This window comes from Opisthocomus hoazin, chromosome 20, assembly GCF_030867145.1.
Source record: "Opisthocomus hoazin isolate bOpiHoa1 chromosome 20, bOpiHoa1.hap1, whole genome shotgun sequence".
Classification (NCBI taxonomy): Eukaryota; Metazoa; Chordata; class Aves; order Opisthocomiformes; family Opisthocomidae; genus Opisthocomus; species Opisthocomus hoazin.
The window spans coordinates 16,390,113-16,909,312 of record NC_134433.1 but is presented as its reverse complement, the minus strand read 5'-3'; the positions used below and the strand labels follow the sequence as shown (position 1 = coordinate 16,909,312).

The window sequence follows — 519,200 nt, the reverse complement described above, 5'->3', positions numbered from 1 at the left end:
CTTTTCTTGGGCTGTGATGTGCATAGTCAGGCTTCGGCGGGCAAGACCCCTCCTGCTCCCCCCAGGGCACCCTCGAGGGGTGGCCCCCCACTCCCCAGCTGCCACCGTGGTCTCTAACGCTCCCCTGAGCTGGGGAAGAGGCCTGGCAAAGCCGCGCCTGGCAGGTCCCCAGGGAGATGTCGCCCGGCCGTAGCCCCGCGGAGCTCTGCAGCGCCTGGGGCCGAAGGCAAAGCCCGAACGGGAAATTTTGCCAACGCTGACATGTCCGGAGCTGCTGCCTCGGGAGGGCAGAGCCGGGCAGAGCCCCCGCCAGCTCCCGCCGGCCCTCCCCGACTGTCACCCCCCGCCGAAGGCTGCACAGAGCCGGGCAGGGTGCGGGGTGCCCTGGCTGCGAAGCTGCGAAGCGGGGTGTGCCCGAGCTGCGCTCCCGGGGCGGGCAGCGGTGCCGGGGCAGCATGGGGTCTTCGGTGCAGGGCAGCACCGGTGCAGGGGCGGCATGGGGTGCGTTGGTGCAGGGGCAGCACCGGTGCAGGGGCAGCATGGGGTGCGTTGGTGCAGGGGCAGCACGGGGTGCATCGAGGCACAGGCATCATGGGGTGCATCGGTGCCGGGGCAGCGTGGGGTGCATCGGTAGCACCCAGCTGGGGTGTGAGCACCCGGGTGCAGCCGCAGAAGGCAGGAAAGCCCTGAGTCTGGCTCTCGGTGAGGCTGCGGGATGCTTCCCACCGGTTCCCCCTTGCAGAGTGATTCCAGGCAAGCTCTGGGCTGAGGAAGGGGTGCGAGGGGCCCCGCTGTTGCCCACCCCCGGGCAGCGAGGGGCCGTTGGTGCTGCGCTGCGCGGGCGGCACCCGGGAGCGAGGTTCCCGCTGGTGTCACGCAGGTGAGGCACTGTCTGGCCTGCAAAAATTGCTGTTTCTCTCAGGTTCGGAGAGGTTCTGCCGAGGACTTGTCTCTGCTCCTCTAACATGGAAGCGGGCAGTAACGCGTCTCCGCGCGGCGTGGCTGCTCCCGCAGCTGTGGTGTGCGCAGCCGCCTCCTCCTCCTCCTCGGACAATCCTGGTGGGCAGAGCACGGTGCGTTTGTATTGTGAGGTCCGTGATAAGGTCATGGGGTCCGTGACTGACCGGAGCACGGAGAAGGGGAGGGAGAGGAGTGATCCTTCTTCTTGTAAATACCTTCCTAGCAATCATCATTTTTAGTGCCTAGTATGTAAATGAAGCAGCCCTGTCTGAGCTGCAGGATCCTTTCCTCTGCACCACTAATTAGCAGCTTGCTGAAGGAGTTGATCTCATTTCCAGTACCCCCGTTGGTCCCCCCTCCTCCCGGTGCCCGCGGGCGGCTGGGCAGGCCCTGAGCCCCGCAGCCCTTGGGGTGCAGGCAGAGCTGCCCGCGGCCGGGGCCGTTTCTCAGAGGGGTGGAGAGGGAGCCCCCCAGTTCCCCCCTTCACCCCAGTGCAATGGGCTTGGAAATGAGTCGCCGGGGCGAGCCCTGCGCGTTTCCCTGGGCGCCCTTGCCTTGGAGTGGGAAGGGTCAGCTCCTGCGTGCTGTACCTGCTTCGGTCACTGCTGCTTTTCTTGAGGGGGGGGGAAGCTCTAGAGATACTATATATACACTTATATATATATACACACACATACATGCACTTGTTTTGAAGGGAAAGCACTGTATGATTGTAATAGAGATGATGTTCAGATAAATTATTTTAATCTTTGTATTTATATAAAAGGATTGAATAGATCAAAATGATCGGAAGAAAAAGAACAGAAGGACAGCGTTGCTGGTTTTTAATGCAGACGCCGCTGTCAGCCGCAGTGGGAGCCCGGGCAGTGCCTGCCCTCCCCTCGCCGGGCTCTCACAGACCCCTGCTCCCGGGCTGCTGGTCCGCCCTGGGCCTGCGAGCCGTGACGGGGACCGGTGGGCGCGTTCAGTCGGCGCTGCCGGACTCCGCGGGACCCAAAGGGCGCACGCAGCTCCGGGCTGCGCCGTGTCCCTGACACCCGCGGACGAGGAGCGTGACCGCTGACACCTACGCGCTGTGTGTGGACCAAGCGATGCCTAACGCCGACTCGTGAAGCTTCATAATTAGACTGGAAATGGATGCATAGCAATAACGCTCGGTTGTTAAATGATGTCTTATGTGTATAAACGCCACGTGCTGAGAGCTTTCTGCGTACAAACAGCCGGGCACCTCTCCTCTGCACCCCCCTTCCTTCTGCAGCTCTGCAGAGGCTCATGGATTTGCTCTGTTGGGTTTGCTAACCTCTCCTTTCCTTTATTATTATTTTTCCTAATGCTCTCTGAGAAAGCGATGTCTCGAATCGTGCAGCCTTGCAGCGGGGGTGGGGAGGAGATGCACCCGCTTCCCTCGCTGTGGCTGCACCCGTGCTGGAGCCAGCGGCACCGGGCGGCAGAGCCAGTCCTGGGGACTCGGTGCCCGCTCCCCCGGGCGTATTTTAACCCCGGGCAGACCGATCGGGACGTTCTCCCTCTTGACCCTGTTAATTAAAAAGCCATATTTTTCTGAAAGCGTTTGCTGGGGCTGATCTGAGTGCTCCCGGCTGCATCCGTCCCATCCCCGCTGCCAGCGTGCCATTGCGAGGGCCTGAGGAGCGCAGCCGCTGCCGACCCCCCTCGGCCCACGACCCTCCGGGCCGCGGCGCGGCACTGCGCAGAGACCCGTCCGCAGCGGGCCCGACCCGGCTGCGTGGGGACGCTTCGCCTGGGGCAGAGCCCGAGGCTTTCTGCGAACGGCCTCGCTGCCGGCGAGGCTGGGCGCGGGGCTCGGGTGGGCGCGGGGCTTGGGTGGGCGCGGGGCTCGGCGGTGGGCACGACGCGGGGGCGGCTGCGGCGGCGGGGCTGAGGGGTGGTCTCTCCTCCATGCCCAGGAAGGCTGGCAGCGGCGCAGCAAGACGTGTCCCACCTGAAGCGGCTGGAGAGCTGGAGCCAGCAGTGCTCAGGGGCTGCTCCGCTCTGCACGGCGCGGCTCCGTGCACGAGCTCCCCAGATGAGCTCCCGGGGGGCAGCCCCCCAGCGCTGCCCGGCTCGCTCTCCTGCCGGGAAGGCCACCAGCACCCCGATGGACTTTCCTTTTCGGGAGGAACACTCCGGGGTCCTGCTGTGCAGCCTTGTGCGCTGGCTCCAGCTGCCCCAGTGAACCCGCGGCGTCGTGCCCGTCTCCGGGAACACCGGCCCTGGCTTCCCGGCAGCCCTGACGAGCCGGCCCCGCTGCCGTCACGCTGCAGCCGCCTCGCTGCGCGTCTGGTCTTGTCACCCTCTTGCACTGCCGGCGCCCGGCTGCCAAGTCCCGTGGGGAAGGCGACCGGAGGGGAGAGGAAACTCCCTTGCATCCGCAGGCTGCCTCGCGCTGTGGGTGAGATCGGCAACGCCAGCGTGCCGGGGCCGCGTGAGCGAGAGAAACCTGGGACCGACGAGCACAGCGGCCGCGGGGGATCCGGCCGGACGCCACGGCCCGTGACAGCGCGGAGACGAGAGTGCCGCGTCTCCTCGCCGGTTAAAGCTGCCCTTTGGTCCCCAGGGCCGGGTTTCTGCCCGTCCCCCCTCTGCCAGCGCTGCCGGGGGCTGGCCCTGCAGTGACACCGCCGTCCCAGCTCCCCGCGGCAGCACCCGACGGGCCGGCGGGACACGGAGCGTGGCATCGGTGCTGTCACCATCGCCGATCCCTGCATCTCACCCTCCCTCCGCTCGGGTGGGAACAGGGTGGTGAGGGAGCGCCCAGCACAAGCCCGAGGGGCCCCGGGTGCTGCACGGGGGCTGGTGATGCCTCCTGCTTCTTTCCGACAGATTGCCCTGAGCTGGCGGCTTCCAGCAGAGATCCCCTCTCCCGTCACGGCAGTTATCGCAGGAATGGGACCGTCAGGCCCTGGGAATCCCGCAGATAAATCCTTGTGTGTCAGAACCAGACCCTTTCTGCCCCAGGGGACGCGGGCAGGGAGCTGAGCCGCAGCCCCTCGGCCCCGCAGGGACGAGCACCCTCCGTGCCTGCTGGGCTGTTCCAAGGTCATGCTGAAGGTCGCTGCCGTCCCAGGCCCTGCCGAGGCCTCCCCGGTGGGGACATCACCTCTGCCTGGCCGCAGCGGTGCTCGGGACCCGGGGAGGGCTCCGGCAGCGGGAACGGGAGGGAAGCACCCCCGGGCACAGCCCCCCCGGCCCCGCAGCAGCCGCGGCTTGAGGAGTCTGCAAGGCTCGGCTGAGGGACACCAGCGCCCGCGCCTCGTGCCGGGGCGAGCCGCTGCGGTGGGGCGGGGGCCACGGGCTCGACACGGCTCGGCAGGTGGCTGGGCTCCGCGTCGCTCGCCGGGACCGTGCTCGCGTCCACCTGGCTCCTGCACCGCGTGCTCTCCAGAACGCGCCAACGCACCACGTGCCGCGCCGAGCCCCACGCCACGGCCCACCGGGAGACGGCTTCTCCCCGTGAAGAGACTGAGACCCGCAGCGGACTGAGCCCCCGGCCCCGCACCCGCGGGTGTCTGAGACCCCCTCCCCGCCCGGCCCCCGATCCCCCCTGCCCCCCCACCCTGGGGACCCCGGCTCAGGGCCGGTGCCCGAGGCTTCTGTCCGTGCGTGCTGGGCCCCCCTGCCACGGGGACCCCCACGGCCCCACCGCGCCGGGAACCCCCACGGCCACGGGGACCCCCACGGCCACGGGGACCCCCACGGCCTCCCTGCCCCGGGGATCCCCAGGGCCCCGACGCGCTGGGGACCTCCACGGCCTCCCTGCCCCGGGGACCCCCAGGGCCCCGCCGCGCCGGGGAGCGGGAGCCGACGGGGCCGTGCGGGGCGGGACGGGGCGCGCAGCCCCGCGGGTCCCCCCGGGGCAGGCCGGGCGCTGCACCCCCCCTGCCGCGACCTTGCGGCCCTCGGGAAGGTCGCGGGCAGCCGGGCGGGAGCGAGCGGCGGCGGCAGCGCGTGACCTTCACCGGGGCCTGCGCCCCCCGCCTGCCCCCCGCCTCCCCCCCACCCCCCCGCAGCGCGGTCCCGGACGCGGCGGCCTCCCCCCCCCCCCCGCTCAGCGAGCCGGCGGCGCGGCGCGGCCCCTTTAAGGCGCTGCCGCCGCGCGCGGAGGTTGGGCCCGGGCGGCGCGCCGTAGCGGCGCGCGGGGTCGCGGCACCACGTGGGGCCGGCGCGGCGCTGTCCTTCGCGGCGGGCGGGCGGGCGGGCGCGGCCCATGGTCATTCGAGCGGACGCGATGGCCCCGGCCGCCGTGCCGGCCGCGCAGGGCGCCGAGCAGCGGGAGCCGGGCCCCCGCGGCAGGAGGCCGCCGGACGCCCAGCAGCGCCCCGGTAAGGGGGGGACGGGGGCCTGCGGCGGGGGCGCGGGCCGGGCTGCCGGCCGCGGGGGTGCCGGCCGCGGGGGTGCCGGCCGCGGGGGTGCCGGCTGCGGGGGTGCCACCCCGCCGCCCCGTGCCCGGGGGAGCGGGAGTCGGGGCCGCGGCGGGGCCCCCCGAGGCGCTGCCGCCGCCTCGGGCTGCGCGTCCCGCCCGGGGAGACCCCGCCTGCCCCGCCGCGCTGCCGGTACTCCCGGGCCCGGGGCCTCCGCGGCGTGCGGGGATCCGCGCCGCGGCCCGGGGAGGCCCCGCGCAGCCCGCCCCGGGGCCCGGGAGGCGGCGGCTCGCAGCGGGGCCGGGACGCGCGGTGCGCGCTGCTGCGCCGGGTCCCGGTGAGGCCGAGCGGCGGGGAGCGGCCGCCCCGTGCGGCCCCCCCGGCCCGCGGAGCAGCGAGCCCCGGGCCCGCTGAAGGTCACCTTCACACCGGGCCGCGCCGCGCCGCCGCGGGGGGGGGGGGGAGCGGCGCTCCGGGGCCCCGCGGCCTCCCCGGGCCCGGCGGGCGGCGGGGCGGAGCGGGGGGGCGGCGGGTGCGGGGGGTGCACGGGGCCCCCCGCCAGCCTCGGCGCTCGCGTGGGGCGCAGCCGGGCTCCGGCCGGCGGGAGGGGCTGGGCCGCCCGGGCGCTGGGAAGCCGGGAGCGGGCTGCACCGGGAAGGGCGGGGGCTGGGCCAGGCCTCGGCTGGACGGTTCCCGCTGGAGCCGCTCGTGTGCCGGCTCTCGCTTTAAACGGGAGCCCGAGGGGCTGGGGGCCAGGCGCAGCCCCGACCTTTGGCCCCCGACCCCTGGCCCCCGACCCCAGCGCCGGGGCGGTGGGCGCAGACCCTGCGGGGCGACCCCCGGCGCTGGGTTTTGCGGCGTGTGGTGCGTTGTACCTTCAAGACGTTACGGTGCTGAGCGCTCGTCTCGGGCTCAGCCTGTTTCTCTCGTCTTTAACAGAGAAGAAACAAGGGTGAGCGCGGCGTGGCTTGCGGCTGGCCTTCGTCCCGAGGCGCTCGTGTCCGCCGAGCGGGTGACCCGCCACTTCCTCCCTCCCCTGCCTTTCGGGTGGCGAGGCGAATTTCTGAAGTTCGCCACCTAAAGCAAAGTTCATGGGTGTTTGGTGCCGGAGCGGGCTGGACGCGGTTCAAGAGTGGGGAGCGCGGTGCTGAAAGCCTCCCCCTCCCCCTGCGCACCCGTTCTTAAAGCAGCCGTCAGGCCCGCGGTGCCAGCGGCTGGGTTAAAGAGTTACCTGTGCTGCGTAATCCCGGCCTCTCAGGGCGCAAGATGATTGCCGAGCGAGGCAGGGGGGTGGAAAAATCCTCCCTGTGCTTCAGCACTGGGTGCTTGCCCAGGCCCCTCGTGGGTCCGGGGAGGAGGGGGTGGAAGGCTCTGGTCTGGTCTGGTCGCCCGGGGCTGAGGCGGTGCCCCTGGCTGCATGGCTCCCGGGCAGGGCTGCCGTGCTGCGGGCAGCCTGGCCGCGTTGGCATCGGCCTCGCTTGCTACCAAGGAAGGTCGGCCTCCGCGCCGGGGCTGCCGGTGTGGCTGGCGGAGCACCCATCCTGGGCACCCTGCGTTCTCCGGAGGCAGCTGCTGGTACCCCTGGGTGGTGGGCAGCTCGGGCGGGCTTCTCGCCGAGGAAGTGCACCCCGCTGCTGTGCCGGCCACCCGGACTTGGGGGTCATTTCCTCTGCCTCTGAAAGGCTGCTGCTCTGTCCCTCCAAGCCAGACAAATCTGCTGGGGCCGCTCCGTCCTTCTGAGCGCAGAAACGCACAGAAACCGTGCCCAGCTGGGGTTCCTGCAATGATTTCTGATAAAGGGCGGTTACGGGGGAAGTCACCTTCCGTACCCGCCAGCACAAGATCAGGAGACAGCCACTGTGTGCAGTGTTCCTTGGATTATTTCTGTTTCTGCAGTTGTCGCTGCCTTAGATCGAGTTTCTCACGTGCAAGTTCAGCACTGCTTCTAGCTGCCATGAGATGTTTTTCAACCTTGCCTTGCCCAAAGATTTGCTTTCTCTAGCTGGGTCCCTCCATCCCTGTACTTCCAGGCCACCCGTGCCTTCAGCCGCGTCTGCTGTTGAAAAAGCAGAGAGTGCAGGTGTTACTGGAAAACCGCTGTGGAGGCAGTGGAGCTGCGCGCCCGTAACGAGGTCGGGAGACCGATGCCTGATCTCGGGATCTGCTGTCGCTCTCTGTCGCCCGGCCTTGGAGGTTCGCTGGGTTTGGGAAGGGCTGGGTTGCTGGCAGTTGTAACAGGCTTCGGGGGGAGAGTCGGAGGAGTATTGTGCAAGAGAAATCTGATCGCCGCTACAAGGTTAAGAAGAGGAAGGGAGTGTGATAACACCGCATCTGCGCGGCGCGGTGGGGGCTGGGAGCGGGGGGGGATCGTGTCCGGAGCGGTTCTGCCGGTGGGATCGCAGTCGAGCTCCCCTGGCAGCTCGCTGCTCTGCCTGAGCAGCCGCGCTCGCGGGTTTCCCAGCTGTGAAGCGTAAATAGGTAGGTGAGGAACATGCACCGAGATAAGTCCGCCTGCAGCCACAGAGCTGCCTTCGTCGTCTGTAAATGGCTGAACCCCTCTCCTGGTGCAGCTTTCCAGTGCTTGCTTCACTTTCTTGCATCGTGCTCTACTGGTTGTACCAGAAAGTTGTTATTTCTAGAAGCTTTAAAGGTCTGAAGTTCATGCGTTTTTTTGTTTGCCTTTGAGAAGTAAAACCAGTCCGCAGGGCAGCGCTCGGACAGAACGCGGAAGATGCAGACAGGAGTGTGGCTGCTGCCGTGGTGGCAGTGGCTGTCACTTTTTGGTCAGTGTTTTGCCAGCAGCAGCGTGGCTGGCTAAGGGTTGGCGTCTGGCTCTCGCCTCCCGCCGGTGCGCGGCCGAGGCAGCGGAGCTCGCACGCTCACCAGTTGAGCTGTCTGCTGCGCTCTCCCTCCTTAAGGTTGGTGAGGCTGGGGTGAACGGTTATCTGCCATTTTCTTGACAGTTCAGCATCGAGGCACTTACGTGGGTGATGAACCTTCCCTCTTTGGGTGGGGAGATCGATCTACGCTTGCAGAAGTAAGAAATAACTGCTGTGGTGCTCGCCAGCCGCTTGACCGGTCCAGAGGGAAAAATCCCACGAAGCCGGCCATGGAAGTAAGGCTCCCTACAGCCAAGTGACATGAGAGCAGTGGCACATTTTTTTTTTCAAAAAGCATTTCCTTAGTTTGCCTTTCTCTTTCCCTTTAAAGAGAAAAGCTCTGCTGCGACCCTTTGATGAAGCTGCAGGCTCAGAGGAGTCTCATGTCGTTACTGTCCAACAGCCCAAAGCTGCGGGATTGTGACTCTTGCCCTGCTTGCCTGGAGCGCCTGCGGGTCGGCTCGGCTGGCCACCAGCCCTGCTTCCCGGGGTCTCTGCTGGCTAATCTTCCACCGTCGCGCTTGGACGGGGCTGGAGATGGTGATGTGGGCACTGCCCGTGCGCAAGCCGCGCTGCGCAGCGTGCCCTGCGCGCAGGCACCGGGGCTGCGGCGCTCTGCTGTCGTCGGCGCTGAAGCCAGCGAAGCCTCCACCAGCCTGGCAGCGCGGGATGCAGGTTCGGCTGGGCTGAGGGTGGGCTCTGGTGCCCGCTCGGTGGGACGGGGTGCTCCGTGTCCCTGGCAGAGGGGTTTCTGCGGCACCGGAGGGTTCACCAGCAGCACGCTGCTGCGGAGCGCCGGGAGCAGCCACCCCGGCCGTGTGCCTGCGTGCGGGCAGCGGGCCGATCGCACGGCCGTGCCGCAGGACGGCGGCAGCAGCTGCTGAGGACATCGCAGCCATCGGATCTCCTCTGCAAACCCTACCCAGAGCTCCCTGCCGACACCTCTGCGGGTCTGGGGGCTCTCGGGCACTTTACGATCTGTGCAGGGCTCTCGGGACCAGCAAAGTTGGTCTTCCCAGGCTTGTGCTGCGCGGCGTTTTCTCCAGAGCTGCCGTGGTTGTGGTGACGGGCGTTGGTGGTAGCGCGGGGGGAAGCTGGAGTCTCCCTGCGAGGCCGTGGAGCTGGCGCTGCTGCCTCGCAGCGTGGCTGCCTCTGTCTGCCAGGCTGGTGTTCTGCTGGGCCCGCGGCACGCAGAGGCTGCCGGGTGGTTCGCTCTGGGGCTCTCGCTGTCTCAGGAGCTTTCTGGAGCTGAGGTGTGCGCCAGAATAAAGTAAAGGTGCTTGGAGAATTACCGGCTGGTTCTCGGTATGTGTCTGAAATGCAGTTCCTTCATCTGTCTCTCTTGAAATTTGAGAAACATGCTCTTACTAGCATAGTTGAGGTTTTTGTTGGTGCTGATCTTTGCACTTTGCCTTAGGTCCTACTCTTTGCTCCCGATTTCTGTGGTGTTTGAATTGCACGTTGTTGTAGCAGGGGCACCCAGCCAACTAGTTTCAGGACTAGGTTTCTAAAGTTTTGGCCAGATAGAAAGTTTACAAACGGGTTTAAATGTAATTCCCAGGTGTGGAGAGCCCAGCGTGGGTAACTCAGGGTGCCAGATGCAAAGCACGAGGCATTTGGGTGCCTGAGCCAGCGGCTGTGGGACCCCGTGAGCGCCCCGGGGCACGGCTGCAATGCAAATGTCTCCCTATCAATAGGAACACGGAAAAGCCACAGACTTCTAAGCAGGCTGGAATGTGGCTTGAGTTGTTTAGGTCTATCCAGCCAGGTTTTACTGCGGGTGCACAAGAGCTGGGAATGAAGAATCTCCCCACTTGCCGGCCATGGATTGTTGGTGCCGCGGGACAGACGTCCAGCGAGGCTGGGCCCTTGCCGAGAGCCGCACGCTGCAGCCCCGCCGCGCTCTCCGGGCGGGTCAGTCCCCGGCGTCGTAAAGCCGCTGAAAAATAAATGCAGTGCTTATAGCTCTCCCCGCAGATGGGTTATAACCACTTTGTGTTTGAGGACGGCAGCAGAGCAGCCCTGACCCTTCGCTGTGGGCGCTTGTTAAGTGGAGTGCTTGCTGCACCTGAAGTGCTGCGGGTTCCTGGGCGGCTGGGGTTCCCGCTGCCTCCCACCTCCCCGCCGGGACGTCCTGCGGAAACGCTTCCACGAGGGCCATCTCTGGAGCGAGCGCCTGCTCAGTCAATTTATTTACATTAATTAAACTGTTTATTTTGCTTAATTTATTATTTGGCTAAAATTTAATTTGTGTTTTTTATACTGACACCAGCCTTCCCGTGTTAAAGCTAGCACGTGCCACACTGCTCTGCGCTCGCTGTGGCTTGACTTGGAGGAAGGCTGCTCGGTTCCGTGAGCCCTCCTGCCCGCGAACTTCTCCAGGAGGAGACTTCACCTCCTTCCAGAGGTCTCTTGGTAAGGAGGAAGAGTTGAAGGGGTCAGTACATCTAAACTCCTTCAAAAATATCAGCAAAACGTGAGTTACTGGTGCTGATGTGATCTGAAGGCTGGCGCTGGCTCCTGAGCCGAGCGGTGCCGTGTCTCGGGGCTCTCGGGCCGGTGGCCCTGCGCCGGAGGAGCAGCCGTGGGGCTGCCGCGGGCTCCGTGCGTACTGAGGCAGGAGCTCGGGCGGTTTGCGGTGGGAGAGACGGCTCTTCTGATTCCTTCTGCCCTTTAGAATGCAGCAGAAGCTAGCCAGGGTTCTCTGCGCAGAGCTTTGCTCTGTTTTCCAGCCAGCGTCTGCCTGTCTCCTGGCAGGGGGCTTGCTGGCGCGGGGGCTCCGGGGCTGCTCCTGGCCTTCCAGGGCCCGCTCTGGAGAAGGGATTGTCCTTCCTCTGCGTGCGTCGTGTTGGCCTTGAGCAGGTGGTGACGTGAGCTCTGTGGTCTTGGCTTGCTTCTAGTCTTGAGATTGTTGTGCTAGGGATGTGGCACCTATTTTGCTTCTGCTCAGCCCAGAGCTGGGCCCGTTGCTGTGTGCGAAGCCGTGCCGAGCGCTGGGGCTGCCTGAGGAAGCCTCTGCCGAGGCTGGGGCTGCGCGGCGTGGGGGTGCTCAGCTGTGCTGACCGGGCACGAAGGCTGGCCCAGGCGGGTCGCTTCAGGCTGCATCGCGTGTTGGAAAGATCTGGCTCTTCGCATGTGTCCCGGGACACCAGGACCACTGCAGAGACCCGAGTACCGCTGAGCGGCGTGTGTGTCGGCGTGGGACGTCTGCCGGCGTGCAGGGGCCGCGGTGCCTGGCTGGGGCCGCCGGGGAAGGTGAGGGGCCATGGCACGGCCTCGCTGGAGGCACGCTGCGGCCTCCCCGGGGCTCGCAGAGATCTCCAGCTCTGCAATCCCTGCTTCGCTTGCCGGGATTTCTTAAATTAGCACGGAGAGAGGAGTGGTGCTGGGGGGCTGCGTGTGTGCTGGTGTGGTTTGTGTTTGGTGTGGCGGAGCAGGGCGAGAGGGCAGAGGATTCGTCTGGAAGCTGCTTACTGGTTCACTGCCCGCTGTTTTGTGCTCGCCTGCTCAGTATGGATGGCTGTGCCTGGGCCCGGGCGTGCCATAGTAACTGCCCTCGCCTTGTAATTCAGTGCAGCCCCCTTGCTTAGCGGCTCGGCAGCGCTGAAGCACTCTAGAACTCGTCCCATGCTGCACCGGTGCAGCGCTCGAGATCGGGCTATTTATAACTGGCTCTGGGCCGGGGCGAGCGGGCCGGCATCCCGCTGCCAGCGTGCCTGAAGAGCCCGCGAGACGCGCCTGGTTTCGTCCTGGAGAGGAGAGGAGAGGGGAGCTGCGGCTGCGGGGAGCTGCTTTGGGCCTTGCAGATAGGCTGGTGGTGGGAGCGCGGTGGCTGGGGAGGGGGGCGAAGGCGCGCGGTGGATGAAGGCTGCTGGGCAGCGCTGTGGGAGAACTGCTGCGAGCCCAGCGTCCCATTCTGGCGAGCACCCGGGGGTGAGCTCAGGGTGCAGGGTCAGCTGCCGGTCCTGGCCTCCTGGCACCCTGGGGCTGAGTAGGAATTTTCTCTGGAGAAGGCGGCCGACTGCATGAGAAGGCGAGCGGGTCCTGGCTGCGGAGGGCGAGGGCAGCTGCGTGGGAGCCTGCCTGGTGGGGACTGCAATATATGTGAGCAAACCAAGCTAACTTTTCTCTCCGGTACTGTGTGAGCCAGGCTGCCTGTGGGCATGGGGAACAGCCTTTTTGCAAACTGCTGCAGGCACGTCACCGACCTCATCTTCCAGACGCGCAGCTGCAACTCGCCCGATGAGAGGTCACCCCTCTTACCGAAGACTCCCCTGAGCTGCGCCGTCTGCCTGGGGGTGCCAGGAGCTGCCCCGTGTGCTGGGCCCTATCCAGACATCATCCCCAGCGAGGCAGTGACTGGAAGCCTGCAGCCGTGCACTGAACACATCCAAGACCTGTCCGAGGCCAAGGATGAAGCGGGGGCGATGGCGGTCAGTGATCAGAGCTGTCTGAGGCCGCTCCGGCAGGCAGAGGCGTCCCATGCGGTGGCTGTCCTTCCAGCCGACCTTGGGGAAGGGCCGGCGGGGCTGCTCGATCATGCTCAGTTGCTCGAGGCCTGCCAAAGCTGCGTGAAACTTGAGGACGGCGGCGTAGCCCACAGATCGTGCCGCCGGGAGGAGCACGTGGCAGCAGCTGACGGGGGGGACGTGGCCCCTGGAGCACGTCCCGCCGGCCGGGGCCGCAGCGAGGGACGAGCAGCCTTGCGTTCAGACCCAGCCTTGGCGAGTCCGGACAGCGTGCCGGAGCGCAGCGGTGCTGCTCCCTCCCCAGCGAGCCCTGGGACGCCTTCCTCCGCCGTGCCAGCACGCGTGGGGAGCAGCCCGCCGGCCCGAGGGACGGCCGTGCCGCCTTCCGCGCCCGGCCAGGACTCGGCTGAGGCTCGGGACGCGAGTGCTGGTTCTGCAGTGACGGACCCTGCTGCCTGCCCCGGCGGCAGGCCAGGCTGTGATCCTGGCTCTCGGGTGCAGGCACTGCCCTCAAAGCAGCACCAGCAGAAGAAGAGGAGGAAGAAAAAGAAGCTCGCGCTTGGAGGTGCTCAGCGGCATGGCACTGTGCCGTGCTTCGTGTAGCCGAAATGCCGTGTGCCTGTAACGGGGTGGGTGGCTGCGTGGGCCCGTGGGACGGGGCAGGGCGGGGGAGAGGGGCGGCGAGGTGACCTGCGAGCTTCCCGGCAGAGGTGGCGAGATATCCCACCCGGGCGGCGTGCCGCAGAGGGACCTGTCTGCACCTTGTCCACCTTAGCGAAACACAAGGAGGGTTTGCTTGTTTTAATTCGTAAGGCAAATCCTTCCCTTGCTTGCGACTGCGAGCGTGGCCCCGGAGCAGGGAGCGGTCATGCCAGGGCCGGCCTGCGGCAGTGCCGCCGGGAGCGCGGGGCGGCCAGGGGCTGCAGCAGCGTTTGCTCGCAGCCGTGGGCTCCCCTCGCCCGCGGGCGGGTGGGACGGGCCGCGCGACCTGCGGGATGGAGCAGCGCGGCGGAGCGCAGGACGGGGTGCGCCTTGTCCTCTCCTGCGTCGCCCCGTGCGTCTTCCCAGCGCTGTGGGGATGGCGGGCCCCGGCCGGTCGCTGCGGCGTGGGAGGGCAGCAGCCGCCCGGCCACAGCTTCCCTTCCTCCTCTCCCTCTTCTCCACAGCACGGCTGGAGCCTGCGCCCGTCGCTCAGTGTGGCACCAGATGGAGACTGAGTGCCTTTTGTCCTCACCGGGACCTCTAGGGCATGAGAAACTCAGATCATTATTTTCTGATTTTGCCTTTATCGCTGTATTTTGTTGGTGTCCAGTCGCTGTGCAGGGACTGGGTTTTGGTCTCCAATGCTGTCTGTGGTGCACCCGGTGACCCGAGGGGATGTGGGGTGAGAGGGACCCGGGCTGGGCGCTTGGGTCCTGGTTAGCACCTCGCTTGCTTCCCACGTGCCCGGCGGCGGGTGCTGGGGCTGCGGGCACGGCTGGTTCGGAGACTGTGCAGAACGTGTCTGACGCTGCTCAGAGCTCGAAGTACCTGCGAGGAGGGAAAGGCAGAGTCTGGGCCCTCACAGGGACACTGGAGCTGATAATAAGAAATGCTCTTCTGAACCCAGTGATGAAAAAGGTGGGGTTTTAGTTCTTGGTTTTGTGCCTCTGATAATCTCCACTGTTACTAAATGTAGGGAAGGAAACTCCTTGTCTGCAGAGCAGCCCCTGCAGACTGGGCTAACTCACAGCGCCACAACGTTGCCGTCTTTTTGACCTGATAATCGAAGAAAAGGATTCGCGACGGACTTTGGCGTAGAAGATTTGTGTGAACGTTTATTAGCTGTGAACCGACACGCGCCGTGATCCGTGCCGTCTGTCACTGTCTGCAGGCAGCAGTGTTGGGGTTCAGGTGTGCTCCCTGTCTCAGGGCCGGGTTGGCCAGGTGCCCGCCGTGAATGGGAAGCGTGGTTAGGACGGGGCCTGTCACCCCGGCGTGTGTGCTGGCTGTGCCGGGGCGGAGGGGAAGCCCAGTCCCCACGCCGGTTCCCTCTGCCAGGCGCGGGCCGCAGCCGGGCGAGCGTGGCGTGGGTCGACTCCTGCGGTGCGCGTGCTGCCGCCGCGTCGGAGTCGTGCCTTGCCTGTTCTCCGGGCGCTCCAGTCCGGGCTGTGCTCAGGGCTGGCTCGCGCTGTGCTCCGGGGCAGCGGGGAGCACGGCGTGCTGGAGCTCGGCTGCCAGCCGGCACGGGCTGCAGCTCAGTGGCCGCGCCTGCGGGCACCGACCGAGGGCCGAGAGGAGGACGGTCCTGGCTGGGATGCTGGCACGTCCCTTGGGATGACGGGTCAGGCTGGAGGTCACGGCCTTCGGTTGAGACCGCAAACGGCGTCTGGAGGCCGAGGCTGCCGGGAGGGATCTCCTGCTCCGTCCCCAGCCACGCGAGCCGGGCGCGGAGCGGGATGGCTTCCCCGTGACTCAGCTGCCCGGCGCGAAGCTGTCCGGCGTGCATCGCACAGCACGTTCTGCGGGCGGGAGCTGGCAGCTGAGCGCAGGGGCTGGGCGCTTGGGGCTGGAGCTGAGCGCGAGCAACGGGAGAGAGGTCTCTGCAGGTGCCTTTCAGTGTCCCTGTTGCTCTTCCTGCCACTCTGAGCATGCCGAAATCAGCTCCCCCTGCCCCCCCCCCGCTCTCCCGGCTGGCGCTGGCACAGCCGCTCGGCGGCGGGCAGTGGGAGCCGGTGACCCACGCCAAGGCAAGCAGGCGAAGCTCTGCATCTCGCGGGCAGAGGACACCAGAGCCAGCACCCAGCACGTCCTCCAGGCACGCTCGCCCGCGCTGCCATCGGCTGGGATTGAGACAAAACAGACTGTTTTTGTCAAAGCCTGCCCATCCAGGGAAAACCCCCCTGGAAAGCCTTCGCTGGCCCTAAATCGGAGCGTTAACCCGCTGCACAGCCGGTCTTTCGCAGTCCAGACTTGACTTTTCTTTCTAAACGTAAGACAGTGCTGGCTGGAGCTGGATGTTCTGGCATAAGGAGACGTGAAGGTGTCTCCTCTCCACATCTCCTCTGTCGCAAAGTGCAGAGCTGTACCAGCCCCATCCTCACTCAGATAGGGACAGAGGGGTGGAAAGTGCAAGTATCTGGTATTTCTGCGGACAAGAAAGTCTTCCAATTTCTGAAACAGTCGGTAGTTTGGGGATCTGGTACCACTGAGTAGCGAAAAGCAGAAGCGTGGTCCTGGTTGGTGACGTTTCCTTGCTGCGTGCGGGCTGTCCCTGCTTCGCAGCCGAGGGTGTTTGCTGGGCTCCGCAGCAGCGTGTGCCCGCGGTGCTCGGCTCTCCTGTGAAGCCTGTCTCTGCCGGTGTGGTTAGTCCCTGCGCGCTGCTCTCCTCCTCCCTGCTTCCAGCGCCAAGCTGGGCAGTTAGCTCTGCTCAGTAAGGAGGCTCCTTCTCTGCTGGGTCTTGCTTGGAAAAAAGACGGGAAACCAAATCCCATTTCCTCATCGAGATGACCCTGCCTGTTTTGGGAGTGTCCTGCCAACTGTTGTGGCACAGAAGGAGCTTCGGTGCTCACCTCGCTACCGCCGATGAGTCGGTCGGTTGGAAAGCATCCTCGGTCAAGCCTTCCGCATGACGACCAGGCACTGGGCAGCCTGCGTGAGCATCAGGACAGGCGACACGGGGAGGGAGAGCAGAGGGCAGGAGCTGGCCTGGCCACGGGCTGCTCCTTCCACGCCTCAGCTGCCGGCAGCAGTCAGCGGTTTGGGAGCAGCACCTTGGACCCAGCACCTGGGACGCTGTCAGGAGAGGTCCCTGCTCACGGGCAGGTGGAGGCTGGGGGTCTCGGGGCAGGGGGCAGCACCGCTGTGGCCGTACCTGGATTTTGCCGCTGCCGCAGCGGTCGCAGGGGGGCTGTTGGGTCTTCGGTCAGTGCTGCAGAGCCCCGTCTTGCCTCCCCTTGCCGGCCGCTACAGCCGGAGCGAAAGGTGGGGGGTGCTGCCCTGCCTGGGTGGGCAGACCGGGGAGCCTGGCAGGCCGTCCTGCCCACGGGGCTGGTGGCCCCGGGCCGTCCTGCCCACGGGGCTGGTGGCCCCGGGCCGTCCTGCCCACGGGGCTGGTGGCCCCAGGTGCAGCATTTCTGCGGTAGCTTTCCTGCTGTCCCTCCTGTCCCCGCGTGTTCGGGCAGCCCAGGAGCGTGGCTGTGCTGGCTGCAGGGGTGACGAGGGGCTCTCCCCAGCCCTCTGGGCGCGGCACGGTTGGTCCAAAGCGGTGCCTCCTGGGGAACTCTTGTGTGAAGCTTCTCTTCCTCCTTTCCAGCAGGGCTGCAGCTTGCTAGAGCCAGAGCCAGGCCTCTCCTCTGGCTTGCCCATGGTTTCATCTGTCAAAGAAATGAACAGCTCGTGTTGGGGACACGCACGAAGTGACAGGGAACATGAGCAGCAGCTGCCGAGATGCTGCGGGCGGCAGAGGCTGCTAAGGTGGCTCTGTCACCTGCTGCCTTTTGGAACCGGCCCGCTTGTGCTTCGTGCTCTCCTGCGCCACGTCCTGATTCGGCCCCGACAGCCATCCCTGAGGCAGGTTTGCCGCTGGCCGTCGCAGTCTGGCGCAGGAGGGTGACCAGCGCTGGGGACACTGGAGCCAGGCTGGGCGCTGCAGCCTGGCCTTGGCGTTCGCGGGCGTAGGGCGTTCCTGCGCGTGGAGAAGGCTGGGGCTGCTCTGGGCTGCCGGAGCCGCTGGGGCTGGTAGGCGAGCAGCAGCCGGGACAGCTTCAGGTCTCCAAGCCACAGCTGCAGGTCAGGAGTGACGGAGGCTGAGCTGCCATCCGCCCTGGAGCCCGGCGTGGCTGGGACTGAGGGATGCCTCGCTGCGCGGTGAGGAGGAGGAGGGAGACCAGCCAGGTGGAGCTGGCTGGAGGACGGCAGCTTGGCGCTCAGCAGCCTTGGGCCTTGGCTGTGAGCTGACCCCGTGCAGCCTTTCGGAAAGGCTGTTCCCAGAGCCCGAGAAAGCCCCCAGTCTGTGCCGCCTGGGAGCACCGAGCTGGAGCCGCGGGGGGGTCCGGCGGCCGGGTGTGCGGCTGTGCAGGGCCCGGCCTGCGAACACGCGCTGCAGGACCCCGCAACCGCTCCCTGCCAGCGTTCCCGGCTGGGCGGGTGGGTCAGAGCGGTGCCCCGCTCCCAGGCCGGGGACAGGGGGGTCTCAGCAGCTGTTGTCTGCGGCTCTTCCCATGCCTCCAGCTTACCCTGGCAGCACCCCAGTCCGCACCGCAGTGTATCCTCTTCAGCGTGGTCCCCAGCCCGGTTTGGTGGGTGTAGACTGCTCGAGGAGACCTGCAGCTTCCTAGATCTTATCAGCTCTCTGACACTATCTGCCTTACTGGAAAAGAAAACACACCGTTGGGGGAGCGGTGAAGTAGGCGCAGAGAGCTCCCCGTCCCTGTGATGCATCTGTCTAAATGAGCACTTCAAATGTCGTCATCTTCTTCTTGAATAAAACTGCTGAGGCGAAGCCTCGCCCTGGCACCGTGGCTCTCTGCGAAGCGTTCTGGAGATGCAGAGGGTGCCCAGATGAGGCAGGGGCGTGGGAGCTGTTTGTGTGACTGTGGAGTAACCTGGGTGCCGTGACGCGCGGCTCGGCAATGCCGCCGCCGCCTCCTCCCTCGCTTCGCTCCTGGCTGCAGCGGCGGGCCAGGAGGCACGGCAGGAGCTGCGTAACGTGTTGGTGCAGAGGTTACAGCTGCCTCCAGGCCGCAAAGCACCACACACCCATTTCTTTTAATTAAGAGGCTTCTTAAGACTAAGCTGAATGCGTTGTACACTGACCCATCCTTCCTGCTTTCCTTCCCTCCCCTCTGCGCACATGGCTGGGGGAAGATGCGAGTGAGAGCGTGTTAATTACGCTGGGAGGCGAAGGGAGGGGAGGGCTCGGCGCACCTGGGTCTAGTAAACACCAAGTGCAGAACAAAACGCTTGCTGCCTTTTAACCCCTGGCTTGCTTGGCTTGGCCGGAGGACGGTGGTGTCCGAACCAGTCGCTCCAGCCGCGCGGAGAGGATTGTCCGTTTGCTCATACTTTGTCTAAATCCCTCTCTTCTTGCCCAGAGCACCCGTCTGGCGTGGGACTGATGAATGGCAGCGGCCCACACGAGAGCCTGAAGGGCGAGAAGGATGCCAGGCAGAACGGCCACGAGGAGGCTGACCCGGGAGAAGATGGGAATGACCAGGAGGTCATCGTCATACAGGACACGGGATTTACCGTCAAGATCTGTGCGCCAGGGATAGAGCCCTTTTCCCTGCAGGTAGCTCCCGTGGCTGGCTGGGGAGGGCAGCGGAGGAGGAGGAAGAGGAGGAGGAGGAGGAAGGAAGCGTTTGAGCCAGGGTGCACACAGTGCTGTCCCTTCAGCCAGCCAGGCAGGGACGGTGACAGGGGACTGTGCCCAGGAAGGCCCCTGTTAGCCCCCACGGCCTGGACAGTCCCTTCGGGCCGCTCCCAGCTCCCCGACTCATCCGTCCTCGGACGGGGTTAAGCAGGGAAGGAGACAGCAGAGCATGGAGGGTGCAGGAGAGAAGCTGCCTGAGAGTGGCTTCTAGCAAGAGAGGAAGAACGAGGAGACGTGAGCCACAGGCTGTCTGGCACAGGCCTGCCTGGGCTTTGCGAGGAAGGGGAGGGTGTTTTACTCCCATCCCAGCTGTGGAGCAAGGAGGGGTGGGGGTTGGCTGAGGTGTAGCTGCTCCTTATCCATCCCAGAGGGGCTCGGGCGTGGAGCTGAGCGTGGCGGAAAAGGCCTGCCCGCTTCTGGGCTGGTCTGAAGGAGGGATGTGAAAACATGATTTCTGGGCGTAACTCTCAGGAAGGGAAAATCCCTTGCTTGCCCAGCGATTTTGGCGTGACGATCCTTTGGGCTAACCTGGGTTTGGCACAGCAACAGGCGCTAGCACAGCTCAGGGAACTCGAGCACCAGCCTGGAGATCGAGGGAATGATGCAGTCTCCACTCCCCCCCTGCACGGAGAGCTCTGCGTGTCATGTGGACGGTGACATGTGCTGCCAGGTCAGGACAGGCTTTGACATGCCTAGCCGATACTCAGCTTGAGACTTCACTGAAAACCATTTGGATGAAGTGTCTCTCATTTCAGGGGGAGGCACCTGGAGTCTGAACCCAGGGGGAAGCCTTGTCTCCCAAAGACCAGCAGAGAGTGCAGTGAAATTACGTCCCCCGTGGAACGAGCTGTATCGCAGCCTGGCTTTTTCCTCCTTTAAATCCCTTTGGCTGTTCGTTTTAATAGGCTAATAATAGCAGGCCCCGTTGTTTACAGCAGCTTACGTAAACTGCCCTGCGTCCTGCTAGCTCGAGAGCCGCGCCGGTGGTGCTGGAGCGGAGCAGGGGTAGGAGAGCGGCCCTGGTGCACAGGCCGGGGCGGTTTCCTGCGTCACGGGCGCTGCGTGCTTGCAGGCGGCGTGCCCCGGAGCTGCGGCACTGGCACGGACACGCCGCACCGCGCTGCGGGCACCGCGGCACATCGGGTGGAGGAAATGGTCTGTTTTCCATGTGCCTCGCCACAAACGTACAGTGTGAATGGATAAGGGAAGAGGCCCCGGTATCCCCCAGCACCTTCTGTTCCTTCACTCTCTGCCACCTCTGTCCCGTGCTGAGTGCTCGGCACGGCGCCAGGCTGTGACACCTCGGGCTGCCAAGCCCTGTGGGACGGAGCCGGGGTGGTCCCAGCAGTGACAGAAGTGGTCTTCCTGGGAGGCAGAGCTGGAGTCTGCCTTCTGCAGCCTGGAGAGGTGCAAGAGGTGCTCGGTTCTGCAGCAGAGGGACAAAGTATGGCAAGATGACATGTGAGATTGAGAATAACTGTCTGGGTTCTTCTCTTCTTAAGGTCTCTCCTCAAGAGATGGTGCAAGAGATCCACCAAGTTTTGATGGACCGTGAGGATACCTGCCATCGGACTTGCTTCTCTCTGCAGCTGGATGGCAATGTCCTCGATAACTTTGCTGAGCTGAAAACTATCGAGGGACTGCAGGAGGGCTCGCTGCTGAAAGTGGTGGAAGGCAAGTTCCTTCAGGCTCCGGGAGGGAATGAGTGAGGGTTTTCACAGGGAGTGGTTCTGGCCACCTTTTTGGAAGGAGTAAGCAACTGTGTAATTCCAGTTTCTTTCCTCCCTCTTTGCTCATCAGAGCCATACACAGTGCGAGAAGCCAGGATACACGTGCGTCACATCCGGGACCTTCTGAAGAGTCTGGACCCGTCAGATGCTTTCAATGGTGTGGACTGTAATTCACTGTCCTTCCTGAGCGTCTTCACGGAAGGAGACCTGGGAGGTACGGGGCAAAAGGGCTTCTCTGGTGCGGTCAGTGTTTTCGTTCCCCTGACTCCTTGCTTCGTTAAAACCCAGCATAATGATCAGCAGTCCCACGTCATTCAGGAGTGCAGAGGAACACTCGGAGCACTTTCTCCGTTCCTCCTTGAAGAATTATCGGAGGAGGGAATGCTGTGTTTTTCAGCACTGACTTTCTGTTTCTGTCCGTTCTAGACAGTGGAAAACGGAAGAAGAAAGGTACTGAAATGGAACAAATTGACTGCACCCCTCCTGAACATATCCTGCCAGGTAGCAAAGAGAGACCCTTGTGTGCCCTTCAGCCCCAGAACAGAGACTGGAAGGTAGAGTTCTCCTGCATCGCTGAAACAGCTATCGGCTCATTCCTTGCAGCAAACCGGTGTTCAGGGACTGAAAGCTGCGCTGAAGTGGACTTTGGGATTTGCTCTGCTTGATGCTTAATGAGTGCTGGAATAGCACTGCTCAGCCAAAAGAATAAAGTCCAGGAGCTGGCGTGCAAAACGCTGGACACTGTCCTGGACACCTGCAGAGTGTAAAACGGCCAGTCTGGGTGGGAGGGGTGGCAGGGAAGGGAGGACTGCATTTCTCTGCAGAGTCCTGGGGACGGCATCACTACCAATTGCCCTTAGCTTTCCCACACCCTCCCACTTGTATTCCGGTTTAGAAGCTGCCATTTGAAAACCAGTACAGCAAGAAATCCATGCCTTGTGCAGCCCAAAGGCCCAGGGTGTCTGTTTTTTCCTGTGTCTTGCGGTGTGAAAGGCAGCAAACTGAGGCAAATTAGTGGACTGCAAGCAGCTCGAGGAGGGCTGTGCTCTCGAGACCAGTTTGTCTGTAAGCTCTGTTGCTGGAACCAAGTGCGGGCGGCAGGTAAAAGGAACCTGGCATGTACATTGGATAGCTTAGTAACTCAAGGGAATTAATTTCTGCTGACAGGAGTTGCTTCTGTTGTATTCTTCTGTAGCCTTTGCAGTGCCTAAAGGTATTGACAATGAGTGGCTGGAACCCTCCACCTGGCAACCGGAAAATGCACGGAGACCTCATGTATTTATATGTCATCACGGTGGAGGATCGGCATGTCAGCATCACGGCGTCCACGCGAGGATTTTACTTGAACCAGTGAGTAACAAAGATTCCCTGTGTCCTGCCCTGCAGCTGGAGAAGAACCCACAAACAAACAATTGCTGGGGGGTTTTTGGGAGGGTTTTGGGTTTTCTGTTTTGTTTTGTTTTTTTTAAGTAGCCTGTTAATTTGCTGCTCACATGGATTTGTAGGAGTTGCTGTACTGGATTGGGCTGTTCAGTTATGCCTGGTACCATTTCTCCACAGTGGATAAATGCCTGATGCTTTAGGGAGAGTTTAAACGTCCCATAACGTCATCAGCTAATTAGAGCATTTTGAGTTGGGAGGGAATTCCTTCCTGACCGTTGCATCTTATTTTGCCTTAAAGCAAAAGCACAGCCTGTCAGGACTTCCAAAGCTGGGCACAGATTTGACTAGATTTTAAGATTTTTTTTTTTTTAATTTTTTCAGTAGTGACTATGAGAGGCTGTTAGAGTGGCTGTGTAGAGGGAGGTGCAGGGTCCCTCCAGCCCAGCAGTGCAACAGAGACCTGTTGAGTTGAAGGTGGACAGGAGAGAACTTCAGAGCACCAAGCCCTGCTGTACGGTGCCTGGGCAACCATAACCTTGTATTTCAACCATGCAGTTATAATTCACAGAAGGAGAATGAAGCTGCCTCAAGAGAAGGTGTGCTTAAAATATAGAAGGTAAAATTCAAGAAGGTCTAAGTTAAACGTGCTGTGCAGTCCCTCAGGGCCCAGGTCCAGGGTTAGTGGCTGTATCTCATGTGAAGAGACTGGAGAGGCTCCTTGCAGCCCATCTGCCACGTGCTCTCTGTTTTGCAGGCAAGGGCACGTTGTGCAGGCCTTTCACACAGGGCACATGTGGAAAGCTCTCACTCCTGTGTCTCTCTTTCTTTTCTCTTGCAGGTCTACTGCATACAACTTCAATCCCAAACCTGCAAACCCCAGTTTTCTCAGTCATTCCTTGGTGGAACTACTTAACCAGATCAGCCCTACCTTCAAAAAAAACTTTTCGGCTCTGCAAAAGAAACGGTAGCAGCACTTTCTCCTCTCTCGTTGCCTTGGGCGGTCTGTTGCTAAGTTGCTTGGTGAGGCTCGGTTGTGTGTCTGTTCTGTGGGAGCTGGGTGCTGCTGCTGTGGCAAGGATTGCAATGCCCGCTTTCCGTGAGCTCACGTAGTGGTGGGGTGGTTGGGGCACGTGGGTCTGCGCAGCAGGGACCACCAAACACCTGGCTAAGTGTGGGGGCAGCACCCTGACGTGTCTGGCTTTCCCTCGCTCGAAACATGGAGCTGTCAGAGCTGATGTGCCTTGTCTGCTGCTGTTCAGCACGACAGTGAGAGAGGCGGGTGGAAGCCCAGAGTCCCGATCCTTATCCGCTGGAGGGTTTCTCTTGGCTGTAGCTCCCAGATGACTCTTGCTTCCAGCATGTAGATTTACGGATTTCGGTTCTGCCTAAATCAAAGTGTGAGGCAACAGCAGCCTTCCGTGGCCATGGGAGCACCAGGTATGGGCCTTACCTGGAATTCAGCGTGCCCTGTCCCTGCAGAGAAACTGAACGCGTAGGGCAGTGGGAGAGAAAGCCCCGAGACGGACTGCAGTGTTCGTACAAGGGCAGCTGCTGGGGTGTGACCAGCCCCTGGGATGTGGGTCTCCTCACTGTGGTTGCGTGTTGGCTGCGTGCCTCGTGGGAGGCGTGATGGCTTCCTGGCTGCCCAGGCAGCAGAGTTAATGTGAAGCACGGCCACGTGCTGCAGCAGCACTGGGCTGGTAACCTGACTGGTAGGTGCTTCTCCCCTGCATCCAAAAAAGAGACCAAAGCATAAAATATCAGGGAAAGTAACACATGGGGGCTTTGAGTAGGCTTACAGTGGAGAGAGAATGATTAATTTAATGTGTCCATGCATGTTCATTTTTCTCTAATTTCCTCTAGCTCCTATAATAATAATAAAAACCCCAATGATGTATTGTTTTATTCTCCTCTCCTTGCTGCAGGGACCATTTATTCTGCTCCAGGACAGTGGGTCCTGTGCAAAAGCCTGTCATTCTTTAGAGTCCACTTAATGAACTGCCTTGGCTCAGCAGGGTGCAGATGGGCAGGCACGTTGTGTGGCTTTCAGGAGCTCTGCTTTGCTCTCATTAAGAAGATGAAAGTGATGCCAGACAGGGGCTGGACATTAGCAGTGGCCTCCAGCCACCACCGTGACTATCTGGCCATTTAACAATGATTATACTGTATTGCTTCTTGGGCCAGAAGTAAATACAGATGCGACTGCAGCACCTGCTGAGAGCAGACGGGTTACACGAGGCGCTGGGTGAAGCTGGCTCCTTCACTCCGTTAGTGGGTGCCTGCCGTCGGCCGGTGGTGTCGCGCAGCCCGGGTGGACGCGTGTGAGAGCCGAGGGCCGGGAGCGGGCGTCCTCTGCCTCCGAGTGCAGAGGGTGGTGGGGATCTCTGGTGACACAACTGAGGATAAAACTGGGGAGAGCCCAGGTACTGCTGCAGAGTGCTCTTGAGAGGTGCTGGCCGTGCCAGGCAGTCATCAGGGTTTGTAGTACTTGTTAAATGAAAGTCCACAGTCTGCTCGTGAGGCCTGGTCTTGTTGTGTTCTTCGTCAGAAACTGGTGTCTCAGCAGAGGGAGAATTCTCTTAGAATAGAAAGAAATCTTCCTTTGGAAAATGATTGTTTTCACTCCCAAACCAGGGTTCAGAGACACCCCTTTGAAAGGATAGCCACTCCTTTCCAAGTGTACAGCTGGACGGCGCCGCAGGCGGAACACGCCATGGACTGTGTCCGGGCAGAAGACGCTTACACTTCTAGACTGGGCTACGAAGAGCACATACCTGGGCAGGTATTGGTCTTGCTTTGCCTGAGAACGCTGGCAAGAGTTTTGCTGCCAGCTGCGCTGGGAACTGGTTAACTTTTAAATAGTATTAACCAGTAGACCTCTGGTATTTGTGGAAGGGTTGTGCTGGTCAAGGCAGAACTTGCAGGAGTCCTTGTTCTTGACAGCGCCCTTGACTGTGGGGGCTGTGCTGCTCAGGCTGCAGCTCCCTGAGCATGTAAAGGTCTGAGAGGAGCAGCTTCTGCTGGGGTGTCCATAAGTCTCATGTTCCTGCTCTGATGAGCACCACTGCACAGGACGCAGAGCGCTGCTCCGTGCCCGTCAGGCCTGGAGCGGCTCTTGCGTCTCTGGGCACTGTTGCACGTGCTGCGGTCGCCGCTCCGCAGCGTCGAATCGTGCAGGGCTGTGGCGGCTGCCCGTGGGCGGCTGCCTGCCTGCCGTGTGACCGCATCGCAGCGTGCTGGCCAGCGAAACCGGCACCGTGCTCCAGAGCTAGCAAGCTGCTCTGCCAGTTAAACTGCACTGCATAAACTGGGGCAATGCAAGATCTGTCCCAAACTGCTGTTGAATCAAGCTCACTCGGGAGGAGTGTTCATTGCTGCTGCGAACTCGCTTCCTCTGAACTCCACAGCAGCCCGAATCCTGGCCCCTTCCCCTCCCTCTCTCACAAAATGCCTCATGAAGAAATGCTGGCTTGCCAGCCCCTTCCTACACAATGCATTGCTTCCCACAAGGTTTTGACTCTTTCAGACCAGAGACTGGAACGAGGAGCTGCAGACCACGCGAGAGCTGCCACGCAAGAACCTGCCCGAGAGGCTGCTGAGAGAACGAGCCATTTTCAAGGTAGGTTTGGGATGTGCAGGCAGCTCCTCACGCAGCCCCTTCTCTGCTGCCTGTATCGCATCGGGCGCTTCACCTGGGCTACCCTGAGAAACTGCGAGAGGAGGGTCCCCGTTTGCAAGCTGAGGGGTCTTGTTCTCTCTCACGTGTCTGCCTTCTGCTCCCCGCCCCACGGCTCCTTGACGCCGTGCCTCCCTGCTGACCCCGAGGCAGCCTCCTCTTGGTGCCCTGCTGTTCTGTCTGACCCGGCCCTCCTTCGAGTGGGTGGCAGGAACAGGGGGAGAGGGGACACGCTGACACCTAAGCCCTCTTCTGCGAAGAGCTGATGAGTCTGAGCCGTGCTGATCCCTAATGCTCTGGCTCCTGGAGCTTGTAGCCAGGTCACTAGCCAGGCTCACAAAAGTAAAAGCCAGCTGACCTGCCTGCGTGCCGGAAGGCCATCAGGAGGAGAGGAGTGAAGGAGAGATCTGCAGGGAGCTTTGAGAGCGAGGTGCTGGGAGGGTGGGAGCCCTTCCTTACCCAGCTTTCTCTCCCCCTCCCTCCAGGTTCACAGCGACTTCACTGCAGCAGCAACGAGAGGTGCTATGGCTGTCATTGATGGCAACGTCATGGCCATCAACCCCAGTGAAGAGACCAAGATGCAGATGTTCATCTGGAACAACATTTTCTTCAGCCTGGGCTTCGACGTCCGTGACCACTACAAAGACTTTGGTGGAGATGTTGCTGCTTATGTAGCTCCTACCAATGATCTCAACGGTGTGCGGACCTATAATGCTGTGGATGTAGAAGGGCTGTACACGCTGGGGACAGTAGTGGTGGATTACAGAGGTTACAGGGTGACAGCTCAGTCTATTATCCCTGGCATCTTGGAACGGGAGCAGGAACAGAGCGTCATCTATGGGTCAATAGACTTTGGCAAGACAGTTGTCTCGCACCCCAAGTACCTGGAGCTGCTGGAGAAGACCAGCAGGCCGCTTAAGATCCAGAAGCACAAAGTCCTCAATGACAAGAACGAGGAGGTGGAGCTGTGCTCCTCGGTGGAGTGCAAAGGCATTATTGGCAACGACGGGCGCCACTACATCCTGGACCTGCTCCGCACTTTCCCTCCAGATCTAAACTTCCTGCCTGTTGAAGGGGAGGAGATGCCAGAGGAGTGTAAGAAAATGGGGTTCCCCAAGCAGCACAGACACAAGCTCTGCTGTCTGCGGCAAGAGCTTGTCGATGCCTTTGTAGAGCACAGGTGAGCTGAGCTGCCCCTTCCTCCCCCTGCAACCAGTAACAGTCCAGGTCAGGACCACGCTGCGTTGTCCCAGGGGCATCACAGCAGAGCTCCCACAAGCAGGCAGCTGCTTTCCCCATTGCTTGGCTGTGCAGGTGCAATTATAGAAACTTGATTAACAAGAGGTGAAGGCAGTAGGGATTCTGACAGGGTTACAGGGAGCCAGGGAAGGAGGTGGTTTGCGCTTTAGTCTCCAGGTCTGTTTTGGTTGGTTCCTGTCTGAACATTTAGAAGTTCTGCTTTCCATGCAGATATCCTGTGCACCTGGTGGCTAGGGAATGGGAAGGATTTATCCTTCTTTTTAAGGCTCTCTGGGTGTCTTGAATGCTACTTTTTTTTCTTCCTAAAGGCTGAAAAAAAATTACGGATGGGAACTGCTGTAGGCACTTCTGTGGTGGACTGCGCTGGTGTTCGGGTTCGCTCAGTGCAGGCGGGGAAGTGGGGGCTCTGGGAGCAGCACAAGTCGAAGCCGTGCGGTGTGGCTGCGTGGTGCTGGTGATGCTCCCGCTGCCGATGCGGAGGGCTGCAGGGGCTCTGCTGTTGCAGACGGTCAGAGCCTGCGCTTCACTTCCCGGGAAGACGAGCCCTCCAGTTGCTGGCGGAGGAGCCCTGCCCGCTGAGCAACCAGTTCTGCAGCCCGCACCCGTCCCAGTTCTGCCGCGTGCCTGCAGGCAGGCTTTGCTGCTCCCTGGGAGAGCTTCCAGACCAGCAGCCTGCAGGACCGTGGCCGTAGGGTGCTGCTGCTCCGCCGTGGCTAGCAGAGGCTGGGCCTGGCTCTGCTGATGTCTCTTGGCCAAACGGCTGCTGGCGCGGGTTTGACTAGTCCTGTGCCTGGCAGTGAGAGCCTTCCCGAGCTGCCTGCTGCCTGTGGAAAGCAATTTGTAACCGCTGCACGGAGATTAGTTTCCCATTGTGATAGGAAATGAAAACCCACTTTTTTTTTGCTTCTTCCAATAAACTAATGTGCACTGCTTTGACTTTGGAAAGCTCATGCGAAGAGAGTATACATCCTGCCTTTCCCCAGGGAAACTGTGTGGTCTATAGTGCCAACTGTGAGGTTTTTCCTCGCAGAGCAGTGGTGATCCTCTTGGATTCTCCTGCTGTGCTGAATTCCTCTTTTTTCCTTTACTGTAGGTATCTCTTGTTCATGAAGCTGGCAGCTCTGCAGCTGATGCAGCAGAAAGCCAACAAGCCAGAGAGCTCAGGTGCGCTGGAAAATGGTGCCTCTGCGGAGAACGGCACTGCAGACAGCGAGAAGTCTGAGTCAGAGGATGGTAAAATAGACGATAACGTGACTGGACTTGATCAGGTGAAAGAGCTTGCTGAGACCATCGCATCTGACGATGGAACAGGTATTTCGTCCTCGGCGCCGGGAGCAGCCCGGGCCTCCTGCCCTGCCTGGGGGGCTGTGTCGCTGCAGGAGCTGTGCCAGGCTGGGGGGTCGGGGCGATTATTTGTTGTTAAACAGGAGAAGCACCAGCTGCTTCTGTCGGCGTTGTGGTAGCTCTGTGCACAGAGCTGTTCGCGCAGTAACGAGTTAACCACCCTGGGGGCTGGCTGGGTAGGAGGGCGAGTGTCTCCGGGGGCAGCAAGGCCATCGGCTCTGCGGCAGGAGCCAGAGCCTGGCCGGCAAGCTGGCCGGTGGGGTGCGGGGCCGGGGGCTGAGTGCGGGTGGAGGGGAGCGGGCTGTGGCTGCGGGCGAGTCCGGGGGTTTTCAGGGGCATCTTGTGTGCTCTTGTTCAGACTTCACGTTTTGCAGCCATCCTCCTTTCCAAAGATCGTACAGTTGATTGCTTTTGTAATAATTTCTGCAGAATGTGCCGTCATTGGTGCTTTTAGTAACAAGGCTTCTATCTTAATTTAATAGCTAGGCTTGTCATTTTCTGAAACCCACGTTCATTTGTATTCTGTTTTTCTTCCTGCTCCAGTGGATCCCAAAAGCAGAGAAGTGATTCGAAATGCTTGCAAGGCTGTAGGCTCCATCAGTGACACGTCATTTGACATTCGGTTTAACCCAGATATTTTCTCACCAGGTATGTGTACAAAGAGCTGGTTTTAGTCCTCCTTCAGAGGATCGCTGCGTCCAGCCAGCCACAGACAAAAAATGGTGTTCTGTAGCCAAGAATATTGCTGGCTTTTGGCTGGCTGGGCGTGGTGCAGGGTTCTCTGTGAAGCACAAGGATACAGAAGAGAGAAAGAAGTGTAATTGATTGCAATGCTCGAAGCCCCAAACGCAGGCAGTGAGCTGTCTCCCACCGCTACGCTCGGGGGAGGTCTGCAGACTGCTGCCAAGAATCTTCTTGCGATTCTCCAGCCTCCCAGCTGCTAGACCGCATGAAAAGAAGCAGAGGGAGGGAAGAAATTAAATTTGATCCTAATGTAGTAGTTTACACAAAACACAACAGTTGTAGTTGAACGACTGATGTTGGGCCCTCGGTGGAGGGCAGGGTTTGTTTTAGTAACGTTATGGTAAGCAGGTCACAGTGCGCTTTCCAACACGTGCATCAGCCACAGGCATCATGTGTAGCTTTCCATGGCTGGAATCAGTAATTTTTTTATTTGGAAGTACAGAAGAAGCTCCCAGAGTGGTTTTGGGGGTGAACACCGAGGCTGCACGCATGCAGATTGCAGGGCAGTGGCCATGCAGTTGAATGTAGCTTGGAGTAGACGTGTCGGAAGCAGCATGTGTTTTGAAACACCCAAGCACCTTCTGAGGCTGGTCAGGATTAGTGCTTTGGCACTGACTTTGCAGCTAGAACTTAAAACTTATTTCAATTTTGGTGCGCAAAAGCAGGAGGCTCTGAGTTTCTAGCACTTGCAGTATTTGCTGGTCCATCTGCTGAAACGCTCCCACTCCAGTCGAGCCGGGTGGCTCTTCGGCACTGGCAGTGCACGCTGCGCTTACGGAGCAGGTGAAGAGCAGAATCTGGGCTTTTGAAAACGCCTGAAGAATGAACGAGTGGGCAAGAGCGGCACAGCTACTGACCACGCAGAGCAGCTAGTGCTCTTTCCACTGAAACGTGCTGTGGAGTGGATGAGATTTTGAAGAAGCATCTTTGATCCCAGGGAGACAGAACCACTTCAACGTTTTACCTGCTCTTACTATACGCTTTCTGTATGTGACGTGTTTCCTCTTTGAATTGACGTGGCTTATGTTTTTCTCTTGCTCTCCTAGGTGTTCGTTTTCCTGAGTCTAGCAAAGAGGAGGTGCAGGATCAGAAGCAGTTGCTGAAGGACGCTGCTGCGTTCTTACTGTCATGTCAGATCCCAGGTTTGGTAAGGCACTGCGGACCAGCAGCAGCGTCCTCTCTGAACGCGTGCCTCGAGCCTGGCCGCTCTGAGCGAGCTCTGACCCAGCGGGACGCCGGCTTTGCCTCCCCAGCAAACGCTGCGTTCTCCCACCGGCAGCCGAGTTCTGGCACCGGTGCTGGAGTACGGGGAGCAGTGCGAGTGTCTCGGGTGCAAGCCCAAGAGGGGTTTTCCAGTTCCCGTCTTACATCACGGCACAATTTTCCCACCTCACTCCAGTGAACAATTTTTGGCACTAGTAATTAACAGCTATTGCTAAGAGTTTGGGATAATAAAGACCACGTAAGTCGTCCTCCCTAGCCTTGGGCATCCTGCACAACTTACTGTATTGTCTGACCCTGATTGTGACTCAATTGGTGACTAATAATTTGGAGTGAACTGGGAAATTGTTCTTACTAATATCTATTGTAAAAACTTCCTCTGTAAGTCTTCAGCATTTTGGATGCTTACCCGTGCACCTGGCTAGATAAGAAATACCAGCTTTTCCCTTTTCAAGATGCTCTCTAAATTGGCTGCTAATGCATGTGTTACAGCTGGCACTGTAACTAGGAGGGCAGAAATGATGGTCCCCACTCGAGGCGGTTCAGGAGTTGTTGGTCTTATGTGGGAGGGGATTTTCCTTGCTGGAAAGTTTCTTCTGAACTCTAAACCTACTAGTTCTGGAGTAAGCATAACTTTTAAGACCAGCTGTTCAGCCTTTAAATAAAAAAGGAGGGGGAGTGAATCAGAAAAGGGCTTGGTGACTGTTGTTTTACCAGATAGTTGATACACAAGTATATAAACCCAAACTGCTGCACAAGCCTGTGTGAGGGCAAGCTACAGGCCGGCTGCTGCAAGCAGGCAGCCCTCCATCCCCTGCGTATCAGAGAGGAACTGGTGTTGCTCCACGACGTGAATTAAGTGACTCTTTATCAGCACTGCAACACAACTTAAAATGCAAGTGCGATTTCCCCTTGTCAGCTACGCGTGCGCAGCTCCGTGTGGTCTCTTAATTGGAAATGTTTTCAGTTGGTGACTGTGAGGCCCTTGAAGCAGGGCTAGCCTGCTAGTTGCACGAGCAGTAGTTAAATAAGCCACGCCAAGGGGAAAGCAGTTCCTGTTGCCTGAGCCACGGCGGTCCTCGGAGTCCCTGCTCTGCTGCCGTGTGGCCTCGGGCAAGCTGCTGGAAGCCGTACGTCACGTTACGCTGCGCGCCGCTGCTGCTCTCCTTGGGCCATGTGAGAGGCTGCGCGCTCGGCACTGGGTTACAGTCCTCTGCGCCGCTCCGCGGGGCCTTTCCTCTGCTCGCTTTGCGCGGGGAGGTGGGCGCAGCCTGCGCTCTGTACCCTGGCAGCTGATCTCTCCGCGCTGCGTGCTGGGAGCACATAGTGCTGCTCGTTCTTCAGAGACGTGAAGGGAGAACGGTGCAAGGGGGAGGGAGCTGGCACAGACTGCGCTGGGTTGGCTGCCGCCCGTGTCCCCTGCCCGGGCAGCGTGCTGGTCTCTGGTGTTCCAGCACTCTCCCCACCGAAGGAGCCCTGGGGGGGTCACTCTGCCTCTGGGGCAGCCCCGCGCCCCGGTGACAGAGGTGTGTGTGGCCGGGGAGCAGCGCTCCTGCCCCGTGCCCCCCCAGCGCGGGCTGGGTTGCCGTCCCTTAGCGCAATGCGCTCCTGCCTGGGGGCTCCCGGCTGCGGCCAAGCAGGGCGTCCTCGGTGCCGACCCCAGGCAGAGCGCAGGAGGCACCAGCCGAGCTCCGGAGGAGGCTCTCCAGCCGGGATTTATCCACTTTGCCAGCGGCCGAGCCTACGGCCGGATCAGCGACTGCCCGGCAGCCCTGGCTCCGGCTGATCCGTGCTCCTTGCTGTGCTTGTAACTTGAATGTCATCTCTGGAAATCGCCTTTTCCATCAGGCAACACCTTTTTTCCTCCTCAGTCAGATACATTGGGTTTTTTTCTTTTTTTAAATTGAAATGCTTTCCTGCGTGTTTGCTCTGTGTAACTGAAGCTTGCATGTACTCTGCAGGTCAAAGACTGCCTGGATCACACGGTGCTGCCGATGGATGGGGCGACCTTGGCCGAGGCCATGCACCAGAGGGGCATCAACATGCGTTATCTAGGCAAAGTCATCAACTTCATCGCCAAGACCCCTGGCCGTGCTCAGCTGGATCACATTTTTGTAAGCATCCGGCTTAACTTCAAACTGACAATTAAAACTGCCTCTGGGGTAATTTGCCCTGTATAGGTTCCAACATGGCCAATTGTTTTCTCTGTGTAAAAATAAACAGCTCCATAAATAGAGGAGAAGGGAAAAAGCCCTGTAAGCAGTGGGTGGGGAGTTTTGCTCCCAAATCCTTAACGGTGTCCATGATGTTAGAGGGTTTGAGTGTCCTTCGGGACAGAGAAGCGCTTCAGGGATTCCCAAGCATAGCGGCAGGTAATACACAGTTGGATTTTAAGCCATGCACTTTTTTTAAGCCTCTAAGGTCGGTCAGGGCGTTGGATCGCATTGGAAAGCGTGAGCGCGGCTGCCTGTGAGCGTGCGCAGGGCCGGTGCTGCACCCTGGCAGCTGAGCCGTGCGGCACGGGGTGGCTTGCGGTCACCGGGCACGCGCGTGTCCCCGGGGTGCTGTCGGACGCAGCGCAGCTCTGAGCTGCAGGGTGAGGGCTGGAGAACGCGTCTTCTGCAGGTCTTGTTAAAAGCCCGCTCTAAAGCAGAGCGTATTTGTCATTGTTACTGCTCGCTGACTGCTAATCTCTGTTCTTCATTGCTTCGGGTAGAAAATAGGAATCGGTGAATTGATCACTCGATCGGCTAAACACATCTTCAAGACGTACCTCCAGGTATGACCTGCAGTCTAACCTCTTGCCTTGTGTGTCCTCCCTAATGACTTTTTTCCACAAATAGAGCTGTTTGAGTCTCCCCTCTCGTTAGGCAGTTTATGGGGGTTGCCTAGCAACGGGAAGTACAATCTCATTAGTGCTAAAATAGGTACGGGCCTGCGTGTAAGGGAAAACAAGTCCCCACTTGAAGATAGCTTTCCCAGAGAGTAATCATTCATTCTTCCCCAGATTCTCACTCATTATGTTGAAGGCTTTTGAAAGGGAAATCACAGCTTGTTTTCCTTGTAATACTTTTTCCTCTTAAACAGTGTTGCCTTTGCCTTTCTAAGAAGCTTTTTTAATTGCACAAGCACTAGTGCATCCTTATACCATTCCGTACGTAGCATAGCAATACACCTGGCTTTACTCCAGTGTCAAAATCTTCTTTACACTCTTAGTTTCTCTGCCCCAGGTAGCAGCCCAAATGGAACTGTGTATCTGTGTGTGTGTGTAGGTATACGCTTATCTCTTATATCTACATAATTCTCTCTGTGCTAGTTCCACTTGCAAATATTGCCTTCCTCTCCCTCTCCCAGAAGATTTTCCTGTTTCTGGTAGGACTGGCTTTGTGTGAGGCTGGGGGTCGGAGTAGTGCCGGTGAGATGGCAGGTGTCTTCCACGACTGATTTCGGTGTCTCGCTGTAGGGCGTGGAGCTGTCGGGTTTGTCAGCAGCCATCAGCCACTTCCTCAATTGCTTTCTAAGCTCCTTTCCAAATCCCATTGCCCATCTTCCAGCTGATGAGCTGGTCTCCAAGAAAAAGAATAAGAAAAGGAAAAACAGGAACCTTGGAAATGCTGATAACACTGCATGGGCCAGCATGACCCCTCAGGAGCTTTGGAAGAATATTTGTTCAGAAGCAAAGAACTACTTCGATTTTAGTCTCGAATGGTAAGCAGAGCAAATTACCCTCGCTTGTGCCTGGACTCTCACCAAACGCCTGTAGCTCTTACTGTTCTCTAATAGCACCTGCCCTTCTGACGTATTTTCTGTTTGAATATAAATTTGTACTCTTGAGGGAGTTTTACAGGCTTATAATAGAAATAAATGGGGCAAAGAGCAGCAGGGGGAAGTGTAGCCGACATCTGACGCGAGATGAAGCCTCTGAGGTGAGGGCAGGTGGGAACAGCAGAGGAGGAAGGGAAGCCTCTCCTTAGTGGTGCCGGGGGGAGCAGGAGGCAAGGAGCTGAGGGAGCGTAGTCAGAAGATCCTGGTCTGTGTAGGTGATGGTTTAGGCTGAAGGGAGCTTATGGTCCAAAACCGAGGACAGCTTCTCCTGTATCTGAAACAGAGGTGGTGAGGTGTGCAGATAGCAGCTCAGTAAGGTTTAACAGGCCGTTAGCAAGCGCTGTAACGCGCGTGGCTGGTTTCAGTTAGCAGCCAGCGGTGCAGGGACCTGTGCTTCAGACAGACCATGCCTGAGGGATGTCCTCCAGCAGACGCTTCCCTGAGACTGAAGCCCGTGTGTGCTTCTTGCAGTGAGAACGCTGACCAAGCAGCTGAAGTGTATAATCTGCAGAAAATCACCCTGCTCCGTGAAATCTCCCTCAAAACTGGAGTCCAGGTAAGATCCTCGTCTTCCCTCCCTTCCCCATCATGTTCTATACTGAGAAATGTGAAGAGTAAGCGCGAACTGCTTGGCAGGGGACAGCCTGTCAGACAGATGAGAGCCCCTGAAGGTCTCTGTGGTATTAGTGTTGGGATACTGGTTCCAGCCCTGGAAGGAGACTGCCAATCCAGTTCCCTGTTAGGGTGAACTTGCTGTGCGTCTCCCGTGGAGGACAGCCAGCCCGAGTGCAGTTCCTGTCGCTTCCTCTGTCTGACAGGCCAGACTCGCATCCGGGCTTCCTGCGCTCCTGCACTCCCTGTCCAAGAGATGCAGCTCTTAGGCCGAGCAGAGCAGGGCCTGGGGCTGTCCTTGCTTGCAGAACGGGGGGTTTCCTTCCCCACCGCGCTGCCTCCTCGCTCCTCTGCGGGGTGCGGGAGCTTGGCAGGATGGGGTTCTCGCATCAGGGGCTCCAGTACTGGCACAGCCATGCCTCGGCTGCGGCGTGATTTTGCCACGCGCACGTGGTGTGCACACCTACCTGCGACCTTTGCAAACCTGTCCCCAGGTAGGGACACGGGGGATGTCCTGACTGTGAACCCCCATGCAGATTCCAGGGCTCATTTTCCCATCTCTTCTTGCCAAGTACCTGTGAAAGCGGTGACCGTGACCTCCGGTCTTTTCGGTCCCTCTAGATACTGCTGAAGGAGTACAACTTTGACAACAGGCACAAGCCCACCTTCACGGAAGAGGATATTCTCAACATCTTCCCTGTAGTGAAGCACGTAAACCCCAAAGCCTCAGATGCTTTCCACTTCTTCCAGAGCGGGCAAGCAAAGGTTCAGCAAGGTACAGACCCAGCATGCCTCTGCCTTTTGAGGTGACTGCTGATAACGGGAAGAGCAGGGTATGTGTGCCATGGCCTGCTGCCCTCTACCAGAATACCCCCCCACCCCGTGCTGGTAGAGAATCGTGGTCTCCGAGACCATCTGAAGCCCACACCTGCTGTGCAGCTACCAGCGATGAGCAAGGACGGATGCAGGGCAGCAATTTCCATCCCCGAGATTTTACTGCTTGCGCAAGGCGGTGACCTGTGGCTACGCAGCCCACTGCTGTTCTCATGTTAGGGGTTATTCGACGTACATACATACGTGAATACAACTTTTTTCAGGTTTCTTGAAGGAGGGCTGCGAGCTCATCAATGAAGCCTTAAACTTGTTCAACAATGTGTATGGTGCTATGCATGTGGAAATCTGTGCCTGCCTGAGGCTGCTAGCTCGTCTCAACTATATCATGGGAGATTATTCAGAGGTGAGCAGGGTCTCGGGTAGGGTCGATCGTTCCTCCCCGTGCTTGCTTGCTCAGGTGCACAGCATCTGTGTGACTTGCTTTTGGGTCTTCTGTTCTGCTTAGGCCTTAAGTAATCAGCAGAAAGCGGTGCTAATGAGCGAGAGGGTCCTGGGTATTGAACATCCCAACACGATTCAAGAATACGTGAGTACAGGGTGCTGGAGTCTGTGAGCCTTAATTCGTGTCTGCATCTAGAAGACAGTTGCAGTTCTCCTTCCTTTGGCAGTGTTCTTCCCAGAATCCTCTACTTCCATCAGAAATTTGCTGTCTTAAGATTTTGTGAACTGAATACCTAAGTGTCTGCTTTGTAAGTGTCCCGCATGGTCAGTATCTGTCCTACTTAGTTTAGAATTTTGGGGTTTTGTCTGCTGAATGTTTATTTATATTCATTAATTCTGCTGGCTTTTGCCCTGGGCTTATGTCAAAAATGAAGAAAGAGCAAGAATCCCCCCAAAAGTACAATCAGAATATCATATGCACGCAGGTCAGTTCTGAAATATTCCTTGGGGTACATGAAAGAAACTGAAAGGAAACACTTGAACAACTTCCTCAGCGCTGCATCTTACCTGGTCCCTCGGTGGAGCTGTAAATCAGCAGCAGCCCTGGACCTGTCGGAGGGGGTGAAATCCTCTTCAGCCGTAAAGGAAGACCTTTTATTTCTGTGCAGCCGAGGAAGGGAGAGATCAGCTTGCTGTACAGAGTGGTAAGCAAAAAACATTAATGCTGCATTACCTCTTCTGTTGCAGATGCACCTTGCTTTGTACTGCTTTGCAAACAGCCAACTCTCCACAGCGCTGAACTTGCTGTACCGTGCACGCTACCTCATGCTGTTGGTATTTGGGGAGGATCACCCAGAAATGGCGCTCTTAGACGTAAGTAATCTTTCAGAGGCTTCAAGTTTCCAATCTCTAAGAAACCTCTTGGCCTTTACAACACCCATAGTGCTGGCTGTTTAACATAAACATTTCGGCACTGCTTTTTCCTCCCTGGGTTACTACCAGTTGGTGCTACTAGCAGAAGGGAGAAAGGTTACGTATCTCTCTCTTGTCTGGCTTGGTTGGACTGAGCCCCTAAGGGGCGGAGTGGTCTCCTGTCGCGTTACGTGCCGTAGAGATACCCGCTGGGGACGCGTGGCTGCTGCAGCCTTTTCAACAGTGAAGTACCTGCGTGGTCTTGGTATTAACAAAGCAACAAACACGTAGTTTGAGTTTGCCTTTCTGAGTGCCTGCTGGACTTCTTTGTGCAGAACAACATCGGCTTGGTGCTCCACGGGGTTATGGAGTATGACCTGTCCCTCCGGTTCCTGGAGAACGCGCTGGCCATCAGCTCCAAGTATCACGGCTCCAAGTCTCTGAAAGTTGCACTAAGGTGAGGCAGGGTGGAGTGCTGGGCTGGGTCCCCGTGCTGGTAAAGAGCGAGTACATTCACCGCGTGCTCATCTGGGAGGGGTCTGGCCCAGCTGTGTCCAGCTGTATCCCGTGGGATCAGAGGCTCGGTCTTGTCCCAGCTCCTGGGGGCTGCGGGGCTGCGTGCAGTCAGGGTCATGGTGCAGCATCCGAGCTTCTTGTCTCAAGAGACAGAGACCCCTTGTTCTTAATCGCGGGATCTGCGGTAACGCTGGTTGCCCCAAAAATCTGTCGGGATGACCCTGGTCCTTGTGGACTCTGAGCAGAAAAACATACGTGGGAAGGGAAGGTTGGCGAGCAAGGCTAATGTAATTATACTGGGATGATAGTAAACACTTGTGTTTAATTGTTTCAGCCCTCGGGGAGCTATCTTTGAGAAGCATATAATTTGCCTTTGTCCTTCACCATAAAGCCTTGTATTCAAATAAAATAGTGAGCAGCTTCCTGGTGTTTCCAAGGGAGCTGTGAGCAGTTGGCACCCTTAGGATCCACTCTGGCTACTCCCTGCTCTTCAGTGCTGCCTGCCTTGTCCTTGACTGCAAAACTGGCTCGCTACCAAGCAAGCAGTGGCCCACTCCTAATTACTACGACCACATTGCAACCCATCTGTTCTTCGTCAGGGTGAAAATAAATCTTACTAAGCACCCGCAAGAGTCTGATTTGTTTTCCAGCAGTTGATGGATATGCATTCTGCGGAAAGCATCTTGCCTTGCCTTAGCAGCACGGGGGTGCTTGGTGAGATTCATCACCTCCCGCAGAGGAATACTGCCCAAACCAGCAACCTTTTTCATTCCAGAAACACGAAGGAAGCAAAAGCGCAAGCCAAGTCAGCTCTCCCGACTGGAGAGAGCCCAGGTGACTTGGGTCCCAGCTCTGCCACTGTTCTGCTGGTGTTTCTGTGCTGGAAGATTTTTTTCTTTCTTTTTTTTACTTTTGGCTGTGAATAATCAAGTAATTCACACCTTTGCTTTCTAAGAAAGAAAAAGATCTTATTTGACGGGTAGGGCTTATGGCTGCTTCCTCCTTCCCCAGTTAATGAATCCAGCCCCGGGACGTTCCTGTGGGTGTGCTGCCTCCCTCCAGGTCACCACTGTGGCCTCCAGCCTTCCTGGCTGCAGGAGGAGAAAAATCCCCCTTCGGTCTTCACTCCTGCAGGTCACTTCTTGGCACTTCAGCAGCAGCCCAGCCCAAACCAGTGGAGTGTGTCCATCCCCAGACGGGGTGGGGAGGAGTCACGACCAGGGTGCTGCACGCAGGGTCCGGTGTGGGCCTCCTCTGGCACTGGTGTGCAGAGCTGTAGCCTAAGCACTGCTCCGCTGAAGTCATGCTCGCTGCAGTGCAGAAGTGGTTCCTCTTCATGAAAATACCTCTGAACCCTTTTCCTTCCCTCAGCCACCACTTGGTAGCCCGAGTGTACGAGAGCAAAGCAGAATTCCGGTCGGCTCTGCAGCACGAGAAGGAAGGTTACACCATCTACAAAAACCAGGTAACGAGCACGCACGCTGCTGCCTTGTCGTGTCACGTTCCTGCTGGAAACAAGCAGTGCTGCAGCCTGGAGCTCGCGGAGGCTTTGCTTACCAACAGCTCTGAGCAGCCGCCAGGGAATGCTGCTCTGAACGACCGCTTTTGTGCCAGAGGTCTGTGAACAGCTTTCCTGCAAGCCTGCTCCTGCTGTACCCCTGTCGCTGGACAGAAACTTCTCTTGGTGGCATGGCCCCGCGTTCCGGCTGGGCACCGAAAGCGCTGGGCTGTTCGTTCCACTCTTGGCACCCGCCGTGTGTTGAAGGCCAGATCCAGCCTGGCTGGGTGGTTGGGCTGCAATGTGGGCGCTGCCCTCCCCGGCTCGCAGCCCTCGCTGATGCACAGGGAAACTTCTGCGTCGGCCGGGGCTGCCCGAACACGCCGAGCTGTGCCCGGTGACTCAGCGCCATCTCCCCGGCTGGCAGCACGGCCTGCGGGGGGGAGCCGCGCGCCCTGCAGGCGTGCTCCTACTTGATGGAAACGCGTAGTGTTGATCGTAAGGATCCTAGAGGAATTTTCTTGTTTGTTTTTTGAATGCCAAGGCAGGTGAAATCCAGTTCTGATGAGTTTCTGTAGGGCTGTTGAGCCAGCAGAGACGAGGAGTGCGCCCTGCTGTGGGTCCTGGCCTGACTCGTCATGTTGTACGCTGGTTTTTTCCCTTTTCCAATTAGCTTGGAGAACACCACGAAAAGACCAAAGAGAGCTCCGAGTACTTGAAATACCTGACTCAGCAAGCAGTCGCTCTTCAACGCACAATGAATGAGATTTACAAGAATGGCTCCAACGCGAACATCGTGCCGCTCAAGGTGAGCTGCTGCCGCGAGCACGATCGAGAGCGCGCGCCGTGAAGGCGGGGACTTGTGTGTGGCTGCTGCGGAAGGACAGGCGAGTTACGGCTGCGGCTGTGCCGGCTGCAGGCCCCTGGGCAGGGGGTCCCTGTGGAGGCAGCGGCTCAGGCGTCGCACAGCGTACCCAGTGCGGACTCGGCGCCTGTCCCCTCCGCTCCCGCACAGAGCGATTCCGGGCGCTGGCCCTTGCTCCCACGCTCGGGCTGCGTCGCAGGGCACCGGGCGCTGGGCAGCTCGCGGCGTGGGGGCCTGGGACGCCTGCGCAGGAGCCTGCCGCTGCGCTGGCGCACTGCGGGTTGCCCAGTCCAAAAGCACTGCGGTTCCTCATCCTAAGAACTGCCGTCGTCTCTCCTCGGGTGCTTTGTTCTCCTTCCGGGGGTTCTGTGGTGCGGGGAGGCTGGGCAGCGAGCGGGGCGCGGGGCCTTGCCCTGCACGGAGCGGGAGCGGGCGCAGCCGCTGGCACCGTGCTGCGCGGGTGCGGGTGGCAGCAGCCGGCTGCGGCGCAGCGGGGGGGACGTGGACGCGTGCGGTGGGCACTCTCCCTGCCAGCTGCACACGAGGGGCTGCCAGCGGGCTGGGAAAGGGGCTTCCACCGCCGAGACGCGGCCCTCCCTGCGGAGGGTGCCGAGCAGGGCAGCGCTCGGGAGCGGCCGGGGCCACTTCTCACTAGAAAGAGCGGGGTTCAGACCGGAGGGGCTCGTGGCGGAGTAATCTGAGCGTCAGGACGCTGAATCGAGTGAACGGCCAAGTGCAGGAAATAGTGTGCAGCCAAGAGGCTCAGACCCGTAAAGTGGGGATAAAGATTTCAGCCTTATTGCAACACGCGGAGGAGGGGAAAGAAACCCCAGCACACTTTGAGCTGGTACCTACGCTGCCGTTAGCGGAAGCCCCTCAGAGGTCGGGGGGAGGTTGCCCACAGTGCCTGGGGACCTCCAGACGCTGCCCTCCACCTTACGGGTGTAAACAGGTAGAAAACACAAACGATGCCACCTCCCAGCTCCGAGGGTGTCACGCGCGAGCTCGCTTTTCTCGGCTGTTCATAAATGGTGTCTGGGCGTGCTTAGGAGCTCTGTGTCGTTCTGACTGGGTTTTGACTTTAAAACCTTCTCTTTCTCCTGTGCTGTAGTTCACAGCTCCCAGCATGGCCAGTGTCCTGGAGCAGCTCAACATTATCAATGGAATTCTCTTCATTCCACTAAGGTAGCGTGATGCCTCGGTGTCGTACCGTGCCTCGAGAAATCGGGTAGTCTTTCTGTGTAATCTTGTGTTCCGGAGACAGCGTAAACCCAAAGCCTCCCCTTCCACTGGGAGTCACTGGCCCAAAGTGGGGAGTTTCCAGGGATCTTGGGTCCCTCCTCTTCAGGCAGCGCCAGGTAAATAATGGCACAAATTCTCTGGTCTGCGTAAGATGGGCTTTTGAAGGTGCTGGGTCCCCGGCAGGCGCTCCGGCCACGGGCGAAGGGGTGCTCTGTGGGATCCCCAGGCAGCCCTCGGTGACCCTGGGAAAGCTCCTGCTTGGAGGAACGCTGCGTGAGGAGTCAGGGTCTCTTTCCAAGCGAACCGTGAGCGGGAAGCAGCCATCTGCTCTCGCACCCAAACCCACAGGCTGCCTGTGGAGCTGCTGGGAAGCGGGCGAGCCTCCTGCAGAGCTGCGGCACCCGTGGGCAGGGCGGCTGCTGTGTGCCCTGCTCGTGGGTCTCCCCGCGTCCCCAGCCCCGCAGCGGGGGGGTTCGCTCCCCATTTGCAGAGGGGGAGGTGGCTGAGGCGCAGTCGCTGGTCTCTGCCCAGAAGTGACGTGGGCAGTGCTGGGCTGTGAGGAACAGCGTCGGCTCTCCCGCAGGCGAGGCCGCTGAGTGGGGTGGCTGCTTTAAGCGCGTTTTGGGGGTATTCCTTCCCCAGCTCCACAGGATCTGGGTACGAAGAACCTCAGCTGAGATCATAATACGAGCCCTGATTGTCATCATCATCATCTTTTAAGATTTGCTCTAAACAGCAGTACTCTGAAATTGTTTTGGGTTTTTTTTCATTTATTAGACTTTCAGTTAAAAATTTGATTGGGGCGGGGGTGAATAAAAGGTGACCTGAGCTGAGACTCTGTTCTTCTAAGGCTGTAAATAATCACTGCTGGGAAAAATTCACCTGGAACAGCTGGGGGCTGCCTGGACATCGACAAGATGACCCTCGCTGCCTCCGTGCCGCGTGGCCGCTGCTGGGCCGCAGCCCGGTGCCCCTTGGTTCGAAAGCAGGCGGCAGACGAAGCCCCCAGCCCTGCTCGGGTATCGCTGAGACGCGGGGGCTGGGCTCTGGCAGGAGGAGGGCAAGTGCAAGGAGCGTTTCCCAGGCCCCTGAACCCCCTTTTCCCAGAGCGACTCTAACATTCGCTCCCCTTCCTGGTTTCCCCTTCAGCCAAAAAGACTTGGAGAACCTAAAGGCAGAGGTGCAGCGACGCCAGCAGCTCCAGGAAAGCATGAAGAGCGGTGAACCGCTGGAGCCGGAGGACAAAGCTGCCGAGGAGAAAGAGGCTGAGCCAAGCATGCCTTCTGCTGAGATCCCCCTAACACAGAGCTCTGCTTAACGTGTACCTCGCTTAAAAAAAAAAAAAAAAAACCCAAACAAAAAAACCCCAACAAGTTTAAACCACCCTTTTCTGAATCTGACCCAGGGTCTCGGACTCCCCTGGAGCAGCTCCTCCTTTTTTGACAATGTTATTGCACTGGTACAATTAATACACAATGCAAAGAACTAATCTGAGAAATGTAATCTGTCTGCCCGAGCTTGTGTCTGCCACGGGACGGGGAAGGTGGCCGGGATGCAGCAGCGCGCGAGAGACCCAGCCTAGGTGAGCGCAGCCGGCGGCCGTCGTGCCCGCGTGTGTCCGTGTCGTGTGTGTGCGCCCAGCATCCGTTCTTTCTACTTTGTACATATGAATTCCAAATGAACTGTCTGGAGGTATGTAACATTTCTCAGGTCATTTTTGTGTTGACTAAGGACACGGCTTTGCTAAACCCGTACAAAACCAGCCCCCTGCACTGCTCAGCGTTCCTGCAAAACGCGGATTCCAAGCCAAAAGATTGATTTCCCTTCCCCCTGCCCCGTCACTGTCCCAGCCTGGGCGAAGGAAAGCTGCGCAGCCATAGCTGGACCGCGCAGCTGACCGAAGCCGGCACCGTGTGGCCGTAGGCGGGGGACATGTACAGCATTTTCTACATCAGGATATAGCCATTGGATTCCTTTAACCATTTTTGCTACTTTTGGTTGGCAGTTTGGCAGTTCAGCGGGGTTTTGTAACATTCACATTCTAATTTTCAAGGTAAAGATATAGATAGATAGAGATATAAGTATAAATATATATGATACTCACAGTTCCGCCTCTGCTCTGCTTGCAGCTGAGTAACTTGGGATACTGCAGCCAAAGAGGGAGGGCTTGATGTTTAAAAAAAGCGCACAAACTTCCATTGCAATGGAAACCCCAGTGCCTAGGAGAGAGCGAGAGGTAGCGGCGTCAGAGGGGCCTGGGCGCAAGCAGGGAAGCGCGGCCTCACGGACGGCGGGGGGGAGGCAGGACGGGGGCCTTGGTCTCATTCCCCGCAGCCGAGGGGCTTCACCCTGGTGGGAAGCTGACCCAGCCTGGAGGCAGAAGTTTCCCACAACCCAGAACGACTCGGCTGCTGGGAGGGGGTTTAAATAAAAACGAAGAATTCCCACAGCACTGAAACCTATGGCTAACTCTGTCTTAACGAACTTGTTTTGCACACCGGTTTTGAGATTGTAGCCAGGGGAGCTTCCATTGCTGGCAATGGGCGTTACTGCACTGGCAGAGGCCACCGAGCCCCTCGCTGTCACCCACGGCCCGGGGCTGCTCGCGGCACGGGGGACGTGGGGTGAGCCGACGGCCGAACGTCCTCTGCGGAACAGCCGCGCGCTGCCCACGCCTCCAGCCTCGCGCCGTGTCTGTCACGGATGGTGCCCCGTGCTAATTCGCGTTGCTGCTTCTACTGACCTTGTGGAGAACCAAGTGCTGTCACTGTGCTCTGCGCCCTCGGGCCCTGTGCCACCTCCCGGGGAGCCGTAACTCGGGTGGGGGAAGGGGGGGGGGGGGAGCAGCCTCCCAGCTGCGAGAGGTGACAAAGCAGGAGGAGCCTTTATTGCAAAAGAACTTGCTCCTAGTAGAAAAATTCTGAATTTCCTGGAAAGCAATCAATAAATGACTACAGTGCATCTTTCCTACACGATTTCTCTTTTATTAGTGTCTTTTGGTCCATTAAAAGCTTTGTAAACTACTTTAGGTACTTCATACTTTGGTTTCTTTACAGTTTGATGTGAGGCACCGGATGCATTAAGCCGGCCACCACCCCTGAAGCCACCTCTTGTGGCTGGTGGGAGGGAGCAGGGGGCTTCAAAACCCTCCTGCTGCCACGGTGCAGGGCTCTGCCCGCAAGCGTTTCTTCTCCCGGGTTCTGCTGGCGCTGGCGGTGCGGGCCGGGGTGCTGCGCCGTGCTGCGGCAGGACCCAGCGCGCTCGGCCCGTGGTGGAAGGCGCAGCGGTCACTGGAAGGGGGTCAGTGAGCTGCGGAGCTCCCAGACGGGGCCCACCTCCTCCCGGGGGGGAAGCGACGCGGGCTGGGCTCCGACGGGGCTCGGCACCCCGGTGTCACCGTCGTGGAGAGGCACCGGCCCTCCGCTGCGCCCGCAGCTGGCAGGTAACTGCGCCGCTGCCCCGCAAAAACAACTGCAGCGAAAAGGAGATGGTTTGGAGAAGGACACACAGCAGCTGCAGCCCCGAGGGCGGCAGATAGAAATCCACTGGGTTTGTCCTCCGCGCAGACAGGGCTTTCCCAGCACTGAATGCTGTCACCCAGCTCGCGCCCCACGGACGCGACAGCCGCCCTCCAAGAAACTGTCACCAGTCAGACCTTCGCGGGGTCGCGTGGCCGTGCTGGTCAGAGCGCCCGCTCGGCTGCGTGCGTGCTCTTCCCAGCGCTGACCAGGATTCCTGCGGTGTCACCGCTTTTTGTATTCAACCCCAGCTGCTGAAGAATGATTTAATGCCCCTCCGTGCTGTATCGCAGCTGGATGCGACTGGTGGAAACGAGTCCTGTGCGCTTACACCGCTGCCTGCGGGCAGGCACTTGCTGCGTGATCGACAAGGTGAAGGGGAGAAACGACACTCCTCAACTCGGCGGCCTGCTCTCAGCACCTCCCGCTTCGCTGGCCCCTGGCCGTAAGCCCACCGCGTGCAGGCGCCTTTCCCTGCCGCACGGGCTCGGCCCCAAGCCCACCTCTCGTCAGCAGCCGGGTTCCCACAGGGAATTCAGCCTCCCCGTAGCGCGCCGCAGGCCTGCGCCCGCTGCCAGGCAGGACGCGCGCGCGGAGCATGGCTGGCACCAGCTGGGTCGCGGTCTCTTCCCCCACAGCACCCTCAAGGTCACCTCCTCGCTGCTGCCCTTGGGATCCCTGGCCCGGGCGGAAGCGGCACCCAGGCACCGCAGGCCAGGCCCCAGGAACAAACCCCCCACTGCACCCCAGCTGGTCGCCCACCCCCTTCCCTGCCCTGTGCTCGCCCCGCTCCGGGCTCCCCCCGCTCCCACACAGCCGCAGCGAGGGACGGCCCCCCACGGGCCCCCCACCGCCCGGACATGGGGGGAAGCCCCTTCATGAAGCTCCCCCCGAGCCCCCCACCCCTGCCCCTGCAGCCCCCGGCTGCGGCCGCGCGTCACCGCCTGGTGGAAAAAGCAGGTTGGGGTGAAACACCGATAGCTCTTCTCAAAGCGGTTTTAATTCTTGCCACCCAAGGAAACAAAGCCACAGCTAGTTTTATATGCATTTAATAGTTTACCAATTGGTACAATAAGATTTTTTTAATATGCAGAAAACATGAATAAATTTTGTTTTACACAGTCTGAGAGCAACAAATCTTACTGTAAAACACAGAGCAGTATTATATACATTCCTTTACCGATTTCCTTTTTTTAAAATTGTGTCAATAGCTTCAGTTAACTCCTACAGCCTGGGAACTGTTTTCTCCAACTGCAACCGCTAACATTGCTCTTACGAAAAAATTCAATGTTTGCCTTCACGTCAAAGTCAGGATCAACTTCTACAGCTGGCAGATTTTGCTAACTTCTCTTCTGCGTGACCTTGGGGAAGCCCGAGGGAGAGGCAGGACAAGAAAGCAGCCACTGACACGACACAGTGGGAAGATAAAACGGGCAGTTCACGGCGCTGCGACCTGCCCCCCCAGCGCCCTTCGCGCCCCTGGACGCACGCGCTGCGCTAGGAGACTTGCACCGGCCTTCGGGACGGCGGGACAGCACGTCACGCACGCTAAGTGCGCTTCTCCTTCACTCAACTCAGTATTTTTCCTTAATACTCAAATCATTAAAAGGATTATCAAGCCACCACTGTCTACAAAAACAAAGCATAACCTTTTAAATAGTTTTCGTGTGCATCAAAAGCTCTTTAGAGCTGTGTTCTCCGGCAGCTCCCACGCGAACAGGAGGAGGAAGGGGGGTGCTGGCAGCAGGCTGGGCTTGGCGAGTCTGCAGCCACCGCTCTCCCGACCGCACAGCGGCTCCGCAGCCCTGGGACACCCGGCTGGCAGCCAGGGCTGGGCTCCTCTCCGTCTGCCCCGGCCACGCCACTGCTCACACCACACACAGAAGCAGGACGGGCTTTTTTAACCTTCTAAAGTGCAAGATGCTATCAAATGCCAACTTCCAGATCACGTCGGAGCCACAGCCACCGCTGCACTTTCCCAATGCACCTCAGGCCTCCCGGGCACGTCGCCTCGGTGCGGCGGCACCGACCGCCTGCCCGCTCTGTGCCAAGGCCCCTGTCGCCCACCCGCTCTCTCGGCCGCTGGTTTGAAGCGATGCCAGTTTCAGGGGGGGAAGCGCCGAGGCAGCGGGGCAGCTCTCGGACCCTCCGGTACGCGCGCCCTCCGCCCGGCCGACAGCACCGCGGGCAGGGGCGCGAGGCAGCGGCCCGGCAGCCATCCCGCACCACCCCGGCGCCTTCGCCTAAACAGGGCTTTACCTTCCGCTCCGTTCCGGACCGTCCCTGAGATTATTCACTGCTCACTGCACGGGAGGGCGGCCAACTGCGCTGCACTTCAGCCAAGCGACCAAACGCTGCGTACGCGACCTCAGCGAGTTGTTGGTCCTTGTCAACACCTGTGTGCTCACGGGAAAACACGTCGTAGACAACTTCCACTCAACAGGTACCTTTAATTTCTCATTCATGGTCATGAATAATGTACATGAGCGTGGCTCACTCCGTACTTGAATTAAGTTTATCGGTCCTACCAGGAATTAAACAAATGTTATTACTTTACAGTCGCGCCGAGGGAGTTTAAGATGCACTACTCATGTATCTGGAATTCTCAAACGGGACAAAAAGCAGCAAACTCTTCCAGTCCAAGCAGCTAACAAACAAAAAAATACTTTATTGGTGCATGCTTAACTGCAGAAACACAGACTGAAAATGACATAAACCACGGGATGTCAGAGGCTCGCCTGACCCTGGCGCTGGCTCCCGCCCGCCAGCAGCCCCTGCCCTCAGCCCTCCCAAGGGGCACGCCAGGATCGGGCCCCGACCCCCGCCCCGGCCCCTCCACCCCCAGCAGCGGAGCCGGCCGCGGGACCGAGCGCTGCGCCGTGCCCCAGGCGCACCCTCAGCCGACCCCGGGTGGTCACCGACTCGGATTTTAAAAGGGACAGTTTTAAAAGCCAGGTATTAAACAAAATGAATAAAATAAAGCACAAATTCCTCTGTTAAAACATCAGACTGGTACTTCATTACACTGTAAATTTTAAAGTGGATTTTTAAAAAGACCTGGTTAGTTTGATAAGTATTGCAATTCTTAGTTATCTACAATGGAATTTGTCACAAAAATGCTGATTAAAATATTATTTTATAATATTTTCATTCACTTCAGATCAAAATATGTAACTTTAGGGATATGCAAATTCAAAATTGTATACATCAAACACCATAAATACTCATGACCAAGCTGGGCCAGTTTTGCTGATGCAATTTGGTTTTAAGCATTTACTGGACAGCATCATTCCCACGGATGGACTTCGTTTTGGTGATGGTGTTTTGTGTTTCTTTTAGAAGCCTGCATCAATCTGTGACTATGATCTGACTCTCAAGGTATTTAGTGCTTTCTTTACAGCATTGACATCCTGGATCCCGAGGTGTCTCTCAACACGCAACCCGCAGTGCGTCGTTGTTCAAGCCACATGTCCTGTCAAGGTACGTATAACCTCATTTTCAAAAGGGTCTCCAAGGAGGCACTGAAGAAACGAAGAAACCTTTGTCTGCCCCAACCTCCCGCACGTGACTAAGAGGGAAGCGGACTCTGATACTGTTGTGTAACGGGAATTGCACATCTCTAACAAACATTGAAAGCAAACAGCAAGTTGTACCATGGCAGTCATCTGGGAGACCAAGCTCTAGTGGAAATGAGACCACTAAATTCTAGTGGGATGGACAACTCCTCCTGGAAGTTTGTCTAGCATTAAAAAAAAAAAAAAAAAAAAAAAAAAAAAAAAAAACCAAACCAAAAAAACCCATTTAAACTTAGTTTAACAGCACAGCTTAACCATTGAATGACCAAATAAAAAATAAATACATTTATCACATCAGCTGCTACTAAGATTTGTTGTCTTACTTCAGGTTTACAGTTAGTTATATAAATATACCAACCCTTGCGTGATAGGAGGCCAAAACAAGTGTATTCTGTTGATTTGGCAAATGTTTCATGACAAATATTCCAGAGTTTAATTAATTTCCATTAATTACATATAAGGTTCAGAAGATTCTGAATTGCAGCCTTATTATCTAGTATTCGTAGAGAAGATTTATTAAGCACACTTAAGTGATGTTACATAGATACACATTTCTGAAAGAGCCCTACAAAACTTTTCCCAAATGAGGTCACCAATTCAGGCACCAACAGACAGCAGAAAGAAAAACAGGTATAATTATCCGACATAGAACGACACTGTCAACTATTCAGTTAAGTGCCCTATTCCAATTATCCAGCTTCTGCCTTCTCAGGTCTGATGTGACCAATGCCAGCCCATGTTCTTAAACCTATGGTACTTCTAGACAACGTATGTAAATTTACAGTATACAATTTGGATTCACCATGCATGAATACTTTGTGTGTAACATTTAATAAGCTCAATCTACATCCAGAATAATTTACATGAAAGGACAATATTTATTTAAACAGAGCTCAATGGGTAACCATGGTATCTGAGTGCATCCAGAGGAAAAAGGGGTCAAATGTGAATTCAATCAACGGCACTCCCACACTTTTACTGTTTGATCTACACTTCCAGTAACCACATACGGTGCCGTCTTGTGGAAATCTGCGAGGAAAGAAAAGCTTACGTTAAGAACGAACCCAGAACTTTCCTATTTTCCACTCTCACTGAATGTCATTGCTTTTTCAAAAACACGATACCAGCTCAAAGACTGAATTTCAAAGCTCGTCATGTCTGTAGTTCTGAAGGCAAATTCTCTCACGCTCTACTTCTGTAAAGCGTGAAAATCCACCTTCAGTTCAGTTGTAAAGCAGTTTTCACAGAAAAGAAATCCAGATGAAAGTTGTAACAGAGAGGAGTCCAAAACATCTCAAACTGATAGAACCCTTTGCTACCACCAGAAGACAGAACTTCATGTAGTTATGCAAGAGGTAGTCACAAGAATCAGAAGTCAAGAAACTTGACGTTTTGCTGTAGGGAATACAGGCTGTGAGCTAGTATTTAAAAAAAAAAAAAAAATTTAAGTGGACTGTTTCTCAGGAGATCCCAAAATATTTCATATATACAAATCAGCTTTGGACTGGGTCAGACAACTGTACTGGGAAGTTCAACCACGAGGAATCAAAAAACCTTGCTGTGCAGAAAGGGTTCAGCAAAGCAATCTGCAAACTGAAGCAGCCAATCCGTGCTCACAGTTTAGTGTTCTTCATCTAACAACTTTTCTTTGCCCCTTTCTGATCATCTCTCTTCAACAATTAAGAGTGAGGTCACCAACTCTGCCTTTTTAGTAGACCTGCACATTTGATCAGGAAACTCTAGTACCCAGTCCCAGGCCCACCGCTAAGCCAACTCGCCCAGCTTTGCTGGAGCAGCTACACAGTGCCCAAGGAGCACAGAGAAAGCAACAACAGGGAAGATTCCAGAGCAAAGCCAGCTTTGCTGAGTAGGGAGGGGCTGGTTGGTTTGGGTTTTGCCAGGGCAGGGGGTAATGAACATCTACCAGGATCTGGTAATATCAAACAGGAAAGCCCAGGAATTCAAAGTTTCATTTTTTTCTGACTGTTTTGCTTTGCCTCTCCCCCCCTCCCTTTTTTTGTTTTGCTGGGCATTTGCAATACAGCACTCCCCAAACGCCTACACGCTCAGCGGTGAAAGGTTCCAGCACACCCTGGCAGCTCAGTCTTTATCCAACACTGGCAACAGAAGTGGAAAAATCCAGCATGCTCGAAATTCCTATCTGTCCTTAATATATTAAAATACACATAGCACAAAACTTCTCTGGAATCCAAAACGCAAGTGTCTAGCTTGGCGCTCAACTTCAGCAGGTGGAGATGCAGAAAAATCTGATCTCTGGCTCTGTACTTTGTAGCAAGCACTGCACAACAATACATACCCAAAGAGGTAACAAAGTGTTCGTGCGCATTGAGGGTTTTCATGCATCGTTTGTTCTTGAAGTCCCAGACACGTAGAGTCTTGTCATCAGCACAGCTCAAAATAAACTTTCCCCCAGAATGGAACAGAACGCCACGTACCCAGTTATCATGGCCCACCTTGTGCATAAGGAGAAATCAGTGAGCAGGTGCATGTTTCAAGGCTAAGCGTTCTACAGTTCATGCTACGGCAAACTGAGCAGCTCCTTGCCCTGTTCCTGCAAGGATAGCATTTAGCTTTCTAAAACCTACTAGAACTCAAAGTTTATCTTCAGTTTCTATTATTACATCTGTATCAGCGCCACCAACAATGCAAGTTCCTGTCCTTGAAGGCAAACAAACAGATGTCCTCATGTGATCTGCACTGATTCTGCTCCCCACCCCCAGCACCCTGTCCAGCCTGAATACAGGCTGGAAAACAGCAGGCCCCAGCCCACAGGAAGACCAACACATCGAAAGACCGCGACCTTTTACAGAACACAAAATTCAGACAGTTATCCGCATTTCTGTAGACAAACGAAGCTACCCATCACAAGAACTACACCACAGTACTCCTGCATTCATACTACGTATTCTGAGATCCTCAGTATTTCTTAGCAACCACAGAAGCCATTAAAACTGTATTTCCAGTGTTTCTCTTATTTCAGTAACTCTGGCTTCTCTTGAGAACATAAAACACAGAAGACAATTCATTCCATTAGAACTGGTCTGACATATGCAGCTATGACCCCCAGAAAAACAAATGAACTTACGAGTGTCATAAGGCACATGCCAGTGCTGATGTCCCACATCTTAATGGTCTTGTCTCTGGATCCAGATAGCAGAAAAGGCCCAGGCTTGCCACTCTTCTTAGTCTATAGAAAATTATGCTTTAAGTTATGGCATACATGGGGCGGAGGGGGGGTGGGGGAAGAGGGAGGAAGCAGATCCCTTCTGAGCACTATTTCTTAGAAGCTTTAGACTGTACGACAGCTTACAGCTAATAAAGACACCACGCCAAAGCCAAGAGTCACAGGCATTTTGTTACTAATACTGAGAGAAATACATAAAAAATAAAAGGAATTAAACTGTTAAAAGAAATGGTTGTACATCCTGCTGATGTACCAAGCCAAATAATACCCTGAATCCACACCTGCCTACCAGAAGACATCCTCTTTTAATAGCAGACGCAGTTCGAGTAGTCACACACCTCAGGACGGAAGAGGAGGAAGTTCAGACATACCTTTGAGTTCTCATTCTTCACAAAGTCATGAAGCGAGTTCAAGCATTTTTAAAAGTTCCTACTGTGAACTCATTTCTATTTGTAGTCACCCAAAGTATGAAAGACTGGTTTAGTTCTCAGCACTTGAAATGTTTCAGCTGTGGAGCTAACATGAACCCGCTGCTTGCTCAAGGCAAGCACTGTAGTGGGTGACCCAGCTGCGGAGCCCGGCAGAGGGCAGGGGACACCACCTCAGGCAGTCACCGCTGCAAAAGGAACTGAACACTCGAATTCAGCTTTAATTACTCTTGATTGAAAGACTGTAAGGATCTTATAAGGACACAGGTAAAATTTGACTGAAATAACGTGTAAAATCCATCACTAGGCAAGTCCCTGTCTGCAGTGTATCTTGTTTTCCCCTTGGGTATTTGTGTCCTTTTTGAGGAAGGGGGCAAGGCAGAGATGCTTGGGGTTTAACTAGAAATTGGAGTTAATTTCTAGCTCATTTCTTCTACACGTTGGCATCCTTAGAAGGAAATTTTTGCTGACCTTCAGTAAGCCATCTTGAAGATGTATCTGATCACACAAATGGGGATTTATTTTTGTTAAAAGAATGCTTTCTCCTATCATTAACTTTGCACACTAGGACACGGCAGTCAAAGCTTAATTCCAGCACAACACACCCAAAGCAGCTTTATTTCTGCATTCCTGACTCAACTTCCCCCCACAACTTTCAGTTGCTGAGCATCCTTATAATCTTCACATTATGCCAGATAAGCTACCTTCCACGTTTCTTAGCTGAAATATGTGAAAGTGGTCCCACTCTCAGCCTTCTCAGAAACAGAGGAACTCTCCAAGTCCTCTTTCCTGAGCGCAAAGGCAGGGTCCGACTGTTAAAAACCACAAAAGCATGGATCCTATGAAGCCAAGATGGGGGAATAACAGCAGACCAAGTATGTTCAGCAAAAAATACTCCTACATCTGCTATATCTGCCCAGCACTTTGAGAACAAAGCTTAGTTGTTCCAAACACTATCCAGTATGTTCTATATAGAGCGTAGTCAAAAATCTCACTATGTGCTTATTTAATAGCATTGGAAATGTTACCTCTGAGCCTGTAGCTTCTGATATGGTGGAGTACGAGCTCTCGGGGGCCCAGGAAATGCATTCTACCACGTGCTCATGTTCTCGGAGCTCAGCTTTGCATTCCTTTGTCGCTACCACCCAAACACGAACTGTTTGGTCATTAGAACAACTGGCAATTAAGGTGCCATCCTGGTTAGGCCGCACCATGCGCACCCATTCTCTGTGACCCGTGAAAGTCTTCACACAGTAGCTATTCAAAAGAGAAACACAGCATGACTCAATTAACATCGCAATAAAACCACTACACATGCTTTTGAGATTTAAGGACGCTTGACCTACTCTTAGAAGAGAAAATATTTTAGCATGCATGTGTCCATCCTGGATGGTGATGTGCAAGGCCATAAAACAGCTCACGGAAAGGAATTTGACATGAAAAAGAAGTGACAGCCAAGAACTTGCAAATCCTTGTTAAAGGTAGAAAGCAGGAAGCTCAGGGAAAAAATGAAGTTGACACAACAGCTTCCATTAAACAGGTGTTTAAAGAACAAGTACAGTTTTACAGGTCAGATAGCCTTCATCTACAACTTGTAGCAAATGGATGGATTCAAGAGGCAACTGATGAACGAAACAAGCAAGAAGACAAATCAAAATCAGGAGATACGCTGATCTGTGTCAAGAAAGGTAACAGACTTCTCCCTCCTCTCATGTTCCCTTTACATTTGCGGTTAACCACTGACTTTATGTTCCTACCTCGTCCTGAGTTGTGGTGTGCTACTCCCATAGCTCCCAGAAAGATAAAGCCAGTTAGTTTTAACTGGTTGGTGCCAAAACCTAAAACCCTCTGCTTAATGATCTAAGGCAGAATCCTTAAGTGAATTGCACAACATTATACCTGTATTCAAATAATGTTTGCTGACATTCAAGATTTATGTGGCCCATTTCTTACAAACAGTGGTTCACGCTTGTTTTGTTTGGTCAGAATTGCACTTACCCTGTCTGGACTTCCCACACTTTGATAGTTTTATCCCTGGAGGCAGAAACTATATGATCTCCATTGGGCATGATGGCTACTGAAGAAACATTATGATCATGACCTAAAAACAAAATAAAAGCATTATTAAGTGGCACTGTAATAGTTTTTACAGAGCACAAAGGATTTGCTATTCATTTATCTTGGCAAAGTATCTACAGCAGTAGTGCATGTGTTATGGAATAATCTTTACGTGTAAACTTTAGATTTTATGAAATAATAATTTATATTTTTAGAAACCACACAGGCTGGACATTGAGCATCCTTTAAAACTGTTTCCAACATTTCCTTAAGATGTTTTAAAATCAGACACTCACCACTGCAGGCAACACTGGCACACAGTTAGAAAAGCTAGTAGTTTAGAAGAGAGCTGCAACAGGGACTGTCTTTAAAATTCTCAGTTAGGTCTGATTACAGTATGCTGATGCACTACGCAGGTGTTCAAAAGGAAAACAGGTCTTGAGTGAGAGAGGCATGCCAAACATCACTGCAGAGGCTTAATGCTAGAAGACTGAATGATTCCAGACTTCTGATATTAGGTTTTATTAAAACACTGTACTGCACTGATTCAAGATCCAAGTAAGCAGCCACTCTATCTATAAGACAGCAACTTCTACTTCTGTTGAGAGATCCGAGAGGAAGACTATCAATGCTGAGTCAGGAAAAGCATCCGGATTGTCTCCTTAATGCAAACTCCTTATGACCTCGTGTACGTAGTTTCAGCTCTTGACCTGACTCATCCCACAAGCAATGGGACATAACATACAAAGGGAGATAACACACTCTGTAAAGACTATTCATTTCCAGTTTTACAAAACATTACAACTTAAACTTCCCAAAGTGGCAAACATTAGAATTAACTGTTTTGAAAATTCAGTATTATCCAGAACAAACTGTTGGGTAAGGCTTTTTTGACAACTCCAGTGTGCATGCTTGACCATAACAGTTTGTACATAATTCATGCACTTGTCTTACTTTAAGCCCCGCAATTGTCCTTGCTTAAAATTTTTTGGATTAGAAGTGAATCTTCTGAGATCAGTAGTTTAGAGTATATGTAATTTCTCAACAGATTAGAGACATTGAACAGCCTTTTTTTTTTTTTTTTTTTTTTTACCTGGAGATCTGATGTTCTTTTTTCAAAGACGTTATAGCCAGGAAGTTCACTAATAAGTTGCTTTTTTCCCTTCATTAGCAGCTACATTGTGTCTTGCAAGCCATGCACCTACCATGTACACCTTCACAATTTTCACTTCCATTTTTTCCACTGAGAACTCAAGAGTCCCTGCTGAACTCCTACTAAAAAGCAATCCCACCAGTGATCAAGTATCTGAAGTGTCAGAGAATACTAGTTTCAGCCCAGTCATGGTACAACTCCTCACTAAAAAGACTATTTATGTCCTTCTACTTGAAATTGAGTTGATTTGGCAACACACATGAAGCTAGTTCACCCAAGCACGTGTTACAACATCTAGTTCATAAAAATACACCTAATGCACATGTGTTCATACAGAAATCTTTAAAGGCCAAAAAACCACCCCTTCTGTATTTTCCTGCTATCAGCCAGCCGCAAGGTCTGTTCTTCCTCTACAACAGTTTCTGTGGTGTTTAAAGAACTGTAGGCACAAAGGTCAACAGCTTTCTGTTTTCGTTGGTATGTATTTGTGTATTTATTGTCATAAATCTCAAACAGTCTCTATTCCTACTCACCAATTCTACAAGATGACATTACAAACAAGACAAGCAGCAGCATAAAAATGTTTTTATATTAAGACTATAAAATAAATAGTTGCTGTCAATATTAGAATCTTATAGTTGTGGTGGTTTCCCATTTTTTCCTACAGCTTTTGAGCCTAATGCAAAGGGCACGTTCATCCGAAATCGACATGAAAGCAGACTCCACAGTACATGCAGAACATCTTTTGCACTAAGTGCTTCCTTCCTGAAGCAGCACATCAGGGAAACAGAGGGGTGAAGGAGGTAATTTTTGACTGATTTGAAGGCACAGTTTTATTGTCTAGTAAGCATTTAATTTTTAGCGCTAAACCCCTCTAACTGCCATTTCATTTCAGTATCATCACGGGATGCTTCCCACAGCATCATGCATAGCAGATCTGAGATGCTATCTCATTCCATAGACACTAAACATCCACCTTATTTACAGAGCACTCAAAGCATCAAAATATCCCCCTCCTTCTTTTGGACAATACTCTGGTTTATAACCGCTTTCCACATCAGCAGTTTTCCTAGAATTAAAAAAAAAAAAAATCTCTTTACTTTACAGACTGCTAAATCAATTCCCTTTATGCCTTACCATGCATAGTTCTGATGCACTCAAAGCCCTGGAAATCCCATAGCTTAATGGTCATATCAGCAGAACAGGAGGCCAATAGCTTGCCAGTGTGGTCAAAGGAAATATCTTGCACAGAGTCTGTATGCCCTTTAAGGGTTCGTTCAAAGTCTCCCGTCTCATAATCCCACACCTGACAAGTGAACAGAAAATCCGTTAACAGCAACCTATTACTCTTTGTATTCTCCAGCCTTGCATTTGCACTCTGTAGGACAGTCTGGCACCTTATTCAATAATTAATTGAGGAAGAGACAAAGAAAGACAGCCCTAAGAAGCCTAAGAGCACAGAAAAATAAGCATTATTTTTATATGATGTTGTTACTTATAAATTAACTGAAGTAATGCATCTTGAAAACTGTTTTTCAGCTAACTTAAAACACTATAAACACAGCAGGAAAATAAGTTCCATTGCACCTAAAGTCTTAGAACCCAATACCCTTAAAAATAAAGATGATCAATTTAGAAAACATTGGACAGAGCAAATCCACTTCGTACAGATTGTTCTTCTCCATTCTTTCTACGCTAGTTCTCTAACTGCGGCAACACAGCCTATTTTCAGTCGGTGGGGAAAGCACCACCTTTAAGAATCCCACCCTTCCCCCTTTTCCCAAGCTTTACTGTGGCTCCGGAATTAACTTGGTGCTTCAGAACCAAATAGCAAAGATTCTGCATACTTAAGAGCGGTATTGAGAATGATTAGGAATGATAATCCAAATCACTTTAAAGAGTCTGATATGCACACATTAATAGATTACAGAATTTATCAAAGATTCAGTAAGTGTTTGCAGTTAATGACTGCAAGATAGCATGAAGGCCCCATTCTCGCCTGCTAATTAAGTCAGTCGTCTGTCATCTAACAACAAACAAAAGCCTCTGAAACTAAACAAGATCCTACACATTTTATTGTCTCTCTCAAGCACAAAATTAGACATTTCATTTTAAATCACATGCGAAAAAACCCCCCACAAGAAACCACCCAACAACAAAAATAATCCACCATCCCAACAGACTGCCATCATTGGGACTGCAGCAGTCAGAGTAAGCTACACAGCTCGACTTCAAGAATGAGGAAATTCATCCAGTGTATCCGTAAGAGGGAGCAAAACCAAAGCTAATTAGGCTCCTCTACAACAGCTAACAGAGCTGTCACTGCTTCAGCTGGCCCTGTCTGCTTGAAGAAAACCACACAAGTCCTCTATGTTCAAGTCTGCTGCAGAAACAAGAACAGGTTAAAGCTTTTTATGAACTAGATCTGGCTAACATTTTTTATCTTCTCCAACACGTAGCCACTATTAGAACAACTCGCACTAAGCACAGTACTTAACATGCCACTCAACATTTTTCAGAACAGCAATTTTCCAAATAGTTTTCAAACCAGCATAGAAGAGAACAATGAGAAGTATCCTTTCTTGGGATAATTCCCTTAAAACGTGACATTCAAACAACAACAAAATGCACAATCATGTCTTTATTGGATGTTAAAATGAGAAACTACTTGCCTACCACAACAGATCTCTTCATGCCACTGTACACTGCAATAAAGGCCTACGAAGACCATTTCAAGTCATTGAAAGTCACTGGGACTTCATGAGACCCATGTCCCATTTGGAAGAAATGTGAAGAACTAATTTTCAGTTCAGAACACAGCTGCATAACCACTTTAACTCAGCTTTAAAAATAATCACTTCAGGTGACCTGAGGCAACTTCCTCCTCACCACACCACTACTCTATACACTGTGCCACCACTCCTCTACCGAGCAGCCAAAACGCACTCTTCCCCAAACGATCCTTTATCTAGTTCTCCAGTCTCTAAGTCCCCATTACCTTAATTGTTTTTTCCTCAAGTCAAAGGATAATAAAATATTCTTGAAGATATTAATTGGACCAGCATAAAACTAAAATTTGTAGATTACACAGGACATCACAGGTGAAAGAACTGTCCTTACTGAAGCTAAAGCAGAACGTGAAACAATCCGTCTTCCACCAGTACAGCACACGTCTAGCTTGAAGTACTGGTGTCACATAACACACAGTCTCTAACTTGCTTAGTTCAATTTTCTGTAGCAAACACGTACCTTTATTGTGGCATCCTCTGAAGCAGAGACCATAACACTGAAAACTGGATGGAAAATGACTCGAGTGACAGGACTCCGATGTCCACTCAATGCATACTTCTCTGGAGGACGAGGAATCCACTCTTTAGGGTCTCGTTTCTGACCAAGAGGTCCACCTGATGTAAATTCTTCCTTAGCTTCATTCAGCTTCGATTCTAATTCCATTACCTAAGTTTATGAATTTTAAAGAGACAATTCATTTCTAGTTTTATACCAAGATCTAATTCACCTTCACTCATTAACAATCCAAATACCAACTGGCTCCCAAACCCACAGTAAAGCAAAGATTGCATGGATCCAAACTGATTACCATCGTGCAATACTGTTGGTATTTCTAAAAATTAAACCTTAATTAATCATTTATCAATTAATAATTCAATCATTTACTCTTCTCCAACTTCCCAAATATTTTGACAGAAAAAAAAAAAAAAAAAAGAGTTCTACAAAATCATGTTCGCTCAAATACTGTACGAAAATGTTTGAGCTACTACTTTAACAAACTATTGAAGAAGGTTGTATCAACAAAAAGGAATTTTTTGTATCCCTGAGACGGCATGCATGTTAGCCAACAGCAGAGAAACTGGAGGTGCAATAAAACCCTAGATGTACTAACCCTCACAACAGATAGGTCTTTATTGTTAGCACACTGGCTTTTTGCGTTTTTTTTTTTTTGCTTTGAATACACTCTAGATCCATTGAAGCATTACTAAAAAGAGTTTTGTACTGTCCACTCGCAGCAGAATCACTTGCTCTAACGCACTGGAGTTAATGGTTTCTTCCCTCTAACATAATGGCCAAAGACAACTGGCAGCAGAGGTTTTTACCTGCTAAACCAGTCAAGCCTTCCGGAGACAGCTATTCAATCTTTCCACTCACAAACTGCCTTAAGGCATCTCTTTCCCGCCCAGCTTCAGAAACTGCACATGCAATCCATAAACTGAGGTCAAGAAATTTTTATAAAGAAACTGAGAGGATGTCTCCGCTAGCGCCGAGATAGACAAAATATTTTCTACAACATGGATTTAGCTATTTTCCCTAATCATGTGCTCAAAATTCATCTTTGAGGCATCATTTTCTAAACCCTGCATGTGTCTGGCAAGGAAAATGTGTGATGAATGTTCGCTTTCAGACATAGCTTTTTATACAAGTAAATCCATCAGCACTCTACTTACCTTCTTTTGTAATCTTATAACAGATGTCCATTTTTTTTCCAGAAGTCCCGCATACTTCTTATCTAACTCTTCATTCTGAGGAGAAGCATTTAAATAAATTAATAAATTCTAGCTCTAAAGCCTGTAGAGTGTTTCTTCAGAGGCAATGTAAACAGCTCATTTTAATAAAACTCTTGACCACAAAGAGAGGAATTCAAGAAAAAGACTATAATCAGTTTTACTAGTTAAACAGAACAACCACACTTCAAATCTCAATAGCTACATTTTACATACACAGAAAAGAGGAAACCATTTTCAAATATAATTTTTAATTAAAAATACTGCAACAGTACAGATTAATGATGCTAGATTCTGCAAATAAAATTCAAAACCTAGGACTAAACTGTTATCTATGCTGTTTTCTATCTTCACTACTTCAAAGCTTTTGAAATGCTTTACATATTTCAGAACGCTGTGCCGTATTTCGTTACAGGATTCCCCCCATCCCTCCACCCAACTAAAACTCTTAGAAAGAACAATGCTGACTGCAGGACCAAGCCATACAGAACTGGCAATTTGTCTCCCAAAGACAGCCTGCTCTTCCACACCCATCAACTAGAGGATGAGCAGCTGAACAACTCCTACCTTCAGAGCTCAGACTGTGCTAGCGCTGTTACTCGTTCGCAGAACGCACGTTTTCTCTCATGGAAGCACACGCTGCTTGGAAGTGGCAGCCAGCTGTCAGAGCAGGATTCCATACACTCCACCTCACTTGAAACTCAGTTAGCCCAAGCTAACTAAGATTATTTGTTTTTTTAAAAAACTTGATTATTGTTAAACTCAAATTACCACCATAATACAGCATTATTTTGTGCTACCTTCTCAAAGACAAGCTTTAAGTACACTCTCCCTGCATCTTTACTTCAGTAACTGAAGCAGAAAGCAGACTATTACACTCGCCCTACTGAACACCACCTCAGCTCCTGGAGAAATTACCACTGATTCTGCCACTCTAACAAAATTTTAATGAAGAACATTTTTCTTCCACTAAATATTTTGCCTTTGGGCTCCAAGGAATAGCTGAGGAGCAACAATGAACAGTTGACGTTATTGTAAAAGCCAGAGGATTACTCTTTTTTTTTTTTCCTCCCACCTATTAACACAAGAAAGAGGAAGAAAAGCAACACAGGAAACCAAACAACATCAGAGGCACAGAAGAGTAATTAAATGCTGCACGCTTTCTTTCCATGTACAAATGACAATCTCATACTAGAATAATTCTAAATTAGATGGAAAATAACAACGGCATGGGGAAAATAACAATGCCATGGCTTACTCCACGCAAGCTCCGAGGACTGGCTACCTTGGTCAGAGACCAGATGTTAACCTACTGCTTCAGCGGCATTTCTAAAAGCTGGGGTTATCTGCAGGAAAAGTCAATACATGAAATGAAATCCCTCTTTGTAGAGCTACACTTGAAGCCCTCCAATTTACTGAAATAATTTCTGCCTTTAACTTTTTTTTTTTTTTTCGTTTTAGTATAGCCCCATCCCATTCAGATTTTCTTGCAAGAAAGTCATGTGGAACTTCTAGCAACTGTATTTTCTATTTCCCTCGGGACCACCTAGCCTATTTAGATTGACTATTTAACCTTTGGGAAGAGAAGACTTAATTAGGTTGATACATGAGGCAGATAATGGAATGGTATTGGGATTTTCAATTATAAGTCTGGTATTCCAGTTTATTATTGGAATAATAATTTATTTCAATATTCTACTTATTTATTAGATACTGGAAGCAGATTGGAGAAGTTAAGCTAAACTTTAACCAAGCATTTTGGAAAAAGAACAGTGCAAGACTTGTAACAGAGAAAATGCAAAAATTTATCAAAAGTCAGCACACAGAAGTTTACTACTCAATCCAGGTGTCTTCAGAGAAACTCAAACTCAGATGTAATGCACACCTCCTATACCAATAGGTGACAAGTTTAAAAATTATACCAAGAATCATCTGTTATAAGGGCAAATCAACAGAATTAAGCTGCAAGAAATGACTGGTCTAAGTCACCAGCATCTGCACAGTCTAACAAAACAGAGTTGCTTACCAGAGCTGATCAACTTACATTAACTATTCAGGCTCGCCCACCTACCGTACGGTTAACCAACTGGTACACAACAGTTTCAGGCAATGATTTAACTACTGACCCAATTCCAATCACAAAAGAGACTTCTGCCATTTGCTCTGTGTGATAAAGGAGAGGACAAAAGCAATCCTGCTTTGTCTTCCTGTTTCTTAAACATTGCCACGTGAAGTTGGCCTCCAAAGCCGCACAGTCTTACACCATTTCAAGTCTGGTTACAGAACAGCCTTCAGTTTTCTAATTCTGTATTGCAGAAAGTTAATGCTTTTATGCATAATTCCGTTATAAGAATAAGCACAGTTAAGGAAACGAATTACAGGGAGGGGAGAAGGGATGGATACAACAGCAGGAAACAGAAATTAAATGTGTTAAAATTAGACACATTATTTTGAATATTAAGCACAGAATAGTTAAAGTTGGAAAGGACCCCTTGAGATCAGCAAGTCCAAACTCCTTGCTCAGAGCAAGGCCAGCTGGAGCAGACTGCCCAGCACCATGTACAACGAGGTTCCGAACAGCTCTAGGGACAGGGACTCCACAATCTCTCTGGGCAACCTATTCCGGTGTTTAAACTCTCTCACAGTAAAAAAAAAAGTTTTATATTCTGTTCAGATGCAGCTTCCTGTGTTTCAGTTTCTGCGCACTGGCTGCTGCCCTGTCACTAGCCACAGTGAGGAGAAGCTAGCTTGGTCATCCTCACACCCTCCCATCAGACACCTATAAACAGCAGCAAGATCCCCCTACACCTCCTCTTCTCCAGGCTGAACAGTGCCCGCTCGCTCAGTCTCTCCCCATACGAGAGATGCTCTACTCCTGTATGGGGCTGCTGAAGTGAGTCAGGTGAAGGGCCAGGTCTTTTTTAATACCACCCTCTATCACCTTTCTTACACATCTGCACTGCCTTCCGTCAGCTTTGTTTTCTAGCACCTCTCATCCTGAGGTACCTAGGCCCTCTCAGGACTTGGATCCTTAAAAGGCCATTACAGAGAAAACTCAGCATTGTACAGATGAGTGGTAGCTACATAAAAATCAAAAATATGCCCAAGTCATTAGCTGAAGATAAAGGTAAGAGGTTTTGCTCAGAAATTGTCAAGTCTTCCAATAATTATTTTTAAATTTTATGGCAAGGCAGTAAGCTGTATGAGTTTATCACCTCCAGTTCTGAAACCGCATGAGCTAACAGGTAGATAACAGATATACATGTTCAGAAGGCATGCAAATGCCTTAAAGTTATAAACTCTTTACTTCAAATATAGATGAAGAATCTTCCTTGAACTCACCACATCTAACTCCGCTTCCTTTTTAAAAACCGAATATGCCTCTTCATAGCCATTAGAACGCAGGTAATCTGCTATTGCTCGATTTCTAAAAAAAAAAACAAAAACCAAACAACCAGAACAGTATCTTCAGACACAATTCTGAATAAAAGAGTAAAAGCAATGGTTCACACTTTTCTATTTTCACAAAAGCATGATCAACATCTAAGTCTTCAATGCAGTACAACACCTAGGATTATTAGGTTTGTTATCAGCCCAAGCAAATTTTATAAATAGATTTGGCAAACAGATTTTGCTTCAAGACGTCAATAGCACGATACACTGTTTATTTCGGGTTTGGTGAAGGGGTTTGGGCTTGGTTTTTGTAAGTTACCAAACATTGGAGTAGCATGGATATACTTATCAATCTGTATCAAACATAAAACCCATAGCAGACACAAAAGTGACAACCATATCTACATATTAAATTTGTGGCTCTATTTTTGAAGGAAAACTTTTTTGGGTAGAACAGTTTAGGGTACAAAATTTTACTTCAGTTGAACTTAAATAAAGCATTCAGTTTAAGAGAACAAGTCTTAGCTTTGTTATTCAGAATGATACAATAACCTTTAGTTAGATTACAGGAAGGGATACTGTCTGTGATAAAAACATACAGTGCTTCAAATTTTACATTTTTCTTCAAAATATTCCACATTATGACACACAATAATTACCAAATTTATCTGTCTTGACCCTCTCTCTCAAGATAGCATGCATTTGTTCCGGACCTACTCAAAGTTTCCGTGTTATTCTAAGACTTCAACAAGCAGCCAGCACCTTTTGTTTAAGGGAACAAGACTAAGGAAACCCTGCATTTTCAAAATGTACTTCAAATGGATAAATACTTTCAAATTATACAACAAAGTTTGCTTAAGAGAAGTAAGCTCAATGTTCTAAACAGACTTTCAGTCTTACCTTCAGTTACTTTACCAGCCTCCAGAAGGAAGCCTAGTTTTGTTTTCTTATTACCACATACTATTTTGGAAAGGGATATGCATGTGTATACGTACATATACGGGGAAGGCGGGGAGAACACATACACATACTACAATATTTAAGTAAACTGATATACAGATACTTTTAAAAAACGAAAATCAGAAGGTCATCTACATGAGGCATTCATGAGAAGATTAATACCCTTTAATGTATTTAATTAATTGTAAGAAGCAATAATGACTTCTTGTTCTGAAAAGAATTTGCTTTTCACATGACAATTCTTCCTGTGGCTTTCATCACATTCTTTCCTACCTTTTACAAATATTCAATCTCTCCTTAGATATTCAACTCTAAATATAACTCTGCATTCAAGCAGAAATTTCAAATTTTCCCCATAAACAACATATGCTAAGACAAAGTACTCCCTCCTCGTCAGACCTCTAAAGTAAATCCTAAGTCTCTGCTCATTTCCTATTTCCATTCATAGTAGTTGATTACTTCCATCTCCCCATTAATGCATGTAATTTCTGAAGTTTTTGCCAGAAAAAAACTTCAGGGAATTCCTAAAAAAACAACAAAAAAAAATCGTAATCCTGAATGTGTTTAACCACTAGAGCTTCTCCAAATCTCATGAACAAACAGCTGTAAAAAATCAAAATCTGAAGATAGCTTCCACTCTAAGAAGCAGAACAACTGTGTTTAAGTATATGAAACAAAAAAGTAACACACATACTATATTTACTACGAAGTGGGTTGAATCATTACTGCAAAAGTGAAGAAGCTGTATAAAAAAAAAAAAAATAGAGAGCTTACCATGGACAAGAGACATACCAAATGCTAAGTAACACTTGGTCCATACTTTTAAAAGGAATAAAAAAACCAAAACCAAACCACAAACTCTATGTAAGTTTACAGAACCGAGTATCACGTGAGACACTGCCATCCTGACTGCTACCCACCACTCGCTCCACCATTATTTATTACAGCAGAGAACGCAAACTGTGGAACGGAACTTGACAGCCTACTTCTAGCCTTAACATCTGGAAAGTGTTCCATATCTCAAACTGAATTAAGGTGGAGTTGTTTTAGTGGGATTTTTTTGTGGGGTGGGTTTTTTATTATTTTGTTTTGGGTTTTTTTTGCTTTTTTGTCTTCTTTAAATATACCATCTATTTTAAATACTATTTAAGGAGTTGAAGATTGTAATCACCATGTAGCACATTCCGATCAGATCCTTATCTACATTCAGGAATAAAATTGAAAAAAATTGACAGATTTATCTCAGGATTTAGCAATCTTGTTTTGTCTCAGATTTGTCTCTATTTTTATGTCATGATAAAAGTAGAATCCATGAATCAGTTTGGAGCATATATTGCAATGTGCTTGCTGCTTACTGTAACCCTTTCATAACTTCGTGACTGAAGTCAAAACAAAATAGAAGATAATAAATGATTGCAAATTTAAGAATCCATTTTTTATACCATAACTTTGAAATAGTATTTTCACCATTTCCCAATTCTATTATCAAATACCAGCAATTGTATCAGAAATAAGAGTACAGAGATCTAAACCATAATCCATAGTACCTGACTGGCACCCGAGCTGAGCCACTCTCTAAAATCTATTTGGAAACAAAAGCTAATATTTGAGGTTTAATGAAAACGCGACACAAACTTAAAAATAACCATTCCTTACAGTTCATCTCGTTGCCTTTGTGACAGCACCATTGTGGCTGCGATGTCAGGTTAATGGGATTCAGCAGTGGCTGCCTCCTCAAGAGCTAAAGTCTTAGGAACCCTGGATCCACAATTCGGTCTGCCACCGAGTGGCTTAAACCAAAAATATTTTTCCAGACGTGAAATCCAACAGGAAATCCGGAGGCATTCAACACAGAAGATTCAATCCATCTAGAAGGTAGAGAAAGAGACACTGTTAATTTCTTTTAAATAAGCATTCGGTCACTCTGGACTGCCGTGAAGATTTCCGTACTCAGACTGCAACACCGCTCTGGACAGAACAAGCTGACTAGTCTGGATTATGCCCTTGTAGCACATCTCCAACCTTGACTGAGTAGCCTGGAGAGACTGGTACTCTCTCTTTATTCTCTCTCTTCCCACCATCACTCCTTCAAGAAACAGGGAGCTAAAGAAGCCATATTCAGTCACAGCCCAGTTCTGGTTTGTAGGCAACTCCATCTTACTTTCTTGTGATGAAAAGAACTGCGGCCCACTGTAAACAGCCCACATTTTGCACTCACTGCTCCTATTAAAAAGCTACCCCCCAAAATCCTCTGTCCTTATGCTAGATTTTTTGTCTTTACTATAGATTTATCTCTCCAAACCAAACCCAGCAAGGTTCACACAGCTAATTTTCAACACACACTGGAGACACAGCTAACGCTCTCCCGTATCTTTCAAGCTTCGGGGGAGAGTTTAAGGAAAGAAGAGAACATTCCAGAAAGGGACTATGGAAGATGCTATGGCACGCTCCAGGCCTTAACCAACGCATCAAGGCACACTCAGTATGTCACCATAGCTCATTCACAGCATTACATTAGGCAGTTCTCTAGGATTTACCCAAACAGCATCCTTAAAGACTATGGCTATAACTCAGCACGTGAACTTTACAGGTAGATTATTACACAACTATATTAGATGAATTTTTCTATTCTAGTAACACCATGTTTTAAAAGACAATACTTGCCTTCTGTTCAGTCATGTGTTAACATGGTTTACATAAAGTTTATCTTTTATCTTGCCCTTACTTGAGATACAGCAAACTTTTAAACAGATCTTCAGTCTTATCAGAGTAGCACAACTACCAGGGCACAGAGCTGCCACCAGCCTGTTACTTCAGCTGGGTTCAGGCAGCAACTCGATCACTACAGAGCCAACAATGCACGCTAATTCGGAATACAGCTGAAATTTGATGTATTAAAGATAGTGTTCAACTCAGTCAGAACTGTGCCATTCTCAAATTACTTATTTCCCCCCGACACACACTATTTAATACCTTCTTCTGCAGTAACATGACCTTCAGTATTCTTGACGTACAATCTACTTCAACCAGACAGTTTTAATCTTTGTCAAGGCGGCATCGCCAAAACCATTTTAGCAGCACTGCCTTTTGATTTCTCCACAGCAGGTATTCTTTTGTAAGCAACATGATTATGAAAAATGCTGAAGTTAGCATTTCTTGCACACCTGACAAAAGTCTGTATATAATATATGATTTACTCAAGTTCTTAAGTGAGTCTGACCAACTGGCTTTTAGCAATGAGATAAACTGAACACAACAATACCCAAAGACTGAGGAAATAGTAGTTGGGTTTGAAACTTCCTACCAGCTACTTCAGGAAATGTGTTCCCACTGCCTCTCCCCTATTATTTCTCCAGTAGACATACAGGTACACAAGGTTCACTGTCAAAGTTGGGTAAGAATTATGGTAAGGTTTTAAACAAGAGCCTTTCTTATATGAAAAAAACTGAAGAAAATACTAGGCTTGCATCATTAATGTCTACTTATCCATCACAGGGGATCAGGAGCTTGTTTCTAAACCTACCTAGGCTCTGCTGTCTGCTTCAAAATAAGCTTAAGCTGCAAGTTGTTTGTATTTCACTCTGCTGGTGGATTTTCCACATCAAATACTGTACACCATAATCACAGAATGGTTTGGGCTGGGACGGACCCTGCCATGGGCAGGGACACCTTCCACGAGACCAGGTCGCTCAAAGCCCCATCCAACCTGGCCTTGAACTTTGCCAGGGAGGGGGACTACTCTGGGCAACCTGGGCCAGTGGCTCACCTTCTTACAGCCAATCTAAATCTCCCCCCTCTCAGTCCAAAGCCATCACCCCTTGTCTCATCACTTCATGCTCTTGTCCCAGCCCCTCTCCAGCTCTCTCGCAGCCCCTCCAGGCACTGGCAGCTGCTCTAAGGTCTCCCCGATGCCTTCTCCTCTCCCCGCTGAGCAGCCCCAGCTCTCCCAGCCTCTCCTCCCAGCAGAGGGGTTCCAGCCCTCGCATCATTGCTGGGGCCTCCTCTGGCCCCGCTCCCGCAGCTCCAGCTCCGTCCTGTGCTGAGGGCTCCAGAGCCGGACGCAGGGCTCCCGGGGGGTCTCAGCAGAGCGGGGCAGAGGGGCAGCATCCCCTCCCTCGCCCTGTGCCCACACTGCTGGGGTTGCAGCCCAGGGGATGGCTGGCCTTCTGGGCTGCCAGCGCTCACTGCTGGGTCATGTTGAGCTTTTCATCAACCAACACCCCGAGGTCTTTCTCCTCAGGGCTGCTCTCAACCCATTCTCTTCCCAGCACGTATTTGTGCTTGGGATTGCCCTGACCCATGTGCAGGCCCTTGCACTTGGCCTTGCTGAACTTCACGAGGCTTATATTTTTACATAATACTTGTATTTACTTATCTGTAATACTGCACTGAAGCCGTTTAGGACAGGAGCACTCTAAACAGGCAAGACATAATTTAATTAGTTTGACCTCTTCCCTAATAGCTATTTCAGAAATAATTCAGTTAAAAACTGATAGCACAGACTACATCCTTTCAGGGAACAGAGGCAAACGCTTCACTTACTCTTGTCCCATACCTTGCTTTCAGACAGGTAGAGACACAACTGGTTTTCAACAGATGCATCTTGTTCACTACACAGTACGAGTACCGCATACAAATTAATGGAAATTTAGTTAATATAAAAAAATAATCCATTGAAATTATCAGAAGAAGTGCCCTCTAGAGGGCAATCCTGCTATAAATTTAGGGACTGAAAAACAGAGACTTATAATGGCTGAGTCTCCGCACTGAACACAAGAACACAGCAACGCTTTCAGTAGTGATAAACATTGTAGAGAGGAACAAAATAAGGCACTCCTTTATACACAGAAGCACTGTTTGAAGCGCTGAACAGCAGAACACACAGATATAAACTTCCAAAAATCTGCTTTTAGTACTACCATAGGAAAAATCACAGTATTAAAACCAGAAGGTGGCTTTTGTGTTATGAGCTACCACAAAGCAGTGAATGCTTTGTAAATCCAGCATCAGTGCAATAACTCCAGTAAAAATCATACTGTATAATTTTGTCAATGTTGTCATTGTGTCTACGCAATGCAACTGCAGCACTTGCCTAAAAATAACAGCAACGGCATTCACAAGGAGACCCTTGACACGTCATCTAGTTAGAAAGGCATTTTTTTCCCCCTCAAATGTAAAGCAGCCCCAAACTTCTCCTGTATCCCCAATACTTAGCAACACCTGGCCTGCTCCACTGCTCTAACTCTGAATTGTTATTCAGAAACAGATCTTCATACTAGATAAATTCCAACAGCTACAGGGCAAAGCAGCTATTTCTGCTATTAGCAAATTACAGCTGATCCACAACAAGTCACCAACCAACTGACCTACATCATCTCACTTCTCTGAAAAGTGTCTGTTCCAATCATGCTTCTCAGTATTCATGCCTTTTTATCTACAAAGGCACCCGAATATAAAGCAAAGAATTTTTAGGGCAGCTTCCTTCACATATATCCCTTAACAAAAGACAAAATAAAATGGAAAGAATGAAAACAAACAAACAGAAAGAAACCTGAAAACCCACAAAGAAAACATCTAACCAAAAATGTCCAAAACCAAAAAGCCAAAAGGGTCCAACTTTAATGCCACAACTGTGCCACTCTTGGAAACAACAGAGAATGGATGAACATTGCCCAGGTGCATTGCCTTTTCTCTAGCTAGAGGAGGTTTTGTGACACACCAAACTCAGTGGAGCAGGACTAACCAGTCCTCCTCCTCCTCCTCCTCCACTGCCTATCAAGGTTTATTGTCACCACTGCGTTACGCACACACCAGCCAACAACCTCAATAGTGAGAGGAAGCAAGTGTTCAAAAAGAACCCTTGGGGAAAAAACCCCACAAAAAACCAACACCTGTTCATTGTATCTTGCCTGAAATCGGTCATTTTTATTATCAGCAGCTTGCTGTGAACAAGGTGGTGTCAAGACAGAGCCAGATCTTTTTTGAAAGAAGAGATGTCATTGTATGAAAATTTTAATTTGTTCTGTGTAAAGTACAGAAAAAAAGACTGATGGTAAACACAGCCACCTATGGAGTAACAGCTACTAATTAAACATAAAACAGGATGTGCCTTTTATGAACAGTCCCAGTCACACTGCAGAAAGTTTTAGTTTCTAATTTAAGACCTGTTTGATTCCGTATCACTAGTCTGCATGTATAAAAGCACTGAGTGGCAAACCTCTGCCTATGTACAGTCTCGCAATGAAAGTGGGCTACAAGTGTTTTCAGCAAGATCAGCTGTCTGCATACATTTCAAAACTGGGAGCCAGACCTGGCTGAACGGATAACACTGCAACAGGTATGAGACATCAAATGTTTGCCTCTTACTCCTCCTGGCAGTACAGTATCTGCTCGGTTGTCTACAGTGTGCAGGTACCTGGTGGGAGAAGAAACATAGACATTACCCACTGCACTTCAGGTAGGCGACTTCTTTGTGAAACAACACAAACCATTCAAAAACCATACGTAACCTCCTCCTCAGCTCCATCAACAGTAGCATATCCTCAACAGACAACTCCATCTCATCTCAGCTTCTAACTTTTCCACTTAGCTAAAGATCAGCCTTTATACTTCAGACTGATAGAAATGTCTGAGCAATAAGGATCAAAGATCTAATTAAACCTTAAGTGCTACAGGACTGGAGTGGCATACTAAACCGTAAGCTTTTAAAAAGAAACAAATAAAAAGACAGCCAAGAATCATCACAGGCCAGAATTTTTTCCCGAAAAAAGCTTCTAAAATATACAGAACTATCAATAAAGAGCAACAAATTGCACAGAAAAATCTGAAAAGCAGAATAATCCTTCCTTGGAAGGGAAGGTGGAAACAGCATGGTATAGGTTATTCCGACTTTCTCATTTAAAAAAAAAAAAAAAAAAAAAGTAGTGTCTGTCTTTGTCTCTTCACATCTAAGAATCGCCTCCCATCTTCCTAAACCGGGATTCAGAGATTCCTCAGCGTGACCACATACAGCCTTTTGCTGGAGCCAGCCGCACTCACCACAGGACTCACCCACGCTGCGCTGAGGACACATTTACTCCTTTGAGGCTCAGAGATTCTGCCTGACGTGCATTTAAAGCTGGTCCCACCCTGGTGGTGACTAAATACATACCTTTTGCAACTGGTTAGTGTCAAGGCACCCAGCGGAGCCTAGCTCCACACTCCACCTGGACATCCCAGATCTGACACTGTATAGGAACCACGCTCTTCCGAGGGTGACTAAGACATCCTAACAACTCAAAAGACAGTTTCTTCTTCCCGAATTTAAACAGTAGGTCCTTACGCTGCTGTGTATCAGTGTGGTTCAAGTGTTTCCCAGATTACTGGAAAACTTTGCGATAACTTAACAAGAGAGACCTGCTAACCGTTCGTAAGATGCACAAACACAAAAATGAAACCGGTTCAGCTGTATTTGCCTGCTCTGAGACAGCTCTACAGCAGGTATTCAAAGCACAACAGCTAAACAGATACAGCCAAAGCAATGAGGTAGGAAAGGAAACAAATCACTTCTAGGCAAGAGATAGTCAGAACTCCCCTCAGTTCATGACACATCACACCAATAATCAAGAAGCCTTGGCTTGGAGGTATTTTTATGATGATGTTCATACTTGCTTCAGGAGACTTTAAAATATTATTTTCCATAAGTATTCTCCAAATATAATTATGAAATATTATGGAAACAAATTAAACCTTCAGCATTTTAGTCTCAACCTGCAAAAAATACCTGTTCATTTACCTCAACTAGCATCAAGCAAGAGCAAAGTTACTGGAATTAAAATTCCTAAAACTGCCCATTCTGTACACATTAAAAAAAAAAAAAGTCAGATTTGGTCTGTGAATTCCTGCAGAGTTCATTATACTTTTGCTTATCAGAGTGCACTGGATGCTAAACAGTACTAAAATTTGGTCTGAATACATATGTCTGGTAAAGATCCTGTGCCCTGAATTTGACATTTAGCTTTTATCTATTTCAAGCTGATCATCTACTTTGCACACCTACAATGAGACTACACAGAAGTTTTAAAACACAATTGAAGAAAGAAGTTTTAAAAATCAAAACCAGCCAGTTTTCTTAGTTTTAACTACTAAAATAGTGTTTCTGGAATTAATCTTTGATTTATTGATTAATGCTGTTAATTACTGCATACATAACCATAGATATCATAGCTCATCCAAACATTTTAAAACAGGATGGAAGTTGTTCTTTCCTGTTTCACCCACTTCTGTTTTACTACTGTTATGACTTTGTTTAGCAATTGTAATAACTCAATGCTACAGCTTTAATCAGAAGGTTTTATCTATATGTGGCAGGGTACCATTCAACTCTTTTAAAGTAACACATATATTGTACCGTGACAAAATTGAAGCCATAAATATGGAGGTCAAAAAGACCATTAGCTACTAGTTATTAACTCATGATATAAATTATACCTTCAGTAAGATGCTACATTGGTCCCTGCAAGGTATTAGTTCAGTCAGGGATTTAGCATCCCAGGAAGAATGAGGGGTTTTGTCCTTTTAACGGCCTTATGGGACTCAGACCACGGGAAGGAACTGCACTCGGTGCTTACCAGCTGCCAGCACACAACCACCAAGCTTATTAACTTCTCCACTAATGTTGCTATTAACATGGCGTTTCACATTAAGTTCTTGTGAAGCCCTTCCAAATTCAAGCGTTTTTGCAAATATATCCTGAGATACCAAACCGTGACATGGCAACCAACCTTATCTTCCTCAGTTCAAGGTCCTCCACTGTCTTGCCTTTACTCCTATCAAGTGTGTCAAAATTGCTTCTCATGGATCAACACCGTAAGCAACTCACTGAAATGGCTCAGCTGACTAATCAAACCCATTTCCACCCTTCAGAAAAAGCTGTAGTAAAAATCAGTCCCAACTGAGACATGATCCATCTAAATTCCAGTTAGCAAGTTAAACGATTACGTATTTTATGAGCAACAACATATAAACCAGTATACAAATCAGAAATAACATGTGTCAAACTCATCTTTCATTCTGGATGTAGGTGTGCTTTGCTAGACTCAGTTGAGCATGCCTCTGTGGCATGAGCAAGACCCAGCCCAGCACGCGTGCAGGATCAGAGCTCTCCTTCCACGACGAGTGCCCGTGCTGCACAGCAACACCACCTCCCTTGCTGACTGGCAGTGCTCTGCTGCCATGGCAGTAGGGCTTAAGAAAAACTACACAAACATCAAGTAGTGACATATAGACAGAGAGCAGAAAGCTATTCCAAGTTCATCAGGAGCCTGTATTCCTTGCAGACATTTGTTGCTTCTAACCAGATTTTTTAAGTCACCCCAATAAAGCTGCAAAGAGTAAAGAAACACGTATTACACTCTAAGGCCTTTACAAGTTTCAGAACTCCAATTTTACAGACTTCTGTCACAGCCCAACTTACTCTGATTACTTAAGCCAGGGCTCCCATCATCAAGAAAATCCCCATCAGCACCACGATGAAAGCCGGTCTCGTCCACTGGAACCCCAGGCTCAAAATCTTTATCCTTCTGGTAATTTAAGTCCTCAAGCCTACAGAAACGTTTGCTTACTAGCTACTACAAAGAAAACAGTCAAGCAACCTTCATATGTCCTTAAGCACTTTTTCTATCTCCCGTAATTCCCACAGGCACATTTGTCCTTCCTGCATTTTATACTCTCTCTCTTAACTTTTGAGTTTTTATGAGTTAAACCAAGAAAATCAGTTCCAACGCCATTCCTTGGTTCACAACACCAGCAGCAGCAGCAAACAGTTAAATAGCTCAGCACCACCCCAAGCTCACCCTGCTGCTGTCTAGCAACCTAACAACCATTGCTGGACAGTCTGTTATTGCAGATCTTTGAATACATGTCCATAGCTCCTCCAGGAACTTAAAAACAGATTAATTAAATTTCTGCAGTTTTAATGACCGTTGCTTAGGCTCCATAAACAGTCTTCCCCACAAAAACACAAGCTACATACACTAAACACGCAACTGTAGCTCATTATTTCCAAAATTAGAAGAGATAGATGGTTTAAATTACAGAGCAAATGTATTACCAGATACACAACAGACCAACACCTTTCAACTCTGAAAGCCCGAGAGCTGTGCACTGCTGTGCTTTAAAAAAAGTAAATTTTTGCCTTTTTTTTAACAGAATCCCAATCCCCTAAGAAACTCAACTACAAGACCATTTGTTTTCTGAGTATTAGTATGACAAAATCATTAATATTCTACAGAATGTTTCTTTGAAGGAGACAAAATTCGAGATCACGTTATGAAATTAATCACAGAACATTAGATTGATCACATTTAGCTTCAAAATTAAATCTTAATTTGCAATCATTTAGAACTCCAACAACCTGTGTGAAACTCAAAATAGCACTGAGTGTCCAGCAACATGCTACCAACTTTCAAACGGTTTCTCTAACACATTCGAGTGTTCTTAAAAGACGTTTTACCTGGAAGAAAACTCCTTATGTTTCCTTCCAAGTTCATTAATGTATCTGAAATTCTAGCTTGGTTAGCTTCCTCTCTTGAGGTAATTTTTCAACCCCAGTGAAAGGCAAGTCACTTAAAGTTGTAGCAGAGACCAGAGCCACCAACAGACCAACTGAGCTGACTTCATCAGAATCCCCCAGTTCCTTAAAGTTGCAGACAATCTATTTATGCATTAATAAAGCAGAAACTCTTATTGCATTGTCACTTGCTACATGGCTGACACACTAGATCCTTGCAAACGTTTCCACAGCGTATCTTCTTTCGTAACATACTAGCAAGAGGACTTAAAGTGGTTACTTGTGAGCATTTGCAGGCAATTAGAGCTATAGTCCTTCATGGGAGAACTTGATTAAATGAATTGTTCTCTTACACCTCTAGATTATACTGCTAAATTCTAGCAAGTATATAAGAACACTTCCTTTTAATCTAGACTAATTTTTAACGGTCTGATTTTGTTTTAAACCCAGTAAGCAAAAATCTGCTTCAAACTCAAGCCACAGAACAGGACAACTCTTCCCACGAATGCACTGTACGGATTCCACAGAAGCTACTGTTTAAATGTAAATCTAATTAAAAGTGAAGAGATATCCATATTTCATAAGGTGTCTTAGAAATCTGTCTCCATATGTTGATAGGAAAGAAAAACAGTAACAGGTAAAATAAAACATCCAGTTCCTTTCCATCTCCCCTCCCCAGTACAGTAGAAAAGCACATATACGGTACAATCACAAGAGAACAGCCACGCAGCTCTTCTTACAGTGTGCCAAATACACCTTCTTCTAGAAAATGTCAGAATTTACCACCTGCTAATCCGGCAGGGATAAAACGAAGAATACAAGCAAGCTACTCGTAAATGAGCTGGGCTAATCTTCTTTCCACTTTTCAGCCTACATCAGTAAAGTTACCTGAAGGATTACGAAAAAGTGAGCTCCCAACAACTATCTTATTTTGGAAAATCAAAAAGCAAATCTGATCTGAATTACAACACTCAGCCTTATTTTTAATTCGCAAGTTTAGTAAGCCTGTTACTCTGCCATTAACTGAAGTCCGTAGGTCTTCAACACAAATTTTTTTTGCCAAGTGTATCAATATACTATTACACCTAATACTGTATCTTGTGCAAGGTTTGTTCACATTTTGCAATGTTACCAAAAATATTTTCCATTTCATTTCAGTTAAAGGTTTATCACAGCAATTGTATTTTTAACAAAAAAAACAAAACAAAACACAAGTCCTATGCATGTTTTCTTACCCACTTTACCTACTTTTACAGGTTAATTGAATTGACTTTGCTAAAAACCTGATACTGTAGTTTACTTCTGAAAATAATTCAACAATAAATACACGGGAAACTAGAAAGTAATCTACAGCAGATCAGATACAGTGTCTGTGTTCCCAAGACTTGGAATGCAGGTTGTAATGACATCTAAAATATAAAGCTAAGAAATGTCATCAAGATGCTATAAAACAGGAGCAAGTTAACTACTCTATGCTGCACGTTCACTAAGTAAATGCATTTCTGCCCTAATTAGAGATGTGCATTTTGAAATAAACTCCTCTAATGCCCATGTGCTTTTCCATATTGTTTCAAGTTATAATCACCACTTAAAAGATCACTGGCAGTCACTACGTACCTTTAGGACTGTAAAACAACAGAAGACATTTTTGCCTTGTTACCCTCCCAGGCACTGACACTAGGTGACTTTTCAATACATCTGGACCAAATTTGGTAGGAAAATATTTTCTGGTGAAAAAAAGTCTTTAATTCAGTCTTGACATTTATTCTCCCTCTGTCACTTTGGTTTTGCAGTTCCGATAGCAGCCTGATACAGCTAACTCTCAGGAGAAACATCTCAAGCACATAGTCACTACCTATCATTTCAGTGCCTTTAGGCTTCTTCCAGGTCAGCGCTAAAGTTCATAGGGTCCATGCAAACTTTGGTAGAAAACAAGCGAAAACATCCTTCTTCTAGCCTGCCTGTTCAGTTCTGTGTAAAAATACAGGTGAATTTAGCTACCAATAAATGGACAACCCGGAAAAAAGCAGGCTGCAGTAGAAAAGAAACCTTGAAAATGCATGAAGAAGTTTTGGACCCAGAACACACTGTGCTGTTGTTTAGTATGTTGTGATAGTGATATGATAATAAGGAATTATTTCACAAAATTAGTTTTAAATTCATATTAACCCCCACTGGGTTTTCACTGAACCTCACTGGAAACCTGAATGACTTTAGTCAGACACCGGGGAGGCGCGTAGAAGAACGGGACCAAGGGAGAAGGCAGGAGGACGGTTAGTGTTTTGCATTCTTGCTAGCTCAGACAATACATACACGTTTTACGGCAGCAATTCTAGAACACTGTATTTAAGCTACTTTCTCTTAGCCACCGAGAGAAGAGTGCAGGTACTCAGAAAAGTTTCTTACGGTTGGTCAGCAGTCATGCACTGGATCTGAATTCTGTTCTTTTCCTTTCTGTTCCCCATCCTTTTCTGGCTTGAAGAATTAAGTAGTAGACTTAAAACTGTAAAGGAGGTCACAGGACTATATAAAAATTTAAATATTTCAATTATTATACTGCCTGTTATATTGGAAATGTGATGTTACCAAAAATGATTATGAATTGATAACATTTATGTACAAATAACATTTGGAAGGAACCGTGAAGGAAGATGTATGTTAAAGCTTTAGAAACAGGAGGTCAAAACCACAAAGAAATCCAAATCCAAACAAAAATTCAGACAGAACTTCCACTCTTTAAATCATGAGAACACTGTTAGGCCCTTAGCCATCTTTGAAGCATGTTGACCAAAAATGGCTTCACTTGACAAGTAAAGAGGGGAAAGATGTGAACATCGTAACTGTCATACATACATCTTACCCTACTACAGGGAACAGAGTTTAATCTTTCATGACACCAGTACCAAAAGTAACGAAAACAGGGTTCTTGCAGAAGGTGTGTCATCATCCCTAAGAAATCCCTGTCTTCCCCTTCTCAACTTTACCAGCATCCCCTCTCAGAATCCCTATGTCTCCCATCTATTCACACACGCAGTAATTCTCCAGCTGAAGAGAGCAACTGCTCTCCCTGGAGGGAATTCCCTCATGTAAGCCAGAGAGCAGAAGACAAACACAGAATTACTTTTTACTGCTGAAACGGAAAACACCTTCCCATGGCAAAGCAACATCAGAGGGCACAAAACAGGGCCAAGAAAGATCGGACACCAGGCAGCAGACCACGATAGTCACAACCATCTCCGTTCTCATTTTGGTGATGTACAAATTCATGATTGTGACATGCCTGGTATTGGCAATTATCTATCATTAGTACTCATCCCAGCCTTATTAGCGTCACAAAAACATGAAAAAGACCAATTCCAAGTTTGTTGGAATAGTGTTGGCTATTCACAAGATGTTGTTACAAAAATGGCATGTATGATGTTAGAACTTTAACCCCACCCTCACTGTCCGCTGTGGATCAATGTTAGGGTCAGAGCTCCTCTGTAAAGCTTCCTCCCATCTAGTTTGTGCTTCCTGCCTACAAATCCAGCTGAATGAGAATGAAAAACTTCTACTGATTTAATAGACACCATCTGTTCAAAAATACATGTACACACTCACATTAATGACATCATCCTCTTAATAGATTGTAAAGGCACTAGCATTTCAATAAACCAAATTGTTCAATCTTTTTTTCCACCCAAAAGAACTGGTCAATCAAGCACAAGACAAACTGCCAGCACTGTTTCCTTATAGAAGAAACAGTCCTTCCTGCACAGGTAAACAGGCCAGATGTTTGTAACTCGTTTTCCTCTAGCCTTAAAGAAGGATAAACTTAACACCTTTGCTTTAGCATTAAGCTATCTCCACACAGAAACACAAGGCCGAGGAAATCTGCAGGAGGCGCATGGAGGGGCTTGTCTAATTAAGCCAAAAGAACTTCAGATCTGTGGAGCACAACAGGAACAATTACCATTGATACAAGAGGGAAGGTACAAATAGCACAGTGGCCTTCAGGATTGAGGTTATCTCAGATGTAAACTAGTCCGGCATCACGTCATACAGCCTGTTACCTTTAGCCCTGCCCCAAAGGAGGTATGCCAGCTGACTCACCAACAAGCACTGAAGAACAAGAGGTGCTTCAGAAAAGCTATCTACAAACTCACTCAACAGGGACCTATTTAACAACAGACCTGAGGAAATTACAGGACATTTGCTGCAGCACCACCTATAAACCACAATCACGATGGATTGTCCCGTAACTGGAAATACCTTTCCAAGACTGCAGCAACTAGCTACTGGTTAAAAATCTAAGGTACTTCTTCTGGAATCAATGGAATTACAAACACAAAGATGTATTTATTACATTTATTTAAACACAATCCTTACCCAAAAGTCCATAAGCAGCTAAGTCAAACTGCTGGGTGCTCCCACAAGCAGCACCAATACGGAAGAAATGGCTAAAGTACTTCTAAATGTATTAACTAACACGTACTTTGAATTCATAATGTTGGGGTTTTTAATATAGTTATGCATGCATCGGTGCACTTGATACTGCTTAGTATGACAATACTGTGCACACATGACGTGCTTTGAAGAGGACTGTATGTTTGTAGTACTGATGAAATGGATCACAGCATACACTCATTTTGTAAGTAATCGTTTTCTTTGAAATTTCCTTAACAGCACATGCCAGTATGAAGTGATACGCTAGGTGACTTCCATCACAGCGAACTAAAAACAAGATAGCCTAAGTCACACCTATCCAATCCCCTAAACAGAGAGCATGGGACTAAAAAAAAAACCAAAAGAGAAAAGAATGAGCTTTTAAACATGCTGAATGAGACAAGCATTGCCTCATTCAAGTCCTGCATCAATGAGTATTAAGAAGAAAAGGCCCTCCCTTAAACCACTAAGTTAGGTATACACATTGGTTGGGGCTAACCTGCAGTACCTAGCAAGTTCAGCAGGTTAAACCCAGAACTAAATTATTCATCAGATAAAAATCATGGTTCTTTCAAATGTTTCTAATATGCAATTCTCATCAGTAGGTCTCAAAACACGGTAGGAATGAGGAAAAGCACTGTTCTGAAGTAACTGTAATACAAGAAAAACAGACATTTAACTCAGCCTAAGCTAAGGGCACCACAATGAAGCTGAGAACACAGCTACAGCTCAATACACCACTGCATTTTCAGTAATGGCAGAAGATGATCATGTGTGCACTCCTGCTAAATTGGACAGCATTTACAGTAAGAATTCTGAAGAAATAACTCCATGTACTTGAAAACTAGTTTTAAACAGGGCAGGATTATGTCTTAGTGTAAATGTCTATTTTTAAAAACTTAAATTGAGGTGTAACCTACTCTGTCAGGCAGATCAAAAGACAAAGCAACATCACCCATTAATAAACACCTATGCTCACAACACCCAAAAGCCACATTAGGAGCCCAATTCCCCTTGTGTCAGGTAATAAAGTAGCTCCTGAGAAAGCCACTCAACTCTGGCAAGGCTTAATCAACTGAATACATTTTTCAGTCGACAGGTTGTCCTACCAGTGATATTTAAGCTCTTACAAAAAGGAGAAAAAGGAGACCAGTTGTAACTTCATTAACAGATCTGCATGTATAGACAGTACACAGCTTACTACTTCTCCATAACAAACCTCACAGAAGAAACCCAGAACCATTTTGATTAACTCACATGGCTCTGCTACTTGGGAAATATCTCCAACTGTCATCACAAATTATATGCTATAGGCTGGAAACTCCCCCACACCCTATATGAAATCTGAAATTATTATTTATTATTAACAATTACTGATTTTTATTGTACTCTTGATTTCCTAAATTTAGGCCTAAGCAGTTCTTATTTTCAGGCTGACAAGTATTTCAGCGTTCACCTTACAGACTTTTCAGCAGCCCTCCCACAGTCTTTGCCTTTAGTTCAGAAAATGGGCCTGAAGTTCACAGAAGTAGGGGAAAGCTGCCCAAAACAAAATTATTCAAAAGCTGCTCCCCTTTGTACTACAGTAGTTCCAACCACTCTAGCTGATGAACACCAGCAGCAGCTAGAGAGGGTTGCAAGTAAGGTTTGTAACAAACATACACAGTGTATTTCCAGCTACAGAGAGGCAGGGGTCTTCCAGCTATCCTTTGCCCAGAATATTTTACAAGATGGGAGCTGGTTATAGAGCTCTTGAAGAAAGACAAGGTTGGAGTGTTGGGTACAACAGTCAACAGACGCCAGTTCAATGGCTGTGCCACCGATAGCAAGTTGGACAGACAAAAAAAGTTGGGAGCGGACCAAGGTTACAAACTGAGCACTGCAGGCTGGGTGGAGCATAGGAAACAGTACAGGCAGAGGAGTCAGCAATACACCCAAGACAGACCTTGCACACAGTCATTAAGGGAAGTATTAATGCCTTTTTCTCTTGTAGAACAGAAATTAACAAGTTACTCCTGTACGGAAAGTAACTGCCATTTTTCAAGGACAAAAATCAACCAAAGTTACAAGGAGGCAAGTGTTTTATTGGATCTTCCTTGCTCTTAGCCTGGATTCATTTTCAGACACAGGCATTTAGCGAACACATCCACTGAATCCGGTAACATCAACTCTAAGTGAATGAACTACATCTTACAAAAAAGCTACTAACCTTTAATTTAATTTAATTCTGGACAAATTAAAACCAAACAGAGTCTCATCAGTGGCCATCTACCATCAAAAACTGGACTCCAGAAACGAGACAGACCCAAGAAAAAGCAAAACCCCATCTGCTTCAGAACCATCCACGGTCAGTGTCGTACTTGCTGTGATCAACACTGAACTCAGGTGGAAATGCCATAAGCCACATCTGGAATAGGAGAGCACTTCTGTAAGCAGCCCCTCCTAGGTGCTTCATCTGATCCCTACTGTAATCCCCAAATCCTTTGTTCTAACGCCTTTGCTACGCAACTTTAAGTGTAAGCATCAGTATCCCCCCCCATGATGCAGCAGTACCTGAGTGGGACAGTAACGCTCTTACACAGCCATATTGTTCAGAAGGGCTTCCGAAATCTTGAGATGTTATTTTATATGAACTTGGCACATGAAGAAGGACAACGCAGTTAAGTCTGGAGTTACTGTCCTGCGAGCACCACAGAAAGCATGGGTTGTCTTTTCATGCGTCCACCCATAACCCACTGTAACCAAGAAGTTCTATGACCAAATAATAGCACTAAGCAACAATACAGGGGGTTCTCTGTATTTCAGAGAATCCTGTGTGTAAAATACCCACACAAAAACTATAATTCTTATCTAAAGTGTAAATAAAATAAATTCAACAAGTGACTAAGTCATTAAATTGAAATAGTTATCAGACAAAAAAAATCTGGCTTTCCAACAGTGACTGGTCACTTCTCACTGTCAGACAAATCAAGATCCACCCTGCAGAAAAATAAAATAAGCCTCAAAACAGAATGCGAGATTTGTTTCATTTCAGAAGGTTCCTGCACCGTTAGATTCTTCCCTAGAGAAGAGACTTCATTGTTACGGCAATTAGTATTCCTCCACCCCAGCAAAACGCAAGCAAAGGGGGGGGGAGCTATGAAAGGGTAATCTAGCCATTTCGCAGCTTTGCCTCCTTACTCCACCCAGTCTCTTCTCTGCTCAATGGCTGCACACAGCATCCACAAACATGGTAATATCAAAGGAAACACACAAAAATGAGATTCCTGAGAACAAACTAGAAATTTGCAACAAATCTTTCTGTTCAAAAATATTTTCTTTGTTTAGTTCCCTACCACAATTTTCCTATTTAACAAAATGACTCTAAGGACTAATAACATTTTGATAGCAGACCCTCCCTCTCCCGAAAACCAACTGAATGCTGCACAATCATTTACAAAATGATCATCACCTAATGTAGGTTCTTTAACCCCCCATCTCCTAATCCTATACAAACACCACTGTTGTAGAAATATACACTTAAAAGAATCCCCACATAAATACATAATTCAGCCAGGTCAATATGCCCAAACATTTATTTGCAGTAAAATAGCGTTTATTAAAGATTTTTAATATAGCTTAGATTAACCTTCCACCATCCCCCGGTTAGGTAATTCATTCTCAATTGACTTGACCTGCAACAACCAAGCCCTCTGCTGCAGCACTATCAGGAAGGAAATTTTACCAGTGATACTACGGCAAAGAAAGGGAAGGTGTCACATTATTATTGGTATTAAAGGTCAAGCTTAATTGCATCCACCCTAAACAACAACCAAAAAATCTCCCACCCACAGAACCGTGAGCCCTGAACTTTTTAAGGGAGGCACCACTCCCACCCCCCGACTTCCACCAAAAGCCCTGCCTGCGTCTAACCTCCTGCCGAAACAAAAACTCAGGAGCAGCAATAAATGGAGCGTTTGAGCAAACTCGATTGCTCTCAAAAGGTTTTCAAGGCAAGTCTGCGCGCCTGCAGACACCCAGGCAGCGATATGACCCCAGGAAGCAGACGAGACCTCCCTCCCCGTTTTTACCGCAGCCGGCTCCGAGGTCCGAGCCGCCTCCTCCCACCGCTTTCCCCGCAGACCGCTGCAGGGGAGCGGGGCGGACGTGGGACGAGCCCTCGGAACGCCACCGGCCCCTTCCCCTGCGTCACAACCCCGCTCCGCTCTCCGTGCTGCGGCCCACCCGGCGACCGGGGCCGCCCCCCGCGCCCTGCCCCGGGCCCCTCCGGGCGGACCCCGCGCAGGGATGCTCCCGTCCCCGCCGCACCGCGCACGGACACCGCGCTCCGCGCCCAGCACTGCCTGTTTTCATCATCGTTGTTATTATCCGCGCCCGGCCCGCCGCCTCCTCCCCGGCATCTTGCTAAGTCACCGGCAGAGACGAAGCGGCCTGAGGCGGGGGAGGGCCCGGCGGCCGGGGCCGGAGACCCCGCGGGGGCTCCTCTCCCCCCGCCCCGCTCCCCGGCCTGGCCCTCTCCTCCCCCGCGCCCTCTTTTCCTGCTAAGTCACCGGCGGCGAGCTCGGCGCTGAAGCCCAGGCAGGGCCGGCCGAGGGGGAGCGAGCCGCGCCCGGCGGCCCCCAGCCCAGCCCGCCGGGGCGCGGGGACCGTCCCTCGCCTTGCCTTGCCCCCCTCCCCCTGCCCCGCCGCCCTGCCTCCCCCGCCGCCCCCCCGGCTCCCTCCTCACCAACGGGCGCGGCCGCCATTTTGAGAGCGAGCTGGAGAGAAGGAGGGAGGGGGCAGGAGAGGGAGCGAAGGGCGGGGAGCAGGCGAGGCGAGGAGGGGGGAGAGAAGAGGAGCCGAGCCCAGCCGAGCGGCCCGCCGGGCCCCGCCGCCAACCGGGACAGCGTCCCGCGGGGGGCGACGGCGGCCCGGGGAGCGGAGGGAGGGGGGCAGGCAGGGAGGGAGGGGGGGGCGCGGCCCCGGCCTTACCCGAGCCGCCGCTCCGCTCTGCTCCGTGAGGCCGGCGCCGCCCGCCTCTCCCATTCACCGGTGCGGCGGGGGGGGGGGGGGGGGCGGGGCGCGGAGGAGGGGGCCGCGGGTCCCGGAGGCTCTCGCCGCTCGCGGTCTGTCAGTGGCGCCCCGGCCGCCGGGAGGGAGGGAGGGAGCGGCGCGGCCCGCCGCGCCACTGCGCATGTGCGGGGCGGGGGCGGGGCCGGCCGCCGGCCGCCATCTTGGGAGGCTGAGGCGCAGAGCGCGTGTCCCGGCGTGCCCCGCGCCGCCCGCCTCCCGGCCTGCCCCGCGCGCGCCCCGGTCTGCCGGTGCGGCCTGCTGCCGGGCCTGCCGCTGGGCCTGCCGGTGCGGCCTGCTGCTGCGGCCTGCTGCTGGCGGCGGGCGCGTCACATGGCCCCGGCCCCCCTCTGCCGCCAGGCCTTGTAGCTGCTTTGTAAGTGACTCTTCCCAGGCGCCCGCGCTCCTCCCGCTGCGGCTGCTGTGGCAGCGTGCCGTCCTGTCACACACACGCCCTCCCGCCCCATCGCTGCCACTGCCGGCCTTTTCTGCATCGGCGTTTTAATTAGTGGTAAAGCTGCGTTAGTGGTGTCTGTGAACGGCAAGGAAAAAAGCTGCAAATATCAGTGAAGAGACTAGTACTGCTGCAGGGGCTAGGAAGAGAAAGACGAGGCAGAGTAAATACAGATCACTTCCATGTGTCTGTACAGCGTAGCTTGGAGAACGCTCCTCAGGCTGCCCACGCCGGCAGTGCTCGCACGACGTGCAGTGCACAGTGAGCTGCGTCGGTGCTGTGCGCAGCGATGGAGAGAGCGGTGGGACGGGGCCCTGCGGTGTGGTGCGGCGCAGCTTTCCGCTCTGGATACCTGTGAAGGAGCTGATGCTGGCCTTGTTCCAACGAAACTGGAGCAACTGCCAAGAAAAGTCTTGAAGCGGAGTTCACTGCTCCTTTCTGTGGGCTGTTGCATTTGGTCTCTCCGCACAGATACGCTCCTATGGTTGGTTCTGGCTTATGTGGAATCTGCTCCTGAGACAGCACTAGTTTTAGTAAGTAACCACGTCCTGCAGACCTAGAGTTACCAGATCTGAAAGAAGTGTGCATATTGTTTGTGACTGTTACCTCTGTGTGACTGGAGATGCAGGAGCTTGGCGTGTCCCCATGCATCTTGCTAGCGCAATGCAGAGTATTGGTATGAAAACATCATGCTTTACACTTGGAACGTTAGCATAGTCTTATACAAACACCACTTTGTAAAATCTCAGAATATTGTTGGTTTAATGTATTGGTGTTCCTAATAGTAAACTGAGGCATGGACCACCAATAATGTAATCCACATGCTCACGAGAAGTGACAGACGAAAGATTGTTCAGAGTCCTGGGAAAATGGGCTGCCGCCTCCCTCTATTGCCACTTGACAAACATAGTCAAGCAACTGTGTACATCAGAAGCCAAATTCTCCCCTCAGTTCTTGATTTTGCAGTCCTTCTGGTCTTCAGTGGTTTGTCTGCATACCGGTGACAGCCGCCCTTACCCAGGTGGTTTGCAAAATATTCTGTTTGGTAAATGACCGAGATGAGCAGGCAGTGGTCTCAACCAGTGTAACTGCTTAATCACAGTAAATCCAGATGCGAAACAGGAGAGTCCTGCTGTTACAGGAAACGGTTACATGTGTCACTATCAAAGACTGGTGATGAAAGTCACCTCTAATGTTGGCAGGTGCAACAGCATAATACAATGTTCAACGTAACATTTGTTCAACGTAAAGTTCTCTGAAATGCTGATTCGGGGAAATCAGTAATTCCACATGTAAAGTATCTGTATAGCAAAAACTGTAGGAAGCTTCAAGGGATGCTGTAAATTTCATAAACAAAAGCTATACAGTTTTATCTGTTTCTATTGCAAGCAGCAAAGGAGATTACTAATATCTGAAATTTGTATAATGAATCCCTGTTTGTGTACTGAGTGCACTTGACTGCTTTCTGTCAGCTTCACTGCTGTGCTATGGCTTAGCGCATGAAGTCACTTTCTCTTTTGTTTATGTTGTTATTTGTTATAGCAGTAGGCAAGAGAGGGCTGTTTAAACCAAATACACGATGCACAACTGCAGATGCATCCAGGACGAATTTTGAGTATGAGCCTGTATTTAACGTATTTTTTTCGTTTGACTAGATTACAAGTTTTAGATCCATTTAAACACTGAAAATTTCTGATAGTTTACACCCAGAGACGGTGATATCACAGATATTCCCGAATCCGCTGATGACATTCAAAGTGGACTAAAGGCATAAAGTAACTCAGTTTCAATATACTGATGAATATAATTAATGATGAGATAAGCAGTTCGATGAGTCAGTAGGCCAGATTTCCAGTGAGGAGACAATGCACTGTGGACCTGATCTTTTGTTAATGAAAAACAATCAGAAGGGAGCAGCATGTGTCAGTGTCCCGTACCAAGACTTCAAGGAAGTGTTCGGATATTTTCCGAAAAAGAGGATTGGATCTGTCCATACCAGGTGTTTTTCCACTCAGTGTTTCCGAATTTCTGTGCTGACCACTGGCAATGGCGCTGTCCGTCTGTGGCAGAGAGAACATTCCTCGTTCCCACCTGAGGCCCGTGTCAGTGGTATTTCATGGACGTGTCAACGTGAGAAACACAGTGGATCAACACTGCAAATCTACGTGATCCTTTGTGCCACTCAGGTATACGTAATAAATAATGTGTCCAACAGAATATTGTTACTCCCCATGTTCTAAATCCTAGGGGCTGTTAGCCACTGGTCAATTTTAGCCTCTTAAAATGTTCTCTGCCAATTAACATACTTCTAATTTTTAAACGCGGTAAGTAAATTTTCTTATCTCGCAAGAGGCGCACAGACATTGGCTCGTTTGTTTTTTAATGTGTTGATTATAAACGGACAGGCCTGGAAGTCACTTAGAACCTTCCACTCCTGCTGCAAGTAAAGGATATGAGCCCTTTTCACATTTGGGTTAATTACCCATAAACATCTTCTCAGTTATGTTGCTGTGCATGTAGCTTACATCCTGATCTCAAGCCTTTGAGCCCAATGGTTCAGCCATTTTTCCTCTGTCCATACAGTCTGCCTGTCTAGTCCATATCTCACCAGTTTGGCTGTAACGATACTGAGACCATGTCAAAAGTCTTGCTGAAGTCAGAGCAGACAACATCCACAGCTCTTGCCTTGGCCCTAGAGCCGCTCACTGTCGGGCGGGTCAGGTGCCTTAAGCAGAGTCAGCGCTGGCTGCTCCTGGTCATCTGCCTGTTCCTTGTGCCTGAGCGTGGCCTGCCAGAGGGTCTGCTCCAAACCTTTCCCGGGAGCCAGGATCAGGCCAGCCGGTCTGGAGTTCCTGAGAAGTGCCATTGTGTTAACTGCAACCGGTGAGCAGGGTATCTGCAGAAACAGGGACTGAAATTTAGGACAAGGCTTTAAAATGGTATACCAAAACTACCTTTGCTTTATTTCAGTTTGTTTGCAAAGCAGGCAAAACTGCTTTGACATTCTCAAAATTCTAATATATCAAGTATTTTGCGGTGCATACTCAAGTGATAATTAGCACCTACCCAAGAAATTAAATCCATTTCACAAAGATTAATGAATTTTCCCAACACTTTTATGACACAGGTATTTTATTCTCCTGTTACAGCTGGCCTTCCTTGTAATATCATTAAGTGATACTGGGGTGGAGAAAAAATCCCAGCTCCCAGCACAGCTGAACCAGGAGGAGTCTCAGAGCCCATTTTTCTTGATAGTTTCCTTGATTGCCACAGTGTACCTTGATAAAAGAAAACACATAGCCTCTGGCTCAGCGGGGATGTGCAGATCCAAATTGCATAGCTCCTTCCTGTTCCAACTTCAAAATTTTCTTCAGGATATTCCTGAAGTAACTGTTTACAACTTGCACAGCCACGCTTCAGAGTGTGCCAGGCTGCTTCCATGTATTTTTCACCATATGGGGCGGCGCACACAGCTGCATCTACTACACCAGAGATTACGTGTTGCAAAATGTTACATCCAACCTTGCTCAAAGGTTTCTGCTAAACACTGAAAACCTCGTTCATTGATCATTTCTATGTTGCCTGGGAATGAAAGTTGTCATTAATATTCTACGTGTGTACATATTTGTGTAGCAAAACATCCGTAGCGACTGTACCACGCTAATCAACTAATAGACATGTTGCAAGTCCATCTCGGTGGCTGACCTACAAAAGATGCGAGCTGTTACAGCTGCAGAGCTTTGGAAGATAAAAAGCTGTACGAAAATGCCTGCACAGATTTGAACTGAAAGATCGACGCAGTTTCAGGTTGGGAATAAATTCTGGTGACACAAATATTGTTGTAACTAGGTGCCTAAGCACAGAGCAAAGGAAAATTAACTTCTAGCTCTGTCTTGCCATCCAATTTAATGAGTCAATGGGCATGTCTACCTGTGTCATTAACCCTGTCATTGGAATAAATCACAAGAAGTGAGAATTTTCCCATCTTTTTGTCCAGTAGTAAATAGTGACTTCTGTGTGGCTCAAGCAAGACTTGCCTCTAAAACTGCAAAATTGTCCATTTTATGGTCTTTATAGATGGAAGTGTATGCAAAAGTTTCTGCCATTGCATATTTTTGAATTTTAACATCACTGGGGGGTTAACTGAAAAATACTGAAAAAAATATTATTCTTGCAAACAAAACAGAGAGAAAAAACCTATGTGTGGGAAAATGTTATGTTCCCAATGCAGAGCATAGCACAAAAGCATTCAGATTCTTTTTTAATGTATATTCGGATTTTAGAAATCCTATTTCCAGTACTCGTCTTTCCTACATATTACCAACATAAGGAAGAGGGCAATCTGTAACTGTATCCCTCTCTACCTGACCTTCTTAATAGCATTAAAAAGAAGAGAAGATAAACAAATCCGGTCTCCGGTGCATTTCAGTATTGAGAACCTTGGCCTTGTGCAAAATCTCCACCCTTCACAGTAGATTTTTTTACTGAAGTGAACCCCTTTCAAATTTATTATGAAGAAAGTGAAAATGAAAGTTTCAGCAGGTTTTCCATTTTTGCTACTAGAAGTTGACATGCCTACATTTATTCCTTTTTGCTTCTCACCTTAGCTGGTCATCATGCCTAGGTTATAAACAGTTCACGCTGCTAACAGTGACCGTTTTACCTTTGTATGCCTTGATTCAACAGTCTGTATTTCTAGGTTATGATTTTCACGTGGTTCCTTCTTTAAACTCACGTTAGTCCAGCAACTACTCTTCCTAGAGCCAAAGGATGAAAGTCCAGGTACAAGTAGCATTTCATCAGCTTTTCAGTTTTGGTTTTACTGGCTGTACCCTGACCAAGGACCTTCTACAAACTTTAATGTTCACCTTTGAAGCACAGCTCTGTCTGACAGCGGTGAGCCTGGCTCACTTGTTAAGTCACAGTTTATTGGCTGGCTGTTCTGCGGTTTAGTGAGGGTGTAATGAGTGTCTGCCATGCTTCACATGCAGCCTCCTCTGTCCCCATACAGTGAGATGATAAAAGTATCCTTTTCTGTGGTGCTGTGAAAATAAGTGTTGCGTGTAATGACCTTGGCAAAGTTTTTAACATGAGATTATCAATTGCAGGTATTTATTGCCATACATGAAGATGTTTTCTGTTCCCAAATCTAAAAAAATTTCTAAGAGAATTATACTTATTCAAAGGATGAATACACTTATTTTTTAAAATTTGATTTAATATTTTTAGCAAATTATTCCTTATATCTTCAAAATGTTCTTGTGAGTTAAAGTAAATGTCAGTAACATGTACATTTCAATTAAAAGTACAGTAAAGCAATGCAGGGATAATAAAAGATCTGCCTTTCAATCTAATTGGGCATGCACTTGTGCATGCAAAAGATGCACACAGTTTTCATGCTAATTTAGAGGTGTACTACAGCTGAACATGCAGATTAGGTCATCATAGACTCCTGTAGCTAACTAGAATAATTTGTGTGCATGAGTACCTGATTTGCATAGAAAGCTGCTTCAAATGCACATGCAGATATTTTAGGACAGATAAATCATTCATCAATCTTACAGATATGTTTCTAAGCCTATTGCAACTGCAATTAAGCAACGTTTGACGTACTCTAACTGCAAGCCTTTGTTGTACCTCAGCATCACTTATTCATTCACACCTACAACCTTTGGAAATCACGCTTCAGAACGAAATAAAAGAAACAAAGCATGCAGATTGCTAGTGATGTAAGGTTGCTTCACAAATTAGAGTATCAAAGTAAAAAAAGCAACTATAACCTAAGAGCTGGTCAGTATAAGGGTTGGGAAAAAGACCCCAAAGCATATTAGCGTGAGGTAGCAGTATTAAAGGAGAGGAGCACAAACTAACATCAATGTATTCTTAATCCATAGTTATCCCAGATTTGGATTAAACCACCTTCTGGAGCTTTTTTAAAGGCCCTTTTTATATTGAAGTGTTTACCTTTGGTCACAGCATTTCTCCTTCTAATGGGTTTATATTTTAAAAAAGTCTGAGATAAACTTTTCTGCCAAGTATATCAATGGAGTTGCTGCTGGGTCAAAAGCATAGTTAAAAACAAAGCAAATGTGTTGGTTTTTTAATTCTTTAAATTCCATTGCTAATTATAGTAATGTGGACTCGTGTGTGTTGTTACTGCTGACACTATCCACCCCCCTTCTAAATTCCTTTCACTATATTCCTTCTCACTTGAAATAATAAAGCACTGCTAGCAATGCTAAATGACATTATTTGCATTTGATATAATACAGCAAAGGGTAGTTTCATTGCACTCAACCTACTATTAAAAGATGTTTTCATGTTATTTTTCATGCTTTTATAATTTAATTGCTTTTATATAACACATAGAAATCAGGAATTTGATTCTAAGCAAAGAACTAAATCCCCTAAATCGTTTTCAGCCATACATATTAGTTTCTTATTGCAAAATCACCAGAAGCTCTTTAAAGTTCTGCTTTTACAGCAGAAATCTGTGCTCAAGATACTGTAAAGCAATAGGGAAATATGGCCTCTGCCCCAAGGATGCTGCAGCATTCGAAATACAGCTTTGACGATACAAGTATCTTTGTTTAGTTGATCCATGAAAATCAGAGAATAGAATGATGTTGTTCATAATGTTATTTCCATTATAGATGTGGGAAATGGAAGGAGAATGCAGAAACTGTGACCTGTAGCTGTTCTAAAGGAAGCTGCTCTGCAGTTACTGGCGGTGCAAGCGTTGCATGTCTGGTTGACATAGCCTCTTGCTGTTCTGGTCAGGTGCACAGTGAGCTGTGCTGGCTTGAAGACCGAGTTGCTGCCTCCCCAGAGGGGTGACGGGCTCTGCGGCTGAAGTTATTAACAAGTTAACAGAGGAGGTTTAGAGCACGCAGGCGAAGGTATGCAGGGAGCCTGGTCAGGAGCTACTTGAAAGACGATTTGTATCTTACGTGTCTTCTAAACAAAAATATCATCCTGAGCAGAAATGCTTACCTCTTACAGGCAAAATTAGGGCTCTTTTCCTAAAGTACAATCTATTTAACTAATAAACCTGTTCCAGACTTTAATAAACTGACAATCTATTTCCACATTAAAATCAGTAGCATTTTACAAAAAATAGAGCTATTCAGAATTGTAAATGCCATACTGATGCTCCATTTTTTAAGTTTTAGAATATGTATTATTACCAGAGAATTCAAATTCTGTTTTAGATTACAAAATTCGTCACTATCGTTTCTCAGCAACATTATGAATGTTATTGGTCTTAGGAGTTGAAACAGACGTGTGCCGAGGCTGCTGTCAGCTTTTAAAAAGATGGTCCAGGCTTCTTTCTAGTAGGAAGACTTTGCAGCTTCCCTACGACGCGGAGGTAGGTGGCTCATAATGCCTTGTGATTCACATACGTAAGAATGTACCGTGAACAACCCATGCACAGATACTCACACGCCCTCATCAAATTATATGTTTAACACATTCTTGAAAGGAAACTTTCTGAATACAATTATACTGTTAGTTGTGCTGTGATTCAGTGTTACGCTAGCTAGTAATGAAATACTTCAGTGGCTGTTCTTCATAGCCTATCTCATAAGGAAACAGTAACCTTAGCGTGCCTTTTTACCATTGTTTTTTCCTCTGGAGAACAGCTGTAACTAATATAATGTTGTCTAAAATGGGTTGTGAAGAAGGACCAGTTAGAGACATCGCCTGTCATAGTCGGTATTTTCTAGTAAATGTACTGAAAATTGTAAATGGAAGAAAAAATCTGAGATTGAAAACTTTTGTCAGGCAGCAAATACACAGGAAGAAGGCAGAGAGGGGTAGAGTGCTTGCTGTTACTCTGGGATGCTACACTGCTACCCCTGTGGAAGATCAGCGTTGAAAATGGTAAATGACAGAAGCAGTAAAATGATTCATTCTGTAGTACATGAATATCTATATTTCTGTAGTTAATCCCTGCTAGCTGAAACTATAATTCTGAGTAGTGAGGAAAATGGTAGAAAGAAGGAACATCTGTTCATTCTTGGAAAAGTTACAAATTCTTAACACTGGTATACTGTGACGTTGTCCTGTGCTTTGTTCTCTCAATAACTCCTCTTCTTTTGGGCAAATCATTGAACGCCTTTTGAATACTTCTTAAAACATTTAAAATGCTGGCATTATTAATTCATTTTTATGACATCTATTTATATTTATGCTTCAATAAATGGCACCACAATAATAATATTGACAAGTATGACAAGAGATGACATGACAATATGACAAGAAATCTCTTTCAAAACCAGTGGTAAGGTTCTAGGTGACTGTGATAGAATTAATCATCTGACTGGTCTTTAATGTTTATAGCAGAAAGTTAATGTCCATTCACGCTGTACTGGCTGAAGTGCTTTCTCAGACCTTTGGTATACTTCTATTACTTGTTCTAAGCATAATTTAGTGCCCTCAGTGGCCTTATTATGTTTATATATATAATTGGATAAGTTTCAGGCTGTGACTTTTTTTTGCCAGGTTAGAAAGTGCACTTAAATAAAAATACTTTGGAAAGAATGAATTGTCCTTGACACTCTACTGTATTTTCTGTATTCGTTCCAAATTGGAAAGTCTAAGCAAATTTCATTAAATTGGTGTGTATTACCTAAAAAATTGATAAAGACTAAGTTCTATGGTTTTAAGGGCTCTCTATGAAATAAGGGAGTAGAACTTTACCTGAAGGTGAAGAATTAGCCTCCAAGCCTGACATAACGTTTTGCAGGCAAAACTCCCATTGGTTTCAGTTAGAGCTGCACTAAAGCAAGGTCACAGTTAGGCAACAGAATGTTTTATTGAATAGTTTCATAATTCAGTAAATTATTCTATGACTGAAATAGACATGGGACAGAGCGGTCTCAGCAGAAGACAGGACATGTTTTTCAGAGTGTTTACCCTTTGTTTTACATCAGTACTCTTTCTGGCTTATCCAGTAATGACATACATCTTTAACTGGGAACAAGATATGAGACTGGAGTTACAAAAACTGCAGTTGAGGTTCAGTTTGTTACCGTTTTAATCCATAGCGACATCCTTGGCTAGAAATTATGTTAACAAATAATGACAATTCTTATTTGGAATTGAGAAGAATTTCTAACAGAGTCTGATTTACTAATTCTTAAAAAAAATGGGAATGAACTCCTCTTTGGTTCATTTACAGAACCCCAGTAGATTGCCATTTGGCCCGGAGAGTTTTCTCTGTCCCCGTTTCCAGGCTTCATTGTGTTATCTGTATTCAATTCTTTATCTTGTGTGGCAGCTTTTTCATTATTAAGCAGGCTCCGTGAAGGCTATACTAGATTAGAACATTTTTGTCATTGTATGGTACAAGACAATACCAAGTAGCTTGTAAGATTTCTGACAAACTGATAAAGCAGAAGATTTATTGATACAAACTATAACACATCTGATCTGTAGTAGTCTTCTGAAATGTTGTATTTACAGAGCTACTCTGGAATTATTCAAAACCAACCAACCAGTCTGGCTCTTTTGAGGATTTGTTTGGAAGGATGTAGAACAGCTAGAGATCCTGACAGGCAGCAAGAGACAGAAGTGCAGAAGTAAGAAGTTTGGGTTTGCAAAAGTTGTTTCTTTCCATAGCAATATTTCCTAGGACTCTTATTTCTTAGGACTTAGAATTCATCAGGCTGATGGTACATAATGCAGCTGAAATAAATATCTTTTGCTTTGTTTGAAGTTGGCAATGTAACTATAATTAAAAAAAAAAAAAAAAAAAAACCAACAAATGAGGGGGGAGGAGCAACTGATGGACATAGTATGCCAGAATAATGAAGTTAGGTAAGTCTGTTAAAAAGGAATTATGGTAGGACAGTAATAACTGCTCTGGGAGTCTGGACTTTAAAATTTTCAGCTGTAATAGATCAACAGTCAGTTGTGCAAAATTCACCTTTCTGTAGGCACCTATACATCTGTAGGAGCAAGCATTTATACAGCTGAGAAGTATCAGAGCTTTATTCTAAAGCAAATATATATGCAACAGCCATTTGTCACAGGGACTGTTGCAGGAACAGAAAGAAATTAAGCAGGCCAGGAACTGTTAGGAGTTACTTCAGTGAGCTGAAAAGAAATAGTAAGTTATGAGGGGAAAAAAACCTGAATCGTTTGGGAAAAGTGGTTTGGTTTTTGGAGGGCCTGATCATCTTGTACAGACTTCTGCTTTCTCCATCTCCTATCTTGTCTGTCTGCTGATGCTCAGGATACTTTCACCTTTTATTTTAATGTGAGCAGAACTGGGCTCCATGTGCTAGCAGAGCTTTCAGAAGAAGTCTTTGAGTGTAGAGAAATACCTGTAGGCAATTCCAGCAACACAGCTTTTATTTTAATTTTCCTGACAGAAAAAGACCAAGCACTGCAAACTGCAATGATTACATTTTAATATTTAAAAAAAAAAAGGCAGGTAGGTTTTAAGTGTCTAAGAACAAATGCTCATGGGGAAATAAAACAAAAACCTTTCCACCTTCAAGCTAAGGCAGCAGTCTTCAGAGTGTATACCTTGCCAGATTCTGTATGTTGGCTGTTAGGTACTTTGTACAAACCACCTTTTTTAGTTCAGGGTGTTTTTCCCACAAGAGAATCTTTCCATGCTCCGAGTTAATTACGTTTCTCTCCTCTTGAGTTTCTTTACTACCTAGAAATTTAAGCTAATGTAGTCTATTTTAGGTTTTTAAAAGTGCTCAGTGCTATGATATCTATATACTAATCTAAAAAGATTATAAAAATCTCAATACAGGGAAGTAAGAGGACAGCTAGGGATCATCCTAGTTCTCACAGAACATAATATCTTTTGGCTGGCTTAAACAGTTGTCCTGAAGCACTACTGCATTATGCTATGCAGAATGTGTGCATTTTAATGAGGGGAGTTAATCCCTGTATTCTAGGAAAAGACCTTGATAACATTATCTGTCATTACTTAAAATACTGTATGTATTAGAGTGCACAGAGCTATTCTTGGACTGCCAGACTAGTTAAAGAAAAAGAACCTTTTACAGGGAACTGAAATTTAGTGGCTTACAGGCTACTAATGGTTCAGTGCAGTGGGTATCAGAACCCAGAACTGCCCGCGGTGTTCGCTGCGGGCACTGAAGAGCAATGGGGACACTGGTGAGGTACTAAGGAACAACGCAGTGGCTTTTGCAAGTTACAGAGACTCGGCAGCACTCAGCTCCAACGTGGGTCAGTGTTGGCAGTGACAGCTAAGTAACAGAGAGGGACACGGGCTTTACTAAGATAATGCCAAATGATGAGGTTTTCTAATAAATCCATTGCCCCACAGTTTCCATCATCCTGTCCACAGCTGGAAGTCTTGAAAGCCTGTTAGCAAAGAGCAACAAGTATTCCACTGACACCTAGGATGGGCAGAACAAAACACCAGCAGTGCTAAATGTCACGCTCAGAAATGACAATCGTACTTGTTCAGCAGCCCTTTACCACTTGAAGATCAAAAAATAATGTGGTTACTTGCTGATGGGATGCATCACCAGTCAGAAAAATGGAAAGCACTCTCAGATCAGAAAGAGCTGAGCCAGCTGAATGCGTTGGAAGGAGCTCTGTGCCAACGAGCTGTTACCTAATAACTTGATAGTTCAAGCTCCGATACAGAGTCAGAGAGCACGAGAGAGCCTCTTGTAGCCTGACATTTAGACACCTGAAACTGAAAGTCAGCTAAAATCACTGGATTTTTTCTTTTTTAAACATTAGTAGTCCAGCATTTGTGTGAGTTGTGAGGGGAGCGAAGTGAAGTTACACATGGCTGTAAAGCCAGAATGGAGAAATGGAGTCAAAGAGGCAAGCAGGAGCCTCTCTAATGTGAGCTGTGAGGAGCGAGGGCTCCGCAGTCCAGTAGCAACGAGACACTGTTACCAGGAGCAGGTACCAGTGCCACATGGAGGATGATGGAAATGCAGACGAGTCAGTGGGGACACGAAGAGCCAAATGTACCGCAACACCTTCTTGTCCCCACTTTCCGAGAGAGCACTGGGGTGGGCTGAGAGGCATCTGGCGTGGTGGCTGCAAGGGGGAGAGATGCTGCTCTGCGGGAGGAGGCTTCTGAAGGACAGGGAGATTCTTTCAGTGCTGGTGACGCTTGTGGTTTGGTGGGTGGGTTCCTGACTCACCTATAAATTCTTATGAAGATTGGCAGTAATTTTATTGGTAAAGGCTCACCAGGTAAAAGAGAGTAACCTCTGCTCAGAGGTGGTCAAAGATGGTGCTCATGCTGACCAGGGCTCCTTAGAAAGCAGTAAGAGTTTCCTGAAACCTTCTCCAGCATGGATGCAGGAAAATCACTTGTCCAGCTGAAAAAAGGTTTAAAATAATGTGAAGACAGCAACTTGATTAGTTTAACATTCATTCCTGTCTTAATGAATATCTAAAATACTTTATTCTACCTTTAGACTGTAGAGAGATACTCTTCCTATAATTACAGGGCTATTATGAAAATTGGAAATTAAAAAAAGGCTACAAAAGATAAGCAGGTTAATTCCAGGAAAGTTCAGAGACATGCAAGCACATAGCTGTTGTACTTCTAAAAAGTTACCAGCACTTTGTCTAAATGCCTGCTTCTGACAGACAGCTGCCACGAACTGAATCTTGGAAGTGAATTAAAACATGGACATTTTGTCTCAGCTGTTGTGTTCTCAGGGCACTAACACTCTGAAACCACATGTAGGAGGGGAACAAAACGGAGACAGTGACAGATCACTAGAGCATTTGCCTGACCACCTTCTTTCCTTTCCTTTCTTTCCTGATATTTCTACCTTGGACCACAAAGTGTAAACTTCTTATAACGTATTAATGCAAATACACGTGTCTGTTAATATATTATTAGACATAGACACTGTGTGTGTAAATAATACAGTATAGATATGTACCTTCGTGCTTCTGATATTGCTAAAAGCTTGAGCTGAACTTACCATGCAGATTCAGAAAATTGAACAGAATTATTTCCTATAAAGAGACATCTTCAGGATTAACCACACCTGCAATATAGTATCACTCTGCCATTTCTCAGTGCCTATTTTCAACTCATAACATCTTTTTGCTGCTAAACAAATCCTATGAACACTTCCTTGGTGCTGCAGTTGTTAGAGGTGAGCTATTCACCGTGTGGTTTCACGGCTCTTGCGGCTGAAAGAAGTGATCCCCCCTTCTGCAGTTCCCAGCCTCCACGCTGTTCCCTTCCCTTGTGTGATGAATGGGTGGGAGAGCAGTCTAAGATAAGTGTAACCAAGAGTGAAAAATGACCCAAGTTTTTACCTGGATCAGCTTCCTGATGCGTTTCATCATGTGGCTGCATGAAAACTTTGGCTGGGACAAATAAAAGCGCTGTATCAGCGTAGAAATGTGCGGATAGAGAAGATGCGGCTGCTTCTTTCAGCACCAGTGCCAAGCTATATTGGTTTAAACTGTGATGTTAGAACTGCAGTACACTCCAGTATTGGCAGCATATATACAATGAAAAGAGAAAAAAAGTTCCACAATCTCCACTTAGGTAAAGCAAAATGTTTCTGCTAATTTCAGTTAAGCTATGGCTGTTAAAGAATTCAGAAGATCCGCCCCCGGGACACCTTACTTCTTCTTAGCCCAGACTTCTCTTTCAGCTTACGGAAAGTCCCCCTTAAAGTCAGCTGGAGCAGGCCCTTTAAGGTGCAAACCAATCCTTGGTTTAAATTCGCAAACTCACACCAGGAGGGAATATAGCCCTATTCCAATCAGTGATCTAATTTTTGTGCAATGATTGCAATTAACAAAGTACGTTATTTTCAGATCATTTGTAGTGGATGTAAGAGCTTGACATTAGCTACTTAGTGTGTCCCAAGACCAGCTTAAAAACATTGCGAACCTCATCCTAGTACATTTGAAATTGAGTAGAAAATTTCAGTACTTGCAATACTTTTTTCTTTAAGGTCTTGAAGTAATAAAATTACTTTTCATAGCGTAACTTAGGATGTTTCACTGTGTGATGCAGAGAGTACTCTAGAATTCTTTACTGATGTATTTTTGTGTACTTCATTCTTCATTTCCCATTGCTTTGCTCCTTGTGGAGTAATTTACATATATGCAAAATGAATGCAAAAATATAAAATCAAAATTGTGGCCTTTCTCACTGAGGTTTTGCAAGTGCTAATAATAAAACAGGGTGCAAGGCAAGTGGAGAATCCAGCCTTCAGGCATGAATCTGATTTTGTATTATTCTTGTCTAGTTCTTTGTTTTGATGTTATTCTTAATTTTTATCAGTATTTTTACTAAATATGCAACAAACTACACCATTCAAAAATTGCTGTGAAACTCATCAGCTAATATAAATTTTAATCTGGAGTGCTGAGAATGGTGTTGAGAAGCAAGGCAGGATGGAGTGGGGGTAGGGAACTTGCAATAATTTAAAGACATTGGAGGAGAAGGTGAGAAGCTCCTTTTATTCTCATTTAGCAATTAAGGCAGGGGTCTGTCTTTATCCATCGCAGCAGACAGAAGGAAGTAAAGAGAGGAGGGGTCACGAGTTGGGTGTTTCTTTGTGAGCATCCGAGTTGTGATGAGAAGGAGGAATAGAGCAAAAGAGAGAAGTTACTGTCAGTATCCAGAATAAAAAAATGTCTTAGCAGGCTGGCAGTCAGCTTGGCAGAGATTCTGTAGCCCTCGTATTAGCCAGGTGGCCAGCTCCCCACTTAGCCTGCCAAGAGTTGATCATCAGCTCAGGGCCAGACAGAGTGCCAGGTGGCCAGATCCATCACTCGGCATCCAATTAACAGGGACACGGGGTCGGAGCCAAGGGGAAAGGCAGCGACAGGACAGGCAGCAGGAGCATCGCTCTGCCACCCGTCCACTCCCTGTGTCAGCTCCAGCTGCCTTCAGCTTTTCTAGAAAGCTTCGTTTTTTTGAGTCTTTGCTTTGAGTTCTTTTGTTTGGTTGGTTGGGTTTGGGGTTTTTTGTCAGCAGTGAGGCTGTCTAAATCTTTTGGATGTCTTCAGTGTTATTCTTTTACAGCACTTCCTCAGCGCCTAAGAGCAGAACTGTGCCACGCTGTAAGTGGTGGGTCTGTCCATACTAGAAACTACCCAAGTCCTTCAACTTCTGAACTGTGTTGGAGTATATGCCCAATTCAGGAGATGTTAGCCCATGTCTGGTACTGGGTATCATGGCACAGGTGGCTCTCACCTGATTAGATCTGAATTACTTGGCAAGAAATGATCCTGCGCTCAGTCCTCACCAAGAATTTTAGATATAAAGGCAGTTTTCAAACGCTGTTTTTTGTACTGGTTCACCTTTTAATAAAGGCAATTGTCCTTTAAAGGCTTTTTTGCATCATTGGATTTTGTAAGATGCTTTTTATTACGTACACTTTACTTAGGGAGTCTATTTTCCCCACTCTTTAAGTCTGTCACGGATTTTCCATAGGTTTAAGAGGAGGTGTGAAATTCAGTGTTTGTTGTGATTATATGGGTATAATCGTGGCCCAGTGAATCTGATAGTCCAAATGATTCTGTGTTTGTTGGGATAGTGTTGTCCACATCAGTGACCGTCTGGAGGTCCCTGCGTGAAGTCTGCATGGCCTTTTCTTGAGCCTTACTGGTCTGCCATAGGAGTGAAGCCAAAAATTAAAAATGTTTGAAGTCTTTTCCTCTCCCTAGAAATCAGGTCAAGACATGTGAGTAGAGAAAAATTGTCAGTTTTATACACAAGTTGTGAATAAATAGAGGTCTTCAATTTGTAGTATCTTGCATAAGTACTAAGGTATTGAAAAAAATCAGGGAAAGGAGAGCATTTAAATATGCCGCTCTCTTTAGGCCTCTCTCATAGTCTGCAAATAGCATTCCACCTTTAGGCTGGCAGTTACGGCAAGATAAACACTTCTGAATGAAGCAAGCCACTGGCCAAAAGTGAGATAACAGTTTACAGGAACAGAGCTATATATAGCCTGAAGGATACAGCAGCTCGAGCTAGAGCCTCCCGTGACTGAGGGTCAGCTCAGGGAAGGTGCTCCCGGGCAGGGGCTTGTCCAGCGTCTCAGAGCTGCCGCTGCAGGTAACACAAGTGAGAACTCCGACGGAGAAGGAGTGTCAGTTGTGGTTCTACCTAGGCAGCTACAAATAACATTTAAAACTCAGTTCCACAGGCCGGGTATCAGATCTGTCAGATGTGACTGCTTCGTTATGTCTTTGTACAAGGATATGCGTGTAAGAACGATATGCTATATCGAAAGAGATTGTTTAAAAAGAGATGGTGGTTATCTCACCTGACAGGTGAAATGCAGTGCTCATTTCAAGTTAACAAATACTTCATTTGGTTAAATCATGTAATAATTCTCTGTATGAGGTTTCTCAGTGATGAGACAGGAATAGTTTTGAGCCATAACTCCTTAAAACCAATGAAATATCCTGGCGGTTTTGGATGAAGGGGTTAGTAACTGATGTATTGTACCCCTGAGCTGCTCAGAGTAGTCCTGTGACCTGGCGTTAGCCTCTCTCACCGGTTTCCATAGATGCAAAATGGAGCTAACAATGCTTAATTATCCACTTTATCTACTAAATAGGGTTAAGGATAGGGACCTTCTGACCATTTATTTACTCTTTGTAATGAGCTCTGAAAAGAAGTGACTAAGAACCGGTGTCATTGGAGTAAATCGCATAGCTGGTGGATAACCTTTGTGCGGGCAGGGTGCGCAGCTGGGTGCGCCCAGGGGGGCTGCAGGGCGACTGCGGTGTGGATGTGGTGCGGCTGCGGTGTGGCTGTGGTGTGGATGTGGTGTGGATGTGGTGTGGATGTGGTGTGGATGCGGTGTGGAAGTGGTGTGGATGTGGTGTGGATGTGGTGTAGATGTGGTGTGGATGCGGTGTGGATGCGGTGTGGATGTGGTGTGGATGTGGTGTGGATGTGGGGTGGATGTGGTGCGGCTGCGGTGTGGATGTGGTGTAGATGTGGTGTGGATGCGCTGCGGGTGCGGTGCGGCTGTGGTGTGGCTGCGGTTTGGCTGTGGTGTGGATGTGTGTGCATGCGGGGCGGCTGCGGTGTGGATGCGTGTGGATGCGGTGTGGATGCGGTGCGGCTGCGGTGTGGATGTGTGTGGATGCGGTTTGGCTGCAGTTTGGCTGTGGTGTGGATGCGGTTTGGCTGTGGTGTGACTGCGGTGTGAATGCAGTTTGGCTGCGGTGTGGATGCAGTGCGGCTGCGGTGTGGATGTGGGGTGGATGCGTTTTGGCTGCGGTGTGGATGCGGTTTGGCTGCGGTGTGACTGCGGTGTGGATGCGGTTTGGCTGTGGTGTGACTGCGGTGTGGATGCGGTTTGGCTGTGGTGTGGATGCATTTTGGCTGTGGTGTGGATGCGTGTGGATGCGGTTTGGCTGTGGTGTGGATGCGATGTGGCTGCGGTGTGGATGCGTGTGGATGCGGTTTGGCTGTGGTGTGACTGTGGTGTGGATGCGGTGCGGCTGCAGTGTGGATGCGGTTTGGCTGCGGTGTGACTGCGGTGTGGATGCGGTTTGGCTGTGGTGTGACTGCGGTGTGGATGCGGTTTGGCTGCGGTTTGGCTGCGGTGTGGATGCGGTTTGGCTGCGGTGTGCATGCGGGGCGGATGCGGTGCAGCTGCGGCCTGTTGCTGCTGGCTCTGCCGTCCCAGCCCCGCACGGCCGTGACGGCGCGCAGGCCCGGGCTGTCTCCGGTGGATTCCAGCGCTTCCTCGCCTCTTACGAAAGGGAGCAGTCTGGCGATGGCGAAGCGTGATGCCAAGCTCCTTGCATCATCCGCTCTCCTCCCCCTCTCTCCACCACAGCTGTGATAGTAACAATTACGCTGGGAGGAGTGTGTCTATCTGTGGCATTTCCACCCGTTTGCTCCCTCTCAGACAATCACGTGGAGGTGGGGTTTCTGCCTTGCTTACGTGTCTGTATTTTCAAATCAGCCTCTCCTTGCGTAGCTGCTCTGCAGTCAGCGGAGCAGCCGGCGCTCTCCGGGCCGCACCGCGTGCAGCACGGCCTCTGCAGCAGGCGCTGACAGCTTGTGGCTTGCACACTGCGTGCAGCTTTCCACAGACGCTGCCTGCAGAGAGCCAACCCCCAGACACCCTGCTCGCCTCCAGAGCACCCCACTGTTCACCCCCCCCCGACTGACCGTCCCCTTGGCCGGGCGGGAAGGAGGGAGACGTTCCTTTGCTGCAGGGGATCTGGGAGACAGAAACGGCTTTATTCCATCAGGTTTGTGGTTCGGGGAGGCAGGGCACAGACTCCCAGTAGAGCGCGTGATAACTTCCAAAGTGACGCTGCTTGCCTCCGTCACCACGCACGCTGAGCCCCACGCGACGCACCAGTTCTGCCTTGTGCTTGCATGTGTCTGCGCAGCGACTCCAGCCATCCCGAGGACAGCCATAGTCGTGGGCCAGTACACAAGGAACAAGCAGAGCAATGACAGTCCCTGAAACTGGTTTATTTGGGAAAATAACTTAAAGTAACAGATTTTTGCTTGCTGGCTGGGTCCAGGAATGCTTCGCTATCTTTGTCTTGTCTTCAAATTTTTGTGAAACAGAAAGGAATGAGGACTTTGTGCCTTTTTCTTCTGTTTTCAGGTAACTGCTTTTAGAACACCTCCATCATTTGGGACCAGAAGAAAGGTGGTTTTGTGTCAGCTTCCTAAGGGCGGTTAATTAGTGCAGTAGTATGCATGGATGAAGGTAGTGCCCCGTCAGAGAAAAAAGGCAGAGAAAGCAATGGTCAGCTTTACAGATTTCAAAACATAAAGTCCCAGCTAGTTCCTTCCCCAGAGAATTTTTTTCCCATTTTAATTAATTCTTCAGTCTCTATTGATGTTTTTTACCGGCATCATCAGGCAGTATTTACATTTGTTTATTTTGATATTAGAATGTTGATGAACAACATGTGAAAGAACCAAACCAAAATGAGTTCAAAGATATTATCACTTTGTCATTAACGTAACTTGAGGCTTGTTTATCAACAATCTCACATTCTCAGATGCCAGTTGAAAATCTGCTGAAGGAACACACAATTGGAATGGACTGTCTGTAATTGAGTCCAGTCAGCTGCCATCACAGGGATCATATAATCCTGCTCCTAAACGGCTGTGACACTGTAGAATTTTGTGAGGTGTTTTTCCCACGAGAGGCTGAGAGTCTTCTCCAGGCTGGAAGAACCTCTCCTGAACCTCTCTTCTGGTGGTTTGAAATGCAGGCTGCAGGCAGGCGGCTATCTCCCAGACAGGTGATAGGGAGTATTTTGCAGGATGATTTAAGGGTAAAACTGTTGGCTTTGATGGCAGCTGGCTTTCACTGGCAGCACCACTAAATTCATGCTAATTTCGGTGTACGTTTGAGATGTTAAGCCCTATATATTTCTAAGAGTGTAGCCAATGATTTCAGATTTCCTTGCCCCAGTCCCTCCGTTGCCCCCCTTGACAGGCCCATGTCCATTATCTGCCGGGATGGACGTGCCACTGCACAGGATCTGATCCCTGATGCGGCGAGCGCAGCTACGCGTGCCTGGCAGCGTGCTCGTCAGGGGACTGATGGAATACAGAAAGCCCCTGCCCATCACCATAAACAATGTTGCCCCAAGGAAATGAAAAATTGCCTGCCTGTTTTACACCCGTGTGCTTTACAGATTAGAATATGGCTTTAGGTATTTAGGTGTTTTAAGCCTGATTGTAAGATTTTTTTTACCCCCCGTAATAATGAAGTGGAACTAAATGATCTGTTTTCCAGTGTGCCACAAGGCTGATTAAACAGGCAGCTGGAAAAGGGGGTTTAGCATCAACATTCAGCTTTGGGTATTCTTTTGTTTGTCTGTTATTTTCTAACAGTGGGTTGGAGATTACAAAGCCTGAAACAAATATAAATAGTTTCCTCAATAAAAAAGAAAAAAGTTGTAAGAGGACTTAATTTAAACCTTGCCCTGGGGAGCTGGCAGCTCAAAGTCAACACTGTGGACTTGTGTAGTAGAGCTGTAGAGTAATTCCTCAGCAAAAGAAAATGAAACTCATCTAGTTGGTTTTGCTTCACAGTGTTCTTCTAGCCTAGCTATTTGTTGTGCTATTGCTAACATACTGCGAATCAGGAAACTATTATTTATAACAGTAGTGTTTACCTAGCTCTTCTCCACTTCAGAATATTTTCTTAGCATCAGATGATTTCTGCGACACTCCTGAAATGGCCATGATCCTCATAATTTTAATAGTGCTTATCATCTGGGAAGTATTAGTAAATGCTTCCTCCCAGCACACCTGGGAGTAAGCATCCTTCCTTCCGCTCTGTGTGTAAGATACGGAGGTACACAGCGATTCAGACACACAGATGCACAGGCTTGTGGTGAGGACCTGCAGCCCGAAGCCTGACCTTGTGACCGGTCCTTGGCTGGACTCCCACGTCCTCCACGATTCCCACTGGTGTCACTCAGATCTGCGCTCGGTTGCACGATTGGAGTCCGTTGTAGAGTCATGCTCCAGGAAGTGAAGCAGCGAGTATGGTGCAGAGAGGAAAAAAGACGAAGGTGTGTGGGAGTATGGCTGCTAAGAGGGTGAGCAGGGAATGAGGGAGATAAATAGGCAAAGGAGTGCGGCTCAGAACTGCGGAAGGGTAAGAAGTAAACTTCCGTGGAGCAAGGAAGGAGGAAATCCCTACAGGTGATTCGGAGTTACAAGGAGGAGATTGACTTTGGCAAAACTATGACAAGTTTGGGTGGAAAAAACCCTATTGTAGTTGTGGTATTTGGGGTGGGCCACGGTAATGGACTCGTCGCTGGGAGGGCAATTAGAATGCAGGCTGTAAGAACCAGGGAGTCCCCTCCTGCAGGTGAGGAGTTGGGAAGCAGCAGCCATCACTGTCGAAGCACTGAAAATTGGAATAGGAGTATGAAGTTACTTCAGGTCCTATAATTTGAACAATTGAACAATTATGTGATTTAGATATTTAAACTCTTTGGCTGTTTCACATGACAGTAGAAGTCCTGATCCACTTGGGGGGTCCTGGATTTACTTATAACATTAGTTAATAAATGTAAGAACATGGATATCATTGTTTATTATCTGTAAGACTTACATGAGAAGGAATCTTAGATGTTTGTGTTGACAGTTGGGTAGAACAAGGCAGGAAGGGCCCGGTAAGGCGCTAGAGCAAGTCGGGAGTGGAACACCAGCCTGCTGCTTCCCGGCTCCCACAGCGTGACCTCCAGACGAGCTCTTTCCATTCGTCCTAGCACTCAGTTTTTCTGAAGAAATCTGGTGAAGGATCAGGCGAAGCATAATGGAAAAGCTGTTGCATGCTGCAGGCAACAAACCCCAAAGCGTTCTGCATTTATTTTTGTTGCATTTGGAGACATGGACTGGGTAATCTAATATGTCTTTTATGTCTTATCTTGTATTGTTTCTAGCAAGATTGTTTAGTGAGCATGCCACCTTTAGGCATTACTGATGAAAAACATTTGAAAATGGAACCTTAACAGGCTGCTTCTTAAGAAATACTAAAGCACAGATAATGCTTACAGCAAATCTAGGGCTGCAGTGCCAGCTGTGATTTACTGCCTGCTGAGTTACGCTTACTGAGGATGTAGTCCACTAAAGGCATGCTGTGCTTAAATTTTCTTAATTTAAGACTTTACATATGAACATATGGTAGAAATGCAATGAAGCAGTTTGGAAATGTTGGTGGAAAATAACACACCATTACTTATCCCTGTTTTCTTATTTACAGATCTGTGCAGCAATAAATTACAACTAAAGGTGTTTGTTTACATCCCTATTGCATCTTATATCTGTTAATTAACAGGTACAAAATATCCCTGTCTCTGCCTAGTGCATTAAGAATTGTAGAGGATTTTTTTGAATCACTAATTAATATAGATGTTTTATCTGTTGAGAACAGGGCTGAAAGTGGACTTAGCAAAACGTGCCCTGTGGTCGGTGTTTTTACAGTTGTCCTTTAGTGAATACCATCCAAAATGGTTTCACCACCTGCTATACTGTGTCATCTCTGCTAAGCAGAAGATAAAATATATATATAAATATATAATTATACATTAATTTAAATATATATACACTTAAATCTAGTTTTAAAGCACTTTAGGGAAGATGGGGATAGCTCTGACCCAATTTTTCACTGAAGTGATTAGTAGTTCTGTATGCCTCAAACTGAAATACATTAAAAGGTGCCGTCTTGTTGAAGTTTTATCTCTGGTGATCAAATTTCTCTGAGAAGTCTGTAGTTAACCTTTCAAAAATAGATTCACTAACAGCCACCAAGTAATTTCTGAATATTCGGGTCAGTCGTTCTTCTCCTTTCTAGTTCTCGGCTTTTGAGGCAGAACCTGGTGCAGGTAGTTACTGATTTGAACTCATTTCCACTGAAGTAAGTGCGAATTTTGCCACAACCTTCAATGGCCAGGACTTTTTGTAAAGGCTTTCTCTAAAATGATTTTTAAAATCTGTTTTTCTCTGGTCTGGGGGGAATGTTTGCAGAATGGGGCGTTTCCCGTGGTGTCAGCGTTCCAATCTGAAACTCGGCCCTGCTTTGCTAACACACCCGCTGATACTCAGCCTTGCACATCTTCGCCATGCCCAGGGATGCCCGGCGTGACTCGGGTCGGCGAGGAGAGGCTGGGTGGAGCATGCTCCAGTTCCTAACAGGGCATGCGGAGGGCTGACTAAGGGAGTTTGGTTCTAGGAACTGTTTGTGTGCTGTAATTTCTTTTTTCGTGACTGGTTCATGTGTACCTTTTGCTGCGGGCTTTGCATTTTTCACTTTCTTTAAGAGGTGGAGGGGAACAAATACAGATATTGGATTGTCACGTTGGAGGTTACAGTAACTTTCCTTTTCAATGTGAGAGAAATATTTCTTTTGGTTTTGTAAGCTATTATTAAAAAAACTTCAGCGTGTCTGGAGCGGCACCGCTGCAGGTCCCTGCAGGCCCGCTGCTGTTGTGCGCAGCACCGACCCCGGTGGCAGCTGCAGCTGGGGAGCTGGTGCTCGGAACGCCGCAAAGCCGCCCGTTGGACTGCGGGGTGTTCACGTCCCCACTCCCCATGTTGCTGTGCAGCCTGCAGAAGGACAGCGTGGAGAGGCAATGTTGGTGGCACTTGTGCCGATTCTCTTTCAAGCTTAAACGTAGTAAAATGTCAGGACTGCTTCCACTGCAGTTTGGTGTTTTGGCGCTGATGGATACCTTGCTGCCTTCCAAGTGCAGTTGTTTTGAGTAGTCAGGAGTTCTTTTGACTGAAATATCTGTCAGTGTAAGCCCAAGGTGTTCTAGGTCTTCTGGCGTAACTTCTTCCCTTTCCTTTTCTGCTATGTCAACTATATCTGGACTTGGGGATTTGCTGAGCTTTAGCAACCCCATTATCATCAAAGGAATGCAGTTTGCCTGGAGACAAGCTCTTAATGGCATTTACAGTGATTATACCTGTGTTAAAATTGCAATATTGGTTCAGAGAAATCTAATTATTTTAAATAATTATTTCAAAATAATTGTAAAACAAATCAGCCATCCTTTTTAATAAAATTGCTTCAAATATCTTTTCTTCAAATACTTTTCCTCTCCTCTTTGATGTATTGGTGTTACGAGGCCTCCTCTTGTTCTGTCTCAGTGACTGTCAAGGGCAGCCAAACTCCACTCGCTTCGGTGTCACGACTGTCCTGTGCACATCTGGCTGAGCAGGGATGTGATCGATCTGCTCTGGCTGCTGCGGGAGATCTGTTTGATGCTCGGTCTTTCCCGGAGCATGAGGAGCGTCGAACTGCAACCCGGGGCCCTTCCCCGCAGGGCGAGTGGAAGGCCAGCAAGCCGGCTGTCGCGGGGCTGTGCGGAGCCCGGGAGATCACCGCAGCGAGGTCCCAAAGGTGACCGTGCAGCGGCAGGTCTCCAGCCCCGGCTTGGGGCCCTTTTATCAGCGTTGCTCTTAAAGGATGTTGTTCTTTGAGACAAAGAGCTTATAACAAAATGGTTTAAGATAATGTCAGCTGGATAATTAAATGGTTTTGTGTTTTAGGTTGAAGAAGTGTTGAAAAATCATGCTGTTAATTTTACAGTGGGAAATAAATGCACAGAAGTACCTACCATCAGGAGAACGGACCCGATCCCCATTTCATTTATTCTGGTTGTGTATCATAGACTTAAAAGCAGTTACCCCCACTTAAAATGTTGTTGTTGTTATGAGGGATGGAGAGAATCAGGTCTGGTGTTTTTGATTTCAATGTTGTTTTCTAGTGTATCTTAATTTCCAAAGCAAACCCTGATTTATATGTTAACAGTACTGTGTTTGGATTTGTTTTGTATGTGACTTTATCACCAGCTGTTTCGTCGCCATTAGTGGGGCGTTCAAAAGAGGGTTTCTCTCACCCCTGAGCGTCATTACTGAGTGTTTCTGTATTTTCTTACAGCAGATTTTCACCCTAGGCAAAGTGAATTACAGTCAGGTTTTGCTCCAAGATAGCTGCCCTGTCCCTGTCCCTGTAGGGGAAGGAGGTAGCGGCTGGCATTTCAGGTTTCCGTTTTGTACTGCCTGCGACTGGCTGTCCTTGCAGTATAGCTGGGACCTTGACAGAACGGAGTATTACAGAAATACCTTTCACATCATCTAACTGGTAGAGTTTTAATTTTTGTTATTGTTATTATCTTCTGGATTTTCCATTTTCATTTTATGCTCGTTGACTCAGATTCTGCATTACCTTGCACCTTGTTCACTGATTTTGAATCTGGCTGATTGTGCTAACACTCTACAACTACTTTGTCAGTGCAACTTTTCTCACCCTTTGGAGAAACAGATCTTCTGGCCTTCAACCCCACAAAGAAGAACATTAGTTTAGTTTATCTTAGTTTTCTCTACTTTGATACCTGATACCTGAATATTTTAGGGGATAAAGAATAAAAGTTTCCCTTTCTCCTCTCCTAATTCAGCAGTGTATCTTGACGGCTGCTGATCTGGGACATTTTGTGTAGCTGAGACTCTGGACACATTTTGATCAGATGGAATCAGGTTTGGAACTGAAGATCTCTGTCCACTGTCTGCGCTGACAGCCCACCAGCTCTGAGACGTCTTCATGTGGACTGTCGGTGGGAGGGAGACAGCGAGCTGCGTGGAAAAGGTGTGGGAAAGGTTCTCCTCATCCCGGGGAGAACCGCAGGATAGCTGGGGCTAACTCAGGCATGCTTTGCAGGGTGCCAGAGCTGCCCGCTGGTCCTGCGTGGAAATTAGCCCGTGGCACAGGACGTGAATTTACTGTCAGGAGAGGGGTGAAACTGAGAACATGTGAGTTAGTACCAGGTTCACAAATGAATCACCAAAAAAGAAGAAAAAAGTATTAAATCAGGCACTTCTTATGCCATATACTTGATGGAAATGTGAGGCTTGAGCAAATGTTTTCAGCATCTGAAAATATTGTTGCTATTTAGTGTGCTCAGATTCATTCTGTCTTTAAAAATTTTCTAGTGCCAAACAAATACTGTTTGGGTTTATGTGCTCAGACTACCAGTGACATCCAGTGGCTGATCGACCCAGCCACAGGAACACTAACACTGCAGACAGAGTGTCCAGAGGTGAGGGGCTTGTGTTGGTTGAGATCAGGTGGAGTTTATAGTAAATACGTGTAATGCGTCCCCTTCAAGGCTTTTGTGATGGCCAAAACCTTGCCGCCTTTGCACTCGTTCTTCTGGGAAGATGGCAGTGAAATCGCACAGTGTCTAGAGGAGGAATTGCGGTGTGTTCTTCTGTGGTGGTGGGCAGCTTTGGACACAAGATGACGCCTGGTTTAAAAGTCTGATTTTATCTCTCTAAATGAGTCTTACTAAGGACGTAAGCACTTTGGACATAAGCAAAGCTGATGGCTATTCTGAGAGCTGCCTAGGAACCAGGGAATAACCAGGGCTGCGACAGCAGTGCTGATTTAAAATGTGGAAGATTGTTTTATGTACTTATGAGTCCTCCAAAACCTTGAAAAAGAAACTACATTAAGAAAACGTGACTAGTAGAACCAGTGGTGCAGTGTCATAAGCAGGATCAGGGTTTCTCCGTGCCCCTGGCGCACGTGGTCAGACTGTGTGCGTAGCAGAAGGCTTTAGTTATTACTGAGACGTTACTCGTTACCGGCCTTGGGCCCCAAGGCAGCAGCGGGAGCTGCCCTTGCGAGGGGGCACGGCTGCAGCCCTGGGCGCGCCGCGGGTGAGGAATCAGCTGCTGCTCTGTGATGGCTGCAGCGCCCTTCCTGACGGTGAAATGCAGTGGGGGCTCGAAGGTTGGCATTTCCTAAGCCAGCCGTCCTTTTCATCTCACTGCTTAGTTTCTTAAGAGTAGATTTGTATTTTGCTTCCCAGAGCAGTCTGCAGGTTAAAGGAAATGTAGTGACATACAATTCGCAGAGCTTTAGGACATTAATTCCGATGTTCTAGGAACCAAACGAGCTATTGTAGAGAAACCTCACACAAAAACGGTAACACCTCCCAGAAGAGCTCTTCTGATATTAAGCATACAAATGGCTTGATAGAATAAATGGTTACTTCCAGCATGAACAGAACTAATTTTAGACAGGAGTGGCTCATGTGCCTGTCAGTACTTCAAAATGAATTATTAAAGATTAAAAATAGATTTATTATGTTTTCAGCTGCATTGGGCCTCAGATCTGCAGGAAATATAATATCTACTTGCTGAAGACAGCCATGTAAGACTGTCCTAATGTCTTCTGAAAATGATTTCACGGTGTCTGTTGAGCACAACTAATTGCATTGTCACAGGTGTAAATGTTTCCAGTCCTGGTTGCAATTACAAGAAGCAACTGGTAAATTTGTTTTGACTTTACTGTCTTCTGGTTCACTTACAAGTGCCACGTGATTGAAGTCCCATTTTGTGGTATACTTCATTTTCTTCTTAAAGACTGCCCGTGAATGGCACACATGATGAGAAATCTGCTTTGTAAGGTTGACCTGGGCGTAGGCATTGTCTTTTCTTGTTTGTAAAGTACATAGCAGAGCTGCAGAGGCATTGCCACTCCTCTCCCTTCCTGTCTCTCCTGGACTCTGGAAGCCCCGATCCCCTCGCTGGTACGCAGCAGAATTCCACCAGCAGCACTGGTGTCGCATGGTGGAAACCCATCTAATGAGGCGGCACTGGAGGCACTTGAAGCGTGAGCTGGTGTTTGATCGTCTTACCTAGCTGCAGCGGGCGCTGGAAAGGTGACTTGGCTTTGCTCACCGTGAGCATCTAAATAGCACAGGCTTTCACCTGTCTTCTCGAACTGGACTTTCTTACAGCAGGATGCGTGAGATGGTACGCATTCCAGAAGCATGTCTTGATGAATGTTATAAAAGGTGTTTTCTATCTTAATTTGGTGTGATACCACTAAAGCCAATAGTTTTTTTTCCCTCATAGCTTTGTTTAGTTTAATTTATTTAGTTTATTTACTGTATGATTGAATTTTTGATGACAATATCCGTTTGGCCAAAATTTTTTTCTTCTAAAATAACTCTGTATCACTTGCCATTGTGTTGTGGCTTAATTTCTACAAATATTACTGGGAATATATAATAGTACCAGTAATACAAAAATATTGCCACAATACTATTGGAAGCCTTAACACTTGTTAATCACAAGCCTTAATGCTTGTTAATAATATATCCTTTATAAGGCTGAAGCATGCCTCTGGCTGCTCCACCATGAGAACCCTCAAGGTTTAGCAAAAAATCTTCTGCAAAATACCTGACGAGAAGATATCTCCATCCCACTGCTCAAAGGGCCAAACGATGTCACTCCTTTTATAGCCACATAATTTATTCAAAGAGCACCAAAGAGTTAACAGATCTTGTAGTTAAGTGCTTAATTAGCAACTAAAGAGTAAAGTCAGAAAAATTCAGTTCATTATTTGTTATGGATACAGAGTACATTTCACTTTACTATATAGAGTGACACATTTATATTAAGACTTAACACTTTCAAGGTTCACAGGTCAAGATTAATCAGTTGTGACCTTGGAACACAGCTTTTCTCTTCACGAAGTAAAAGCTGAATAAGGGAATCTGAAACAAGGGTCCATACATTTATATATAGCTCGATCTGATTGAATGGTTAAAACGTGATTGAACAGCAGCAAGAACAGTTCTTTTCAGAGGAAGAATTAAAGGCCTTTGGAAAAAAAGAGGAGAAATACAAGCAATTTTTCAGTGCAAGTGGCATTATGAATGAAATCTCTAGCATGACTGAGGTTGTTGGCTATAGTGTGCCTTTCCTTCTATAATTCTTCCTCCAGAGCAGTTCTTCCTGCTTAAAATGTTCAGCAGAGAAAGGTACAAATATCCACATTTTAAAATGCCAGGTGCTTTGGTAACAAAGGTTTTTGCTGCCAAACAGAATACATTTGTTTCTACATGACATCTTTTTTTACAGAAACCTTGATTTTTTTATCTACTCTCTATGGTTTGTAGTAGCAAAACAGACTACTAGTTGGTAATAGGTTGTTGCAGTCACCCTAGCAACGTTAATCAAGAAGCAAAGATGCCTAAAAAGTAAGGACCAGTTTCTCTGTATCTGAACTGGGTTTGGGCTTTGCTGGAGAGCAAGGCTCCTGTCTCAGCGTCTGGCCCTGCGTTTACAGATCTCTGTAGAGCTTAAAGCTGAAAAAGAACAGCTTTGATTTATATCCTGACAGTGACTTTTCAGTGATATTTTAATGTAAATAAACTCTCCTCTTTCAGGCTCCCTCCTTGTTTTTGTACCCACCAGAGCATCTTGGACCTCTACCCTACTGCATCGATACCGTTTCCCTGTGCCAGGGGAATCCCTCCCTTAGTGCGTCTGCCTGGTTTGAGGTTAGTTCGTGCTGCTTGCCAGGCCTGGCACAGCAGACGTTCTTGACCTGATAGTGTTGATGATTTTTATTTGTGGCTCTGGAAACAAAAAGCCGTTATAGTTCCATGCATAATACTGGCGTGTTCTGCTGGTGGTCAGGCTGCAGTGATGCTATTCAAATTGTTGTACTCAGCCGGCTTTACAATCATTTAAAATTGTCCACTCTACAGTTCAGCGAATCTTCACCTGTTTCCACAGATGTAGAAGCAATTCCAAAAAAACAGTATTTTTGCTTAGCTATGTAGTTTTCTCTGCCCTGCTCTATGCTACACATTATCCATTAATGTTTACACATGCCTGCATAGAAAATGCATGACTGTTGCCATAAAGAGTAATTATTTCGAGCCACAACCTTTCTTCCTATTACCTTCTGGTTTTATGAGCTTCTCTGCCAAGACTAATCAATATGTAAACCTCAGCATGTTTGTAGCTAGTTTCTTCTTTTTGTATTGAAAGTTGTATTTCATAGCTTCCAGGTTTCGTAATTTCCTCGCCGCTTTCATGATATCCACCTTTTTCTTAACTCCCGCAGGCAAGAGTTTTGTTATTTTAAACATTCTTTCTGGTTTTGCAGTTGTTGATAAAATCTTGCAAATATGGCCCTACAGGCTTGAAGATTTCTAGGGACATTGCAAGGTGCAAAAGCTTAACCATTTAAACTGAGGTATTGTTTTAAAGCTTAACTCAAGAGAGTCTTCATCCTGATCCATGGTTTTGGAATTGCAGGACCGCATCTAATCTGCTGTTCATTCTCTCTGTCATTTCATGCTGAGTACCAGCCCGGGGAAGGGCATTAGGAGACACCCTGCCGTGGCGGTTGGTAGCCCTGGAGCAGCCCAGCTGTGGTACCGTCGCCGCCAGCAGCACGCAATCTGCTTCGGCGGTGCGGATCGCAGACCTGCCTTGGCGCACGGTGACGTCTGGCAGCGCGGGCATTGCCAAGGGACAGGCACGAGGAGGGAAGCTGGAAACACAATCGCATCAATTTCCACTTCCATTTCTTGTGCCTAGCACCACACTTTGCAGCTTGGCATGAAATTTTTACATTGAGGAGTATTGTTTGAACCCAAACTAGGATTTCTGCTGTCTTTGTGTAAATCCACTGAATCATTTATATTTGTATGAAGGTTTGTAATCTTGTTTTTTAAAAAGGAGCACTGACCTTTGTCCTGTGTCGTTTGCCAGACTCCCTCTAAGCTATGCCATCAGGTATTATGGAGATAATGAGGTGGAACAATTTATTAATCTGTCATCCCTGAGCAAATGAGTTACATTTGTTTTGAAGCCTTAATGTGGTGGTCATAGGTTAACCATCTTGTAAAATCCCTTAGGCTTTTCTTTTCAGGTATGAATAACCTAGGATCTTACTGACTTACCATATATCGAGGAAAATAATGGGCGAAATCTATAATTAGTGTCAAAGCTTTGTGGATTTTCATAGGGTCAAGAATTCACTGATGGCTTCAATGCTGCAATTCATTGCACCTGCAGAGTTCTCCACTGCCTTTAGAAGAACTCTGTCCAGCACTGTGATTTGCAGGCTCCTGATCTAAATTGACAAATACGTTCACCTGGTTTTGACCATACAGCAGTCAGTGTTTTCAGACATCACAGCCATACTTCATACAATTACTGAACTGTGGATATTTTTAAACTATACTTTTATAACCGTATGTATCCTTAACCGCAAAACTTGTTATAATTCACATAAAAATAACTATGGCATTGACTTGCAGCTATTTATTGTTACTCAACAATTTGGAAATTATCTCAGATAGAATAGAGTTTGATTCTAACAATTTTGATTGCTGCCATGTGCAGAATGCTTCTGGTCACCTGACATACCTCATAAGAGCTTATAGGTCGTGCTGTTGGTGGGACTAAGGATGAATTTCTTCAGGAACAGCTATTTCTCAATAAGCGTTCTTAGTTGAAGCACAGGAGCTGTTTGTACATGAGGTCAGTGAAAACTGCTACTCCACAACTAGAATACAAGGGCAAGAAATCAGCAAATTTAATTTTGAATCAATTAAATCTTCAGGTAAGCCTGCTTGGCAGTTCCGTATGTATTTCTTCTGCACAGAAATACAAATTTACCATTTGAAAAATACAAGTATTTTCAAAGGAGTCAAAATAGCATTGCACTTTATTTCTGAACTTCACATGATCTTTGTTGTTGTTTGTCACACGCACACACTTGTTTCTATTAAACTTTTTCAACTAGTATGTGCATAAAGAAAATTTCGTCGTGAAAACACCTGCTACAAGTGTTTCCTGTAGCTCTCAAAGCAGTTGCAATTTGAACAGCGTGTTATAATCCTGGATTAGCTTCCCTCCCAGCAGATGCCTGCTAAACGGCTGTATCCAGTCTAGACCTTGTGTCCCACGTGTTCTTGGCGTGTGGAGTCTGCCCAGAAACATTGGCTGCCTGGCTCCGGGCCTCTCGTCACGCACTCCAGATGCAAACCCAGTGTCTGATACCACTTTTGGCAGCGGGAGCTGCACAGTCTGGTTGCTTGGGCACTATCGTTAGTCCTTGCTTTCTGAATCTTTCATAACAGCTATTGAATACGCTCATATTCTTTCACAACTGTGCACCCTCTACCTCACTGTTTTATTTGAAACACTAACAGTGGAGAACATCAGCACATTTATGTGCCAACAGCCCTGATAGCAGACACGATAAACAACAAACATATAAAAACCTGGAGAAACTTAATGCAGATCCTTATTTGCATCCAAAAATCAACAAAGATTTTGTCAGTGTCTTCTGACCTTCTACTTGATCTAGTTTTCTTTTCATCTAGAACTGCCCCTTTCCCTTTGCCTTTCCCTGAGTCTTCTTCCCACAGGACCACTTGGGTAACTTTTAACTCCTTTAATAGCTAAGCTGCTGCGAGGACAGCAGCCTAGCTAGGAGAATGAATTCCACGGGGAGTTATGCTGCCTAACGTCTGCAGATTTTCTCATTTGAAGAGGTGATTATCCTGTAATAGCCTCTGACCACTCTACGTTTGCCATCCATTGACAGTGCGACAGGAATCACAGTTAAATGATATGGCATCATTTTACAATCATCTTGGCCGCTCTTTTAAAATCCAAATGCCCCTCACAATTAGAAGCTGACAGATACAGCCATATGCTGATTTGTCACATAGTGTGATAGAAGTCCTTCTTTAGGGTTTGCATTTTGGAAAATAAATCTATGCATCCCCTCCTCTGATTTGACTCTGCACAGAGCAGCCGCAGCGAGTCGGGAATGTCCTTACAGTCTCACTTACTGTTCCACTGGTTCTGCTGTCTGTCTTCTGATGTGCTGTGGCAGTTTTGGTGGTCTGCTCTTTTCTTTTTTCCGAGAAGATGAAGAACCAAAAAGTCACTCTCTTGCATTGTACTTGGATCCGTCTCTCATCCCAAAGCAAACAAAATGTTCAGCAGTTCACCTGGATTCTCCTCCCGGTCCGAGCCGAGCAGGGTGCAGAGCCAGCAGCCCTCAGCACTCAGCCTTCACCGAGAGCGCTCTGTGGGGCCGCGTTTCTCACACAAGCTGTCGCCTGTCTTGCCCACTTGCATGCAGTTGTCCATCTCGGCAGGACTTGCTTTTGGATGCTCTGAACCTGAGGTGGAGCCAGGGCAGCTGCTCCTTTGCCAAGTTCCAGCCACAGCCTGTTCCACAGCCGATGTTGCCGTGACGTAAGACTGGAGCTTTACCTGCCCGATTGCCCGCAGCGGTGAGTGCTCTCGCAGTGCAAGCTACTGTTCCTCATTTTGGCAGTCTTCTGGAGTTACTGTGAACCCACAGAACTGTCTGCAGTGCCCACTGAGATATGATCTCATGATGCCTGTAGAGCAAAAACATCCTTCCCATTTCAAATTCAAATGAACTATTATCTACCTAGTCCCTCCCTATTGTAATCCACATAGTCTCTCTTCAGCCCTCCTCAGCTAAACCAAACATCTTGGAATTTGAGATTCTTTCTCATTTTCCCTAGGCTGAATCTTGTGGTGTTTTCCCAGATTTAGCATGGGTTGTTCCCCGAGTTCTGGAGTCTGACAAAGCTGCAGTTCCACTGCTAGTTCCTCCTCGGTCAGCTGAGCAAAGGTAAACTTTCATAGACATTAGTCAACTTTATCATTGTATCTTATTCCATAGAAACCAATATTTGGAAACTCAAGCTGTAATTCAATTAATCACATTATTTTCCTCTCTTCATGTAGTTTAGAATCGTGTTAGAAGTGCCTGATATAATAGAAACTGGATGCCGTGCTGGATCAGACCACCCAGTTCAGTATCATGCAGCTATTAAATGTCTTCAATTTTTTGGTTTGTTTCTTATAATGGGAGTACATCTATTAAAATGCAAGACCTGAAACTTCACTGGGAGCAAAAAAAATTGCGGCAGAAAAGCTGCCAGGGATAGAGTTCAGTCCTTCAGGAATGTTTTCTGTTCCTGCCTTACTCATTGTAGAGTTTCCAGCTTCCAAAGCAAAGTGTGCGACCTGCAGGCAAGAATCTGTGTTCACAAGAAATCTAGCTTAACCCTAGTCCAGTTCCTGCAGTGCATGGAAGAACACATGTACAAAACGCAGCGTGTTCCTAACGGACAGTGTGTATGCACAGTCAGGAAGTCAGCGTATCTGGCACCTGGAAGTTCTGTTTGTATCCCAGGCATGAAGAAGAGACAGCCGTGAATCGGAATCGAGGGCAGAGCTGAGTGCGTTGCTATAATTAAATGATGAGTAAGGTGGGATGATTTATCAGGCCAAGGTTTTACCTGGGATTAAAACAAAAATTGTAATGAACTTCCAGGTTAAAACTGTAGGTACAAAGTGCCTGCTGCCCTAGTCCATTGCAGGCAGGTTGGTTAAATCCTGTATGGAAGGGCTTGCATGTCAGACCACTTGCGTTTGAAATATCCGGTTCAAATAAATGCAGCTTAAATGACGAGAACTCCCCATCATGTTTAGGGCAGAGAGAAAGTCTAAGTTACGATATTGCTGACACCACTGTTGTACTGTGATTAAAATACGGCTTTTGATTAGTAAACAGATGGATTTTGATCTGCATCACGAGCCTGAATGAATTTGTTGCCAGTTCTTGAAGCGATTTGTGTTCTTGGAATCAAACTACCAAACAGTGACAGATGTGAGTACATTGAGCTGTCAGGAGCTTAATGAAGTAAAACCTGGATCACTAACCAGTTTTAGAGAAGGGTTAAGGGGATCCCTTTCTGAAAGCTAATTATTTAGGACAGCACACCTGTCATCAGGCAGCACAAGGTACCAAAAATTAACCATTTTCTCGCATGAATTCTCGCTCTGCCACATGTGGTTGAAATGATAGACAGAGTTGTAGCTCAAAATTAATTGAGCTTTCAAATCTGGAGAAAGTGGGAGAAAAAAATTGATCCAAGGTTATTAAAAGCAGTTGAAATCACTAGCACAGCATACCTTCCGTTATTATGAAACATTTCATTTTAATTCTTAATATTATAAAGACATTTTGGTACCCAGAACACCGACAGTTAAATCCAGCACATTAAATGCAACCACACGGGGACAGCTGCTTTCAGCAATGTGCAGAAGAGCCCAGTGTCACAGGTACAGCGACGGGCAGGGCAGGGAACCCCGGGGTTTCTGGGCCTGCTCGGGTCTCTGAGCGCGGGCTGGTTGCTCCGTGGGGAGTCGGGAAGAGAACGCTGGCCCTGTCTGCCTGGTCCCGCAGGCTGCGGGCTCTGAGCTGGCACGAGCTGCCGTAGTGCTGGGGTAGTGCCCAGCGTGACCGGGCCTTTGTTCAGCTCAAGGCTTCCTGGGCTGAGGCGGTGACGCCCTGGCAGCGAGCAGAGATCAGCTGTATGTGTACGCCTGTGCTACATGAGGCTGAACGAAGTGCGACCTTCATCAGTAATTCCATTTCACCTTCGGCAGTGCGTTGATGACCCAGGCCATATTGCTCAGTGAAGGCAGGAGTTGCTCCGTTCCCTGACCTAAGGATCTAAATGTAAAGTCACAGTTAAAGTTTCAAAGACGCTGTCTGTTGCTTCTTGTCCCAAGTGAAAGGCAGTTTAAAAGCTCACCTGCACAAGAGCCAGAGCCCTGAATCTCGCAGCGCACCGGCTGCCCGGCGCAGCCTCCTCGCCCTGCGCGCCGTGCAGGAGCCGCCTCAGCCAGCGTGACCAGGGGTAAATCACCTTCGAGCAAGGGGCACTCGTATCTGCAGTGCCTGTTTGATCCTTCCAGCAAGAACAATTTAGGTTAATCACCAATCTTCATTAATATTATTGCTGTTGTAAAAATAGCCATTGTGAGAAATCAGCATCTGCTGGATGAACATCACCCTTTCCGAGTCCCTTCCAGGGAGCGGTGCTTCCCGCAGTCATGCACGGAAGAACACGATCTTTCCCAGTTCTGATTTTCTGAGGCTGTAGGGGGGGTGCTGGGCATGAAGCTATCTGGAAAGATACGTAACTATGAAATAATGCTTCTGTGTAAATCAAAATTCTGCTGACAGAAAGTGCAAGTTAAAATTTGTGTCTAAAATAATCTTGTCTCCATGGTGAGTATTTCCTTGAAATCCATCCAGTCCACATTTCCGCAGCGTCTGCGTTGCTCCCGTGGAGGCTGGTGGCCATGCCAGCGTCTGCCTGGGGACGGGAGGACTCTTCATGGTGATGAGGGCCTCGTGATTCCGTACAGGTTTCTGTATGCGAGTAGTTTTACTCATGCGACTCATACTATGAAAATCAATCAACCTACTGCTGGCAAATGTAGAGGCTTTAAAACACAGGCACGTAAAAGAGGCAGAGTGGCTGCCTGGCAGCAGAAGCATGGAAAGGAGAGGACCATGGTTGTTAGCCTCTCTTTCTGCGGTACACAAAGCATGCACATTTCTGACCCCAGGGCTCCTTCACAGAAAGGCAGGTTTAGAAGTCTTAGGAGATTGCTGCATTTTTACAGGAGATTTGGGTGAGTGTATAACTGCCTCCATAGGAGCTCTTTATCGTTTATCATCCTACTGATGTCTGGTTTTCCTCTCCACAGGAATCCTGCCCCAAAATGATTGTAAATTACCAGGCAGAAATCTTTGATCACTCACCAATTATCTCTCTTCCTTTCAACATGTAAAGCTCTCTGTATGAGGTAGCTCCAGTAACTTCAGTACAGACAGTAACATTTAAGACCAGCGTATTGGGAAGCTGGTTACCTCTCACTTATTTTTGAACAGATATTTTCCTTCGTGGTTCTTGTTCTATACTATTCCTTTCAATGTAAACACAACCGTAGTGTGTATGCTTGAGTAGCGTTACTTACCTTCTACATCTACTGTTACAAAGACTGAAATCGTCTAGCCAAACTTAGATCTTTGGACTTCAGAGGTTATTCTGGTGAGAAGTGACACCTTGTCGTAAGCAGAGGGCTTGAGATAGAGAGGACTCCCACTTCTTACCTTAAACATTTTTTTTCTTGGAAGATGGTGGGAAGCAATAAAATAATCAAGATCTGCTTCAGCTTAGCAAGTAAGCATGGACTCAGCTTTAGCACGGCCACTGACCCCAAGACCACAGTCCTGTGCCTGGAATGAAGGCACCTTGCTCTCAAGGGGATCATATTCCCCCTCCATGTTTTAGGACTGTGAAGGGAAAGATTTGCTTTCCTTTTGAATAAAGGATTTTTCAGTCGTGACGCTGCATGATTTTTGTATGTTTAGAGATTTAATTTCCACATGGCAAACTCCATTTTTAAGGTTGAGAGGCAGTACGGTGTCAGCCAAGTTTCCTGTAAGGGAGTGAGGTCAGGTGCGAGTTGCCCCTTGAGATGAACTGGGATAGCAGATCACTGCTGGTCACAGGATTAGGTTTGCTGTGTGCAAAATGTTGACCCTCTTGGGTCACAAGGCTTCAGCGGATTCCCACTGATAGATTGTTTTTATTTGTAGTCCAGTTAAAGCATAACATCCCACTGGATGTATAGCAAGCCATTTGTCCTTTATGCAACCTGCAAAACAGGAGCAAGAAAAGAAGTAAAGCAGCTTTCCCCGTGTGTACATTTAAAAGTAAAACCCAACAATAACATACATTCAGGGAACAAAAGACCCAAAAAGATAGTTCTGCAGTGATCATTTCTACTCAGCTGTAAAACACGTTTGCAAAGACACAGCTGTGTTTTTTCTAGGCCCATGTGAGGACACCACATCTTCTCATCCTGGCCCTGCAGCTTTCCGAGCCACTGGCTCGACCCATCGGGTTTTGTCGTTACTAGTTCTAGTGTTACCTCCCAGGGTGCCTCGACGGAAAACACGTGTGGGTGAGGGAGGAGCAGCAGCCAGGCGTGCACCTGTGTCTGTACACGTCGTGTACCCCTTCCCTCGGAGCGTCGCCGAGGGCATGACGTACATTAACGACCCGCTGAGGGCTCACCCTGGTGTCACAGATGAGAAACCTACAGTACGGAGGAGAGGAGCTGATTTAAACCAAAGGCTGCTGGAATAACCCAGCACCAACATTTCCTTTCAAACCCATTGCTCCGACTCTGCCTCCAGCCCTCCCTGCCAGGCTCGCGGTGCGAAGGCCACGAGCGGATGGGGTCGGGGGGTTTGTGCTGCCGGTGCGGGGGCACTGCCGGGCCCCTGCCCACGCCGCCCACCCCATCGCCTGCCGCAGGCAGCCAGGCTCCTCGTCCGCAGGCACCCAGCAACAGCCCTGGTGCTGGCTCAGCGACACGCATGTCCCTGTCCCTGCGTGTGCCCGTGTGCGGCTGTGCACACGCGTGTGTGCACGCGCGACGCTGCAGCTTCTCCTGGCGGCAGGGGCAAGGGCGTTCCTCAGCAAAATAAATGCAGGTTGCTCGTACGGCGCTGGGATGCAGGCGGGCTGAGGAGCGCAGCAAGAACAAGAGCCAGCTAAGCAGAAATATTGGCCTACATTTATTCCTCCTCCTGGTGGAAGGCATGCGAGTTTCTATGGCAACTTGTGTTTGTTCGTCAGGCCTACTGACTCACTGCTGGGGGAGCCGCGCAGAGAAAAAAGGTTGTTTTCTTTCCCTGCCAAGTCAAGTGGCTCCTCTTCTGCAGCCCGCTGCTCTCCTCCGAGTCCCTCCCGTCGGTGTTTGAGGCTGGCATAGCTTTGCAGAGTCAGCTTAGGGCCACCAGGAAGGACAGTCAAACGTTGCAACATCCTCATCCCCTTGAAAAATCACGGGAAATCAGTGGAGTGTGTCAGCTTTACAAGAGGATGTCGCCTAGCCAGCACGCCGGGTGCGCCAGAGCCGGGCTGCGCCGGAGGAGGCACGCTGGCCTTCCGCGCTCGCTGCTGTGCCGGCGCGGTGGGCTGGGATGGAGCACGCATCCCGGGCACGGGACGAAACAGGAGAGGGGCTGGGAAGAGCCCTGCCGAGAGCGGCCGTCCCGCCCCATCGCTGTATGGGGAGCTGGAGGTGGCGAGGGCATGGCTCGGCGAAGAGGTGGACACGTGCTCAGAGCCCGGAGCCGTGCAGAGCACCTGCGTTCCTCAGTACCTTTGCAGTGATAACCCTTTTTTTTTTTTTATATCTACTGGTCCATTTTGTCTTTTACTGACATATTGGATGGTCAGCCTGGCTTTAGCTGCTATACCCCAGATGGCTTCGCCCACACAGGCCGGCGTCCGTTGCTAAAATGTGTGGTATATGGCTTTGTGGTGGCATCTTGAGCTTCCTGGACCAAACTTCCGTGGGAATGGACCAGCCTGCCTTCCGCGGTCTCACCTGGCCACCCCAGTTTTTCTAATTGGGAAACTTCCATAGGTATACAAGCTTGATTTTTCAGCAGAGCCCAGGGATGCTGAGTAACCATTTTTCCTCGAAATAGAAGGGGAGCTTTGCATCCACTTCTCTCAGGCTCTGCCGAAAATTCCGGCTATTATACCCCAGAGAACGCTGCGAACACTCGCACGGCCAGCGATTCTCCCGAAGCTTTTTCTTTTGCCTAATCACAAACATATGGTGCACCTTAGGGAGATTATCTTCACATTGTTAGCTTTAAAACGTGGCATTCTTCTAGCTTTACAAGGTCACAGCAGCTAGCAGGTTAAATGATAGCGCAGAAACAAAATGTTAACGCAGCATGACCTTGGTCAATCAGTTAATCTTTCTCTGCCCTATTTACTCCAGCAAAATAAAAATCCATCCCCACACACTGCAAAGTGCTGGGAGATCCTGGGGTAAAAGGTACATCGTGAGCCAGAGTATTAATTATTTAAGCCCTGATCGGATGCTGTACTGGAGGGAATACAGATGAATTTACTGTTATTGTCTGTCTGCGTACGTATCGCTACGCCTCGCATCGACTGCAGTGGTGTAGCTGTCAGGGAGCCGTACGGGTCGGAGCTCGCAGACACGCCGTATTGCTGCTCCCTTCTGTGATTCATCCCTCCGTGGTTCAGAAACGGCAGAGAGCTGTGTGAGGGCTCGAGCACCAACAGTACTACTGCTTCAGGGAGTAAGAGCGTTTTGAGAGACTTACGTCAGCATTTTATGTAGCGCTCCTTATTAATTACGCTGCGAGGGGGAGGAGGGCGAGGATGCAGCCTGCGCTGACAGCCCAGCATGTGTCCTGCAGCGTGGTGCGTGTGCGTAACGTAGGGAGGCAAAGGCTCGGTCCCTGTGCCGTGCTGCAATGGCAGCTCTTCAAGTTTTGTGGGAAAGCCTCGTCTCAAACTGCTCATAAATTGGTTTTCTGGTTGTTAGATTAAGCTGGATTACACAGCGTAAAGCATTGATTTTTAGATTTTAGAATGCTGAATAATTTATGTGCACATTGCCTCCTAAACGAGATTGTGGCAGCCTGATTGCTCTGGCCCTTCTCAGAGCGGATCCAGACAGCGGCTGGTTTGAGGTGCAGGCCAACTTTGCACTGTCTGACTTCTGTGTCTGCTTTAAAACAGGAGGAGTCTTCTCCAACATTATGGTACGTTGCTGAGGCTTGATTTTACAGCGTCCAATGGTGTCATCCTACTGCAAGCACAAAGCACGATTTTTAGAGCTGCTGTTCCTTAAAAATCTGCTTTTGCTACCATTCAGTTTTAATATGGCCATCTATTATAATGTAGAAATGCTGAATACAAGCAGGAGTACATATAGACAGGAAGGGAGAATTGTATTTTTATGAACCATGCAGATGTTGATCATAAATCTGTGTTGATCATAAATCTGAAGTCAAATCCTTCTTTGGGATTTGACTTTCGTCGAATTGTGCCATTCAAAAACCTCTATTGTCACACACGTATATTGTAGAATACATCTAGAAATAAAACACCGTGTTGACACATAGCTTATTTAACTGGGTGTTTGCACTGTCATGGTGCAGAGACTTTGTCTCTGAAAACCTTAGTACACTCCTGTGTGGGCTGAAGTCAGGTACAGACGTTGATGATAGGTATGTAATTTCTCTAATAACTTTATTTTGTTGTTAATATTCTGCACCTTTACTGACTGTAGCAAACTGAGCAGAACGTCTTGATTATCCTCTTGTGCTGGGTCAGCTTTGGTTAAATCATCAAAAGCAAGAAACATCTATTAAGTGTTCTTTTGCTGAGTCCTCAATTTAAATGAACTTGCAGGGAGCAGCAAATATTTTTCCTCCCATTTTCTCTAGGCCAGTTTCTGCGTCCCTCAGAGGTCACAGCCTCCCTGGAGAGGAGCCCGGTGTCTGAGAAACGCTGCTCTGAGCGAGTCCAAACGCCGCTATTCAGCAACACTGTCGTAACCTCACCTCAACACACCCATCCATCCGTCAGAGGACCGGCCCTGGTGTGAACACCCCTCACTACTGCAGTCGCAAGCCGGTCTGTGCACCGGCGGTGCGTTGTCCTCGCCCGCCGGGCTGCTGACGCCGCGGCTGAGCCTGACGTTTATAGCGGGGTTGTGGACAGTGTGTTCGGGGCTGGAGGCTGCCGACGGCGCTTTGCGTCCTGCCCCGATCGCGCCTGCTTGCCCGTGGCGGTGTGGGCACGGGGACGGAGACCACTGCCCGGGGCCGCGGCTCTGCAGGGAAGGCCCTGAAGCGGGGCTCGGCCGCTTTCTTTGCTGTGGGGGCGAAACGCGGGGCGTCCTCCCCGACGGCAGCGCCCGCTCGGCCAGGCAAGGCCCGGGTCACTGCACATCCCTCTCCATGCCTGGGCGGGTGGGGTTCACTCACCCAGACCCTCGCACCCGCATTTCCTACTTGGCCGTTCCACCAGCGTGTTCTGTTTTGGTCGGTTGGTTTGTATTAGAGTTGTAGACTTGAAAAGTTTTTCGTGGCTTTGCATTAGCGACAAGACAAAGGCACCCGGGGAGGAGTCACCCCCCGCACCAGCACGGGCTGGGCCGACCTGCTGGCGAGCGGCTCTGTGCAGAGGGACGACAGGCTGACCACGAGCCAGCGGCGTGTCCTGGCTGCCGAGAAGGCTGGTGGTCTCCTGGGGTGCATCAAGGAGTGTGGGCAGCAGGTCAGGGGAGGTTCTCCTCCCCCTCTGCTCTGCCCTAGTGAGGCCCCATCTGCAGTGCTGTGTCCAGTGCTGGGCTCCCCAGTTCAAGAAAGATGAGGAGCTACTGGAGAGAGTCCAGCGGAGGGCTGTGAAGATGAGGAGGGGACTGGAGCATCTCTGCTATGAGGAGAGGCTGAGGGAGCTGGGCTTGTTCAGCCTGGAGAAGAGAAGGCTGAGAGGGGACCTTCGAAATATCTGCAGGGTGGGGGTCAGGAGGACGGGGCCAGACTCTTTCCAGTGGTGCCCAGCGACAGGACAAGGGGCAACGGGCACAAACTGGAGCAGAGGAAGCTCCAGCTGAACACGAGGAAGAACTTCTTCCCTCTGAGGGTGCCGGAGCCCTGGCCCAGGCTGCCCAGGGAGGCTGTGGAGTCTCCTTCTCTGGAGATATTCCAGCCCCGCCTGGACGCGGTGCTGTGCCCCCTGCTCTGGGTGACTCTGCTTGGGCAGGGGGTTGGGTGGGGGATGCCGAGGGTCCTGCCAGCCCTGCCACGGCGGGGTTCTGGGATTCGGCTCTCAGGTGCCGTGTGGGAGCTCCGCCGTCGCACAGCGACTGTTCCCCGCATCCCCGCAGCACGGCGAGTGCGGCGTCGCGACCGAGAGCCCGCTCGGCTGGGCCGCCCGCAGGGTCTGCAGCGGCGAACCAGCCCCAGCGCACGGCAGCGCGGACGCTGCGCCGGCCCTGAGGCGGCCGGGAGCAGAGCGCCTCTGCTGTACTGCTGCCACGCGCCCTTCCTCCGCAGCCAACCGCTCCCCGCGAGCCGGGCTGCCCCGTGCGGGGCGCTGCGGCCGCCGACCCGGGGCTGGGGGCGGGCCGGGCCGTGCTCTGCGGGGGGCTCCCGCCGTCCCCCCCGCCCCGGTCCGCAGTCCCGGCGGTGCGCGGGGGGCGGGGCCGGCGTACCGGGACCCGGCCGCCTGGGCGCCGCCTGCTGGCGGCCGCTGAGCACTGCCCGCGCCGCGGCGGGGACCGGCCGGCAGGGAGGGGCCTGCGCACGGCGCTGCGGGGGAGACCCCGCCCCATCCGGGGAGACCCCGCCCCTCTCAGGGAGACCCCGCCCCATCCGGGGAGACCCCGCCCCGCCCGGGGAGACCCCGCCCCGCCCGGGGATCCCGCCCAGGCTTCCCCCGGGGAAGCCGGAGGTGGCGGCGGGCAGCGGCAGCCGTGGGAGCGCTGGCGGCTGCTGCTCGCGGTGCTCCGGACGGCGGCCGGGAGCGTTCCGGCAGCTGCCCCAGCGCACAGTGCCCTGGGTCGCGCCGAAGTTACCGGCGCAGGGTGGAGGGTACTGGGGAAGCCCGGGAGCAGTCTGGAGGGCGTCCGAGACCTGTGAACCCGGTGTCGGCACCTCCCGGCGCTGCGCCAGGGTGGCTGCCGGGCGCTGCTGCAGCGAGGAACGGGCGAGCGTTCAGCCGTGCCCGCGGATCTGTGCGGGACCCACTCACCGCACAGGTCCCGCCTAACCACCCTTCACGGGTCAGTGTTCACAGTAAGAATTCATTCATCGTTAAATCCAGAAATAAAAGGGTTACAGAGAAAGCCAGAATGGTTCAGACAGGAAAGAGCACTGATTATTGTGACCCTTGTGGGTTTTTCTGCATTCCATACTTGAATTTCAAAATGAAAATATTGAGATAAACTCCTGCCTTCATAGGAGTACAGTTGGTGTCATTTCTTATTCAGTGTGAAGCCTGAAAAAGGAGAATAAACACCCATCTGATCGTTCACGCTCGCAGTTCGGGCCCTGAGCAGCAAAGCGTTTCAGCAGTGATAAAGCTTCCGGCAGCGCAGTGTTCCCGCCGACTCCCGAAGGACTGCGCCGAGGCCCGGGCTGAGCGGTCGTTTGTCCCGAGGAAGGGGGGAGCGGAGGTGCCGTGTGCTGGGGCCGGGTCGCGGTGCCCGCGCTGGTGGTGCGAGGTGGCGGGGCAGGGTGCAGGCCCGCACGGCCGCCGCTCGCCGGGGGCTTCCCTGGCCGGGGGGGCTGTGGGTGCTCTGGGAGGTCGCTGTGCCCCGCACCACCCCGTGATCCGCCCTGGCGCACGGCTCCGAGAGGGGGGCACAACATCTGTTACCCCAGGCACTCCTCCAGGTTTTATCTGAACGTTTATAAATAGTGTGAATAATGCAAATTTTTCAAGTTCAGCAAGTAATTTATCTGAGGTTCTGAGAGACATTCGATGCGCTTACGTTACCCAAGGCGCTCTAAACCCAACTGTATTTCAAGATAAATACAAATAACTTTGGCTGGGATGTAGCTGTTTGCCTTTGTAGCAAAAAGCTCCTGTTTGGGTGTGATTTCTTCTACCAACCGGCACAACTAGGAAGCAATAGTCCATCAAGGTCCTTCCTGATGAGAAAAAAATAGGAAAACCAGTAGCAGACGCGTGCACACCGGACCCTGCTGCGCTGGGACCGTCCCTGCCGGCAGCGGAGCAGCCAGGGTCGGGGTGCGGGTGTCGGGCAAGGGGGGGCCGGGCTGCTCCCCAGCTGCAGCGCGCCGGCCGTGGGCTTCGCCGGGGTGGTGGCACGGGGTTTGACGGCAGCGCAAACGCCCAGGAGCGGCTCCTCGCCGGCCTAGAACCAGCCCAGCCCCAGGCACCTCCCGCCAGGACACGAGTGTGAGCGGTCGCTGAACTGGGGGGAAAGTCGGAGTGCGGACAGTGCCAGCAAACCAAACTTACTGAGCGCCCCGCCGCGCACAAATTCTGCGGGTGGCTCTGTGCGGGGGGAGGCCGCGTGCTGCGCAGGCGGAAAGGAAATCAGCAGAGCAACAGGAAGGAGAGTGTCGAGTCTTCAGCAGTGTTGCAGTTATTCTTCCAAACCTGCACAGCTGAAGTGATTTTTAAGCATCCATCAGATCCCTGCTACGGAATGCGATGTTTAGGATTTCAGGTGATCCTTGTGGCATTTTGTATTCAGGTGGCCTTTTAAGATCACGTCATCCTCAAAATGACAATTTTTCATCTCCTTCAAAATCTTGCCTTTCTAGGGGGGAAAGGGTGGATATGAGGAAAGATAACGAGACCTGTAACCACTGCTTGTTTTCCCTGCGCTATCAGTATATGAAAATCATGACCATAATTGTATCTAAATAAATCTAAACCCATTCAAGCTTTATATAATACCATCGATAACCCTGAAATTAAAGAAATGCATTTTACTGAGCACAGTAAGACTTTGCATTTGTTGTGCTTTTCAAAATGCTTAAATGTTTTTTCACAACCCAGCATCATGTTTAAGATATTATCCAAACTCACCGCTCGTTATGGGAGCAATTTCATTCACGCTCAGCTCCATTGATTTTAAACTTACTGCAGCCAGAATATAGTGGAGATTAATATCTGTACCATCTGAATATCATCTGATATTATCTAAAGGATGGACTAAACAGGAAATAATAAACAGCTAAGAAGTTAAAATGCCCTCAGCATTCCCTCAAAACAGGTAAAAAGAGACGCCTCTGAACCGATGTGTGCTTGTAAAGGAAACACAAGCTTTACATTCTCATACGTCACATCTAATCTTTGGAGAAGACCACAGAATCACAGAGTGGTTTGGGTTGGAAGGGACCTTAAAGACCACCTCACTTCACCCCCCCGCCATGGGCAGGGCCCCCTTCCCCCAGCCCAGGGTGCTCCCAGCCCCGTCCAGGCCTTGAGCGCTGCCAGGGAGGGGGCAGCCACAGCTCCTCTGGGCAGCCTGGGCCAGGGTCTCACCGCCCTCAGAGTAGAGAATTTCTTTCTTATATCTGATCTAAAACTCCTCTCAGTCCAAAGCCATCCCCCCTTGTCCCGTCACCCCCTGCCCTTGTCCCAGCCCCTCTCCAGCTCTCTCGCAGCCCCTCCAGGCACTGGCAGCTGCTCTAAGCTCTCCCCAGAGCCTGTCCTTCCCCGGCTGAGGACGAAGCAAACATGAGTCCAAGGCTTTGACCGAACGGTCCAGGACCGCAGAGGGGGACCGAAGCCCTCCCGTCCCGTGGGGAAGGTCTGGCCGTTGGTGGCTCCGGGGTGCCCTGAACAGCTCCGCAGGAAGGGTGTCCCAGCCTGCCAGGGTCCCTGCCCGAGGGCTGTCCTCGGAGCTGCCCAGGCGAGGGAGCAGAGCCCAGAGGCCGGGCGGCCGGAGGGAAGGGCGGCTCTGCCTGCAGACCGAGCCACTCTGCTCCTCGGTGCCCTCAGCCCCAAAGCCGCTTTGTGCTCGGCTGGGTTGCACAGGCAGCCCAGCGTCTGCTCTTCACAAGCGTGGGGCGTAACGGGGAAGAAATTGGACCTCTTTGTGCTTTTAGCACATACGCAAAGTTTTAAATACTCTCCCTACGTGTTCATGAAGTCTGTCCAAATAATTTAAGTGTTCGGGTTTGTTGCTGTCCCTAGTAACAGGTCAAATGATTCAGCGAAAACCGTTCTTGGTGTAATGCTCCAGAGGCAGATGAATACACAGCTGATGGGTTTGGGATGCGTTCCCAAGCTGCTGCATCGGTTGGGTCCAAAAACTCGCAATAAATGAGTTTAATCAGGAAACATCGCTCCGATATGAATGCTTAATGGCACTGATTTATAGCTTCAGCTGCCAAAGTCAGGAGCTAGCTTAGCAGTCCCGAGTCCACAGAGTCAAGGTTTCAAGAACAAACAGCTCTCCTTGGAGATTAAAGTGTTGCAAAAGATGTTACCAGACAGGCAGAAGGGAAGTTTTGCCTCCAACTGCAGCAGTTAACCCAGCCCCGAACTGAGCTATCCAAACGGATCCGAAAATGTTCCTTTGAAAAGCTGCGTTCTGACAAGTCTGCTCCTTCAGAGCGCTGCCGGCTGTACGGCCAGCAAGTTCCTCTAATGGCTCATTTTTGTTGTCTTGGTTTTTTCTCTCACCTGCCAGAAGCCAAGGGTTTGTCGCGCTGCGGGTCCCTGAGCTGTGCTGTGAAGCCGCACGCAGGCCCCGCGGCTCTCTGCGAGGGCACGAGGTCTGTGGTTGAGGTGTCGTTTGTAGCAGGGTTGCTCGCAGAACGGCAGTTCCTCCTCAGCACTGAGGCCACCCAGCAGAGCACCGTCCACCCGGCGGTCTGCAGGGTGACGCGTGGTGGGAAAGGCGAGGGAGAGGCGGCTGGAGAAAGGGTCTGTGGTCTCCTGCGCCCACACGCATCGACCTGGTCTACAGAACCGCAGCCCGCATCATCGCCTTCGGCTGCGCCAACAGCTCGTCCCCGCTGCGGAGTTCATCCCTTGCTCCCCTCAGCCCGCCAGGCGCAGTCACCTTCTCGGTGTCGCTCTCTTCTTGCCGTGGTTCAGCCTGGCTGGAGGCCAGGTGCCCACCCAGCCGCTCCGCCGCTGCCCTCGCAGCGGGACAGGAGAGAGGACACAGGGCAGAAAACAGGGTGCGTCTTGGCTGGCACTGGCTCTGTGGGACGCGGGGGAAGCTTCTGGCAGCCTCTCACCGAAGCCACCCCTGTAGCCCCCCGCTACCAAAACCATGCCACGCAAACGCGATACACCGGCCGTCTGAATGCGCTGCTCCCGCAGCGCCGCATTGACCGCTCCCCGTCTGACACTCGCAAAAATCACACGGGTTGTGGCTGCGGTGCCCGGAGCTCTGCGGGTGCTCAGCGCGGTCTGCCAGGAGCCGTTCGCTCCCAGGCGCCTCTGCTCTCCACAGACAAACCCCGGCTTTGGGTGTAGCGCCTACAGACACGCACCACGCACACGGAACGTCCCGCAGCACGCCCGGGTCACGCAGGAAGGACTCAGGGAACGTCAGATGAAGTTTGCCATGGCGCAGCTTTCACGGAGCGCCTTTAGGATATGCGCGCTGCGTGACGGGCCCGTATCAGCGACCGCCCGGCTCGTGAGCGGGGCTGCTGCCGAGCTCCGCCACGGCCGGGCCGCCCGCGCTGCGCGCCAGGGCTGGGCGAGGGGCGCGACGGGCCACGGCTCTGTGCTTTGCTGCAGAGGTGGTGAGGAGTGGCTCGGGGCCGTCTGCGGGAAGACGACGGTGGTTGAAAAGCAGCTGAAAAGTTCCTCGAAAAACGAAGCGCGTCCCTCCGCTGGCTGCACCCGCCGGACGGCTCCGGCGAGGTCCTCGCGCCGGGTCCCGACGACGGCGGTTCGCTGCCCTGCGTGCCGTGGGGTGCGCCGACAGCCCGGGGACCGGCTGGCAGCACGGCCCAGGAGGGGACGACGGCGGGGGTCTGCAGTGAGCGGGGCCGCGGGGCACGTGGGGCAACCAGGGCAGCGCTGGGAGCCGGCCGCGGGCTCCCCGAACCGGGACGGCCGGGAACGCTGGGCTGGGGGTTCGGCCCCTTCACTCCTCAGCGCGGGTTCTGCTCTGCAAATCCCTTCGCTCTTCACCCCCACTCCCCCGGGGGCAGCGCGGCGCCCGGCCCCCTGCCCCCTCCCGCAGCGCCTCTCCCGGCCCCGCAGGACGGGCTGCCTGGGCGGCCGCTCCGCGCGGGGCTTCCACCCTGGGCGATTAATTAAAACTTTAATTTATTTTGGTCAGCCACTGCCAAGCGGGCCTGACCGCGGCGCGCGCCCACGCGGGACCCCCCGCCCCCCCCCGCCCCGGGCCGCGCTGCGGGGCAGGGACGCGCGCGGGCCCGCGGAGCCGCTCGGGGGGGGGCAGAGCGCGGGAGGGCCTCACCCCGCGCGCTCGAGCCCGTCTCCGCGCGCCCGGCGGCAGGCGCGGGGGGGCCACCCGCGGAGCAGCCCCCACGCCGGGCCCACGGCCCCGCGGGAACGCACGCGCAGCCGCGGATGCCGGTGAGGCGCGGGGCCCCGCGGCGCGGCCCGGGAGCGGGCGGGGGGGGGCGGGCGGGGCTGCGGTGAGCGCGCGCCACCGGGCCCGGGAGCGGCGCGCGGCGGCGGGCGGGGCGGGGCGCGGCGCGGCCCCTTTAAGGCGCGCGGCGGCGGCGCGGGGCGCCCATGTGGAGGGGCTCCATGCCTTGTTGTCCTCCGCGCCCATTGGCCCGCGCCGCGCTGACATATTGTAATGGGCCGCGAGCGCACTGCGGGGGGAGGGTCGCCCGCAAAACCCGGCGGCCGGATCGCCGCGCCGCCGGCCCGGACCCGCCCACCCCGCCCCCGCCGCCCGCCCCGGGGCCAGCCGCCCCGCGCCGCCGCCCCGCGAGGCCGGCGGGGCCGCCGGGCCGCCCCCCCCCCGCGGCGCCGGGCAGGGCCGCCCGCCGCCCCCCGCCCCGTCCCGCCCCGTCCCGTCCGGGCGGCGCCCATGACTCCGCGCCGGGTCTTGCCGCCGCCCGCCGCGTAGTAGCGGGGCCGCGCCAGCGCCCGCCTGTTGTGTTTCTGTTGCCGCCCGCCATCTTGTCGCCAGCGCTGCTGCCGTCGGGGCGAGCCGCGGGGCGGCGCGGCGCCTGCGGCCGGGCCCGCGCGACCGGGGAGGCGGCGGCGGCGGCGGCCGGGGCCCCGCCATGAGCATCGAGACGCTGCTGGAGGCGGCGCGGTTCCTGGAGTGGCAGGCGCAGCAGCAGCAGAGCGCACGTGGTGAGGGGCCGGCCGCGCGGGGCCGCCGCCTGACAGCGCGCGGGGCCGGGGGGGGGCGGGGGGCGCGGGCGCGGCGCTGCCGGTGCGGGGCGCGGCGGGGGGGGGGGGGGGAGCGGGCCGCTGCCGCGGCGCGGGGAGCTGACAGGGCCGGGGGGGGCGGGCAGGGGAGGGGGGGCGCGGCGCGGGTTCCCCACGGGGGGGGCGGCCGCCGGGACGCTCCGGTCCCCGGGGGAGGGGGGAGGAGGGGGGGCGCGTGGGCCGCCCCCGCCCCGCCCGCGGGCGCGCTGCGTGTCCCCGTGCCGCGGGCGGGGCGGGGCCGCGCCGCGTGACGCGCCAGGCGCCGCCCGCCACCACGTGCGCGCCGCCCCGCCCCGCTCGCCCCGCGGGGAGCCCCGGTGCGGCCCCGCGCGGCCCCGCCCGCCCCGGCCCCGCGCCCCGGGCCCTGCTGCGGGCTCGCTCGGCGCGGCGGCGCGTGCGGGGGGCGGGGGCGGCGCGTGCCGCGGTGCGGTGCTGAGTCACGGGGCGGGGGGCTGCGGGGGGGCGGGGCCGGCGCCCGCAGGCGGGGAGCGGGAGGGGGCGGTCGCTGTGTCTGTTGCTGCGGGAGGGGCCCTGGCACCCGCGGCCCCGCGCCGGGACACCGGGCTGCCAGCGGGCGGGTGTCCGCGGGGGCAGCGCCGAGGGCCCGCACCGGGCTGGGCACCCCACGGCGGGGGTGGTTTCCGGGGGGGGGCGCGGGCAGGGCAGTGCCCCCCGAAAACGGGACCGGGAGGGGCTTCCTGGTCGCAGGGAGCGGCCGGCGAGGGCGTGCGGGGATGCTGCCACGCAGCCCGGCCGGCCCCGGGCAGGCCCCGCCTCGGCGAGCGGCCCCGGGAGCTGCGCGCTGGGCCCTGGGAGCTGCGTGCTGGGCCCCGGGAGCGAGCTCCGCGCTGGGCCCCGGGAGCTCCGCGCTCGGCAGCGGCGATGGAGGCGTCAGGGCCGAGCCGGCGGCCGGAGCTGTGGTGTCGGGGCGTGCGTGGCGGCAGCGGGACGGCCGCGAGCGCCAGGAGGATGCGTGGCGTGGCGGGAGGAGCCCGTCGCGTGGACTTTGGGCGGCAGGAAGGTGCCCCGGGAGAGCACGAGCAGAGAGGGAGCTGGGAAGGCTGCCGGGGCGCGGGCAGCGCAGCCGGCCGGGTTGGCTTCCTTCCCTCGCCGCCCGCGGCCTCTCCTGCCCCGTCCAGCGCGCGTTCAGGGCAGCCTCGCGGCCTGCCTTGCACCCACGGTCCCGCCGCGGAGCTCCGGGGGTCCGGTCTGCCCTGGGAGTCAATCCAGGGTGGGAACAGCGTTAGAAAACCTGCAATAACACTGCGGTGAGGCTGCTGGGCGCAGGCTGGCGGAGCGCTGCGGGGTGCAGCGGGGCGGGAGTCTCCGCGGGCTGCGGCCGCTCCGTTGGGTCTGCGCGGCCGGGCTCCGCGCCGTCCCGCCGGCCAGGCGGGAGAACGCCTGCAGCGCTCCGGCTGTCGCTTTCTCAAACTTGGGAACGAAGGAGGACAAAGTCTTCCGTTCGGCCGTACGTTCCTCACCCTGCCTGTACGGGGAGGAAAACTGGCAGAAGGAAAATCCGAGCAGGGTGAGGAGAGAGGAGAGCGGGGCGGCTTCGGGAGCGGAGAGGTTTCGGTGCGGCTGCTCCCCTTGGCAGCGGTGCCCGGCGCCGCGGAGCGTCCTGCACGCGAAGGCGCGGTGTGCGAGGCACAGCCGCTCGCTCCGCCTGCCCAGGGAGCAGAATCCCAGCATGGCGGGGTGGGCAGGGCCCTCTGTGGGTCACCCAGCCCAACCCCCTGCCCAAGCAGGGTCACCCAGAGCAGGCTGCACAGCACCATGTCCAGGCGGGGCTGGAATATCTCCAGAGAAGGAGACTCCACAGCCTCCCTGGGCAGCCTGGGCCAGGGCTCCATCACCCTCAGAGGGAAGAAGTTCTTCCTCAAGAAATTCTTCCTCAAGCACCATGGCTGCTTCCCTGCGGGGCGGGACGGGACGGAGGTGGTGGGGCCCTGTCCCTGGCTGAGGGAGAGCTTTCTGGAGAGGGGAGGTGCGGAGGGGCTCCCTGAGAGCAGGCTCCATCTTCACGTTCTCCTTGGCCGCGCCAGGAGGTCGGACCAGCAGCTTTTGTCGTTGCTTCGTACTTCGCTACTGGGGGGCAGCTTGAATAATGCCAGGCTTTGGGGGGTAGCGCAGGGTGCAGCTGCTGGCAGAGCTCCCTGGACTGACCGGAGACGAAATCGCGTCCTGCAGGGAGCAGAGCGGTGTCTGCAGAGCTGTGAGATCAGCCCCTGCCCCAGCATCCCCCCTCTCCTTCCAGACCCCGGGAGAAGGCGGGTGACGCAGGCGGGGTGCTGCTGACCCCGCACCCCGCGCTGCCTCGTGCCGCGCGCGCCGCGTCTCGCGGCTCTGCAGGTGCAGCAGCGCTTGGCGTTGGAGTCCGGTCCTGCTGTGTCCGTCGGGCGCTGGCTCCCAGGAGCGCACCCGCGGCGGCCGGGCACTCTCAGACCTGACACGAGCGCCGCAGACCCTCCCGTCCCGCTGCCCCGGCCGTGCCCGGTGCCTTTGCTCAGGTCTGACTCGTTTTCCGGCCCACACACACACGTGGCTTTCCCTGCTCCTTCACCCTCTTCGCTCGTGGAGCCCCTGACCGTGTAGGCTTCGCGAATTTATAGCCAGAGCAAGTCTTGTTCTGTGCCGCCAGGGCCGCTTGTTGCGGTGGGGAGCTGCCAGCGGCACTGCTGGGGTGAAGCCCTGCCACCCACCACGGCACAGCCTGGGTGGCTCTGCCCGTGGAGCCCTGCCCGGCGCTGCCCCTGCCTGCGTCCCCAGGTGGCCGGCACTGCCTACGGGAGGGCTCCCGCAGCCTTCACAAGGTGTTTACCCAAAATCCCGTTGAATATTCCATATTACATGTATTAATATTTCAGAGAAGATCGTTTCTAACTGCTGAAAGAAGCAGAGTCTAGATCCATCAGCTTGAGACGTCCCCGTGAGAGGAAGAGCGCGGCAGCGTGCGGCAGCGTGGCGCGGTTGGGAGTGGGACCTCGGGGCGGAAGGGGCTTCGGTGCTGCGGGGCCCGTGGTCGTGCCGGTCGTTACCAGAGCTGAGCTCGGACTTTGCTAAACACGTGCTGGGGTCTGAAGGGCACGGCACGGGAGGTTGGTTGGTGTCTCCCCAGTGAACCTGGGGCGGCGGGAATGCAGGTAACAGATCAAGTTAGAGGGAAATGTGTGCTAATTAATTACACCGCTGCCCGGGCACGTCTGCGGATTTTTACATCTGTAGAATCCTCACTCTTGATGAGACTTCCACAGCGTAATCATTGCTGCGATTTGTTGTGGTGGTTCGGGGAGGCTCCTTTGCTTGTGAGCTCTTTGCCCGTCCCGTTTGATCCTGCCGGGGTTTGCCGCACGCTCTGCGCGGGGCTGGCGTCACTCGGGGATCGTTGCTGGCAAACGCGTGTGACGGGCTCGTGTGGATGCGGAGAGCGACGGAACGAAAGTGAAACCTCGGTGGTTTGGCTCGGCGGCCGCCCTCCTGTGTGCACGCTCAGCGGAGCCGCTCTCCTTCGTGACGACAGACGCTGTGCAAATTGTGGTGCTGGTAATGACGTTATTTGGATCTCATTCATCTGTGGAGGGAAAAACCAACAGATTTGGGGGAGGCGGGGTGGGTAGCTGGTGTTCAGTGTTGCTTCTTGTCGTGTTGGCGCCATGGGAATGCAGACCGTAACGGACACGCTCCGGACGTACGCCGTGCTGGCCACACGCTGCAGCGTTTCTCCTTGGTTTGGGAGTCAGGGTGCTGGAGCGCTCTCGTCTCACAGAATCACAGAATCCCGGCATGGTGGGGTCTGGCAGGGCCCTCTGTGGGTCCCCCAGCCCAACCCCCTGCCCAAGCAGGGTCACCCAGAGCAGGCTGCACAGCACCGCGTCCAGGCGGGTCTGGAATATCTCCAGAGAAGGAGACTCCACAGCCTCCCTGGGCAGCCTGGGCCAGCGCTTTCACGCGTGCGAGTGTCGCTGCTGCTGACCCTGTTGCTGTGAAGTAGTGCCCAGAAGCGCGTGTGTTTGCACACTCACAAGCCCGCAGATGGAGGTCCTGTTTCTGTCTGGTGTTTGCAAACTCCAGAGACTTCTGACTTGAATTTGGGGGTGGCTGATTTCTCTGAATTTAGGTTAACACAAGAATGTTTCATGATCTAAGAAAACAAATTTATTTATAACTGCAAGTGATACTGGCTTGCTTGGGGTTTTTCCCATAGACACTCGTCCACGACCCGCGCAGCTTGCGCTCTCCGCGTTGCCTGGCGCTGCTCAGCGATGTTCGTAGCCTGTCGGTTTTTCGAACGTTGCTGGCAGGGGTGGTGACCGAACAGTAAGCCTGGTTCTGGCCTTGTCCCATCTCCTCTAGCTGCTGCTTTGGCACGTGTCTGAATGGCGTGGGATGGCCAGCGAGGTGTGTGCTGGCCAGGAGGCTCTCCTTCGGCGTGGTGCGCCCGGCTGCGGCCGAGGGCTGGGGAAGAGGGCCAGCTCGCGCCCGGCACCCGTGCTGGGCAGCAGCGTGGCGCGGTGCTCGCTGTGGTCCTGCTCAGGTCTCATCAGCAGGACGCTGGGCCGCGTCTGCAGAAACCCCGGGGGCTCTCAGCCCTGAGCTGCTGTGTCTGGGTGGCCTGGGCTGCGGGCAGGGCCTGAGCACCTCTGTGTGCACAGGGCCGTGTCCTCAGTCGCCGCGGGCAGCACGTCCGCCTGGGTGTCTTCCAGGAGAAGCTGAAGCGCCTTGTGACCTCTTTGAGGGTTGGACTAGATGACCCCCAGAGGTCCCTTCCAACCCCTACTATTCTGTGATTCTGTGATTCTGTGACCCGTGGTGCGGTGTTCATCTGGTTTTGAAGGCTTCCAGGTGCACGAGAGCCACGCTGCAGCACGGGTGACGCGAGTGCCACGGCGGCGGGTGGGAATGGCCCCGCCGGACGCCCGCACAGGCCTGGCTTTCTGGAGTCGAAACCGCAGAATAAGCTGACGGCAGGCTGGGTTCTGGAAAGCGACTGCCTCACGTAATCCTGACCCACCTCCTTCCTCCCAGACTAGCGCTGCTCTCACCTTTTCCTTTCACTTTGTCCCTTTTTCTCCCTTGCTGGGGGGTGCGAACGGGGCGCGGGCGGCAGAGGAGCCCGGCGCAGCCCGGTGCCGGCCGCACAGCTCGCCGCTCGGGCTGCGCTGGAGCAGCGTCTCGTCGTCCGCGGAGCCGCGCGGCGGCGTGGGTCAGCGGCAGGGCGGGAGGGTGGGGATCCGCTCCGCCTGCCCCCGCCGATGCCTTTTTCTGTACGGTGGGGCACGTCCGCTGAATTTGTGTATCAAATGCTGAACTGCCCGAAACCTGACAAAGCTGTAGGAACATAAAAACTTCTTTTTTCTTTTTAATTGACAAGAGCTCTGATCCTCAGTGGAATCTGGGGGCAGTGGGTCCCACGGTGTAATCATACACAAAATGTGATGGGTTTGTCTGTTTTTAGCTTGTTGCTTCTCAGGTGTTTGGGGTGGGTAGTGCCGGGGAGCGCGCGGGCTGCCCGCCCCACGCGCTGGTCTGCGAGCCCCGGTGCAGCGCGGAGCCACGCCTGCAGCTGCAGCCCCAGGGAGGAGGTGAAGCGGCACAGAAGTTGCCCCTCATTTCCCATTTTCACCTCCTTCTGTCTTCTCTGCTCACACAGGGTGTGCTCAGAAAGGGGACGGTAGTGCAAATAGAAAATGTGGCAGACAAGGTTTGCCAAGAAAAGCAACGCTCCGTGCCGCTGGCGGGTAAGCTGTGCGTTCCGCCAAGGGGCATCACGGCGTTGCGCAGTCCCTGGCTGGGTTTTGCAGCGCTCGTGAAAGGTCGCCGGCGGAAGAGCTGAGGTGCGGGGGCTTGCAGTGCCCTCCCTGGAGCTGGGCCCTGCCAAGGCGAGAAGCGCGGCCGGGCTTTCGGGGCCTTCGCAGGCTCCCGTCCGGCTGGGTGCGCAGCCTGGAGCGTGGAAAGCCCCGGACTCCCGGCAGCGTCCCAGCGTCTCCTGGCCGGGCAGCTCGCCGCGGTGCGTGGTGGAGGCTGCGATGGGGATGTGTAGGGAGTGTTTCGTGCTGGAATCGGGGCTGCCTCGCTGCGGGTGGCACGGTTCGCTCTGCTCCCTGGCTAAAGAGCCCTTGGGCTTTCCCTGGCCGTAGTTTGGCCTCTGATCTGTTTGGCAGCGGCCTCTGATCTGTTTGGCAGCAGCATCTGATGAAGCTGTTTCACAGAATCACAGAATCACAGAATAGTAGGGGTTGGCAGGGCCCTCTGTGGGTCCCCCAGTCCAACCCCCCTGCCCAAGCAGGGTCACCCAGAGCAGGCTGCACAGGACCTTGTCCAGGCGGGGCTGGAATATCTCCAGAGAAGGAGACTCCACAGCCTCCCTGGGCAGCCTGGGCCAGGGCTCCGTCACCCTCAGAGGGAAGAAGTTCTTCCTCATGTTCAGACGGAACTTCCTGTGCCTCAGTTTGTGCCCGTTGCCCCTTGTCCTGTCACTGGGCACCACTGAAAAGAGCTTGGCCCCATCCTCCTGACACCCACCCTGCAGATATTTGTAGGCATTTATAAGGTCCCCTCGCAGCCTTCTCTTCTTCAGGCTGAACAAGGCCAGTTCCCTCAACCTCTCCTCGTAGTGGAGATGCTCCAGTCCCCTCACCATCCTTGTAGCCCTCTTGTTTCCTCTGTTTGTGTGCGGGGGTTGTGTGTGGGAGCGTGGTGTGTGTCTGGGGGTGGCAGCCCCGCGGAAGGGGGTGGATGTGCCACGCGTTAGCACGTGTCTTACGTCTGGTGCGTAGCACGCACGGTGCCGTACCGATGCGCTGCGGGGGGTGGGATGCAGAGTGTCCCTGGGCAGCGTGGCTGTGCTCCTCTATGCAGGGAGGCAAGGGACAGGGCGAGGCTGTCCGGAGTGACCTCGGCGAGGTGGGTTGGTGCTCGGGAGCTGGTTCTGCCCAGGAGCAGAGCAGAAAGGGTGGGATGGGAAGGGGATCAAACTCCTTGTCCCTCTGTAGCGTGCTCTCCTGCCTTTCCCAAATCGCTGGGTACGAACAGGACCGTCTGAATGAGGCGGCCACTGTGTGGAGTTTTGGTCACTTTCTTGACCCTGTGTCCTTCGTATACCCACACAGAAGTCCATCCTTGCTCGTGAAGTCTCCAGACCAATCTCTGAGTGTTTGTGCAGCTCAAAAGACACCAGGTTTTCCCACCGCAGCACAAAATATTCCCTGGTTCCGTCAACCCCTCGCATCAGTGCGGTTGCATCACCACAAGAGAAGGCTGGAGAGGGCTCGGCAGCACCTCAGTGGATCAGTTGGTGAGCTGGGTGCTGTCAGGTGGCTGGGCAGAGCAGGTATCTCCCTGTGGAAAACCTCCTGCTGCCAGCTGGCAGCTTGAGGCATTCAGACAAGTCTGTCACTCTGGTTTTGATGAGCTTTGTTCTCTCTGATAAGGACTGCAGCGGCCAAGCGGTGGGATCTCACTGGAGACGACGTGCTGTAGTTGTAGCTGTGGTGTCGACTGAGCTCTTGCCCGTTTGCAGTAAGCCGAGCGAACAGAGACCATACCAAGTGTTTTTGGTGGGGAGCCCACATTTAGTGTGTGCCTGGACCATCGGCAGGTGATGCTGCAGGTTCAGGGTCTGCGCTGTGAAGGTGGGCAGAATGGCCGTGATGCTGTCATGTGCTGGAGGAGGATGGGGTCTGCTCCCAGACCCTGCTCTTGCTCTCGGGGTACCGGCACGCTGACACTGAGTTAGACCTTGACTGTGGGAAGAGCCTTGCTCTATGACCGAGGGCAATGGCTGTGAATTCAGCGATGGCGGGGATGACTGCGCTGGTGCAGGCAGTTCGGGTGATGGAGGAAAGCTTCCCCGACTCCTGCGCACGAGTATTGTGCTTTGATGGGCAGATGCCCTCGGATTCTTACCCCCTTTTCGTTTTCAGGTATGGAGATAGGATGCTGCAGGGTAATCTGCACATCTCCATTCCTTCCCTTGAGAAGAGAGCTGGCTAGTGTGAGCAGCCTGTGGAAACAGCCCCTGGCACAGCCCTGGGATGAAGGTGCAGTGGTGGCTGCTGTTCTCCTCAGGGGACGGAGGAACGTTACCTGAGCTGGTGTCGAGCAAATACGCTTACCTAACAGGCTGGTAATGAACCGGCAGATCCGGTTCTGCATGACTCAGTGTGTGACATGAAGTCCTTTAACCTGTCCTTGCTTCAGTTCGGTCGAATACAAGCAGCGTGTTGTCTGACGGAGAGGAGTTTGCAGACCGCTTGCACGCTGAGGGTCCCAGACCTGCTCGCGAGCGGTGGGTGAGGTGGGGTCTCGGAGTCTCTGCTGTGGGCACATCAAACGTTTTTGTTGTGTGTTAAGAGTACGTGGTTTGTTTATAATACGGTTTATGAAGTCAGCTCATATTTACTGCTCTTTCCCGACCACTACGTTTAAAGCACGTCGTCGCTGGCTGTGTTTCCGCAGACTTCAGCGTCCCACGCCGTCCCCCGGCGAGGAGGGGAGACGGCCGTGTCCTCGGGTGCGTGGGGTCCTGCCGGTCCTCGGTGCCGCTTTCTGCTCTGAGCTGCCGCACGGACGCTGTTCAGCTCGCAAGCAGCTGCTTATCAGAACACATGGCTTTGTCTCCCCGTTTCTTAAAAACGCCGGTGCCCGATGGAAGAGCGCGGAGACAGCGTCGTGCAGCAGCAGCTCTGCTGGTTGCCTGCCCGGCCGGGGCTCCCCAGGCGATGGAGCAGTCGGCGGTGGATCGCGTGCCGTTGGTGCCCGCTGCGCCTGGCAGAGCCAGCGCCGTTCTGCGCCGTGTCCGGAACCCCGCGGAAAGGCACAGCGAGGGTTTCGCGTCAGCCCAGCCCGCCGAGCTCCGTGTGCCGTGCTGCGGCGGGGGCAGCTGCAGCGTGCTCTGCGCCTGGGCGGCTTGCGGGCACCGGCGGGGCTGTGTGCATCTGAGGCTCTCCACCACGCGCTTATTTTTTTAGCAGTCTTAATCTGTTTTCTTTTCCTTTGTAGTACTGCTAAGTCCTGGCCCTTTATTTCTTTCTTCTCTCCACTAAGAGTTAGTTGTAACTAAAACGTGGCTAAAATGACTATCTGAGCCGATCCAGGGTTTCGGTTAAGCACTGGAATAGCAAACTGAAGCACAATGTAAACTATCCGTAGAGATTTGAGAAGCTGTTGCTTTGAGAAGCGTCTGCCAGGTATTAGTTATGGTCAGTTCTTCTTTGGGGCTTGGGAGATGAACGACAAGATTTCTTGAGGGTCTTTCAGACCTTCCTTTCTGCATTCCAGGAGCGGCGGTGGTTTTGTTGAAGAGAAATACTTGCTCGTAAGCCATCTGTCTCCATAAAATAGGAATAAGGCATGTCTGCTCCCTAGATTTAATCAGACATCTTGTCATTTCTCTAATTTATTTCAGGTTTGGATACTGAGGTCGCTTTGTAAGAGTCACAGAGAAGTCCGTCGCGCTGAAACCACTCGTGGTCTGTATTGGTTGGTGCTAAGGAGGGGCAGATTATGTGAAGGCTGATTTTCCTTTGCTTTTGCAGTTATGACATAAATGTGTCGTCATCCTCTGGCTGAGAAAATGGAGATTCAGGTGTTTTTGTTGTTAATAGTGAATGGTGACGCCATCTGCAGAGAAGGCGGAAGAGCGCGTGGTGTGCCGGTGCGGTGAGGACAGCGCAGCAGAGGAGTGTCGGGGGGAGCCAGGGTCTGTAAACCCGGAGACCGCAGTCCTCGGGGGGCTGGCGGAGCTCTGGCTCCGCTGGAGTGAGTCACAAGCTTCTGATTGCTGATGGTGAAGCATTTCCGTGGCCTTTGAACAGCGGGCTTTTAAAACGTGGTTTAGGCTTTCTTTAAGAATACAGTGTTAGTGGCCCGGTCTGTGTCGCTGGGAAGGCAAAGGGGACGTCTTGGTAGCGGGCTGGAACCCGAACGCAGCGCCTGGATGAGCGGCAGCAGGCGAGCGGTCTGGGTGGGGAGTCGGTCTGGGTGCGGAGTCGTCGGGTGCCTTGCGGGTGGCTCTTTCCCGTGGCCACGGCCCGGGGCCCGCAGGGTGTCGGGGACGGGTGCTGCGCTGGGGGCTGCCACCGCGCCGGTGGAGAAGCAGCGGTGTAAACGGATGGACACTAGACAGTGGCTTTGGCAAAGACGGGAGAGAGAAGTTGGGCTTGTGTTGTGCTGTTGTCACCCGAGATTCTCAGGGGCTCAGAGGAAGGGGTCTCAGTTTTAGAGCGGTCCCAGGGCTGCAGCTCGTTTCTGAGCGCCCAGAGCACCAGCGCTGCGTGCTGGCGTGGCCTCTGGTGTCGGCAGCTGTGGCTGTGACTCAGCCTGGCTCGGGCTCAGCGTTGCTGGTCTCCAGTGCTGCTGACTCAGTTCTGCTCTGCCCTGTCCCGGTTCTCCCATCCGGAGCCTGGGACCTGCAGAAACAGAAAGCAGCCCCAAGGCTCCAGCCCGCCCTTCCTCTCAGCGTGGCGATCCCCCGCCCCGAGCGCTGCCGGGCCAGCCTCGGAAATGGGGAATAGCTGGGGGCCCTTTCGGTGTCGTGACTCCCGTGGAGCCAGCGCGGGTGAAACCCCGGGCACGCTGCTCCGGGTCTGTAATGGTTCGTGATGTGCAGTGTGAGCTCCCAGAGTGATTCAGAGACACTTCAGACCGCTCACAACATTACAGCACAGAACTGCCGACACCTCGCTGTTCGTGGGGTGCAGCGACGTTCGGTGTCTGCTGAGGAGGGACCTTCAGGTGTGTGCGGAGGTGAGACGCTGGATCTTGCGAAGGCCCACGCCGTGGATGAGTTCTGGGCACTGACAGCGTCCCTGGCAGGAAGCAGGAGCGCTGCGAAGGGCGTTGGCGTTCCGCGGAGGCGAGCTCCCACCGTACGGCTTGGGCGGTGGTGCCGTGCCCCGGTCGCTGCCGGCGCGCGAGGCACGCGCGGCTCTGCCTGCGCGGCAGCTGCCTTGGCTGGCACCGCTCGCCGTTACGCATGGGCGGCATTTCCCAGGCAGGCGGAAGGGAGGAGATAAATTTAAACCCGTCAGATCGTCAGGTCACAGAGTTACGAGTGCCTGGCACCGCGTAGCCCTGCGCCGTCAGGGCCCTGAACAGCACCGGTCTGCGGGTCACAGAATCACAGGATAGTAGGGGTTGGAAGGGACCTCTGTGGGTCATCTAGTCCAACCCCCTGCCCAAGCAGGGTCACCCAGAGCAGGCTGCACAGGACCTTGTCCAGGCGGGGCTGGAATATCTCCAGAGAAGGAGACTCCACAGCCTCCCTGGGCAGCCTGGGCCAGGGCTCCGTCACCCTCAGAGGGAAGAAGTTCTTCCTCATGTTCAGACGGAACTTCCTGTGCCTCAGTTTGTGCCCGTTGCCCCTTGTCCTGTCACTGGGCACCACTGAAAAGAGCTTGGCCCCATCCTCCTGACACCCACCCTTCAGATATTTGTAGGCATTTATAAGGTCCCCTTGCAGCCTTCTCTTCTTCAGGCTGAACAAGCCCAGTTCCCTCAACCTCTCCTCGTAAGGGAGATGCTCCAGTCCCCTCACCATCCTTGTAGCCCCAGGGTCGGCGAGGCAGGCCCCATTTGTGTGTCCTGTGACGAGATCTGCTGTCGCGTCCTGCTGCTGCCGTGTCGGCGTGGTGGCCCGGCCCAGCGGCTGAGCTCCTCCGCTCCCGCTGCATCAGCCTGCGGGCAGGCAGGGGACCCTCGTCCCCCCGTGCCTCGGCGAGGGTCCGACCCCGGGGGCTCACAGCGCTGCGTCGCGGCCTCGGCTGGTTCAGCCTCAGCCCCTCGGGTGGGAGCGCCGGGGACGAGCAGTCGCCGTCCGGGGTTTCCGTCTGTGCCTGACACGGAGGGAGGGTCTGGCGGCCCCTCGGCCCTCCCGCGGTCGGGCGGCCGCGTGGTGCCTGGGGACAGGCAGGTTTTGGCTAAGAAAAGCCATTGAAATAAACCCTGTAGCTGAAGGGAGCTGGAGATCTGCGACAGTGAAGGCCGCGTCGGCAGCGCGTCAGCAGCCGAGGGCCGCGCCTGCTGCGCGGAGACGTTGGTGTACGTGTTTCTGACCAGCAGCGCGCGCTTGCAGCATCGCTTCTGTGTTCTCCCGCTTCCCCGATGAATGAAAATCACTCGTGGTGGGAACTTCACTGCTGACTCCCGCGGTGCGTTGGAAAGCGTTGCCGCAGGTCCCCTGGACCCTCTGCGCGGGCAGGCTCTGCTGGCCTCGTCACACCCCGCGCTGCCAGCGCGGCCGCTGACCCCTGCGCTCTGCCCGGCGCGGGGACGTCGTCCGGTGCGTGCGACGCAGGGGCTGCGCCGTCGGCCCCGGGACCCTCGCCTGGAGACCGGCTACCCCTGCGGCCCCGCGCTGTCGGCGTGGCCGAACGCGCCCGCAGCGCACACCGTGACTCAGCAGGTCACCGGGGCTGAACTTCTGCCGCGTCCCGTGCCAGGGCCGTCGCGTTGGCTCTGGCTGCAAGCCAGGCAGCAAAGTGGAGCAAAAGAATTGCAGACAAAGGGCTTTTATTTATTAATGTGGTTCAGTTGAAGCAGCCTGCAGCCATCGGTAGCTGAGATTTGTGGTGTTTACGTGAGGGGAATCCTGCTGGGCTTTTGCCGCCCTGCCCTGCTTTGCTGCTTCCTGGAAGGAAATGTTGATGGTTGTGTTGTCTCGGAGTATCTCAGGGCAGAGAAACGCTGCGATCGGACTCGGAGCGGCTGTTTGAACAACCTCACGCTCTGGACTCGGTCAGATCTTGAGCTCGCTTACCCTCCTGCTTGGCGCTGCCAGGAGCTGAATTAAAATTTTGGATGTGAGTCTTGGGCAACCGTGGGAAAAGTGCTCTTTGGATGTGAGCTGCTTCCAGGTGACTGGATCTCACGTGGTGCCTTCCCGCGTGCTGCGGGCCCGAGCCTGGGGCTGCAGTGCTGGAGCGCGGTCCGGGTGTTGCTGCTCCTCGTGTGGGTGCTGGGCAGCGTGCAGCCTGCCAGCTGGGAAGGTGTCGTACAAGCGAGCGTCGCTCGGGGTGCGGGGCCTGATCCTGCACCCACAGCGGGTCCCTCCGAGGAGCGGGCGCGGGCTCCCGGCCGGGTCCTGGCGCAGCTCTCTGAGGTCTGTGAGTGTCGCTGAGCTCGGTAACGCTGCCCGCGGCAGCGAGGCCCGCCTTGGGGTCTGGGGGAGCGGGGGTGGCTGGCGCAGGCCGTTCCCTCCGCGCGGTGCTGCGGTGGGGAGGACGAGGTCGGGCGGGCGGTCTCCTGCTTCACGCCCGCTGCTGCGGTGGTGGTGTCACCGGCGACGCCGGGGTTGCTGCAGACAGCGGAGGAGCCGGGGCCGTCAGCGGGGCAGGACCAGGGTGGTGCTGCGGTGGTCCGTGCCGGGGCGAAGCGGCGAGGAGCGGGCGGCTGGGCCGCAGGATGGGGCTCCAGGGGCCAGGTCAGGGACGCGCCATTAATGGCTGTCGCTGTTTCTCTTTCAGAGGAGAATGAGAAGCACGAGAAGCTCCGCCTGGAGAGGGAGCAGGAGCAGAAGAAGGCCGGCAAGGCCAGCGCGCCGCGGGCCAACAGTGCCATTCCCCCCGAGGAGCCCCGGAGCGAACTGCTGGTGCCCATCTCCCCCCCGGCCCCGGCCCCCACGCTGCCCCTGCCCCTGGCAGCCCCCATCTCTGTCATCCCCATCCCCGTTGTCACCAGCCCCCCGCAGCAAGCCGCCCAGACCACCCTGTCTCTGCCGCTGGTGCAGTGCCACCAGCCCCTCGTAAGCACTCCCAGTGTCACTAAGGAAGCGTCCTCGGTCGCGCCGGTCATCCAGAGGCCGCCGGGCCCGCTGCTGCCGGACGGGAAGGCGGCCACCCCGCCGTCGGGCAGCCCCAAGCAGCTCCAGCACTACGCGGCGCCGGTCCTGGCCATCTCCCAGCACCATGTGGTCCAGCAGCCCATCCAGCCCCAGCCTCACCAGCCGCTGCCGCACCCGGGAGCGCAGCCGCAGCTCGGCGCTCTGAAGCTGGCTCCGGCAGAGGACACGAAACCAAACGAGCAGAAGAAGAGGCCTGGAGGGTGAGTGCACCTCGTGTGTGGAGGCTGCTGAGCGGGACCAGGCAGAAACGATACCGAAAGCTGCGTCAACCTGCAGCAGCTGCTGCTTTTGCAGAGTTGCCAGATCGGAAACACCAAGAGCCGTGGATGTTTGGTGGATGTCTGTCTGGGGTTTTGATAGCAGAGTTTCTTAGCTTGGTGTTTTTCATTTTGCTCCCTGACTACACACTGTAGGATTCTGTACAAGGATTTTTTTCCAAGCCGGGACTGTGTTAGGAAGCAAGTCCCAGTGCTGCCCGGCTGATCTTGGGTGGCATCTGGTATTACCTCTGGCGAAAGATCTCTGCTTATACTGGTCAGGGAATCGAGCAGCAGGTTGCTTGCAGGAACTTTGTTGAAATCTGGGATGTGATCGGGGAGGTTCTGTTTCCCGGGTCAGAGATCACCTTGGCTGCTGTTCCCTGTTCTTCGGGCTGTAAGTGCTGAGGGCCTCCTGCTTGCTCAGAGCTCCCGCAGCGGGAAGGGACTGGAGGCCGTTCAGTCTGTCCGCACCCCCGGACGGGCCTTGTGGCTCTGATGTTGCTCCAGGTTAGTGTTTGTCTGACTTGTTCTTGAGGACTTTGGCTGGTGCAGACTCTGTCTTCTCCTTAGGCGGTTGTTTCCAGACCACGGGTATCCTAATGCGTAGTCTGGCGTTATTTCTTGTGGACCTGGGAGAACAAATCGTTCCCTTCTTTGCAGCAAGCTGCTACCTGTTTCCCCTGGCCCCTCAGTCTTCCTTCCTGCAGGATAAATGACCTGGATCTGTTCGGTCTTTCCTGCCAGGCCATGCTGTCCTGCCCTCTGACCGTTCTCCCCGCCGCCTGCAGCTGGCAGATCCCTCTTTGCGGCGGTGTTCGGAACGGCGTGCTGCTCCCGCGGAGCCTGGGCGGAAAGTCGCTCTCTGCTTTGCCAGTTCAGTGCCCCAAAGGAAATGCACCCCAGGTTTCAGGGAGGGTGGGGATCCGCTCGGGAGGTCAGAGGAGACGCTGCTGGACAGAATGCCAGCGTGGCGGCCGCAGCCTTGTCCCACTCCAGGCCGGCGCAGGCTGCTGCGCAGAGACGGACCCGGCGGAGCTGGGGCCCTGCCAGTCACCCCGTCCACCCGGCCTGAGCGAGTGCCGGCAGAAGAGACAGACAGAACGCGGTCCTTGCCGGGCGAGCGACCTGCTCGGGGAGACGTCTCAGCCAGGCCAAAATCTGGCCTTGCCGTTTGCTCACTCCTGGACGGAGCTCGGTGTTTTGAATGTGTCGGCAGGGCAGGAGGTGGCAGCTGGCTTCCTTTCCCCCAGGTCCTCGGGTCCTTACGGCGTTGGCTCCGAGCTGTCATGCCGAACTGCCGTGACCCAGCTGTGAGCGGAGCAGCAGCCGGGGCTGTGGGTTGGCACTGCCCTTCCCTGGCGACGGCCTCCGTGCAAGGAGTGGTAGCTTCAGTATCATTGTGGGAGCAGGAAGAGATGTACGATGGAGTGGACAAAGTAAGGGTTCCTCGTGTCCTTTGGCATGTGGAGATCCCAAAACGCACAGAAGGAAACAGCGAAAGTAGTGTAGAGAAGAATTTGTGAAGATAATGGCCTTTGTAAAATGCCAGTGTAATTCCTTTAAGACAGGTTGTGATCGTTAGAGCTTGTCTGCAAAACGCTCCGCTGCAGAAACCAGGAGTGTATTTGTGCTTTGATCAAGCGAACGTGTCACTGACGCTGCTGCGTGGGTTCGGAGGGGTGTGGAGGGGCTTTCTGGTGGCCCGTGGGTACCAGCGGCGGCTGCGGGGAGCTGTGCCCGCCCAGCATGCTGCCCTGGGGCCGTCACACCGAGCCTTGCTCCCGGGGCGCTGGGAGGGCTGTCGCCCGTCGCAGGCTGCGGCATCGCCGTGCCTCGGGGCCGGGAGCGGAGCGTTTCACCGTGCAGGATTGCTGGGGCTCTTGGCAGAGGCAGACAGGGAAAATACCTGTCTGACGCTGAGCGAGCTGCAGGGGTGTCCTGAAATGCGCTGGGGTGGGTTGTCCCAAGGTGCACGCTCCGTGTCTCCCCGGAATTACCCCTCTAGACACAAGCACAGAAAAGATGTCTTTTTCAGCCTGTGAGTGTTTCATGGGAAAAGGCTGTCAATTATTTGTTTTTAAATACCTGAATATTTATTGAATATTAGCGTACCTCCTGAAATACTCCCCTCAGTGTCCGTGTATTTTCAGCCAAAGGTAAATAATTACTTTGCAGAGTGTGTGGGAGATACCTGAAATCTCCACGTGTCTACTAATGTACTTTATCACCACTGTAGCTGACAAACTAAGATAACGTGAATTTGTTTGCCTCTTCCTGAAAGTATTCCTCTGATTCGGAGGGTGGGGACAGACCAAAACCCCAAAACCCAGAAGCTCGCGCTGGTTCCTCCGTTAGCAGTGGCTGGAGGATTCCTGGATTACTTCACTCCATATTTATGCTCAGCTGTGTTATTTCAGGCACAGTGAAAAACTAAAGCGGTTTGAAGTATGTCTGCCAAGTCCCATACATTTTAATTTGAAACTGCATAGAGCTTACCCCGCTGGAGTGCAGGCGCGGATCAGAAATGGGGCAGAATCTGGGCGATCTGGTACCGTATAAATACGTGCAGTTCGTCCTTCGTGTCTTTCCCTGTGTTGACAGCGGCCGTGTCTGTGTGTACACACACACGTGGTACTGTTTGTATCATGTGTGCAGTGCGTGCGTAATGCTTATCCCATCTAATACGCATGTGAAGTATGGATTTGATCCTGGCACAGTATAGGTGGAAACATATACAGCACTGATACCAAACCAGCGATGCCGGCACACCGTGCTTGTTGGTGCTTACCTGCGTAGCCTGGAGACACGGACGCTGCTGGGGCGCAGGTGGAATGGCGGTAGTTTGCAACCTGACACTGAGTTTATCTTTGTTCTGTTTGGGTTACAGGGTTGGGACCAGGGAAGTACATAATAAATTGGAGAAGAACAGGTGCGTAGAAAGCCAGGGGTTTGATTTTTTAATTGTAATTCCCCTTCTTTTTTTTTTTCTTTTTTTTTTTTTTTTTGGCTTATGGTCTGTCAATATTTATTTGGCTTGGCTTTTTTTGTTTGTTTGTTTGTTTTTTAACAAATAACCTGAACAAAATTCTTAGTGACCTTTTGATGAATCTTGCAATATTGCTTTGGTTTCTTACAGCTCAGTTCTGCATCTCTTGCTTCCCAGTGTATTTTACTTAACTGCACAATTGCGTTACAATAACCCTGAAAAGCCCTGATCCCGCAAAGTAAATCCCCACGTGCATAACGGTGTAACTTCTCTTTTGATTTGAAGTAAGAAACCAGCCAGGGTCAGGGGCCAGTCTACAGCGTGAATGCAGAATAAAGACCAGTTCCTGATCCAAAACTCTCACCAGTCTCACCAGCTAAATCGGAAATACGGTGAAAGTGGAAGCAACAGCACGGGGAGATGAGGGATTTCACTGAAGATGGCACGGTGGTTTCCGAACGAAGCTGGGTCTGGAATCCAGGCACCCAACCCCGTAGTCTTTCTGCTGGCCCGGGCTGGCTCAGCTGTAAGCGTGCAGGTAGTCTGGTCTCTGCTATGCACATGTGCGAGTGCTTTGCTGGATGAAGGCCCAAATTAAGCTCTAGCCCTCTGCTAAATTGATTTCTGGTGTGTGCTCCCACCAGCTGACCAACCACCTGTGCTTTCTTTAGACGTGCGCATTTGAAAGAATGCTTTGAGACGTTAAAACGCAACATCCCCAACGTGGACGACAAGAAGACCTCAAACCTCAGCATCCTAAGGAGTGCCTTGCGATACATCCAGGTACGTGCGGCGCTCGCGTTGCTGCCGGCTGAAACCAGAGAACGGTGCTAACTTTGCCTAAACCGAGTTACTTATCTTTTTCCTGTAGTGCAAAGGAAAAAGGGGAGAGAAAAACTCCCATTCCTCCTTTTCCTCCTGTGTGAGCATGGTCAGGTATAAGCATTAGATTCCTAGAGGATTTGGGTCTTCTAGGAATGCTTGCTTCATGCAGTCCTTACTCTGGAAGGTCCTAGCTAACCAGCAGCGGTGACGCAGTGGGCAGATAGTTCAGATAACTCAGAGGAGCCTGAAGAGGGACCTGCCGGCTGTAGAAACAGGCTGCTCCCTTTTGGTCCACGGTGAATTTTAATCCCTCTGTTTTGGGGAGGTTTTCTGTCTGCATAACCAAAACAGACAGACTGCCGTGAGGGCTCTGAGTGTCTCAGAGCTGTGGTGAGGTGGAGATGGAAGTACAGGTCGTCTGCTCGGAGGCAGGGAAAGACTGGCATTTGGGCTTGCAGCGTGAAGCTGTGGGCGGATGGGGTACCACGCTGAGCCGGGGAGGTAAAGGTAACGTTCACTTGTGGTGTTTGTAGGTTGGGTGAAGGGAGGATTAGTGTCTGCTTGTTTACCTCACGTTTCACACCGCTTTGTCAACTTTGTGCGTTGATTTGTTCTTAACCAGCATGTTTTCTGTCTTTAAAATTAGTAGAAGTGGTTAATGGTAGCACAGAAGAAATTGAGAGATGTCCTCTGTGACTGTGAAATCAATAGCATGTAATGCAATTAAAATTCATCTGGAAAATGGAAGAGTTGCTAAATTTGTAGTGCACGTAAAGAGAGCCTTTAGACCTCATCTGTTTGGGCTGGAATAAAGGGTGCTGAGGACGGTTCACAGTGGGCTTTTCCACAGTAAAGCGTCATCTTTTTTCCTTGCTTTCTTCCCATTTTCCTCGGGCCCTCTCAAATACCGTTTCATTCCTATGTTCAGAAGTGCTGGGTGCTGGCTGCTTGCATCCACTTTACTTTGGAGAGTCAGTAATTAGACCAGCTCAGCCTTTCTCGTTAGTCTCCACCGGTGACCTCCCTTGCAGAGCCTTTGGTTGGGGCAAATTCTGATGGCACTCGGCCACCGGAGGATGGCAAAGAAAAGGGAAAAAAAAAATCTATGTTGCTTGAGAAGGTCGGTTTTGGAGATGTGGTTGTGTGGCAGCGTGGTGGGCGTAGAAAAGACCCGAGCCTTTCGCTGGATTTCAGGCCGGCTGCTGTCGGCAGAAGCGAGCTTCCGCTGGCAGCGCGGGAGATGGAGTGATCCCGTCACCCGCTCTCGCGCTCGGGAGCCGAGTCCGGAGTCAGGGTGCCGCGAACGGAGCCGTTTCTGTGCTGTGAATATTGATGCAGGTGCAGACCGATCCGTGAGCAGCGTTCTCAGTCTGCGCCTGTGGAAGATGGCTGGAAATCCTCTCTGAGGATGACGGTGGGAATGGCCGATTCTTCGTCTCCCTCTTCTCTGGATCCGTTGTGAAGTGCTTGGAGGCTTAGGCGCGGTGCGGTTTGGTGCTACCTGCAAGCGAGTGTCCCAAGATCTCCATAAATCGCGGAGAATTAAACTCCTGTCACGTCATCTTAGGAAGTGTAAACTGCTTTTAGGGTGGTCCGGAAGGTATTCGCAGATGCAGAGCTGCGTTTTGTTTCCTTGAAGCTTCTGCCACTGAAGACGTCTTTCAGTGCCGCCTCTGAGGTGCGTTTCCCCACGAGGACCCGTTCTGGGAATCGCGGTGGCCGGGGTCTGCTCCGTCAACCTGACTGCCCCGCCGTGCCCGCGCCGCTCTGTGTGCCCACGGCCCGGGGGGTCTCGGCCTGGTGTGGTTGCAGAGCGTTTAACCGCTCAGTGAAGGGAAAATGCAGAAGCTCTGCGGGTTGACGTCGCAGTGTTCGCGTCCTGGTGCCGGGCTCCGTCGCACCGTCGGTGGCTGTACCTGCGCGGCCCCGGCTTGCCGGCGGTGCTGCCGCCGTGCTCCGCGGGCGTGCGGCTGGCGGGAGGAACCGCGGCCGTGCCGGCGGCTCGGGAGCTCCCTGCCGGCCCGCGTCCCCTCCGGGCTGGCTGCGGGGAGCAGCCCCCCACCTCTCCCACCGGTCTCCCTGCGGAGAAGGGGAACTCTCCTGGCGCAGTGTTGTCTCCCCAGCTTCCCCCTCGCAGGAAGGGGCTGGGTGTGGGTGGGACGCGGTTACGCTACAAGTTTGAGCACTCTGTTTATTTGCCTGAGAAAACGCATTTTTAGAAATCTGGTGGGAATTATCAGAGTGCAAAATTAAAAATTATTTTTTTTTTTTAAATTCGGTTTGAGTGTAGCTTCACTCTGCCTCAACAGAAGTAAGGTGCGTCAGGGTGGGAGGGGATGAGCCGCCTGCGGGTGCTCTCGCCGCTGCCCTGGGGCTGCGGACCCCTCTTCGCAGCTCGGGCAGGGCGAGGCGAATCCCGGCCTGGGCGCAGCGTGGGTCGTGATTACAAGAAAGAATAAACGAAGCGTTGCCTTCTTGGCAGCGAATCTCCCCCCAGACTCGGTGCGTTTCCCTCGACAGGCGTGGTGCTTACCTCCCTCCTTGCAAAGAGAACAGGGGAATTGTACAGAGATTTTAAAATCGACTCCTCTTCTCAGTGTAGCAAAGTACTTGTTCACCAAAGGAGGGAAAACCACAAAAAACCAAACCCAGAGGAGTCTTGCAGAGGAGCAGTGCCGCGTGCTGGCCCTGAAGCTCTGCTTAGCTGACGGTCTGTGCCCGCGAGGAGCGTGACGCCGCGCTAATCCACTAATTGTTGCAGCCTCTCTTCCTGCAAAGTTCTTTTTCCTCATTCCAGCTGGAACTTCTTAGAAACAGGCTGTTTGTTGCCTTGGCTGGATTTAAATATTTGTATCTGCATCAAATCAGATAAGTCAGAAAGTTAAATTCCAAACTTCCCATGGAGCTGTCATTTTAATTTATGCTTAGAGTTGGGCTTGTGCTCTGCAACAGTAAATTAGAATCTCTGCAATTAAACACACTGTTGCACAAAGGAAATTAGGCTGAATGCAGCTGGAAGTTAATAATCCTTTTAAATGGTGATTCGGTTCTGGGCGGTGTAGGCTGTTGTGCTGTGCTGGGCTGAGGGAGCTGTCCCTGCGGGTCACGGCAGCGGGGTGGGCTCCGGTCCCGCGCGGCAGAGCCTGTGACGAAGCGCGTTACGTGGCCACCTCGTCCGTCGTTCTTCTCTTCCCTCCCTGCAAAACACGAGTGAAAGCGCTGGAAGCCTCTGGAAAGTTTCCAAGATGCACGAAGTGACGTGGAAAAACAAGCAGTGGGAAGAAAACGCAGTTTGCTCTGGGAGAGCCGAGCCCCGTCCCCTCGGCTGCGGCAGGCAGCACCCACTGCCGAAGCGGCATCCCCGGCAGACAGCAGGCAGGACAAGCCCGTCGTCTCGCCAGAGAGCCACGCCAGGAGTGGGAACCAGTGCTGGTGAGAGGGAGCTGCACCGCGCTGCGCCGGTGCCGGTGAGAGGGAGCTGCACCGCGCTGGTGCCGGTGCCGGTGAGAGGGAGCTGCACCGCGCTGGTGCCGGTGTTGGTGCTGGCGAGAGGGAGCTGCACCGCGCTGGTGCCGGTGCCGGTGAGAGGGAGCTGCACCGCGTGGTGCCGGTACCGGCGAGATGGAGCTGCACCGCGCTGGTGCCGGTGCTGGTGCTGGCGAGAGGGAGCTGCACTGCGCTGGTGCCGGTGCTGGTGCTGGCGAGAGGGAGCTGCACCGCGCTGCGCCGGTGCTGGTGCCGGCGAGAGGGAGCTGCACCGCGCTGGTGCCGGTGCTGGTGCTGGCGAGAGGGAGCTGCACCGCACGGTGCCGGTGCTGGCGAAGGCGCTGCTGGCGTGGCGAGGAGCGGAGCTCTGTGCAGGAGACGCCGGGCAGCTCGTAGGCAGGACGTGGGTGCAGCTGGGTGTTGCGATTTGCTTCTCTTCGAAGGCTGCCTTGCCCCGGGGACACGTTGTGATCGTCCTGGGTGGAAGGTAACGGGTGCCACTCCGCAGGGCTGTTTTCTCTGCTGTGTCCTCAAGCTGTGCCTGTCACCGCGGTACCTGAAGCCCTTCCCGTTTCGGGGTTATTTTCTCTTCACGTTTAGGGTAAGGTGACGAGCAGGCGGTGGGCTCGCCGGGTGACATCGGGACAGCCGAAATGCGGCAGCGCGGGAGCAGCACAGCCGCAGCCGGGCAGGGTGCAGATCGCGCTGCCAGTCCTGCTTGTTTGCTGGTTTCCCCACTATAACCACAGTCAAATGCTGACTGAATATCAGTGTGGTTACAAAACATTGGGCAAAGCTGAGCTGCCCAGGGCCTGCAAGAGACTTCTGTGAAGTCTGCGAAGCAGGGCACCGCTGTGATCCAAACTGTGTGCTGCTTAGATGCTCGCCGAAGTGCTGGGGGCTGTTCTGTGGTGATAGATGTTGGGCCTTGGTCCTACAGAGGAGTCTTTGCTCTGAGAAATCTGTTTGCTTACAAATTCATAGAAAGTCATTTACCAGTCCTCCTTGATGCTTGTAGTCTTGGAGATGGAGAACGGCGGTGATGAGCTTACGCCAGATGGGTGGTGTTACAGATCCTTCCCGGCCTCGGGAGGGGGCAGGAGGGGCAGAGTTTCCTTCTGCCCCTGGAGCTGGGGTTGACGTTGTACCCCACGTCCCGCTGACCCGGCGGGGGCTGGAGCAAGGCTTGGCTCTCGGGCCACGCCTGTAGTCTTCCCAGGAATCGCCTGTCGCAAACCAAGCTTTGGATTTTTCTGCACTTCTCTAAGTGTCTGCGCTTAGAGCAGTGTATAAACGAGTGGCAAAGCCAGTTAAAAGTCACGAGACTGCGCGTGTGAACGGGCTGCAGGGCGCTTGCTGTCCCTTGGACTGGACACCAGCCGCCAGAGAAGTATTTTGCCGAAGTAAAGTCGTCTCCATCTTCATGCTGGAAATCTTCCCCTTCCAGGGCTGGGGCAGGCGCTGGGCTGCAGCTCCCTCCCGGCTCCTCGCAGTGAGCGGAACCAGCACCTCGCAGTTTCGGTGGTCTGGTGCCTCTCTCAGGAGCTAAAAAAAAATGCTAGTGCTAAAAAACCATGGAGGTGTGCTGGACTCCAGGGAAGTGACATCTCTTTAGATTCCCACTTCAGTTCCTGCATTGTTCATTTTGAGGGCAGCGTGCCTAATTTCCTCAGCTGATTCCAAACGCCGGCTTCCTCGTCACGTGGCCGGGCTGTGGCCTCAGCCGACCTGCTGGCTAGGTCACCGCTGCCCGCTCGATGTTGTTTGCCTTTGTCATATGTAGCTGCTTTAGACTGAAGTTGGAGCAAGGACAGAAGTTCATAGGTCTCAGGTCGTTGTCGGATGGAAAGAAAACCAGTAGTTCAGCAGACTCAGCCCGTGGGTGTGCGTGTGAGGTGGGCGGTGGGGGAGAAGCGATTACCCAGGCGGAGAACGGACCCTGTCCCTGCATAAACGAAGACCGTGATCCTGCGCAGGGGACGCGTCGCCATCGGTCGTTGCACTGCGAGGCAGGAGGCTGGCTCCGTGGCTCTGCACGAGCGCGTCGGGCGTTTTGCCTTCCCGTGTGCCTGCTTCCTCCTGTCGCCGCGGTGCGCGGCGTGAGCCCTGCTGCCGCCTCTGCGGCCCCCGCGGGGTGTTCCCGGCGGCCGCCCGACTGAGCCGGGAGCGCAGGACGCTGGGCAAGAGAAACAATAAATTACAGAGCCGACTCCTGACTTCCTGCCAGGAGGAGAAATCCCTTGTGACCGGACTTACCTGTGCTCGTCAGGAGCGCTAATTGTTTGTGTGAGATGTTCAAATAGCCTATCCTCACCTGGCCGCCTCTTGGCTGTTCAGACTGCCTGAAGGAACACGCTGTGCACCCAAAAGTCGTGCAGTTTCTTATCTGTGCCAGCAATAAACAACAGAATCGACTCCCTCAGGGGCAGAATGTGTGCAAAGTACTGTCCAGGGGTGCCTAAGCAGTGCATGTGAAAAATCCTGTGTGCAGTCCGTTCTGAGCTGGTCTCGCGGGCACGTGAACAGGTCAGATACTGTTTTCACATTTGTTCCATTTTCCCGTTAATAACCAGAGCATCTCTTCTTCTTTGGGTGTGTTTTTATTTACTGGTTGCTTTATCAGTGCCTGAACACAATAATTCCTCCCTGTCTAGTGTAGAGGATCAGACCAAGACTGGTGGATTTCTGAGGCCCCGCGGCAATGCTGAAGTTAGGGTTTGGGTGTTGGGTGGTAGAGGAGGACACTGCACACGTGCCGGTTCCCGATGCCGGGAGGTGCTGTGCCGCAGACAGAAACCCCGCGTGTCTGATGTTTGCATTCGATCCTGTATAAAGAACAGAGCTCGTTTACATTCCGGGACTGCGGTGGCTGGATTATTGATCAAAATGCACAAGCCAGGCTGTGCTGAGGCCGGTGAAGTTCCCCACCTGGCAAAGTGTAGCTGTGACTTTTTTAGCCTATGCCAGCTGCCAGGTGAAGATACTGGTCCTCTGTAAATCTCGCCTAGTAAGAACCGGGTCCGTGAGTCCTCGCAGTGCCTCCTCCTGTGAACGGCACTCGCCTGCCGAGCAGTGCTGCTTCGTGGTGTTTGCCTGACCTGAGCAATTGATTCCATCTTGTCTAATTAGCCTGTATTTCCTTGCTAATAATAAAGGGTACCAGCAGCAATAGGCTGTGGTCATGGAACGTGGTGTCATCTGTAGATTTCAGAAAGAGAAGAGAAAGAAGACCTTTAAAAAATGAGGTTTAGCAAAGCAAGTTGGAACCTGCTTAAAAATGCGAAATGGGCAAGAATTAGGACGCGGGGCTGATCTTCCGCTGGAGTCGGTGGGAGCTGTTCGTGCACAGCAAGTGCAGGGTCTGGTTCCTGCCCTTGATGGAGTCACTGAGGGGTTGACGTCAGCTTCAGAGGCACGACATCGGGGCACATCGACGCGGGAGATGGGGTGCTCGGCCTGAGAGGCGGAGGGGTGCTCCGAGAGCTGCCAGGCCCTTGGCGCTCGGCGTGCCAGCCCGAGCCAGGCAGACAGACCGCCCGCTCCAGGCAAGTCTCGATAGCTCCCAGCACGCAGCCTGGGCTGCGCCGAGCACGCAGCAGCGCTGACGTCATTTCCCCGTTGGGTAGTTTGCGTGGTCATTGAGCAGAAGAAATGTGGGATTCCCTTCCTGAATCGGAGAGTTTGGTACTCAAGCTGGCACATCCGCCAGAACTGGTGTGGGCCGATGGTCGACATCGGGTCCTCTGCCGACATCGGGTCCTCTGCTGTCCCTCCCCAGCCGCAGCACCATCTCCCTGAGGGCAGGCTCCGTCCGGAGAGCCGGCAGCGGGGTTTCGTTTGCGGGAGTGGCCGCGGAATGGGGAGTGCAAGAGAGTGTTTAGAAGTGCCCCATGTCTGAGCGTTGCTGGGGGAGTGGAAGCTGTCTCTTAACCTTTGCCAAGAGGGATGCTGATTTTTTTTTTTAACAGTGTCTCACTTGTGACTCATACACAAGGGTTTGGAAAGGGTAAACAGAATTATGAGTCTTGCATGTACTTATTTAATTGTTAGAGAATCTACATCTATCATACGGCTGTCACTTCGGTAGCAGTTAAGGAAGCACTGGAGGTTGTACCAGCCAAAGCAGCCCGAGCGCGGCGTCGCGGCGACGCTGTGCTGCGGGCTGCTCGGGGCCGTGGCTCGGGCTGGCTGTAGCCGCTGTCAGAGGGCAGCCCGGGAGGCGAGAGCGCGTGGCGTGACGGAGCGGTGGGCAGCGCGGCGGGGCTGCACGGGCTTTCTGGTGTGTGGTGTGGCAGAAGTCACCTTCCTTCCAAACACAGTAAAGCCCACAAACAATCAGAAACCCCCCTGACATCACGACTGCTGGGTTTGAGTTGGATTTTTGCTCTTCCCTGGGAGCCTGGCAGTGCCCCGTGGCCACGCCAGCAGGGTGGTTTGGGTCCCTGTTCTCGTTAGCGGTAGCAAGGTGTGTGTCGATAGTCCAAAATTACACTGGAGCAGTTACTGACCGACTAAAATAGCGAACAAATGATGGCAAGAAGGCGACAGTGGCTGTGTGTGCCGCAGCCCAGCGGCGTTCAGCCCGTCTTGCGCAGAGCTGTGCGGCCCAGAGGTGGCAAAATGGTCAGCGAGGGGGGCTTTGGAGCTGTCTCGTACAGCATCAGGAGGTTGGCGTCAGCTTCGTGTCCTCTTGCCGTGTCGGTGCTACTCTGATGTGATAGAAATACTAAGAAAATGTGCTTTGGAGGATGTGGCTAGAGGAGTCCGATTTTTAGAAGGCTCCCTGTCACAGTTGTTACTGATCAAAAGTTGATAGTGACCCTGATCCTGCCTTGGGCTTGCCCTGCCAGTTCTTGGGGCTGTGTCCGAACCCCGCGCTGTGTGCCGCTGTGCCTCGCTTTTTGTCCCTTTCCCTTCACTGTTGCTGTGGGACAGCCCCGTGCCGGCATGGGCAGCTGGGGACCGGGTGAAGCAGTGACGCTGCTCCTGCGCAGGGTGTTCACAAGCACAGAAAATAAACACACCAGAAAAAATGTGGGATTTTTTTCCTAATTTATTTTTCTTCTAGGTGTCTTACTCATCTTTTATGTCATTATGAGTCAAAATACTAGATCAAGTTTAGGTTGAGAATGTCCCTTTCACAGTGGAACTCGCACTGGTTATTGAAGTCCCTCGTGGTGACGCACTGTTCCTTCGGGGACAGCCAGGACAGCTCCCCTAGGAGAAAACACAGCCCGTGGTCTGCCAGCGAGCGCGTCGGCTGGGGACTGGTGGTGCTGCCCTGCCCAGATACAACTTCATCGGAACAACGAGGCTGCTCGGGGCAGCTTGAGACAGCACGTGAGGAGATTTATGTCTTGGAAAATTGTGACTCCAGTGGAAAGAGGAAGGTAGATGGCAGGTGACCTGTTGCCCTGTGCAGAGTAGGGGTGAGCCGGGTGCCGTCTGCCGGGCAGGTACCTGACTGTTCACTGTGTTGGTATTTTGGGAAAACAGGAACTGGCTCCCTGAGAGCAGTTGTGCATTTTCCTGCAGCGTTAGAAAGGACCACTTTTATTTTGCTCTTCTTCCCCAAAAGCCTGAGGTCTTTGAGTGGAAAGCATCGCTAAAAGAAGATGGATTTCATGCTGCAGACGTTCTGCGGTGATGTTAACGTCGCGCAGGCTGGGTGGGTTTGCAGAGAGCAGGGGGCGATTCTTGCTGCGTTCTGCCCTTCTGGAGTGGCGTGTGTCGAGATCCAGAGCCCACCGGCCCCAGCAGCTGGCACCTCCCCGTTGCTTCACGGAGAATTTCGTGGGGGTTGACCTGCTCCGGGCAGTCTCTCAGCGCCATGGGGCGTGCGGTGCCGTGCAGAGGGGCTGCAGCCTTGGGACCACCTTCCCGGCATCGGTGGGGAGTCCGAGTGCTGGTGGTGTGTGGGCACGGTGGGCACCGCGGGTGCTGTCCCAGCTGGCGCTCGCGGCCCTGACCCCCTCAGCGCGGAGGCAGAGATCTTCGCTTGGGTGCTTGGCTTTGATTCGCAGCCTCGCGCCAGTGCTGGAGTCGCTTGGTGTTTAACTGGGTTTTGCATCCTCCCGCTGCCGCCGTGGCCATAGCCATGAGGAGCGTGGGTCGAGAGGAACCCTCTGGTGACCCAGATCTGCTCTGTGGGCCGTGGGTGGAGGCGTTGGGATGTCAGCAGCTGGCACTGACCTCCTTACGAGGGTGGGGATGCAGGGCAGAGGGGTGGTGTGGGACGATGGCATCCTTCTCTGAGTCAGCAGGACCTCAGCCGCGCGGTGACGTGCAGTGGGGTGGTGGTCTTCCTCTGCAGGGAGGGTGGTTCTGTTGGGCGCGTGGTCCTTGGGACCTCCATCGCCTGCCCAGGCTGTGTTCTGGAGGTGTGCTCCTCTCCCAGGACAGGCCCTCGCCCAGCTGCTCCCCGGGGCAGCCGCCCCAGCCCGGGCAGCGTTCCTGTTCGGATGCGCGGCTCGCTGGTGCGTCTCGCCCGTTGGCTGAGCCAAACTTGCAGGAATTCGAACAAAGGGAGCACCGAACCCAGAACCCATCCAAAACTCTGCTTTGCCTCCCACAGCGGCTGCTGTGAGATGCCTCCAAGAAAAACACCGGAATGCTGCAGCGAGTAGATGCAGCGATAACGTGTCTCCACATTAATCCCCCGCTCGTGCCTGGCGGTAAGAGCTCTGGCTGTGGCTCTGCAGCGTAGCTGCTTGTTGCCCTCCAGAACTGCTGTCTGCACATCGTCACGGGGGCTCGGGAGAGGCTCGCAGGAGTCCCCTGTCCAGCAGCTGTGTCGTTAGTAATCATCATTGCTCCTTGAAATTCAGCACACTTTATTTTTCCTTGCAGAAAATTGTTACAGTTACACCAGAGACGTATTTCCCACACCAAACAAATGAAAATCATTTGTTAGGGACAGTTTTCCGAATAACAAAGCCACAGTATTCTGGGGTCTTTTGGGCGTCCAGAATCCATTAGTGTCATTAAAAATGTCTTGCTTATTTCGTGAATGACAGACTATTTAAAAAAAGAAAAATAGGAAAACCGAAACACAGGACCAAACTTAACACCTAGTCATTGCAAATAATGCTTCAGTTTTTTTAACATTGGATTTCTCTTAACCTGGAGAGTCATGTCAAGGAATAAACCAGGTCATGCTAAGCCAGCATGGTTTTGGTGATGGCCCTGGGCATGGCTGTGCCTTCCCCTGGTTTGTGTTTGTACTGTGTTTTCCAGTCATTTGCTGCTTTGTTTGTTTGTTTGGGGTTTTTTTTTTCTTCTGAATTTATTCTTTGTCTTCCTGGTTTGGATTCTTCCTGCCCTCTGCCCTCGTAGCTGTTTGTACCTTGTCCTGAGCGCAGTGCTTCAGGAGGCTGGGTCCTCTTGGTCTGCAGGGCCCGTGTGAATGGCTCTGTTTCAGCTCTATTTTTGTTCCAGCGATTATGGCCCAAAGTAATTTCTAATCAGGACTCGTAAGTGCTAACAGTGTGCAAATGATAAACATAAATAACAATGCATGTTCTCATTTTCCCATGATTTCTCTCCTCCAGGCAGATCTGTTCTGTGAGGTGTTTCTGTCTAGACATCCAGCTCTTCCCTCGCGACTGGACTGAGCGGCGGTGGCTGCGCCAGCCGCGGCGGGGACAAGCCCCTGCCCAGCGCGCTGCTCCTGTACTGGCAGAGCAGCTGGTGCAGCCTCTGCAGCCAGCGACGGGCTCGTTTCCTGGAGTCACCGCGCTGGCTGCGTGCGTGTGAGGGTGACGTCACCTCCCGGAGCCCAGCCGCGCGCCTTGGCTGCCTGCCTTGTCCCGGGGTCAGAGCCGCGGAACGGCCGGGTCACGAGGCCGCTGGCGAGCGACCTGCGGGGTCTGCGCGGGCTGCGGGCAGAGCTGCGCCCGGGGCGTCACGCCGCGCTGCGGAACACCGCGTCTCCTCCGAGGGGTCTGCTGGGCAGCAGCCCTGCCTGGGGTCGGGTGGCCTGCGGCAGGGTGCTGCAGGTCAGAGCTGCGGTGAGCGTGGGACGGTCTCTGTCTCACCTTCCACGTTTGGTTTTGGTGCTCGCGTCAAGTGTTGGCTTGGAGAGCTCAGGAGCCTGCAATCAGTGCACGGAGAGCGGCAGCCTCAAGTCCCTGTTCTGCTCCCCCCGTCGCTCAGCACACGAGCTGTCGCTTCCCCAAACCCACGGAGCGCGGGTCCCCGCAGGACCCCTCCCCGCGTTCCCCGGTGCCGAGCACGGTGCGTTAACACCTCGGCGCTCCGGGTCGAGCCCGTGGGGGAAGGCGAGGCCGTGCTCCCGTACGGAGCGAAGGCTCTGCGGGAGGCCTGTGTGGAGGCTGCCGCAGAACCGGCCGGCTGGGCGCAGCTGCACGCGGGCGATGGCAGCCGGTGGCGTGCGCGGGGCTGCCTCTGCCCTGGCCGAGCGGCGCGGCCGCAGCGTCCGTCGCCGCGGTGCTGCTGCTGTGCTGTGACCTGTCTGTTCCATCAGTGGAACCAGGCTCGCGCATCCGGCGCCGCTGCGGGATTTCATCTCCAAGAGCCAGCCGAATGAAGCAGTTCCCATGGAAACCGTGGCTTTGGTTCCCGTGGCAACCAGCTGGGGTTTCACGCCGGCAGAAGGAGAGGTACCGCTGTTACCTGTGCTGAGGGCCTGATCCTGCCCGGTGCTGCTCTCTGCAGACTGAGGGGCCCCTCGGCAGGGGCTCGGGTCCGGGGGTCCCGGGTGCAGGAGCGGGTCCTTTGCAGGCAGGCGCCGGTGCGTGCCGTCACCTTTGCCGGCGCAGGCAGCCGCCCCCGGAGCTCGCTGCGGAGGCTGGGGACACCGGCCTGACGCCGTGGGGGGAACCCGCCTGGGTTCCCGGCTGCGTGGGCTCTGCTGCGTCACAGCGCATTGGACTGAGCTGGGGCCAGCGATTTCTCGAGACGCTGGGGCTTTGAACAAACTGCTCGTCACCGCTGAAGACCTTCGTAGAAGATTCAGCACCGTTCAGAGTGGGAATGCCCACACTGGTGCAGCTAATGCAGAGCCCCAGAGTCCCGCAGGGGGGTCCGGCGGCTCTGCCAGCAGTCTCGGGGCTCGGGCTGCCGGGGGGCTGCGGTCCCTCGCATCCCGCTGCCTGCGCCTGGTGCTGCCGGCAGCATCTGTGGGGACGGGCTGGCGACTGCTCGTGCTGCAGATCCGTTGCACCGTGCCAGTCCCTGCAAGGAATAGATCCTTTTCTTAGGATACAGCTTTTTTTCCATGATAAATAGGAATCAAAACTCTGCAGGGCGGTGGAAAGCCTGGCGGGCTGGGTCGGGTTGTGCTGAATCGCCGGAGGTCTGCAGCTGGGGCTGCTGCTCGGGGAGCTCCCTGGCCCGGCAGCTCCTGCTTTGCTGCAGCGGCTGCAGTCGCACTGGCAAAGAGTTAAAGAATCTGGCTCAAAATGGCAAATCGCTTTCATGATTGCTCATTGATGAGGAATTTTTAATCAGTGAACGCCATGCAGTAGAACACAACAGCTGAAATACGCTTTTGGAAAAGCATATAATTGAAAGTGTGTTTTTAAATTGCTAGTGTGATGTTTATAAGGGGAGCTTTTTAATAAGACCTTTTAAATCTCACTGGTGCCGACTACGGGGCTGGCATTTTTCGTGAGGCAAGCGCAGAGAAAGCGTTGGGGGCATTATTTTCAATCTTGACATAAGAATAAGCAATTTAATTACAGCCAGCTATAAAATGGAAAATTCTTTACAGTGACAAATGACTGTTGCTGCGTAGCGACAACAGTAGTTTGTTTCTGGTTTGTTTATCAAATAATGGCGAGGGGGCTGCACATGGGGGCCAAGCAGCAGCTCCCAAACAGCGGGAGGAGCGGGCACAAAGGAGCCAGACGTGGGGACTCGTACTGCGTCGGGTGTCGGCGGTCGCTGCGGTTGTGCTGGTCGTGCTTTGGTAATCCGCGTGCGTAAAGGCTGCCGTGAGCTGACAGCGACGTGTAGAGGAGGAAAGCAGATCCTCACGGGGAGGGAAAGCACACCCACGTGTGGATTTCAGTTTGGTCGCTGCTGTTTGAATAACAGATGAGGGGACTCTGCGCGCAGCCCTCGTTTCGTGGCCGCCGTTCCCACCGGCGCGGGGTGGCCGCTGCGCTGGGCAGAGCCGCGTCCCAGCTCCTCTGCGGGCATGGCAGAGCCAAGGACCTGCTCTCAGCTTCGAAGTCAGGCGTGTTCTCTGGGGGAGGGGACCACTCTTGTGCTTCACAGGACGTTGTGCGTATCTTCCAGGGGCACGGGTCCCTGCAGCAGATGGTGACTGCGCACTTGATTTGGCCTCAGCTCCCTGTTTCACGTGTGGCTAGGAGTTAAGCTGTGAGAACGGTGAATGTTTGGAGTGACGTGGTCAACTCGTTTTCAACATCAAAAAGCCATGGATGGATTCAGATGAAAATGAAGAAATCCATGGTTTCTCCCTGGGCTAGATCAGCTTCCCCCACAGCAGGGTCAGGGTTTACTGGCTCTTCCGAGTGATGCTCTTGTGGAATGTTGTGAAGTGCTTGGAAGTAAAAAATAAATCAGTTTTAAAGTTGTGATTCTCACAATAGCTTCCTTACACTGCGGAGCAGAAGTTGCTTGGGCAACCAAGGCTTCCAATTTCTTAACATTAAGAAAAGAAATCCTACCGTTATCACTGCACAAACACGAGGAGAAGGGTCTGTGCTGGAGTTAGCTGCTCGGAAAGGAGCCGTCCCGGGGCGGTGTGCGTCGCGGCGCTTGCGGAGGTCGTGCTGCCTGCTTTGGCACACATGGGTGGTGCTCAGGGCAAGGCTCCCCGGGTGCTGTGTGCCCAACAGGAACCCAAAGCTGCGGGTGGCTGTGCTCTGCCTGCTCCCGCTGCCGATGGCTCCTCGCTGCTCTGAGGGGCAGGTGGGAGTGCAGATAACCTCAGTGACTTCTCCACCACGACACGAAGAAGCGGGATCGGTCTGCGTGAACCAGGTGAAGCAAAGCCGTCTGCACCAGGCAGCTGCCGGCGGGATCCCGTCTGTGTGCTGCTGCTCTGCGTAGGCAGCGGTGTGCGTTTGGGGGAAGGACTGTGGTTGCTTCTGATTTTAAAACTGCTGTGACTTCTCTTTTTGTGTCCTGTGGGATCCGTTGTGATACTGCTGCTGTTGTAAGAAATTCCTAGAGAAAATGCACTGGAGAGCAGCGCATGTCTCGAAAGCTGCTTTCTGTTTGGGAGCAGGTAGGCAAGCAGAGTCAGCATGGTGAAGGTTTGGCTGTCGCTGTGGACTTTGTTCTGGCAGGTGGGAAACGGCCCCTGAGGTGCACGGGATGGTTTGCAGACCGTAACCTGCCGACGGGCAGATGCGGGGCGGTGGGCTGTCCCCGGGGCTGCCGGTGGTGCTGGTCGGGCAGGGCGCAGGAGATGTGCCCCCGTCCTCTGCACACCGGCCACCGGCGGGAAGAAGTACAAAGGTGAAGGGGTCCCTGCTGCCTGTCCCCTCTCGGCAGGGTCCTGCGGGAGATGGGTGCGCGCTGCTGCACGGGGGCCGGCGGCGTGGGGTCGGGTCCGTTCCTGCTCCAGGCTCGCCTTCGAGCGCGGGGCAGAGCCGGGCGGGGGGCTGCACCCTGTGAGGATGATGCCCACACAGAGCAGCTGCTGGAGAGGGAGGAAGGCTCCAGCTGATCACACAGAGCTCGTTGTTAGGCTGGGTAGCAGCTCAGCCGGGAGATCCGTCTTCACCAAGCGAGCCACAGTGCCTTGCATCCCAGAATAGTTTCTGAAAGATCACAGGTGCCAGCAGAGACTGCAGCCCATCTCTCCTCCAGCCACCCCACAGCACGCCTCAGAGAGCACCCAGCCTGCGAGCACGCCGGTTGCGGGAGCCCCGGGAGGAGCGTGCTGGCACCCCGTCGAGCCCGCTCGCAGCGCGGGGCGAGGCAGAGCCCGTGGGCCGGCCTCGGAGCAGCTCCGCATCCCGAAGCCAGTGCTGGAGGAGTGGAGCACCCGGAGAGCGACAGGGCGAGCTCCCTGGCTCCGCTCGCTGGGAGCTCGTCCTGGTGCTTGCTAAGGGCTTGCCTGCCTTTTCAGTAATTAAAAGTTTAATTAATTACCAGCCACCCTGCCCGTACCTCGTGGTCACGCTTTCCCTTGGTGCTGGGAGTCTTCTCTCGCGGCAGGGAAGGAAGCCAAATCTGCTCGACTGTGCTTGTGCTGTGCGCGACATGGGTGCCGAGGCTGCGTGGATTCCTTGCTGGCTCTTCCTGGAAAGCCGTGGTGCTGTCTGCCAGCCCTGCGTTACCGTGCCCTGGGAGTAACTGCGTGGAGAACGTGCTTGGGGAGAAAGGCTGCGGAGAGGGGCTGGGCTCACGTTTGTACGCAGCAGTTTGAGTCTCGGGCTTTCTCCTGCTTGCTTCTTTCCAGATTAGATGGGGAGGGGGAAGACATTCGACGAGTTCACACATACCTGAACCGGAGCACGGCAGCCAGCACCTTGCTCGTTGCCTTGGCCTTCCCCTCCGCCCCTCCGTGTCCCACCGCTCCCTTTGGCTGCCAGGGAGGCAGAGCACACGTGCAGCACCGCTGTGCTCGCTGGGTCAGGCAGAAAGCGTTGGCCGCCCGCAGTAGGGTAAGAGAGCTTGCAGCCAGCGCGTGGATTTTGGCTTCGCCGTGCGTGCGGCTCCGGAGTGGAAGTCGGCGCTGGCTGGGCCGGGGGCAAGGCGTAAGCCTTGGGGAGAGGAATTGTCTCCATTTACGCGTCTGGAATGATGGTGCCCTGCTAATACGCGTTGTTTGGCCATTCTAAAAATACTTCCTTTTTCTGTTGTTATCAGGACAAAGGTACCCATTTTTGCTTTGCTTTGTTTTCATTTTACTTTTCTACAAGAAGGCTGCAGGAGGTACCCTAATCAGTGTGTTGGCTTGGGCTGCATTCAGGCCTGGCTGAACAGGCTTTGGAGTTATTCCTGGCTAACTTTTGAGATAAAAGACCGGCAGAACCGCCGAAACGCATGAGGTCAGGTGCTGATTGTGGTTGTCCTGGAGAACTTGAGAGAGAAATAAAGACCACGTATTCAGAAGATCAGGAGTCCGGTCCTCTGTCACTCTGTAAGGTTTGCTTTTAAATTCCATGCTTGCCAGCAGTGAGTGAAAAAGAGCGTCCGTGCAGGCTCTGTGTCGCTGGTATTTTCAGAAGAGCGTGTGTGATCGAGATTCCCCGTGGCGAAACTGCACTTCAGAAAATGGACAGGCTACACGTGGCTTTGGAGATTTCACTGCTGTTGTCTCTTTTATGCTTGGAGTCAGTGCTGACCTGGGCTGGGGGACAGGTTCTCTATCTTGTTACACTGTGCTACACTGCTGGCTTCGAATCTCATGAAATGGTACCTTTTGTGGAGACCAGCTATTGTTTTTCTGCTGCGCTTCTCAGTAATTGATCCCTATCAGATCTATGTGGTTTCTATTTCCCATTGATAGTACTGGGTAGTGTTTGGCATTTCTGTGTCCTGTGCTGACTGACGCAGCATCTCTTCCCTTCCCTGCCAAGGAACATTTCGGATTTCCAGCGCTGAGTGGGTATTGGCACAAGAGGAGAGCGTAGGCCGTTCCCTCGCAGGTGACTCCAGGATTTCCCCCGTGTTGCAGGGTGTTGTCGGCTCTGTGCCATCTCTTCTAGGTCAGGAGCTGTCGGTGTGGTGTGCGGTGTTCAGAAGCTAATTAGTACTTGTGCTTTTCCTTCTGACCGTGTAAAAGTTCCCCCTCTCTCCATGGTTTATGCGCCAGTTACGGAAGCGCACTGTGATTTTGTGTAGACCTACTTGGCCCTGTGTGCCTGGAGCCTGTCTTTTCCCCAGCTACGGTCCGTTGGTTTGGTAAAAGATGCCATCTCTTCCTACACACCTTGTCTCTTCTGCACAAGATTTCTGTCTTGGTGCAAGGATGTGGGGTTTCCTCCACCTCTCTCAAGCTGCGGGCCAGCAGCCCACTGCTGTGCAGCAGCACTGCTCCCTGTGTCGACGCGTCCGCTCCCTGGGGATGCGTGGGAATAGGTGCAGGTAGAACCTTCTCCATGGCCCCGCTCTCCGAGTGGCTAGCTGTCGGTGGGCTCGTGTCCTCCTGCCTGGGATCAGGAGGAACTGCGGCCATGTCTCTCCCTTTGCACCTTCTCTCCGGTCTGGAAGAAGCCCCGGTCCGCTTCAGATGTTCCATAAGGCAGGTGAAGTGAGGCTGGTGTTGGGAACCGAGTGACGCCTGTCGCTCTAAACTGATGTTGAAGTGCAACAAGGAGCTCCCTTGGACTGAAACAGAAGAGAGGAGTGAACAGAGAGTCCGGGTTCACGTTGCTGCACCTCCGACAGATACCCCTGTGGGCCCTGGGACAGTCTGCGTCATCGTCCACAGGCGCTCTGCACCCCCGAGTCGTTTGTCGCTGCCCCTCAGAGGCTCACGCCTGCCTGCGTTGGCACGCGCGTGCCGTCGGCGTCTGCGGTCAGCTGAGGAAGTCAGCAGGGCGGAGGTGCGGTGCTGGGAGGGGCACGTTATAGGTGTGAGTCATAGTCATTGCTTCTTAGTTTCTCAGTGTTGGCAGCGAGGTTAGAGTGAAGGAGGAAGAAGGCAGGAAGAAGGTTTCATTTGCTGCCTGCAGAGTAGCAGGAGTACTTTTTTTCAGAGAGAAAGCCGCACAGCTTTTCCGGAGGAGCTCTAGGCTTTAAACTCACCCCTGGAGTTGCAGGGACTCACGCCTGACGTGGGTAAGCATTTCAGTTTTGGAGGCTCATCCGTTCTCCTTCAGAAGGCAGAAAGCGGTTGGCCAAAGTAACCCCGGAGGTTTTCATGGCCAGCGCTCATCCTTTCCTTTCGTCCTGAAATTGAAAGGCAGAACTATATCTGAACACCTTGGGCACCGGCATGACTGGTAATAAACAACCCCGCGCTATGAACTTGTGAGTGACCAGGTTAGTGTAGATGATACTTGTCTTTGTTCTCCTTACATTTCGTTTTTTTCCCTCTCTCTTCAGACTTTAAAGAGGAAGGAAAAAGAATACGAACATGAGATGGAGCGGCTGGCAAGAGAGAAGATTGCTACCCAGCAGCGACTGGCGGAACTGAAGAACGAGCTGAGCCAGTGGATGGACATCTTGGAGATCGACAGAATTATTCGACAGACAGTTCAGCCGGAGGACGACCAGGCATCTACCTCGACAGCATCAGGTACCCATGAGTTTTCTCTTCTTGTAGCTGTCACTGCATGTCACTGACACAGTTGTGTAGTGGTGGTGGGGATCTGCATTTAGCACCAGGAAGGTTTCTTTGCGTTCAGAATAAAGTAAAAAGTTTTGAAGTGTTTTGTAATCATTGCTGTTGGCCTACTAATTCGCTGCTGCTTGTGTAAAGTGAACTGAAAGTCGTGCATCACCGTTGGGTAGATACAAAGTGCAGGTCTGCGCATTCGGTCTGCTGATACCTCACATGGAGCTTTCAGAACTTGGTTTTCCTCTTGCATCACTACGCGTCCCTGCTCGTTCGAGCCGAGTGGTGTACGAGCATCCCGACGGATTTGTGCATGGATGTGGGAAGGTGCTCAGCCGCGTAGAGAAGAAGGAATCGGTCCACCAAGGGTCACCAGAGCATTTGAACAACTTAGTGAGCCTTCACGTTGTGTGGAAAGGATTCACAGTGAAGATGAAATAATACTAACGAATACCTGGCGTGTTGTTCCCAGTCAGAAGGCTTTGTGAGACAGAGTGCATGCTTTTCTCCGTCCCAGCGATCGGCAGCAGGAAGAGTAGGCAGCCCGTGGACGCACAGTGCTTTGCTATCCAGAGGTGGGGAGGCTGGAGCTGCCCGTAGCTATTTGCAGCAGTTCCTTCAAACCGCGACAGCATTTCCCCTTGGCACTCCAGGCAGACGATACAGCGGGTTCCAGGCAGGGAAAACCTGAGTTTTCTGGTTCATTCAGGCTTGTATCGGGCTCGTCACCTTCGAACGTGCACACGGGCTCCAGGTGTAGGCTGATGGAGGTTGAGAGCAGGAACGCTGTGTCAGTAGGAGCGTCAGCCGCTCGCCTCTCCAGCTGGCTTCTGCTGAAAATGGTCACCTCAAGCTGCTGCTAACCACAGAGCTCGCAAAAGGGAAGCGTCTTCCCTGGTTTTCCTGCTGCTTCTGTATCTTCTGAGATTTTTAATCTCTGCTGCATGGCTGGCTTTAGAGCAGGCAGTGCAGGGTGCCCTGCTCTTCTTCCTGATCTCCACAGGGTCACCATGTCCCTGCATTGCTTCGTTAGTTCGTGGACTGGACAAGAGTCCCTTTTCCAGAGCCAGACGAGGAGCCTGCTGGCATGTTTCTCCATGGGTGGTACCCATCGGTGGAGCAAGGCACAGGGAAGGACACCCCTTCCTCTCCTGGGAGGAGCCGTCTCCAGCCCAGACGGAGCGCAGCCCGGGTGCTCTCTGGACAGCTCTGCTCGCCTTGCATCCCTTGCCCGCCGAGCGAGACCTCCGGGCCTTTTGCGAGCACCCCTCGCTAGCTGGGGCGTCGAGCTACTCTGACCTGCCTGGCTCCGGGTCCTTGGCCTGCAGGCAGGGAGGAGAGGGGTGATCCACCCCACTGGGGCTCAGTGGAGCCTGCCGTGCCGTGCCGTGCCACGCTGTGCCGTGCCGTGCCACGCTGTGCCGTGCTGCCCACCTGTAGCTCAGTGACTCCTCCTGCTGTTGTCTCTTCGGCCTGTGCTGTCTTCTAGGGAGCCAGGTTAGCCCAGTTCGTGCTCTGCTTTCTTGTTTTATGGGAGTTTCTTCCTTTCTTTTTATCCAGAGGGTGAAGACAACATGGATGAAGACATGGAAGATGACAGGCCAGTGAACTCATTACCAAAACTAACCCAGCGCCAGCACCCGGAGCTCCTGAAAGCCGTCCCTTCGAACGCTGCTTCCCACCACCCGGCAGTTCTGCCTCAGCACCTGAGCATCCAGCAGAAACAGCCCCCAGCCCACGCACAGCCTCCCATCCAGACACAAGCGCTGGTCCAGCCGCCGGCGATCGTCCCCGCACAGACTCACATCGTGGCGGCTTCGACCGTGCAATCGACTGTTATTGCCCACACCGCCACGACCCACGCTTCGGTCATTCAGACTGTCAACCACGTGATTCAGGGTCCACAGACCAAGCACATTGCTCACATTGCACCTTCCACGTCCAGCCCTGTGCAACTCACCACTGCTGCTCAGCCCATCGGCCACATCACTGTGCACCCAGCCACCATCAACCACATGGCCCACCTCGGCCAGCAGCTGCCCATCTACCCCCAGCCCGTGGCCGTCAGCCAGCCCGTGGTGAGCCACATCGCTCACACGATCTCGCACCAGCAAGTGAACGGAACCACAAACCTTGGCCAGCCAGCGGTGATGGCCAAGCCTGCTGTAGGAACCCAAGTTGTCCATCACCCGCAGCTGGTTGGGCAGACGGTCCTAAATCCGGTGACTATGGTGACCATGCCGTCGTTCCCAGTGAGCACACTGAAGCTGGCCTAGCGGGGATCGTCCGACGGCGAGGTCTCTGTTGGGAGCCTTTCCTAAACTCCATACATTCCAACCACGTCCGACTCCGCGGGAGGGGAGTGCAGAAGGAGCCGCGCGGCGGGGCGCCGGGCTGGGCTGTCCTCAGCCGCCCAGTAACCAGCCTGCCGCTGGCGGCGAGAGACGGGGCCGCTCTGCACTTGAATTTTGCTAATCTGAGAAAACTTCAAAGACAGTTGTTCATGGTGATTTTTTTTCCTTTTATGTGTAATCGGTGAAATATGGATATGATGTTCTTAAGACTTTAATTTTCCCCTTTTATGTGTTGCTTCTTTGTAGAATGAAAATTGCTGATCTCTTTATTGAGACACTGCGTAGAATGGGAAAAAAAATCATAGAAGTCTATATTTATATATATGTGTGTATGTGTGTGTATATATATGTATATACATATATATATAAATATAACATTTGAAGAAGGCCTTTTGTAAGGTTGATTATTTTGCAGGATTATTAGACAAAATTCATTTTTGGAGGAAGAAGACAGAGTGTCCTCTCTAAACAAAGAAACTTTAAGATAGATGGTTTGGTGGACCAGGGTACATATACAGTGACAAAAAAAAAAAAAAGGTAAACCACGTTAAAGGTATTTCCGGTCAATATCTGACATTTCAAAGAACCATCTAAAATCACTGTGACTTGTTATGGCATTTTAAGGAAATTCTCTGTCCTGTCTAATAAAAGGAAAAAGAATACACAACCAGACTTCATTTGTTGCAGTTTTATAAATGACTTGATTTTTATAGCCATGTCAAAAAATTAATGTTTTTTATTGTTTGAATGGTTGACAACGTTTTGTTTGGATGGGTGTCTGGGGGGGACTGGTTTTCTTTTGGCTTGGTTTTGCTGGTGCAGTCCTTGGTTTTGCAGCTCTCTGTGCGTGGCACCCCCCCCTCGGCGTTCCTCCTGCCAGTCGCAAGCCCCCAGGGGCCTGGGGTTCGGTTTTGTGTCGTGGAGGCAGGTCCTTGCGGCTGGCCCCTTGCAGTGTTCCTCTGGCCTGGCAGAGCGGAACCTGGGACGAGGAGACCAGCAGAAGCGCCGTGGATTTCGCGTGGGTCGATTTTCTGCGTTGGGTTATTCCTGAGCTGACCGCGGCTTAGCGTGGCAGTCGGTGGAGTGGCAAGGGGATAAACGCGGTGCGGCGTCTGCCGAAGAGCCGGCGGTGTGGCGTCCGGGGGGCACAGGGGTTGCAAAGAACCCGGTCTTGTGCAGGGTGAGGCGTGCTCCAGGAGATCCGTGCATGTAGCTTGTGTCTTGCAGCCGCCAGTGAGCCGTGCGCCGGAGAGCAGCCCCTCGCCCCAAGGGCCCCTCCGGCTCCGCGCTGCGGCGGGTGGCTCGGACCTCGCTGAGCTCGGCGCCCGGCGTCGCGCCGGGAGGGGTGCTGGCTCCGTGGGTGCCTGCGCGGGGGGCTGCTGGGGATGTGCTCGTTGCTGACTGAACATTGTGGTCCGCGCACCGTTTTGCGTGTAGCACTGCTGTTAATGATCGCTTTTCCATCTTCCCCTGCCTCTAAGGACAAAACCCCGCAGGCCTTGGCGCTGGGGAGGTCGCTGCGCAGCCGGCGGAGGTTTTGCGTGGGGCAGGGCGGAGGACGGTGTCTGTGGGTGCCTGGCCGGGGACGCCGAGGAGGAGCCACCCGGTCGGAGGACGAGGTGCGGTGGGGCTGAGCCGTCTGCCCTCGCTGGGCGCCGCGTTCTGGGTCGAGATCTCCCACAGGAGAGCGTGGTCCGTGGTCTGCCCACGCTGCCCGCTCCCTCCGGCAGGACTTCGGCCTGGTCGTGGGCTGCCAGAAGCGGTGGCAGGGGTCTGATCCAGGAAACCTGCCCGTCCCATACTGTCTGTGCTGTGGCTGAAGCTGTGCTGGAGGCAGGAGTAGCTGCTGCCAGCAGAGAGTTTGTGCCTTCTGAGCAGACGTGGCTGAGAATTGCGCGAAGTCTGTAACGTGTGAAGCCCTGGGTTGCTCGGTAGTTAACGCGCTTTTTTTTTTTTCCCTTGTGTCCTTGAGTGCAGGAAGCCCTTGCCCATGTTGCTAGCGCAGCAGAGTGGAGAATTCCTCAAGGATTCCTCATCCTTAAACCACAGTTAGAGGTTGGTTGTGCTCGCTCCCGGCGCCCGACTGGCTCTGGGGGGTGCAGAGTCCCCCGGGCTCGCTCGTCTCCTGCACGCGCTCGCCCAGGGACCGTGCGGTTTGTGCGCCGGCATTTCGGAGATTGGCGTTCGGTATCAGGACAGTTGCTCCTCGTTAGAAACTTTTGAAAACTGAGTATTTGCAACAGGGTCACCTCCCTTCTTGGGAGGAACCGCATGGCTTCGCCTTCTGCAGTGGCGTTCGGAGGGGGGGGAAGCATCTTTCTGCCTTGCTTTGCTGTTCCAACTCACAGAGTAACAAGGTCGAGGCAAGAAGCCTCCTTGGCAGTCCAGAGTGGCTGAGCTTACTGAAGGGGGAGAAGCCCGGCTTGGGCAGCGGGGCTCAGCACCCCAGCGATGGCCGAGAGCCCCCCTGTCCCCCGTGTGCTGCGCGGCGGGCGCTGCGGGGCCAGCCCGCGCGCCCTGGCCCTGCGTCTCCCGCGGGCGGTTCGGCGTGCCGGCGGGCTGTCCACGCTGCCGGCTCTGCGCCCGCCCGGACCCCGCTGACAGGGACCCCGGCAGGCGGCTGCTCCGCTTTCCACAGAAAGAAGCGCGGGGGATGGAGATGCTCCGTGCGACGCAGGCGAATGAGCTCGCGCCTGCACGGCGTGGACAGGCGGTGCTGCCGGCCTCCGCAGCCTGTCCTCCCGCACGGTCCGCAGGTAGCGGTCTCGCTGCCCTGCGCAGCTGCGGGTCCAGCTTGTCCCCCCACCTTGGGGTTCTGCGGTGCCATGGTGTCGGAACCCCTTCGCTGGTGTCCAGCTCGGCCTGAGGAGCGGCCGGTCCCGCTCGGTCAGCCCCTGGCCTGGGCCAGACACCCCGGCTCTCATCCGCCTGCTCCGCGGCGACCAGCAGTGTTTCCTTGGGGGTTTTCTGTGTTTTTTTTAAAGTCAGCAAACTTCTTGCTGTTCCGTGGGGAAAAGGGCAAACCGCAGCCCTCCTTTCCCCACGTCCGTCATCCCTGCTCAGAAACTTCGGATTTACGCTGATGCTCTTAGGAATCACGTTCAGTACTGTATAACAAGGGGCACTTCAGAAATGTCTCTCCTCCTTTGATATATGTGTTTTCCCTATGGAGAAAGCTATATATAAATATATATATATGTACACTTTGGGATTCAGAAGATCTAATTTGTCCCCCCCCCAAAAAAAAAAATCAATAAATATGAAGTTTACAAGAAACCTCTATTGTTGTTGAATAATATTAGTTACTGGTAACCATACCACAGGAAAGATGGCAAAGGGGCTGTCCGCGTGGTAGTTTTGAGAAGACTCTTCTGCCCGGTCAGGCGCGACGCGGAGCCGGCGGGGCGGTGGCGATGCTCCCACCGCGGGCGGGCTCTGGCTCCGCTGTTCCGGAGCTCGCAGCCCGCCTGCTCCCCACGGCTCACGTCGCGCTGCCTGCAGCGCGGACTCGCTCAAGCGCTTCGTCTGGGCTTCAGACTCGGGCCAGCACAGCCGTGGCTGTCTGAAGCGGGCACCAGCAGACCCGGTGTGAGCAAAACCCCTCGGGCAGCTGCGGGCAGACGCTCCTGTGCTGTCAGGGCGTGCGCGGGCCGGGAGCCGGGCTGTGCCGTGCAGGGTTTGCTGCTCTGAGCCGAGGCAGAGCCGCATCGGCTGCCGAGGAGGAGCGGGCAGGGGCCTGGGCACCTCCACCACTCTGCTCTGGGCCACTTGCCTCCCTTGCCCGCCCCGTAAGCGCGCTCAGAGGAGTAAACCCAAAGTGCTGGTTTAAAATTGTCCTGAAAGGCGTTCTTGCAGCTGACACTTCGGATACGGGAATGCGTTCCTGACCTCGCCAGCGAACATCAGCCGGAGCCCCGCGGTGTGGCTTCGGGAGGGACCCGACCCCATCTCCCCGGGCCGGGTCCGAGGGGCGGTGGGTCCGGCCGGCGTCCGTCTGCGTGCGGGTGTTGGTGCGCGCGGTGGGGCCGGGGGACGCCCAGCGACCCGCTCCGCGCCCTGGAGAGCGGGGCTGGCGCCCGGCTGCTGCCGCGCGGGCTGGGTTCTGCGCGCGTCGCTGCGTGTGCTGGGGCTGCGTCCTGCGCGTCGCGGCGGGAGGGCTCGGCTGTCGCGGCCGGGCCGTTTGGGTCCCCTGAGCGGGGAGCTCGGCGGGGCGATGTCCCCTCGGCGCTTTCAAAGTCACGCGCAGCTCATCCGGGTGGGAAACGCGTCACCAGCTGCTGGGCGCCGAGCGTGCTGCCGTGCAGGTCCAAAGACCGGCCAGGCTGGGGATGGACCGCTTGTCTCTTTTTCTTTGTTTTAATTAAAAGTGGCCTTCTGTAACAAAAGAATAAAAGAAACAAAAAAAAAAAGTGACTTGCCTTGGAGTGGTTTAGGTGGAGGTGAGAGTCCTGCTGCTCGTGTCGGTGTCGTTGTGGGTGTCCGTGCGCACGGTGCTCTGTGCGCCTGCAGCCCTGCAGCGCAGGACGTCACCGTGTGTCCCCTGTGTCTCTTTTGGGCTGGTTTGCATCCCCAGGGAGTTTTTTGCATTTAAAAGAAAAAAAGGTGTGATAATTGCTGCGGGCTGGGCGGGGGCTCGGGGCGTCGCGGGCGTCCCCACGCACCGGGAGCAGGCGGGAGCCGATGCCGTTTGCCCGGCGTGACGACGCCGTCGCCCCTGCTGGCCCCTTCGCGCTCTGTGGCGGGCAGGGACTGTCCCGGTGAGGCGAGCGCCTTGGCCAGGCCCCGAGCCGCACGCCGGCCCAGCCCGCTGGGCGCTGGGTTGAGCTCAGCGAGCCGTGCGGCTGCGCTGGGCTGGGCCCGGCTGCCCCAGGGCTCCGGGTGGGCAGCGGCCGCGCGCGGGGGCTCCTCTGAGACCCTGCCTCTGGCTTATCGTGGGTGAGCGGTTGTTTGTTTCAGTCTTTATTTTAATTCTAAAAGACTGTGGAATGAGGAAAGGAAAACTCTCATGCTTGTGGCCTGATTTCCATCCCTTGTTATCATTTTGAACAGATTAAAATCCATTATAACACTGTTTTTAGATTATTTTCCTCCTTGGTCAAACATCAGTTGCTGGGAACGGCTGCGCAGTGTTGAGGAGAGGCTGTGGGTGGGCGCAGGCGCAGCACCTTTCTCTGTGACGCAGAGCTTAGAAGTAAGAACCCCACACCTGGACTGTCCGAATGCCGGCACGAGCGCGGCGTCGGACGGGCGCAGCCGCGGCGCCCGCTGCGTTCGGCTGCTCCACGCCGAGTCCGGAGCTGCGTGACGCTGTGCGGCCGACGCGCGGCCCCGCTCTGCCGACGCCACCGCCCCGCGCCGGGCACGCTGCGGGGCTGCGCTGGGCGCTGCGGCCGCGGGCTCCCACCCTGTCTTTGCGCTGTGAGAGGGAGCTGGAGAGCGAGGGAGCTCTGGTGGGGGGACGCGGAGCCCTCCACGGCGGGGGGCTCGCCTGCTCTGCGCTGGCTGCCGGGGCAGCACCCGACGCGCCTCACGTCACCAGGCTGGGCTGGGAGCACAGGGCCGAGCGCTGCCAGGCGAGAGACCCCGCTACGGCCGTCTCTCAGAGCTGCCTTCACAATCTGACCCGAAAGCGCGTTTCTTCACAGAGCGAGCAGCGGCGGTCGCAGCCACCCCACGACCGATTCTGCGTCCGCTCGAGCCCCAGCCTGGGCGTCGCTGGGGAGCAGCGGTGGTGGGAGCGGGACCTCCCGCCCCGGCTGCCGGCCCCGTGCCCCTCGCTGCGGACGCTGCCTTCGCCCTCGCTGTGTGGCCGCGTTAGGGCCGTGCCGGGGACGGTGCTGAGCAGTCTTTGTTTACAGCCAGGACGTGCCACTGTGTTACCCGTTTACTGAAATACTGGAAAACCTAGACCGTAAAGATTTTTATGTGTTCGGATACATCCGCTATGTGAAAAAACCAACTAATTTTGTACATACTGTATTTTTACTATTCAGCTGTACTATACTGGCTCTTCATGCTCCAGAGTTTGGTATCCAACATGAATAATATCCATGTAATAAGCACTTGCCTGAAATAAATATAAAACTGAAATAAACGTGCACTGAAATCTGAAGCAGGGTCCCGCAGTTTCACCTTGTTTGTGGTTTTCCCGCTGTAAGAGCAGTGCTTGCTCTGCGTGCGCAGCCGTAGCCGCCCCCCAGCACGCGGGACACGGCCGGAGCGCTCCCAGACCGCGCCCGGCGCCTCGCCCGGGTCTGCATCCGGACCCGGCGCTGCCGTGCTCGGGGAAGGCGAGCCGTCTTTCCAGCCTCCAGAATCTGCGAAAACTTGGAAGAGCAACCATGACTCGGACATCCATCAGCAAAGCAGCGTTGGCGCTGTGGGCACCTCTCGAGAAGACGAGGGTGAAACGGCTGTGGAGCGATGCCGCGGCGCGGTGAGAGCCCTGCGAGGTGCGGTCCCAGCGGCGGGCGCGGGGCTGGGTGCCGGTGAGCCGGCCGGGCGCTTTCTGGGGGGCACAGCTCACGGCCCCCCCGGCCCCACAGGGCTGTGTCTGGGCCCTCCATATCGAGACCTGCGCCTGCAGCGCTGCGCCGGGGTGGGAGCCGGGCGGAGACCAGGGCACCGGCGAGCCGTGGCCCTTGGGGTGACGGTTGGACCCGATGATCTTGGAGGTCTTTTCCAACCTGAATGGTTCTGTGATTCCTCCCTGGCGCAGGGCTTGGGGTCCTTCGGGCAGAGCCCCCGAGCTGGTTATTGTCACAGGGTGTGGGGGGGGTGCTCAGGGACAGCTGTTCTAACATCTTAACAACATTAACACAGTTAAGTAGCAGCTTAATGCATTTATTCGCTGAGCAGTTGGAACACCAACTCCAGCAGCCGTGGTGCTGCTGCCCTTGCTGCGGGAGGTTCGGGACAGGGCATTGCGGTGCCCGACCCAGCGCCCAGCACGACTCGGGGGGCTGCGCCGTGCCCCCGGACCCCTGGACAGTGCCGGGCGCCGCACCGGGTCAGTCCCCCACCTTCGGCAGCCAGCCCTGCGTCGGAGGGGTGCTCGGGCGGGGGGATCGCAGGGCCCACGCCTGCGCAGTACGGCACTGGGAATCGGCCAGGCTAAACCTCCTTCACCCAACTGCGTCTGAATGCTCTCTCCCGCAGGTGAGGACGCTGGGGTCCCAAGGCTTCCCCGTTTCTGTGCCACCGGGACGTGGACGTGGAGCCCGGCAAGCAGTGTGTGGGTGAGCCAAGCCGTGGCAGCAGCGGGACGGGGGCTCGGGGGAGGTGAGGGCTTCAGAGCTGCCACGGCTGCACTTGGGGAGGGTCCGAGGAGGGGTCCTGCTCTGCTCAGCGTCCAGGCTAACGCTGAGGCACCACAGCGATTGGCAGCGCTGCTGCTTCAGTTTTTAACAATTTTATTGTCGGCTTCCTTGTGCAGACCCCGCCGTCCCGGTCCCCCCAGAGCTCTCATCATCGTGCCCAGTTGGAAGGTCCTGTGGCAAAGCCAGCCAGTCTGTACCCCCAGCCGCAGCCCTGGCGGCTCCCTGCCCACCCCAGGGGCCACCATGCAAACACGGTGGGCGCAGCGGCCACAGCAGCACTGGCAGATTATTGATGCCAGCATGTCCCTGGCTACACTTCCTAACGGGCTCATCCTCTTGTCCAAGGGCAAATGCATGACCAACGGCTGCAGCCGTCACGGCCAGGCTGAGGGACGGCTGCCCCTACCCCGGACAGAGGGGCATTTGCTGGGGGTCCATACAGCAGGGCGGGGAAATGCCCCATCACCCCCCAGGACCTGCAGCCGGGCACCGCGCTCCAGCCTGGCACCCAGGCAGACGGCTGCGGGCCGGGCGGCCGGCGCGGGAAAGGCAGCGTCCCCGCTGCAGGGCAGCAGCTGCCGGGGGGTTTTGAGAGGTTCGAAGGGGGAGCTGGACCTCTCGTGGCAGCCCACCAGCTCGGCTGGACGCCACGCTGGCCACGGCACCACCGGGCCGACAACCGCAGGGTGAAACGCTTTTTATTTCCGCACTTGCCTTGGGCCTGGTCCTGCTCCTGCGCCTTCCCCAGGGCGGAGCTGGCGCGGGCTCGCTGCTCGTCAGCACGCGCTGCGGGCAACTTCAGCCCACCCTGACATCACCTAAGGGACACGAGCAGCCCCTCTGCGTGCTTTAAAAATACTGCTTAGCACCACAGCCCACGCACGCTCGTCACAGAGATGCTAATTAAGCATTCCCGGACAGCCCTGTCCTTGGGACTACCTGTTCTGCCTCTGAAATTACCCTGGGGGGCAGAAATCGCTTCCAGAACACCACAGAATGCCTTGCCGATAAGTATTTATTCATATGTTACATTTAAACATAAATAATTGAGCAATAAAGAGAATAGTCTGCTCCCAACAAAAATAAATAAGTCAATACACAATATTCATAAAATACAATTCGACGGAATGTTATAACAAATACAACGAAGTCTGCAGAGGTTTGGTCTTTGAACAGAGTCGTATAGAACATTCCCGACATTCCAAAGAAAAATAGTGCTGCTTTGTTGTGTACATCACTTCCTTGGGCTCTGCGAGTTGGAGGGTTTCCTCGCTCTCGTCAATTTTTAAAAAATACCATTTCGCTTCTCCAGTGAGCAGACAGACACAGAACGGCAGCGCTCCGGAGGCCGCCCAGCAGCCGCGCGCTGGCCCGCGGAACAGCTGGACGGGCCGGGCTCCTCGGCTCCCGCTCCCCAGCCGAGCCCCAGGCTGCTCCTCGCGCCTGGCGGCCATGCTGAAGGGGTCCCCCCCCCCGGCGTCCCCGCAGCACCCTGCCCGGCACCCAGCGGGCCGATCGCTCTCCTGCTGCTTCGCGAGCGAGGAGCTGTGGGCCCGGGGACAGCAGGCAGCAGAGCGAGAGAGCCCACGGCTCGGCCGCAACAGGACCAGAGCTGCTGGAGCAATCTGTTTGGCATTTGAATCTTCAGGGTAATTTCATTCCCTACACCCCCTTCTGCTAAAACCGGATTTTAAAAGCTCACGTGAGCTGATCTAATTCATGTAAACTTCTCCAAGCAACCGGAGCGAGCTGAAGATGTCCCTGCCCAGGGCAGGGCTGGACTGGACGGCCTTGAGAGGTCCCTTTCAACCCAAACCATTCCCCGAAAAGCCCACGGAGCTGTTTTCTCTACAAGGTTCAGTGGAAATGCAGCTGTGTAGCCCTGTTTGCTCTGAAGGATTAGAAAAAAACCCAAAAAAGCAGAAACACAGAAATTCAGATGCAAAGTCCTCTTTTTTGGCAAAGGGTGGAATACTTTGGAATACTTGAAGTGCTTGAATGAAGTCCCTAGGTTTCCTAGGAGCACGGGTCACGAGGATCCACGAAACCCGCAGCTAACCCCGTCAGCAAAACCCTGCTCCCCCCGCCCTCTCCCTCGCTGCCGGAGCTGCGCTTTGACGCAGAGACAACGCCGGCAGCGAACAGGTGAGCGTTCTGCACAGCGCGGTGACGCGCTGGGACAGCAGCGGCCGTGCCTGCAGCTCCGTGGGGCAGATGCCTGGCTAACCGTGGGGCACATGCCCGGCTAACCATGGGGCAGACGCCCGGCTAACCATGGGGCAGGCGCCCGGCTAACCGTGGGGCAGCTCTGCTCCCGGGGCAGGCCGGGGCGAGGCAGGCACCAAGCAGGGAACGCAGCAGCACGAACTTCCAGGGGCGCGGGGACAGCGCTGCAGCGACGGCGATCGGATCCCCTGCAACAACCCCAACTGCTTCATCCGGCCAGCGCCGACGCCTGCTCGAGCAGGCGAGCGCGGGGCTGGCGTCCGCAGGATCCCAGGGAGAGTCCTCCCGGAGAGCTCCGAGGGCAGGGAGGAGGCGGCTGCAGCGTGCGACGCGTGGTCTGGAGGAGGCGAGGCTCTGCTCCGTCTGCTCCGCGGCGGAGGAGCGGAACTTCACGGCGCTCTGCACGGACGCAGAGAGCGCAGGAGCTGCCAGCGTGAGCAGGGAACCTGGTCCTGGGCGCTGAACTTGCTCACCTGAGCTGCATCAGGCAGATTTGTCATCGGGGCATGTCTGCAGCATAAAATGCAGGCAGGTCGCTGGCAGCTGTGGGCTATGAGGACTCCACAGCACGAGCTGGGCAGCAAAGGCCAGCTGATGTTTCTAGCTAACGCTGCCGGATCTTCGCTGCCCACGTTAACCACGTTACTTAGCTCGAGGCCGTTCTCCCAGCTGGCGACCGTATTTCCTTTAACTGCTGCTAGATACCAATCCAAAAGGTTTAGCAACAGGAGCTGGCAGGCGTTCCCTTGCACGTTCAAGGCACAGACAGCGAGTCCGCGACCACGCTCCTCCAAGGACCCGGGGCAATGCTCGCAGCACGTCAGCGAGTACCGGACCCGGCCGCACCTCCACAGAAGGTTCTGGCAGAGCACACAGCGCGCATCCGGGCTCTAAAGGTGCAGTAAGTCCAAATATAAATGTTCTAGTATGTCCAGTCCCCCCTTCATAGTATCCCAAATACATGGAGAGACGGTCTTCTAGAGAGGGAGATACGAGAATGCAAAAAGATTTTGTCTAGAAATAGAAAGGGAGTGTAACAAGGACTATCAAACACAAACCTTAGCTGGGGAAGGAAAAGCTCTGTTTGTAAAAGTCTGTTACAAATCTCTCCGGTATTTATTACATTACATGGAAGATGCAATTAAAACACCATTTTGAAGTTACAGTGCAAGAAATGCTCCATCCGACAGCTCTGCACAGGCCCACAGCGACAGTCTGCTCGTTATCACTTATTCTCAATTAGTGTCTGCACTTTGTAGACAAGGTCTCTTGCTATCCGCAGAATTTCCTCGGCATCATGATGCTCTGCCATTTCTAAAAGACACAGACAAACATTCTTAACTGTCAGCGGCAGGAACTTCTCTGCCCTAGCACTGATATTAATGAAGTATTAGCATTAATTAATTAGCGTAGCATTAGCAGCAAGCCAACAGCACTGCAGGGGGTGGGTTTGTGGAATTCAGACAGCGTAAGCGGGCGACTCCCTTAGCGCTGTAGGTCCTGGCATCAAGATCCAATCCTTCTGCTGTCCGTTCCCGCTGCAGAAGTCCCCGTGCCCTGCGGCCGCAGCGCCGGGAGGGGGGTCTGCACCCCCGCGTGCCGCGGACAGCCCCCCCGGGCTCTCAGCATCGCGACGCCGCACTCGGCCCCCTCCGAAGGTGCCTCTCCAGGCAGGGGCTGCTGCTGGAGCGCCTGGGACCCGAGCGGTGGACACGATGAAGGGCTTCACGCACGCGGAGCGACGTGCCCACACAGCTCTGCGTACGGACATCTGCACCCAGAGCTTGAAGTAAGATCAGAAAGCAGCTCCCGACCGACCCGAATCCTCAGTTCCACCATAAACGTTTCATTCAGCTTAGGCTAGTGCTGGGTTTTTTTTGTTTGGGTTTTTTGGGATGTTTTTTTTCGGTTTTGGTGGGGTTTTTTGAGGGAATCATTAATGTACAACTTTGGAATAAGAGCAGCTGCGGCAAAAACGAAACCAAAGTTGTGGCTTCTGCAACAGATGGCTGAACGCCATAGCACTGATAATTTAGTAAATTACAGTGATTACACAAAATCGTTTCCAAACCTCTTAAAATGTCATAACAGGGAGCACTTGTTTAGGGTAACTCGCATTCAGCAGCCAGGAAGAGACCTCGCTTGCTTTGGCAGAACACTTTTCGCTCTGGCAGGAGACGCTGGCTCGCACCTGCAGACCACTGCGGGAAGCACTCAGCCACGGCAGCGGTGTGGGGCGTTTGGCACGAGCAGTTCTGACACGTTTGAGCCTTGGCAGGGTCAAGCCCTGTACACAGAAACAACTCTGGCAATCTTAAAAACTCAGAGAGACTTTCGAAAAAAATTAAGCAACATTTTAGCACCTCCCCTTAAAGCAAGGGCAGAGTCACTGCGGCAAATCTTTTTAAAAGAAATTCTGAAGGTTGCTTTGTGGTAAAAATTACCACTGACACTGGAAAAGCTACCGCCTTCTGTGGCCCACGCAGCTCTGCACACACTGTTGTTGCGGGTGCCAAGGCAGCACGTGAAAATCTGGGCTCTCCATCTACGTGAAGGGGTAAGAGACTCAGAGACCCAAATGGCCAGGGGCTGTCAGGCCAGCGAGAACACTGCACAGCCGCAGACAGTTAGTGGGAGTACGGGAGAAGGAACAAACTCTCGTTACTTGCTTTTTATCAAAATAGCTCTCTTAAAAAAAAGTCTCTTACCATTAAAAAACTTGATGATATCAGTGAAGTCCATGTTGTTATCACGGATAATCTCTCGATAAACTTCCACAAGTGCTAAGGCAATGAAAAGGACAAAATGTTCTGAAGAGATGTGCTTTGCTGCCCAAATAACTTCCCACACTGTAAATACATCCTCGTACAACAATTCTGAATGGGAATAAACATTACAAGAGCATCTGATTATTCAAACTGACCATTTCCCCCTCGCTAACTAACGTCCTACAGGCCTTACGCAGACATGAATAGTACTCGATGACTCCTCCTCTCACCCGCTCCTCCACCCAACTCCTGTCACTTACTTGTGCCAGTATGGGAAGACAATTGGGTTTAAATGAAAATTAAGAAAGAATGTAGGTGTGGTAGCTCCTATAAGGAGCTACTCACTTGCCTGATAGCAAAATGGGTCTCTCTTCAGCAACACTGTACCCCCTGATTACCAGCAACTGCTTCTGTCGGGGTGGGTGGGTGTGCTTTGCAGGGACCCCGAGGTCCTGGGGTGCTCCCACAGTACCTGAGTCAGCAAAGCACAGCAGATCCTGAGCTACTGCTGAGCTGCTCCTTGTTGTCAAAGGGATTAGAAAGGAGGTATCCAAGCTTACAAAGGAGTGGGATCCAAGTGGGATCGCCACCTTCAGCAAACGGGCATTTGCACTGAGCAGAGACTTGGCTCCAGCCCCACTAGCAGGGATTCACAACGCTCCTTTCTAAGCTTTGACTTCCTCCCAGCGCCAGTTCATCTCTCAGAGTTCGTTAGCTTTCCTAGCTACAAGCTCTCTTGCGAGCCTAGCTGCTACTCACCATCCGCACATTTAGACCAAAACACAGAGCTGTTCACAGTTTTGCACAACTCTAAACTACAGGCGTAGAACATTATTACCTCTTTTAAAGTCAAGCAGGAACCAGCGATAGCAGAAGTAAAAGTGAGTGTAGTCTCCATTCTGGTGCATCAATTCAAAAAGCTCTGAGTCTAGAATCTAAAATGCAAAACATCAGCTGTCAGGATCTCGCCTGAAGGGAGCCAAGATCAGAGGTGTTGGAGGCTGGTCAAGACTTCCCTGCTGCTCTTCACCTGATCCTGGGGTTACTCGGCAGCAGCTGCTTAGCACAGAACTGTCTCTTCACTGTGTTTGCAAAATGCCTGTGACGGGGGTGCCCCGACGCAGACCGATGGGCTGAGGAGTCACTGCTGTGCAGCGAGGGGTGACGACTGTCACCCTGCCCTGGGATCGTAAAGGCCCAAGCAGCAAGTTACAGATCCTACTGATTTTCAACAAGGGGCAGATTTTCACCTTCCCACCCAGCTCTACTCTCAGACTGTTCTGAACACATGTTCGTGTGCTGCCTGCATTTGCCGTGCTGGCCACCTTCTCTGCTGACTGACCTCTATTTTTATTACTCTTTAATATGCCACCTATCAAACCAGACAACGGCTTATCCTGATGTTCTCACCCTTCTTTATGCCAATCTTGCTCAGGTGCCTGGTGCTTCCATGTTTAGGCCTTAAATCCATCCAAAAAAACCCTGTTCAGCAAGCATCCTGTGTGAATACAAATGTAACTCTGGTCTATTTAAATCGGTAAGAAATTAAGTTTGTGCCAGAAATACCAGTGTTTTCTCTTCCAACAGCAGTGAAGACTGGATCTTACTATTTCTCACTGACTTCAGCTGGAGCGGGACCGAGCCACACATGGGAGTCATCACACTGTGTAGCTGGGGTACAGAGGGCAGAAGTCTGGGGCTTTGTTTTGTTTGTCAAGTTAAGACCAACTGACCTGCTCTAATACCTGCTCTTCCTTGTGACAGCACAACTCTCCCCTGAGAAGCAGGAGATCAGTTTGGGGCTGCGTAAAACAGCGCCTGTCCTCCCCAGCTCTGAAGTACCAGCTGGCTAGGCACCCGGTCCCTGGAGCTCCTGCCCTGCACCGTGGCATCAAGCCAGTTCTCAGCCTCTGCCACAGCCTCGTCTTCTTCCAAGGAAGACTCAACACAACTCACCTGGATCAGGGACCGCATGTTGGCGAAGTGTGTGTCCATAGCACCGCCGTTGGGGAAGTTCTGGCTCATCCTCTTCATCAGGTGGCTGAAGCAGCTGTAAGCCAGCTGATCTGCAGACACAATGCAGAAGGCTCAGTGCTGCCCACTGCGGGACTTCCTGCAGCCGAAATAACATACTGCGGGGCAGAACTTTGCTGTTCCCTAAGCCCATCACCAGAATTTACATGAAACAGAAGACAGTACCTGACTCTGGACCGTTTTTACTAGCTATGTTTCAAAAGAACCTAGCTTGCAGTTGAGCTTTCAGCTTCAGCAACTGCAGGAACACAGCTCCTTTGAAAATTCAGTAAAATTTAATCTGGAAGTCAGCAAGCGAACAGGGGGGGTCCGCAAGATACTAAAGTTACCCATTTCAACAACAGCTGCATGTAGAGAAAACACAAATCAAGAGCTGCAGGTTTGGTTTTCCTGGTGAGCTGACTCTAGTTAATGCATACAACTTCTGAAACGGCATTTCTCATGACAGACCTCCCTAAAGATACCAACATGTTCCAAAGAAAACCCTTCCTACCATTGTCAAGTATAACCATCAAAGGAGCCAGGAGGTCACACATGCCTTGAACATAACCAACTTCTAGGTGCTCCCAAACATAACTGCAGAAAGAAGAAAACACAGGAGATAACAGGATTAAAAATCCTCTTCCTGCATGGTGGCCTCAGAAGTTTGTCTCGCACCGAAGATACGACTCCTTTTGGAAGATTTAAGTGTCTTGTTCTAGAGTGCTGTAAAACATAAACCTACAAGTCCAGAGATCTACAACAACAATTCAAATTTTTCAACTCACTGGTACAAAATAATGAGCATTTCTTCTTTTTTTCAGGAAAATTCCTAAAGACTTTACAAACAATCCACGATGAGGACAGAGCAGCATGTGAGACCACAACATCTCTTGTAATATGACTCTTGCTGTAGGCTCTTAATGTGTTGTGAAAGGGTAAAAGAAGCTAAAAATTGTACTGAATTCTAATTTGATTATGCGAGATCAAATCTTAAGCAGCTGCTGAATGTGTGCGTCTCAGAACTTTTTGACACTTCACATTCCAGAGTATTTCACAGCCCTGTATTGTTTTCTGCTTGGATAGAGAGGACCTTACCTCACACACGTGGCTTGCATATCAATAATTTATGAAAAAACAGCTAACAAAAGCATAAGAGTCTATGGAAAAAAGCCCAGTTTTTTAAAGGTACCTGGGTTTTTTTGGCTTTTGAGGTGGAATCTTGGTATCTTTTCCAAGTGTTAAAGTTTATGACACTTTCTGCTTCAATTATGTTTAGTTGAATAGCATTCATGGCAATTTGCATTCCTTGAAGTGAAAACTAGATTTCTATTGATTCCAGCTGGTCCCAGTGGTCAAGGATGCTGGCTTGATTTGAAGATGCAGTCTTTTTGTCTACTGGGTAGATGTCCCTCAACACAGTATCTGGGCACCTCACAATTACTGTCCTCTTTATAGCACACCATTAGCGCATGGATATATTCTCCTCCTCAGCAGGAAACCAAAGCTAGTAATACATTTAGAGAATAGTTCAAGGTGACTGATAGGGTCTGTCTCTTGAGGTAGAAAGAAAATTTTCTCACGCCTCCAGTCCGAACTCAGATTGCCCATCGTACCCATGCTCTACCTACCATCCTACCTGTTCCTCCTTTTTTAAGTTCATTAGTGTCAATTTTTATACCCACTATTATTTTCATATTATTATAGTTTATGAATTATGACAGATATGTGAAACGCAGTTTAGTTTACAAGCTGTATTACCTGCACATGACATTTCGGAGCTTCTCCAGGTTATCAGCAGTAAAATACCAGTAATTCCGATCACATCTCTGGACATCTTTATCAATTCTGTGCAAATTTAAGGCAACAGTGTCCAATAACTCTATCTAGAAGAGAAAAGTTTTCATTAGATCTTCCTGAGATCTCCCAGGACTTTGTGCAGATTTGCTCTGAGAATCAACAAACCAGAAATAGTACTATTGTACTCTGGGCATACGAGAGCACTGAAATACTCAATTACTGTCAGAAATTCCAGGTAAAATGCATACACTCTCACTGGTAAATGTTCCAAGCCTGTCCTGTTTCCACATGGCTATTTCCAGTTGAACAGCTTCAGCAGAGAGGGGCATAAACTCAACTATTAATCTGTTGACAGCAATGCTAATACAGATGGTGGAGTCTTGAATCTAGATTTAGGTTGTGGTTCAGTTTGACTAAATGTGGGTTCTAGCCTGAATTAAACAACCCTGAAATCTTACAAGTGGTGTGTCGTCCACACCCCAGAAATTTTTAGCTGCTAGAACTGTACCACATCCTTCTCCTTGCCCTCCCACTCAAAGAGAGACCCAAGTCTTTTCGCTGTCTTACTACCAATCTTGCTCAAAATCCAGATGAAAAGATTTGGATGCAAAAATCAAGTATCATCCCACCACCTGCAGTTCTAGTTTGGGATCGTCTGTCATTAAATTCTATCTGAAAAAGTGCAAGTCTTTGCTAGAAAAGCAGTGCTGTGCAGAGAGACGAAGATCCATATGTTTGACCTACTGTGTAGGATGCAGCGCAGACAGAAGCAACATCCATTAAATAATCCACCTGGGAACACAGCTGCTCTTCTGATACAGAATCCTGAGACTGCAGTACCACCGACTTGGCTTTCTGCACACGTGGTGTGTCTGGATCAGTCCTTTCCAAGTCAACGCTAGTTTCTTCTTCAGCCCCGTCTTCAAAGGAGACACTCTGCCCATCATCGATACTGGACAGGATGCCTGAGGCCACAGAGTAGTTCCTCGAGGACGGCAGCCCGGAGTCCGGGGAGTCGAACTCCACAGGCTGTTGCTCTACAGCAGCTACTGCTGCTGGCGTGTCGGCAGACACCACGGTGAAAGAGGGGTCGTCCTGACCTTTTGAGTCCCGCTCTGCCGAGTCCGCTTCATCTACAGATATAAAGACCTGAGGGTGGGCAAGGGAGAGAAGATTCAGATAAAGCAGGGGAGAATAGAGAAGAAGAAACATTAATGTAGCAAAGAAACCTCCAACCAGGAAAGAGAAATGACTACATTACTTCAGAGACCAAGATCACTGATCAATAGAGCTTCCTTGCATGCAAATAGTTGAGAATTCCTCACTCAATCTTTATATTGAAACTGTAAGTCTAAAAATAATAGCAATTTACGATCTCATATCCGTCTCCTATGATGATGTCTCCCCCTTTCACAATCTCCAGTTCAAAATACCTTGGAAAGCAGTGAAGCTTCTCTACCTGCAACATCAACACTAAAACCATCTGGTCATTGTAATGGATCTTTGAAGACGACCAACATACCTCAGGCCTCTGACAATACAGTTCAGCTACTGCTGTCTGACGTCAAGACTGGCCTTCAAATTCTTTTCACCATGCAACCCATTTTACCTCTTCACTTGCTATAAAACTCCTTGTTGAACTATTTCAGGTTCTCCTCTCTCTTGCCTGACTGAATCAGTTAGCTGTTTGAAGTCTGGGTAAGTAACGGACGCCCAGAGACACTTTTGGCACACACATACCTGCTCTCCAGTCCAACAATGTGAAAACAAACCCGTTTCTTGGTTATTCAAGTTACAAAGGGGTTAACTCAGTCTGCCTTTCTACTGCGTAGCATCTTACCTTAGACTGACAAAGGTCCCCTCTCCCAAAATAACACCACACTCAACCTGTCAATCAGGGACATAACAGAATCAAAAATATGCTTTAATAGTAGTGATCATTTGCTCTATGCTGGATCTGAGTAAGGGACCTACACAGAAGAGATCTAGAAAGCTATTCCTCTACTGAGAGAAGGATCTTCTCTAGTCGGAGAACCTTGAAGTCCCTCAAGCAGGCCCCGCTTAAGAACAGCTACAGACTACCCAAAACACAGACCTGCTCTTAGCTCTATTATGGAGCCACCACAGCTTCAAATTCTGTACAGGATTCAGGTAGCTCCAGACTGATGGAGCTGTGCTGGCCCCAGTCTCTGCTGCCCTGGGCTGTGCCTCTGCAAGCGCTAAGCCTCCCACGCTGCCTGCCCTGTACGGGTCAACAGGAGGGGAGGACCTACATCGTTGCTGATGGTGGAGTCCCTGTGAATCAGTCGCTGGACGTGGCTGTCAATGCTGCTGCCCGACGAAAACTTTGCCAGCGTGGCAGAATGCGATTCTTTCTCTCGCTGCTTTACAATGACCTCGCAGGCCTTCCACTCGGCCATGACCTTCTGATACCGGAGAGCAATGTCTTCATCCACCTGCAGACAGACAGACCGACCCTGAAATTGTGGTCCTCCTTGAACGACAGCATTAAAAATGAGTGGACGCCAGCACGGGGAGGTCTAAAGTAAATGCAGTGTCTTCAACCGCAAGCCTGGAGGATCCTGAAGCCCTCCTGCCAGAGCGCACAGCACTGCGACTGGAAAGCCCAATGACTGGCGCAGTAAGGGGTTGCGTATTTACTGCGGGGAATAAACTATCACTGTAGATGCCAGAAAGGATTCATAAAAGCATGCGTATACGCCATCAACAGTGCTTCAGCATTGTTCAGGAAAGAACAAAAGACATCACTGGCTTTCACGTGAAACCTCACACAGCAGTCAGATGCAATCTGATGGAGCAACTGCTGCCTGTAACTGGATTATTCCTAATTTCATTACACTTCCTTCCCAACTCCTTCTCTATTCCAACTCCAATGTAGCCTTTGCAGTGAATTCCAGGTCACAGATTTATCAACACCAGCCTGTACAGAGTTAGATGCTGGAAGAGACTCCTGAACAGCAGCAATCCCAGCTCACTCAGCCCAGTCTTGTGGCTGCGCATGGCCAGATCCAGCCAATCTGGTTCCGATAGCCATAAACCAGGTTTTTGCCACTGCTGGCTTCCTCTGTTGACAGACAGACACAGAACCCCCCCCTTGAGCTGTTAAGGGACATGTAGTAATTCTACTACTCCGTCCCTTGTCAAGAACTGAAGAGAAACCGCAGTTGTGAGCTGGCTTCAGGCTGTGGGCGCTGCTGGCTGGAGTTCACGCTAAGAGCTGCAGGCTGTTTGTCACTTGAGGTAGCTGTTGAGTCATAAATCATAAAACACAACAGTTAGTGGAAGGCTGGAGGTCAGCCATGTTTGGGAGTGCCCCAGATACTGATGGATGACTGCAAAAATATCATCAGAAGGCAAAGATGATAAATCATCCACGATGCCTTCAGTTATGGACACAGTAAGTTTCCTATGTGTGCTAATGTTATGGCTGCTTTAATTCATTCACGTAATAGACTCCTACATTCAATGGTAAGCTTTAGACTCCAACAGCACATTGAAGAGTCGGTTATTACTGTGAGTTACTGCTGGTGTTGAGTAGCTCATTAGAATTTCGGATAAGGTTTGGAGCACCCCTGTGTCAGTATGGTACAAACTCAGGGGAAAAAAAGTTTTCCTACGGGAGCTTGTATTCTGCAGATCAGCTCTTTTATACCTTGCAACATATCTTTATGAATTTACTGTAATTTACTGACTTACTGTAATTCAATACTGTAATTGAGTACAAATGGACTCAAGTATTTCTCTCCTCTTGCCCAATCTCTTATGTTCTAGCTGTATATACACATGTGCCCTTTGACGCTGGGGCTAGAAACCAGGAGTTGTGGCTCCAGATCTCCCACTCTGAAAACTGCCTGGGTCCTTTTTTCAGTTCCAGACATACCTTCTATTTCTACACATGGATCATAAATCTGATGGTACATATACCTCTGGAGAACGGAGGCAGCAAAATGCCATCTATGCAAGAAATCGCCAATATCCTGTATTTCTTCAAAATTCGAGTTTAAAAAAAAATAAAAACAGAATAATGAATGGAGCCCCAACTGCAAATGGAATAAATTCACAGTGCATCAGGAAGTGCTGCAGTTCAGCCAGCGCACTGCTGCTGAAGCTCTGCACCAACTCCATTCAAGTGTTTGGACGGGCCCTCCCTTTTTCACCAAGGCGAGAAGAGTTAAGGAACCAGTCCGCGGGGTGCTCTAGAAGGACTTCTTTTCTCAACTTCTGGTGTAGCAAAAAAGGGGTGATTGAACAAGTGCCCTTGTAGAACAGACGTACTTTCCCGCAGGACTACGGCAGCGTATCAGCCCGGCTGGGCATCTGGATTCGCCTCTCTTGCGAGGCAGTTTGCCTGGCCGTCGGGAGATAAGGCAACCAGCAGGACCCGGTGCCCTCGGCCCTTTCCGAGGCACTCCTTGTCTTCCCATGCTGATGTCATGGGAGGGCAGGAGCTTGCCGCAGCAGTGCTCAGTGGAACATTCTTGATGTACACGCTGTAGCCACGTTAGAGATTACGGAAAATTCTAAATACAAACACCTACAAAGATGACTGGATTCAGAGTGAAGAATCTGGATCGTGACCCAGTTAAGGGGTGTACTTCTCCATCCGTGTTCAGAACTGGTTTATAAAGATTAGCGTGAGGAAAAACAAGTCAAATTGCTGTAGCAACTTCAGTGAGAAGAATGCTGCTTGTAAAGGGCCCACTGCTGGCAGGACAGCTAATTCTTCCATTGCAAGGCTCTAGGTCAGGCTGCCCTTCTGATCTGCAGGTGCTTGCAGGGATATAAACTGGCCCTTGGGATATAAAATCATTGGGAATTAGCAAATTACAAGTGTTTTTATACATAAACCACTCCTTATCCATTGAATCCAGAACAAGATCAGCTACTGCACGAGTGCTACCTCCCTGGCAATAACACAAACAGAAAAGCAGATTAATGTGTTAATTATATTCCAGGGCAAACCTCATTACTGTTCTAGACAGTTCAGCAAACATTTGGGTGATTCTTCACATCAGTTAAAAGTGGTGTTTTACCAACATACCGAAGCAGACCTTGCCCACGGCCCTGCGAAGGAGAACATCCCTCTGCTCAACAGCCAAGGCGTAAGCTACGAGCCCCAGGGCGGCAGGAGACCCTTCCAATGGTGGCACTACCCGATCTGCTCCTCACAGCAGGCCTACGCTTACGCTCTTGCTCTGCACATGATCAGCTCTAGAGCTGCATTATGCTATGAACCTGAGCTTATTGCGCATCACCTGAGGGTAACACATCAGCTTTGGCGCAGTCCTGCAATAAAACCGCCACCCGGCATCCAGAACAGCAGCGACGCTGGGTCAGATGAAGGCTGCTGTAAATGGGCAGGTGCTGATGGAAAGCATACAGGAGTAAGGGACTGGAGTGTTGCAATATTTTTCTCAGCACACTGGCTTAGGACCACATCCAGTTTCTGTTCACTAAGTGTAGCTGAGGGAAGGCATGGCTGCCTCCATTTTGCCCGGCTCCATCTGCTTGTTACCAGCCTGGTTTACTATCAAGGCACTTGCCCGCAATTACAACAAATGAAGGCGCTCAGCAAGTAAAAAGTTGGTATTGCTACAAAGAGATGAGCAAAGGGAGATAATATAACTAAGAGATGGGCAAACTGTGGTTTCATTAATGGAAACTATATACTTAGTGCCAAGTTTCAGACTGTGAAATAAGGTTGTGACATAACCTAGGCAGTTATTCACTGATCAATGTTAGCAGCAGCACGGGAGCTATTAAGAGGAATGACGTCTCATTTGAATTGCACCTTCTGTTTTACAGAAGCACATCTTATTTAAGTCTAGCAAAAGCATAATGAACATACAAATCAAACCTTCCTCTCGGTATTTTTAGCCTCTAGACAGTAACTCCTCATGCACTTCGGAAGGTACCTCTGGGCTGTTCACAGCTCCAGTGCAAGTCCACACGTGCAGATGCAGTAGCATGTAGATAAGTAGTTATTTCAAAGAGCATTGTGAAGTATAACTGAGCCAACGCACCATATAAAAGACTCAAATTACTATCCAAATGTCAGTGTCTCCCCATTTTATAAGCGACAAATTTGTGAAAACAGGATTTGCTCAGAGCAAGTGCATGTCACGTGCAGTGGCTGAATGCAAGTTTCCTGACTTCAATAAAAAAACTCCCCTTTAGTGATTTTCAGACATGATAACATGATCTCATAATCCCTCCACTAATATGTGTCCCTCTTGTTTTCAGTGTCATTTTTCCCTTAAGAATATTAAATAGTAATAAAGACTAACACTGGCTATTCAGACAACAAAACCTATTCTGCAAATGTAATTCAAATCCCCGGAAAGTCATGCTTACCTGGTCCATTTCCTTTTTGGCCATGCCGAATTTATAGTGACCCAACAAGAATGGCCATACTTCCTTCCGAATCTCATGTTGTACCCCACCATAGTAAACTCTTCTCAGTAATTCCAGTTCCTTGTAATTCTACAGCAGCCAGGAGGAAGAGGTGTTGAAGGTAATGCATCTATATTTCCCTCAAGCATGCTCATATACATGCAGTACCAAGTATAAAGACAGTGAAATATATGCACGGCATTAAACAAATTTTGCAACTTGATGCATGCCTTTAGGGTCCTAGCTCAAGTTCAGTCTAAGCTGTCATGCCTCCCATCAAAATAATCTAACTTTTAATAGACTAGAGGAGTCATGAAATCAGTTGCTTTGAAGTTAACGGATATCTTCGCCATCATCAGAAATGCCAAGGATAAAAGAGATTGTAAGAATCGTCTCACTAGAAGGAGAAGTCATCCTGTGAAGACTAGAAAGGACCTTTAATACTTCCTGGGGTCAGTTCTAAGGGATACGGTGCTCAACGCAGCAGTGTATGGGAGCTAGTTTAACGATCATGCAGGTATTCTGTTACTTACCTTCTTGTCCTTCTGGTACTTGCTCCAGACCTCTTTAGTCAGGCCTCCTGCAGCACTGGCTGGTTTGTCGGGCGGGACAATAGTGTGGTTCACGAGGGCGGACAGATGCGTCCGCACTGTCGACAAGTGGCGGCAGTAGGCAAGCCCTGCGGTTGGGGCAGGAGGTGGACTTTTATGAATGAGCAATCTAGCTAATATTAGCAGCCCCTTTTTGAAGATGAAGCTGTGGCATTTCAAAGCTGCCACCAATATTCCTATGGGAACTAAACTTGCATTGTACTGTGTAAGAATGAAGAACTGCAATAGAGCCAAAGATTAAATAAATCTTACAGAGACTACTAAAATCCAGGTAGAGCATTACACTGCAGTGTAAAATTACGTCCTGTCGTCAGTAAGCATCAGGTCTCCCACTGCTACATGCAAACCCCACAAATAACAGAATGATGAAGCTATGGCCCTTTAGTCACATCCAGCCCACTGTCCTGAGGTGATCTGACTCACAACAATAAACTTGGGTTCAGACTGCTTTCCAAAACAAACATCACGTGGTTGTTAGGTAAGTATACGGATACCACAGGGGCAGATATAAGAAGCTTCACTTACATCCATAAAAGGCTCTGGAAACTATTTGCCTCTTCATGCTTTCACACAGCATCTTTAATGGAGTTCTGTGGAGACACGTTAACGGGAACATGACAGGTCACGGGGACAGAGATCATCATGGATTTTACACTGATCCCTACAACCTACATGTAGCAATTCTTTCTCTGCACCAAGATGTATTTAGCTAAAGGACAACACTAATGACAAATTTCACTTCTTGTAGCATTTTTCCCACCAGCATTTTGGCCCCAAACAGATTCACCTGGCGCATTTAGCTACAACTGCTGCAGGTGCATTGTAAAGGTCCTTGTCAAATTAGATGAACTGCTGCTCTTCATTGTAATGGTTAATAACTTGATAAAGAAAATGCTTCCAGTGCTGAATTATATTAAACTAGACAAAAGAACTAGTTGCAGTTTTTCTATCAAAATGTGACTTCAGAGTAGTTCAATAGGTTAGTTTTAATAAAGTAAATTTCTTCCTGCATAACTCCATCTTTTTGTGTTAGAAACTACTTGAAAATTGTCACTCTCTGTCTCTCTGGTGCTGCAGCCAATAAAACCTCCCCGCTTTTAGCTGTGGCATGCGCAGTCTCCCAGGTAAGCTCTCTGCACAGCCTGCTTACCTATCGTGGATGCAGTTGCAGCAGCTGGGTATATCGTAGGGAGAGCTGCCCGTGGAGCAGGAGATGCAGGAGAAGCCTTGGCCGCAGTGCTCCAGCTGCCACGAGAGCAGGTTTGCCCCAAAGCCTTGCATCTCTATCATTTCGCTGGTGTCTAGGGAAAAAACCCAAACAAAACAGCAGGCCATCAGCCTTTTTTCTTCTTTCCCCCCTCTTCCTTCTGTGCATCCCGAGGGCTTCATGCTTTACTTCTCAGCAGGCTCTGAACCTTGATTCCAAAAAGGGGAGAGCACCATCCTAGTGACCCCAGAAATAGTGCTCTCGGCACATCTCACCCAGCCGCATGCTGTGCACGGTCACTTCCCATGAGGTCCAGTCCCTTCACCATCTCCCCCTTTCTGCCCATGCACATCCCAGTTCATGTTTCAGGAGAACAGAGGAAAGGGTGCTGCACTAGCAACTAAAACTGGTTCTTGTCTAATGCTATGGTACTGTTATTTATGGCCAGAAGAGATCACCTAACCTGACCTTCCACTTAATTCAGGTCCCAGAATTTCATTTCGCAGTTCCTGGAATCAGCCATGAAACTGCTAGTCCAGCTAGAGTGAAAGTTTGAGCATAAAAGAAATTAAGAAAAATTGAACCAATTACTTTGGAAGATGCTTCTTTCCCCTCTCAGAACCAGATCCTAAAATATTCAGTGCAGAAGGACAGTTCAAGTCCTACTAATTTCAACACTACGTTTACAAAAGTAGGATACTCTGCAGGAAAATGTGATCACAGTACAGTGCAGCTTCTTGAGTTATCCCTGCTCCACCAAATCTATTTGCCTTTTTAACCAGCTTCAGGAAGGCAGCCCCCAAAAAATCACCAGCTGCCTTCAGAAAGCTTGGCTTTGGGCCTTGAACTTTCCCAGCTGGCATTTGAGCTTATGGGTTCTTCGTTTTAGAATAAATAACTGGCCTTTCAGCTCACCTGTGATTAAAATGAAGGCAAATGCCATAATACTGTATGTCACTAAATTAACATTTGTAAGAAAAATCCAGTCCCCTGGGCCGTGCTTTTAAAACGTACATTTGTTGGGTGGTGGTAGGGGCAATTCCAAACCATCTCATGCATTTTCAATCAAGGCGGCATAAAGCATTTTAGTAGTGCCTGTTAGAAAGTGGGCATAGGTGAGGAAGGAGTGCAGTAAAAACACTGGTTAACAGAAAAAGCACAGGCTCATGCGGAAGCAGTCATGTGTATTTCATTTCACAAAACAAAGTGTGATGCAAAAATGCTCTTCACCTTAATTCTTCAGGAAGGAGCTGAATGACCCAGTATTTATTGCAGCTTCTTATTGGGTTCAAATAAAAACCATAGGACAAACATTTTGAGATCATTATTTTTTGCCTCCCCTCTACAGACAAGAAAAGTGGGTTTTTCAGTTTTAATTTTTTGGGTTTTTTTAGAGAAACAAGGAAAGAACCCCACAGAACCTAAAGATTCAGATGAAAGGTACCTGAATTAGTGAAGAATTAGAGTGAACAGCATCTTTTATTTAACTGTAGTGGTGTTATCTGTAACTTCAGCTACATGCAGAAGTCGAGCATGTTGCAAAATGTAAAAGCAAATGGCTGGCAAACCTGCTACAACAGTGTTGTCATTATTTAACAGGGATGCTGCTGGGGAGACAACAGCCAATCCAGTCTAGTTCAGCAAGAATCACTACTCCAACAGCAGACGTATTCCTACCTATACCATTACTTACAAGACTAAATAAGCAAAAGCAGATATCTGACGGCTGTTCTAGTGGGGTAACTTAAAATTTCCATCACCTGACTGAAGACTACACCGTGTTTCTTACGCTTCAGATCACAGCGTTAGCCTCTTAACATGTGTACTGTGCCACTGTTAGACCGTCTTCCTTCCCCTTATCGCCCACACCCAGCCATGATCAGTTAAGACACAGAGAAACTTCCTTAAACAGTATCTCGTTCAAGGGAAACACTGTATTTTGGTGTTTCTGTCTATCCATGCCTTCCAAGAACTCTTTATTTACTTGGGCTGGGCTTTACCAGTTTCTAGAGGCTACTACCTTGGGATAAGCGTGTGGGCAGTCTGCAAGAACTGAGGAGGATCTCCCTGAACATACGTTCACATCCTGTCTAAACAGAACTTAGGCACTATACAGACATGCAGGGCAATTATTGTCTCCTACAGCCAGTCCCACCCGGGCTAACATCCATTTGGGACTGAACTCGTTGCTCCACTGCTTAAAGGTATGAGTGTCTTATCTGGAGTCAAGATACACTGTGTTTTTCTTAGGAAATAGAAATACCAGAAAAAGCAGGTTCATGATAACCCAACGAATGAAAAATATAGACAAGAGCCAAACTTGCAAGCAGTTGCTCTCCTTCCTCCTTCCTCTACGGATGTCAAACTTTTGACAGCTGCTTTACAGCCTGGTAACAGAGAAGATTCTGTTCTTCCTGATACACTCTGGTCATTAGGAAGAGGCGGAAGCCGTGGCTTTGATTATAAAATGAGCATGCCAGATTTGGCACATGCACTCAAGAGGTATCAAGGGCAGAAGTCTGGCGGTACTGGAAGCTGTGCGGTCACTGGTAAGCCTGGAGGGGGAAGAGATTTCACAAGGACGAGTGGAGAGGCCTTGACAACACCTGCCTGTCTTCTGCACAACTGCAAGCCTTGGAATCCACGCTGTGCGGGAGGGGTTTGGCCTGGGGAAGCGATTATTTTGTACACTGTTCACACCCCCTCCCTGACAGTGTTCAAGGCCAGGCTGGATGGGGCTTTGAGCACCCTGGGCTGGTGGAAGGTGTCCCTGCCCATGGCAGGGGACTTGGAACAAGATGGTCTTTAAGGTCCCTTCCAACCTAAATGATTCTGTGATTCCTCCTTTGTGATTCCTCCTTTGAGGAAGCAATGACTTCTCAGTCTCCAGAACTACACTACTAGATCCTGAATGCTTGTAAAACATACACTGCTGCAGAATACCAACTTAATACATACGTTATGAATTGTTTTAGGAAAATAATTAGATGACAGATTTTTGGAGGGTGGAGGGTCTTGCAGCTGATCATCTGAAACCCATCTAGCCTATGAATGCAAGACGTGGAATGAAAGCACCTGACCACAGAAAGGTACTGCATCTCTGTACAGTCTTCCCGGCACGCTTCTGCTACCTTCCAGAGGTATCCAAAGTGCAGGAGCATGCATATGTGCACCATCCCTGGGCTCAGACTGTAACTCAGTACACTTCTGCCCTAGTCTGTCTAGACAGGCACGCTCCATTCCTGACGCTGCCCAGCACCTCACTGCTATTGCTGCAATGGTTCACCTCGGGGCCCTCCTACACACGGCTGCCCTGCCCGGTCTGTTACGCTGTACACTAACTCAAGGAGGGAGAATACAAAGACCTGTTCTACTCCCTCCTTCTCTTGTGAGAACATGCTCTAGTGTCCAGCTTTTATGAAGAAGCCTCTGGAAGGAGAGGTTGGTCTGTTCAGCAGCACACACGCTCCAAGGAGAGGGAAGATGCGGTTGTTGCCACTTCCCATAGGTTCTGAGCGTATTCCCAGCCTCTCTGCACAGTTGGCTCCAGACCTCATAGTGCGAGTGAAATGCTTCTCCCCGTAATAATGCCAACACTGTTGTATCAGTGGGACGAGCTGCAACAGAGCTCTGGGATAGGGGGAGGAGGATAAAAACCTTTCATCCTATTAGGAGCTGTGAGGTTCCGAGAGCAGATCATTGATAGCATTGCGTGTAGCTTATCTTCCTCCTCCTCATCATCGTCAACAGAGGCAGAGCGGCTGGCAGCTAAGTGGTGGTAGTTAATAGTTACTGCTCAAAGAAAATAGTGAAAGAGGAGCATAAGAAGAGAGAACTCGATTCTGCGGGAAAGCTCAAAAGGACATGTTCAGCAAAAACAAAGGATTTGAATCCTGCCCTCTTCTCGAAGGCACAAGCTCCTGTAAATGGGTGTGAAAAACGAGCTGCTTAGGAAAAAGCATGCTCCACCAAACACAGGCCAGCTTTTGACTGTGCACAGGCTGTGTTCCCAGAGCACACACGTCACATCACGGCAATGGAGAAAGCTCCCAACGCCAGCCTGCAGTAGGCGAGTATGCTTTTTAGCAGAACTCCACGGGAACTCCAGGTTTCAACTAGCTTCTGCCCTTCACCATGCCCCTGCCAGCGCTGTGGCCTCTCTTCCACTCTGAAACCTGTGCCAGATGTGGCTGGACAGCAAACAGGCCGCTCCCCAGCTCCGTCCGGCACTGCGAACACCCGCGGAACAGCCTCCTCCTGCTCAGGACGCCCGAGGCAGGAGCCAGCTCGCTCTGCCTCGCACCCAGCAGGCAGCTCTGTGCTGAATGTGCCCACGGAATCTGCAGTCCCCTTGACTCAGGCAAAGGCAGAACATGCTTTTGCTGGTGTGTGCATGAACTTACCTGTGCAAATCCGGAAGCCCTAATAAAGCATGGCCACCACTGTGGTTCAGTCCCCTGGGGTAAGGAGGGTTCAGCTGAGATTTCTGCTTTATCAGCTGTAGTAAGTCCCAAATCAAATCCCCTGTAAGCTTTAGGGTCTGACCTTCCTGGGAAACTCTTGCTTCTTTGCCAATGGGAATAAAACTGAGCATGTTGTTTGGGAACTAGCTCAAATGCCTTCTTGCATGTACGGAACTTGTATTCACTGATGACATGAGGTGGTTTGGTGCTCAGGAATTCATTTCGTTTCCTTGGAAGAGGCTTTATTAATGTTGTTAAGTTCTTGCTTCCAAGCCAGAAAAACTTAGCCCAGGGAGTTCTTGGGGTACTTTAAGAGCTGAGGTTATGTTTTTTTTCTAATAACAACATTATGAGCAAGCAATGTGGCCAATAAAAATATCCTCACTTCGGGAGGAAAATTGCTCTTGGCTAGTCAAGCGATCTTTTTGCTTTTAGTCTCAGTTTGCAAGCCCAGGGGAGTATTTTGAAAACTTCCTCTGTAAAACACAGAGTAAATATAAATAAGATTCCCTACCTCAACTACATTTCCACTAAGACAACAAGTTTCATTGCATTAAGGAAACCTACAGTAAGCTGTACCTGTTGATCGCAATTATCACACAATGAAATTTTGTGACAGTTTCCACCCCCGTCCCCAAGAACCTGGCTTATCAGTTACCTTCAGTTACTTCCCAGGATATTACTTCAATGTTTTCTTAGCTGGTTTTGCGGGTTTTATTTGTTTGTTTGTTTTTTTAAACAAAGCAGAACAAAGGCACTCACTGTTTTCATGCTTGTGTCCTGGATAGATAATTCTGAACACATAGTCTGTAGAAGTGTCTTCAGCTGGCATTTCCTCTAGGTCCACTGATTTGTTGCTGTTCCGTTTTCGAAGCTTTGGAAATACTTTACCCTAGACAAAATAATGATTCCACACATTCAGCTACGAATGACTAAGCGCACAACCAATTAAGTACTTTAGACATCTGGCATCTTAAATCTTAAAACTAAACTTTCAATGTTGGGAGGGGGTGAGGGAGAAAACAGTATAATCATACACAGCAGGTGGTGTAGGGGACCTTAACTTTTCTGCGTACTTAAACCACAGACAGTGTTTTCTTGTAATCCACGGGAGTTGGGCACTGGCTTCTTTAATAACCCAAGCCTCTGACAGCAAGTATGTCCCAGTCCATTTGAATCCCAGACCCTATCATTTGGGTTCATATTTTGATACAAGAGCAGATTCTAGTTTATTGCTCAATGGGGCAAAGAAGGTATGAACCATTTTTACAGACTACCTGTGTAAGAATCAAATTGAACTAAATGACGTTACTTTGCCTCCCACTTTGATTTCCAGCTGCTTTATAGCAATGTCCAGACCCTGTGGAGCAGGATGCTGCTGCACAAAGACACTAAGATCAGCCCCACCACAAACAGCTCATCAGAAAAGGCAGTACCTTGCCCTGTTGGGACCAAAGTGGCGGCTCCAGCTGACCACGAGGCAGAAGACCATTTTCCAGACAGGAAAGAAATGCGAGGAGGTGACCTCCTTGGGGGAAGTGCAGCGGAGGTCTCTGAGTTCCATCCTGACTCACCAAGACTAATGTCCATCTGCTTTCTGCTGCAAAGGAGGACAAGGGAAGTCCACAGTGTTACACTAGAACCTCTACTTGTTGCTCTTACCTTCCAAGTAAATTTTCTCTATGATCATCTCTAAATAGATAAATAAACCTCTAAGTCACAGTGCAACCTAGGGATGATCTCAGTCCTTTAGTCCTACAGAAGCTCAAGATATGAGCAAACTGTGACGAGCCTCATGCAGTGTCCTGGGTTTGGCTAAGCCACGACATGCAGAAACATTTAAAGTGATTCTGAACGCTAATATAACAAATAACAAAGGAATAACTAAACTAAGTCTCTGGTGTATGACGTAGCTCGACAAAGGACAGGCAATTTAGAATGAAAAACAACCTAATGGATACAACCAGAGGCTGTCAGCTTTATTCTTGTGAGAATTAGCAAATCACATTCCCTGTTGTCAGTATTTCTCATCTATCTTCACTGTCACTAGAAATGTAGCACAAATATGAAAAACCACCCTGGGCTCTGGATACTCTTTTAAGCATAATAATCTGCATCTTGTACAATTTCCATAAGACTGTAAGTGAATTAGGTCCTTAATTTCCTTTTCCAAAACTGAATGAATGAGGCATCTGGAGCCACCCGGGTAAAGGGGGATCTCTAAGCGCAGGATGTGTTCCACAACCTGGCTGTGCAAGTGCCAGTCTGGTAGGTGGGGGCTGTGGCAGGACCGCCAAGGGTCTGTCATCTTGTGCAAACAACAGAAACCGTGTTGTGTATCTGCCTGGCACCTGTTACTGAAAAGCTTTCTCAGTGAAGAACAGCAAAGGCCATCACGTTTCACGTCTGTCATTTAATTCCCCTTTTCCTAAGGAACGGCCTCAAAGCGGAGTGGTGATGCATCTGACCAGCCAGTGAAACGCTGGACAGGCGCAATGTGTCCTGGGAACGCTGATCCAAGGGGGGCACACGGACCTGAACTAACGCTGCAACTGTCATCCTCTACCAGGCAGGATTCTCGTTAACATTCGTCCCCATGTGTCCATAACTAGTTAGAAGTCTTAATGACACTGAGGGAGGAAAAGCTATCATTCAAGTGGCTCTCCTGCTTACGTATTTTAAATCAATACACACAAACTGTCTTCTAAAGCAGGCTCTTAGTTCAAAAGGTCCTTTAGTCCAACTGTGACTCAAATCTGACTCCAGACACAATTCCTAACTGTTCCTTGTCATTGCTCTGGGATTTTAACTTAAGACTTGTGGTAAGGAAAGCAGTGGGAGAGACGTGTTGTTGCAGATTCCTCTCCCTGTATTGAGCAGAATGGGCTAGTGAGAACTCAATGGTCGGAGGGCAACAGGGTGGCTCTGGTTACACTCACTCCCTTTCTACAGGCTGATGATCCCACTGCAGACGTGGCTGACAGACCTGCTTTTTCTCCCCCTTCTCCTTTTTTTATAATGAAGGATCATGCTTAATAGAGCCAAAGCTTCTATGTTTAATACCTGCTGCTGACCGTTTCCCAGAAGTGCTGTTCTGCACAGATGACTCAGGAAAAACAAAGCACACAGCAAAAACTGAGAACATAGAAAGCAACTGACAACTGGAGCGGTGTTCGGCAGAGGAGTTCTTACCAGGCCTTTCACTGAAGGCATCTGAAGAAGAACAATGGGCTGCCTCCTTTTGCAATAAACCCCTAAGGGGCACCATATAAAATGGAGGCAGCATTAACATTCACCTGGCAGAAAGGGGCCTTGGGAGCACCCCCGCGCGAAGAAGGTTTATGCTTACGTTGCTGATGGCAGTGAATGCAGACGATCTGGCTGAGTGGCACTATTAACGCGTAGTCCCAGTAAACACTAATAGGGAAGGAAAAAGTGCAGGCAACATTTTTTTTTCCATATTCAGGAGTGCTTGCGGATCCAAACACCCAATAAAAAGACTCTGCTAAGTTAATAACTGCTTACTAAATTTGGTCAATTAAGATAAATTAATAGTCAAGTAAAAGGCAAAGGAACTAGTTCTCCACAGCGGATACATCTGGCACCAGCCTTTCCATAACCTCCCTTTCCTTCTTCACCTCCCCTTTCCCCCCAGCGCCCCATACGAGGTTACAACAACGCTTTGGCTAAGATTACAATGCCTAGGGCACAGCCTTCATGATGGCCTTGGGGCTGGGTTTCAGGACAGCCAGGTTCGGTTCTGTCTCGCATTTGTGGGCAGCAGCACATAAATCCATTGGGGCTCACGCTTGCAGATGAAACACTGGAAACAGCTCTGAGAGAGGTTGTGAGAACAGCCTTGACAGAGTTTAGCAATAAAAGCAAGGGTAGAGGGCTTCATTAATGTTCTATGAAAAAATACACAACGTTTTAGAAAAAGAATGATGTGGATTAAGCATTTGAGAGCACTGTTCCGGGGCTGAAGGAACCATTCCCTGAGGAGACATACCTGCCTGGTTCAAGACTTTACCTGTCTTTCCAGTGAAGGAGAATGCCAAATTAGATTAATGACTGATCTAACAAAAGATAATGACATACCAGGTCTCTTTTGAGACTGAAATTAGCCATGCTTGCCAAGTGATCTGTGACCCTCTGAAGGTACTAGAATTGTAATGACAGAAGGTGGCGTTGAGCCTTTGCTCCCGAACTCGTGGCAAAGTGGGCTTTTGTTTTCCTTTTGAAAAGGCCTTATATCCAAGTGCATTAGAGGACTTTTGGAAAGTTGCTTCATCTGTGGCAAAACAGGAACCGAACCCAAGCTGCCTGACACCTCAACTTACGCCCTATTCAGAAGCCTGTCAGTTAAATCAGCCGTGTTACACTTAGGTCATATTGCCAAGTATACAAGAAATAAACACTGCGAATGCTTCTGATCTTTTCCTGAACGCAATGATTACCTTTTCTCCAGCTCTGAATCTCCAAGGGTTCCATTCATCAGCTGATTTGGAGTCCATTTTAATGTCAAACTATCTGCTGACTGATGGAGGGAGAGATACCCAGGAATTGCCTCCAAGTCGTCTTTCTGTCCACAGAAGCAACAGACAGACAATCCAAGTGACTCCAGTGCACAGCTATAATTGTCCTGTTCCAGTCTTCCTATGCCCCACAAGTTCCAGAGCAGTGCATTATCTAGCAACTGCTGAGAGAAACATTCATACCAAAAGTACTGGTATTTGATATTGCTATTAGAAAGAAGGGAAAAAACACAGTACAGTCACTGGGTTTATGAAATACAATCCAGTCTGTCTGTTGCTACCTATATGCCCACTTCACAGTTCCCACTGGTCAGGCAGTGAAAGCACTCGCTTACCCTACCTCAGCATAACAGAGTCAAGTGGGAAGGCAGCACTGTCCCGAGGACAGGACATGAAGCAAGCACTTGACCAGCCTAGCTTATATTCTTACCAACACTGCTGACCCCTCAAGTCACAGCCAGGCAGCAGCTGCGTGTACTGGCCCAAAACTCCACGTACTCACCGGCTGGACCAAGACATTGTTTTTCCCATACAAGAGGTGTGTTCGGGAATTCTGGTGCAAAGACTCCACGTACTCTCTTGCCGAAGCAGCAAAGCGATCGTCTGACGTGCTCCCGCTTGAATGCCGTTTCCGGATCTAGTGCACACACAAACACAGTCAAGGCAGATCAGGTAGGACGGGACTGACTGTACCAGCAGGCCAGTAAAACAGGAACAGTTCGTATAGACCCATCTCTGTAGAGTGGAACTTCTTCTGGAGCCAGGAGACCTTGCAGAGAAATGACCTGGGCTCAGACTTTAGTCCTGGATCTCAAACTTTTCTACATACAGACAAAGAGGACACTTGGGCCCAAATGGACTTCTAATCTGTGATAAACGCTCCATTACAGAAGAGAAAATAGAGGTTGTTCTAGATTCAGATCTCTCCCTTCTGGGGTTGTTTTTATCACCAACTTGTGCCTTAACTCAGAAATAGCTACACAGTAAATACCTACTCCCAGGGCTGGGCGCTTCGAAGGAGAGTCTTGGCGGCCGTGCACTCCATGGATCCGGTGTCGCTGAACCAGCTCATCGGCTGAAGGGTCTGTCCAGTAGTGATCAGCTGTTTTTAGCTTGGTGTACTCCAGAGCACACGGTCCAACTGAGGAAACAGCCCAAGAGAGAAACCTTCTGAGTCTGTTCGGAAACATACCTAGTCTTATCCTGCTGGCCAAGTACTGAAAGTGAGATTTTCTTCTCAAGCCAAGTGGTATTAATGATCACCTAACGATCCTGCAGGATCAGCCCATAACATAGACAATATACATAATAACGTATTGGGTCCTACTACCTAGGGCTGTATAAAAATATTCCTGCAGGACACAATACCCTGACATAGCAGCATTACTAGTTACAATGTGCCAGCAAGCATTCAGTAAAAAGCCATTCCCATTCTGTTCTCTGATCCAACCAATAATTAATAATAAAAACAAATGACTGGTCTCGTAAGCAACAAAACATCTTCTATGTTGCTCTATTATAAATAGTAAAACTACAGGCTAGAGAGAAACATCACCTTTTGTAACACTACCACAATACAAAATGTTTTAAGAAACAACTGATTTTCTTTAGAATAAGAAGTAATTTGGCAAGAACTTACCTAGGAGAGAAGCCAGGATTGGGCCACAAACAGGATCTGCCAGTAAAGCTTCTTTTTCATAATATTTACTAGGAATAAAAGATCAGAGTCCAGTTAAAAACAGTGGCTGTTATTTTTAAAAGCTCGTATGCCTCCCATTAACATGAGTCCATTGACTTTCAATCTAACACGCTCCTGCTAATCAGAAAGCACGCCAAAGGAAGAGGAAGAGGTAAGGGCAGAGAAGCTAGACACGCTGCCACTAACCCGACAATTCCTTCAGCGTCTGCTGGGGCCCCCCAGCAGTGCAGTGGAAGTCAACTGCGTGTGCAGGGGGAAGCATGACCACTGAAGTCATGTTCCAGGTCAGACTTCTACTCAGTAAAAACTGGGGCCAAACGTTCATTTCAAGAGCAAATTCAGACAATTAAATTACCTATGTAAAAGGGAAGAGTTTAGAGTTCTAAGAATTTTACCGAGGCTGAAAATGGGATCTAGGCTGTAAATCTGGAATACTGTGAACATACTGAAGCAGAGCACATTTTCAAAGCTTGGTTTTAGCTACAGCTGTAACACAGACATTCCAGCAACACAATTTTGCTATGATTATCAAATGCACTCTCCCACACAATGGGTCAATAAGAAAACTGTGTATCTACACAGCCAGAGATCGGACCAAAGGGATCCAGACCCCGTATATTTCCTGCATTTGACAGACAGAGGAAAAGCAGTTGCAGGGATTACCTAGAAATCATCAATGCATCCATCTCCTCTAAAAGCTGTAATGGAGCTTGACTGGCTCACCTGATAATCTTGTAAAGAAGAAATGCTGTGTTGGGTTTACAGGTAAAGAAGGCTTTTACAACATGGTGTGTCCTGAACTATTTTCAAAGATAATTAAAATATATCGTAAGAAAACTATGGGGAAATTTATTTGGCCTATTTTAGACATCTGCTTTAGAATTAGATCATTTCCTAAACTATATCAACAACACTGACTATACCTCCATGGAGCATAAAAGGAGCCTAGAACAACCAGCTCAGTAAAGCTACACTGTAGACTTTTATATATATATAATATATACATATAACAATCTATAGTTAACAAGATGACCACCACCCCTACTTTGGATCCATACTGTGCCCCTGATCAGCTGTGTAATCTCAAGCAAGTCACTTCCTCTTAGCATGCTCATTCTGCCTCATCTATTTTTGAGCTGAGCTCTTCAGAGGCAGGAGCTTGCCCTTTCCTAAATGTGTTTACCCAGTATATTTGATTTGGGGCTTTGGGCACTAACACAATATGGAGACAAACAATAACTCTCTGCAAGCAATTTTGTCAGTTTTCCACAGAGACCAAGAGATCCACACATTCTGAAACATCTCTTCCATCTGTGAGGAATGATCTTGAAACACTGTCAAGAACAATGAACTCCTACAAATAGTAGCTCTTGCAGTGACCCCAAAGTCTTTTCATCACAGCAGGCAAAACTGATTTATAAAATCACATAGCCAAAAAATCAAAACACCCAAATTGCTTGAACTGTCACTGTCCTCTGCTGTCTCTTCCACTAGGTGGGGCTCAAACTCTAAACCACCCTCTCCGCCTCAAGAGCAGAAGAGCTGAAGGACTTGGACATGGAGCATTTGAGCAGTAACATCACAAAAATGCATAAGAACAAGCCTTATGCAGAGGTTCGTTTTATTCACTAAGTCTGGTCCTCAGAATCACACACCTGCAGGTAAGGACCTGATCCTAACTCGTTTGAATGGATGGAGAAGGCAGTAAGATGAACATCTACAACACGACAATTGAGACCTAACTCTCCTGTTATGCTTCCAGGTGAATTAATGTGGGAAAAAAGTAATTAAAAAAACCTTGTATCCGTGTATCAGCAGACACATTGATACAGTGGACTAAAATTATTTCATTAACTATGTCTCTGGGACACAGCCAACCCTCCCATTGTCTCTTCTACACACGGTTCTTAAAACAAACTGGCATTAGATACTCCAGAGCAACAGTTTTCTCTGAACAGCACCAAGACCTTTCTTCCACTCACTTTCTTTTTAGTGGTAAGATGGATCATAAAAATAAAGCTGATGACAAGGAAAACAGTAATGCAAACTTGGAAAATACTGTGAAAGTAAGTTCCTCTGCCCTAGCTCTCTTCCTTGTTCAGATCCAAGGGCTCTGGACAGCCAAGAATACGCCCCTCCAGTGCAGAATCACAAGAGCACCGCTGAAAACAAATTGCAATGGCAGTTGGTACAGACATACTTTTCTGGGAATACATCAAGCTTCAGGGTTCCTACATTTCTCTTCTTATGGGAAATTGTCCCCAGTGTGGCCCTTCATTCTTCTCAGTTACAGGAGGGTAGGAAGGCACAAAGGGCAGAGTTAAGAACGACCTCTTGGGAAAGCAAAGCTAATGCTCGACAGTAGGAAGTGATGACAGAATATGTCATAGAACAGAGAAGACTTGTCTTTTCCTCTTAGAAAGTCCCTGTGGATTACATCCGTAAAGCGTTGATGCTTTTCTCTGGTTTTGCAGGGGAAGCTTCACTTTGCATAAAACTTGAATTTTCTAAAAAGGAAACATGATTAAAAGACCCTTTTCTTCACAGCCATGAGGGTTTATGTCATAACTCTTCCTGTTGTAAACTCATTTCCTCTTCTTTTATATACAAAGGGCATTTTCTTCCCTGACATCCTACAATTCCAAAGGATTATTTTTAACTAATCTATGTAAATTAAGCACTCCTGACCTATTAGAAGACATTTCTATTCCCCTAAGTCACTGTGGTCTAGGCCCCATTAGAACCTGGGCACCTAATATCTACTGAAGCCTAAGTTGCCTAAGTGAGTGGAAAGGATCAGGGCTTCACAGGCTTCTGAATGCCTTGCTCTTTATGGTAGCACTGTTCAATACTGGCAACTTTAGAAAATATCAAAAGAAGCCCTTAATAAACTGCAAGTTAGTTGTTTAGCCGATTTCAGCGTTAATGGTTCAAAACAAAGTACAATGTCTTCTAAATGTTTGTGTATCTGGTTTTCTTCCTACCAGAAGTTTGCACTGCAGAAATTTGAAAAAGACTTCTGATTAAATCCCTTGTTGCAGATACCTACACACAGCAGCCCAACAGATCCCTCTGCTTCCGATTCTTTCCTTACCTGCAGTTATCAACAATATACTGCACAATCTTGTCGAGCACTTTCTCAATCAATGCTGTCCGAACCCAGATGTGTTTGATGGCCTGCAGTGTCAGGACAGGGGCTTTGCTCGTGGTTGATCCCTGCCTCTTGAGGGGTTCCTGCCCACTTGGCTGATTTTTCCTGCAAAAGGAGATAAAGTAAAAGCAGTCAGAATTCAGACTCTTCTCACAGAAAGCTCTCCAGTGTAAGACTGCAGGGAGAGATGCTGGAATACACAGTATGTATCTGACAAATGCGTATCTGTATACTACCTGTCTACATCACCACATTAGCACTCGCTACCACTGGGGTTGCGGCGGTTTAGGCAGTCCATCATCAGGGATTTTCTGAAAATCGTGGCTCTAACTAATGATTTAGGATATCTCGGTTCTGAGTTACAAATAGGAGACATCTGTAAGGACTACCTAATTCACAGGCAGATGTTAAACAAGATCTAAAAAAGCCCCCAACCAGGTCTGTATCAGGTATCTCGGGCTAGACAGTCAGCTACCAAAAATATCTTTACTTCTGGAGCTTTAGCAAAAGCCTAACAGCCTTTTTTTTGGAGCTTCTCCAAAACTCCCACATACTAGGCTGAAAAGAATAGGCTGTAAATCCATTGCAGACTACACACCCCAAAAGAATGAACAAGAAAAAACCCAAAACGCAAAGTGCAGCAGAAAAGAAGCGGCACCTGATCAATACAAGTTTCCTTCTTACCAGAGCTTCACGTTTAGTTGGGAAAGCCACAGTGAGGATGGTAAAAAGAAGATTCTTGTCTCCCAGATTTCTGTGGGAAAAGCTAGCCACAACCCCAAGACAACATACAGCGGTTTCAGCATGAGATATTCCCACTGAGACCAGAAGCATGGAGCAGGATTTGAGATAACGCAGGCAGAGCTTTTCCAGGGACCTCCTGCCATACCATCATCAGGCAATCCTTGGGCACAGGCCCATCTTTTCATTCTCTCTGTGAAGCGCCATATATAGCTATAGCACAGTCTGTGCTAGTCTCTTGGCAGTGAGATCCTATCTCCTACCACCTACAGAATGACAACAAGACAACTAAGAGCTAAGCAACATCAAACTGAGAAACCAGAACTACAGCAAATGAGCATCAAAGCCAGCTGGGAGCTTGCTTACAGCCAAGACCCCTTGCTTGTTCCTACAGCAAAGCCAGCACAGCACCTCAGAAACAGGGAGCTTAATGCTGCCTTTTAGTGGCAGGATGGCAAGCTGGCTATTTGAAGCAGAATCGCTTTCCAAGTGCAGGGGCTGCTCAACACGGCGGCCTCTGAACCTTGCGGAAAGCTGTCATTCCTTTCCGTGGAGTCATCTGCTGCCCAGAAGATCTACCTGACCCCAGCCCGGTGAGGGACAGTGGCATCTCGTGCCCAGGCGTGCCGTGGGAAGGTGTTCTGACATGAAGGGATGGTACTTTTCTTTGTAGACCCCAATTTGCTGTGCTTCCTGCCAAGCCACTGCACAGTTTCATGTGGTTGGAGCTGCAATTCGCATCATGCCAAGGAGCAGCTCTGTGCCTTCTCAGCACAACACACGTGCTCTTATCCATGCCGGGTGTCCTGCCACAGCAAGCATCCACACAGTAATGATGTCCAAAACACATTTTCATACTGACAATACTCCCTTCGCTTCTTTGGTAGCACTGACGCTAATTATCACTTGTCACTGTTGAGATAATTAATGGCCTGAACTGATTTGGAATCGGAGACTGATTTTGAAGCTGAATGTGCTGCCTACAGCTTTGCAGTTTCTAAAAGGTGACCCACAACAACGGGTTTGTTCTCTGCATTCCTCTTTCCTGCTGCCTAGCAAAGTAGCTGAAACGTGAATGTGTGTTCCTTCCTCCCTCCCCGCTAGCTTTGGCTGCGGCATTAGCTGTGTAAGGCAAGATGACAACACTGCTCCATACTGAATGCCTAACATGCAGCAACAAGTCACAATGCACAATTTTATAAGGCGGCACCAGCCACAGAGAGTCTCCCGTGACAGCACCGGTGGGGCACTGCCCCACGTCCGCTCCTCCTAAAGAACATAATGCAACTAAGCCACGAGTCCGCAGCGTAGAAAGCCGTGCCAGCCCTGCCACAGCACGCGATGACATCCTGTGACGGGTCCCTACTCCTGCACCAGGCAAGACAATGCAGCTGCAGAAGAACGGTAGAGCTGAGCTCTGGGAGATGTTCCTGCTTCTGCAGGTTTGCCTTGGCTCTCCATACACGGCACGGGGCTGGCAGTGGAAGAGTAACTCTCTTAATCTCTTTCCCAGAAAATGTGCCCCTTAAAGTGGCAGAAAAGGTGGTTCAATTTTGTCCTAATGGAATGAGAAACTGTGTTCAACAATCTGCAGCAGAAAATCCATGTGCTCAAACGATCGTGTTCTTTGACAGCACTCGGGTCCCCTTTCAGTGAGGTGTTCAACTACAAAGGCTCAATACTTTACCAGGGTGCTGTTTTGAGTGAGATCTGTAATTCCCCTCCGCGTTTACAGACCCGAGTCCTCCATTAGGCCACGAAAGAGCCTCGACAAGGCAACATACACACCATGACAATCCCAAGTCAACAAATACACGACACCACTACCATCAGGAGAATTCAAATGTGTTTAATTGCATCCCAAAAAAAGGCTTTCTTAAGCCACAGCCTCAGCAGCAATTAGACTGCTACAGCACTTCTGTCTCATTTTATACATTCTATGAAACAAGTCCACCCCCTGCAGCATGTCCTAATAAATTCTCTTTGCTATGTGTATTTTCTACAGCACTTAAAATCTGTGGTTGTTAATAGCTGAAAAATGCACAAAATTTCCCCAAAAGAAACGACTGAATTTAAGTTCATTTGCTCCTTTCTGTTAGAGGACATAGCCAAAGGTCTATGGTGGCTAGAGCAGCGTTCGTGTGGGCTCTCACCTGAGGAGGAAGGCTGGGGAATTTTCAGTAGAGAGCACCCTTCTTCCCAACATTTAAAAAACTAAAATTAATAAAATCCCAGTCTATATCAGTAGGCATGCAATTAAAAGAAAAAAAAAAGATATGTACTTGTTAAAAGCTACACAACAAAGTTTGATAATTAAAAGTCTAATAAAGATAAATGCCAGAAAAATGTACAGAAATGTAAGTAGAAGTGCTAATTTAAACAACTGTTAGTAATGGAAGACTTCAATGCAACACACTGAAGTCAAGCTCTCTTGACAAAGCCCTTCATGCAGCAAGTTGATCAAGAGGCAAAAAGCTCCTGCAATGTACAAAGACCTCTCTCAAGGCTTAGCAGTGCCGCTGCCCTACTGTCTACCAACAGAACAAAAAAATCTCCCCTCCTGAGTTTACAGTACCAGACACTCATCCCCAGGCTCAGGCACTGTGATTCAGTCAGCAGAACCACATGGAAAACGTTTATCGCACTGCTCACCACCAGCAAAAAGTTTAGGACTTTCAGTAATCTCAAGTCCTTGATTCCAGCAAGCATTGAGTTGGGCTCAAGTCCAGCATATACTTAACTGCTTTCCTATAATCAGTCTTTCGCTGCTGATTGCCTCTTCTTGAGTTCATCCTTCCTCCTATCATTCTTTGTATCCATTATCTGAACTCCTTCCACCATAATACACAAAAATCTTCTGTTACTGGTTCAGCAAGGAGCATGCCAAAACAGCTTTTTCAGTAAGCCTGTTCTTCAGTGCCTCTTCCCACCCACAGCCCACACTTGTCCACCAGACCCTGGCTGCGAGCACTCTCTAAACCCACCAGTTATTCACTTTTGTTGCTTTGCGTGGGCTGGACGTGCTGATCTGCTATGCTGAGAAGCAAAACAAAACACCAAAGACCCAATTCCCATCCTCTTCCCCCTTGTTAGCTGTCGGCTTGATCAACTTTTGCCTTATAGTTACAGACACTAGAGACACAAAGCTTTAACAAACGTGGCCAAGAAAGCCCCCCTTGCCTTTACCAAGCAGCCTCTGTATCTTCTCCACGCCACACACACCCCATATGGACTTTGGTGATAGAGACCTCGGCCTCACCTGCTTTCCACCTGCTGCTGCAGCTCCTGGACTTTCTTGCATACGTCTCCAGCTACGGCGTACGTCTTGCCAACCTTGGTGAACAGCGCAGCCACCTTGTCAGTCCGCAGGAAGCCGGCAGCCCTGCGCTTCAGCATGTGCAGGAGACATGCTTCCACCACACCTGCGAGAGAAGAAAGGAGATCCAGTTAGGGGTACTGCTGCCCTCCAGTCTGCTCCGCGGTGAACGCCGTCTGCTAACACCCACTGCTCGGGTGTGCAGGCAAGAGAACAGAGCCGGGGGAGAGACAGACAGACTGACCAGATCTCAGAGTCAGAGGATGCAAGCACGTGTGTGATCTGCAACAATGAGCTCCTTGTGAGTTACAGATAATGTCAGTACATAAACGAACAAAGGGACTGAAATATCTCCCACTATTTTCACAGCATTTTACGCACGTCACAGTGTGAAAGAAGTCCTGATTCTACCGAAAATGACGCTGAAGTCAAAACTTCTTCTCAACTCCCTGTGGCACAGCCCGGTCCCCTAACTCAAGATACAACGAGCTAGAAATCTGCTTTTACTGATGATCTGCTTTGAGCAGAGGCTTCCATCTATCTTTGTGACTTTCTGCATCCATTTCTCCCACTTGTATTTATCCATCTGGTCTGGTGTTTGGAATGAGGACTAATTGGAGGTCATGCTTTCGTGTTATTTGCTACTCATGCTTAAATCATGTTGTAGTAATTTTAGCACTGGCCTCTGAAGAACGATACTGGCAAACACACACCTCATTTAAGTTACAGAGTTCAGGTTCAAACCTGAACCAATCTCCGAACGTGAGAAGTTGCTATATTTAATCAGCTACTGGCACACAGTCGATTGCTGCGCATCATTTAACCTAGTGACCACAGAGCTTTCACTGCCACAGGATCTTCATTTGCAGAAGCAGGGTAGAACAAATCATCCTTTTATCTGTGATTATTAAAATATTAACTCGTCATGTCTCAAATGGAAGTGACAATGAAGAACAAGACAATGAAGTCATAAAACCTGGCAAGACAGGCTCACCTTCCAACAGAACCCATCATCTAGCTTTGGACAGAGAGATTAAAAGGCCTATGAACTGAGACGAAAATTTAACGCTACTACAGCCTGAGGGGAAACCGAGGTGCAGCCAGGCCTGCAGCTACCACAGATCCATCTGCAGGTTCATCTTGCAGACCTTACTGCGACACGCTCTGATGGTCACCAGCAAAAGGCCGCATCGCGCTATTTTAGCCTTGCAAGACTGTACATCAGAAATCTAACCAGCTCTCATCTAAACTGCTGCAGGAAAAAGAAATGAGATAAATACAAATAAAAAACAAAATAAAACCAAGCCTTTCCTGTATACCAGCTTTTAAATCAGGACTGCAGATGACTCATCCAGTCAACACTGTCCATCAAAAGGTACAAAGGAGAACAGACCAACTCGTTCATGGGGAGAGGAAAAAACCCAACGCTGTCTGCAAGGTGTGCACTCACCGAAACCCCCGCGGGCATGCCAGCCCTTACGGAAGGGTCTGTGTTCAGCATCGGGGCGATGCTCTCCTGTGTTTAATGACAGCAGGCAGTCCTGCGGTAAACTGCAGTTAGAACTGCCACACTGAATTTTCATTACGATTAACAAATGGTATTCCATCTGCTCTGACACACGTTGCATCTCTCCCAAGATTCGGCAGCTAATTTTGAAAGAAGGAAGCATTTTGATGCACTTTAAGCCCGATATTGTCAGGTGCTGAGCATTTCCTGAAGACTCCCCCCTGTTATTGCACTTAATCGCCTCCAAACCCTGTCATACCTGAAAGCCTGTGTCTGAAAAAGACCTATCCTCACTGCTCAGTCCCTGAAGACCAATCTAGGTCCCAGGCAAGACTGAACCGCACGTACAAATACCTCCTGCATTCAGCCAGCCTAGAAGCGAAGGCAGTCAGGAGATCACAGGCTGCGTCCGTAAAAATGTCCCCTGCATCTCCAGCACTGCAACCTATTTCTTTGCTTTAAAAGACTCAAGAACAACCTGCTGAATGAATGCAAAAAATTCAGAGAAGCGTTTATGAGGTATTAATAAGTTCATGTTTTGTGTCTTATCACTCTGGAAAAAACAAAAGTCTAATTTGCTTCCTGCTATCACATCCTTACTACACAAATTAACCTAACGCCCATTCAGAAAGCACAACCATTTGCTCTTAAGAGTGCAGAAAACAGCACTAGAAAAACAAATTGGAAATGAGCTGTGGGATAACCATGCCACTATTCTGCTTTCAACTGTGAAGGCAGATAGGTTTTTAAGCAAAGTAACATTGGATAAAATCTGACAGAAGATAAAATTTCCACAGAAAGCCCTAATTTCCCTATGAGGCACGCAGTGGAATTAAATACTGATGGCTTGGGGATTTGGGATTGTTCATTTGTAATGATTTTTAGTGAGACACAACTAACATAAGTCAGTGAAGCCAAGTCTTCTAATTGTAAACCCTGAATTCATTTTCTGTAATTCATTTCTTCTCCTTCCTAGTCCTAAGTTTATTTAGACCTCAAATTCTTCAGAATAAATTTGACATATTCCCTTATTGCACAACCCATATGAGAAGCACAACTGAAACTCCAATTTCCTTTTAAAATGAAACAAGAGACATGTACTATTTTAATAGGCTCTCCTCAGGCTGCCTACTCTGAAACATGTCACGCAAATGCTGTTGGCAAGCATGCCAAAAGCACAGGATCGTGATGCACTGTGCTGTGACCAGCTTCTTCCACCGCTCAGACAACAGGGACAATTCAAACAAACACAGGAAAACCCTACACACACAGCACCACCCTCCAATAAATGAGTAACACGGGAGGTTGGCAAGCCGTGTGGAAAGCAGGACAGCTGGTATTAACGAATAGCACGTCTCGTACTTACTGATAATGAAGAACTTGGGTTTTTTCCTTTGTTTTGGTCCTGCGTTTTCTTTTTTTCCTTTTTTTTTTTTAAATAAATAAGAACATCTGAGCATTCACAGCATTCGGTTGATGTCTTCAGCATAAATGCTCATACTGTGCAAATCCACATCCCCTTCTGTTTGCAGGGCAAATGGACAAAGCTGCTGTTGTGTTGGAGAGTGGACAAAAGAAATACCGGCCCATCCATGTTATTTCCATGTCGTGGTAACCCAGATAAAACCTCACTGTGTGGTACAACAACGTATTCATACACTTTTACATCCATGGCCTCTCTGAAAAAAACCAACACGATTCACCATTCTTTGTGATCCCTCATGTAATTGCTTATTGCCTTCCACTTTCACTCTAAACAGCACAGAGAAACTGCTGTTCAGATGGAGAGAGTACCCTAAATTTTAAAAAACTGGTTATTACTTTCTGTATTAGACTAAGGTTCCATTGTATCAAGTGCCGTATAAACGCAGACTGAGAGACAGTGAAACACATATAGGTAAGACTGGTAAAAAGTAGAAGAAAACATGTCTAAGTTTATCTCACTTTTTGCAGTGAGAGAAGACCATTCTTGAACATGTAAAAGACTTCTCAGGAACAGAGAAAGATTATTCAGCCTTTACCCCTTGTGAGATGGACAGTAAGCCACTGTGTTTCTCCTCTCCACCATCTTGCCAAGAAGAGAACACCACTAACCCCTCCGTGGCTAGGGCTTTGTTGCAGCTGGCCCTGGGCTAGGCTGGAATAACTGTCCTAGCACTGCTTACTGCTGTTTGCAAAGAGGGTCCTGCCTGGGCTGAACCCAGAGGAGTCCTAGCCTGGGAGAAGCAGAATCCAAAGATTCACTGAGATGTTGTACGACAACAACGGAACTGAGGCCATCGGCGCTGCTTTTGCAGACTCCCGTTAGGCATCTCCTAGGACATGAGCTTGATTGCATCAAACAAGGCTGCCGAGCAGCGAGTCTGGCACCGCTTCCCACGCTGGTATGCTCCCCAGCCAGAACTGCACCTTCAAAACACAACCACCCCCTTGCCTTTTCACCCATTTTACGCACAAAAGCCTAAGCGTGGCACTGTTCCTGAAAGGAGGTCCGGGATACGTGGGCACATCCCTGCTCGACCTCCCTCAGCAATCAGCCTGTACCAGGAGAGACCCGCTACAACCAAAGCACGTCTGGCGGTGGCAAAGGCAATGCCTGCGGTCCTGCCCACGCGGGAGCCCAGCGCTGATGACATCTCAGCAAGCCAGGCTGTTCCCACTCACAGGAGGAGGGAGCATCTGGGCATCTACCGCAGCAGCAGCGGGGGCGAGCGCTGTTTGGTTGCCCATGGGGTTTTGCAAGGCCAAGTGGAGCAGCATGGGAAGAACAAAGAGTGATGACAGCACGGGGATGATGTTCTCATCACAGTCATGGATCCTGTCTAGCAACCATCACAACAACTCTCAACCCAGCTACTGTTTTGCTCTGTCTTTCAATTAGAAATAAAGAAAATGAAAAAAGAAAAGCAGCTTTCCAGAGGCCTGAAGCAATGCAGCAATAATTGGTTCCAAATCTTAAATGAAGCAACCTGCCTTTAAAAATAACTGCAAAGAAGTGCATTGCTGTTGCTTAGGAAACAGGCTCTCTTACCACCTTAACTGTTGGTTTTTTTTTTCTTTCTTTAAAACAATAAAATATTAATGAAACAAATTTAGTGAAAAGCACAGCAAGCACAGCTTCCATTATTAATAAATGCTGCAGCTGCCATGGAGGGCAATTTCCACAGTGACTGTCCCCCAAGCCCCAGTATTTAATTATTCCATTGTGACATTTCCATCACAAGGACTGGCATAACGTCAGCCCCCAGCTGACTGTAACACACGTGTAGTGGTTATTTGCAAGGGGAGAGACACTGGAATCGGCTGCTGGATTGCCTCAAAGCGTATGTGCCATGGGAGGAGAGATTACTGCACGTGTCCAGTTCTGTGTGTAAGGCACCCCGAGATCTGCGTTCAGGTTTTAGTCCCAGCCTGTGTGGCCTTCAAGTGACTTCATCCTCCTCTACTGCACCCACAGACAGAGGCTGACAGCGCTGTCTGCCTTCAGGCGTCCCATCCAGGCTCCTTTGTACACGGGAATTATTCCAGAACAGCTGACTGACTTTACATCCACATCCGACCTGAATTAGCCTTCAAACACGCAGTGGCTTCTACCCCGTTGAAGTACGAACATTCGAGGCGGGCAGCACGTCCAGCAGCACAGCTGCCCTCCTGCTCAGCGCCGGGGACCGTGCAGATGTCCCCGGGGCAGCATGCAGCAGCCAGGCACCCTCCCACAGCCCGCAGCGGCAGGGGTCTGCTGCCCGGGAGCGTCGAGGAGGGCTCGCTGCCGCTCGACGGCAGACCCTGGTCTCACCGTACCTCGCCAGCATCACCCACAAGCACATCCTCCCGCACGCGCACAGCCAACCTCAGTTAGAAGGGAAATCTGAACACCTCCTGAACAAACCTGCAGAAGAACAGCCTCAAGCTGCAGAATCTTTTAAAAGACACGAGAGGACCTTGACAGCGATGCTCAAACGGCTTTGCAGAGAGGAAGCACAAGGTATTCGAGGACGTCTCCTTAGCTCCACTCACATTTTCTCTGTTTGCTTCTCTTCTGTTTTAACCAACCACAAAAATTAGATTTCTACTTTCTACGCACTGAATTGAAGCAGTAAAAGCACACTTTTCACAGTGAAGTAAAATAGCATTTACTAACTCTTCTTCCTGAAAACCTCCACGTCCCCCCAGGAAAGTCTCTCCTTTTCTGTGCAGGAAAGTCTCCACAGACCCGCTGCTCTGCAGTCGGGCTGCTATACACTTCTTGCATTCTGGTCATCTGCAAGGGAATTAGCCCTGTTCCTTGGCCAGCTCTTGGATTTAGATCAATTCTCCATGGCAGGCTCTCGGCATTCATCTTGTTGGCTTGTGGGAATAGGTGAAAACAAACTGAATTCACTCCTTTATCCTGAATATAATATACCTCCCGCCTGCTGTTTTGCTGGATGGTGTCAGAAACGGCAAGAGATTTTAAGTGAACACACAAACGGGTACGGTGTGCACAAACACCCTCCTTCCCCACTTCCACAGTGCACCAGCAGCACACGTTTTCAATCAGTTGAAATCAATACAGATTACGCATTGCGGCCACGCTCAGAGACACGTGCATAAAACCTAACCAGCATCCAATGAAGACAACATCAAGCATACAAGGTAGAGCTTGGGGATAGGAAAACATAAGCTTGATGGAGAACTATTCTGAGGGAAGCGAGCTGGAGGGTCAGGTAAACCAAGTTTCTGCAAACCCACTTTTCTTTATTTTTAAGAAACCAAAACCAGGTAATCCCCCGGGAGCTGCAAACTGCAGAACGCAGAGCTCAGCCCGCTGCTTAAAAAGACAGCACGCAAAACATTTTAGGGGTTCTAGTTAGAAGAGCCTTTGGGACAGGAAAATGAAGTTATTTACCAGTTCTGAAGGCAATGAACCATTTTTCCCCTTTTTGGAATCTGACACTTAAGAGAGATGAAGATTTAGCTGTTTCTGGAGGAACTGATAACATCAGAAAGACATCAACAGGTAGTTTTGTGTACCAACAGGTACTTCGTACACACACACACACACTTTTATTTATACGTCTGCATGCGCACGGACAGATAACTACTGTAAGCTTTCTGAGCATAGCACAATGTGATCCCGAGAGCCTGCTACTGTTGCTATACTTACAACAATAAATACATACAAAAACTGACTACAGAAAAATGCAGATACTCATTACACACAGACTGGAAGAACAGCACTACACTTGGAATAAATCAACACAGCCCAGGTAATTCCCTTGTATTGTTCAGCTGACAGCAGCGACCTAAGAATTCATTAACTCCAGCTGGTTTTGAGGAACATCTCCTGCAGTATCCACCGCTGAATTTAATTAAGTGCAGATATATTATTGACTTACAGCCCAAATAATCATGGTGCCCAACAAGCTTTGAAAAATGTCACGTTTTTATGACTTCAACAAGGCTACTTCTTGCAGGGTCAGGCAAACAACTTCCGTTTACTCTTTTATTACCTTTATGAAAATCTTGACATGGCTTAATGGAGTGTGAAATAAGAGAGCTCCAGGGATGGGGCTGGAAGGGTGGTAAGCAGAGAAAAAAAGAAGGCCTGTGGAAGGATTATTTATGGGGTTTATTCAGCAGATGAAATTTTCCTTAGACAGGAAGAAACACCGCTGCTAAATACCTTGTTTTCATGGAAACTGTGCACAGGGAATAAAACTCATGAGGCTGAAGAAAATAAGACTAAGTGAAAAGAGGAGGATGATAAAGAAGCAATCAGATGCTCGTGATCTCCAGCTGCTGTTGCTTCACCTAGCTAATCACAGATCTGCCCAGTTTGAAACCAATTTCATTCCCCAGACATAGCATGCTCTGTGGCTGAGATACGCATACTGAGGAGACGAGACACCCAGCTGTGCCTGCACACTAGCTAAGCAGCAAGCGACTGCAGAGGAGACACCCAAATTTGCTCCTCTGTCCAAAGGGTACTGCTTTGTGCATTTTATGGAAGAGGGAAAAAGTGAATATCAAGCACGTGCTTAAGTCTCAACCCCCATTCAGCATCCTGTCTTCAAATGTCAAGGATCGTAGACTTCTCCAGTTACTGGGGAATGAACATCCAGGGCTGCGGGGTTTCATGGTTAAGTTCACCGGGACTCAAGCTACATGCATTTTGCTCTGCCACACAGATAGAACACAGACACTGTATTTTCAATAAATCCCTGGGGGACAAAAAAAAAAAAAAAAAAGATATCTAAATGGACAATCCTCAGTTCAAAAGATAGCTCAGGTTCGGAAACATCAGAGCTGGAAGTTGGTGACTGCCTCTCCAAAATCTTGACCATCAAGCTTCAAGGATCTCAACACCCTTCAGAAAATGGAAGCACTTCCATTAAACACTATTAAGGGTAAATAAAAACTAATGAGGTTTCTCTAAATAATTGAGTATGATCCAATTTGATAGCCCAGGACTAAAGTAAATTGTTTAGCAGAGAGCTCTAAAAAGCACAAGAGATTTTATTTCACTTCTCAAACTAAAAACACATGCAGTTCAAAAACTGTTTGATTTCACATCAGAGCTAATATTCACTCTTTTTTTCCCTCCCCCTCCCTTCATAACGTGCCGCTCATTGCTTTAAAGCGGTCATCTCTGGAGCACAATCAAAAATCTTTTAAATTCACGTGAAAAAATATCTGCCTCCCCTCAATTATGATCATCTCTGGTACTCACTTTGGGCTAATGCGTTTATGAAGTGAGACAGAATCTCTGTAAACTATTTTATAAGCATTATTTATCACTGAAAACATTCCATTTATTTTCCAAATAGGAGTAGTAACACAGGGAGGCTCATATTTTGTCCGACACCTGCATTTCCATAGCAGATTAAGTACATTTTTTTTTTAAATATCCATGCCAAGGGTAGAAAGCCAAAAGGACTAAAATAATAAAATGTCTGGTTGAGCAATGGTTATGTACATCTATTTCTACATAAGTTACATCTCTGTGGGTTAAGGAAAAAAGAAAGACAGGAAACTGAATTCTTAATTTTCTGTCAAGCCTAGGAGCACTGTGCTATTTCGAAGCCTCAAGGGATTCACCTACAGACCCCCAAGCATAAGGCATCTCTTCCTAATGGGGGTGATTTTCAGAGGAGCTGGTAGGCTGCAACTCCCGCTGAAACCAACGGGAACAGCTGGTTATGTGGACGCTCAGGATACTCCAAAAATGAGGTCCAGACTAGCTCCAAACCAAACTCCTGTTATTGAAGGTCTGTTAACACTTTGTTGCCAAACTTTAAATAAGAGGCAGAGAAAGGGCTTCTACTGGGAACTTAATTCTCACCTTGAAAAGAAACAAAGAAGAGTTTCCCACATTGCTGCCTCCTGCGATTTTACTGCAAGTCTGCAGATATTTTATATTTTTCTGAAAGCTTTACCATCCTAAAGCATGCCACTGGGTAAGACATGCATTTAACAAATACATTTCTATTCCTCAGTTGATTTTATTTTCCTGTCATGAACTTTAATCTAGTCTTGTAATTTAGGGCCATGAGGGAAAAGATTTCTGACTCATGACTTTTCATGGCTTGGGGCTGGCAATCGTGACGTTTGGTGACTCTGATAATGGCTTGGATTTCAGGTCCTGAACGAGAGAAAACAGAATACAAGCTCCAGCATCATGCAGTCATTGGTTCCTAATTAGATCTTCTCTTTCAAACACAATTAACTTTGTGCAAAATGGGATAACAAGTCATCACAAGATCAATGAAGAAAACAATCCCACAACTAACCACATGTTTGTGGTTAACCCTTGTGTATGTTAGCAGCTTGGATTCCTAACCAGCACTACCAGGCACTCCCGCAATCCCGACATGCTATCTGTCCCTGAAATACCCCACATTCCTGGTCTCGAGGAGCCACCAGCCATATTCATGTTCAGAGGTTTCCTGCCTCGCCACTGCTGGCTTTGACAGAGACACACCCAGGATTTCAGCGGAAGCTATTCGATTGTATTCCTGCAAACATTTCCAGACCCTGAAACTTCAGCACTTAACTAAGCTCAGACTAGCACATGGTGGTGTGCTCCAGAAAATCCAGCCACACTACTGCTTTCCTATTGTCCACCACCTCCAAAACCAGTGGAGTCTCATCTGCTTTAGGAAGCTGTGACGACACCTAACGAAGCTCAGAAGTAGCTGTTCAATTGTCCGACAGAAAGTCTAATCTTACCAAGTGTTTTGCAGATTCACAGCAATCATCTCACATACCGAACTGGCTCTAAAACATGAACAGAACCAAAGAACCATTCTGTTTCTCACAATTTGCCAGTCCTTTCACTGTGAACAGGTATTGACTGGTACAGGGCTATTCCAATTAACACTTGCCGCTGCTTATTTTCCAAGAAGGAAGCATCTTACGCTGATGACTATCCAGGCCTAGGTGCCCTGGGATTATATGCGATATAGGACCTCCACGGTAGGTCTCCTCTCAAGTGCAGAATTAAAGCCTGAAGCACAGCCGCTTCAAAAGCACTCGTGTGCAACAGCTTTCCTCCACTCTGCTTCGGAGAACAAGAAATGCTTGTGCAGTCCTGATGTATGCAGACACTTTTGGAGTTTGAAAGCAAAAGTACACAACTTGAGATACCCTGACAAGACGTACAGGGCATAAACAGTTCAAAGATACTTGTTGCACCAGGTCAGCAACTCCTCTGAATGAGATTTAAAAACTCCACACTCTTAAAACATCTCTGAAATAAAAGTGACAGGACTTCTAGTCTCACATCCCCAAACCCACCACACAGGCCAACATCGCTGGCATCAAGTCCACAGAGTATGCGAGCACCCTGATGGGGAACTCTGGCAGACTATGTGTAATTTGCCCACAGGTTAAGAAAGAGAAAACAGTGTGTTCAGACTGCTCTACCTGAAAAGGAACACAAATTCCAGCGAGGAGTACTTCACAGGAGCAGCTATTTTCATCCTCAGTCTGGAGTCCAGCTCAGACGTAACACAACCTGTCCCGAGTCAAGAACATATTCTAGCCTCGTTGCACCGAAGGAAATGCGGGGAAGCTGAAGGAACTACTTCACATCTTAGAGGAACATACAAGAGAAACCATACTGAGAACAAGCAGTATGATAACGTTTACCAGTCACCTGGCACATCACGCCGACAGACCGGGAAGCCGTCCACAAAGGGATGTGCCCTGCAGCGTTGGCCAGGAACACACAGAGCACTGCACGGCCGCCGCGGTGACCTCCTCGCCCACCCACCCACCTCTGCTACCATGTCCAGCAACCACCAAAGGTCTCACCAGCGGGTGCTCCCAGCGGGGACTGGACTGGTACCTGGGCAAGCCAGCACTTGGGCCACGCTCAGGCAACGTCTGCTCTCTCTGGGACAGGAGACGTCAGCTGAAAGGGCTGAGGCCATCTCCCCAGTGCGTGATTCACACAGAGCACTGCTTCAAGGACCGCTTATTAACGTGACTTCATTATACCATCAGCTCCCCCGGCGCAGCGATCACACCCTTCTTTGGTTTCAGGGCTGCAGGCATGACTGAGCGTAGTCACAGATAATGTATAAACACCTTCATTTAATATTCAGATCCAGCTCTGCAGTCAAACCATATTAGCTTTCCCAGTGCCTTACTGGACAGATCATGGCGTGGATTTTGATTTTTTTTCTTTAGAGCTGTGATATTCAAACACAGCATTACCCAGAAATAAAAGGTAATTTTCATCAGTTAATAAGGGAAGAAAAGCAATATGCATACTGGAAACGGAACAACAAAACCCGAGGTTAATACAGCTCAGCCAACGGGACAGGCTCGTCTCCGAGGCTGAGCAAGCCAAGCTCTCTGGGCTCCTCTCACGAGAGCCTCTCTGTTCCTCACCTCTGCACGTCCCATCTGGGATGGACCACAGCACGGAATTACAAGTTCTGCGGTGAGTATTCTCAACAAATCTACCAAGGTGGAAGAGTAACATTCAGAAACAGCAAATTTGATGCTTGGGTTTAAAAGGGGAAAAACATTTCTGGTCTGTAAGTCTGGTCTAGGAAAAAACACAGCTTTTGAACAGATTTGGAAGGCAAAGATAATTAAATGACCCTGAGGTAAGGAAAAATAAATACTTCCAAATGCCTCTGAAATGAAGGACTGTAACCACGACTGGGGGTAAATCAAATTACATTAATAAGTGGAAGTGGGAAGAAACAGCACATGACAAATGTTTAAACTATACCAGAAAAGATACCCAAAGTGTCAAGAAAATAAAAACAAGATCGGAGTTTTGTTGTTCTCGTTGGTAGCAGAGCTTCAATGTCTAACAGAATTTGAGTTCACTTTCTTTGCTCGCTGGTTTCCAAGTGGTTAGGTCACCCTCGCGTCGACATCTCGGTATCAACGGGAACGCACGATGCAATGCGGAGCGGAGCGCGGATCTACAGGCCTTCCCTTCCTCGGCAGCAAAAAACGCAGCAGTACGATAAAACCAGAGAAAGCCGCTGGAAACACCAAATCGGAGCCTACGGGCTACTCCCAGCTGACCTGAGCTCAAGTTCAGGCGCTGGACAAGAGCAGGCGCCCGGCGAGCTCAGAAACACGCGGTGCCATCGCGGGGCTCCAGACCAACCAGCCTCTGGCTGCGGCGTGCCGAACAGCGCTTCCTTTGTGCGACTCCTCCTCCATCACCACCCGGGCAAGAGAGAAGGAATCTGGCTGCGGCAACGAAAAATATTTGTATCTCTGTTACACAGAATGCCCATCACACTCCAGGGAGGAACAGCCCCGAGAACACCCCAGGGAGGGCCGGCAGCACGATTCCCAGGGACGGTGACGGAACCCCCAGCTCCCTCCTCTCCATTCACAGCCCGAGGAACAAGCGCCGCGCAAACCTGCAGTCCTCCAGGAAGGTTTAAAGGAGGCCTCCAGCACATCACATACCATTCTACAGCTGAAAATCAGAACTGGCCTTTTCATTTCAGCCACAAAGGGATTCTGTACATTTTAATTAATGGGTTTAATTACTGGCAGCAGGTTTACTATTCAGCTTTTCCTGCAGTTCATCCCTTCCCCAAGTCAAATAAAAATCTCCTTGAAAAGCCAAATCCTGCATGTTTGACAGTGCCCAAGTTACCATTTTTACTAATGTTTACTGCTAACCTTCCCCTAAAATGCAGTAACTACATTCACTTTGACAAGCAGGCATGCTGGATTTACATCTAAACAGCATACATTTTGATTCTGGCACACTCCAGCTCCCAATAATCCACCTGAAGTCTATGGCAACTATTTTACAGCATGAGATTTGAGGATTATTTCATGTAATGGACTCAAAGTATTTATTCATAGAGAACAAACTACTGAGACTCATTTCAAACAATATAAAAATACCTTTAAATTATAAACCAGGCCAAGCAGTCAACTCCTATGAATAATCACTTAATTACGAATCAATTCAAAGTTCACATTTCCTTTAAAACAAACACGCAGTGAATGTCGAACATTTTGCACAATTCTAGTTTTTATTTGTCAGCATCCTTGCTACACTTAGGTAATAAACACACCCATCGGAACAATATGCTGTTAACTTGACTGAGGGAGATATTGTCTGGACAAACTTTGTTTTCAGAGCACTTATTGATTTACCTTTAAAAACAAGACATTAAAAATGTACTCTACATTCAATTGCTGTTACTACAGGAGCAATGTCCTTCTGGCAACATGACCCATTCCTCAAGCATCAAGCATGCACGGCCAGGAGAAGGCTCCTCACACACTCCCTCTTCTCTTTCCTCCTCCCGTGAAGAACGCATACAAGCGGAGCACACAGTTTGAGCCATCGGGGCACTTATTACAGCTCTGCTCACGCAGTAAACAAGCAGAACATGAAGTGCATTGGCAAACATCCCGGCGACCCACGCTGTTGCAATGAACAGAGTCCGGCCACCCCTTCCACGTGGATGCAGTAACTTGGATGGATGGCAGAGAAGGACAGTCGGTCTGCAGGAGCCTTTCCCAAAGTTTCTCCTCCTCGATGCTGCTGGAGGCATGCGGACCTTGTGACCCGGGGAGCAGCCGCTGCCTGTGCCCTGCTGAAGGCACCAGCTCTGCCAAGCGCTCTCGGCTGCCCCAGCTCCTCAGGGCTGCCTTGCTGAGCACACAGGACAACCGAGCTCAGCACACGCATGTTAAACGCATCCACTGGAAATGAGACAGCTCTTTGGAAAACATCTAAATGCTGGTTTCAAACAGGAGACTGAAGTGTCTGAAAGCCTTTTTTTTTTTTTTTTTTTTTGACAAGATGAAGAGTGTTATTAAGCACAGTTTGAACTGGCTTTGTCCATCTGGAGTAAAGATATCCCAGTCTGGCACATGTCTAGCTTCTGTGAAACGCTCTGTACAATTATTTATGTTTTTTAGATGAAAGGGGGAAAAGAGAAGAAATATTAAAGAGTGAGTTAATGAAAGATCTTGACTGGACACATAAAAGAGACCGCTTGGAGACAATCAGTCCTGTGAGATCCATGACGTGAGCTACATGCCCTTGAAGACACAAAGAACACCATTTGGGTAACCTTGCCTTGGACCCATTCACGAATAAGGCATGTTCCATTATGTTTGCTGTATGAAGCCAATGTAGACATGCTCTTAATTCTTTGCTTATAGTAGCATCTTACTGTCAGATCTAAAGATGGGCAGCCACGCAGAAAAAGGCTTAGCAAAGCGGCAGGCAGTTTTCAAACACAGCGGGTGTAATGCACTGAACTGGAAAACTCTGCTTACTGGTAAATACACCTTCGGTAACTGCAGAGACAGACAGAAGAAAAGCTTCCTTTTTCTTCCCCCTTTCCCTCAGAAGTGTAAAAGTTGGGAAGGGCTCGTATTCCTGGCGAGAACACAGCCGTGAAAACTCTGGGGAAGCTGGTGAGAGGAGGGATGCAGGCAGAGAGCAACAGCGTTCTCCCCGGTCCGCAGAGATGGCCCTCGGCTAACGAGCAAGGCACCGTCCCTACGTCATGCGATGGCAGCTACTGTTACTAAGGAAACGGCACCAGATAACCCAGGCTGAAAACATCCACATCCCGTTTCTAGCAGAAAGGCCTGTCCACTGAAGATGCTACGAATGCCCACAGAACTTGCGTCATTTCATTATACTCGGACTGACAACACAATACCGGTGAAAGTCACTCGGCAGGAACACGTAGCCCTAAGAAATCGGGATTTTTTTGTCCCAACATGGCACACGAGCCACACTGCACACAGTCTACACTGAACCACGGAACGAGATCTTTTAGAAATCAGACAGGATGAAAGAGTAACTGGAATGTAACTAGGTTATAAACTGGGTTGAGAACAAATGCAAAAACATCCGCATTCATTGCTTCCCCACAAAGATGAAAATGTGAGCACTGTTTTGCTTCTCTTAAACCTCACAGGCAAAGCCTGCAGATTGTAAGCAGTCACTGTGGTTACAACGAGTCTCTCCCAGTGGATGAGCAGAACTGGCCTGCCGAGAAGCATCATTCCTCCAGGGACAGCCCGGGCGGCACGGAGCGGCCCTGGCTGCGGAGGGCAGAGTTTCCTTCAGAGGCTGGCAAGGGCGAGCTCACTGCTTAACACTGCGTCCGGTGCGTTCGACAGATAGTGCTGAGACCGGGTCTCCTATCCTAACACACACATGTTCCGTGGTCTCCTCAGGGAGACCTTGGGGCAGGAAAGGGGCCCTCCTACCTGCTGGATGCCAACGTATCTCCAGAGAGTCAAACCCCATACAAGCTCTGCCAGACCTGCAAATGAACCCTACACAACATGAGCTGCATCCCAGGGGTTGAACTGAGGACCAGAGACACATTTCAAGGGCCAGTCAGCCTGCGAGGAAACCCACTCAGGCTCAACGCCCTGCAGTAATCTTACAAGAAAATCTTCCTTCTGCTTAACAGGAGATATTCCTAAGCTCTGTTCAGAGATGCTGTGGTCCAGCACAGGGCTGAACAGTGAACATCGTGACCACCATCTCAGCCCTGGAGTTTCGTGCACCGTAACAAAGGGGCATCAAAGAAGGGTAGGGGGAAAGTGGCACGCATTATTTAATTGGCACCTTCAGCCATTTAGGACCTAGAAGAGCTCGGAAATTTTCAGTTACTGATGCAGACAGGCCCTGAAAATCAACTACCACATCTTTAATTAAAAAGACTCTTGCTAAACTCAGCCCTGTAGGAGAGTAAAATGATTCAGAAGAATTCTATATTTGTAACAAAGATTCACTGAAAATGACTCATGTACTGAGCCAATCTAATTTTAAATAGAAAGGAAAAACCTCTTGAAGAAGCACATGAAACCGTAGTGGGGGAGGGAAGAGAGCTGCACGCAGGAGAGGCCCAGCCAGGAGCCGTTAGCCAAATCTACTGGAAACGGTTTCTCCATTCAATTAGCTGAAGTGACAGCAGAACATTCAGCTTCACCTACTTTGGTTTAGAGTGAATGAAGTCCTACATTCAAAGCAGCTGCAGGCTGGAGTACTTCCTTGGGACAGGCAGGATTGCCAGGCACTAACAATGCAGCTCACGGAGAGTCATTAGTTCTTCAGAGCCTGCAGAACTCGGAACACAAAACCAACTGCAATCACAGCAGCAGGAAGGGAGAAATATGGAGAAGATTTTAGAGTATTGCTAATTCTGGCCGAACAGATTCTTACAGAAATAGCTGCCGCCCCACCACCCCTTACATCAGTGCCGCAGCACATCTTACAGAACACCGTTTCAAAGGCAGGGAACAGACACACCGCACCAGGAGGTCTCCAGATCAATCAGGCAGCCCACAGCAAGGGCACAGCCTCAGGGGCCCCTCACCTGCTCTGACCTCGGGACTATTTTCCTCAGGTACTTTTTCTCCTATAGTACAAATACATAGCAGATAAAAGGGGAATATTTAACATCACCACCACCTAAATGGAGGAAACGGCTACAGTCTGTATCAATAGCACTAAAACATTAGCCAGAGAACACAGCCAAATCTTGCACTCCTGCACTGAATATGCAGCGATGAATAAACTCTCCAAAGCTGTAAGGGAAAGATAACTTGGAAACAGCAAGTGGGCCAGTGTAAGATTAGCTGTGCATACATAATAACCACACACGGCAGAGCAAGGTGGAATTTCAATGTTGCAACAGGAAAAGGTTACTTTTATCTGAATTTTGCTTTGAGTAACAGTTCACTTTTCTCCAAAGCCAAATCTAACCTCCACTCTTCTTAACCTCTCCACTGTCATCAACACATAACTGGGTATGTTTGGCTGCAAATGCTCCACTCTGTGAAATCCAGAGGTGTTTCGATGATGGCTGTTCTCCAATCATTCTCAGCATCGCTCCCAGTCAAGGTTTCAATTCGAAGCACAAAGAGAAAGCAGCCAAGAATTCACAGGCCAACATACATATTTACAATCATACATAGCTTTAATTCTCAGCAGTATCTTGCTGTGATGTTTCTCCACACACCGAAGTCTGATGAATAGTGTTAAATTTTTATTGGCCCTAGTAAATTATGGGCTAGATTTCAGAACTGTTGAACCAGCAGCCAACAGCTCCTTCCCAGGCACCGAATGAGGCGGCTAAGTCTCCAAAGGAGTACTTGGTGTGAGCCTTCAGGAGCTGAGCTCTACTGACAACCCAGCACTGAACCATCCTTTAACCACACACCCACATCAGGTCTGCTTCACTCCATCATCACAACACACAAACGTCAGTCTAAGTCTGCAGGGGCCAGGCAAACCACCACCAAATTTTAGAATTCTTCCCCATGAGGGTGGTGAGGCCCTGGCTCAGGGTGCCCAGAGAAGTTGGGGCTGCCCCCTCCCTGGCAGTGTTCAAGGCCAGGTTGGATGGAGCTCTGAGCAACCTGGTCCAGTGGAAGCTGTCCCCCTCATGGCACGGGGTTTGGAACCAGATGATCTTTAAGGTCCCTTCCAACCCTTACCATTCTATGATTCTACTCTATAGTTTATTCCGGCTTTGCTTGATTCAGAGAGTTCTGAAACAACAGCTGCCCTTGGTGTACATGATGTTATCTCCAAAGAGATTTTATTTTCTTGCTAATTCTTGGTAATGCAACTTCCAAAATACAGTCATGAGGAAAAGTCACCAACATAATGGCTCGCTGATTACATCAAAAAATATACAAGAATGTCCACAGTGCCAAAGCCTAGACTTCAGCCTCTCAGATGCACCATTTATGTAATACAGCATATGGTGGAGAGCAGAGGAGTGTGGTAAAGGTCTGAAACATGCCAATTAGCCAGCGATGCGATGCTGGCTAGAAAAGTCACTGGGATTTCCATCCTTTCTCTTTTTAAAAAAAGCAACAGCTCTTTCAATGACTTGTTTGGCTGGTTGTCACCTACACTCAAAATGAGACACTTTATTCTTCAAATACATTGAGACAATTTACAGAACAAAGCACTTTCAGCTGGAAGGGAGCTGCCAGATTGTAACCCATAACTGCAAAAACTTCATTTTTTGGCAGGTATTCCCTGGCTTGTACCCTGTCTCCAAATACATACTATTTAACCTACCCGTGCTTCCGAGTAAATCGCCTTGTTGTTTTGGCTTAGTACTTATTTTGGATAATGCCATTTTAATTCTTATTTGTAATGTACACACAGATGTAGCCACTGTAAAGAAGGGATTACAAGGCCCTGAACTCCATAATTTCTAATATTTAACTCCCTGCATTTACAAGCAGAGAAAACACATTTCTATAGGAAAAGTAAGATTGTGTAGTGTTAGCTCTTTTGTTTGTCATTTACCACATAAGGCGATGATGTGACTGCTGTCTTCATGTACAAATTTCCGGGTAACAGCTTCTTCCATGATCTGCTTTACCTAAAATAAAGAAATAAAAAGAGGTGATTGTAAGATCCCAACACAAACCGGCACCGCATTTGGGAGTTCCAGTTTCAACCTTTGCTTGTCCATTCCCCATCACCAAAAGACTTTATAACTCATGCAAGTTACTCTTTGTATGGAAGGAAGGAAAAAAGCATTTAAGAAGGGAAAGGAAGGACAAACCTGAGCAGCTTTTCATGGGATGAGGTAAAATGAGGACAGGTCTATTTGGGGCATACCCCATAAAAGGCCAAATTATTTGAGAGTGCCCTTTGGAGAACTTCTTCAGCAGAAGTTCCCAAGAGCTGCACAGAACTTTTTATAGGATTCACCCTCAGCTTTCCTGCGTATAGTTACTTCTCATGAAACAAGATTACGTCCTGCCATGTGCTCTGCTCACTTATGGCATTCTGCTCTTTTTCAAGAACAAAGAACCCCTGAGCTACACAGATGTACATCCCAAGAGAGGCTTACAGCAACTGTTCTCCTCTCTGGGGACTTCATATGCCACAGTAATTAGAAATGAAGCTCTCAAAGCTCTGCTGCACCAGACACTATACAAAAATAATAGAGAAGATGGTGCCTTTGGTTTTCGCTTCTAGACACAAATTGACAATTAAAGCAAGTAAAATTACATTTATTACCCTTCTTACTGGTTTAAAACAAAGTTCCTCTCCAGGTTCAAGGCTGATGTGTCAAAGCTCCAGAGGGAATTCATTGCAGATTACTGACTTTCAACAATTTAGGAGGAAAACAGACAAACTTTACAATTAGGCTCTTGAAAAGTGGCTGCAGTTACCCTCCACTCATCTGCTACCTTATTCCTCCCCCAATGGCTTCCTCAGCCTGATACCAGATGAAACCTACTTGCCTCAACCAAGTCATTTATCAGACACTCTTTCCTTCCTGGCCACGGAGCACTTGCTTTTCCAGATACAACTCCACAACCATTTTTGGCTTCTCTCATTTATGAGCTACAGTTACAGGGCTAGGACACTCTGCCTAAATAAATGCCATCACTTTCAATACATGCAAGTAAGTGCTGCTGGGGCAGAAGATCTTACTAGATACTTGCTTCTTCAAACTTTTGGGTTTTTTTAACTTGAAAACAATTTTTCCCGCTGTCCTGGCACCCAACAAAGAGTGAATTATCTGGCAGGTGACCACTGCGTGGCTCCTCTGTACCAACAAGCTCAGCAGCATGGCCTGCACACAAACAGGAACTCCAAACCAGGCAAGCTGTTTCTTTCCACTGGTATTTCTGACATGGCTATAACAACTTTGGACCTTACAGTAAAGCAGTGGGAGGTGGAGGAGTAAGAGGATACCAAGAAAGAAGCAAAGGTGCAAGAAGGTCTCGTGACAGGAACTCACACAGGAAGAATCTGGATTATCCTCTTTATCCAGCAATCCTCACATTTTTATTCACATCACTGTTGATTTACAAGCTTGATATCTGTTTGTCTTGGCAGGAACCCAACAAACCTTGTTCCAAACCTCACCTAAAGGTTTGAAATCATCTAGATGACAGCACTTCGGCAGAGCATGGCTCAGCAAAGGCAAGGGGACAGGACAGCTGTGCAGCTCGGTCTGTTTAAATTCCAGCTCGGACCTGGCCTGCATTTCCACACGTGGGAGGCAGCGTGTTCCGGCAAACACAGCTTGCAGGGGAAGCACAGGGACCGTGCCATCCCCTGCCTCCACGCCAACTCATCTCTGTGCCTCAGCCGACCCATCTGTGAAAGAAGGACAGCGACCCAACCTTAGCAAGCTGTTCGGATTTCACTGGATGAAAACCGTATTTAATCTGCGAAATGAGAGGCCTGGTTTACTAGAGGGAAGAAGCACCCGAGTGCCACTAGCATTGAGGTGGACAGAAGAGGAAGCGCGAGAGAGCTGCACCGGGGTGAGCCACGCACGCACGACTCCGGTTCACGACGCGAATTCAGGCAGCACTCAGGGCTGCAGGCCGTAATTTCAGTCTCAGCTCCCCGGAGAACAGTAACTGGAATTCAGCTCCTGACGACAGGGAGGAAGAAGAGTCATTTAGCAGGAGCGAGAGCTCTGGAGCTCAGAGGCCAATTCCGCGCTGCCGCACGCTTCCCAGGCACACGCCAATCATTAGTCTTTATTAGCTCAGAACATTATTTAGATCCCAGTCTGCAGCCCAGGAACAAAAAATTTAAAGCGTATAAAAAATGAGAAAGAAAAAGGTTTCAGGTGCAACAACCAACCAACCCCACTTTTACAGCCATCTGCTCAGCCCATCGGCAGGGTTTGAATCCAGGGCCCCCAGAGCGAAGCAGGACAGACCGGGCAGGCAACCGGTGCCCGCTCCCAGCTGCTGACGAACGCAGAGCAACCTCCGCGTATTCTCTGGAGAGACAGTGAACGTTACTAGAAAACATTTTCAGGGCACAGACAGTAGATGTGAAGATTCAAAAGCTGGAATGCAGTGTTCTTCAATCGCACGTCACTCCTCACTGCCACGTAACTGAGGGATGCTCCAGGCAAGAAGCTGAATCAAACGTTTCTGATCAAATGGAATACCAGCCTTTTTCTCTCTTCCCTCCCCTCCTTGCAATTTTGTGCAGCTCTCTTTGTAGGGAATTATGCTGTTGTGTGTCTCTGTTCTGAGGAGGCACTTGCCAGCGAAGCTTTCTGCACATAAGCCTACACAGACACCCACTTGCAGATATTAGTGGACCTGACCAAACTGCAAATTAATCTCACTAAAAGAAAGACCAACAGCCTGCTCCCCCACATTTACCCATCCACCTGCACAGGTAAAGAAATCTATAAAGCCTACTGAAGCCCTGTCTGCTGCGAGGGACGGAGGGCTGGCTGCCTCCCCCGAGGGACGCCCCGGCTGCGGTGCAACACGGGCTCCCTCCATTGCCTTGGAAACATCACCCCGTTCCCCACGCCTCCTCCGTAAGATCGATACATGACCTCCTCCTCCTCACCAGGCTGTTCACTTGTACCTGCCAGGTGGCACAAGCATGCAGAAATGCAGCAAGCGCATCGACTGCTGCGCGCTTCAGCCTCCCCATCAGCAACACCGAACACCGAGAGCTCTGACCGGCCTCGGAGGACATCCTGCTCTCCCTGGAAAGGGTAACGGGCTCCACGCACACCATGCTTATCAACCACTGCAGAGCAAGGATGGGGAACGCTCTGCCTACCCGAGTAAAGGTCCTGACATCCGAGGACTGAAGAATATCCTGGTGGTAGCATTATCCATGTAAAGCAAAGCAAGCTCCTCCAATAAAAGTTGATACGCATTTGCACAATATTATACTAGATCGCTGCTCTGACTTTCTTCTACATCCAACAACGGCCAAAACTTTCAGAAGCAGTCAAACACCAAACACAGGTCATAATATATGGATTATTTAAAAGTTTCACCACAGAAGAACACAAAAGAAATGCCTTTATGTTTATTTTTTTAATTTTTGTTATAAAGAAGCTTCAAAAATGGAAATAAACTCCCATTTTGCAGCAACCTGCTGGTATAAGAGACCAAGAAAATGAAGACAGACACAACATGCCCTGACTACATACTGCTTTATTCACAAGCATAGGACTGGAGAAGACACAGCGGTGTTGCCTTTTCCACCCCTCTGCCGAGTTCCTGGCCCGCTCCAATGAGCGCAGACAAGCTAGGACTTGCCTTACTGCAATTTCGCTAAACTGTCGCAACAACAGATTTCTGACCAGGGCCAACCCAGCACATCTCAACAAATCTGCAACCTGCAGGGTTAGCAACGACCCACCAAACCAGCACCGCTCTGTCAGAGTACAGGTCGCAGTGCTTTCCCCAACCGTGCATCATGACGCGATGCTGGAGAAGCACAGCAGGGACAACACAGCGTCAGAGGCAAGGAACAGCGCTCACTGAATACTGGAATAACCAGCAGCACAGTTAAAACCCACAGCACTTTTCCTTCCAAGGAGCAAACCTTGCGTCCAGCATCCGTACCTTCTTTAGCTTGTGTAGTTACTGTTCGTAAATGATGGGTCCGATTGCTGCACTGACTCTTTGTTACTCCTGATGAAGAACTGGGCAGTGCAAATACAAGCTGTTAAATAAAGTACTGTATTCCTGCTCAGAAGTGATTGCATTTTACCTGAAAGATGAGCAACTGCGTTTCTGAAGTGCTCTGAAATTTTTCATGGTGAAACGCTAAGGTTATTGTCCTCCTGTTTGTTTCACAGCCAGAAAGAGTGCTGTGTTTAAATCCAGAAATGGCAAAACCCTGCCATTTCAGCAGGTAGGAGGAAACGGCCAGAGAAAAGCCCGTTTTGTGAGTCTGCTTGTCACAACAGATTTTCCTGCAGAGAGAGATAAATGTTTGAAACGTGAACTCATAAGCAGCCTCAGCATGAATCCCGGTAGAGTTAAATTATCAAAACACATTACATGTCCTCCTCTTATTGGAGCCAACAAAATACATTCTTTACCAGTGGGAATTCAAAGTCCATCTGAGGAAAAAGCAAACGCTAAATTTTCCCAAAGGAAAAATGCAGAAGTTTTTGCTGAGAGGGAGAGACAAAATAAAACAAAAAACCACCTCGCATCAAGTGACTTTGGAGACAACCATTTTATATTTTGCAAAGACAACTGAATTTTAACAAGCTTGGTGTAAACAACTTATAGAAAGAATACGCTCACTCTGAACTCCACTAGATATTGAGGTTACGTGAAAATAATTCAATGGGAGGAAGAGCCTGGGTTTAAAGGACGGGGAAGGGAACGATGGATGGGAATGGATGTGGACTGGTCACTTTTTCAAAACAAGACCACCAACACATAGCATGCACGCAGGTGTAAGTGGCTGTGTGAAAAGTCACAGAGCATAAAAAATGAGGTTGAAAATTCTATCGGAAGAAGTTAATTACCGTCATTAAGGGCAGCATAATCTGGTGGTTGGTATAGGAGTGGTTTGCATTCAATTCCTGGCTCCACTGAGATTTTATTTTTCTTTCAAACAGTCTCAGTGTCTCTGCCTGCCCCCTGATCCCCTTTGCCTCAATGTCAGCAGAGCAGACCGGGTCCCCTACTACGCGTCTGCGCAGTGCGCAGGCAAGACGTGTTACCTTAACGGGCATACAATCACCAAAAAGCTCTCACGACTATTTTAGGATGGAAAGCTCTGGGCAACCCCCTAGAAGCCACGCCAATATAAATCATCTTAAAGAGCATTTGTGAGGATTTGGAGAAGAAAAAGACAAACCGAAGACAAAAAAATGTAGATGACACGGAAGGTACGAATAACACTTTCAAGCACTATTCAAGTAATTCAAAAGCTGGAGTCCAATTAAAAACATTTCAGAGACTTTTAACAACAAATTGGCCTCAGTTTTTTTAATTATATACCACTTGTTCTCTTTGGCTCGAGCTGGCTTGGATCATGAAAATCCATTTCACTTTCAATCTTGTACATTAGCACAAGATTGCAACGTTCAGAGTTGGAAAACATTTCTCAGATTTATTTATAATTTTAACATTAACCCAGGAGAACAAGTGCACACACTTCTAAATCAAACCTGATACTATCTTGGTTCAAAGGTCCTAGTTTAAGCCAAAATGAAGCAGCAGGCTCATGGCTGCATTAAGCCGCAGCATTCAGCATCTGAGCCAGCAACAGGGAACGCCTGCCCGGTGCCTGCAGCCAGGTGCTGCGGGGTCATTCCAGGACACGGCCCTGCAGCTTTACGTACAGATTGTCCCTCACGTGTCTGTCAGTGTTCTGCCACTTCCAGTCACCCTACACTGATGGAAACGGCTGGTATTGCCTGGTTTTAACACTAACAAATATTAGGATGCCAGATTCAAGCTCAGGAACCTTGGCCTTAACAACAACTTCTCAGGTGAGCTTTAACGAATCTTGCTCCCCTACCAGCGCTGATTTCCCAGCTGTGAACTGGGGGAGGGGAAGGAGGAGGACAGTTAGCCTTTCACAAACACCTTTTACTGCTGCGATGGAGGAGCATTGCATCCTCACTGAGCTCCTGGGTGGGAACAGGCAGCTACGCACAGCCGTTACGCAGTCAACGCCGCAAAAATGCAACGCACGCTGCTGGGGCGCGGTGGGCACTCGCTGCGCTGCCATTTCCACCCGAGGCGTTCGGGAAGGTGCCCGTGGACCGAGGCGTGCTCACGCCGCTGGGTACCTCCTCCGGAGCCAGGGACCCAGGAAGGTGTCCCCGGAGCGGGTCTCGGCACCCACCCTGCTCTGCAGCACGCAGCCGCCCGCCCAAGGGACAGCGCAGCAGGAGCTCCATCCTGACCGGGCAGCAGCATCGCTCGCCCTAAGGACGGAACGCCGCCGGTCCCAACGCAACTGCGATCCAACGCCACCGGCCCCGTCGAGCACGGGTTGTCCACCCACCAATGGATCTCAGAGTACCCCCGCATATCAACGTCTCGCAGCTGCTTTGAGAACGGCAACACGGACCAACCCGGCCTTCCTCCCACCTCCTCCGTACGCTTGGCTAAGCACAGAACAACGCCACAGACACCTCTGCCAGGGCCCTGGCATTTGGGAGCCAGGTCAGCGCATCCCAGGCCATCGTCAGACGAGCCTTCTTGTCACTGGTTTTCCTCCGTTCTCCTCGAAAACTCACAGCTAAGGAAAAGTTAGTAAAGAACTAGCAATAAGGGAAACACAACCCCAGGAAAACCACCAGCTCGCCCCAAACCCCTGTCTCAGGTATGCGCAGCCGTCCCCGCGGAGGGGCCGGGGACAGCAAGCCTGCAGAGCAGCACCCAGGGGCTCGCTGGGGAGCGGCACCCAGGGGCTGGCACCCAGGGGCTCGCTGGGGAGCGGCACCCAGGGGCTGGCACCCAGGGGCTCGCTGGGGAGCGGCACCCAGGGGCTGGCACCCAGGGGCTCGCTGGGGAGCGGCACCCAGGGGCTGGCACCCCGGGGTCTGCACCCAGGGGCTCGCCCCGCGCACACGGCGCCGTCACCCCGCAGCCTGGCGCCAGGCCGCCCGCGCTCGCCCGCTTCACCCGCGGAGGCCGCGCACCCGCGGGCGCAGCCGAACGCTCCGCTTCCCGCGCACCGCCTCCTGAAGGGGAATCCGGATTCAAGTCGCTCTGCCCAAAGCTTCACGTTACTCGCTCCAGGCAGACTCTCAGCTACCGGCCCTACCGCAGGGAGAGCACGCAAACACCGCCCCACGGCTCCGTGCCCCGCCACCGGCCCCGCAGCCCGCCCGGGCGGGAGCCCCGCGCCGCCGGCTGACCCCGGGCAGCTGAGGGGGGCTCTGCCCGCCTCGCCTCCTCCCTCACCTCCTTCTTCACGTTCCACAGCAGCTTCTCCTTCACGGCGTCCGCCGAGCAGCTCATGGCGGAGCGGGGAGCGGGGCCGCCCCGTGCTCAGCGCCGCCCGCCCGCGCCGCAGCGGGACCGCCCGGGGGCCGGAGGCTCCGCACCGCGCGGCCGAGTGCGGGGACGCTGCTCCGCCCGCCCGGCCGGCCCCGCCGCCATCTTCCGCGGCCGCCGCTGACGTCACCCAGAGGGCGGGGCCGCACCTGCCGCCACCGCCCCGGCTGCGGAGGGGGGCGGGGGGTGTCTCCGCGGCAACCGCACGGGGGCGGGGCCAGGACCGGGCCTGAGGTAGCGCGCGGCCGCAGCGGCAGCGGGTCCGAGCGGGAGCCCCGCTCTCCTTCGGCCCCGGCCCCGCCTCAGGCCCGAGGCGCCCGGGCGGCCCCCGCGTCCAGCGCTTCCCGGAGAGGGGAAGGGGCCCGGAGCGTCGGGTCAATGGCATAGGTAGAGCCTGCTTTTCCTGGTGCCTGCTTCCCGCTTCTCCCCTCAAGCGGCGACCAGCGCAGTGCGCCTGCCCCAGAGCGCTGCGCAGCCCCGGGGGCCCGGCCTGCAGCGGGGTGCGGGACGCTTCACCCGGAGCCATCCTCCATCTCCCGCGGAGAATCCTCCCCGGGCCGCGGCGGCAGAACCGGGCAGAGAACGCGCAGGCCCGGGAGAGCGGCCAGGGGGGCGGCGGGCAGGGGCACAGCACCGACCCCGTCAGAGCGGGCAGAAAAGGGAGAACGGAGACGGAGCTGGTGCTTTCCGGAAGAGGCAGCAGATAGAGGAGACGGAATCGCAGCACCCAGTCACAAGAACCAAAGCCCTACCACGCTGGGCAGACGTAGGCTGTTGCGACAAGCTCTCGGGCACCCCAGAGCCGGGGCAGGAGCACTTACCTTGCGGGTAAACCAGTTTTCCACACCCCAGCCGTGGGAAGGAAGGGCCGGTGCGCACTGGAAACCACAGCGATGTAGGAGATGCCTCTCACCCTTCCAAAGGGAAGGATTACCTAGATTCTTTCAGAGATGCTCAGATACTCTGTGGAATAGTTCGTGCAGTTGTTGCTCACAAAAAAACCCCTACAGCTTAGCTAAGAGGGCAGGGTAGCAGCAGCACAGAGAACAGCTACATAGAACAGACAAGATTACGTTGGCTACCTCAAAAGCACACTTACTGCAGAACGGCGACTGAATCTCTGGATCCAATTCCCTGCGAGGCTGCTCCACCAACCAAGAAAGGTTAAAGATTTTCAAAATACAAGTCAGATTACCTTTGTGGTAATACAAATTGTGTGTAGGCTTAATGAAAGATCAGAATGTTCCGTGATTCTTATTAGGAAATGAAGTTATTTCCATGAGTATGAAAAACCACTGCAGCCAATTAATTGTTCTACAATTAAAGGAAAAGCCCAGAGAAAAATCAAAACCAGTCGTCTGCAGTGTACCTGCAAGTACACCAACACCTCCTACAGACAGACTGACCAGCAGGACATGGGTGAAAGGTAGCAGCAGCTCCATAGAATACAAAACCCCTTTGCTGATACAGTATTTCTGTGGTGCAGGAGCCCGAAACACTTGGTGAGGATCACAACTGCAACGCAGAACAAAAGTGCCGAGACCAACATGACGACTAGAAAGTTACAATGCTGGAGAAAAATCACAGAAGACAAAATATAACACTTTATTAAAAATTAGTGTTCCATTTTCATTTAATGCACTGATAAAAGAGAAAATGCTTTAATTAATAACTAACATGGTTACTGCATTAACTATTTTATCCATAAGGCTGACCCTTAAAAGTTAGACATAAAAATAAAACAAAGCCTGATGCTATAAGAAAACAGCTTGATGACAGAATGTCAGTTTAAACAAGATCAGCAATCGTATTTGCTATCCTCTGGATACAAAATATTCTAGAAATCCAAAGTCCTTTACTATTATGAAACAAATCAAGCTTCAGCATCCCTGTGAGGTAGGGAAGGGTCTCACCGCCATCTTATCACAGATGAGGAAAAATTACACACATACAGAAAACCTGACTTGCTGTATGTCACCAAGTTAGCACAAAGCTGGAAACAGGACTCATGCCCACTCATCTCTTCGTAACACCTCAGCTCCGCTAACAGAATGGATGGTGTGAAATTTGGCTGTAAAGATTTAATGCCAAGGATTGTCAGAGGATGTAATCTAATTGTGTAAGGCAGCGACTGCTGGGCCAGACGCATTCAGTTAAGGTATACTTCATCAGTATTTCTAAGACTGAATTGTCTCTGAAAATTCAAAAACCTCAAGAAAAAAAAAAAAATCTAACCAAAACCCCAATAAGCATTGCCTGTTCCAAGAAGAATGCAGCTTTTTAAGAACACCACAGTATCGCTCCCTCCAGTGCCCTCCCAGTCTCAGTCAGTTATTTTATATTTTAACCCAGAAGTGCAAGAGAGAAAGAGTCAGCGGAATGGAACGTTGTGATAGGATAAATGTCTCCTGTTCCAAAAACTAAATGTCAAGGTGAAGGTTAAACATTTAGTTTTGTCTCGGCATTTATCAAGCAGTTGGAGGCCGCTACCCTGCAGAGCTCTCTCTTTTCACATTACTGCCTAATTAACACTGATACTGAAAAGCTATTCAACACAAGACGTTCACTCAAGGCACCAAGCCTCCTTCTCTGTAGAAAGACTGAGGCTGGTTTGTGGTATGTTAGGACCCCATTACAGAAACACGCAACCCTTCACTACAGTACTTGTGCACAGAAGTCGGTTAATGTTGTCCATTCATTCTCTCAGTCTGCCAATATATTTGAATGCGCAAAAGTTCATTTAAACTTAGGAGTGAAGAGGACAGTAAGATTTCAAAACGAGCTCCAGCAGCCCATGAATGCTAGCTGAAGCAGAATTCATACATTACAAATGAGGCAAAAAGGCGTTTCTTCCTCCTAAAGGCTACCATAAATTCACGGGCACATCAGTGAACACATCCATTGGCGATGGTCTATGCAGGAAGCCATTACAAGTCTCTTAACTTGCAGATGAATGCATATAATTAGAAATCTATATTGTCTTAATAGGAATCATAATTTGTGATACTTAAAGCCAGCAGAGAAGAGTCGTAGGAAGCACAGCTGTTGGCTCTCTAGAAGTGGACAGCTTACTACAAAGAAAGGAATGCTGCATTTCAGAACTGCCTTATCCTTTTCAGTGCGGCTTTTTCACCATTATACTAGGTTGTAAAAGTATGTTCTGACTATTGAGTCTTCGGCTTTTCACGGCATCAACGTCAAGAATATTCTTGCTGAAACAATTTATAGCCTTCAATTAATAAAAGGATGATTAAGATGAGAGTACAAAGTATGTGTTACATCAAAACTGCAGTATTCGAAATGATCAGAACCTGGTAGTACCGAGACTGTGTAAATCAACACGCCATGATTCTCGTGGAAAGGACATTCAATTAACATCCTGTATTGGAGCTGTTCCAGATAAGCAGGACTCTTAAGAGAAAATAGTGTTCTACCACTTGTATTAGAAAAATGTTCAGCCCACAAACTGTGTCACGGCTGCATCCACGTCTACATTTAGACTTACTGAGACCTCATGTAAATTATCTGATTATGTAAGCACTCAGGTAAGAAATAACTCGAGACATTCCAAATTTTCTCATAAACCTGAGGACAGCAGCCCTACCTAGGGAGGCGATCTCTGACACTACCATCATTTTAGCCTTGTGCATGTCGGAACAGCAGACGTTCCGGAACACACCTACAGAGAGGATTTCCCGCTGTTCTGCCGTTCCTGTCTATCCACCAGTGGAGGGAACTACAGAACTGCCAGTCAACCCCGGCCACTGGTATTTAACTGGGATCGCTCAGCCACATCCTGAAAATCTTATCAAGACCACGGTTTTGAAACGCCTTTTGAATAGACAAAACTTTAGTGTGTTTATGCAATTAGATTACTACTCTGAGTAAAGCTTACAGACTGACAGAGCATTCTCTCCACAGCAGGCAAACATTGTTTAACGTCATTCCAGTTCTGGTTACATCTTATTCTAAAAGCAGATGTTTTGTGATCGGTACTAATTGGGAGCAGAGAAGGGAGAACGAATGGAGAGGAGAGAAGGTGGTGAAATGACCATGACATCTGTACATATTTTTAAAAAGTTCGTAACTGCTTACAGTTCTTGCTGATACTCCACATTCCACAAATACCAACAAGTTATTTTGCACTGCTCACAACCCAGATGGTTCTCAAAACAGTTTGTTTCCAAGATTAATGTAATCTAAATTCAAATCAGAAATTAATACTACTTGTTGGCTATGGAAGACAGGGAAAAGAAAACCAACTAAACCAAAACACAAGCTTTTCTCTTTCTTATAGCATAATAATTCACAATTTGAATCCATTTCGTAAATGAATCCCGGGAGTACAGAATCCAACCATGGAATGAAAGCCTCTGGACTAGCACACGGATCTGACCCTCATTCTCTTTCACACGCTCCTTCCCATCCCTGTGCTCCCCAGAGAAAAGAAATGCAAAGATGACATTTTTCTGCTTATAACGTCTTTTAAACACAGTTTTTAAGGCTACCAGCATCACCTACTTAAGCTGTTAACATTCACTAGGATAGTAACAAGAAAAAAATAATGTAAATCATTTGCCAAGGAACAGAAGTGCCAGACACGAATTTTAAATGTCAGTCTTATTTGTTACAAGATGAAAAATGTACAAGAGAATAAATGGAAGCTGTTAAGTACAGCACAAAGACCCTACCACTGCAGGCTCTGCTGGTAGCTTCAAAGCACCCACCACAGTGTAATTTAAATAGTATCAGTGGAGAGGAAAAAAAAAACAAACCACATCACACTTTAGCAGAATTGAAGAAAAAACCCCACAAAAGTCTTTGTCAGAACTAATCTCAGCAGCTGTATTTTCACTGGCACAACAGAAAAACCAGCTGGGAAACAACAACTTACAGAAAGCAATATAAAAAGAAAAGAGGTTATTAGAATTTTAAAGAAGCCTTTCACAAAAAGGCAGGTGCATTGCTGTGGCCACACTACTTCCTGAATGCAAGGAGAATTAAGTGAATGCCTGACACATGTAGAGGCCTGGCCAGGCAATAAAATAAAAAAAAAAAAAAAATCCAGAAAGTTTGCAGCCATTAGTGTTTTCTTACCAAGCCTCAAAAATTTCGTTTTCAAAAGCCTGAGTGGAAGTAATTTCTTTGTTCCCTCTCCTGCTTCTGTTACTACCAAACTATCTACCATCTTAATTCTGCTTACGACTTCACTGTATTAATTTGGGATCATTTTCTTGTCAGGCTGTTGCAGTAATTTGCTTTAAAAAGTACAGGTAGCTTTGGCACTGGTGAAAGCAGTTCAAGACTAACCATTGTGGAATCTGAAGCTTCTGTGTTCATGTACAACACGGGAACATAGAAGCAGCTGTGGAGCAAGCTCCACGGCTGTCGCATATCCACAGCGGCCAAGGAACAGCCATCAGGTAATAACTGTTTATGACAGTGGTAAAATCTGAATCTGCAACCTACAGCAGAAATATACAAGCAAACACTTAAAAACACAGAAACAACTTTTCATACTGAACTCCAAAGTGCTTCCCGAGACCCAATTTGCAGAGCAGCCTTGACTCCAGCCTTCTGCAAGGCTCTTCACAATTAGCACCCAGCCACGCACTCGCAATAAGTGATTATTTCAGTTTAAAATTCAGTATAAGCTACCTCTCCCCTGTGTCCAAAGCCTCTTGCAGTTTCACGCTAGAACAAGGTTTTTGTGACTATTCTTCTCTTTCCACTTCAACGTCTATGCTCCAGCAGGGACTCGGAACACAAACCTTGAATTCAGCTTTCCGTACGTGAACATTATCTAGCATCATAAAATGTTGTTTAGTCTGTAATTCCCCAGTCAATGCTATTTCTCCCCTGCTGCTGGAGAAATTTAACATCAAAGAGCACTTCTGGGTCACAGGAGGGAACTAATGTAAAACCAAGTCCTCAGATTGCCGTTGTTGATATCAACAGGACTACACTATCCCAAGCCTAAAAATGGCAACCCTGCCACAATCTGTTCCTGAAGTTTTCTTACTTGAAGAAGCTTCTTCCTTCACCACACCCATTTCTCCATCTCCCAAGACAAGTCATTACTTACATATTTAAATTTTCAAAGTTTTCTCATTTTTCACAAGGGGAGGTTTTTTGATGATTTGACTCTTACCTCTTTGGAAGAGCTTGCCTTAGAATTAATGAGTTTTAAAGACCTATCTTGGAACACCAACCTGTGTATGTGTATGGGGGAACAATGTGGGAGAAAGCAGACGTGCAGTGCACCTGACTCTTGGACAGCTAACCATTTCTTCTGGGGCTTATCAGATGTAGTGTTTGCTAGGAGCAGTCGTGTTCAAGTTCTCTCCACCTGCTCGTCAGTATCTTGATTTAAAAACGGGAAGTTCTGTTATACAAAACCCTAAAAGGGGAGGTATCTGGAAACAGATTTTCAAATCACGCCATCTCATTCAGGAAAAGCAGTACTTCTCACAGGAAGTAAGAAAACTGGCAAGTCATTAGACATGAAAGAGCAACCACAAACTGTCAGAATCGGTGTTCAAATTCCATTCCTCATGTGGCATGGAAAGGGGGCCAGTCTGTAGTTAAAGCACACGGTGCAAAATTAGCGTCTCAGTTCTCAAAGACCCTGGCCTTTAGCATTGCTTTGTGCGCGCAAATGCCCACTTGCTTCTCTCGGGAGCCGAGAAGCCAAATGAAGATCAATCCACAGAGACCAACTGATTCCCCCCTACTTCTTGATCTCCCTCGAAGAACATCAATACAAGCCTTGACACCAAACCCCTTCTCCGCGACTGACGGGCTAGTGGCCAAGCTGACGGTCATCATAGGTGCTGTATCTCTTCACATGGATTCTGCGCACTCGGTCACGAAGTTCAAAACCCTCATCATCCTCACTGTGAGACACCTGGCTTCGGCTCCTGCTTGTTGCTTCCAGCAGAGAGTTATCAGGAACCCGTGGTGTTTCATATAGTAAGACATTTAGTGTTTCCTCATAAATTCGTGCTTCAGGGAATTCAACCTACAAAAAACAGCACATGTCCTTTTCCTGGTCTGTACAGGATAACGTGACTGGAACACATACCCGTAAGTAAAAAGATACCTGAGCCATAAAAGACATACACTATAAAGAGAGTAAAACCATTACAAATAAGATGAGCAAAGCAGTCTAATTGCAGGCAGGATTACTCCCACCACCAGATCTCCTACCTCACCTCTTCTTTTCAATTGCTCTAGCACAGAATACAGCTTTTCTGATTCTTAAGCGCTGATGCTGGTCCCCGGTCACCTTACCCGCACCACTGCAAGTCAGAAGCTAACTCCAGAAGTTAGGGAAACGGTAGATTTATCATGCTAATCGTTATCATTTCATGCATGTGACGTCTCTTTAGGATGTACTGTGCTCGAAAGCTAGTCTTTAGGTAACCTTTGCAAAATCAGAGGCAGGAAGACTATGAGAAGAATCGCTGGAAATGTGGGAAATCAAGATAGCTTGATTATTGGGAATCTGCACTCCTGCTGAACTTTTTTTGTTTTTTTTAACAGATATTCCATAGTTTTGCACATAAAAGCACAATGATAATAAAAATATCATGTTTCTAAACGGTGTTTGAGCTCAAATTTCCATTTCATTAATTTCATCCCATCCATTTCAGTTATTCAGGTTGGGACAGAGCAGTTTCAGTCTTCTCCTTTCTAGCATATATTTTCCAACGCTCTGGAGAAATTCATACTCCCAGACACAACCATTTAGTCCAATTACATACAATGATTACATCAGTGCAAGTGAAACACAGTACAAAGTAACTGCAATGAAGTAAACTTGCGCAGGTATAATTAGGAGCAGAATTAGATCTTTACTTAATTTAATTAGAGAAGAATTTAAAGGCACTTACATGATTTACGGCCACAAAGTCCATCAACTTAAAGAGACTAGTGCTGAAATGCACATGCTTTCAGGATTACCATTCTCAGTCCTTGCTTCTTCAAACCTGCTACCATATTTAGTCTTCTCTGAATTCCATCTAGTATGCAGCATCTTTTGCAAGACACCAGCTCATGCTGCAGCCCCCTAAGCAGCGAGCCACCCTACTCATCTCAATGTCACTGACCATCAATTCCAGTCAATATTCAGGAGAGCTGGTATCAAAGCTTTCCCAACAAATGACATTGCCCACCTCTAGCAATGTGGCTTAAGTGATACAAAATCTGTATCTTTCTGCAATGTATCGTCAACCGGATTATTTTCAAACTACAGGAGAGGGGTGGGTAAGACTTCATTACCTTGGTTTGCTTCTTCTCTGTAGCATACACGATCGAGGTACAACAGACTTCAGCAAGTTTGCGACCCTGTCCATAAAAAGACCAGCAGCAGATTTCATCCCCTATAACATCCTTAATGAAGAGAACTCTGCCGTTGAATCGGAGAGAGAGCTTGTCAAACAGTTCTATGTTCTTCAGTAAGTTGTCATCTGAGTTACTGAAACACAGCAACAAAAGAAGGAATACGGTTTACGTGGTTTTTCACCTGGCCATCTCTACAGAATTTATATGCCTACACCACCACAGTTTTAAGCACTGATCTAACAGCAGAATACAAATAAGTAGTGACTCATTGCCATATGCTGCCAAGAAAAGAGAGGGTAATAGCCAATTTCAGATACAAATAAGATGCTCTGATCCCCGTGAGCAAGCACTCCAGCCTTTAGAGGTCAAGTTATATAATTAATAACAGCAGCACAATTTCCCGCATCGTTACATCAACTATCTACAACTACCTCTTGACTGACGCTCAAGAAGATTAAATGACACGCTAACTGCAGTTGTCCTTAGCTTAGTAACAGCAAAAGTCCAAAGAGTCAACGTGTGTTAGAAAGACAGCTAAAAAGCAAGGTGTTCTGCACGAAGCACTGGTGATACCATATACAAAGTTCTAGGGTGAACGCCTTATTTAGGAAACTAAGTTTTATTGACAGCCAACGCGATGTAGGATCTTTATTACTTTACAAAGCAAGAGCTAGATGTTGTAGAGAAAAAGAACACACACTGTATTATAGCTTTAAAATCAAGTAAAGCTATCAGAAAGCTAGTCTTAAAGTTTAAAATATGTTACTTAAATAACAACATCATGGCCAATCAATGTCCAACTGGATTAAGTAAAAAAACACCCAAAACTAAAAGCCTTACTCCTCTGATGCTAGCTTGAATTCAGCTGTATCAAAAATACGTACTCTGCGCCCCTCTGTCTCTTTTTATAGCTGGCTGGGAAATTATGTGCGGATATGTGGAAGTCACTGAACACATTATTGCCTAGACAACAAAGCCAATCTTGCTAGCTTTAACAGTAAAATTCCCTACTCTACGGACCCAGAAGGTCAAGGTTCACACCTTTTGCTGCCAAGAATCTACCCAGAGACAGGACATCGTACCTGTGTATGCAGTATCTTCACTGTTGCAAATGCTCCGGGAAGGCTACGAAATACTTGTGAACCAAGATGCTGCTAATAAGAACAGCTGACTGGGCTTTACATCAAATACTTAGTTTGAGAAGTATTTCTGTTCAGATCTAAATCAAAAAAGCAGGATGTGAAATGTGACAAAACCTTCAGCTCGCAAGAACCATTTGATAAAGTAATCTGGGATTCAGGCAGTGACAAGTCCCAGGCCCTATCGAGTGGCAGAGCTGGAACAAACGTGTAGAAATCTTCATTCGTAGACCACCCTGACACCGCAACTGAGAAAGCTCGATGAGGAAGCATAGATGGAAAAAACCCTCGCTTGCTAGCAGCCAGTGTGGAATTTTAAATAAAGATGCCTCATTTCAACACCATCAAGGCACGCAGATTAATGCGCAAGGAATAACTAGAGCCCTACAGCTAGCTACCAGCACCGCCGGGTATCTGGGCTTCTGCTGCTCTCATTACCAGTACGCTTACATTTCCAGACCCACGTGGTTGCTTTAGCACCGCTGCCGTAAGCTAAAGGGTAACAGAGGGAGGAGAGCAACACGACTGGCAGATACAGAATGCAGTCCGCTGTGAAACAGGCTGCTCTTCAGCGCTCCGCAGGTAGCATCTCCCGACTCCCTGAAATATCATGATGGGCAGCATCCATCTCACTGACAGACAGACAATCAGTTTGCCTAGAGAAAAAAGCTTCCAAGACTGCATCTCAGATGGAAGAGGCTGAAAATGAGGATTCGGCGTAGCATAAAGGATTACTCGCATCACTTCAATGACTGGTTTGGGAAAATCCAAAGCCATTCCGGTAGCATCATAAAAAAGGGATCATGAGAATTACAGCATAAAACTAAACAAACAGTGTTACTTTATACAGGAGGAAAGCCAATAAATTCTTGCCCTGGCCCTCTCTGGGTTGTTCCTGAGTAGAACAGACACTTGCCCTTGTAACCAAGTAATTTAGAAGCACTGGAACATCAAGAATTTCTGTAGGTTAGAGTAAAAGAGTGCCGGCAGAGGTATCTGCAGACTCAAAAGTAAAACTAAACTGACAAGGTACAGATCATGGCTGCATTAGCTTTGCATTGACGAGGTGATGCTCTGGTTACCAGTTTGTGTTGCATTACCCACGCTACATCTAGTTTCAACCAACATTAATAGCCTCATCACTCTTATTTCGCCCCTTGTTTCTGTTCATCTTTCTCACACAACTGAACTGTGCACTGGACTTCAACAGCTACAGTTTGTGGTGTTCTCCTCCCATTTAGATTCACATCAAAAATAACTGCATGCAGATCCATAGAAGAGCATTATTGTAAGCAAAAAAAAACCCCAAACAAACAAAAAAACAAGTTAGGTCGTACCACATCTTCCTCCATACCCAGTCAAAGGGAAACTTTCCTATTACAGTGGGGAAAACACTGACATACCTGGTGTAGGAGTATTTGTTGTTGCTTCTGTTATAAAGCAGCTTAACAACAGGCTATTGGGAGAGAAAGAAAAAAGGCAGAAAAGGTTAAGTTCTGTGTTTGAACACATTCAGCAAAAATTCAGTTTCTCACTGGGTAGTTGTGGAGAAGCAGTTACTTTCATTGATGATTCTATCAGTCTCTCTTCTTCTTTCGGAGATGTGATAATAGGGATGCTACAGACAGGTTCATACAAGTCTTTCTTGTCCTGTTTTAAAGAAAGAAGAGAGAGAGGAAATAAACTCAAGAGAGACAAACGCTAAAACTAACATCTGCTTCTGCTGTCTTCTCCAACCCCTCCAGCCATGTTCCCAAATCCTGTGATACCACGGAAAAAGCTCTGTGTTGCTATAGCAACCACACAGCGTTACCTTGATCTGCAACCCAGAAATACAGTGGAGAGATTTCTTATCCCCAGAAGGCAGCAGGAATTGAAATATCAGGATGCAGGTGGATGTCCTTCTTAGCTATAGCAAGGACTCTGAGCTCAACTCATATTTGGTTTAAGTGGGTTTATTATTCTCTCCTTTTCTGAAGAAAAGGATAGTGAGAGTTTGCACTAGTTTTAATCAACTCAAAACACTGCAGTATGTAAGAACATCAACCGCTACGAACCGAACATTTGGCAAGAACAGCACGTCACCAGAACGGACTTCAGCCCCTTGTGACACAAAAGCAACAATCAAGAGCCTGTAGCACTCTGCAACTCCAGATTCCTCATGTAGCAAATTAAAGAAAGCTCAATAGCTAACAGGAAAACCTCAGAACATTTTGTTTTCACAACAAAGGTTTTCAATTCCAAACCAGAAGGAAAATTATCAGTGTGTATTTGCGTTTCTTTCAGCAGATAGAGGAAGTATATTGAACCTAGTATGCGAGGCATTTATTAATTACTAAGTTTTGTCCTGCAAGAAACATTCATTTCACAATCTTAAGACTAATAACAACGTATATATATTGCATCTGGGCTAACCTTATTAAAAAGTTGGCAGAACAAGCTGATGTCAATCAGCTGAACTCATAGGGACTGGTAAAGTGAATAAAGCTATTACGGGCTTACATATTTGCAAAGAGTAGCAGTACACTGAAACAAAGGGAAGCCCTTAAAGTAATCAGTGCTTACCGTGTAGGTCTTTTTCTCCATTAAGATTCAAACTTAAAAAAAAAAATACCATGTTTTCAAAGATTCAAACCCGTTCTGCCTACAGATATTATCTAATTAGAAGTGACGTAACTTGGGGGCAAATTAGACTAATGCCGTAAGATCTTTTAGGACATACGCTCAAAATAATGATATAATGTTTATTCAATCAGTTTCCCTTAAATTTCTGTCTTTTATTCCATTTCACACAAGAGGAACTCATTCACTATCTATTTCCTAAATAAAATTAAAAAAATAGATACAGAAAAGAACCAGTCCCTCTATTTTAAGTAACAAATTGTGAATACAGTTTCTACTTTGTTCATCCTCCTGGCATCCCTGTGAAGTAGAGCAGTGCTACTAACCCCATTCTGAGGGGCCGCTGGACAACTCAATGGAAGCACAAAGGGAAATGACACCTCTGAAATGACAGGAACTCAAATCTACACCTTGCACAGTCTAGACTCATATAATCTGAACAGGCCAGAATCTTTCTCTTCTTATAAAGAAATAGCTCCCTTGATGATGCAGCCACCTCACTACTGGCACTAAATGCCCCCAGAGCCCAGGCACCTGTGGCCTGGAAGGCCGTGCCATGACAGCACATGCGTCTGAAAACATTTCCAGCGAGGTCATCAGCTAAATCTCGTCTCTTATCCAACGCACTGCAGCATCTCGAGCATGCACACAGAGGCAGGGTAACCACGGCTTTGATAAACGTGCCGGGTAAGATCTTACAACTTACCTGACTGCCGTCTCGTTTTCTTTCCAGGCTGTCTTGTACATCTAAGACTTGATGCCATCTCCAAGACCATGAAATATTCTCTGAAGTTGTCTTAAGGACATTTTATAAGCAAAACACCCACAAAAAACTACAGACTACTTCTGTTTCTTACCTGCAGGGCTGCTTGGCACATGTCCACTAAGCCCTGAATGAGATAATACTTGGCTTCTGCCATCAACTCCTTGATCTCCTGTCTGTGTTTCGGAAGCGCAATCGTGTCATCTCGGAGATAGTTTAAAATTGTTCCGAAGTGCTTCCCACAACGGTCTATAAGGATCCAGCCTGAAAAATAACCATCACATCATTTCAATCATGTCAACAGTCAGGGGCAAGAAGCAGCTCCTCAGAGAGATCCAATAAACCTCGTATTTCCTGAAACTGCACGATACTCTTCCCATTTCATTCAGTGGCAGCCTCTGCTGACTTCCAGCAAACTGAATGTGGCTGCACAACAGAAACTGAGAGTGGAACCACTCCTTTGGTACCTCCCGTATGCTCTCACTAATTTCCAGCACCCCAAAAGAAAAGCCTCAAGCTAAAAATACTTGGCTTCCTATCCCAAGACACTAAAACTGCTGCAGGAACCTGACTGCGCCGTGTCAGTTGATAAGTCAGTGGGCTGCCTGACCAAAATGATTTCCTGTGCTTTGTCTTTTCTGTGTTAGGCTTTGATTAAAGAAATGGACTTTTTCAAGTACTATAGGAAATCACTAGTTTACGTCTATTTAACTGACTGTCCAAACCATTCAAACCTTAAAAAACCCCACAAAAACGTGCTTATTGTTAGGTAGGTTGCTTCTTTTATTTAAACACTTATTCCCAGCAAAATGGAGTTATGCTATATTTGTATGCAAATAAATGTATTAACTGCTTCTGTGGTATAATGCTGGGCAATTAGAAACCTATCACTAAGAAAGCCAAGGAAAGACTAGAAGAGGGAGGGCACAAGTGTTTGGAACAAGTAGATTTAGGCTAAGTTCTGTGGCCTAAAGAGAAGCATTTGGCAGTTTTCCAACCACATCTTCTGCTGTGGTTAAGAGTTAAGAGAGAGAAGTGTTCCAAAGATGCTAAAAGGTAGACTAGCCCAGAAAACCCAGTATGGCAAAAAGGCTGTTCCAGTCTCCAAACAGGAGCGAAGAACAGAACAGAGACGGATCAGGAGGGAGTGGAGAGGGGATGCAGCACAGGAAACGGCAGCAGACACACGGTTCTGCAATTTTACAGCACCCCTGAAGTCACATTCACGAGGAAACAGGATGTCCGACTTGCTGGCAAACAATAGCAACGCAGGACACGCACAGGCAGAGGGCTTAATACAGTGCCAAACACTTTTCCATAACGGGGAAGGCAGGCAAAAAAGTGTTGTTTTGGGACCTAGGTACAGAAAACAACTGAGGAAAGTAGGCTAACCCACTGCTAGATTCTCCAGCTGGAGCTGTCAGAACATGAACCTCGTCCTCTGCTCGGCTGAGGTTCTTACACCAAACTGCTGGACAAAATGGATTCAGTAACACTCAGCAAGACCCAGCCTACTCAAGGGGAACTTCGCTTAAACGATACGCAAAATCCACGATGCGCTGCTTCAGTTTCAGTGAATACACTGTGGTGCAAATCAAGTTTAATCCGATGTAATCTGGACATGCAGAAGAGCTTTTGCATACGAGTGTTCGGAAACACCAAGAGGTTAAATACTTGCCAGCCTCTTCTCCACAGTGCCACAACACCCATTCTGAGGTATCATTTTGCCCTGGACTACTAAAGTTAGCAAAACGAAAGCACCCCTAGCCATTGCTGATCATCTTACTTCTCCTACTCTCTATAATTTATTATACATTTTTATAATGCCAATATTCAGTGCCCAGCAGGAGGTGACGTGCTCCTTGACTGATGGCTAAATACTGTCAACAGCATCGTAAGCCACAAGTGGCACATGCTGCTGGGAGGAGGAAAAAAAGAATTTCCAACATAGCAAGCAAGGCTATTCCGAGTTTTAAAGACACAAACTGAATGTCCCTCCCCACATATGCGTTTTGAATGATGCCACTACATGACGCCACATAAATGACAGCCCACATGCTGTCTGTTCAGTCTCCATAACAACATCAACAGTCTGTGTACCAGCTGTGATCGCAGGAAAGAGAACCAGTCCTTCCACTAATTAATTTTAGTAACAAAAGAACGCATTTTTACAAAGCAGAGGATTGTTAGCGCCAATGGGAGCTGGCTGCCTAATGTTCCAGGCTATTTACGGAATATGTCTTTCCCTACATCCTTAACTGAGCGTAGTCTTAAGACACTTAAAAAAGCACCACCAAAACCCAGCTGTTTTACAAACCTCTCAACACCAAAAGACATTCCCTTACCTTCTTTGTCCGTGAGCACTTCCATTCTGCCGCTGAACATGGCCTTAAGCATGGTGTCGTGCCTGGTCAGCACTTGCACTGTGGTGTAATACAAGGAGCCCCCAACGTTCAGCCGCACGTACTTGTTACCAAGGCTGCCCCCCTTGAAGCTGCAAGTTTTGGGCTTGGGCCCTGCGGCCGGACACAGGGTGGTGGTTAGACACGTGTCCCCCGACATCTCCTTCTGTAGGTAGATGACGACCCTGCAGAGCGTGGGCTTGACAGATTCCGCCGTGATTGGTGAAGAGTCACGAGCCCCCAGACGAGGACGGCAAGGCAAAAGCGGTCATAACCACTGCACCCTTGAAACAGAAACATGTAAGATCAGCACGGAAGCCTGGCATTTCCACTTGCAACAAAAACATGAAGCCCACATTAAAGAAGAGATACTTTCAGCAGACTCCTACGGACGCAGCTGCACGCGTTCTGACAGAACAAGACTTGGCGGTTTTTCCGACAGCTTGCGCAGCACCACGCAGCCGAGCGATGGCTGCAGGACTGTCAGTGAGGGACACGACGCTTTTCCGGCCTTGCTGTTATCGAGACTGCAGCCAACACTACCAACGCCATCCAGCGCCACAGCCCAACTTTAAACGCTCGCTGGAATTCCGCTCCCTCTCAACTTGCCAAAAGAACGCAACTCTTCCGTGCGGAGCTGAACCGCGGTGGCAGAGCTTTCTGCCCGCCCTTCAGCGCAGCGCGTGTCTGTATGGGGGGGGGGGGTTGTTGTTCACATTTTTAACCAGAGACGTTTACAAAAGTCGCTGAACCATAATGTTCTATTTCCTGGCAACTCCCTTCATTCAAAACTCTTCTTCCTCCACCCTGGAATGTCAAGCAGTCAATGTAGCTTTAATAATAAAAAAATAAAATTAACACCACTCCCGTGCCAAGTACGTCCAGTCTTTGGAATATCTGTCTCCATTAAAAAGCCAGCTAGACCTCCACTGCTGCTTTCTCTCCCCAGCCTTGCTTAACTTGCCATTGACAACGAGCTCAAAATTGAAAGAAACAAATAAAAGGATGGAACTAACGGGCCGGATCTGAAGTTCTTTAACTGCAAAAGCACAAATACAGGTTTCTTATCTGTTCTTCTTCTAATAATTATTGTTCTCAAAAACATTTTGTTATTGGGGTTTTTTTGTTGCTGTTTTTATGAAACTTTTTCAGACTCCAAACACCTCCTCCCTTCTCTGTTCTGCACCTATGGCACGTGAGTAACCTTTTATAAACAAATATAATAACCTGCTAATTGTATTGCTATTCTTCCTACATCCCTCTTGCTTCTCACCCCACCTCAGCTTTCAACACACACAAAACCCCACAACCATCCATCCGCACAGCAAATTACTTGGCAGCTACGGATGGGAGCTTAAAATTGCCAGAGATGCGAATAACCACAGAACCTGGAACACCACCTAAAACATAACGTTATGTGTGATTCTTAATTATTCTGACTAAGCAAAGACTGCAAACGATGTGTATTAAACAACAGGCAACACGAACACTGTGCAGATCACCAAGACACAAACCAATTTAAGAACTTCAGCATCAAAAAAGCTCAGCCCGTCTATAAACGCTTCAGCCGGACCTCACGCTAGCTGCCACCGTTCTTCCCTCCCGGCGGATCTCCACAGAATCATAGGAAGTTTGGGGTCGGAAGGGACCCCCAGAAGTCATCTAGCCCAACCCCCCCGCAGCGAGCAGGGACACCGCTAACGAGATCAGGGTGCTCAGAGCCCTGTCCAACCTGGCCTTGAATGTTTCCAGGGATGGGGCCTCCACCCCCTCTCCGGGCAGCCCGCTCCGGTCTTTCACCACCCTCACGGTACAGACTCTCCACAACACGCGGCAGCAAACGTCAGCCCGCGCCTGGGCCGGGCGCCGCGTTCTCCAGCCGCGCCCCTGGAGCGGAGCAGCCCAGGAGCAGACCGGCGCCCGCGGCAGCGTCAGCCCGGCCGCTGGGGGGCAGCAGCGGCGCGGCAGGGCCACGGCGTGGGGCGAGACGGGAGTTACCGCAGCAGAGCGGCGAAGGGCTGCGGGGCAGCCAGCCAGCAGCCGCCCCAGCCCCGCAGCGCGCCGTCCCGCCCGGCCAGCGCCCGGCCCCGGGGAGCCAGCCCGCCCCGCCGCCGGGCCCTCGGCGCACGGGGACAGGGCTCCGTCCGTCCGTCCGTCCGTCCGTCCGCCCCGGGGTCCCGCCCTGCTCTCACCCCCCGCACCCCGCAGCGCAGCGAGCTTCGGCAGCCAGCGGGCGGCTTCGGCCTGAGCGCTGCGGCCCCGCCAGCCGCCGTTCGCCGGAGCCGAGCTCCCTCGGGCCGCGGCCTCTGCCGCCAGCTGCCACCGCACCGCCGGCGCGGGAGGGACCGGCGCGGGGTCCCCCTCCTCCCGGCAGCCCCGGAAAGCAGCGGTCTGAGCGGGGAACCCCCCGCAGCCGCCCTCCGCGGGCCGGGCCCGAGCCCCCCGGCCCCCCCCGCTGGGTCCCGCCGGCCTCCCGCCACCCCGGTCCCGCCCGGCCGCGGCGCCCGGAGGAGCAGGGAGAGTCGGCCCGGGCCGGGCCGGACCGGACCCCGCCGCTCACCCGCCGCCCTCGGCCCCGCCGCGGAGCTCCCTTCCTCCGCCGGGAGCCGCGACCCGGAAGCGCTCCCCGCGCCGCTCCCAGCCTGCCCCGCGGCAGCGCGCGCCGTCGCCGTGGCAGCGGGGCCGTGCGGGGCCTGGGGATGGCGCGGGCGGCGCTGGGCGCGGCGGGTCTGCACTTTGACGAGCTGAACAAGCTGCGGGTGCTGGAGCCCGAGGCGGCGCAGCGAACGGCGCAGCTCCGCGAGGAGTGCCGGGCCTTCCTGGGCAGTGAGTCCCGCCGGCGCCCCGCACCCCGGCACGGCCTCCCCCAACCCCCCCCCGCCCTGCGTTCGGGACCCCCGGCCCGGGACCCACACCCCCCCTCTCCGCACCCCGGCCCGGCCGAGGCCCCTCAGCGCCGCGGGAGCGGCCGGGCCGCAGCGGGGCCCGGCGGGCTGCGGGGGCTCCGCGGGACGCTTTCCTCCCCCGTCCCGCAGCGAGGGCGGTCCTAGGGCGCGGCGGTTCGCAGCCCCCCGCTACGGGAGGGACAGGGAGGGGCTGGGGGTGGCCGGGGCAGGGCAGCGGGGCGGGGGAGCGAGGCCCGGGGAGCGGGGGCTGCTCAGGCTGGAGGGGAGAGGCTGAGGGGGGGCCTCATGGCTCCGCAGCTCCCTGAGAGGAGGGGGCGGGGGGGGGGGGGTGGTCTCTGCTCCGCGGTGACCAGCGATGGGACGAGAGGCGATGGCCTCGAGCTGCGGCAGGGGAGGGTCAGAGCGGAGATGGGGACAAATTTCTGTGCAGAAAGAGCGGTCGGGCCTTGGAGCAGCTGCCCAGGGCAGCGGGGGGGTCCCCAGCCCTGGGGGGGTCAGAAACGTGTGGATGTGGCCCCTGGGGACATGGTTTAGCAGGCATGGGGGAGCTGGGGTGACGGCTGGACGTGGTGATCTCAGAGGTCTTTTCCAACCTTCACCATTCTGTGATTCTGTGACTCTAAAAATCTAAGCCGCATCTAAGAAGTTTAGCTCGTAGCAGAAGCATCAGTCTTCTTTAGGGGCCTTGTGAATATTACTTAACATTTTTTTTCTTTGCAGAAATAGTAGAATTTCAAAAAATAGTGGGCAGCTTAATTGAACTCGTTGATCAACTGGCAAAAGCTGCTGAAAGTGAGAAGATGAAGGTACAGTGCCATTAATTACTGGCTTGTCATGTTCTCTGCTCCCTGCTGTGCGTGAAAGCCAGATCTCTACTCCCTCCTTACAGCAGGAGCGATCTCAGCCAGGGGTTAACGTCTGTCTGTCTGCAGTGAGAGCACGGGGCTCTCCAGCTGATATTAACGTCTCGAAGACTTCCACGGGCGCACTCAGTGCCACGACTCCTGTGTGTCACAGCCCTGCTGTTGCTGCTTATCTGTACATTTGCACATAAACAGAATATGTATCGTTTTAATCATTCCCTCCATTTGTCAAACTTTGTCCCCAAGAGGCAGGAGAGGCTCTGGGAGGAGGAGGAGGAGGAGGAGGAGGAGGAGGAGGAGGAGGAGGAGGAGGAGGAGGAGGAGGAGGGCTTTCCAAACACCAGATCAGTGGATAGCTCTATAACTACCTTTGAAATTTTCCTGATGTATTTTTGCGTGTCACCAAGTGGTGTGGGGTTTTTTTTCCCATGTTCTTGTGGAAATAGAAATTAATGCTTAGCACAATTGTAGGTAATTACTTTTTTCCTTATTTTTCCTGGGGGAAAAAATTTTAACCAGAGCCTGTCTATCTGCAGTCACCAGTGCCCAGCTGGTATTTCCAGAGGAGCCAGTGACGTTGTTGCGGGCCGTTAGGAACATCTTGAGTCTGAAGGAAGTCTCAGATGCCTTCATCTGCCCGCCCACCGCAGGGAGCGTTTCCCCGTCCCACCAACCATTCAGTAGTCAGATGTCACCCTCCTTTATCGTTAGCGTGGCTGGAACACTTCAAAATCAACCCGCTAGTTGTGAAAAGGCTTAAAAAAATAAATTCCAATTCAGCTACGTGACTGACTGTCCTCTGTTGGCAGGCCATTGGTGCACGAAATTTGCTGAAGTCTATAGCAAAGCAAAGAGAAGCTCAGGAACAGCAACTGCAGGCTTTAATAGCGGAGAAAAAGATGCAGCTGGAAAGGTAAGTTCTCTGTTAAATACTTTTGGGGCATTACGTAGGCTGAAAGGTCGCTCTCGGCACCGTGCTTGGCTGCAGGCCGCTGTCTCAGCTGGTTCCAACAGTCCGTCTGCAGGGGAGGTGCCTGCTCCTGCACACAGCGCGCGCAGAACCGTGCAGAGCCACGAGACCCAGGGCCCTGCCTGCCGCTCCCCGGGGGGGTTCGTCTCCGGCCACGCTGTGCCTGGGCAGAGGCAGCGCGAGCTCGTGCAGCTGGAGGACGGAGTAAAGCTGCAGCAGCGTGCCACGCTCTGGCTCGGGCAGGCGCCGCTGTGCAGCCGGCGTAGCCGGACTGCCCTCCGGCGCAGACCCGCGAGCGCTGTCCTGAACCGCCGAGCGCGGGGCCGCTGGTAACCGCCGGGTGTCTTTTCTTTCAGATACCGAATAGAGTACGAGACTCTGTGCAAAATTGAAGCAGACCAGAACGAATTCATTGACCAGTTCATTTTTCAGAAATAGAGGATTTTAAGATAAAAACAAACTGACTTGGAAACTTGACCATTCCAGAATCTTGAGAGTTTCAAAAATATGCAATTTTTCACTGTGTATGAATGAAGAGATGGTTTGTACACATGGAAGTGTCTTTTAATTCAGTGTGAGTTACACTACAAGTGGCAATAAGGAGGCTTTCCAACAGCTGTAAAGACTGTTCTGTCCCTTGATTTTATAGCAGTTTTGTACAGTCAGTAGTTCTAATTCAGATTATAGTTAAATTAATACTGCTGTTGCTATGTTATGTCTCTCCCTTTTTGCATTGTACAGCTCTTTCAAAGAAATCAGGAAATAAATTATTGTTTTCAGACTTTCTGGATACACCAGAATCAGTTGCTTCTGCTACGTTATTTTCGAACTGAAGCGTTCACGGCTCCTGGACAGTCACCGCAGTGTTCCTGAGGTAGTGTTTGTCATGTCTGTAAAGACACAACACACAAGCAGTGGTAACTTTTATCTATATTGACCACATTATTTTTTCTATAGAGTTAGGACAAAACCCAGAAATTTATGACAAACAGAACGATCAGTTACAGACCCACAAAAAAGCGGAGAATACGGCAGAGTTGGGACCTTTAGACTATGCCTGAGGTTCGTCCGTGCAGGGGGCAATGACGGAGGTGAATTCCTTCACGGGCACCGCTGGCGACAGCAGCAGACTGATGAGAGAAACCTTTCTGAGCGACACCAGCACCGTATACGAACTGTGACGGCGCGTGTGACGTTCCAGAACGGAACGCCTGGGATCTAACCTCAAGCCTGGCGCTGAAGTGCAGACAGAAGCGTGTTCTGCCTGGCTTTAGCCAAGCCACCAGGCAAACGCCGGCCCTGCCAGAGCCGTGGAAGGCTTCGGTTTAACGCCGGTGAAGCGCTGAAATGCAGAGGCAGCGCCTGAAGAGCCTTCCTGGTGACCGGCAGTCTTACGCACGTCTCCGAGTCTGATTCTTGCAGATCAGACTGAGAACTTTAAAAACCCAAACAGACCACCCCAGAATTTCTGTCAGCAGTAAGTTTTGTTTACTGTAACTTCTGCATAGATTTACTGTGTGACCTATCTACGCTCTCACACTCATTTTAAGTTCCTCTTATGCCCTTAAGAAGATTGAGTGCAGTTTAATGCCTTCATAGTTACGTATTTCCATACTAAAAGTGATGTCAGGGATGAGAGAAAATTTACAAAGCCTTGTCTACAGCTCCTGAAGTACTTCGGAATCCTGGAGGAAGTATGCCTCATTGTCAAACCAAGGTGACACAGCACGCAGAAATCCAGATTTTGGCACATTTATCACCAATCAGACATTTACAATTAGTCAAAATCGAAGCAGAGCAAAGGAAGGTGAAATTTTAAAGGAAGGGGCGAGGAAGTTCAGAATTATTACACGATTTGGAATGCCTCAAAGGAGCAGCTCTGCAGCCCTGCACATGATCGGTTATGGATTTTGCAGATGCTCTTGGAAGACAAATTTCTCACTTCAGTGGTTCTCTACCAGGCATCTTGGAAAAGGGACCTTGACAGAAAGTATCGGCCGTAGTCCCGCCCCCATCAAACGGCTGGAAGTTCATTTTCCCGTCCCGGCCGTACCGCGCAGAGCCGCGAGTGGGAGAGGAGCGAGGTCCCCCCAGAATCCCCAGGGACTGCTCACGTGGGTGACCGCTGCCAAAGCCGTCCCTGGCTGAAGGAGAGTGGGGACCTCAACCCCACTCGAGTTCTCCTTGTGGGAGCCAGGTGCTGTGGGAAGAGCGGCTGCAGCCAGCGCCACGAGGCAGATGTTTGGCCCGAGGACTGCGGCAGCGCAGGGTCCGAATCCAAGCCAGGCCAGGGGGGTGTGCAGCCCACTACTTCCTTTTCCTTTTCTCCCCGAGGCTGTAGTGGGGGCTGGAGAGCATGGTGAAAAGAATCAGCAGGGGTATCAGCAAGTACGGCGCGTAGACAGAGAGCAGAACGAGGCGCTCGCGCTGCGTCTGAGGTCCCAGATGCTCCGACGTGGAGAAATCGTGGAACAGGATGTGCGCGAGGATGGCAATCAGAGTTGTAGCGACGTGGGTGGAGTAGATAATCGCAGGAGTCCTTATCCATTTGCAGCCCCCTGTACGGAAGCAGAACGGAAACGATATTGAAGTGTTTTGGAAGAAGCAGGGTTCAGTGGCTTCTCAGTGGACAGAACGCTAACCGCCACGTCTGTGACAGGACGAGCCATCGGTCACATCACACAGGTAGCAGAAAAAACCGTAAGCACTGGCAGCAACCGAGGAAAATCATCGACCTTTATGGAAATTTAGAACGATGGTGTGATCGCAGAAGTTTTAAAGTAACGAAATGAGTACACAGGCTTGACCCAGACCGTGACCGGCCGTGGAAGCGTGCCAGCTGCCAAACGTCGGTGCTGGTTATGTAGAAATGGCGGCAGCTGACGAGGGCCGATTGTCAAGGGTCTCGTTTCTGACAGGCCTCATTCTGTGCTGCCTTCTCACACAAAACTTTTTGTGAAAACAGCCCAGCACTCTGCGGGTACGGCCCTGTAACTGCTTGAGGCCAATAAACCTTCTTTGCTGTGCTGAAAGCAAGCGTTACGCAGAAACGCTGCCCAGGACACCTCCTCACACTTGTTTCGTACCGACCTTTAAAGAAGGCGTACGCCGCAACGGGGAAGAACGGCATCTGCAAGAAGGCTTCGCAATAGATAAACGCCTTAAACCACTCCGGGGGCTGGAGCATCATGGGGTCTCTGAAGGTGACCGCATACCACTGCAGCAAGTCTGTCAGCTTCAGAAGAACAGAAGAACAGATTAATGCCCTGAATGTCCGCGGCAACAGGAAAAACCATGACCCTCATCTGGCGGTCGGGGAGGCCATCGCTGCTGTGCCAAAGTCAAGTGACTTCACCTCGGGACACACGGCTTCACGCCGCAGTTCAGCTCTGATGGGGACCACGTCGCCGAAGCCCCCGAAGTGATGAGCCCCTTCCGATAAGAATGTATTAAACGTGCACTACGGGCAATTCTAGAATTACTGCAGCATTAAGCGCAGGTGCTTTCCAAAAACTGGTACTGAAATGTCATTTCTTACCAGAAGAAACCCAAACGGCAGAAGACCTGCGCCCTGACATTAGCAGGTACTGAAGAACTCTCGCATTTCCCTCTTCCGCACCCTGTGGTCGCCAGCCGAGGTGGGCTCAATCCCACCAGCACCTCCGGGCACGCGCGGTGCCTGCGTGGGAGGTGTGACCCGGCCTGGCCGCGCCACGGGGAGCCCGCGGCCTCGCTCGGCTGGGAGCGCGTCGCCGCACCGCAAGCTCACGGCCGCTGCTGCGGCTGCCACCGCGCAACGTAAGGGTTTTGGCTTAGCGAGCCGCAGCTGGTTTCCATGACAGAAATCTAAATTCCAGCATGGCTTTGAGGTGGACTTTGAACAGAGAGATAGGGATGGAGAGTTGCTAGTTAACTATTAATTAAAAACGGTTTCTGTAATGGGGTGATTCTACAGGCAATTTTAATGGCAAAAAACAAATTCACCAAATGTGAAGCTGGGATGGGAAGTCACAGCTGATCTCATCCTGATGACGAGAGTTGAACTGATTAGCTTCTACCCAGCTATTAGTTTGATTGACTTTGTGATGTTTATCATCTTCTAGCAGCTCATTCAACGCCCCCCCAGCCAGGGATTTGTCCCAGCGCACTCGGTGCTGCACGGCACCGGTACCAGCCCCGTCCACGCCCTGGCAGGAGCGCGAGCGGCGGTCGGGGCCACGGAGCGGCCGAGGCAGCGACAGCCACAGCCAGGAGCACGCGTGGCCCGGGCTGCGCTGACGCCGGGCGTGGGCAGGCGTGACCGGGCGTGGGCAGGCCGTGCTGGGGCGGCGATCGGCCACGCCGCCGGTTCGCCAGGGACCGTCCTCGGGCCCCGGGGCCGTGGGCTCTCGGCTGGCGGGAGCACCCTGCACACGGCCGGGCACCGGCTGAAACCCAGCGGCAGCCGGGGCCGCGGTCGGCGGTGCCACTCCCTGTCCTCGCCCTGCGGACGGCCCCACGGAGAAGGCCAGTCGCCAGGCGGGCAGCAAGCGCGGAATTATTGTCAAATATTGTTTCATTTCAGGAGCTTCACTGCGCTCTTTTGTCCCCCCCGATGTCTCTACAACTGGGCTCGGTACCGAGCGCCGCGGGATCCCTTAAACCACGCGGGAGGCTCCGCGCACGGTCGCTTCTCTTCAAAACCCCCGCACCGAACGCGCCCCGGCCCGGCCCCGGCCCCGTCCCCCGCCCCCGTCCCCCGCTCACGGCCGCGGGGCACAGGCCGGCGGGCAGCAGCGGCTGGAGGTCGATCAGCGCCGTCACGGGGATGTGCGACAGGAAGTAGAGCGCGAAGAGCCGCTCCCGCCAGCGCGGCGCCGCCATCGCCACTGCCGCGCCCGCCCCGCCCATCGCCCTGCCCCGCCTATCACAGCGCCCCGCCCATCGTCCTGCCCCGCCCACCATCGTCCTGCCCCGCCCACCGCCCCAGGAGGAGGGGCCGTCCCCCACGCCCCGCTGCAGGCAGCGCTGCCGCCGCCGCCAGCCCCGCTCTGTGCCCGCACCCGCCCCCCCCACGTCTCCCGTCCTTCCCCCGCTTCCCCCGCCCCGGGCAGGGCCTCAGCCGGGGGGAGGGGCCGAGCCGGAGCCCCCTTCCCCCGAACGCTGCGGGAACCCGGGCTCAAAGCGGGGCAAAGCCAGCTCCGGCCCTGCCCTCCCCGGCCCGGCCCGACCGCCGGTCCCAGCCCCGCCCGGCCCCGGCGGTCCCAGCCCCTCCCTTACCGAGCACAGACAGCGGCCGCGGCGCAGGCGCAGCTGCTGCCGCCATTACCCGCCTGGAGCCCAGGCACCCCCCGGTCACCGGCACAGAGCGCGGGGGGACCCGCGGCGGGGGGGGTCACAGGGCACAGCCGCAGGGCTCCGTCCCGTCACGCTCGCCGGAGGAATTTTAAGAAGTTCCAAAGAACAAACAGTTCGAGGGTCTCGAGCTGCCCTGTTACTGAAACAAACCAAGGGTAAAAACGATGATTAGCAAAACCGCTCCCCGCTGAGTGTCCAGGCCGTCTGTTGGGTGGGGTGAGCTCCAGCAGCGACGTCCCCACAGGCAGCAGCAGGCAGGGGACCGGCGCTGCAGCGTCCGGCCCGCCAGCGGCTGGAGCCAGGCCCCCACCACGCACCGGCAAACGGACCGCGGCCGCTCCCCGTCCCGTCGCGCTCCGCCGGGCTCCTCCGCGTCGCCGCCAGACGCACACAGCGGCCAGGCCTCTCCCAGCTGAGGTCCCTTCGACCGCCGGCCGGTGATGTCGAGGTTACTCCTTGCGCTCACTGCTTCTGCCCTCTTCTCGAGGCACAAGTAACCACAGGAGATGCAGGCGCTGTATTCAGAGAGCTCAAAACTTACGATTACGCTCCGTAATTCATTTGACATTGATATCAACAAAGCTTAAAACTGATTAAAATGCAACTCTGAAACCTAAGCTGGATTTTAACCTCACCGGGAAGGAAAGCAGCTCCCTCGGTGACCTCGCGTTCACCTCTCTCCAGGCGTACACGCGTGTGCGTGCACGGAGCTCTCCGTGTCAGACAGCCCTTCACCGCATGTCACTCACATCCAGCACGTGGCCAGAGAACACGTGACCGTAGCGGGTTTTTACATCTCTGTGCACACACCTTTTAGTGACACGTTTGTGCCAATCTCAGTCCCTCGTTCTGCACAGCGCCTTGCCCACGTTCGTACGAAGACACCCCGAAAGGTAAATGTCCAAGAGACGTTTTACTCTCTTTATGGTTACGAATGAGATTCAGCCACGGACCTCCAGCAATCAGCTCCCGCACACCACCGAGGCACCAAGGGGTCTCCTCTGCGGCTGGGCCGCCGCGTGCCCACAGCCCGACCACCCTGCGCGTCACAGCGGGGGACCCAGCCAGCAAGCGGCCGCTCGTGCTGCAGCCTCACGCCGAAGGAGAATCTAACGAGCAGACTAAGTAAAACTGGCGGTGAATGAATGGCAACGCCTTCAGCAACATCAACTGTGAAGCAACAACGACACCGCCACCACCAGATCCAAAACTTGTCAGAATTTAGCCCGTAACAGCACGGCGGCTTTGCAGCAGGGGTCTGAGGAAGAGGCACCGCGTGAGGCCAGCCGGCATCTGTGCCAGCCCCAGGAAGGGAGCACGTGCTGAGGCAGCTTACCAGTTCGGTTCTTGGGAGGTCCGGGGGCCTGAACTGCCCAGCTCAATTTGTTTGATCTTCAAAAAGGTCCCACTCCCAGAACGGGACCGGCTGCAGCCGCAGCCTGCAGCACCGCTGCGCGCTGGGCTCTCCGCACCGGGACTGGAGCGAAGTGCGAGCCCCTGTGCTCGACAAACGACGCGAGCTTGGCAGACTGAGTCCACTCCATCCCTGACTGGACGTCTCGCAGCCTCCCAGTAAAGTGCAAGGCAATTGCTCGTTGTGATTTAATCCGCAAGTTTTGCCTTTATCCAGGATTGAGCTTAAAGAGTAAATGAATATTTTGTTTACGAATTCATATATATGTGCATGTAGGTGCATATATATATGTGTATGCATGTGAGCATAAAAATCAAAACCATGCCCAAAGCAAGATGTTACAAACGCTTTTTACTTGTATTCTTTTAGACAGCATTTAATCAAGATTGTAACAACTTATTCTTAAATAAAGGTGGGAGATCAGACAGGAAATAAAGATAACGCCACTCCTTTTTCAAATGTCACATTTAATGTTTTCACCACCGTACTTCAAATCTACATTTTACAAAGTGACCAGCAAGTGTGCCACATTAACTGACCAACCTCTGAGATTTTACCTTTCATACCAGTGTCTTCTCGGGCTCTTTTCATTAAACACGTTCTCACTCAAGTGAATTGAAATGCTTCAGCTGGTTTTATTCGCAGGAGCCTCACAAAAAACAAAGATATTGCACCATCTTTGTTCAGCTATTCAATGTTTGTCTCTTTCACAGCAAATAATTACTTCATTGAAGTTAAAACTTCCAAACATAACTTACTAATAGTCTCCAATTTCAGCTCAGATCACTCTTGTTGAAAATACTCTGCTAAATACAGATAACTTACAATAACTTTAACAGTTAATTGTCCATAACAAACACCACGGTTTTTCTCCAGACCAATGCTCAAATTTTAAGACCACCCTTTAGTATTTCTTTGTACAGGTGAAAAACAGTCTTCAGTTTTCTAGTCTTGTTTTAAATACAAAAGTTGGAAGGGACATTCAAGTTTCAAGTCTCCACACTGAACTTAAAAAAAAAAAAATCATGTGGAGGTAAACAAACCAAGTTGTATACTCCAGGAGGTAGAGGCCTTCAATTTGTGTTCATATATACATATGCACAGAATTCAGTGTTCCAACAGAAAAAGAATTAGCCAAAAAGTAATAAAAGTTATTTACTACTGTGACATTTCAAGACTTCCACAGCTTCGCCTAGAGACACAAACACAATTAACATAATTCCCTATGTGCTTTTTTTTTCCTTTTCTTTTTTTTTTTTTTTTCTCCCAACTGTCCAGTGCAGGAAAAAGTTCTCACAAAATTTCACAGACCTAAAATGTGCAAGCTAGTTTCTCTCTATACAGCAATGATGTCAGGGATCTCTGAAATTAGCCCATAAATGGAATTATTTACACACATAGAAGATGCATGCTGGGGGGTTTTATGTAAGAAAGAGCAGAAAAACTTCTAATAAAAATAGATTAAATATATATATATATTTATACTGGGTAAGGAAACAGAAGTTTAGTCTCTCCTAGTCACAAACTCATTCTCTCTACTCACAACATTGGATTTTAGAACAGCACACATCACCATCACAGCTCTAGTGAGAAGCTATTTATAGGATTTGATCACCAGGTGACAGGGCCGCTTGCGGGGTCGCTGTCAGCTGGCGGGACTTCATGATTGGTCGCAGTCAAGTTTTCTGTATTCCTTAGTTTTAGAAAACCCAAAATCTTCAGGAATGGCTCAATATCAAAATGTATGTCTATCTTTTTGTACAATCTCACTTCAATAAAAAAAAAGAGAAAAAACGCAAAACCCTCCCCAAATTTGGTTCAATTCTGTTTGTTCTGAGCTGAGCCATCACAGCTGCACTAGAATTCATAAAACACGTGCAACTCTGGGTAAAATATTTTCTTCTAAAAGCACAACCACTTTACAAGATTAAAAGTCTAGTACATTTCTAAATATTATTCATATTGTACAAGTAGTGGTTGTTAATTTAAAACTTCATTAGTAAAATTACAGTACAAGCATGATTAACCTCCAGAATTGCAAATCCCAGACTCCAGTGGAAAGCTACATTACGTCTTCAGTAGTATCTTATCTTCCACTTTACTCCCAAACCAGAGGAGATGGCGGCATCTCAGATGGCTGAGCAACCGTGGAACTAGAGTGCGGGTGATACAGAAAATCAGCGTTCACTTGCAATGGCCAACGGGCAAGGCAGTTCATGCTCAACCAGTAAGCAAACATCTCAAGGCAAAGGAAAAAAACCCACCAAAGCCAAACCAAAACAACCCGAAACACCCCCGGATCAACAGTTAACAACACTGACAACAAATACTAGGCTTGATCTACTCATTTCCTTCACGATTCTTCATCTACCAGTCATTAAGGTTTTTACAGGGCAATGCTACGATCAGAATTCAACTTGTCAATCTTTCAATTCTAATTTTTAGTCTGACTTCTGTACTTCTACGCAAAAATATTACTTGAAACCTTTACACATTTACTCAAACTCTAGAAGAACTGATCACAGTATTTTTAAGATGTAACCATATGCGTCCTTAAGGTATTTTTTTGCAGAAGTTATCTATGGGCCTTTCCTACTCTCAGAAACGTAAAACATAAAAATATTTTGGATGTGTGAATTCTGCACTACTAATAAATGTGAATGAATATCAGATGTGATTACATACAGTTACCTAATAAAGCTCTTAAAAGCAGCAGACTGAGGGTTGATGCAGAGAGGCACTCTGTTTCCTTTCTGCTGTTCCAAAATGAACTGATGAATTATTTCTGTGCAGAGGAGAAAAATAAAAAAAACACCATACCATTAACACTTTTTGCTTCAGTAAAACGCAGTGTGGACTGGAGGGAGGAAAATACAGCTTCTTTTAAGGAAAGTACATTTTAGTGAGGGTAAAAGAACTCCGGCTTCCCTAAATCTGATCTGGGGCCATACCGCAGAGTAAGTCCACACAGAACTCCTGCAGGCACACTGCAATAACCGTGTGTAAAACAAAGCCCTCATCACCACTACCACACTGCACTGCTGATCACCAGGTACAGAGTAAATCCCAATTCTGGGGCATAACGCTTTGAAAAGCAAAGAATTCTCAACTTGAACTGGATTTGCTGATACCAAGAACACTCAGTCCAGCCTGACTCGTGAATTCAGTCACTACCACCAGGAACAACACTGCTGCTCGAGATGGTCAAAACAAAAAGGTAAATTTTCCTAAGGAACGAGGAACTCTGTGCACAGCTGCCAGACAAAGCACCTTCTCGCACGCAGGTCTGCACACCCCCCTCACACCTCCCGAAACCCCCCGAGCCTGGCAGGTTTGCCAACGGCTGCTCGTCTGCAGCGGCAGCGCTGGTGCCGGGGCGAGCTCCGGGCGCGGGGACGGCTCGTTAGAGGCAGCGCGCGGGAATCTGCACGGCTGCCAGCACGCTGGGCAGGCAGCTGCAGAGCGACAGATCTCAGCGAGGACAGCAGAGCTCTGTACAGCTCTGCAAAGCGACGGCCAAAGAGCAGAGGGAAACCGAAAGAATGGCAGGATACAAAGAGAACAACGTTACGCGAACTTGTAGGGACTAGAAATGTGAATTTCAGAATTACAAGTTCAGGATATGTCCAAAATAAGTCACGCTATCATGGAGCACTTTTGTCCCAGATGACTGAATTGTTTGTTGGAAAGCGCGGAGGTAACGCATTTCCTCTCCTTCTCCTCCTCTATTCAAGCTGCCACCAAACAGGCGGAGGGCTACGAGGATGGTGAGGGGACTGGAACATCTCCCCTACGAGGAGAGGTTGAGGGAACTGGGCTTGTTCAGCCTGAAGAAGAGAAGGCTGCGAGGGGACCTTATAAATGCCTACAAATATCTGAAGGGTGGGTGTCAGGAGGATGGGGCCAAACTCTTTTCAGTGGTGCCCAGTGACAGGACAAGGGGCAATGGGCACAAACTGAGGCGCAGGAAGTTCCGTCTGAACATGAGGAAGAACTTCTTCCCTCTGAGGGTGATGGAGCACTGGAACAGGCTGCCCAGGGAGGCTGTGGAGTCTCCTTCTCTGGACATATTCAAGACCTGCCTGGACAAGGTCCTGTGCAGCCTGCTGTAGGTGACCCTGCTTCGGCAGGGGGGTTGGACTAGATGACCCACAGAGGTCCCTTCCAACCCCTACTATTCTGTGATTCTGTGAAACAGAACCGAAATCCCTACTGCTCCTTCTCATACTGCACTGCTCTCGTACCAGCACCGCTCTCCTGACTGGATCTGATCTCAAAAGCAACAAAGTCTGTTTTATGGCTTGTTTGCTATAATGGAATTAGACTTCAAATCTCCAGTGCCACCAAGAAGCTGCTGGCATGGAGTCACCCTCTGCAGCCACGGTTCGCTCTCCCGGGCATCGGGATCGCTTCTCCTCACGGCAGCACGGCACAACGCAGAGCGCATCCTCCACATCCCTGCCGGCAGGCAGCGTGGCAGCCGCGGGGCTGGGACAGCCGCTGCTGCGAGGGCACGCGAGAGGGGCACTTCAGCGGGAGCAGGCCGGCACAGGCAGCGGAAACGGAGCAGGAGAGCTACGGGACTGCTCGGCGTCGGCTCTTGGTGATGCTGAGCCTTCCTGCAGGACAGCGGCCGAGGTAACACCCCGCACCCCCAACAACAGCGACGTCCCCGTCCCCCCGCAGCAATCTGTCGACAGCAGAGTGGCACGGGGGGCACTGACATCAGAGAAGGATGCTGGGAAGGTCTGAAACCAAGAGACTTCCGCACGTCAGCTAACAGGTGCGATATTATGCTATGTCAGAACATCTACAAGCCATTCTGCTCTTTTAGTGAAATTATTTCCAGGATCTATTATGGAAAAACACCTAAAAGGAAACACCGTCTGGGTTAGCGTATGCATGCAGACTGCACATCCTGACTACACGCTGCTGGGGGAGGGAGCAGGGAGAGAAAGGCAGATGCAAGGGTGAACTGCTACTCACCTTTAACCTGCCGAACAGAACTGAGGTTCTTCTCAAAAGTGTCGTCAAACTTGGGATTAGTGATGGGTTCAAAATCACTAGTATAAACTCTTCCAGTAGATGTGGAAAAACAACATTTACACATACAAGTGTGGTATCGCAACCGCCCTTCATCGAGATATGGGTGAGCTAAGGCATCCTTAGCAGATATTCTTTTGGACTGAAATATTGCATTTAAAGGAAAAAAAAAATTAGTTAGTTCGGATACTTTCAGAGGTATTGAAACAGTCTAAAGCACACTTACTCACCAATTAATTCTAAATTGTTTTATAAACCCTAGCCCCGTTAAAGGATGAGTTGATGGCAGCAAGTGTGCTGGCTCTGCAAACGGTGCCAGCAGGGGGAAGATGTCCCCCACACACCAGCAGCCTCGCTGGGACGGCACTGAGCCTCTGTGTGACAGCCAACACCTTTTTTAGATATAAGTTTTTCAACAATTACTTTCTCCAGGTAACCTGAAAATTGTGACGCCTACAGTAAATCAGAATAAGCCCAAAGCATTTAATGTTAGCAAATAGGGCACTTTGTAGACCCATAGTTGGCGAAATATTTTCAGCGTCACTGATACACAGATTTAACATCACTGACAACGGAACAACTCAGGATCTGGCATCTGGAGTTCTGAGAAACACTTTCCACGTCAAGTTTCAGAAAACCAGCGGTGCAGGAAGCGCAGGGGAGAAGGAGGTCAGAGCGAAGGTTTAAATTACAAAGTCTGCCTCCACACTACTCGGGCTTTTTTTGTGCGCAGCCCAAGTGAAAAAACACCTCCGTCTCCAGGTGTGCCACCCCACCCGCCAAGCCAGGAGAACACCCTCTGTCTGCACAGAACTGCAGGCAGAAGTGCTACTGCAAATTCCAGGTGCAACCAAACCCGTTGTTATGGGTGAATTTAAAACCACAAACCAAACCACAAAAAACCAGAACACAAATTACTTGCTCAAAGTTACAGAGCAAAAGCAGTGGCAACGCTCGAAGTAAAACCCAAGTGTCCGGATATCCAGGATATTTTTTAGATGAAATGAAAATCACCTGTTCTAAAGGACTGTCCTGATTCTTTAAAAAAAACAAAACCACATTTATTGAAATGCGATTTGGGAATAATAGTATTCCGAGTCTTGAGGCAGTTAAAAAGGAAAAAATGAAGTTTGTTTATGTGGAAGTCACGATTTAACATTTCTATGTTTTTGTTCAGTAAAGCAATCTTAAGGTTCAAAAAAATAAAATCAAAAGGCGCTGCCTTCTGAATACTTTATCAATTGCAAGCTCCCTCCTTTGCAGTTCAGTCAATCTGTTTTTCCTTTGAAATGCTAGGGGTTTTCTGTAAGAATGAAATAATTAAGATCGTCGATTCAGGTATCAGATTTTCTAGTGACAGTTTTCTAGAGTAAGCCCAAGAGATGAAATCGAAAATCCACAGCAGCACATTTTTATTAGAGAAGCAGATGCTCGGTGGAAGGAAAGATCCTGTCGTCCGACCGTGGGGATGCAGCAGGAATTTTTTGTGTGTTGCAAGGCCACGAACGCCCACGCGTCTCTAATTAGAACCGCACCAAAGTATCTGGTGTTCTGCTACCTACACGCAGCCAGGAAAAGATAGCGTGATTCACGAACACCCTCATCTTTCTCCTTCTATCGCAGCTCTCTTCAAGACCACCAGATTTGAAATGCGAAACCCCCGTTCCAGGGGGAAATTAATTGACTGATTATAAGGTGATACTTTCACGCCTTTTACAGACACAAAAGTACTGAAATGCAATGTAGAAGAAAATCAGTTAAAGCAGTCCTTTACTTAAAATACTCATGTAAGTGGCAGACAGTAAAAGCGATTAAACCAAAAAGTATTAGAAATAATTTTAAATCATACTTACTGGGTCAAAGACCAGCATTCTGCAAAGGAGATGAACTGCTTCATGGGTAGCTTGACTGGAGAGCGTGTACAGGACAGGAAGGGATGGCTGCGGGGGAAACAGGAGAAGGGGAAGTACAGATAGTTGTCCTGTCGCATCCATCAGCAAGAACACGCTGTCACAGCACGCGTTACTTCACAGTTACCAAGGACGAACTTCTGGTTAAAAAGGACGTGCACTACCCACCGCTTTCCGACAAGACAGGAATCACTACTGCAAAACTCGGCAATTGTGACAGAGGTCTGAGCGATTGTTTTTTCCTTAGTTCAGATGTAATCCCTGGACAAGCCTACATTTTATTTATTTATTTTTCTATATAGAGACCACTTTAAGTTGTAGCTGCTCAGGGGTTTGATTAACCACATCATTTCCATTTTTCTGATCTCAGTCACTGCCAAATTATGGATTCTTTTGCTTTTCCTTACCCAGGCGATCCATATCGAACTGACAGTGACAATTAAAATGACCTTCAGGCATCCCGCATTTTGCATGGAGATAACTAGGCCAACCACCCCGGCTGGAAGGACGGGGGGAGGGGGAAGGGGCCTTCTCGGGGCAGGAACCGCACGGTACAGAAGAGCTGGAACAACCCTGAAGCTGGCGGCAGCAGTGCGACGCTCGCTCTGGTTCGCCCCACAAAGCACAGCTCTGCAGGTCCTTCTCCTCCCGTATCTCCTCGTTTCGCTCACGCTTTCAAGCACGGCAGCCTGCCGAAAAAACCCGCTGTACAAATACCCAAGCAAAGACAGATTTTTGGGAGCGGGGCCACGCAGCCCTGCTGGGAAGGCGAGCACAGGAGCTCCCTGCCAGCTGCGGAGCGGGAGGCGAGCAGGAACCCCAGCCACGCTGCCGCGGAGCGCAGGGACCGCGTGGTGGCGGGTCGACGGCAGCCGCCCCTCCAGCCCCAGCCACACCACTGGGCCCTGCCAGCTCAACAAGCAGGTAGTATTTTAACACGAGTTTACTCAACATATAAAGTTGCCATCTGACAGCTTTTAACTGCACGTACGCTCTAGCCTGAAAGCCTCCTTTGACTCTGGGATTAAACGTTGACACGAAGGTAGCAAAATGCGAAGACAACCCCTGTCCCCGCGTTCCTAACACCTGAAGTTGTCCAAAACGAGAAAATTTAATCAACCATGTTCCCGTTACATGCCATTCCTTTGAAATTATTAGCTAGACCCTAGACTCTTGAAATGAGCTTCAAAGAGATATTTTTTAAAGGCACTACAATGTCAGTTTCCAAAATCAAGTAAAATGTTTTCCTGCTTAATTGCCATGATTCCTATTCAGCTTCAGGAGCGGCAGCAGAGTGCACTGCAGCCCCAGCCTTCAAAGCAACCAGAGGGTTGTAACACAAGCCAACAGCTACTCCTCTAAAGTGAAGGGGGGGGGAAGAAAAGAGTAAGATGGGGGAAGGGAGTCTCAATTTTCACACTGAGAAGAAAGCAATCCCACAAACCTATTGAAAAAAAAACCCAAAAGCCCCAAACAAAGAAAAAAAGAGCCCCATAGATATTAGGCCAGGCACTGCTGCAAAGAAAATTCCCACTATGGAACGTGTTGCATCAAGTGCCATACTCCTAAATTTCTTTTGTTTTTGTTTTTTTTTCTTAAAGGAAAGAAATTATTGCCTACGCGTGCAGCCACACACATGTACCTCCGTGTTCTTCCCACAAAAATTCGAACTGCACGTATATCAGCTAGTGCATGCAGGTGTCGGGAAGAGCCACTGGGGCAGGAAGAATACCGAGCGCTTCACTAGCGCGTGTGATTACTGCCGAGACGTGGGACGAGCCGGCCGACAGAAAGCACTACAACATTCTGCCTCGAACAGAACACATCAAGTGAAAGCTAGCTCGCGCATCTACGGGACAGTATTTGCTGACAAACTTTGCATGGATCCACAGGATTTCCAGAACTGCATTAATTCTACACAGACTTGTAACCGGTGCACAGCGCTAGTATTTGGCAGGGATCTCTTGCTCCTACCTGTTCAGCAAAGCCAATGAACAGAAGTTATTTAGTTGCTGTAAATTTGTCAGCATATATAAAAATGACACCTCTGCAGCGACGCCATTCTAAGCTACCCCTGAACCAGCAAATGCAGCACTGAGCTCTTCTCAGCCTGAGTTTCTGAGTGCAGCCTATAGAATATAAAGCTGTAAGATTTGGGAACTTCGTATGATTTCTCTAATTAGTAAGTACCATCTACACAAAAACGGTGCATCACAACTGGATCTCCTTCTTCCACAACAGAGAACGCAAGGACCACGACAGGGAGGGAAGGAACTCCGGCACATTTTGCCGTTAGAAGCGGGTCAGCACACGACTGCCGGTGAGGCGCACACCGCTCTCCTGGCACGCTGTGAATGCGGGAGGGGGCTCTTCCTGGGGCTGCCAGCTATGCAACTCCATCAATTCACTTTAATTTAGTTTGAAGTAAAATTTTTAAATACAAAAGTGACAAAGAAGTCTACGTAGTATGTAAATTCTCACCATGCCAACACACAGTGGGGTGGGGTTTTTTTTAATCAGAAACTTCATGCATTAATCTATTTTTACATAAAGCAGCAAAATGCTTTACCCCTTCCTTCACTCCTACTATGCTCACCTACACTGATTAAAAATAGTTTGTGTGACAAAGTAATCACCAGTTGCTAACTTGGTTTTCTCTCCCTATTGATCTCATTAAGAAACTGGTAACATTTAGCTATTTATAACCAGTAAAATCTCCATTTTAAAAGATGAAAAGACACGAATTTGCCTTCAAACATGAAGTGTGCTTGAAGCTGAAAACAGAGAAGTATCACTGAAGAAACCAACTAGATGCGCTGTGACCCTCTGTGTCCAAGTCGCAGACGAGCACGCCAGCTCCAGAGACTGCTCAGCTTCTGGGGCACCTCAGCAGAAAGGCACGTTGTTTTCCTCAACAGACACAGAACTCATGCTTATAGTACATTTCCGATGACTTCATGGCTATAGGACATTAAATCTGTACCGGAAATATTTTGTACCATTTCACCTCACTTGATTTTGAGTGTTCCCATCGTTCGATGGGACAAGAGACACGGAGTTTCAGAGGCTTCTACAAGAACTGGGATGAGAAAACCCGATGACATTCTTGTCCCTGTTTCAACTCGTGATAAAACATCCTGGTTCAACAAACTGAGCAAAGCTAACAACTCAGTTCCAGAGTTCTTGCTTACTACTACCGAGAGCACAACTACTGCACTTCGGAAATGTCAAGCAATTATCAAATGATCAGAATTTTAAACCAATGTATTCTATGAAGTATCTGGATGTATTTGTATACTATTACATATTTTCATGTATAAAGCATAGTGGATGTATTTCTCCCAGCTTGAACCACTATAAAACTTTTTATTTTTAAAAACATCTCAAACCTTGAAAGTGCAGGACTACAAGCTTAAAAGTTACAACTCTTCTAGCACATGACAGCAAAAAAAATAGACCTGATTTGTTTTAAAACTGGTAGAGAAAGTCTTAAGGAAATCCTCCTATTATTAATGTTAAAAGAAAAAAAACCTGTCATAAAATGGAATAGAGACAACTTGATGTAGTGAATCAAAACTGCCAAGGAAGCAGAACTCCCACACGTTAATAATATAGCAGAATATATATTCAATGCTCATTTCTATGGTAACTGCTATTGTGGTGAGTAGACATTTGAGAAACTACTTCAACACGCAGAAAGTAAAGATGCAAACTTAGCTACTGGAAAGATCTGATGTATTCACATGTACAGGTTATTAACTGTGTTAATTTTTACTATCTAATCATCATAAAAAAGACCATATTGGATGGACATACTGCTTTTTTACTGCACTATGGATTCCCGCATAAGCATTTCTTTGTATCTATTAACAGTATATTTCATTTGCCCTTTTTATTGTCCAGTCAGCATAATGACATCATCCTGCCTTTTTATTTTGGTTTGTTGTGCTTTTTTTAAATTAACGTTTCCTGCAGTTACGTCGAATGTTGCATCTCAGTTTTCAATACATCCTTAAGCCTTTCAGGAGCAGCTCAGGTCACTGCGCGGATGTGCGCGGGGACCCTTCGGTGATGAGCTGCGGGACTGCTCTGTTTATGGATCTGGGTAACGGGTGATTTCCACTTCTAACACCCTTGATTCTGTCAGCACAGGAGTCCCTCCAAGGCTTTCTGAACTATACTGTCAATTTTAATTTATGTCTCTTACCAGTATTACCATTTAAATTTAACATCTTCTTTCAAAATAGCTATCAAAACACTGTCACTTCAAAAAAGGAGACTTTCACTTGAATCATCAAGTCAAACAATACATACAAGACAGAAGGCAGAAATGCACTTTACTAGTGAAAAACCACCTTGCCTCAATAGCAGTTTGAACAGCTACACCATTAACCCATGCCACTGCAGCACTGCAGCCACCTTTGGTAAACGGAACCTGTTTTACAGGCAGAGAGAGCTCTGAGATTAAACATCCAAACAAAGCGTCCGGGAACAAACACGCTACGAGAATTTAATCCAGATGTGAAACACTGCGATGATGCAGCGTAGCATCCTGTACAGAGGAAATCCTAACTTATGGGGCTGACGGAAAGATTGTCTTGACCAAGGGTAAAAAGAGGCCCGCACCCTCCAGCTGTACCTGTTTATGAGGACCCCTGAGTATATGTGCCTTGGCGCCTTCACAAGCCGTCCTCATTGCTTCCAGCGACGGTGTTCCCAGCAGGTCTGTGATCAAATCCAGCTGCAGGTATACAACATACAAATTTGAGATCTTAGACATCTATTAATACATTTCACTATGATAGCAGATCCTTAAGCTAATGTAAAATTACATTTAAGTTACGAATCAGTTCAAAACCACTATTTTATAGATAATAAATTACAAATATTAACATATACATTTAGTAGATAGCAAATACAAACATTTGTGATTTCACTGAAAAAGCCCTAACAGAAGCTGATTTTCAAGTCTGGGAGCTTTTTTTGTTTACAGGTTTCATAAAATATTTTATTGCAATTTAAAAGTCAATTTCACATCATTAAGAAAATTGTTAAGTACTGTTAATGGTGCGTTACTCATTCTAAAACTCAATAGAACGTCAGCATTGCATACCAACATACTACACAAAATTGCTCCAAAAAAACAAGCCCACAAACTACATTACACAAAATACTTCGCCATCAACAGAAATAAAACTATAGAAAATGGGGAAAAAAACCCTCAGGTCTACAGTACAAACATACTATATAAAAAAATCCAATATAGGAGAAAAATAAGTTAAGAAAAAACACCTTTCCAGCACCAGAGGAAGGAAAAGGAGTGGTGCTGGTTATGAGGAAAACAAAAGCTACCTTACAAAGAGCAAAGATGATGCTGTGTTTAAAACTCGAAATGAAATGACATTTCATTCACCTTTCTCATTTCGGAAAGCAACAGACAAGCTTTCACCTTATTTCCACAACAGTGTGTGCATACACTCCTGTAGCAAATAAAAACAAACAAAAAAGCCCAACCCCTAGATAAGTCAATCAAAATAAATAAATAAAAAAAGAGTCTTGTCAGTGGTGAGACCAGCACCCCGGTTCCAGGCGTTCCCTTGCGCACCACCCGCCCGCGCTAACGCGTGGCTGCAGAGCTCTGCGCCAAGAGCAGCCCATCCTCATCGTCAGGCAGGCCTCGTCCGGACGGACACCGCCCGCGGACTGTTGGTGCGACGCCGAGACGGGACCGCTGCTCGCCCCCACGCTGGGCAGCTCCCCGCTGGGGCGTGCTCCCCACCGCCTGCCCGCTCCCCAGCAGCAGCACGGGGCTGCCCCGCGCCAGCCCCGCAGCGTCGCGACTCGGCACCCAACGCGCGTCCTCCCGTCTGCCCGGCAGCGCGGGGCCAGGGCTGGCGCGACGTCGCCGGACGGACAGCAAAGCACCGACGCGTGTACGGAGAGGGAAAACCAGGCAGGAAAAAACCCTAAACCTTGAGGGTTTTAGATGTGGAAGATACTTAACTGAGGAACAGACACATGGAGCGGATATAATAAAAGATCCATGTATTTAAAAATAGAAAAAGTAGTATAATAAATTATACCAGCGTATCAGGGAATGTAGACTGCATACAGACCTGTATTTTTCAGCCAGCTACTCCTGAAGCACACAGCAATGATATGTTAACGTCCACTTATATCTATATCTATACAGATATAGATATAAATGCACGTAACTTATTCTAATGGTTACCAGAAAAAACACTAAAACAATTTTCATAACGATCTCCTGAAAGTTGCTGTTTAGCATCTCTCAAGATGTGAATTCTCTCGTCTCAGCCCAGGCACTTCCACGACGCCGCACGAGCAGAAGAGTTTTGTCGAGGTCTGATTTCACTTCTCTAGATGCACGTCGTTAGGCATTAAACCCATTCTTCTGAAGCATTACAAAACATATTTTCAAGTTTTAATGCCAAAATAGAAAAAATGTTACAAAACATTAGTTTTTAATCCAGCTGACCTCAGCCACGTCAGTCTCCAGTCCTCTGGGTACAAGGAGCCCACGGGATGACGTTGCTATCCGCGGTCAGAACCCGGCGGGCAGCTCCAGGGCTGAGCTCCAAGCGCTGCCCCTGAGCGAGGCCCAGGCCCCGGGCTGCTCCAGACCAACGGGGGATGCGGCCACGAGAACACCTCCGGGTGCCCGCTCTGCCCGCGGGCACCCCGGCCGCGCAGCCGGGCCCAGCCCGCTCCCGGCACATCTCCGCTCCGCACGGTGGGAACGGGGCGCCAGGCCCTCGGCACCGCCCGCCTCGCCCCGCACATCCCTCCCGCGGGCACGCGCTGAGAACGCTGCGGAACGCGGACACGCAACGCCAGCGTCCACAACCAGCACGCCAAGGGCTGGCGGCACCGCTCCGCAAACGCGGCTTCGTGTCCGCAGTGAAGCTGATGGAAAAGGGCTGCGCGGGGCTGGCAGCATCGGCCCGATTCGCCTTCGTTCCTGAGCCTCCCGAACGGCTTCTGCTCACCGCCTCGGGCATGTGACCGGTTATCTTTAAGGAGGATTAAATAATAATCAGCAGACTCCGACCAGAGGAACAGGCTAACCTAGGGAGGCGATTAAAACTTCGCACCCTGTGACCCGCCTCTTACAGAACAGCGTGCAGACCAGTCTCCAGGGCAAGCAGAGAGCGGCATCTGCTCCCACAGAGCCAGACAGAGATCACCCCTCCTGCACCACAGGGGCACTAAAAGGTAAAATCAGACGTATGAAATGTCTCTGGACATAGAGCTAAAAATAACCTGCATTCGCATCATTAAAAACGCATTTTTCAACAAAATTAGAAAGATTGTATCATACAAAAATGCTAACTATTCTGAATAGCATCAGTAAAAAGCAAAAATATGAGGTGTTAGGAAATACTATATTTGAAAGTGTTTCTGATTATCTCAGTCTCACTATTGATGACCTCATTTCTTAATTTTGTAAGAAATTCCACAAAACGCTTATCCAAAGTTAGCTGTTGTAGCTTCAGTAAGCAACTTGGATGCATTCACCACTTTCAACATGACACTATCCAAAGTTCAAAATACCAAAATCACCAGTTCCAGTCTGGTTTACAATGTACAGCTTGATTCACTTTCTTCATCACAGATTTGAGTTAAAAATTCAAGTACAGTCAGTTTTAAAATGATCTTTTTCCTGATTTTTCCACCAGGAGAAGGTTTGCCTGAGGACGGCTGTCCTGCTGCCAGCGGCGCGTTTCTGCTGTCCCGGGGAGCTCTGCCGGGCGCACGGGATAGCCATGGCCCGCGCACTGCCTGCATGGAGGGGCACGGCACAGCGGTGAGGACCACAACACCGACAACCACGGCACTTCTACAGACTCTGCCCACCTCTGAACAGCACTGGATCTCTCAGAACATAACTGAAATATAGATGGTGATTACTCCTTAAACCACTCTACCGCACAGGGATCATAAAAGACCTAGGAACTCTTATGTAACTTCACACAACTTTTCAATCAAATAAAGTGAACACCACCCAAAAAAACCCAGCAGATAATGGCATTCTAGACTTATCTGACCAATACCTTTGCACGTTAAATTTCAGGGATAGGCAAGGCTATTAAAATCACACATGCGTTTAGCTTCAGTGTAGCAAAAGATCACAGATTAGAAAAACAAGCGATGGTGAACACTTCTGAGCCTGCAGCAGCCCAGCTGCCAGTTTAACCAGGCGTCCTAACCCCATCGCTGCCCCTCTCCTCGGCAGCCTCCTCACCAGGGTGAGCGCGGTGTGTGCCGGGAGGAGGCTGCTCTCTGTCACCATACAAGCCAGCAGCGCAGTCTAGAGTGACGGGAGGTCCCCCCGCGCGGGCACTGCTGCGGTGCCATGCTACCCAGCACCGAGAAAACACACACAACCCCCCCCCCCCCCCCCCCCAGCATTTCACATGTCGGAATGCTGCAAACAGCACGCTGACGGGAACGCCTCTCAAACCCCTGAGAACGCTCTGTGCATAAGCAAACAAGAAAAGCACAGCGCTTGGAATGGCACCTTCAACAAAAGTTTGCAATGTGCTTTTACTTCTTCCCCGTCAATACAGGCAATCTCACAATTTTAATGCTACGTAGTTTCTGATCTATGGATGAGTACTAGCAACATTGAAGATCAACATTTTTACGTCAGCACATCTTGTTTCTTCTCTTAGAAGTACAAATGCATCCATCTCTAATACCTTGCTGCAGACATTATTTTCCAGCTACCGTAAAAATAGCACTTCAGGATTATTAGAGACATATGTAATCATATTAGCTTGCTTACGGTTGGAATGGTGATGAAGTATTCTCGTGCATTTCATGTTTTTATACCTAGCCACAGCTATACAACATAAAAAAAATATTCAATACCTTCTTACACACTTGACTGTCACTAAAATGAAGCAGTCTGAGCAATACTACTAACCGGCAGTTTACACAGTTCAAGTGCCAAGAGTGTATCTCCAATTATACCTTGACAGAAAACTTGCTACTTTCTCATATTAGTTGTTACAAAAGGCTTGACCCCCGTTATGCCACCTTTACCTTATCTCAGTCAAATGCTACAGCAGGCTTTGGCACCGCAGCACATTACAGGCGATTACAAAAAAACAGACATTTCAAAAGCTAACGTTAATAACAACTACTTTTAACACTGTCTGGAAGCTATCGTCGCAGCGTTTCAGGGTAGCCTGGCTTTTTGCCTGTGTGTAAACCAAGCGAAACAAAAGTGAGTTTGAGGTTCAAAATGCATCAGTACAACTGATTCCATGAAATTACACAGTAGACAAATTTTCAAAGGGAAATTTAATTATACCTGCTGTATGGGACTCTGTGCCTGAAACAATATTCTTCGCCCAAGTAATTCTGCAAAGATACAGCCTACAGACCAGATGTCAATAGCATTGCTGTAGTGACGGCTGCCCATCAGGATTTCTGGAGCTCGATAATACTGAGTGACAACTTCCTGAGTCATGTGACGAGATTCATCTAATTCTTCCACCCTGGCCAATCCAAAATCACAAATCTAAATTGAGAAGGTAAATAAAAAAATTAAAATAACCAAAACATTTCATGCATTTCAAATAGGTAACCTTCTGGTAACGAAGCAGGAAATTCCAAACCAGCATTTAAACAAATCAGATAATCTGTTGTAACTGTGTAAGCAAAGGGAAGGGGGAACAGGAAGAAATTATGCTACTTTATTCCACAGCCATTTAAACTTTCTACAATTTTATTTGAAATCACAGTACATTTTTAGTTGGCATTACAATATTTATAATCTAAAAGATTAAAAAACTTTGCACGAAATAAAATAAAATAAAATACATATTGCCAATCTCTGGATACAGAGTAGTTCACCCCAAACCAGATTTTGTTTGTTCACGATATGCTTCTTTACAGAAAGATTCAGCCTTCCACTCAATTTGGCTTTGAGAATTTTTAAAAATTTCTTGAACCAGAGGGTTAAGAAAACAGACCAAAACTCTAATCACAATTAGAATGCTTAGCAAATTAATGTAAACAAAACTTTTTTTTTTTTTTTTTTTAATAGTTGGCATAGCTATGCAACTTGCCTAAGCCCTCCCAAACTTCATCTGCCTACGAAGTTCATGGAAGAGCCTTGGGCACTCTGTGCCGCCCTTACGTTGACCAGCACGCTGGACACCACCGTCGCTGCCCCTGAAGCAATCGTACGTATCCCACTGACACACCTGGAGAACTCCTGCCTTCCTCAGCTGCTGAGGGCACAGGAGATCCCACGGGCGGCACACGGGAGAATCACGTCTATCCCACAGATTAGGGCAGAGGTCGGGAGAAAAGGGGAAAGGAAGATGTTTGTTTCATTTACAATTTTTAAAGAATCTGTGAGATTTTGTTCTTTTAAAATGACTTTCAGAAAAAGTGTTCATATGAAATGTGTTTGTTTAAAACAATAACAACTGATTGCTAATGAACAGCATACACATATGTACATTTGCAATAAATTCAAGTAGCACCTTAAGAACACAGTTGCTGTTCACAAGTAGGTTCCCTGGTTTAATGTCTCGATGTAAAATGCCAGCAGAATGTAGATATTTCAGACCTGAAATATTAAATGAAATTAAAATAAACACCTTTTTTTCCTTTTAAAAGAAGTTTAAGGCTGACAACATTTTCCTGGAAGGACTTGCAACTCCTGATCAGCAAAGACTTTGCCATTGGCACATTTTTTATGCGATTCTAGCCTCCAGTCTCTGGTATACACTCTGTCACTCCATGCAAGGATAAAACTTTTGTTGGAGTACACAAACTAGACAGAGCAAGTAATTTAAGTAGTCTTTTTTTTAAAAAAAAAAACCCAAACCAAAACGGAAACATCACCTCCCAGGTTATGACATGGATACTCTGCTAATCTCAGCACTGGAATATTGACATGTAACTCTTACTGCTCCGATTCCCAGGAATGATTTTAACTTCTGCAGCACTAAAATTTGACTTAACAATTTCCTATGTAACAGTTGCGCTTCAGAAATAAACTCAGATTAAACCCAAGCTAATTTGCTTTTTAAAAACAAAACCAAAACAAAACACCCCACTTTTTTCAAACTAAAACCTCATGAGCCAGCAGCAGATAATATAAAACAAGGCTAAGAGAACACAGGCCAAACGACAGTACAGCCCAGGCCCTTTTCTTAACTTTATTAGTGCAAAAATTCAAACCTAGAGCTAACGAACTTCGGACATCTGATCCCCGCCATCGGGGACGTCTCCGACACTCAGGTGTCAGGACAGACAGACAACCTGCGCTCCCTGCGTGCTGCCGCTGCAGCTCTCCTCTTCGTAAGGCGATGAACGTCAAGCAGAAAGCGCCGCGCTGCAGAGCACAGCAGCAGTAAGTGTGTTCACGTGACGTTGTTAACGCACATGAACTACGGAAGTAGGCAAAGCATGGAAAATGGAAAAATGGCCATAATTCAAGTAGGGTCAGATAGAGCAAAAATAAATAACAGCATTAAACTGGGGAACACTCAGCTCTCAGGTGAAGTGTCTGGGCAAATGGAATGAGAATTCAAGTAACTCCTGAACAAACTTTAACTGACAGTTTTGCATTGCCATTTGGACAGAAATTAAGAGTTTTGAGTGTTGCCCCAGTCATCAAACTCAGTAATCAGAGAGGCGCAAATGCCTCTTGCCCTTTAGGAGTATAAATGTTTTCTCTAGCACAACAGGTACCTGGAATAGCCCATACTAATTCTGGATATAATCTAGATTTCTTTGCTCTGCTCTTTATGAATAACATCTACTATTTATTTACTACCAGATAAAATTGACTGTTTACTTTCAGCTTATTCCAGTGAAAACATTCAAATAAAGCCAATGAAAAAGCAACTGGACTAACATTGATCAGATGCCCAAAAGACAAGCACAATAATCTCATTTCTTGGATAAAAGTTTCCAAATGGACTAAAAAAAAATAATCAAGTTTAAAATTACTATTATGGTAAATTGTTTTAGCTAAAAATCAAACTTTAGTGGACTGTTCCATAACAATTCAAACTAGACTGTTCTCCAGAATACGTTAAGGGGTAAAGTTACAGATATTTATCAGTTTGGCTCAGTCTAGGTGTCTTTTCTGTACCTTGATACCAAAAGCACTGGAGGACTGTTAGAACACACCCACCCACCTTAAGACTCTCACAGGCCATTGAAAAAGCCTTTGCAGGTGAAGTGTAAGTCTTGCCGTCTTTACCCATGACTACGCTGGAAGGCGGCAGGGCGGCCATACCCTTATAGCCAGAATAATCAATGCTTGCTATTCATTCATCATGCGAAATGAAAAGCAGTTTCCACAAATAACTTATTCAAGATGAGGATATCTTGAGAACAAACATTAAGAAACAGAAAGAAAAAAAATACTACTACTACATAACTTTCATCAAATTTAAAAGAAGAAAAATTACCTCTTAAAATCTGGTAAAGAAAAACTTTGACATGATCCGAGCTGAGTGGCTGAGGAGAGACGATAATCTTATGGAGGTCACTCTGCATCAGTTCAGTGACAACATATCTTCAATTTATTAGTTAAGGCAAAAGCAGAAAGTCCAGCACATAATATCTTGAAACATTGACTCTAACTCCTAGGAATTTGAGCTCTTACAGGTCAGAGCTATCCAGCGAAAAAGAATAAAGCTTCTTCAGAGGTCAAGTCTCCAGACTCTTACAAGAATGAAAATAGAAAACGGGTTGTGAAAGAAAACAGATTACTCAATAAAGTAGTGTTTGCATTAAGGTAGTTGTTACAAAATTATTCCAAAGTCAAATTACAACTCAGAAAACAAAATTTAATATAATTAATGGCATCTTGAAACCTTTAAATTTTTCCTTGAGATCGGTAAACCACAAATTAGAAACAACTAACGTAGCATCTTCATAGCGAACATACATCAGCACGGTTTAACCAGACAAACTGGCACGTGCGAGCCCATGACAGGCAGCTGTCAAAAGTTCCTTGCAGGCTGCTACACGATCAGTAGCGCAAGCTTTTAATCACATATGCTCTTCCTGAAATCCACCCGGTACCCACTATGTCACCTTCTCAGGCATCACACACACAGGCATACAAATCCCAGTCACACAACCCCTTCTGCGTTATAACAGGAATAGAAAAAAAAAACAAACAACTTCTGTCTGGAGGAAAACCAAAAAAAAGCCCAACAGAAACCACTCTTTCAGGTACTCACAGCCACGCAGAACACAGTAGTGCTGCTTACAGAAATACTTGGAGATACAGAGTTGTCTCTGCTGTGCCTTACGCCAACGCAAGGGGTGGATGAAGAAGGCGATTGTGTTTATTCAGGAAGCACTAAAAATACTAAAAATACAATGTTTCAAAAACGGAGAAACATGGAGGACACAATCAGTACATCCTGAACACACAAAATCCGTATCCTAGTGTCAACTCCCTGAACAGGTTACAGTGATAAAACACGTGCAAAAGTCATGACGCTGAACGCTCGGGATACGGACACAGGCGCTGCCGCCGCGCCGCGCAGGGCAGCTACCGACCGGCCGCTCTTCCTGCGGCCGGCGATGAGCCCTAGCAAGCCGCGGAGACGCTGCCTCTGCTGTCCTGCACCTGCCTCCCTTCACAAACCCCACTGCTGAATGAAGTTTTGATGTTGGAGCTGCGGTTCCGAACAGAGTTTAAAGCAGAACCACAGCACCTCAACTTTCAAGAAGGATCGAACTTGCAGTACTGAGAATTTTCAACTTTTACAACAAATAAGCTTGATAATTAAGAAACATCGCTGCTTCAAAAGCTACCTTTCGCAGTCATATTTGAAACAAAAATCTCTGTTGTTATTACATTTGTGGCTGAATAAGGCAAACAGAATAGCTGTTTGTTAACTGAACTTCTGCCTTGGAGCAAGGTGTCACACGTCCCGGTGAGCCCCGCGTTGGGCGTTCAGCATGACGAGCCACACCAAGCCCTGCCGCGTTCCGCACAGACGAAAACGTGGCAGAGAGGTGGTGCACGCTGCCAAGGTCACGCAAAACATCAAGAAGAGAGTTGGAAATAAACCGCATCTCCTGGGCCTCAAGCTCGTATCTCCCTTGGTGTACAGGTTCACTCTCGGTTCAGGGCAAAGCAGCAGTCGGCTCTCAGCCTTCCCACCACGCAGACCGGTCATCTGTTAGAGCCGGCGACGGCCCAGCTGCCCTGCTCCTGCCCAGCTCCGCCTGCCACGCTGCCGGAGGGCTCTGGGTTGGCCGTACACGAGGAACTCGCACGCTTCAGTTCCACCCATCCTCTGTATCGGCCATACACCAGCGCCGGTAACGTCACGCAGTCACCGACCTCGCGGTGGTGTTTGGAGGAGCGTGCCATCCCGACCCTTCCCCCGAGAGCAAACCCACCCAGGTCAGCGCTGAGGGCTCGGGCATGCTCGGGCAGGTCGCCACTAGCCTGCAGGAGCCCATCGCCTGGGTCATCGCTCTTCATCACCCGCTCGGCTACACCTCCAGTCTGAAACACGACAGCCAGCCCTGACCGCAGGTAAGATACTGCTCGCTCAGGAACACAGCCAGCAAGTCCGCTTCAGCAGAAACTTCTTCTCACCACTATCAACAATTAATTAGCACAGGTCAAGTTGCACTATAACAATCTGGAGAAAAAACTTACATCTTCTTCCATCTCTACCTCATCAATGTTCTCCTTCCATCTGTTGCTCTGCAAACCCTATCCGGCCAAATCCCTGTCAGCCAAATTGTTAATCTGCCATCAGCACACCACACAAAATTAATTTTATAAATGAAATATTGCCAACTTTTGGACCAAAAAACCCCCAAATTAAAATTGCATTCATAAAGAATTCATAATGGAAAAACCCAACTCTGCAGCACCATAATTTCTAGTCCTCTAATTTTTCTTTTCTTTTTTCAAAGGCCCTCTTAAATATTTATACCAGCCTTTTACAATTTGGTTTTTACCTTATGGCTGCAACAAATCTTCACATTTCATATTTAACATAAAATAATAAAAAAATCCAAAAGCATTACTCTGCACTTTATTATGACAAGATTTTTGTTTTGCTACACCACAAATCCTCCTAAATCTCAATCCCAAGCATAATGTCTCCCAGATGTCTCAACTAGTTGCCATGCCAACTAAAGCAGCTTAAATTAAATGAGGGCCTGAAATGGCACCTGCACCACTCCAGGTCTGTTGCGCATTAAATAAAGCTCTCTTGACAGGGGCTCAGAGGTGCCATTAACTTGAACAGCAGCTATCTGATTATTGTCTCTACATAATTTAATGAGGGTCTCTAAACCAGAGCAAAAGCAGCACTTGCTTGATGTTCCTGCCTTTTACAAACACGGCAGCTTCTTACACAGCTGGTACCCAAGAGGGTCAACGACTTTACTTCGTCCAGGACCAAAAATGTTTAGCAAAAACAAACCACAAGAACCCTATGAGATTTCAATCGACTATTCAAACAGGTACCGGCGGTTTTCTAAGTCGAACTGTAAAGTATGCTGGCTATGAGGTGGTCACTGGAGCTCTAATATGCAGCTAAGCTGAACATTGCTACCAGATATAAATTGCTACTGACAGCAGTAATTAGTTAAGTAGCTGTATAAAATCAGAACTACAAATGTACCAATTTGCTTCAGAACAATTACCAAGGCAAATGCACGGCACAAAAGAACTTCACTTACTCTGCTGACTGGGGGACCTGCTGAGTTGGTACATTTTACAAAGTGGCAGGCAAATTTTAAAAGGAATAAAGTACACTCTGTGATGTGGTATTCTCATAACGACTTGGATCCTTCTTTTTTAGGTCTCTGCATACCTCAAAACTGAATTCTGCAGACTGTTTTTCTGGGAGGAGGCCAGCATTCTTACAAACAAGTTCTGGGGCAGGTGGAGTAGCTGGATGCTAACAGTGGAGTGGAGGTGTCTATCTGCATGATACTGCAAGAAACACGCTTTTTTTAAAACAAAACAAAACTCTATCTTGCATATTTCAGGATTTTCAATAAAATGTGGACAAAGATGTTTCTCCTGTTTTATTATACTGTAGTTATACTTGTTGCTACATTAGGATCATATCAAGCTTAGTTTGTGATGCCACCTCTGAATTCTTCTAACTCTTCACAGATTTTATAGTTTCCTAGTAGAAATATTTCTACAAACATCTTCATTTTGTATCAATAACCAAAACATGAAAAAAAGACCTGGTCCATATAAACTCAGTGCAACAATTATTAAAAAAATTAATCTAATGCCTGTTTAATTATCTTTTTATGTTAAAAACTTCCTGACTTCTCTGTTACAGGTAAAATTATTGATATATTTGCCATCAAGTCACCTCTAATTATTGCAGTGTAGAAATGGCAATCTATGGCACGTGTCAAATAACACAGCCAAGCAATAGCAGGAGTTTTTTGGAGGGACACGGTTATGGAGTCAGGGGAAAAAATAAAAAAAGACAGTATTTCATACCAGAAAGAAAATACTGAAACTCCACCTGAATCTTATTTCTGTGTAAGATGAGGGCTTCAAAGCTCGTGCTGAGTTCCTAAGACAGAGAAAATTCAGCCTTTCAACCTAACTGAGCTGGGGTACAATGAGAGACGTGCGTAGACGAAGCAGGAGCTCTCACCTCCCCACTCCTGCTCAGTTCCAAAACCCATCAGGAGCTCGAGTTCCCAGCCTTCCACAAAAGCCCCATGTCATTAATCAGCTCTGAGTCAATGGCATTGGTATTAATCACCTGCAGCTTAGTGACACCATATTTTGTATTATGCACAACAAACTCACTAATTTTCATATCTAAATAATTGTATCTATGCATTTGTAAAACAAAGCTTGGATGTTGTGGAAGCTCTGTTTTGGGAAAGACAAATATACCTGGTGTATTGCATCTGCAAGGCTGTGTACAGGCTTGTCGTGAGCAGTTTTCCTGGCTGTACACTGCGACTAGCAAGAATAAGACAAGCAGGTTCTCTGGTACCAGTAAAAACCATGTGTCTGAAATGGAACGGCGAGCTGTTCCCCACAGCTATGGCAGGACGCAGTCTGCAGAACACAAAAATAAACTCCGCTACTTCAGCATTAGTTTCAGAATTTCACTTGCTTATTTAATTATTTGGTCTTGAGGTTACCTGAATTTGGTATTCAACTGGGAAACACGTTTGTGCTACAAAGCACTTCTTGCAGATCACTATCCTATTCGATGCAGGTGCAGATCACCATTACAGTGCTTACGGACAGATGCAGTAAAGTAGAAAACAGCAAAACAGTGCAAGGGGGAATGTGGATTAATCAGCAGTAGATCTGTGGTTAATTTACTAACTACTATTGATAACTTATCCTACAAATAGCTTTTAAACCAGATTTTTTAAAAAAAGCAATACCAAATGTCAAACACGCAGCGTGAAGAGCTCCTAGTCAAAGTTAACATTTTAAATCCTTCTCTCATGGTGTTATTTCAGGTTGTTAAAAAATCAAGTCACAATCCTTAAACTGGGAATTACAATAATTTATTGAGTATCTATAAAAGGTTTATAATTAAAAAGACAAAGGGGAAAATTTTAGTCTGTTTTTACTGAATCACTGACAGCCAGGCACATACTGCCAGCAGCTTCTACCTGAAATATCCCTGCTAACAAGACATGACATTCAACCTCAAAACCTCCCTGGTACTTTCCAGTGTGTACACAATCTTGTCGATAGAAATAATTTCGTTCAATGCATACTAGGAAAACATTTTCAGTTCCAGGCAACATTATCCAACCAGATTTTGTGAATACTGGAATAAAGGTATAGCATTTTACTGCTGAATAAAGCAAAACTTTAACCCAAGGCAGAAGAGCCTTGCGTCAGAGAGAGAACAGAGCCATTTTGGCAGGCAGTTCATGAAAGCAGACATCTAGGACTCTCACGCAGTGTACTGGTTTGACAATAACACCGTGCTTTCATTACCTGTGAAAAGTACGTCAAGCCATTCTGTTCTCATGAATATCTAGTGAGAATCTAAGCCGCAATTCTGCCTGACCCAACAATATAAACTGTTGTGTTACCAGCTGCACATCAGCAGCCTTCTCCAGAGTATCCTAATCCTCTTAATCCTTGAGGGCCTCGTTCAATTTGTTTGTGTGTTGCCCCAGAGGAACTTGCCACGCTGACATTTCAGAAGGGTACTCAAACACGGAAAGCCTTGCTAAGGATACTGCGAAAGAAGGGGAAGCCTGAGCATCCGCTACTTGGTACCCCAACAGCGCTGTCACTGTCCCTTTTACCGGCTGGAGGAAGCAAATCTTACCCTGTCTAGCCTCCTCCACCCTACGCAGATGAGGGATTTACTCTGTAATACATCAGAAAACAGTTCTGTCACCTCTTAGTAAGGTCAATGGGAAGGAATGGCTACACACCTTTGCTTTTACTAGTATTAAAATCTTTGCAAGTCAGTATACAAGACTGACAAAAGTTATGACTTTTCAGCTGCCTCTAATATTCACTTCAGCAGAAAACGTTTTCAAAAATTTACTATAGAAACTTAGGATAGTTCTCAGAAGAGAACATCTGTTTCTCCAGTTGCAGAATTCAGTATTACAATCAATTGCAGAAGATTTTGTAAATTTAAACTGCTGAAATGGCCACTGGAAAAAAAGAGAGCTATAAATCAGTTCATTCAAGAATTCACAAATATGGGCCCTTGTAACGAAACGCTTTTTAGATGCTCTAGCAAAATCTGCGAGTGACTATTTACCTTTATAACAGACGTGCTCTGAAGCTAGGTCAGTCAGCCTGGGCACACAGGTGTACAACAGAACCCAGACATCATCCACGCTTGTGTATCGGGGCTCACGCTTCTGTTCCACCACGAGGCAAGTCCGTGATTGCAGGGATAAGTCTTGAACTTCAGCTTAATGATGAACTTAATCATTAACATAGAAAACCTAAAATTCACTAACAACCTCTTTTTCATTTAAGACACATACCCAGAATAACTTATGCCCCATTATCTATTCATTGTTGCACTAGGTGATATTGGCAAAAATATCAATGCCTGTATCAGGTGTTAAATGCTCATAAAGATTTTTCAATCTAAAACCTCATGATATATTAAATCTAAAAGTCTGCAAAGAGTTTGCATTCTAAAACAAAAATCTTACTAGACTAGAATCCATTCTTAGTTTCCTAAGAAATCTTTTAATTTATCATCAAAATTTTAAGTCAGTTTTATAATGAGTTCTCTTTACAAAAGATACTTTGCAATTCTTGCTAGTACCAACGAGACATGGAATAATTGAAAGTAACTCTATCAGTTCATTTGCAACCCACCATTCGTATTATTTTACTGAATCTTTTACTGTTTGTTTTTTTTTTCCCCAAAAAGGGCACTACAACTCCTTAAAAAGAATAAAGGAAATCAAGCAGGGCCAGTTCAATCTCTTTACACTTTTATCACTGATCAGTATACCTTCTTGTAAAAATGGAACATCACTGTGATGTCTTTAGGAGCTATACTACTGGATCAACAGAAGACGTTTTTACAGCTACGTCCCCCAAATATGGAATATAGTTACCTGATCATCTTAAAACTTCTCTGAAATAAGTTCTCCTTATACTACTGTAAGCTGAAGCACATGCAATTAAAAATGTGCATATAAATTGAAACACCTATTCATTCTTTCTTCTAATGAATTTAAGGGTCATAAGTGCACTTACTGCAATTATCTCGAAAGAAAGAAGAGACTACACAAAGCAAATAGTCTTCTATTACCAATATCAGAGTCAAGAAATTCAAACAAATAAAAAAAAAAAGATAGCCTCATAAAATACTAGTCAGAAGGACTTAAAATCAGATAACCATGAAGGAAACCAGCATTTCTGGTTTTATATTCAAAACTTGGCAGTAGCTAAGCTCATAAAAATAAGCTTATCCTATTTAAATGTTCTCGATCATACAAGTGCACGAAAAGAGTAAACCTTAACCTAGATCTGATTTGTAACTCGTATGACTTGTTATAAAACCAGGGCATTGAACTAGTGCAAATGACCAAAAATCCAGGTTTTGAAGACTACTCATATGCTGTTCAGATGAAAGAAATATCAAAGCAAAATTTAAGAGCTTTATGTAACATGCATATGAAAAAGCTCTAGCATAGTATAGCAATATTTTCAACCAATGACTTTGTTTATCAATCAGTAAATCATGCTGTACTTTGGTTACAATCACCTACTTTCTTCACTTATCAATTCAAGGTATCATAAATAGATCAAACCATACCTTAAAAAGTTCAGTTTATCTAAAAATAAAGAACGGCAATTTTCCACCCATTAACTGTCTTGTAAAGTGGGTCATACCGACTAGCAGCAAAGACCCGCCCGTGATTCAAACCCACCCTCCCCAAGCCTAAGCAGGAGAGCGAGGCGGTGCACCCATGCCTCCGGCCGCTCCCCTGCAGACTGACCCCACTGAACGAAGCTGCTTGCAGGAGACACCGAACACAGGGTCTGGACAGCTGTGGGACAGTCCACTGATTTTTTTTTGTTTAAACCTAACTGTTACTATGCATCCAGGTAACAGAAAAAGCTCTCAGGTCCCAATTACAATGGCATGAAACTATATAACTTTAGAAAACAAACCCAAACCCTCAGTCCGAACACTTCATATATGCTCCTGAATGCATATGCGTACATTTTCAGATGAAAATAGATTGGCAGTTGTCTTATATAAGCTTATAACAGACATTTCACTACACCCTGCCTGCTTTACAAAGAGATTCTGGTAACAGTTTTGGGTTTCGGAGCAAGTTTTTATTTGCACAATTTGGTTGCGAAATATAAACTTGAAAGACAACGCAACCAAGGCTGCAAGAGGAGGAGCAGTATAAAGAGCTGGCACATAACTGAATATGCTACCAGTCAAGGGTTCGCTTTCAACAATTCAGCATCGCGTTTAATTTTCAGTGTTTGCTTTCAGGGTTTTCCAAAACCGCAGAAGTCTGTTAGCTGACCTCAGCCGCAGGCAGATCCCTGTACTGAAATGCTAATTTGATAATGGAAATGTGAACGTGTTAGGACATTTGATTATCTGCTCTCTAAAACACCATTTTTACTGAAGTCTACAAGGGATATTTTGTTATTAACAGCATGTTAAAAAAACATTGAAACAATTTATAGAATTCTGCAAATAATCTTAAAACTTATGGGCAGGAGTCTGGTGAAGAGCATTTTTCCTACACACATATAAAATAAAACATTCATTCACTCACATTCAAACACTCATTCAGTGCTAATTCTCAAGTTCACTCTTTAATAGCTAAAAAATTATAAGAAATTATATCTTGGCATGTTAAATTTTTAAATTAGCATGAAGAAGACAACAGACAGCGAGATTAATCTAGCCAAACTACATTTATTATGATTCCTGGTCTGTAGTTAGTAAAGTCTCTGCGGAGAAGGACAGAATTACCCCTATTTTAAATCCCTTTTTGTTCTAAATCAACCTCACAGTATTTCTAGATACTTTCTGTACCATCAAAATCTGTACTTAACTCATTGCATTAATTTCTAGCCATTTAAAAACTAGAATAAGTACTAACACAATCTGCTTTGAGTCACAGAACTTCTCTTCCATCCAGAGTCAGTAAGAGCCTACCCGACTTAACGACTGACTTAACTCTTCAGAATTTAAGAGTGCAGAAATTCCCAACTCAATAGAAGATAAGCCAAACAAAGACTGAAAAAGAAAACAGGAAAACATGACATTCTCATGTCTAGTCATGTACTAAAGTTCAATTTTTTAATACAGTTACCAAAAGACAGCGTGTACCTTTGTATCAGTGACACACTAAACAGCACGTATATCTGTGTGAAATCTCTTTTCTTGATCAAGACAGAGGCTGAACAAGGAAAGCCACAACCCAACTAGTCTGCTGAAACATCCCTGAAAATCGTGGTTTCAAAGCATGTGACAGCAGCACTCTCTGAAAACACCAGAAAGTATTTTAAGGTACTAGTAAGTGAAAGGAAGTTAATTACTGGATATAGTTTTCAAGAAAATATTTTAGGGGAATCACCTTTAGCAGCAGCAGTATCTGTTGGTAAATGCCACAATGCCCTGCATTTGCTGGATCTTACATGTTCATAATTTCATGTTCAATGCTGCACGATTTCATCTCTGATGTTAACAAGAACTAGGGGGTCTTAACAGCACAGATTCACTCCCTTAAGCAAAACTGTTCAGATACAGGCTCAAGGTTTTTGTAGTTCTATTGCATAGATTCCGTCAACCACTTGCAGTTTCTAAGCTAACGAAAATGACACCTACCTCAATTAAGGTGCTCTATTTTATATTTAGGATACATTTCTTCAAAATAGTCAATGTGTGGAGGCTGGAGTATGTCGAGGGCAGAGAGTACCTAGGAAACACCACATAAGATCAAGACCTATCCCAGACAAACAAAACCAAATCCCTTTCAAAAAGACAGTCAGACTGCATCTTTCTTACAGAGCTTAGTTCTCTTCTATCCCACAGAGACAGACCAATATTCTCTCTCAGTAGACTTGTGAATTTAACAGCCCACCAAGTTAGATATTCTGTACATTCAGGGTCTCTCTCTCTTTTTTTTTTTTTAAATCAAATAAATTTTTCAACTGTTCAAGTACTAGCTTAAAAGCACAAGTTTATCTACCCAATAAAAATTAGTTTGTTTCAAAAATATATATTATCATAAAATATTTGAAAGAAGTAATTCTAGCAGAGAAATGCAAAAGCAAAAGCTACTACACTTTGTTCTGCATTTCATCTTCAAGAGTTTTGTGATACACTGCTTCCACGTGGGAATTACAGAACCCAAAGTTGTTCACATTGTGAATCGGAAGCTCAGCTCTGTGCAAAGCAAAAACCTAGAAAAGCAGCAGCACAGAATTTACATTCTCTCACAGGAAGAAATCCTCCCTTGGTGAGGTCTTTTACAGCCTGTCCTAGGAACATCTACGACTTTCAGGTGCAGTACACAAACTTCAGTTATCAGGCTCAACTTCTGACTGCTTACAGAGACGCTTTTATTGAATTCTATAGTGCTCAGTAAAATCTTCTCCATAATGAAGACCCTGGTTAGGAGCAGTTTAAGTCGGGGGGCACTCTGCAACCTGGTACAAGCTTGCAAGGCAGGCCACCTCCTCCGTGCCCACTGACACCACCTCTAGCTGAATCCAGTGCTCAACCACAAATCAAATCTTTCTTGGAATATGATACCCCCACAGATAAAAAAGGTAAACTTTACAACAGAAGCCAGCAATGAAATCAGGTTCTGAAACAGACACCCGCTTCCTGATCCCACCCACTCGGAGAAGATGGTACTCCCGACACGCTCGATACTGCTCAGCAGTGGGAGAGGTTACCACATCCACAGCTGCACTTGGGGAATAGTTGCTGTAAGTACTTGTTGATGCACTTCAGACACAACTGTATGGGTAATTCAAATAATTTTTTAAATGTTTTAAGTTAACCTAGCTGATGTTACCTACAGCAGGTTTGGGAGTGCTTGCACAACCCCTCTGCTAGAATAACTGAGAGGGCAATAAACTCCAACAAAGGGGAGAGGAAGGTGGAGTAAAAAATAGCCTGGAAGCGAAAGCATCTCCAGCTGGCATAGCTTTGTGCAGACTCATATTTATCTAAAGCCTAAAATAAGATTAGGTGGCAGTGTACTGCCTGTCTACCTGCAAACATTTTGGAAGGGAAATTATGAATAACCATAGATTTGTGATAATTTAATTTTTTTAATAATGTTTGCAACAGTATTATCTGAGTTTCCAGGAAATGTGATAACCATAAAATTGGAGAGCTTTTACAGCATTTTAGATATTCTATCACTTAGAAGAAAAAAATACTTCTGTTATAGATAGCCCCATTTCACAATTAGGTTTTATCAAAGACTTCAAAATTACTTTGAATTTACTTACATTGTCATGCTTAAAAAAACACAACATCTTCAACTCCCGGAAGACCCTTTTACAAGAGACCAAATTTTGGAAGACGTTGGGCATCTTTTTGAGTGCAACTCTCTTTCCATCTCGTGGATCTGTTACTGACCTACAGAATAAAAGATTTAGAACATCACATACTACTGTTAGACAATTTTTTCTAAACCAGAAAAGAATATTTTAGAGTTCTTATCATTCTCAACTTAGACGGTGAGTCAAAACAACGTGCAGACACTTCTAGGGAAAAAAGCATTGATCAAAGGGCATTATGCAGAGTACTACAGAGTCTGTATTGCTGGTAGCGTGATCATTCTCTGATTAGGGCACACATCCAGCCAAGCCTGGCGGCTGCTAGGTGGCTGGACATACGCACACCAGTGCACACGCTGCCTGCCACTGGCATACGCTGTAGCTCGGAGTTAGAGCAACAACTTGAGCCGAGGGGCGGACATGACAATAAACATCTCCTTCACCTCCCAAAAAAGACCTTATTAAGAGTAAAACATTTTCTCAGTTACACAGATTTTATTTTGTCAGGTCTACTGCTTTCTTCTTCCTCTCCTAACAGGACAAAAAAAATTCAATAATCCCATTCTGACAAAACACTGGCAAGTGTAAGACTATTATCCATGACTACACCACTGTACATCTGGAGAAGCAACAGCACATGGTCTCTAAGTTTCCACAAATGTAAAACAGGCATGATACCCACCCTTCTCCCATAGAGCTTATGAGATGCAAGTACAGTTCAGAAATTATAAGGTGCTTTGCACGTGGCAAGTATTTTAAAGTAATTAGATTCTGAAAATAGAATTTTATAATGAGAACCATAAAACTAGAGCAAGGAGATTATGGTGCCTCAATTCCCAATCACGGTTTTTAAGGTGAGGCTTCTCAAACCTCACTACAAAACAGGGTTTCTGGATCTTCAGCTGTTAGGAAACCCTCATTTTTTTTTCTGCATATTTTTATTGGGATGACCAAAGTAACTTTCTTCTAAGTGCAATGCCATAACCACATAAGAATCTACATCCAGCTATGTACCCATTTGTCCTTAAAAAGTTGCTGGCTTTTCTATCTATCGCGTGACTCTTGCACAGACCACACGGAAAGCTTCTTCTTTTGTCTCAGGTCCACATTGTTTTAAGTATCTAATAATAAAAAATTAGAATGGGATAATCAAATATCCGCCTTATCTCTAAGTACCACATCTGCCTTCAAAATACAAAACAATTCAATCAAACCAAAAGGTCAGACGTAGCCACTGAGCCTAGTCATTGGGAGTCAAAGGAGAACTCCCCCACCACACTTGTTAACAGCCACTGCGTATTTATGTTTCCAATCAGGGGTGGAGGAGGACTTGGGAAAGTTGATACCAGCCTGTTTCTATGGTGGGAAACACAGAGCTGAAAAGCATCTGAAAAGGTCTTCTAATTCACACTATGTTCTCTGTCTTCTCCAGGACCTTTACCTCTTGCCTCTAGCCTACGTTGGAAAGAAAGGGAATGAAAACTGGAAGAGCTACAGGAAAGCCACTGTTGAGCCACTCAGCAGTCGCCACTGGCCAGACTGAAACGCCCTCCGTCACGCTGCAGAACCTCCGCGCGCCGATCTGCAGAACGAGGTGCTCTTCATCACGGGCAGGAGACCTCTCGGGCTGGCCGTAGCTTTGGGATTACACAAGAGGCCGATTCCGAACAACACGCAGCAGGGCACAATTTCATATAAAGTTGATCCCAGCATGATCCGAGAGCTCCCACTGCTCACAAGGTCAAGCACCACTGATCAGCTAAGTAGCGGTATTCTCTCTTTATGAGACAGTATCTCTGGCCATCACCAAATTTTTTACCAGCTTTTTTTTCCTCAAAAAAAAAAAAAAAAAGGCAGCAAGCCTCCAAACCTCTAAACTGCAAAAGAAAACTTACAGGTTGCTGATTCCTGGGAATTAAACAGATATATTCTTGCTACAGAAACAAAGTTATAAAATTTTATTTTTAAAAATCCTCACTGATTACACTGCAAATGCTACTCAATTACTAATTTTTCCCTTTGGAGTTTTGACACTGCTGCTGACCACTGCACACACCCAACTGCTATCGAGAGGATACGCACAGCTATGGCAGGACCGCAGTGATGAGACACTGAAGTATCAAACAGGTGCAAGACCCGAGACCTCTGACGACACAAAATTTCCTCACAAATGACTGTTAATACCTAGGCAGACCACAAGCACCTTCCTCAGCTATGTTATATTCAACACTATGGTTAAAACAAGAGTTAAACAGCTATATTTGCTATGAAAAATATTAGATTTAAAACTTTCAAAACTTATTTTATGCTAAATTCTAGCATATTTAGAGCATGAGCTACAATTCTTTTTGAATAAGGTGAAGAAAATTAAGTATGTGGGTTTGTTTCATTACTTTTCCTTAGAAGTACTTCTAAAAAACGTAACTACAATAGAAGAATTTTCTTTAAATAGACACAAATGCCATTTTACACCGTAAACAAGTTCATTCTTTAAAACTGTTTCAATTTGTTTGAAGACAGAATAAACAATGCTTAAGATCCAGACAGCTTATTTGAGAGAGTTCACATCTACTTCTACCATTCCTATTATCTGTAAAAAACGAGTGCAGTAAACATCCCTACCTTGCTCTAAAGAAAGACGTCACTAATCTTGTCGAGGGGTTGTACAACACAAAAAGAGGGCAAAGCAAAAAACCACGGCAAGTTGTCTGCAGGTTTACTTTGTTGAAGGAATTCGCTGCAGCTTCACAGATTTAGTAGGTTTTTTGTTTGCTTTTTACCTCAGATTCTAGCAGCTTAACAGAACCTAAAAGGACCGACCTAAACCCACCCGCCGTCACAACCAGCCACACTTCTCAAGAGGGTCACGTAAACTCCCGTGAGTGCCTGCAGTCCACCACCCGGCACGGCACCCTGCCCGCCGGCAGCCGGACGAGTCCCTCGGCACAGAACCAGCCGCCGGGAGCCGCGCGCTTCCTCTGCCGCCGCCGTTCTGCAGATCGCACGCCCCACGAGCCCACAGGCTTTTTAGGCTCCTAGCTGTATATTTAGGCTGTATCTACAGCAATCAGCTTCTCAATTTCAGTACTATCACAACAGAAAGACACCATTCCAACCAGTCATAGAAGGATAATCCATTTTGTAAATGTTAACAAGCAAGTAACTCAAGCTACCAGGATCAGCTTTGAAATCGTAAGTATGTTTGACACATCAGAATTCCATCAACGGGTCAGACGTGCAATACAATTCACATATCTATGTGACACAGATACAAGAAATTGAAAAAGTGCTTGAACAACATGCAATTAATCAATCAATAAAACCAGCAGTATTAAAAAAGAGAGAAAGAATAGCTTAGCCTTGGTTTTGGCTTGAAGACTGACAAGAGCCAAAAGACCATAACAAAACCTGCTGAGGAAATTCTGCACTGCTGGACTGACAAAGCTTGTCTTAGAGCCCTCTGCTCTGCAGCTGTTCCCTGACTATCAGTGTCCTGGAGGCTTTTTGGACAAAACACACCATGGATTTGAGTGCAGGGAGATAAAAAGCAACAACTACGCTTGCAGCGGGTTTCTAGCCCTGCTCAGGCCTCGCCGTTGCAGCAGCCCCACCAAGACGCCGCCGGATTTAAGAGAGGTGACAGAGCTGTCTCTGAAACCCAGCCTGCCAGCAGACAAGATGAAACCCATCTGCTGGAAGAGGAATAAATGCCAAAACACCTTTCCACTTGCTCGCTGTTCATTGCTAACTGAGCAAGGGGGAATCCTCTGTTTGGTGCGTGCGGAGCTGGATACTGGTTCTCCAGCCCCAGCACCCACATCTCACAGGCTGCACGCTATAGCAGCAGCAACACAGCCTTGGGCACCCACCCTCAAGATCTTTTGGAGTTACTCATAATGGCTATCTTTCAACCATATTTCCCCTTAGAAACTTCCTATCTGCCTTTTTCCAAATCTTGTAAGTATAAATATTATTCCAGCAATTGACAAGAAAAATGCAATAATATATATTATTAGAGGGACCATAATACACATGGTGTCAAAGTTTGCACCCTGTCTTGTTAATGTTTTAAGGAAAACTCACAAAGTGGCATTTCTTGTTATCCATCCCGCAAAGCCCAGTCATGCTTGTAGCCAGTAACAACACAACTCTAATGAATGTGAATGGAAGGGCAGTAATTTCACGCCGTGTTGAGTTTGTTCTCTCCGAACTCCGGGCAGCAGCTGTTTCGGTTCAGCACAAACAGTACCAGAGAACAGAGATAAGTGCTGAAGCCTGTTACAGAGGAATGCTTTTATTTCTTTGTTGCTGCAAGGCTTGCTGGGCTGAGCAATTCTGGTTCTGCAACACACAGGTTATCCCATCTGTATTAGCTAATGAATCTCGGGCTGTACAGATAACGAACGGCTCTGAAGGCAGCTTCCCGGATCTCGGGTGAAAATGACCCTGTTCAGAACGTCTCTGTCCTAATGACCAGTTACTTCTCAAAGTAAACTTCACAGAAATTATTTGAATATTATGTACAGTGTGTTTTTAATGCATATACTAAACAAACACATGATTTTTACAGTAACATACCTATTTACACAGTCCTATCTGATAGACATCTAAATTAAAAACTGCTAACATTTTCAATTTATTAGTCTAAATCCATCAAAATATTAAAAACTATCACCCACACTCATGTATACTCTTCAGATAGTGCTGTACCTCCACACAAAATTACCAGAAGACCTCAAAAGGTGTCCTTTTAATTGAATTACAGATTAAAATAGTCACTCTTAATTCTAACAAAACATTAGAATAGAATAACAGAATTCAGTTTTAGAATAGTAACCCGAAACATCTTCAGGCAAAGTCTGAAATTCAATACATTATTTCACAAGAACAGAAGTACTCCTCTCACACTGTCCAAAATCAGGGAAATGTTAAAATACAGAACAGCATTAAATATAAAGTTACTTGCGTTCCCTGATTTGCAACTGCACTGCCTCGGTAGTTGTGCCTGCAACCATTTTTAAAAGTAAGCCTTAGCAACTGTTGAAACGAGCAGTCTGACCTCAGCACCTAACTCAGGAGGCATCCACATGTTGAAACAACAGCCAGATGTGCACCTTCTGCCTGTGGGCTGTGCTGCCAACAGCAGCGGTGCACTACGGGTCAAGGCTGTGGCAGCCACGCTCAAAGCCAAAGAGCTGAACCCAAGACACAAACTCAGAGAAAGTTATCACTGAAGTTCCAATAGACAAATGAAAAATAGAAAGTTTGAAGTGGAGGTCATTGTAAAAAGACATCTAAAATAGGATTTTTGATGGATTTGAATCACTCGTTTTCTTCAGCTGTACTGCTACAAAATTGTGCAAGTTGCAAACACAAGAATCCAACAGTCAGCTTTTACAAAAACTAGTTGAGATCAAAAATAAATTTTAGGACTTGAATGTTGACCGTCTACAGTTGAGCAAGTTTTTACCTGCTCTGCAGAAAGTCATGAGGCAGTTTATAGTTGCCTAAATTAAAGTCCTTGTAAATCAATGTCAATTATGCATGAACAGCAATACAAAACTTTTTTTGCCCTATCAGTACTAAGGCTGTACTTTGTCTAACCTCCTTCCTAATCCCTTCATATAAAAAAACCCACCTTATCTTAGAAAGATTATATGGCTATGAAAGTAATTGCTGAATGTCTAAAAATCCTTTCCACTACTACCCCCAAAATTACGACGTGGATATCCATCTTTTTCCCTCTGACTGAAGGTATATACTTCAAACTTTTGAGTACTGATTCCCAAACCTCTTCTGCTGCTGTGCCTCACTCGAGAAAACTGAGGGTGCTTGGTACCCGACAGCACCACAGCTCCCGAGTTCAGCACCCACCGTGCCACTCCTCTAGGAATGCCGCGTTCTGGTCAGCCAACAGCAGGGAACACCAGCGTCCTGTTAACTCCTGCGCTTCTCCCATGGCAGCAGCTGTCACGCAGCCTCATCCGTGAAAGATCTGATAAAATGGTTGGTCTTTAACCAAATAATATTGATTATCAATTTATACTGACAGCTGACACAGATTTATTGATGCTCATTTTTACTAGCTGCGGGACTCATTTTAATAAAGAAAAAGAGCTAAACACGTTGCAGAACTGCTGAACTTCATCACAGCTGTGTAAGCAAGGCCTGGTGTGTCTGCTCTCCTCTGGTTTTTCAAGTGCTTCCACACCGCAAAAATCAGTTTCGGTGAATAATCTTTTCCTGCTGCTCCTGTTGCAGTCTCCAATAAAGGAATGAGTTAAACGGGGCTGCTGCGGCATATGCATTTAAGGCCTTTTTTTTTTCTTTTAAATAACCCACTTCTACAAACAAGTAATGATCACCTGCAATATCCAGCTTGAAAGGAATTCCTCTACTCTTTCCCCCACAGCTGCAACAATTCCACACTGCTCCTCACCCCCTTGCCTTAGCTTGCGAGCTTTACACCACTCACTAGCAATTTCACTTCAAGCGGCAGCAGAAAACTAGCAATCAAAGTTACAAAGATCAGAAATGTCAGGACTGTATTCAAAGAAGAACAGAAAAAGGAAGGAAGGAAGGAAAGAAAGAAATACAAAAGCCTGTCTGAAAAACTGGTATTTACAGTATCCAGTAAAGATGCTGCAAATGTTGCTTTGTGTTTGTGTGCAGTACCTACTTTGATACCAGTAAGATAATCATTTATAGCAATATGCTATCAGGTCACGTATCCCCAAGAGAAACTAGAAAAGCACGAAAATCTCCTAGGAGCTAATTGAGAGAACAACTAGAAAGGCAGCTTTACTTACTGCGGCTCTCAGAAGAGCGCATTTCAATTCCCTCCTCTGCTCTGCTCGGCTCCCGCTCCCCGGGTGAGTGCAGCGGGGCAGCAGCAGCAGGCAGGGAGTCTGCCCACCACGCGGCCCGGAGTCAACGGGGCGCTCCCTCAAGCTACTACTGAAGTCTGCAAAGGTTTCACTTATTAACCACCAACTGTAGCTGGGGATAAAGAGATAAGAGGCCAAGATTTAAACCAAAAATAACTTAGCAAAAAATTATATACAGGTATGGGGGCAAAAAATGAGTTAACAAATATAATTGGGGGGGGGGGGGAAATGTCAAGGAATATCTAGTTTGGGTTTGATCATGCCTCTAAGAATGGTATGATTCCAGATGTGTCCGTGCAAACACCCAACCATTTAGGGTTCTTTATTATACTGTATAAACCACGGCAAAAAGCTACTTTTAATGCTATTAAACCAAGTCAAACGTTTTGCTCTCACAGCAATTACAAGCCCTGCGGTACAGTTCGCTTGCGCTCACACCAGCGGGTTCGTTAGCGCCGGAGGAGCGGCCGCTCCGTGCTCACGAACACCAGGAGGGTCCCGACCTGCCCCGGTGCCGCTGGCTGCTAACAGCACCCACTCGTCTCCCCTTGCCACTCACGCTTTACCTACACAATAATGGGAGAATACTTAGTTGTGAAAATTATCAAACAATCTATTTTGTAAAATTCAAAAAAGTTTACTGGAAGATGCTCTCCCTGTCACCTTACCAAGTTTTCAGCACTTAAGAGGAATGTAAGAAAGTAGAGAAAACATTTATTTTAATTTCCACTTAAACTACCTGGCTTCATGATTGAGTCCCTTAAAGAACTCTGTTGTAGCAGTATCACCTACTGGTACAGGTAACAGCAAGGCCCCTACAGCCAAAATGCTGCGGCAGGTTTTCTCTGTTCCCGATTTCTTAACATGCTGTTATTCCGAACTGTTTGCTTCCGCTGTAATACCAGTTTGGCCAGCTCTCCCTTTTTATAAATATGAGGAAATTATCCCTCCAGTTAAAAAGAGAGAAAAGAAATACAAACCTGAAAGCAAAGCGATTAAGATACAGGTAAACAAGACAATTTGTCTTATTTCAGACTTTGGTTCTTGGAAAAAAAGATGAAATACACATATGCTTGAATGCTCAACATGAGACTGAGATGTTCCTCTTGTAATATCGCTCGTTTATTTCAGACACCAAAAATTTTGCAAAATCCTTCACCAAATCCTCAATCAAGTTGAAAGTTAAACTTTCCACACCTAGTCAGAATGCATTACACATACTCTGGACTAAAGGCTGCCAGGCACTTTCAGTCCACCTTGTTTAACTCCTCCACATCTAGCCCTGCACTCACTAGTAAATCTAAACCTCCCCGTAGTACCGCAAGAGCAACTATACTTCTTATGTTTTCTTTAAAAGCTAGTCCAACCTACCAGAACACCTAAGCCTTTCTCGACGGCAGTAATTCCATCCGGTGTCACTAGCGACCAAGCTGACTCTACAGGCAGCATTTTCCACCAGCTTCCCCAGCACACACCAGTGCAAACCAGCACAAGCTCTCAGGCCCAGCAGCCCTTGCTCGGGCCGTGTCTCCAAACCATCGCCGACACAACCGTACCCTCCCAAGGACGGGATCCTCATCCTGTCAACAGGCAGGATCGGTAAGGACGTGCTCGGCCAAGTGACCCACCGACGGTGTGGGCTGGCAGCCCCCCGCCCAGGGACGGCCAGGCGCTGCGGGCAGGGGTCCCGCTCCCCGCACCCGGCGCTGGGCCTCGCCCGCGCAGCCAGCGGACGCCGCCGTCCCAAGGCCACGCAGCCCCTAGGCGTGGCGCAGGGGAAGCCGTGCGAGCACGCGGCCGGGACAAAGTGCGGGACGGCGCGGTGTCTCGGTAGCAGCTCGCAGCTACGCCAGCTTCGGGACAGCAGGAAGCCAGGCCCGCGGTCCTGCTGGAGTCACGGACGGAGCCAGGAATGGGGACTGCGTCTCCCGAATCGAGTCGAGTGCCCTGCGTAGAAGGGCCATTCCTCTATCCCTCCAAAACCTTTTTTTTCTTTGCTGATTGTATATGATATGTCTCATAATACTTAAGAACTACATAAAAAGATTAAAAAAAAGTCTGACATAAAACACATCAAGAAAAAAAGATACTTCACAAAAACTGTAGCTTCTATTTACATTCCAGGCTAATCACTCCAGAAATAATAAAATTTTAAAGAGTAACAGAACTACAGAAAGGATTAAGGATACAGTCCAGACCTCCAGTTAAAACGTTTTCAAAGACAATTCTTATCTCAAAGAATCCTTGCAGGCATTTAGCCTTTTCAATTACGCATTGTAAGCCTTTAGCAACTCTCTGCCATGTTGATGGCAAATTTTCAAGGTGGAGACTATGCCAACAGTAACTTTTTCTCCCTCTGAATCCAGGTCAACGCATACACATTGTTCTATAGTTTCAGCTGGTAGAAAAACAAGTTTGTGCCTACTCCATGGCAATTATTACACAGAAACAAGATAATGAAAGAATGTTCTCAGGGGCGGTGTGTGAAACTGCTGATGGGAGTTTGTTCTAAGAGCAAAGTGAACCTTCCCTTATGTTCATAGAGGATATCTATAAATTTACATCAGGACTTATCAGAAGGAGTGGGACTTAACAGGATTACTTTCCAAGGTTTTCCTATTAGCCAGTGAACTTTTTTCCTTGACTCTTAATCGTGCAGACCTTTTGCAGAAAGCCTTACTCTAAGACATGTAACAAACCCGGTCCCACAAGCATTTCAGCTGCTCACCCAAGCATATTTGATATACCGCTTTTAAACAAATAATGCAGCTCATATTCAAGGGTATGTGATACCGAACATACCATTTTTTCAGTACAAAGTATTCTAATAAATCCATGATGCCACAAACAGCTTAAAATAAAACTACTGAAGTTAATAGGTAAAAAAGTTCTGCTTTCGCCAGGCAAAGGCTTAGAGGCATTCTGTACTCTTATAATAACAACCAATCACATCTTGGCATATCTCAAAATAATTTGAGCATGGGATGAAACAAAAAATCCTTTGGAAAAGTTCACAAAAGCAAGAGATTCCCAAGATGGAAGTGAAAGGGCAGGGAGAGGGTGTGCAGGTATCAAATCCCTTCTCTGGGCAATGTTTGGGCACACCAAGTGTCCAGCAGGAACAGGGCAGCAGGCCCGGCAGGCTGCTCCCTGCAGGATTACTGACAGGCAACGAGCCCTGCTAAAACACAGCAAAAACCCATCCACGACTTTCAATGGACCATTAGGTAGCAGAGGGGCGAGGTGAGGAAAGCACACACGTAACATGTGAAACCATTAAGAAAATAAAACAATATATGTATGCACACTTAGCAATAAATTTCTTACTGAAGAGTAGAAAGGATATTTATACACATACGCTGAGTTTTTAAGCATGGCAGCTGCTTTAACAATGCTCCTACTCTAACCACTCAAACACAAGTGAGACAGGACAAAGCTGGTGTTCTAGATTCTCCGGTGACCTTGCCTAATGAACAGCAGCGTTTTCTCCAACTACAGACTGCAGAGCTCATCCTCCAAAGCGGTTCCTGACTGCCAGCTGCGGTGTTCACCAACGCATAGAAAATACATTTTAAAGCTTTGTGACAATTCTTAATGGAAGTTAAATTATTCAAACGCTAAATCATTTTGCCTAACTTTAGTAGCCTAAAAGTCAATTTTCCAACCTAGGGCTCTACATGTGGCATGCTTAACCTGGCGAATGGTTGCTGCTGGGCTCCTGGAGCTGGCTCACCGTGCGGCCGTGCAAACCGCTGTGCTGGCACAATGAAGCCGAAAGCAGGAAAGTAAGTAGCCGAGACAAAGGGGAAGACAGACAGACTGCTTTTTCAGTAACAATGACAGCTTAAGCATACGTCAAATATGATCCAAGTCAGTCGCGCTGGCTCCGTCTAGTCAATAAGGAGAGAGATGGGGGGATTAATCTCTTTTAGAGGGCTCTTAGATAACACATGAACTGTTTTTCTCGAAATGCCTCACCCTACCAGTTAACTGCAGAGAACCAGTTCAAAACGAAGCCTTGCTTGTAGATAACTAAAGCTTGCTGATTTGAGAACCCTGATTTTTTACTTTCACATAAGCCTTTCCTTCCCCTGGATGACAAGTCTGAACTGACGGTCAGTGCTATACTCTACAAACCACACGAAGTCCTGTCCCGTTAGCGGAGCGACAGGCTGCCCTTGCAGTGAGAAACGGGAGTGGTGCCTAATTGAGCGGTATCGTTAGCACGGAGTCAGGTTTTGGTTTTGTCGGATTTTTCCCAACAAGAGAGTTTTAGCATACACACGCAATTAGCATGGTATTATAATGTGTTTTACCCTCTGGCTGTACAAGCGTTGTTTCAGAGATGCAAAAGCTGATACAATCTCGTTTAAAGGAGATACTCATAATCATTTGAGCCAAAATTTTTAAAGGAAAAGCCACACACAGGTGAGTTACAAGGAGGAAAGCATCACAGCAGTGCAGTGTCCAGCCCTCTTCCCTTTACTACAAAGACCAGGGCTCTCTGGAAGGCTGTTTTAAACTTAGAGCAGGGGCCCATCACCACTAAGGAAGACTAAATGAATGGCAATCAACAGCTCAGACAGTCATAGCATGGAAGAAGCAGCAGAAGTTAGAGACGCACACCAAATCTGAGGATGACTACCGGCCGGAGTGAGGAAGGGCACTGACAAAAGCTGGATCCTGCACTCATGCAGTGGCCAGAGACACAACTCTAGGCATAAATTACATAATTTGTTATTATCCTACCTGCAAGCTAGATTAAATATCTGCTTACCTAAAGGAGCTAGGCAGACAGACACGCGTAACACAAACTCTGACACTTCAGCAGTGTGACCACACAGTTCACGGACTTCAGAGGTTTCCACAAAACCAGTTTACGATCCTGCTGCAAATCATTGCCTGCAAAGAGCCCCCAGCAGCTGCAGCACAGAAGATTAACCCATTGCTAACAGCCTCTGAAAGAATGCACTGAGTAAAAGCTGGTAACGATCGCAGAAATTTTAGCACACAAGCACGGAAAAATAAGAAAAGTTTTCATTGTTAAAAGACGTTATCAAAAAGAACAGCTGTTATTTGTTGAGTTATTTAAGAAATTGATGTGCTGTTAATGATTTTCAGGTCACTATTGCTCTGCGGCAGTCTCCAGCTGGCAATACTTCAAAGATGTTCAAATGTAATATTAACAGTGGGTATAAAAACAATTTCTTTATTTTGAGAGATATGATATGAAAGCTAACTGAAAAAGATAGCGGGGGAGATACTACTGAGCAAAACTTTGATTTCACTTCGATCTAACTTTGAGACACAGACATCCAAGACCAGTCAGTATAAAAGTAGTAAGGAACCATGCAGACAACGCAATGACCATCCGAGGCAGGAGCTCGACAGATGTAACAGCGTCACTACCACTGCAAGCCACAACACCCACTGCCCTCTCTTGGATGTGTATTTTACTCTTACAAAATCACTTTTGTAGTATCAGGAAGCAGCCTGCTTTATTGTCTTTTGGTAATGGCACACTCTGCCCCTACAACTGAGTAAAAGGAATTTAAACAGTTAACTGTATAATACAAAACCTTTTTCTCCTCACAAACGTGGATGTAGCGAAGCGGCGTATCGAGCAGCCACCTCTTTGGGGCTGCTTTGGTTGGCTGGTTGGTTGGTTTGCTTTTTTGTTGTGGTTTTTTTTTTTCTTCTCCTCTGATCTTAAGTGGTTCTGTACAAGATCAAGTACAACAAGGGCTAGCCCAAGCTCCAGAAAAATGAAAATCACACCAAGAACACCACCAGACTTGAAGCACCCTGCTGCAGACATAATCTAGAAAGGTCTGTACACTGCGGCCACGCTCGGTTCCTCTGCTGGCACCACTCACTGCCATTGGCAACCGCAGGCGAGACGCTCCAGCCCCACGAGACCCTCCCTCGGAAGAAGCAGTGTTACACCGGCTATTCAGCAGTTGTGATTCAACTACTTTTTGTTAAGAAGTCCTCACTAACAGCATTTGCTGAGATTCATATAAATGGCAGAGGGATAAAACCGGTCGTTTATCTGTTTTGGGGGTATTTTTGGCCATGTTACGAGGTAATACAGGTCTGTACGCTGCTCCGTAGGACTGGCTGGGAACTCCCATAACTTTTGCCGCGTCACCGGGGGCGGAGGGGGAGGTACTGAAAACGTTCCCTCCAGAAGTCCGCTTCAAGTGCTTCAAGTCTTGTCGCCTACCTAAAGCGCAAGGCGTCCCTCCAGCCTGCATGGAGACTGAAGAGCAGTGCTGCACCCCGCAGTGACCGGTCACTGACAAACCGCTCGCCGTGTTCCGCCCGTCTCCGGAGGTCAGCCTCAGCAGCCCGGCACCGGCTTCAGCGCTCCTCCACTAACCGGATCACTTGGTATTAAACAGACGAAGCCATTTGCAGACTGATATGGATTGATAGAAGTTGGGTGAAGGTGTTCACAAAAGTAAAAACATCTTACGCTTTTAGACATTTGGAGCCTACAAAAATATATTCTACCAGCTAAATATTTTCCTGAAATTCACTCTAGTAGGTTTCAGATCCAGGAATCTGTGTTTGAAGAATGGTTTGAGGGTGTTTTCAAGACACTGAACAGAAAATAAGAACATGATCAAAAAAGACAACATAATTAACTTACTACCAATGTGTATTCTCAGCATTTCATTAAATTTTCTCAACGTACTCTACAGAATACTGTAAGGTAATAAAAAAATACTCAAAGGCACTAAAAAAAAAAAACGTGCTGTAAGTTACTCCAAATAGCCAGGTATTTTAATTACATATTCTTGATGTGGTCTTTTTTGAGGCACAGGACTCATTCAGGGAAAGAAAAGACTGAACACAAGCCAACAATTACTGTACAACTTCAAGATGAGCCTGAAGAAAACACCTAGATTTAACTTGCACTAAAAGACATTTTATGTGAAAGGGTTAAGCAACTTCTTCACTCGAGGCTTCAAAGGTATGCTTTATTCCCGTCTTGCTCAGCTGCCAAATGCAGACCTCTCCAGAGCTCCTTTTTCAACCATAGATGTCCTAAAAAGCCTTTTAATGTTGCGTTCTAATCACACCCTCAAGCATGTGCGCCATTATCACTTATTCTTTAAAAATCAGAGCCAAAAGCAAAACTGATTACTGCAAGAAATCTGTCTCCTTGAACAAAAATTGATTCAGAGTATCCTACTTAAAAGAGAGGATAGAAAATTAAAGGGATACTGTTATGGTTAATATCTTTAAAAATGTTTAATTTGTCTTCCTTCATGGAAGGTTAAAATTGAAACTGCTTTCCAAATCAAATTTATTTCCCCATTTACACAAAATTTTCTGGCTATGCTTGAGACTTTTTTATTTACTTCTCAACTGCCTATATAACCCACAGCTAGAAGAAGTTATTACACTATATGGGATGTTTATTTGGATGTATTTTTTAATTCCATAAAAGCAATTTTTTTTTTCAGTCAATGGCATAGCTCCCTAAGATCTGTGATGTTCATAAATAAATAACATGCCCAATAAACATAGAAATCTCCATGTATTTTTTTACTACTTTTTTCTTGATTTTCAAAGCGTATACCACAGTTACATGAACTACGACATTCCCGGCCCAACCGACTGACCCCTATTCCCATTCCCACTAGCCAGCCAAAGAAAAGCCAATGAGAAATGTTCTTCTCTGCGTCCAACACGCCTCCCGGCTTTGGCACAGTTCCTCGAGTGCTTTCGCACCTCCATAACAAAGCAGGTTGGTCAAGCCTCTGGTCATACCCTCTAGACCCACACCTAGTTTCCTGCAATAATCATCCATAACATTGTCAGCTTCACTACCAGCTTTCCCTTGCACCTCTCGTCCTCCCTACCTCCCCCTCCCCGTGGTGGGGGGACGGGACAAAACAAAACAACCAAAAATAGCGACAAAACTCCTTTCTGCCTTATTACTGCAGTGAAGCTCCACAATCATCACCATGAACCAGCACCGCACCTCATCACAACGCTTCACCTTCCAGGTGAAACCGCTCGTATTTCAGCCGCTCCTTTTGTTCCCCGCTATCATGTCTGGCTGTTTGCCAGCATATGAAAAAATCAGAAGAGTATTCAAAGTCTGCAACAAATATTGGAAACACAGCACTTCACCCCAAAGTAATTACAGTCCAGTGTTCTCCGCTACCACCAAGGGAAATAGCTGTAGCTGTTGGTTACGCATTAAGCCTCCGGACTCTGACACATCTGCTGCATGAGGCTCACAGTACCGTTTAACTTTATGAAACACTGCTATTTATATTCATCTCCCCAAACTCTGTAGTAAGGATAAACCCATGTACATTCATCAAGGTTTTTACCTGGAAGATGCAAATCTTATTTACTGACCTTTCAAGTTTCAACTTACATCCTGCCCATTTGTTATTATAATACAAATAATTATTACAATAATACAGAATACAATATTGGAACTCAGAATACTTCTTAGTTGCCACTCTCTTCCATTCCCTTTAACAGAAATTATTTTGGACAACAGTGTTTTTATTCATTTGTCTCGCACGGGAATGGATATTAGAATCACAGAACTTTAAAATATTACTTAAAACATACATTAAGCTTATAAGGTACTGTAATTCCCAGCACCAACACTTAACAATGGCCACAGCAAACACTAGCCAGAGACGGCTCGATTCCTCATCTACGGAAGAAACCAAAACTGAGAGCTGAGAAACAAAGCAGGCGGCACATCCGACAAAAGCTCTTTTAGTGCCACCTCTTCCAGAGACCACACAGCTTTGTCTCGTGATGGCAACTCCGAGTGAGGGCAATCCTTTACATATTTGATGACAGTGGTGAAGAGCCCAAATACATTAACGGCAGCTTGCTTGTCGTTCTGTACACGGTAACCGGACAGCGGCTTTTCTGATGCTCCCTCTGTACATTTAACTCGTGTAAATTTTTGTAAACTGCTGCTACTTTTTCTCCTGTGTAAAGATTTCTACGTGATCAACGCTGCACAGTCAGCCCTTCTTTGAATTACTGTAGGAACAGAAGGGACACGTCAAAACTCCAGTGTGAAATAAACTCACAACCTGTACAATCCACAAGTCTAGAAAATGATTTACGCTTATGGGATATTTTTGGAACATGAAAGAAGTGCTTTTTGTTTCAGTATATGTTAATGAGGATTAAAGAAAGACCCACAACCTTGCAAAGAAGGAAAAAAAAAAGAAAAAAAAAAATTCCGGCTTCTGTTTTTACCAGGGAATTTAAAGAGACATCAGCCTCCCATTACCATGGACCAGTGAAGTGAATGATCCTCTGTCACATACCATCAAGCCTCCTAGTGCTATAAAAATTCCACTTACTTCCTTGACAGTCTCAATTACATTGGAGCCATAAGCACTCCTTTTCATTAGGTTCAAAAGGCAACTTCAGAAATATTAAGATATTAGAGTGACAGACTAAAACAGACAGGTAAATAGTACCTTTGAACGAACAGCCTGCTGAGAGCGGTAACAAGATGTTCTAAAATTCTTTCACGTCTGCGACAGGCAGAACGTGTAACCAATGCAATTTCTCATCATGTCGATAATTCTATGAGAGATCGTTTGGCTTACTACTCCAATGACTGAAATACTGTAAAATTTGCAAAATCTAAATTTTCAGGTAAAAGCAAGCCCTTGTCTCTCTCTCACTCTCTCTCTCTCTATATATATATGTAATTTTTTCAAAAAAAGTAACTGCTTGGTATTGAGCATTTGGAGCATTTGGTAGTCAGTATTGCTCTTGTCACAGCTGAAGTCCTTTAAGCTTAACTTTCTACCTTTGTAACACACGGTCACTTACTGTGACCCCCTTTGCAACTGTGATAAAGTGTATGACCATCACTCAAACAAATAACTGGGTTTTTCTGCAAGACAGGACAGCATCGCCATGCCAGCAGTATCTCTAACGCTCACCTGAAGCAAAGCAGACCTTTTCAGATGATTTGTTAAAGCCAGTGAATGTACATCTAGCTTCAGAACTGAGAAATCTGTTCACTGCAAGTCTATCTGAATGTTTGATAATTCCGTAATAATACGGGAACAAAATAAATGATCAATGTAAAAGCAGTGATGACTGACTTTTGCTGGTCTCTATTGCTGACTTTACTTTTGCTTCCTTTTCTGGGACAGGATTTTCAGACTGAAGTAGAATTGAGGAATAAATTCCTTATAATGATCATTAACTGAAACGTTAATGAGTGGTATCATGAACCATACCAAACTCTCAGAGATTACAACATAAGTGTCCTTCGGCTACAAACGGAAAGCGATGTTACTCCAGCTCTGCTGGCTGAAGTGCCGTATATTGTCTATCGCTAAGCAGGAGATGTCACACATTTCTTTTACTGGCATTCACAAATAAAGGAGTGATCACTCAGAATGGTCTTGCTCCCTTAATCTCATCCTTCCATAATATTTATGACATTAGCTTTATGTCTTCGTTGAACACATTTGCTCAGGGCCTGCAGGTGTGCCATGCTTACTGTCCAGCAATTAAAGTCACTGGCTTTGGTGACAAAAGGTGTCATACGACAGAGTGCCAAAGTTCAAAGGTTTATGGAAAGGCCTTGTCGCCGTTCCTCTCCAAGTGCTGATGCTGGCAGGATAGCACCCCACATGGTGTTGAAAAGTTTCATTTTTTTACATTAGTAAATGTCTACAAGACTTGTCAGCAGAACAAAACCCACCATCCCTGTTAAGCTCCTGGCGCCCGTGCCCAGCAGGCAGGCACAAGCAGCAGGCGCGGACGAGACTGCACACTCCACAAGGCAGCACATCCTCAGTGATATTTGGCCTTTTCTTCCCTCTTTTAAAGCTTACCCACAATATGTAATCTTAGATAACTGTTGAAAATATTACAGGAACTTCAAGGAACATGCCTTTCCTCCTTCCCCTCCGAAAAACCCAGCCTGAATCACTATAAACTGAACTCACACACAGCAGCTGTTTTGGTTTCACAGCTTTATCCAAAGAAGCATCACAGTCAGACCGGCAGGGCTCTCGTCTAACCTGTTAGTTTCAAAGCTATATTTAGTTTTAAATGATCTCCATGTACTGACTCGATAAAACCCAATATAGGTTTCTCTATTCTGAGTCAGCCAAAACCCTTGTGATAACATAAATCACTACCATGGGTGTAATTCCGGTCTTGGGACATTCTGAAGTAAAATACAGACTCTCGGAAGGAAACACAGAATTTCAGAGAGGAATGACATTAATGGCTCTAAACCACTTTGGGTTCAAAGTTGAAACAATAGCTCAGTATGAAATAAAAATGCTTATTGCCTTTACTGGGTCATATGACAGGTGACAAAATATTCTTGGGAACAACTGTGGGACGGATGATGTATACATTTAATATTCAAATTACCAAACACCTGTCAGTTCTCCATGTCTTAGATGAGGCTTTAGACGAGTAAACAGTAGCATAAAGATGATCAGGTGACATGCCCAAGACAGAGATCAGAGAAAAAGTCACAAGTAGGTCTTGGCTGGTCCCGATTCTGTCAACGTTCACCTAGTTTTCTTCAGCTGCTTCAGAAAACAATAAACAATCCAAACCCAAAGAACATAAATGCTTTTCTCCTTCAGCAGGGGCAAAGGAAAGCTGCAGTTCAGATTATGGGCTTGGGTAAGTGTGTCAGTGCCGTGCCATCAAAAGCACAGTGGAAGACCTTAATCCTGACTTTTCAAATACAATCAGTGAGCAAATACGCTCAGAAATGCACTTTGATACCTTGAGCTATCTGTAATAACTTAAAAAACAATTGAAAGGTGCTTTCCATTTCATAATTAAAAACTGCTTTTAGTTAAGCTGTTAGGTAGAACTCTTATTCACTGCAATTAAATTAGATGACCTATGGTAAAATAATTTTTTTTTAAATCTTTTTGCCTATTGGTATTACTTTACAACATTCTCTGTTGAAAAATTATGCATAACGACTGGTAGCATGCAGGATCGGTGCCAGCTGTTCTTCAGCCACTGACACAGAAGTATTCCACAGCATGTGCCCTGAGACGGTCCCTCTCAAGAAGCAGTCTGGGTCTGTACGGAGAAGACTGTGGCTCTGCCACATCATACATGGCAACTTTTAGTGGCTTTAAGATTTAAACCTGAAAAGAATTCTAGCAGGTCTTCATTCCATGCTTTTTGTTCCAGTTCCCGATCTGCAGCTGCACCCGTGAAGCAGCACTCAACCGAAGACGAAGGGTTCAGGACACTGTCACACGCACGCTCGCTCCGGCAGGGCGGACGGGCTGCCGCGAGCGCGCTGTGAAACCGCAGCCTTCACCAAACGCAGCTCGAAGTTAAAAGGGAGTCTTTCCAATCAGATACTTCCTAAACTTGTCAGCAAGGATGAGGCACATAAAAAAATCCGAAAACGTCATGGACAGTAGCAGTGAATTCATTTGGTCAATTCAAACCAGTGAAAGGAATACGCGGTGAGGAAAAGCAGAGATTTCCCTATTTAAATTAACAGCAATTATTATGTGGGAGCTTCTCTCCCCAGCAATTTCAATTTAGACTTAAAAATAAGGTAGTTGCTAGTTACCACTCATTGCGTTTATTTCCCTTTAAGAGCTGGATGTTTTCCTCCATACAACCCTTGGCTGCTTTTGTGTTTGTTTGGTTTTTTTCATCCATGTATGCTGAACTACAAGAAAGCACAAACCATTAGACTCCCTTGTCCTTCACCTGAACATCACGTTAGCAAGATCAGTGCCCAGAACGATGACTTAGAGTACATGTGCCCTTACAAAACTATTGGCAGATCTTCATTTTCCACGACATCACCTTCAGCCTGTGTCTGCTCTTGTTTGTTCTGGGTATCTCCTTGCAATTGGCATAGGAATCACGACTCGAAAAATCCTAACTGAATGGAAGACTCCTCACTTCTGTTAAAAAAACCAACAAACAGCATCTCAAGTTTTCTTGTATTGTTTTGACTACCTTTTTTTTTCAACGTATATGCAGTTAAGAGCTAGTTTGCAGATGCAACTTTCTAAACTGTTGCCACAGCTCAAGCCAGACACAGTAACTGCTGAAGGCACGCTTGGATGCCAATTACTCTATACAGTCTACGTTTGTAACCCTGTGCAGTACCACAATATGCATATTAATTTTATGAATATCATGTCTTTCCATGACCTATTTGATCCATGTTCCTTCAGTCAGTTAGGACAGTAACAAAAAGAGTCATTTTGTTTCATCAACACACCCACAGGCTACAAATCAACATCAAGGAGGTCTGGTCTAGAGGATTTCAAAAGCACTTAGGGAGAACACAGAAGATTCAGAAAGCACTAAGAGATTCAGGAAATTCTCGTTCATTTTACCTCAGAATGTCAGCCTAGGAACTGATAAAATTAACAAAGATGGATTGCAAACAGACTGGGAATAACTGATATGTTCTCTTTCTTCTTCCATAAAGCTTACCTGCAAGCTATTCTCCCTCCAAACCAGAGATCTGAAGTAAATGGGCCAACAAGAATTTACACGAACATCCACAGAAAAGTTCTGTTGCTATATGAGAACAGCCTTTTTAACAATGCCTTTGTTCCACTTACTATGTAATCTCTGGAGGGGAAAAAAGCTCTTATTTAGGGCTTTCAAACAGTTTCATATCAGTTGTCAAGGGCCTTTAAAAAGGAAGGCAGGAGGAAGCCAGAACGGTACTCTGTTAAGAGGCAGCAAGACACACCCTTCTGTTCAGCCGTCCGCACGCGTGAGGTTCCACTCCAGGCAGAAGGGCCACAGGCAGCCGAACAGGGTTCAGAGCGGACGGTGATACAACTTCTCCTGCATTTCCTGTAACAAACCTCAACCTACTAATTAGGAACCAAAACAGTCAGAAGAAAAATAAAATGGTTTTCAGTGAGACAAAGTCCAGTGCCCCAGACCACATGCTAGATGACTTCTTCCTAATCTACAACTAGACTGGCTTTCAAGTCTCATTTGCAGAGCTCAAAGAGTGCTCACACAGATCTTAGCAATTACTTCACACAAAGAAGATTGCTCATTTCTGAAAATTGCTACTACTTTTATGGAATAAATTCTGCTATTAATAGATAAATATTCCTCAATAGTTACAAGAATTTATATTAAATAAGAAAATGCATCATCTGAAATCAAAAACTCTACACTCACTTTCAACAGAGAAGGGAAAGCCAGCAGCTTTTCAGAAAAAAGCTAAGAACGTAGATTAAAGCCAGAATAACTACTTGACCATCAGCTCCATCCACCCTCAGCTTTATTGCTGCCATTAAGCAAAGGCTCTATTCTAACACCACATTTAGCTTACAAAATGAAGAAAACCATAAGAGCACCGCCTGGTGGTGCCAGAATAATGAAGAAAAATATTGCCATGAAACTGGGAATAGATTTAGGATTAAAATTTGGAATAGCACCATTCCAAAATGACAAGGAAACAACCACCAGTTTCTCTGGTGAAGGTTTTTTGCACCTATTGAAATGTGCTTGCATATGCAAGAGAACAGAGGAACGGCAATCCTTCCCTAGAGTCCAAGGATTTCCTACGTTTTCCAGTGTATTTTACCTTTCCACAAAATTTCCTGCAAGAGTTCTTGAACAGAAAGCTTTGAATTATTTTTTTTTCAAATTACACATAAATATCATCATACCACCTTCTAGAGAAAATTAAAGAAATAACAGAAGATAATTTATCAAAATACATATTCTACAAAATGTTCATGCTATAACCATTCTGGTGTTATATCCAACATCATAAACAGCATAAAAATTCCACTCACACACATATGCTTCCAAGCCTTTATAGAAAAATACCACATCAGGAAATTAAAGAATGACACTACTAGGACACGCCGATTCTGCTACAGCCCCCCGATTAAAGCACAAACTCTTACTAAGCACTTTTAAACACTGTACATGGCCACGTTCTAAAGTCAGCCACAGCCATGAAAGTTATTTAATATCAAGGCTGATATGAGTCTACCTGCATTTATCTGTCACTCACACATAACGAAATTAAAACCATATAGCTTTAAATATTAAAACGAAGCCCAGATTTTTCTGGTGTTTTGGCGTATTGGATAGCAGTGCATTTTGGTAAAAGGCTGTATTCACCTAACGCAGTTTGGCTAGTCTCCTGCTCTCTCTTCCGTGAAGTTGCATGCACTTGTGTACTCCAACACCCTACTCCTACCACGTCGTGCACACTCACACACTACACACCTGAGTTCAGCTGAACACAATGCCATTTTTGCCATGCTTACTGAAACCACCAGTAGGCAATCTGCAGCAAAACTACAGAACCCTGAAACCCAGAAAAATGTGCTGACAATGTGATGGATCCAGGCTATCAGTGTACTCCACAATATATAACCAAATATTAAAAGTATGAGTACCTTAAAAATTTTAATATATTATACTTTGGCCACGTTAGGGCATTTCTGACCACACGCAAGATTTCCCTAAAAGATACTCAGTTCTGTGATCTACACGCTTGAATCACAAGTATTTGCACACATTTTATGTCCACAGGCCAGCCTGTAGCCCATCCACACGGCATGTACGACATACTAAGGAAAGCCAAACATTTCCCTAGAGCAGATGACTTCGCTCTTTTCCAGACTACTCCTACAACGCACCATGGATGCAGCTCTAGTGATTGCCACAGAGCAGCCACAGAGAAGCTTTCTACAATTTAGCCCTTGTATCTAAACACTACTGTCTTCATTTAAACATGCTGTGGATAAGCTGCACTTCACACAAAGTACCACAGATAATACTGGAAAATAAGAAAAAGAGGTGGAAGTGATGAGAAGGACAGTCAGCATACGGTAGGGAAAAAAAGAAAACAAAAGAAAATATGTTACCTATGTCATTTTTTTTAGAAAGCATGGCTTACTGCTATAGCAACATTACTTTTCGTAACCGCTCCGTATGTAGACAGCAGATGATTGCTATGGTTTGTACCACCTTTAGCTACCAGCCCATTCACTACCCATCCCATCCACTTGCATTCGCTGTTTCCTTGTTACTGCTTATTACGGTCAAATACTATTATCAACAAATAAATGCATTAACCACATAAGCCTCTATCCTTCACACACATATTTGTACTGCCTGTCACAAGCCACTTTCGTATAAGCATCTACTACCTCACTCAGGGGTCTACTTTTACAAAATTGGATGTAATAGTTAGTTTGACTCACAATAAAGCAAAACTTATAGCATCTACTATGTGGTGTACTTTCAAATTATAACACTGGGGCTTTGTCCACACCGACTGCACTTAACTGTTTGTAGAACAGCTGAACACATCCGCGTTAGACAACCTGGAGAGCTATAAAGCTGCTTTCTCTGTTTGAAAACCAATCTGCACTATTCCAACCCAGGCAAGCATCTCCGAGAGCTGTCACCAGCGACAGATGTGTGACACAGCTGTGGCCCTGGCCAACGGGAATGTCACACGCAGCAGGGATTCTCCCACTTCCATTTCCTCCATTCTGCGTTCCCAGGTAACCCCACCTCACCCCAAGTCTCTCCTCCAAGAAGCTCCCACCCTTCAGCTCCGCTTCTCCAGCACACACACATCACCGTACGCTGTCCCCTCCCTAACTGGCAGCATGGGAGGAGATCTACGCAGCTCCACACTCGGCAGCTTACACCGCGCTAACGAGTCTGGTCACTTGTGTCATCTAAAGCTGCGTCACCTAAAACCACTCTTCGTTACTTCCAGAAGTTCCCAGCTTCACAGGTAAGTTAGGACCGACTCCACCTGGCATAAATCCAAGCTACGGCTTGGAAAACTGAGGCTATATTTGTTTACAGAAAGTGGTTATATCATGGTAAATACCTGGTACTAAGCAATAGGGAACACAGCCACTGATCACAGCCATTCAATAATCTGCTACAGAAACGTAACATGGACATCGGCCACTGGGACCAGGCACACTACGTACTTCAATTTCAGAAACAAAATCCAAACATTGTCAGATAGACTACTCTTGCAATAATATTTATAACTTAATCAAGTGCTTACTCTTAGATTCTGAAGGTTAAAGAGGAAATTGCAGTAACTGAGTCAAGCTTCTTTGTACTGAATTCTTTTGACCAGAAATAAATGGTTTTTCAGTAAACCCTAGAATCTGTTCTGAGTACAGACCCTACTTTTTACATTACTTCTCGTATTCCAGAAGGATTTTAAAATCTAAATTGCCCCTGTATCACCTTATTCTCTGTTCCAAGGACTTTCATTTTTCAACAAATTCAATGAAGTAGCCAGTTCTATTCTCAGGAAATCTCCAGAGTTAGGAAATAAGCACAGAAATCAGATTAACAGAAATCTAAACGCAGCAAAGGTATAACCCACAAGGGTAGAAAAAGATTTACTCTTTCTCAGTTGAAATTCTGTTTGAACCAGTTAGAACAGTCCTAGAACATCTTCTTGCTACTAGCAAGTAATTAACACTGCTTCAGCACACCTTATACCAAGTACTCTACGAGAATATCAGCGTCACCAAGCAATTGCGAGCACGGAGTGGCTACAGGGCTGGCCACCAGAGAGTCCCCACGGAGAACCTTGGCTAGATCAAGGCGAATAGGGTTGTGAACTGATTAAATGTTGCAACACAGCTGCACACTCCACCCAACTAAATTATCCCTGGATCATGCAAGAAGGTTGTAGCCTTCCCTGTGAGCCATTTTAATCTTTGAAAAATAGAGAGGGGAAAAATTCTCATATTCTGCATAAACAGAGGACACGACTGCTCCACTGCAACTTTTCTTCAGAAATCATAGGCACGCCGTGCTCAAGTAACCAAAACTTCCATATAAAAAAAAAACAAACCTGGGAGCTAGATCTCGTTGGGACACAAAATCTAGTAGTAAAGCTACTGTTCTGTATTTGCTTACCAACAACTCAGACAAACTGGACTTCAGAAGCTAACCCTCAAACACAGAACGGATGGCTCTCCTTACATACAGTAGCCTACAGAAACAGTTTAACCTAAAATACAGTATTATTCCCCCAAGCATCTCCTTCCATCATAAAACTCATTCATTTATGCTCAGTTCTGCAGACTAAGATGGCTTCTCAATTCTCTTATTTTCTAACACAATTTACAGTTCTTTGTGGATTTTTTTACTACACCATTTTAAAAAACATTACCAATTACATCAACAAATTATTGCTTATTTTAATATGCGTATATTCAGTTTAAGTAAGCTCCATACAACTTTGAGCTAGCCTTTCTCCTACAAAAAGCCGAACGTTACGTATTCCAGACTACAAGGCAGAACTTTCCGGAGGATTAAAGATACATGAGACCCAGATACAACCATTACAAGTCATCAAAAAACACTTCAAACACATCCCAAAGGCTTCCTTCTGCTTTACCTGCCCAGAGCTATTTTCACTCTCAATCCCATTGTTCCCCCAAGAAATCAAGCAGCCTCTTACAACATACACATTTGTTACTCGCCTTTATTTACTACTCTATTTGATCATATACAACTGGTATGAACGCTTACACCTTCGCCCATTCACAAACACTAAAGGCATTCTTGTTGTTAGATTAGTGAAATCGACAATTTAAAAACTCCCTTAAAAGAAAAGGTGAAGGAGTATGGAGGGGGGGAGAGGGGACGAGAACATCTGAAACATGTCTTATCGAAAATCAGTATTAGATTGCAGATCCAGCCACAAGCTGTTCCGCTGTAACATTGGCAGAATTCAGAAAGAGAAAATCCTGAATGGTACCATGACCCAACTGCATCACCAGCGCACCGCTCTATGTGGCTACCAACACCACCCAGCTCTGCAGGTGCTGCCACACAACAGGCATTTCCAGTGACCTGTGAAATGCTGACCTTGGCATAATTTACAGTGAAACAATTTATCCAAAATGGTCCTTACTTGACTTTGAGGAAAAAAAAAGTTATCCACATTCCTTCCTCCTTGCATCATCTCACGAGACAACAATGAACAATCTAGTATACTACTTAGATAGAACATCACCTAATTCCCTACGTCTGATGTAAATGCCGGGAGTTATTATATCCATTTCACTTAATTCAGCACATTTGGGGAATACTCATTTAAACGTTAACAGAATTTTTCTTTTCATGAAATTTGAAAAAAACACCGAACCAACTTGAACATACAAGCTTTGCAAAATTTCCCGCATTAAAAAAACCTAAATAAGGTCATTGTTCTACTATATTTCTTCACTACTAGAGTCAGAATCCAATTTAGATAAAGCAATCCCTTAAAAAATACTGACCTAGCGATTAAAGATAATCACCTGCAGATCCTTAAATCGCGATGGTAACTGAGAGACACGATACACCCTCAGCTCTGTGATGTGCCCATTGCCAGTATCGTCTCTTTTGCCTCAGGCATCCTCCTGCTTTCCTCCAAGAAATAACTGGATAAAACCCACTCAGTCTCTTTCTCAGGAAATCACTGCCTAGCTGCATCAGACGCCGCAGAGAACAGAAAAACTCACTGAAGTATAACATACAACGTGGAAAACCAAACAAGGCAGTACTCCACGCAGTGCTCCTGTCTGGAAAGGTTCTGCCCGGTGCCCGCAGCCTGCCCACGACAGCCTGCCAGCAGCAGAGGGGCTCTGCCCGGCCGAGCAACGCAGGGCTACGGTACTTCGAAAATGAGTTCTAAAGACATCTGTATCACAGCTTCGAAGGGAAAGCGTTTGCGTGCTGGAACTAGAAAAAATTAAACAGTGGTTAATCTTTTCTAAGAGGAAATTTCTGTTGGCATTTTTCTGTTACAGTCTGTGTGGACAAAGCCGAGGCATCACTTCAGCGGAAAGCTTCCTGCGTACCCAGAGGAGCGCAGACCATCAGCAACGTGCAACACAACAGCCGACACAGACAGCCAAGTGCTCCAAATAGCCCGCGGGGATTTTTTTTTTAAACTGCTGTTGACCGTTTTATTTGTTACTTTTAAACATTTTTGTTGCCCGCTACTAAAAGCACATTTCTCTACCCCAAAAATCAGCATATCACATTGTAGGTGTTCTCCACTCTTCAGGAAAACTCCAAGTTCTGTTCTCGATTAGTACTGTTGTCGCATCCTAGCCAGCTGTAACAGCAGTACTTTAAAAGGCTCTTTGGATTTGCCTAGTTTGAACGTTCTGTAGGGATCTTCTCTCCGGATAACGTTATTGGTGGGGATTACTCCTCCCAGAGCCTCTCCACCCAGTTCTGGTGGATATTCTGTCCCTCCCACGGAGACGCCGCTTCTGCTCACAGCACTGCTCTTGTGCTTGGTCTCACCCACAATGACAGCCCCAGGATCAACTTTCGAGCCCTTTTGTATCTTTTCGATCAATCACAAGCAAGTCATTTTAGACTAACACGAAATGTCAGATGAAATAGTTTAAAGCAAAGCAAACAGTTGGCCATCTAAATGCTAATTAACATAGGACATTTTCCTAATGTTCAAGTACTGTCTTCCACAAACAGGTGAGTTTTGGGGGACTGGAAAAAGATGGTGATACAAACAGCTTTAGCTTAGGAAAAAACATCTCACACTGAAAGTCTTAAAAGGTTTCACAACACAAATTTTCATAATTTACCTTTTTCTAAACTTTTCGTGCTTACCACACCGGACTTTTGCATTATTATTTGCATTAACTATGCAAAACATCACCATGGCTCACAGCAATATCAGATATCAGAAGGGGAACTTTTCCTGCAGTTATTCACACTTTCTCGAAGCTGTAACCGCTTTTTTTTTCTTTTCCTAACACACATTGTAGCAATTTTTTCCAAAACAAGTTACCTATCTTGCATACTTGCTCAGCATGCCACGTTTCTTTAAAGGAACCGTTAGGAGATCATCGGTTTATCCTAGAAATATCTTTCCTATCGCTGTGCTTAGTACCAGTACAGTGACAAAACCCTCTTAGCATAGTTCTAGGGTCCAGGCAACAGTCAATTGCATGCAATATTCTTCCGGTTTTTATTTAGCAACGACTTTAGTAATTTCAGGCCTTTGAAGGCCAGGAATGAAAGGTAGATTTAGACTAAATTATTTCTGCCTTTAAAAGTTACGTCAGCCTGTACACAATGTCTTATCTCAACATCAATAGCCAACCTATTTGGAAGGTTATACTGCTGTTTGACCTTCTGAATACAAAGTATTAGAAGCAAACACATTAAAAACCACACTGCAATTTAAAATTGTATAAATCAGAACTTTTTTTAAAAAAAATCACATACTTTTTTCTATTGTTATTTGTTACAGACTTCCCACGGAGATGCCTGTGACATAGTTTTGATAACAATAAAACAGATTGCTCGATTTCACAATCTTTGATGAATGACAATAACTTTTCAAAATTAAGAGACACATATAAGACAAAAACAATCCCCGCACACCTCACAGAGTCACAGTTTCTTATCCCACGTGCGTGGATATATCCCAGCCAACAAGGCATTTCCCCAGGATTTCAGCAGCAGTGCCAGCAGCTTGAGCCACCACCACCACCAGTAACTGCTCCCCGTCTGCCCCCACAGAAGCTGCAGCTCCTCCTCACTGCTCTGGGAATCCTGCGTGGAAACGGGACAAGTGCCTCTCGCACAGGTGTGAGGCTTCACCCTCGCTCCAAAACAAATCAGCCTTGGCAGGTTCAACAGACTCTTTTTTTTCATTATTATCATTATTATTGTTATTATTATTATTATTATTATTATTATGAAGAATCCCACCAGATGGCAGCAGCATGTCTCGCCAGCGAACCAGGGAGCACTTCTGCAAAGGACAGCTCCTTATTCTTAGAATATACACCAGGCTTCCAAAAATCAAGTGAGACAATTGGAAACACAGGGCACAGACAGAGTTTGTCACTGAAACTAAAATCCAGATTTTTGCCAACACTCTAGCAACGTGTTAACAGTGAATACCTACAGAGCAAATTGCTCTGTTTTCAGCAAATTAGGTACCCAACTCGGTTCGTGGCCATTTGCCAAACCAGAGCACAGCTGAGCAAATCTGCAGAACCTGGGGGAAGGCACCTACACATCTTTTCCTGCTTCAGGAACTCCCCCCACCTTTTGTCACAGTTCAGAAACACCGAGCTTTGCTATTGCATTAATATGCACATCTTTATGTTCAAACACAATGAAAATGGATAAACATAGCAATTTAATGCTCATTGTTCGAGAGATTCTTTTCTGCTTTGCCTGCTTGGGTTAAGTTCACTTTAAAACCAACCTGTAGTCAAAGCAGATGACGTGCCAAGGACAGCTGATTTAAAACGTAATGGTGACTAGATGGGCAAGGATACAGTCTGTATACAAATACCAGCGGCAGCAATACAAGTCTGCGTGACTTCATAATGAAAATGCTGAAGCACGATGCTTTGATGAGTGACAAACTCCAGCAGCACATTAGCTACCCCAAAACATCACAAACTACCAGACAAATGAACTAATGACAAATGCTAACTCAACTGCCAACTCAAAATCTCTCTCAGTAAGCTAACGGGAAACTCAATACCACTCACTACCTATTACTTACTTGACGAGCTAAACTTCACTGCAGGACAAGTTGTGTCTTTCTAGACAATGCAACGAGGCACCTGAGCAGCAAGATGAAAGACTGCTTCTGCAGCTACTCACCCTGTCTGCAGCACAGCATCCATTCCCCTCTGAAGTACCGATGTGAAATTCTCAGTTGTCTATTAGTGCCAACACATGCTCAGAAAGAGATACAGATAAGTAACAGAATCCTTATTCAAAGTTAGCTTAGGCCGTATGTTCCTGAAAATTCTGTGTTATGCTTGTAGCTAAATATACATTTCTCATGTCTAAGCCAACTTAAACTATAAATATCCAAATCAATGTTTATGCTCAGTTGCACTCTCTCACATTGCTAAAATTAAATGACACAGGCATTCTTTCACGTGAATGAAATCTAGAATTCAGTTAATTGCTGCTCCCAGACTCTTCCCTTCAGTCGGCATGCACTCGCAGAAGTTAACAGGGAACGCCACCAGCCTAACAGTGACCGCTGAACTCAAACGTGCGTGAGCAAAGCGGAACCGATTTCAACCAGCCACACTCTCCGGCTGCGCAGCCTCACAGCTTTACCAAAGGAGACCTGACCTCCAAGCTTCTGCTTTTACTTTATTTACCACTCTTCCTTCTTTTTTTTTTTTTTTTTTTTTTAAAGCTCTTGTTATCTTGAAGTAAAAGCTGTAGCTCCAACTTTGCGAGCGCAGTCCCACTAGTGGCAGCTCCTGCCTGTGTGCACGCCGCTGCACGGCCGGGGGGCCCGGGACGGGCGGACACTTTCTGACCTCAGCCAAGAGCAGACCCTTCTTCTCTCTACACGTCTTTCTTTCCCTCAGCATTCTTAACAATATTATATTTAAATATGCAAGCGTGACCTTTTATTCTACTGAATATTATGAAAGCAGAGCGCTCTCTGCACCTTATTTTTTGGCAAATAGAACTGAGAAATTAAAGACGTAGGAAACATATACAGGTAAACAAAATGCTTGCATCAAACGATAACAAGGTCTGGTTTTACATAACAACCTAACTTTACACAAGCCTCTAACGCTTCAGTTAAAAAAACTCCACACTTTATCAAAAAATATATGAACAGATGGAAATTATCTTCAGATAATTTTTTTACAGCAGATTTCTTGTCAGTTTTCATCCTTTTGCATCCACTTTTTCATACCGCACCACAGCAAGGGCACAGCAGTGCCACCCGCACAGCAGCTCCCCGCCGACGTCCAAGACCCCGCACTGCCATGAACTCCCGGGGCCTCCCGAACCAAGGGGCACCGGATCAGCTGTAACATTAACCTGCGCCCAGCCTGCGCAGCTTGTTCCGCCTTCTTAGAAAACAGGACTTTATTGCAAGCACTGGTCTGGTTATGAGCGACCAACTTCCAGGGCTGGGACGACGGAATAACGCGTCTCGCTCTTCTGAGGCCTGTCCTGCAAAGCGCTCCGCCACCGCACGCTGCCACCGACCGCAACCAGCCCCCGCCACACAACGCTTCCACCTCAGCAGAATTAAAGCATGGACGGTACCTAGAGCAAAACTCCTTAAGCACCACAGAAAGTCTCGTCGTCTTGTCGACCAAACACTGTGGAAAGCTCTCCAGGGACAAGACACAGTTGCGCACTTCAAACGCTGTGTTCGTGATGCAGGAAGTGTGCTGCAACTTGCTTGCTCTCAAAAACACCACCAAGGCATCTTTCACGTGTCTAATGAACACTTCAGAACACGGCAGATCGACCACCATTTATAAAAAAAATTATAATATAAAAAAATCATGCCAGTTTTGTTTCAGTGATCCCAAAGAGCAATAATTACGTACATTGTATTAAGGTGGTCACAAAATACTACAGAAGAGATTACGCTCCACTGACAGAATCCTCTGAAATAGCAGCTGGGGGAATAAGAGGACTGCAGGCAGTACCAGAGTGAGACACAAAATCCCATTTACATTTATGAGAGGAGAGCAAAGTTCAGATATTCTGTTTCAGGCAGCACACAGCACACTACCGGAGGTCAAACAGTCTCCCAGACAAAGATCTTGACAGGTGACTGAAGACGGAAGACATTTGCATACGCTTTTAACTTCTAACTCTGAAGTCAGGTCAAAACATATATTCTAATGCTCATTTGTTAACCTGAAATTTTAGCAGGCACAGCTCAGCTACACAGAATACATATTCTAATAAAACGCATAGGAAGTGTAGAAACACTTTGCATTTGTCTCAGAAGAGAACGACGGTGCGGCCCGTTAGCCAGAGGTTGCTCTTCACCACTCTAACCCCCCTTCTGCCAACAAAAACAAGCCAAGCCAACTTTCTAAGAACAGAGAAGAACCAGTAAAAAAAATTTGTAGTAAGCAGCTTTCTCGTATTCTGATTCAAATGACAAAAACAAGAATGAATTATGATCTGGTAAAAAAAATGAAAAGGAAGAATCGGTTCAGTTTTTTCTCTTTACTCACCAGACGACACCAAAGGCTCCATATCCAATAGGTCTGTCCGGCTCAATATCCAGTTGCTGTTGTGGATGTTGTGAGTGCTGATGATGGTGCGCTTTAACTGCAGCAGCTGCTGCAGCTTGTACCTGAGCTGGGGCTGCTGCAGCTGGTCCAGGGGCCTGGCCCGGTGCCGGTGATGGGAAATATGGCTGCTGCTGCCCTGGGTTTAACATTGCCGCGGCCGCGGCCGCAGCTGCCGCGGCCGCAGCTGCCGAAGAGGCATGCTGCTGCACGGGATGCACCGCAGCTGCAGAGCCTGGATGCAAGTGGTGCTGAGGGTGGTGGTGGTGATGGAGGTGAGGAGGAGGGAGGTGAGGAAGGTGGTGGTGATGGTGGTGGTGGTGACCTGCTGCTGCTGCAGACGTACCGCCATTGTAAGCCGCCATCATTTTTGCGTTGGCTGTTGTGCCACAAAGAGACATTCAAAAAAATGCCCTTTGATCGGGTAACGACTGGGTCAAGCTGTCATTTGGCCATAAAAATGAAATCTGCTACACTTTAGAAGGAGTTGGGTTTCATCCTACGCGGCCCACCTTCAAAAACATTGAGCCCAGCTGGCCTTATCTCTTCGCAAAGCCAAACAATCTGGAGAATCTCTTCATGTGTGCGTGAGCCAGCGTGCGCGAGCCCTCTTCCCCTGAGAGTCCAGCTGTGGGTGGCTACTGAAACTCCATCCTTGGGCAACCGCCTTGGCTTGGGGATTTTTTCTTCACTTTACTTTTAATTTTTTTAATAAAAACGAAATCCCGTGCTCAATCCCCCTTCCCTCCGGAAGGCGGGTTTGGAGTCTCTCCCCTGGAAGACCCTGAGAGGACGGAGGAGCCTACCCCTTCCATTCCCACATCCTCTCCATCGCTCTCCTCGGAGCCTCCCTGAGCGCCCGGGCACCTCCTACATCGCTCCCCCGGCTCAGGCACCTGCTCCCTCCGGCATCGCAGGGGGGAAAAGGCCCGAAACTCGGGAGTTTGCAACTTTTCCTCGAAGGCCTGAAACACACACAAGCACCCAGAAAAAGTGACGAGGGACGGGCGGAGCGGGGGGAGGAGGGCGAGGAGCAGGAGGGGGAGGGCAAAAGGGGATGAAGAGAGATAAAAATAGAGGGAGGAAGAGGAAGGGCCGGGGCGAGCACGGCGGCGGGGCGGGGGGAGCGGGGACAGTGACAAATGAATGACAGGGAGCGCGCGGGGCCGGGGATAAAGAGGGGCGGGGGGGGGGGGGGGGGGGGCCGAGGGGCGGCGGCGCGCTGACAGCCCGGCCCGGCGCGGCGGCGGGCGGCGGCTCCGCGGGGACCCGGCGGCTGCAGCCCCCGCGCCGGCGGGGCGGGGCGGGGCGGGCCGGCGGGGGGAGGGGGGGACGCGGGGGGGGGGGGGGTCTCCGCCGCCTGCGCGCGGCTGGCAGAGGTGGGGGGGCGGCGGGCTCTCAGGCCCCCGCCGCGCGGCGCCGCTCCGCCCCCCGGCCGCCGCCGCCTCGGCCGCCCGCCCCGCCGCCGCCGCCGCCGCCACTCACCTCCTCACGGAGCCCCAGCGCGGAGCGCACAGCGGGCACGCGCACCCGGCCTGCCCTCCCCCCGCCGGCCCCCCCCCGCCCCCATGCGGGGCGCGCGCCCGACACCCGCCCGCAGCCAATCGGACCCGGCCCACCAGGCTCCGCGAGAGCCGCCCCCACCCAATCACCGAGCGGGACCCAGCTCGGCCGGCCCATAGGACTCGGCCGCTGCGGAGACTCCCTGACTCAGTCCCGCCCCCTTGACCCCCGCCGCCCAATCACCGCGCGCCTCCGCGCCCGGAGCTAGCGAGACCCCGCGAGATTCCCTCACCTCATACAACCCTCACCTCGGGTGGCCCCGCCTTCTTCACCTTTCTTGCCAATCACATGGTGCCGCTCCAGCCTACTGGCCAATTGACTCTCCTCCTAAAGCGAGTCCCGCCCCCGAGACCTGCTTTTTGCCCAATCGAGACGCTCTATCCGATCCAATTAGCCAATGAGGGGAAACGAAAGCCCGAAAAGGGGTTACTGGGCCAATAGAGCTCGGAGGCGAGGCGGCGGCGTGATTGACAGCTCTCCTCCCGAGTGATTAGCGGCGGTGGGCGTTCAGGGAGCCGTCGTTCTTCAAATCGCAGCGCGAGGCGCCGGGTGACGGGCGAGAAAGTCGCTCGTGCGTCCGTCAGCGAGTGGGCAGCTGGCCAATGGGAGGCGGGGAGCCGGCTGATGAGCGGCGGGAGGGGCCAATGGCGCTCCCGGGGCGGGGTGAGGTGAGGACGCGGCGGGGCGCGGAGGTCGCGGTGGGCGCTGAGGGGTGGTGGCGGGAAGCGGAGCGGGAGCTGGGCCTGGGCGGAGCGGGGGTCCCTGCGCCCGTCTGCTGGCGGGGCTATCCCGGCCCCTCCGGCCGCCTGCTCCTGGGGGCTGTGCCGGCTCTGGGGTGAGCCCGCTGCCCTCCCCGCGCGGGGCCGAGCGCGGCAGGAGCAGCTCGGTCTCCTGAGGTAAATGTCCTTGCCTCAGCCCCGCTCTCCAGAGGAAGGTGATTGCCGCAGCTGTGTTTTGCCAAAGGAGCTTCCCGCGCTCGGCTAACGGGCAGGCGAATGCGCTGTGAAGGCGGGGGCTGGCCTCGAAGCGTGCCGGGGGGCTTTTTGGTTGGTTTGGAGGGGGGTGGCGGTGGGTTTTGGAGATTATTTTTTTTTATTATTTTATTTTGGTCCCCTCTGGATGTGAAGACCAGAAGGTAGAGCTTGGAGGCTGCACCTGAGAGTCCTGAGGCGAGTTAGGAGCGGAGAAAGGGCAGCGCGCAGGTGCTGCGGGCTGGGCCTTGCCCGCAGGCGCCCTGGGCAGGTGGGAGGCACGGTGCCAGGCCCGAGGATGCGCTTCCCTCTGCCCTGGGGTCAGGAGGAGAGAAATAAAGAAACCGGAGGTTTAAAATCCTTTCAACAGGTAGCTAGTAGCAGTTACTATAGCCAGCTCTCCTCCAGGTCTGTTTTCTGGAGGCTTGCTGCAGTGTGCTCGTTGGCGTGCTCAGGAGTTGTGTTTCGGATGTGGAGCACTTGTTAACCGAGGACCGACGTATTCTCTGTGGTTTGTTGCTTGAGTTCACTTGTGCTGTTCGTCTGCGTGCTTGGCGAGCGCAGTGTGGTTCTTTAAAGCATGTGTTCACTAAACATAGTGATTAATAAAAATTTGACAGTTTTAACACTTTCTACTTTCCTTTGTGAATATTAATCATTTCTGATTAATAGTTTTATGTCAGAAAAATGTCTAGTTGTCAGAGCCTTACCCATGATGGTAGTAGAGTTAAATTAACTCTGATAGTGATAAAGAGGTTCCTTCATATGGTTAAATTGGGTGAGCAGTTCCAAAGGAAATAAATGACTGATGGTCAATTTGTACATGCCCCTGCTACGAGTGAGCTGCCAGCCTTTCCTTCTCTATGTCTGGTTTTTGTCTGAACGGGGAAAAAGATTAGCAGAACTGTGATAGTAAAGTGCATTGCTGATGCTTTACCAACAAATCTCTGATGGTACAGTAGGAAGTACTGTCATCTGTCTCTTCTGTATGTCTCTCAACACGCAACAGCAGCGTTGGACTTCTGTGCAGTAAGGGGGAAAGGAGACAATGAATGTCAAAGCCTTTTGCAGTTCCTAAGACTTGAGTGCAAAGTCTTTTTAAGAAAGGGTTTTGGATACTTTTGTCTGCGATTTGAGAATGTCATCAAGAAAAGTCTTGTGGGAATTAAGACAAGTTTCTTTGTTAAAACTCTTTCTGTTGCATTTTGGAAAGTTTTTAGCTAATACTCCAATCTGGAATTGTAGTAGAGTTTTGTTACCATGTCACCATTTTTAAAACGGAGACTTCGCTTTTTTAAGAAAAAAGAGTAAGCAAGAGTAGATTTGGTTTACAGCCATTTTATAATATTACCTATTAGAAGAAGAGACAGAATACTTATTTAGAACTAGTATTTCTAGCTGTCTGTTTGAAGTTTTTATTGAAGTTGACATTAGCAGCTTGCTACCAGTCTGGCCCGCACCAAGGATTCCTTTGGTCTCTGCTTCCCCTCAAGCACTGGAGAGGTATGGCGTGCTGTGTGGGACAGTGGAAAGAAGTGGATACGAAGTAGGTTCGATGGGCCTGGACACAGGGGAGTGCTGTGAGGACTGGAAGGCCTTTAAAAGTCTCCCACACATTTTTGTTATGGACTTTTTTCTTTCTCTGTTATTGCAAAATCTTTCCAAGTAGTAAAATCGAGCAATTGCCTAATAATCATTGCATGGAAACTTGGGTTCTAAATGTATTTGCAGATTAATGTCTTGGTGGCATTGTTCAGGTCCAAATACAGAGTTTCATCTTAATTTTATTTTTTCCAATTAGATACGTTACTGAGTTAATTGGGTCACATGTCTTCAAACAATTGATTTTCAGTAGAGTTTATTTTTTCCTGAGGTATTTGCTAAAAGTCAGTCATCTTTGACTGCATGTTGGGAAGATGAGGGAAGGAAGACATCATCTGTCTTGTTCTTGCTGCTGGACTGTAGTTGAATTTGTGGTTGTAAACAAAGCATTCAGTGATATGGAAGAAGTCAACCTTTTTGTAGCATAAACTGAAAGTTTTGTGATGACTGCTTATTGAGAAGAAGTGTTCAGACATGCAATTTTGGTGACTAGTTTAGGAGCCTAATCTCTGAAGGATTCTTAGAGTCAAAGGGTAAAGAGATATACTGCATTGCTGTCTAGAGAAGTTCACTTTAGGTGTGTCTGGACCTCCTTTTAATATTTCCTTCCCCCGTGACTATACGGAGCCTTTAGAGAGAAGCTTCTGAACAGCATAGTTTAATATTAAGCAGGGTGTTTTTGCACGCTGATATTTGCAGCGGATAGGGAGTAATTCAGGCCTAGATCTCTGGCAACATATTTGAAAGCCTTGTGTAGCTATCTCCCTTGGAGCAGCTTGTGTTCCTGAGAACCTATTCTTTCAAGTATTGTGCTCAGGAAAACATGGGGATTGGATCCACTTCTCAGTAGTGTTGAAAGCATCTGTTTACACTTCCTCATGAGCAAACCAGTTGTCAGTTAACCTGAGTGAAGTACGAGCTAAAGCTCACGCTGTTTCTTTATCCTTATTACTTTAAGGAAGGATCCACACAATGGGCGTTATACTCAGTATCTTTGCCGTAGCTGAGGATGTTACATACGTGCAGCTTTCCATTGCAAATATCACATCATGCATTACAGTATCATGAGTATTGCCTGTATTTTTGTGAAAAACAGACTTCTCTAAAAAATAATACCACAGGTGAACTGTTGAAATCAAGTTTTGTGTTGTATATTGATGCCCCTTATCTTTATGGTTATCATCAAACACCAACCATTTCAAGTTTTTGGGTAGAGGTTATCTTTAGTAAATCCTGAAGAAAAAAGTAACCAGTTCCATCAGCTCGCAGAGCCTTCAGACTGTCCGCTTACTTATGTGTTGCCACCAAGTGATCTGGGGCAAATCCTGGGTCCACTGTTTGGTGGGCAGAGTTAGTTGCTTGAACCAGAACACTATAGCCAGCATAAAGAGTTTCTCCCCACACACCTTTGTCTAAACTTACTGACTTCCTATTGATTTGTCATACAACCTTTTTCTACTAGCTTTAGTGAATCGAATCCACGATGACTTCATTTTTGCCTGTACAATAGTAAACAAGTGCCTTGTCCTAGAAATACTCTAAAAGCGTCATTAGATACTGCCATGCAGATGAATTTTCCTGACAGCTCTTGACTGGACTATTACAAACCATGCTTTCCAAGTTTCTGTCTGTAAAGTGCAAGTAAAATCTGGGAACTGCTTTATTTTTTATTTATTTTTAGTTTAACTACATCTACAACCATATTATCCGTCTTTTATTTGCCCTTTGAATTTGGACCAGCTCTTTTCAATGGGGTGACAGACTGGTGAGATGGCAGCTGAAGGGATACACTTATCTTGCGTGTCCATATGGAGTTATGTCAGATGCCCGTGTTGAACGACCCACCCTAACAAGTGTATCTTCCTTCCACACTGGGTTTATAAACACTTTTAATTGGTGTCCCTGGCCTGTGTTGTGCTGTGAAGCTTAAGACTGTCGGTTCAGCTGCTTTTTAGGCACTTCATACCGTGAAAGTTAAGTGGTACAAGATCCAGTTGATTCTTACGGAGGTATGTTTAATGAAAAAACCTTTTAAAAGAATATTAAGGAAACACGAAACTTGGAGACAAAGTGCTCAACTTCTAATAGACCCTATGTTTCCTCAGTACAGGTCTGTTACTTGAAAGTGTTACCTGTTAGTTACATGAATCACTGCTACTTGGAACAGGGCTGCAGAATGAATTGATCGTGTGCTGCTGTTAAGTCGGTGCTTCCTTGTTATTTAATGCCCTGTATAAGAAGCATAAGTCTGCTGAGGGGGAGCTCATTACAGAGCTGGCTCAGAGAACTTTGGGCAGGAGCGTTTTGTGAGTAGTTCAATGAGCTTGAGGTGCTTGATGAGCGAGTTGGCAAAATCTAACCATAGTAATTTGAACTGGGCAGGTAGAGACACTGCTCTAGATCCTGCCAAAGCCCAGTTTGATTGCAACTAATTTGTCATCCCCAGTGACGCATGGAAATATGTGATTGGTGACTACTGCTGATGAAACATGACAGATCAATTCTAATCTCTTACTGTTGAAGACAGTTATTCATGGGGACATGCATCTGTCTCTTACTATTTTATTCACAGTAAGAGTGCTGTAAAGTAAGTGTGCTGTTTGAGTATCAAACGCTGAATGCTAGTATATCTAGATTTGTCAGGCGCTCTTTGCTAAAAACATTTAAAAGCTACATATAAAAGTAAATACTGTGCATGAGAAACACAGGGCACAGACGTGCCTTTTTGAAAATCTACTGTATGAAGTTTAGTCTTCTCTGACTCTTGAGAGATTTATTTTCCCCTTGGATTTGCCACTTGCTTTGCAGGGGCGTAATCTTTTTGACAGCACTGTGCATAAGGGCAAGGGATGGAAGACAATTTAATCAGCCAGTTCTGCTTCTTTGATGCTCCTCAGCAGTGTTTTAATGTTAAAATTCTCTACAAAAGATTGTATCATATTGCACCGTATGAAATGTTATGGTCCAGTTCCAGACATAAGCTTTGTGTGTGTTTTTTCTTGTACCAGAATAACTAGCTGTGAAAACAGGACTGAATATTAGCATAAGTCTTTTGATATCGTGGCTGAGTATTGTGTATAAATGGCCTTCAGCATTTATGCACGTAGGGTTTTTTGTGACCCTTCAATGCAGGAAAAAGTGATATTAAGTAGAACAAAGCATAATAAAATGCTTGCGCAGATTTGTCTCTTATCCCTGAAAGGAGTACTCTGAGCTGCACTACTGATAATTTACCATGTGGGTGTTTGACAAGCCCACACGTACCTTGATATACAACTCTGCTGATACAGGCTTCAGTATTCTGTAACGGCCTGGTAATATTTTATTTATAAATCTGAATGCTGAAGCCCTTCAGGTGTCATGAACATGGTGCTAATGCTTGTGAATTTGAGGGGGTTTGGTTAGTCGCATAAATATCATGCTTTAAATAAAATGTGGTCCTAACATACAACAGAATAAATATTAATATATACATAGTATACTAGGATTATAACTCCTGTTCATGTGTATTAATCCTTTTTTTTTTGCAATGAGTTATTTTCCAGAGTTTTTGCCTTTAAAACCTTTTCTCTACAAAGCTGGAAATGAATAAATTAACCTATTAATAAAATGCAATGAGGAGCAGGGGGCAAGAGTATTTTGTTTTAGCTTCGGTTATGTATAAAGGTTTGTGTCTTAAAGCCTGCAAGGATGGCAGTATGCCTTCGTCCAAGAGGAGGGCAGGGTTCTGCTCATTGTGTTGAATGAGAGATAAATCCCTGCTCTGCTCTGGGCAATGTATTAAGAAGAGAGGGGAAAAAATCAAGTGGCCAAACCAAGTGAATGACCTAGAACAAGCTTGTAAGTCTATCATAAAGACATGTTAACCAAGATGAGCCTCAGCTTTGTCTTTAAAGCATCAGTGTGGGAACTTGGCTTCTTTGAAGAGCGATTAAAATGATGGAATGGTCCTTACTTCAGTAGAGCTGCACTGATATGACGGAGATATGGTGTAGGGGACAACTGGTGTAAATGACAGATGGTGTCATCAAAGATAGTGCGTATCTCTGATGTTGGAGATCAGACTCTACAGGCACTTGTGTTGCTTCACTGGCCTGTCAGTCCTGTTTGTGGCTGTTGCAGTGTAGTCTTGTGGTGGTCACGTTGCAGTTGACAGCTTTGCCCCAAGTTTGTTCAGTACACTGTGTATACAAATATGAAGATCATGATGAGCTGTGGGGGTTGAATTCATCCCAATGACTATCACCCCCAAAACACTGAACTCCATACCCTGTAGTGCTTTCTAGCCAAATGTGTTTTCTTTTGAATTTTCTGAGATAGTTACTAAATTCTTTGCTCACTGCAGAGCTTAAGCGTGAGCTTGGTTTTAGCTGGGGGTGTTCAGGTGCTTGAAGTTGGTTTATAGTAATGTGCCATTTAAAGACTCCAGCCTGATTTAGTTCTTTCTGTCTCATTTTCCTTCTTGCTGCTAAACACCAGTTGCAGGAGGCAGAGGGGAGGTCTTTTATCCCCTGCAGCTTTTTGGAGAAAGTGACAATTCTGCAGTTCTCTCTGTTCTACATTTCTTTGCACCAGAAATGACCCTGCTGTTCTTTGTTCCCAGTGTTTCCTTTTATCCCTCTCCTGGCAGCTGCTTTTGCTCTATTTTGATGTTGGAACAGCAGATGAACTCCCTCTGAAGCAAATGTCATACCAGTAAAGATGTTGAAGCAGCAAGAAAATCATCACTGTCTCTGAAGACTGGATTGGAGACCTTTGTGAATGAGATGTTCTTAAAATAGCTCCACAGCATGTTATCTTCCCTAGAAGATTTGAAGAATTGAAAACATCACCACAAGCCACTTGTATTTGTGTGAGCAGGATCCCTAAATGATTTTTGGAGTGGGGAGAGAAGCAGGTTACTTCTTTTTCCTCCAAATTAAAATAGGTACAATAATGTCCAAGCCCTTTGTGTCTCTGGTATGTCTTTCATTCAGTGATGGGGGGGAGGGTGTAGGAAGGAGGCTAAGACACCAGTACTTATAATATGTTGAATTTTCTGGCTTGTAGATTTAATCAGAACAGAAAATACTGTTGATGTGGTGGTATTTTTGGAAATGCCATCTTCGCGGCCTGCCTGCCTGCTCTGGTTGTCCCGCAGTTAGTGCTTTGTGCTGTCATAGATGGCAGTGACAACAAATTGAACAAAGCAATGGAGTTGATCCGAGTTGATTGTATGCTTCTCTGATTGTGTGCCTCTTGCAAAGAGTTTTGCAACACTGTGGTGCATGGTCATGATTATTTCTTGTCCTGAATTCAAGTACACTGAAACTAAGTGCTTGCAACAATTTGCTGTGTCAGGTTAGCTGTATTTTGACCCAATACTCTATGGGTATGACTCAGTGAAGTCCTGGGTAGGAGATGAAAGCTTTATGCTGTAAAGTTCTTGCAGGTGGTGGTATGTCTGTAAATAGCAGTTAGTTTTGTTTGCTCTAGCTTTATAATTGTAGCACAAAGTCCAGCCTGATTCTGATTCCTCTTCCCCTCCCTTTATTTCCAGTTTGGGTAGCTTCTTAGTGCTTTTTTGTGTAGCGACTAATTTTGTCTAGCGTAATAGCTCATAAATTCTTCACCATGTCAGAGTTCCTTGAGTGTTGATATAGACCATATGTATTCAGTATCAAAAAAAGAGCAATGCGTTATGGAAACACTTAAACAGTAATTTTTAAATCGCAGTCTCTGCAGCAGCACACCTATCCATTACAACAGGGCAGTCTTGAGAATGCAACTTAAACAGTCTTTCTCTGAGGTACAGAGTAGAGATTATTCACTGTGGCCTTGCCAATATTACTGTATTTCTTTGTCATACACAAAGATAGGAATACATACAAGGACCAAGACATCTGAAAACTAATAGGAAACAACAAACCTGCAGCCTGGATCATGACAGTGTTTCGTTCCAGCATTGTCTTCAGAGTGTGATCTTTGTAAACCGGGATAACGTACTGCTAATTAAATGTAAGTTTACTTAGAAGATTTGTTATAATTAGTGCAACTCAAAGCCTGTGCTTTATTAGGTCATCACAGATGTGAAAAACAAATTTCATATTGTCTTTAGTATGACATCCATGTATCTGATAGTAGACTTTGGTAATATTTATTTGAAATGGACTGTGAAGCCAAATCCTTGCTTAGTTCATGTAAGTTGGCATGGCTTCTTTCGAACTGACCTCCATGCTTGGTTTTGGGTCTTTTTTAGAAGCAAGGTTCTTTAAGCTATTTCCATCATAAGAACACAGTTAAAGATCAGCTTGTTGTGCAGCGCCGTGTATGGAGGCGTTCAATGCTCTCTTTTCCATGTGCTTTAACCAACTTCTGTCGGGTTGTTCAATGGGTGTTTGTACTGATGCCACCTGTCTGAGCCTGTTGTGTTTGTGTTGGAGCTGGTGAACCACCTCCCCAAGTTGTTAACTGACATTGGTTGGTTTTACCATAGGTTTACATACCTTTTGATGCTTTGGGCTCTGATCTGTTGCAGGAAAGTATTTCATATATAAAGATATGTTACATGTGTTGTTAAAGGATGTGTTCAGTGGAATTTCAAATAACTAATCTCAGTTGATCAACAGTAAATGTGGAGCTGAAAACTTTTTACCTTTACTGTGGTTTTTTTTCACACTGTTGTTCATGAAATCACAGAAACAAATTTCTCCAGGGAAAAAACACTGTGTGATTTTATTCTGTGTGCGACAGTACACTTATATATTTTCCAAGAGTTGCATCACCACGCTGCTTGTTTAAGCATGTCACATGTTTAGTGACCTTGTTCTTCTGTGTGATCCGCTGTTTCTGGAGTAAGAACTAGCTAAAAAGAATACCAAGCCTGAACCTGAGTAGAGTTGCTTTAAATAACCCTAGCTGAGGATCTGGGGAGCCATGGCCTCTATGAATAGCAGACATTCTCAGCTAGTGTAATGTAAAATACTTCGTATAGGCAAAACCCTCAAGGAAGCTGATTAATGTGTGATAATAAAACCTGTGTGGTTCTAGCCCTATGCAGGGTATTACAGTTTGGGTACATTCTTTGGGCTTCTGTTGCTGCTAGGTGCTTTTGATTCACTTGTTTTCTGCAGCAAACCTCTAATATTAGTGGGTTAATTAATTTGCACAGTGTGACCATGGGCACAATGATTTGTTTATGATGTTCTTAAATATGGTGAGTGTGATGTCAGGCATAGGGATAAAGATCAGGAGGTTTATCAGGGCAAATCTCTGATAGTAATCATATAATTTGCACCTCTGTTTTATGTTGGGTAAGCACATTTGCTTACTTCAGCGTCGAATATACATGTCAAGCAATTCAGTTGCTGTCTTGATTCAAACCTGCTAGCTGAGAAAGATAAAGGGTTTGGAAATAATCTTTATTTACATGTAACCTGGGAATTACTGGTTCAGGTGACTGGAAGGTCTGTTTCTTTGGTGAGGCAGACAACAATCATCATGTTGTACATGGAGAATTTTGTTAGTTTAAGAGTCTTTGCTGATATTTTTCCATGTGAATGATCAGCTAGCTTGGGATATTTGATTTCCTGATAGCCTCAGGAGAGCCCCTGTCAACATCTGCTCTTAGAAGCAGAACATAGTAGCAGGTAGAGCATGAGCTGTGTTGTCTCTTCTCTGAATATACTGCAGTGCTCTGCTTCTGAAGTCCAAGAAACTTTAAGGTGTTTAACACAAATTGTGCAGATGAAGCGATACTCCATGTGAGTTACACGATGAGAATTTGCTAGTTATGCTGTTGCTTCACGTAATCCTGTACTTGAAATCAGGTGTTTTCAAAGAAAATAAATCTTGCGCTATGTGTACTTGGGAGCAAAAAAAAGTACGCCTCACATGTAATATACGTATTTACAGTGGGGTTTTTTTGTCAGAAAATGACTGTAATGAATGAAGTACCTGTCTTGCTTCTGGAGTTGAGTAATCTATATAGGGTTGGGCAGTAAAATTCATCAGGAAAAGTCTGGTGCAACATTTTGCCAGAAACCTGAATAGAATCTTCTACGGGTCTGTGAATATCTGAATACTTTTATTTTTCTTGGACTCAGCAGAAGGGGAATTGCTAAGAAAAAGTACTAGATGCAAAAATGAAGTCACTAATTGAAGAACACGGACTTCTTATAGTAAGCAGTCTCATAATTCTATTCATATCATAAGTTTAAATAGGAGAAATATTATAAATTTGACATCTTCCATTTTTAACCTTTTATGTGAAGGTGGAAATAATTGATGGAAATAATTAGTATTAGTGATAGAAACGCAAAGTTTTCTAAGTTCTTTCAGTTGTTTTAAGATTATTAATGTTTTTCCTAATCCTGCTTTTTGCCATGATAATATCCCTTTAAGGGTTTTCTTTATCAGATCAATTCCTTTCCTACTAGGAGAACTAAAGCTTTTCAGCTGTCCATCCAATTTATCCTTCTGGACTAAATATCTCATATCAAGATAACCAGCCGCAATACTCCCCTCAGGAGATTTGTACCAGTTAAGTTACGCATCACTAATTTCTGTGGCATTGGTGGACCAGACAGTTGCGAGAAAGCTGTTTTGTAAACAGCTATGGCTGTTGGGGGTTTGTCTTTACTCTTTTTGTTGAGGATTTTTGTTTGTTTTGAAATCCATCTTTTACCTGGCAGGTATTGAAAACCTGCAGATTTACACATGTGCATGAAGAAATACGGCGTAGCTTTAGACAGTTCCTTTTGGGATGTTAATTACCTACGAATCTCACATAGTACTAATGAGGGCCCATGTTATACACAGCTAAGCAAATTTATTCTGAAAATAGTTGTGATGGAGAATATGCCATCCAAGAGATACAGGGCTCTTAAAGTACAACAGCCGTTTGTAGCTGTAGTGTAAATCTCATGTGTCTGTTGGTGTATGTGTGCCTGCTGCCACTGAGATGGCACTGTCTGAAGTGTGTCGGTCTGAAATCCAAGCATCCTAAAGGCTGCTGGTAACTTTTCTTTTGCCCTGCGGTCTTAATGACATTCAATTTAATTCACTGCAAAGGAAAGTGGGACGTAAATATTCTGTGAATGAGACTCTGGGGTGACATAGTAGCAGCCTGGCATTAAAAAGAAGAGGGTGCAGTCTGAAGAGAAACTGTATCTAGATGATGGTGGCAATCCAGAAGCCACTGCTGCAGGCGTGTTTACCAATGTATATGATGAAGAGATGACTCTTGTTCCAGCATGCAGTAAGCCTTTTTTTTGCGGTGTGATGCTATACTGCTCAGCAGATCACAGAGGATCTATACAGCATCAAAATTTCCACATCTATCACATGTAAAATTTTCTGAATTGCTTCTGATAAGTAGTTGGACATTATTAAGGTTCCAGTTGTTTAGTAGATGACTTGGATGTTATCAGTGAAGTGCTTGCTTAGCCTTCACATACTGTGCTTCTGCTGCCCTTGCCTGGAAGCCTTGTTACTACACAGGTTCATGTGTGTATTTATTTCTGGGGTTTTGTGAGGGTTTTTTTGTATTGTATGCAAAGAGACAGAATTGGTGAGAGCTCAGCATGTATCAGTTGCATTTTGTACTCTGTAGCCACAGCACTGGCACCGCTTACATCCCTGGTGTCTCTCCAGCTCCTGCACATCACTGACCAAGTTTAACAAAATGGAAAGAAACTGTGGTGCTATATTGATAATTTGAGTGGCAAATGTAATCTAGCAGGAAAACAGGTTACTGCCCAGCTGGAATGCAGACCAGGCTTCAGTTAATCCCTCCCTTAGCCAGCGGAAGGTGGCTTTAATTTATTTATTATGTATTTGGTTGTTTTTTCAGCACTGATATCTGCAAATGCTATAGCACTGTTCTTGTTTTACTCTGCATTTGCCACATCAGTAGATGTGGTAGGACATGAAGCTATTCTGTCACTTGAGTCTAATCCCACATAGTGCCGTAGGATCTTGTGAATTGCTCTGGGTTTATACAGAAGTAAACGACGGTATAACATGTCCTTTTTAAGAACCTACTACCAGTCATCTTAGGATTTTTTTGTTTTGGACAGCTGAATTTCTTTTCACTGATGTTTAAAACAAAACTAATTTGATGTGATTATTAGAGAAGGAAAATTGAAAAGGCAAAATCATACAGAAAGCTCATTAAAATGGAAAAACTGGAATAACTGGGTAATTGGGCACTGATTCTGTCCTCACCCCCTCACTTGCTGTATGAGCAGTTTTGTATTAAAAGTAACGTGTCTCCAGGATGATGCTACAGTATTTGTTAGTGCTGAAACAAAATTATTTGCTTGGTTTTTTTCCTCTCTCCCCATTCTTCCAACATCTACATGTGTAGATCTGTCTTGTGTATTAGTCATATCTAAGGCTGCTCCTTTCGAGGGAAAGTGCATCAAAGTTTATGGAATTCTATCTTCGGTTAGGAGGGGAATGTTTTGGGGTGGGATTTTGTATTGCCATTCACTTTTATTAGATATTAGGTGACTGGATGTGAAACGGAATGATGTGACTGAGGACTCTGAGGGCTGCTAGCATGAAGCCCGTGCACAGCATGTTGCTCTCAAGTGTGTTAATGTGAAACAAAGTTCACAGGCTATGACCTGTCTACTGAAGTGTGAGTGTCAACTTACGTGATTAAAACTATGCAAACAGTATTCCTTATTTTCTATTCTCAGAATGTTTGCAGGCGAATCACCATTTTTAAAAAGTATTTCACACTGTAAATGCTCAATAATTGTGTTGGGTTTTTTTTTTTTGCTTTATAGGCTGATCCAATAAATTGATTATAAATCTATCTTGCTGAATGTTTGCTCTTTCAGTCACCCTGCCTGTGATTATTCTGATATAAAACAAAGAAAATATATCACTTTCTGTTTTGGATGATTGATAAAATAGATGCGATTGCATGTGCAAATTTTAAGATTATTTATGAAGGTGACTTTATTGCTTCTCCTCAGTACTTATAGTATAAAAATACATCTCAATGAAGGTTCATAGCAAGAAAATAGAAAAAGCTGAACAATAAATTTGAAATAACATTTGGAAAGCTTTTCTGTTCTCTAATTACCATAATGTTAATTGTGTCTTGCAGTCTTCAAACTATGCTCTAGTTGGGAAAGCACGTGCTGAAATCTGTTCCTGTCTAGGAAAATGCTTGAGCTTAATTTTAAGGATGTCTGTAAGTTTTATTAGTTAAATGACTCATAACTATTTGCTTAAATCCTATCCAGTGTTAGCCTGATTACATTGCAATTCTAATATATTTAAATACTGCAGTAAATAAGATAAATGAGTGCTGGTTTTGCTGTGAACTTACCACTGATTTTTGACTTTAAAGGCATTTTTATGGTATACAGTTCAAATCAGAAAAGAATGGAAATTTCAAATAATTTTTTTAATATGCTGAAATGTATTAAGTTACACAAAAGAATCCATATTATAGTAATCCTTCATATATACAGGAAAAGAGTACCCAGCGTGCATGGCAGATGGTTTCAAAGGAAATCCTCGAGAGCTAGGATTAAAAAGCAATTTTCAGCAAGTTTAAAATGGGTCTCCATATTTGGGTCACAGATACTAACTCTTTCATTGCAGATAAATGAGGGACAAGTTGTGTCGGATTATTGTGGAAGTGTTTCGTGATAAAAGCTGACCAGTGCGTGCTGTGGAAGAGAGAAATGAGAGTGTCAGTTGATTCCACTTCTGATCCTGTTCTAACAACAGTGGGAAGTAGAGTTGTGATGTAGAGAGACAGCGGTATGTTGCAAGTAAATGGGATTCATCATTTGGCTAACAAACATTGTCAACCCTTTTAAAAGTAGTGTGTATATGGCTTCAGTTTTTGACTGCCCACTGACGCAATTTTACGTAAAGACAAACACAAGAATTGAAGAACAAAATATAAAGAATTATTCTGATTTTGTTGTTCTGAGTCTGCAAAGTTGGAATTTTCAAGGAAACCCAAAGTATAAAATTGACAGTACCTAAATCGCATTTCGTTTCGTATTTCTAAACTCTACTCCTGCCCCTGCCAATTTTCATTGATTTTATTGGCCTTTGGATCAGAAGTTCATACTTTGATACTACAGCAGAGATGTGTGGATAATCCTGCTCCACTCTCCTACCCATGACTTCTTATTTTAAACTTTTTCATAAATAATTTTTGGTGTGTTAGGAATGGCAGATTTATACTGGTTTACATTTAGTAAATTATATGTGGTCGCTATTTATTGAAGTGTAAAGACTTTACATATAGCGCTTTTCTGTTCCTTTTGGTATGGGAAGTGTGTCTGATTCATGATAAATAAGAAATTGAACAGCAATACTTTTATTCAGTCATAGGCAGGAATGAACATGGGCTTCATGTTTTGCTTGGAAGTATGTCTGCACTTAGAAACAGAAAGCAAGAACACTAGAACTTGATTTTTTTTTTTTTAATTTATATTCTAAAACAAACAGTACCATACAAACATTGTTCCAGGCTGCAGCCGTTTGCTAGAGGTGTTCAAACATCTGGAAATATTATCATCAATATGTTGCATAAAAGTGATTGAGTGCAGATCAGCTTTGTATTCTAAGACCAGGAGAAGACACTGGGCTTTTAGTTGGTAAAAATAGCACAGCAAGTTGGAGGCTACTGGCTTTACCTAAATTATGCCAGCTAGTAAATGTGTTGGGAATGTAGTTCGCATTTACATCAGTGCTCCTTTATACACTTCTGGCAATGTAAGGGAACACCGAGTTTGACCTGAACTAACTTTTCTTCTAAAGAATCTTCTGTTTCCAGAGTAGAAATTCAAGTTAGACCTTAAGCAATGTTTATCACTAAACAGTGAAATATAGCATCTGATTCTATTTTATTGTGTTCTGAAAGCTCAACTGGCTGTATTTTGAGTAGGTTTGGAAAGCTCTCTGAGCAAGGGTGCCTTATGCTTTGCTAAGTAAATTACAGAAGTAATTGCTGGTTTAAATTTCAGCCTATGGAGAAGTTAATTGCATTGCTCTTTGGCTATGTCGTTGTTGTCTTTGTTAACAGCAAAGGACAATGTACTTCTGAAAGGGCATCATAAATGTCCTAGTGGGATAACTAACTGCAGGTGTATCTGCAGAATGTTAATTAACAATGGTAAATAATAGGTGTTTTCTGCAGTACGGGTCCAAGGTCGATATCAGAGTTCCTATCTGCTATTCAGAAAAGAAAATTCAGATGGCAGGTGAAAATAATGTTACAAGGCAGCTTTCGGTGTTCAATTCTTGTACCAAAGCCATAAAGCTTCAGTGTACTCAGGGCTGACTTTTGGTTAGGGTTGAGTCTGTTCTTCTGGGTCCTTGGTTTACATCACCTCCTATGGGAAGTTTACCTGTGTGCATCTTAATATGACAAGACCTAGCTTCATGCAGTCTTACCAGTGTTTTTTTCTTAGCATAATCTGTGTTTCAGATGATTATTCCAGCAAAAGGAAACATTTGGTCTTTTTAGTTGTAACAATTGGCTCTTAAAATTCTTGAGGCATCAGGACAAGGAATAAGCTTAAGGAAGCGTTTGAAGTGGAACAGGGAAGTGGGTTAGTGGATGTTTGCAGAGCACTCCTCCGTAGCATGGGAACAGCATGAAACAGAGCTTTGAGATAGTGGTTACATTAAAAAATTTTACAAGTAAATGGTAGAATTTAGTATTATAGCCTAATTAGAGGCAAAATTCAACATCTTGGTGTTAGCATATTCTCTCCTTACTCATCTCTATCAGGAGCTTGGGAATGAAAGTAACTAACTTGCATATATGTAACAAAAGGGAGAAGAGGTAAGGGAATGCAAAGAGACGACTAACATAGATGAAGCAGTGGATTAGGAAGACATTTTGTGGCATGAATGAGCAATAGTAGGACAACATTGCATCCAAAGAAAAGGGCACTGGACGCTCAAGATGCAGACTGAGATTCTGGATGGCAGTGTTAATTGTGTGAATGGATGACAGGCTTTGCCTCAGATGTCTTGCGAGAAAGGATACATAGGCCTTTGCTGCAAACAAAGCATCTCCTATGAACATAACCACAGTGTGACTGGTTTTTTTAATGCTTAATTCTTTTAACCCATGTTCCCAGTGTAATTATGTGCCTGCAGAGGGCAATTATGAGTGCCTGATTAGATATCAAAAATTGAATGTCCCAAGCTATTGTCAACCATCATGTGTTGTATTAATACTGGAAAAAAAAGACACCCATGATAACAGCTATCTTTGATCTGTATGTTTGTAAATGTAGTTCAGAATTTTGCCTTCGATTTTTCAGACTTGCGTCTCTCAAATGGAGGCATAACAGATCAGATTCTTCTGTCATTGTTATCTTCAAGGACTTTTGTTTCAAGTGGTTTTGAAAGTTTCTGTGAAGTACCAGATGATCTGAGATAAGACCTGGTCTACATGTCTTTGGATAGTCAGAGCAATCCATTCTCTTGGCTTCAACAAACTTATGATCAATTTCTAAATAAAGGAATTAATGTTGACAGCACAGAGTTAGTTGATTTCCTTTTCTCACTGTACAATCAAGTATTCAGTAAGGCAGGAGTTTCTTGTATGGAGTCAATTGTCTCATGGGTCAAAAGCAGGTTTTTTTGTCAGGTCAAAACACAATGGAAGGGGAGTAAGCTCTTGCAGATCACTGCAAGATGAGACAGATAGGTGGAAAACGGAAGTGTGAATTCTGTTAGGGTCCAAAGGAGAGTCATCCAGAAACTACACCAAGGTGCTTCTCTGAAGCAATGTGTGACATGCTGTTTAAAGGTGTTAAAAAGAATACTGTGAAAGGGAAGATTCTCAGATGTTGTTTATCTGCTAGAGCTGTAAAAATGTTCTACTTCTGTTGTGCGTTGTTTGTTTTCAGTTAATATAACTCTCGAGGAAGTAATTTATAGTTTTCTGCAGCTGCCTTGGAAGTGATTTTTGAAAGTGAAGGTCAGTACTGCAAGTAGGGTGGTGTTCAAGAAGTTATTCGCTTTGCTGCCTCCCGCAGAAGTGTACGTGAGCATTTTGAGATGACATTGCACCACTATGGCAGTGGGACTGGAAAGCCAAATAATCATCCAGGCCTAATACTTTTAAAATTTTACTGAGGAGCTACCAGACTCTTCTAATGTTCATAAATGCTTTTTCCAAAGCAACATTCTCCTCTCTGACAAACATGTAAACCTCTGTGAAATTATTATGTCACTGTACAGAGTTCCAAATACTAAAACTGAAGGCTTTTTAAAGTAGTTAAATGCTTTCTTACCTTCAGAAACTCTTAACAGGAAATATTGAGGGTTCAGTTCCACTGAGCACTTTGTAATTTCTCTCTACTTGTATGTTTTTGTAGTGTATATTTATTAAAAAGTGTTTTCTGAGTAGACTGCTGAAAGCAATAACCTATTCATATCAAGGCCATGAATACATGTTTAATGTAACTAGTTAGACAGAAGTGAAAGCTTACCTACTGAAAAATTGTGCTATAGGTGGGCTTCTCTGCACTGCTTTATTGCTGGTACTTTAAGTAGCGAGTTGAGAAACAGATAATGAAAATGGATTCTTCTCTGCAGGTCTCTCTTGCTTACTATTGGACTTTGACAGACCTAATCTGTGAAGATAATTAAAGTTCCTTTGCTCTGACTGCTGTAAGTGATTTTTTTTTTGTTTGTTAGTTTTATGGAAATCAATGGAAGCCTATTTGCCTCATGTAGGGAAAAAAGGTGAAAATGCCAAATCACAAACAAATGGTAGAAATGAAGTTGGTGCAGATTTGTTATATGACCATACATCTTTGCAGGAGATATTTCTAAACAGCGTTTTGTATTCAGGAACACCCCTGTCTCCGTTCCAGCAATGCTGATAAATGCGGTAGCAGAACCCTAATTGCAAATTACCAGTAAAGATGCCAAAGAAAACAATATTTTTGTACTTCTATCAGGACTACAAATAGATTAGTAATCTCAGCATGGTGGAGAGAATCTGCTGTTGCCGTGTGTATTGTATTTGATTGAGAATAAACAGCTGAAGTATCAGTATAGTATCTTAACCAGAATATCATGTAGAGATGTCGGAGGGGTGATAAAACTTGTGAATGAAAAATTTTCCCACTGGTAATGACACATGGTGGTGGCCCTGGCTGTTGTTTAGCATAACAGTAGTTTGAATTTCAGGTACCGTGATAACATAGCAGGAGACTTAAAATATGTCCTTACTGTTTAACAGATCTCTGACAGGAGCAGACTTGCCTGCTTTAAACCCTGTAAGTGTAGAAGCATGGCATCTGGAGCATCTGGGATAATAACCCCCACAGCACAGGGAATCCAGCAATTGTATCTGGTAGGCTACTGCAGGGAGGCAGAATGTGGGTGGGAGGCAGGAAGCAGAATGCCATGTGTTTGACCTTGTTTCAGCATCCCTTTAGTATCCTTGGGACACAGCTCTCTGCTGATGCTATAATTAATGGCTATGCATGTTGCTAATGACACACTTCTTACTTCTATGAGAGTGTCTTTAAAACAGTTGATGTTCTTGCACCAATGAAAACATGCAAACAGCTCTGCATATCCCCATTTTTTCCCCAAAGCTGTGGGAGCAATTTTCTGGCTTGTAGAACAAAGAAGTTAGAACAAATTACATAGCCAACATCTGCACCTGGCTCACTTATTAAGTGAATATTTGGCATAGATGCTAAAGTACCTTCTGCCAAGAGAGCCTTGCCAATACAGTTGTTCAGGGATGAAGGTATGATAATGTCTTTTTCTTTTTGATTCTCCAGATCTATCTTCTTGATTTGTCAAAGTCTAAACTTTGTTGGAAAGGAAAATATTTTTTTACTTTTAAATATCAGAGGTTAATTAACGGTGAATCAAACTTTTTCTAACCAACCATGTTAAGATTATGATGGTGTATCACTTTAGTTCCAGTGGCAGGAGTGTCACTTATGGATTGCCATTTTGATGGCTTTGAAGGGTAATCTGACCCATAAAAACAGAAGCATAATATTCAAACTGATTTTTTTTTTTCTCCTTCTTGGCCTGCCCTATTCTTGATGCCATCTGTGTTAGGATGGAAATGAGCCTGCTCCAAATGTGGTCTGCCAGTTTTAAGCAGAGTGGTAGTGCCAATCGCAGATGGATTTAAAGGAATAACCTCATGTGAACAAGAGAATGAAGAATCTCTTAAGAGCAGGAAGTTTCACTTGAAAGCATATTATGTCTGTTAAATCCTGTGGCCTATGGAACATCCATGAGACCTTTCCATCAATTCTTCATGTAGATTAAGTAAACTAAGCTTACTTTCTAAAAATCAAGAAAAAACCCTCAACTTCCAATCATCGCTGCTCTTCCTGCCGCTGCCTTCTATCACTGTGATCCATAATGGAATACAGTGCAAGAAGCTGACAGTATCTGATCCTGTCAAGTATTTGCAGTGTATCCATTCAGCAAAACCACTAACAGTAAATTATTTCATAAGTTTTGTAGATAAGTGTTTTTAATCTGCTGTATGATACCTGTTGAAATTATAGTATTCAGAGCCCTGGGCTGCCATTTCTGAATTCCTGTCTTTGACAATTAACAGAAATTTATGTTGTGGGTGAAGGTGAGTACCTGTCTGCTGCTGATGCGTCTTAGCTCAAAAATGAAGATATTTAAACACCTGATTTTCACAGTAGTCAATGAGATCTCAGTTCTCTTCTGCTGAATTTGAGAGAGCCTGTGCTCTGAAATTCAAGATTCAATTACCTTGTCTTGTGTGTAGCCACAAGTGTCTTGGTGCTACTTATAATCCAAAGAAACACAGTAAGCTATTTTCCACTAGTTAGGAATACGATCTACAGAAATCTCTGCGTTTTTTTTAGTATCTTTAAATCGATTACATTGTTTGAACAACCATTTGCTTTTGCAGAAAGGAAACGTGTAAAAGAAGGCACTCATCGATGAATATCATGTTCGTGACATACTTGAACATCTTTCTCAAGTCCTCTTCAAGCCTTTTATTTCCAGGCTAAATAAACACCAATTGCAGCAATGTCTCATCTACTCCCTTTAATTACTGCTGTTGAGAGAAAGTTTCTGCTGATGCAAATGTGCTATTTTGTCATGTCACATCAAATTGCATCAGCCTTATATTTAGGAACAAAAAGAGGGGGAGGCTGAGACAGGATGTGGCTACAAATGGAACCAAAGGGTTTTCTTAAATATAGGCTGGAAATAGACAATTGAAGCAGTGATGCTTTTTCAAGCAAAAAGCCATGAAAGGGAAAATCGAGTCTGTGACGGCAGAAATGAAAAGCAGGGCTGGGGGTGTGAGAAGAGGGAGTTCTAGATGGAGGCGTGGGCTGGTGTCAGGGAAAAGGTGATGAACTTCTCATTTACGCCAACACCCTTTGCATTGTCAGATTGGTGTGAAGTGGTTTTAGAATGCTAGACCACATACATCTCCTCTTGCTCCTTCTGTGCTGGCTAAAAATGTTACTAGCCGTGCTTCCCTCCAGCTTGTTGCAGGGCATGCCAGCTGCCTTTTCCTGTGTGCTTATCTCCCCTTCAGGTCTCAAAGCTGAACTCATTCATTGCTCCCAGCTTGAGTTATTTTGATAGAAAAAAAACCTATTGACTGGTCTTTGCTAACTTGGATCTCCAGCTTAACCCAGTCACTTTCAGGAATTGTCCTAAATACCATACAACTTTATTCTCAAGGACTTATCTGTTACTATAGACTGCCTTGATGTAGGGATTGTTCATTAGATTTTTACCTTCTCAAAACATTATCAAATTCCAAAGCCTGAAATCAGTGTGGTGCAAAATGGCTCAGCCTTACTCAAATCTTTGTGCCTGTTTACATGACAGTTGAATTTGCTGATGTTTGGAAGTATTTCTTCTGGCTCCTGTGTCAACCTGCAGAATTGGAAGTGTCTTCTGTGTAAGCTCCATAAGTAGAAATCACGTGGTTTTCTCTCTGTTATTTTTGCATGTGTTTTGTAGAGTTGTAACTTACTAAATGAGATTCTGGGTTTGTGGTTTTTTAGTGGGGTAACCAAACAAGTAGTAGTAGAGTGTGCTGAATTAAGCAGGAAGAAGTTGAAGAAGAAAAAAAAAAAACCAGAGACATACAATTGTGAATTGCATATAGCAAAATTTACTTAAACTGGAGTGGAAATATATGAAACAATTATTTTTCAGGTTCTTTGTATACTGTATTAAATTCTAGTAGCCTAGTAGGCTTTCAGAGTGCTAATATACAGTATTTATATATGCAAAATGTCTTTAGAGGTTAATTAACCCTTGAAACACTCTTGCATTGCGTGAGTGTTGTTGTTCAAGGCAACTGTCTGTTATAGATGAACAACTCAGTTACGCCTAAGTAACTTTGGGGAAACTCTGCTACAATCATAAAACTCAAGCCCAGTCATTAAGCTTGCCAGCCAACATAATTTTTTGGGGTTCAACAGAAATGAATAGAAATGTGCGGATTTACACCAGCTAAGAATTTGGACTACTGACTTTGTTGCCTTCAGTGGCATTCGCCTGGAGAAACTGTGGTAAAAAATCAAGTCCTCCAAATAGAGTTCCAGTACAGATACAATACCAGTATTCCAGATTCTTATGTTGGACATAAATTCATTTATGACAACATACACTATTCCAGTTTCTTCTAACTACTTCCAGCAATAACTCTCAGCTCACTAAGCTAAAATCAAATAGATTGTGGTAAATAAGCACAGAGAAAACTTGCAGTAGATGTCCAGATAAATGTAGGAGACTTCAGATGCCCATCACACTAAAATTACTTTAATATGTAGTGTGTCTTCCCAAATAACTTTTTTTTAAATTTTTTTTTTTAAATTGTTCTTGGGGAAAGTCAGTTTGGTTCTTCAGAAAATATTCGCAGCATCCCCATGGACAACACTTTTTGCCCTCTCAGAACTGGGCAGAAAATGGTCTAGTGAAATCAAATGCATAAATTAAGCATGTAATATAACTTTCTTTGAAGTGATGAGTCTGATCAGAGCCTGATGGCAATTAAACAGAGTTCTGAAAGATCGGCTGTGTTTGAGAATCACCAGAACTCTTGATGCAGACATGATCTGTAGGCGTGCTAACAGCACCTACTTATCAAATTGGAAAAATACTATTACTTTCTTACAGCTAAGCACTTGGATTCTCTCCTCATAAGTAATTGGTCATGTTAGAGGTAATATTTTTATTCTTGTCACCAAGGATGATAAAAATGCACTAGAAGTTTAGATGCTTGTATACTTACAGCATTATGACAAATTAAGTCAAGTAGTATTTCAGACTGAAGCTAGACAGGCAAAGGCATCCAGCTCTTCATGGTGAGATATTACCAGTTCTCCAGGGCTGTAAAATATTAGATGTAGTGATGCTGCAATCTAAACTCTTAATTTTTATATGCTTTACAACACCAAAATAACAACCCGTGGTGCTAAGTCTGTCTGCACAATGCAGCTTGATGGAAGCAGGGCAATGAAAGATTTGCCTCGGGGTTTACGCACAGCACTGCAGTGTGGTAGTCTGTGCGCTCAGGGGTCGCGGGCCCACAAATGGGAAAAGACGCGTCCCACTGACAGCTTCTAGCCTGAGTAGTGAGAGGCTGCTGTTGTTGGCTTGCCTGCAATACATGGTATTCTGCCTTGAGATTTTTATTTGGTAAATGCATCCCTTGTCTGTGGCAACTGCCTAGACTGTGAACAGAAGTGGAACAGCAGTCTAGGTGTGCTTCCTTGAGGGGTGGAGGGGGAAGGTGGAGTGTCTTGTAGAGATGCTGGTGATAATACTTAAAACATCAGTTTGCGTAGAATTTCCTATTTTTCATTTTCAGTTTAAGCTACTTCCCAAAACTTAAGACGATCACATCTGAATTTTTTTTCCTCCAATTACTTTTTTTAAATTTTCTCATGTGCTAAAATACCTTAGTAAAATATGTGTATTTTCATAGCAAAGAATGCATTTCTGTTATACTTTTTCAAAGCAATTCACAGAAATATTAAATGAGGAAGGAGAAAGATAGGTGTTTATTTTATAGTCGGGGTTTGTTTTGAACTGAGTAAGTCTGAAAATACTAGATAAAAACTGCAGATCAAATGAAAAGACTCTATAAGCATTCTCTAGATTATTCATCAAAAAACCACCCAACTGACAACACTACAACAAGAAAATGTTCTTAATTAATGTCTTCAGTTAAAGGGAAAAGCATAGTGGCTCTCTTAAATATATTATTAAATCTGTATTGTTTAGATAATAGGTTGGGGAAAGACACTTGTGCTGCGTGCCGTGTCAAATTTGTCAGGGCTTGGTTTAATTCTAGTTCACTTACTGGATTTCACAGCCATTTGTCTGGGTATTGGGGTAATTTGGAGGGCTGAGTGAAGCCAGATGACTGTAATGAACTCATTTTGTGTCTTTGACTCGTTTTGGCAAAAAAAGATGCTATTTATGGGGTATTTTGTATTGTTAAGATTTCTGTTTCTCCTGTCTCTCAAACTTTCTCTGGGCCGCTGTCTGCACCATCACCAATAATTACATCAAATTAATTCAGCATAAGTGAGTTAATTATTAGCACTGAAGGTTAACAACGTGACTCCAATTGAGCCAAAGCCTTTACCCCCTTTTCCTCAGGTTTCACAAAATGTAAACCAGTCTGAATCGTGGATGAAACCTAAGGCAGCTCCATTTCCATCAAGTGCTTTTGCCAGTCAGAACAGCTATCCTGCCACATTGATTCGCTCAGACGGGTGTTGACAAATGTGGTGTCTGCTTCAAAGGGAAAAGAATACTGTGGCATTCTGGATCAACATTCAAGTACTTTAGAAAAAAGATTTTTTCTTTTTTTTTTTTTTTTGGTCATTTCAGAGCTATTCAGTCAAAACCAGAAGGATAGAATAATCATTAATAAGAATTCGTGGATAGATGATATTGAACCTGATTTAGCTGACATAGATCAAAAAGAATTAAGACATAAGTTCAAAAAGTTCAGAGGATAGCTTTTGACATTAGGGATGCTGTTGTGAATCTGTGTAAGACGTAAGCAATTTCATGATTCCTTGTATGAGGCGGTAGTTTGAGAATCTGAAGATACAGTTTCTATTTGCGGCTCTGCTATTGACTCATTGTGTGACTTTGCACGAGCTGCCTTATTTTCTGGAGGACGATTTCTTTTCTCAGATAGCTTCCCTTTTAGAGATCTGAGAGGCTAGGGTTGTCTCTGCTTGTGCATCCACGGTCTAGGCATAGTGCAATGGGATATTTGAAGCACTGGTGTCTTGGTGTATTGCAGTGGATCTCTGCATTGAACTCTGCCTTTGCCAAGGGTAAACGCAAGCTTTTACCTATAGTGCCAAGCGCCAAAATTGCAATCCAATACTTGCTTTCAACAAAGTGCAGTGTGTTAGTTTTGATCTATTGTAGCAAGAACTGAGCTGGACACTCAGAGTTTTGGCTTGAGCTGAAGTCTATAGACAATAAAGCATAAACTTCCCATAACTTCATGTCAGCCAGAGCTATGAATGAGTTACTCGATACAGTTGTTACATTGTGTGTAATCAATTAGAAGCAAGCTCTGTACCTTCGGAAACAAATGTCCTGCAGATTTCTATAGTGTGTTTTACTGGTTTATCATTCTGGCTCCATGACAAAAATATCCAAAAGGCAGGAGGGGAAGTGGAAATATGAAGAAATCATGTTCCAGTTGTAAGATTTTTAACCTGGCCAACAGGATATCCAGGATCTATTTTTGGTTCTGCTATTGATGTGTTATGGGTAAAATGAACAATATTATTTAATTTCTTTCTTTGTCTTTTTGGCTAAAGTAGGGCTAAAGATATTTGGTTTGCTTTTATACTTGGTGTGAGTTCTGTGAGTTCTGTATGTGGTAAGAGTTATTTAACAATGGATGAATTTACTGGGACAGACTGCGAAAGATGGATAAAACTCTGTCTTGCTTAAACTGTTTACAAGATTCTGGGACAAAGTGTGAGTGAGCCTGCTGCTGACATTCTGATTCTAGGTTCAGATGGTATCATGTTGGAAAGAAATAAGATTACCTTCTGCTTTGAAAAGGTGCAGTACAATATTGCTAATAATATAGTCTATAACACTGTATAATAGTGTTAATTACTAATCATGAGATGATTGTCTGTTCTAAGCAACAGACAGCAGTGGCTTTAAATTGTAGGTAGCTCTGCAGTTCTCAAATTTGTAAGAATTTTTTTGAAAAAAATTTATTTTTTTATCTTACTGCTTTGACTGATGTTAATTTTTAAATTAAGGTGATGATGGTGGCCAGGAGGGCAGTCATATGACTAACATGGAAACCCTCAATATATGCTTTCTATTCTCATCTAAATTATGTCCATGACTTTGCCATGAAAATAGATGACAAACAGCCTTCCTCCTCCCAGGGTGTGCTGGGGTACGCAGGTGCCCTTTCAGCACCGCAGGGAGAGTTATGCTCCCGAGGGGTCTGATCCTGTACTATGAATGACTGCGGGTTTGTTCAAGTCCATGGAGCTGTGCTAGCCTGTTGATGCGGTTAGAGGTCTGATCTATCAGTAGGCTTTCAAAGCCTGTTTGGAATTTACAAAAGTGTCCTTTTCCAGCATACAGCTTCTGTTTTCCTTTTGGAAGCCTATGTTAAATCAGAATAGGCGAGAAACAACAAGGACTGAGCGAATATAGGCAAGAACACCTTTCTTCTGCGCTCAAACAATGCGTAGGCCTGCAGTGTAAAACATTACACTAGCTAACATTTGTCATCACTGTCTCAGCTGTAGTTTTAATTACTTCTCTCTTTTAATTAGGTCAAATTGTTAAGTAGCCCTTTCTGGAGCCAGGTACCAATTTCCTGGATGATGGAGTTCCTTCAACATTTTTCTTTTCATCATTGAAAGAACATCTTATAACTTTCTAGAATAACAGTATCTTATAATATGTAGAGGAGAATGATCCCTGAAAGAATAGGGGGGATGTATAGCTCTTTCACCGTCCGAAGCGTGGAGAATGTGCAAGACTCATACCGCAGCTGGCTTTGTGAGGAGCTCTCTCTTGTGGCATCCCACTGCAGCCAACAGAGGTATTGCAGGGATTAAGGTCCTTTCTCAAAAATCAGTTGCTGGACTGGGAACTCTCTCTTTGCAATAAGCTTGTTGCTAGCCAGACTTTTCCTTTGTTTGTCTTATGAAACAAAGCCTCTTTGAGATAGGCTAAGCCATGGAGAATGACAGTAAAGTTTTCAGGGAAAACTTGAGATATGGCTTTAAGACCTCGGAGATGTTCCTAAGATATGGCGGGCATCTGCCCACATGATTAGCTGTTGGTATGGTGACAATCCCTGATTAGTGAACTGTGCAAGTTAAAATCCCCCTTAAGAGGCTAAAGACTCCTAGACTTAAATGTTCTATAATACTGCTGGTTATAAACATTTCTGCCATGAACAGGCATGTATTTTGTTCAAGATGTGGTGGGCCAAATTCATCCACGGTGTAATTCCACCACAGACAGGATTTTGCCAGGGAAGGTTTTGGCTCAGATTATTGCTTGGATTGAGAGCAAAGGATTGGAGGATGCAAATTTCAGCAGGTGTGGATTTGAAATAATGAGGCAGCAAGTTGTTCTTGATGCTGCTGTAAAGGATAATGTAAATTGGGAAGGACGATTACAGGGTGCACTGTAGATACCAGGGCATTGTACAAGTACCATGGTCATTAGTCTGGGGATTATGTGTAGATGGTCAGGACTGGAAAGGACGTGCTGTGGTTGGTCAGTAAAATGAGAGGCCATACTGGAAAGCCCTGTTATACTGCAGGTTTTATGCCCTAGTAGGCTGCATATGATGTTGGCACTAAATGAATGTGAAGAGGTATACACTAGGCATTCTTGGTTTAAAAAAAAAAAGTTTTTTATTATCTTTAGTCAAGAGTGTGGGTCACAGTGACTGCTTTTGATTTTTGAAATCCTGACTCTTTACCTTCTCATGACTTTGCCCTTCTATTGAACTCTTGTACTTTTACTTTCCTAAGTAGAGCCCTTCCTGTACCGAGTGCTAGCTGCTTGTTTGAATTATGTGCTTTTACCAACCTGCATTTAAAAAAAAATAAAATTTAGAAAGTTGGATGGCATGAGCAAAATGAACCTATGTTAAAGCATAAAGGTAAAATAAATTTTAATCAGTTTCAGTGCTTCCTGAATTGAGTTAGCAGCCATGACAAAACCTTATGTAAAACTTAGTGTTTCTTGAGGACTAGCTGTAAGGTGCTTCTTCCCATGCCTACATCACCCATAGTTCATAGAATTAATGTTTTCATTAATCAAAATCAGCATGTTTGTGCCCTTCAGAAGGGCTTTCATACCTTATGCTGCTAACCAGGTATCCATCCTTTAAGAAAATTTGTGGTAGCTTATATGGTGCCCAATTGGAAGTTATTAAAAAACCTGAAGATTCAAAAAGCGTAGAAGGTGCTATAAGCCCAGCCAGAAAGTTATTAGACTAACTTTCATAAAGTAGCAGGGAGAACCATGATTGCTAAACTGGAACTAAGCACTGGAACATTTCAAGATACAATATTTGCAAGAAAGGAAGGAATGAACAGGCAGTCTTGTTTCAGAGCTTATGGCACCAGGATATAGCTCAATTCATATTTGGGCATGATCTCAAAGGTAGATACTTACAGACTGGGCCACTGAGAACAAAATTCACGTTGACAGCAGTTGAACTGAGCAGTATACAACTAGAAAGATAAAACTCTTTTGAGACTGTGCCTTTCAGAGTTTTCTTTAAGCTGGGAGAAGTCATTGTCAGGAGAAAAGAGTAAGTAGGGAATTTTGAATTGCATCTAAAGCCAGGAGATTCCTATCCCCTGCTGTTGTCTGGATTTGACATTTAGTGAGCATGCTCCAAAGAATACTACTATAATTAGTCTGAGCATGCTTATTAATTATCCAGAACGGGGTAATCTGGCCTCAGTGTGGGCAGTGTGTTTCCTCACTGGTGTTAGATTGCAAAAATCTCAATGCTTTATTTTCTGTTTGGTGTATTACCTGTCTCTGCTTTGTGATACCAAACAAGAGCGTAAGATAAAACATTTGTACTGTGGCTTTGGTTAATTTATATAAGTGGTCTTAATCGTGACAAGAATTTGATGTCTTTTTAAGGCCAAAACCCAGAGCTTTTGTGCCTTTTTATAATCCTGTTGATTACATCTATATTCAATTTTCTTTACAATACTTTTTTAAGCTTTTACTCAGACCCTAAGAAAAATGCGTTATAGGTCTGGTTTCCAGTTGCCTTAGTTGCTTTATATCAGCAGTAAAGGGATCATAAAGTGAGTGCAAATAAGAAATATAATGTACGTTTGATCTGTAAGAAAACTGTGCTTCTCAGAGCCTGAAAATATGGAGATTTCGTGTGCTGAGCAGGCTAGGCTACCAGGTGTGCTGTGCTCTGTCGTTTAGCCAGTTCTTAATTTCCCGTATGCCCTACTAATATTGTGTAAAGCGAAGTTTACACTGCAGGACTGTGTCCCTAGAATGTGCTGCTCTTGTACTGTCATTTGACACTGCTTCTCTGCCTTGTACATCAAGCAAAGCATAAAGCAGAGAACAGAAATAGACGTGAACAGCGCAAGACTGGCTAGCATCATTCATGCAATAGGACTTTACAGGCCATATTTAGAAAGGACAAAATCCACGACAATGACAGGCCACAGCTCGTCAGAAGTGATCACATCAAAACAGCAGATCTTAATAAAAGCCCAGCATGCTGCAGAGATGTGTTTGTTAGAAAGTGACTTCAGCATTGTACGTGCTCACCCATACACGAGAAGGGGTATCTCTGCAAGGCAGGCCATCGCCCAGGGCTGCAAAATATTCCGTAGCTCTATGAGTGAATGTGACTGGGTCGGGACGGACATTTACTGGTTTGCCTAGGGCGGCAGAACCCATAGAGCTGGCCTAGTCACTCTCCTGTGACCTGCTAGGGAATAAAGAAAATACATTGCAGTGTAATAACCAGAGAAGGCAGTTAGTTCCCTGAAACAGGCAAGGTTTGCCACTCTGCTGCAAGAAGTTGTAAGTGTATTTAAGAAGTTAGAGTCCAGGGAGTGTTCCAGGCTAGCCTTATATCGGTTGGGTGGCCAAAGTGAGAGAGTAGAATCTGGGCCTGTCTTGGTTCCTCATTTTTAAGAAGGGACATATTACTGCTGTGCTACTTCACTAGGATACTGTAAAATCAATACATTAAAGATCATGAGGTTTGCCTAGGATAGGGAATCATAGATTCCTGAGTTAGACTTCTAAGGATGTAATACTTTGAAGTCCTAAGAAAACATCTCCAGCCTGTATGCTGCAGGAGGAGAGGGGGAAGGGGGAGCCAACCTGTAAACAGCAGCAGCTCAGGTAACTCTTGCAGTCCTTTAATTAACACTTCCAGTCTCTGAAGCCCAGCTTTGGTGCCCATTTAACTCTCTCAATCCCTCCAGACTAGTTGTTATAACTGTTGAACCATAGGGATTTGCTTGAAAAACAGTCACACTAGCGGGGGGTGGGGGAATCTGAGAGTAGTGGCATAGTGTTGTATCAGTGTCATCATGGGTTCAGCTGTACACTGGGTCACTTGACAGGCTTGCTAATGCGGAGTGCCAGATTAATTGGCTTTGGTCAGCCTTTGCTTCACTATCTGAATATCATTATCAGGAATGTAAATGATTGTGCAATGCAGAGGGATGTCACAATAGTCTCAGTGTTTCCTTTATACTTGTCTCTTTTTAAACAGGGCTTTATCTAAATGCAAATGTGACTTCAGCCTTCTGATTAGGACATTATACAGTCATCCATTCCAGAAAAGCACAATTAGCAGATTATTTTATTTCTGACTCAACAGTTCTTGGTTTAGATAGTTTGTTTGTTGTGCTGTGCATGATATTTAAGTTACCAGAAGGAGATTTACATTATTAGTCAGGATTGTAGCCAGATTTTGTGAGGTCGAGGGTTTTTTCTTGGCCGATTAAAAGTGGTAACATTTGTGGGATTCAAGGGAAGGGAGAGTTTAGAACAAAAGGCGATAGTGCAGATTCTTACTGTGTTTCATTGTCCTTTTTGTGCAAAGTAAGGGGAAAATTATCAGTAGTAACTCTGCAAATTCTCCAATGTCGTGGTGTGTACAAGTGCAGAGTTTAGCCTTACCTTTTTTCCAGGATCTATTCACTGTTGAGTTGTACAGTATAGTGCCTCAGTATCTTAGTAGTGGGCCAGGTCATAAGATTATTTTTGATTATAAACAGCCATTTTACCAAAACAGCCATTGAGTTTTCCATGTGCTATGGTAGATTTCCAGTGAAGTTTTCACTCGAAATGATATTGCAAATACTGAAGTCCATGCTCAGGAAAACACAGAACTTTGGTTATAAACTTCCTGTGAAACTTACCCATGTCACAAAATTTGTAGCATTTTGCAGCTATGAATCTCTGGTAGAACTCATGATATCTTTTTTGTTTTCTTTCAGTATGGGAGCCTCATACAGTGTATGTTTGATAACTAGACCTGCTGAAAACTTCAATCTTCAAATCTATTAGAAAGTCCAGTATTTGTGGGTAGTTGAAGGTGTTGGGGTTTTTTTTTTCTGAAATTCATCAGTGTAAATGTATTTGTCACACAATTTGGATTGAACAGCTCATAATTTTCCTAAGAAAAATTACTGCAGTGGAAAATTCTTAATTATTTATAGTGAAACAATATTTTCAGTTCAATTGATCAGTTTAATTCTTCCCTGTTTATGTGACTCTGGTTTCTTGCTCTCTCCCGTAGCTTGGTTTCTTTATGCTGAAGCAAGCTGTCCTGTACATTCCCAACACATGAGGGTTCTTTACTTTTGTGACAGGAAATCTATTGCACCACTTAGGTTTAGTTAGAGCACAATGACATATGATGAGTTTACACATCAAAGCCTAGAAACAACTCAACAAATTGGATCTAGTCCCAAAGTATATTTTGGGATCTGCATTGAATTGGGATGTTTCACTGTATTTAGTGGGAATATATGAAATACAGGGTTGGGTTCTTAGGGTCAGTGGAACTATACCAATTCTGACTAGCTAAGGATCTAGCCCCAAAAAACCTGTGTGTAAAGTTAAATTTAGGTTCAGATCAACTCTTTTACAACTGCATATTCTAGATTTCTATACTGGATGATAAAAAACTATATCCCCATAGGTTCTGTGTAAGTACCAAGTTGAATCCTATAGAATCATAGAAAGTTTTGGGTTGGAAGGGACCCCTAGAGGTCATCTAGTCCAGGTTCTGATCTGCGTCAAGTTGAGGGAGTTGAGTATAGACCCAGGACATACTTTAATCTGCTGCATAGTGGGGTGAAGGTTAGCTTACATCTGAGTGCACACCTGGTCTGTATATTCTGCTCACCTGTAGCACTACTTATGTGTTGGTAAGTCACAATCAGTGATTAATGTCCTATCATTTATGTAAATGAAGCTCTTCATCTCTTATCTTTAACATGTATGTGGGTTATCTTTTCAAGAAATAGAACTTATTACTGTAGCAATTTTTTCTTTCCATAAATGTTTTTCATTAAATAAGGGAATTTTGATGTTTAACAGATACACTTTTAAAATTTTATTTCAGGAAAGCTTAATTTGAGATATAGTATCCAGATCCCAACTCTGTCTACACTCAGGATTATGGAATGGGTCCATTTTTGTCCTTTTGTTTTTAATCTACATTTGTGCATATTACGTGAAAGATTAAAAAAATGGCTCTTCTGTATGGAGAGTGTAAAAAAAAAAAAATTATGATAATGGCAAAAGGAATTTAAGCTGGGTTTTTTATAGGGTTCATCCCTTAGTTTCAAATATCCACTTTTCCTGTGGTCATTGGGCTGCTGCAGTATTTTGAGATGCTGTACTCACAGGAGACTAGACAATTTTAAGAATAAAAGTGCCAAGTATTCAGGGAGTGGCATCTAGTTTAACTGTATTGTAACTATGAAAGCCCAGCCTTTGCATTAGTCCAGTGGGGCAGCATGTCTCAAGCATTCACCTTCAAGGCACAGTTGTTTCCCTGTGGACCCTTTCTGTGACTTGTGGAAGGCTTTCTTCCTCTGCTGACCAGGTTAGCGTTGCTCCCCGTGCCGAGTCATGGGCTGCAAAGAAGTTGGATGGCTTCAGATATGCTTGTAGGTGAATTGCCCACTCAACATGTAGCCACTTGGGTTCTAAACAAAAAACGAGCTGTACTAAAGCTTGAATTTCGCCGTTGGAGAATAGGTACAACTGCCAGTGAAGGAAGGAGAAAAGGAAAACATTGGTTGGAGCCAAAGATATCCCGTGTGAAGCTGGTCTAGTCAGTTCGTTTCTGTGCCTCATTTGCATTGGTGAGAGCAGTCTGCAGCCTCAGAGCCCTGTTCTGGAGTCTGTATCAGACACCAGGAGACACTCAGGGTGTGGTAACAGAAGATTCAGAAATACATTAAAAAGCTAGATAGATGTCTGTGGGTGAAACACCTCTAAATAGTAAAACTTAAGCTTCAGTAATTTTCTGTATCAGACTGTAGAAGGTGCTTTATTCTTTAGAAAAGTGACTTGATTAATCAGGCTTTGAATGGCTGACAGATAAAGCACCTCAGCAATCACTGGGCCATTAATATGGCATATCTTTCTGATTTCTGGCATGCCTCTAGCTGCTTTCTGTTTTTCATTTTCCTGCTTTTTATAGCTGTATCTGTTCAGGCAGTTCTTGTTTAGGTGTATTGATAAAACAGATAAATACTGAGTTAGATACACAGAGGACATCCAAACTTTATTGAAAAGGCCTTGCTTCCCCTATGTAATTTCATATGATAAAAAATTCAAGGCTACCGAAAAATGACCACATGTATGTTACTGTATTGTTTAACTTCTTATGAAAGAAAAGTAAATCTAGATATTGATCAAAAAAAAAAATCGTTACATCCCAGTTCCTCTGAAAAAGACAAACATTGACAACGTGCTTCTATAAATTGGGTGTTGTCGTGACAGAATCCCTTGAACTAGCAGCATGTGTCGGGAATATTACTCAGTTTATGTGTATTGTTTTGTTTTGTCACCTGCAGTATTAAATGCCACAGGAGGACTGAAGGAAGGGATTTAGCATGATGTTTGCATAGGAAATATTTCTTTAAAAGTATGATGTAACTTGGCAACCCCAAAATAATTGAAAAGGTAATACCAGTTGAATGCTGAAAGTTTGATTTAAATAGTAGGGGAGAAACGACCAGGGGAAACTAAAAATCTTAAGCAGGAAAGGAAAGGAAAAGCAAAGGCATTTGCATAGCAAAACAAGATGACTTTTAATTTGTGTTCTTACTGACACGTAGTAGGGGTATACAGAGATGTTGCGGAGCTGAGTGCTAGGAATAAGCTGAAGGAGGGTACCAGAGTCTGTTTTGAAAGCCCATTTGGGTTCCCAACTCTAGAAGGTAAGTCAAGGAAGGAAGTTAGTGCTGAGAGTGATATCAAGGGTGGGGTGAAAGGTGTATGCTGGAAATAGACCCTCCGCTCGCTCTGCTGGCAGAGAAGCCCCAGTAACGAACCCTGTGTGGCAGTAAGAAAAATAACATGTGCATCTACCTGCGTGAGGTACCTGTTGAGGCCTTCAACACTTGGGAAGTCAGGTGGAGTGTTATACTATGAGGTGTCCAGTATGCCAAAACAAAACTGAGAGCCACTCTGAAACAAACTCTTTTATTACATTTTATGTTAGTTGATGTTATATTATATACTATTGCCCCACCACTGGATGTGTTCAAAGCCCCATCAGATGGGGCTTTGAGCAACCTGATCTGCTGAAAGATGTCCCTGCCTGTGGTAAGGGGGTTGGACTAGATGATCTTTAAAAGTCCCGTCCAACCCAAACCATTCTATGATTATATTTCTGTTTTCGGAACAGGACACAAACTTGGAATCATCCTACCTAATTTCGGCTTGTAACTGCAGGATCTGTATTACAATTCTTGTTTTGCTACTCCTTCCTTCTTCAATGGAGAGAAGGGCAGGGAGTAATTCAGTCTGTATATTATTTGAGTCACATTTTGGAGTTGCTTATTTTTCTGTTGGTTGGAAGGGGAATGCAGGAATCTCTCTGCTGACTATAGACAGTATAATCACCTACTGTACTCAAATGCCAAAGTGAAATGTATCCATACCAGAAAATGCATGGAGCTGATGCCCAGCATAGGTTTTATTGCAAGAGAAAATGACATTTTAGAGGAAAAAGAGATTGGAAGAAAACAAGACATTAACATTTTGAAGCCTGGGGGTATTCTGATGTATTTTAAGCTGAACTTTTTAGGTAAAGCCATAATTAGCACATCTTGTGTGCTTGGAAAGTAAGCTAGCAGTTGGACTAGTCAGACTGAAGCTCTTTTGAAAAGTCAGGTCTTTGTCTATATTTCTAAATTTTTCTAGCATCTTTATGCCCTACATATGTTTGGTTTTTTTGGAAAGTATCCAGTTCCTGTAGTGTGTGAGGCTGAATGGCTTTTATTAAATATGAAAAAACAGAACAAGCAGAATGAAGAGATTGCAGCAGCAGTATAGAGCCAACTTATTGCCCTCGTGATGGAAGAATGGTTTTCTAATTGTTTGTGAAAGCTAATGGAAACCATATTTTGGCTGTGACTGATTTTTCGGGAGGGATCCTTGTGAAGTCTTAGCTCACCTCTTGTATTTTACTGATAGAACGTATCAAGTACTTAAAAGCAGACACACCCCATGAAGCTCAAAGTGCAGCAAAGCACTGGTCAGTTGTAGGTACTAGGGAAAGACAGGACTCCTCGGGGTGAGGAGCTTTACTGGCACATCACTGACCTGTCAGAGGTCTGTACAGATTTACTTCTGTTATGGCATAGCAATTGTGGGAGGGCTGGATAACTGGCAGAGGGTAGAAGTTAAGATGCCAGAATCCGGGAACAAACTAAAGAAGATTTTCTTGTCCTCAAGACTTCATGATATCACACTCAACTGTTCTGAGAGAAAGAGGTGTTTGAAAATTTACAGCAGTCATCATCATCCACTGCTTTTACCTGTAACTAAAATTGAAAATTCTACTTTTTTGTATTTTGTCTGTGGAATCTTTCCTAAATATGTTACACCATTTCAGTCCTTGAGATCTTTATTCCAGGCTTCAGTAATAACAACCAAATCAAAGTTGTTATCTTAAATGTTAAATGTGACCCACCTTTTGTCTTTGTGATATGTATTAGCCCTTCTTGTACCAGATGGGACACTGCCAGCACAGTACAAACCAGCAGGATTTCCAATTGCCGTGTTTGACATAGATATCACCCATTTATCTATCTTGGCAATGGCCTTTGTCTACTTTTTCTGTTCCAAGATCCCCTGAATAGATAGTCATTAACGTATGATTAATTAAGGAATTGACCAAGCTGACTGTTGTGTTGGTAGCTGCTCCAACAAGCTGTGTTGTATTAGCTCCAATGAGAAGTCATCACTGCCGTTGTAGTGGTGTTTACAGAGCTTAGGGTCCAGCAGCCTTTGTTTGGTTGTTTAGGGTTTTTTATAGCATTGATAACAAATTGGGGTAAGCAATACAATATATGGATCCTGCAGCTCGTTGCAATCACAAAAAATGGGGCATATTGGTAATGAATGTCAAATTGGGATTTTTTTTTGTAACTTTTATGGGTATTTTTCACCAGGGAGTTAGTCACTGTGATCAGCATTTGTTTTGGGGTACCATTTGTCATAAGTCTATATACTCTAATACTTTGGGGAAAGGGCTTTGCTAATTGAAAAAGTTGCTAAAGAGATTTTGAATAAAGTCACAAATGAGCTACACAGAACCTATTTCAGATGTAAGGCAAAATGTCAGTATAAATAAGCAGGAAAGGGATCCTGACATTTGTTCTTCAAAGGTTTATGCCTATTAAGCCTATTGCATATCTTAGAATTAGTTTGATAATTTATGTCATCAGCTCATGAGATAGTCCTGAACAGGGTTACTAAGACAGTCATATTTTTGCCTTGGAGGCTAGAAAAGCTTTTTCTTCTGAAGTGTCGTCAGAGCCTTGCTTAGGGGCTTCCATAACACCCATCAGCTGTGACTCACTAGGTTTCTGCAAGTCCTTAAAAAATAGTGTTATAAAACTTGCCTGTTGATATCAGCTAAGCAGGTGGTGAGCTATATTGTGTGCTTATTAGTCTGCACAAAAACAGGCTCGTATTACTGTCACCTCCTCCCCATTCCCGTCCCACCTGTTTGGCTCATCTACCTCGCGCTGCCTCATCTTATGACTTGTCATTAGTCTGCCTTGTCAATTCTTCGTGGCAGAAACTTTTTCATTAGATATTTATGTATATATAGTACCTACCATGACAGAGCCCAAATCCATGACTGAAGAGTACGGGCACAATTCCAATACAGATAATAAGGCTAAGATTGCAAGGCTTTCTCACACGTTTCCTGTAGACAAGAAGCTCTGACACAGGAACAGTGGTCTCTCATTTTACGCGATATTACTTTTGACAAAAGATAGTTAAATTCAGAAAATCAATATAGCATAGATTTCACCTAATCTTTCAGTAATGAACAGGAAAAAACCCCAGTTTACAGTAGTGCGTATCCCATTATGATGGACATTTTATAGATCATGGTGAGGAGATTTTGCCCATGGCAAGAAGAGCTAGTCTGTGCAAATATACGGCCCCGGCATGCGATAGCTGTGGTGTTCTATTCTGAAATAAATTTGGCTGAACAACTTAAATTACTAAAGAAAAAGGAAAAAAAAAATTGCAAATGATGAGTAAGTATCATCAAGTGTGCTAAAATGAAGCCATACACCTACTTCATTATTCAGTTACTTATTTATTATCTGTATTCTTAAAAGTAATGATGTAAAAGTGCTTTTTTCCAAATGTTAATTTAGTTCTCTGCAGATGGTAACCATCTGTTAAGTGACAAGGCATTTACAGTATTCGATCAGCATTTTATATAGCTTGGATGGACTTATTGTTACAACATGTAAGTATAGTTATGGAGGTGAAACTTGTTAGATTTGTTCTTTTCCTATTGCTGTTACAAAAAAAAAGGAAAATTTCAAAGCTATTGATATTTTTGCCTGTCTTCCCCTATATTTATACATGTTATTTCAAGTTAAAGCCTGACATCCATAGGCCAGTTCACAAGATACTCATGAGAGAATGACAATACTAAGAAATGGTGTTGAATTCCAACACTACTTGTAGCAATTATGAGTGTCCCCATTCTCCAGTGTCACCATGTGGACGGACTCTTACGCATGCTCAGGGAAAGTACTGGAAGCTTGAACGAATCTAAGAATCATGCCTTGTCAAGTAGATAACTCCCTGGGCTCTGCGGTACTGTTTTGTGTACCAGTGCCAGCTTACACTGTGGGTCTTTTTTTAAACTAGAAAAAAATTAATATTGCAATACACTTTAATATTACCATCATAAAGTGATCTTCTTGTGTGAGATCCACACTTTTATATTTTAATAGCTTGATCAGTGACAACTGACCCCCATCTGTCCATAAACTAAGCAAGTTCTTATTCATTACATATTGTGTTCTCTTCTAAAGCTTCTTGAAGTTATGCTGCTAAACCTTAATTTGCCAGCCCTATTTTCATTGTTGTAAAATTATGCTTATGTTTCTGTGTTTTTTTTAAATAAAATTAATTAGATATTTTGGTTTGTGGTTCTTATTTTCAACAGCTAAAAAGCTCAATAATGGCCCCACTGCCGAATGCTGAGTTAGTTCAGAACTCTTTGCAATTATATCGTTACCTGCTTCGGTGCTGTAAGCAACTTCCAGAAGAGAACATTCGTCAGCATTACAGGCATGCAGTCAGGCAGGTGAGAAACAGATTTCTTTTCTGTTAGTGGAATTCACTGTTGTGGGTTTGGTTTTGGTTTTCTCTCCTTAGAGTTTGGACCAACTTTTTAAAAACTCGTGGCACTTACAAAATTATTTTTCTGCAAGTGTGAAACATTAGTGGATTTGAAGGGTTGTGCTGGGAGTATGTAAAGAAGCATTTCTTTTTGTTTGCTTTGAATCTGAAACCTGTTTTGCTTGGCTTTTGTCTCTAATTCTTGTGTTGGTCGAGAGAGTGAACAATCATTCCTTACTCCCCTAAACACATCTTTTACGGTGAAACTTACTGGTTTCTTGTCAGTCATTTATACATATATATCCCACCCCCAACCCCCATGGCTGGGTAAATCTCATCTAATTGTTCATGAGGAAGTAATTTCATGCTTTTGATCATACCTGTTGTCCTGTGTCTTGCTAGTTCTAACGTCCCGGACAATTTCAATTGCCCTGAACTGAAGTTCTCTGGGTTTTTTTGCTCATGGTGCATGAAAGGAGTGAAATACCTGATATGAAATTACATTTGAGAAGTCTTGTGGAGATAGCACAGCCAGGTGCTGCAATGTGTATTTTTCCTTTTTCAGATCAGCAGTTTATTTGCATTAAATATTTTCTCTGAGATTGACAAGTGATCCTTGCTTTGACAACTGTTGCATTAAGTTGGCTAGTCAGTGTAACGCTTTGATTGAACGTTGCAGAGTTTCAAAGTCCATGCAGATGAAGACAATCCTGAGCGCATCCAGCAGATCATTAAGAGAGCCATTGAAGATGCTGACTGGGTCATGAATAAAGTAAGTGTGTCAGATTGTCTAGGTTTTGCGCTCTCTTGGTTCAGATCAAAGAAGAAAACATCAGAAAGCGAGTCAGGAGCAGCAAACCACTCCATTGTCCTGGACGTTGAAGTGTCTGGGTGAAAGGAAATATCTAGCTACTAGAGACTTATGATTGTGATAGTTCTTGTTTAAAAATTCTTCTTTGTTGATATAAACTTAACTGTATTTTTTAGAACCAATGATGCTTTAAGTTGGTCCCTGTGTAAATTTTGTTTCCATGAAGACTGCTATTGAATTAAAGCAGTGGTGGCTAGTATAGCTCTATAATAGAGAAAAAACCTACAATATTCTGCAAGCCACACTTTGTTGATTACGCATCAGCTGCTTCCCTAACAGGAATCTATCCACTCTTAATGGGTTTACACAGACTCCCAGAAGGATTCCCCCACCACCACCTCAGACCTTGCCTGTGGCTGCACAGATCGGGGTTAGACAACATAGTGACAAAATTGTGGTAACTGCTTTACTTGTGCCATAGTTAGTAGTGGATATGCCTCTTTACTGTCACAGCACTGAAAGATGCCACTCAAACTGGTTTCTTTGATAAAAGGATGAAGACTGTTTACTGTTAGACAGCTGAGAATCACCTGGACTTCCTTGGATTTCAGTTTGTTTGGGGAACATATGTTAACATGGAGTAAAATGAAACCAGTCAAAAGTTCAGCTTGCTCTAAATATCTGTGATTTAATTTACTAAATGACTCTTAAGTCCTTCTGTCTTCCAGCCCATGAAATCCAAATGAGAATTGCTACAGGAGCAAGCACAGATTGGTCATAGATTATAAAATTATAGCAGTAGCCAAATCCTAGCAGTTACAGCCTAGTAAATAACTGTCTGTGAGTGAATCTGATTTTATTCTCCATACAATTATGAAAAGCCTCAATCTGATTTTGCTATGAAGATCGTAGTCTGCTTCATTGGAAAACTGGCAACTGAACTGTGTGAGAGGAGGACTGGGTTCACAGTGCTTGCCAAGAAGCATTATTGTATATTGTAGAGGGAAAGCCTATCAAATTTCAGTCTAACTTAAAGGAAACTGAGATAATTTTATGTAGATCGTGAAGAAGGTTGTAATTCCATGTCAGTATAAACTGTTACTTAGAGTTATGTGCTCTTTCCCACAAATAATTGTTTTTTTCTGTTTTCCTTTTTTTAGTATAAAAAGCAGAAGTAGAAGAAGAATGATGAAGACAATGTCGTTGGTAAACATCTTTAGAGGTCTTGCAGTCAAGTCCAGTACTATATTATAGTTAGTGCCTGGAGTTTTCTCTCAGAGAATACAAATACAATAATTTATATCTCACTGGGATGTCATGAAGCTACATTAATATTTCTGAAGCTATTTGAGTCTGTAGATTAAAAGGCATGATCCAGGTTCGCAGTTATTACCTTGTATAATCACAAACTTCAGCTTAAAGCCTGAACTTGTTTAGGATTTGAATAGCATGGAGAGCTTCTCAGGAAAACTTACTGAGAGTAAAAATGTAATGGAGTGCAAGTCAGTAACAAATAAATAGTGCCCTGTCTGTCATTTATATCTGATGAATTACAGTGCCTGATCTGAAAGAATTTTAGTATCTGAGCATATAGCCTTTAGTGGGAGCTCGCAAACCTGAGAAACGCTCATTAGGATCAGAGCAAATTTCTCTTTACTAGATTATACTGTTACGCCTACATCCACTGTAAAGTAACAGTGTTTGATATGCTTATTGTGTAGGTTATTTGGTGGCAAGATTCTTCTGTAACAGTGGATTTGTGTTCGTGTCATGTTCTGAATTAGGGTAGTCAGTCTGTTACGTCAGATCATCCTCTGTCAGAACCATAGATATGTTTTCAGAGTCAAGCAGAGGTATGACCAGGACACAGGACTGGTTTCAATCTAATAGCAGACACAAAAGTATTGGCTACTGGGTGGAGAACATACCCACAAGAACTTTAAGCCCGTCTGAAACTGAACCACAGTATTTTCCACTTGCCCGTCTATGCTACCGGCACATCTTCATTCTGCTCGGTAGGTTTGCACTTGAACTAAAGGTTGTCTTTTCTTACATATAAGTAGGTGCCTGTCACCCGAATCGCTGAACTCTCGTGAAAACGGACACCATTCAGATGGGTTTTGTGCACTGAATGGTGTAATCACTGAAATGTGCAATGTTGTACAGATATAAAGGCCTTCACAACTTTTTGCAACATATAATAAATGTCCTTTAAAAATGGGAGTCCATGTCCTTTTTAAGACCGTCTCTTCACTGCCCTAATAGATTTTCATTAGGGAAAACTCAACAGAAATACTAGCCATCCTCAAATTAGTTTAGGGGTACAAGTTTCCTTTCGAAGGGCGCCCTTTGCCTTTGGCTGCACTTGGAGCTGTCTGTCTCCAGGTGGCACTGCCCGCTGCGCTGCGCGTCCCAGGTTTTAGGGGGTGGGCCTGTTTTTGCTGCCCGAAATCGTTGAGCTTCCTCACCTGCCACAATAGAACTCAAGAGCTAAGGCACTTCTAGGCTCCAGAGTTTCTTGTTTTCATTTAGCCGTGAAAGAAACAAAAAGAAAATCCTAGCCCAAAGTGACTGAAAAAAATTTGATTAGTGCTATAAAAGAAATGGGGGCCATAAGTGGATGTTTATACCATAAAGTATTGTATCAAAAAATTTCCTTTGTCTCTGCTAACCCTAAACCCTCCTCTTCAAGAATTCCTGCCCTCTGTTATTTTTTGCGCTGCCATTGCTACTATTGTTCCTCTCTCTAGTCCCATGTCTTTTGCATCACCTTACACACCCACAACTTTTGTTCTTGATATTCATTAATTCTGTTCTCTTTCATCTTGTGTCTCTACCCTACTTCTTTCACTTCCTCAAATTCTTTTCTGACAGGTGCATCAGAAGATACTCAGGTATTATGCAGGGGCCATTCTTCTACTTAATTTCAGATAATAAAGCATGAGGGTGATAGAGTTTCCCAACAAAGTAGGAGTAAGTTCCTTCATGTGAGGAAACCCACTTGTCTTTCTACTTAAATACTTCTTTTTTGAAAGTGCCGCCACTCTGGTTTCAACTTTCAGAATAACTTGGTGCAAGGTAGAGCATAGAAAACTTCAACCTTGGCATCTGACAGGGAATATCTGGTATGAAACTGAACACTGCAATAAAAAAGCTCAAGTAGATTTGATAGAAGATACCTGAATGTGCTACTTTTAATCAAGAACAGCAAACATATGACCCATGCTGTACTCCAATTCTGTTATATATATTTGATCTGTAGCATGGAGATGTACTGAGCTTTGTGTCAGTGCAGTAGTGAAAATGATAAGGCTTACTGGGATTAACAGCGTATGGAAACATACTGGTTTCCTGAACTTTAAATGTAGCATGCTCAACAACTCTCTGTTGCTTTAATTGTCTTGCTTTATGTTGTGTGAGACATAATATTTTGTTCAATTAATTAATCAGTTAGGATAATTGCATATGTCTAAATCATTCTTATATGCCTGTTATTTAATTTGTTGATAGTTAGAGAGAAAGCACCGAGGAGCTGGAAGGTGCAACCATGGCCTGTCTGCAGCTCCCAATATCTGAGATGCCAGCTGAGATATGGGAACATCAGACTGAAGGTATGATAGATGTAGCTGATATGGCAGGACCAGGATCTGTGAATTTTAGTCTTTGGAAACTGATAGAGCATGCAGTTCTTGGTAGGGTGCAGAGAGGGAGCGTTTTTGCTGAGGCTGGAGACACCATGGCTAAATATTTTGACAGTAGTGATTCGGTTGTAGGGCATGATGAGATGTCTGAGTTTTTTGGGTATTTTCATATAAACATAATCTGGTTTTCAAAATAACAAACCTTTTAATAGAATGGAAATATAGCATAAAGATAATGTTATTTACTCTGTTGTGGGACAAATAATTTTCTTGGTGGTGGGGGGACATAATGCAAAACAACTATTTACTTCCTTGTAACAGTGAGAGTAACCAATGTCTAACAGACATGTTTCTCTAATGACTGAGCTGAAAAGTCATTCAGCTGCATAGCTGAGGCTTTTATGTTTTCAAGACCTTATACAAATTCTGGTTTTCAGCAGCATAATTTGAGACCAGAGATGTAGATGAGAACCCGAACTCTGAAAAGCTATTTAGGCCAATCTTCAATATTTCTGCCAAAATTATTATCCAGAAAACTTCTGAGAAGTCATTTAAGCCTAAACTTGCCCGAATTTACCACTCACTAACCTGTTGATCTGAGAGTTTATGTGGTCAATTGAGTTCACTTCAGCAGTATCCAGGGTCATCTTTGTTTGAGCAACTCTCTGCCACCCAGTCTTGCTGAGACTGAAGAACTGTTCTCTGTTCCACCAGTGTCTTCGTTTGGTGTTAGTGCCGCTGTGCTAATGATTAGCTGCCGGTGGCTTTAACACGGCCCCCTGAGGGAAAGACTTGCACAGTCACAGGCATAACTTTATTCCTGCTGCTCACTTCATTGGTCAGTCTCCTCCATGGTTCTCTGATGGCAGCTACGAAGAAACTGTCAACACCAAATAGACTGCTGCATCGGTATTTCCATATGCAGCCATCCAGAATCTCTGAAAATAAAGATGTTGGGTGCAAACTAAGTAAGAGGGGATAAAAGAGACTGTATTGTATACTGTAATTACTATTGCACATTTTAAAAGAAAAAAGCATCCAGTGCTTATCAAACTGTTGACGCAACAAAGAATAATGTCGGTAAAAGGGGACAAGCCTATTCTATTAATAGGATTTAGTTTCTTTTTACTGTAATGAGGAACCCATTTCTGTACTTGAATATCATGACAGTTCTGGTAAGTAATGGACTGTTGCTAGGTATATGCAATAGCTGAATGATTAAGAGGCCATCAAAAAGTCAGGTAAAAAGCACTAGTTTTTGTTAGCCCCACAGATAAGCACTGCTATAGTCAGCATTCAGTTACCAGCTTCACTTTTGGTATGGAATATTATCACCTGGCCACTCATTAGCCTGATGGTTTTCATTGTGTTTACACAAGTGTAATAACTACATTCTGGAAACAACAGTTTTACAGCTGGTTACTGTAAGACCTTGGGTCAATAACTTCTCTTAAGTAGTCCTCTACAAATAGGAGTTGAGTGGAACTAATTGTTCAAAGGTTGTGTACAGACAAGTCTGTCAGTTAAGCTAGACAGAGGCTTTCACAGGAGGCTTGCTATGCAAGGCAAATATTGAACAAGGAAAAGACAGTTGGGAGACTTCTGTTTAATAGGTTGGGGTCATGTTTTTATTTGTTGAAGTACGGTGAAACAGCTTATTTAGATGACATTTTAGCTAAGGAAAATGAGAAAAAAGTTGGTCACTAGCTCCAGGCTATAGACGCATCAACATTCAGTCTGAGGACAGAACCAGATTTGGTGCGATACTTTCTTTTCTATATATATAAAACGTTAGGATCCTAAAGCTGAAATTGTGTGGAAATAATCTGTACATAACAAATATGGAAGTGACGTGTCTAGAAAGATTCGAACAATGGCAGTTGACTGGTGGGTTAGCTGATGTGTTTCGCTTAGCGTATAGGTTCTTGCTGTTAAGCCCACAGACAAATGTTAAAGGGTCTGCTGTTGTTATTACCAGCCTTGGAGCCTCATGTAGAAGCTTTGTGTAGTGAAAAATATTTCTCTTTTTTTTTTTTTTCCTTCTGATTTGTTGATGTCAGGTGTTGATGTCAGGTGTTGGTATGGAAAAGATTGTAAACTTGTGGTTTGTCTAAAATACAAGATAGTACTCTGCACTTCACATGGTTAATGAGATGTATGTGTTTCTGATCACATTCTGAAGTCAGAGGTGTCGCCGATTTCAGTTCACTCTTGCCACTGAAAGTCTTCTGAGCCCTGTGGGTGCTGAACAGAATACTTCCATCCCAAGCCAGGCTTTGTTTAGTGCATTTGTCAATAACTGAATATTCTTTAAATCATTCTTTAGATTTAGCACTTTATAATCTCTTTTTCACTTGGTTCATTTTGTCACAGGCATTGCTTTTTGTTTAAAGACATGTGAGCTTAAGAATTTGATGCTAAACAAAAGCCATCTATGGTGTCTGGCTCATTTTCAGATGTCATAAGGAAGTGATTTTGCTGCGATACTATAAAGAACAAGTATACACACTATTGCTGAGAGAAACCAATAATATTCCTGTGATCTTTTTTTAAGGGAAACAGTTTCTTATTTGTGAATATCTTTTAACTTGGCATTACAAATTGTGCCTTCATATAAATCTCTGATAATATGCAACCCAAACAGGCAGCGCAGCGGCTGTGAGTCTTAGATGTTCAATATCATAAGACTAATTCATTATGAGAGTCCTTGACCTTAAACTGTAAGAACAAGTCTTTAGAGGTTTATACTCCACCATGCAGTGTCCCTCCGTGTCATCCACAATAGCATATGTTCATTTGAAGCATGTGAGCAGTCTCTCTGTCAAGAACTGTGTTCTAAAGCAAGTCAATAACCCGTGAAGATGGCTTGACGCTGTACTGTGCTGTCCGCTTGGTCAGCTGCTTTACTGCAGTCTTTCCTACTGTTCAGAGGCAACATATTTCTTCTTGAGCACAAGCCAGCTGGTACATCTTTCAACTTTTGTATTATTTGATTAATTTATCTTATACTTCTGTCAAGCTAGGTTTTATGAAATAGTGTCAACTGAAGTATCCTTCAGTATCAAATACTTCTTTCAGCTTGTGATTAATAAGGACAGACACATTAACTTAAAAAAAAAACCAAAACCAAATCCTGTTCTTTGAAGAATATTTTCTGATTTCCTCATAGTTGTGTTTGGTATTTAAAATAGTTTTTAAAAGTATAGAGGCAGACCGAGGCATCTGTCACTTGCAGGTAAGAGATTAACAGTGTTTGTATTTATCATTGGTCGTGAGGTCCCTGATACTGCACACTTAAGGGAGTAGTCCTGCACAATTAAGCCAGCTAGTAGATTATGAAGATGGCATTTCTGGATCTGCTGTTTGTTGTCCTTACCTATGAACTGAGAGCCTAAGAAGCTAACTTTTGTGTTCTGTGACTATCGACCTGGGTGCCTTTTCCCCCAGAAGAATCTGCCTTCATATTCTGCATTAATCCATTTTGAAAAGGATTAACTTGATTTTTATTTTTTTCTAATCGGTAACTTATGAGACAGCTTTGTTTGGGTGCTTTACTACCTCATATAAAATATTCTTTTTCAGTTGCCACTCTGCAACATTAGGTTGAACTGCCTCATTGCCTGTATGCTTCCTTCTGCTGGGGTTCAGCTTCATTGGTTTAAAAACTAGCGCACTTTATGTCCTTTTATTATTACAGCTTTTTTTTTTTTGCACAGTCTTTGGTATCCTTCTTGGAAGAAGTTTGAAAATGGTGGTGTTTTGATTAATATTTCCTGCCGTTCTATGGAATGGATTTTAAAAGATAGAAAATTGACAATAAATTCTTGCAACTGATTAGGTTGACTCATGTTCTTATTAGGTAACATCACACAGGGTCTGGGATTTTCTCAGTATTACTTTCATTTTCTGAGTAGTTATTTCATCCACAGGAAGTCAACTGTATCTTGGTATGAAACAAGGAACAAGGAAAACAGTGTTTCAAAACAAATATCAAACAGAAGTTAGTAGTCTGGAAAATATTGTATCATGATGGCAGACGCAGGCAAAGGCTGTATTTGTTGGAGACGCCTCCCTGGTGCTCACCAGTCTGAGGACTGGTGTTTCATGCCTAAAAATAGAGTGTTTTGTTTTCCACAATTGTGCAACTGCAAGGGCTTTTTTTCTCTTATTTTCTGTTTTTTCCTCCTCTTTTTAGAGGTCACAACATGGTGTGTTTAACTGCAGTTTACACTACAGAACACAGACACCTGTTGATCTTGGAGACTTCTCTCCCCAAAGAGCTCTGTAGAATTTCTCTTAGCTAGAAATATCTCAGAGTAGGTTGCAGCTTTATGACCAAGATTTTTCAAAAGCGATTCTCAGATTGCTTTTTAGGTGCTTAATTTGGGAGACCTTAAAAAATATACATGGTGATAGTCTTACATATTTCACTGTGGTGCTGTATAACCTCAGGAAAATGAAATAATTTCTCTGTCTTGTCCATTTGGATTACATGGAAGGGTCTCTGGTTCACTATCTACATAGTGATGGACACTTGTAATTGCAATTAATGATTAAATTGTCATAGGCAAGACAGGAGTAAACAACAACTTATAGTGGATCTCTACTGGTTGTTTTTTTCAAGAACTAAGGAGAGTTCTTAACATACCTGACTATCTCACATACTTATTTGCTCCCACTCGCAGTGTTGTGTTCACCATCTTCCTTTAGCCTGATGATTTCAAGGCACAGAGCACCTCTCTGACAGGTTTGGACTCTGCTGGCAAGCAGCAGTAAAATGGTTGTTCCCCTACAAGCACGACTGAATTAGGAAGATAGTAAAATAGTAACGATAATTTTAGAATTATTTCAGAAGCACAGTTTAAAAATGCAGAGATCGCCAAATTCTGGTCCCAACTGACATGATACAGCCTATAAGATTTCACAGTTATGCTATACCATCTGGTAATTTTTAATTGATTAAATGCAGTGAAAAGGCATCCAGTGTGTATTAGGAAACTTAAGAGATGAAGAGCCAATCCCTGCCCACTATAACTTGTTCATTATCCTCAAAGTTAATTCATAAGTAAAGGTGCAGGTTTTATAGCTGATGTAATAATAGAAAGAATGTACACAATATGAGTGGTATTTAGCATAAAAAGCAAATTGAATGAAATCCATGTCTGGCTGAGAGAGGAACAGAGCCAGAAACTCTTTCATCTAGCAAAGATGCCTTGAAAGGAACAGATTGGGTACCGTACTGAACCTGTAATCATCTGACTTTATTGTACTATATGTGTGGAGGACTTCGTTATGTACTATTTAGAAAGTGTTTTCAATTTTGTAAGTATCTGAAAGAAATCACAGATCATAATTATGTAACTTTGCTCTGTAAAACTCTGTAACACTCTAACAACATCTGGAATTCATAGGGACTGTCTGTTAAAAGAAAAGCTGGGAGACGTAATTCTTACCTTTCATGCTCTTATCAAATTCTGTCTTGGTCTATAAGGTCTAGATTGGTGCTTATCAGGATGTTTACTTTTCATGCTGTTCCTGGGTTCTGAGCCAAAGCTGCTGAAGTCAAAGGGCAAGACTCCTGTGTACTTCAGCGAGCGTTCACCATCCTACACTGTTTTTCACTACCTTGAATACTTAGAGAAAGGTACCATGCTTAATCATGTCTACCAGAATTAAAAGTCAAACAGCTTTTTTTTTTTTTTAATCCAGTTTCACAAAACATAGGCTCTGCTCTGCAGTAGTCCAGATGGGCGAAGTTCAAGAGGTAGGCCTCCTGTTGAGGATGCGTTGGCCTTCAGCAAGTCAGCCTGGAGACTGGAAGCAAAGGCACTACCCATAGTTACAAGTGCTAAATAAGGGGAAGGCATAAAGAGGATTCTGAAGTTTCTTTGACCACTGATTAGTTGCTTTTACTTCCCATGCTCACATGCTCTTTTGGAAAAGTAAACCTTAAAAGTCATGCTGCTGTCTTGTGCTGAACTGCGTTACCTTTTTCTTGTTTTCAACTTCATCAGTATTAAAACCTGCGATCTGTGGACTATGGACTGCTGATCGCTACTTTATACTGTGCTCATTTGTGTGTATCAACGCTGACTGGGAATACCTCACTGACAAAAATGATGACCCATTCTCCATGGTGCATTCACTTCTGCTAACTAATCAGAGATGGGGTGGGGTGTTTTTTTTGCAAAATGATCATCTAACTGGGTAGGAGCTGATCTGAGATGAGGAATTTCTGCATGCTTTTCGTAGTTTTTTGTAATGAGCTATCATTTCTTTGAGCTATCACTTCTTAGTTCCTTATCCAGAGCTATCGGACATTTGGTGGTATATTATGTACTTGAGAAGTCATCTTTTCTGATGTGGTCTTTCTACCAAATCAAGACATTGTTAACTGTAAGGATTTGTCTCTTGTCACTGGGAAGTCATTTCAGGATACCAGTCATCTGCCTTTCATGCATGCAGATTTGCTCTTCCATTGAAAAGAAATGGGATTTCAAAAGCAAAAACATGGGAGGAAATCAGGATCAGAGATGTTGTGTTGGATGAGGGTTTTGATATTTCCTTGAAATACAGGAAATGCTGATGCCTTAAAGCCCTGCTAGGAAGATGAATGTTTTCTTTTAGAGAAGTGTCAGATTGTAATTAAGTCTTAGGAACGAAGGAAATAACAGTGGTTTGCAGCTTGTGCTGGTCAGAGAGCTGTCTTGAGCTACTTTAGCCTTACAGTGTTGTAAAGTCACAGAAAATTCCCTTTACATTCCCTTCTGCCAGGTCTCAGATGACTAAGCCAAAACTAATCATCATAAAACCAAGATGAAGCAAGAACATGCTTCTGACCAAAATTCTTACTATTTCTGTCACTTAACAGTGAAGTACACAGTCTACATCAGCTCCTTTTGCTTTGATGGCCGTGGTCCAAATACCTTCTTACTGCAATAGTTAGATGAAGCATTTAGACTGCGTGAAGTGAGTATTTTGCATCTTATTCTTTTGGTAATAGAGACAAAAATTATTATGGATAATAATAGCACCTGCTAATTGATCTGTAACAATCCTTTGATGTTTGTACTAGGATTACTTATTATAGATTAAACCCGATGACTTCACCCACTTCATAAAGCCATCCATCACTTTCTAGAATCTGACCTTACTGTATATCAACACCTGTTCTTTCACATTCTGTTTTCTTAATAAGTGACTTCTCAAAGTCCCAAATGATGTTCCCCCTTCCAAATGCAGCTTCAAAGGCTATTCTCTGTCAGTGGGGTCAAGAGTTATGTAAATAAGCAGTGTGTTTGCTCGCTGAAGGAAAAACAAGCTAAATACTATGTCCCTAGCCTGGAATTCCTATAGAAAGAGAATGGGGTAGGAAAAGCAGCGCAATTAGAATATCTGCATCTTTTGCTGCTAGAATATTGTGTCCAGTTTGGGCCTCCAATGAGTGAGTTCAGCAGAGGGCCATCAAAGTGATCACGGCTGGGGTGCATGCCTCATGAGAAGAACATGAAGGAACTGTGCTTGTTCAGCCTGGACAACAGAAGACCCAGAGGATCTAATTGCAGCCTTCCAGTGACCTTAAGGAGGTCATTAAGAAGATGGAGCCAGGCTCTTTGCAATGGTGCATGGTGGGAAGATGAGAAGCGATGGGCAGATGTTGAATTGAGAAGTTCAGACTGGGTATAAGGAGAAACTTTTTCCCCATGAGGACAGTCTAGCAGTAGAGTAGATTTCACAGGTATGTTGTACAGTCTCCTTCCTTGGAAGTCTTTAAGACCAGCCTGGATCAAGCCCTGAGCAACCTGGTCTGACCTCATAGCTGACCATGCTTTAAGCAGGAGGCTGGACTAGCTGAAATGCTGAGGTACCTTCCAACGTGCATTCTCCTGTAACCCTATGCATGATCTAAGTTTATTTGCTGACTTTATTTCAGTTGTAGGAGTTATGTTTGAGGAATAGTCTATAAATCCCAGCAGTCTTCAGTGTACCATGTTTCAGCAACTACCTAAAGTTCACCTACAGGTTGGTTTTGCTTGCTAGGCAGTTCCAAATGAGGAAATGGTTGTTTTATGGTTGTTTCAGTGGTGGAGAATTAGTCAGAATATGTGTGAACGTTTTCCTAAAACATACTTTTTGTACGTAACAGACAAGCATCAAGGACAGAAGTAAGCATCATGTTTTAACAGCACTGCCTGAATAGGAGTTTGCAAGTTAACGACTGCTTGCCTCCTGCTGACTGACAACCTATAATGGATGTTTCTCCAATTCATATAATCATTGGATGATCAACAAACAAGTTAAAAAAAAAATCAAAACAAATAAAAACCATAAAAGATGTAGTGAGAAGATACATTCAGACTAAAGGCTTTATATAGATTTGTGATAAGAGGCAAAATTCCTGAAATTAGTCCAAAGATCTACTCTGTGAATCAAAACTGGCAGCAGGTTGGCAGAAGCTTACTTTCTGGTATTCTCAACACAGACTAACAGGGTAAATTGTCTGTATTTCAATGTAGAAGTGTTTAGCTGGACATGCTTTTCAGAATCAATGAAAACCAACTAAAAGTACTCTGAAGGTGGTGAAGAATGTGCCATGGAAATTGTCTTTTTTGGTAGGGGAAGGTAGATATTTGCTAGTAAAGGAGTTGTAAGCTCATTACCACAAACCCTCTAGCAGTAGCTTTTTTCCTAACACTAACAGAAGGAGGATAATTTCACTCTCACGGACACTTTTGAAAATGTGATGTCACTTTTGCAGACATTGAAAGTTGTGTAGGCTTGGGTAAGCCTGGCCTAATTGTAGTGCTTTACAATAGTCATTAAAAACAACTTAAGCAGTAAAAAGGCTCATTGAGATAAAGCAGAGCCGTAAAATTGCCTGAGACAACCCCTGCCTCCATCCAGGAAACAGTGGAAAGCAGCTGAACATACTGTGATTTTGTGTAGGCTAAGCTATGCTGACCAGAGTTTGATGATTGAGTGTGCATAAAAAAAAAAACAAAACCCTGAGTAGATAAAGGCTGGTATAGTGGAGAAGGTAGAGACTTTCGGGTCAGCAATAGAGATAAACACGAGTTTTATTGAAATTGTTTCAACAGCGCTGTATGTTTCATTAAAAAACAAAGGAATGGACAGTTAAGGATTGCAAACTATTTTCCCTTTCTAGCAGAGAGACCTTGTGTACTGTATTTAGCAGGTGAGAGACTGAGGTGAGGGGAAATGAGCTCATTAACTAGGTGTACTACTGTTGCAGGTGGTAGTGGATAATGGTGGTACTTATAGGTAGTACCCAGTAGTGGGTAGTAGTAGTAGTTTTATTTACTGAGAGACTGAGGCAGGAAGGCTTTGCTACTTAATTATAAGGAAAAAAAGGACAGATTCCACATGGACTAAAAAATTTAAATTCAGAAGCAGTGTGAAACACCCTCATCTACTTTTCCAAAACCAAATATACCAGTTTCTATCAAATTTTTTACTCTGGCCCTTAGTAGCAGTAAATATTGTTAACTATATCTGGAGTATATTTTGGAAAGTGGTAGAACAGATGGGGGGTTTTCTTCTTTTTTTCTTTTTTTTTTTGTTTTGTTTTTGGTGTCATACAACTGACATATTTGAGATGCTTGTGTAATGAATGCCTCTATCTGCCAGGCTTTATATGGAAATTATATTCTGGTTCATGGTTGACTGTCACAAAAACTAATAAATTTTTAAAATGCTTCTGATAAATTTAAGTCTGTCAAACCAGGCTGACCCAAAGAAATATGCATGATTAGAAAAAGGAGCGCTTTGCGTTGCACAGGCAACCTGTGAGGATGGATTGTTGACTACTAAAAAATGAGGCTGTGCAGAGCTGATCGCAAACATCTATTTGCAGATCTGATACTTTCCAGAATATTGCTTCCTTGGGGAAGGCTTATTTGAGGGCTTAGTGATAGTGCAAAACCACAGTCAGGGTGGGTACAAAAGGCTGGTCAGTGATGTGGTCAGCAGAGCGGGATGTAGCATTTCTAGTTGTGGGGAATGTTCCTGTGGCTGTTTCCTGCTTGATTTACCCATGCATTTAATCTCTTTTCTTATCAAACAAATAAGCCAGCTGGGACAATATTGACATAGAAATATTAAGCAGCTTTGGAGAAACGTTCCCTGCTGGTTATTTAGAAGAAATCAATTAGGGAGAGAAAAATTCCAGAGATCTGGGTAGAATCGTGACTGGATACAAACAAAGACATGGTAAATATACAGATCAGGTAGCTTGAAATAGTTTCTCTTCATTTAGTGCCACGTTTAGTGGAGCCATTTGAAGATTGTTGGAGCAAATGATCAAGATGCCCAATGATTCTTTCTCAGTGTGAAGCAGATCAACTGCTGCAGACATTGTAGAGTTCAGCAGGAGGGTGCCCTCTGTTTTGATAATGGGTTCGTAATGCCTGGTGAATTCGTTCTAGCATTCTGCAACCAACCAACATCACAGACTCCTTATGGAAGGAAAGCGTGTGCTTTAGTGGCATGAAGAAGCAAGCAGCAGACTTTCAGGAGACAAAATGATTTATGAGTAGCTGTTACTTTTTCCTGATTTTATCCACTTCAAATCCTGCTTCATGATTGTCCCTCAGTGAGGAAATGCAGAACTGGGTGATGAACCATTCTTCTCTGGATATCGCAGTTCATCCACGTTCTTCAGAGCCAGAATTTTCAGACTGGGATGCAGTTCTGCAGTGAATGCAAACGCTTGCTTTGGGAAAGAAGTTCAACCAGTGCCTGAACTTGTGCCTAAGACCCAAATCCATGATGGTCAGTATCTTTTCAAAATGTGCACAGCAGCACACAGCATTAACGTGCCAGTCAGGAAGGCTCTCCAGTATGGAGACAAGGAGAATGAGAGAAATTGAGGAGAATGAGAAACATAGTCTTTGGGTCCAGTACAGGAGGAGAAGGAGGACTTTACAGTTGTACACATTGGAGGTTTTGTGGAAGAGGCTGACAGGAGGACTAGCGATGCTTTAGCAGAGAAAACTTGCTTTCCGGGGTCAGAGCTCCAGACGGAGAGACCTCGGCGCAGTCCCCAAAGGAAAGAAAAAAAGAAATCGCTGTGAACGTTGTCATTGCCTATGCTCACAGTGAGTCTAGAGTAATCAAGGGAATGATCAGGAAAAGATTATGCTATGAGGGGAAAGGATGGGACTTGAAATCATGTTTTTTGATTATTTTCTGATACAGGTTAAGATCATTAATTTCTACTGATTTAACTTCCTACTTCCTTAATCCAGGAAGGAGCACTGTTACTTCTGTTTGCATCTAAGGTTATCCTGAGTGTGTAATAAGCCTATGTGCTTCCAAAACAGAATGTGGCAGAAATAGAATGCAGTACGTGCAAACTTCACACTCTGGGGATTTTGGTGGACTTCCCAATAGACTTAACCTTTTTCAGAGCTCGTTAAACTCTGAAGAAAGAGTCTGTTTATATTTCATGCGAAGCATGGACTGTATTTTGTAATTACACGAAGTCTAATGTAAACATGTGAAATCCATCATTTAGGAGAAAGCCATGTAAAAGGTAAGAAACAAAAAAAACCCACGCTTGGAACACTGGATTAAGAGCCCTCCTCTTTGCACAGACTGACTTGAAACATTTATTTGATGTCAATTGCAGGCAAATTTTCAAGTCCTGTTAAGCTGAAGAACATGATCCACCCTCCATGATAACAGAGACTTATAACCTTACTCAAGGATTTTATAGAGTGGCTAAATTAGCCTCCAAAATTGTATAATTCTCTGTTCAACCTCACAGGTTTTGGAGCAGTTTCTATAGAAGTGCATTTTTTTAATGATATTTCTAGCATATTCCTGTGAGAAATAGTACATCAATTGGCTGTATGTTCCTTCACATTGTGGTTAGGGACTGTGCTGCAAGATCAAAATTTTGTATATGTTTTAGCAATATTTTAATAGCTTTGGATGAAAAGCAGCACAGAAATGCGGAATGCAGTTATACCATATAAAAATAGTCCTCATGATTTCTTAGGCTGAATTTTAGCTTCTGTTCCCTTTTGTTTAAGGTATTTTTAACTTTCAGAACTTCTACTCTTTGTTTCAGCCCAGAAACTTATGGATTGGTTTTTGAATACCAGGATTTAAATCCCTTGCATTATCTGACCTCGGTTAGAAATTCTGAATCCTACTGATATCAACCAGTGCTCTTCCTCAGGCTATGCTTTTACTAAATGAGAGCACATTTGCAATTCTGTTGATCACTGCTGTTTCTCAAGAAAAAAGATTTTCTGCATAGGCTAATCTTAATGTAATCTTTCTTTACATTCCGCTGCAACAAGCATGACTTGCAGGTCAGGGATAACAAGCACTGATCTATACCTTTTCCCTATCCACATACCAGCTTTTCCTTATGCTCCAGACAGTGACATCTTCAATAGGCTAAACATAATGAGATGATGCCAAGGAGCGCGGGGCACGCAGCCCAGCAGACAGCCACAGGCAGGACACCGGGTTTTATGCCCAGTCAACTGCCAATTGCTGTTTTACTTCTTTGCCTGAATCTGCTAGTAGCTGGGCTTTGCTGCTATGGCTGAGGATCCCGTGAGTCAGTTGGTACGTTTCAGCAGTCACTTCTGCTTGAGACAACGTGCACCCAGGCACGAAGGAATCTGGTTATTGGTTGTCTGATTGCTTTGTCCCTCCTTCGCTTCCTCATCGACGTTTGTAATATACACACATGGGAATTTTTAAAGGGGTGGCTAATGAGGGGATTTTGTTATTGCTGAATTTCTGAATTTGACCTGACTTGCAACTAGCAGACAGGAAGGGATGGGTTTACTGGCACAGCACTGTAAATTTAACACTCTCCTTCAGCTTTCATTTTCACCTTCAGCTGTTCACATCACAAAATTTTCCACCCTGCTCTGCCATTATTTGACATGCATTCTTACACTGCCTAGGTCAGGAGATGGCAAATGAAACATCACACTTCTCACTCTAAACTGCTGCTTTTAATATACCTTAGATCTGTAGAAACTAAAAAGGAGTCCAGACGGTAGATTTGTGATCCTGCTTGTATTTGTATTTGCATATTTTAAAGTGCCTAGACCCGGACCCGAGTCTTTTATTTTGCTTTTGATAGAAAGTTGTTATCCCCACTTCATAAACAACATTTAAGAATAATGAAGGAGCCAGTGAAGAAGATGCTACAATTAATGGCAAATACATTAAAATCCTTAAAGGTACATCAATCAATCAAAACACTAAACCAAATAAAAACAGTTTTGCCATCTTGCAAAGTTTGAGGGATTATTCAAACCAAACACACTTTCTTTGGGAAATGAAAAGGCAAACCGGTGTAAAAGATTATTAACAGTAGTCACAATGAGGAGATACTTGGGAACACCTTTTTTAACAGCAGTTGTTAGTGTTATTAATTGTATCTTCCTTTGTCAGAAACTACCAGAAGCTTCCAATAAAACAGTGAATCTATTGAGGTTCCAGAGCAGAAAGGCAGGAAGAATTGCTGAGAAGCTGTATTGTTTCATGGTGTAAATCTTCATCTTAAGACATACAGTACCTGGCAGTTGGCTTCCATGGACCAGCTTCTTTTTGTATTTAAAGGTCAAATGTTATAAGGAAAGAAAGTGTCCTTTGAATTATTTTTACATTATTTTCACCTTCTAAATTAAATATAGCAAGTTGATAAAGTTGGAGCCTTGCATTTTTATAGAAGTTACCAGTTTGATTTTTCAATGTCTCCATTATACATTTAAAGAAGTAGAGGGTGAAGACAGATATGAGTTATTTGCACCACAAAGTGGTCACGTCTGAAAGAAGTAGTGAGCGTTTTACTGAAAAGCAGGAGTCCATTTCCATGATGCAATTTTTTTGTGTGTGATCTGAGTCCATTTTGACTGATTATCTTACTTTTTGGTGTCTCATCTCAGTTTACTAAACAGCTTTATTGCTGTGAGCCTTGCCCCTCATACTGACCTGTAATTGTTTTCTGGTGGTTCAAAAATATCTTCACTACAGCTGATCTGGCTGATGAGGCAGGGAGAAGGACCAGGTGCCGTGTGTGGGTCCTTTCCAATCCTTTTTTAATGATGATGTGTTCCTGGTGCTTCAAGGACCAAATTTCCTGTTCAGGCAGTGAAATTAATCATATGGGGTAAAGCAGGAGGCAGAATACTTCCCTCGGGGAGAGGAAATGCGTGAAGAACAGAGCCATCAGTTTGTACCTGCAGATAGAGTTCTTCATCCTTACCTCAGGAGGAGCATGTGAGGTCTTACAAATCTCCTAGGATGCTGAGTGGTTACAGCTTCTGAATTTGTCATGTCGTATGCAACATTTCTGAATTATTTTCCTGGAGACATCTCACATAGTTAGGAAGTAGATTAGTTAGGGAAAGGGAGTGAGAAAAACATCACTAGTAACTTACGAAAAGTTGGGAAAATTGAACATCATCTCTTTAGGGCTACATGAAGTTAGGAAGATAAGCCCCTGTTATCCTCAGTTTTGCCTCAGTGTAGTAGTTCTTGGAAGAGTCAAGGTGTCCTGATCTCAGAGGAACAACCTTACAAACAGAGGGGTTTTTTTTGAACTTTTTAAGAATATAATTTCTTGAGCTGATGCAGAATATTGCAGTCAGGCAAAGAACGTGACCTGATTTGAATGAAATTGCAGAAAGCTTATTGTTAAGGCTACAGGCCTCACGTTTTCATAAGCAAAACAACTGAACTCAGAATGACAGCATGGTCAGAATGCCATTGAATAGGTCAAACATTCGGCTCTGAAAGGGCACCTCTTTCATCCAAGTTAATGGAGGAAAAGCAACTAGTTCTTGCATTCTGATATGGCAGAGTCAGAAGTGGCTGTGCAAAAATAGGGAGTATATGTGGAACTCTTTCTGAGGGAGGAACTTTCCAAGAAGTGTAGAGCATTTGTAGGAGTGCACAGTGAGCTTGTTTAGTTACTCAGACTCCACCTAAGAGATGAATGGTGCTGTCTTGTTCCTGTTATGCAGAGGGAGTTTTATTATCGGTTTCAGTGAGTAAAAAAGCGGGTCCTCTTTGAATAACTGAAATGATAAAGCATTTCCCTGAAAGGCTGTACCTCAGCCAATCCTTTACATAATTCTCATGAGAAAAGAAGATGTTTCTCCTCTTCTGGTCATTCCAAATCTGATTTTTTCATATCCATTCCCTACACAGGCTTTCCTTGATTTCAGCGGTCTCCAAGCACAGGGAAATAAGGAGGATGAATAAAAAGCTTAGAAACCAGTGGATGTAATTGAACTCACTTAAATTTCTACTAAGATATGTTATTTTTTACAATACTAGACATTAAGATTCCCCATGTTCTGTAGAAAAGAGAGGTCAGATTTAATAAGAAAAGGAAGAATGGAAATAGAATTTTTAAACCCTGACAAAACAGCAAATGTAAAGAAGAGTGTAATCTTGTTCTTTGAAGTCTGAAGTTTCCTTTCAGGTCAAGCACCTTCGATTTGGCCCTTGCGATACACAGAGTTGTATTCACGTTGGAGCAATTACAACTGTCTGTCTGGTTTGGGAAGAGCTGTCATGGACCAGAAGCAAGGTAGAAATTTGTGGCATGGCATTGGGTCACACAGCTCACATGTGATTTCTGCCTGCTGGTCAGATGTCTGGAATATTTTAAACAAAGGGCTGTCAAGTGATAATTCCAGTAAGAGGAAGGGCATCAAATAAAAAAGAAAGAAGAAAAAAAAAAAAATCTGAGCTTGAACATTTGTGAGCAGTGAATACAAAGAAGCATAGGCTTGATACAGTGAAGCAGCTGAATGCTCAAACTACAGAAAACTTGAGTCTGTTTTTCAAGAGATTCACCTCTAGCAGCGCTGGATGGGATACATACAGGTGTATTTATACATGAACACATGTGCACATAACTCAGTTTATCTCTAGGAGTGCTTTACACAAGCATTTCATGTTAATTTTTAAATAGAGAAGCTAGACTCAGAAAGAAGAAAATGCTTTGCCCAACCTTGTCCAGTAAAAATGTGATAGATAAAAGGAGAATGTGCCGTTCCCTGTTTCTCTTGCCACCTTACGCCTTATTTCTGTATATCTTTGGTCAGCACCTGTCTATCTTTCTCTAGTTATTATTGTAATGATTTTGACCTTGTATTAGTCAGCAGATTTAAGAATTGGCTTTAATTTGAAAACAGTTCTAAGTAGCTTCCTTGAAATAGTCATCCATAATATCAACGAACAAATAATGCGGGCCAAAATCCTTGCGCGTGTGCTGGCACACCGCAGCGTTCCTGAGCCTGCAGTTGCCTGCCAGCTCTGCATGCTGCGTGCCACCACCACCCTTGGCTCCGGGTGGCTTGTGGCTTTCAGACCACAGGTAGAAACCTAGTTTTGTAATATGTAAATGTCTACATGTTGTCTAAAATTGAAAATTAGCTCAATCACACAGTCTTCATCATCTAGCTGTCCTTCTGGTGCTCACACGTACAACATGGTGTGAATAGTTCATACTTCCGCGAGTTGCAGTTTCCTGACAGTTTTTTTAGTATGTTGGAAAAGCACAAAGGGGCAAACTCACAGGCAGCAACAGATAGAATAGGGAGCTCTGGAGAGCAAGAAAATCCACAAATACTCTCCTGAGAAAGATCCGTTAAAACTTGATCAAAAATAAGGAAGTAATATATTTATGTTAAACTTAAACCACCTGTTCTTAGTTATAATGACCTGTTTAAATGCTTTACTGGTCCATAGCCTAGAGCTCTATGGCTCTGTAAAACTTCTCTTGAAGTGCTTTATAAGTCATAGACTCTCTTTCTGCAGCTGCTAGTTTAATGTGTAGGAGAAGGAGAAGGGCCAGCCCGGGGTAAAATCTGCAGGAGTTCTGTCAGGAAATTTTTTTTTTTTTTTTTCAACGTTGCCTGCAAGGTTGCAAAAACTGGTCCATGTGATACACTGTCCTTGTCACTGAGCATGTGTAGAAATCAAGTTTACAGGAGGCTGTGCAAGGAGGGGGGCACGTTCCCAGCCTCAGGAACGACTCAGCGCTCGCCCTCCGTCACACGCGTGATGTCATGCCGCGGCGGCACACCAGCCACACGCCCTCCGGCTCGGAAGACGGGCGCCTTGGGATTCCCCCGCTGTCCACTGGCCACGGGCAAGCCCTGCTCGGCTGCTTTGCATACGCGGCCCTGGAGTATAAAATGCTTTTGCCTCACAGGAGGGACACAGAGCAGGAGAGATTAAAGGAAAGAAACCTGGAGGGAGAAGACCATCTCCTCGCAGGTTTGGGCAGATCTCTCCCAAAAGCACTGAAGACAGTGCTGTGTTTCAGTGTGCGGGTTGCCATTCATTTACTGCAGCTGGAAGCGAAGTAATTCTATGCCAAACTCTTTGGGGTGTTTTGGGTTTTTTTCCATATTAGGAGTAAAGTGTTGGGGTCGGTCTCCTGCTTTATTTCCAGGCTGTCCTGCTGCTCTGAAAACTTTCTGCTGATTTAAAGGTTTGTGCATGTAGCAGGTAATATTGTAAATGTTACTTAACCTTGTTGTGAACACAAAAAGCAAGGAAGTTCTTACTCTGAGTGCCAGTGAATTTATTTTTCTTATTCTTTTAATTTTTAAATTATTTTAATTTTTCCTCTTTATTTTTTATCTTTCTTAATTTTTCTTTTTGTATATTGGTCTTTTTTTTCTGGTTTGTTTTTGTTTCTCTTTTATTTTTTCTCTTTCTCTTTTTCTTTATCTTTCTTTCTAACTTTTTCTTTCTGACATTCTTTCTGTCTTTCTTTCTTTCTGTCTTTCTTTCTTTCTTTCTGTCTTTCTTTCTTTCTGTCTTTCTTTCTTTCTGTCTTTCTCTCCCCCATCCTTTCCTTCTCTCATTTTCCCCTGTGTTTTACAAAAATGTTAGACACATTGCAACATTTTTTTATTGCAGAATAACAATTTAGCTTTGTAACGGTAGAGAAATACTTATTACACACTATTTCTTTTACCTGGAGTAATGGCACCTTACAGTTACTTCACAGGTAGTTACATGCTTTTCTTGCGTTATTTTACAGCTGACAGCATCTTTGGAACCCAGCAATACAAATTTTACTTTTACCGAAAAAATAATATAAATAATAACATCATATGTAATTTTCATCAAGATTATGTGGCAATGTGTATTTTCTTTCTTTATCTTTAATTTTTTGGAAACATCTGTTTTTTGATTTCTGTTATGAAACAGATTCAAATGTCAAGGCTAATTCTTCTTTACCTAGCAATTCAGTAGTTTGCTCTTTTTCTCCTGTCACACCTTGCCTGGCGCAAAAATCTGTTCTATGATCAGAAATTAGCAGAAAATGCATGTTCAAATGAATAGCATTAAACTTTCTACATTCTTATGTATATTGTACATTCAAATATATGCTATGTATATCTATCTTACAAAATACAGAATCTCAGAATTCCATTTGTCTCTGGTAGATGAATACATTGCAAAACATTTTGGGTAATTTACAGACCAATTTTTTTTTATTACTGTATAAATAACATTTTACATCCCTTTTTCTAGCTAATATATAGTGATGTGAATTAACAGAATATTTAACATTTAATAACACTTAACAAACTTTTGAAAAACACAGAACTTAAAAAAGCCAAATGTCAAGGCATGCTTTTCATAGAAGTAAAGCATGCATGAGTTTTTCTTAGATACTGGCATTTGCTGGTTTATGCAGCTGGGGGACATTTGAGATTCTTTTGTCAGTCTTTTAAAATAAGGCGTGGCTGCAGCATTACCCTGACAAAGGTAACTGTTAGTTTTAGTATCACTACTCTAAGAGTCAAATAATTTTCCTTTTTTAAAACAGGAAGTTAATTAGATCAGATCAGTTCGTCTGGTGACTTTCTGAGCTGTTTTAAAGGGAGTTGCCTTCTTAGTCAAAAACTGACCTTGGTTTTTTTTTCCCTCCTCAGAAGTGTTCCCACATCACAGGAAACAAGATTTCAGCACTGTGAACTCAAATCGTCAATAAAGCGTACAAAATGTTGTGCCCGTGGCAGTTTGTATTCAAGCCTCGTGCTGCTAAGAACCAGTCCTCTGAAGAGAAGGATATCAATAATAACGTGGAGAAAAATAGGGACATCCACAGGTAAGATCTTTGTCTTTTAATGGCTTCATAATTCTCTTTCATTTGAAAAGGAAAGATATTGACATAGGTTCTGGAGAAACATATAGTGTGTTTCCAGAGCAATCGTATTAACCAAAGAGCAGTGGTCCCCGGGGGACACTGGGTGTGTTGACTTGGTAAGGTACGTTTAAGCTTTTGTGTCTAAGTTACACAATCATTGAGGAAAGAAATCATCTTGCTTTCTCTTTCATCGTTCTAAATTTATTTGGTGTGTTATAATGGTTTCATGTATGCTAAGACTTAGGAGGCATGTGTATGCTGTAAAAATTAGCAAATTGATTAGTAATGCTGTAATTAAGTTGGTAGAGTATTTCTGTAATACAGTTTATACAAGACACTGTATAAAATAAAGTGCACAGGCATATTAAATTTCTCAGTTTTCAGGCTGTTACTCATTTCAGTTTTCTAATGCATACCATCTCTTTCTCTGCCCGTACCCTGCTCTTTCCTGCCATTGCTTAAAGTAGCTGATACTCAGATGTGAAGATATGTGAAGCTGACTAGTGGAAGTGGGTGATCACATATGTTCTGCTAGCTAAAACATATTACTGCCCTCTCCAAACTAAGGGTTTGGTTTGGAGTTTGTGGTCTGGATGCCTCTCAGGTGTTTTTCAACATCTTCTGAAACCTGATACCCAAATTAAAAAGTAGGAGTTCAGAAAGGAAGACCTAATGCAGAAAACAAAGGAAATTAATATAGAAGTGTATTATTTGCTTAATAAGCTGGAGACTGAACCTAGCTGAAATTTTCACACATTTCCCTGAAGATTTCAATCTCTTTGTTTATTTCCTCTGAGTATTTTCTGGCCAGATCATAACTGTACAGATGTCCTTTGTTCAGCTCACAGCGGTGATACTCAGCCTTTACCGTTCCAGGCCACATCTGTTGTTTTCCTTCCCACATAGTGATCTGGAAAGGGTGTTTGTAGCTTTACTGTTGACTTCTAGTCCATTCCACCCCGCACACTGCTGCAAATGGTTGGCGTATTGACTCAGTACGTCTTTCAGAGACAGCTCTCAGCATCTCCCTTACTAATGCTGCAGGTAAAACTAACAAGAATGAAGCACATTGCATTATACTGAATTGTCTTTCTCTTTTTTAAAGCTTAAAAAATGATGAAGCCAAATTATATGATCTAAGCAAGAAGCGAACAGAGATGCCGCCTATCATAACTTCAGCAAAGGCCAGTGATGGGAGAGAGGTCTGTTTCTAGCGTCATCATTTGATACTAACAGTTCACATGGTTGTGCTTACCGCTCAAAATTTCTCAAAGTTCTCCTGTGAGGACTAACTGTGGATACATGAGGTTAGGGCTGCTGTGAGATCTTTGGATGAAAGATTTTTTCTGAAAAAAAAAGGAGCTTTGGTAAGACTTAAGGGAAAGAGGTGACCCAGTGGGATTGGAGTGCCTGATCCCTTTATTCACCTTTGAAAATGCAGCCTTTAGTAACAAACATGTCCTTTCTCTAGAATTGTCTGGTTGGCTGTTTTCCTGAGACTGTGACCATTATGTTAAGAGGCCTTATTGAAATTTAAAAGGTGTTTGCATTCGCAGATACTGTTTGATTAGTACAAAAATACTTTTTCCCTATTTCATATCAAACTGTGGATTCGGTCAATAGTTTTGTACTCAAATTAATAAATACTCATGTTAGAGAAGGTCATGTTTACACCTAGCTTCTTGAATTTAATTTGTAGCATTTTAATGGTCAAATAAAATATAAAATGAAGCTCTAAGATAATTAATAGGTCTGAAGACAGTATGTATTTTTATCTTCCCTCTGCCCAGAACCCTGCCCCAAATGGTATGAAAGCCTCAAACCAAATATCAAGATGTCCGAGACATGTAAAAGTAAGAAACTTGGAAAATGGATCCAGCTTTCTTGACACGCTACACCTGACGGCAAAGGAGGTACCATATGGAAACCTTAACAGTGATTTTTCATAACTTTGAAAAGATACAGAGTGCAACATTGGGTTTTGGCATGTTATTGTTTTTCAGGTTATCAACTGCAGGACCAAAGCCTGCCAAGGGGCACTCATGACCCCAAAGGGCCTGGTGAAAGGTACTAGAGATGGGCCAGTTCCACCAGCAGAGCTTTTACCTCAAGCAATAGAGTTTATCAAGCAATACTACAATTCATTTAAAGAGTAAGCCAACTTTACCTTTGCTTTTGGTATAAAAGACCTCTACCTACCCACCTGTCTGTGAGATAATAGGAGTGCTTGGTTTCTTCACAGCTATTGGTAACTATCGCGTTAAATCACATGCATTCAAACAATAGATAAGGACTGTTAGAAAAGTAAATATTACTGGACTTTATATGCTATATCTGCCAATCCCAGCTCTTGAGAATACAGAAATAGACTCTGTACGGTGCATTCCTCAGCCCCATATCTTCTGAGTGTGTTACATTGTATTTCGTTTATAAGAAGCAGCTTGGTCAGGACTCTTACAGAATGTTACCTTCTGTTTTCTTCTCCTTGGATGTTAATGGGGTTAGCTCCTACTCAGATCAGCCTTAGACGTGAATAATGTGGATAATGCTTTTTGTTTGTGCTGTTCCAAGTATCTTTTCTCTGTGTTCTTTTGTTCTCTGTTTTGACTCTCAAGGCTTTAGCTAAAGATTGGAAGGCCAGCCTCTTGCTTCTCAACCTTGCTCTGTGCTATCATCAACATAAGCTTACTGAGCATGCTGAGAGGGATGCTCTAGCTTCAGAAAAGAGGTTTGTGCTTTTACAAAAATGGACGTGGTGCAGAGGCTCCTTGTTGCAGGAAAAGCTGGAGCATCTGGTTGAGGTCCAGGGGTTTGCAGTGACAAAGTTTTCACATGAGAAGCTTGCAAGTGACAATTCAATGTTTGCTCATCTCATTATAAAAAAAATTATCAGACTTTCAAAGGGACTCAGCCAAATAATGGCTACTTCTTTAGACACTTTGAACTCTTCTACAAAGCTTTCTTCCATCTGAATCTTTTTGAAAGTCCCTGTCTTGCACAGAGGCTGTACTCACTTGCTAGTGTATTACGTTTGCACATCTCCATGTTTCTGCTCATGGCTATTTGATCACATTGATTTACGCTATCTTACATACTTGCCCTTGATCTTTCATCTTGTTGAAAATGTGAAAACTCTCAGACAGTGCAGGCTATTTTCATTCTCAACAAAACAATTTTTGTCTGTGCTGTGACAGATATTTCCTAATGTTTTGACTTCATTCTCTGTTATCAAGCTAAAGAATTTTAGAGTTGGATTCCCTGACAAAGGAATTGCTCAGCACTTTTTTTTTTTAGGAATGAAAATCCTACTTACTTTGTTCAGAAGAGCTGTGTCCCTGTGAAAATAATGGAGCTTTGAGAGGAATGTCACTGTAATCCTACTTCTGGGCTGAAGCTAGTGTGTTCTCTACTTTTCGTTTGCTTGTGATCTGACAATTTTTTCCAAACTAATCTAGAAAATCCAAATTTAGACTGAAAACTTACACAGAAAAGCTTGTCATCAATCCATGTATGTGTTGGATGGTGAAAGGATGGCATCATTAGTTAATTTCTAGCGTGTTAGTTTCTTTGTTAGGCTAGTCAGCTCAGTAAGGACAGTTCCTCAATTCTGAAGACAGGAAAAATTCGCCTCAGCAGTCCTCAATCAGAGTGCTATGTACTTAATTCATCCTTTTATGTAGAATACCCCCTGCTTTCTGATAAAAATCTCGGACTCTGGACTGCTGCTACAGACAACAGCTATGCTATGCACAGCTATGCACACAAAAGCATGGTGCAGCAGAGGGGAGGTGGGGAGCAGATGACTGATTTCTCACTGCCGAAGCACAGTGAAATTGCTGACTTCATGAGGTGATGGATGTTTTCATAAGAACAGAGTATTTTTTGTTGACCTGTTTCCCATCCAGAGAGTGTAGATTTGTGACAGGGACAGGTCTCTCAGTGTTTATCCAAACTTGCCATATCTCAGCCTGCACAGATGCTAATCCCCTCCCTCCAAATCCACTTGCATCCTCACACACAAAATCAGCGATGTAAGTAGAAGTCATCTTGTGCAAAAGGATGCTCAAAAGGTTTATGGCTTCAGCAATGCCTGTGCTGCTTTTGACCCAGAACATAAGAAGAATGTCTGTGATTTAAATCAGTTCTAAGTAATGAAATTCTCATTGTTTCTTTCCGTGGCTGTTTCCTGTTCAAAAGGCCAAAAATAGAAGAACACCTGGAGCGACTGGAAACAGTGACCAAGGAGATAGAAACAACAGGAACCTACCATCTGACGAAGGATGAACTGATCTTTGCTGCCAAACAGGCCTGGAGGAATGCGCCTAGGTGTATTGGGAGAATCCAGTGGTCCAATCTGCAGGTAACCTCTGCGTCTAGACATTATGGGCCAAATAGTCGTCTGCTGTAAATCAGAAGAATATCCTTTACATCAGTAAAATGTGCCAGTTGATTCAACTGAGGACTACTCCCTCCCGTACATATAAGATCAACATTTTTTTCGTAGTTCTCTGCTTCATAGTTGAGTGAAAACCTGTGTATAGGAACTAACTATGTCATGGAACCAGGTCCTTGGAGGATTGTTACTTGTGAAAATGATGCACATAAGAACAATAAAAATGAACCTGTTCTAGTAGAGCTACAATTAAATTGATAAATACTGATTTTTCATTTCACTTACTGAGCTTACAGTACAGTTTTTTTCATTGTTTCCTTTGGAAACTTACAGGTATTTGATGCACGTGACTGCAAAACAGCGAAGGAAATGTTTGAGCATATCTGTCGTCATATTCAGTATGCCACAAACAATGGAAATATAAGGTAGGTCTCTTCAATTTTAATTTTAAACAACAAAAATCACGTCCGGATCTGGATATAAAACTCTGCATAAGACCTGAAATGGTCTATCTAAATATTTTGACAACTTGTCTCTGCTCTTCATTCTCCTGGTACTTATGTGTTCCTTTCGTGTACCATCAACCATTTTGAAATTTTGTAATTTTGTTGCAAAATCTTTTGCAATTCCTGGAGAAAAGAGATGATTTGAAGATTCAGGGAGGTCGGTAGAGAGGATGAATGATTTTTTTTTTTTCTAGTGATGTTTATTTTAGAAACACAAAATAATTGTTGGTAACAATTTATGTCTTGATAATTAGAAATGTGTTTGATGTGCTGCTGTGGTGTAACGGGATTTGATTGTCTCTCTGGGCAGATCAGCCATCACTATCTTCCCCCAGAGAACTGATGGGAAACACGATTTCCGTGTTTGGAACAGCCAGCTCATCCGATACGCTGGATATCAAATGCCAGATGGGTCTATTGTAGGAGACCCGGCCAGTGTGGAGTTCACACAGGTACAGTTCCCAGTACAGAACCGCAGCTGCTTTCCATCTCGCCGAACCTGTCTCTCTTTCTTGCGTGTTTATGCAGAGTGGGAGGGAAGCGTGGCGGTAAGGAGTGAAGGGGATGTTCTGCCCCACATGTTCTAGGTGCAGGCTGAAGCAATAAGTTCTTACAATCCTGATATAAAATACTGCCCTCCGTTTCAGAACAGGGTGAGCTAACGCTCCCCTTAAGTCAGGGACACAATCAGTACTTGAACAACATGGCTTGGTGTTGTTTGAAAGGGAGAGAGAATCAGAATTTACCTCAGCAGGTTTTAGAGGGTTAACATTCTTTTGTCTTCAAATCAAGGGGGGGAAATACCTTAAAAAAACCCTGAAACGTACTTTCTTTATAGTTGTGCATTGAGCTTGGGTGGAAGCCGAAATATGGCCGCTTTGATGTAGTTCCACTTGTTCTCCAAGCAAATGGCCAAGACCCAGAAATATTTGAATACCCGCCAGAAATTGTCCTCGAAGTGCCAATGGAACATCCAAAGTAAGCACAAAAGATTTAGATAATTGCGTTTTTGCCCCTGCCTCACCTTGGCAGGTGATTAGCCTGCGCCTGTGGCAGTCATTTTATGAGTTCTTTGTTAGGATGAAAATATGGTAAATTATCCTAAAAGATAAAATTCTTGTTAGAACAATGAAATGAGATTTAAATTAGGGAAGCTAAAAGCATTTTTATTGGAAATCTTTTTTTCCAAATCTATATTTCAATTATATTCAGAATTTTAAAAATCATCATTTCTTATGCTGGTGTAATACACATGAAAATGTGGCTGCACTCAAAATATTTATTGCCTTTTCATCTGTTTTTTTTTTCTTCGTGTTTGCTTTGGGACTGACCTGCAGATTGCAGAGCTCTGTAATACTGTTCTGCAATTTCTTTAGCAGGCAATTCCCAGTTTACCACATTGTAAGTGAAAACTGCTATGAGCTTTTGCAGACTGTGAGTCATGGGTCATTTCTCCTAGAGTTAGTACGCTTTATATTCCTGGACTTTTCTGGTTATTGCCTAGAGGAGGAAACGACACATAAAGTAATAAACCAAAATGCTCATTTAACAGGTATGAATGGTTTAAGGAGTTAGATCTGAAGTGGTACGCGCTGCCTGCTGTTGCCAACATGCTTCTTGAGGTGGGAGGCCTGGAATTTACTGGGTGTCCTTTCAACGGCTGGTACATGGGGACAGAGATAGGAGTGCGAGACTTCTGTGATGTGCAGCGATACAACATCCTGAAGGTAATCTCCTGAAGCAGAAGTGTGTTGATCTGAGAAGGGAATGAACCTGAGGAGTGGAGCGTTTTTGAAAGAGACACTGTCAGTCTCTGCTGGGATGGGTGTTGTATTTCCATCACACTAACACTTCAGTGCTAATCTGACACAGTATCCTGACTATTTGGGACATCTTGAGTTTCTGCCAAGATTATGACTGCCAGATTGTATGACTGTTTTTACGGTGTTCTGACAGTACAAAAAATGCTGTCCAAAGGGAATTCTTCCCCAATTTTACTCTAAATCCTGCTGATTCAGGACTTTTGGTCTCTGACTGTACATTTTTCAGAGGTAAATTTAGGTCGGTTCCAGTCTGCTGTTGACAAGTAGTCCTGGTGGTTAGCTGCAGGTCTTGGGCACCTCACCAGTACAAATTAATAATGATAACTTACAGCCAGATACTGCCACTTCTTAAACCATTTAGTCCAGAAGAAAACCACTCCCTGCTTTACCAAACTGGAATAGCCTCAAGAACCAGAACTTCATTAACTCAAGTTTACCTCTAATCTCAAACGTTTCTGCGGCCATCGCTTTCCCCAGCATAGGACTGACTCTTCCCCCTCCCACAATACTTTTTCCTGCATATTAATATGATCAAGTGGAGAAATCATGAGGTCTAAGTCCCACATAGTAAATTTGCTTTTCCCTTTTCTCTGTCTTCTTCACATGTAGGAGGTAGGAAGAAGAATGGGGCTGGAAACAAACAAACTTTCGTCGTTATGGAAAGACCGAGCTGTTGTGGAGATAAATGTGGCTGTGCTTCATAGCTTCCAAGTAAGTCAACGAGTGTGGGATCTGGAGAGGCACTGAATACTGGGTGTGCCTTTTTCCTTTCACATATACAAATGCACGAATGGAGTGCAGTGGACCAGTGCTCAGTGGAGGTTATCAGTGTGATTGCCATCGACTTATCCTTGATTTGCACCTGAGAAAGTAGAGCAATCCATATTTCCTGTTGGTGCCAGAAAAAAAATCTCAGGTGAAGGTAGAAGGGACAGAAAAATCAAAGGAAGTTAAGGACAAGATTGCTCATTCTTTTAACACGTCTAAGGGTCAAAATCTAAGTAAAGCCACTGGATTATATATTTTATTTACAATTACAGTTTATTTAACATATCATAACAATATAAAAGATAGGTGAAAATGAATCAGAGACTTTTCAGCATGCACTGCCAGCCCTGCAGAGGTAAAATGCAGATGGTCAAAAAAAAAAAAAAGGACAAAAAAAGACTGAAGTGTCCTTGAGTCCTTAAGCAAAGGTCCACTTCTGCGCAAGACTAGTAATAGTTGCGGATAGTAATTATTTCCCAGCATTGTAGAAAGTCCTTGAAATATAAACCAAAGCAAAAGGATGACTTTAACTACATCAGGAAGAAGAGCAGAATGGGATTTTTGATTTTTTTCTTTTTGCAATTATTCTAGAAACAAAATGTGACTATCATGGATCACCACTCAGCTGCCGAGTCCTTCATGAAATACATGCAGAATGAGTACCGTGCGCGAGGAGGCTGCCCGGCTGACTGGGTGTGGATTGTACCTCCTATGTCAGGGAGCATAACCCCCGTGTTCCACCAGGAGATGTTGAACTATGTTCTCACTCCTTTCTATTACTACCAGGTACACATTATCTGAAAAAAAAAATGATTCTAGTAGACAACTTCAGCAGTGCAGATGATAATGTGGGACCTGAAGAAGTCTGAATGAAAAGCCTTGGTTAATGCAAGTTCACTAAAGAGATTCATAAATAGCAGGCAATACCTGTTATACTGTGGAAGGTTATGTTAGTTCTGTTGAAGTCTCAAGCTGTAAGTAAAGTGCAATTTAATGCTACAGAGACGGATCCCGTGTTTGTACACAGTGGATTGTACATACAGATTCTATTCAATCTGACCATTTCAAAGATACACAAATTGTGTATTTATTACTATACATTTTTTGCCTGAAGCTTAACTTTTTTTTTTTTTTTTTAAAAGGTGGATGCATGGAAAACACACATCTGGCATGATGAGACCCGGAGGCCAAAGAAAAAAGAAATAAAGTTTAGCGTCTTGGCAAAGTAAGTTGTTCAAATAAGTCTTCATGCTTTTGTCCAACTATTCTCATCTTGTGATGTTTCTGTTCCACATTTTTGTTGAATAATTATTACAGTAGGGACCACTTGAATTTTTTGAATCATAGACTTGCCTGTTCACAGTTAAGCAATATTCATATCTAAGATTGTTATTGAGGGCTCTCTATAGTGTATTGCTTCCGAACAATCTTCCAAGGAAGAGCGATGCTCAAGATCAGTCTTTCCTAGCATGTTTGTAATCAATCTGCATTACTGTGTAGCTATATTAAATATTATATGTGATTTTTCCCCCCCCTCCTCAGGGCCGTACTCTTTGCATCTTCACTCATGCACCAAACAATGGCAACCAGATCCAAGGTCACTGTAATCTTTGCAACAGAGACTGGGAAATCTGAAACACTAGCCAACAATCTGTGCAGCTTGTTCAACTGTGCCTTCAACACTAAGGTAAGAAAGTATAAATCACCCACGCTAAATAGAGAGAGAAGTTCAGTTAGTTTTATCAGCTTCTGCAAGCTTTTTCATTCTCTAAACCTAGGTTTTGAATGTCCAATAAATATAAGTTGGACTGGAACTTTGATTTTGTATTCATTTAGCATAAAGCCTTGTAAATTTGGTCAACAGTCATCTGATAATCACAGAGGTATCTAATACTAGTTCTTATGACTGCTAACAAATTATCATGAGCTTTATACCTTCCAGATTCTGTGCATGGATGAGTACAACATCTGTGACCTCGAAAAAGAAACACTTCTTTTAGTGGTTACTAGCACTTTCGGAAATGGAGATTCCCCAAATAACGGAAAGGTAATATTCACCACGGAAGTATATATGAGGCTCAGCTCAAAGACTGAGACCAAAGACAACCTTTCCTTTTGTCCGATGTACTTGAGTAAGATGTGGATCAGGGACTCAGTTCTGTTTTAAATCAGACTATTTTTCTAACCTGAAGTATTTTATGAATTTTTATACAGACCTTGAAGAACTCCTTGCTCACCCTGAAATTACTGAGAAAAAAAATCAGGTAAAAATACTTTGTTTGATTTGCATGTGATTAAGTCCTTTTGCATTTCATTTAGCATAACGTAGTGATCTTATTTTTATCTTGTTTTGCAGATATGCTGTGTTTGGTTTGGGGTCCAGCATGTATCCAGAGTTCTGTGCCTTTGCTCATGCCATTGACCAAAAACTGGCCCAACTAGGGGCTTCTCAGCTCACTCCAGTGGGTGAAGGAGATGAGCTTAATGGGCAAGAAGAAGCCTTTCGCACGTGGGCAGTCAGTGCATTCAAGGTGACTATACGAATACTTAGCCCATATTTTAGTTCGTTCATTAATTAATTTTATTTCCATATTCATTAGCATCCCATAAAAGTGGGGGGAAGTGAAGGAAAATAAACATCTGGATTTATATCTGAATGTCAAACTCCCCCCTTTTCTACTGCTTGCCTAAGTCAGAGGGAACTGGGCCCCTTTTCTATTATTTTTTAGTGTTCGTATACAGTTCCATGAAGCCTTTTTTGGATAGTGGAAAACTCAGTATGAGCAAGGGTGGTAGCATCAGACATCAGAATTTTTCAAAGCAGATAATTTTTTCAGCTATTCTAGTGTAGAAGTGGAACCTTTCTGAACTCACTGAACCCCTGAGCTCACCAGAATCAATAAACAATAGCAATCTGTGAAATTGATATGTCCCCATTAGGATTATGACAATGCTAAGAATATTTTTTTTTTTACCGTGAATAGCCTTAATTTTTTCTTTTTTGTTTTCTAGACTGCCTGTGACATTTTTAACATCCGTGGGAAAAACAGTATTCAGTTGCCCAAGGTATATACCTCTGATGAAAGCTGGGATCCTAAGAATTACAGGATAGTGCATGACTCTCAAACCATGGACTTGGCCAAAGGTACTACCTCCCACCTGCCACTTCCTCTGTCCATTTTGCTTCAGACAGGTCTGAACTGTAAAGGTTTTCTAGAAGTGGTATTGGTCCTGCTAGGTGATAGAATTCGTAAGGTAAAGTACAGTGGCCAGAGGAAAAAAGCCATTGGTTTACATTGCATAAATCATTATCTTTTCCAGCGCAATAACATCAGAACATGAGAACTAGCACATGTTTTGACAGCCCTAGAAGAACAGAAGCTGAGATGTACTACTTTAGTCAGGGCAGGCATGCATATAGGACACATAACTGACTAAAAGCATATCGCGTTCTAGGGCGAGCATGGTTCAGTTCTTTTCTGCATATCATTTGAAGACATTTTAAACAAATTTAGTCACAAAATTTCCGTGAGTCATGTCCTCTTTTCTCAACAGCGCTTGCAAACATTCATGCCAAGGATATAATTCCCATGAAGCTGAAATTCAGACAGAATCTTCAAAGTTTAAAATCCAGGTACAATACCTCATTCTTTTGAATATTGCAATACGACATTTTACTAAAATCTTAAACATCTGAAATGCTTGGTTATAAACAGTTATTAACTGTTATATATTATATATAATATATATTACAAACTGTTATTAACCCTGCAGTTATTAAGAAATATGTGTGAATTTTTTACCATTGTTAGTAGAAGTAAATCATTATCACAAGACTAGTATAGTACAAGAATAGTACAGTCTTATCTCCGATTGAGACAGGAGCAACTTCCCGGTAGAGTCTCTGGGAGTGTAAGGATCTAAAGAACTTTGTGATGTGTCCTTTTGATACCTACTGAATGTGGAAGGTCAGTGGTATGGTCCCTTTCCCTTGCTTGGTATGCTACATGCCAGGCAAATGTTTACTTCATGTAGGGGAAAAATTGCTCCTTAGCAGAAAAAAAGGACAAGGTATAGTGCAAGAAGCTGCTGCATTCAGTTGTACTGCAAAGCAAGCTGAGACAATACACAAAGAAATACAAAAGGATAATTAGTGCTGACATCTGTCTTAGAAATGACGTCTGTGAGTGGCTCTTCAACATCCTGCAGTAGGTCTCTCATCCCTGTGCTGAATACAGTCGTCTTATGGGAAGCCCTCCGAGCTGGTGGAAGATGTGAGCTGTTCAGTCTTCAGGAGAGCTGCACTTCCTTTCATTGACTGATTGCAGGCGCGTTTACTCTACACGGGACAGATCAGGCAGCACTTCAGCATCTTAATTGTTTTGATACCAGTACTTCGCGTATCTGGCTAGTATTTGTTGAAGTCTCCGTGCAGTACTAAGGTGGTCTGATATTTGGTAGTGAACACAAGCCCTTGCCAACTGTCGCTTCAGATTTATTCCTTTTCTGTGCAATTCAAGGGAAATCCTGTCAACGTAACTAAGATCTATCTGATCTCTTTTTTTCTATATCTAGTCGTGCTACCATTCTAGTTAAGCTTTCCTGTGAGACTAATCAGGAAGTGCGCTACCTGCCCGGAGAACATATTGGGATTTTCCCAGGCAACCAGCCAGAATTAGTCCATGGCGTCATTGCACATGTCAAGGATGCCCCTCCAGCTGATCAGACTATCAGGCTTGAAACCTGCGCTGATGGTAAGTTGGTTTACCTTAGACAATACACGAGGTGTTTGACAGATTTCTCTAAAATTCCTGAGAATTTTTATAGACTGGATTTGATTCAATTACCATTTTCTTAAGTTTCAGTAGGATTTTGTGGATGCTTTAGTTATTCCCATAATTCTCGATTCTGATTTTGCATGCTCTGGCAGTCCATGGTGACTTCACCAGTGTTCGCAGAGTATCCTCGGTTGACGCTGTTTGTAATTCAGTTGCTAAATTTGCCATGGACCGCAATTAAATTAATCAACAGAGTTTGCTTATTGTTGCTACGTATCAGACTCCTAAAATAGATTTACATGTCATGACCATCTTTTCCATCTTAGTAGGAACAATCTGCTAAATCACAGGATTCTGACAGACAGAAAGATAATTTCCTCAAATGAAGGACTTGATTTTAAAGCGGTATTTTGTTATCGTGCAATTCTCTGCGTCAGATCCTCCTCTTACAATAAGTTTGAACCTGCACATTAAACTCTTTTCAGAAGGGCCCTGTGGTCTAGGCCTGCTGCAACCTAGTCTGAAGGTGTACTCTGAAGGACACCGAGTTTTGCAAAGCTCTACAGCTGTCAAATGCCATGGGAATTGACAAGTGTTCTTTTATTTCCCTCATTTCCAGGTGGCTACTGGACAAAGGACAAAAAGATTCCAGCCTGCACACTCCCCGAGGCTTTAACATACTTGCTTGATATCACTACTCCACCCTCCCAACAACTGCTGAGAAAACTCTCCCAGCTGGTAACAGCAGCAGGAGACAGACAGAGACTAGAAGTTTTGTGTCAGGTAAGTGTTCAGGCTGGATGTGTGTTAGAAGTGCTGTGTACTGGACCACCTGATGCCCTTTTACTGCTTAGCAGAAGCTTAAGAAATTTTTGTAGCGATGGTGCTTGATGTTTATCTCTGTTACATGTTCCGAGTGCTTGTAAAACCAGCCACAGTGAGAGAAAGGGTGGTCTTGTGGCTCAGCTTGGGCGTGGGAGTCAAGAGATTTCTTCATTTCTGGTGTTTCCTGTGTGGTTCTGGGCGGGTCACTTCGCCTGCCTCTTTTCTCTTGCCTGTCTGTGGTGGTTTCTGAGGACGCACCCTTAAAAGACCTTGCAGTCTGCGGCTGGAGGGGTCAGAGGGGAGCTGGTAGATAATCCTGTCAGAGAATTTGGTACCGTGAGAGTAGGAAGGACGACGCTTTAAGTAACCAGTGACTCACAGCTGTGGTAACCACTTGCTTCTGCTGGGTTCAGCAAGCTCAGTAGGTATCAGCCCCTGGGCCCACACAGTTCTGTGGATGTCCCGTGGCAGGGGGCTGAGAAACAGGTTCTGCTTCAGCTTCTGCATCCTCACAGAGAGCGCTGCTCTCTGAGAAGATACAGCGGATGTTCTGTACTTAATTTTTCAAAAATTAAACAATTTCTTAGGAAATCCCAGTACTGGTCTAGGCAAAGTTTTGAGAATTCTTGGTTGATTTGCCTGCGTATTTAATTGAATGGAAAGCAGGAATCTTATAAGTGACACTTCAAACATCCCTGCTCTCCTGAACTCAGCATGACCTGGTAACATTGTGATGGTGGCCTTTGGCTTTTAGAGCACAGAAGAATACAATAAATGGAAGTTTTACAACAGCCCGAACATCCTGGAGGTCCTGGAGGAGTTTCCTTCTGCTGAGGTCTCAACAGCTTTCTTACTGACTCAGCTGCCGCTTCTGAAACCCAGGTACTATTCTGTCAGCTCCTCCTGTGACATGACACCCAGAGAGATTCATCTGACAGTGGCAGTTGTAAACTACAAGACAAGAGGTAATGAATTCTTGTTGTCACGTCTCTCTTAATGAAATGATGTTTAGGCAGCAATGTGGTTCAGAATAAAACTGTGTCTGCCGTATGGCATGAAGCATGTCTGTAACAAGGAGTTGGTAGTGTGATACGTGCAGTGTTCGTACTGTGTCGGGATTTGCTAAAATCCTCCATTATCATCAGTGATGATCAGCATTGTTTTATAAATCATTACAAGCCATAATTTTAAATATAAACGGTGCTTTTTTTAAAAATGGAGTGCTTTTGAATGCTCACAGAAGCTTTTTCCTTTGCTCCGATTAGATGGACAAGGGCCTTTGCACCATGGAGTTTGCAGCACATGGCTGAATACAGTAGCTCTCAATGAAACAGTTCCATGCTTTATACGCAGGTGAGTGTATGACAGAGGAAAAAAGAACCAAAAAAACCCCACAATGGTGCTTAGTTCAGCTGCTTCAGGTTGGTTTGGGGTTTTTTTTCATTGTTTGCATATGATTTTCAAGTGACTGGTGAGTGCCAGCCGGAATATCTGAGTTTGAGAAGTGAGGGAACTCCCTGTCTTCCAGAGATGAGATCCTTTACCGTCTCTTATGCTGAGTAAAATCATAAATCATTAGGAAGTTCTGAAAGGATTCTATGTGTATGACACCATCACCACTGTCAGGATATCCGCTATAAAGCAAGTAAAGCTAAGGAAACAAGAAGCAGCCGTCACCAAGTTAAGCCCCATTACTGTTTTCAGATTGGTAACTTAGGCTGTGCTGCTCAAAGTCATTCAGGAAGCTGGCAGTGAGAAGTCAGTCATAAACTAATTACCTAATTAGCGTATTTTTGTGTTTTAGTGCTAAGGGATTCCAGCTCCCAGAGGAACCAAGCAAGCCGTGCATTCTGATCGGCCCAGGAACAGGAATTGCTCCCTTCAGAAGTTTCTGGCAGCAGCGTCTCTATGACTTGGAACAGAAAGGTACTTATGGGGGTTGCCACAAGGGAGAGGCCGTGACTCGTCCGGCAGCTGAAGACACCCCTAGTCCTCCAGACAACATCTCTGCAGATGGAGACGCCCAGGAACATTAGCCCAGTGAACCCTGTAGAGATCTGTCATCCCGAGACTGACGGAACACTGCACTGAAACAGCTAGTCCATCCCACTTGAGACCATGCTGGTCAGCTTGAGGTGTTTGGTCACCTGGAGTGAGCAGCCTCTGTGTCCTTGTCCCAGGTGCTCGCGCAGGCGCCGCAGCAGGGAGAGGGAACATTTGGGCCTGCCTGCGTCAGCCCGTTGAGGCAACCTGCTCCACGCAGCTCTCCAAGGACATGGGCAGGTTCAGTCCTACTGCCAGACCCTAAAATCACCAGCTGTCACACACAGACACGCACACGCTCTCCTGCTCAGGCGCTTAGCGAGAAAGGCTAAGGAGAAAATAGCCGTGCAGACAGCTGCACACAGCTGCCTGACAACAGGGCCCTCTGGGAACAGGCATAAGAGGTAACGGGCCTTACCAGGAAAGACAAAAAGCTCTTCCTTGTTGGTTTCAGGGATCAAAGGTGGTGACATGACGTTACTGTTTGGCTGCCGGCAGCCAGACGTGGATCACATCTACAAAGAAGAAACTGAGGAAATGAAGAGGAAGGGAGTCCTGAACGAGGTCTATGCAGCTTACTCCAGGCAGCCTGGCCAAGCTAAAGTAAGGCTGGCTCCTTTGTTCCTTAAGGGTTGGCTCCTTTCAGAACGGTCATTCAAGTTAAGATTTGGGCTCTGTTTAACAATGTTCTTTAAAAAAATGTCAGCATTTTGCTTCAGTGTATTGTGAACAAATGACAAAAGGCTCTGCTCCTTCAAAACAGAGGAGAAACTCAGTGTGAGCTTCAGTACGAGCAAGCTATGTAAATACAAATCCCTCACTGCCGTGCAGAGAGGTGTGATAGACGTATAATCCAAACCTTACCTGTAAACACGTTGGAAACCAGAAGCTGGAACATTTTCAGAAACCTTAAATTTTGCAGGATTTGATTAGCCCCTGAGCAGAAGTGAGCTGGCTCTGGCCGTTTGTCACCATTTCAGTGACACAGTGACCCTGGAAATTAATTTTGCTTAGATTAAATCTTGATTGGAGAAAACAGTGCTTAAGCTGTCCTCTTTTCAGCTATCATGCTCTCCTGGCAAGTCAGGAGGCTTCAGCAGTTGTAACTGGCTCTGAAAAAAGAGTAGTCGTAGTCTGCTCTAGTTCAACCAGGAGACAGGTCTAGCCTCCTGATCTCGGGCTTGTAAAGACAGCGTGAAGACACTTTTCTTCTCCTTTGCTGTGCTGTAGCGCACAGCTGGAAGAGACAGGGCGTTTGGAACCTTACTGCACAGACCCACGCTGAATTTAGAAGAGCCAGTAGCCAAAGTAGCATTTAAGAAACTTTGTCTAATGATCTTTTCTCTGTTTCGAAGGTCTATGTTCAAGACATTCTTCAAAGCAAGTTGGAGACCAAAGTGTGCAACCTCTTGCATAAGGAGGAAGGGCATCTGTACATCTGTGGAGACGTACGCATGGCCAGGGATGTTGCTCAGACTGTGAAAGGGATGCTGGCAAAACACCTGCACCTCAGTGAGCCGCAGGCAGAGGAGTACTTCTTCCAGCTGAAGGTACGCTGTGGTGTGCTAGGTACTCTCTCCAGTCAGGCTGTGTTCCACGATGGTGACAGAAGGCTTCGAAGTCACGCTCGAGACCTTGCAGGCTGCTGTGAGCTGCGTTTCAGCAGAATGCCCAAGGAAAAAAGCTTGAAGTGATCAGCTTAGCCCACCCACCATGAGTTAAAACACGTAGTTTCTGTTTGGTCAGCGTGTGTGAGTGACACACCATGTTCCTCCTCACACCTTTGGGGCCCGGGCATTAGCTTTGCGGGGTGTCTGGAACATCAGGAGTTCCAGACCTCATTGTACCAATGAGGGAAAGCAAGTTTAAGAAATGAGGGGGCCCATCACTGAAAACACAGTGCCCACGTCTGCTGGGTTTTAGGACCCTTTTGCTATCGGAACTTGTGCTGGAGCACGCGTTCAGACAGGTTCCCTTCAGCGGCAGTAACAGAGTCCCCTAGCACAGAGCCACTCTCGGGAAAGCAAAAGACCCTTGAGTTGCAGAGCTGTCGCGTGAGGAGGAGCTGGCCGTATTTACTTCATCTCTCGGGTTTCCTTTCTTGTTTTGCAGAGCCAGAAGCGATACCATGAAGATATTTTTGGGGCTGTATTCCCACATGAGGTCAAAAGAGGTGAAAGAGCTTTGCAACCCACCAGTCCAAGAACGACTCAACAGAAGATTTAGACAATGCTTGCACGTTCGTTGTTATTGTAAAAAAGAGGAGTCAAATCCTCTTTCATATACATGTTAAATCACACACGTGTATATGACTGTAGGATTTGACTTCTAAACCTCAGCCTTAATGAAGAAAAATACTAAATTTAATTTTTGCTGCTATTTATTCTGAGACATCTTTTAATAGATTATAGTGAAGATGAAAATTATTTTTAATACTGTCTATGCTAGTATAAATCTGCTATTTTTTTTGTAAATACAAGGAAAATTTAGAGTTTTTTACTATGTAAACTAGAACCAAAATCTGTTTTTGAAATATACTGCTTATCTTGGTGAATTTATTTATATCTGATTGTTTTACTGTGTATATTATCTTCACTTTAAAGCAAGTAAATGCATGGTTGTGTCCCTTGGAAATGTATAGGCACACGCCTTGTTGAATCTGAAGCAATATTTTCAAACGAGATAATAACGTAAGTGGGAGTACCTGCTGCACACCCTTCAGCTGTGTGCGCGCCGAGGGCGTAGCTTCGAGTTCTGCTTTATGGGATTCAGGCACTGGAACCTGAATCGTTGCCACAGAGCCTGTGGCAGTAAGGTTCAGCAAATTCAAAAGCACTTTGTACATTTGAGTTCTGTGCTGTGATTTACTGGGTCGGTTTGTAATAAAAGATGCCTTTCTATGGATACAAACGAAGTGTGCCTCTCTCTGCTGTTGCCTTCAGCCTGAGAAAGCAGGCGGAGCTCAGTAAGTTCTCGGGTTCCAGTGAACCTGAGGTTCCTCCAACCACCCCCAAGCAAAGCGCCGGTCTCCGGGGGTTACACCCGCTGCCTGAATTAGTTCTGCAGTGCTGTTACTGCCAGGCAAGTGTGAATTTGCACCGCAGGCTGCAAGATTGGCTTGTGAACTGCAAGCACATAAGATAGCAATGAGAGCCATATATTTTTGCCCTGGTTAGATTTTTGACTTTGGTTCTTTCTATGCCTTGCAGTTATGTCAGAGCTTTTAGTTCTGTTTCTAAAATTAGCAGGGCTATGTGATCATATTAAACAACCTTAAGGTGAGATTTTCCTGTCATCCGTTGTCTCCAGGAGCTGGAATCTGAGGGAGGAGTTGTTGAGTCTCAGAAGTCAACAGTGCCATGTACGTACGGTGTGTGCCACGTGCCTCGGGTCGGGCTGAGCTGCGGAAGGGCGGCAGCGGGGCTGCGGCCTGCCCGGGGCGGTGGCGAAGGAGCTGCGCCCAGGCAGGAGGCTGCCGGCCGGGTTCGCGGGCAGGCACGGCTGAGCCGTGTGCGCCGGCCAGGCTGTGGGCACGGCTGGGCTGCGGGGCGAGGATGGGGAAAGGTGATGGGGTCTGAGGACGGACCTGCAGCAGCACCCGGTAGGGGCAACTCCTGCTTCTCCACATAGCGCGCACGGCTGCATGACCTGCAACGCTGCCGCGTCCTGCGCAGCCCCCAGCACCGGCCGACTGCGGGCGCGTCCCGAGGGAGACCGGCTCCTGTTCTAATGTGGCTGCAGGTAGGATGGGGGCAAAAAGGTCAAACCACAATTCTGTAACACTTCTTTATCCAGAGCAAAGATTTATTCACTGAAAAGATTCCTACATATCCAGAATTTCATTAGCATAGAGTGCACTCTTTTTTTTTCTTTTTTTTTGCTGGTTGCATAAACTAATACAGAAACTGTTGTTAATACTAATAATTTTTAATTAATTTAATAGCAATTCTGGAAGACACTCAGTTGATAGAAAATATAAAAAAAAATTTTTTTACTGTACAAAGTTTACATCACATTTGAAAAGAAAAAGTGTCCATGTTCACCCTATTACAGACACCGTTTGCGCTCAGGGCTGACACGCGGCTTTTGCAGCAGCATTGTACAGCCGGCTTCACATTTACAGCTCCACAAGGGTCCGGGCTGGCCGTGCCCCACGCCCTCGCACCAGCGCGGGGGGAGCGTCCACGCCACCGTAACCCCCGCAACCAAACGCCCGCCGCGTGGTTTGCAACAGAATCACAGGATGTTCGGGGTTGGAAGGGACCTCTGGGGGAGAAGTGAGCGCTGCGCTCACTGCAGCCGTGCGATGCCGTTGGGTTCAGGCGATGCCCGTGTGTCTCGCACCAGCGGATTAAAACAAGAATTATCCCAGAGACAGCCCTGGGTCTCTGCTCTCTGATACACTGGGGCCAGGAGGCTGCGCTGTGCTCTCAAGAGCAATTTATGGGAGTTAAATATTTGCTTTTGGGCACATGGCCCTGCCAAAGCAGGCGCGGAAGCTGGCAATGCAGCTCTGTGCCTGGAAAGATCTTCACAGCCAGCGAGTTACACCTGAGGGCAGGCGCAGGAAGGGCAAATGGTGACAGTCTGCTGTTGGTTTTTTAGTTATTTTGTCAGTCCTTCTCCTAGCCAGCCATCTGATTAGGAAAAAAACTGAGACTAGATTGCTATCCCAGCGTAGTTGCTGCCCGTCTGCCCAGCATTGTTCCCCCTGCTGAACAGCAAGGCCCCATGCTCTGCTGGCAAGCTGGGCGACCAGCTCCCACCCCGAGACGCTCTGGGTGCCCCAGCTTTCGGGCCCTGCTGTGCATGGTGGGCGGCAGAGACGCAGCGGGTAGCGGAGCTGCCCTCCATTGCGGCCTCACCGGAGGCTGCCGGGCAAGGCTGTGCACCCCGTGCCCAGCGGCTGCTGCTCAGCCCCAGGGCACGACGCCCGCAGCGGGTTCAGCCGGGCGGAGGCAGTGGCACCGGTGCCACGCGACTGCCCGCTGCAGCCCAGCTTGTGCTGCTGTTATTTAAGCAGCGCTTGCTGGGAAAAGCCCCTCTGCTTAGAACTGCTGACGCAGCATTACTGCAGGAGGACGAACGGCAGCAAGCCTGAAGAGAAGCGGGCGCTGCAAGGTAAACGCACGGTAGAGCTGGGGGGTTTATCTGCTTCACAAAGCTGGGGGAGAGGAAGGAGGGCAAAGGCGTACCGCAGTGTCACGCTTGGCCACCACCAAACCCATTTTTTTCTTTTATCTCTGAGACACATTTATAAAGTCACTCTATAAATACACCACTACAAGCAATTTGCACACCGTAGGAGTGAAGCTCTCTGCTCAACCGAACTCAGGAGTTTTTTTTGCCACTTAATTTTCAACAAAAGTCATTCTTAGTTTTCCCCAAAACAACTGCTTTAGTCCCAAATTTTTAGAATTCAACAGCTTGCAAACTTAAACGTGACCGGCTGTAGGAGCCAGCCACGCTCTGCCTGTGGGGGAATGACTCTGAATTTCGTAAGAAGCTCCATGCATCAAGACCTGACGTCGTGCACGGTTTGGGGGTGGCTTTTTCCCTTCACATCTCGCCTGCCTCTCCCCGCAGCTCTGGAAAACGCCGTGTCTGCTGCAGCCGCAGTGGTGCCTGGGGCAGCCAGCCTGCCCTGGCTGCTCCGTGTTGTCTGCCCAGAAGCGCTGCTCGCCTAGGGGACTGGAACTTCTTGTGCCCAAAACTTCACCAGAAGAACCCGGCCCCTGTGCCCAGCGCTCTGACAAGGCACGGGTTCATGTTTTTAAAGGCCAGCAAGTCTTACGCTTCCTATGGGATCGTACGAGAACAAGCAGCTTTTCCTGCGAGCTCTGCGCAGAAGAGCGCTGAGTCTTTAACACAGCCTCCAAGAGAGGAAGCTCTCCTCGCAGCAGCAGGTTTGCGCTGCTGTAACTTCACTCAAGCGAAGCCCGAGCTCGGCCTGCCCTGCCCAAGCCAACCTCGGCGCTCAGCAGCTGCTCTGGCAAACCACACCGCGACAGACCGACTTTCACCGCAACGAGAGAGAAACGCAGCCTGCAACTCCAGCCCCTTCTGCCAGCCAGACTGCCACTCCGGAACAAGCCCGGTCCGCTCCCCGCAGGGAAAACGAGCGCTCGGAGGCCGAAGAGAGCTCCTGTTTGCCACAGACACAGGAAGGAACTAGAAACAGTTCTCTCTTTCTCAGTGCTATTTGAGAATGGCTGTAGTTAAACTTGATTCACTGTTTATTATGTTTAAAAAAATATAGTTCACACAAAAGTATCATGTAAACATTCTTTAAAGAACTGCTGGTGCTCAGGCAGGATTCGGACTTTGCAAACACCACAGGGCTGTGGCGCGATGGTCGTGCGGCGTTCAGCTGCGGCTGCACCAGTCTCCTAGGGTGCCAGGTTCAGTGAAGATCTCTGAGGCTTTGTGTAAGCAGGCAGACAACATTACCACAAGACAATTACACACCACGCTAGATCTTTTGATTACTTGGTTCCAGGATTCCCAAGCCAAATCTTTCAAAACGCAGGACAACTTTGCTACTGTTAATGCTGAAAAGAGTGGGGAGGGAGAGGAGAAGGGAGGGGAGAAGAGTTACTTATTTTTAATTTCTCTTACAAAGCTACAGTCCTATAAAAGGAACTAAAATGGGTTAAAGTCCGATCTCACACAACTCCAGATCACCCAGAAAAGAGGCTGAAGTCACTAAGCAGCAAGCACATGAACTTATTCCTGCTGACCTCACCAGTGGAAACACACAGTGCAAATCCGATTCGCCTCAAACTGGAGAAACGGGAGGTTTTCCTGAGTACCTGAGGTGGCCAGAGCCCCGATGCTTGTTTTCAACGGGCACTTGTTTTCCTTGGAGTCAAAGGCAAGGAAAAAATGACTTGCAGAATTTTCTTTTGAAGAGAAAGGGCTGTTTTGACAAGGTACATCAATTGGTTAAAAAAACCCAACCCAACCCGAACCCCATGTGCTCCTCCTTACAGACGGGCACAAGTGCATAAAGATGCCTTTTCCTCCACCCTTCAACCATCAGCACAGCCAGAAACATTTCCACGTCAAAACACCTCCCGAGGCACGCGGACAGCTGCGCCCGGGGGGTTTGCAGGAGGCTTTCTGAGAGAACGAACAGGGGGCTGTATCTGTCCTCACTGCAGGCAGCACGAACCTCTCTGGTTCGTGGTGCACATTCTGCTCTGTCCCAAACCCTCTCCCCTCCGAAACAAGGTATTTTTTCAAAATCATGAATTGGTAAAGAATGAAAAAAGACCTTTTCTAAAAAGGCACATACTTGCTGTGTTACCTCCAATTCTGCAAAGCCCCCAGCCTCAGTCAGACATTCTGCTGAACAGGGGATGTAAACAGAAGCAAACCACCCAGTTCAAAGCACGAGATTTGCAAGGGAAGGAGGAGGAAGAACTCCTCTTTTACACAGCATTGTAGCTGACCCATGTGGGCCAGTTCTGGACAACACTTGTGGTCTGGTCGCCGGGAGGCTCGGGGACCGCAAACTGCTCCTGCTTTCCACTCAGGAATTGCACCAGCTTCATCCAGCCCCTGACAAAATCGCCCCTGGCTTCAATGGTGGCTCTGCTGCCGCGGGAGCAGCGGCCCAGCCTGGCCCGTAACGCCTGCTGGTCTGGGCCCGTAACGCCTGCTGGTCTGCAGCCCAGCGGTGTTCGGTCACCGGCCGCGCCTGTGCCAACAGACCCCTCGCCTTCAGTCACACAGCCACAGCACGACGACCACAGGGACAAGCCCGCCCTGGGACCGGGGGACAGCACCGCTCTGCCCCGTCAGGGCAAGCACCGGTCCCACCGGTTTTGGGGGAGACCCCAGCCCCCCGAGCAGGCACCCGCGCGCGCGGTGAGAGCAGGTCACCAGCCCTTCCCTGGAGGAAGTTACAGCCTGCTGAGATGCTTCGGAAGTGAAAGATGGCCACGTTGTTAGACAGTAACTTCTTGCAGACAGGAGTTGTTATTCAAGCTAACAGCCCACACCAAGCGGAAAAAGGCAGAAAAGGAGAATTCGGATAAAGCGTTGATTACGTCCATGGGTTAATTTCGTGGTTTGTTTTTGCTTTTGTAAATGGAAGGTGATTGTCCAAGTTGCCGGTTAGGATACAACACATGGAAGCATGCAAGGTGGAGCCCGTTATTGCACCAGTAGCTACAACCTACAAAGAAATATGGGAGGGAAGGGAAGAAGACACCATGAGAGTTAGTTTTCAGTTATTTAAAGCAAGCCCTTGAGAACTACGTATTATAAAGCTTACACCAGAATAAAGCCCGAGGTTAGTGCCATGTTTCTCAAAGGATTTTTCAGAGGGGATGCGAGCGTGTCGTTAGTGGGTCTTGAATCGGAGCAGGTCTCTGGCCGGCACAGCTACAGAGAGCCTCCCCCGTGTGACCTGACCAGAACGCAGCTTGCAGGGGATGAACAACAACTGAGCTGCTTGCACTTCATTTCAATGAGCACTAATTCAGCTGTCAATGCTGATAATTAACACTGACACTTAAAGTACTTCTCCCCTATTAAATGCTTTGAGCAGAGAAAAAGTATTAATATATGCAAATTGACATGAACCACTTGTGGGGGTGGAGGGGGGTGTCGGTCCGTCTACCCAGGGAAAAATAATTAGGGTAGCTACTACATAAAACATCGTTCTGCCGTTCCACAAGCTGTTGAAGAATAACTCCCTATGGAAACACTAATCCAAAACAATCACTTGGCAAACTGCTCTGGAATGGAGCTTTCTCACGAGCTGACTGCCCAAATGGGAAGCGTTACTTCAAGTTCATTTCCAGCGTGACGTTAGAGGACAACGCAAGAGCGGGACTGTCTGCACGGGAACGCGCAGGGAGTCTGGGCAGGTGGGTGAAAAGATGGCAAATCCGTCATCAGGATTAATGATCCAACACAAGTGGATCTTGTCGGACAGAGAAATCAGGGCACGGAAGTGTCGACACAGAACCATCGTGTTGGAGTACAGTGTGTTTCTGCAGAAAGGAAAAAATGTAACCAAAGGACACTGCTGTACTGCGCCAATCTGGCAAAAAAAATTGCTGTCCTCATAACGTGACACGACTCAGCTACCACGATCTTTCTTTGATGCAGGGGAGGATTAGTTTAAAAAAAAAAAAATAGGAGGAAATGTCACAAGTGAAGCTGGATGACTTGAAGGAATGGACAACGGAGCTGAAAGCGCGTCCTTAAGGTATAGACCTGGCCAGCGCAAGCTGTGCCTGGAAACGGGGCTTGGTACACTTTAGGCCAGAAGAGGAAAAAAATTATTTATCTTAAATTATGACTGAAGGACAGATAAGCAGCAGCAGTTACATGCAGGTACACTTTTTGGCTCTGATTTTGTTGGTTTCTGTTTAAATTTTTATTTTTTTAAAATCTAGGCCATTGAAATCACAAGGACTGAAATGTAACTGCGTCAGCTCTGCCGGAGCAGGGAGCAAAAAACACCCGACAGTTCTGCTCATCAGCAGGTAGGCAGCAAGCACTCGATCTCTGCTGATAACAGCGTCCTTCTGTATACAGAGGAGGCCGCAGCCTTGGAGGAGCACTCCGCGTTTTAACGTTGCTGGACATCACAGTGTGTCAGGGATCCCGTACCAATGTCAGGGAAACTGCACAAGAGACACATGGCGAAATTTTCTCCCAAAACCCCAACCAAATCACCCCCACCAAAGCACAAAATGCCGTGACAGTCGCCATGAAAGCAACAGGAGCATTTGGTTAGTTATGAGAAGGTGTTGCAGGAAGACAGTGAAGGGTTACAGGAAAGAAAGGGGTAGATTAAACATCAAAAAAAGGAGAAAAAAGAGAAAATCAACATTAGAGGTTCAGTAGATGAAAATAAACACTGAGCAAAGTATGTGGTAAAGGGGCACTGGTCTGATCTCCCCTAGACTTTGAGAAAAAACACGGAGGTCACCAGAATGTAACCTTGTGCCTACCAGAAGCTCTAAGCACGTTCCTGAAACCGGGCTGGCTGCCTTTCACCGGGGCTGGCAGGCCCAGCCGGTTCCCTGCCCTTCCATCGGAGCCTCGCGGGGTAACAGCACTCAGCAGTGGAGATCAGACAACTGCCATAAACCCGGGCTCGGCTGGGGCCTCCAGTCTCTCGGCTCCGCAAATTGCATCTGCTTTGCTTCCACTTGATCTTGGCAGAAGTGGAACGGGGAACCGTCCTCCTCTGCGAGTGACGAGTTACCCATGAGAAGGGAGGCCGAAAGTTTTAGGCCTTGTGGCTTTATGCTAATCCAGCCTGAACTGGAATGAGTTTTATATTCTGGTCCGGTCTGCCACAACAGATGCCATGGGATGTACAATCAGGTGTTTTGAGGGATCTCTTCCAGTTTTGACAGTTTACAGATGCTTCCCCAACTGCAACGCAGAACCTGACTTTGAAAGTATCACCATCTGGCAAAGATTTATGCTGACTTCTCATGATTCCATGCTCCAGACTGTGACATCATTCCAGCTTGGAGATTCAGCCCAAATATTGCCACTCCTTCCTAGCTGTTAGTTCACTGCACCTTCAGGATTTCTAAATCACTGGACACATGATTAGCACCTACTTTGTTTTCTTCCTAGAAGTCAATTATTCTGAGTCAGGACTAACACATTTCTTTATCTGCCTGGGCAAACTGGGCACTCTTCTGGAAAGAGGAGGGGGCTGGACTTTTTTCCTACATGCTCCTTGAGGAAGGTTACAAACTTTGGACTTGTCACTCTGACAGTTCAGTTTCAAAGGGCAACGGTGGCACCCGTTTGGTCCTTCCCTTCCTCAGTCAGTGTCAGCCATTCCAGGGGACATTCTAACCACTCCGGGGCTGGGGTGGGCCCTTTCTGATACTGTTGGTACGTAGTCTCTGAAAGCAGACAGAAAGCTGGGTACGTAATCTACTGAAGGAGGGAGGTGAATATGTTGAAGTGGGAAATTAACTGTCTGAAACACACAAGCTTAATTGCATAATTTCCTAGTAACTAGAAAAGCAGAACAGCACACTGTTACTCTCCCATCTGAGGTCTGACAGCCCCCAGCAAGGCAAAACAAAGCACAGAAATGATCAGTTAGCAAATTCTGAGCAGCATAAGTGTTCTTAGCAGCAGCAAATACTCACTCAGCAGACTTCCAGAAATGCCCTGGGTGGGAGAGCCGACGATTCAGTTTTGGCAGTTTTTCAAGCATCTCCATGAGGACAGTGAAGCTAGGTCTCTCACTGAGATCAAAGGACCAGCACGCCGAGAGAATTTCCTGCAAAGGATATTTGTGGCTCATTATCTCCACTTAGCTCCCAGGCCATCTGTGCAGACCAAGCAACTGACTGAGCTCTGTGATTTGTGCAGGCCCAGCCAGAGATACGGTTTAAGAGAGGTCTGGGACATTCTTACAGCCAAACAGCATCCTGCGTACCGGTGGATGTCCACTTCTGTAAGACAGTTATGGGCAGAGGCTTGGTATCTAACCTGGTGTACCATTCTAATCTGTTCCCTCTCCTGCCCTTTATCTTTAGGGTGATAATACAAGTAAAATAAATCTCTTCTTCAAGCAGCTCCGTCTTTTCCTGATGAATAGCTACATGGAGGGATTCCTGCAGCTGAGGTACTTACGTTGACTTCTTTCCCTAAACTGACAGTTGAAAGGACTTGTTTCACTCCTTCGCCACTTCCAATCTGCCAGATGAGTGCTTCTGCAGGCTGGCTCTTGAAGGGCCATTCTCTTGCTTGGAGCTCATACCACACAGTCCTGCAACATCAACAGACAAATCATGCCTTTGCCTGCTCGGAAAAGACAGACGCAAAACCCTGACACTGTCCCAATTTCTTCAGGTAAGCTCTGGAAGGTGTGTAAGGCTGTGCAGCAAATTCCTCCCACCCACGACTTTTGTAGCAGGTGAGAAAAATGCATCTGAACTAAAATCCTGAGTCTGTGAGAAGAGGACCACTGACTGGCAAGGCTCAGGTCTGTACAAATCCCCGTTAGCGAGCTCCTGTGGTATTCTTAGGCATTCCTTTCTTACCCAAAGGCATAGATATCTGCAGCTTTGGAGAAAGGCAGCTTGTCTTCATCTTTCCCAGGGGCCATCTCACGAACAATCTCAGGGGCCAGGTAGCATAACCAGTCATGAGGCAGCTTCAATTCATTCTCCCTCCTGAGTGCAAAAGAAAGATGTGGTACCAAAACACTACTACGTCAACCACGCAGCAGCATATGGACCGTATCTGCGCTTCACCTAATGCCTTGACTTTCTTTACTCAAACGTTTTCGCTGACATTCCATTTCTAATTTTCTTGCCATATTAAAAAATATGCCAGTGTTAGCCTGACTCTCCAAGCTCATTCTTGGGCTTAAATTTTTGTTTGTTCTGTGTTCTGAGTCTTAATCTGTACATAACTTCCTAGCTCTGTGCTACTGGAACTGTAGAAAGAACTCTGCTCAAAAAAAAGAAAACAAAGTGCATATTGCAGAAATGTGTGTATGTAATTAAGCAATCAACACTCCTCACTTGCACTCACTGTGTAACACATCAGAATGTTTCCCTGCTTGATCATTATTCATCATTCTAGAAGTGGACCAAGCACTGAAACCTCCACTTACCTTCCTTCCTGAACCACACCCGAAATTCCAAATAATCCAAAGTCAGTGATCACAACTTTCCCGTTGTCATAGAAAACATTCTTGGATTTCAGATCCTTATGTACAATCCCCTTTGCGTGAAGATAGCCCATGCCCTAGGAAACATAGGCAGAGATGGAAACTTGTTTTTATTATTTACAACCCTCTTACTCTGGGCGTGCTTTGCTTTCTAATACGCACTTACTCTCACTACTCCAGCATAAATCATTAATTGTAAGTGGGGACATGACAGCTGTCTGACTTCTGCAGGAAGGGTGCAAGGGAAGTCTGCAAGGGAGCAGAGCTTAGTTTAGTGCTCAACCTCTCAATTGCTTTCTGTCCTCAGGCCTTGGAAGGATACTCTTAGTTGAAGCATTAAAGTGGCTGGGGACTTCACAATTCTGAAGCAGTCTGTATGTGTAAGAACAATGAACAACTGACACAAGTTTTCTTACTAAATTCACAGGATATTACTGCCAGAAAAAAAAACAGCAGCTTTAGCAATGCTTCTTCAGTTGAGAAATACTGAAAGCAAGCACAGAGAACACTCTGCTAATCTGGGAGAAAGTGCCAGCTACTCCAGAATGCATTAACTGAGCTGCAGTTACTGCTGAAGAGAAGGGACTGGGAAGCAAACCTGTCCTGCATACCTCTCTTCCTTGTTCCCTTTACCTCAGTTCTCCCTCCCCAGCCCCTTACTGACAAGCGAAGGGTCTGTTTCTCTCCTTACGGGCTCTTAGCTTACTGCCCACTAAATCAGCACTGTTTTTGCCAGCCAACTTTGAGCATCCCCTGCTGCAACACAGAGACCTACAGAGCCTCTCCAGCTGTGCAGCCCCTAAGCTCCCGCTGAGGCGCTGCCCAGAAAGCAAATGTCTCCGTTAGCATAACGCACCCTTACCTTAATGATCTCCTGTGCTATCTGCCTGGTTTTGTTAATATCCAGGGATATCTTGGGGTCCCTTACAAACGAGTGAAGCGTTCTTCCTTTGCAGAAGCTACAGGAAAGAGGAACAACCATCTTGAAAACATCTTTAAAATACTGGAGGAAAATAAAAATGTAACACTTGATGTTCAGTTGGTTTTCTTATTCTGTTGACAGAACCCTTGATGTTCAGTTGGTTTTCTTATTCTGTTGACAGAACCCCAGCACTCCTCCACCGCTGAGAAGTGCCATCTTGAAGAACTTCAGGGACCCAACTGATTTACATCTGTGTGGGTGTACACATGTACGGGAGGCCTATTGTTACAGCATGCTCAAGGATATGCAACAAACGTTTATGTATTTCTTCAGAGACACAGCTGTTGTTATCCTGCTCTGACATCTGAGGGCCAGTTTTCAAAATCCAAGCACCAGCTTCTGCTGCTGGTTCTACTGGTCACTTAAGCAGGAAACTTCTATTGGAAGTGGCAACTGGAAATGTCCGAGTACCTCCCGGCCAGACTATGAGAACGGTGTGCCCTTGGCCTTAAATTCAGCCCGCACATGGACATCCCAAAAAGCTGTTATTTGAGGGCTAAATGACCCTCATCTCAACTAAATACTGAAAATGCAAGAGGGGAGAAAAACAGTAACTTTTTTGCCTAATCAGCAAGCACCCCTAAAGGGAACAGAAAGGAACTTGCGTTATCAACCTCGCACATTGGTTTATTGTCACTTTGCTGAATTGGAACGATCTGGAAGTAGATGACAGAGGAACAGCCTGTTCCAGATTTTTTTTTTTCTCTCCTGCTTTTTGAATTTTATTATTTAAGAATTCAAAAATGAAAAGAAAAGTGCCAAAAAGTATTATATGTTCCCTAAAAGGAGACAGCCCTAATATCCAAAACTCTGAGTAACACAGACTGCATTCATGGCTGCCACTTCCTGACTGCAGTGACAGGTTTATTTTTATATATAAAAATAAATATTATCTATATATTGTATATATATTTTTATGTAAAAATAAAAAAATATACTAAGATGCTATAACCTTACCTGGTAATGATTGCTAAATGAGGAGGGTTCATGCATGCTCCCATGAAAAGTACCACATTCTCATGCCGAGTCTGTCTATAATTCATCACCTCCTTTTTAAAGAGCTTGAGATGATCCTGATTGTTCCCATCTATCTCCAGCAGCCTGATGGCCACTTCCCCGTGCCATTTGCCCTTGTAAACCTTCCCCCATCGTCCTTGGCCAATAGGGTCCCCCAGCTCGATCTGTTCAAAGGGAATGTCCCACTCTTGCAGGTAGACGCTGGTCTGGCTAGGTTTGCGATAAATCATTCCCTGCAAGCGTGGCCGTCTGTTTGGCAAATCTTCCACCTCATCCTCATCATCTTCAGGTTCTGATTTATTACTCTCTGGTTCTTCCACCTGTTTACAGTAAGAGAAGGGAAACATATGCTGAGAGTCCCATCTGAGGGGCAGAAGCAGCCTACCCGCCAGCAGCAAAGGCTGCTTTGAGAGAACTTCAGGAGGTTGGATGTCTAGAAATACATCTCACGGGACAAAGGCATCTCAGAAGGCTATAAAAAGCCACATCTTCTGCATGTTGGTGCACGCAGGTGAAGACAGGAAAGGCTTTATCCCATATAGTTAGATTTATAGAACCAGCACTAACACCTAGTGACTCAGCATCTCTCAGGATCTGGCCTTCAGTGGGAGGAAAAGTACCACAAGACCACTCTAAAAGGAAGGGTTAAGAACCTCTTTGTTCTTCACATAAATGTGGGTGGGTTTGGGGTTTTTTTGCAATTACTAAAATTCTCCTATCAGGAAGAAATGCTCCAAAAATCAGCAAGCTTGATCCAAATTCCAGTAATTTCTGCCGAAATCATCGATTCTATCTCTACAGGTTCTCATCCCTATAGAAACCCATTTCAGTGTACACACTACAAAAGCCGGACACATGCTTAGGCACTACCAAAATCAGTCTTGTGAACAGGTATGGAAAGGCTTTCCTACGCAGAACATTATCTCATGGCAGATCCTGCAAAGCAAAGCCTGTAAGCATGGGCTTATGTGACCACGGGTAGCACCTACGCATGCATTACTGGCAGATTTGAGGTCTGCAGAGCACTTAGACCTCAAAACTCCAGCAGCAGACCTGAAGCTCTTGTAATGTGAAAACAGCTGCGCCAAACTGAGTGAGCCAGAAGTTTGACAAATATCATCTTAGCCCGATTAGAAAAAGTTAAGCATTGTTACAAGTACTTAAATGTTTCAGCCTAGCTACAGAAACCATGAATTTTCAGTCGAGATCTTTGCAGTACAAACAGTTCGGTGGAACTGAGGTAAGGCATAGTTAGTCTACACTCATAATTCCAGGGCCACAATTGTTTAATTGCACTTTCAGCATAGCACTTGTGATTGTACAAAAGGCCAAACCAGAAAACCTACCTCTGCTTCACATTCAACTCCATCCGTGTCTGGCTGTTCATGAGCACTAACGAGAGAAGACAGATTTACAGTGAGAATAATGTTTGCATATCCACCTGAGTTAGAGAACTGGGCTGCTACATATGCAATTAGTGGAGTGGAAAGAATCAAATACAGAACAGATCTTGATAGCATTATACTAGGACAGAGAAAACGACAATTACTGCTCCACTTAACAGATAAGGACTTTCTAAGCTTACTTTAGCAAATAAGGGACAAAGACTTTGAAGTGATTTTCCACGATTAAGCAGCAAGAATTGATTTGGCAGTGGCATGGCTGCATTATTACAATGTGTTCCAGTAATGGATACTCCTATTTCTGCTACTGAAACACCTACAGTGGAGAAGCAATTGAGTGCTGGCAATGCAGGCTAAAATCTTCTGCATGCCCTACAACTCAGATCCTTAAAAAGCTGTTTGCTTGCAGCCAAGTGTGTCGTGTTCTTTTAATCGTAAAACTCTGTAACATCTATTTCACCAGACGTTTCTGATCTCCAGAATGCACACACAACCATAACCAGGTATTAAAGGTGTGGACTTTTTACTGTCCAATTTAAAGTAAATATGATATTCAGCTTTATAAAACTGGGAATACCAATATCACCCTTGCTGACTAAAATTATCCTCAGATGTTAAGTTCAGTTTTGGTCATCACATAGCGCTTTCAGACTGATCTGAAGATTATCAGGTAAACACCGTGCAAGTAAAAGAATTTAAAACTATACTTACTTAGTGTCTGCAGCTGTTTCTGGAGGCTGCGCTATTTGTGCAGGACTGGGAATTTCTAGGAAAGTAGAAACATTTATGATACATATTTCACACTTTAATCTCATATAGATGGGAAGTTTTAACATTGCAATAGTGATAATTTGCTTCTTATTCAGGAATTGTAAAGTAAACTCAGCCACAGACAATGTGATTTTATACAGCTATTCTTTTAAAACTACGGTCACCTTTCCTAGTACTTACATGCCTGTATATTGACCAAGCCCAGTCTTCTTACCATTCACCTACTTGTCTGTAACATCTTTCAAGGTCAGTCCTTGTCCCTAAACTGCTCACGCACCTTCACGTAGCCTTGGACAATCAGAGATAATCAAATCCTCACAGAACTAGGACGTCTGAATTTATCTATACTGCAGGTCACGTGTTCCAGCTGCACCTAGTCTCCTCAGCGTTACCAGGGCACAGGAAATTCAGCCTGGGTTGCAAGTCCTTCCAAAATTCAGAATGAATCCTCTGTACCTGGCATCCTACATCATCAACTCTCACTTTGGAAACAAACAAGCTGTTTCTAAGGGTTCACAAACAGCTGACCGAGAACATTTGTATATGCAAATCCACATACGAACAGTGTTGCATCATTCTTAAATCCCATGAGCCTCAGTTCATAAAGGTGGGCTCAGCATTCCTGAACTGACAGTGTCCATTTATGCTAGCTAAATATATAACCCTAAGAGCAAGCCTTTTTGAAGAAAGAACATGGCTGTGTATAGAATCACACAGCAGAAAGCTACTGTTTTACAACAGAATATTCACAGCTTCACCTTAGTATGTAAATCACATCGCCACCTCATATTAGGAGAGAGAGGCCTGAATTATATACTCGGATAAGAGAAAGTTTGAATGGGTTTAGGTTTTGGTTTTTTAAGCAGAATTATTGTTCTTGGGCAGCATGCAGAAGTTTACAAACACGTTACTTTTTGGCAGCAGAAGCTGGTTAGTAGAATTAAAACAATCAACTCACCTGGGAAGATAAATTGTTGTCTATGCTGAATGTAGTAGGCAGCTTTTTTTTAAATTTTTTTTTTTAAAAAAAAAAAAAAAGAACAGCAAAAAAAATTACCAGGAGAAAAAAAAAAACACAAACAAGTTAGAGGATCATCAGTAAGTGCCCCATATGCATTCAATGAATTAGTCCCAACTCACTGCTGGGAAACAGATTAGTAGATTATCAGCCTGCTGGAGGGGGTGCATTTCAGCACATGCATTTTTGCAAGACTATGACAGATGATCCTTGTCGAATGAAAGCTATGCTACCAATAAGCGGTCTGGTGGGAAAACACCACCTTCAGACTTCAAGTGGCAGAAGCAAATTTCGAGATCCCAGGAATGCCAAAAGGCAGGCCCGGGTAAAAGCGGGTGTTTCAATGCTCTCTCATGTCTTGAGCTTTTCAGAGAGGCACCCAGAGAAGCTGAAGCTCATGAGCCATCTGCAAGCATTTTTTTTTATTGCAGTGAATTTGAGCAGCATGCCCTAATATAAAGTAGTTGCAGTAGGATCCTTGTACTAAACTGGCTCTGCTTCCACTTCTTTTGAGTAAAAGAGCAACTTTCACTCACACATCAAAAGCTTGATGCGAAATACAGCAATGTTGAAGGCTAGATGTAGCAGCTAGTGAGCAGCATGTGACTTCACTTCCCCATCAAAGGAATCAAATTTACTCTCACTGTGTAAATCTTTGGCCTTGTCAGAGATCCCTGCCTCTATCAGCTTTGGTAAAGACTGCACATTTGGGTCCTTAATCTGTAAAGTATGTAGAGTAAACTCTTCTCCACCGTAACATGTATGCCAATGGTTTAAAAATGAGTGTTGATTGTTGGGTTATCTTTTGGAGGGTACTGGTAAAGCAATTCACCCATTTTCACATTTTGCTCTAGCAATCAACCTACTCATGATTTAAAGCCACTGGTGACTAAACACAGCAGGCAGCATGCATTTTACAATACCACAAGAAAAGAGGAGAGAAAGAAAATAATTTTTTTTAGTCCTTTTCAAAAAAGGAGAACATAGAAAGACTGAATCATTTAAGAAAGGTGCCAGCACTCCTTAATAATCTGTCTCCTGCAAAGGTATCTTGTTGATACCACTTAAAAACTTTTCAGAACAGACCATTTTCTTTTATCAGATAAGAAGATACACTTTCACACCTTGCTTAAGACACAACCATGTATTCAGAAACCTGCAACTACCTATGAAGTCCTGGTCAGTCTCTGCTTGCCTAGAGGCCTTTCTGATCTTGGCAGAGGTCTCATGAAAACGTAAGTTTACCTGGAAAGTTAAATCGTCCATCCCTCTGGCCCATAGGAGATGGGTTTGGGGGAGGTGTTGCACTGGGAGGGTTGGAAGACTGAAAAGGTGCTGGAGAAGATGGTGTGGATGAGGTTGTAGAAGAAGGATTACTGCTAGAGTCCAGATGATTTATTGCTGGTGGATGCTCCTGCAAAGCAAGGAAAGTTATTAATGAGAAAACAATAAAAAGAAAGAAAGAATTCCCCCTCAATGTTTACTGAACAACAGAAAAAGGAAAGCCCTAGCCTCCATCACAGCATAGTTTTTCTAAATGAGGAGACAGCTGGAGCTGTGCACAACCTATGTTTTAGAACGAGAAAATGTCACATATCAAAGTCTCCTTGCAAAGCAAAAGCTCAAGTTGCCATTGTTGCTCCAGCCAGCAACGTCCTGATGCCATCTCTCCTCAGTGTAGCTCCTCAGTGACTTACGGACTCCAGACTCACTTTGGTCACCACGTACCTTTTTAGTTAGTGCTTTGGGAAGAGTTCCAAATTGTGGCTCTGTTGGTCTGTCTACTGGATTATTGATATCAGAAGGGACAGACTCTGTTCTTCTTATTTTTGTTACTGAAAAACAGGTTGGAGAAGGGAGAAAAAAAAGCTTTAATCAGACTTTTTATTCTTGTAATACCATCAATTACATTGAAATGCTAAGAACTTGTAGAAAATTACTTACTGGGAAGGAAGGATATTCTACAAGCAGGTGCTTCTTTAGTACATTTGTTGTGACATTTTAATCTGAAAGAGAAACATTACATGCTAAATAGCAACTTGTTCTCTCCCAAAAAGAGGAAGCCTACCCTTAATTTGTAATTCTTATGCTAATCTCAGAGGGAGTTTTGGAATGCTCCAGGCCCCAAAGCAGCATGCATTCATATGAGGAATCCTATTATGTGTGTCATTAGGCTAATGAAAGCCATATACATATCTTAGCATCTGATTTATTTTTAATATAGTTACCTTCATCGACTCTCATCATGCGACAGTGAAGCACTAAAATCTCAGTGCTCTGGACTAACAACCCAGACAGAAGCAAAAAATGAAATCCTTGCCATTATTTAGGTACCCAGCTCCCACTACAAGATTTGCCCACGATCACGTACGAAGCCTGTGGCAGGGAAATAAATTTGGTTCATCTGTATGTCAGGCTGCCAAGCTAAGCATATGCCAGTGCTAAGAGTGCATCACACCAAGAGATACATGTTACCAGCAAAATTTAATGAATCAAAAGCAAAGTTTTGAAAAAGCTCTTCACTGTGTGCTCACCTGCAGTACTTACACTTCACCCCAAACATCATGCTTTTCTGACAGACTTGGCAAATCTGAGATAACCAAGACTTTGTTGAGAACCTAAGTGGAGAGAAGAGGGCAAAAATGATGTTTAACTGGTTTCTAAAGGAAAAGTAGCATTCGCAGGTAGTTACAGTCAGGCTACACTCCTTCAGATCCTTCTGAAAAGGGCAAGTCGTGTTGTGGAAAAGAATTCTCATTTTTCTGATCAAAAGCAACTGAAAGAAGGCTGGCACCAACTCTGCTGGCCTCTTGCTAGTTCTCCACTCGTGGAGCAGGGCTGAGAGGTGCTCAGAGGTGTCTCTGACAAGCAGACAGGGTGTGCATGAACGCACATCTCTAGCAGGTCCTCAAAGCTGCAGCCTGGCAGTTACAGATTTGAGGCCTCATGCAGTCAAAGATACCCAAGTGACAGAGTCACTTCTTTCCATAAAAACCCCTCAAACTGGAACTGAGTTTCATCTCGTGAAACAAGCGAGTACTCTTGAGAGGGAGCAGTCAGCACGCGCTCCAAGCGCAGAGGCAGCCCATGAGCATGCACTGGCCGGCAGCTGCTGGTGTCCTCCTCAGGTCAGCAGGACGCGTCATGTGTGCTGGTTATATTCACCTCAATATCTTTAGAGATCAACTGGGACCCAGCTTAGGGTGGGTAGCTGGTGGTGGTTGGTTAGGCATTAGAACTGGCTAGCCCAGCTTTGGTTTGGATTTGGGAAGTGGGGATGCAGGAAGCTACAATGGAGGAAGAGGGAAATATATGTTCTTTCCATGTAGGGAGGAAGGAGCAGCTTCCCTTTAGAAAAGGCATTGTTACACATTTGGCACGCTTGGTCCTATCACCCCATACACAACATTGCTACTGCCGGCACACTAGTCATTACAGCACCACGAGTCACTTGGCTTTGTTAAAAGGATTTCAAGCGCTGAACACATCAGTGACATATTAAAAACAGATGAATCTGAAATATACAGTTAAGGCTGAACTTGGCAAATGAGGCACCTGACCCAACTTCAAACCTATCTTAAAGTCATCACTGCTACAAACACACTCACTAGGGTGCTGTCCTGGTCTGACCCCTCAGTTTGCTTCCTTTGTGGCTCCCACAACATGTGTCGCTCACCTGTGTGTGACAGCTAAGCCAAAGTCTCTTCGTACCGTTTGAGGGGATCCTTGGGAGAGTTCTGATGAAGAACAAAAGGGAAATTTTAGGGAACCATTACTTACAAGCGTGCTTACCAGTCTAGACAGAAACAAAGCCATCACTGTCATAGCTAAGGACCAGTAGCCGTGGCACTGTTAGCAGCACAGCTGAGGTTGGTTTGCCTTCTGCTGTAAAGCTACCAGATACCACTCCTACATGTGTTTTCATATGGAGGCACTGGTAAGATAAGATTTGGTGGTGCAATCATAATTCTTCCTTCTTTTTGTTAAATCATTATGCTTTACATTTAGGGATTACAGAAGTCCGTCTGATTAGGTCTAGGCCATTCTTAAAACAAGGTGGAAAGTCAGACTTTACTCCCAATTGGTTTACCACAAATACCATCACCCAGTTTTCATGCAGTGTCAGCAGACTTCAGAATATTCTTTTACACTGAAAATTATCATCTCCATTTTACTGACAAGGTCATTGTGACCCAGAACAATAAAAAGATTTATGTGAGAACACTTAGCTAGCTGACAAGTGCAGAAAGCGAGACCTAGACTTCAAAATGTCAGACCAGCGCCTCAGGGGTTATACCACAGAACTTCCTAAAAACTCTGAAATACTAAGATTCTGGCATATTTCCTGAATTAAATCTATAGCCATATTGCAAATCTGGAGAAAACTCAAATCTGCAGGCATCAACACAGCTTCAAGGCTGGATGCTGCCAATGCTTACAAAAAGCCAGTCTCTTTCTTTGACCCTAGATGGCACCAGATTCTTTTTTATCATTATCCCAGTGAACTTTTAAAGGCATCTGTGCTCTTCAGCATCTTAGAATAAGCTGGAATGACTCGCTGCGTTTCCAAGGAATATTGCTGATCTAGCGTGGCCATCCAAATGCACAGTCATCTGAATTAATCATAATACAACTGTTAAGATGGCTTTTAACATAAGTTAAGATGCCTAAATTCTTACCGAAGAGTCCCAATGAATATAACAAAGTTTGGAATTCAATAGGACTTAAAAGAGCCTACAATAGAGATTTTAAAACAGACAATATGACTACATGCATAGAAACATCAAAATTCTTCATTTCTGTTTGAATTTATTCTAACACCTTTTTAATTTATTGCATAAATTCTATCATTCTCCACAGAGAGATGCTCAGATTTCTGCTTGCATTTTCATTTTACAATTTTCTTTCTACGCTTTTTCATTTCTGAAAGTAATTCCTGGGATCTTTGTTTTAAAGAGCATTAGATACGTGTGGTGCTATAATGTCCTTCTTTGGACTTTTATACTCCAAAAAGATGAGACACTTTCCAAGATGCCCGTATCTCCCTACGTTAGCTTCCAAAGTTACAGGGTGTGCCTATGAGACAGAGACACACAGTCACACTGGGATAGCTGAAACACCAAATGGCACTGATAGGTTACTGGATAAAAACACAAGCCCTAGTCCTGCAAACCCTTAGACATGTGAATAGGCTCATCGACATCAGAGGAAGAATTCCACATCTCAGCACATGCTGAAGTGTTTCTCAGAAAGTTGCAGGTAACTGTCTAATTTTATTACAGAGATACTTGGCGATGAATATCCAAAGATACTAAACGGTTAAATAAGAAGTTATTTCTAATACCCATAGGCACCAGTAACAGCTGTCTGAAGTCACAGACAAGAACTTATACCCAAACTCCTCACTTCAACCCTTTAAGCACCAGTATTCCTTCTCCTTGTTTTTGTCATCTGAAGAAATAGCAGGTACAAAAAAGACCACGTAAACATCCTGCAGTTCTCCAGTGGTCCAAGCTCCTGTTAAGGTCAACAGAAACTCTGGGATACAAGGCCCTACTGAGGACCTCCAGAGGTTGCACAGGGATGACAAGGACAGGTTCTTCTCTCTCAGCAATGAAATGAAGACAGCCCTGTAAAAATCCCTTACCGAACCTGGAGAGAGAAAAAAAAAAAAAAATTTTTAAACTTTCATGTTCATGTGACAGGATACACACTTTGCCAGAGCAGAAACTCTTCCCTGCAGCATTTGATGCCAGGTTTACAAACATGTCTGGTTTTGCACAGGCTCCTGAAGTCACTGCATAGCCAATATTCTCCTGTTTACAAATGGCAGAGCTCCAGCTCCAGCCTGTGAGTGAGGTGTACAAGAGTGCACCCAAACTACAGCTTGCAGATGAGAAGTGTTCATGGGGCTGCACAACTCAAGTCAGCTGGTGTGAAAGCGCCTGAATCACAGAAGTGCTACATTTTGCACTTCCTATCAGACTTAAATCAATAGGACCTGGATCACAGCAGAACCAGGTTCTTACCACTGAATTTCGAAACAAAGCTGTGCACTGGCCACAGACCCTTTCAGTTCAAAGTCATCTTTTTCATCCATTCACACGGGGAAACTGCTTACTTGCTGCATTTTGAGGTTTAGCAATTTGCAGGTTTTCGTACATACTTCACATGCACTCACAGTGTGGAAGAACACTGTACTGCTCACAAGGCTACGCATTTATAATGAACTCTTTCGTGTCAATCAGCAGGCAATACAGCACTGCAGCATCAAAAGCACGGCCCTTTGCTGCTAATGCTCACATCCAAAACCTCAACTCCATTCTGAGCTGAGCTAGTTTCCCTTATATAAAAATCTAATTTTGGCACAAAGGTCCTGAGTAGAACAGGTTCTTTGAACTCTTCCAGGTGGTCAAAGTGTTAGGGTAAGTTGTAATGATCCAGTACCTGCTACAGAATTTGGATGCTGACCTAAGTTTCTGCAGTGTTCAGGGATAGCCAAGTCTTTGGAAGGCACAGTTCTTTCCCAGTTTCAACTATTAGTTAAATGTTAGGTTAATACGTTCCATCCTACCTACACAAAAAAAGCCTATCTCCAAGTCTGGATCAGCCCAAGAAAAGATGTAGCCTAAGACCATCTGTCTTGTTATGGAGCTACAGTTGCAATAAATGTATTTTAAAGCTCATGCTAGAAGCTAATATACATCTTAAGATAAAAACATAAAAAGATACCAGCCACTTGAACTGTGAGAAACATTTCAGGACAGAAGAGAATTATAGTATATGGAACTGGCTACTACATGCTTGAGAAAAACTGGTTGGGGCCCTTCAACAGCAGCAGTTGCCATTTCAGCCTCCCCAGCAGATGCAATTTAAAATAAATTCAAATAAATTTCAAGTAAAGTACACTATTAATAAGCAGGTTTTGTGGTTATCTTAGAATATCCCTCTGATACAGATTTCTAGACTACAGTGAAGCCATGACGAGGCAACTGGACACCAGCTCTTCTACAGAGTCAGAATTAGCGCACTGAATGCCATTTGGTATGAACACAGCCCACCAGTGCACGTGGGGAAGGAGGAATTGCCACACTTACTTTATTGGAGGAACTTCATCAATCCTGTTTCCTAACTGCGATTCATGGGACTTGCTCCTTGTGAGGGTTGGAAAGTTGGGTAGCAGCTGAAAAACCTTCCGGCAAGGGGGAGGAGGAGTCCGTGGTGGCTTAAACTTATGCCGCCTCTTGGCTTGAGGAGTGGTTGGTGGAGTGATGGTGATGCTATGAGGAGTCCGTGGCGTTAACCTTCCACTGTGTGCAGGGAACGCAAAAGGGTCCAGGAGGTTTTCTGCATAGATAGAAGCTCCATGACTTGAGGCAAGAGAATCTGAAGAAGGGACTGTAGATACTGACACAGAACGCGCCTGCTGGCTGTTGCCCTTGGGAAGGTGCAGTGCAGAGGGAGTCCATGTGGGTGCAGAGGAGCAGGGGGATTCGGTCGGGTTCGCAGAGCTGTTCTCTCGGCGTGCCTCAGAAAGATGCACCAGCACATCATCTTTTAACTCCCCACCTGTTCACCAACCGTAGCAATGTTAACGACTCATTCAAATGAAAAGCCACCATATATACACATACCATATCATGCTGCTTTAGACTATAAGGTGTTTTTTTCCCGCTGCTTTGCACCTAGCCAAGGTGCAAGCCTAGTTTCTCCTCCCCTGACACCCACCTAAGACATCAGCTAAAGCAATCTTTAAAACGAGAATGGCAGTAGCTACTCTTCTTTCCTATCTGTAGCTATGTATCTCAAAAGCTAAAATCGGGTCCTATCTTCTAAGGTGGGCTGAGTTTTAACAGATTAGAGTCCTGTTGAAGAATGTGGGATACACATGCCTGCATAAAACAGGCTCCCACATCCCACTGCAAGCCTATGTGGATTTGGTGTTGATCTGTTTAGATAAATCCATGCATCCAACCTGGCACCCCATCTGCTTCTGGACTGGTCTTTGGTCTTTCTATTAGCCAACAGAACTGCTAAATAGCACTTCAACTGAGAAAGGCCATTAGATTGGACATACGGGGTATCTAGGAGCTCCTGATACTCCTTTGGCCACCTCTCTCTCTCTGGCATGTAACCAGTACCTAGGACTCGCCTGACACTGGAGCACCGCTGTTGGACTACCGGCGGCAGCAGCACCCAGCGCAGAGCTGCTGTGTTTGTTCTGACCATATGAGGCAGAGCTGCACCAGGGACAGCCAGCTGGGCAGAAGGGATCGGCCACGTCCTGCTGGGCAGAAGGGATCGGCCACGTCCTGCTGGATCACTGGTGCAGCCCAGCACTGCCTTCTGCAACGCCTCTCGTTCTGAACTGTAGTTCAGAATGGTCCGTTACAGCTTCTAGACCAATTCCGGCTATAAACGGGGAAAAAAAGTACAAAGGGCTGCAGGCAGCAAAGCGGGAATGCACAGACTATTGGGATAATTTCAGAGTCTTAATTCATCAGGATAACTCTCTGGCTTAGTTTGAAGTATCTCCTTAATGACTTACATCAAGGTGAGAACTCAAAGCTCTAGGGCCTGATGCCCTGTTGACTAGTCAGTGGTTGAAAAGAGATTGTATACCTGGATTTTAAAAAATGCCATTTCTTTATAATAAGTGAATGCCATGACTTCTGAACAATGGCTGTTTTTGCCACAGTATGGATGGGAAACCCAGGACAAGAAAGATTAGGAAAAAGGAAATATAAAACTGGGTTGTTTGCTGACTTTTCCATTAACTAATCTTTCTGATTTGCGAATGGTATGAACTGTCATAATACCAACAGGAAACATCACCTTTCAGTGACAGACTGATAGCTGCTACAAAGAAAGATCTGATGCACGTTAGTACCAGTATGCTGTGAGAAACACTCTTGTATGAACAGAATTTACAATGCCTTTGAAAGTAGCCTGGGGATGGTGACAGGGGAAGATGGTGAAACAGCACTCCGGGAATCTTGAGTTGCACTGATCTTAAGTAACTTGGTTAGATCCATTTACATGCTGAACACATACATTTCTAATTACATAGAACCATTCTTTCCATAATTTCAAGGTAAATCACGGTTCTTTCTCGCTTTTGAATCTGCTATCAGAATTTGGCTAATGGTTCTATCAATTCTAGCAGTGAAAGAAAGACAGCAGGAGGCAAGCGGTTTTACAGAGAAGTGAATCAACTGAATCAGCTGGCACACTACAAACTACACAGTGATAAAGGGTTGTCAGAGCAATGCTTTTCTCTTCCAAAGCACTGAGCTGAACAACACTCAGGCTTCTGAGCAAAGTAACACCAAACAGAACTACACCTTCTCTCTGAGCTGGCAATATTTGGGGAGGGGATTAGCTACATGAAATCTGGTTGTATTCATTAGGTCAAGGATGTGGGTGCTGAATGACGGAGGATTAACTGGAGCATTAGACACAACTGTAAACAGAGAGGGAATAAGGATATAGTCTACTGAGTAAGAGAGGATACCTCTACACAGATTTATTTCCATTTATTTATTCATTTGAGATGCCGTCAAAACCAAATCCAACCCACAGCTCTAGATGTGTTTGCTCACCGCAACTTCATGTACGTCCAAGAGCCATAACCCGATACTGGTTACAGAATATACCCAAAGACATTCTCTAGAGGTTTTTGCAGATTGTCTCATGTCGAAGGAAGCGGGATGGGGCCTGGGCTGCTGAGAAACTAATTCCATAGAACAACAAGGCAGTCTGTACCTGACTCAGTCACCTTCCGTAAGCAGCTCAGTGCCCCATTGAGTCTGGAGCACTCCTCATCTCTGGCACCACATCTCTTCATTGTTTCTTTCACCTTTGACTCATTCATTTCTAGTAAGGCATCTAAGGTTAGCTCCTCTGGTATTCTCTGCAGAAAAACAAGATGATACATATTTCTTTAATACACATATATAAATAGGACTGTCATTTGTTATTCTGATGTATTTTAAATAGTGCCACTTTCTCACTGCCTGGTCTGACTCATGATTTACTCATGAGCACATCTCTCAAGGATCACTGGGTCAGTAACGACCATGAAGCAGATCGCAGCAGATCTCAGCAGTGCTCAACAGCTGCTCTCCCTCCTCCCTACACCCCGAGAAACCAGGTGTCTGCTTGAGTGTGCTCTGTATCACCAGGATGTTATGGTTGATCTCTGGTATTTAAGTTAGGAATAGAGGCGACTGAAATATTCTTCTTCCCTTGTGGAAAGTTTATACTCATTACTTTTTAAAAGCTACTAATGAAAGCATCACTTTTTCATTAAAAATAGCAGTCAGAAACAAAACAGGCCTAAAACTTGAAAAATTGTCAGAGACATTAGGCTTTTCAGTAGGGAAGTGAAAAGTAAAAAAAGTGAGGAAAATTACTTCTTTTATTAAACAAAAATAAATGTTTTGACAAAGAGATAGCAACCTCCTTCTCAAGCAATTTTTCCTTCATTAGAGAACCAGCCTTACCCGTATCTTGCTTTAAAAGATATTTGTGCAGAACTCCTTGCACGTCTTAATACACCAAAGTCCCCAAAGCGATAAGGTTTAGATCAGGCCGACACAAAAGATACAAGAGACTGGAAAGCACAAAACGATCTGGTATTTCCTGACACAGAATTGAGCTGTGTTGCCTCTCTCCTCCCCCATTCAAGTGTTTCCAGTGTAAGTCTGCAGCAGTTGTGGTTAATAAACAAAACCAGGATATTTAGCCCAGATACCCAGGAATTTCCCTGAAAGTTTTGCCTAAATAAACCTCACTGCTGCTTACTCTCACAATGAGATCACAAATTTCACAATATTTGGCCTCTTTCCTGAAGTTTTGACTCCTGGAATCAAGCTACATGAAAGGGTTTTAGCTTTTATTTGAAGGGGAAACTCAAAAGTGTGTCTCACTGTTTGGAGGAGAAAAAAAGCTTGAAATCCTCTAGATTCTTAAATCCTGTTTCTGACTATAAATCAAATTTGAATGTCATTGAACGTCCTTTAACAGTCACATCTTTCTTAATCCAGACTCATGCCTTTGAGATCTGATGCATGACTTTTTATTTTAACTGTGACAGTGCTAGAAAGAGCCCCAACCTCTGGAGCTTTGTAGGTGGTAACACAAAGAGTAATCACATAGTTTCCATTTTTAGTAACTCTTGCATGGAGCAAAGAAAAAGAATAAATTAAGCAAGGGCAGAAGTCTAAGAAATGCATCCTGCATCTTCTGTCACATGCCCTGAACCGGATGAAACACAAAGCACAGCTGACTCAAGGAGACGCCAAGAATTTAAATGAGCAGTAAGGACAAAGCAGGTCCATAGCAGAGCCAGAGTTCAATGAAGTTTGGGCAAATTTTCTTGATTTTCTACAAACAATCTTAGCAAAATAACAAAATCACAGATATCCCACCTGATGCTGAGAATTAATATTTATTTTTCTGCACATCTGCACCACCGAGATGCAGGAGTAAGACTGCCCCAAAAAGCTTGTTTCTGAGTGACTTCCACTTGAATAAGATGCAGAAAGCACAAAGACTCCTGTGAAAACACAGTGCAAAATCTGCTCTTCTGGGATTCCTAACCTGATATTGCACTCCAAAGGGCAAAAACCCCCCGGGGTTCAGATCGCCTGAGCTGAAATTGGAATGGGTTTCCACAACTCAAATATTCCAGCATGAAGCTAGTACTGGTTTGCTCACACAGATCCCCAGCTGAACTGGGCTGGTAACAACAGAATTAAACCAAGTCTTTCTTGTAGTTGGTTATTTCTCCAGCACCCCCTGAATTCCTCTCCCCTGCACGCGGACGAGCAGCTCACAGAAGCATCTTTGTTCAGTGGTATCACAAGGGTGGTTCTGCAAGGCAGGACCTCAGCATGCCAGCCTTGCAGTGACAGAAGCAGCTCTAAAAGGGACAGTGACTGTGGGCAAACAGCCACGGAGCGAGTTCTAGCGTAATATGGAAGAACACATTCTACACCACCACGGGTGCCCCTGTGCTCTGCAGCAGGGAAGGCAATGCTTCCCCATTAAGCATAAGGGAAAGCCAATGTCTCTTACAAAAACATTTATCCCATTTCATGCCTTTACACAGTCTCAAAGCGGGATTACAGCGATGTCTTTCTTGAATTGTCTTGAAACCTTTCCTCACCCCCACCACTTCCCACTAAGAAAATAACCTAGATTATGTAGCCACTGTTTCAAGCAGCAGTGTCATTCCAGATCCCAATACAAGCTACCAAGTCACGCTATCCAGTATCACCTCACTTCCCTATCCTTCCCACGACACAAATGTAACCAGTAACTTATTAGAGCTATTACTAAGTCAATCAGTAAAGTGTAAGAGACCTAAGAGTTCCCCGGGAAAGCAAAGCTTTTCCACCACAGCCAGTTCCATAGCCCAGGCTTTAAATGGCCAGTGCAAGCAGCTGAAATGCAGGGCCAGCTGGGATGGGACTGGTCGCAGCACCGCTGGGGATCTGTTTTCTCCAGTGCCTGCTCTGTGGCAGGATCCAGAGTGGACAAGCACCACTGATCTGCAGTGTGAACACTCAGGGTAGCGTCTGGCACAGTGGGGTATCAAGGCTTGGCAGCAAACAACGTTTGGGCTCGCAGAAATGCTAGGGAGCCACAATGTCTCATAAAAGCGAGTGTGGCATCAGATACTGAAAAATATTCTCCCTGCTCAGTTTAGAGATCACAGGAAAGTAGGTAAAACACATCCCAATAAAATAACTTTCTTTAAATAAAGTCCAAAACACAGAGGCTAGAAAAAAAGGAGGAAATCAGTCTGGTCTGCAAGCTTGCCTCCATTCCAGTAGCCAGGATGCAGTCAGGTTCTCTTCTGTCTGTTCTCCTTTTACAAGGAGAGCAAAGTACTGCAGTTACCTAGAGCAGATGCCATCGCACCTTTGACAAGAGCCTTGCACCTGTACAGTTAGTCCTCAGCGGAGCAAGAAATGGGCTATTAGGCCTTTGCACTGAAAAAACTGAGTATATACTGAGTGTGTACTTCAATTTGTACCAATAAGACAGAACTGACTATTTTAAACTTACCCCACATTAGCAATCCTGGTTGTGCTAGCATGGACAAGGCTTAACTGGGGAATTCCCATTCCCTAATGTAAGAGGTATGTGGAATGGCATCTGGGCTCAGCTTCTGGTGGCAACAGCACACACACACACACTGTTCCCAAGCACGAAATTGCTGAGCTCACAACCAGTACAGATGCCCGAGGACGGCAGGGATGGGGTGCTGCAATATCCACTGAGTGGGCCAGGGTCCTGCACAGTGGTGTCGAGAGCACAACAAAATGTTTACTGGCACAGAGAACTTGGCTGTCATCTTTGTCCCACAGCAGCTTGATGATTAAACTCCAGGATTGCCTACTCTTGCAAGTCTGATGGTGTTTAGAGCTTTTCTTTTTTTAAAGATCAAACCCCCGCAACCAGGAATCCCCAGCTTTCACTTTTCATTTTCAAGCCTTCCTCGTCGCAGAGAAAAACCTTGAAAATACTATTTTTTTTAAACTACAGAACATTCCCAACTATTGAGCTTTTTTAGAAGCATTAAGGCATTTTTTCCTTTGTCTCATTCACTTGCAGGACACAATCACTACAGAGGGCTCGATCACCCCTAAGCTGACTGGTTTCACTTCCTTAAGCAAGTCTGTGACCTACAACTCAATGTGTGGCCCGCCATGAAAAGCTGTAACGGTTCACCCAAGGCACAACTGAGCAGCAAAGGGCAGCCCCAGCTCTTGACTGCAAACTTTGCTCTGCATCCCTAGCACAATCTCACACAAACACACACCCCGAAAAAGGGTCCAGCCCACTGCCAGCTTGCCCCCTTCCTGAGCCCACGTGTGAAGTCCAATCTACTCTTTCGCTTAATAGTTTAATTTTAGAAAGACAGAATAGCAAGTTGTAGGAAAGTATAAGTACAGAAAAGGAGATTATATTTAAACAATCCCAATGACCTTGAGCTGGGAGAGCTCAGACTTTCTGAACCTGCTGCCAGCCCCCATGACACGCGACAAAAGAAATAAGCCTTAAAAGAGGGGGAGGGAGGGGAAGTAAGAGGCTTTCTTTAAACAGCCACTCATGTGCTGTAAGTATGTGGTGGCTTAATATAAAACTGGTCAACTTGATCCCTGGGAGATTGGCCTGGTATGACTTAGCTCTCTGTTAGCCCCCCAGCCAATGTGATAATGGTGAGGGTCACTAGTTCAAGACGGCTTTTACGACAGGTTCAGGTGCTTCTGATGCTCTGGCTCAGCTGTCAAGCTGTGGGGAAGAATGTCCCCTGCGAAGCGCCCTGACAATGTCCATCTCAGAGGAGCATGTGGTGGGCTCCAGGCCCCTCAGTGCAAGCTCAATTCCAGGCCCTTGCAAAGAGCTTACCCCCAGTCTTTAGAACTAAGGGCGAGAAATGTGGATTCAACAGACCTCTCTCTACCTGCTTCTTCATGGGTGCTGTGGCCTCTAAAAAAATACAGCTTTAAAAAAATGCAGCTTAAAAGCTCGCATTAGGGCCAAGCTAAGTACTGCCTTGCTGGGCACACCTTGCCTTGACTAGAGAATAACAGGGGAAGCTGAAAAATATTCAGATACTACTCTAATAATAAGGCCAGATTGAAAAAAAAAAAAAAAGAGCAAGCAGGAGGAGACAGAACCTGCTTTCAATCTTTCAACACCTCAAAACTGCCAGCAAAATCTGAAGCCTTACTCAACACACATGGCTCAGCAGAAATGATGCTAAAAAGCCCAAACCAGGAAATGACTCTTCTCTACAACAGGTAGGAGGAGTTTTCTATGAAGTCTTCCTGCTTATCAGACATACAGACTGCACACTTCATGGTACACAGGTTTAAACAAGAGACAAGTAAACCACGGTGTATCCAAGAAGCCATCCAAAGGTTAGTCTCCATTAGTCAGGGTGAAGAGTTCACAGGAGCATAAGAAGGTCTTTAATCTTGTCTGGTGTCCAACTTAAATCCCTGAAACATGGCAAAAATGCTGGTATCTAACACAGCAGAGGGGTTATTTTTGGTAAAGATTCCTCCCTGCAGATAAGCCCATGGAGCTAATGCTGCTGCTAGCACTGCAAAATCAGTCTGACCTGCTCCTCGACATAGTAGACGGGGCTCTTCCTATAAAGCTGGACAGCTGTCAAGGCCCCAAATGCCTCCTCTTAAATCAATACATTCCCTCACCAATCATCGTCCTCTAAAGCAGCAGATGCTAGAAGAGAAAGCCCATTACATAAGGTGCTTAAATTCCCACTGATAACTCTAAGCAAAGCATGTAAGGATGCTCTTAAGAACATCTTGTACCTGCTAGTTGTTACTTTGCTCTGTTTGTCTGGTGTCCAGTGAAGAAGGTATTGAAAAGTTACTACATTATTAAATTTTTGGAGATTTTACGGGCATTCTGGAAAGCCTCTCACATGACATTTCTAGCTTGCATTAAGCTGTAGGTATACACAGACAATGGTTTCACAAAACATCTCCCTCTTCACTGTTTCACCTCTCGCACAACAGGCGGGGTGGAGAGGAGCTGACAGTCTCGGGGCAGTCCCATTCAGTTTGCTCTTTGTGGACAAGACAGCAGCTGTCACTTACTGCTTCTACGTGAGAAGACAGAGGTAGACAGCATTTCACTGTGGATCCCGAGGGGTAATGTGAGCCTTGTGCTCACCTCATGCCATGAAACACCAACAGTAAACAAGGTTGCAAGGGGCACCTGGACCCCTTGGAAGGGGAAAGAACTCTGACAGTAGTAGAGAATATTTTCCAAGAGCTGTTTACACTGGGGATGGGCCTTCAGCTGGAACACGAGATGGAGTTTTCGATCCAGGAAGTCTGCAGGACAGAGTTAATTTGCATACACACAATCAGCACAGTCAGGATCTCTGCTATCTAGCAGTCCAGTCAGAGCTTCTGCTGCCAGACCTATGGAAATCCCCAGCAAATGGCCCCAGTCCCATAGTCTGTTCATGTAGATACGCCAACAGAAAAAGATGAGAGGATACAGCTGTGGAAACCTGATAGGCTTAGGCAGATCTGCCTCTTCTATTCCCCCAACCAAAGTAAGGATGCAGACACATAAACCCCACACTTTTCCTCCAACAGCTGATCGGCACAATCTGCTACAAGATAGATCAGAGTCCCTGCAAGTACAGCCATCTGCCATGGTCTCATAGTATCAACCCTACTCCAATGCCTAATCCTCTACAGATTTTCACAGGGACAGCAGGAGACTCTTAGCAGACAATTCCTACTCAAGGCACGAGCCTTTCCTGCTCTGCTCCCCAGTGTGCCACGCGCTGCCCCTGGCTTGCTTAGCAACCACTCTCAGCTGCTTACAAGAAAGTAGGTCTTTGGCATAAACACTAAAATGGGAATGAGACAAGTTTCACCAGCAAACAGAAGGTACTACGAAAAAATATATACGTTAGGAGTCAAGTATGTTCCGCAAATGGAACAGCCGTAAAGCAGACCCGAGCATGGCACAGTTTCATCTGTGCCCACATAGTCTCCCCGGTGGCAAAGTTCTGCTCGCAGCCATCAATCACTAGGGCAGGATTTGCCCCTCCCTGGGCACGACAGTTATCTACTCTAAAAACAGCTTTCCAAACTTGATTGACTGGAACTCCTGCTACACGGTGAGCAGGGCTGGTTCAGACATGTCCCAGAAGATGATAAGGAGATGACTACGTTCTTAAGTTACTTTTTAAGATGGTGACAAGTTATACGTGGGAACAAATACAATAGCTCTGGTTCTGGGAAGAACAACAGTAAAGGCAGAGAGGAAGTTTTTCCTGTGCTAAAGAAAAGAAGCCAAGAGAGATTTTTTGATCTCTTTTTTTTGGTAGGCGTGCCCCAAGCCCAGAACCCAGTAAGCAGCTCTGCAAGAGACTTCTTCCATCAGCCTAAGAATAGGGACAGTGCTCTGCTCACATCCTCCTTCCCTCCCAGCTTCCCCCTGAATTCTTGACTCCAATTCTCAAGCAGAACAGGACAATCCAGATCAGTATATTTTTCTAGTTCCATTTTCAGATCAACTTTTACCCACTGGAGACCGCTACACAGCTTAAATATATCTTCTGTATGTATGGTTTCTTGTCCTACCTTTTCTAGTCCTCAGTTCAAGTATCTTTTTTCCCAGTTTCAATCCACCATATTTAACCATTTTTGCATAATTTTTGGTATTAAACTACATGTACACCGTGCTAATCAATCTCTAGGACTCCTAGACAAAAACAAGGACTCCAGCATTTCCTAGAAAAATACTTAAAAAGAAAGTTACAGAACAATATTAGCCCAGCTCCAAAGCAGAGTCTGCTCCACACTAGCCAACGTTTTCTATGATAAAAATCTGTCTGGCAACTGATTAGAGGAACGATAACAAAGAACAGAAATAGCACAAGCTGGGGTGGGGGTTCAGAGTTTCCTTACCCCTCAGAATGATGTATTCACAGAGAGCAAACAGGATCACGAACTCGAAGCTTGTATTCACCACCTACCTCCAAGTCTGCTAGGTCCACAGAGAACAGCCCTTTCACTCTACTCAGCATGACCGGCTGACTGTTATCCATGTTCACAGGAGTTTTAGCTGTTGCCCAACGCCATAAGCAGTGCATTGTTCTCACTATAATCTCTTCCAGAACTAAAGGATTTTACAAGCAGTCATTATTCTTGTTTTAAATATAGGTTTTCAAAGAAAGAAAGGAGCCCGACAACAAGACAGCAATTATAACAGCAAGAGCTTTCAAGCTTCACAATGTCTAGACCAAGTCACTGAGCAAAAATAGTCTTCACTCCGGACTAGAGGAGTCAGCAGCTACTCTAAATTAGAGCCGGTGCTCTATTTCTGACAGGAGAGCCTGGGAGCTTCTGTGCTTCCCTGCCTGGCAGCTTTATTTAGGAGAGGACTTGGGGGGAGGAGAGGGGAGGGGAAAAGAGAGAGAGAAAAAGAGCTTTATTTCTCTACCTGCTGAGCTAAAAAACTGCTTGCAATTAGGCTGCTTTTCAAAGGCGTTATGTCACAGATTAGCACAATCTTAAAATACTCCCTTCAGCAACACTAGAAAAGCAAAGGGAATCAGAACCATTCAAAAAAGCAAAAAACCATGAACTCAGGCCTTTCTCCTGATTTGTTCCTGACAAGCAGTGGGCCACAGCAGAGCCCTCACCTGCCCGCACCTCCTGCATTGTACCTGCTGTTTCTATTGAGTTCTCAGAGGTGCCCAGGGAAAGGTTCTGTTCTAGCTGTTCCCCGAGACTCCACAGGTACTTGGCAACTTCTCCACCTAGTTTCAGAGCCTGAAAGTCTCAAGAAGGAGGGCTATGTGCCTAACGTGGATACACTGGTACAGCATTTGCGGGGTTTTACTTCTCCCTGTAACACTTTTTGGAAGTGTTAAGAAGGAAACCCAGTATGACTTCTCAGTTTTACAGATGACCTAACAGTATCTTAGAGACGGGAAGCCATTCCCCTGTGTATCTTGTACACCAGCCGCAGAACCCGGCATGGGACTCAAGTACCCCTGTTTTCACTGTCTGACCTACGCAGCCATCTCTTCAAAGGCTCCCTAACCACCACTCTCCCCAGTCATGTCACAGGCAGTGTGTATAAAGCTAAAGGAAACCATTACATATTTCTTAATAACTAACTTATTAAAGCTCTGTCAGTAATTTCCATTTTGAAAGCATTCAGCTGAAATGTGGTTCACATGCTAAGCAACAGCAGGAATGATCCCATGACACTCGTAACGTTTCTGAAAGACAACTCATCACAAACATCTCCCCTGCACTGTCTGCTGATGTCCACGCCACAAACACCAACAGTGGCTGCATTGCTATTTTCTAAGCAATGAAATAACAGGATTAAAAAAAATCACCACAAGAACAGAGCAACTGGTTTATTAGCCCAGCTATTTCCACTTCCCCTAGATTACAGCCTGTTCCAGCATGCCTACTCAAAAGTAATTTTAATGGGTGTTGCAGTTCTCCTGTCCAGCTAATATAAATGCTACAGAAGCAGTCTGCAGCTGCATGAAATAGACGCAGAACTTCTAAAAAATAACCATACATTTGGAATCAGAGAGGAATTTAAATGCTTTATACACCTCTTATGTTTTTGCCCCAGAGAACAGAAGGAACATAGTTCATTACACTGGTCATTGCTTAGGAGGCAGTAGCAAGAGAGCATGAATAAAAATAATAAACAGCTCGAAAATGTTCTCTTCCTGCCTTAGACCAAAACCAAATTTGTTCACCCTTTTTAGTGACCACACATACAGAAGGGCAGTCTCAACCCTGTTTGCTCCCTGCATTAGCAGGATGTGGCAGATATGAACTGTCTACCTCTGTCCTCCCTTCCTCCACCCTTCTCTTCACCTCTTCCCTTCCCCCAGTTCTGCAGGCATCACAAAGGATTTAAAGAGCTACAAAGACATTCTTTTAGGCTCAGGCAATTCCAGTAACCTTAGAAACCAACAATAGTTGGGAGCCTGGCAGTTTGGCCACAGCAACAGGCTGCTTTTCTGTTCTCTCATTGTCACTGCTGCACCTTTAGCTGTGCTACGCAAAACCTTGCTGGGCTGGAAGGCAATATGCAGCACCACGTTCAAAATAAACAGTAGTAAATAAAAGGAACAACTCGGTCCTAAATTCATCGTATTTCACCAGAGTCTGCCCAGTTACATCAGGACCAAGCTGGAATAACTTCCATTAAAATTCGCTGAATTTTCACTCAGGCAGATTCCTGCTGAAGTCAAAGAAAATTTTTGCTTGTGTAAGGATCAAAGGAAGCTGAAAGAGAACACTGTCCTGCAGAGCCAAAAATGGGGAAAAAGAATGGAAAAAGCCTTTTCTGCTTTGTTTAGTCTTCAGTGGACTGAGCTCTACCTATATATAGCCATTAACGTTACACCGAACTGAAGTGTCTCCAGTGCAGAACAGCGTGGGGAAGCCATGCATAGTCCAGACCCAAGGGAACCAGTGCCCTGCAGCCCTGGAGCTCCCAGTAACCACCTGAATGTGGCTGGGATTTCAGGCTCCTCTTCCAGCAAAAGTATCGGTCAGAGACAGGATCTGAGGGCCTTGGCTTATCTGTTAATTTCTGATTCCAGCAGAAACGTCAGATTATTCTGTGCAGTAAAGAGGCTTCCAGTGATTTGCATGTTAAGAATCAAACTGTAAAGATCAGAAGGAGCCATGGTCTGCGAGCACGAACAGCTGATACCAGTCACTACACAGACCAGCACAGCAGAATTATTCATTCCATTCTTTTACACTGATGCAATGCTCTTTGGTATCAGTTTGAACCAGAGACTTTACTCATGGAAGTGGAGGGGGGGTGTGGGTGTGTATAAAATGAAAAAGCCTCTCTTGTTTGTTGACCCACCCAGTTAAAATCCATGTCAAAATCCACCTGCCCGTATCTGGGTTGCAGTCCACTTGATTTTTTGTAGTCTGAGTTCTGTGTGAGGCTACAAACACAGTTTCAAAACCATCAGTCTGGGACAAACTTGTAAACTCTGACCCCTTTCACTAGTTTCAGTTTAGAGGGACACAGTGCTATGGGCTATTTTTAGATCTTGACTAATTTATGTATGCTTTTAGAAACAGACTGTAACAACTCGACATTTTTGTCAATTTGTTGGATATGACAGGGCACAAAATTGTAACTCTTGGTCTTTTTTTTAGCTAGTGCTGGACACAGAATATAGTATGGTAGAGTACTATTATCTAAAAGTTAGTAAGTGATTAAGCTACGGTGTCATTCTCAGACCCAGCAGGCAGAAGAAGAGGTCCTGGTAACGCAGGCTGAAGCAATCATACTGAGCAATAGGTGTGAGGCATCGCCTCAAATGCTATTATGAGAATGGAGAAGGACAAAGGGAAAGCAGTATTTCGGCACTCCCGCTGGGTGATCGCTGCTTTGGGGAGAGAGTAAGCACCCTTTCCACCAAAGGTCCCTCCGTGTACCCACACGCTCCTACCTTGCCTGAAAGTAAGCTCAGGAAACTAACTTTAACCCAGCAGGCAGCTGGGGACGTCCTGAACGAGTGGGAAGGTTCTGTGCTGAGGGTTGTCTTCCCCTTACCTGTACAACTTCTTTCCTCACATTGACAATGTCTAACCAGTCATTGAATCTTGGGTAGCTGTTGAGCTCTGCTGTCCTGTCATTCAGAGGCACACTCAGCTTGCATTGCCGTTGTCTGTGGATGTAGTCAATCAGCTTCACCTGTTGAGATCCAGAAAATAAAGAGTTAAGTTCCTTGGGACATGTTGTCATCTTCCTGGGCAATGCCTGTACAGTACCAGCCAAAGGGGATGCTGGTCTGTGAGTGGGGCTCTTTCATGATACAAAAATGACATACTCTTACTAGCACTCAGGGAAATTCATACAGTGAAGCCCTTCCCTCACATCGAGCATCTTTGCTCTTCAAATTTCAGCAGAAGGCACGACCTTGCAGGGCCCATCCCTGCAGGACTCTTCTCTAAACCCATATCAACAAAAGTTCCATGCAGAGGCTGGCTGTCATGCCAAAATATGAAAGGGTGTCCAAACCATTTGAAACAATTAATTACATTCAGTTTAAAAGCACTGCACATGTACATGCAACCTCATTCTGAATGCTGTGGGTATTGCTAGTCTCATCTGCAGGACTACCCGCCCTCTCTTCCATTGCTCCTGTACGTTTGTGATATTCTCTTACATCTGGCCTTCATTGGGATAGAAGACCAGTGAGGCAGGAATAGCCAAAGTGCCCAAAGACTCTGAGGTCCATTATCTGATGGGCCTTTCTATTACAAAATTAACATTAAAAACAATGATCTTGAAAGAACAAAAATTCAGGCAGCTGGACTAGATGATTGTTGTACATCATCTATTCCATTCCGAAGTTTTATTCCAAAGCTTTTATCACCCGACCATCTCATACCAAATGCACTACACAGAAACCTCCACTTTGGACACAGAAAAACAAAATGACAAGGAGGAATATTATTTGTGCCTTATGTTTGCTTCTCAAAAAGAAAATATTCTCAAAAGATTTCTCACTATGTCACACATCCCCATGGGGCAGACTTAAGCTTCAAAACCTTCCTAACAAAACAATGCCTCAAAGCAAGTTAGCTGATCCGTGATGTATAAACCAAAACATGTTCTTAGTCAACAAATTTTAGCATTTGGGACAAGATCAGAATGCAAATGAAAAGGAAAAAACAAGTATGGATTCTTTGACCACTATAATGTCTCCCCTCTTAAGTTTCTGCTCAAAATATTTTTGGTTTATGTATCTGAATGGTGCTATACATGACTCGTATCCACAATCTCGAAGTTATACACAGGAAAGAATTAGATCATTTCCTCCTTCCCCAGATAAAGGATACTACAGGGAAAACAGATACGGCATTTGATCTCACCTGAACAACCCCCATATGGAGCATAATGCTTTTGGCCTGCTGATCAGTCTGGGAGAGCTACTACTTCATAATAACTGTCCTAGAATAAATACAATTCTTCCTTGGCAATATATGGGAAACCCTTGTTTTATTGGAAGGGGGAATTCTTTCTCCTTCTCAGCTTGTTTACTGTGACCCAGTCCTGCAAATGTCTTATCATGAGGTTAATCTAGGTGTTCTTACACACAACGCTGCTAAATAAGCAAGGTTCTGCAACGGATAATAACAGAAGATGCACAGAAACACAGTTAACTATAAAGAAGCACTGAGTAGGAGGACCTGTACTTGCACAGGGGAACTACACTGTGCTCAAGTTATTACATTGCCAATACTATCCTTTAATAATGGCTGATGAGACCACGGTTATAGCTAGTCACAATTTCTTGGGATTCAAGCCATTGTGGGCCTCAGTTTCTGCATATGGCCAAAGACTGGTGGTCAAGAGCATGAAAAGCCCCGAAGACCATCCTTGGGATGGCAACAGATTGCAGCAAGGTGTGACTGAACTGACCCCACCTCAGTGCCGGAGTCCAGCACATCCAGCTGGATGTTTGTGGCTGCAGCTTCAACACTCAGCGATTTCCGTGGGAGCGGAAGCAGCATACAGACCACTTGCGCTGTGGCTGCAGCTGATGCCAGTGGAAGCCAAGTGGCAGCAGCAGCCCCCAACCAAAACGCTACATTGGATGTTGCTTGGAGGTTGCTTCCATCCTAGCAGCAGAACCACCAGTTCTGTACAACGCAGAAAGCCAGCAGCTCTTGATAAGGCATTTCTAGCTTGTGCTTTCCTGTAAACTTAGCTGAGGGTTTTGTTTTATGAGCAATCTGACTCCTCACGACTACCAGGTACAACAAGAAGTTTGTCTCTGCCCACACACTTCTGAATTCAAACAGCAGTGCCATGAAGTTTTAGATTTATCAAAAAGTGGGTTAATATAAAAGTGGTTCAAACCCTTCATGCAATGAATACAGAAATGCAAAGCAGTGCCAGTCTTAGGAGAGGCAGTTGTACAACAGAAGGACTGCCATGTCCTAGAAGACTCAGCCATCCCTTTGCATTTACACTCTGACCACGCAGCTGAAACCAGCGGAACCTTTTAACCATAACTTCCTAACACGGCTTTGGAACATAAAACCTGAAAGAAATTACCTTGGAAATCCCACTCAATCGTTTTCAGTCTCAGTACCTTTTTTCATAAAAAGGGGATGACAGCACTTCCTTTTTTCCACCCTTTGTCTGCTTTCTCTAGCCAGAGCCCCCGCTGCAGCACGGAGCAGGGCAGGGCAGGTCCCCGCCAGCAGCCATGCTGCTGCCGAAGCCGGGGGGCTGCGATGGGGCTGGCCATGGGCTCAGCAGAGGCCTGGGCACCACCAACAGCCACGTGTCCGTGCCTGTGCTCTGCGCCAATTAGAGACCAGTCAGCTCACTCCCTCAGCACAGTGCCATATGCTAGTGTGACTACGGGACCTTTAAACACTGCTGCAGCTTGTTCTGCCTGTGCCCGTACTCCCAAAGTTGCTGTCAGCTGCGCTTTCCTACGCAGTTGCACCTTCAGTTGTACACGTCCCTAAATTAAGATGTGGTATGTGTGCTCTGTTCCTTCAGAGTTAACTCAGCACAGGCAAGGGGCACATATGATGTCACTGGCTGGCTTAGTCATGACCCTCTGCTTTCTCACTGTCACACGTATTTTCCCTTAACAGCCTATCCAGCGAGCTCTCCCATTCACAGTCAGGTCAGAAATGAGCTTGGAGATGCCGTTCCAAGTAGTTTCCTGCTAAGTGCCTGGTTTCAATTTTTTCTGCTTCTTGTTGTACTTTTTCCCCGCCTCACGGCCTGGCTTCGTAGCATATACATCCTGACAGGGTACAGCCAGCTGGCCCGCATCAGATGCAGCGCGACTGCAGATCTCCCCAGCCACTACAAAGAAGTCTGTGCAGAGCTGGGGGGTAACTCCCCCATTACAGGGAGGAGCAGAAATACTGTCTGCTACGGTTAAAGCAACTGTTTCACAGTTTAGACTGAACATAGTGTGAATGGTGATTTTTGCTTATTTGTCCTAAAACTCCTTTTTTAACAGGAAAGACGTACATTCTCATTATTAGGGTTTCATTCCACTCCAGATACTTGGTCCTTATTGCCTCCAAAAGTATCATGTTTGCATCCTGGCTTCTTCTGTCAAAAGGCACCAGGGAGGAAGCGATTAGAAAGAGCTGACTTTGCTACAGGTAAACACAGGAATGGGATAGTCAAAGCCCTGACAGGAGAAGTTTGGGGAGCACATTTGCCCTTCCTCTCGAAGAGAGGGTCTCTTGGCATCCCATGGGCTAGAAGTGAGATTAACAAAGAACACAGAGTGGGAACAGATGTAATAGGAACAACGAAGAACTGGTACGCACAGAGGGGGAAGGTCCCCTAACAAGAGGTAGAAAGAAGAGGTTGCAGGAAGTTTGAGGACTACTTGATAGCCCCCAATATGACAGAAGTCAGTCTCTCTCTATATATATATTAAAAAAAATAGCTTCCCAGCTGTGCAATAGATATGTCATGGAAAGGGGAAGGAAGACAGAAATCACCCAAGCCTTCTCTCCTCTGGAGGCCATTCCAAGCAAGGTTAAATGATGATATGCACTTTGATATATGAACTGCAACCACAAAATCCAGCCAAAGGCAAACGTCATCTGTGTAGTTGTAAGCCGCGGTATGTAGAATTCCCAGGGTATTGTGGCATGTTACTGCTTCTTCCCTTGGATCACCTCACCCCTTCCCCATTCCTTGGCAGACCTCAAGGTTGCTGAGCACCTAGGGAAAGAAGCAAGATTGTTTGCACAGTGATTTTGAAACTGGTACAGCCAGCCGTGACAGCCTTATGTGTGAAAGTAGCAGCTCGGCTCCTCAGTCAGACTGCAACCTGTTATTTTAGTGTAGGATCTCCCATCAGGCAAGATTTATTTTCCTGGAAGAAGGATGAGATATCAGCATGCTCTCTAAAGCCAGAGCTCCACACGCAGCTATATGTAACACTCACTATATGCAAATGCCTTAAAAGTAGCACAATACCCAGTATTAAAGCAGAAGGAACAGCAAGCACTGACAGTGGCAAGAAAAGGTGTGGGAGTCTGTTCCAAAAACCATGGAGGAAGGCAAGATGGACTTAGTATCTGCTTATAAACTAAAAATCACAAATTAAGTAAAACAAATTAGACAAAAGGCATATGGCCCCACGTTATCACATTATCCTATTACAATGTGCAGTATCACAAGGACAGCATGCTGCTTTGAAGATGGATATTCTTGAGGTACAGTCACTATTCTTGCATTCCCCATAAAAATTCTCACCAATTTCAATGTAACACCAGAAGCACTACATTTAATGAGTGAGAGAATGGACCTCGGCTCCAGGGAGCTGGATTCCACTTCTAACTCTGCCACTGACCTGCTTTCTGACCGCGAGCAAATTAAATGATCTGTCTCCTCTTCCACCCTGCATGTGGCTCTGCCTGCTTGTATCACATAAACTCCCTGGAGCAGGCACTGTCTTCAACTATTTTTGTACTGCTTAAAAAAATATGGGTTCCAATATTTTCACTTGACAAGTCTCATCCATAGCATAAACTCCTAAAAGAATACTGCTGGAAGGTACTCGATGCAGCACATATTTCAACGTCAAACTTCTCTTCTTCATTGGGATATAACAAAAAAATAATTCTCAAAAATGGAAAAGCAGCCTGACAACACAGATCTGAGTATCTTAGATTGCCAAGTCTGGTTTTCCCATGATAACTTCTTCGCATTTACTTTTCAAGTCCAAATTTGCTTTCCCCTAGTCCTATAAATAGTATATTTGCATTCTCTTCCCACCCTACATGCACCACGCTTCTCCCGTAGGATGAATTTCATTTTGTTATTTCCTGCCCAGACTTCTAACTAAACTACATGGTTTGGCTTTAATAGCTGAGCTGTTGCAAAACCATTTTCTGAGAATATAATAAAACTTCTGGGTTCAGTGACGCACATAAAAACCCACAAACAACACGCAGGTCTCCAACCACAAACTAGACAGAGAGATAAAGCCAATAGTAAGCTATTCACTGCCTGCCTGCCAAACGGCACAGCCTACTCATCACAAATGGCAAACCCCACAACAGAAGCAGCAATACTCCAACTGCCTTAAACCCACAGAGATGGGCGAGAACAGGAACAGAGACAGGATACAGAGCAGCTGGAGTAAATCGCTGTTTACAGGGTGTGCTCCCTTGGAGCCCTCCTTCTCTCTGTCTGGTGCAGCTGATGGCCAGGACACCCAGTTCCCATTTGCTCCAAGAACTGCACATGTTGCAAGGTATGGTCCTGGACGCACGTGTATCTCCTTCCTAGAGCACTTTTTAAATTAATATCCCTTTACAGCATATGCGAGAATCAGGCCCAAGATGTTTAGGAAAAAACTGCTAAGCTTGTACTTTTTTTCTTTATTTATACAAAGTAAACAGCAGATCTCTTGAGATGCAAGTTTGCCCGTATCCATGACCTCAAGCCAACAGTCGGGAGTTTGAACCACTACGAACAAAGCCCAAACATGCACAAGTTCTTCAGTTGCCCTTCTGCAGACATCACACGAGAAAGCAATGCCATCCGTAAAACTAGTTCACTGGCATCAGGGTGCAAAATTCAGGACTCCCTGGCAAGCAAGGAGATATTACAAGCGTGAGTTGGAAGAACTCAGTATTCATAGTGCAGTCCAAGTATTTCTGACCTCTGTTTAATTGATCAGAAATCACATCCTAATTTAAGTTTCATGCATTTGGGGGTAAACCGTCTCTCAGCTTCTTGTCAATTATGTTTTATTTATGTTTAGAAAAGTAGCATCTTATTCCAGAAGTCATTAACAGGCAAGCACATTAAATCTACTGCAGCTTTTGCACTTGGCTGACGACCAATCAGTCTAATTCAATGGAATTAATCCAAATAAAGAGGGAGAAAGGAGCAGAGGATAAAAGAGTTCGCATTTTTCTTAAGTCTTCCCTAGCTTATTCTCATGTTTTTAATCCACATATCTTGGAATATCCTATATATGCAGCGAGAATAATTATTTTCAATTCACAAAAAAGGGAAACTGATGCACAGAATGGAAATTATACATTAAACAACTTGGGGATAGTCAGACAGACCCTGACAGGGACTCTGCTATACCAAAGGGCCAGCCGAGACTCCTTCAGAATAGCAACAGTTTGAGCCCAAGTTTGGTTCAGTCACACAGTTCACAATCACATGCCATGTTTTCACATTTTCACAAAACTTAAGATGTTCTGCTCACTGATGCCTACAACTTTTCTTGATGACTTGAAACACATGCAATGTTTAGAAGAGGATTTTTTTCAATACCCAAAACAAACAATTGTCATTATTTAATCAACAAATGAAGCACATGTTCAAAAGCAAATCATATTTCTCCTGTCCCACATGAAATCTCACAGAGTCTGGCAGCACTTGAAAAGACAATAAATATGAGCTTACACCAATACTTCCAAGCCTACTACCGCTTACTGCCTCACAATTTAACAAGGTGGAGGTTGAAGTTTTAAAAGGATCAGATCAATGTATGACCCAGCTCTTGCATGTGGCCAAGAGAAATGCAAATCATCTATCTTCCTTCAGACAGGAATTAATCAGGAAGGAACTCCTCTATTAACCGCCTGCCAAGTAGAGGGCCCAGAGGGCAAGGGTGCACTCTCTGAAGCATCAGACAACAGCTACTGCTGCAGCAGGACACGGCACTGCCTGGATCGGTGTCTCACAGAGGAGCGAGGTTCTGCATTTCTACCTCCCGAAACAGAAGACGAAACTTCTGAACTCGGAGTTTATGTGCATGGGACACTGGGGAAAGCAAGATGAGTCATTTTAAGGCATCCAGTGAAAGTGGATTCACTTCACACCTTTAGCTGACTCGTATCTGTTTTCCCCAGTGCCATTATACAGACAAACCCTAAGTCAGACCAAAAAACTACTTGAGCAACCTGAGCACTGAAGAAAACACAAAAAGGTCAGAATCTGACTTGCCAAATTTTCTTCTGAAGTCATGCTCGGCAACCACGTGAGAAACTGATAAAGATCTCAACAAGCCTTCAGAGCCCGGCAGCAATGTGAGTGTACTTCAGGACACTTTTTTCAAAGTCATCCAAGTTAAAAAAGAAAAAAGGTGCAACTGAGTTGATCCATGAAAAGGAAAGAACTAGTATTTCATTTTTATAGAGCAAGCTATTTTGTATGCAAGAGTGCTTGCTCTCAGGTATGGAAGCTGAGAGCTGGGGAAGCACCTGTGATCTGACCGAGCGCTCAGACCCCCCATGCAGATAACGAAACAGCACCTTCCCGACCTCACCGGTGCCAGGCACGCACAGCTGCTCGCTCCTAAGTGCAGCGCAGCGACGAGGGTAACTTCAGTCACCTCGATACCAGACTAACAGGGAGGGAATACCAAACTGGTGGAAAATAGTAAACACCAAAGCAGTAGAAATGCTGGTTGGTTTCTTCAGCTAGGACTGAAATGCAGCAATGCTGAGTGTGTCCAGAGCAGAACTTTCCCTGGTATGCAGTAATCTAGGCTTGTGATCAGAGTGGTGTTGAGCCTGAACGCTTACCTGGGGCCAGAGGAGACTCAGAGAAATACACCAGCATGAAGTGCCCAACTAGTGGAGACAAGCAAAGGCCAAAGAATCATTACGCAGAAATACCGCTGAGGTTTTCCTGGTCTGTCCTGCAGACTGTGCACAGAGCCAGGAGCAGACGGGTGGAGGATCACAAGACACAGCGTCCAGTCTCAGCTCTGCCAGGGATTTGCAGACCCAAGGCAAGCCACTTCATGCATGCCTGCAAGGCTGGCTGTTCAGTCAACCATCCTGAAGAACTCTGATTCAAAGTAACGGTCTGCAACACCCTTCAACTGACAACAAATCAACTGTCTTTGCAACTCCTGTACACCATGCAACCCAACACTGAGCTGTTCCTTCTGCGAACTTCAGCTTTAAGCAGCCGACTCATTTGAATGCCCCCGGCAATCTGAACTGTTACCACCATCTGATCACAGCATCACCAAGCAGCAAAAGTCTCAGAAATTCTTGTTTCCCCTCTGTGTTCAGAGAACTAGCTTGTTGAGTGTGTAGGTGTAAAGACACCTTAAAACGACGTAGACTGTTCCCTTTCCAGTATAGGGAGAACTAAAGCAATGTTTGTTTTTGACTGGTTTAAAACCAAATCTGCCTGGTGAAATGGAGAGAGTGGGTCTGTACCCTTTTAACACGACATAAGCTCACTTTGCAGTGAAAACTCATCCAAACCTGTTCACAGAACATTTCGTTCAACCACACAGAAAACCATCCTTCCCATCTGTGTTTTCATTAGCAACACTCAGATGACGCAGGATTCAGCTGGAGAGTCTTCTCATCTCACAAACTTCAAAGCTACCTTGAATCCAGCATGGAATTCAAACAACTCTTTTCAAGGCAAGCACAAGAGCTGCACAGGAGCAAAATGCACAACCCAAAATAAGAAGAAAAGATGCAGAAAAACATTTCAAGGAATTATTTGTATTCTAAAAAATGAGGTCGCTCAATTTCTCACCCACATGGCTTTGCCCTCAGAAACAACTTAACTGAATCCACTAAAGGATGACACTTTGACATGTATCTTTACCAACCATTTATTAGTAAGGCCAAGCCAGAAGATAAAACATTACAAAGAAATATCTGGAAGCAGATGCATTTGTTTATTTGAGATGGTATCTGAGAGAAGGGGCTCGCATACATGTCACACACTGACTTGCAGTCTGTGGAATCCACGTTCACCAACTTGAACCCAGCTGACTCATGCAGCAAGGAAGCGTGGCAGAGTGAGCAGGACTCCTGTCTGAGATGTGAGGCCTGGCTTCTAGCTCTGGCTCTGCTAAAACAGTAGCCAGAGTATTCACTTCTTTGCATTTGTTTCCCATCCACCTCTCCATTAATTATACAAGTGCAATCAAAGGCACCAGCTATGTAGGCTACTGCTATGCTGGACCACAGGCATAGGCCCCTTTGAAACAGCCAGCTTGAAGAACTGTGCCACTGCTTTGAATGCCAGCAACAACTGATGAACATTAACTTACTCACAAGACCTCACGCGGTAGCACCTTATTAAAAAGAGAAAGAGGAAAAAGGATTAAAAATAATTTGCAGAGAGTCAAGGAGCAGTTCTAAAAACAGGTCACAAAGACTAAACTTTCAGACCTCTGACCTAACCAGTAGATGATGGCAGCATTGACTGTGATGAAGCTTCCAAAAAGCTGAGGAAATCAGAGTGATGGCAAGGATGGGAACAAGCGCTCCGCGGGGCAGCTGCACGCCGGGGTACCGCTCCGCAGGCTGCAGCACGCCACGGGCAGCGAGCTGTGCTGGCTCACGGCAGCTGAGGGTCTGTGCATGGAGTTTCCACACCAGCCTCACTTACAGCGGCTTCTGCACAGAAACAACAGCCAGCCAGCCGCTTCTGCAGGACCGGGGTGTCTGGGCCGACTTAGGGACTTCTGGTTTTGCTTATAAAAGAAAAGTAAATATTTTCTCAATACGTTGCTAAACAAACCCTGCAAAATAGAACACAGCACAAGCCAGCAGAAAAGTGTACAGACAACGTATGCTCTGGGGGAGGGAAAAAAAAAAAAGCCTTAAGAGAAATTAGTAAATAAAAGCACAGAAAGGTAGAGGGGTAGGGAGAGATGGAACACCAGATGGATGGATTTTCCTTTGAGCCTTCAGTCATGCCTGAGGCTGACACAATAGCCACTGCCCAAACACTACAGTACGTTATTTGTGCTTTGTCAGATGATGCAGACAGCATCATTTCTGGGTCACTTGGAGGCCACGTACTACCCCTTTTCTCTCCCCTCCTTTCTTTTTCACAATCCCAGCGACTGAGAGCTGAAAATACTCAGTTGAGGCCTCCTCAGCTAAGAGTGGGAGGATGAAACTGCACAATCGAGTGGTTCCCTGTGCCTGAGAACATGATTGTCTTCAAGGATTTCATCCTAGGGAGGCATCTGAGCCTAATGCAGCTGCAGCAACAGTCCTCTGCTTAAATATCAAAGATTTCACACCCACTGCACACTACAAATGAAAGCCCTCCCCCTTCCTTTTTAATGTGAGGACATGCAACTGCAACAGAATGATTGAGAGTGCTCTGCTCAACTAAGAGCTGTACGTACCATTTGCTGAGCGCAACCCTGCTGCTGCCCCATCAGCTCTCCAGCCCAGCTCAGACTTCTCTCCAGCACCCATCCAGCTGAAGTTCATCCATGCTTCACTAGGCTTAACTGCATTTCCACATGGAGCACAGGAAGGCCAATAACTTCCTCCTGCACAAAGCAGATACTGAAGGATATCATGACTCCAAACTGGCCTACAGATCTGTTCAGGTTTCCCATCCACTCACGACATCAGTGCATGTGCCATTTAGCAGGCTCATGGATTTACACTGCTATGAAGAATATTTCTGTCTGAGCACAGCACACCTCCTGTTCTCACTCACTTGATTCCTTCCACAGGGTCCCCAGATCCTGTATCTGTTCACATGCAGCCAAATCTCAACCAGCTCAAACGGGGTGACCATCTGGAAGAGTATCACCATCAGTCCGGAACCTGGTCCTCAGCAGCTAAGGCTTCACAAAGCCTAGTTTAACACAGTCTTGGCCCTCAACCAAGGTCGTCAAAAATAAGTTAACAAGCACCTGTCAGAAACGGACTAGGCAGAGCTACTCATGCCTTTGGCGAGACTGCAAAAAGGATCTCCTGAGATCCCTTCCGGGGATTCTACATCGGCTGAGATACTGACCCACACCATAACAGCACTGAAAGAAATCTGGAGAGCCTCTAGAAATCAAAGACTTCTATCTCCCTGCCCCAAGCAAAGATCAGCCCTGAATAAATCTTTCTTGACAGTTGTGGAAACCTGGGCTCAGATCCTTCCTCTCTCCTTCCTATTTCTTGCACGCTCCTAAGCAAACCACTGCAGGCCAGATCCCCTGCAGACTTCAACAGCCAGTTAGGAGCTCACATACTTCGATGGTTCCGCATCTTACAGCATTCAAGGCTCAGTTCATGGTTTGTTAGAGCATACACAGCGCTACCCTACTTCACCAAGCTGGGGAAAAGGGAGGAGCTTAGGAGATGCTCAGATCCTACTACAACACAGGCTTCTCAAAGCATTGCAGATAAACAATTACTTGTCCAACTCATCTGCTGTAGCCCACAAATTTATGCAGAGGTGAATGCAGCCCAAAGATAACACTCATACTCTGCTTCTCCCTATAACTACAATTGTTCAGTATCTTGGCAAATCCATTGCATCTCTCCTCCCATAAAGAAAACAACTACCCCCCATCCCCTGCTGGTTTTACAGTGACTGCAGCCAGAAAGCAGCAAGTGACAGGGAGAAAGATTACAAAAGGGTCATCATCCAGAGAGGAAACACCAGGTCATGTTTTGGGGATAGGGGTTGTGTTACAACTCATGGATCTCTGTAAAACTCAAAACTTTAAGTGCCTTTAAAGATAATGTCCTCCATCATTTTTTTGATTGCACTGATCATTCTCACACATCTGTCAAAGAACCCTCAAGTATATTTGATTGTCTCATGGGGGAGGCATGAATAAAGAAACCAACAACCTCTGCACGTGTAAACTTGCAGCACAAATAAAGAAGCAGAGTTTACAACAAAAAACATACAGCCAGACATTTCCTTCAGCAAGATCAGGAAGGGAATGACTAATTCTAGGTCCCCATCACATTCTTGCACTTCCCTTTCCTCTTCAGTGCAAGCCTCATCCTGCAAGGTACTGAGCACCCACAGCTCTCACCAGAGACAGGGAGGGACCAAGGGGCACCACCTTGCACGTCCAGCCTGAAAGCTGCCGTGCTCTGTCCAAACGAGCCGAGAGGTCGCCGATAATGAAGCAGTTGACTGCGCAGGATGCTGCCCCTCATCCCAAACGCTTTATTCACATTTCTCTTCCCCCCGACTTCTCAACCACCTCCCTCTCATGTTACATATTTCTAAAGCCTCAATAAAATACATTCACAAACCTCCTGTCTCTTCCATTCCCTCAGGTACTGGCTGGGGAATGAGCCAGATGAGCAACTTGCTCTCTGCAGCACTTGGACTTATCAGCAGACCAAGGAAAGGAAACAAAACACAACTAAATCTAATCCCCTGCTTATTTGATTCAATTATTTGAGCACTTGAAGAGTCCCACCTTCCCCTCCTCCTTCTGACGCACACACTTCCCCAAACTGCTGCTGCTGGACAGGACTTTGCGGAAGAGATTTATACAGAAAAAGTTTAAATCTACGTAGGAGACTGTTGCAGGTCTTAGAGCTCAAGACATTTTGCCTCTGCACCTTGGGAAATCTTAGCTAAGAAACCTTGTTCTGTGAAATGCTCCAAATGATTAGCTTTCTGCTAGAAAGAATGGAGCTATTTTGGCAAGGGCTGGGGTCACATTTCTCTCTTCACAGACACTGCGTGAGACAGCTGCTGTGGCTCACTGCTCACATTTTATTTTTTCCAAAAATCTCTTTGTAGCTCTGTCTTACTGGGTAACATTTGCCTATAGCAACCGCATGGGGTTTCAATCATTAAAGTACAAATACAGTATTTAGAGTGGAGACACCTGAATCCAGACTCCCACCCCACAAAAGACCGTTTTTTCTTTGTGACTCTGAGACTTTCACCTAAACCACGTTGTGCCCACTTAGAAAGTGGAGGAAAATATAGATGCTGACCTCGTAACAGTTGTAAGAGGCAAAACACACAGGAGACTGATATGCAGCAATCGGCCATACAGACAGTACTGCAACAGCTATTTGGCATCATACAACTGCCTGGAAAGATTTTAATCAACACTTGAAAAATTATTACACACAAGTACAAAGACAACAAGCTCCAAGTTTAGCATCTTTAAGCCAGATACAGTACCCATTACTTTCGCAAATTTCCACAGAAGCCCCACACAGCACATTTGTCCCTGTGCCTAGTCAGAAAAGGAGGTGGGGTTTCCTTGCTTGGTTTTTCTTTGTGTTTAAGAGAAGTGTATTGTCACAAACAGTCTGTTAAAACCAAGACTTCTCCATGAAAGTGATTTAGGTAAGTTTCTCATTTTCAAACAAATCAGAGTTCTCAAAACTTACTTTTATAATGAAAAAATGCATTTAAAAAGACATCATTTCTGCATTAAATGTATAATGAAAGGAAATGTGCCAGTTCAGGATTAGAATTTGAGCATTTTGCGGGTGTGTCCAAAAATTCTTTCACGCAGAATTTGTGAAAAAATCTGAGCCTGACTTTTCACTCCAACTGGGGACTGGAAAAAGGCCTTTGGAGCAGGAAAATTCTCACATTTGCCATCACTTCTACCCAGACCTCCCAATCACTCCAAGATTCGGAAAAGAACCCCAGAGCATCAGCCTGTATCAGCATTGCTACAAAGTGATTGTACACTTCTCCTTCAATCCACTCATCTGCTGAGCTTTACAATTTTTTACATCTTTCACTTTTCATGCTATACAGTCTCCTTAGGAAACATGCTTCAAAATACTTCTTCATCAACCCTTTCACATTAAGGTGCTTAGTCAAATCCCTTTTGTCTGAAAGTATCTCCCTTGATTATCCACTGGAGAATAAGTTCAGCAGCCTCTGGGGTTCTGGATTTCTTTTCAATCTCTTGTTCAGATGACTGCTTCAGAGGGACTCTACTGAGTGACAGCAACCAGAAACGAGAAACAACCACGACCGCTTATGAGAAAATAAAAAGCCATTGTAACAAGCCTGTATGCCATTTTGTAATGAAATACCTCCCAAGGAGCAGGGGACAGACAAAGGGATTCTATGTTGTATTTTTCTGCCTGCGAGCTGACAGTTCTCAGTGCTGGATACAAATTCATTCCTTAAGTGTTGAGATTCTTCATTGCAGCTAGCCAACTCTTCATCGTTACACAAAAGGTTACTCGTGTTTTTTTCAGAGTCTTTTTTTTTTTTTTTTTTTTTTTTTTTTACAGTATTTCATCTTGATCTTTCCAACAGGGACACCAACAAGTTAAGCATTACAGAAACTACTAACTTCCCTAGGATGCTTGTGAAAACTGAAATGCCACACCTGTACGCTGGGAGACTCTAAATGCCGTTGGCACTCTACTACACCTCCTGCTAGGTGTGATATAAAACACTGCTGGGAGTAATTCTTCCTACAGCACTCCTCCAGAGTAACAAGGCCAGAAATACAGTGCAGGCCTACAAATGTTTGAGGGACCGAGCAGTGCTGCAGACAGCTTCTCACCTATCTCATGTGCATAAAGTCAGTGTCCACATGCAGCTTTCCTAACACTTGGTTCAGACAGTACTTTGAAAACAGAGCAAATCAGCTCTCCTTCCAAAGCTCAGCTCTTCTGAGGATCTCCACAGACACATCTTACACCTGCTCAGCCGTCACGTGATGAGTGAACAAAATAGCAGGATTCCTCAAGCATCAGCAGCCTTTCTTTAGTATCCAGCTTCTGAATCCAAAAGGTCTTAAAACAAAAAACTTTCTACCTCCATCCTTTCTTCATAATCTTATTTATCTTTCATGTTTTGGCAAAGAGAATTTATAAATTCAACTAGATTACTTACAGTATAATATTGAAAGTGCAAATAATGAGCAGCAGGATATTATTAGCTTTCCAGATGTAACCTGATTCAAAGAATACCGAAGTTTTCTGAAACTGATTTCCCAGAATGCTGGATTAGGTCCCGTTTGTGTTGTCTGTTACCCTAACAGTCCAGCCGACACGAGAGCCTTGTGCTTGGTTAGGTTAGGCACACAGGCATTTGGTAGCTCATTTCAGCTGCCCAAGCTGGTCCTCAGCCTAGTGCGTCATGTTCTGGAGTCCATTTCCATAGCCTGCCTGCAAGAACCCCTACAACATGTTGAATCTTGTCTCTACCACACTGCCACTGCCAATCATTTTCTTCCACTGATAAGAGAAAAGGTGAGGACTGAGCACAGTCACACAAAAATAGGAAGCTATAGCGTTACTCACTACCTTGAAGACTTGCCTGGTCTTTTTCCTTTTCAATTACTCAGCAGATGTTCTTCAACCAGTTACTCAGTTTTTACATGCACCTGCCAAAACCCGTTTCCGCAGGACACACATCCACCCACTGAACTCAGTAAGGCAGTTACTGCTACCCCCTTGTTTCAGTGGGAAAGAGGATGGTGTTTTAAGGTAAGCCCCACCACGTCAAAGTATAACACAGCATCAGATCCAGCAGCGCTGCTGCAAGTGGTTAACAACTACCCGTTCACTTTCTTATCACAAGTTCAAATCTGTAAAGGCAGGATTCCCAAAGATTCCTTTACTGACTTGCTTTTGAGGTCTGCTGTAGTAAAAGAAAGGCAAATTGACCCCCATAAAGGGAAACACTATTTCTAAAAAAGCCACAGTTCTTAAAAATTCAAGTTTGCCATGTATGTTCACCAGTGCCAAGGCTCCACATTCTGTTGTCATGATGAGACAAGTGGAGTTTGCTCCAGACTACTGCTACCAGCACTATTTCCACTGAAACTTCTCAGCAAAAAGCAGTGGATTTTTTGAATGCACTTGAATATCCTTGCAGGAGAACAGGTGAGGAGCCATATAAAAGAGGGAAAAAGACAAAAAACAATTCACATGAAAGCTTTTATTTCTTTATGTAAAGATGTTTGTACTGCCAACAGTTATAAGTCTAATTTAGTGTCACGCAGCTGGACAGACTTAGCTCCTGGGAGCAGATTCTCTATTGCTGCATGCCTCTTTCATCCATCACACACTTTTTTATACTAGCATGTAATACACCAGTAACACATTTCTCCAGAGGAACTAAGAGGTACGCAGCTACAAGAGCTTTGGGCTCTGCACTATAACTGGATTTTAAATATGTAACCCATTCAGAAAGAAAAAAAGTGTTAAAGGAAAGTATTTTTTATTTATACCATACTGGATATCAAATATTCCCCACCACTCCATATTAAGACTTGTTTCCAAGAGATCAGATGATCTTTACACTGCACAATGAATCTACACACACATGCCACTGACAGATGTTGGCCTTCCATGGTTTCCCAAAGAATACTCACCTCAAATGTATAAGTATTACTACAGGGGTGGGGGGTTTCTGTGTTGTGGGATTCGTTTTTGCTTCTTGCAGTGAAAATGGAGGAGGGAGATGGCCGAAAAAAACGTGGTTTTTTTTAAAAAATAAAATATATCAACTATAGGAAACTGCTTAACTGGAACGTGGCAAGTTGCCACACTCTCTGAAAGTGTCTTCTAAAACAACAAAACAGCTTTGCTATAAGACTGCATTTTGGGATTGCCAGAATAAAATACACTAAACCCTGCTCTGTTCAAAGTGTTCTGAACCTATCAAGCAAGCTTCCATATTTCAGATTTTAAGAGGAAAAAAGAAAAACTTTGGTATGTTCTGCCATGCAGTGGGGTCAGAGATTTTCAGTTTGCTCATCAATTTTAGCGAACGCTTCCGGAGCGCGATGTACTATGCACTGAGGCACAAAATGCAGGAATGAAAAATCCATGCAAGCATAACTGAGTTGCCAAGTAGAAAGTGGGTCGTCCATAGCTCAGCTCTAGAAAAGACTCCTAGAACAATTTAAAAAATAAAATGGAGTCAAAGGATTGTATGAGTTTTCTTTGTCTTTTCTGTAGGGCTGGGTACGTTACTAGTAAGTGGGAATGCTACCGAGTTTGCTTCCCTGGTCAGCGCTCTGTCCTTCTCACAACACACACATGTAAACACACACAGCTTATCTTCCAACTCCCTCTCTTTCTGCAGCCCCACGTGTCCTCAGCTTAGCCTTTCAGCTGTCTCAGAATCAGGAACATTGCAGTCTCAGGCAAACTCTGTGAAGCGTAGTTGACTTACAAGTGGGAAGACAACATAAGGGAACAGAGCGTAGCCCACGAGGTCTAAGACATGCCTCCCACCAGGCAACTATCCCCAAACCAACTCACATGCAACATGGTGAGTAAGCACATCTCACAATTGGGCTACAGTACAGTGAACACAGGAATTCCAATTATGCCCGAGGTATTCTCTGCCAAAGAATCACTTGTTCTCCAAAACACTCCTGATTTCCTCGTGTAGAAGTACTCATATTCCTAGCAGATCAATCTTACTGTTTGCAGAAGGCTAAATACTCATGAGATTTAACACAGTTTGAGGCATGTTCTTCTACACAATTAGGATCAAGGCAGCACAGCATTCTGGATCGCCAATCACCCAAAAACACAGGAGCGACTTCCCTGCAGTGGATTACGCATAGCAAATCCTCTCTGAAACCCCACGACCATCCCACTGAAGGAGTCAGTGTTGTTGTAACGGGAATGAAGGACTAGCTGAAGAAGTTCAGGTCTAACACAAGATGTGGAGAAATGCTATGAAGCAGAAGAATGGTGTTGCAGATGGGCTTTATTTACTGCCTTTTTCCTGATTTTGTTTTGCAGTTACTGAGGTGAACTATGTGCATAAGCTCTGCTGGTTTACTCTGCTATAAAATTGCTGTTTAGCTGCTGGGTTTCTTTGTCTGTTGAACGAGGTTTTGTACTGGACTAGTTCTTCCTTCCTACTCCTCCTGCTATTCTGCAGGGACAAGAACAGAAAGAGCGAGGCAACAGGAAGAGCAGGAGTCGCCTCTACAGAGACAAAGCAGGATGTGACCTCTGTTCTCTAAGTGGGGCACAAATGGTCGGATCGTGATATCCAAGCTGGTGTCTCCCTAAAGGAAAGACTATAGCAAGGACCAAAGTGAAGCTGTCAATCTTGGGTTAGAAACTGTGAGTTTAATGACTTCAGTGGTGCTTTGTAGGAGGAACTTAATTAACTGCAAAGAACTTAAATTAGCGACCATTCTGATAGACTCTTGCTAAACAAAGCTTAAACACTCTAGTACTTGATGGAGCCTCAACTCTGCTAAACTTCAATTTTGCGAAGTATTGGTGCAGCTCCTACCTGAGAGCATCCAGCTGCTGCAGCCTTGGTGCTCTGCTTGTGTAGGACAGAGTGTCTGGAAACCTGCGTGACCTGCTTGCTCAGCTTCCAGGCAATCTGCTGCCCTATTAAACTTTGCCTTTGAATTTAACAGCCTACAACACGGTTTGTTTCCATGAGCTGTCTGACCCCCTGCTTCGCAAGGCAGCATACAGATTACTGGCTGGAACAACGCAATGAGAGTGAACTACCATACAGTAGTCTCATCTCCAGGAACAGGTACTGAGCTATACAAAGTGTCCTTTCAGCATCAAATCTAAAAAATTGCTGTACTAGCATGCAGCAAAGTACAGTTGAGGGAGGCCTTACTGCTAGTAGCGAAGCACTCTTACTAACTCCGTGCTCCCGTACTAGCTGTGGTTACAATCGGATTACTGTTGTAGGGACTGTACAAACACCGAAGATTGTACCCCAGTGCCAGAAGTTCACACTCTGAGGGTAGTGATTCACCTAGTTCAGCCTCTTTAATCTCCAGTCTAGGAGGCCACACCAACAACTTCCGAACACACTTGCCTTCAAAGCCAGGGCCTTGGGTGATCTTGTCTATGAAGGATTTCTAGTAGTATTCTAGGTTATAAGAAAAAAAGAGCATTGCAGTTAAGGTGACTAGCTCAGTTAGTGGTAGCTAGGATGACTGAACTCCAGAGTAGCTACACCCACATACCATAATAGGGTTGTGATGGCAGGTGTAATTACTTGGGCCATCAAAGTCAGAAAAGGCACATCTGTTAGGGCCACTGAAGTCTGACCCCCAACTCAGCAACATAATTCTGCATATGTTTTATTCAGCTATGCCCTAGCTCAGGAGTTCAAACACATACCGAGGCAAAGCTGGGAACTGTACTCAATACATCTCTAGACACTAAAAAGGGAAGCTTCCACTGCTGTTTTAGAGCTTAGTGCTTGTGTATCTTACTCCTTGTGTACCTCTTCTATTGGAAGGGACCTTAGTTTAGTATAGATAGCAGTTGAATGAGCTTCTTGCAGTGCTTCAACCCTAGCTTGCTTTTCCTGTTTAGCTGAAACACTTGTGTATGAAGCTAAGTAAAACTGACCTAGGGTTTGTTGATGCTTTCAAAGGGTATATGTTCTGTGCTGGAAATGAGTACCTCTAACCAGACTGACTCTGTACTACAATAATAACTGGAAATGAACTCTGGACCATCGGCTCCCAGCCACTCCGCGTCAGATCATGTTGCATAAGTAATAGCCAGGTCTGGGGGAGGACAACACTTTCAGTGACACGGAGCAACCTGCTTTCTGCTGCAAAGGCAAATACTCTTCTAGCAGCTGCACAAAGCTTCAGACCAGTGATGATACAGACGAAACCAACAAACACGGCAATGAGAAAGAGAGAGAAGAAAAAACTTTTGGGTTACACAGCAGCTCAAAGGAAGGGACCAGGCTATAAAGCCAACTACTATATAGTTTCACCTGAGCCTGAACCTTGAGACTAGCAAATAACCTGCCAGGAGTTTGCTTCAGATATCCGATGCAGATTAGCAATGTTAAGGCTCCATTTGTCTCATAATCATGCCATTAGTAATACCCATTCCAACGTGAGAATTACAACTGCACTTTCTTGCGTTAAGTCCCTTCTTCCAACTTCCACATTGTCCTGTCTCCCAAATACTAAGTAACATGAGGACCACAAGCACTTTCTCTTAAACGTGTGTGCCCTAGCTACTTGCCATGAGCAGTCAGAAAAAATGTGGCCAGCAGCAGTGCTCTCATGAATAGGTGGACTGCTTTCAGTTCCTTTCAGCTGAGACTGTAATGTGCTCAGCTTTCACTTGCAAACATTAAAAAACTCCCTTCTTGTCTTTGGTCATTCTGCAGAATGAGGAAGGATAAAAGAGCACGGGTAGAGCGTAGGCAGTCCTCTCTCTTATTGCAGGGGGTGAATTGTAGAGTACACAACTTCTCACCCCAATTGTTCATTCTGGGGAGCCTTTCAAAACATGCTGACACATCCAGTATATCTACACAATAAGACTGTAAACTAGTCTTTTCCTTCACAAAAGGCTCATGACAAATGATGATCTCCAATGAGATACAATGACCTGCTAAATGGTCTATGGGTCTCTTGGGGGATTTCCAGGACCTCCCTGAACATCATTTCCTGAAGTCAAACATCTGCACTTACCCACTGAAAGAATGCATGGCTTGGGTAATGGTAGAGTCACTTTCCTACATGCTATTCTTGATTCCTAACTATACTAATAGTTCATCACCAGCCTCAGAAAAAGGTTTAAGCTCTTAAAAATGCAGGGAAAGAAGAGTAATTGGACTTTAAAGCATTCCTGTAATTATTTCAGCGGCAGAGATTTTAAAGCTAGGTGAGAAAAAATGAAATCTTTATACAAACAGTGAATATTATTTAGGTCATGGGTAGCAGTAGTTGCATGTTATGAGGGCATGGATGAGAGCATCGTGCAAGAAATTTCTTGGCACATATATGGCTCAAAAGGAAGAAACACAAGTAAGAGCTGCTTCTGGATGTTCTGAAGGGGCTGAAAGAGCTGGAGCAGCAAAGCTGATATACAAACAGAGAAACAAAGATGACGACAACAGAGGAGTGTCAAGAGCAAGACACAGGCTTTGTAAGGTGCAATAGCTCTGATGGTATGCCATCATTGTCAAGGTATTACGCGAATTCACTGTAGTATTGGCCCCATACATGATGCGAAAAAAGTAAGTTAGAAGCCCCTGTCACATGGTCTTGTGATCTTGGTAACAGCTCTTTGTCCTTGTGCAGTGGTGTGGAGAAGTAGCAAGTTGCAACTTCTGATCAGGAAGCACTGGCCTCTTGAGTGCAGGACACTTTTTGTATAAATGATTAAAGTTTTTCATAGATTGCAGACCAGCAACAGCAGAATAGCTGGAGACAGGACTCTGACAATGATTATAGCTCCACTTAAGCCCAGTTTTAAATATTGTGCAAGATAACTACATCAAATTTTGTACTTGGCTGTGCAACTACAAAGTCTGAACAATTTCTGCATCAACTTCTATAGATCAGATGCACAGGGTAAGTCAACCGAGGATTTCTCCACCATGTGTATGGGAGACATAAAATCAGGGTAAAGTCATTGGCCTGATGTCAGATACAGCCTTCCACTGCGTATCAAATATCCTTTCTCCATACACTCAGTTGAGATTTGTGCTTCAAAATGAAGGCATATTACTGTCCTCTGTTCTGGCTCAGATCACAAAGCTTCAACTGAGCTGTATTCCTCTACTTCAGCACCACGAACCGCTCAAGCGAAGCAAGACACCACCAAGAACTTGCAAAACTATTGCTTTAAATCCTACACTGGTGGGAATTTGACAGGAGCAAGAAAGACAAACTCATCTTCAAAAGCACTTAGTAATTTTTCAATAATGAATGGAACCTGAGTTGCATCTACAGCCTGCATACTAAGTGCTAAAAACACACCCAAGTTTACATTCATTGTAAATACTAAGTAAGCATAATAAATACCTGGAATAAGGTTTCCATAGGTGACGGTTCAGTAACACTGATTATGTATCTTCAAAGTGCGTTTTACTTCAGAGGCTATGTAAACAATGAATGGAAGATGGTTATTGCTGTAAACTTGCAGGTACACTTTGGTGGAGGCAGGCTGGTATCCTCCCATGCTGGCGCTTTCTCACAAAGAATGCGAGATAAACTGGAAAAAAAGTAACATTGCAGAAAGCAGCATCCAACAAGACGAAATAAGAAGAGGTATCTTATAGCTGTCAAATTTTCACCAACTTAAGGCACAGGTGAAATAAGACAGAGAACGAATCCTTCTGTATTCTAAAAATATCCACTTTGAGTTTATTATTCTTTGCTATTTGAGTGTTGTTTTTTACTACCTTGCCCATTCAAAAAACACTCACTCTACATCAGACCAAGCCTGCAGACGGCACAACAGCACTTCTGTTTAAATAGCTGGAGCTTCAAGTGAGGGTCAAGGCCACGCTGTTTAAGGTATTCAACCTTGAAAGGCATTTATAAAAGAACTGAGCCAGCAGAGACTAGAGCTAAATTCAGCTCTTACCCTAGTTTTAAACTGCTTTATCTCCTTTGTTTTCAGCACAGTCACATTCAGTTTCTACTACTGTAAAGGAAAGTGGGCTCACACAACCTGATATTCATCTAATGTCAACTGAATAACCCCAAGGAACACACGTGGGGTCCTAAGTTAAAGCCAGCTGTACTCTTTGCTACAGATATGTCACTTACGTGATACCTTTAGCAGACCAAGTGTTCCATCAAGTGATACGGTTGTAAATAATTTACCAGCAACCCCATAACACTTGATTAAAACCTACTGAAAGAAGATCTAATTTAATTATCTCTGAAAGAACAGATAATGACACAATGACTGCGTAAAGGGCAGATGGTAAGCAGAAGCTCATCAGAACATGAGAAAATAATTTAGAAAAAGGAACCTTTATCTGTACTGAGCTGTGGTGATCTCCACCTGTCTGATGCTGGCTGTTTGGGAGGTCATTCCTTCATCCTGCCTTTGGGCATCTGAAGTGACAGCGAGAGTACTGGCTGTCCTCATGAGTGGCATTTGGGCACCTGTAGAGTAAGTACCTAATCTCTTAGGTTAGCCAGGTTAGAAAGTGTTTACTGCATCTTTTAGTGATGAGCAGCAGACTGCAGGCAAAGTTAGGAATTGGCAGGCTTTTTTATAAAGGTTGTATAGAGGACTGTTGGTAGCAATCAATCCATTAATGAGTACAGTACTTGGTAGCCAATACTATAAAACTTTGTGAGGCCATTAGTTTTAAAGCTGTGTATCTGCTGTACTGTGAAAAATAAGTCTTATGGATTAAAGACTAGTTGGAAAATACGTTACAGGAACATAGTAACTACCTTGCTGCAAGTCATATGGGCTTTAAGATAAAGGAACACAGCTCACAGCAGATGTTCTCCACGGCTTTCAGCCTTTGAGGAAGGAAAGAGTTCTATTTCTTACCTCACACTTAAGAACAGACACATACATAAACCTAACATCAGGGAGTTAAGTATAAATCTACAGTACTCCCAAAGTTCAAATGCCTATCACCCAGTTCAAGGATTTCCTTGGAAGCTAAGAATTTACTGAAGAAAATACAGAATTGTTGTACTTTGAAGCACAATTCATAAGCAGGGCAGGAACCATGTGCAGTAAGGTGGACCAAAAAAAAAAAAAAGAGGCATTTCTTTTCCATCACCTGAAGGGCAGCCCAGGGTAGAATCCAGGCTCTTCTCTTAAAGATGCATCTCTCCTCTTTCTCATGTCTGAATGAGCTTCACTGCTTAGGTCTCTCAGCTGCCATTAAAGAGGAATGACATTACAAATACAGACTGCAGCACGTTACAGACCATTGCAGACTGCACTACTGGTATGTCACAATGCAGGCCCTAAATCCTATTCTACAAATAGGTCAAACTGGGACAGCCAGGCAGCGGCAGACATGCTGTGGAGTTTCAGAAGAGACAAATACCCTGGCCTAGAAGTCATGCTTATTTCTGGCTGGGATGAATTGATAGACACCTCCAGGTTGGGTCCCTGTCACTGGGCACAGTAAAACTGAGCTGATTTTGAGTAGCAGAACAAAGTTACGTAAACATAAGGATTGGGCTGAGTGCAGAAAGTTGAGTGGAAACTGCTCCAATATAATCCTCAATACTTTTCTAAAAGCTAGCAATGCAGGCACCCAGAAGAATAGCTCTTGGCCATGTAAACCCGCATTAGAGGATGCAATACCCAAAACAAATCATCCCTTCCTCATACAGAGTTCACGCCAACCACAAATGCATGTTTAGAGCCCAATTTCCCAGCACCTGGAAACAGGTTTATTTTGAGGATTTATTGCTAACTAATTTCCCCATTCCCCAACAGCAAAGGCATAAACAAAAAATTGAAATGAAAGCAACTTTAAAAGATGTTAAAATCAAAATTTGGCAAGTACCCAGCCACCCCATTTCTAGACAGAATTGGAAGACAGCTCTTCAAATGGACATAAGTCATTAAAGAAAGATTTTCCCAGTCATTCACTTGGAAGTTAGCTGCTGCACATGCAACTGCAATGGCAGTGGCACTGCGAACCCTAAATTATGGGAGACCAAAGAGGAAATGCTTGCTGCTTTGGGTTCAGACCCTTCACTAAAGTAAATAGGCCCTATTTCACATGAATCGACATGAAATCCTTACGTGAAAAGGATCTGAACCCTCTTGAGTGGAAGTGCGTGTTGCATCAGCAGCATGATGGTGAAGGAGGGGTGGCTCTGATAGTATTAATTGCCATTGTTCTCATTCTACCAATAATCTTCCTGTACCCCAGCAACTGCCCAAGGGACTTGGAAAGCTCATGAGAACTGAACCATCCCTCCTGAGCGGGGACAATAACCACCAGGTCCACCTGCCTCTTTCTGCCCGTCTTTCACTCCGCCTCAGGTTTTGAGCTGTGAAGGGTCTCCCCACTGTTCTGCAACCTCAGAAAACGACAGACAAGAGTAACTCTTCTACTAGTTGCAGAAATTAAGTTTCTGTTTAGTCTCTGAGTTTGACTATCCCAGTTGGGGAAGAGAATCTACTATTCAGAGACAGGCTTTCACAGCAATTAAATACGATTCTGGCACAGCTACATGAGATCAAAGCAAAGCTACACCATGTTACGCACACTGATCTCACAGAAGCTGCCATCTATTTGCAGTCAGTTACAGCGGGATTAGGTGCATGCTGTTTTTTGTTAAGAGGGAAATTGTTAGACTATCTCACACTTCAAAAATAAACACGGCAAAACTTAGCCCTCTCCTTGGTGGTCCTCACAACTGCTGCTGTGCAGGTTAATTTGTAAAGTACCTTTCCCAGAATGCCTATCATCTAAGGACAGGAAGGTCATGCACTTTAGCAAGTCTTATCCTTAGACAACTCGGCAGCCATCTGCACAGCAGCATGGAAACCATACTACACTCTGCTGTGAACAGAAGGCACTTTGGACTATTTAATATGCAAATACTGCAAAAAGAGTGGTACCAGAACTTCTTGAAGGAAAAACTCTCAAAATAGATTTTCCCAAAGAAATGAGCCTATCTTAGATAAATTTCAAAATCCCTCACACATCAAGGTGGCTCTCCAATTTTCCCCATATTCTCTGCCCTGAAATTGAGACCAGATAAATCTCAGAGCCACAGATACTTGCATTAAGGGGCTGAAGGTTCAGCGTTTAGAGGACCTCTGAAGAATTCTAGCAATGTGGAGACTTGCAGTGCTTGCTGATACTGTTCCCACACCACCAAGGTTTGTCAGCAAAGCTGACAAAGATCACGCTGCTAACCCACCATGCAAAGTACAGTTTGACTATGAAGACTTTATTCCTTGCAGTATGGAGGGGCCATGCCTGGTATGGAAGAGACCTCACACCAGGCTCGGATGACCGAAAGGGCTGAGCCAGCCTATTCACACAGAGGATCCAGGAGCAGTGAAGGGGAGGGGGAGGGATCAGACCATGCGTTTCCTCATGTGTTTCCCCTTCCCCCTCGCACCTTGGTTTTACAGCTGCAGGATAGATTAAGCCAGAACTGTGCAAAATTGCTGAGTCAGGCTATCGCTGCGGGGCCTCAGCGAGGCTGTCCGCTGTGCTTAAGCCAGAGGACAAAGCCTTGTGATAAGGCAGAAAGCTGAGCAGCTGGAAAGACACCGCAGGGCAGAGACAGCCAAGGGGTATGATGCACCCACTGCAGGCACAAGCACGATTCACTAGGCTGAAGGTACATAGTGGAGCCCTGCCTGGGAAAGATTAAGAACCAGAAGCATTTTGCATCAAGAGAACTGGAAAGAGGATGCAGGTTAACCCTAGCAGAAGGATTTAGTTGGTCCTGGCTAAGTTAGCACAATGCAGGCAGCCAGAAACAAGCATGGGTGCTTCTGTGAGCTCCTCGGCAGCCTGCTCAAAGCTCTCCTGACTTACACCAGTAGTCTCTAACAATGAGAAAGATGCCCTGAAACGCACCTCAGGCAGTCAGGAGGTCTCTGTTGCCAGAGTTCAGGCTCCCACATCACAGGCACTTCTAGTCTAACTGGAAAGGGGTCTACCTTTACCCCCACAAGGAAGAGCCAGCGTTCCGGTCAGAACTTCAGCTGCCTTCATCAGACGTCAAACTCAGTGAGGTGAAGTTAAGAAAAACTGGCCTCTGAAGGTAACGGGCATTTTACATCCCTTCTCTTCCCAAGGACCTGTACAGCTGCAGTGTGTTAACCCTGAACTCTCTGGGCAAACGCACCCTCAACAGCAGGTGGTCAGCATGTTTCAGAGCTCTCACTGTTCAGTTCCTGCAGGACCGGGCACGCTGTCACAGAGCCACCAGCACTGGCTGATGCTTCCTCTCCTCAGTCTTCCCCACCCTCACCGTTCCAAACAGGTCCTAGTTGCTCCACTGCATCACAAAGTTGACTACCACCGCAACGATCGAAGTAATTTCTGTATGTGGGTTTAAGAAGGAACATCTTGTAGTTGTCAGCTCTACATTCTCTTCCCTGTGCTGCCATGAAAAACCGTTTGCCTCAAAGCCAGATGTTAAGTCTCTCAACTCACCCTTCTTAGCACAACAGTTCAAAAGGACACTGAGAAATCTGTTGGTAAAATACTACAGGCAGGATCTCAGCCTTCATTGAGAAACATGGCAAAGGCAGTTCGACTCAACTACAGAGAGGAGCTGCAAGGAGCACTCTAATACTACCACAGACTTCAGCTGAGAGCAGTGCTGCATCACCACTGCATTGCTGCTGCCCAGGTATTCATTTCTCACTCCAATGAAGGGACAGACGTTACTACCTTCAATTTGAAATCTCATGTTGTGAGGTGTCCATTAGCTTCAAAGCTCTTTGCCTCAGACCACAAACTAGTTATTCTTGGCAATTGAGGCAATTTGCATAACATATAACACATCAATGGAACTGGAGCATGCTTGGCAGCAGAACAGTGTTATAGATTTAGTTTCCATAAGAATTAAAAACTAAAGATTAGTGTCACCCTAGTAGAACTATTTGGCTAGCTCTTGCTAAGTTAGCTATGCCTCCAGTTACAGATTGGCAGATGAGAACTGATAAGGCCCATTTAGTTATATGCAAATAGGTAATTACTGCTACAGAGGTGCATTCAACATCATTATAAAAAACGCCCTCCACAAAAGTAGGACTGTATTTCCTACAGATGTGGTCTCAGCACAAATCCAGCCAGTGTTTCAGCGCAGTAGCTAAAGAAGACCTGGGCTTACAGGAGCTCTCCCTTCTCCCTCCAAACCTCAGTTTCCACAGACTCTGCTCAGGTCACTAGCCATGACTGCAAATGGCCCAGGAATTTAGGGCACACTGAGAGGCATCCCACAGAAACTCTGCCTCATTATACCCACACAAATTGCCACCAATACAACAGTGCCTAAACTGGGCCCATAGCAGACAGTGGTTCTACAAATATTACACTTGACCCACAAAGCAAGACCAAACCAGTTTTAACACACATGATATGCTGGCTTAATACAACTGGGGTTGACAAGCCCTTTGATATCTACTCTGGGGTTTCTCCCAGCTTAGTTCTGTGAGCAAATGCTAAAAGTCTTTGGTATTTATGCTCACCTTGGCCTACTTCAACACCATGAGCTCCTTCCTCTTCCAGAGCACTTACAGACATCCCTGTGTTTCAAAGAAAAAAAAAAAAAAAGACACCTGTCTTTTTCCAAAGGGAGCAGGTTGAAGGCCTATGCAAATCTCCCCAAACAGATTGGTCTCCTGATAACGATACTTGTGTATTTTAGACAGATGTTTCCTTAAAATAAGGGAGAACAGACAGGGGCATAGCTTCCAGAATTCATCAAAACGAGGGGAAAAACTGCTGCATATGATCTGCATCTGCACTAAGAGAGTCTGATACTAGTAGCTGGTGTTGGTCTGAGGCACCCAGAACTGCCTGTATAAGAATTGTGGGAGAGTTGAAGTTTAAAGTCTTCATAAGAAATGTTTTACTTTGTGGAAAGTTTCAGTTTTGGTCAGAAAGACAGAAGGTCCATGAAGTGAAATGTTTTGCTTGGCAGAAGCAGAACGGTTTTTAAGAGGGACATGTCTAAAAAAGTCAGGAAGTTTTAAGCAACAAAAACTACTTCTGCTTATTTCAGTGGAGCTATGCAACTGTACCCTAAAGCAGGATTTAGTCCTCTAGCTTATTCTAAAGGTTAAAAGAAGAAAGCACTGTGCTGGAAGATTAAATTGTTGGTAGAAAAGTCTCCGTGCTTTAAGAACAGGTAGAGAAGCAGGTGTGGAGAGGTTCTCCTAGAGCACTGTAAGGCAGCCTAAGGGGCACTGACGCATCTTCCAGTAACTGTATTTCTGACAGATCCATTTACCTCGCCCATCTCATATCTTTTAGTTGTGATGCCTCGATGAAGTTCTCAATCTGTAAAACACATCAATTATTTCCTCTTTCCAGTTTATTCAGCATCATTAATAACTAAAAATAAAATTTCACACTGGAATCTGTAAGCCTCAACAATAGACCATATACACAGCAGCAATGAAAAGCTCAAGACATCTTTTCTAAATTTAGATTGCTTCAAACAGAAGTGAAAGTTCTTTGATAAATCAACAAACCCATGTTTTAGAAGCACATTATGAGAGTCGTACTGGGCAGGAAAGTGCTTGTCTTCCCTGTTAAACTTACTTGCAAAAGGCTTCTGAAGATCTTCAGGGACCCAGACCCCAGGCTGCATCCTGGAAACTGCAGTCAATTACCTGTTGTGGCAGCATCAGATCCGACCAGATGAGAGCCTGAATCTGCTGCATGCCAGCAAGATTCCTCAGCGTCACGCTAATTACTGCTCTAAAGCAGATCTCGCAGCTTCACCTATTAGAGCTCTTCCATTTGGGATAGCTAATAATCATCATATCAGAGGCACTCTGTAGCCCCCGATCAAAGCACAGTTCCTTATTCTGCTGATCAAGTATCTTGTGATTCTTCTCTGCTTCCCCAACATGCACACAGTACAAATTAAATTTTCTTTCTAGGCAGGAAAGGAATGACAGAGACCTGGCCTCTGTCTGCTTTAGAATACATTCCTGAGAGAAAAAGACAGCTAAACTTTAAAGCCAAATTTAAAAGTACCTAAAGTAAGATGGAGGCAGTGGGTCCAATTCTGCCTGCAGAACCCTGAAAGCAGACAGAGAACGGCTAATAGGCATGAAGCAGCTTCATTCCAACTGTTCTCCGAGTTATACCAGGAAATATCCAGGGGGGGTCTGCAGAGGATATCTGTAACTCCATTTACACTGACATGAAAAAGAGTAACTACTATTCTTCTACCTTCTTGACAATCACCGCCCTTAGGGCAAGCCAGGGTCTCCCTGTAGACACATGCAAACATGGCGTCGCTGCAGTGGTGAGTCTCAGCAAACTTGGAATTGATTCTTTAAAACGCAGAGCATCAAGATCGATTCTCCCTACTGAAATTTAGATTCTCCCTACTAAAATTAGGATATCCTGGTCAGTGGCTTTATCTGCACTGTGATGGGCCAGTGCATCCTTTATCTCTGTCTAAGGGGAGGGTTCAGAAGATGACACATGCACATAAAAAAATGCAGGGCAATGACAAGTAGTCACCAACCTTATCCTTTGACGGAGGATGCCATGGGCCTGCAATGTGGTACAGCCCCAGCCCTCAACACTGTCCCTCCAACCACCTCCCCAAGGACAACCAGAAGAAACACATAAAACTCATTGTTTTCTCCTTTTAGGAAAATCACTGCTAAAAAAAAAAAAAAGCACAACAGGAAGTTGTCTCTTTCCCTCCCCTCATTCATTAAAGCATGGAAAGTGCATTTGAGTCACAGCCATCCAAACACACATTCTGCATGCGCCATCTGTTACGCCCCCTTCCCCGAGTCACTTTTGGCTGACCACAAGTGTTGCCAGCCAAGCTACAAAATTCACAGCCCACATCTAGGTGCGGAGAGTTCTGTTGGAAAGCTGGCTTCTTTTACCTGCCATTGTAGCTTTACTTTGCAGGAAGCAAATAATTATAGGTATTTTGAACGATATCCCGAATAACACCTGAAAAGGCTTGAACAGAGCCAAAGCAAGTAAATATTCCGGCTTTGAGATCTGTTTTAGTCTCTTGCACACTAACACTAATATCCTTCTGCTGTCACGTGCTTTGCCCACTATTCTGAAGATCACCATCCCTCAGCTAGGCTAAACTTCTACACTTCTGCAGCCAGCTGCAAGCCATTTTCATCTAGCATCTCTCCCCCACCCCCATTTTTTGTTAGAAAAGAAAACCAAACACTCACTTCTTCGAACCAAAAACACTAGTCAGCTCCTCATCTCCTGTGCACTTGGATAGCCACAATGATTTCAACAGCAATTTAAAGCATCACTGTATAGGTCATGTTGCTAGTTGACCAGTCTTGATCTCAGGTGCATAAGTCCACTGAGATCTGCATCTTCCATTTACCTAAACCCCAGTAGGTCAGACTTCAGATACATGTGCTGCACTTAAAGATGAACAAAAGATCTCTATAATCAGGCTGGGCTGTGACACACACATGCCCAAGAGAGATCAGGGACTAAGCTAAGGGTTGAGTTTCCACTTCAGGAATGCTCCAGGGTTCAGTTTAAACAGCTCATGGAAAAAGCAGGTTTTCAATGTAGACAGTGACCTCCGTCGCAGAACTGGTGACTGTCAACTAGCACAGTTTCAAGTGAACACTACAGCTGCACTGACAATTACTTCACATTCCTGGGAGTGTGTATGGTGGGAGTAGCTAGAGCTGAGCTAGTCTTTGACTAGGTTCAGACTCCCACTAAGAAGCAGGAGTGCTCACAACACTTTTATGCACAACTGCTCACAAGTTATGTCTTGGATGAACTATCCATTTCTTTTGGAACGAGTGTGTTCCCAGACTCAAAAAGCTTCTGTTCCCCCAATTCGCCAGCCATGCAACACTGTGCTGCCGGTAGCGTCAACTGTGTGGGATTACTCCAGAGGAGCGAGAAATGAGCAGGGAGGGAAGTCTCCGAGAGATGGCTGAGTCAGTACCTCTGGATGGTGGCATCTACACATCATCCTGCGCTTTTCACCACAGCAGTAACCTAGCCAATACATTCTCCAACCCCCGTAACAGCAAGAGATAGCCAGGCTTGCTTTCATTACAATTTTCCTTCTGGTAAGAAAAAAAAATAAAATCCCCTATGAGCTGAAAATAAGAAATTTTAGCCTTAAAGGAAAAGTAAGGGTTTATCCCTCAAGCATCTGAAAAATTACATGGTCTATGCAGGAAATTTCATTTTGAGAGTAACTATTCCCTAAATAATTTGGTGTCACATGACTTCTTTTGTTAAGTGATCCTATTTCTGAACAACAACAGGTGATAAATTTATGTACCACCATGCTGACTCATAGCTGTAAATCTGTCACTAGCACGCAGCTGTAACACTGATCGGGGTTTTCCTTGTGTAAAACACAGTTAATAGCTAGCATTTTCACTTCAGTAGGAGACCAAGTTCTGCTCAGGTGGTACCAGTGCAAGCTTGGTTACATCCATGAGTTTAGCTACATACAGCTGAGGTTCAAGTCGGGCTACTTCACTGATTAGATCAACTCTGAACATCCAATAAACATCAGCAATCATATGTGGAGACTGAGGCTTGTCTGGCACCTGTGGGTTCCTGTTAGTGTGGGTAGGCACGTATGTACAGAGGTCTCAACTCCAGGCTCTGATGAATTTCTTTACTGGAGTTCAGTTGCTGAAAAGGCTCCCCAAGCTGACTCTGCATGAAGATAAGCAGCAGTAATTCTGTTTTAACATAATCCAGTGACCACACAAGCAGTTTTAGAGAGAGACAAAGGCAGCACAAAGCCTTACTCTGCTACTTCCTTTCTTGCTTCCCAAACAGTGCATCACAGAATCCAACCAAGGCAAGAAGTACACACAGACCTTGACAGAAAAGTGAAAAAAAGGTGCTTGTCGTATCTTCATCTTGATGATAATCTACTCATCAGAGCTTGTCCTGGAAACTTCAGGTATGTTAAAACACCGCTGCTGACTTTTTGTGTCAACATTCATACAAAATCATTGGTAGAAGATGAGCTAAATTCCATTACGATGTGCAAATTCTGATCATATACAGAGACACACTGTCACAAAGAAAAGACAATGTCAACAGACTTCATAATAATATATAGCTCTCCCTCCTTCCAACTCAAACAGAATTTCGGTTGAAGCCTATCTTACACATATAAGCATACAAATTTCGGAAGAGTCCTACAAAAAAAGACGGCACCTTTAAGAAAAACAAGTGTGTTGCATACATGCTAAAAGTACGATGAAGTAAGAGACTTTCTACTTCTCTTACATAAGACCTGCTGGAAAAGGAAGTCTTTTCAGCTGAACAAGGCTCATAAACATGTGGCTACAGGTTGCAGTTTGGCCTGAAAAATTCACTACTCCTACTACTTCCAATTTACAAACACAGAGTCTTCCTTTCCTTATGCATACCACATGCCCAACTTCCAGTCTGCAAGTCTGGACTATTACAATTCCTCTTCCTCTCCTCCCATGCCTCCCCCCATTTTCAAAGCATTTGTTTCTGCTTAGAGAGTGCTTGGTAAGAGATAACCCTTTTATAGCCAAATTGCCAAATGAATCGAGATAACGCCCAAGCAAGTTCAAACATATTTAATCCATAGGTGTCGTTCAGCCAATAGCAAAGACTGATTTGTGGAGCAGTAGACTTTGTGACAGCACAACTGGAGTTGGGCTTTCTTATCTGGTGTTGTATTTTCTGGAGGTGCTAAACACAAAACATTCTTGAGGAAGGGGTCAAAGTGATCTTTGCGTACCACGACAAGAGTGTCTCTATCACAGGCATAGTCCCATCAAAGAGCAATTAGGACAGTTTTTTCTTAAAGATTTCAGCAATGCATGCTACTGCCCCACCCTGACACTCCCACCACAACCAGTCTGGAGGCAGGTTCCATGCCAGAAACACTGTAGTTAGCTCTTACGATGTAAGAGCCAAGTGAAAAAGAAAATACGTCTGCAATCTCCATATACTCTAAGTCTCCGTTCAGTCTGGTCCTACCTCATCTTTGCTGCAATTAAAAGTGGCAGGGGGAGAAGGTGTCCCACTTGGTCTGGCAATTCCCACAGTTTACCCAACCAGCTATGCTGTTTCCAGCACAAGATATTAAGAAATCATAGGAGCCTTCCCTGTAGCCAGAACATAGGACTATATTCTCCTCTTCACATCCAACAGACCGGCTTGAGCTGCACTGTTAGAAGTTTCATGTGCTTCACTACAGATGTCACCTCTAGTAACACTATCAGCTTCCTAGCCAGAGAAATTCATCCAGAAAGATACCTTTTTTACAAAAAGTACAACTAAAAATAATATGCTTCTAATTTTGCAAAACCCATTTAAAAGTCATGCAAGGAATTAGCACAGGGACAGAGTTAAAGACTGACAGAGCTGTTCCTTTCCAAGAATGCTTCGAGCAACACTGGATGCTCACCACGCGGCAAGACATTTTTTACTTTCTTCAGTATGGGTTAAAATTACCATTATTTTCCATTTCAGTTTTGTAGTCGACTTGAGAAGTGAGTGAACCTGCTAGGACAGAACTGAAAGCAAGCTATAAACCAAAGTGTTGGGTAAAATGAAAAACACTCAAGCACTTATTCGGCAGAACATAAAAACTTAAAAAAAAATAAGATACAAGACCTTGCGGTGTCAGAAAACCTTCTCTGCTAATAACCAAACTAACACAATCTATTTTCCACTACAGGGAAACTCCCTGCCCTTCTAAGAAACGGCCCTCCTACAGATGAAACAGGGTCAGCTCATAAACGGCCTTCCTACACGTGAAACAGGGTCAGCTCATGTAACACATTTACACTCAACACATTATTTGCAAGCAATTCCCATAGCCCTTCCTTTCCCACCCCGGCTTTCTGTATTACAGAGAGTTGTCCCTGCACTCATTTGAGCTCCCGTGAGTACTTATCTTTACCTGTCAAGGTCTCAGTTTGAACTCCTTATCTACCATGTGCTTTATTTCGAGCAGACCTTATACACAAGAGGAATGAGGAAGGACTTAAAGCATTTCAGTAAATTGGGAGGGATATAAGTATGCACTCAAATACCTTTCGTTAGATTGATGTCCTCGACTTTGAAACACATACAAATTATGAATCATGACAGCTATCCAAGCTGTGAACAGGCACAGACAGAAGTGGTGCCAAAAGGACCAAGCTAGTACATCTAGTGTAAAAAATAAAATAACACAAGCATTTATATTAATTTGCACTGACGCTTTAAGCTATTGATTCTATTCACATCACATCTACTTCCAGAACTTTACTTCAGGGCTGCGCTAACCTTGGGATTAGAAATGGCAGTGAGCATGCACTGCTGTCTGACCTGTGCTGGCATAGAGTTTAGGCAGCCACGTCCACCTGACAGCATTCACCCCCACACATGGATGGCCTCAATGCCTGCAGTTCACTGATGTAGAAGATTGTGTTCAAGGAGATATCCCTTCACCTGTTAAGTTCAAGGTTTTGACATCAAAACGAGACACTACAGAACTTTTAGAAATGTATGAGCTATACACAAATCATATTACAGAAGCTTCCCTGCCTTTTTGTCCCTTTGAATAAAAACAAAACATGTAATCAACAAACTGATTTTTGACTTAGTATATTGGACCATCTTCAAAACACACACGTGTAGCCTCGTATCTGGCCTCAGGAGCTACTTCTTCAACTTCCAGAGTCAGGCCCCCTCACTTCCCAAACGGGTACGTCCTGCTTCCAGTTTGCTGCTCTTACCTATCTCATGTTTTATCATTTCCTTGTGTCTTTGCTACACAGTTTACTAGTTATACTGATGCAGCTAAGTTTTCACAATTCTTTTTCCATGAAAAAGTTCCTGCACAAGAACAGAAGGCACCATGTAGATTCATATCCAAAGTACAGACAAGGCTTGCAGGCCCAGCAACCACACCATGAGTAGCCACTAATCACAGCCCACAGAGCCATTCGGTGACTTGTCAAGGCCACCTGGAGAACCACGGCAAGCACTGGAGATCTCCGAGCTCCTACCTTCTGGTTAAACTACTGCCTCACGAGGAGCTGCCCACAGCCTGCACAGAGCTGTGCACCACGGTCAAACCAACCATCGGTAACACTGGCTCCCTGCAATACCGCAGCACCTGCCTCTGCCGATGTGATCTGATAGGCAAATGCATATGCCCACACATGCGTTTCTGACACATTAACCAAGGCTCAGTAATTACACTGAGTAATGCCACAGGCAGGCCACCTGGTACTTGAGAGAACGCTGCAGCCCACCACCCTCCAGCACACCATGGGAAATCGCAGCTGAGGGAAGGGAACACAGACTCTACAGCCTGGTTCTCTGCTCTGCGTCTGGACACAAACCCAGTGCAGACTGGCACAGAGTGAAGCACCAGACTCGGGCTGTGCTTGGCAACACGTATTTTAGTACAGGCAACTGAACAGAGCAAAGGGCACGGAGTCTATATCCATGCCCATATAGCTTCACGTGTTGGCAGAGATCCAGTACTTGGTCAAATTCCCAGAAAAATCATCTACTGGACCGTGCATCAAAGAGAATTTTTTCAGCTGAGATTTTTTCTGACCATAAATTTTATGATCATCAGTGAATGCGGCACCCATTTGTTTAAATAGATAAATGTTTAAGAGAAATGCATGCACACACTCGACAACTATCATTAGAAACAGCTCTTGATGCTTTACGAGGAACCTGAAGATGATAGCAGGCCTTTATCCTTTGTGAATAAAAGTTTCCTTTTAGAACAGGGCCACCAGCAAAAAACTGATGATCATTCTCCAAAATGATGCTGACTAACATTGTTTGAGCCATCAGCAGGGTTGCCAAAAGCCTACATAAACATTGTCTTAGAAAGAATAGCCTTTTGAACGCTATTTAGAGGTGGCAGGAGGAAAAAGAGTGCTAGAAATTTGAAAACAAAACAAACAAAAAGCCACAAAAAAGGCAGAGGAAGAGAAAAGGAAGAACGACAGATTTCCAAGAGGTTGTGCCAAAAGCTACCTACCATCTATTGTTTCACAATTTTTTTCCCAACCTTCAGTTCTCATGTGATGGATTTTGCAGCACATACGTCTCTTAGAGTTACACTGTCGTAATAATCTCTCTTCCTCAAGGCCCAACGCTCCAGCCCCACAGCCTCCAGCACTGCACCAGAGAAAAGGACCATTCTCCTTTCCACCAAACTTCCATCAGAGAAGGGGGCGGAGGGGGGATTGTTTACTCTGCTTAGAGCAACACTACCTGCACACAAGGTAAAAGGGACACGACTTAACATCTACAGGTCAAATGAACTAAGCAAAAATAAATCTGCATCCCTTCCTAAGTACTTACACAGACTCGCGCACAGATTCAGCCCTTCTCCGCAAGCATGACACCACACATGCTTTGTGCCCGAGGAGCTCCCTTCAGTGTTTCTAACCCGCAGGACGCCTGCCCAGCCCGGACCAGCGGCGCGAACAGGCGGGGCAGGTCAGGGCGGCGAAGCCCAGCCGGGGACGGAGCGACAGGCCCGGAGCGAGGGCGGGAACCACCCGAGGCGAGCACCGCAGCCCCGAGGGAAGGCGGGAGCCCAGGCGGGACGGGGACGGGCGATGCGCCCACCCGACCCCACCTCCTGCCGCGGAGCCTCCGGTCGCCTCCGGTCCCCGCTTCTCGGCGACACGGGAGCGCGGCGACAGGCCCCGCGGCCGCGACCCCACGGGCCTGCCCAGCGGTGTCCCCGCACCTGCCCCCCCCCCCCCCCCCCCCCGCCCGCTCTCCGGCCGCGCCCGCACCACACCTCCCCTCCGGCACCACGCTCCGCGGGACGCCTTCCCGGCGGCGGGCTGGGCGGGGGGGGGGGGCTGCCACGGCCAGGGGACCGACCCCCCCACGCCCCCACTGACAGGGCTGCAGCGGGGCTGGGGGGTCGTCCCCTCCCACGTACACCCCCACGTCCCCCTCCTCACCACGGCGCAGGCACCGGTGAGGGTACGCGGCCCCGGTGCTGAGGGGAAAGGGCGCCGGGGAGGGGGCAGGCCCCCGCGAGGGGCAGGCCTCGGCTCCCAGCCGCGAGGAGCGGGCACCCCGGGGGGCGGCAGCGGGCTCCCCCCCGCCCCCCCCCCGCCTGCCGAGCCCCGTACCTCCAGCGTGCGGATCTCCTGCTGGGTGAGGTCGTTGGACGCGGCGCACTTCGTGCGGAGCCCGCGCAGGTTGGAGAGCGAGATATCGATCAGGTCCTGCAGCAGCCCGCACTGCTGCAGCGTGCTCCGCACCGCCGGCAAGCCCCGCGCCGCTGCGCCCGCCCGGGGCCCCGCGCCGCCGGCCGCCGCCTCGCCGCCGCTCCGCTCCTTCCTCTCCAGCATGCCGGCGGCTCGCAGGGCAGCCGCTCTATCCATTCCTCGGCATCAGGGAGGCCGGGGAGGAGAGGCGGCGGCGGGGGGAGCAGCGGGGAGCGAGGGAGGGCGGGCAGCCGCCGGTTCGCTCCGCCCCGCCTCGCCTCGCCTCTCCTCTCCGGGCAATTACCGCGCATTAACATGCACGGCGGCCAGGCACCGCGGGCGCGGCCGGCCCGCGCAGGCGGCGGCTGCTCCGCGAGGGGGCGCGGCTGCCGCTCCGCCCGCCCCCGCGCCCGCCTCAGCCCTTCAGCGCCCGCCTCAGCGCCCGCCTCAGCGCCCGCCTCAGCGCCCGCCTCAGCGCCCGCCTCAGCGCCCGCCTCAGCGCCCGCCTCAGCGCCCGCCTCAGCGCCCGCCTCAGCCCTTCAGCACCTCCCTCTGCTCTCCTCAGCGTCTCAGCGCCCGCCCCAGCGCACACCTCAGCCCCTCAGTGCCCGCCCCAGCGCCCGCCTCAGCCCTTCAGTAGCCCGTCTGCTCTCCTCAGCGCCCGCCTCAGCCCCTTAGCACCCACCTCAGTGCCCACCTCAGCGCACACCTCAGCCACTCAGTGCCCGCCTCAGCCCTTCAGCACATCCCTCTGCTCTCCTCAGCACCCGCCTCAGTCCCTCAGCACCGGCCTCAGTGCCCACCTCAGCGCCTGCCTCAGCCCCTCAGCGTCTGCTTCAGTGTGCACCTCGGTGCCCGCCTCAGCCCCTCAGCACCCGCCTCAGTGCCCGCTCCAGGGCGCACCTCATCCCCTCAGCACCCGCCTCAGCCCCTGCCTCAGCGCCTGCCTTAGCCCTTCAGCACCCTGCCTCTGCTCTCCTCAGCCCCTCAGCGTGCTCCTCAGCTTCCCTACCGCCGCCTCAGCGCCTCGCTCAGCCCGCCTCAGCCTTCCCATAGGTATGTCGGGACTTGTGGCTCACCCGAGAGGAGCCCCGAGGGCCGCTCCGCTGAAGGAGAAATGGTCAGGGGCAGTGCCGGCCCTGGCTAGCCCACCCGGAGGTCTGAGGGCCCGGCAGGTGGGTGCAGCCTTGCTGTGGGTGAGGGGTCCAGCCCTTCTTGGTGCTGGAAGGAGCACTGTGCACGACACAACGAGACGAGCCCGCCTGTGTGTCTGCAGACACTAAATGCCACAAGGACCTGGAGGTCCGGAGGTTAAAAAACAGCGTCAAAATGGCTCTGTGTGTTTTCAGCGCCATCCCACAGAAGCCCCTTGTGCACTTCCAGATGGGGTAGTCGGCTGCGGCCATGGCACAGCCGGAGCCGGTGGGGCTGGAGTCTGGTGTGGCGTGAGCAGTTATGGAGTTCACTGACACTGGTGACGTCTGTGCCATTACACCAGCACAAACCAAGTGCTAGCTATAAACAAGTCACTTAGTAAGGCCATAGAGAGTTTTCCTAAAATAGCCTTTCCCAAATGTTCTATAAATCGATCAGGTACGTGTTTTATTTGACATAAACATTTACTTAGTAAAGAATAACTGCAGGTCTAGTACATGATGTGGGCATTATTATAAACATCTTTTAGTGAATATAAACACTTGAGTGCAAGATTTGTGTCGGTTCATTCATATCATGAGTAGGAGGGAACTTTATTACGGCCTCATGGAACCACTGTGGTTTCAGCTTTCACAAACACTAGAAAAATGGTACAGGTAACTGCATTACAGGTACATTTGGTTGCATATCTGAACTGTCTGATGGACTTGTGCAGAACTGAGATGTCAGTGCAGGAATTGTGCAGCTCCTAATTATTAGAAGAATTGGGACTGTTCATCTGCTGTGAGGGATCCAGAAAGGCAATTTGGTTGCATCCTGCTGACAGAAGAGGATAGCCTGCTTAATTTGGACTAGATTGACAACGGGCTTTAAAAGCTAACATGACATCTGAGCCCCATGTGGCAATACAGAAGAGAGTTTCATGCAAAAATAAAAGGGGGAAACAGTATGAATATAGAATATGAGGCAGTGGAGCAGGGCAAGTCAGCTGACACTGAGCTGTTTTTCTCATGGTTAGATGGATACTGGTATCCACATTAGTTTGTGTACATTTGCATCAAGTAGTATGGCATATGCTGTTTAGTAATTTTCTTAAGAATGTGGGTCAGGTTAAGTATTTGATTTCATTGTCATTATTCACATGCTCTAAATTTCATACACAGTAAGGGCTTTGCTGGATTAGGGTTTAATTAGTTTACCATCTGATGAGTTCTGTGACTTATTTTGCTTATTACCTCCATATTTCTGACTTTGTGAAAAAGTCTTTATCTACTCCCTGTCCTTTTAGGAGCACTGGAAGTTTAGCACTGGAAATATTAGTTTGTAGAACTCTGAGAGACTGAAATCCTTAGATACAGATGACCATGGAACTGGGAGATATTATTAACAGAGGTATTATTCTCTGTGTACCCACCTGAGAACACCTATTTGCTACTGGACCAGAAATTGAGTGTATTGCTTAAGAAAGCAAACCAGAAAAATTGTGGGCTGTGCATCACAAGATACTTGGCATCCTCTGCAAGTGTTTGTGTACTGCATTGGGAGTGCCGGCCTCATTAACTGGCTGCCATAAGTGGGCAGCATTCCAGTCCCAGCATACAAGACTGCCCTCCGGGACTGCATGGAAAAATGTGCTGACTAAACACTCCGTACGCGCCATGCATTCATGTCGCTGCTCAGCATTGCTCGCCGGCTCGTGTGTTTATGAGGCTGTCGCATGCACAGGAGAAATGGGGAATATCTGAATGCCCTAGGGTGGAAGCAGGTATGCACAAGTGAGCTCCTCTCATTCTAGCTATCTGCTTTGACTCCAGAGCAAGGCTCAAAGAAGAGGCAGACCTGCACACGCTGAACCACGGGGGAACAATTGTCTGATACCAAGATGAACCCAGAGCTGTGTTAGCACAGGACTGCAACCTTGGGTGTCCCACAGAGTTGCAGCCTGCGTCACACAGGGTGACCACTGGACAGATGTGATGCTGAGATACCAGGAGCAGACATTTATAAACATGGGGGTGGGGAGGGAGTGTAATTTTTGTGATTTCATGGATGAGGCCAGCAAGATTTCACAGGGAGTGTATCTCTTTTTCCAGACCCACAAAGCCAGCCGTGACCGAGCCATCACTGTATACTGTTCTTATGATGCGATGCAGATTCTATTCAGTTGTCACACACCTCTATGTCAGGGTCTCTATTTAATTCCTCAAACGTGCTGTGTTTCATATGAGGTCTATACTGAGAATGTGTAATGGAAAATGCAGCTCAGAATGGGGGAAAAAAATGATTCCAACTTCATTAGCATTTGTGCCTAGTGAGCAGTATTTCCCAACATCTTGCATCTTTTACAGACAATTTAAAATTCTGCCACGTTGATACTGTTGTGATTTTTTCACGGTCTTTGCCTTGAAAACAAAGATACTGAGAGAAATGGAAGGAAAGCATGCTGGTTGGCTGAATTTAGTTAAATTCAGGTTGCTGTTTCACCACAAACTTTGTGCGTGATCTTGATAATTTGTCTGTAATCACAGCTCTATGTCTGTAAGAAAAGGGGGATAAAAACACTAGTTTATAGAGGTTTTGAAAAGAGAAATACTATGGCTGGGCAATGCTAGGAGGCCCATGTGGGCACACTGACTGAGCTGTTTTGCCCAGAGATTCAGGGAAATAACATTTTTCATGCAATACATTATACATTTATTGATGCACTTGTTAAGACTTTTTCTTGAATGTACAGTGTATGTGTGGTAGACAGAAGAACTGCATTCTGTAGAGGAAAGCAGCCACGTTTTTTCTTGAATCAGGGGAACCACAAATATGATGTGTACTTCATTCCTATGGGAAGTGTACAGTGGCCTTTTTTGCATATCAAAAAACAACAATAATTTTGGAAACAACAATAAAGTGTGGAATGCCTAAACTGGATCAGAGAAAACTGTGAAGTCCTTGGTTAAGCCACTGACCTAAGAACTGAAAGGATTTCTCTTCCGCACTGCCCCGCCGTGTCTCTTGCCCACACTGACTAAGTTGCCTGGAACAAGAATTTTTCCTTTGCTAACCACCACAGTAGAGTCCTAACCTTGCTAGGAAGGCCACCTGCCCTATAGACAGTATGACGGGTCTTCAGCTCAGTAACATAAGCTCACTGGAAAAAAGCAGACACCTTTTTCTGTTTTTTTTCGTGAAGAAAGAAAAGCACTGATGCATTTCACAAACTGCTTTTATGAAAAGCTTATATTACCTTTTTAGCTACCTTGCCCCAATTTCATTCAGCTATCACAACACTGAATTTAGATTATGAGACTGAATTACTTTATTTGATGTGTTTAACACATAATAGAAACCTGTTTTAAGAAAATGCAGTGTTAGGAATTGAAGAGCTGAAATGTTAGGTATTTCAGATAAAAGAGGCCTTTATTATCGATGATTTTCCTCTCAAAGGCTTCCTCCTACACAGACAGCAAGAGTATTCCTTTCTCACTGCCGCACAGCACAATAATACACAGTAGTTCTGGCATGCTTGTCTGCTGTGAAGTTGAGAAACTTCAGTCCTATTTTTAGGCATGCTGTTGGATATTCTTTTTAGGATATACAGAGAAAGTGAAGATGGTGAGATGGTGGTCAGGACAAATCCTCACCGTTTTCCCCAGTTCAAATATCTCCAAACCAGATCCAAACCAGGTCATAGCAGTTTAAGATTTGGCCTGTACCTTTAAGAAATTCTTTAACATAGGTCTGCTTCTTCCACAGACTTCTTCCTGCTCAGCTGCCCATTTGGTGAGCCTCATACACAAATTACAGTAGAAGCCCCCTTGGGCAGGCGAAACACCCACTCCTTTCTGTCTGCTTATTTTTTCCTTCTTTTGTATTACCTGTCATCAGAGAACCCAGGAATTTAATAGGAGTCATCTGCCAGTTAAATGGTAAGGTCAAAAGCAAGTGATGGAATAGCAAATTGGCAGGTTTGACAGTAGTATATACCAATGAGACATGGATAGATACAGAAAACTGAACTGTAGGCTGAAAATAATGGAGGAAGAGATATTAAAACTAAACATTACTGTTGTTCCTAAAAATCATTTTCATGGGTGGGGAAAACCCATTGTGCTTGGGCAATCTTAAGAGAAACAATTCTTGCTCCACAAATGGAGCACACAAGAAACTGTGTAGTTACACTCAATGTTTCCTGTAGACAGGTCAACAGAAAGGAACTTCAAAATGGGACTGAAAGGAGGATCGCTGGAGTAATGTGTTCATCCTATAAGACCTCACCTCCTGGAGTAACGTAAGTAAGAATTGCAGCTGTTACAGCAACCAAAAACTTTCTAGCTTTAAGAAAACTTAAATATACAAATTCTAATAGTCTATAAAACAAATAAAAAAACTTATCATTTATTTTTAGAAAAATCTCATGGGTTTTGCAGTCTTGCTTTAGCATTAGCTGTGTTGCAATAATGGTGCCTTTTCTCTGCTATTTGTCAGTAGTGTCTTCTGTTTAGACTATAAACTGTTTGGGGCAGAAAATGTCTTTTACTCTCTGCTTGCATGGCAACGCCTGAATCTCAGCTAGAAGCCTCTAAGCTCTGCTGTAATATAAATACTAAATAGTGATAGTCGCAGAGGACTTAGCCCCCACCCCACTTGGAGGCCTGCCAGTCTGCGGGGTTTGTTCTAGCAGCAGACATGCCAACAGCGAAAAGTGACAAATTTTTTTGGCAAAAGATATTCATAGGTCTAACAAGGATAAGAAACGCCCACCTCTAGAAACCAAGGCTTATGTCTCTCCGAGGATAAACACACCCAAGATTGACTCATGCTGGCATAATCCCCTTGTGCAATTTGTATATTGGCATTAGACGTGTGTGAGGCAAAAACACAAATATTTGGTTAATAACACAGGGATAATAAAAAATAATTAGGCAGCTTTACCTCTCAAAACACTGCAGCAGGTGAGCTGCCGCTTTTCCCCTCAGACAGGCATGCCCATCCCTGCAAGCAGAGCTTCCTGATGTTTGTTTTATCTGCAGCAAAGTACCTGGTTTATTTGGTTAAATGTTGTAAGAGTAAAAAGAATAAATAAAAAAAAAAAATAAATAAAGTCCAGTAGCCCACAGTGTGGAAAGGGAGGGGTATATACTGTGGTGGGAAAAAGCAGACTCATATTCCACAAGAGAGCTTTGTCAGGTGTATTGCATAAGGAGATTACAGCCCTGAGTCTGAAACACAGCTGAAGGTTTTAGCTGTGTTTGCCACTGCCTCTGTCATTAGCACACTACTGAACTGCATCACAACAGGCCCCCTTTCATCTGTGTGAAAAAAGGCTCATAGTACATTATTACATTTTTCAGAGCTGTTACCCTGCCTGGCTATTAGCTTCATTCCCCTGAGCCCTTTCTTGTTGTTGTTTTAAATAAAGGGAAAGGAGTTGGGTGGGTTAATCATCTGTCCATATTATACCCTGTACTCTTGGATTTGTTTGATGTGACAGGCCTATAGCAAGGACGTAAGTCCAGATTCTGCTGTGCACACCCTGTGTAAAGCTTGTCCTGCGCTCAGTGTTTTGGCAATGTAGTTATGCTGATTAGCAAAATGAGAAAAAACTGCTCACACCCCTGTGTGCCGTACTTCTGTCAGCACAACTCTGACTCAATGCCAGTTTTGGTGACAAAAAGAAAAAAAAGCCCCAAACTTTTCCTGATGCAGCCTCTGCTGTGTGGAGAGAGATTTTACCACCAGTTCTCCTACTGTTCTGTGGGAGGCCTCGCTTCCAGTTCTGCAACCCTTCTTCCACATCTGCATGTGCAATGCCTCAGAAGTGGGGTGGCCACATACATTTCTCAAGCAATTCATTATATCTCTCATCACGTACCTAGAAAGAAGGCTGTCCTGGGATCAGCAGGGCCTGCTGGATAATCCACATCTCTTTCCATGGGAGGAGCAGGACCACAGAGACCACTAGATCCAACATCCGCATTCTTCCCAAGATTCTTCTGCACATCTGGTGTAGCTGTGTCCCTCCATTGTGCATGGTGGGAACTGGGAGGAGCTACTGCCATCTTCCACTGGTGAAACACCCAAGAAGGATCTTTCTCTTAAGCATTGCTGTACACATATCTTGTAGCTCTCAGTTATGTAGTCATCTCTGGGGAGAGCCTGGATAGACTTACCTATCTGTTTTAGAAGAGCTGCAAGAACCCTGCAGTAGATAAAAATGGAAGGAGCTGGCTTTCACAGCTTTGTAAAAGTTGGGACACTGTAAAGCAGGCTGGACCAAATTAGATTAGTGGAGGATCAGCCCAAATGCATCTGGTTGGCGTTGCCTGTTGGGTTCCTTCATAGGAGGTGGAATTCTGCAAGCAACTGCCTGTGTGTTCTGGTGTTCCTCGCGGCCCCGCAGCCTGCTCCTGCTCTACTGAGTCAGGCTCTTGGGGGCCAGGTCTATGAAAAGTCTGCAGATAGTCTAAAGGAAGCTTGCAACATTATTATGACTATTTAAAAACGTAAACCTGTCCTCTGCAAAAAACTGGTTCAGCTGAAAGTCATTGCAATGATGATATTAGACCTATCAATCATTCTAGCTCTTGATGAGTTGAGAATTAATCTGCAGAAGGAAAGCAAACACGGATCTTTTGTTCCTTCCGATTCAAAGTCCTTTGAAATCCGTGTCTTTGCAGTCAGTAAGTTTTGGATTAGGTCCTCATTCCTCCTTCCTTTCCGCTGTCCCTACAGTACCATGAAAATCCAGGCTGTTTCTCTTTACTTCCTTCCTCTTCATAAAATGTCTAATAATCAGCCATCTGGTGTCCAAGATGCCTTGAGTATTAAGGCATTTCCTTTATCCAGGGGAGGCTTGTGAGAAGAAAGATAAATGTGTTCATGACCCATCCCTGCTGAGTGCTGATTAGGGTCTGGCATTTTTTCTTTGTTCACAATGATTACTGTAGCTCCAAGTTGTTTGGTAGAGAAATGTATTTAAAGGAAGAATTTTAGTTTCTGGTCCAGCAGATTTAATGACATAACTATTCTTCATTAGAATTCTATAAAGCAGTGTAATACTTGCAATATATGTTAAAGACAGCGGGATTTTGAAGGGAAGAGGCAAAGGGAGATCTATAGAAAATACTGCATATCCTCAAGAACTGCAGTCTGGATTCATTCTCATTTTAATTCTGGCTCACAGTGGCACCCTGTTTTTCAGATCTAAAAAACTTAACCCCTTCCTTTCATTCTGTATGCCTGACTAGCAGCCAGAGACCCAAAGCTGCAATATAAGCTGTATGCAGGGCTCTGTTCAAGTCAGTGACAGTCGCCGGGAACAAGGGTTCTGTGTGCCGTGCTGTATAACACGGAGTCCGGTATCAAGGTAGCCAATAGATTGAGATTCAAGTTTAAGAGGAAAATGTTGAAGGGCACAGAGAAACTGTGACAGAGCATTCACTGGACCGTTGCATTTTTTTGAAAACAAAGCCTGGAGGGAGAGTGCAAGTAAGACTAAAATGAAAACAAAAGCAGCAGGAAGAATCTGCCATCTTAGCTCTTAAGTAGAAGACAAAGAAAAAAACTACCCCTTTTATCCTATGACTACCCCTTTTATTCTATGACGACTGGTAGGTCAAATTCTTGACATAAAGGAGTTTTGTGTCTTGATTTGTGAGCCCTTGGGTGTTGCAAATTTTTTGTTGCCTTGACTGTGGTAGCATGGAGGGATGCCAATAAGGTACTGTGCGTATTCACAGAATGATACTCCCTTCCTGTTAGGGTGTGGACAATCACTAGACATTTGTACCAGGAGTCTTTAATTGATGATATGTTTATAAATAGTAAACAATTTTGGTCAAATGGGAGTTTGTCAGGTGAAAGAGAAGTAAGAAGAGACATCCTTAAAATACCTTTAGGCTGTTTCTGTATACCTTAGTTCTCAGCAAACAAATATTTCTAACTTTTTTTTTTTTCTTTCTGCAGTCTACTCAAACACAGTAAAAGTCTGTATAAAATCCAATGGGCATGATTTTTACAGTAACATTTGACTTAAGTTTTTTGTTTTGAAAGCATGCCATGGTAGAAATCCTCTCCATTTTTGTTCTGTGGTTATAATCTATGATACTCCTAAACATGTAAGCATGATAGCTGGGTAAAGTCTCGTAGTATACACCATTTCGGACAAATAGAGGCAATTTAAACCCATACTCCCAGAAGGCTGAGTTTTGATCCCTTTGGTGTGAAAAAGCCTTTGAGCTGTTTGTGCTGACACTTTTACTAATCTTTTCCTGCAACAGGCACTAGCAGACTCTGTTTGTCAGTTATATTTATGGTTGATCATTTAAGTGCTTCATGGTCCTCCTTCAGTGCTATGAAACATTCTGGGGAGGCAGGATGGATAAGGTCTAGACAATCTGAAATCCTGGCTGTAAAACTGAGATGCACGGTGTTAACATTATAGCTCCTGATACTGGCCCTGACTCAGTCAAGACGTTTAAACACAAGTCATCGTGGTGAAGTCAGGCTTGGACGTACACTTCTGTGTCTTGCTGAATCAGGGCACATACATAACGAGGTGATTTAGAAATCAAGCCCTGAACTGGTTCTCATTTTGCAGCGGTCAAAGCTTTTGTTCCTGAGCTGCATTCTGCAGCTTTGGTGTGGTGTGGGCACGCTGCAGTCTCACTGCAATCTCAGTACTGCAGTCCTGCTCTTCTGCCTGCTTCCCAGCAGAGCAGAACATAGCCTGATGATGAGGGTCCTACAGATACCTGGGATGGGTGGTATTGCTCTGATTTTAGCAAAATCTCCCTAGACATTCCCTAGAGAATCTCCCTGTGATAGAAGCACAGCCTATCTCACTACCCTATTTCTGTCCGTAGCTGCTAGTGTGGTGGGGCTCAGCTACCCCAGTTCTGCACAAATGCACACTCTAATCTTGCTGATAATGTCTGGATAGAGAATGGTCATGGCCAGTTCTTGTCAGCATTTGAATTCAGTCTCTTGGCTTGCTGATAACTCTTCTTCCTCAGTTTCCATCACAATCATTGACTTTCTTCATAACACCATCTCTGGAAATGGTTTGCACCGGAAGCAAGATAAGCAGAACATGAATGCTAGCAGGAGCTGAGCCAAAGTTTTGAAAATTCTGGCTCTCGCCCCACAGCACCAAATAGGAAGCCTTTTGCATTCATGGCAGACAAATGTACAGGAAAGGACAAAGTAAACCCTCACCACTTTCCCTCATATTTGAGTGTAGATTTTCCGGATTCAGCAGCTCGCATGTTTCTTTACCTTTGCTCTCAGTGCAAAATTGAAGAATTCCGCCAGCTGAGAAATACTCAGGTGGCCCTGGCTACTGCCTGCTTCTGCAGTTCACGAGGTAAAAGTCCCCATTGTTTTCTGATGGGGAATATTGCCTGACAAGACCCAAGCACTTGATCACAATAAGGACAGGGGTCTCAGCGCAGGAAAGTTTTTATTCAGGACGTTGCATAAGCTAGAGTTAATTTTAAGTCCATACTTAAGTGCTACAGCAGTCAATATGACAGAAATGTTTACACTTAAGTCAAGTTAATATCTGATTTTAATTGCTACTGCACCAGCTTTGCCAAAGCATGCTTTCAGGTGCTGCCTTGGAAAAGAATGCAAACCAGCACAGGCATAAGTATTTTGCTAAATCAGAGCTTGTTGTAGTACATTTTCTTATTCTGGACTGTCTCACTCCATTCATGGAAGAAAGGTGGAAGAAAATTAACTTTATCCCAGCTGAATCCAGGATGCCCAACTTTTGCCATTGGAATGATCCCTGTGCACCCCAAACTGTAAGTTATTTTCATTAGAAGAAAAGAGTGAGGCGAAAAAGCCAGCACAGAGGACTTCATACTTCCATAGGGCACTGATCTTTTCAGTGTGTCTGTAAGCAGCTGTGTAGGTCCAATTCAAACCAGGGGAGAAACTCCTCTTGACCTCAGTTAGCTCATGGTCAGGTTCTGAGCAGAAGCCGCAGGGCTGGATGACCTGCTTATCACTAAATAGCAGATAATTCACAGCTTCTGACTGAGAAGTCAGGAATTCTAGCTGCGGGTCCTGAAATTGGTGCCACTCCATTTTATAAGCATACTATCAGTGGAAAGGCAAATCTCGCTGAAGGCAAAAACTTATCAAAAAGCATAGAAAAGAACTGTTTTAAGAAAATAAAGCTTTTTTGTGTCTCGTATGTGGTATGTTCTACGGGAGCTTGGACACTCATCCAAAGGAAGAGAGAAAAGACTTTTAGTCTTAGCTTGATAATCATGAAGAGGCAGTTGGAAAGTTGGATCTGTCTGTACTTGGGGATGACAACAATTTTACACAGACCTTTGCCTTTCTGGAATGCTGTCTCTCGTGCTACACACCGACAACAATCCCCCAGTGTCAGGAAGTAATACTAGCACATCCTCTTTGCAAAGCTATCGAAAAAAACAGGGAGGAATTTGTTTCTGACTGAAGTAGAGTGACACCAGTCCTACAACAGCCATCTGCACGCCTCTCCTGCTTCCTTCCTTGTTTTTATTCTCAACTCTTTTTATAGCCAATATATTTCCAAACACGCCACACAACATTCTGAGTTTCCAGCTTTTGCAGTTTCTGATGACTTGCATTACACTAATGCAACATATTTGCAGCAACCCTCCTGCTACATGATTTACCAACGCAACTGAAGTAACCCAAAGCATAAACAGTAAGCCGTGAGAGGGAAGTGGCAGAGCACAAGGAATAAAATAGGTCAGCTACCTGCACTAAAGAACCAGTGGATTGGCATGGTGTGTCTCACATCTCAGGCACTCATGTTGCCACAATTCGATACAGTTTTCTGTTTGTTCTTTGCTCATAAAAATCCTCCTCTTCACTGTGAATAAAATTGTAGTTATAGGGAAAGGAGGTGTTGGCACAAAGCAGCATGTTGTGTTTCTTTCCCATGGAAAAGTCCTGTTCAATAAAAACTGCAAATGGCTTTCAAAAACACCAGATTCATCTTGGTAATTCTGTCTGTAAAGGAAATATTCTGAAACTTTATTTAGGCAGTGCAAGAAAAGAGCCCATAACTGTAGCTTGCGGTTTATTGGGAGTACGTACTTCCACTACTTTGGCTTCCAGTCAGTATAATCATGATTTCGGAAACCATTTCAAGGAAGGGAATGATGACCCTGTGGTTGAGACACTGAGACTGGACCAGTCTGGTTCAGTTCCTGGCGCTTTCAGAAAGTATAGCCATGGACAAATCATCTAATCTGTCTGCCTCCCCCATGAAGTAGAGGTGATGTTTCCTCTGTCTGACATGTCTATTTAAACCATATAGAGCACTTGGGATTTAAAATTAGAAGGATGAAAAGGGTAGATGTGATCCACGTCTGTGCTTCCCAGAATCCTTTTCAAAAGGTCAGATTTTGCCCATTACAATGGACGTAATAAAAAATAATTCCATTGGTTTAGTGGAGTTACTCCATGTATTCATTGAGCTAAATGAAGTCAGAACTTCTAGTGCTAAATCTAAGAGCTTCATGTTGTTTCTTCTTTGATGGGATTGTGGTCATAGCTGTTTGAAACAGAAAGTCCCCAGCTCCCGTCTATCCATGAACCTCTTTTCAGTTTCAACCTGGTAGCTCTGCAGTTCTGCACCATCTCTGAGATTTGCAAACTCCTCCAAATTCAAAAGCATGATTCAGTCACATTGCCTATCTTTTGCCAAAACATGAAACATAAAAGCCACCCTCAAACCATAAACACCGTAATTTACCCTAAACTATTCACTTTTAAAGTAGGAAATCTGAAGTATCAAACCTACAAACATTCAGCTGTTCCCATGAAGGATAATCAGGATGTTGGACTTGCTAATAATTTTACGTAGGTGTTCAAGCTATGAAAGAACCCATATGGTCCTTTTCAGTTCTGTATTTCTGTCAAAAACTGATATGTCTGTAGAATTTCAGCAGTTGTTGGCTGTCCTAGATGTCTTCAAAATAGCATGTGCATTCACCTATGCTGTGAGGCTAGGAATTTTAGCCTGGCCAATGCTCCCTGTACTTTCTCTACATCCTGACCCCTCCGTACCCTTCACACGGGGAAGGTGTCACAGTCAGCAAGGTTGTTACAGAAATTTGCCTAGCTCCGCTTATCAGCCTTGGCCCATCTGGAAAACAGCAGAAATAGAGCTGGAAATGTCTTTCTGCTCACATCTTTCTCTCCCTCCTATGGCCCAGAGCTACACAACAGGAGAGCTGTTCAGAATATCATAGTGGAGTTTTGCCTACAGCTCTATGCTGAGTAGCTAGAGCCATCTGCAAAGAATTCACATTTCAAGACATGCCGGTTCCAATGTATCTGAAAATCACAACTAGTCAGCAGGAATGGATGCAGTCTGCATTGCTAAATGCTTGGGTGCACTCATATAATTGCATAATTCAATGTTGTGAACTCCCTCTTCTCAGACAATGTGTTTTAGATATTGACTGCACAGAAGGTCAGCTTGTGCTAGAAAAACAAACAGGCTGCTCTGCTTAGTACAGCAGTACAGGGAAGGCTGGGAATAGGCTATGACAGGAGACATTTAGCCTTGTTATTTGTTGTTACTGTGACGTGGTCAGAGCATTTCAACCTAGCTTTTAGCAGTCCAGACTTAATGAGGTTTTTTTCATACAGTGATGTGTAGAGGGACTAATTAAGATAGCCTGCTGATTACATTAGTCATTACATAGACAGTTCTCAGTCCAAACCACTGACTAAGTGTATGAGACATAGGAGTCAGAGGTGGACTGTGCACCAGAACACGGCGCAGGGGCGCACAAACCTCTTCCACATGGTATGCTGCCTGTCCTCATGAAAATACTGGGTAGATCAGGGCAGCTTGTGTGACTCCCTAATAAAGTAATTATTGATTTCTAACAAATTTCATAGAAGGGTGAAGATATTAGAGATAATTAAATCCCTACCTGTTTGGGGAAGATAATCTTATGATGAAAGTGCCAAGCTGTAGCATGAACTTGTTACTGATTAGACACCAAAGAAAAGTTCTCATCAACGTCCTACCCATGAGAAACATTTTGCTTAGAGCATGCAGTTAACCACAAAATCCAAATTGCTTTTTGCTCACAGAATTACTTGACACATCTGCAAGGTTATGCACAGGCAGCCTAACTAATGATGTTAGGCCACATGATCGTTTGGAGGTAAACTGGAAATGAATGGCTGTGACCTCCCCAAACAGAGTAGCTTTGCTCCCAGAGGAGCAGCTGGGAATGGCAGAGGGGTAGAAAAACTAAAGTTATGCATTAGCAGCTGAGCTGACAAAAAACAGGGCTTTGTCTGCACCTTGAGCAAGTGAAAAATAACCACGTGGACTGCAATGTGTAGGGACTTGTCTGCCTTATAGAATATTTCTAAGAGTCTGAGGTTCTGAGGATACATGTTTTTTTTCTAAATGGATGCAGTTAGAATGACACAACCTTCTCTCACTGAGGACATAAGAGAAGCAGAAAAAAATGCTTAGTTAAGGCATAATTTATTTTTTCTCTTCTGCAGGCTCTATCACTGTTCTGTGAGACAGATAAAGCAACACATTAGAGAGGCACATAAACTGTGCTGCCAGGGAAACCTGACTTTTGTTCTTGTTTTGTTGCTTCCTTTAATCCTACATATGGCATTCCTGCTGAGAGCAAACTGGTAGAAGCTTGTGAATAATGGAGAGGCATAATGCTTAACGAAGTAATCACAATGCACATCTGCTGCACGGAGTATTTTTATTTAACCTTTTCTTTTTAGTAGGTGTTTCAAAGTTATATACATTGAGGCAATTACATGCAGAGAAATCAAAAAGCTACCACAACAACTAGCAGTAAGAATACCAGGAAATGCAGACATAGTAAATACGTGCTAGGATATTTTTTTTCTCCAAGGTATCTATTTTCTAGGATGAAGCAAGAGTTATAAACATGTTAAGACAGCCCTTTTATTTTTTTTTTCTTTGGTGAGATAAGAAATGGTATCTAACTTGTGTGATATAAGGATACCACTGCCTGAGCAGTCCATCACCCCAACCTCCTATAATACCACCCTTCCAGAAGATACATTTTCTTTACACGGTTCTCAGGAAACACAGATGCCCTGATGAATTAAGTTAAAATATTGCAGGCAACAGAAGATATATAAATATGATAGGTGTTTCCTTGATGGCTGATGTGGTGGTGCAGATGAAGCAGTATGGGGGAAGCAGTATGGGGAAAGCAGTATGAAAAACCAGACTGGAAAATAACAGGGCATGGAGCCCTGTGCATGTGCATCTGTGGGGGAATGAAAAAAAGCTTAGCAAATGATCAGAATTATGAGTTCAGATGCTTACATACCAGCTGTAACTGAATATCTTCAATACTCAATAAAATTGCCTGAATCAGGGGGAATTTGTAGTTGCAGGTCAGTCCGATTTATCATGGTGCTCCCTGTAAGCCCTACCAAGGTGCAAGGCAGGTTTAGTAAGTGATGCAGTTACCTGTAGACAAGGATGGACTGCTCATAGTCAAGTTCAAGTACTAGGACTGCCTCTTCCAGCATGTTTTGAAGAAGCAAAATCAATAATGTAGAAAAGAGAGAATTCTTTCAAGAGAATGAGGCCCTGATGATAAAGACTGGTTTGGGAGGGAGGCAGTGCACTCTCTGGAGATGGTAGCACGGCATTAGGAGAGGAATGCAGTCCTGGCTGGCCTGCCAGTTGTATGTGATAGGTAGCTTTCTGCATATCTCATAGGTAATCTCATGATCTCCTTGTAAACTGGGGCTGATAAAACTTACCCAACTATCTCTTTCACAAGGTTTTTGAAAAGGTTGATTATTTAATTAGGAGTAATTTATCATGATGACTCCTATTTTAGAGGAACTTTTCAGAGGTCCTAATAGGCTGGGCCCTGAACTGACTTCAGAGATAAGTGCTTGTCAAAGCCTTGCAGGACCCAGGAAAGACAGGAAGGAAAGCTAGCTGTCTGTCTTAAGCTGTGGGTTGCTGGCAGAGCTGAAAGTGGACTGCAACTGTTTCATCTGGTAGCCTGGGAAACACTCTGTAAGTGTGAAATGGTATAAGGAATTGTGACCCTGAAAATCAGGAAATAGACTGGACTGGCTTGTCCCCCACGTGACTGGGCACTCCCTTCTGGTTATTACCTGGGACCATGATAGCAAAGAACAGGAACATAGTCAGGGTATCCAGGAGAGGTGTGCTGGATGGTCAGAATAGATCCCTTCTGTTCCTAAGAGCTGAGAACACTTAGATGAAAAGCAATGTAGCATGCTACAACTCCAACACAAGCTTTATATGCACGTAGAAACAACTGTTTGTAGGTCAGCTCTTCATACCAGCTTTGTGATTTTAAATTATTTGGCAAAGGGGAGAAACACAAGTGATTGGACACAAATCAAATCCGCCTGACCTGGGCCATGGCATATATGATTCAGTTGAAAAGTTCTAAGCTCTAGAAGTAATGGCCATTGGCATTCTGCTAGTGTTCATCGAGCCAGCTGAATCTGTGTTAGGGCAGGTAAATATATATCAGCCTGCATTTCAGAAAGCAGGGAAGTGAGGAGGTGCAGTGACCTCTACACAGTTGAATCATAGGAATCAGAACCTGCTGGATGAATCCTGTATTTCTGGCTAAAACACTCTCTCCGCCTTGCAGTATTATTCCATTCTTATAACTGAAAGTGAATCCCTTTTATCTTTGCCAAATCCTAGACTCCCTATTTATTTACTTCAGCCCATAGAAGGTAAAGGACTCTCTTCCCATGTATGTTGCTATAAGCTCACAGAATCGGTGTTTTCCAGGGCTGATACAGACTTGGATCCATTTTCATCATGGAAAGATCCTGGTTCCCAGATTGTGTCACAGACGTCTTTAACAGAGAAGCATTAGCCAGTTAAGAATCTGCCCAGCCTTCAGCCCTCTCTGCAGGAGCACTGGGGAAAGGCTGAGTTATTACAGTGGGGGCCTGTGTGCCAGCTCACACGTGGAAGTGAGACTTGCAAATTCAGGCTGGGAGTCCCAATGGCAGTACAGATTCCACAACCACTTGTGGAAGCTGTTGTGAGCACTGTACTTTCCTCCACACACACAGAACAACCTCAGAGAACTTTCATATACAGAGGGGGAGACACAAAAAGCCACTAGCAAAAAGAGACAACAAAAGCCTACAGGAGACAGTCATCTTATCTGCAGTTTGCACACAAATAACCCAAAATGGCTGCTTATCTGTAGCAACAATGGAGCTGTTACTGATTTAAAACTGAAAAAATACCCCCAACCCTGAGAGGCTTATCAAGTTACTTAGATAACTATTCTGGAGTGATGTCAGTAAATGATGAGGTCATAGGGAAAATGCAATCCTTTTCTGTCACTGAGAATGAAGGATCTTGTCTGCTAAACTCAGATGAAAATTTGAAATACTGACACGTTTGGGATGTTCAGGGCTGAGATATTACCTGTCTCCCACTTGGAATTTGCAGTAAAATGTTCAACAATTTTCACACAATGTTTTGTGAGGGCTATTTAGAAATGCTGGGATAAAAATGTACAAACACTTCTGTACTGTGAGAGGAGCTGTGGAACAGATGCTAGCTGTCTATGGAGGCTGCTGAACATGAAGCATGGATGGAGCAGATAAGAGTGGTGCTGATTTCCTGTTCCCTGTGGGCTTTATCCAGCCTCTCTTGAAGTCTTGAAGAGGCTCCCAGTTGACTTGTCTCTAAACCGTTGCTCTTTCTGCCAAAACCAGAGACGGTTCTTTAACCCATTCTCCCTGTATTGAATGAAGAGCATCCTCCAGTAAGCCAGCAAGAGACAGACTCACTGAATTAATGAGAAGCTGAAGAATAATGGTCGCACCTCAAACTCTCAGCTGTTCGGTAGGGCTGGCTTCCCCCACACCAAGCACTTCGCTCCCTGCTGGAGGGAGCACTTCTCAGCCAGGAGCGAAATAAGTTAGCGGTGTGATTAATTATCAGAAAAGTGACTGTGATGTGTCCTGAGAAAGTCCTTCTTGGGTGGATTATTTTGCTTCCTAATGCGTTCAGGCACGGGTAAGGAGAGTAATCAGGACGATGTCCCACTTTCCCTGGGACTGCAGTACGTGTTCTGAAAAGCAGTGAGTGGGCGCCCCTAAACCCCTTTTACTTCTCTGCAGATTTTACGAGAGCTTTTGTTCACTGCTGTAGCAAACCCCGAGACAGAAGTGTGTCTGAGCTAGGGTGGGTTACGCGTACGTCGGTGTCGGTGTCGCTGTGGAGGTGACAGCCCTTACTGCAAGCTCAGCTCTGCACACCTGGACGCTGCCTTCCTAGGCGGGGCGGCCAGAGCTTGCCCGGAGATGCGGAGGCTTCATCAGCGCTCTCAGAGATGAGCAACATAGATGACTTTTAGTGACATCCCCTGTACCTTGGGGTGACACAACAGTGAGAAAACAGCTACCCAAGATCATTGTGCAATTCTGCATTTTCTCCCAGTCTGGGAAATTACTTTAGTAAGACATTGAGCTGGTTGGGCCAATGCGTTTATTGCTACTGTTTTTGGCGTGCGGCCACCCCCGCGCTGCACCCAGTCCCTCAGGGCTGTAAATCCCCTCTCTCCTCGCTTGCGCGGTGGCGTGGTCCCTCTCGGGTCTCCCAGGCTCTCCCGCAGGCTGGCAGCGACGCCAGGAGTGTGTCGGAACCGCGCACCCCCGCCGAGCTGCGCAGGCACGGCTGGAAGCTGCGGCAGGGGCCGGGCTCCCCCGCAAGCAGCGCGCCCGGCTCGGCGGCGCGGGGCTGCCTCCCGCCGCGCTTCTGCCCTGTGCGGGCGGGCGCGGGGCTGCCTCCCGCCGCGCTACTGCCCTGTGCGGGCGGGCGGACGCGGGGCTGCCTCCCGCCGTGCTGCTGCCCTCTGCGGGCGGGCGCGGGGCTGCCGGCGGGGCCCGGGCCCTGGCAGGAGGCGAAGCAGCGTAATGCTGCCGGGGCACGGCTCTGGGCGGTCGATCAGCGGAACGCGGTGGTGCTCCGGGCCTCCGAGAAAGGGTCCTGCAGCCGCAGAGAGTTCCCATGTACGCGCGAGGCCAGAGGGTGAGGGTGGATGCATTTCCTTCTCCCCCTGACAGTCTGTGTTTTCTTTACCCCCATCCGTGAATTCTGTAAAACACAACCTAGAGATGCCCCTCTGTGCTTTAACTGAGCCGCGTGCAGGACAGGTAAAGGACCTGTTTTCCTCTTGCCACTTGTGTCCAAGTGCTGTGCACAAGGAATACCAACAGTGTGGGCAAATGCAAGCTGCTCTCCCCACATCCAGTCGCTCTACTTACACAAGCCTCTTGCATCTCCTCTGGACCTATTATTTATGAACATAAATATTCTTTTCTTTATTGTGCCATGCATTTATTCATGGTTTTTCCCTAGGAGCCCCAGTCAGGGACTGCCTCCCCACTGCTTGAGTCACTAGGGACTATAGTTAGGGACAGATCTAGAATAAGAAAATGGTTCTTCCCCAAAACATTTACAATCTGTCTGTGTGTGTGTGTTTATAAAATAGCAGAGGTGTGTATACTTTTCTGTGTGTATATGTATGTATATATACACACACCTCAGGAGCAAGAGACTCTGGGGTGCTTAAGAAGATGGAGTAAATCAGCAGTGGTCTGAACAGACTCACTGCATAAATCATTGTCAAATCTACTTGCTTCTCAGCACTGCTTGTGAGAGCATACAGTTTCTCTTGTTGTGGGCATGATGAAATAAGGTGCACTCCGAGTGATTTGGATCAGTCTGAAGGGAATGGTACCTGCCCCTCCACCTACCAATTCCACCCCTACAAATAGCTGAAATGTGGAGGTAAATGTGAGGGGTGACCTCAAACCATCTCCACTACACAGTAACGATCTCTAAGAGTTCCTCACTCTCATGTCCTGATGAAATATTTTTTCAGGTGGCTGTTTTAGTGGTTTGAGTCTCATCACTGGAGTCCCATGCTATAACGTATTCTCTGTCGGAGAACTTTGGTTTCAGATCTTTCCCTTCTTTGTTTCCTGTTGTTGAAGTTGTTATTTTTTTAAGCACAGCTATTCTAAAATCATTGCTAATGTCCTGCTGAAGTAACATCCCACTTTCCTCAAAGGTACAGTTGCCAACAGAAGTTGACTTTGATGTTCTTGGCACAGCTTTGCCTTCAGCACCTCATGTGTAGGCCTTAGCATCTCTGGTCAGGAAAAAGAGCTCCTAGCAGTGGCTGTTGCTTAAACACAGGTGTTGTGCGAGCTCAGAGGAAGAGGATGTTGGACCCCTTGGGCCCAGCTCAGAGCTTTGAAGTAATTTCAGGCTGGCGGCCAGCTGTAAGCTCGCTTACGACTCAGTAGGTACAGCAGAAGTCTATTTCTAGCAGGCAGATGTGTCATTCAGCAACCGCAATGGACACCTGTCTCGTGGACAGAGCCCCCAGTCACTTTCAGCATCCCTCCATTCTTGGGGGGATAAGGGCTCTGTGGCACCCCATGAGTGACACACACCCTCTGTGTCCGTGGTGGAGTATCCTCATGGAAAGAACCTTCCTGAAATGAGCTCTGAACACTTTCCTTGAATGATGTCTCTGCTGAGCTTCAGTCTAAGCAAAATGCTCCTACTTCTGTCAGAAGCATGGAGACAATTAAAATTGCTCCTGCTGCTAGTGATGATTTCATAGGAGGTAAAAATAAATAGGGAAAAAGAAACAAGATACAGGAAAGGCACGTTATGGTGACAAAGCGCCCTAACACAGAGACCCTAAAATCAGGGGTGTTTATGTACGTGTGTGGCGGCAAGTTCAGAAAGAGATTTCGCTCCCTGTTGAAGTTACTGGCTCAGCGTAACTCTGGATTTGGCCTTGTGTACACATTGAGAATTCCCTCACAGTTTCTTTGAACACAGATAAGATCTAATCTTTTGCCACTACACCGAAAGCTGGCGATGTGACCAGAGCCACTGTTGAATCCAAACAGTGGCGAGGAAAGTAATGATGCCAACTATACTGGGTTGGATTTTCCTGCGTGCTCCACTGACCTTTTGGCACCCAAGAAAAAGACAGATTTTCTGTAGGGCTCAGCGCCTGAGGGTGCAACTGTACTGCTGAGCTCAGTGGCTAAGCAGGCATTGAGCTGTGAACGCCAGAATCCTGGGGGCAAGTGGAGCACGTCATTTCGGCTGGACCAAGATCAGTAGTCAGTCAAAAGCAAAATATCACGGTGGCAAGCTCATTGCTGGGAGGGGAACCCAGCAGCCAGCAAGAAGGCACATATTTTATTGCAAACTAAAACTTCAGGGCAGTTTTGCCATCCAAGAGCACTGACCTGCTTAGTTATGAGGAGATTTTGTGCCCTGTAATCCCACATTGATCTGGATTACTTTTTTATTTAAAGAAACTGACCTCCAGCAGCCACACCAGGTCTCTCTGGCCCAGCAAGCGAGTCCTGAGTGTAAGTAAAGAAATAGAAGTTCTATCTAAAAAAAAAATGGCAGTGACCAATATTGGGCCTCAGTTAAAAGGCTGAGGAAAACAGGAGAGTGTTACCTGACACAGATCCTGACATTTTAATAGTAGAATAAGTAGTTTAACATGTCTCATTCATTCTGTTTCTCAATTAATAAATTAAGGGTTACCAAATTATCAGCACATTTGCTAAGAAATAAGGCATTGTTAAAATTCTGGCTTCTCATTGCTAGCAGCCAGCCCGGTTGCTTGTTTTTAAAGAAGGAATACACACCTCCTTAATGCAAGTGTTAACCAAAGACATGGGAAACCTATCTTTACATCTCTGATGTGACACAGACTTCATGTGTGTCTTTGGGTAAGTTTGCCAGCTTCTTCATGTCTCAAATGTGCTCCAGAACTTCTTTGCCTCCCAAAGGTATCATGATGTTGAAACAGGTGATGCTTAGATGCCTTATTAGTGAGGCCATGATAGTCATACTACATGCAGAAGTAGATAAAAGGTAAGAATATCAAAGGCACAGAAGGTGCTCAGGCACCATTTGCCCTGACCTGCAGTGCATGTCATGCAAGTCACCCAAGGTCCCCTCCCTCTGTAAATACCACTCTCATGCATTTTCCTAAACATTTTCCCATGCCCTTGCTAATTTTAGCCTCTACACTCCACTGAAAAGATCTCTTTGGCACTCTCAGGTATTTCATGTGACTGTGAGAACTCAGGCAATGCTCACTTAACTATCTTCATCTTTGCAACAGAAACAAGTCCTTAAAGACCCACTGTTAAACTTCCAGTTCAGGCTTCTTCCTAAAAATAGTCCTTGGATTGCATGTGGGCTAGAGACATGATTTCATACCTGCTATTCCTGGAACTTCTTTCCTGACCATGAGCACTGCCCGGTTATAACCCCTTCTAAATGCGCTTCCTTAAGAAGGCTTCTAAAAGATAAATGATGGGTGTGATGTTGGAAGCCTGAGGCTGCTTTGTCAACAAGGAAGAGGCTCTTTGTCCCCATGTGTGAGTATGATAACCACTGAGCAAAACACAGCATTATTGGTGAGGTATTCCAAGAGACCCTGCATACCTACCACGCCTATTTTACATTTGCCTCCTCACACTGCCAGTGCTTCCCATTACTCCTTTCTTACCAGAGCTGTAATGTAGTAGTCCCATGCCTGTAAGTCTGGGAAACAGCTGTTCACATCCATGCTACCGTATTAGGAAAAAATACATTTGAGAATAGACTTCTCATGATGAATAACTCTTCCATTTTATGCTCTGGGAGTTACAAGCCCGCTGAAGTACTTTGTACTAACAGCAAAGATAGGCTGCTTGGGCTGCATGGGAGGGCAGTGCCTCTAAGGAGCACAAGGGCTGTGGAGATGTGATAGCTCTGAACAGAGTGCTCTGCTCTCTTCCTTGACCTTCTGCCATACTGTACTGTTGGGGGGGTGTCTACCAAATCTGGATCAAATCTAGGTTCAGCACAGACTTTTCAGCATTAGATCAGCTCAGAATAGTGCCATAGTGCCTGGTTTACTGTAGATAAGATGTGAAAGAAGTGGTGACATTACCGGTTACCGAAAAAAAAATTCCCTTGACTTTTTTTTGATAGAAACAAACATCTTTGTCCCCTGTTACTGGCCACATTGCCATTGATCATCCCTGGAAAGTGTTTGATAATGAAATCTAAGTGATGGTATCCTTCAAAAAGCAACAAAAACGTAATTCCTGTGGCAGCTCATGGAAAGTTACCTTGATGGTACAGAGAGGGAAGGTGTCTGAATATGAGATACGGTCCTGATCTACAGACCTTGCCTTTGTCACCCGAGTAACTCAGCCCCTCATACTGATCTGCCTGGTCTCATAAGCTTACAGTTAGTGTTACAGTGTTTTCACTTAAAAGCCCCATTTCCCGGAGTCACATGGTTTCATGTAAACCTCAGCTTTCACTTTAATAGCAAAAAAAAAGCAATTTCTTTATGACTTCAGAAAAAATAATAAAAAAGCTTACATGTATGACTGCATGGGTCTCAGAAGAAGGCAATAAGGAACACAATTTTATTGAACTGTTTAAAGTTAGCTTCCTATCACTTTGCAGATGTTTGAATGCATGTATTTAACAGGTCATATATAAGCTAATGGGACAGTATTAGGAACTGAGGCACCAGGATGTTAAGGCTACATGAAACAGGAAGATGATTGCAGAGATGAAAGTGGAATCAAGTTACTTGCAGCTTAAATCCAGCTTTCCCACAGCTGCCTTGCTGGAAAATGAACTTTTCCAAAAGGAAAAAGATGTTATTTGCAAGACTCTGGTTGGGGATGGTGACCAAAACAGAACATTAAGATGTTAAAGTTGCAACAAAACCTCAATTCTTTAACAAAATGTCATCTATGTGTGACAGAGGAACAAAGTCATTATGAAGCTGGAAGCCTATAAAGTGGTGACTGATGGCTTCATTGTGTTTGGGACAATTTCAGAAAGCAATTCCTCAATACTTGCTGGAAGAGCAGTTTTTCCACTCTTCCTTAGGCCTGGATCCAGACTGGTTTTTCCCAGAAGTGACGAAAATAAGCAGCTTTAGCTGGAACTCTCCTGACACTTTCCAGCAAAAGGAGTCTTCCAATGCAGCCCCACCAAACAAAAGCACGATTGTTCGCAGGCCCATTAAAATACTGCTTGCAGATGCCAAGTGAGCCACTTTAAAAGAAGAAACCAGGTTTTGACAGATGCCAGTCTCTAGGCACCATCACGCTGCTGTTGCACTCCGATGATTCATGCACAAAGCGTATCAAGAAAGGCCTAGAAAGCTGTGGTAATGTGTGGTTTCCTTCCTCTACGAGGGCAGCGGTTCACATGTGGCCCATCTGACCCTTGGTCTCTGAAGGGATGAGAGACGAAAGAGCTGTCAGAGGTGCATATTCGGGAAGAGGAAGTACTGAAGCCTTACATTTAGTTGGTTTTCTGGGACTGCTTGTGTTTCCTGCACTGGTTCTTTCCAAACTGGGGCAGAGGAGACAACAGAAGGCAGAGGTTTGTCTCCCAGCCTAGGCAGAGCTCTTTCATACTCGATGCTGTTGCTCACAATGTGCACAAGCAGCTTGCCACTTACAAGAAGCCAGGACACTAGTGGGACAGAAAATCCCCCTCAAGCTCATCGTCTTTCTCTAAAGCTCCCAAATCCTCTCTGCAGCAGATGCAAACGGCCGTCGTGATGCAGAGGGGAGGTGCTGCAGGAGTCTTACCTCCAAACCCAGGCCAAGCTGCAAATCCCCGTGCAAACACACCCTCGTGGTTTTATTACCTGCTGAAGAGCCACTTTCTCCACCCCGACCTCCGAGTCTCTGCCTTCATGCATAAGCACGGGGAGATCGTCAGTGAACGTCAGGGCCTCTCCCCGGAGCCTGCAGAGGTGAGCAGCACCCTTGCTTGGGGAACCAGTTCTGCAGCTGGCTTGCTGGTCCCCATCCAGAACCCCGCTGCCCCAAATTATAGTTTAAGACAGTAGCAGTACACAGGGCCCTGCAGCAGCGTTAATGTTAGCAGCTCTGGAGTTACTGAAAAGCCACCGCCACGGGAGTCGGCTGCAGGCTCTGGTGTTCCCCCCCGTCGGCCGCCGTTCCCCACAGGCCCTCGGGCTGCCTGAGGGGCTGGGATTTCTGCCCCCTCCGCTGCTCTGTACGACAATCGCTTTGCTGGCAGCATGGCCTCACAATACCTTTGGAAGCAAGCCCGTACTACAACCATCGCAACGACTGAGAAGTTTTACTCCGGTACGTAAGGCTTGCAGGGGTCAGGCACGGGCGGCAGGCAGCAGCTCCGCCCCCGGCCACCGCCCCGCCCCGCCCGTCCCCGCCCCCCGGCAGCGGCAGCGCCTGCCGGCCAGCAGAGGGCAGTGCGGGGCCGGGCCGCGCGGGGCGGGCGGCGGCGCGCGGGGTGCGGGGGGTTGGAGGGGGTCTCCTCCTCCCTTCCCGCGCCTTTTGTTTGCCCGGAATACAGCGGCAAGTCAGGCCGCTCCTAGGCTTTCAGCGGGCATTGAACAGATCACAGCCGAGGCCGTACGTGAAAGTAAGAGCTCAGCAGGACGCACACCGGGGCAGCGCTGGGCGTCGGGCTGCCAGCTGCACTCGGGTGAAGTGTAAGGGGCAGTACAAAATGCTAGGCCTGTCTTTAAAGAGCATGTGGCTTCAAAATAACGTGATCCAGGTATCTTGGTACCTCTTGATTTAGGTACAGAAACAGAGGTCATGTTCTCAAACATTTCCCTAGAAACGTAACAAAATTTTGCTCCTCTTACTTTGAGGTAAGATTCAGCTCAGATCACTTTGCTCTGGACATTGAGCTTTTAAGAGCATTGATGCTTGGTGTGAAATCACAAGACTAGTGTTCTGAAAGAGCAGAGAAAATCAAGCCAGCAGCAAAACTACATCTGTGATGAATGATGTAAAATCTCTAGGGCAGTCCCTGTAGACTGAGTTTAAAGAACTGTACTTACATTTGATATTTGTTCTGAGATGCAAGATAGGTGTGTGCCAAAGGTACTGTCTTGCCACATCAAGGAGGAAAATCAAATTCTGAGGCTGGCCATGGTTTTCCTTGGACTCCCTTTCTGTGCCTCATTTATTTATCTAGAAGTGAGGAGTTATGTTTTCTGTTCACAGCTTTGTCTCTTGTCTGTTTAACTTAGGAGTTCTTTGGGCTAGAGAGACGTGTTTATTAAAGGCTTGGATGCTACTGTATTGTACAACTGAAGACAACTCAAACATTTACAAATTTCCATAAGCACTCTATTAGCCTTAAATTTCTCTATATATGCTACTGACTCACATGTTTATTAAAGTATGATTTGAGATAATTCATTACTCAAAATACTGGTTTATTTCTGAATAATAAGCAGTTGGTAATGTCTGCTCTTGAAGCCAAGAACTGTTATAGAGTGAAGGAAAAAACCAGAATAAAAAAAACCCCAATACCACTTTTCTTATGAATTACTAGACAGAAGTGATACTAAAAAGAGGAAACCATTCTCTTCACATCACATTGCACAAAACATCCTCCCAGCTGATATGTAAGGAACTCTGTTGAGGGGAATCTGGGGTCTGGTGCTGGCTTAACTTTCTGGGGAAAGAACTCCATAGGAAAAGGGTAATTTAATAAGTTCTACATCCACACAGATGGACATCTTGAATTCATTTCTTTTGGAGTCTGTTGCCAAAAGATCTCATGATCTGGCTTGCGTACCATTCTGCAGACAGTAGCAGTTTTGTTTAAATCAAGCCCTCCAGCTCTGATTATGCAGATTAGCTGCAAAGAGACCCTTCCTCGCCAAGTACAAGGCTGGCTGTGCAGCGTGTATTCCGCTGCAGCAGTGAGTGTTCAGCCAGGGCACGTCGTTTTCTGATATTTAGTGGCTCAAGCCTTTATCACAAGAGGGTCACATCAGAAGATGCAACACTTGCCTTGGCTGAATGCCATCCTGGCAGCTCTTCACAAACACAAACCTCTAAGCAGGTCAGTCCACTTCCAGCCTCTCTAATGTCTCATGAGCCAGTGGACACAGTAAATACACCTTGTGAAGCCAAGTGGTCTTTGTACCTTCCTTTGGGACACCAGAGTAAACGCCCACACAGTTGCCACCTCTCCAGAAACAAGATTACTGTGCCAATTACAGCAGAAGTACTGAGATTTTCCCAGGCTCAGGAAATCAGCCTTGGTGGTCAGCTGGACACCACCATGGTTGAATTACACACAGACACACGTGGGTGGAGGCACTCATCCCCACATCAGTCTGTGTTACAGTATAATCAATAGATTCCCCTAGTTTACTGCAAGTCTTTCTTCCTTATGAATGTGACTCATTAGGATCTGGTCATTCATTGATCAGATTCGTGTCATGATGTACTCTATTTAGCTAGATTTTCATTCATGGTTTTGTACTGGAGTATGGTCAGAAGAGGGTTCTTTGGGCAGTAGATCAAACTCACCTGTGATAGCACTGAGATCACAGAAATGACATTAGCAAATTGCAGGCCAGATGTAGTTGCAACGACAGGTAAAATGCACCACCCACCTAATTCTTGTTTGTTCTCCTGAGTATGCTAATTGTAGCTGCTTCACATGATTAATAGGACTGAATGAACAGCGCTCTTGGAATCAGTGTCGAGAAAATCACTTGGCACATTAGAAATGTCCCTTTGATGCCAGGTGGCCTATAGCCCTGCTAGGACGTCTTGCTGTTTTGCAGACGTGTTGTTGATGTCCGTGGGCATGGGGCAGTTTCTCAGCTGCCCTCGTTCCTGGAGGGATCCTTATTTTAGAAATGCCAATGGCCTAACAAAAAACAGAACAGCTCTCCGGACTGGGTCAGCAGCCAACAGATATCTCAGTCTTGTGACGTGCCACACCAGGATCAAAGTTCTTCCCAAACTAGGTCTTCTCACTACTGTTATCTGCAGTGGACCTTGGATTTTTTTTTTCTTTCCCCTGATGCAATTAAGATGAAGCAATATTTCTGTTTTAAATCTTTCCTCTGGACGTGTTTCTTCTGCTGTGACCACAAGGAGCTAGTCAATAATTAATAGTACCATCAAAACATACCCTAATGGCTCCTCTGCAGGTGCACAGGAAGATGTGAATTTACACTGGCAACAGCATACACCAATATATTTTTTCCATACAATTTCAATTTAATTTTTCCATCCTGGTTTTTTTTCTGGTACAAGATGCTTTTTTATGATTGATGTTATATCATTTGAAAGCAGATTAAGACAGTGTTCCCAAAGAGGTGCTTGTCTTTTGGAGCAGGAGGCAACAGAGCAGGAAGTAGCATCAGTAGAATCTTAGTGGTTTAGTTGTACTGCTATAAGTAAAAAGGAAACATGTTTGCACAGGTCATCGACTTGATGAGCTTTTTGGTTTTCCATGTATACATAGCACAATGGGATTTCTTGGCCTTACATAATTGAAACAACAACAAAAAAGCCATAAAAAGAAGGAGAAAAAAAATCGCTTATTTTAATAGAGCAGTAAATGACGCTATATGTATACAATTTTCTTTTATAATTCACCCTTAAAGGATATGTTTCTAGTCTAGTTGCTGAATTAGTATTTAGTCATCTATCTGCTAAAGTCTGATGGTTATTGACAAAATAAAAAGGAACTCAGAGCTTCTGTTGGATTGCACGTCTGTTTCTCCAGTTAAACTTATCTGTAGTGAACTTCTGATCTGAGTAATAAAAATGCAGTCTTAGTGAGTGATGCTTTAAAATTGAATCATATCCATCAGATCAGCTATTTCTGCCCATATCCTTTCAAGAGGTTAAGGGAGAATTCAAGGTAGAGACCAGTTGACGTGCCAAAACCACGATGTTTTTCTGAAGAGTGTACAAGATTTGGAAAGGTTATAGACGGGAGAAAGCACAGATTTGGATTTTAAAGTGGTGGAAAGCAGGGAAAGCTTCCTGTATCTGTCTTTCAGAAACACACAGTGACGGGTTGTATCTCCAGCTTTAAGTAGTCCTAAACTCTTGTCTTTGATTATCATTTCTTTCTGTTCATTTCTAATATGCCTCCTTGAAAACGCTAGTTTGTACCTTGCAATTGGAGCATAGTTCTGCACAGCATATCATAATTTATAGCAGTATAATACACATTTGTTCATGACGATGAATGGGATCCGTAGGGCACACTTGCATGACTAATGCTGTTCATTTCGGTGGGACTCAGGCCAGGTTTACTTTTTGCCAGTGGAGCCCTCGGTCAGAGTTTCTTACCAAAGTAACGGTTCATCAAGAACCCTCTCCTTGTACTTTGCAATTTCAGAAATTTCTGAGCACCAGCAATGCAACACTGCTTCTTGGGTCAGCTTTCCTGCGCTCTAACTTCTTCAGCATTATGCAACTCCTGTGTAGCAACTAAACTCATAGCATCAGTGCCTAAATGTCATCCAAGCCTTTGTGACCTTTCTGTTTTTTGTGGTTTTTTTAATTATGTATGCATCTTACCCATACCAAGTCCCTGCGATTTCTGCCAGGCTGAGCATTATGCTTACAGCTTTGCCAGTTCAGAGGGCAGACTGAGAAATGCATTTATTTTACGTGCTTTTTTAGAAAGTGGATTTGAAACCAAACAGTCCTATAATCATTCGTTTTGAGTAGCCCCAGCCCTGAACATAAACAGACCTCTCCCAATTCAGTTCAGATTTTGAAACCACCACAGCTTTGAAATATTAATTACTGCAGGTTTTAAATAATTTGTAATGCACAAAAATGCATTCCCTTACTGGAATCTCACTGCATGTGTTATAGCAACAAATCTTTTTTGTTTTGTTTTTTAAGAGTTCAGGTTTCATAACTTCTTGGCAGTGGGAATCCTACTCGATTATCCAGAGAGCAGATCTCCTTTTGTCTCCTAGAGATCAAACGTGAAACAGGTGCTCCAGTGTTGCGACGTTCAAGACCTGTCCCATATCTGCATTTACAGTGTAGACAAAGCGTCTCTCAGGATGTTATTCACTGTTCACTTAGGCCTTTGGTGGGCTGACTTTAGCTGCTTTTGATGGAAAACGCTGACTTCAGGGATGGCTTGGGGATGGTGTTAGCCCAACTGCTAAACTAATTCTGGACTTGTGCTTAGTGCAGTTTTGCACTCAGAATGACTTTTATCCCCTAGATTTGTGCCTGCTCAGTGTCTTTCAGTCATGAGCTGTCTTCCCCACCAAGGCACTCAGCAGCAATTCAGGGAGACTTCACAGGCTTCACAAGAGAATGCAGCGCTTGACTGAATTAAATACTCTGTATTTGACTTGTCTGTCTCATGAAACCCTATGTTGCTGCGTGGCAGGGGAAAGAGGAAGTGTGCTTAGGACTCATTTTTGCCTTCAATTCTGTGTGTTAGACAGCAAAAATATCCCAGCAGTCTCATAACTACACCGTCTTGTGCTTCTATCTGCTTTAGCTATCGTTAGAAAGTAGCTGCCATTCTGTGTTAAGAAATACCAGGAGAAGCAGATATACACATAGAAAGGGCTGCAATGAGATGAATTCATCTGCAGGTTTTTCTGTATATTTTATCTTCTTTCCATGTACACAGAGAACCAGGTAGGCAGGAACTGTACCTGGTTTTCAAGTGAGTGGAAAGCCATCCTTAACTGCAGAGACACAAGCTAACTTGTTTTGTCATTTAGATACCTAAAGAAGTGTGACGTACTCTCCAATTAAATGGGAAAAAGTTCCTTGTCTAGAGGGCAGGGAGCAAATTGAGCTATCTTTAATGTTTGTATAGTTTGTGTAGACTAAGAAGTGAGGTCAGAGAGAGATGAGATCGTGATTTCTGTCGTGTAACTCCAATCTAGCAACGCTAAGATAAGAGCCCATAGATAAATATTTTTCTGCTTGATGCAACAAAGAACTCGGCCATCTGGAATAAAAGTGAGCATTCAGGATCTTCTAATCTCATGTTAGAAATAAATAATATCTGCCCTAGAACTTCTGTCTGGAATTCAACTAGTTATACAAGGCATAACCTTGCTGATAACTAATATTGTTATAATGACTTAAACAAAGTTACTGATTACTTATCTGAAGTTTACACTGGCTTTCTTTTCGTTCTAGTACATCAATAATTAAAGCTTTTCTGCAATGACTTATTGCAGCTGGATTTGTGTTCTGTGTGGAATGGTGTTTATAAAATAAAATTATCCTTCTGCAGAAGCCAGCATCATACATAAAACCCATTCGCCTTACTCAGGTGGTTCTAATCTGAAATAATTACTTGGATAAACTGTTTCTGCCTGACACCTTTACCAGATTTCCTGTGGGATCTTACATAACCTCTGTCCTTTATGAGAAGACTGTAATCTGTAAGGAAAAGAGGTCATGGGATTCATCTACCCTATTTCTAAACTGTTCCAGAAGACTTCATTCAGCTGGAGTATGAAAAAAATAAATCACACAAAATACTTAGCAGTGTTATTTAGTCTCTCCCTCAGTGATTCAACTAAAATGCCGTATATTAATGTGGAAAATAAATTTTGTTTTCAGAGTATTTCCAGAGAAAAACCTTTCTTCTGACTGGAGCTCCAGTTTTCTCTAGGACTTGCGGCTCCCTGTTGCAGACTTTCAGGCAGCCACTGCAGGCCCGTGTTAGTAGGCAGAGGCTATTCTGTCCCCTTTGCAAACTGTCCCTGCATCTGTAGGCATTCCTTCTCCCTGCCCCTCATCTGAAGGCCAGACAGGGTGGCCTTGTGGGGATGGAGCTAGCAGGAAGCTATGTAGAGCTGGATTTTCAGATAAAAATCTGCTTACCTCCATGGCATTTACACCATGAGAATCCAACCTAATAATTGTAGTGCCCGTGTGAAAGAAACTTCGACAGTTAAAGCACAGACTTCTCCAGGGCAGCAGAACACGGGATTTACTTTGGAAACAAGAAGAGCACATTGTCTAAAATGCCCCTTCCTACTTTGCTCCATGGTTCCTCTCAATCACAGCTGCTTTTAAGCGCTGGGCTGTAACAGCATCTGTCTGCCCAGCCTGCTGCAGCCCCTGCTGCACTGGCCAGGGCTCACCCCCAAAGCAGAGAGCACCCACCTCAGCACTAGTCCCTTCCTGGAACGTGGGACAGGGGCTTTATTGTATAACTCAGATTGCTAGCATTTTTAAAAATTTTTTTCCCTCTTTGCCTTATTTTTTTCTTCTTCTCCTTGGAGCTGGTTGACAGCTTTTACTTAAGAACAGCTGGGAGGGGAATTGATATCAGCCTGGGATATGTTTAATTGCAGTCAAGCCCAAGTTCTGTTCTCCTGAAGAAGCTCCTTCCCTACATCTTTAAGCCTTCAGTTCCTCCCTCCCAGCTTTCTTTGGGGAATACTCCAATTTGTGTCCTACATGAGTGCTGCTTCTCCTCAGGTGCTGCTTCTGCTTCTCTGCTGACTGTGTGCTGGTGTCCGGCAATTCCCTAGACCAGGCTGCCTGCATGCCACGGCTCCTCTGCCTGTAAGTCATGTGCGGGTTTCTTGTGCTTCTGGAAATGTTAATATCAAAGTTATATCAGCAGCTTCAGTCCTCAAAGTTTGTGCTGCTTAGGCATCCAGGTCTGTCAGAAAGTGCTGCTACGAGCAGATGGAAGGGAGGATAAATATACACTGATCAAAAACCAGTCTTTTACTGTTAGATTTGTGGAAGAGTACTAGACATATCAGTGTTAGAAGAGTACTAGACATCATCACAGGATGCAGCATCCCTCTCCCTGGTTGCCGTGCAGAGGAGGTGCTGTGCTTTGAAAAGTTATTTCTCTGTCCCTGGGAGAAGCTCCGTGCCTGGCGTTCTTGATGGGGGTCAGGTTTGTACAATGGTCAGAACTGGAAACTCCTGGAGGGTGTTGGGGATGAATCAGTTGTAAGCTTCATCTTGTGGTGTCCCACCATAGCAGGCAGAGGCTTTTAAACATTTTAAATGATTATAAACACCCTCACTAATGAGGTAAGCTTGTGTACTTAGACTGAAATTACCATTTATATCCTGGAAAAAAGGTTAGAACAAACAGAAGAACCAACGCAGGCAGAGCTAGCAGAAGCAGGCTGACACTTTGTGGAGGTGGCTTCCTTTTGGAGTAGCTGGGACACAGTGTGCAGAGTTGGTGAAGGGAAGGAAGCAGGGATGTTGTTTTCTTCCTCCACTTCCATAAATCACAGCTTTCGGTGAATGCAACCTGAGATGACCCTTCAATAAGCCTCTCGTATAAGACTCCGCATTTAAGTCACACTTGCTAATTCCAAGACTGGAACTGTGATCTTGCAGAAATACACACTTGG

At 47.0% G+C, this 519,200-nt stretch overlaps 11 protein-coding genes and 1 long non-coding RNA gene across 31 annotated transcripts; 6 read left to right on the top strand and 6 right to left on the bottom strand.

Moving 5' to 3' along the window:
- The first annotated feature begins 5,173 nt into the window (after nucleotides 1–5,173).
- Nucleotides 5,174–44,117, top strand: CLUH (CLUH binding protein of NUMT mRNA). 2 transcript variants are annotated; one of them, XM_075440525.1, is made up of 26 exons: nucleotides 5,174–5,300; nucleotides 18,762–18,958; nucleotides 20,542–20,713; nucleotides 20,840–20,983; nucleotides 21,196–21,323; nucleotides 21,965–22,119; nucleotides 22,991–23,116; nucleotides 24,787–24,934; nucleotides 25,679–25,771; nucleotides 26,314–27,008; nucleotides 28,182–28,399; nucleotides 28,976–29,080; nucleotides 30,223–30,323; nucleotides 32,359–32,511; nucleotides 33,114–33,176; nucleotides 33,861–34,105; nucleotides 34,694–34,778; nucleotides 35,456–35,609; nucleotides 35,932–36,071; nucleotides 36,174–36,254; nucleotides 36,857–36,982; nucleotides 37,357–37,478; nucleotides 38,909–39,002; nucleotides 39,709–39,843; nucleotides 41,012–41,085; nucleotides 42,292–44,117. In XM_075440525.1, exons 1-26 carry the CDS (start codon nucleotides 5,186–5,188, stop codon nucleotides 42,458–42,460), a joined length of 4,038 nt encoding a protein of 1,345 aa, XP_075296640.1. In that variant the 5' UTR covers nucleotides 5,174–5,185; the 3' UTR covers nucleotides 42,461–44,117. The 2 variants fall into 2 exon arrangements, with proteins under 2 accessions (XP_075296640.1, XP_075296639.1); XM_075440524.1 differs by lacking the exon at nucleotides 5,174–5,300 and adding an exon at nucleotides 12,098–13,252.
- A 3,539-nt stretch (nucleotides 44,118–47,656) lies between these two features.
- PAFAH1B1 (platelet activating factor acetylhydrolase 1b regulatory subunit 1) lies at nucleotides 47,657–84,076 on the bottom strand. 3 transcript variants are annotated; one of them, XM_075439976.1, is made up of 11 exons: nucleotides 83,895–84,076; nucleotides 65,606–65,817; nucleotides 62,939–63,023; nucleotides 59,540–59,614; nucleotides 58,329–58,535; nucleotides 56,217–56,385; nucleotides 53,867–53,969; nucleotides 52,897–53,125; nucleotides 51,342–51,443; nucleotides 50,553–50,709; nucleotides 47,657–49,264 (listed from the first exon to the last, which is right to left on the bottom strand). In XM_075439976.1, exons 2-11 carry the CDS (start codon nucleotides 65,635–65,637, stop codon nucleotides 49,191–49,193), a joined length of 1,233 nt encoding a protein of 410 aa, XP_075296091.1. In that variant the 5' UTR covers nucleotides 65,638–65,817; nucleotides 83,895–84,076; the 3' UTR covers nucleotides 47,657–49,190. The 3 variants fall into 3 exon arrangements, with proteins under 3 accessions (XP_075296091.1, XP_075296092.1, XP_075296093.1); XM_075439977.1 differs by lacking the exon at nucleotides 83,895–84,076 and adding an exon at nucleotides 83,650–83,813; XM_075439978.1 differs by lacking the exon at nucleotides 83,895–84,076 and adding an exon at nucleotides 83,474–83,490.
- Nucleotides 84,077–84,270: 194 nt separating this feature from the next.
- Nucleotides 84,271–93,071, top strand: LOC142363764 (uncharacterized). The gene is made up of 3 exons (XR_012765932.1): nucleotides 84,271–84,959; nucleotides 91,207–91,325; nucleotides 91,695–93,071. It is a non-coding gene; the product is annotated as an uncharacterized LOC142363764 (long non-coding RNA).
- A 40,086-nt stretch (nucleotides 93,072–133,157) lies between these two features.
- On the top strand, nucleotides 133,158–174,787 carry MNT (MAX network transcriptional repressor). The gene is made up of 6 exons (XM_075440351.1): nucleotides 133,158–133,275; nucleotides 146,817–147,393; nucleotides 150,341–150,382; nucleotides 151,111–151,222; nucleotides 169,748–169,940; nucleotides 171,540–174,787. Exons 1-6 carry the CDS (start codon nucleotides 133,203–133,205, stop codon nucleotides 172,253–172,255), a joined length of 1,713 nt encoding a protein of 570 aa, XP_075296466.1. The 5' UTR covers nucleotides 133,158–133,202; the 3' UTR covers nucleotides 172,256–174,787.
- Nucleotides 174,788–180,649: 5,862 nt separating this feature from the next.
- Nucleotides 180,650–240,407, bottom strand: SGSM2 (small G protein signaling modulator 2). 6 transcript variants are annotated; one of them, XM_075439854.1, is made up of 24 exons: nucleotides 240,272–240,407; nucleotides 232,893–232,968; nucleotides 214,540–214,702; nucleotides 210,483–210,644; nucleotides 207,329–207,396; nucleotides 206,685–206,830; nucleotides 206,192–206,326; nucleotides 205,612–205,736; nucleotides 204,504–204,571; nucleotides 202,591–202,754; nucleotides 201,917–202,046; nucleotides 200,349–200,483; nucleotides 196,635–196,785; nucleotides 196,010–196,074; nucleotides 195,407–195,552; nucleotides 194,835–194,963; nucleotides 190,733–190,915; nucleotides 189,204–189,608; nucleotides 188,421–188,545; nucleotides 187,174–187,256; nucleotides 186,603–186,712; nucleotides 185,485–185,581; nucleotides 184,587–184,754; nucleotides 180,650–183,192 (listed from the first exon to the last, which is right to left on the bottom strand). In XM_075439854.1, the coding sequence occupies exons 1-24, from the start codon at nucleotides 240,326–240,328 to the stop codon at nucleotides 183,104–183,106; spliced, it is 3,180 nt and encodes a 1,059-aa protein (XP_075295969.1). In that variant the 5' UTR covers nucleotides 240,329–240,407; the 3' UTR covers nucleotides 180,650–183,103. The 6 variants fall into 6 exon arrangements, with proteins under 6 accessions (XP_075295969.1, XP_075295973.1, XP_075295970.1 ...); XM_075439858.1 differs by having other exon boundaries at nucleotides 184,587–184,661; XM_075439855.1 differs by having other exon boundaries at nucleotides 202,591–202,751.
- Nucleotides 240,408–241,945: 1,538 nt separating this feature from the next.
- Nucleotides 241,946–258,268, bottom strand: TNFAIP1 (TNF alpha induced protein 1). Its single transcript, XM_075440269.1, has 7 exons — nucleotides 258,197–258,268; nucleotides 255,580–255,920; nucleotides 253,329–253,498; nucleotides 251,410–251,499; nucleotides 251,253–251,305; nucleotides 248,648–248,843; nucleotides 241,946–247,385 (listed from the first exon to the last, which is right to left on the bottom strand). The coding sequence occupies exons 2-7, from the start codon at nucleotides 255,794–255,796 to the stop codon at nucleotides 247,167–247,169; spliced, it is 945 nt and encodes a 314-aa protein (XP_075296384.1). The 5' UTR covers nucleotides 255,797–255,920; nucleotides 258,197–258,268; the 3' UTR covers nucleotides 241,946–247,166.
- Nucleotides 258,269–258,292: 24 nt separating this feature from the next.
- On the top strand, nucleotides 258,293–261,175 carry IFT20 (intraflagellar transport 20). The gene is made up of 4 exons (XM_075440266.1): nucleotides 258,293–258,462; nucleotides 259,263–259,348; nucleotides 260,215–260,318; nucleotides 260,732–261,175. The coding sequence occupies exons 1-4, from the start codon at nucleotides 258,336–258,338 to the stop codon at nucleotides 260,811–260,813; spliced, it is 399 nt and encodes a 132-aa protein (XP_075296381.1). The 5' UTR covers nucleotides 258,293–258,335; the 3' UTR covers nucleotides 260,814–261,175.
- A 936-nt stretch (nucleotides 261,176–262,111) lies between these two features.
- TMEM97 (transmembrane protein 97) lies at nucleotides 262,112–265,264 on the bottom strand. Its single transcript, XM_075440265.1, has 3 exons — nucleotides 265,122–265,264; nucleotides 263,466–263,610; nucleotides 262,112–262,933 (listed from the first exon to the last, which is right to left on the bottom strand). Exons 1-3 carry the CDS (start codon nucleotides 265,236–265,238, stop codon nucleotides 262,683–262,685), a joined length of 513 nt encoding a protein of 170 aa, XP_075296380.1. The 5' UTR covers nucleotides 265,239–265,264; the 3' UTR covers nucleotides 262,112–262,682.
- A 2,205-nt stretch (nucleotides 265,265–267,469) lies between these two features.
- Nucleotides 267,470–331,664, bottom strand: NLK (nemo like kinase). 3 transcript variants are annotated; one of them, XM_075440304.1, is made up of 12 exons: nucleotides 331,589–331,664; nucleotides 330,047–331,068; nucleotides 298,072–298,201; nucleotides 296,467–296,522; nucleotides 286,547–286,653; nucleotides 284,603–284,688; nucleotides 283,420–283,629; nucleotides 278,719–278,820; nucleotides 274,023–274,109; nucleotides 272,113–272,311; nucleotides 269,812–269,911; nucleotides 267,470–269,279 (listed from the first exon to the last, which is right to left on the bottom strand). In XM_075440304.1, exons 2-11 carry the CDS (start codon nucleotides 330,502–330,504, stop codon nucleotides 269,814–269,816), a joined length of 1,533 nt encoding a protein of 510 aa, XP_075296419.1. In that variant the 5' UTR covers nucleotides 330,505–331,068; nucleotides 331,589–331,664; the 3' UTR covers nucleotides 267,470–269,279; nucleotides 269,812–269,813. The 3 variants fall into 3 exon arrangements, with proteins under 3 accessions (XP_075296419.1, XP_075296418.1, XP_009931310.2); XM_075440303.1 differs by having other exon boundaries at nucleotides 267,471–269,279; nucleotides 269,818–269,911; XM_009933008.2 differs by lacking the exon at nucleotides 331,589–331,664 and having other exon boundaries at nucleotides 267,471–269,279; nucleotides 269,818–269,911; nucleotides 330,047–331,237.
- A 494-nt stretch (nucleotides 331,665–332,158) lies between these two features.
- On the top strand, nucleotides 332,159–373,210 carry LYRM9 (LYR motif containing 9). Of its 8 annotated transcripts, none has more exons than XM_075440092.1 (5): nucleotides 332,161–332,334; nucleotides 349,819–349,893; nucleotides 370,001–370,141; nucleotides 370,856–370,948; nucleotides 372,148–373,210. In XM_075440092.1, exons 3-5 carry the CDS (start codon nucleotides 370,016–370,018, stop codon nucleotides 372,163–372,165), a joined length of 237 nt encoding a protein of 78 aa, XP_075296207.1. In that variant the 5' UTR covers nucleotides 332,161–332,334; nucleotides 349,819–349,893; nucleotides 370,001–370,015; the 3' UTR covers nucleotides 372,166–373,210. The 8 variants fall into 8 exon arrangements, with proteins under 8 accessions (XP_075296203.1, XP_075296207.1, XP_075296206.1 ...); XM_075440091.1 differs by lacking the exon at nucleotides 332,161–332,334 and adding an exon at nucleotides 332,370–332,562; XM_075440090.1 differs by lacking the exon at nucleotides 332,161–332,334 and adding an exon at nucleotides 332,370–332,600.
- Nucleotides 373,211–374,546: 1,336 nt separating this feature from the next.
- NOS2 (nitric oxide synthase 2) lies at nucleotides 374,547–411,829 on the top strand. Of its 3 annotated transcripts, XM_075440307.1 has the most exons (27): nucleotides 374,547–374,598; nucleotides 393,594–393,769; nucleotides 394,914–395,010; nucleotides 395,599–395,721; nucleotides 395,812–395,960; nucleotides 398,006–398,168; nucleotides 398,535–398,626; nucleotides 399,018–399,159; nucleotides 399,546–399,685; nucleotides 400,260–400,434; nucleotides 401,140–401,241; nucleotides 401,890–402,084; nucleotides 402,441–402,523; nucleotides 402,841–402,985; nucleotides 403,241–403,345; nucleotides 403,513–403,562; nucleotides 403,655–403,829; nucleotides 404,311–404,443; nucleotides 404,854–404,932; nucleotides 405,874–406,052; nucleotides 406,696–406,859; nucleotides 407,656–407,866; nucleotides 408,167–408,254; nucleotides 408,706–408,827; nucleotides 409,399–409,547; nucleotides 410,300–410,494; nucleotides 411,057–411,829. In XM_075440307.1, exons 2-27 carry the CDS (start codon nucleotides 393,663–393,665, stop codon nucleotides 411,168–411,170), a joined length of 3,477 nt encoding a protein of 1,158 aa, XP_075296422.1. In that variant the 5' UTR covers nucleotides 374,547–374,598; nucleotides 393,594–393,662; the 3' UTR covers nucleotides 411,171–411,829. The 3 variants fall into 3 exon arrangements, with proteins under 3 accessions (XP_075296422.1, XP_075296421.1, XP_075296423.1); XM_075440306.1 differs by lacking the exon at nucleotides 374,547–374,598 and having other exon boundaries at nucleotides 393,051–393,769; XM_075440308.1 differs by lacking the exons at nucleotides 374,547–374,598; nucleotides 393,594–393,769; nucleotides 394,914–395,010; nucleotides 395,599–395,721; nucleotides 395,812–395,960 and adding an exon at nucleotides 396,430–396,536.
- Nucleotides 411,830–412,740: 911 nt separating this feature from the next.
- Nucleotides 412,741–486,113, bottom strand: KSR1 (kinase suppressor of ras 1). The gene is made up of 20 exons (XM_075440267.1): nucleotides 485,677–486,113; nucleotides 447,950–448,090; nucleotides 436,580–436,727; nucleotides 433,912–434,383; nucleotides 432,462–432,466; nucleotides 430,491–430,551; nucleotides 429,349–429,432; nucleotides 428,759–428,820; nucleotides 428,543–428,649; nucleotides 428,060–428,228; nucleotides 426,755–426,796; nucleotides 425,737–425,791; nucleotides 424,969–425,014; nucleotides 423,563–423,942; nucleotides 422,486–422,582; nucleotides 421,567–421,700; nucleotides 420,989–421,120; nucleotides 420,579–420,714; nucleotides 420,089–420,222; nucleotides 412,741–415,495 (listed from the first exon to the last, which is right to left on the bottom strand). The coding sequence occupies exons 1-20, from the start codon at nucleotides 485,929–485,931 to the stop codon at nucleotides 415,417–415,419; spliced, it is 2,739 nt and encodes a 912-aa protein (XP_075296382.1). The 5' UTR covers nucleotides 485,932–486,113; the 3' UTR covers nucleotides 412,741–415,416.
- Between the last annotated feature and the right edge of the window lie 33,087 nt (nucleotides 486,114–519,200).

What these genes read in the sequence shown, in the direction of transcription:
- TNFAIP1 (XM_075440269.1), bottom strand. Translation starts at nt 255,796, where the DNA reads ATGTCGGGGGACACGTGTCTAACCACCACCCTGTGTCCGGCCGCAGGG. An exon ending in AACAAATACTCCTACACCAG is followed by an intron (nt 248,844 to 251,252) that starts GTATGTCAGTGT and finishes GCTGTGTTTCAG; the next exon opens with TAACTCAGATGACAACTTAC. An exon ending in CAGAGAAGAAGCAAACCAAG is followed by an intron (nt 247,386 to 248,647) that starts GTAATGAAGTCT and finishes TGTTTTTTGTAG; the next exon opens with GTTGAATTCCCTGAAGCACG.
- NOS2 (XM_075440307.1), top strand. Translation starts at nt 393,663, where the DNA reads ATGTTGTGCCCGTGGCAGTTTGTATTCAAGCCTCGTGCTGCTAAGAAC. An exon ending in AAAAATAGGGACATCCACAG is followed by an intron (nt 393,770 to 394,913) that starts GTAAGATCTTTG and finishes TCTTTTTTAAAG; the next exon opens with CTTAAAAAATGATGAAGCCA. An exon ending in AGTACTTCTTCCAGCTGAAG is followed by an intron (nt 410,495 to 411,056) that starts GTACGCTGTGGT and finishes CTTGTTTTGCAG; the next exon opens with AGCCAGAAGCGATACCATGA.
- CLUH (XM_075440524.1), top strand. Translation starts at nt 12,382, where the DNA reads ATGGGGAACAGCCTTTTTGCAAACTGCTGCAGGCACGTCACCGACCTC. An exon ending in TCTTCAAGACGTACCTCCAG is followed by an intron (nt 33,177 to 33,860) that starts GTATGACCTGCA and finishes GTCTCGCTGTAG; the next exon opens with GGCGTGGAGCTGTCGGGTTT. An exon ending in TTCGATTTTAGTCTCGAATG is followed by an intron (nt 34,106 to 34,693) that starts GTAAGCAGAGCA and finishes TGCTTCTTGCAG; the next exon opens with TGAGAACGCTGACCAAGCAG.
- NLK (XM_075440303.1), bottom strand. Translation starts at nt 330,504, where the DNA reads ATGTCTCTTTGTGGCACAACAGCCAACGCAAAAATGATGGCGGCTTAC. An exon ending in GGAGCCTTTGGTGTCGTCTG is followed by an intron (nt 298,202 to 330,046) that starts GTGAGTAAAGAG and finishes TTTATTCTGTAG; the next exon opens with GTCAGTAACAGATCCACGAG. An exon ending in ACAGCAACTGTGTTCTTAAG is followed by an intron (nt 283,630 to 284,602) that starts GTGCTACTTGAA and finishes TTCTCAATTTAG; the next exon opens with ATTTGTGATTTTGGATTGGC.
- TMEM97 (XM_075440265.1), bottom strand. Translation starts at nt 265,238, where the DNA reads ATGGCGGCGCCGCGCTGGCGGGAGCGGCTCTTCGCGCTCTACTTCCTG. An exon ending in CCGGCCTGTGCCCCGCGGCC is followed by an intron (nt 263,611 to 265,121) that starts GTGAGCGGGGGA and finishes GTTCTTCTGAAG; the next exon opens with CTGACAGACTTGCTGCAGTG. An exon ending in GGCGTACGCCTTCTTTAAAG is followed by an intron (nt 262,934 to 263,465) that starts GTCGGTACGAAA and finishes GCTTCCGTACAG; the next exon opens with GGGGCTGCAAATGGATAAGG.
- MNT (XM_075440351.1), top strand. Translation starts at nt 133,203, where the DNA reads ATGAGCATCGAGACGCTGCTGGAGGCGGCGCGGTTCCTGGAGTGGCAG. An exon ending in CAGAAGAAGAGGCCTGGAGG is followed by an intron (nt 147,394 to 150,340) that starts GTGAGTGCACCT and finishes TTTGGGTTACAG; the next exon opens with GGTTGGGACCAGGGAAGTAC. An exon ending in AATAAATTGGAGAAGAACAG is followed by an intron (nt 150,383 to 151,110) that starts GTGCGTAGAAAG and finishes TGCTTTCTTTAG; the next exon opens with ACGTGCGCATTTGAAAGAAT.
- LYRM9 (XM_075440088.1), top strand. Translation starts at nt 332,269, where the DNA reads ATGGGAGGCGGGGAGCCGGCTGATGAGCGGCGGGAGGGGCCAATGGCG. An exon ending in CGCTCCCGGGGCGGGGTGAG is followed by an intron (nt 332,335 to 370,000) that starts GTGAGGACGCGG and finishes TATTTTCAACAG; the next exon opens with CTAAAAAGCTCAATAATGGC. An exon ending in ACAGGCATGCAGTCAGGCAG is followed by an intron (nt 370,142 to 370,855) that starts GTGAGAAACAGA and finishes TGAACGTTGCAG; the next exon opens with AGTTTCAAAGTCCATGCAGA.
- PAFAH1B1 (XM_075439976.1), bottom strand. Translation starts at nt 65,637, where the DNA reads ATGGTGCTGTCACAAAGGCAACGAGATGAACT. An exon ending in CAGAGGATGCCACAATAAAG is followed by an intron (nt 56,386 to 58,328) that starts GTACGTGTTTGC and finishes TTCACTTGTCAG; the next exon opens with GTGTGGGATTATGAGACGGG. An exon ending in GTGCATCAGAACTATGCATG is followed by an intron (nt 53,970 to 56,216) that starts GTAAGGCATAAA and finishes TTTTGTTTTTAG; the next exon opens with GTCATGATCATAATGTTTCT.
- SGSM2 (XM_075439854.1), bottom strand. Translation starts at nt 240,328, where the DNA reads ATGAGCTGCTCGGCGGACGCCGTGAAGGAGAAGCTGCTGTGGAACGTG. An exon ending in GATTCAGAGCTGGAGAAAAG is followed by an intron (nt 204,572 to 205,611) that starts GTAATCATTGCG and finishes CTTCCCTATTAG; the next exon opens with TGTTTACTGGGACTACGCGT. An exon ending in GATGGTTATACTTGACAATG is followed by an intron (nt 186,713 to 187,173) that starts GTAGGAAGGGTT and finishes TTGTGTCTGCAG; the next exon opens with ATCAGCTGGCTTACAGCTGC.
- IFT20 (XM_075440266.1), top strand. Translation starts at nt 258,336, where the DNA reads ATGGCGCGGGCGGCGCTGGGCGCGGCGGGTCTGCACTTTGACGAGCTG. An exon ending in GTGCCGGGCCTTCCTGGGCA is followed by an intron (nt 258,463 to 259,262) that starts GTGAGTCCCGCC and finishes TTTTCTTTGCAG; the next exon opens with AAATAGTAGAATTTCAAAAA. An exon ending in AAAAAGATGCAGCTGGAAAG is followed by an intron (nt 260,319 to 260,731) that starts GTAAGTTCTCTG and finishes CTTTTCTTTCAG; the next exon opens with ATACCGAATAGAGTACGAGA.
- KSR1 (XM_075440267.1), bottom strand. Translation starts at nt 485,931, where the DNA reads ATGGATAGAGCGGCTGCCCTGCGAGCCGCCGGCATGCTGGAGAGGAAG. An exon ending in CCAAAGCACTAACTAAAAAG is followed by an intron (nt 428,229 to 428,542) that starts GTACGTGGTGAC and finishes CTTGCTTTGCAG; the next exon opens with GAGCATCCACCAGCAATAAA. An exon ending in CATTTAGCAATCATTACCAG is followed by an intron (nt 422,583 to 423,562) that starts GTAAGGTTATAG and finishes TCTTTCCTGTAG; the next exon opens with CTTCTGCAAAGGAAGAACGC.